This window comes from Podarcis gaigeae (assembly GCF_964106915.1).
Source record: "Podarcis gaigeae genome assembly, chromosome: 11".
Taxonomy (NCBI): Eukaryota; Metazoa; Chordata; class Lepidosauria; order Squamata; family Lacertidae; genus Podarcis; species Podarcis gaigeae.
Genome location: NC_139687.1, coordinates 18872657 through 19385797, shown reverse-complemented (window position 1 = coordinate 19385797; position 513141 = coordinate 18872657). Strand labels below are relative to the sequence as shown.

The window sequence follows — 513141 nt, the reverse complement described above, 5'->3', positions numbered from 1 at the left end:
GTGTTTAGCCACAAAGACATGGCTGCTTTTGAAGCACTCCTATTTATCGGGTAGAGGTGGGAAGTCAGGGTTTCAAGAACCACAAGCTCTTAGTGGCAACAAAACTAAGGCATTTCTGTATTTTGATGATTTATCACCCATGCAGCTAGAAAGAAAAGTGCAGAGATCACTGTGGAATAGTATTACTCATTGCAGCTTATCTATGTGAACAGGAGCAGTGAATGAAATACGTTATTTGGGCCTACTTCAAATAATTTAAAAGGCAGCTGAAGTTTTGTTTTGTTGCAATTTTTATATGAGAACACATGTGTTGTTGTTGTTGTTTAGTCGTTTAGTCGTGTCTGACTCTTCGTGACCCCATGGACCAGAGAACGCCAGGCACCTCTGTCCTCCACTGCCTTCCGCAGTTTGGTCAAAATGAGAACATGGGGAAACCTGTGGCCCTCCAGATATTGTTGGACTCCAACTTCCAACAGCCCCATTAATACTACTGATACTAATAATATGTTATTATTACCGTATTTTTCGCCCTATAGGACACACTTTTCCCCCTCCAAAAATGAAGGGGAAATGTGTGTGCGTCCTATGGGGCGAGTGCAGGCTTTCGCTGAAGCCTGGAGAACGAGAGGGGTCGGTGTGCACTGACCCCTCTCACTCTCCAGGCTTCAGGAAGCTATCCACAAGCCTTGGGAGCCCGCGGGAGTTCCCCCTGGCTTGCGCAGAGCTGCCTCTTATCCCGAAGCCCCGGCACACTCAGCAGTTGCGCCAGGGCTTCGGGTAGCTCTATGAAAGCCGCGGGAGCCCTCCCCCGGCTTGCGCAGAGCTGCCTCTTATCCTGAAGCCCCAGTGCGCTCAGCAGTCGCGCTGGGGCTTCGGGTAGCTCTGCGCAAGCCACGGGAGCCCTCCCCCGGCTTGCGCAGAGCTGCCTCTTATCCCGAAGCCCTGGCACACTCAGCAGTCACGCCGGGGCTTCGGGTAGCTCTGCGCAAGCCACGGGAGCCCTCCCCCGGCTTGCGCAGAGCTGCCTCTTATCCTGAAGCCCTGGCACACTCAGCAGTCACGCCGGGGCTTCGGGTAGCTCTGCGCAAGCCACGGGAGCCCTCCCCCGGATTGCGCAGAGCAGCCTGTTTCGGGAGCTGGGGTCGGGGGAAGCTCGGGCTTCCCCTGCCCCAGCCTCATGCCGGGGGGGGGGGAATAATTTTTTTCTTTCTTCCCCCCCAAAAAAACTAGGTGCGCCTTATGGGCCGGTGCGCCCTATGGGGCGAAAAATACGGTATTTATACCTTGTCCAACTGGCTGCGTTTCCCCAGCCACTCTCTGCAGCTTATAGTACATATAAAAACCTAGTAAAACGTCAAACATTAAAAACTTCCCAATACAGGGCTGCCATCAGATGTCTTCTATTTTTAAAAAACTTCATTAAACAAGAAAAATGCACAAAGCAAACATACAATACAATTCTATAAGAAAAAAGAACATAGTTACCTTTAGAATAAGAATCAGTAAAAGAAAAGAAACATCCGAAAAAACCCATTTTACTATTTTGCATTAATTTTTTTTTTACTCAGATTCTTATTGATATTTTTCTTTATCTTAGTTTTAACTTTTTCTAACAGATCATTATATTACAAGACTCATTCGATATCTTCCAGGAAACATTTATTATCACAGTACCCTTTGAGATGTTCCTTAATTATTATCCCTTCCTTATTAAGAACTTGTTAACATCTTCAGATGTCTTCTGAAAGTTGTGTAGCTCTTTGTCTTGACATCTGATGGGAGGGTGTTTCACAGGGAGGATTCCACTGCTAAGAAGGCCCTCTGCCTGGTTGATTGGCCAATAGTCAAGGGTAATCAGCGTTGTAGTGTAAAAATATCCAGAGAGCCACAGATTTCCTCTCCCTGAAGTGGCACAACATGGAGGGGCACAGGGGTGGTTGCCTCGGATGCAAGATTGTTAGGGGGCATGAAATTTCAGCACCTGGTGCTGCCTCAATACAGCTGTGTGCTTCTGTAATAAGGCTCCGCTGAAAACAGCTTCTCCATGAGGACCAGGAAGTGACCTCTCCAAACAATGGAACAACTCTTTTTTTTCTTAGCTCTGCGGCGCTGATCTCCTGGGTGATGTGGACGTTGTAAGGCAGTTGAATGCTCATGTTTACTCCATTCATTTCCCTCCCTCCCACCCCCTCTGCACAGCCCCGAGCACTGGAAACCCCCACTATGCCACTATTTCCTTGTCTTAACTGGTATTTAGCAACAGACTTTTCATGGTGTATGGGTATATGGCACATTACATAAAGTATATATTTTTTAAAAAATAGAAGGAAAAATATGCACGGAAAGCTTCTCCCAACTCATAAACCACCTGATTTCAATCAGCTTCCATAATTTTCAGGACAGCTGGACTGTTTCGCTGTTGTGCTCCCATAGAAGGCAAATTCTATTTGACGCATCAAAAGAAATCAGACTGGTAGAGTCTGCCTTTTTTTTTTTTATTTGACTCGGTTCCAATAATCTACAGCAAATTGAATGATGTTTCTTTCAAAAGGCCGAAGCAGTGTTGCTCTGTGAAATCAATTTCATACATTTTATCGGGGAGGAAATAACCAGTGTGTTAATTGGAACATGTTTACTGTAACTGGAAATCTTCCAAACGAGCAACTGTGTTAGTCTGTCACGGAAAAGACCGCAGAGGACTGCGACATTCTAAAGGACAAGAGTCTTCCACACAAGGTAGCTCTAACTTCAATTGCTTTCTTTGTGATAGCTACATTGGCTCCCAATTTTGGGGAGTCAGTGGGTGGGCAACCCAAAGAGCTTTTCTCCCTGAACTTTAAAACCCTATATGGTTTGGGACCAGGTCACCTGAAGGACAGGTTTATCCAATAGGAACCTCAGCAAACGCTCATCAAATCACCTGCAGGGCAAGCTCCGAGCCAAAGCATATGGTTTGCTAGCTGTTGCTGATGAAAGTCATAGTCTAAAACATCTGGAATGTGCCCCCTAGAAAAAGGCTGGTATAGACAAGATTGAGTGAAATGGGTCAATGCTCCTAGAGGCTTTTATGACAGCTTTGGGCCTCTCACAGCTGGCCTTTTGCTATTGATTCCCTAGGATGTTTTTAACCAATAATGGGTTTTAATTTTACTATCTTCTTGAATGAGTAGATGAAATCAGTTTCTTTGGATATGCTGCTGCTGTTAATTGAGATTCTATGCTGTTTTTATCTGTTGTTCGTTCCCTACATTTTTAGAGGGCTTCTACAATTGTATTTTGTTGTTATTCAGCTTAAATGTCTTGTTCTTATTCAGCTTAAATGTCTTAAAACAGTAGAATATAGAAGTTTAAAATATAAAATAAACCTAGGTCAGACAGTTTATTCATGTCACATTTTGTCTGCACTCTTTCCCGTGCAGACTGTGCTCAGACATCTACTCAAATATTACAAGTGAGGCTTAGCAGCAATTGAAGCCTTGTGCATGAAAATGCTAAAATTTATTGTAGCAAGAGCTTTAAAAGTCAACGGCCTATTTCATCAAAAGCTCATTATAATAAATTAGTTGGTCTTTAAGTTGCCACTGGCAATTCCTACCCCTTCTAAAATAACACTTCTACATCCTGTTTAAAAATGTGGGCTGCTGTGAATGAAATTTGTGCATAACACATATCATGAAACATACACTTTTAGTAAGCATTCTTACTGCACGAATCACATGTAGAGGGAATCACATGATTACTGGATATGGGAGGGGCTGCTGCAGGCATCTATGTGTGGGCATGGAGATCATCAGGATTGAAAAAATCTACGTGCAAGTCATTGCATAGGCTTCTCCCATTGGAAAGGTAATAATATATAATAATTTATTATTTATACTGCGTCCATCTGGCTGAGTTTCCCCAGCCACTCTGGGCGGCTCCCAATCGAGTGTTAAAAAGAATACAGTATTAAATATTAAAAACTTCCCTAAACAGGGCTGCCTTCAGATGTCTTTTAAAAATAAGATAGCTGCTTATTTCCTTGACATCTGATGGGAGGGCGTTCCACAGGGTGGGTGCCACTACCGAGAAGGCCCTCTGCCTGGTTCCCTGTAACCTCACTTCTCGCAATGAGGGAACCGCCAGAAGGCCCTCGGCGCTGGACCTCAGTGTCCGGACAGAACGATGGGGATGGAGACACCCATGAGATCAGGAATCCCGATTGTGTGGAAGCATACACAGGTGCTCATGTGTAGGTGTCATGATCATCAAAGCTCTCTGGACCACCCCATCTCACCAAGTTTGGTGTTCCGGATGCTCTTGCAAAGTTTGCTGACCGCCCAACAGTGACGCTCTGCCAAGATTTTTCCTCAAGGGGAAGGCCTTGCAGAGCCTCATGCTTCTCCCCACATCAGCAGCGGAACATTTTGCCTCAGGCACAAAGATGTCTCACACTGCCCCTGGTGGTGGTGGTTGAACTAGCTCCCAACTCTATTAAAGACTTGGTTTATAATTCCTTGTGTTGAAGCCACATAATTATGTACTCGCTTCCTTTGGGCTTCAGCCTGGAGGTATTCACATGGTGCTAGCCAGGGTGCTACTCACTGTGATTTGATAGCTGAACTCTGCTTTGCCTGACTCTTCTTACTGGAAGCTGACTATTGCCTTTCTTGAGTTCCCCTGGGTGGGTGGATGTGAGGGGGAACAGGCTGCAGTTAGTTTCTGAGTGAGATAAGGGCAGATCCTTCTTTTGGAAGCGCCTCTCTGGTTCCTCTTCAACCAGGCCTTTGCCTGATTAATATTCTCCAGCCTTTTAAATATGTCTGTGAGAAGGGGGGGGTGTGTTACTGTTTTGTTGATTTTACTTATTTACTTGTTTTTATCCTGTATTCTACTATGTGAACTGCCCTGAGATCTTATGCTCAAGGGTGGCATATAAATCTATTTTTTTTTTTTTAAAAAAAAGATAAATATTTGAAGCGGGGCAGTGGATTTGTCTGGTTGTCTTTGTGTCAGGAACTGGGCAGAGGAGGAGGAGGAGTGGTGGACACCGCCTCCCCATCCTAACACTACCAGGGAGGAGGAAGACAGTACAGATTTACAACAGGGGTTTGAGGGGAGGTCACAGCTCAGAGGCAGATGCGGGGAAAAGTTGGGAAATAACGGGAGAGGAGGAGCAGGCAGAGCCAGAGCAACAGCTGGCTGACACAATGTCACTAGAAAGCATTCCAGACGCACCATCTCCCAGAACCCGGCGAGCCTTAAAAGTAGGAGAGCAAAAAGCTCAAAGGCAGAGGGCACATAGCAGCACCCGTACAGGAGGTGATGATGATGATGATGAAGAAGAAGAATGAGGAAGTGGGATAGAAGGGGGGTGGAGATTCACTTGGGACAATGCCATTATTCAAGAGACTGGGTTCTATAGCCTCTCTCTGTAAACTTTCCTTCCAGTAGCACCTTAAAGACCAATTAAGTCAGTTCTTGGTATGAGCTTTCGTGTGCATGCACACTTCTTCAGATACGGTATCTGAAGAAGTGTGGTATCTGAAGAAGTGTGCATGCACACGAAAGCTCATACCAAGAACTGACTTAGTTGGTCTTTAAGGTGCTACTGGAAGGAATTTTTTTTGTTTTGACTATGGCAGACAAACACGGCTACCTATCTGTATCTGTAAACTTTGAAATTAAAAAAGGACTGTAATAAACTTTTCCTTGTCTTTATACTTTCCTGGGGCAACCAGCCAGGAGCTGCTGACAGCACCCTGACACCATGAGAGCGTTAAGCTGTGCCACCTTCCACCTGTGTTCAACCTTTACATTTGTGAGACAAACTCAGATAAAGGAAACACCATAAAGGAAACTGGATGTGGGCAAACCCTGCACAACACCACATCAGAAAGCTGGGGAGACCATAGCAGTAGGTTTCCTTCAGCTGGCAGACATAACCTTCACAAGAAAAAAAACCTTTATGCATAATACATGGCACTTTCTTTATGAAGTATGGCTCGGGTGGTTAGCAACATGCTGGTTTTCCATTTATGAAAGTGCTTTTTAGCTCCACTCTTGAGTTTTTGATAATAGGCAGCCTTTAAAACACCTGAGCGTAGGTCTCTTTAATACCTATTAAACAATTTCGTTTGATTTAGATGGTAAGATGTTTCTCTCCCAAAATGAGTTTGAAATTAAAAAATCCCAAACAGCTATATTTTGCTTCCAGGAACTCCTTTACATGCTGGGGTGGGGTGGGGGAAACATAACTGCACCAGGTAAGCTTTGTTATATTGTTTAAAGGGTTGTGCCTTAAAATCTGGCTGTCAATTCTAATTTATGTGTTGTTCCCTCTCGAAGTTCCTAGGCTTTATTGCTACTGTGTGTTAAATCCATATCAATTCTGTGCCTGTTCTCTGCATAACAGATGCCCTGGGCCTCGTGAGATGCCCACCAACCCTATTTTCCCCGATTAATTTTATGATATTAACCCATTCTGGGTAAAAAAGTCATGTGCTGTACTGGGTTGTCTGTGCCATATAGTGAATTATATAGCAACTTTACTTCTAATATTAGAATTCCATGCATAGGGGAAAAATAATTAACATTGAATGACAATTCATCAATCACTTGCAAATAGGGAAAGAGAAAATGCTAGGAAATGATGGGCTCAGAAAGGTTTTCCCTGCCTAAATTCATATAATCCTTTAGACATTATGAGCTAAGCCAAAATTTGTACCTCTCCGGATATGGCTTCTGCTTGGAATTTTCAGCAACACCTTTCTCACTTGCATGCTCTCATCTTCTTCAATCTCCCAACATTCATACGAAATGTGGCAAGTTGTGAGAGAAGGGGGAAATGGTAACTTCACTCATTGATCACGAAGAGTTTTTAAAAAGCACCTGTCCATATTGGAGGTTGGAAGGGGCTTTGACAGAGCTTATGCAGTGCAGTTCACGTTGAATACCACTTGTCTAGCTCCAAGTGATTTACAGCAACCCTGCAGTGTTGGTCTTACAGTTTGGGGGGAGTTCCTGAAGTTTTTACTCATTGCTTTTGTCCCCACATTGCTGGTTAGCCTGGGAGAGTAGTCCACAACCAACAGTAGTGCAGTTGATTGGCATATCCTATTGCAGATTGGAAGGCTGTTCTGGGATAGCTTACAGGAGCCCTGAAATGAAGCCCCCGCTGCCCCCATGTTACTGCAAGTCACATACTCGGTTGGTTGCCCACTCAAAAATCTGTACAATACACAGTTACTGACTCACACTTGCATGCATGAAATGGTTAACCTGAGCCCTGAGCTCAAGTTGCCAGTGGGAGGAGCTTAGCAGGCGTCTAGCAGCCTTTGCATCCTCCCTTTCTCTTTCTCTGCCCTATCTCAAAGAATGAGCCATGCAGCAAACATGGCTCCCTGGTTAGAACACTGAACAGGAGCACTGTGCATTGCAACTTTTTGATGTAGGTCCCACTTGTACCATGATGCTTCCATTAACTAAGAACCACGGTAAATTTAGCAAACAGAGAAAAACAATTCAGAGCATTGTCTGGAGATATGCCTTTGAGGTTCAATTAACACAGGGCAACATTTATAACACATTTAATTGTGGTATCCATTTAAGATCTGTCAGTGTAATGATGAGAAACTTGCAAGGCTGGCAGATGAAGCCAAGGGCTGGAGATGTGTCCCAAATAATAAAAAGGCATCAAAGTTGTCCAAAGAAGCAATTATACAAGTTCACTCATTGTCTGAATTATGGCCAGTGGTCATGACCCAGTTTTGGAACTCCCTGTTAGGGAGGGTGACTTGTATGGATGAAAACTTATAGAGAGACGTACACAGACATATATATGATCCTTCAATTGATTTAGGTTTTGAGCTACAGGTTCTGTCCTTCGATTCTTTCTGTTACCTATTTTTATACTATGTACTATGGGTCATGTTTAGGGACGCGGGTGGTGCTGTGGGTTAAACCACAGAGCCTTGTTGTTGTTGTTGTTTAGTCGTTTAGTCGTGTCCGACTCTTCGTGACCCCATGGACCAGAGAACGCCAGGCACCTCTGTCCTCCACTGCCTCCCGCAGTTTGGTCAAACTCATGCTGGTAACCTCGAAAACACTATCCAACCATCTCGTCCTCTGTCGCCCCCTTCTCCTTGTGCCCTCCATCTTTCCCAACATCAGGGTCTTTTCCAGGGAGTCTTCTCTTCTCGTGAGGTGGCCAAAGTACTGGAGCCTCAGCTTCACGATCTGTCCTTCCAGTGAGTACTCAGGGCTGATTTCCTTCAGAATGGAGAGGTTTGACCTTCTTGCAGTCCATGGGACTCTCAAGAGTCTCCTCCAGCACCATAATTCAAAAGCATCAATTCTTCGGCGATCAGCCTTCTTTATGGTCCAGTTCTCACTTCCATACATCACTACTGGGAAAACCATAGCTTTAACTATACGAACCTTTGTTGGCAAGGTGATGTCTCTACTTCTCAAGATGTAATGCTGTAAAGAAAAATATTGCATAGGAACCTTGTAAGAACCATGAACCTGGGTTCATGTAATGTAAGAATGTAAGAACCATGAACCTGGGTTCTAGAGCCTAAAACTTGCCAATCAGAAGGTCGGCAGATGGAATCCCCGCAACGGGGTGAGCTCCCGTTGCTCGGTCCCTGCTCCTGCCAACCTAGCAGTTCGAAAGCACGTCAAAGTGCGAGTAGATAAATACGTACTGCTCTGGTAGGAAGGTAAACAGTGTTTCTGTGCACTGCTCTGGTTCACCAGAAGCGGCTTAGTCATGCTGGCCACATGACCCGGAAGCTGTACGTCGGCTCCCTCAGCCAATAAAACAAGATGAGTGCCGCAACCCCAGAGCCGGCCACGACTGGACCTAATGGACTGGACCCTTTATCTATGTTTAGCTTGTTGCACCAGCAGATGCCAGCCCAAAGATTCCCACAAGCACAACAGGACTTTCCACCCTCTCCTCCCCTCTGCACCCCCAAATCTGCTCCAGTGGGTCAATAGATCCCCAAAATGGTGCATAGGGAGGGGGAAGGAGAGGGGAGATTGCTCTGTCACACAAAGTATTTGGCTTTAAACACCAAACTGAGCACCTTTCTGTCCTTTTTTCACTAGCAAACACCCTTTTGCAGTGCTCTGCTCAATTATTATTTTGTATCCCATCCCTCTGTCAAATGCTCTCAAGTGCCATTGTGAGAAGATTCCCTCCTGGCAGGCTAATTGTTGGAATTCTGCTCCCTCTTTCTTGAAGTATAAAAGCCTGCCTAGTCTAGTTTTTTTATTGATATTATGTAACGGAATTAACAAAACAATTTAATCAAATTTATGCACTTCTAAAATCATGTGCCTTTTAAATCCAAATCATACTTACTACCAGAGTTCAGATAGTAACATTTTGAATTGTAGTAACACGCACACATACAAGCTGTTCCACTTCCTTTAAAATGCTATTTATTTAAGTCATCGCTATTAAATTGCTTTGTGTTAAACCAATACAATTGTGACACAGGAAATTGAGTTTTTCACTATTTTTCTTGAATATATATTGTATATTTGGATGAGGTTTAAACAAAATGTTTTCTGTGTGGCTGACCATTAAGTACAATGTTCATAAATGTGCAACCTTTAAGGCTTTTTAACAGCCTCATCTCTGATTAAAGGAAATGTAAAAATCAGATCTATAGGGTCATAAAATGGCTTTATTGAATTTTTAGATTGTAGAAACAACTCAAATGAATAGCTCTTCTTAAGCTCTTTTTATTCAGGAGTGTTTGGCTGACAATGCATTGAAAAACTCTTATTGCTTGCAAACTCATATCTATGTTCTATTCATTTTCTGTTTTCCACAAATGGATAAGAATACAGAGCAAACAACAATGATCAACCAACAATACTACAAATTATCAGTCGGCTTTTGCCAAACACATTCTTCTGCTTATAACCATTTATTATATAACTGAGTTACAGAGCTGCATTTAGACTTGGTGATGGTCCTTTGTCCCCCCCCCCAACTTTATGGGGTTTTTGATTAGCCACTTATCCATGCAAGCCTATCCACGTCTACTGAGAAGTAAGCCTCACGGAGTTTAATGGGACTTATTCCCAGGTATGTGAGCCTCAGGTTGCAACCCAACAGTGAAGTAAGTTCAGATTGCTGTCAGATGTGTGACCAACAGATGGATGCCATTTTGTATTGTTATTTATACTCTTTTATCAGTGAAGGGGTTTAATTGTCTCTTGCAGTTGAGTGGAAAGAGTGGCTGGTGATAATGGGTGGAGATAGTGAGAGAGATACTGGAGTGATTAGGGGATGGTGTCTTTGTGTCTATTGTGTGTGGGGGGGGGGGAGAGAGAGAGGGAGCAGAATGAGATGAGAGACCACAGAGCCTAGGGCTTGCCAATCGAAAGGTCGGCGGTTCGAATCCTGCGATGGAGTGAGCTCCCGTTGCTCGGTCCCAGCTCCTGCCAACCTAGCAGTTTGAAAGCACATCAAAGTACAAGTAGATAAATAGGTACCGCTCCGGGGGGAAGGTAAACACGTTTCTATGCGCTGCGCTGGTTTGCCAGAAGCGGCTTAGTCATGTAGCCACATGACCTGGAAGACTGTCTGTGGACAAATGCCTGCTCCTTCGGCCAGTAAACTGAGATGAATGCTGCAACCCCAGAGTTGTACATGACTGGACTTAGCAGTCAGGGGTCCCTTTACCATTTAAGGCTGAGTCTAAGTGTGATGAGTAGTATTTGGAGTGTCAGGATGTACCTTCATAAGAGGGAAACGAAAGAGGGTAGGGGATCACTGACTCTAAATAAAGATGGTTCAAATGTGCTGCTAGGTTGCTATACAACCCCCGGAAGACATCTGAAGGCAGCCCTGCATAGGGAAGTTTTTAAGGTTTAAGGTTTTATTATGCTTTTTATATGCCCAGAGTGGCTGGTGCAACCCAGTCAGATGGGCAGGGTACAAATATAACAATAATAAAAATGATAATTGAAATTTATTGTTAAATTGTATTGTTCTTTGGTTTAATTTTATTATATCATAGTTTTTCAGTTTCATTGTTATATATTGTATCATTTTGCAAACAGGTTAAAGACTGTTTTAATATTAAACTGCACATACGTTAAGGGGAATGTAAGTTGAGTGGTTAATGTGCATAATAACCAGCCACTGTGCACATTTTCTGGTCAGTATAAATAACCTCCAACAGGCCTTGAGGAATACACATATTTTGAATGTGTATAGAGCTGTATACTTCGAAAGCAGCACTTTGAACTTACGGTAGCTTGGTAGCTGATCATCAGCCTGTGCAATTCTTCCAGCAGTGGCGCAACATGGTGATGATATCCTGCCCCGGTGAGCATTAAAGTCACTGTATTTTGCAGTACCTACAGCTTCTGGACAAAACTCCAGGGCAGCCCCACACAGATCACATTCCAGTAATCCATGGTGTGGACAACAGTGGCCAGACCATTATTATATATAAGATTATAATGTAATATGATGGTGTTAGCCCCTGTTCTTTTCCTGCCTAGAAGTTGAGGCTCCAGCCTAACCTGGTTACTTCATGGAAGCAGGGTTTTTTGTGTTCAAAAGGATTATGAAGTAGAATAAACGTATCCTTAAAGAGATTCCCTTCACAGAGATTTCTCAGCCTTCCTTATCTCCTGTAATCTGTTCTGCTGCTGTCTTTATGTTGTTCTTATCTTCAGAATATTGCCAATAAGCTGAAAGCCACTCTGAGAGAGATTTTTGAGAGCTACATTAAGGCACAGCAATTGGAACTTGGAGCTGCTGTGCTTTCACATTTCTGAAATATAATACAAGCAAACCAATAAAAAGACACCTGGCTATTTCAGTATCACGTGCTAGCTCTGCAGTTTGATGGATTCCTGCACTCCAGTATTAAATCTCAACATAACTGTGTAATAATAACCAGTTTATCACTTAGACCTTTGTGTATTCCATTCACTACCCTGTCCTAGTCTGGTTTTTCTTTGACATATAACAGCAACTGAATAAAACTATGAAACATGTACAGCAAAACTAGTTTCTTTCTGTATGTAATGTCCACTTCATGAATCTCTGGTAATCTTCTCTACGGTGCCCCTGTGAAACATAACAACTTGGTTCTTGGTTTCGCTTTTTTAGAAATTGGGGGTGAGGACTGGGGATGAATAGAGAACATATTACATTGGTGTACGAAAAAATATACTTCAGAGTTTAAAAGAATATAATGCTTTGATTGTAGGGTACTAGGCATTAAGGGATAAAATTTCAAAACAATAAACATCAGAATAAGCAGAAGCACAAAAACAAAACAGCAACTGCAGAGCAAATCAAATAGTTTTAAAGCAGAAGATTGTTTCCTGACCTTTGGTTTCATTTGCACATTACCTTTTTCAAATGATCTTTCCCATTTTCCTGCTTGTATATGAGATATTAGGGATGCGGATGGCGCTGTGGTCTAAACCACTGCGGCTCTTGGGCTTGCCGATCAGAAGGTCGGCAGTTTGAATCCCCGTGACAGTTTCTTTGTCCCAGCTCCAGCCAACCTAGCAATTTGAAAGCACACCAGTGCAAGTAGATAAATAGGTATCACTGCAGCGGGAAGGTAAACGGCTTTCCCATGCGCTCTGGTTTCCGTCACGGTGTTCCGTTGTGCCAGAAGCTGTTTAGTCATGCTGGCCACATGACCCAGAAAGCTGTCTGTGGACAAATGCTGGCTCCCTCAGCCTGAAAGCAAAATGAGTGCCACTCCCCATAGTAGCCTTTGACTGTGGTTTAGGGTTTATAATAAAGAAATTTATGGCATTACTGGAAATATGTTGTTGTTTTGCTTAGTGGATACAATAACAGTTGGCTTAATTAGCAAATGTTTCCCAAGAAAATCCACAACCAGCCTACTATACACAAGCAACTAACCATTGCCTATGGCATGGGTTGCCAATGTGGTGCCTACATTGGACTACAAAATTTGGACTACAAATTTTTTTGAACTACCATTCTGCCTGGGCTTGATGGGAATTGTATTCCAACAAATCTGGAGGACACCATGGTGACTAGCTCTACCTCCTTGCTCCCCATTCAAAACACTGACAGGCTTTTCATTTCTCTGCAGACCAGGTTATGGTGCCTCTTTCTCTGTTCTCTGAAAACAGCAGAACAACATTGTGTGCTATGAGTCACTACTTTTATTGTCACGGAACTACAGTAACTGTTAGGAAATCTGTCGCTTTAGTAGGGACACTTATCAACAACTGTGAATATGTGTTTTTCACGCCTGCAAACTAAAGTCACCAAATTTGCAGAACCCCTTGTTTTCTCAGGTACATTTCTCATCCCGAACCCACTCATTGCATTCATGTGTCCTTCAAAAATGAATTATTCTTCGCGCAATAACATTAGTTATTTCTGGCCTCCAACAAGGTCTGCTGGTGGCTATGGGAAAAGAGCATAGATAAGCAAGTTTCTCTCTGATGACAGACTCTGACATAAGTAGACATAACAACTGCAATCTTTTTTTTAAGCCATTACTTACTATAAATGAAATGTGATAGTGTTGCAGATAACCTATCTCAGGGTCATGTCATACATTATGATTTTAACAGGTACACCTGGCTGAGCAGAGGTAAATGGAGAAAGCTTGAGACTGCTGTATCAACTCTGTTGAAAGAGCAGCTCCAATGAGCTCTTCTTTTCCACCAGCTGTTTCCTGGCAGAAGCTATTCCACCTAGCTGATGAGCCGAGGGAGAGATGGAGCACTGGGGGTGCATTCTGGCTTGGGAAATACCGTATTTTTTGCTCTATAAGACTCACTTTTTCCCTCCTAAAAAGTAAGGGGAAATGTGTGTGCGTCTTATGGAGCGAATGCAGGCTGCGCAGCTATCCCAGAAGCTAGAACAGCAAGAGGGATCGCTGCTTTCACTGTGCAGCGATCCCTCTTGCTGTTCTGCCTTCTGGGATTCAGAATACCGGTATTTTTTTTCTTGTTTTCCTCTTCCAAAAACTAGGTGCGTCTTATGGTCTGGTGCGTCTTATAGAGCGAAAAATACGGGTATTTTCCTATAATTATAGGAATATTGTCTCATTTTCTACTGTTCCTTTCACACTGCAATACCTGTTGCATTATGGAACTGTGGCTTTTGGACACAGGTGGCGCTGTGGGTTAAACCACAGAGCCTAGGGCTTGCTGATCAGAAGGTCGGCGGTTTGAATCCCTGCAACGGGGTGAGCTCTCGTTGCTCGGTCCCTACTCCTGCCAATCTAGCTGTTCGAAAGCACACAGTGCAAGTAAATAAATAGGTACCGCTCTGGCAGGAAGGTAAACAGTGTTTCCGTGAGCTGCTCTGGTTAGCCAGAAGCGGCTTAGTCATGCTGGCCACATGACCCAGAAGCTGTACGCCGGCTCCCTAAGCCAATAAAGTGAGATGAGCGCCGCAACCCCAGAGTCGGCCACGACTGGACCTAATGGTCAGGCGTCCCTTTACATAGCATGTCAAGCTAAATTTCATTCACACTGCTGGGCATGGTGTGACACACCTGTGTGCTTCTGTTTCCCCATGCTTCTCCCATGAAAATTTCATCACTTTACTCCTGTATTTTTCTAGGTTAATTGGGTTGCAAACATATACTTTTTTCTGGAACCAATTAGCACAAAGATGAGCCCTAAATTTCCAGCAGATTTCCAGAAGTAGTTTTTGCATCATATGAAAGGTCTATGAATTCCAAAAATTGCTATTTACAAAAATTTACCTTAAAAGGGAGGGGGGGGGGGAGACCCTTCGACTGGCAACTTAATTCTACTTATTTATTCATAAAAATTATACCACACCATTCCAATTTGCATCACCTCAAAGCAACCGTTTTATAAAAACCCAGTAATAAATCAAAGGCATAGAAATCTGGCTCATACTTGCTAAAATGAGGGCCTACTGCATGAAAAAAAAGATTGCCCTGAAAGACAGATGGTTTTCGGAACAAGAAAGCTTTAATTAATGAGTGTAAAACAGTAAGATACCTTGAAGCACACCAAAAGCGTTTTCATTGAAAGCCCTTTTGTACAACTATTCAAAATTTGCAATAGGAATACATGCCCATTGAACTTCTGAATAGATAATGCATAGGGCTGTGCTGTAAAACTATATTTCGTCAGTTTGATATGCTTCCCCCCCCCCCTTGACCTTGCGTATTTGGGTGTATGTGGAGATAAAGGAAGTGTGAGTGTCAGCATCTGTTTTGGCTGAGAGCTGTGAAATGCAGAACAGAATCTGGCATTGACCATGAAATGAGTTCACATGGAGCTGAGGGCTTCAGGGGGTCAGTATAATTGGTCATCAAAATCCAGTGACATATTTGCTGGCATTAGCCACTCGCAGCACGCATCAGAGCGAACCGGGCTTGTCAGCCGCGGAAGGACGAATGACCAAGAACTACCTTGTGGGCTTGAAATGTTAAAGCAAATTAGATGTGATGGAGAAGCAGGCCGTGCTCTTGACACCCTGAACTGATGGAGACTAATTATTTAAAGCACAGAATACAGCACAAAGCAATACATAGTGTAACAATAGCAGTTCCAAAAATTGGGAATCCTTATACAGTAGGTTCTCCACAGACAGGGAGAGCTTTACTTTCTTCTTCCCTTATGTATGAAAAGAAGGGAGACCAGGTTTCATCAAAGGTATTTTCCTTTATAACCCCATTTGCAACTCCTCTAAGCCCAGTTAGTCATTCTGAACTAGCTATCTAACAAACATTATTGAATTACATTTCAACAGGTAGCTCCACCTAGGAATTCTAGTGATATGATATCACTAGACACGCTGCTACTAATAGAAAAATAATTGTTACTGAATTTGTATGTAGCCATTTAATTAAAAAATAAACAAGACCAATTATTTTAAAGAGTTCTATTTATTATTATTTTATTATGGCTTCCCAGTTTCTAAAAATTATGTCAGTGGTTTGTTTTCTGTAAATGCCAAACTAATTATTATTATTATTATTATTATTATTATTATTATTATTATTGATGTAGTCACAAGATGCTGCTGTTAATTGTACATGTGCTAGCAGGGGTCAATCTACAGCAGTGTTTCCCAAACCTGGGTCACCAACAGTTTTTGGACTACAACTCCCATCATCCCTAGCTAGGAGGACCAGTGGTCAGGGATGATGGGAACTGTAGTCCGAAAACAGCTGAAGACCCAAGTTTGGGAAACACTGATCTACAGAAATGAACAACGTGGAACCAGTAGGAAAGGTAAGATCTGCAAAATGGATGGCGCTAAATAAGCAATTCATTCCTGTCTGGAAGCAAAAAAGTGAGTGTAAAATAGTGAAAATGCGACTAATGAATATAAATAACCAAATAAATACAATTAAAACTAGAGAGAAAGCCGTTGCCTGACACACAATCAACAAAGGGGCATATCCCCTGCCCAAAATAGATGGATGCGTCTGGCGTAGAATGCTTCTAATTAATCAATATAATTAGGCCTTTCATATGACTACTTCTTTTAAAACCTCACAAGCCAGAAGAGGCACGCTCATTGTTAATCTTAATTATTGTTAGTACATTACAGAATAATTGAAAACTTCTTTGACCCTGCTATTCTCGTTTTCCCAAATATTTATCTTCATGAATGCCAACGGGGTCTTTTGCTCAGGCTAGAAAATCCTCTTAAAATGCTGTGCATGGGTTTCGTGACTCGATGCTACAGTTATACCTCATGTTACGTCCACTTCAGGTTGCGTGTTTTCTTCTTGAGTCCCGTGGCAACCAGGAAATACCGGAATGGGTTACTTCCGGGTTTCGATGCTCGCGCATGCGCAGAAGTGCCAAATCGCGCCACACACCTGCGCAGATGTGGGGCTTCGAGTTGCGGCCTTTTCACGTTACGGACAGGCCTCCGGAATGGATCCCATCCGTAACATGAGGTACCACTGTACTTCCAACCTAGCTCCACTCAAATCTATCCACAAGCAACTAGGTAAATCTCAGCAGACAAATGTCTGAAGTGAAAAGAATGTATACGATTGTGGAAGCCATAGAAGATGACCCTCATTTGCTTAATAATTTTTTTTCCAAATGTGTTGGGGACGTAGGAATCATGTAGTATTGTAGAAGGGGGGAAAGCATATGCTCCTTATCTGTTTTATAACTGCAAGGCACGGTATATGTATGTGGGCAAGTCACAGTAAGTTTGCTTCATTATACAAATAGCACAAGCTGTAATATTGTTCTAAGGTAAAGGTAAAAGGTAAAGGACCCCTGGACGGTTAAGTCCAGTCAAAGGTGACTATGGGGTTGCGGCACTCATCTCGCTTTCAGGCCGAGGGAGCCAGCATTTGTCCACAGACAGCTTTCCAGGTCATGTGGCCAGCATGACTAAACCGCTTCTGGCACCACGGGACACCATGAGAGAAACTAGAGTGCATGGAAACACCGTTTACCTTCCCACTGGAGCAGTACCTATTTATCTACTTGCACTGGTATGTTTTCGAACTGCTAGGTTGGCAGGAGCTGGGACAGAGCAACAGGAGCTCACTCGGTCACGGGGATTCAAACTGTCGACCTTTCGATCAGCAAGCCCAAGAGGCTCAGTGGTTTAGACCACAGCGCCACCCATGCCCCTTTACCAATATTGTTCTAAGACGCGGGAAACATGTGGCCTGTAGTCTAGTCCAAAGTTCTTTCTTCCTAGAACAGCCATTGGTCAGGCAGCAGAAGGAGACAGGCACTGGGGTAGGCAAAAATATAAACTTCCATTTATTTCATTTTTCCACTCTTAACTTCAGTTCTCCACATTCATTTGTGAATTTTTGTTGAAAAATGGTTCTCATGAAAATTCAGCAGCATTTTAGTGCAATTTTCTTCATATGTACACATTTTTGTATTCATTTTTTTCCTAATATATGTAATTTTGCAAGGCGTTTCCTCTTATCCAATGCTTTGTATGTTATTTTCACAAATATATGCCTCTATATGCAGATTTTGTGCTCTGCTATGTGCATTTTGGTACACACTACTTGGCCGGAGAATTGCAATGCAAAATTAAGAGAAATGCAGATTTTTGGCTGTGTCTCAGTTCTTTTACTGTTTCATGAAGCGTGAATTGGGTAAGCTCACCTTTATATGAGAACAGAATCAGATTCCTTCCCCGTATCTACAAAGCACTTGCCACCTATATGACTGTAACTTGACTTCTTAACTCTATGGATCTTGTTTTCCAGATGGGCAAGCCCAGCTATGATGTATCCTCTTACCTGGAACCCTTAAAAATATTAGAAAGTAATTTTATAATGTGGGTTAAACCATAGAGCCTAGGACTTGCCGATCAGAAGGTTGGCAGTTCAAATCCCCACAATGGGATGAGCTCCCGTTGCTTGGTCCCTGCTCCTGCCAACCTAGGAGAAAGCATGTCAAAAATGCAAGTAGATAAATAGGTACCGCTCCAGGGAGAAGGTAAATCGTGTTTCCGTGTGCTGCTCTGGTTCGCCGCATGCTGGCCGCATGACCCAGAAGTTGTACACAGGCTCCCTCGGCCAATAAAGTGAGATGAGCACCACAACCCCAGAGTCGGTCACGACTGGACCTAATGGTCAGGGGTCCCTTTACCTTTTAATTTTATAATTAATAATTATAATTTGGTATTTTTATTTTATTTTATTTTAGTTTTTTGTTTTAATTGGAATATTATGATTGGATATATTAATTGGATGTTTTTTATTGGAAAATCAATAAAAATGATTTTAAAAAAGAAAAGAAAGTAATTTTGACCATTTGGGGGCTGCTAGGGACAAGTATGCAGATATTACAAAATACAAACCAACCCATAATTCCATCGTTTAAGAATTGCTTGAACTTCAGTGCATTTGTTTTGAATTAAATGCCACTGATACTTTCCTGCAGTAGCATTTTCGTATGCCACATTGCCCTGTGGATGGTAAGTGACCTGAAACTAATAAGGTAACTCACGAAAGCTGACTTTCAGTTACTTTGAACAGTAAACACATCTTAGGTTGTTGGCACAACCGCCAAGCAGTGATCCTAAACATGATTGATTCTTAGTGCAGAAGAGCCATAATTTTAATTTTTAAACTGATATTGTTAAAATCATGGTGTGTGTGTGTGTATCTATCTATCTATCTATCTATCTATCTATCTATCTATCTATCTATATCTATCTATCTATCTATCTATCTATATCCCCCTTTTTTACACTGGAGTCTCACTTTCCAGATGTTAAATGCATTTCTAAACGTGCTCATCAAAATATCCATGAATTATATATTTTTTTTTTTTAAACATTTTTTATTGCTTTTTAGAAATACAGAAAAAAGAATAAAGAGTGGTTATAAGAAGATAGGGTATAAATAACAAGTTTCCATATTCTTTTTCCATCTATTCTATAGGACTTCCCCACATCCTCCGAACCCTGCGTTCTCTGTCTTATAAAGCATCAGCAATTTGTTAACTTATTTCAAAACTTATTGTAACTTCCATTTTATCATGTTCCCTATTTTCAATTTTACTGTAGCTCAATTCTTATATGTTTTATATTAAACACAATAAAGTTATTTCATTATTTTACCTCTGAATTCTTGTGTCTTAATTTTCATTTCATTAACTTACATTTGCTGAAGCTAGAATTTCCTGAAAGGTGCATTTTTTAACATTCATACAGCTTATAATGTTTTTTCAAATAGTCCTTAAACTTTTCCCAGTCCTCCTCAGTTGTTTCTTCTCCCACGTCTCGGATTCTGCCAGTCATTTCAGCCAGTTCCATATAGTCCATCAACTGCGATTGCCATTCCTCCAGCGTGGGTAAATCTTGTGTCTTCCAATATTTTGCAATCAGGATCCTTGCTGCTGTGGTAGCATACATGAAAAAGGTTCTGTCCTTCTTAAACACTCTCTGGTCCACCATGCCCAGAAGGAAGGCCTCTGGTTTCTTAGGTAAGGTAAATCTCAGTACCTTTTTTAGTTCATTATGGATCATTTCCCAGAAGGCCTTCACTTTCGGGCAGGTCCACCAGAGATGAAAGAATGTCCCTTCCGCCTCTCCACATTTCCAACATTTGTTGTCAGACAGATGATATATCTTAGCTAACTTGACTGGGGTCATGTACCACCGGTATACCATTTTCATAATATTTTCCTTCAAGGCAGTGCATGCCGTAAATTTCAAACCGGTGTTCCATAACCTTTCCCAGTCTGCAAACATAATGTTATGCCCCACATCCTGAGCCCATTTTATCATAGCGGATTTGACTGTCTCATCCTGTGTATTCCACTTAAGCAGCAAGTTATACATTCTCGAAAGTAGTTTACTTTTTGGCTCTAACAATTCAGTCTCTAGTTTCGATTTTTCCACCTGGAATCCAACTTTTTTATCTATTTTAAATACCTCTTGAATTTGCGCATAGTGCAACCAATCTCGTACTTTAGTTTTCAATTTCTCCAAACTTAGCAACCTCCAATTGTCTCCAGTTTTTTCAATTATTTCCCAATATTTAGGCCAATGGGCCTCCATGTTGGGTCTCTTACGAGCCTTGGCCTCCACCGGTGAGAGCCACCTCGGAGTTTTACTCTCCAATAAGTCTTTGTATTTTATCCAGACCCTCCAAATTGCTCTTCTGACAATATGGTTTTTAAACAATTTGTGCACTTTAACCTTGTCATACCACAAATATGCATGCCACCCAAACGCATTGTCAAACCCTTCCAGATCCAGGACATCAGTGTTCTCCAATAAAATCCAATCTTTCAACCAGCAGAAGGCTGCAGATTCATAATATAGCCTCAAGTCTGGCAGGGCAAATCCCCCTCTTTCTTTCACGTCAGTTAATATTTTAAACTTTATTCGGGGCTTTTTGCCCTGCCAAACAAACTTAGAGATATCCTTCTGCCACTTTCCAAAACATTCCACCTTGTCCACGATCTGTAGGGCCTGAAACAAAAATAACATTTTCGGCAATACATTCATCTTTACAGCAGCTATTCGGCCTAACAAGGAAAGTTTCAGTCTTGACCATATATCCAAGTCTCTTTTGATTTCTGACCAGCATTTCTCATAATTATCCTTAAACAAATTCAAATTTTTGGAGGTCAAGTACACCCCAAGGTATTTTACTTTTTTAACCACATTCAGCTCCGTTTCTTTAGAGAACTCATCTGTTTCTGTAACTGTCAAATTTTTTGCTAAAACCTTGGTTTTTTGCTTATTTAGCTTAAACCCCGCCACCCGACCAAAATCAGAAATTAATTCTAGCACTCTTTTAGTGCTGGAGACTGGTTCCTGAAGTGTTAATACCAAGTCATCTGCAAATGCTTTCAATTTATATTGTTTCACTCCGACCTCAATTCCCCGAACCAACCGGTCCTTTCTAATCATATTTAGCAACACCTCCAGGACCGAAATAAACAATAGGGGGGATAGGGGGCACCCCTGGCGTGTCCCTTTTTCAATTTTAAACTCCTCTGTCACCACATTGTTTACTATCAATTTAGCTTTTTGTTCTGTGTAGATTGCTTCTATACCATTTTCGAACCCCCGCCCCACTCCCATCCCTTCCAAATTTTTCTTCATAAACATCCAAGAAATATTATCAAAGGCCTTCTCTGCATCGACAAAGATCAAAACCGCTCTAGTATTCAGATTTGTTTGTAGAAGTTCCAAAATGTCAATAATGTTTCTTGTGTTGTCAAACAAATGCCTACCAGGGAGAAAGCCAGCCTGGTCTTTATGAATCACTTCATTTAGTACTTTTTAAAGTCTATTTGCCAAAATATCTGCAAAAAGTTTGTAATCCACATTTAGGAGTGAGATGGGGCGGTAGTTCTTAAGTTGGGTCTTTTCAGTCTCTGATTTAGGTACCAATGTGATGAAAGCTTCTTTCCACGTTTCCGGTGCCCTCCCTCCCTCCATTATCTGGTTGCAAACCTCCATCAAAGGTTGTATCAAATAATCCTTTAAAACTTTATAATATTTGGAGGTTAAGCCGTCCGGGCCTGGGGACTTGCCAAGTTGAAGATTTTGAATGGCACTTTCAATTTCTTGCTGTGTAATATTACAGTTCAGGTTTGTTCTCATTTCCAGGGGTATTTTTTGTAATCCATTAGTTTTTAAAAATTTGTCCACCTCTGAGGCTTTTTGCGGCCCTTGTGTATAAAGTTCCTTGAAGTACCTCTGGAAGCACTTTCTGATTTCCTCGGGTTTCTGAACCATTCTCCCTTCAATCTCTAGATTTGTAACGGTATTAAGCTTTTGTCTCTTTTTCAACTGCCAAGCTAGCAGTTTCCCACACTTATTCGCCGATTCGAAGGATCTTTGTTTCATTTGTTTAATTTTCCATTCCACCTCTTGGTTTATCAGTTTTGAGTATTGCGCCTGGAAGAATTTCACTTCTCTTAACACATCCTTCGACTTAGGCCTAGATCTTAATTTTTTCTCACCTTCTCTTATTCTCTCCAATATCTTCTCCTTCTTTTCATTCCAGAGCCTTTTCTTAATCGTGTTTTGTTGTATTAGAAACCCTCTCATGACTGCCTTACTTGCGTCCCAGATTGTTCTTTTTTCCACAGTAGTATTCAAGTTTATCTCAAAATAGTCCTTTAAAGTTTTTTGGGCCTTCTTAACAATCTCCTGATCTCTTAGAATAGTGTCATTCATTTTCCATCTAAAGGATCCGGTTGTGTTTAGTCTCAATTCCACTTTCAAGGCATTATGGTCGGAGCAGGTTTTTGGGCAGATTTCCACTTTTCTAATCTTAGGTGCCAGTCCTCTAGTTGTCCAGATTTGGTCGATTCGTGTCCATGTCAGATGAGCTTCAGAAAAGAAAGTCCCTTCTTTCCCTAGGGGGTTCTTAACCCTCCAAATGTCTACTAAGTCCATATTGTCTGTCATTTCAAAAAAAGTTTTGGGTAGTCTGCCGTCTTTCGATATGTTAGCGCTTTGTGACTTATCCATATTTACAGACACAACCCCATTCATATCACCCAGCATAATGATGTTACTATAGTCCAAATAATCCAGCATAGTCTCATGCAGCTTCCTGAAGAATTCCGACTTTCCCTCATTTGGAGCATATATTCCTAATATCAAAATTTTTTCTCCTTGCGTCTGTATTTCAATCGCCAAAATTCGGCCATATTCATCTTTAAATAAAAATTTCGGTGACAGGCTCTCCTTTGCATAAATTACCACTCCTCTCTTCTTGACTTTGTCTGAAGAAATAAATTCTTGGCCTAATCTTTTGTTAATTAACACTTTTCTATGGAGCCTTGTCACATGTGTTTCCTGTAGGCAAATAACGTCCAATTGTTCCTTTTTCAAAATGTGAAAGACTTTCCTTCTTTTTTCTGGGGAGTTTCCGCCATTTATGTTCCAACTAAGAAGCTGTAGAGACATCCTGAATCAATTGACGGGTTCTACAATGGGGTATCTAAGCTTCCTCCCAATCCCGGGGGAGGTAATGCAGGTCCTGATCCTGGTGGTATATCTCTTGGAGATGGTCCCGGTGGTGGTGGAGGCCAAGAAGCTGCAGCTCCTTTTTGCAGGTCCTCTACGTGGTCGTGTAGGAACTTCTGCTGGTCTTCAGGTGATTTAATCTTTATTTTCCTTCCTTTGTAAGTAAATGAAAGTCCTTGTGGAAACTCCCACCTGTAAGGGATTCCGTTGTGTCTCAACAATTTGGTCAAATCTATATAGGCAGACCTAAGTTCCAAGAGATATTTGGGTATATCTCTGTAAATTTCGGCCCTTTTACCTTCTACCTCCAAAGATTTCTTAAAATGTAGGCCTAGTATCTTATCCCTTTCTTCTCTTGATCTCAGAGCAACCAAACAGTCTCTGGGCTTGTCTTTCTTTACTGATTTTCCCAGTCTAAAGGCTGTCACAATTTTAAAGTCCTTTTCTTCCTCAATTCCCCAGAATTTGGAGAACACAAGTGTCAAAAATCCCTCTAAATTATTTTGTTCCAATTCCGGGATAGCCCTTATCCTGAGATTACTATCTTTACTTTTCAATTCAACCAATGCCAGGTAGGCTTGTTGTTCCCCTACCTGCCTTCTCAAAGGTCTTACCTCTCCTTTAATTTCCTCCACCTTTAAGTTCGCCTGTTCTGCTTTTTGATTGGCTTCCACAGCTAGTTTAAAGTTTTCTGCCGTAGCTCCTTGCAATTTCTCAATTGCCTGAGTGTGCTGCGAAACCTGTTCAGTTAATTTGCCAATAGAGGATGTAGCTTGGTCAATCTTTGATGTTTGATTGTCCACTTTTTGGTTTAAAACTGCCAATTGTTCCAAAATTTGTTTTAAAACTGTTTCAGATCCTCCAGTTGCCATGTCTTCTGCAGCAGGCTGCACTAGTTCCACCTCCTGTGCTGTCAGCACAGTTGGGACAGATGATCTGCGGTGATGAGTTAGAGTTGTTTGCAAAAGTTGCCCAGATTTTTTCTCTTTTTCTTTGTCTTTAGCTTTAGCTGCTCTTGTTCTCCCTGTGCCGCTCATTCCACACCTGCCTCTGTTCAAGGTCAAATGGTCTTTTGTCCCATGGGAAAAACAAGTCCCAAATATAAATAGAAGGAACCACAAAAAGTTTCAATAAAGCTCAGTTCCCATGCAACTATATTTCCACAGTCCTATAGGGGGAGTATTTCAAAGCTTCAAAAAAGAAAGGAACTATTTTCCGCCATTGAAGTTCCTCAATTCCCCATATTGAGTTTTGTAATTCCCAAACACAAAAGGAAGGTTTCCAGAACTTCTAATCTCTTAAAATCCAGCCATAAAGTATCGATACAAGTCCATGCAACAATGTTTAATATTAGTATCTCAGTCTATGCAACAATTTCGATCTCTGCAACAATGTCATCAGTTTGACAGCAGTTTGACAGTTCTTTTTCTATGCGCTGGCAGCCCGATGACGGGGTTATCTCTTTCAGCCCCGTTTAACTCAAAAATTGGAGAGCAGTTCTAAAGAATAAAAGTCTATACAATCCACAGTTCTTTCTTTTTTATCTTCAAAGTACAGAGTCTCTCAATGCACCCTTTGTTCCACTTTTAGAATCCCTTTTTAAATACTTCAGCTCGTTTCCGAGCCCTTGCTTTGATCTAATTAGCAGAGTCGGGAGACGGACTTCCTGTTACTCGCCTCCCGCTTTCGGCCGAATTTCTTCAGTTAAATTAGAAAATTTAGGACCCTTACTCACGGGTATGTTGCTCCAATTCCGATAATTTCAAGAAGAAAGGTCAGCGCTCATCAGCAGCAGCAGCGCGGCTTTGCTTCCACGAAAAGAGCGATGAACTCACAGCGCCGCTCCCCCTTTCACGTTCCGGAGCCTCTTACGAGGCTCCTTCCCCGCTTCTGGGGGGGCTCCAGGCGCCCGCCGAGTCCCACGGCCGCAGGCTCACTCTGCCTGCGGTTTTTCTTAATGGGTCTCCGCTTTGCCGTAGCGGACGACCCTTTTTCGCGGAGCCCCTCTTCACAGCGCAAAGAGGACCGCCATTGCTGTTTCGCGCCGCCTCCGGAAGTCCCAAAATATCCATGAATTATAAATAATTATTTTAATTTTGCAGCTCATAACTCCCGGTTGTCTGGTAGTTTTGGAATCACTAATTCATTAATACTAGAACACATATGCCACAAATTTCAGTAACATAATACGTAGCCTAGCAATTCTGTGTTTAAAAATTCATTAAATGCATTTTTAGATTGGAGCAAAATTGGTTTAGCATCCAGCAACAGGGGCTTAATCTGAAAAGAAAGCTTTTCATTTTCTGGGTTGTGCATCGGCAGCGATTGTGAATAACTAATAACATCAAGCGGATTGAGCCAAATGTTGGTCTTGGCTAAATTTGGGCCTCGAATATAGTGATGGAATGATACTAATTATGTTGCAGGGCAAACACAATAGAATAGCTGCTGCCAATTTAATGTTGAAACGCATGCAAAAATACAAATGTAATCATAATTTAATAAATAGAGAAAATGCCCATGAGGAAGATAGATGGAGGGAACTTTCCCAGATCCCTAGTCCATCATCTAAACCATAATGAGGATGGAATAGGTCCAAGGCTAGAACTGTCCTAGTTTGCCCTACAGCTGTGGCCTGGATAATGAACAACAAAGGAAGGAGGGGACAGTTCCCATTCTTAAATTCGACAGACTGTTATGAGATAGGGAGCTGCCTTACAATGATGTCAGGCAATTTGCCTATTAGTCTCAGCATTTTTACTGGTAGGCAGTGCTTGTCCAGGGTTGTAGACACAAGTCCTTCCACACCTGACCTGGAGGTTGCAAAGACTGAACCTGAAACTTCCTGCATGTAGAATATTCACTCTACAACTGAACTTCTCCGTAATACAGTGGTACCTCGTGTTACATATGCTTCAGGTTACATACGCTTCAGGTTACACACTCGGCTAACCCAGAAATAGTGCTTCAGGTTAAGAACTTTGCTTCAGGATAAGAACAGAAATTGGGCTCTGGCGGCATGGCAGCAGCAGGAGGCCCCATTAGCTAAAGTGGTGCTTCAGGTTAAGAACAGTTTCAGGTTAGGTACGGACCTCCGGAACGAATTAAGTACTTAACCTGAGGTACCACTGTAAATTGTGTGTGGTCTGTATTTCAAGGATAATCAAAATCCTACCATTTATTAATTTATAGGGTTTGCGATCATGTGTCCTCCCCAATTCCCCCCCCCCCAAGATCTTTATTGAAACATAACATATATACATAATAACCAAAACTCCCAATGATTCTCACATAAAATATAGTATCTAAATTACAACAGCTGCGTAATTATACACTTAATTATAAAACCCACCACCTACCCTCTACTTCCCTCCACAGCAATTCGACTTCTTTATATTTCTACCTTTCCCCCCTTGCATTCTATAATGAATTATTTTTGTTTAATTCTTATTTTTTCTTCTTTCTTTATTGGTTTTGTTATTGCTTACATGTTTTTATTCTAAGCCTATTAGCATGTCATTTTTAGAACAATATTTTGACATATAATCTTCGAAATATTTACAACAATACTATAAGGGGATGACAAACTTGTCTTGGGATCACAGTAGTGAAAATTCCCTGCTAGAGACTGCTGACATTCAATGAAACAGAGATAGGAAAACTAGCACAGAACGACACAGCCATTCTGGCAACATAAAATCTCAGTGAGGACCACACCACTCTGAATGGTTACTTCACAACATTTCAATCACCCCCTCTTTGTTTAGTTGACATTAACACTGACATAATTAACCCTTAACTTACAAACTGAATGATCCCCACTGTTACACTTTCAGCAGGTTGTTCACATTGCAATAAAATATCACAAGTTCAGCGTGCCATTAAAACACAGCGTATCAAATAAAACAAAGGAATGCAGAAAGTCGTAATGCTCAATAAAACAGCTACCCTGAAAAAAGTTCACCAGCAGCCAAGACTTCAGTTCTATAAATCAACCACTCCCTAAGCAAAAAAGGAGAAAGTCCTATTTTGTTCAGTGGGGTTTACTCCCAGAAAGGCTGCCTGGGATTTCAGCCTAGGAATATTTTTTGTACACTGAAGAAAGGGAAGGGATAACTTGACAGATTAATAGGTGATCCTCACTTTGTAAGTAACCAGGGAACTCGTTACTTGCAGTTTATTTTTCCTGTCTGATGTGTGCATTATGTAACTAGCATTTCTGTGAATAATTCTACAAGCTAAAACTGATTCCCATTGTGAAAGAAAGTTCATATTTATTTTGTGTACATCAACATATTTAACATTTATTTAACGGCTTGATATAAATTCACAGAAGGCAAAGAAGTCATAGTGTATTAACATATGGAAATGCTCAACTTTTTTTCTGAGATGAAGTAAGGACAGCTTGTGATTTAAGAATGTTCAATTCGCAAGATGAACTCAAATTATCTGCAACAAAAATGCTTAGGTTCTTACCTTAAATCAAATTAATGCAAGGAGAAAAGAGTGCTATTATTTTAATATATCTTTTGCACTGGAAGAAAGTGTGCATATTGAGCGAGGAAAAGTTTTTAAAGTTCAGCAATACTGGTATGATTGAATTTCATTGTTAATGGAATTTTCTTCTAGTAAATTAAACAGAAATTGCTGAATTAAAATGACTCTTTGTCCTTTATTTTCATATTTCTTTCTTGCTTGGCATACATCATACATTGGGAAAGCTAAAAATAAAAACGTTTCTAATCAGTTGCTGAGCATTCTTGCCTTTTCCTTATTGAACAAAGATATGAGCAACTGGGGCAGAATCCATAAGTATTTAACATTATTTCCAAGACTTTTCTCTCTCCTCAACCCCATTTTGGGCTTAGAAATATACTTTTTCACTTCCCTTTCTTCCCTAGTATCATATTTTCATGCATATAAATGTTGAGTCATCACAGCATCTCCTGACAGGTGGTAGTTGTATAATAAATTGGCACTCCTTGCAACTGCCTTCATAAAATAAGTTAGAAGTAAAAACTGAAAACGCAAGGTCACAAAAGAGATGTGTTTCAGCTCTCTTTTAAAAACACGAGAGCCAAAAACAGACGAAAAGTAATGCTGTTTCTCAGTCCACAAATGTGGCTAGGTAACAGCAATATCTACTCTAAAGGTAAAGGTACCCCTGCCCGTACGGGCCAGTCTTGACAGACTCTAGGGTTGTGCGCTCACCTCACTCTAGAGGCCGGGAGCCAGCGCTGTCCGCAGACACTTCCGGGTCACGTGGCCAGCGTGACAAGCTGCATCTGGCGAGCCAGCACAGCACACGGAATGCCGTTTACCTTCCTGCTAGTAAGCGGTTCCTATTTATCTACTTGCACCCGGAGGTGCTTTCGAACTGCTAGGTTGGCAGGCACTGGGACCGAGCGACGGGAGCGCACCCCACCGCGGGGATTCGAACTGCTGCCCTTTCGATCGGCAAGTCCTAGGCGCTGAGGCTTTTACCCACAGCGCCACCCGCGACCCTTTTATATCTACTCTAGGTTTAAGGAAAAACATACTTCTGACCCCTAAACACTATCTAAAGCACAGGTATCAGTGTGTTGCACATGAGCGCAATGGAACCCTTGAAGTCTTCCCTGACACCCACAAAGTCCCTGAGTGCCCTCACCCAGGTGGTGACAGTGGTCCAAGGTGCTGAAGGAGGATATTGGCAGCATGGCGCTCTCTCACATCTCTGTGCCCCTTTCAAGGCTCGGGTTAATTCTATTGGATCTGACTTCTATCCAGGTACTAAACCTGTGTCTTTCTGTCTCTTAGGAGGGCTGTGTCATTGAAATTCTACTCAATATTGATCCAGAGTAGATTCCAATGTATAGTTAGCAGAGTAACAACTTAAACACATTGCAGAAGTCCCAAAAAACAGACCAGAGGTGATTAATATTTCATCCGGCAGAGCTTTACTGCTACTGAAGGCAAATGAGCAAAATGGTCACAAATCCAATACATTCAGGATTGGCACTGTCCATAAGAAATCCAGTTGCAGCAGAATTAACTTAAACTTACAATAACTTATAATACTGGTAAGTCTAAATCCTTAACACTAAGCATACTGTGTACAGAACACCACACCAGAAGGAAAAGATATAGAAAGATAATGTGAAACCCAGGCTCCTTCTGGAACCAGTTTAAACCAGCTGTACTCAGCTTCTCTGAAGGATCCCACCCAACCATCAGGAACCTTCTGCCTCCTTGCACACAGAGAAGCTTCCAGAAACCCTCTTGAATTAAGTAGAATAGGAAAGATCTCTACACATCAGATCAATACTTTCTGCACTAAGAAATGCAAACTGCCAGGCTGATCCAAGTGCGTGACTCACTCAAAAACCCAAATGCCCCAATGGGCCTAAAGTGATTGTCCACTCCTGATCTAGAAAATACCTGCCACTTGGTAATACATAAGCTTGTCATGCTTGATCTAGGACCTACCCAAAATAAATTAAAAAGTGCATGGAGCTACATTTGAAAACTGCTTGGTACAGGCCTCTTGTTCCATCCCATTGAAGGGGTTTCTAGCACTCAGCATGGGGTTTTTCTAAGCGCTGCAACTTACATACTGTAACTCCAGCTTCTTTCCACCTGAATAATTCCTTCTTTCTGGTTACCTTCCAGTTTTATTTCACACTGGAAATTGCTAATAATATGGCATGGATGTAAACATTGCAAGCTGTTTCACATGAGACAGGAATAGGAAAGATTGTAGTTTGTTTCAACATTCAACCTCATAGTCTCTCCGCAAATGAGGTGAAGCTCAGTTAATAAGTCTGAGAGAGCTCCTAGCTGTGCAGGTAAACCTTTGTTGTTGTTGGGATATCACAGAATTATAGAGTTGGTGTCAGGAGCTCGCCCTACACTTGAGTAGGACCCTGGCAGAGATACATGCCCGACTGGCATGTTCTCTCCCTCCTGGTCGATTGTTCGGGAGCTTCAAAAGCTTTCTTCAGCCCGAACATCACAGCGACTGATGCCAACAGACATCAGCACACTTAGGGATCCGCAGAGTCTTCGCAGCTTGTGTAACAGACCTCAGCAACTCAGCATTTTGGCTAATCTACTTTATTTACATATAAACACACATGGAGCACTGAAACATGGCTCCCTCTCTCTCTAGCATCAGACAGCAAAGGGAAAAAGAACAAAGGACAATAGTCCCACTTCACGGAACACAGTAACACAAACACCCTGTCTCTGTCACTTTCCACTTTGTGGAGTCAGAACATACACCGTCATGTGAAAGACAACAATCCCATGACTGCAATCACAGAGCAGGAATTCTAACAGTTGGAAGGGACCCAAAGGGTCATTGAGTCCAACCCACTGCAATGCAGGAATCTCAGCTAAAGCATCCATGACAGATGGCCATCCAACCCCTGCTTAAAAACCTCTAAGGAAGGAAAGTTCACAACTTTTCCAGGGAGACGGTTTCACTGTTGAACAGCAATTACTGTCAGAAAGTTCTTCTTGATGTTTAGTCAGAATCACCTTTCTTATAACATGAAGCCATTGGTTTCAATCCTACCCTCCAGAGCAAGAGAAAACAAACTTGTCCCCTCTTCCATGTGACAGACCTTGAGATATTTGAAGATGGTTGTCATATCTCTTCTTGGTCTCCTCTTTTCCAGGCTAAACATACCCAGCTCCTTCAACTATCTCAATGCAGATGAATAGTGCAGATTGTTGGTTCTCACTAAAACCTTGGTGATTCTGAATGGCTAAACAACCTGAATTGGTCCAAGGGTATCCAATGTGCTTGGGACGCGGGTGGCACTGTGGGTTAAACCACAGAGCCTAGGACTTGCCAATCAGAAGGTCAGTGGTTCGAATCCCCGCGACGGGGTGAGCGCCCATTGCTTGGTCCCTGCTACTGCCAACCTAGCAGTTCAAAAGCACGTCAAAGTGCAAGTAGATAAATAGGTACTGCTCCGGCAGGAAGGTAAATTGAGTTTCCGTGTGCTGCTCTGGTTCGCCAGAAGCAGCTTAGTCATGCTGGCCACATGACCTGGAAGCTGTACGCCGGCTCCCTCGGCCAATAAATGAGCCAATGAGATGAGCGCTGCAACCCCAGAGTCGGCCACGACTGGACCTAATGATCAGGGGTCCCTTTACCTTTACCTTATCCAATGTGCTGCCTTTTAGAGGTTGCTGAACTGTGGCTCCCACCCCCTTTGATCATTGGCCATGCTGGCCATTGCTGATGTGAGTTCTGGTACAACAACATCTAGAGTGCACCACCTTGGTTTCTGCTTTAAAAAATTTGTTTAGGCTTTGCAAGAAGAGTACAGTAGCTGCTTTCAGACACCCGCAAATGGACTTGTAGAAAAAGAACTGAGCTTCACCTAACTTTTGCTATTTTAATGTCTCAGTGTGATATCTCAAACAGCACAGGCATGGTGCCAAGTTGCTGCTGTGTGTGGGAAGAGAATCAGACCAACAGATTGTCGCAGTTATCAATATAACCGATAGGAAAAGCTGAGCAAATCCCAATGTTCTGCTGTAATATTCTTGCACAAAGGAGGTCAGCACTGTGGCTTAATCAATAAATGGCACTTAAATCAAACTGTGGCACTTCAAAACTCAGTTGCATCCATTTAAGTTAATTCTGTGTGCTCATCTGGTCAAAGTCAGGGCACACCCATGTGGCTCTACAGTGCACATACGTAGACTCAATATTTGAGATTGGTTTCCTTCCCTGGAGAGTTCCCACATATCAAGCTTCAAGGCAAGAAAGAAAGAAAGAAAGAAAGAAAGAAAGAAAGAAAGAAAGAAAGAAAGAAAGAGTTATGTACTGAGTTGAATAGGATTCAGAATGCAGCAGTCTCATTGGTCCTAGAACAATAGGATTCAGAATGCAGCAGTCTGATTGGTCCTAGAACAATAGGATTCAGAATGCAGCAGTCTGATTGGTCCTAGAACAATAGGATTCAGAATGCAGCAGTCTGATTGGTCCACAGGAGCCACCCACTCCAGCTCCAGGTGGATGTGAATCCACAACTTGATTGGCTACAGGAGAATCATGGAATTAGCCAATCACGTAGGGCCTATTGTGTAAATAATGCATATAAAGCAGACATTCTGGGGGAACTTCCATTCCTCCTCACCACTAGGAGCTGAATAAAGAGCATGAAATCCACTCTCGACTCCGAGTATATTTAAGAAAGAAAGAAAGAAAGAAAGAAAGAAAGAAAGAAAGAAAGAAAGAAACTAGCTGTCTGCATGGCTAGCTCCCTATAGTGAGCATGAAATTGTCCTGAGGGAACAGACTCCTGTGTTATGTTGCTGAAGAACCTGTATAATTCATCCAATATTGGGCAACAAACATCAACTATTCTTGGTTGGTTCAGTTCATAATGGTCCTTTCTTCAAGGTCAGAAGCTGTCATAAGCTGTATACACACAATAGCCTTTTCAACACATTCAACTGACGGCTATAGTTCTGGGACATACCTGTGGGTGGAGTTCCCCTCTCTCTTTCATGTGTTTAACAAAAGAGGCAGAATGAATAAAAATGAATTGCTGGAAGGTACTTGATCCATGTTAGCTGAAAGACTGGTATATTTAGAATCATAGAGTCATAGACTTGTGGAGTCATAGGACTCAGCGAGACTGGTAAAGAAAAGGCGATTTATATGCGTTGCATATGCAATATAACATTGTGCCACCAGATGGCAATGTGGGGGCCCATTTTTCTCTACCTGCTTTCCCTGTTTAGATTTACAACGCTTTAAACTGAAACGCTTCTTTGATGTGTCTAGATCCAGCCATAGAGTCATAGAATTGTAGATTTGGAAGGGACTCCAAGGATCATCTAGTCCAACCCCCTGCAATGCAGGAATCTCAACTAAAGCATCCATGACGGATGGCCAGCCAACCTCTGCTTAAAAACCTGCAAGGAGAGTCCACCATAAGTCTGTTCCACTGTCGAACAAAGTTCTTCCTGATGTTTAGTCAGAATCTCCTTTCTCATAACTTGAATATACGTTGTTTTACATACAGGTGAAACCTTACATCATTTAAACATCACATAGGATCTAAATAGTTTTCTGAGGGAGTCCGAATCTTTATGATGACTGTAAGAAAAGACTGTACATAACATACCATACAAACACTTAGCAGTAGCAATGACGTTCCCCCATAAATTTTGTGGTTTGTTCGTTTTTGAAAGAGTGATGAGTGAGAACAGATTTCAAAATACTTTTAATTTAGGCATTCTGGTATTGTGACTGGTTACATTCCAGCCCAATGGGCCTAAATATTAAGATCCACGCAGCTTGAATTTGAAGAGCTGCTTCAGTTGCCGAGCAACTAGTTTCATGAGTGTGGCAATTCTGCTGTCCGTCTAATATTGAAGACTGGAGAGCAGTGTTATCTCGAGAGTGAGTGATAAATATAGGAAAGAATACGGGCATACATATAATGACATATGGGATGCCTTCCTAGAATATCTTGATTACAACAATATTGCCACCAAACATCAACTGCTGAGACTTGATGCTCTGACGATGCTCACACACACAAACGTATTCTTATTCATCCCATCCTGTCCATTTCATGTTTCCCTTTTATCTTCACTGTCTTAGGATTCACATATGCTCCCATTTACTCTGCATCTAGTGCCCTCCCATTGCTTGTTTGGAACAAGGTGTAGACTTGATGTTAGCTTAAATCCACACCTATTCTGTACTCTGTTGTTTTTCTAGGAAATACAGTGGTATCTTGGTTGTTCAACTTAATCTGTTCCGGGAGTCTGTTCAACTCCCAGAACCGTTCAAAAACCAAGGCGCGGCTTCTGATTGGCTGCAGGAGCTTCCTGCACTCAATCGGAAGCCGCAGAAGCCGCATCGGACTTTCGGCTTCCAAAAAATGTTTGCAAACCAGAACACTCACTTCCAGGTTTGTGGCATTTGGGAGCCGATTTGTTCAGGAGCAAAGCCATTTGACAACCAAGGTACCACTGTACCGCATTTTGATGAGCTTTCCCCTAAACCATGTACAATCCAAATGGAGAAAAAGAACAGCCTAGCTGTGTTTTACGCTGGTTAATGTGTGCATAGCCTTATTCCTAATCTTCATATATATATGTGTGATTGCAAACAGAGCAGTAGGTTTCCAGTAATTCTTCAGAGTGCCAAGATTGTAAATTTATTAATTTAGTACTTTTCTTCCCAATAGCTTTGTGCCATTCAAAGAGATGATGATATATCTATTTTTTAAAAATCATTTGCAGAGGCAGTGCTTTAGCTTCAATGGTTGGGTATCAGGACCTGCTTTTTCTAAGCCTACCTAGGGGTGGGTTAGAGGCTATCAGAAAGGTCAATATACCTGTAGAAAAGCCTCTTCAGTGGAAATGTATAAAGAGAAACTCTGCTTCCTAGGATCCACTTGTTTTTGCCCATGGATGCAAAGGAGCAGCTGTAGTAGCTTAAGGCAGCAGAGATGCGTCTAAAAATAAGACAAGCATCCTTGCTGTGTTCTTGTCAATGTCTTCATAAAGCACACCCCTCCCCCAACACTTTATATAAACTCAAAGAAGCAGGCAGGGAGTAGAGAGAAGGTTGTTGATCATTTCTTCACTTTCCCCAAACTGCTTATAAAATTGTTCAGAATGTCCTGTTTAATCACCGTAATCAGTGTAATATATATGCCAGCTTTATAGGGGGAAATACACAGATGTTTCCTAGTAGGGCATCACCACCATTGTGCCAAGTGGTTTCATTGGGTTCTTCCTCTTCACAGTAGCATCTTTTACTTGTGGCAACAGACAAATGACCTGCCATCAATTTGCTCTGCAGGGAAAAGGTTTTTGCCACCATTGGCCTTTGGCCCTCAAAGTGATTTCTAGAGAAAGCATTAGACTATGCAACAAAAAAATTGAAGATCATGGCCACTGGTCCCATCACCTCCTGGCAAATAGAAGGGGAAGAAATGGAAGTAGTGAGAGATTTTACTTTCTTGGGCTCAATGATCACTGCAGATGGTGACAGCAGCCACGAAATTAAAAGACGCCTGCTTCTTGGGAGAAGGGCAATGACAGGCCTAGACAGCATCTTGAGAAGTAGAGACATCACCTTGCCAACAAAGGTTCGTATAGTTAAAGCTATGGTTTTCCCAGTAGTGATGTATGGAAGTGAGAGCTGGACCATAAAGAAGGCTGATCGCCGAAGAATTGATGCTTTTGAATTATGGTGCTGGAGGAGACTCTTGAGAGTCCCATGGACTGCAAAAAGATCAAACCTCTCCATACTGAAGGAAATCAGCCCTGAGTGCTCACTGGAAGGACAGATTGTGAAGCTGAGGCTCCAATACTTTGGCCACCTCATGAGAAGAGAAGACTCCCTGGAGAAGACCCTGATGTTGGGAAAGATGGAGGGAACAAGGAGAAGGGGGCGACAGAGGAAGAGATGGTTGGATAGTGTTTTCGAGGTTACCAGCATGAGTTTGACCAAACTGCGGGAGGCAGTGGAGGACAGAGGTGCCTGGCGTTCTTTGGTCCATGGGGTCACGAAGAGTCGGACACGACTAAACGACTAAACAACAACAACAACAACATGCAACAATGCCTCCAAACCCACTTCTTTACCTAGGTATAACCTGCTTAGGAGACATACAATGTTTGTGTGATGGGATGATGAGCTGCTTGTGCGTAAAAGCTTAGTCCCTCAGAGCTTGGTCCTGGTTGTCAAAGCTCTGTCTATAGCGGAGCCCCTTAAACATGACTCCCTCAGCGTCTGGCAGAATCCGACAGTGGGCGTTTGCAGAATCTCTTCCAACATAAAAGTTCCTTAACGGAAACGCGTCTTCGGGATTCTCGGCGCGACAGTTTCCGGCGGGGAGTGGGTGTACCTATAGGAGGTCCTGAAACCTCTCCACTGTTTTCGCTGGAAGTGTCCCTGAGCCATCTCTCCGACTCACTTTCCCTTGGAGCTCCCTCTCTCCCCTTGCTGGTTCCCTCCTCTGCTGCTGAGTCTCTCCTAGCCTCCGTGAGCCCTTCCACTACCTGCCTTTCCGATGGCAGTTCCCTGACAGTTTGCTTTTATTTTGATGTAATGGAAAGTGAATGTAACTCAACCTTGTACTGTTATTTATTTTCCTCTTCACCCCCCCCATTTATGCATTATTCTTTTGGATTGCTAGCTGTTGGGTTGTAACTTGCTAGCTGTTGGGTTGGGACCTCTCTGTTTTATTCTTTGTATAGCTGCCAGGATGTTGTCAGCGACTTCCGGCTGGTTGCCCAGGAAAATATAAGGACAAGGAAAAGTTTCTTACCGTCCTTTTTTTATTTCAAACTTTACAGAGAGAGGCTATAGAACCCAGCTTCTGGGATAATGGCGTCCCAAGTGAATCTCCACCCCCCCCACTTCATCATCTTCTCTACGGGTGCTGCTGTGCTCTCTGTCTTCGAGCTCTTTGCTCTCCTACGTTTAAGGCTGACCGGGTTCTGGGAGATGGTGAGTCTGGAAAGCTTTCTAATGACAACATGTCAGCCAGCTGCTGCTCTGGCTCTCCCATTATTTCCCAACTTTTCCCCTCATCTGTCTCTGAGCTGTGACTTCCCTCAAACCCCTGTTGTAAATCGATACTGTCTTTCTCTTCCTCCTTCCTGGAAGGGTCAGGATGGAGAGATGGTCTCCACCACTGTAGCTCCTCTGCCCAGTCCCTGACATCAACACCCTTTCCAGTTTCCTTTTCCTCTGCCCAGTCCCTGACGTCAGCTCATATTAATTTTAAGTACTATAGTTTCATATGCCCATGACTTCTGTGAAATGCTTGCCCTTCATTGCATCATGTAACTGTAGTAAGAAATGCCACAACCCCAGAACTGGATCATCATCACATCATCAGCATCATCATTTTATACCCTGCCCATCTGGCTGGATTTCCCCAGTCATTCTAGCTTTGGGAGACTATTTTTAGGGATGGATAAAGCTGCCATCTGATACCCCAGAGAGCTGCTGTCAGACAAAGGGTACAATATTGAGCCAGATGGACCAACAGTCCAACTCAGTATAAGAGTTCCTAATTCACAGTTGTGTATGGCTCCTAGCTCAGTCTGCTCTGTTTTGGAACTATATTTTGGAAAAAAATATGAATGAATTCCTATGCCCCACAAATAACCCAGAGATGCTTTTTAAATAAAAGGACACATTCTACTCATATAAAAACATGCTGATTCCCGGACCGTCCATGGGTCAGACTGAGAAGGCGATTGGGCCGCATCCGGTCCCTGGGCCTTAGTATGCCTACCCATGGTCTAAAGAGAAATATCTCTTCTGCATAACAAGATTACCCTGAAGACAAAACAGTGCAACAATTTTTGAACCATACTAGATACTTTGAGAGTAATTACTGGCTTTCAAATGTTCTAGATATAAGTGAATCTCAACTAAAGTAGTTTTACCCTTCAAAACATTAATCTAAATAATCCAAACGTCTTCACATTTTCTTTTAAGCTACTTCATATTTCATCAAGTGCATTTAGCTTTTGTTTTTCATTCTTCGCTAGCCGGAACTTTTTTAGAATCTTTGCAGCTAACATCACATGTTTGCAAGACAGCTTGGGTAACACATGATGGAAAATGCCACTGGACTCACCACTTCTGAAATTTCACATGAGAGAGAATGTCATAAAAAGGAGGTGGTAGTATCCTGAACTTGAACAATGCATAGCAACTGTAAAACACCCCATGTGGAGCCATAAATAAAAGGAAATGTGTTATCTCCCAGGAAAAAGCAACACCCTCAGGAGCACAGATAATAACAAATACCAAGCTCTTTTCTGACACTTTAAGATAAGCTAATGTTATCTTAATGTTAATTTTGCCATTGCCATAGAAAGGAAAGGGTCAACATGGTCCACTGCAAACTATTGCAGACATTCAACCTCAACTCCTCCCCAAAACGGTTATCTGGCTGATTGTGAAGGCACTTGCACTTTGCAAGTTGAGAACAAAGTGTGGTTTTCTCGCCTTAAAAATGCTCGCAGCTCTAATTTCAGCTTAGCTGATAACAGAACTTGTCAGTTGTTTAGATATTGTGAGGCATCTGCAGCAGTAAAATGAGAAATAAAACTTGAACGGGTGGAGACACATCCTGCACCTCAGCTACTCTTATCTCCCCAAGCTTACACATTAAAGTATCATATACAGTGATTGCCAAGTGAAAGCTTTATAGCCTTCCGCTTGACAATCCCAGAGCGGTTAATTTTTGAAAACCAATCAGGATCACCTTCCAAGCATGCTTAAATTAATCAGAACTCTGACTGATTTCACGCTTTAGATCAGAACAGATGAAAATGTAATAGGTAGGCTGTGGACCTTGCTATTGTTTGCCTCTTTTTTATATATAAAAAATCTGTTAGAATAACAGAACTGCACCAGTTCTAATTACTTTTTTTTTTACAGTCCTAAAATGCATCAAATAGCACATGTTTACAAAAAAAAAACAAGCTAGGCTTCAGTTCTCTTGTGTGCTGGTAGGAGAAGCCCATTTGCCCTTCTTGGGTAGCTTTGTGGACAGGCCCCAGACCTCCTCTGGGAACTGGCCTATTGCAGGCCAGGTCATCCTCCTGCCGCCAAATTGGCCAATGGTGACAGGAATTTAGAGGGTGTTCTCCTGGGCGTGGGACCAACTGACCAATAGTGACGCCTGGTCCCTTACCCAAGGCAACGATAGATGCCCAGTCTGCTGGACCTCTCAATTTCTTGCTTCCCTAAAGGGTGTTGCAGCTAGGGTTGGAGCAGGGGGCCAAAGTCCATAGCCCCATCGCCTACAGGGAATCCAAATGATCATCCAAAAAGCAGCTCATATTGGGGTCAGCAGTAAACAGAGCTAGCATCTGTAACTGGGTCATAATGGGCATATGAATGCACACCTGGGCTGACACTGGTTGCCGTGATTCGCTTGTGAATTATGAATTGGTCATGTTGCAGAAATCAAAGAGTAGGAATAAAATAGACATTTCTATGGCTTCAGAGATGTAGAAAATTCAGTCCTTCGAGGACTGGTACTGGAAAATTCTTCTTAATTTGTTCATAAAGGATCTAGATTTAGGAATGAGCAGTGAGGTGGCCAAGTTTGCCGACGATGCTAATGTTTTCAGGATCATTAAAACAAAAAGAGATTGTGAAGAGCTCCTCTCTGTACTGAGTGAATGGATGGTAAAATGGCAAATGAAGTAGCGTAGAGTGATGCATGCTAGCACAGGGAGAAATGGCTTCTAGCTGTTATGAATCATGCATCTGAGCTATGGGGAACCACCAGCAGAGATCTCTCCATAAGACCACGGAGTAACATCAAACATTACCTAGCTGCACTACTGAATACAAAGCCCAACCAGCTTCTTCTGAAGGTTGGGTGGGAAGAGGGGATCTCTCTCTCTCTCTCTCTCTCTCTCTCTCTCTCTCTCTCTCTCTCTCTTCTTCTTCTTCTTCTTCTTCTTCTGATTTCCTCCCCTTCCACTTGTGCTGACCACATGCCTTAGACTACAGCACCCATTTGCCACAGTCAGCATGTCTGGAAGGCATTATGTTGAAGAAGGTTGGCATAAAGTTTCTTCACATCATCCTCACCACTACCTGGGTAATTCCCTCAGGGTTTGTAGCTATGTCAGGATCTGACTCTGCTCATAATACAATTTCTGCTTGCCTCCCAAACCAAGGTAATGTCATTTGCCTCATTATGACAATCTGCCTCATTATGAGGCAGTTCCATACATTCAGGCTATTAGCTGGAATATATAGTATGAATGATGCAACATGAGGATTTATCTTTGTGCACATAAACCCCACTGAAGCCACTGTAGCCTAAGGGGAACTGATAAAATATGGGTTACAGAGACCACTGCGCTACTGTCTCTGAAAGGTTACAGGCATCTGTATAGTCCAGCCCCCCACAAGGTCTGAGGGACAGTGGACCGGCTCCCTACTGAAAAAGTTTGCTGACCCCTGCTTTAGATTGTGTGGCATTATGGAACCAATCCAAAATGCCAGTTTGCCAGGATTTCAGTTAAGCGATCCTGCCTCTTTTGTTTTGTATCTAATTCTAATTTAATAGTAATGAAAATGGAGGGGGAAGAACAGGAAAAATGAATTCAGGCTAAGACATGGTGACTGGCTCAAGGTTGTCACCAGGGAGACTTGTGCTTGCATGGCTATTTGAAGTTGGTGCTCATCTGTCCAAGTCTGGCTTTGCAACTGGTGCTCCACACTGACTCTCTACAGAGCCACAGGTTTCTCAGAAAGAGGGCTGTACAAAATTCCTCAGCACTAGAAATCACTAGATCACACATTGCTGAGTCATGAAGCAAAGATGTATAGCTCCTGTCTATAAGTGTATGAAAGATTTGTGACTCTATCCTGCAAGGACCGAGTTCCAAACCATCTTGTCACGACAAAGAAACCAAATAGCCGTGACTATTACAGAGACACAAACATATGTATCCTAGTGATGATCTCTAAATCTGAAAGCCAGTTTTAAAGCATGGGTGCAGATGCTTATTTGGCATTAATCTAAACTGCAAGGCAAAACAAAATGTGTTTTTGTATATGCCTTGCTTCAAAGGTCCTCTTTTGTTAAAAACAGCACACACTGTGAAACGATTTCACTATCTTGGGCCTGATTGCTGTCTGATTGACAAGGATAATACTTGGAGGTCATGTTGCGCTGACCCAGAATTTCAGTGTCCACTACCTACAGTCCCAAGATGCGTGGCTTTAGGGTTCTCAGATGTCCTTCCTCCTGTTACAGCATTCTCTGACACCATAGGTTCAGAGTGTCAGTGGCTGCTTAATGTGTTTGAAAGGGGGATTAAAGGATTCATTCAGCTTTGTTTTGAGCCACTTGGCAAGCAATGGTTTCTTTTTTCAGAAATGCCCCCCCCCAACATATTTGGGTTGAACTTTCTTATGCATGACATTTTCACCTGGGATTTTATATATGTTGATTGTTTTCATAAGGCATCAAGATGCTTTACCAAACAGCTTCCAATGTTTATTCCTAGTAGCATAAGTAAAAGCAGATTACAGGCTTTTTAATGCAAAGCATTGCTTTCAACGAGGGACGCGGGTGGCGCTGTGGGTTAAACCACAGAGCCTAGGACTTGCCGATCAGAAGGTCGGCGGTTCAAGTCCCCACGACGGGGTGAGCACCTGTTGCTCGGTCCCTGCTCCTGCCAACCTAGCAGTTCAAAAGCACCTCAAAGTGCAAGTAGATAAATAGGTACTGCTCTGGCGGGAAGGTAAGCGGCGTTTCCATGCACTGCTCTGGTTTGCCAGAAGTGGCTTAGTCATGCTCACCACATGACCCGGAAGCTGTACGCCGGCTCCCTCGGCCAATAAAGCGAGATGAGCGCCGCAACCCCAGAGTCGGTCACGACTGGACCTAATGGTCAGGGGTTCCTTTACCTTTACCTTTACTATTGCTTTCAACAAATATTGCTAGTGACTGTGCTGTGATGTGTGTGCTTGTGCATGTATGGCTCTCAGAAATGAACTTTCACAGCTTGGATGACAATCTTCTTCTTCTTCTTTGGTGATCACTCATAGCAGAGTAAGATTGCCTTCCATAAACACAGTTTTAACAATGAGTCCGTAAGGGACTGTGGAGGCCAATTCTGGATCCACACGTCTTTCCACAGTGGGGACATTTGTTTCCAGGTAGGAGTTGATCACGGTGTGGATATGCCAAGCGTGCCTTCCTCTTAGCACATTTCTCCCTTGTGTCCTGAGTTCAAGTGTCTTCAAAGCCCATGACACCTTTGGTAAAGGCTGTTCTCCAACTGGAGCACTCGCAGGCAAGTGTTTCCCAATTGTTAGTGTTTATACTACAATTTTAAAGATTTGCCTTGAGACAGTCTTTAAACCTCTTTTGTTGACCGCCAGCATTACGCTTTCCATTTTTAAGTTCGGAATAGAGTAGTTGCTTTGGAAGACAATAATCAGGCATCCACACAACATGTCCAGTCCAACGAAGTTGATGTTGAAGAATCATTGCTTCGACACTGGTGATCTTTGCTTCTTCCAGTACACTGGTATTAGTTCGCCTGTCTTCCCATTTGATGTGTAATTTTTTTCAGAGACACTGTTGATGGAATCTTTTGAGGAGTTGGATAACAATGGGCCATTATCAACTAAGTCAAAACCCTTCCAAAATTTTGAATGAGCCTAGCCTAGTGCTAGCAGTCTCTCCCCTGTTTTTTTTTTTTTTTTGGAGAGAGAGAGGTTCTTTTATGTGGGAGGCGTGTGTACAGTAGCAAAAATCTCCTTTAAAGCAAAAACCTCCTTTAAAGGTTTGTTGTACAGAGCATTCAGTGGGGCAGTCCAAGATATGGAAGGTTCCTGTGTACAGGAGATTGGACCATTTCCTGTTCTGGATGGGGTTGCACTCTTTCAGAACAAGAACAGGTTTGGAATTTAAGGTTGCTCCAGGATCCATCTGGAAGTCCAAGTGGCCTCAGTGGCTAGGAGTGCCTTTTACCTACTTTTTACCATATGTGGTGGGAATGTAAGAAAGTGAAGGACTTCTGGGAAATGATTTATAATGAATTAAAAAAAAATGTTGAAATATACATTTGTTAAAAAAACAGAAGCCCTTCTATTGGGTATTGTGGGTACAGAAATTCATATGAATGATAAAAAATTGTTTTTATATGTGATAACTGCAGCAAGGATATTGTTAGCCCAAAGATGGAAGCAAGAAGGAATGCCAATGAAAGAAGAGTGGCAAGAGAAATTGATGAACTATGCTGAGATGGCGAGATTAACTGGGAAAATTTGGAACCAGCAGGACCAGACTTTCCTAAAGGAATGGAAGGAGTTTTCGATATATTTGGAAAGCAACTGTAATCCACTGACATCGCTTGTAGGGTTAAATGGAGTTTTGTAAGGAGTAATATATAAATTATTGTGAAAAGAATTAAGAATAGGTATTAAGATTTGAATTTATAGCAATAACTATAGTAACAAAATGCATAATTAGAAAAGATTTTAGAAAACCATCGGTTGAAGTTGAAGGAAGTCTTAGGCTGTGATAGCCAAAGATTTTGAAATGATGTTTAAAAGAATGATATGCTGCAAAATATGTGTAAAAACCAATAAAAAATTATTATAAAAAAGGAGTGCCTTTTACCAGCTATGGCCAAGGGATGAGGAGGAGGAGGAGGAGGAAGAGGAAGATTATTTATTAGTTATACTTCACCTATCTGCTTTCAGATGTCTTCTAAAAGTCAGATAGTTGTTTATTTCCTTGACATCTGATGGGAGGGCAATCCACAGGGCGGGCGCCACTACCGAGAAGGTCCTCTGCCTGGTTCCCTCTAACCTCACTTCTCGCAGTGAGGGAACCACTAGAAGGCCCTTGGAGCTGGACCTCAGTGTCTGGGCTGAACGATGGGGGTAGAGATAGTTTGGGGTGGATAGTTTGGCCCTGGTGATCCTGCATGGGTAACTTCCTCCCTCCCTTCCCAACAGGTGGGTGGGTGGGGTTTGCGACACTGAGTGGGCTTACCTGGTCTAGTGCCTCCCACCTGGGTTGGGGTGGATATCATCCTGCCCCTGGCCTGGGAGGACAATGGACGGCCGGTGGGGGTGGGGCGAAGGCCAGGGGAAAGAGGCCGACTCCTTCAGCCAAACCTCACTTTGTTTTCTTCTTTTTTCCAGGTTCAGGGCATGTTCCGGTGAGCAGCCAGGTTGAGGTAAGTTTCTTTTGTTTGCAGGGTTACAGGCTGCTTGCCGCTGCTGCTGCTTGCCGTGGGGCACCTCACTGCCCCACGGCGGCATCTGTGGGGCCTATTAAAGGGTTGATTGAAGGAGTCCCTGGCCCTAGAGCGGTAGGATGTAGGTCAAACTCCTAGCTGAGGGAAGGTTGGAGGGCACACTGTATAAGTTTGTGCTTTACAATTCTCTCCCACTGCACCTCAGTGCCCTGCACATCCTCAGTCCCGGGTGGGCTGAGAGGGTTACATGCCAAGGCCTATGCCAAGTCCCCCACATTCTGAAGTTAAATAAAGTTGTGGCCATACTTCGGTCTCTGGTCTCATTCTTTGGGGGGTAGGCTCCACGGACAGGGTTCAGCGTGTGTGCTTACAACTTGAAGACTCGATTATTGCAATGTGTCCTTGGGCCAGGTCTGGAGTCTCCAGCTGGTGTAAAATGCTGCAGCTGGTCTGTGGGAAAATTTAAAGAGCAGATAAGAACGCTACATTTCCCACCTCTCTTCTTGCCCCTTCTTGCACTGAATGCAGAAATATCCGCTGAGCATTTTCATAAGGTTGGGGGAGTTCTAAAGAGCAAAATGTTTCTTTAATATATCATTGCTGTTTTGAGTTTGCATCTCCTATTGTGAAGGAACAGGACCAATTGATCTATGTTGTCCATAGTTTGGTTTGCTTATTATGGGGTTGATTGGTTTTTGGATGGGTTAAAATCAAATGTCAAAAGTTTTGCTAAAGTTCTAAAGCCTAATGAAAAAGACACCACAGAGTCTGGTCTAGAGGGAGAATGTGTTTCATTTCTGCAGAAGGAAAACTTAGTAGAGGGGAAAGGTGAGATTTCTTGTTTTGTTTGGTTATAAAAACTCAGGCTTGTGAAAGGAGATGTTAAATTCTATGCTGGATCAGAGATGCTGCTGACTGCTGGAGGTCCTGGAATATCTGGTTTGAAGACCTCGCTTTAAAGAACTTAAAATAAGGGACAGTCTAGAAAGGAATAGCTGGATGGATTTGTCCTGGTTATTTTCTTACCCTTTTGCTCTCATGGTTTTGTGTGAATCGTTGCAATGTACAATCCAGCTCATGTTCAAAGTTCATAGCCTGCTGCCTGAGCTCATGCACGGCCAAGAACAGCACTATAGTGCTTGAAGAGGGCATGGATATCAGTGATCTGACAATCCAGGTCCCTAAGGTGTCACATATAATGGAATATAAAAATTGATCCCCTTAACAATACTCCAGCTCTACGTTCCTATAGAACACCCTTTGCCAAACCAGATGTTCCTTCCAGATGTTTTGGATAGCAACTTCCATTAGCCATGCTACGTGGACCTGATGGGAGTGTAGTCTAAAACATCTGGAGGCAGTGGTGGACTTTGGGCTCTCAGATTTCAGTGGCACCATGTTGTTGTTGTTGTTGTTGTTTAGTCATTTAGTCATGTCCGACTCTTCATGACCCCATGGACCAGAGCACGCCAGGCACTCCTGTCTTCCTCTGCCTCCCGCAGTTTGGTCAAACTCATGCTGGTAGCTTCGAAAACACTGTCCAACCATCTCATCCTCTGCCGTCCCCTTCTCCTTGTGCCCTCCATCTTTCCCAACATCAGGGTCTTTTCCAGTGAGTCTTCTCTTCTCATGAGGTGGCCAAAGTATTGGAGCCTCAGCTTCACAATCTGTCCTTTCAGTGAGCACTCAGGGCTGATTTCCTTCAAAATGGAGAGGTTTGATCTTCTTGCAGTCCATGGGACTCTCAAGAGTCTCCTCCAGCACCATAATTCAAAAGCATCAATTCTTCGGCGATCAGCCTTCTTTATGGTCCAGCTCTCACTTCCATACATCACTGCTGGGAAAACCATAGCTTTAACTATACAGACCTTTGTTGGCAAGGTGATGTCTCTGCTTTTTAAGATGTTGTCTAGGTTTGCCATTGCTTTTCTCCCAAGAATCAGGAGTGCCCCCGCTTCTGTTGCTCCATTCTACACCATTGTTGTGGTGCCCCCTGCAATGTTGCACTCAGTGCGACTGAACTGGTCATGTTACCCTAAAGCAGCCTGTGGAGGGGATCAGGGTGGTGAAGGTTGCTAAAGAGAAATGCAGGAAATGAGATAGCAGGAAAGGATGCTTATGAGGCAACAACCTTTTGTGATCTTCGTTTCCGTCACATTTTTAGTGACTTGCTTTAGGATCAATGGCACAGATTTGTTACATTTGGCCAATTAATTAAAGATACCTGACATTTCAGATATGTGGTGAGTCATCAGTGTACATTTTCTCCTCTTGTGAATTGTATGTACATTTGGGTTGTGAAAAATAACATGTCAAGCAGCTTTTTGTGGCTCAACTACATAAATAAGCAGCAAGAGTATGATAATGAAAATGCTGGCACAACCATCTAATAAATCTACAGGCACTCATTACCGTAATAGTCTTTGGATGAAAAAGAAACCTTATTTCCCAAAGACTGCATGTTTCAGTTGCATTGAATGATTTGAAAATATTTATGCAAATCACTCGGCTATGCATATAATTTCATTCCAAATTTTAAAAGTTCCAAATTTTATTCCTTTATATTGTCTTTCAGTGGATAATTACTTGTATTTAAAAGTTACTTGTGCTCTTGATCCATCCATTATCATCTCAGATCTGAAAGGCAGTTAAAAATGTGTTTTTTAAAAACTGCTTATTAGCATATAAATTATATGAATAAAAACATTTATTCCTAAATGGATTGGAAGAGTGAAGTTGCAATTTAATTTAATTTTTTATTATTTCACCATCTAGATTACTTTTAGGATTTAAGGCCTGGAGTTTAACAATGAAAAATGGTGACAAGAATGTGTAATCTCTTTCCTACAATAACGGTTGCTTCATGATTGCATGTAAATTTTTCATAAAAACACCATTGTCCAAGAATGATTACAAAATAAGGTAAGTGTAAGGGGGTGGTTGTGTGAGCTATCAGATGATCCCCTGGTGGATGGGCTAAAGGATGTTCATGCATTACTTCCTCCTTACATTTCTCTATGGAATCTGTCATTCCTAGCTCCTGAATCGGGAACCAACTGTAGAGGATATTTGGTCCTCTTTCCACGGATAATTTCCACAGTACTTGATAGGGAGCTTCATTTCACTTCATAAATGCATCCCCTCCCCTAGAATATTGTTATACTCATGGACAGCCACCAACTGTCAGGCTGCTGCCAGCGACTCCCATGGCCCGTTGCCCAGGAACGTACAAAAACAAGGAATGTTCTTACTGTCCGCTTTTTATTCAGTATATACAGAGAGGCTGTAGAATCCAGCCTCTTGGATAATGGTGCTGTCCCGAGTGTCTCTCCCACTTCTTCATTCATCATCACCTCTACTGGTGCTGCTAGGTGCCCTCTGTCTTTGAGCTCTTTGCTCTCCTACTTTCAAGGCTCACCGGGTTCTTGGAGATGGTGGGTCTGGAATGCTTTCTAAAGACACTATGTCCGTCAGCTGTTGCCACCCTGGTGCTTCCTCCTCCTCCTCCTCTCCCATTATTTCCCAGCTTTCCCCCTCATCTGCCTCTGACCTGTGATCTCCCTCAGACCTCTGTGGTAATTCTGAACTGTCTTCCTCTTCTCTGGAAGGGTCAGGCTGGAGAGGCAGTCTCTACCATTCCTCTTCGCCCAGTCCCTGACACCAACTATTCCTTTGTTAGGGAACTTGCTGGTTTATAGTTCAGAATGTTCTTTTGATGGCAGCTAATAATCAGGAAATTTTTCCATTATGATGAACAAAACACATGCATCTGAAAGATACGTCTGGTGCAACACATAGTCTCAAACCCCTAGAATGTCAGTGGAGAACCTTCAGCCTACTGGTGTGTCTAGGCCTGCAAGATCCCCCCATTTAACCTGTGAGGACATTTTGGCCAGGCCAAACCTACCTCTTCTGAAATGTCCTGGGAACATGTTGAGGGAACGAGAGGGCTTAGGAACATAGGAAACTGCCATAAACCAAGTCAGACCGCTGGTCCACCTTCCTTAGTATCTACACTGACTGCCAGAAGTTATCCACAACTTCAGATGGGGCTGTCTCCTAGTCCTACTTGGGGACACCAGGAACTGAACCTAGGACATTTTGCATGCAAAATGTGGTCTATCACTGAGTTTAGGCTCGCTCCTGAATCATTGAAATGGGGATTACTTTGGGGGACAGTCTGCAAAAACATTTTGTTTCTGCTCAGCTTATGTTTCAGGCCAGGTACTTGTATAAATGATAATGAAAGTCACAATGACAGATTCCTCTCTCTCATCGGCTAGTATTTGGGCTTCATGATTTATCACTGCAGGAATAAGATATAGTTTCTTTTAAGAAGAGGAGATAGAAAGGAGACAAATACCAAACAGAGCAACAGAAGACATCTGGATTCTATTTATCATTTACCCAACATATGACCTTGGGAAAACCACAACTGTGATAAATTACTGTTGTGTATTCAGTGGCCTGTGTTTGCCTGAGCTTGAGTCTGGACTAAAGATTCTGAGCCCCTGTGTTCTGATTCGATACATGATATCCAATCACAGGACATTTCAGGATTGAGGCCACTGCCATTTACTCTTAAACTCTGAGTCATGATTCACAGCTTGGAAGTTTAGACAGCCAATCATGTTGGGTGTGGGAGTGCCCAAGGCCTTCAGAAATGTATATAAGCTGTTGCTTTGCCCCTGTTGTCCAGTTCTGTTGGTTCAATAAAGGTTCTTGCTGTTATCACTGTGTCTTGCCTTGTGGGAACCCACCTACACTTCACTACTACTACTCTCTGTTAGCAAAAGTTATCTTTCTGTTGTAGAATAATAGAATAATAATATTATTGTAGAGTTGGCAGGGACCCCTGAGGAACATCCAATCCATCCCCAGTGGTCACCAGTGCAAACCTCCGGCTCCAACCACAGCAAGCTTCTCCAGCAAATGCACGGAATAACTTTCCAGTGTACTGTATCCATGGTCAAAGACTTACCCTTATTGACTTTAAATTTTTCTGTAAGCCTGTGCTACGGTTTCTCAGTACCACAATGGAGGAGGCAAGTGGAATTGCCATTTCGCTAACTGCTGTACGCAGATGGTGTAATCTTTTTACACATATAAATTTATCACAGTCATTGGGTAATAGGAGAACATCAGACAATGGCGATTGTCATATTCAAGGGTAAAAGCATAATCAAATGCTACATTATCACAAAGTACAACTAAACCATTCGAAAATGACATTTGACCCTGAATGACAGGACAATTGGCAAGAAAGGAAGTGTGCTGGAAGGACGCAAGAAAAAACAATATGAGTCCCTGCCTGGTGGCTGGCGGAAGTATGTAGAACTGGAGCCTTAGAAGTTCAGATAAGCTTTTGATTGTCGTGGGATATCCTGCTTAGTTTCTCACTGTGTTTTAAGGTCATACTTTGACCTGAAACAGGAATTGACATTCAAACCATGCCTTGGACCAATTTTTACAAGTAGGTTGCAATCCTTAACATGTCCACTAGTGGGTAAGCTCCATTGAACACAGGAAGATAAGAAGATGCTTTCTATTTTTGAGTAAACGTGCATAGGACTGAACTGAGATAATACATGAATTTGGATAGAACCTGTAGACATCCTCAGTGCTGGGTTTACATCTTGTAGTTATTCTTGCCTGACAACACTACCCAGCTCCCAACAATCCTGGTTAACTCAATACTGTATGTTAGAAATCCTGAATACTTATTTGTGATGTTTGGGTGGACATCTGTGCCAAGTAGAAAATGAGAGGGTTAGCATGCCTTATCTAGGAAGATAAGATGGAACCTGTTTTTAATATATGGACTCCAGTTTTGGATGGGGATTTACGTGCTGAGCAGGATATCTGTATCCAGAAATCAGCGTTTCATATTGCTGAGGTGCTACATACAGTCTCAAACAAAAGGTTAAGGTTGTCAGCATGAGCAATGCCAGTTACTGTTTGGGGTTAATGGAAATCTGATCTCTCTCTCTCTCTCTCTCTCTCTCTCTCTCACACACACACACACACACACACACACACACCACCACCACCTCTATGGTAAAGGAGGGTAGGAGACTGGTGTATGGAAACAAAAATTCAGGGCTTCACTCTTCCCAAACAAGTGATCACTGCTTTAATGGCATTACACATGGATTTCTCAATCAATGCATAAGGTAAAGGTAAAGGGACCCCTGGCCATTAGGTCCAGTCGTGACTGACTCTGGGGTCGCAGTGCTCATCTCGCTTTACTGGCCGAGGGAGCTGGCGTACAGCTTCCGGGTCATGTGGCCAGCATGACTAAGCTGCTTCTGGCGAACCAGAGCAGCGCACGGAAACGCCGTTTAGCTTCCTGCTGGAACGGTACCTATTTATCTACTTGCACTTAGATGTGCTTTCGAACTGCTAGGTTGGCAGCCTTTGGTACTAAAATCTGGGACAACGAAATCAGTCCAATCATGGGACAGCTTCACATTTTTGCTTACTCACAGTTACAGGAACAGAAAATTCTGCTTTTGTAATCTTCTATCAGATATATGGAAGGTCAGTATGGTTATTTCCCCCAGAATTGCATCATCTGTATGCGCTAGTAAAGTTCCTCTTGCTTCATTGGCATAAAATGGCAAATTAAGCTTCGGTTTCTTTTTGTGCAAAAATTTCCCATAAAGCTGCATTTGCCATTCAGGCTGGTAAATGCTGTTCATAATAAGCAAAACTAATGAAGTTAAACTTTTAACAGTTGGCTATACATTAGCAAGAGTGACTGAGCAAAATGAAGCTGGGATGCATTGTGTTCGAAAAGCGTTGGAGGGCAAAGTCTTTCAGAGCACTGCTAAGAGTTATTGGCTCGTCTTGCTCCATCTGAATTACCATACAGTGTGTTTTGTTCAGTCAAGGAAGAATTAATTAAAGCATTTTTATTGAGAGGCTTTTATATAGTGTAAAAGTACTCCCCATTTTATGCTCTACATTCATGCTGCAACAGCATGACAGTCACCAGTGCTTTTTTTTTTCAGGGGGTACTGAAGGGTACGCAGTATCAGCACCTCTTTTTTGTTGTTGTTAAAAAGTGTGGCATGTACGGTAACAACTTCATGATGGGTACCGGCACCTATTTTTCTAGAAAAAAAGCACTGACAGTCACCCAGAACAAACTTATAATACAGTTGCTAACATTTAAGGCACCTGTGCATCGGTGGCAGCCTATAAACAACGTAATTTTCTCCAATATAAACTCAGAAAAGGGCTGTTTGTGTCAAATGCTGAAGAGCAAACAAGGCATGTAAGCTGGGCTCTGATGTACGTGGCTCTCAGTACATTTCCGAGCACAATTCAAAGTGTTGGTGCTGACCTTTAAAGCCCTAAATGGCTTCGGTCCAGTATACCTGAAGGAGCATCTCCACCCCCATCATTGAGTTCCAGTGCCGAGGGCCTTCTGGCGGTTCCCTCACTGCGAGAAGCGAAGTTACAGGGAACCAGGCAGAGGGCCTTCTCGGTAGTGGCACCCGCACTGTGGAACGCCCTCCCATCAGATGTCAAGGAAATAAGCAGCTATCCTATTTTTAAAAGACATCTGAAGGCAGCCCTGTTTAGGGAAGTTTTTAATATTTAATGCTGTATTGTTTTTAACACTTGATTGGGATCCGCCCAGAGTGGCTGGGGAAACTGGGCGAGGTATAAATAATAAATTATATTATTATTATTATGTTATAACTGTGCTACAAAATTCTGATGAAATCCTTTGATAGTCAAGGATGGCGACTTTTATTATGAAGCCTGGTGACCCCTAAATCTCCAGTTGCTGTTAAAGGGTTTGGATTTGTTTGGTTTTTTGCTGTGAAATTCACCTCACCAAAGAATTTGCTTGGCCTTGGCCTTTTCTATAGACAATAACACCTTTTCAAAGTGATTTGAGCATACAACTATAAAAAGTTAATCTCTAACACTTCAGTTTCTGGCTAAAGTAGTCACCCGTGTAAAAGAAATCCCCATAAACCATTTTACGCTTTTCCTTTTGCCATTTTATTTCCATGGGACTTCTTCTGGCAATATACCAGATGAATGGTGCCCAGTTTTCAAAAGAGAAGTGGAGGCAAAGAATGAGCTCAGGCATGATAAATGAGGAAGATAGTTAGAAGCCAGCACCTGGCAGTGTTAAGCAGACTATAAAACAGCTGCTTCATCACAGTGACTTTATCGGCTTGCATGTGTATCTTAGGGGTTGGATGAGCTTAGTTCTCCATTGGAGGGATCTATTTTTCCTTTGCTTTTGCCTCCTGCAGGTGGTATGGACCAAAACCCAAAGGCTTGGCAGAAGGGATTGTTTCTTCCGTATCAGTTACTACCCTCCAACATCAGTAATAACAGTAATCAACAATTAACATAAAAAATAATAACAATATTTCCTCCAGGGATTGTGAATTTTGGTGTGTTATAGGCCATTAATTTATAGACTCTTGATTACATTAAGAAAAATAAATGTTGTTTAAAAAATCTTCCCACTTGTTAACAAGCACCATCAAACACATTATCTTTTTTCCCTGTTTACCTTAGCCTTTGACACCAGTGTTTTGTTTATTTGTTTTATTGCATTTCTATCCCACAATTTTTCTCCAAGGAGCTCAAATTGGCAATCAAACCATTATCAAGGAAAGGTCACAGACACTCCCATCTGCTGAGCTTGCCTTAGTGAAAGAAAACATGCAAAGACGTTGCCTTTTGGCTTTAATAATAATTTAAATTCAAATGTGAATTGGAGAGAAATTAATAAAAACACGACAATTTATTTTAAAATGTTGACATCAAAGCTCCTGCTATTTTTGAAAACACTAATTAATGATGCTAAGTTAAAGTTTTCCTTTATCCTGCTATATATTGCCTTATTATCTTGCTCTTTTAAAGTCTTTTGAAGATAAATTATTCCAACCTGCAAGAAACCAGCACCTAATTATTATCCTCAGAGATTCTACCCAATCATATATTAGTGACTGCTGTTTTCAAGTGAAGGACTGGAACAGAAATTCAGCACTGAAATAGAGACAAATAGATTGGGATTATCAAGATAAAAGTGATATTAGTGTTATGTAATACTCTTGAGGACCTTTCCTGTTCTTTGCAAACTCGTTAACTTTTGGCAGCTATGAATTTTGGCTAATAAGTTGATTGGGGGTAGCTGTCAAACCTGCTGGGTTTGGCTGTCCTCAAGAGTTCCTGTAGGGAACTTCCAAGTGCAACTGATCGCTGCAGAAAGTGAGATTTGCAGCCAGCACCAATCAGTTGAGTGCAAATCAAGCACAAAGAAGAAGAAGAAGAGTTTGGATTTGATATCCCACTTTATCACTACCCGAAGGAGTCTCAAAGCGGCTAACATTCTCCTTTCCCTTCCTCCCCCACAACAAACACTCTGTGAGGTGAGTGAGGCTGAGAGACTTCAGAGAAGTGTGACTAGCCCAAGGTCACCCAGCAGCTGCATGTGGAGGAGCGGAGACGCGAACCTGGTTCACCAGATTACGAGTCTGCTGCTCTTAACCACTGCACCACACTGGCTGGAAGATACAGTGGTGCCCCGCAAGACGAATGCCTCGCAAGACGGAAAACTCGCTAGACGAAAGAGTTTTCCATTTTGGAGGTGCTTCGCAAAACGAATTTCCTATGGGCTTGCTTCGCAAGACAAAAATGTCTTGCGAGTTCCTGCAGGGTTTTTTCCCTCCCCCCTTTTTCTAAGCTGCTAAGCTGCTTATCCGCTTATCCGCTAAAAGCCGCTAAAAGCCGCTAATAGCGCTAATCCGCTAATCCATCAATGGGCTTGCTTCGCAAGACGAAAAAACCGCTAGACGAAGAGACTCGCAGAACGGATTCTTTTCGTCTTGCGAGGCACCACTGTAGCAAAGAATTGGGAGCACACTTACAAAAGTTGCAGTTGGGTCACTTGTCTTTACAGTGACATCAAGTGATTGACATTTAGGTGGCCCCACCCACCTGTCAACATGTCACATGGATTGTGTGGGAGATCAGGATACAGCCCACTGACCAGATCCTGTTCTCTATCCCTGGTGTGGAACAAGAATAGCAGGATTTATGTGCAGCAAATGCTAACTTCATAAACAACATTTCGAATGTGGCTTGTAAACATAGCATCAGTTCAATATAGCCTTAATAACAACAGATGCTACTAGATGAAAAGATTAAAATTGTGTGGCGGTATTCAACTACATTTTTGCACTAGTGCAAGGTTGCACACGGAGATCCCCCCCCCCCAATTCTCCCCTGTGTGCACAATGTTCCATCCCCAAATCTTTTCTAGATTTTTGGGGAACCCCTAAAACAGTCTGAAGAGCCACATGGGTGAGGAGTATACTATCCCATTGTACTAGGAGAACTATCTTTGAATACAACCAGGGTGGGTGACCTACTCGGAGATTATTTTTGTGATGTTGAGATTATTATTGAACTGTACTTATTGCATGAACTCAGCTCCAGTACCTCTCAGGTGGGCTCTATTGCCATTGTAAGAGAGGTTCATGGTGAGCTTCTAGAAAAATAGCAATGGCATCAACCATAGCATATTTACAGGAATCAAGTAGATGCCACCTTCCCAAGTATTTTGCATCTGTCAACCGTCACCTTGAAAATCCCTCTGGAGAATCAGACGTGCATGTATTTGAGCATGAGATGCAGAATTATCTTATCATGAAAACAGACACCAAATTTCATCTCAGTGTCTCAGTTCAAGGCTGATACTAAATTACAAGTGAGCAAGAAGAGAATGTTAAGTAGATGACTTAAAGCAGGCATGGCTAAACTTGGCCCTCCAGCTGTTTTGGGACTACAATTCCCATCATCTCTGACCACTGGTCCTGTTAGCTAGAGATGATGGGAGTTGTAGTCCCAAAACAGCTGGAGGGCCAAGTTTGGCCATGCCTGAATTAAAGCAAAGGCTTCCCTTCACTTGGCCAAAAATAGAAACATAATAGAAGGAGCATCAGATAGCCAACTGTGGGGAAAGCAGACAGCGCCCCCCCATGGGCAGTACTGGAGAAGTAAGAAAGAGATGGTTCTGCTCAGCCCCTACATGAAAAAAGTTAAAGTGTATGTGTTCCTAATATGTTGAAAGCAGGACATCTACTTGAGAGCTTTAATCCCTTACTTGTTATCCAAGAACAGTATGAAATCTTTGTTGTTCTTGCATCCCCCCCCCAAAAAAGGGTCTGGTGTGTGTGTGTGTGTGTGTGTGTGTGTGTGTATAAACATTAGCTATGTAGGTTTAGGTTTATTTTTGTTCAGTGTGTTGCAAAATTGCCATTTGCTTTCTTTTTAGTACTTCCTTCATTATTCTGGTAATGATGATGAGGATGATGATGATAATTTATTTCTTGTACCCCGCCCAACTTACTGGTTTGCCCCAGCTGCCCTGGGTGGCTTCCAACAGAATACAAAAACACTGTGAAACATCAGATATTAAAAACTTCCTGATGCAGGGATGATTTCAGATGTCTATGGACATTTGTATACAGTGGTACCTCGGGTTACAGATGCTTCAGGTTACAGATGCTTCAGGTTACAGACTCCGCTAACCCAGAAATAGTACCTCGGGTTAAGAACTTTGCTTCAGGGTGAGAACAGAAATTGCGCAGCAGCCCCATTAGCTAAAGTGGTGTCTCAGGTTAAGAACGGACCTCCGGAACAAATTAAGTTCTTAACCCGAGGGACCACAGTAGTTGTTTATCTCTTTGACATCTGATGGGAGGGCCTTCCACAGGGCAAGCATCCCAACCGTTTTATACAATGGGAAGTAATTTTACAGAAATCAACACTCCCACCCTTGAGTTACGTTCTAGGCTACGATGGAATCATTACCTCTAGACTAGCAAAGCATACGAGCATACAAACAGGGAAGTATCAAAATTCATAGACTAGTGGGATGCTACTAATATAAGGATGGCCATACTGTGCCAGTTTTTCAGATTGAAGAAATTGCACAGCAAGCTAAAGGGAACAACAGGATTATCTTTTTTTGCCCAGGGTGTTCAAATATCTAAGTGGAGAACACAAAATTGTTTTTGAGGACTTGGCACTACTGCAGGTGCCACATAATACCTATTCTACGTTCATAAGAACTTGATTGTTTAGTGTGGCAGAAAATACACTTTGGAATGTCCCGCTTACTGAGATCAAGTAGGTGCCTTCACTGCCCTGAGAACTTTTGATGAAGGGCGGTATATAATTCTAATAAAAAATAAAGTGATGTTGGGCATAGATGGTGTGTTGTCTTGCCAAAGGCAAGGTGGTTCTTTTAAAATGAGATTCAGAAGCAATGCAAAATACACAAGTGAGTGAGAAGATTAGAGATTTTATTCTAAAAGAGCAAGCAATGTATACATACCAAGCAAGCACTTCAATCTGCCACTTGGAAGCTCTCAAGAAGCGGCAAAGCGACTCCCCTAGGTAGCCTCAGTTTGCACAGCCCTGCAGCCAATCAGTCCATGCACGAGCTTCAAAGAAACTCTGCCCAAACCATCTGATTTTATAGATAGCCTATGTGGCTTCCAAGACTGGGTACATGCAGATCATCCACTAGCCACCCCCTCCCAATTCCTCACTTTCTCAAAATAATGTCCAACATCAAAGAAGTTACCCAGCATTATCCTCCACAACTGATGAGGCATCTCTATGTGTGTGGCTTTAACTCCTCCCAACGTTCTCAAAACATCTAAGACTGTTCTCACACCCTCAAGAAACTTAACAAAAGTGATCCAAACCTGTTGTTTCCCTCTTGCTCTTGTTTGGAAACAACAACAACTGCCAACAGTAGAAGAATGGTGACAGAAGGTATTGGAATATGCAGAAATAGCTCAATTAACAGGGGAAATTTGACAACAGGGCGGTGAAACATTTAAGAAAGAATGGGGAAAATTCATGGTGTATATAGGAAAAATAAGGTGAAATAGTAAAACCAGTAGAAATGAAAGAAAAAACCCCCACCTCATAATGTGAAATACAAAGAAAATTATTGGATAATAAAAATAGTAATAAGCAAAATGTATAATGTGAGTAATGTAAATAATAGAAGTTGTAAACTAATACAGACAGACAACAAGAATTGAATATATAGAAGGGTTTATTTGTTTTTTGACATATCATGGATAAATATGGAAGAAGAACAGCAATAGATAAAGCAATAGTATGCAACCGAAAAACCAATAAAGATCATTATAAAAGGAAAAAAGAAAAAAAGAAATTTAACAAGAGTGAGGGAGGGGGAAGGAACAGAGGCAGTAAGGACTCTGTGTCAGATCACTAACTCCTCAATACATTTTGTTTTCCGGATGCATTTACCATACATGTGTAGGTGATAGTGAGCTTGATGAGTCAGTGCTCTGACTTAGCATATGACAGTTCCTTATGGCCAGTTGCCCTACTTGCATAATCATGCCACTTATAAAATCATATATCATATTGTACCACAGTTTCAAACACTGTCTCTTTTTTGCTTTGTTTTGATTTTCTTCACCTCTTTCTCTTTATTTCTCTACAGAAAAATAATAATAACATATTAATATAAAAAAATGAACTGAATAAGCACTTCCTTTGAAAACAAGTATTAGGCTTCCATAGCAGTTCCCGTCATGTGGTGCTTCTCAGTTGATGTAGAAAGGATTCCCTTTAGACAGAAAGTTTGAAAACTACTGTTCTAAAAGTGTAACAGCAGCTTGTGAAAGAAAATAGAGGTGTCTTTTGCCTCAAGGACTTCTGGAACTGTTAGAAATAATAAATCCTATTTACTTCACCGTGAATTTTGGCATAGTCTTAAGGTCCAAAGTAGAAACCTTTGAATTACATAAAAACTTTCAATAAATATCTATTAATGACTAGAAATTGTGGAATAAGATGATACTATGTCTATCCATTCTCTCAAGGTCTAAAGCAAGTAAAAACATTCATAATAAAATTATATTATACCAATTAAATGTCTAAGCAGCATTTTAAATTGAATGTAGAAAAGCATTCCTGCATTAAGAATGTAATTATACATGTATTCTGAGGTAATTTGACTTAGTGACTTTGCTTATCTCTTGCATTCATTCTAAATCTCAATAAGTGCTTTTTAGTGATCAATATTTAATTAACTTACAATAAAGCTGCTTTTTAAGATGCAAATTAAATACTTGTTTGAGACACTTTAGGAAGTATAATGGATGTGCTAAATGAGGAGGGCGGTGGTGGAGGGAGGAACTGTATAATTGCCAGCCAAGACATGTTACTTCTTCACCAATGATGTCAACAGGATTGATACTTGCCATTGAAGCAAGTCATCAAGATCAGCAGATAACTTGAAATGCCCCCAAGGAGTTTAGTTAGGCAGGCTAGTATCCTGAGAGGGTTTCTATGCATGGTTAAAGGACAAGCAAGTATTTATTTATTTTACAGAAGGAGTTATACATCATTATCTCCTAAAATATCTGAGTGGCGCATAACAATATGTGTACAATAAAACACCATTAAAAACAGGTAGGTAGCAGAACATTCAGTACAGGATCTCAAAGCTGCTGTCTTATTACAAAAATAATTTCAGAAATAGACTTGAAAGAGAAGTTGCTGAATTACAACTCATTACTAAACTGACGCGGGTGGCGCTGTGGTCTAAACCACTGAGCCTCTTGGGCTTGCCGATCAAAAAGTCGGTGGTTCGAATCCCCGCGATGGGGTGAACTCCCATTGCATGGTCCCAGCTTCTGCCAACCTAGCAGTTCGAAAGTACGCCAAAGAAGTGCAAGTAGATAAATAGGTACCGCTCTAGCGGGAAGGTAAACGGCATTTCCGTGCGCTGCTCTGGTTTCGACAGAAGCAGCTTAGTCATGTTGGCCACATGACCCGGAAAAACTGTCTGTGGACAAACACCGCCTCCCTTGGCTTGTAAAGCGAGATGAGTGCTGCAACCCCAGAGTCGTCTGCAACTGGACTTAACTGTCAGGGGCCTTTTACCTTTACCTTTTTTACTAAACTGAAAACCATGGAGAGACTTGGTCTGAATAGAGATATTGGATTCCTGTCTCATTACATATGCTAAAGCTATTTTTGGTCATCTGCATACTATCCCTTGCTTTTTCCTGTAGGATTAATTGCAGTCGTCAACAGTCATCAACGGTTTATCATACCCATTGAGTCAATCACCCATCTCCTGCAACCTTTCTGAGAAAAACCCCACCCCACCCTCCCACTATATATAAGGGTCTGGTGACTTCTGTTTCAGTGTATCTGAAGAAGTGTGCATGCACACAAAAGCTCATACCAATAACAAACTTAGTTGGTCTCTAAGGTGGTACTGTTGTCTTTGTCCATGGAGTTTTCTTGGCAGAGATACTGGAGTGGCTTGCCGGTTCCTCCTCCAGGTGGATCACGTTTGGTCAGAACTCTTCACTATGACCTGTCCATCTTGGGTGCCCTGAAGGCATCCATGAAAACGGGAGTGCCTGGCGTGCTCTGGTCCATGGGGTCATGAAGAGTTGGACACGACTAAACAACAACAAGGTGCTACTGGACAGTTATTTTATTTTATTTTTTATTTCGACCATTAAAAACAGTACAAAATCATTATTAATCAACGTTGGCCAGTCAAGAAAGTTTTTTGTCTATGTGTTCTCAGAGTACAATACAGTATTCTCTTCATATCTTGGGTCTTCCTGCTGTTTATGCCCTGTTATCTAGGGACCCACATTGTTGCTTACTCTTCATCCTGTGCTACAGATTGTGAGAAAGCTCAGCTGGAGCAATTTCTCTCCCCTGGACCAGGCAGTTAGTTGCCCGAACAGTGACTCACAGAATTGGGCCCCAAATGGTTTACAAAAGCGTATCCGTATCATGGTGTGAGAAATTGTTATTTAAAACCGAACCCTATCTTTCCCAGATGAAGAACGCTGTGTAAGATTACACATATTCTTTTGAATCCAAGGGAATGCTGATCTCTATCTTTATCTGTCATTGTGCTACTAAATCCTCTAATAATCTCAAATACACAATGCATACCAAGTTAAAGTAGAGCTATCAGGAGGTGTGGGAGGAAGTATCCATCTTTTCAATGGATACATGTCATTTTTGCTTTCCTCTTGCATTGGGATGTTTTCGTTTCCCTTGGTTTTACATTTCTTATCATGCTTCGGAAAAACATACCCACTGGAAAATGTTGCATGTAAAATACAGCATCTGCCTTGACATATAAATTGTCGATTATAAATAGAAGAACATATGTGCGGGAGAGAAATTGTGAGCTGCAGTGTATTTCTTAGATATTTGTTATATATATAAATGTATATAGTTACTGCTAGAGATAGGAGCAGGCTGTACAAGACGGGTGAAAGGACTTCAAGTTTGCAAGGTCTAGTTTGCTCCCCACCCCCAGGATGCCAAGGCTACCAGCTGGAAGAGCCAATTGTGAAATAGTGACCTCAAAAGAGGCCTTAAATGACTCAGGACCACAATGCCTCTCCCCATATAAACCATCCTGAACTCTGCGTTCATCATCTGAGTCCCTTCTTTGTGTGTGTGTCCTTCATGAAAGGTTCAGAAGATGGCAACACCATAATGGGCCTTCTCTGTAGTGGCTCCTCATTTGTGGAATGCTGTCCCCAGGGAGGTTCGCCCAGTGCCTTCATTATATATATTTTTGGCACCTGGTGAAAATGTTCCTCTTCAACCATGCCTTGGGCTGATTGACATCTGATGCCCTTTTAAAATGTGTCATGGAAGCAGGGCTTATTGGGTTGTTTTTATTCTACAGCCTTTTCAATGTGTCTGTTGGAGGGGGAGGTTGTTTTGCTGTTTCGCTTTACTTATTTCCTTGTTTTTATCCTGTATTTTATTCTGCGAATCACCCTGAGATCTTATGATGAAGGGCGGTATATAAAATAAGCAGATAAACAAATAATACACTTAGAATGAAGAAAAATAGCACTTCTGAATAATATGTCAATTCCTTTTCCCATCTTAAATTTGGGTTGCTACATTTCCAGTTTTCCGGTTTTTCTTTCAAGGTTTCTCATGAAAATTCGTCAGCATTTTAGTGTGAATTTTTCCTAATATACACATTTCCCCTCCTGTAATTTGGCTTAATATACACATTTTTGCAAAGCCATATTCCCTCATATAATGTAGTCATTTTTACTGATATATGCATGTATATAAACATTTTACTGTAATACATGAACATAAGAATAGCCATGCTGGATCAGGCCATCTGTTCATCTAGACCAGCATCCTGTTCTCACAGTGGCCAACTTGAAACCTATGAGAAGCGTCTAATCAGGACCTGAGAGCAACAGCACTGTTTCTTGTGGTTTCCAGCAACTGATATTCAGAAGCATTGATGCCTCCAATAGTAGAACTTAATCATAGCCATCATGGTTGGTAAGCCACTGATAACCAAATTCATGGGTAGGCAAACTGGGCCTGGGGGCTGGATCTGGCCCAATCACCATCTAAATCCGGCCCGGGATCAGCATGTTTTTACATGAGTAGAATGTGTGCTCTTATTTAAAATGCATCTCTGGGTTATTTGTGGGGCATAGCAATTTGTTCATATTTTTCCCCAAAATAAAGTCTGGCCCCCCACAAGGTCTGAGGCACAGTGGACCAGCCCCCTACTGAAAAAGTTTGCTGACCCTTGACCAAATCCATTGATGTGGATTTTCCATTGCAAAATTCAGAGAAGCGTAAATTTTGAAGGATGGCTTTGTTTCAATTTTCAGTGTTTTGGAAAATGTCAGATGATATTAGTTTGCATTGAAATGTGAACTGAAATAAATTTCTCCTCCATCCTTACTTCTGAGAGCATCTCAGTCCAGGAATTTGTTTTCAATATCAGATCAGAGCATACAGACTTTTCACCTGAAAATCTGTTCCTGGTTTCCCCAGCAGTGCCCTTCATTTCAGCAGCCCAATTTGGGGAAACGCTGCTATTATTAAATGATTGGGAGTAAAAAATCCTTGGTGATCTACTATAAATCATCTTGCTGCTTACTCCTGCTGTGGAGGCCTGCCTTCATGTTGCCACAGAGATGGAGAGGTGGGGGCCATAAATCCAGCTCTTCATACTCTCACATGTGATGGGTGGTTGTGAAAACCAATTGAACCAGTCTACTGCATGCCCGCATTATTTATTTATTTATTTATTTATTTATTTATTTATTTATTTATTTCCATCAATAACCAGTTGAGAAGGAGGGAAGAAAACAAAATACATAGGGTGCATGTTTATACACAATGTTAGACACAATCCTTATCTATTTTTTAAAGGAAATCCTGTGTTTAGATGCATTTCTCTCCAAAACCAGTTTTGATCCGAATTGAGAAAAAGAATGACCTAGCTGCATTTTAAGCCAGTAATGTGTGTACAAAGTTTGTTGGCATTTTTATAAAGGAAAAAATTGTCAGGTGGGAGTTGAATGGGGGTGAGATGGAAAAATACGCTTGCTAAGTTCTTACGTTGTTGAGTTTCTGTTCATAGCATGGCCTGGTCACTTTTTTCTTGCTCGTTCATTGCTCTTATGGCCAGGAATTTATGCTGGATAACATAATTTAAAGCTTTCATAACTACCAGGTACACAGTATTTTCCCATAGACTTTTAATTCTTTTATCTCTACATCATGTTTTATTTCTAGGGCTTCTAGAAGGTTGAAAGATTTAAAGGTTCTATGAAGGTAAATGTTGCCCATCTCTTAACACTACACTAATATAATATACTCGGCCATTAAGGGAGTGAGAACGTCCCATTAAGCTTAATTGGAATTAAGTGAGCACAGCCAACATCAGATCAGCTAAATATCTGCACTCACTACACTCTTCAGGCATGCCTTCCCAAATGGGGAGGGGACTATACTTGCCCTGCTTAACTTATATTAGTTTCAATGCAGTGGCGTAGCGTGGGTTGTCAGCACCCGGGGCAAGGCAAGTAATTTGCACCCCCTAACCCGTGGATTTGCACCCCCTAACCCTAACCCCCAGATGTTGCGCCCAGTGTGGCCGGCCCCCCCTGCACCCCCATGCTACGCCACTGTTTCAATGGAGCCTGATCCAAAAGCGAACTGGGTGGACTGGACCCACGAAGAACAGAATAATACAGAGATTATAAACGAGAACAAAAAATGCTCCCAAAATTGAGCAGAACAAATTATATCAGCCATTCTAGACACCCATTCATGCTGTGCATTGAGGACTTTCTTTCTTTCTTTCTTTCTTTCTTTCTTTCTTTCTTTCTTTCTTTCTTTCTTTCTTTCTTTCTTTCTTCTCTCTCTCTCTCCCCCCCCACACACAAAAAGAGAGAATGAGACCATGCCTCCTAGCCTTGCTCTAAACATCACCCAGCTCAGCATAGGAGCCAACTCCTACCAGCCAAGGTCCCTTCAGGCCCCCCCCTCCAATAAAATATTTGAGGTGGCCGGGCTCCCCAAAGTTAAAGGGCATTGCCATTCAAATGATGCCTGTGCACCCCTTCATGTGTTTGATGATGCAGGGTGGGGATTACCTGGCCCCTCCCAATATTTTATTCAGGTTGGTACCCCTGCTGCCCACTATCCCCACAATTGTCTGCATATTGGGTGCAAGTCTGAATGAGGATTTGGTTCTACATTGTGTGGTAGTGTCTTTAACATGATCAATATCTGATTAGGACATGGGTGAGGAGGACATTTAACATGATCAATATCTGATTAGGACATGGGTGAGGAGCTTTCTTCAGCTCAAGGGCGGCATTGCCTTCTGGGTAAAAGAAGGCAAAAGAGGGAGGAGAATGTAAATTCTAATGTTGTACAGTAGGCTAGTTTCTTCATCCTCTCCTCCCCCCACCGCAGGCAAGCGAGACACATTATTGCAGCCTGGCAAAAACATTCAGGGTGAGGAGCAGGGGGCAGAAAGGGGAGTGGCCTAGGGAGAGTTTCAAAGGCTGAATAGGCATTTGGCTCCAGGCTTGAGGTTCCCCACTCCTGGGCTAGGAGTAGGATAGGCCTGGGTGATGTATCAATGCACTGTCCAGGACCAGTTTGAGGGCCAAAGTGCAATGGCGCATTCACCTAAGCGGTATATCGCAGGTGAAAATGTTGTTGTACTCTGGCCTTCAAACCGAGGGAGGAACAAGTCGCAAGGTGCTGGAGCCAATGCAGCTCATTCTCTCTCATATATATATATATATATATATATATATATATGGAGGTTTTGGTGTCCTCGGGTGTCTTCCCGTGTAAAAGTTGGGGTGTCTAGGCGACGTTTCGACGAGGTCTCACTCGTCATCTTCAGGCTGGTGCTTTCGGCTTCTTGTTACTGGAACAGAGCGGGATCTCAATGTTTGAGTTCCTATAAATACTGTAGAGGGGGTGTGGTGTCTAGCCTCCAATGTTCTGGGCAGAGAGGAAGTTCCCAGGCTAGTGTGCCTTTTCTTCTTTTGTTCCTTAATTACTTGAGAGATACCTTGAGTGATTTCTTGAGTGATTTCTCAAGGTATCTCTCAAGTAATTAAGGAACAAAAGAAGAAAAGGCACACTAGCCTGGGAACTTCCTCTCTGCCCAGAACATTGGAGGCTAGACACCACACCCCCTCTACAGTATTTATAGGAACTCAAACATTGAGATCCCGCTCTGTTCCAGTAACAAGAAGCCGAAAGCACCAGCCTGAAGATGACGAGTGAGACCTCGTCGAAACGTCGCCTAGACACCCCAACTTTTACACGGGAAGACACCCGAGGACACCAAAACCTGCATTCCTGTACCCGTGAAAATCTACGAAAGCAAATATATATATATATATATATATATATATATATATATATATATATATAACCATATTTTTTGCTCTATAAGACTCACTTTTTCCCTCCTAAAAGGTAAGGGGAAATGTGTGTGTGTCTTATGGAGTGAATGCAGGCTGCACAGCTATCACAGAAGCCAGAACAGCGAGAGGGATTGCTGCTTTCACTGCGCAGCGATCCCTCTTGTTGTTCTGGCTTCTGAGATTCAAAATATATTTTTTTCTTGTTTTCCTCCTCCAAAAACTTGTGCGTCTTGTGGTCTGGTGCGTCTTATAGAGCGGAAAATACGGTATATATATATATATATATATATATATATATATATAGTGCATATAGTGCTCAACTGCTGCTTTTTAATGTAGTTAATAGTTTAATATTTGTCTTTTGATCAAATGAAATCCACAACAGTTAACAACAGAAGTAGAACAAAATATAAAGCAATTTAAACAATTTAATTCAGCAGCAGAGTAGCACCCCCATAATGAGAGCATGAAATGAACTTTTATCTGGCGCCCCAAAAAGTGAATCAGTTGTCAGGCGAACCTATCTCGGGAAAGTTGTTTCACATTCAGGTGCCCACAAGCAAAATAAATAATGTGTCTCTTATGCTGAAGGCAGTTATATCTTCAACACGGCTGGTGACTTGTAATGATGATGAATCTATGCAGAATTGTAGACATTTATGTAGCCACCTGCAGACAGATGCCTACATTCAAACAAAGAACAAAGTAAGGATTTTTGTTCTCTTTAAAAAAAATGAAGACAGAACACAGGCGATATAGGATGTGTCACCTTTTTCAGTTGACAAAGTCTTACCACATGCCAGGTAGGAAATTGTTCCTTTTATTACAGCTGTGCAAGAGGAATGGCAAGAGCTCTTCCTTTGTTTGCTGTCATTCTGCAATGATATTTTTGAAACATCTGTGCTCAGGTGGAGAGCAAAGCCTATACCAGGTTTTTTTGGGTGAGTTATGGGTGTCAGTTGGGAGTTTTCAAGCCATGCAGGCAAACTTTCCTTTCAGTAGGCTAAAGAATCCAGCCAAAATGGATCAAAATCTACCTCTAACAACACAGCTTTATACTTTATGTATGTCCAGAGAACTAAGTCTGGCAAAATTCAACATGATTTGTATTCAAGGGGTTTAAATTTGGAGCCTTAAGGAAGCCCAACTCAGGTGTTCCCATGTGGTTTCAAAGCAAACTGTGTTTTACCATTGAAGCAAAGTGCGCACCCACAGCCAACCAACATACCAGCAAAGGAGAAATCAGAAACTCACTATAAGCTCCCTGTTGTTCTTTGTAGGCAACAGCCTGACCCACACCTAATGTCAGGTGTAAAGCTGATGGGGTGATGTGCAGAGAATGGTCTCGCAGTTTAGTGGGGGACCCCTGCTGGGCAAATTGCAAACCAAAGGTTGAAGTTCTACCACCCTGTATTTTAACTCGCTACAGATCTCCATTCTAAAAAAACAAAATGGCTTCAATTGCTGCTGTATTCTTTTTTACAAAAAATATTTTTATTAACCAATTTCAACGTAACAATTTATCAATCCTCGTAATCAATTACATTATTTCCCCCTTTTATTCCCCTCCCTGCCACCCACCAAAGACTTCTCTCAGCTCCCATCCCTGATTTTTTTTTTTACATATCTTGTTTTCTGCATGTTATTGTTGTTTAGTTGTTTAGTCGTGTCCGACTCTTTGTGACCCCATGGACCAGACCACCCCAAGCACTCCTGTCTCCCACTGCCTCCCGCAGTTTAGTTTAGCTGGTAGCTTCGAAAACACTGTCCAACCATCTCGTGCTCTGTCGTCCCCTTCTCCTTGTGCCCTCCATCTTTCCCAACATCAGGGTCTTTTCCAGGGAGTCTTCTCTTCTCATGAGGTGGCCAAAGTATTGGAGTCTCAGCTTCACGATCTGTCCTTCCAGTGAGCACTCAGGGCTGATTTCCTTAAGGATGGAGAGGTTTGATCTTCTTGCAGTCCATGGGACTCTCAAGAGTCTCCTCCAGCACCAGAATTCATAATATCCTTGCTTTGTCTATCATAGGTTCAACTAATAAATTTGTGAATGTTTATTCAAAACCTGCCAAAGAGTCCAGTTCATTTTGTTGTCTTTCTAGATAGTTTGTAAAAAGTTCCCATTCTTCACTGATGTCACAGTTGTTCTTTTCATGCAGTTTATATGTCAATTTGGCCAGTTCTGCATAACTCATCCATTCTTCTTGCCACTGTTCTTTTGTTGGGAGTTCCTCATTCTTCCATCCTTGTGCTAACAAAATTCTTGCCGCTGTTGTAGCAATTGCTGCTGTATTCTTTTTAACCCCCACCACTTTCTACTGCTGTCCTTTTGAATGCCAGCTCCAATTGCTCCTCCGTCATATCAGAGAGAATGGCTGAGTTCTAGCACAAGAAATGCTGAGATAATTGTGTTCTTTCCTCAGCCTGGTCAATCTTTTTTCTTTTCACTTTAAAGATAAGCAGTGCTGCTCATCGCTCTAATCAGGTTTAGGGCCTCCATATCAACCTTCAGCAATTGTCTGTCCTTAAATCAACACATCAATTCTATTCCAAAATATTGTCATTTTTGTTCAGCATTGCCCAAAGTTGCCAATATACTATTTCCTGACATTAGCTACTATCAGGGCACTGATCTATCCCTTTCTGGGCTTCTAATGAGTCCAAACTACTCTTTCTTATCTTTTCCCCCTAAATTGGGTCCAAAATACAGAGGCTTGCTTAATTTTCTTCGCTTGTGATCGCATCTCTCCTTTGAGTCTTTTTTTTTTTTTGCTTTTCCTGTTTTCTGCCATATTCAAATTAGAATTTTAACCTCTAATACCTCCAAGTAATTTTCCTTCTGTCTATCCCCTGTCTTATGTCAGTTTTCTCCAGTTCCCTCTAGATGTTCCTGGACTATGAATCCCATCAGCCCCAGTCAGCACTGCCAATGATCAGTGATGATGGGAGTTGTAGTCCAACAACACATGAGGGTACCAGGTTCATGAAGCCTGTTTTATGCTATTATTCTGCGCACAGGAGTATAAATCTTGAAAAGGTTTGTGTGAGAGGCAGCGATTCCTGAGATATGCTAGTTCCAGGACATTAAGGACTGCAAAGACCAAAGGCAGCATCTTGCATTGAGCCAGGAAATAAATTGGAAGTTGATGAAGGTGGCATGAAATTGCCTTAATGTTGTCCATCCTGACAAGCTTTTAATAGCCTCAGAAGCGACATTCTTATTTTGCCTCTCATTCAAACCAATTAGAAAAGAAATTTCAAATGAAACAGCTACTGTAGAGCCAAAAAACCCAAGTAAAATATTTTAAAAGATGAACTCCCTCCCGTTTCTCCTTGGCCTGCGTAGAAAAAAATTCAGAAAAATTATACCTATCAGAGCCTATAATAACCCTGCTAATAAGCTCCCACTGTCACAATTTAACTTGAAAATAAACACATAATCTCACTTCTTTTTCTAGTGCTTCTGCTAATATAGTGTAGGCGTGAGATTCACACCTGACATAGCATGAAAGCAAGAACCAAATGAATGTATTTATTATAAGGAATAATGTATGTACAAATGGGCTTAATTTAAATATATTTAGATAATACAGGCCTTTTTTTCAGCTGGAACTCACCAGAACTCAGTGCTAGCACCTCTTAGGTGGATGCCATTGCCAATATAAGTTCTTTGTGAGGACTAGTGTGGTGAGTTCTGGTACCTCTTTTTCTAAAAAAAATAACACTGGGATAATATAATGTTGTGAGATAAAATGTTACACTTTCAAATGCTTTACCTGATTTGAACTTCTTCAAACTAAGAAACGTGGGAGTCATTTTTGTCTAGTTAGCACCTTTCATCATTTCTCATAAAATATCAGGGTAGTTTACAACATGAAAACATAACAATACTGCACAATCAGGCAGTTGAGCAGGGTTGAGGTAGGAAAAACAAACAACAAAAAGGAAAGGGATACTAAGGTCAAATTCACAATATACATTTAAAGCGCTATGAGACCATGCTATAGGTAAAGGTAAAGGTAAAGGTAAAGGTAAAGGACCCCTGGACGGTTAAGTCCAGTCAAAGGCGACTATGGGGTGTGGCGTCCTTCTCACTTTCAGGCCAAGGAAGCCAGTGTTTGTCTGCAGACAGCTTTCTAGGTCATGTGGCCAGCATGACTAAACCACTTCTGGTGCAACAGAACACCTTGATGGAAGCCAGAGTGTATGGAAAGGCCATTTACCTTCCCGCCGCAGCAGTACCTATTTATCTACTTGCACTGGCATGCTTTTGAACTGCTAAGTTGGCAGAAGCTGGGACAGAGCAACGGGAGCTCACCTCATTGTGTGGATTCGAACCGCCAACCTTCTAATTAGCAAGCCCAAGAGGCTCGATGGTTTAGACCACAGTGCTACCCGCATCCATTTACCATGTTATACAAGCATGGCTTTCCCCAAATAATTCTGGTAGCTGTGATTTGTTAAAGGTGTGGAGACTTGTTAGGAGACCCCTGCTTCCCCTTCCAGAGCTACAATTCCCAGAGTTCCTTGGTGTCAGGGGTTGGGCAGAGGAGGAGGAGTGGTGGAGACTGCCTCCACATCCTAACCCTTCCAGGGAGGAGAAAGACAATTTAGATTTACAACAGGGGTTTGCGGGAGATCACAGCTCAGAGGCAGATGAGGGGAAAAGTCAGGAAATAATGGGAGAATAGGAGCAGGCAGAGCCAGATCAGCAACTGGCTGACACATTCTCACTAGAAAGCATTCCAGACCCACCATCTTCCATAACTGCTATCTCTAACCATGTTTATTTCACAGGGTACCATATTCTTCTGTGTATGTTGTTGTTTAGTCATTTAGTTGTGTCCAACTCTTCGTGACCCCATGGACCAGAGCACGGAAGGCACTCCTGTCTTCCGCTGCCTCCCACAGTTTGGTCAAACTCATGCTGGTAGCTTCAAGAACACTGTCCAACCATCTCGTCCTCTGTCGTCCCCTTCTCCTTGTGCCCTCCATCTTTCCCAACATCAGGGTCTTTTCCAGGGAGTCTTCTCTTCTCATGAGGTGGCCAAAGTATTGGAGCCTCAGCTTCAGGATCTGTCCTTCCAGTGAGCACTCAGGGCTGATTTCCTTCAGAATGGATAGGTTTGATCTTCTTGCAGTACATGGGACTGGTCTTCCATAACTAGACAAGCCTTAAAAGTAGGAGAGCAAAGAACTTGAAGACAGAGGGCAGTTAGTGGCACCCACAGAGGAGGTGATGATGAAGACGAATGAGGAAGTGGGAGAGAAGGGGGGGTAGAGATTCACTTGGATAGCGCCATTATCCAAGTGGCTGGGTTCTATGGCCTCTTTTTGTAAACTTTGAAATAACCAAAGGTGGTAAGAAACTTTTCCTCGTCTTTCTGCTTTCCTGGACAATCAGCCGGGAGCTGCTGACAACATCCTGACACCTGGGGGATAGAGACTGATGGTGAAACCACACTGAGAATTATAGCTCCCCACACTATAGAATGGCTTTGTGAATGTGGCATTGCGTTTAGGAAGTTGAATCTAGCCCTCGATAAATATGACTGCATGGCAAGTGTACAGCTATGGTAGAGAGATATGCCTTCTGTTTTCAGGACAACTGGAGGGCACAACATATTACAAAGTGTTGCATTGATTATCTTTGTCAGATACAGCACGGTCACTTCATCATCTTTTTATCCAAGGATTGAGCATGCCAAGGAGAAATCTTATAGGTTTTATAGAATTCGTTAACTGCATTTATTTCTGAGACCCTACACTTCACCAAGTGATACTTGCCAGGAAAACCAGAACCTGACTTCAACCAAACTAGAGGAGATCCCATTTATGCAATTGCGGGGGGTGGCGGTGCAAATAGATGCTGGTGTGTGTTTGTGTGTGTGGAGTGGCTAGAAGGATTTTAACCCTTTTTTTCCTGACTGTGATTCCTGATCCAGATTGGGGGCTCTGTGTCTCCTGTTTGCTTTGGAATTAAAACTTCTTCAGCACAAAGGACTAAGACTCTCTTCACCCCCCAAGTCCAGATTTGGGATGTGTTTCCTGTGCCTGGCATTTGCTTTTTAAATGCCCATGTCATCAGGCATCTTGGGTAGTTTGCCCCTTAGTATCATTTTCAAACACAGAGAGAGAAAAAGCTCACTACAAAAACTTCCTTTATCCCATATGACATTTTAAAGAATCTCTATAGTCAGATGCTGTTCTCTCAGTCTTTCTTCACCCTTTCCATAGACTTTGTAAGAAAAAAAGAAGGCTGCAATTAGCTCCTGAGCAGCTGTGAACTCCACACGAACAGACAAAACTACTCTAGTCAGACAAACTTAGGAAAACATGACAGGGACGCTTTGTGCTTTTCCTAGTTCCAGTTGCCCATTTGCCTGCTGAGGTGGGAGCTGCTTACATCCTCCCTGCAGGAACCTTGGAATTTGGATGCAGCTCACCTTACTACTGACTGCTATGCCAGACTTTTCTGCTGAACGATACCGAGGAGAAAAGCCCCACAGTGAAGCCGATCTTCTCAACTCACAGAAAACTCTCCGATCTTTGCTCAGGCCATAAAACAGACGTGCCACTTTCTCTGTTCTGTCCCCAGAACATCAAGAGTAAGGTCTAAAGGCAGATGAGCCTCTGAATTGTTAATAACACACATGCACAAACACAAACTGATGAAAACATTTTATTTTGCTTAGGCAAGTCTATCAAAACTTGTAATATTGACCCGTAACTTTATTTTATTATGTACATTTTTAAAGAAACCTGCTGATTCTGCTTAAGTTTTGATTTTTTTTTTAGTCAACTTTTTAACATCTGATTTTATTGGTACTTTTAATGTATATTTTACAATGTTTTGCATCAGCTGCATAGAGCTTTGGATGACGAAGCAGTAGATAAATCCTGTTAAATACCGTATTTTTGCTCTATAAGACTCACTTTTTCCCTCCCAAAAAGTAAGGGGTGTGTGTGTCTTATGGAGCGAATACAGGCTGCACAGCTATCCCAGAAGCCAGAACAGCAAGAGGGATCACTGCGCAGCGATCCCTCTTGCTGTTCTGGCTTCTGAGATTCAGAATATTATTTTTTCTTGTTTTCCTCCTTCAAAAACTAGGTGCGTCTTGTGGTCTGGTGCGTCTTATAGAGCGAAAAATACGGTAATTGCCATCCCTTTAAAGCCTTGTTCTATTCCCAATAAGCGTGGGACGCCTTTGCCCGATGGCGCTGTGGCTCATAGATTGCAGCAAAATACTGGACAAGGTTTTGCCCGATGTCTTGTTTGTGTGACGGGCTAATGGGGGAAAAACTGTCCCATGAGCCCTTGCAAAACCTATATAAGGCTCCTTCTGCTGAAGCTCAGCGCCATTTTGTCTTGAGAGCTTGTCACCCACCAACCATCGGGTTAGAGCCTTCACAGAGCAATTTTGGGTTGCTGGTTGACAGGGCCAGAAAGGATCCCCCCCAACCTTATTGGCACTTGATTGGGGTTTCCCCCCCCCCCCCACCTTTCCCTCAGTGAAATGATGGCTTTCCTTTGTTAGGTGGAGGAACATTGCTTGCATGAGGGCGGAATTGGCATTGGGAAGGATCAACATGGTATAGGGGGGCCTCTGTTAGGGGCCTGAGGGGAGGATTGACCACGACAAACCCAAGCTCAGGTTCAGTATCTGCCTGGTTGGAATCTGCACCTTGGTCCCCTTGGTCACCTTGGAGGAAACCTTGCTTGCTTGGCTTGCACTGTAACAAAGATCAGCACTGGCCATAGGAGCCAACTCAAATATTTGAGGGGGCCCTACAAAGTTGATGGGCATTCCCATTCAAATGGTGGTAATAATAATAATAATAATAATAATAATAACAATAATAATATATTTATCCCCCGCCCATGTGGCTGGGTTTCCGCAGCCACTCTGGGTGGCTTCCAACTGAATATTAAAAACAATATTAAAAACTTCCCTAAACAGGGCCGCCTTCAGTTGTCTTTTAAAAGTAAAATAGTTGTTTATTGCCTTGACATCTGCTGGGAGGGCATTCCACAGGGCAGGTGCCACTACCAAGAAGGCCCTCTGCCTAGTTCCCTGTAACCTCACTTCTTGCAGCGAGGGAACCGCCAGAAGGCCCTCGGAGCTGGACCTCAGTGTCTGGACTGAATGATGGGGGTGTAGACACTCCTTCAGGTATACAGGACCGAGGCCATTTCGGCCTTTAAAGGTCAGCACCAACACTGATGTGTGCACTACGTCATGTGATCGATTATGCGGGGCGGAACTTACCTGAACCCCCACAATTTTCTATCTAAATTGGCACTCCGGCACTGGCTGACTCCAATGGTACAGGTTTGGGGCAGTCCAGATCTATTCAATTTACATACAGCCTGGATAGCTGAGTTGGTTAGAGTACGGTGCTGATAACACCAAGCTTGCAGGTTCTATGGGACAGCTACATATTCCTGCCTGCAGGGGGTTGGACTAGATGATTCTCAGGGTCCCTTCCAACTCTACAATTCTATAAGTTTATGATCAATGTGGGGCTTGTGGAATGATGAACTGATCCTGGGACCCAATACCATTCCAATCCTTACCCTGCTTGCTACTGTCAATAAAGATTTGGCCTGCTTTTTTCCCCGTCTGGTTATTTTTGCTGCTCCAACAGGTCACATAATGCTCCTGCCTGGGCAGTTATGGATTATGAAATGGGTGTCTAGGCCCAGTTTCAGGTTAAATGAATGGGGAAATTTAGACACAGCTTCTCAGACACTGGAGATATAAGAATAGCATCCTCCTTTCCAAAAAAGCCACGGATTTAATAACCTTTCATTCTTTGTTTTAAAATGGGTGCTAGGAAAAGAACCCCAGTGCCTATTATTTCCTTTAAAAAATTATATCAATGCTTGTTCAACTTCACAGGACAAAGATTTTTGAATCATGAGTCAGAATACCACTTGCTGAATACCAGTTTGAACAACTGTGTGAGAGAACTGTTCTCTTGCATTCTGTTTCTGGCCCTAGCTGGTCACTGTGGGAAGCAGAATGCTGGACTAGATAGGCCTTTGATCTGTTCCAGCAGGGTTCTTATCTTATTATGAGTCTTCTGTTTCACAAGTCAGTAACTGCAGGCTAGGGGCTGGAAGCAGCAGGTCTTTCCCCTTCAGCAAAATTTAGCTCAAAAGTGAAACCATGGAGTGACAGTTTTAACGGCCCAGTGAAATCCCCACACTGAAAGTAAGCGATCAGAACTTCATACGTGCAGCTAAGCATCTGAACGAAATAGGATTCTCAGTATATTAGTGAAGCCCAAATATTCAATGGAATATCTGCTAGAACTTCTGTTAAAGTCTCAGTCAAAGCATTAAGCCAGTTCAATGCCTAGAAGAATGTGAAGCAGTTCGTCACAGTGTTCAGTTGCAACTGTAGGCAAATTTCACCTTCAACGTCAGCAGTCAAACTAGAGTTGAAAAGAGACCCTAAAGTTGGCCAATGTTAATCTGAGCTCTGCTGTGTGGGGTTTGGAGGGAACCATGCAATGGTTCTGCCCTAAAACTTTGCCGCAGCAGAAGTTAGGAAGCTTCAGTATCTGTATTTATTTGTGAACAACAGATTGACAACTCAGCATAGCGGGTAGGATTTGCTACATAGGAAAAAAGCAAGGTTTCTTCCAACCAATTTCAACTGAACTGTACGTAGGTACCAGGGAAAGCAGTTTCCATTACAGACCAGGCATGTGTCCTTAAGTGACAGGTGACACACACTACATAAGGAATCAGTAGCTTGAGCAAACGGTGGAGCAGTCCTGCTTGATCAAAATGGATGACAAGTTCAGCTACGTGCCACTTTTGTGGAAGCTGCTTGGAACTTTTGTTGACTGTTAGGAACAGTCATGAGACCTTGGCACTAGGGTGATGATAAGATTAAAGACAACATTACGTCATCAGCATAAATAGGAAGCTGCTTGCCTTTTGAAAGGATGAATGAATGAAACTTTATTTGCGTCAGCCATCGGCCTTAGCAACAAAAGAAGATTGCGGTGCTCATGAACACAAAGGGAAGAACAACAGCTTCACAATATATGTGGCGTTATAAATATTGTCTGAATGTTTCAAAGGAATGTTCTGGTAAAGCAGGGGTTCCAAGTGTTCTTTCGTCCAGATAAGTGATGGCAATGCATGGTTATATCTCATGTACCTAAACTAATGCTTGTTGTTGTTTAGTCGTTTAGTCGTGTCCAACTCTTCGTGACCCCATGGACCAGATCACGCCAGGCACTCCTGTCTTCCACTGTCTCCCACAGTTTGATCAAACTCATGCTGGTAGCTTTGAGAACACTGCCCACCCATATCGTCATCTGTCGTCCCCTTCTCCTTGTGCCCTCAATCTTTCCCAACATCAGGGTCTTTTCCAGGGAGTCTTCTCTTCTCATGAGGTGGCCAAAGTATTGGAGCCTCAGCTTCAGGATCTGTCCTTCCAGTGAGCACTCAGGGCTGATTTCCTTAAGAATAGAGAGGTTTGATCTTCTTGCAGTCCATGGGACTCTCAAGAGTCTCCTCCAGCACCATAATTCAAAAGCATCAATTCTTCAGCGATCAGCCTTCTTTATGGTCCAGCTTTCACTTCCGTACATCACTACTGGGAAAACCATAGCTTTTACTATATGGACCTTTGTTGGCAAGGTGATGTCTCTACTTTTTAAGATGCTGTCTAGGTTTGTCATTGCTTTTCTAAACTAATGCTAAGGACATGCAATTCCATTCTCCTGATCCAATTCATGGGCAATTTAAAAGGTGTTCAAAGAATCATTTGTCTGCTTGCTCGCTCTACCTGCTCCCTTCTTCACATGTTCTCATCCAGTTGAAGACCACAGTATGCTAGCCTACAACTCTGCCTGCATAACTATGAATCCCCCCACCCCAGTGCTTAGTATACTAGGAAACTTAGGAATTAGGATATGCTATGGAACTAGGTTCACTAGATGAAGTTAGAAAGAGGAAAAATCTTCAGTTATGATACAAAGTCTGATTGATTGCATTTCCAGTAAAATGATAATGCAATTCTTATTCATAGTATTCAATAAATAGACTCATACCTTGGATCTCAAGTGCCTTGCCTCCTGAACAAATCAGCTCCCAAACGATCGAAACCCAGAAGTGAGTGTTCCGGTTTTCAAATGTTATTTTGGAAGCTGAACATCCGATGGGGTTTTTGCGGCTTCCAATTGGCTGCAGGCGATTCCCAGAGCCAACCAGAAGCTGTGCTTTGGTTTTCAAACATTTTGAAAGTCAGTCAAATGGACTTCCGGAAGGGATTCCACTTGACTTTCAAGGTGCAACAGTATATTATATTGCTATGTTGCTTTAAGATTCTTTATTTTCTACAAATTTTATAATATCATTACTGTCTGTATTTTGATATCTCATAATATAATTATCTTCTATATACTGATATCTCACCACATTTTTATGTTCTATGTTGGATTGCAGCTTCCATCATCACAGATCATAGACCATCTTGGCTGAAGTTATTGCAAGTTGGTGTCCAGCAACTTTTGAAGGGTCCTCATACCCAATTTATTCCCTATCCCAATGAGATGCCGAGCAAATTCAAACCCAAGTTAGGTAACCCAATTAACTGGCAAGAATTGGTGAGAAGACACTAAAATGGATTGGACCCCCAAATTAACTGCAGCTCCACATCACAATTGCTGGTGATTATTATTCTCTGCATCTTGCATCTTCTGATATACCAGTCATCTGTGCTTGGGTTCGCTGTTGATAGTTTTGTCTCCACTTGCACTGCGCTGTCTTTGCAGAGGCTGACAACTTCCCCTGTGTGATTTTGAGCATGTATCTCCAGAGGTTCCAGCACCTCTCCGGTGGGCGCCATTGCCATTGTAAGAAAACAAGGTAGGCGTTTATGGTGAGTTCCAGCACCTCTTTTTTTCTAGAAAAAGAGCACCGGAAAGGAACATACTTTTAAATTTGCTGGGAAATAATGGGAAATTTCCAGTCTATCAGATGGAAGAATTTCTAGAATCTGACTATAGAAACATTACAGGCAAGGATTACTGGCATTCATTAAAGTTTTATATGTCAAATGTGGTTTAACTGCAATATAAACATTTGGTTCATGTTCTTATAAAGACTCTTCCATCTATTCCTTTTGTTCCATTCTAAAGAAGCAAGGCTTGTCAGCGAGAGATTGTTCATATTAAAGTGTAAGACTTAGGGTGCATTCAAATGTGGGGTTTATTGTGTTATGTTTCCTGATTGTAATGCTAGCTGATTTTAATGCTGACACATTTTTTTCGACACTCCTTTCATACTGTTGCATTGTGGAACTGTGGCTTTTTGACCTATATACTGTCATGTCCCATGGACTGCAAGAAGATCAAACCGATCTATTCTTAAGGAAATCAGCCATGAGTGCTCACTGGAAGGACAGATCCTGAAGCTGAGGCTCCAATACTTTGGCAACCTCATGAGAAGAGAAGACTCCCTGGAAAAGACCCTGATGTTGGGAAAGATGGGGGGCACAAGGAGAAGGGGACAACAGAGGACGAGATGGTTGGATAGTGTTTTCAAAGCTACCAGCATGATTTTGACCAAACTGCGGGAGGCAGTGGAAGACAGGAGTGCCTGGCGTGCTCTGGTCCATGGAGTCACGAAGAGTCGGACATGACTAAACGACTAAACAACATTTTTTTTATTGGGGGGGGGGGTTAAGGAGGCCACAAACAGATTTTTTTAAACAGAAGTGTATAAGATGTAAATTTCCACTGTATTCCACTAGACTTCCATTAGTGGCTTTTACATCATGTGAAGGAACAAATTCAATGTGTAAATTAACAGGTAGGCAAATGTCAGGAAGACAGAGTAAGCTGCGATGTGAATGCAACCTTAGTCTTTGTAGCTCCCAAGCAACATGCCAAAATAATTCTTCTGACAGAGCTGCACTAAGAATTTTATATAATACTGTATATAAAACATGCTAAATTAATTTGGGCTACAAACCTTCTATTTTTGTTGAACAACACGTGAAAAAGCAGTAGTAGAATACTCAGATGTATGAGGCAACATTTAGATGGGTCTGGTATTTGGCAGACTATATTTTCTGGGAAGGCACTGCAAAATTCAGTTCTAGTTATTAAAATGTGTTGAAGTTGAGAAAAGAGCATCAAAATCTTGGGTTGCTGTCTTAGTCACAGTATGCTGATTCAACATGTCTGTGAGAAACATATACAATTTGCCCACTTATCTGGAGTAATAAAGGTAAAGGACCCCTGGATGGGTAAGTCAAGTCAAAGGCGACTATGGGGTTGCAGCGCTCATCTCACTTTCAGGCTGGCTGAGGGAGCCAGCATTTGTCCACGGACAACTTTCCAGGTCATGTGGCCAGTATGACTAAACTCCTTGTGGCACAACAGAACACTGTGACAGAAGCCAGAGCGCATGGAAACACCGTTTACCTTCCCACTGCAGCGGTACCTATTTATCTACCTGCACCGGTGTGCTTTCAAACTTCTAGGTTGGCAGGAGCTGGGACAGAGCAATGGGAGCTCACCCCGTTGTGGGGATTCGAGCCACCGGCCTTCTGATTGGCAAGCCCAAGAGGCTCAGTGGTTTAGACCACAGCACCATCCAAATCCCAGAGAGTATCTGAGAGTATGCTTCATTGCACTCAGTGAGTCTTACTTTTGAGTAGACAAGCGTGGCATTTCATTGGATCTTTTGGGGGAAGCCATGAAGGTTTAAAGTGGTAGGATGCTAGGTACTGGTTTAATAAAGCTCAAAAGGAAGGTTTGGACAATTAATGAGTTGCTGCGCCCTCAAACTGCAGATAACAGATTTGGACAACATCCCTGATTGGAACGGAGTCAGAGGAAGCTGCGCTAATAAAAAGACAGTTGGAAAAATATATATTAACAAAGCTGTATTTGACGGATGAAAGTACATGATGTTTGACATGATTGAGATTCGTGGACTCAGGGACAAAGAATTATGAAGCGTTAAAATCAAGATGTGGAAAATATGGAAACAACGAAGAGAAGCAAGACTAAGATGTGGAGATATGCTTCAGAGATCCAGACCATGGGGAGCTCCAAAAAATTAATAAATATAATTTGGACTATAATTTGGTCTTTTTTATTTTAGTTTTTTATTTTAATTGGAGTATTATGATTGGATATATTAATTGGATGTTTTTTATTGGAAAAATTAATAAAAATGTTTTTTGTTAAAAAAATTAAAGTGGTAGGATGCTGCTTTGAATGCATCGTGCAGATGGGGCCTCAGACAGACAGAAGCAGAACATGTGCTGCCGAACACACTTTGCCAATTGAGATGAAGAAGGAAGAGGAGGGGATTTTTGGCTTTGTTCTGTCTTTGCCTTAGGCTTAAGCACCTATTAGGATACATAGTTCTGGGTTGGGGAGTAGGAATTGATTTCTTGGAGACACCAGTTTAAATTTCAACAACGCTGAAACCCAGCCCATACAGTGAAAATTTAGGATATTGTTTCAAATCTAATTATAATTTGTGTCACTAAAAAGAAATGAAAACTCTTGCTGTCTCCTTTGAATTATAATCACTGCTATAAATCTATCAAGTGTGCCGTATGTCAAATATGCAGCGACAGAAACAACTAAACGCAAATTATAGTATTTTCCTTCCCTCCTTATTCCAGAAAGAACAGTTTGTGTTTTTGTGTTTTAAAAAAAGAAAGCTGTGGTGGTACATTTTTTAGTTATGAAATGGAGGCTGTTAATAATGAATGAGTGCATGTTGGATAGTTGCAGTGCGTATAACTGTACTAAGTGTGAAGCTCTTTAAACAATTTATAAACATGCAACCCAATTAGAAGCATGTTCACTCCGAATTCAACCATGCAGGGGCCTTAGAAGTGCAGCTTTAGAGATCCTTCATCATTTTTTTGGGTGGGGGGGGATAGGTGAGTATAGACACAGCCTGTATGGCTAGGTAAAAGGTAAAGGAACCCCTGACCATTAGGTCCACTCATGGCCGACTCTGAGGTTGCGGCTCTCATCTTGCTTTATTGGCCGAGGGAGCCGGCGTACAGCTTCCGGGTCATGTGGCCAGAATGAGTAAGCCGCTTCTGGCGAACCAGAGCAGTGCACGGAAACGCCGTTTACCTTCCCGCCAGAGCGGTACCTATTTATCTACTTGCACTTTGACTGCTTTTGAACTGCTTGGTTGGCAGGAGCAGGGACCCAGCAATGGGAGCTCACGCCATTGCGGGGATTCGAACCACCGACCTTCTGATCAGCAAGTCCTAGGCTCTATGGTTTAACCCACAGCGCCACCCGTGTCCCACTGTATGGCTAGTTATAGGTAAAGTGTCCTAAGAGCATAAGACAAACCTGCTGGATCAGACCAATGGCCCATCTAGTCCAGCAACCTGTTCTCATAGTGGCCAAGTGGATGCTGTGAGAAGCTTGTAAGCTGGACAGGAGGGCGACACCTGTCATTGCCAGTTACTGGTATCCAGAGGCATACTGCATCTGACAATGGAAGTAGAACCCAGCCATTTTGACGAGTGGCCATTGCTGTTAACCTCTATAGTACTGTGAGCACTGTCATGAAATTCTACTCAATATTGATGGAGACTAGACTCCAATGTATAGTTAGCAGAGTAACAACTTAAACACATTGCAGGATTCCCCCCCAAAATAGACCAGAGGCAATTGTATTTCATCCAGCAGAGTTTTACTGCTGCTGAAGGCAAATAAACATAATGGTCACAAATCCAATACATTCAGTACTGGCACTGTCCATAAGAAATCCAGGTGCAGCAGACTTAAACTTACAATATAATAAGTCTAAACCTTAACACTATATACTGAACACCAGACCAGAATGAAGAAAGATAGAAAAAGAAAGTGAAACCTATGCTCCTTCTGGCCCTACTTTTATAGTCAGCATGACCTTGACAGAAAGAGATAACAGAACCAGTTTAAACCAGCTGTACTCCACTTCTCTGAAGGTATAACCCAAACATTCTGAACCTCCTGCTTGTTTCTTTCACACAGAGAAGCTTCTAGAACCCTCTTGAATTAATCAGAATACAGCAGCAGGAACTCATCCCATTGAGGGGATTTGAACTGCCAACCTTCTGATCGGCAAGCCCAAGAGCTCATTGGTTTAGACCACAGCGCCACCCTATTAGTAGCTATTGAAAGCCATTTCCTGTATGAATTTCTCTAGCCCTCTTTGGAAATCATTATGTTTGTTTCTATTTGTACAGCAACAAGAGAGAATGTTTCAATCCTGAGCACAATTTTAAACGAGAACACTAAAAGAAATAAAGATATAACCTCTTTCTTGACTTCTGGGCCGCTCTGAGGTCAGGCTTTCTCGAACAAATTCTGTTAACTGGGTAGACAGAATGCAGACATTGTGGGTGAAATATTTGTGTGTTCCATTAATTCGTATGATTTGCCCCAGTGTATGATTTTAAATGATGCTCTGTAACTTTTTTCTTCCTTAGGGGAATGGATAATTAAGACAAATGCTATATAGCATTTTATTAATTTTCTTTCACACTATTGGAGAATTATTCCCTGATAAACAACAAATACAATCTCTGCGGAATGATGAAGGGCATCACCTCAATAAGCAAAAGGCTCTGTAAAGTTAATGCAATGATGGATACAAGAGATAAAATTAGAAGGGGCACACTATGAAGCAGTCTTGAGAGAGAGAATGACTTACAAGTAAAGTCATTGGGCTAAGCTAGGTCGTTATCCTGATTGTGTTTATGTGGGAGGATCAGTAAAATCAGTCGGACTTGTCTGCATGAAATTGCCCTAAACGAGAAACTGCTTTTGGTTGTAAGCGCTCTGATACATGAGAAATGCCTTGGTATATTGGGTCCTGTTACTGATGTGAATGCAGGATAAAGGTAAAGGTAAAGGGACCCCTGACCATTAGGCCCAGTCGTGGCCGACTCTGGGGTTGCGGCGCTCATCTCGCTTTATTGGCTGAAGGAGCCGGCGTACAGCTTCCAGGTCATGTGGCCAGCATGACTAAGCCGCTTCTGGCAAACCAGAGCAGCGCACGGAAACGCCGTTTACCTTCCCACCAGAGTGGTACCTATTTATCTACTTGCACTGTGACATACTTTCAAACTGCTAGGTTGGCAGGAGCAGGGACCGAGCAACGGGAGCTCACACTGTCACAGGGATTCGAACTGCTGACCTTCTGATCGGCAAGTCCTAGGCTCTGTGGTTTAACCCACAGCGCCACTCCATGTACAAAAGAGACTCATCAATGCATCTAAGCATCTTGGAGGTGAGCAGATACCTCTAAAATTGCATTGCGAAAGAGAAGATTGGGATTAATCTTGCTTGTTCACAATCCTCCTCCTCTCTACCAAGCTAAGATGATTCTCACTGATGCCCATCCTCTCTGTTAGGGTCACCATCATTTTTTGGGAGGGCGTTGCTCTCTTGGCCTCCCAGCACTGCACATACCACCACTTAGAGGGGCAGGGACAAGTTTCAACTTGTGCCACTTCCCCATTTTACAAAAGCTGTCATATTTTAGATGTGCATCATCTCCCAATCTTGGACAATTCATCTCATAAGCCTTCTTTCCTTTTTCTTTTTACTTCCATGGCTTTGCTAAATGAACGAGAGAACAAGAATAGTTGTGATTTGTTTGTTTGCAAACAGCATCTCACCGAAGTGTTAGCGTAAGCCCCTTCTCTCATTTAATGTGTGAAAAGGAAAAAGGGAACATTTCCCCTCCGTCGTATTTAAACTACGGGGAAAAGCAGCATCGTTCAAAATCCGCTCCTACCTGAAGATGATGTCACTGCTAGGCAGGCATTGAATTAGACAGCTTCTGATCATGTCATGCAGGATAATGTTCAGCTCAGGCTGACAGTGACATAATGAGAGATGAGCAAAACTAGAAATACTCTGGTTATCAGGCATAGCTTATCTTCTTTATTTTACTGTATATGAAAGCAGCCTTGCTTTGACTGGCACCTCATCCCTCTACGTTCTGTAAATTCAGAGTCTTAGTTGCATTTCCCCCCAGCGTATCTTCAAGCCATCATTCTTTTCATGAGATAGCTTGCTTATTGGGATTTTTAAAAATCACAGATAGAGCTCTTTCATGATGTGCAATGAGTATCTGTCAGTGGAAAGCAAGCTGACTGTAATAAGCACAACACACAGTGATAGCATTTGCTGCTGGAGGAGTTGAGGTGGGTCCCTTTAAATCTCACCTCAGCCTCAGTCTTTTCACTTCATGTTGAGAACTTGCCCCTTTAACCTCTCTTTCCCGCTACATAGGAAATGTGGGCAAAGTTGACCTATTTCTACAATGTGTTTCCTGAAGTGCAGCAATGCAAGTGGTCATGGCTGGTTTTATAGGAGTCTGACTTTTGCTTCACCTCTAGTTGCAGGCTTGCTCTGATGCGGTGGAGTAAAAGCTGGAGATGGACAAATCAGTTTTGGCTTCTCTCGGTTTCTCATTTTTCCACTCTTAATTTCAGTTCTCCATATCAGTTTGCCTTAAAAAAAGAAAAGAAAAAAGTCTGCATGAAAATTCACCAGCATTTTTTTGTGAATTTCTCCTGATATACATATTTTATATGAACTTTTGCCAAATAAAGTGGTATCTCGGGTTAAGAACTTAATTCATTCTGGAGGTCCATTCTTAACCTGAAACTGTTCTTAACCTGAGGTACCACTTTAGCTAATGGGGCCTACCACTGCCACCACACTGCGGGAGCACGATTTCTGTTCTCATCCTGAAGCAAAGTTCTTAACCTGAGGTACTATTTCTGGGTCAGCGGAGTCTGCAACCTGAAGCGTATGTAACCTGAAGCATATGTAACCTGAGGTACCCTTTCCCTGACAACTGTATACACCTTTTTGAAGGAATGTTTTTTGATATCGTGCATACTTTGTACGGCATTTTCACTAATATATGCACACTTTTGTATACAGGGGTGTCAACTTGGAGGGCAGGTGAATCGCACCCCACATTATCGATCACATAATATGGTGCACACACTCTATTTGAATGGCAGTTCCCATCAACTTTGGGAGGACCTGGCCTCCTCAAATATTTCATTGGGGGGCCAAAGGTCACTCAGCCCCCTAGCAAGTGGCTCCTATGCCAGTATATACATATTTGTATACATTGCATGGCTCAAGAACCACACTGTGAAATTTAAAAAAAAATGTGACTTTCAAAATATACTTGTGTTTTGGTTTGCATATTGCTTCAGGAAGTGTGAATCAGTTACTCACCCAAAAATGGAAAGAAGCAGAAGTCCCAGCAAAGGAAGAATGGATACAAAAACTTATGGAATATGCAGAAATGGTGAAACTTACAGGAATAATAAGAAATTAAGATAACAAACTTTTTTTAATGAAAGAATGGAAATGGTTTGTTGAATATTTACAGATAAATTGTAAACAGATAAGAACATTGGCAGGATTATTGTAATAACCGGCAGTTTCATAAGAGCATATATTTAAAGTAGATGAATAAATGAGAAAATTAAGTTAATTTAGATATGCAGAAGATATTAAAAATAAATTTAAGGAACCACAGAAGAGGAGGAAGGAAGTCAAATTTTGAAATGTTAAAATGATTGTAAAATTTGTGAAATGTATAAACCTGAAAAGCATATTTTTTTTTTTAAAAAAAGGTTAGGTTCAACTTGAAATGCAAAATGAATTAAATTATTCCTCCATCCCTAGTGAAGGCCTTACTTGTATTTATCCCTCCATGCATTATTATGCCACTACTTATTCCTTCTTTCTTTGTTTGTTTAGCTAATGGTTAATCTGTTCTTGTTGTCTTCCAAGTTCTCTCTCCCCTCCCAATAAAAACTAATAATGTTGTTGCTTCAAAGACAGAAACAAAACCAATATCTCCCTTTTAAAATACAAAACATAGGGAACCCCAGGGATACCAGTCATATTGCAAGTGATCACTTAGGCATTGTCAAAAGAGAAGACACAGATTTGCATGAAATTTGCATATTCATTTACCGTATTTTTCGTCCTATAGGATGCACCGACCCATAGGACGCACCTAGTTTTTTGGGGGGGAAATAAAAGGAAAAAAATTATCCCCCCCCCCCAGCCGCGGATATCTGCCTGAAGTGTTCTGCTTCAGCATTCTCCACGCTCCGGGCAGCAGGCTGCTATCCGCAGCCTAGGGAGCCCTGCGGAACTCCCATGGGCTCCCCAGGCTTGCTGATAGCTTCCTGAAGCATGGAGAGTGAGAGGGGTTGGTGCGCACCGACCCCTCTCGCTCTCTACGCTTCAGCGAAAGCCTGCATTTGCCCCATAGGACGCACACAGATTTCCCCTTCATTTTTGGAGGGGGAAAAGTGCGTCCTATAGGGCGAAAAATACAGTATATCTATAGATGCAAATTTAGAGATTATTTCTATAATTCAAATAAAAATACTATACTTCTCACCTTGTAGGGATATCGCAGAGTGAGGAGTGGGGTCCGGAGGGAGCAAACTTCCCCACCAGCAGGCAGCCACGTCTGCCTGCACGCATGACCTTGGGGTGCAGGGAACCCCCCCCCCAGACAAGCCACAACTGTCTGTACATCGTTCCACCCATGTCTGACCTTTTGCGGTCTCAGAAGTCAGCAGTGTCCTGTCTGTAACATTTTCCTTAGAGACCTTTTGTCTCCTACGTCATACATTGAGCAAGGGGGAAATGACGCTGTGGAACAGGTGCCAAAATAGCTCTGTACCACCCCACGATTTCGGGACGGAAGATGCGTAAAGGTCACAGCCCAAAAATGTATTTGCTTAGCTTGCATATTTGTCTCAATAAAAAGAGGCTCCTCAGGAATGGTGGTAGCTCGCTCGCTTCAGACCACCTGTGTGCAGCTCACATCATGATCAACACCTGACTTGGGCCTTCACTTCATCACCTAGTGAGGAAGACTGTGGACAGGTGAACTGTCTGTGTGCTTGCTCAGTCAGCTGTACAGGTGCTAACAATTGATGGAAATATTTAACCCTTTAAAAAATAATAATACACTGCTCTGCTTTAACAGCAGCAACAAAATCACCCGGAATTTTCAGGGCTTTGCTGGAACCATTTAGACAGCTTCGCTTTTTGCAAAGCCCATTGATTTAGAGTAGAGAAATGCAAATGCATAGCTAATCATATAGATACACTGCACAGAAAAACAGAGAGTACAGAAAAACCGAAGAACATGAGGTTTTGTAGGGGGCATTTTGTTGTCATTGTGGCTCAACTTGCGGAAGAATAAAAACAACCCCAAATCTCTCCACATAATATTCAGCCCCAGCCCAGAGTGGTTTCACATTTTTTTATCACCTATTTGGGTTTTGATGTACAAACACTATAATGGTGTCATATTGGTTGGATTTGATTGTTTTATTGTAATTTAGTTTGTTATAATCCTGCTAAGCCACAGAGAATGGGTGGCCTACAAACTGTATGTATGTACAAACGAATAAACCTGAAAGCATGGAACGTGCAAATCTGCTTCTTTGAACTGCGTTATTCTCATCCACAAATTCAAAATTGATTTTCAGCATATTGTTTTAGTTCTATGTGAGATACTGCCACTACCAAAAAGACAGTTCTGCCACTGCAGATCACACTAGCATGTTGTTGTTTTTCTGTAGATATGGCCACGTTACAGCAATGCCAAAGAATGAATGAAAAACACCAAAACTGAGATGGGTGCTTTGCTATCAGTGCTGCTTGCAAGGCACTGTGCCAAAAACAGACGTGAGAAGCCATGCTAACCTCTTTGCAGTGCAGGCACAGCAGGTAATAGAACTGATTCATTGAAAGACGCTTCATTCCTCTTTTGTTTTTCGATAAATTGAAATATCCCTTAAGTAATGCTTACCTCTTCTTCTGTAAATAGAACTGCCACCTTTTAACCGCTCACCAGTCTTCCTCCAGGCCTGCAATTCCAATCTAACTGCCTAGAAAGGTTATTAGAGGGGTATAAAATGAGGTCGATCACTTCATAACAGAATTGGAAGGAAAGGCGCATGATCAGTTTGTGAGATTAAGGGCCAAACTAGACATGGCATTATTTTTGTTGTTTGGCTTTGTGTGGTTGCTGGTTTTTTAAAAAGCCAGAAAAAGAGGTGCAATGTCAGGGGTGAGAGACTGGACTGGGATTGCAGCATGCAGGGCATAGGACTTTTAACTCTTTGCTGATGCCAAAAACCCATTCTGAATCTTGTTCCCCATCCTGGATATGGGAGGAATGGTGTGTTGTGCTTTAAAAGAAACAGTGTGCTTAAGTGAGTTTAATCAGAGATTAAATAATACAGGGCCTTCAATACAGGATCTCAAAGCAGCTGTCTTATTACAAAAGAATTTCAGAAATAGACTTGAAAGAGAAGTGGCTGAATTACAACTTATCACTAAACTGAAAACTATGGAGGGACCTGGTCTTAATAGAGATATTGGATTCCTGTCTCATTACATATTCTAATCATCTGCATACTATCCCTTTCTTTTTAAAGTAGGACTAATTGCAGTCGTTAACAGTCGTCAACAGGTTTACCATACCCATTGAGTCAATCATCCATCTCCTACTACCCTCCTGAGGAAAACCCCACCCCACCCTCCTACTATATATAAGAGTCTGGTGACTTCTGTTTCAGTGTATCTGAAGAAGTGTGCATGCACACGAAAGCTCATACCAATAACAAATTTAGTTGGTCTCTAAGGTGCTGCTGGATCATTTTATTATTATTATTATTATTATTATTATTATTATTATTATTATTATTATATTTTGACTGCATCAGACCAACACGGTTACCTAACTGAATCCAAAGATTAAATAGTTTTGAATAGAAGGTATTCTTTAAAGTTTTTGCAATCTCTGCAGGAAACCATCTTTAAGTCAGGATTTGGGCACAGCTAGTTAGGACAGTGACAGTAGATCCCACACACTGCTGGAGGTGTGGGTCTTGTGAACCTGGCGTATTATAAAGCATTTCACAGTGCTGCTGACTGGCTGCGTTGAAAAAGTACATGTGGTATTCACACTGCGGAGGAGCTGTGCTTGTTCCATCCCAAGCTTCCCATATTGGAGGATCCGTTCATTGCGGCCTCCTACATAGAAGACTCCTTGTGACTGGGAACCTTGATAATACAGGCTTCCTGATATTGGGTAAGCTTGTAAACATGTTCAGCTAAATGAACTTAGAAGCCCTCAACCAACCACCCCATTCAGTGTGGGAAGGTTGCCGGTGAGCATGCCTGCTGTGTACATTGGAGTGGTCATGTCATGTACTTCCTCTGTCCGCAGCTTGTTTGTTCTTTGAATAATTGAAGGGGACAAAGATCTAATATCACTTTAGTTGCTATCACTATGGAATGGCTCTTGAAATGAGTGAATGTTTACAGTTAGCCCATAGATCCTAAGATAACTTGTGCATAATTGTTTAATCTTGGAAGCTAAAATCTCACACTTGCCAGATGGCTCCCTTACAATCTTTGCCCTTTGAAATGATTTGCAAATTTTAATTAGAATGATTTAATTTTAAATCATGTCAAACACAATTGGTCTGAAGCTTATCTCTTGACAAACAAACAAACCCCCTCTGATACATTTGCTTCCATCACAAGTCATGAAAACTCCGCAAGTAGCTTGGGATATATATATTGCATGCTGTAAATAATGACCTTAGAGTCAAACTCCCCATGCTCAGGAAATGACGCCATGGACTCTGATGAGGTGATGGAGTGGGGGAAGGGAATTATCTTTATACCAACCTGAGATGGCCGCACTTCCCAGAAGCCTTAGTGCCTGAAGATTCCATCCTGTCACCACCTTCCTTGTCTGAGGAGATAGCACTGCCATTGCCTTCAGAGTCCAACAACTCTATGGTGGACTCATGGTTCTCTCAGTATTGTTGTCCTAGAGTGGCTGGGGCATCCCAGTCAGAAGAGTGGGGTATACATAAGAAATTGTTGCTGTTGTTGCTGTTGCCAATTACTGTAGCCAACAGTTACTAAAGGAGGCAAGGCCCTTTTAATCTTAAGAGGCTTCTCCCAGTTGAAGGAGAGCTAGCCGCCCAAACTGAGGTACCATGCTAGTTAAGCCTCAATGCAGGCTTCTCTGGTGCTGAAACAACACACTGCTTTTATGTGAGTCTCCTACAGGCTGAGGTCCATTTGGAGCTGTCCAGGGTGCTGCCTTGAACTGGGACTTGAACTGGGATGTGGGTGGCGCTGTGGGTTAAACCACAGAGCCTAGGGCTTGCCGATCAGAAGGCCAGCAGTTCGAATCCCTGCGACAGGGTGAGCTCCCATTTCTTGGTTCCAGCTCCTGCCAACCTAGCAGTTCGAAAGCATGAAGTGCAAGTAGATAAATAGATACCAGTCTTTCGGGAAGGTAAACGGCGTTTCCGTGTGCTGCTCTGGTTCACCAGAAACGGCTTAGTCATGCTGGTCACATGACCCGGAAGCTGTCTGCGGACAAACACCGGCTCCCTCGGTCAATGAAGCCTCAACCCTAGAGTCGTCCGCGACTGGACCTAATGGTTAGGGGTCCCTTTACCTACAGGCTGAGGTCCATTTGGAGCTGTCCAGGTGCTGCCTTGAACTGGAATTTGAACCTCTGGAAAAGCTTGAACCACAATCTGCAATACAACCCCGTACAAATTCATAATAACTGAAGTTCAGACCTGGCACCACCATAATGCATGGCTGGACAAATGCTAGGTCCTACACTGCTGGTTATGCTTTCGGGGGACCCACTTTTGCCTAAACCACTATTTCCTGTACTCCCTGTAGTCACAGATGCAGCAACCACCCTTATTTCCCTGTTGAGTTCAGTTAGGATTTAATAAGAGGTAAGTGTGCTTAGGACTGCAGCCTGCAGCTAGCAGATAGTGATTTGCCTAATATAAGAGCACCTTAGAGGTGGGCAGGTGGGGAATATATATATATATATATATATATATACTGAATTTTGTGATGTAGACATTTACATGAAAATGATCTTCCTTGTAATTTATTTACTCTTCTTGAAAAGCCAGCAACATAACTGGGATAAAAAATGACAACAGTTTGTTTTCTGCTTCCCTTCTGTGCAGCATGGGACATTTTTTTCCGGATCCAATTTGCTTTGGATGAGTGAGCACTTATGACGTGTTTACACTAACCTGTTTATTTATAAGTGTATGAGCAGTCAGAATAGGAATACAAGAAAGAAAGTAGTTGTAGATTCATGGAACCAGCAGCATCCTTGAAAAAGGAAGCACTCAGTTATCCACACTGCATAATATATGGACTTTGCTGCCATAAGACATGGTGATGATCATACTAAATACTGATGAATTTTCATGAGGACCTTAAAAAAACACACAACAATCTGATTGGGAGAACTGAGAGGGAAAACCCTTCAGAGTTGCATTTGCTTTCTGTCTCTGTTGTTTGCTCCCACTGCCACCCCCCTCTTGCCTTCTCAGCAGGGGGAAGAAAGCTTACCTGCTGGGGAAAATGAACAAAGCACACCACATTCACAGTCTCCTCAGTTGGAGGCAGAGGTTGTGGTAGGAAATTATGGAGCCAGCAAGAAAAGCTAGACTTGAAGGGCTTCAGTCATTCAAAGCTGATCCATCAGGTTGTTCAGGTTTAAAGGAAGCCTTGGGATCTTCTTTCAGTTCTCTTTGCATGTTACAGTTGTCTTTGCTTTCAGTCCAAGTCAGAGTTGAAAGCAATATCTGCAGGACAAGGAATATGTCCTGAACCTTGGCAGCAGAAAGCTGATCTAATAGAGAGAAACTGCAGTGCTGTTTACTTATGCTGGCTCAATCACTGCCTTTACAACCCTCAGAAGACAGTGGACAGCAGTTTAGAGGGGTAGCATTGCTCAGCAGCATCCTAATGCATTTTCTGAAGTCTACTGCTGGGAACCAAGGGGTTTTGGAAGTTGTGGGGTTTCAGGTGGTTTGAGCCACTGGCCAAGTGCAACACTGGATTTTTCTCCAAGGGATCCATCAATTTGGAACTAATTGTAGTTGCTAAATTTCTTATGCCTGCACCTCTGGGTCCATGTCAGCATAAAGACCTCTGAATCGTTGCTTTCAGGAGGGGGAGATAATAACATTAAGAACCTGTTTCTACTTGTAGTAGATGTGGTTTGAATACACATCAATTGGGTTCTCACTTAACCTGAAAGCATAGTTTAGTGTGACAAGCACAGGCTTGGGAATCTATGTGTTCCCCTCCATTCTTCTCCCTTAGCAGATCTCTCCCGTCTGTTTTCAACTAACAAGTTACTTGTTAGGTCCAAACTGAGAACTGTGATTAGTGTTAATTATGATTTAGGAGAGTTTAATCATAGTTTGTGTTTTACTATAGAAAGTAACTGCAGTTAGTTTAAGATAGAAGTAAGGTAAAGGGACCCCTGACCATTAGGTCCAGTCGTGGCCGACTCTGGGGTTGCAGCACTCATCTTGCTTTATTGGCCAAGGGAGCCGGCATACAGCTTCCAGGTCATGTGGCCAGCAGGACTAAGCCGCTTCTGGCGAACCAGAGCAGCACACGGAAACGCCGTTTACTTTCCCGCCGTAGCGGTACCTATTTATCTACTTGCACTTTGAGGTGCTTTTGAACTGCTAGGTGGGCAGGAGCAGGGACCGAGCAACAGGAGCTCACCCCGTCACGGGGATTCGAACCACCAACCTTCTGATCGGCAAGTCCTAGGCTCTGTGGTTTAACCCACAGTGCCACCCGCGTCGCAGTAAGATAGAAGTAGATGCTGCTTAATTCCTGACAGCCCGTGACAGAGGAACTGGGTAGGAGGTAAGAGTATATCGTTCCAAGGCTTGCTGCTACATATGTATGTAGCAATCAACTATGCAACCTGTCTCTGTCTTTTTTTATGCTTTGGATGATAGTGAACATTCAGACTACTTCCACCATACATTGCAGCCATATTCACACTTTACTTTGATGAAATAATCATGTAGGATATGGAGAAGCAGTGCATTTTTTGCCCCACCCCCTTTAGCCCTGTTAAGGATAATGATTTAATTTCCTGAAATGGGAATGTTTACTTATGTTAAATTACTGTGTACTTTTAACATAGGTTTTCTCCCCCCTCTGGCAGTAGCTCTCATATGATTGGCTGACTGTGAGAGACACATGAGAGAGGCATTCCTTTCTGTTGTGACTGTTATTCCAGTCACTGTCATTTTTAACTGCTTTTTGTTTTCCTCTCTCTGTGTGTAAGGGAGAATGGCTGCTGAGAGAGGCTTCTCTGGATACTGCTGAGGATACTGTCACTGTGATCTGTCGGAAGTGAAACTGACAGTGGAAGATCCCTAAACATTAATAGGGAGAAACCTGTGCAGGAGCTCTCTGTAATGAACGAAGAGAATATTGCTGAAGTGAAAGTATATATATATATGAAATAATTCATAAGAAACTCTAGTGCCTGAGTGAGGTAAAACTCTGGTGCAAGTCTCAACACAGTTTTGTTTATAAGTCTAAGTAAGAAGACCTCAATATACAATTCAAGTGAGACTGTACCCATGTTTGAATAAGCATGAGATTGCAAATATATTCTTTTCAATTATATGTTTATGAAACTTAAGTTCTTTTGAATATCAAGAGTCTGGACATTGTATAGTCTTTACAAAGAAGCTATCAACCACCTAGAAGAGTTATTTAGCTTCCTAGCTATAAGATACTCTGCTACTTTGCATATCATCAAAATTTATTTTACATACATAACAAGTCCCACTCTCAATATCACTTCAATAACTATGTGATGTGCCCAGTCAAGAAAGACCAGCACACTTGCACAACCAGATGTCCTCAGTTGTGTGAAGCCCCTTCTCATGAGCAGGATCTCAAATCATACAATCTATTGACCTTTCTTTATAGGAAATCATGCACAGCACATTGCTATTGAAAGAAGAAGAGGTGGTATTGGGAATGGGGTGAAAAGTGTGGCTCAACCAGACAAATAGTGAGTGAGCAGGCCTTTTGCTTTTCTGGCTTTGCTCTAATACGAGAGGCTAAAGTGCACGTTCTCCCCATTTTCTGTCTTCCTCACTTAGAAAAAGATTCTATAAAGATAAACTCAGTAATGGAGACATTTTAAAAATCTCGCTTGGGGAGAAAAGAAGAAGAGGTTTTCCTCTCAAAATACCAGGCAAAGTTCTGAGGGAATATTTAATCTTTAGAGCGTGAGAGAATGCCTTTGTCTTTCAGAACAATCTTTGCTACGAACTTGCTACAGTTAACCGCTGCGGCATGGTTTCTTCACCATGGTGCAATACAGTACGGGCACAAAGGTTTTGCAGAAATTTGTAATTCCATTCCCTGAAGTCGTCCAACAAACACAACAAAGATTTCTTCATCACAAAGTTCACAAAAATGGTAGGGAGCTGTCTTAGTCCATTTGCAAAGAAGTAAAAATAAAAAATCCCCAAACCACAATATGGTAATACTCACTATTTTATGACACTGTAGTAAGTCTTAAAATGGGCATTAACGGCTTTGGTTTCCTTTCATGATGAATACAGTTTGGTAAGGTACACAGAAAATGAATGCTACATAATAAAGAATAAAGAAAGAAGTCAGGATTCTACATACAAATGGTCCTTATTGGATTAGCAAGTGAGCGAATCTGAATGTTCACGTTATGATATTTTTATGTGCTGCTAACCAAGTTGTTAGGGACGCGGGTGGCGCTGTGGGTTAAACCACAGAGCCTAGGGCTTGCTGATCAGAAGGTTGGTGGTTCGAATCCCCACAATGGGTTGAGCTCCCGTTGCTCGGTCCCAGCTCCTGCCAACCTAGCAGTTCAAAAGCACGTCAAAGTGCAAGTAGATAAATAGGTACCACTCCGGCAGGAAGGTAAACAGTGTTTCTGTGTGCTGCTCTGGTTCGCCAGAAGCGGCTTAGTCCTGCTGGCCACATGACCTGGAAGCTGTACGCCAGCTCCCTTGGCCAATAAAGCGAGATGAGTGCTGCAACCCCAGAGTCGGCCACGACTGGACCTAATGGTCAGGTGTCCCTATACCCCTTACCTTTTAACCGAGTTGTTGCCAAAGGAAAACTTGAGGTGAGCTCCTCCATGTGTATGGCTAATGTGTGGAGGGTATGAAAAGAAAGAGCTACACATAAGCAGTTGCTGATATGTAGCCACTGTGGGGCAGGGACTACACATGACACAACATTGGGCAGTAGGCCCAGGAGATGTAGCCCAGTGCTATTTTTCTTTAAAAAAGAGAGGTGCCACAACTCATCATGTCAAGGTCTATCAGCCCCACTTGACATCCCTGCCCCCAACCTACTAACGTGCTTCCTCTGGCAGCATCAAAACACAACTTCCAAGATGGCCCTGGGAAGATGATCATGAAACAAGCGCCCCAGGGAATGTGTGCAATTGCATGCCCAAGGGCAACTTTTTGCTTCTCCTCAACGACCGCAAGAGTTTGAAGCCTAGGAATTTAGAGATCAGAGTTGCATATCTGGAGCAAAGTGTGTTCAAATTTTGCTATCCCTGAATTGATCCCCAATTCACCACCTGACAGGGACTGGGCAGAGGAGGAATGGTGGAGACCGCCTCCCCAGCCTGACCCTTCTAGAGAAGAAGCAGACAGTTCAGAATTACAAGAGGGGTTTGAGGGAGATCACAGCTCAGAGGCAGATGAGGGGAAAGCTGGGAAATAATGGGAGAGGAGCGGGGAAAGGAAGCACCAGGGTGGCAACAGCTGATGGACACAGTGTCTTTAGAAAGCATTCCAGACCCACCATCTCCCAGAACCCGGCGAGCCTTGAAAGTAGGAGAGCAAAGAGCTCAAAGCAGCACCTGTAGAGGTGATGATGAATGAGGAAGTGGGAGAAAAAGGGTGTGGAGAGTCACTTAGGACAACGCCATTATTCCAAGTCGCTGAATTCCAAGCCTCTCTCTGCAAATACAGAATAAAAAGCAGATGGTAAGGACTTTTCCTTGTCTTATCCCTTCTTGGCAACCTGCCGTGGGGGTTGTTTCCTCTGCTGCTTGACACTACCCAAGGCAGAGTCTTCGTGGTCAGGATTTTACCTGGGCTTTTTGGCACATTGTTTACCTGCCTGCTGTGACTGACAGAAAATTCCAGTGGTTACTGAGAAGAGATTAGGTGAAAGAAAACTACCAGCCTCCCTCCATATCTGGTCACTGCATTGGAGATGCAGAGCCACTAGTGTCTTCAATACAGCCAGATTGTTCTTTAGATGCCAGGAAGTATTAATGTGTAATGAAAGAGCTTCACTATTAAGAGGGCAAGAAGAACCTGGCTGCTGGATCAGGGCAAAAGCTCATCTTGTCCAGAATCCTGTTCTCACAGTAGCCAGCCAGATGCCTATGGGAAGCCTGTACACAGGATCTGAGCACAGCAGTGCTGTCTCCTACTTGCAGTTTCCAGCAGCTGGTATTCAGTGACTGACCATATCCAGCAGTGGAGATAGAACATAGCCATCATGGCTGGTAACCATTGAAAGCCTTACCCCCCATGAATTGGTCTTGATTAACACGCACGCTTGTTATTGTGAAGGGAATTCCATTAAAAGCACTGGAGAGTTTTGTCGTTCTGTGTTTTCTCAATTAACGGAGCCTAAAATTATAACAATTAGCATGTGGACATCTGCAGAACATTTCGAGGTCAAAAAGGAGTCCTCGTTAAGGTTGGGAACCACTGGCCTTAAAACAATTTCCCCATATGTTCCCTCAAGGGAAAAGTCCTTTTCATAATGAAGAGAAATGTTCTTTCCCAGAGAATTAATTTTTCACCACAGTGATCAAATTGTTGCTGATCGTGGCAGGAGGCTGAATAATTGTTGCTGAGGCAGATATAGTGGAACTGTCATCTTACTTGCTGTCACCTCTTCTCTTCATAAGTTCTATGTTCCACTTAGCTAATAAATTACTGTCTCCCTGAAATAATATGCTGTAATAATGCCACATCATTTTTACAAATTGAAATTCTTCCCATAAATTCTTGCATAGGAGATGCTTGCATTTGCCTTCAGCTTTTTCTCCCTGCTTGCCTTTATATATATAAAAAAAGCAAATATATATATATATATATATATATATATATATATATATATATATATAAAATTTGACTCCGACTTAATTTAAGAACAAGTTCCCAGATAAATGCCTATTATGCCTTAATGTTTTGCTTGCATTCCTAATTTATTTTTCCTATCAGCATAGGTATACATATTTGTTCCTCTTCTGTGGGTAGAATGCAATTATAATTTTAAAGTCATGGGCATTCAAAACACACTGATTTCCATGATTAAAATGAACAAATGGCTTCTCCTCTGCAATGGAACCAGGCACTTTCAATATAATGCAAACATTAATGATTTGGCTTTCCTGATTAATGGTTTTTATCAGGTTAGCTGACGGCATAAATGTGAACAAACGGTTTCCAACACAAATGAGTAGAGAGTTCTTATGAAGCACTTAGAAGAAGTATGAAGAACGTGTGACAAGGACTTTTCATTGACCTTAACCTGACAGTGCTTTCCTTATTTATTTATTTATTTATTTGGTGCTAAAAATGTGTAAAGCACTTTTCATACACAACAACAGATCTCTTCTCAAGGGATGCAGTATCTGAGGGGATCAGAGGTTAAGAAGGGCAGAAGGGAAAGGCTCAAATAAATGTCATAAGTCCATTTCCTGCGGAATCAATAGCTCTTCTAATACAACATCACATAGCCCTTCTCAGCTCCTTGTTCACAATCCAAGCGCTGAGAGAATAGCCCCCCTTTAGATGTTGTCTTAAATTCAAGGGGGATACAGTATCTGTGCCTTTCCTGATGTGTCTAGGCCACAACTTCCATCATTCCTGACCATTGGCCATTCTGACTTGGGATGATGGGAGCTGGAGTCAAGCCACATCTGGGGGTTGACAGATTCCCCACAGCTGTCTGACATCAACCAGGGCATGGCTCATTACCCTTTTGATTCCTTTTTTCGGCTTGATTCAAAATCAGTTTGGCAAATTTTAAGTTTTCTCTGCAGTTGTTTTGAAGAAGGTCACCTGTTTTCTGAGACTTTCTGTCCTAACTTAAAACGTAGGTACATGTGTGCCAACACACTTTAGCCTTTGGGGGACTTTGTTCTCCAGCACCATCTGTGATGAGGAGCCACAACAAAATTCAATCAACATCACTTATATATCACATTTCCTATCTTCATGACCTCAGACAGCTGTGGGCTTTTTTGTTTTGTTTCCACATTTGTTTATTTGTTTTTATTTTAAAAAACCCTTCATTTAGAGTGTGAGTTTTCAACTCCTTCCTCCAAAAGCATATATTTATGATACTGAGTTAGGCCAGAGGGCACAGCTCAGGGGAATTCCTGCACCTAGGTTGCAAGGGCACTGTGGAAGCCCTGATCTTTTCTGGAAAATGTTTGGGAAGCTTCACAAAATGAACAAAATACAGTTTAGGCAGTGTCCCTTGTACCATGTGACTGTCGGAATCTCCACTCGGCCAAGCTGATAAAGCTCATCTTCTGGCCGAGTCCTTCGGAATCACGCTCCAATGATGATTAACAACCTGAGCCTCTGATAAGGTTCCAAGGCACGTTCCCCATTCAGCAGAGTTTCCAGCAGCATGCGGAAGGATGAGATAGGATGAGCTACATGGCTAAAGAGTTTTATTAACTTCTACACAGACAGCAAAGAAAAATACATCCTCTCTCTATGAAAGCAGAGAGCAACTCAACAAAGGAACAAAGAAACAGGAAACCACTAACGTCACATCCTGTCTTCCGTGAGACTTCCAACAGACTGGACTGTCTCTGGAATGTAAACAGAGTCCTGTGACTCTAAGCAACTGCACAGTGGCAAACAGAAACTAACAGTGACTGCCCTAGCCTGGCATCACCCTACACACTAGGTACTTAGACTGTGGAAAGGCTGGCAAATGGTTCCTTTGCTCCCAAGGCTTGGGAATAAACAAGATGAGGGAACATAGTTTAAAAACCACCAATTGCCCCTATTCCACCAGTTTGGGCAACACTGTGTACTGTGACCAGAACTGTGTCTAAAAGCAGAGAAACACTTTTGATTGATGTGCATTTTCTGAGCTGTTAATCGAAATGTTCTCCCACACTGAAAATGCAACATTTGACACAAAAATTCAAACTCGTGAAAATTCAGCCCAACCGAATTGCTACCACGCTCACTAAGTAAATGACTGCTTGGTTGGGTTGCTGTGTCACACAGCTCATAGCAAACAACAAGATTCACCGAGAATAAAGGTTAAGAACTCTTGCATGCACTCCTATGAAGTCAAGGCCTGATCACTGATTATACATTTAGAGAATCTCATTTTACATTCTGAGCTAGAGGAACAGCTTCTGAGAGAAATGGCACTCATGTTGTAATATATCCAAGCAGTACATGTTGGACATGTTTATATTCTGACCAACTTCAACAAAATCATTAGAAAGTAAACATCTGCCCTACTCAAAGCTCTGCTGAGGGAAAGCAATTGTGTTGTATTGACACTAGTGTGTGGAATATTGGAATATTTTTTCTCCACGCCAGTCTCTTCTATGAAAGCAGGCAGAAGTGAGCATATGGTTTTACTTCTTATAAATCTTTGCTCAAATGCCTAGTTAGGTCATCCATACCAAAACAAATGGCTCGCTGAAAACACTAAAATAAATGTAGCCTATGTAGTTTTGCTCGGGGAGATATTTCTGAATTCATACAGTTTGCTTTTCCCTCCAGGATCCTTTTTATCATTTCAGACACTGTAAGTATTTGAACATGCTGTAAAGACAAACCTGCAAAGGGAAGATTTCCAAGTGAACCAGATAAAGTATGGAAGGAATTGTTTTGAAAAGGGTAATACTGGGGAAAAAATCAAATCCTTGCGAAATGTAATATTTTACGAACATTAAATGAAACCATTGACAGCTATACGACTGTTATCAGTCACAAACCTTAGTACAGCTTTCAAATACACATATAGACTTTGATCCACAGGCCAAAAATCATCCCAGCATGTCAATACTTTAAAGAAGAAATATATATTGAAGGAAATATTTCCCAGAGAAGCTACATGGTATGTCTAAGAATCTGTTTGTGGGGGGAAAGGAGTGGCTACTTGGTGGTACTGAAGAGAAACAGATCTTCATTCGTTACATACCTATTGTTGACCATTTCCATGTATCTCACTTATTTGTCCATTCCCAGTCCTTCCCACATCCTCAGTGGGAAAACATGGGAAACTTGGGACTGGTGCTCCATCGCCACTAGGAGTTCCCTGTTTCAGAGTGTTTTAAGTAGGTCCATCTCAGGGCAGCCCACAATGTTTTTTTGAAAAAATAAAATCCTAGCACATGGCATCCTTCTACAGTGGTACCTCGGGTTAAGTACTTACTTTGTTCCAGAGGTCCGTACTTAACCAGAAACTGTTCTTAACCTGAAGCACCACTTTAGCTAATGGGGCCCTCATGCTGCCGCCGCGCCGCCGGGGCACCATTTCTGTTCTTATATGAAGCAAAGTTCTTAACCTGAAGCACTATTTCTGGGTTGGCAGAGTCTGTAACCTGAAGCGCATGTAACCTGAAGTGTATGTAACCCGAGGTACCACTGTAAGGGGAAGGCATTCCATAGCTGGTGCTAACACAGAGAAGACCCCATCCCATGTCATGTCATTACCTGTTGTCACCACAGATCTAAGGCTAATATTGCCTACAGACACTGATGCAGCACCTGATTGTGATGGTTATGAGAAATAGGCAGGCAGGGCCCACTCATAAGGCAAGATGAGGCAACCTGCTCGGACGGCATGATCCACATGGGCCAGAAATATTGATGTACAGCAGATCTTTGCACCCTGCCTCTTGTTCCTGATGTAGATCTTCAGTCACTCCTTCTTCCCTGTTGGGGAGAGGAGCATCATGTTGTGGTTCACCTCAGATGCCAAAATGTCTTGGTTTGCTCTTAGCAATAGGGTTGGGTGTCATCAACATACTGGTGATACTATGTTCCAAATTCCTTGATGACCTCCACCAGCAGCTTTGCGCAACAGGGTAATAGGACAGAAATAGTACAAAAATAGTCTATCAGTGCCTCTGAATTAGTGTACAAGGGAGAAACAAAGAATACAAGAAGCTCTGGATTCTATATCATATATGGTATATGATATATCATATGGAAATATTACTAAAATGTAATGCTTTGTCTGAAATACCTTTGCACCTGGAATATTATAAATATGTAATACTATGTATGTGATCATTTTTCCTTGCTTAGAATTGATTTGGAAATAATGGATGGAGAGGGAGGGAGGGAGGGAGGGAGGGATATATATTAAAGAGGCTTGGACTTGCTGACATTAAGAATTGTTTCCTCTCATACAAATACAAGAAGCTCCATCTAAAAGTGCTCTTGAACTTAATGGTAATGGTGCAAAGGCAGTTAAACAGGTTGAGTATTTCCGAACAGAATGATTGTTCAGCTTTCAAAAAGCACAATTAAGAGTATGATGCTTGATGCAGACAGGCAAGATATAAATTTTAATAATACTAAGGATATAATCAAAATTTATAGATACTTTTTTAAAGAATCAAGCTGGAAAATATAAAATGAAGGAGAAAATGAATGTAAAATAATCCGCAGCACAAAACCTGCTGCTGCCTGCATAGTGCATTTATGACCTATTTTTAGACATGCACTGCTTTTGAAGTGATTCAGCATGTTCTTGACCTAACCCTTGATGGTTTCTACACATTTAAAAGCCCATTAGGTCCTACCATTTTCACTTTAGCAGAATTAAACAAGTTCAAGCTTCGGCTTAATATACTGTTCTCTGAATTCTGTGGGACGTATGCCTGGCTCAGCTGAAATAATTTTAAACGACAGAAACATTTCTAGAGAAGCAATAGGAGGGGTGGGGAATGTTCCCTGAGTATTGCTTCAAACTAATTCTTCAGAAAGTTCTTGTTATTTTGTTTGTGTGATTCGTGAACAAAAGAGTTGTGGAGTTATCAGTACATTATTGTCTTTGGTATAATGGAGCTATTTCTTTTTCTGAAACTATTCTTAGCTCAGCTAGTAACTGATAGTGCACTGCAATAGTTTGAAATCCTCAGAGGGAGGAATAAAGAGCTCTATCCCAGAGCTCATTTTACAACCCAATCAACAGACCATTTAATTTCAATTACTTGTGTTTAGGATTATTTAAACCCATTAAAGTCAATGGGACTTACTTCCCAGGGACTTACTTCCAGTTGTAATCCTAAAATTTAGCAAATGCATATCTGTTAGCCAAAAGCTGAAAGGCTGTCCAGTGAAAGTATCTTTTTATTGTCATAATGTTAGTTCATTTGCATAAGTGGAAAGCAGAATACTGTAGTTGTAAAAATCCATAGAAGAAACCAGTATATAATTCTCTCTCTCTCTCTCTCTCTCTCTCTCTCTCTCTCTCTCTCTCTCTCTGTATCCCTGTCTGCTAGAGGATGTGTAGCTTAACCTACAGCTTTTATTCTTTTTTGTTCTTTATTGCTTTGTTAATGCTGTTTGATTATTTTGTTGTTTTAATTTATTTTTAGGTAATTGATGTCAGATAACCATGCACTGTTTTCCTCTCTGAGATCTTCGGGTGAAGGGTGGGTTAAAATATTATTTATTTGCTTATTAAGAGTCTCTACAACCCTCTCTTCACCTGATACATTTTTTTCCTATAGTTTGAGATATGTCTGCAGCCCCATGTGTATTTTCTACTCCACTCATAATTTTGTTCTTCTGAAGACTGAAGCTGCAACCCAACCCCAATGACTTTGAAGTAAGCCCCACTGAATTAAATGAGACTTACTCCTGAGTAGGCATGGTTAAGATTGTGCTGTTAGCAGATGAAATAACAGTGTAGCATGATGAATATTTCACTTTGCCTGTATTAAGATATTTCACACTTTAAGATCTCGTTCCAAAGATTTGCAGGGAAAGAATATGACAAAAGGTTTTAACTTTTATGTGTAAGACAACCCATCATTAATTTCAGATTAAATGGGGGATAAGAAGGGGGGGAACATGCTATTTTCCATCAGGAAAGATATTTATATCTTCCCCTTTCCTTTGTTAGGATCACAGCTAACCAGTCCATATATTTTTATTAGCATTCATATGCAAAGGCTTCTTTATGCAGTCAAGCCGCCCTTGTGTTTTATTTTTATAGCTTCAGGGTGGGCTTCCCTTCACCCTATAACATGCATAGCTGCTTCCTACTGGGCACAGCCTTGGGCATCACTTCCTAGAAAAGTATGCTAAAAAAATTTATTGTGGTTCAGAATAGAGACATTAAAAATGAGAGATAGCTTGAAATGCAAGATGTAGGTGGAGCTAGACATGTTTAGTCTAAAAAACTTATCAGGCATTATATATGCATTATGGAAAATTCTAGACATTGGGCTGGTCCAATTATGGAAAATTCTAGACATTGGGCTGGTCCAAGAGAATGGGGTGCACGTATGCTTGGCATGTAGTCAGGAATCACCATGGGATGCGGGTGGTGCTGTGGGTGAAACCACAGAGCCTAGGACTTGCCGATCAGAAGGTCAGCGGTTTGAATCCCCACAACGGGGTGAGCTCCCGTTGCTCGGTCCCTGATCCTGCCAACCTAGCAGTTCGAAAGCACGTCAAAGTGCAAATAGATAAATCAGTACTGCTCTGGCGGGAAGGCAAACGGCGTTTCTGTGTGCTGCTCTGGTTTGCCAGAAGCGGCTTAGTCATGCTGGCCACATGACCCGAAAGCTGTACGTCAGCTCCCTTGGCCAATAAAGCGAGATGAGAGCCGCAACCCCAGAGTCGGTCACGACTGGACCTAATGGTCAGGGGTCCCTTTACCTTTAAGAATGAAAAATGGAGTGGAATGGGTCCAATTGGTTTGAATTTCATTCATTCAAGGAATAATACAGGGCAAAACAAAAGTGGATGAAATGGAATATCATTTGGAACTTTCATTCATATCTACTTGGGATTCTCATTCAAGCCAATTTAGGAATCCCATTCACCCCCCCCCCCCATTATGCGATTCTTGGATGGAGAGGACTTACTAGCTCTGAGAGAAGTCTTCTTGGTAACTGTTTCTTTTTTTATATAAAATAAATTTTATTAACAGGCCAATCACATCACATTATTCAAATCACATTGGTTCCGAATTATACAGCCAAATTTTAAGTTTTCTGAGGGTACCCATATATCAAGCACCGCACGAGTCCAAAATTCCAGATAAGTCCAGACATCACTCATTTTACTGCATTAATTAATCAGTTCTACCCGGTTCAATCCGGATAGTCCTGTATTACTTTCTTTCTCATCTTGTTGTAGTCATATATTCCTTTCTTTGCGATCTCTGATGATTCTCACAAGCAGACTGAGAGCTGACGTTTCTGTGTGGGTTTTGTACTCTTCAAAAGCTATACCAGTCCGGGACAGCCTCTGTTCAACGTTTCCATAAACAAAGTTAATCTTCGGTCTGTCCTTTATTTTTCCAGGCTAGCCAAATAAATCAAATAGATCAGGGAGCTCTGTCAGGTCAAACTTTCCATTCCGACACTCCTTCTCTTTCCAACATTCTTGGTAACTGTTTCAATGGTTACCAGCCATGATGTTGATGGCTACCTAGCCAGGAGAGAGCTATTGATGGCTGCCTCCCCCAATGGCTGTGCTCTGGCTCCACAAGTGGATGCAGCAAAGCTTCTGAAAATCCACAGGAGGAGAAAATGCCCTTGTGCTCATATCCTGCTTGCTGGTTCCCTAGAGGCAACTGTCCAGTCACTGTGAGAACAGGATGCTGGACCAGATGGGCCATAGGCTTGATCCAGCAGGCTCTTCTTATTGTTTTATTTGTCAGGATGGTTTTATTTATGCACAAAGCTCCAGACCTAATGTTGTTCTAAGGTAGTGTGGTGGCCATCACCCAGCATGCCACAGGTTCAGGGTAGGAGAGGGGCAGGGAAGCTGCTGACCACTCTCCCCCTGCCCTCCACCGCCGGGTCTGCCTGGCTTTCAATTTGAGCTTAGCCTGATCTTTTATCCCCCTTCCTCCCCTCCCCCTCCCCTTTTTATGACGATTGCCAGCTCTGGGATCCCACAGCTAATTCTCCCCTGGTCTCCTCGCTGGCCCAAATAGGACTAATTTAGCCAGCTAGCCCTGGTGGTCATCTAATGTTTATTGGATGGATTTCCTCCCTAAACTGATTTCTGAATTTATTGTTATTCAGGTTTTATACTGTATTTTAGGCTGTTTTTTGTTGCATCAATTAACTTTTTAAAATTTGTTGTTAGCCACCCTGAGCCTGGTTTTCTGAACCAGGAAGGGCGGGGTATAAATTAAAAAATATTATTATTATTATGGCTGGGCCATGGCTGAGGAGAGTGGGCGGCAGCTTTTGCTCTCCGCCACCAGGTCAGGCCTCACCCGGCAGTGGAGGCAGATCTCTCCCTTTTGCTCTCCGCCACCAGGTCAGGCCTCACCCGGCAGTGGAGGCAGATCTGCTGCAGAGCTGCTGCTGGGTGCAAGGTGTGGCACAGGGAAGGAGCGTGGGCAGCACTCACCTGCTCTCCTCCCCCAGGTCAGGTCTGGGGGCATTACAGCCAAGGTGCAGCTCCTTCTGGCATGGAGCCCGTCAGGGACTGGGCAGAGGAAGAGTGGTAGAGACCACCTCCGCAGCCTGACCCTTCCAGAGAAGAAGAAGACAGTTCAGCATTACAACAGGGGTTTGAGGGAGATCACAGCTCAGAGGCAGATGAGGGGGAAAGCTGGGAAATAATGGGAGAGGAGGAGGAAGAATCACCAGAGGGGGACAGCTGATGGACCCAGTGTCTTTGGAAAGCATTACAGACCAGTGGTGTAGCATGGGGGTGCAGGGGGGGCCGGCTGCACCGGGCGCAACATCTGGGGGGGGGGCGCGCTCGCACTCGCAGCTCTCTGCCCCTACCTGGCTCACTCTCTCTCTCACTGCAGTGCTGGCTGTGCAAATCCGATCCGCCGGGTCACCGCCCACTGTGGAGGGGGTGGGTGCCAAGCGTGCGGTGCGGTGCGGAGAGAGAGTGAGGGACTATCTGGGGGAGGGACAGTGCAGCGGCCGCCCAGCGCAGCGCTGAGCGTGGGAGAGAACCACACCCGACCAGACCAGGCAGCAGCAAGAAGAAGCTGGCAGCGGCGGCAGGTTAGGGGTTAGGGGGCGCAAATTACTTGCCTTGCCCCGGGTGCTGACAACCCACGCTACGCCACTGTTACAGACCCCGCCTCTCCCAGAACCTGGCAGGCATTGAAAGTAAGACAACAGAGAGCTCAGAGGCAAGAGGGCACATCTCAGCATTTTTAGCGATGACACATAATGCAAGAGTGGAAGGGGGTGGAGACTCACTCAGAGCAATGCCCTTACTCCAAGTGGCTACATTTCTAGGCCTCTCCCTGTGAATATTGAATAAAAAGCATTGGTAAGAACTTTCCTTGTCTTACCTGTTCCTGGCAACCTACCGTGGGGGTTGGATCCTCTGACACCTGACAGAGCCAAGCTCTGATGAAGGATCCTGCTGTGGGGCATATGTTTGTGACCCTTCTCAGAATTGCTCCTGGGGCCATGGCCCCCATGGCCCCCCTCATGCTACGCCTCTCCCCCCCCCCCAAATGACTAAAATAGAACAATAAAACCACCTACTGTTAGAAACTGAATGATCACCTCTTTATTGAAAGCTCACTTCAAAGTGCTTATTATGCATATTTTTAAACAGATAAGATTGGCAAATTCCTTGAAAAACTGACAGATTGGAAGTATATATGATACTGTAAGTAGAGGGTTAGCAATAAAATAAACTTTGCATGTGTGTTTCGTGAAGAAAAAAGGAGGGGGAAACACAAGATGAAATAGGCTCAATTTTAAATTTCATTATACAAATAATATTTTTGATAGGAAAAAACCTCTACTGGGGATGCTTAATTTAGTATATCTCCAGCCACACACCACGAAACCAACTACCTAGAGCACAGCAATGTGAAAAATGAGAGAGAGATTAATGTAAGTTTGCATCCTTAAGGTTTTGTTTACTCACTGTAGGAAGACAATGTTATCAGTTAATAATAGCAGGATGTATAACCCAGGATGGCAAAAAGTGGGAACATAATTTTTAGGTCATTAAAATGGCTTTTGTTAATAAATGTGTGGGATTTTATGTACAAAACAAATTAACTAGCTGTTAATTTGATGCTCTTTGGATTCAACCTAAAGTTTATACTTTTTTCTGTGAAAACATGTTCACTAGCTCCTGCCAGTTTCAGAACGTGAAAACACTGGCAGCAATATAGCACATTTTTTACTGGGGTAACAACTTGGTTTTTGTATTTGAATAAAATACATTAAATTATACCTTCAGGGGAATGGAAGAACATGATTTATACTTTTTAAAAACAGAATATTGCATGACTCAGACATCCAGAGTCCCATGAAATAGGGTTGACATATTTCAAAAAGGAAAAAACCAGGAAAACCCAAAAGTTGTTCAGTTGTTTTTTTAGACAAAGCCCCAAGTTGTTGAGTATTTTTATTTTATTTTACAAAACACTGTGATTTTGGAGACACGCCCCCCCCCGGGGTGTCAATTCTGCAGACCTACATGAAATATTTTGTAACTTTCCAGCTTACCAAAATGCCTGTAAGAGGAATGAATATTTTTAGAATCCAAAAGGCTTAGGCTTTGTGCTACTGGCAGGTACTCTTCTAGTTTGGAGCATCTTCTGAAGGGAGCAACTTTCAAAAAACCTATGTATCAACTTCTTTGGGGCACTGATTTTCTGGCAATAAGCAATAAGCATTTCCCCTCAAGTAGTCTTTGCAAGCAGACTCCCTTCACCAATCTGGTAGGCACCAGATGTGTTGCATTATAATGCCCATCCATGAGAGCTGTAGTCCAAAACATCTGGAGGGCACCAGGTTGACTAAGGCTGTGTAAGCCCTGAGGCAATTACAGAAGAAACAGGAGTAACACATCATTTCATGGATGTCTGAAGCCACAACTGTTAACACTGAAAAACAGAGTTGTGTTTACACTGGAAATTATTCCACTCACTCCAGTATTGTGCCTCAGTTATTTTTGCTGGCCCATGTAGGACCAGCATGGATAGTTGGCCCTGGTGAATATTTGACGTTTTCTCCCCTTATGGTCTTGATCTATGGGCTACCACTAAAACGAGGCTGCATTTTAAGCTGTATTCTAACCTATATTTTAATCAACTGCTTTTTAAAAAATGTTTTTACTGTATTTAATTTTTGGTGTTAGCCGCCCAGAGCCCAGTCTTGGCCGGGGAGGGTGGGGTATAAATAAAAATATGTTGTTGTTGTTGTTGTTGTTGTTGTTGTTGTTGTTGCTGCTGCTGCTGCTGCTGCTGCTGCTGCTGCTGCTGTTTTAGGTAATTCCTCTATAAGAAGGACTTCATAGCAGCCATCTTTTTGCTTTTGGTAATTTGTTCTGTCTGCATCATAGCACTTTTAAGGCATTCAGTACCCATGGATAACAAAGGTATGAAGGGTCTATCAAGGACGTGCAACTCCACCCTTACCCATGCATGCTAGCCATGTCTCCTGACATCAATTTGAAGGTGAGAACATAAAACACAGAATTATAGAGTTGAAAGGGACCACAAGAGTCATCTCATTCAACCCCCTGCAATGCAGGATTCTTTTGCCCAAAGTGGGGCTCAAACCCATGGCCTTGAGATTGAGAGAGTATGCCTATATATGTATGGGACTCACTCTATGGGGGCAGGAGGAACCTTCACCCATGGAAGTTTTTGTCATATAGAGGGAGTCCTATGTGCATACATAGTACACCTTCAGGCTGATGTCAATCATACCTCAGCCAGGGAGCATGGCAGGCACATGAGTTAGTAGCAAGACTAGCCTGTGCATTCTCAATAAATCCTACAGTGAACTGGGCTCTCGTTTGGCTGTGGGGGAAAAAATCTTGTTTGCTAGGCTACCTGAGAATAACAGGCCAAGGCTCAAAATGATATGGGGTCAGTGCTAATCCAAAGTGTAGAGGTACTCTTATGTTCAATCGAATTTAGTTGCACATTTTTCTTTCTTAGGCCAGAGGGACTATATGACATGAAAAATACATTTCCCACTCCATATACAAGAGTACAAGTAAATGAAGCTGAGACTTCCAGAGATCTGGAGAACAGGAAAGCGGGTCTCTGTGGCTCAATGAATGACTTTTTAAATGGAAAGTTGAGTACCTCACACTGGCACCAAACATGAAACAGGTTGGGAATACAGGCTGTCAGAATTTTGTAATGACTATTTGGAACCAAGGATGCTTAAAGTTCTAGCCAAAGGCAGCATTTTTTACCTGCTGTTCTAGTGAAGACATGGTATGGGATTGGGATTCTGAATTTTAAGCATCAGCGTTTGTTTTTTGTTGGGATAGTATGCTTTGTAGCAAAACCTATTTGGTATTTCACAACTTTCCGACTAGTTGCAGGACCTTAGCCAGACCTAGCAGAGTAAATGCAGAATCCACGGAAGCAATTGGCAACTTGGCTGCAGACAGGATAGATGAAGCAGGAACCAGGAACTTGCAGTTAGGTGTTTATTATGTACAGTGGATTATTTAAAGGAACAGAACACGGATCTTTTGCTAGCTCTCTCTGACACAACTCACAACCCCTACACTGACACACAGAACTCTGAACCTCTGAATACTTAACTAACACATTCCAGTTAGTAGGCCATTAATTATCACTCCCTTGAGAGAGCTTGACCAATCAGGGAGCTGCCTGCATGTCTCTGTTATCACCAGGCAGACTTACTCCTTCAGATTGCCTTCTGGCTGTCTGCCAAACCTTAATTGACTCTGTGTGAGTAGCTGCACGTACACAGATTCCCAACAGGCTGGTCCAAGCATGGCAAGGTATATCTTCAGTTTTACTGCACTGCTGCTTCAAGTGATTCTATAGGAGGCAGTGCCCAACATTAGGGTGGTTGCTGAAGACCTAAGGCCAGCTGGTTTGCAAGTACAGTGGTACTTCGGGTTACAAGCACCTCAGGTTACAAACACTTCGCATTATAGACTCCATTAACCCATAAGTAGTACCTCAGGTTGAGAAGTTTACCTCAGGATGAGAACAGAAATCATGCGGCAGCAGCGCGGCGGCAACAGAAAGCCCCACTAGCTAAAGTGGTACCTCAGGTTAAGAACAGTTTCAGTTTAAGAACAGACCTCCGGAACAGATGAAGTTCATAACTAGAGGTACCACTGTAATTAGTAATCCAAGACTAAATAGGGTATGGTAAGGGAGAAACAAAAGTGCCGTCCTGTGAAGACTATAATTTATTAGCAGGGAAATGTAATTAGTCGAATACGGCTACTTCCGTCCCAATTTGGTTTCTAATTAACTTGCAGAAAACCACTTCAGGATTTTAAAAAGAAAGTACTCAATTAAAGCATCTTCGGATGTCAGGTGATATTTCAAAGTTTGATGAGACCTTCTCTTCCAAGTGCACAATCCAAAGACAAAAGAGGTGTTGGCAACAAAACTGCTATGAGTGCAGTTTTGGATGGTGTAAATTGGGGCTTAGCTTAATGTTTGTGGCAGATCCACTCCTTGATTCAGGACAAGATTTCAGAATGCCCTCCTCGCAAACTCTTCCACCTCCAGGACATATACCAGGGGCTTTTTGGAGCCAGATGGCTTGTTTGGAATTTTGAGAGACTGCTGGGAGCGCCAGTCATAAAATGGCTGCCGTTGGGGTGTAGCATAACACAAAACCAAACCCTGCGAATGTGCCTATTTTCCAGACGCAGTCCCAGATTTACAGCAACCATCCTTGTTCCTAATTTGATCCTGGAATGTCCTGCTTTTCCTTTAGATGTCCCTATTTTTATCAGAGAAACTTTGCAGGATATGGAACAGGACATCCCTGTTTTCATTGGAGAAATGTTGGAGGGTATGCAAAATTTGAGAAGCAAGGCTTTTCTCACAATAGTATTTCCATAGGAGGAAAGGCTTGACGTGTTGAATTTATGGCTAGAAAATAAAACAGAATCAGAAGTGCATTATAGGGAGAGACGACACAGCAGCTCTTTAGGACTCCAGGGATTCCTATTCCCTGCTGTCCAAACAACTCACTCATCTATCTCAGTCCTAGTGTCACTCATTGGCTAACAGCACTGACAGCTGGGAGCAGCTGGGAGCAGAAGTCACTTAGACGACTACTTGCACATTTTGCTGAATAATTTTATTTCTAGGAGAATTACTCATGGGCACCAGATTGCTGACCCCTGACAAATAGGACTCTAGAATGAAGAACTGATGTCTGTTTATGGTTGTATGCAAGGAAGAATCTATACAGCTCTATATCTATTAAACCTAATCTGAATCCAGATTCATATTTCCAAAGCTCTCAGGCCTATGAAGAACACAACCGTGTGCTATTTTGTTTCAAATATACCCTCTGTCTACTGGTTTCTAACTATGGCTATGGAGCTTGTAAAGTTTTGAGTAGTGGATTTAGAAACTGCTGATCGGAGCTGCCTGTTATGTCTTTTCTGCCAAGAGTAAGCTTTTGTGTGGCCCCACAGCCTATTAACGCGAGCATTTAAATCAAGTGAATATGTGTTTCTTTAGGGTTTATGCAGTCCCACAGCAAGACTGATGCATTTCACTTGGAAGCAAAATGAAACCTATTTGTCAGGGCAGTAGGATATATGAGGAAGAGTCTTACAACTTTGGATGGCCCAGGGAATTGCTTGAGGCTGAGTATTTAGAACGAGGTGGTGCTTAGACCTAATTTATCCAACTGCAAACACTTTAAAGTGCCACCTGTATGAACACTGCCCAAGTCTTAATTGGAATTGTCTATAATAACTTGCAATAATAGATTCTGCTCTTCTAACTCGCCATCAGTTAGGGTGAATTGCTGCTAGGATATGCTATTATTCAGGACTCCACCGTGGTTTGACAATTTCAAGCAGTACACAGACAACTGCCAGATGTTTAGTAAGGTCGCACTGTAATACTTCAGTGATGTAAGAGAATTGTTTATGTCTACCCCACCCCACCCCACCCCAGAAAGAGTTGTCTTTGTCTAGAGGTTTTGCAACACAGCCGCAGAACATTGCTTCAGGGGTAACACTTAACACAGAGATGATTCATTTTCCATCTCCATAAACTGGAAAAAGAAAATCCCAGTGTTTGTAAAATGTTAGACGTGTTCCAAAAACAGCGATTTGTTTATTAAATTGCTCCCTTGCTTTTTCTCAAAGTGTATAGACATGAGTCTTTGCCTCAATAAGTGCTTCGAGAATTCAGCTAAAAATCTTTATTTTTATTTGTTTCTCTCTATGTATGTGTTGCATTTATGTATAGCTGTCTGTGATGCTTTTCACGGATAAACGAGGGGGGGAGTAGAGCAGTGTGTGTGTGTGTGTGTGTACAATTTCTGGCAAATGGCCTGTGTGGGATTTTCATAACCTTCTTGCCTGTAATATACTGCCTTCCTTGTCCTTTGGCAAGCTATGTCTGGCTTTATATTTTGAATTATAGGAGTTCTGCTTTACCTGATGTTTGTAGTTATTGTAGCGTAACCATGGCAACAACAAAAATGCAGCTGTCAATCTTTTAGACTGCTTAATTTCTGTGTAAAGTTGTAAAGGCCTCTACCATAAAAAACCCCACTTACAACCAGCTACCACAGATAAGCTCGCACAACTCAAACCATTGTGCTACGCACAAACACCAAGATACTCCTCCTGCCGCAAATAAAACCCCTGAGCGAAGAAGATTTCACAAGCAAATGAATCAATGGACAAGCTACAGACTGACAGACTTGCCCAGGGACATAATCAAATCGAATCTGATGGGGAATATTCTTTTCCGATCCTAAAACTTGATCATGAACAAAAGGCATTGCTGGCAGCCTCTTGGCAGGCTTGGTGGAGTTAATCCACTTTTGTCAGTGTAGACACAGTGCCCCGGCTTTGGCACCACTTTGCCTTGTTCCCACCCTTTCCTGGGAGCTTGACTCTGTGGCGCCACCCTGCTGGCTGCTTAGCGGTGTGAAAGAAACCTTGTGCCAGGAATCCTCAAACGGTTGTGTGTTACACTAACGACAAAGACCAAGGGGATATTTGGCTCTTCAAATCACAGTTTAGGGGCTTTAGAGAAGTTAAGACCAGCTTGACATATGCTAAATTTGTTTCTGACCATCAGTTTTTAAAATTGTTTTTAGCCTGTGGCCACCACAATGTAACTCACAAAAACAAACAAGACAATCCAGGAATACATTTTTAGGAATGCAAATTCTCAAAATTTGCAAGTTCTCCAAATTATTAATAGGTCACATAGGATCTGGTGCCTTCGTTACATAACTTTAGGCACCAGGCATAAACATCCCCCTTCTCCCATACCTTTGGCTAATTAAACAACCCCTTTTAACCCTGGGAGATATTGTTTTTGTTTTCTACTATGTTATGTTTTGTGTTTTTATATTATAAACCGCTCCGTGATCCTTGGATGAAGTATAGCATGCTATAATTTTTTTTAAAAAAATAAAAAATATATATTTTATATGAAAAACCCTTGACAGTTGACATAGTTTGGGGTCAAAAAATAGCCTGTAATTTTCTCACTGCTAGTGTATGTCAAGATACCATATAGGTAACAAATTTGTCCACGCCGGCCAGTGACCATCAAATTTTGAAATCATCTGGATTGACCTTCTAGAAGATTCAGAAGTGAATAGCCAAATCTATCTCTAGGCAAATTCTGTAAAGGTCAATATAGGATATTTTGCACAATGCTTTCGGTCTGGCTATGTGAATATCTTTTATCCATGTTCAGTGAGTATAATTGGAAAGCTAAAATGAGTAAATATATGTCTAATGGGGGGGAGTTAATTCTTGTAGATAAGCAACTCTTTTATGGTCATGTTTAATGTTACTAACTCAAATTGAATTCTTCATACTGTATATTCAAAGTTCATTTGGGTATCTTAAGAAAGAATCTTCTGCTCAGAAATGTCTTGAGATGACAGGGGAAATGGAATACCTCCGTATCAAATTGTTATACCATTTTGCCCAGCTTTTTCTATTCTGTGGGTCTAAAAACACAGTTTTACTAAATAGTTAATTGTGAGAGTTTTCCCCAGGACAAAACCATGGATTTAGGGATGGGAAACCTACTTCACTTCTAAGTAATTTTTAGTCATATACTGTGCGGGACTCCAAGCAGTGTATGTAAAATTTTATTTTAGATTATATCATATCCAGTTTGTCTCTACCATCTACCTCAGATTGCCATTCTATGTAACAAACAAGACATACTTTTAGCAACAAACACTTTTACCATCAGTCTTAACAAATGACTATGGCCTTAAATGAAATAAAGTCCTTGTAGCTCCCAATGAATGGGTAGACAAAATTTTAATTGTCTCAACCTGTGTGCGTCATAGAGTATTTTAAATGATTTTAAGACAGTTCACAAAGCTTTGCATTGTATTTAATACAGTTGTTGGAACTTCTAAAATCTTAAATGTTTTTCCTAAAACGTAAACAATGAAAGACTTTCCAACTTTCCACTTTATATCATATGGTTCCAGTTATTTTCCTGTTCTCACTCTTGCTCTTTCGTACAAGTTGGGCTTTTGTTTTTGTTTTTAGATTTAAGAACAATCTTGAGAATCTGTTGGCTTTTATCCAAATTAGTTCCATATGCACTGTGGTTCAATTCTTAATTGGATGACCAAATACACTTAGTGAATTCTATCAACAGTTACATGTGGTTGAATTCCCAGCTCTATTCCTATGGGAACATCTTCCATGTGGTCCGTTCCATGCCATATTGGCAATGTCTACTGATTGGTAATAAGGAGAGGCCCTGTCTGTTTTGTTGTTTAGTCCATCTTTTTATTGTTATCCAAAGCTTTGATGCTGGAGGTTTGACGGTAAAATTATAGTCCATATGTGTGGGCTACATCTTCTACACGTCTTATGAATATGAACATGTCATTGGTCCATGAACTGCCTTGTTTTCTTATTGCTGATATCTGTGAGAACCAAGATTCTATGAAGATTTCAAACTAATTATCATTGTCACTTTGTTTGTGATGGTCTGTCAGTAATAATAATAATAATAATAATAATAATAATAATAATAATAATCCCTCATGTGGCTTAACCTATGCCTGGGCTTCCTAAATTTCAGGTTGTGATGGACAGAGCCTTCTATCCCCACAGCATCTTTTAAAGGTTCCACCTGACCTGTACACAGTTGCTTCACTATTGATAAACTTCAGCCCAAGCAAAACCTAAACTGGAAAAAAATAGGCCCTCATCACTCATAGAATGGCTATTCAGATGAGCCCTTAATGATTTTAAAACACAAAAGGAATCAGGTGATATGTGAGGAAACACACTTAGAGAAAGATGATGAGAAGCTAGTACAGTTCTCCACAACAGCAAATTGTCTGCCATGTTCTCCCTTCTACAAGCTAATCTGAGATAAGAATCTGATTACCTGTGTCTACCAAAGAGCAAATTTATGGACTATTTGTAAGTTCATCCAGTTTCAGTGCTTAAGGTCAATATATAGCCAAATAAAACTTCGAACAATTTTGCATTCCCACCGTTTGGATTAACTCTGTTATTGGTGTTTATATTTGCTCTGTTTCTGAGTCACTCTGAAGTACAGTGTTACCTCGGGTTACATACGCTTCAGGTTACATACGCTTCAGGTTACAGACTCTGCTAACCCAAAAATAGCACCTCAGGTTAAGAACTTTGCTTCAGGATGAGAACAGAAATCGCGTGGCAGCGGTGCAGCAGCAGTGGGAGGCCCCATTAGCTAAAGTGGTGCTTCAGGTTAAGAACAGTTTCAGGTTAAGAACAGACCTCCGGAACAAATTAAGTATGTAACCAGAGGTACCACTGTACTCTGTTTCTGAGGAACTCTATATAAAGCTAAGACATCAGTTCCCCCTTCACTCTTATGAAAATCTAAGAATGAATACACACACACACACACACACAGAGAGAGAGAGAGAGAGAGAGAGAGAGAGAGAGAGAGAGACTTACACTTTTTGGCAGAAGCAAATGAAATTTGCAGGCACATGAGCCCCTGCAGAGTAGATTCAGCCTGTCAAATTGCGTTTTCAAGGGTGAGGAACAGGGGGTTGTCTACCTCTTATTTTTAGCCTAAAAATACAGTGGTACCTTGGGTTAAGAACTTAATTCATTCTGGAGGTCTGTTCTTAACCTGAAACTGTTCTTAACCTGAGGTAACGGGGCCTCCCGCTGCCGCTGCACGATTTCTGTTCTCATCCTGAAGCAAAGTTCTTTGCTGAACTCATCCTGAAGCAAATAGTACCCAAGGTACTATTTCTGGGTTAGCGGAGTCTGTAACCTGAAGCGTCTGTAACCTGAGGTACCACTGTAACTAAGGGGCTGCTGAGTGGTAGGTATTCTTGATTGTACATTTTTCAGAGTTTTCATGATGGGATGCACAGCTAGTGAGAGTGTCCCTCACTGACCAACACAAATGGAAGTCAATCAATTCAAACTACGACATTCTGGCCTTGTATGCCTAAGCTTTGTGCGCACAAAGATTTCAGAGCCAAGGTACTAGGGACATACTTAAAACAACCGTGAGGCAAAGCTCCTCAGCAACACTGGATCTGAAGTGAAAATTGTCCTTCCAAATTTATTCAGGTGAAATAAATTGTGTGAAGTGTTTATTGTATTTCACTTCTCTCATGGGAGCTGTAGCTTGAGATTTATGCTTGAAGTACTATGTGCCTTCAGTAATGCTAACGTGGCAGATGGAGCAAAAAGCCAGCAACCTTGCTTCATCGGTGAATACCACAGGAACGATTAATTAAATAAAGCTCTCTACTCAGTCTTTTGCCTAACCTGAGAAATGCATATTTTAGTCATTCTTACCATTTGTGTTTGCTTGGCAACTGGATTGCTGTGCTTGGAGACTTTATCTTCTCTTGGGCCTCCGTCCTCTGATGGAAACAAACTTTTCGTTTTGACATCACTGTTGGCTGCTGGGGGAATTATTATGACTTTAACTTTTATATGGTGCCTTTCAGAGGTCTCATAGTGCTAAAAATTACAAGTCGACGGCCAAATATTGCAGCTGTGCAATAATTTCCCTGCACATGAATATTATAAAAGCAATGGAATTGTTACATCAAGAAATATTCTGTGTTTATTAATACAAATTATTTATATTCATGCCAATAGGCATGCAAAATAAATAAAAATGTTGGCACTCTTTTCGGCTGTCTGCGGGGATGCGGAAGCAACACTATGGTTGTTATGGATGCAGAAATGACACCTCCTGCTTTTCAGTTCATTTCTTACGGTTGGAAAAGAACAAAAGATATGTGAATATTACAATTTTCTGGCTATTCCTTAGCGGTCAGAATTGTGTTAAACGAATATGTGAACTATAGTTTGTAAATAATAATAATATGAAATCCATTCACCACCCCAAGTAACAAAGGTACCTCAGTTTTTGAATGTAATCTGTTCCGAAAGACCGTTCAAATTCTGAAACGTTCGAAAACCAAGGCACAAAAGGCAGTCTGCAAATTTAATTGAGAAACACTCAGCAGAAGCCGTTTGACTTCCAAGGCACGTTTGAAAACATAAGCATTTACTCCCAGGTTTTCGGCGTTCGAGTTCCGAAAATTTCATCAACAGAGATGTTCAAAAACCGAGGTACCACTGTACTAGGGTAAAGTGTCATAAAGATGCACATATTAGTGAAAAAACATACATTATATTAGGGAAAAAAGGCTTTGTAAAAATATGTCTATTGGGCAAAACTGGATACAAAAATGTGTATACAGTATTAAGTAAAATTCACACTATAAACATTGTAGCTGCTGTATAAGGAATTATTATTAAAATTGGATTATAATTGAGTTAAATAATAGTTTGGAAGCAGAATTAAAGAAAATTATTAAACCTTGAAATCCAGCACATGGGGTGGGGGGCATCTAAATTGTGTAATTGCTATTTGATTGATTGGTGTTTGAATTGGTATTGTAATTTGGTATTGATATAATAAGGCTTATATTGGATTTTTGTAATTGAAAACTAATAAAAATTATTACAAAAAAAGAGAAAAAATCACACTAGTGTAATGATTAATTTTATTGAGGGCTTTAAAAATATGGAAATATGCAGAATTAAACTCAAGACTGAAAAGAAAAAAGAATTGGAGAGAAACTGAAATTGACATATGTGCCCATTCCTAGTATGAGCCAATGTTAAGTCCTAGTTAAATTCATTTAAATGGGGTAGTTAAGTATGTGCTTAAATATATCCCACTGAAGTCAATGGGGCTTACAAATGGATTGTGCTCATTTTACTTCTGGAAATATGGACTTTAGCTGTCTCATACTGTGGTCTAAATTTGATTCATTAGGAGTCACTATAAGCTTTCAAGAGGAGACGGTTCAGTGCGCCATAAAATAAACTCTGTGGAAACCAGACCAACAGTGCATTATCAACTTAATAGACCATAATATTGGGGGGTGGGGGTGGGAAGCTTTCTTTAAAAAAAAAAAAAGGTATTGCTTTGTAATTATGGAGATAACATTGAATGCAACTTCAGGTAAGTGCTAGCATCATTAAGAAACTATTCCAAAAGTGTACTTTTTAATTAATCTGCCATTTATTCTACTGAACTGTGATGAAGCATTACAAATTAGTACACACAGGGGGCCAAGACTGTGACAATTAAGTTTTGTGAAACCCTGGGAGAAAAGAAATGTGACTACTTTGTCCAGTTGCAGAACACCTTTCAATCCAGCAGATGTAAGAGAAGAAGCCAGGGGCATAGCGTGGGTTACTGGTGCCCAGAGCGAGGCAAGTGTTATGCTCCTCTAGTGGACTGGGCAGTGATCTGTCCCTTCACCGGCTAGCGTCTAATCAAGGGAGTTTCTGCTTGCAAACAAGACACAACCTGGGAGCAGAGATAAGGCAGAGAAACACGAAGCCAGGAGCGCCACTGTGTCACCTCGCCCTCCTGTCCTAGCAGCAAGGTGATCTGGGTAACACAGTGGCTCCAGCAGTGCTTTTCTACCTTCCTCTTCCTTCCTCCTGCCTCAGTGAGTGGCGGCAGCTGCTCCCCTCCCCCTCCCTATCTCTCAGCCAGCCCGGGGGGGGGGGCATGAGCAGGCATCCCTTGACTGGCCACAAGGAGGAGGTGCCACCATTGTCCCAGCCCCAAAGGCCTGGCTTGCCTCCCCACAGCTCTGGCTATGAAGAGGGAGTCTGTCATGGAGGCACCTGGTTGCGCCTCCTCAGAACTTTGCACCTGGGGCCACGGCCCCCCTGCCCCCCTACGCTATGCTAATGGGAGAAGGTGGTGACTGGCAGCGGCCACCGAGACCACATAACACCAGTCTTGAAAGAGCTACATTGGCGCCCAGTACCTTTCCGAGCACAATTCAAAGTGTTGGTGCTGACCTTTGAAACCCTAAACGGCCATGGCCGAGTAGATCTGAAGGAGCGTGTCCACCCCCACCATTCTACCCGGACGCCAACATCCAGTTCCAAGGGCCTTCTGGAGGTTCCCTCACTGCGAAAAGTGAAGTTACAGGGAACCAGGCAGAGGGCCTTCTCGGTAGTGGCACCTGCCCTGTGGAATGCCCTCCCACCAGATGTCAAAGAGAAAAACAACTATCTGACTTTGAGAAGACATCTGAAGGGCCACTACCAAGAAGGTCCTCTGCCTGGTTCCCTGTAGCTTTGCTTCTTGCAGTGAGGGAACCGCTAGAAGGCCCTCAGTGCTGGACCTCAGTGTCCAGGCTGAACGATGGGGGTGGAGACGCACCTTCAGGTATACTGGGCCAAGGCCGTTTACTCTCATTTTCCTACTCACATTGAAATACTGCCCCTCAATTAGGCCAAACTTAGATTCACAAAATGTTTAGGTGTATGCGTACCCCTGCATCCCCCCAGAAAAAAAGCACAGTTTCTAGGAAAAATAGAGGTGCTGGAACTCACCTTGAATGCCTCCCCTGTTTTCTTATACAGTGGTACCTCAGGTTACAGACTTAATTCGATCCGGAAGTCCGTTCATAACCCGAAACCATTCTTAACCTGAGGTGCACTTTCGCTAATAGGGCCTCCCACTGCCACCGCACTGTCGGTGCTCGATTTCTGTTCTCATCCTGGGGCAAAGTTTGTAACCTGAGGTACTACTTCAGGGTTAGTGGAGTTTGTAACCCGAAGCATTTGTATCCCAAGGTGTTTGTAAACTGAGGTACCACTGTAATGGTAATGGCACCCAACTGAGAGGTACAGAAATTGAGTTCCAGCAAGTTCGGGCTGAAAAAAATCCCTGGGTGTTTGCATCTTTTACATGTAAAAGAACTGTTCTGGAAAGTATGTGTCTTTATGACCAATAGGCATTCCTAATCATGATATGTTTATAGCTCCAGCATATGTGCAGTCATTTAAAAAAGATGCTCCACACAGTAATTATTATTTAGCTTGACAGAAAATATTTTTGAATTAGAACACCTGAATGACTGAACGGGAGGGGAAGCACCTTTTTAGGTCATGTTGCTCTGTGCCCTTCTTCTTTAGGCCATGCAAACAGCAAATGATATTTGCCTTTCTGAAGAACAAAATGTTGAACATGCAGAACGGAATGCTGCCTGTTTAGCAAGGAAGGTGTTGAGCAGCGATGGGGAACCTGTGGCCCTCCAGATATTTTTGGACTTCAAATCCCATCAGCCAGGATGGCCAGCAGTCAGGGTTGATGGGAATTGTTGTCCAGCAATATCCGGAGAGCCACAATTTTCCTCAGCCATGGTGTTAAGTGTTGCGTTCGCAGGATGGCAAAGCTCATTAGTCAAAAGATCACAGACTTGGAGAGTTGGAAGGGACCACAAAGGCCATTTAGGCCAAGATGATGGAAACTGAAACACAGGCTGTGTGCACATCATAACACACACACCGCACCCGGAATCAAGGGAATTGTAGTTTACCATTCACGTAGCTACAGTTCCCAGCACTCGAATAAGAATAAGAATAAGAATATTTTATTATTTATACCCCGCCCATCTGGCTGGGTTTCCTCAGCCATTCTGGGTGGCTCTGAACAGAATATTAAAAACTTGATAAAACATCAAACATTAAAAAGTTCCCTAAACAGGGCTGCCTTCAATGTAATCTAAAAGTCAGATAGTTGTTTATTTCCTTGACATCTGATGGGAGGGTGTTCCACAGGGTGGGCGCCACCACTGAGAAGGCCCTCTGCCTGGTTCCCTGTAACCTCATTTCTTGCAGTGAGGGAACTGCCAGAAGGCCCTCGGTGCTGGATCTCAGAGTCCGGGCTGAACGATGGGGGTGGAGATGCTCCTTCAGGTATACTGAGCCGAGGCCATTTAGGGCTTTAAAGGTCAGCACCAACACTTTGAATTGTGCTTAGAAATGTACAGGGAGCCAATGTAGGTCTTTTAGGACTGGCATTATATGATCTCTGCAGCCACTCCTAGTCACCAGTCTAGCTGCTGCATTCTGGATTAATTTTAGTTTCCGAGTCACCTTCAAAAGTAGCCCCATGTAGGACACATTGTGGTAGTTCAAGCGGGAGATAACCAGAGCATGCAAGGCCACTCTGGCAAGACTGTCTGTGGGCAGGTAGGGTCTCAGCCTGCGTACCAGATGGAGCTGGTAGACAGCTGCCCTGGACACAGAATTGACCTGTGCCTCCATGGACGACAAACTACAGTTCCCAGGAATCTTTGAGGGAAGGTGTGAATGTGCTTGAAATCTATGGTGCATGCAGCCACTTTTCAATGTGCTTAAGGCCATCTGTCAGGGAACTGACATCAGGACGAGAGGTGGAGGCAAGGCTCCCAAGCGATGCAGGAGAGGGGACCAGCAAGGGGGGAAGGAATTCAGCGTAACACCGGTAGAGAAGGGAGGGAAATGGAGGATTCGGAGAGAGGTCTCCAAGACCCTTCACCCGAGACTAGTGAGGAGAGCGCGGACACGCCTCTGCCTTCCCCTTACTTGTGCAGACGAGTTCCACGCAGGGAAAGTAGGAGGAGACTTGGCGTCAAATAGCTCTTATGCTGGAAGAGGTTAAAAAAACGCCCACTGACAGATTCTGCAAGTGACTGACCGGCCACGGAGTGTGAGCTGTCAGCCAAAGCATGGTTGGCCAGGCAATCTAACCAAAACTGAAGGCAACTTACGCACAAGTAACCCCTTACAACCATTACACCATCAAAAACACATAATTCAGATTCCTGTAACTGCATTGGGCCGTGACCACTGTTGTTAATATCCTCACTGCTGGTCTGCTTGTGAGACATTGGAAGTCATAATATTATTATGTAAAGAAGACTGAAAAGATACAGAATGCTGAATAGATCAGTCCTTTGGTAAACCAAACCCAGCAAAGATTTTGTGTACATTCCTAATGCAGCTGCTGCAAACTGTGTGACAGACTTTTGATGAGAAAACCACCCAAGGCCAGTACAACAGTTTATGGAATCTAGTTTTACTCCACAACGACCAGTGTTTATTTACAGTGTGTGCCTGCTGTGAAGATGTGTGTTTACTTCATGCTGCTGATTTGGTTGGGGAAACAAAGCCTTATTTAAAGAACAGTAATTAAAATGAAGAGGTTTTTTTAAAAGAGAAAAAGAAAAACATAAGCAGCTACAGAAGCTAATCAATTTTCATTCTGAAAAGAGCCAGATTCTGTCAGTTTGAGGTAATATGACCTCCTCACACACCGCAGAAATTCACACCAATGACTTCAGCATCATCGCTTGAAATTTATGACTCTGTATTATAGTGGGGTTTGTCCAGGACTTGTCTCTACTCCAGATCATTGCAGCTAGTGCAGAGCTAGTTTGCAGGGTGTGCACAGCCTCTGTGTCTGACCATCTGTTGGAATCTGAATTGGATTTGAATTCCCTGTTTGTCTGGCAATAGCCAATCTCATGCCAAAAGGCTTGCCGAAACACACACACACACACACACACATATGGTTTCTCCTGACCTCACCTGCATGGAGACATGCAAAATCAGGCATTTCTGCTGGACCAAAACAGCTCAGTTGCATGAGCTCATGCTTCATATTTGTCCAACTCAATAAAGAGCAATAACAAAATGAGGAAGAAATAGGCTTGCCTGGTACGTTAATACCTTTCCTTTTGCAACATGAGGATTACACAGAGGGGCAGCCAAAAGGCAATGGAAGAAACTAGTAGAGATGTTGCCAAAGTTTATACTTCCTTAGCTCAAAATATAAAGGTAAAGGGACCCCAGATGGTAGGTCCAGTCGTGGATGACTCTGGGGTTGCGACACTCATCTCGCTTTACTGGCTGAGGGAGCCGGCGTTTGTCCACAGACAGCTTCTGGGTCATGTGGCCAGCATGACTAAGCCGCTTCTGGAGAACCAGAGCAGTGCACGGAAATGCCGTTTACCTTCCCGCCGGAGCGGTACCTATTTATCTACTTGCACTTTGATGTGCTTTAGAACTGCTAGGTCAGCAGGAGCTGGGACCGAGCAACGGGAGCTCACCCTGTCGCAAAGATTCGAACCGCTGACCTTCTGATTGGCAAGCCCTAGGCTCTGTTTTCAGACAATGGTAGGGCAACTGCTATGCATGCAGTAGGTCCTAATTTCAATCCTGGGCACCTCCAGTTTAAAGAATCAGGTAGAGGTAATGGAAAAGGTCTCTGCCCAAAGAATCACTGCCAGTCATAACAATGGTAGATTAGATGGACAAATAGTCTGACCTAGTATAAGACAGCTGCTTATGCAGCCCTTCATATACCTGACCTCTTGCCAAGCAGGGAAGTGGAGAGAGAAAGAGAGAAAGAGAGAAAGAGAGAAAGAGAGAGAGAGAGAGAGAGAGAGAGAGAGAGAGAGAGAATGTCATCTCCTGCTGCCACCAGTAGATGGGAGAATGGAAGAACAGGCATTGAGCTGGGTGGACGGTTGAGAGAGAAGGAAACTCATGGGTCCCTGAGTAGAGAAAGGGTGGGCAAGGTAGGTGAGCATGTATGGGGTGATGGGGAGGGAGCATAAACTGCCTCTGGCTCACTCCACAAGTTGCCCAGTTTTTCTGGGGCTTTGGCGCATTCTCAGAACATAAAAATGTGGTCAAAAGCCACAGCACTTGGGGAATTTCATCCATCACTACCTAATACCAGCTTTAGTCAGGACTTCAAAAAGATCCTCATATGTTATGATCTCAAAGCAAGGGCAAACCATTACTTAACACATTCTTCTTTGGGTAAATTTCCATAGCAATGACTTTTTATTTTACTCTCATTTCACTTCCTTATTTGTGGGAAGTTTTTTATTTATTTAACCCTAAAGCAGAAATAGGGAATGGACTATAATTTCTATCATCCTTTCCCATTGACCAAGCTGGCTGAGCATTTAGAATCCACCCCCTAGATTATAGCATCCTGGAATTATATATGAAAATATCATAATCCTAATGGAGATACTCTAAATATCTTGCTCCTCTTCAAGGTCAAAGAGTATGGTCAATCCTCAAAGAAGTCTTCTCTTCTCTTCTCTTTTCTTTCTTTTTAACAAACAAATACCTGGTGAGTCTTTTTTGTGTTTGCAGAAATCCCTCGCTTGACTAGGCATGCCTTTGCTTCACCTCTTTGCTATTAGAGGAAGTGATGGAGATGGTTAGGAAGACAACATCATGATCATTCTGATAGCTGAGGGCCCAAGAAGAATGTGTGAAGATGGGTATCATATCACCTCTTAAATGTCTTCTACAGATTAATATGTTCATCTCCTTCAACCTTTCCTCATATCCTCCAGTCCTCCACATCTTCTTTTCCCTCTTCTGGACCCTTTCCAGATCATCAGCATCCTTACTGATACTGCAGTGTCCAAACCCAGACACAGAACTGGCAAATATACAGGGTAAGTATGATTTTTCCTCATCAGGAATTAGTGTTGCCTGCAAATAAAAACATTCTATTGTAGCTTTAATGGATGGTTAAAACAACGATCTGAAATGGGATGGCTATAGATCCATTCTTAGATCTATCTTTTCTTAGCTTGTCAGAATGGGAAAATAATGGCAGCCAATGCATTATTTTGAGGGCATCTGTAGCATCTGCTTCTGCTCCCTGTCAAAGAAAAGATGCAGGATAAATGGATGACACATAAAATTGTTAAGGCAATTTATATTCAGTGTGAAACAGTGCCTTACTTTCTTCTTTTGTTCATGAAGAGACCTTTTATAGTTAATTCAATCAACTTTTTAAAATGTGGCTCCATTCTCCCTTATTCAGCAGTGTTCTGAATGTTCTGAGCTCTAGGATTCTCTTGACACAACTATTCATTTACAAGGACTTTCCTAATCATTTCATGGATGGCCCATCTCCACACATGCAAATAGCCTGGCTCCTGGAAAGCATCCCAGAGTAATAATGTGAATAATGTGTTTCAATTATAATAATGGTCACTGATGTATACTGACTTTTGTATTGATTTCTGACATCTGTATTGATCTCTTTACACAGTTATGGAGTATGGCTCAACTTCAAGATTTATATTGTATTCTTGGTGGGTTCTAGCAGGCTAAAGAAGTGCAACACTGGCATTATTTATTTTATTCCATGAAAAGATGGATTTCGGGAGCGGGGGTGGGTATTTTAAAGTTCTAGCGTTGGATCTGCTTCATGCATGGAAATGAATGAAAAAGGCTATTTTCTCTGAGCCAATATAAGAGAGTCTCTAGATCTGGAAGAATGACTTTTGGGGTATATATTTTTTATAAGAAAACGAGGAACAGGACTCTTGAGAGATGAGTGGGAAGGATATACCAGATGCATGGAGTCTGCCTGTCCCATAACTTGCCCAGACATCATTTAAAGGTCTTTGATCACACAGACATTGCTTTCAGTCATAACTAGACATGTGACTCATTATTGTGTCACTGTTCATTCACTGTTCATTGGATCTTCTGTTGATCCCGTTCCATAGACATTCATTTTTATAACTTCTTGGCCATTCCATACCTGTTTACTGAGGCTTCTGGGAATGCCGTAAAGTAATTGGTTTCATATTCTGTAGCTGGTGTATCATTTTGCAGTGGATACAAATGCTTCTCCTGTAATACATTCTTTGCTTATGGTGCTTAACTAATCTTCTTCAAGTACCAAATTGTCCTCAGGTGTATTCTCTATATCCATACTAGATGTATGTCTGTGATCTTCAGGCTGAAGCACTTTGTTCTTCTTACACCCAAAGGAGAACCTACCCCAAAAAATTAATGGTTAATTTACTCACACAAGTAATTAACTGCTTTGGTAATAAATAAATGTCCTTCCATTTCCCTTCCTGCTTCCCCTGCCCTGTGAAACTCACAGATGCTTCTGCAGTCTTAACCATGTCTACTCTGAAGTGAGTCCTACTGAGTTCACTGGGACTTACTCCCAGGTAGGTGGGCTTAGAATCATAGCCTTATAAAAACAAAGGGAGACTTGATATAAGAAAAACCTAGATACATGGAACAGCAGGCATTGATTCAACACTGAAATGAACGATCACCTCAAGGGGCTCCTGATGTCTGGAGATATTTGTTGCCAGCACCAGTAGGGACATAAAGCTAGGCAGAGACTTGGAGGACTGTTTGACTTGTTAATGTAATGTACAATCTTATGATTTTAATGGGACTTCCTCCTAAATATATTGCAGTAGTTTTGGTCAGGCTATACCTTCCTCATGGGGGAAATCCTAGAAGGGAAAATTGCGCTGTGTTAGGGTTGTTGCTAGGGACGCAGGTGGCACTGTGGGTTAAACCACAGAGCCTAGGACTTACCGATCAGAAGGTCAGCTGTTCGAATCCCCATGATGGGGTGAGCTCCCGTTGCTTGGTCCCTGCTCCTGCCAACCTAGCAGTTCGAAAGCACGTCAAAATGCAAGTAGATAAATAGGTACCACTCTGGCGGGAAGGTAAACGGCATTTCTGTGCACTGCTCTGGTATGCCAGAAGCGGCTTAGTCATGCTGGCCACATGACCCGGAAGCGCCGCAACCCCAGAGTTGGCCACGACTGGACCTAATGGTCAGGGGTATAATAAACCATTGTGTTGCTCATTTCTTGATTAACTGGTAGTCTAGGAGGAAAAGTACTGTTATAGAACAAACTTGCCCCTTATTCTGTTATGGGGTATCCAAGAGCGTGTATAGAGTCCTTAAGTAGGTTCCCTATCGGTAGGAGAAAATAACAGAGGCCAACCAGAGAATATTGAGAAGCAAAGCAGCTAGTAAGCCTCATCTTTATTAAAGCTGTTGCAACAGGGTGCTCACTCACCACACACAGGAGGGAGGGGGAACCCAGAACAATGGTGCGCAAGCCCTTATATAGACTTTTGAAATTGCCCACCCTGTAGCTCAAGACCACCCCCAAAACATCATACATACATCACAGAAGGAGACGGGTCTACAGCAGAAATACATCACAGGATGCGGTCTACAGCAGAAATCCTGTTTGCCAGGATACTTGATAATGGTCACTGATTGCTTTGCCTGGGCAGCCTGGCCATTCTTTTGTGATGGTAAATGCTTTAGTTCCTGAATCCAAGTCACAGGCTCACCCTACTCATACATAAATACGCCCTTAAGACAGGATTTGTAAGGAAAGAGACAGTGGGAAGGCTTTCCCCATTTTCCTCCCTACTGCAGAGGAATACTTGAGGTCACTGGGAGAGTCAAAATGGTTTCAGGGTTGTTCTCCTGTACTATTTCAGACACATGGTTTAAACACTTATGTATGTGTTTGCCTTGTAAATTTATGAACATTTAATTTATATATTTGAGAGCTTAAATTCTTATAACAGTACTGAGTACCTGTAATCACCTAAACCCCCCCCCCCCATTCCTGATAATTACTTTGGCAGGCAACATGTATAACTGCTGATCAAAAGGTCGGCGGTTCGAATCCCCGTGACAGGGGTGAGCTCCCAATGCTCGGTTTCTGCTCCTGCCAACCTAGCAATTCGAAAGCACGTCAAAGTGCAAGTAGATAAATAGTTACCACTCTGGCGGGAAGGTAAACGGCATTTCCGTGCGCTGCTCTGGTTCGCCAGAAGCGGCTTAGTCATGCTGGCCACATGACCTGGAAGCTGTACGCTGGCTCCCTCAGCCAATAAAGCGAGATGAGCACCGCAACCCCAGAGTCGGTCATGACTGGACCTAATGGTCAGGGGTCCCTTTACTTTTACCTTTATGTATACCTGAGATTGCAAACCTGTCTCTGCTGTTTGTTTCTCTCCTCTTTCAGCATATTCAGTGCAATAGACTGCCACTTCCTTGCCTTCAGTCTGGAGAATGGAAAGTTTAGACAGGAAATTTTAATGATCATTGGCAGACTACCTTAGCATTTGCTTTAGTTGTTCCTGCTTGCAGCAGAAAAGGGTTGTCCCACCCGCTCTAATCCTACTATCTCTAACCATGTTTATTTCACAGGGTACCGTATTTTTCTGTGTATAAGACTAGGTTTTCCCCCTAAAAAATAATGTCCAAAATTTGGGGGCATCTTATACACTGATAGGCCTCTCCCCCATTTTCTTAAACCGGAGTCCCCCCCAAATAGGGGGTATCTTATACATGGGGGCATCTTATAGATGGAAAAATACGGTTTTTCAGGGGCCATGATCAAATTTCAAGCAGTTGCCTGGTGGGGTGTGGAGGGAGGCGGAAATGTTTCTGTCTCCCTCCAGCTGTCTTCTCTCTGCACTCTACACAGGCACAGGAACTCTGCCAATAGTGAATGCTGATTGACAGGAGACCTCTGCAATACAATGCATGGCACATCACACAAACACATTTGAATGAGAATTCAGTGTTGAGTTGTAGTGTCCAAGGACAAACAGCTTAAATAAATAAAGATCTGTGCAAAGCTCCACAAGCCCCATCTCTGCCCTTTCTATCTGTCCCAAACAGTCCTAGAAATGCAGCCTGGAAGTTAAAAGAGCAGGAATGTAGGAAGAAACAAGCAAAGAAAGAAAGAAACTCAAAAGCGTGGGTACACACACACACACACACACACACACACACACACACACACACACTATGTCCTGGAGCTACAGTGATAAAATAAGAGATATACAAGGCAGAAGACAGATAAGAAACACAACAATGAAGACAGAATAGATTGGCTAATGGTTCCATCAACACCCCACTGAGAAGTTCAAAGGAAAGGTATAGACATTTCAGCAGTACTTCAGTTCAGATGTAAGGAAGAAGGAAGAAAAAAGCCACAAAAGCAAAACAAGCCAACCTACGGAAAGCAGGCAGTTTTTGTGAAAACAGTAATGGAATTTTAGGGGTCTCTTTGTTTTTGTTTTAAGCAAACCAAGGTACAACAAAATCCCATGATCACTTCAGTAAACAGTAAACAGTAAACAGTGACAGGGATGAACTGTGAAAGGTTTTGGTACCAAGTTTAAAAATAGAAAAAATTAACCATCATGACTAATCATCACCATTCTGCATCAATACATCTTGCCAGCTGTACTATTTTATTGGCAACATTTTTTAAACGTCTTTCTCCACCACCCCTTCATCTTTTACAGGATGTATGCTTCTGGTCTGGGGTGCCAACTTGAATAAGATATTGTGGGGTCCCAGGTAAGCCCCGTCCTACATAATTGATCACATGATGCAGTGTGCACACACCATTTGAATGCGAATGCCCATCAACATTGTGGGGGCTCAGCCACCTCAAATATTTTATGCTCCTATGCTTCTGGTGGTTGGTTGGTTGTTGGCATCCATCTGCCTTCAGGAGTAATCCCCCAAGGAAAAATTCATACCCACTGCCTTGCAGGACATCTTTGGGGGAAGAAAAGGCTTAGGAGTAAGCTCTACACAAATATGGAGTGGAGTCCCTAAGACTATTGGATGGTGTCTTGTATGCTTCGTTCTAGCAACTCCTGCAGCCAAGCTGGTGTGCTTCAGTACTGCACAGCTTAAGCAGGAGAGTGGTCATTCAGCAATGTTATACGTATATTACAGTGGTACCTCGGGTTAAGAACTTAATTTGTTCCGGAGGTCCGTTCTTAACCTGAAACTGTTCTTAACCTGAAGCACCACTTTAGCTAATGGGGCCTCCTGCTGCCGCCGCGCCGCCGGAGCACGATTTCTGTTCTCATCCTGAAGCAAAGTTCTTAACCCGAGGTACTATTTCTTGGTTAGCGGAGTCTGTAACCTGAAGCATCTGTAACCTGAAGCGTCTGTCACCCAATGTACCACTGTACTTTAAAAAAGATTCTTACTTATCGTGCAGCTGCTCGGCTCCATACTGTTGCAGCTGGAATGGACAGCAGTGTGGCCTTCCCTCTCTCCAACTCTAGCATGGTTAAGTTTCTTGCTTTATTGTAATGCTGCCCTGTTTTCTCCTTGTGATAGGAATGCACATTGCTGAAAGAAAGAAAAAACATTCGGGGCACAGATGGCTTGGTTAGCTGGGAAAACCCCATCACCTGGCTTGCTAACTGTTGAGTTGTCTGTTTCAACAGCATTCTCAATACATTTACTTTAGACACTTCGGTGGCAATTCACTTCCAATAAAGTCAATGGGAAATCCCCTGTTGATTCGAATATTTCTGGATTGCACCCATTACATTTACCATTTCTCATCTCATGCTGAGATTGTTCAATGTCAGCTTAAGTAGCTGTTTGAATTATATGAGGTTCATTTTGTTCGGATTACGAGGACACCTGTCCATAATTCAACCTGATTTTACCCTTGCTTTTCATTCCCAATAATAGAGCACCATTATATGTGAATTGCTCTTTTTTATTATCAGATTCTAGTCTCTCGCAGGGTGTACCTGTTAGTTACACAGGCAAAAAGCACAACGACCCCAGTTTCAATTCATGTTTGAATGCAGACTAGGTTTCTGTGTTTTGAAAGGTCTTGTTCACCAATCTAAGTTTACCTGTTATTCTAAGCACAATTGGTTGAAAGTAATATACACCAGGGATGCAGGTGGCACTGTGGTCTAAACCACAGAGCCTAGGGCTTGCCGATTGGAAGGTCGGCAGTTTGAATCCCCGCAACGGGGTGAGCTCCCGTTGTTCGGTCCCTGCTCCTGCCAACCTAGCAGTTTGAAAGCACGTCAAAGTGCAAGTAGATAAATAGGGACCGCTCCAGCAGGAAGGTATACGGCGTTTCCGTGCACTGCTCTGGTTCGCCAGAAGCGGCTTAGTCATGCTGGTCACATGACCTGGAAGCTGTATGCCAACTCCCTCAGGCAGTAAAGCGAGATGAGTGCCGCAACCCCAGAGTCGGTCACTGGACCTAATGGTCAGGGGTCCCTTTACCTTTACCTTTAATATACACCAGTAGGATTGACTTCCAAATAACTGATTGCTCCCCTAGAAGGTTGACAAACCCCATAGACCCTAACCATTTGTTATGCTGCCTGGGACTGATGGGACCTGGAGTCCAGCAGTGTCTCAAAGGTCAAAAGTTTCCCACCCTTTGTCTAAGTAGATTGTCTATTCCTTCCATTTATTTCATCTCACCATTGCATAGCATGACTAGGAAGCCAACAGGATCATCACTGGAAAATCCCCCAGAGCATTCAGGAACATATCCATTTCCATCAGCCTTTAAGGATGGCCCATTGAAATGGGTCCAGCTCCCTTACAGGGGGAACTGCCATCATCAGCCCAAACATAGCCAGATAATGGTCTGACCATGACAAGTAAGTGCATTGCATGCTGAAAGTGTGTCCTGCCAGGTATGCTAGCCCAATGACCATTTGAGACTCATGGTTGTCATGGAGGCTATGCAGTTTCGAGCTTGCCTGACAGCAGCCTCCATGTGGATATTGATGCCACCCAGGATTATTGTTTTTCAGTCCTCCAACAATACCACAGAGACTACCTCGGCCAGGCTGATCAGAGATGCTGCTGGGCAGCAGGGGGGTTGGTAGACCAACAGCATCCCCAATCTATCTCTGTCAGGGACTGGGCAGAAGAGGAGGACATTGGAGAGGGGGGTGATGTCAGGGGCTGGGCAGAGGAGAAGGAGTGGTGGAGACCACCTCGCCATCCTGACTCTTCTAGAGAGGAGGAAGAAGAAGACAGTATAGATTTACAACAGTGGTTTGTGGGAGATCACAGCAGATGAGGGGGAAAGTTATCATGGGAGAGGAGGAGCAGGCAGAGTGGGAGCAGCAGTTGGCTGACACGTTGTCACTAGAAAGCATTCCAGACCTACCATCTCCAAGAACCTGGTGAGCCTTAAAAGTAGGAGAGCAAAGAGCTCAGAGACAGGGGACACATAGCAGCACCCATAGAGGAGATGATGATGATGATGAAGTGGGAGTGAAGGGGGGTGGAGATTCACTCAGGACAATGTCATTATCCAAGAGGCTGGGTTATATGGCATCTCTCTGTAAAGTTTGAAATAAAAAAGGACTGTAAGAAACTTTCCCCTGTCTTTATACTTTGCTAGGCAACCAGCCGAGAGCCGCTGGCAACACCCTGACAGTCTCTCTGGCCCAACACCACGTACAAGCCCTCTAAGCCCATCCCACTTATATCAGAGATTTACCACACATGCAGACCACACTTATGCATATGGAGGTACACAGAATGCATACCCCACACTCATTACCACCACGGCACTGGGCTGAGAGAAGAATTAGAAACCTCTCCTCTCAACCTAGTGCTAAGATGGAGATTTCAAGTGGAAGGCTGAAGTATTCAAATGTTGGTGAATTATTGTCGAATATAAGAGATTGATGAAGTTTGATTACTGGAGTAATCATTTACTAGCATGCTGCTTAGCAGATAGATAAATCCCCTTAAATGTACTTTAAGCATGTCCCCATTTTATTCTTTATTAGTAGATGTCTTATTTTCTTGAAAGTGACTAATGTAACATGTCATGTTGCCCATTTATTACATGTCAACCACTACTAATCTCATAGCTTAAAGACAGCAGAAAATTGTTTTGAAATCACTGACAATGGAGAACAGTTTACAATTTCATGCTCAGACTAATTAAATCAAGAGAGAGTCAATACAATAGAGTATTTTAGTGCATGTGCTCTTTTATGTTGCTATTAGCTCTTGTGTCTGTCTAAATGTGAACAAGGACCACATATGACTTACTATCAGTACTGATTGGTTTTCTTTCGGTGGGCAAGATGATCTTGTTTGGTTTGGTTTTGAAAAAGCACTTCAATTTAGCCACTTTAGTTATTCATCCATTTTTCAAGCACTTATTTCCTTTTATATTGGGATATCCAAAGTGGCAATACAAGTACACAAGAACATGATTGTGCAAAAATGTCAAATATTCTACTTCCAAAAACCCAGAACATCCAAAAGGTGTCAGAAATACAGATTTGATTGTGCATTTGATGAAGTGGACTATAACCTCAGAAAGCTTGTATTATAAAGTATGGTCACATTTAAAGCATTACAGTACCTTTTGTTACACATGTTTTAGCACGTGAGAGGGATATATTTTTAAGAAGGTTGAGAAATGACTTACATTGGTATATAAACTGGGAAACTGTGACCCTCCAGATGTTGTTGGTCTTTGACATTCATTAGCTTCAGCTATTCCTGAATATCGATGTATTTAAAAATGGCACTGCATTCGTTTGGGTGCTTATAACTGTGTCCTTGCAATTGGGAATCATACCCTTTTCACTTTATCAGTAACAGTGGGATGGAGTAAAAAGGTAAAGGGCATTTAATGTCCCTTCCAGCTCCATGATTCTATGATTCCCCCCCTCCCCCAGCTCTGATCTAAGTTTCATCTGATCTAAGTTGGGAAATATTTTTTCTCGCCTGACAAGCTTGATCAGAGAGATGCTCGTTTGTCAATCTGACCAGATTCCTCTTCTCAAAAGAAAAGAATTTGTTGAAAGGGAATGTTAATGAATAGCTCTATTGAGATGGTTATCCTTTGGGAACAAGCGTGAATCATGTTTATAGTTCACGGCCAAGGAAAATTCTGTTTCATCATCAGATCGGTTCTTTACTGTATGCCACTGGGAAAAAGAAAACAACCAAGACTAAACATTTGGTGCCATTTCATCAGGTATGAATAAATGAAAGATTTATAATGGCTTGTCAAAAATAGCCAGTACCAATTCATTTTCATCCCTTCCAACATTTGTTAAAGGGCATAAAGGTGTTTCTTTAATTCCCCCCGAAGTCTGCAGCGATCTCAAAAGAGCTCCAGATCCTGTTTTATTTTAATCATCATGATGGTGGAGGGAAAACACAAAGCACCATCTTTTTCTGTCTATAAGACACCCCTATTTTGGGGGACCCTGATTTAAGAAAATGGGGGAGATGTATCCATGTATATGATGCCCCCAAATATTTTGACATTATTTCTAAGGAAAAAAACCTAGTCTTATACACGGAAAAATACGGTATGTCTTACCTAACTGTAATCTGGCTGATACTTTGTCAACTGCAAGCGATACTTCAAATGGGATGTTTAATGCAGACCTTCTTCCTTGTTCAATAGACTCTCAGCATTGCAGGCCACTAACACTCTGCTAAATAAAATAGTTACTAGAGTGTTCCACATTTGTATGCTTGCGGTTGTATTTAAAGGGTAGCAACTTTTGCTTATCAACGTTGCAAGCTTATTGACCTTTTAAATTTTGAAATTTAATTCAGAATTTAATTTAAATTCTGGGCAATAGATATTGGTCATAATATCGACATGGAAGCAGGGTAACCATTGTGGAATATGGATATAAAATTTTCCAGCATGTTATGGTCTAAGAGAAAATTATATGAAAATGATATATCAATGGTAAATACCGAGTAAATTGGCAAAAATGTATAAATCTAAAACAAGTGTTGGAAATGTAAAGAGAAAGAAGGTTTTTTTTTATCACATGTGGTAGTCTTGTAGGAAGGTTAAAGCTTACTGGGAAATGATATATAATGAATTGAAAATGGCATTTAAAATAACGTTTAAAAAAACCCCACAAGCTTTTCTTTTGGGAATTATAGGCACAGTACTACCTAAACTGTATAGAAACTTAATCATGTATATGACTACAGAGGCGAGAATATTACTTGCCCCAAAATGGAAAGATGCAGAAGTCCCACCAAAGGAAGAATGGATACAAAAACGTATGGAATATGCAGGAATGGCAAAACTTACCCGAAAAATAAGAAATCAAGATAACAAACTTTTTATAAAAGGATGGAGATGGTTTGTTTAATATTTACAGATAAATTGTAAACAGATAAGAACATTGGCAGGATTACTGTAATAACCTGCTGTTTTATAAGAGTATATATTTAAAGTAATGAATAAATGAGCAAATTAAGTTAATTTGGGTATGCAGAAGATAGTAAAAATAAATTTAAGGAACCGCAGAAAGAGGGGGAAGGAAGTCAAGTTTTGAAATGTTAAAATGATTGTACTGTCATATTCAACTTTAATGTAAAACTTGAAAGATGATTTGAAAATGATTGTAAAATTCGTGAAAAGCTTAAATTTAATTTAAAAATATATCTGAAAATATAGTTTTAGTGCTTTGTACCCTCTATGCTGAACAGAACATCTCCTTCTGAAAGAGAAGTGACCTATTTTTATTTTTTAAGCAGCAGTTCATCTGAAAAGCACCTGGGGTCTGCATTCTGATATTCAATGTGGAACAAAGGCTTTCTGAACTGCAGCAAGTGGCTCAGATCCTGTACCTCCTGCATGCCCAAGTTATTACCGTAATATTACATTTCTCTGAGTTACACCTGTGTCACAGAGATGATATATGCAGTGCCTATAGAATGTACAACAACTGTGTTCAAAATTATCACCCTGGTACGTTAATGAAAAGGAGCTCTGACTGATTTCAGTGATGCCAATTCTCATGAGAATTTGGACATCTTCATTGCTGAAACGTTCTATTTGTGCATGATTCATCTGATAGCTACTGCTCTGTCTGCCCTTGGGCAGGGATAGGACCTGGCGCCAGACCAAGACGCAGAGCATCAGTTATGCCCTTGCATCAGAGTTTAGACCCTTATTCCCCTCTCAGTTGGCTGCTGGGCTTGCAAAGTGGTTCATAGGAGTGGTCCATTAGATAGCATCTATTATTAATTGCTCACATGTTCTGAAAGGTAGCAAAGCAACCAATTCATTCCTTATTTGTTTTTCTGAGTATTAAAACATGACTAAGATTAGCAGATTTTCTTTCTTTCGTGTATCACATTATTGCTTGCATAAAAGAAAACCGCCTGGAATCAGGTACGATTTTAACAATATTATTTTTTGAGCGGCATGTTTGAAACATGTGGAATTTAATCGAGCCAAACTTAGCATTGTTAAGCCCATTGAGGTCAATAGAGGAGCTTGAAACATTTAGTTTTAACAACTGACATCAAAATTTGCTTTACTTTACCAAGGCAGAGGGCCTTCTTGGTTGTCATGCCTGCCCTGTGGAATGCCCTCCCATCATATGTCAAGGAAATAAATATTTGACTTTTGGAAAGTGTTTGAAGGCAGCCCCTTATAGGGAAGTTTTTAATGTTTGATGTCATATTGTGTTTTAATTTGTTGGAAGCCACCCAGAGTGGCTGGCGTAACCCAATCAGATGGATGGGATATAAATTGTTGTTGTTGTTATTGTTATACCTGGACTGTGCCTACTTGTATCTTCTGTGCAAATTACAACAGCACTAATTGGTAATGTATTAGCTTGTCCCTGGCAACTGTATTTGCTTATTTGATTGCCTTAAGAATTTTCAGGTTTATTAACTTCTAATTTAAGTCTTCAGTACTGTAAATATATTTTCTTTTGATAATGAATCCTTAAAATACAACATATATGTTAGCAACAGTTCTATTAACTATAAGTTGATTTCAACGTTATGCCACTTTTAAAATAAATATGATGTAATTTGTAACTCTTAGCTATACTGGAGAATTGTTACTGAGTGGAAGTGGAAGTACTTTCCAATTGTTGCCGAAAAATACTTCAAGGGGGATTTTGGTTGTAAGATGTGGAACAAACTGAAGAATCAACAAAACTGATACATTGTAGTTTCACACCATCCCCATCGGGTGGGGGGGAAAATACCGTATTTTTTGCTCTATAAGACTCACTTTTTCCCTTCTAAAAAGTAAGGGGAAATGTGTGTGCGTCTTATGGTCATGACATAATGTTTGCTGACTGGGAAAGGTTATGGACCACCGGGATGAAATTTACGGCATGTAGTGCCTTGAGAGAAAATATTATGAAAATGATTTATAGGTGGTACATGACCCCAGTCAAGCTTGCGAAAATCTATCATTCGCCCGAGAATAAATGTTGGAAGTGCAAAGAAAGAGAAGGAACATTCTTTCACCTTTGGTGGACATGCCCAAGGATTAAGGCTTTCTGGGAACTGATCTATAATGAACTGAAAAAAGTACTTAGGTACACTTTCCCTAAGAAACCAGAGGCCTTTCTCCTGGGCATAGTCGGCCAATTGGTTGTAAAGAAGGATAGAACCTTTTTTATGTATGCTACAACAGCAGCAAGAATTCTTATAGCAAAGAACTGGAAGACACAAGATTTACCCACCGTGGAAGAGTGGCAGATGAAAGTGATGGACTACATGGGCTTGGCAGAGATGATGAGCAGAATCCAAGACCAGGGAAGAGCAACGGCGGAAGAAGATTGGAAAAAAATTAAAGACTATTTAAAGAAATATTCAAAAATCAGTGAATGCTAGATTGATGTTGAATGAGAAAAATAGGGGTTAATAGTGATAATGGTTAAGTGGAAGAATTTGAATGTTTGTATAATTAATTTGAAAATAAGGGAGGGATTTGTTAATTAACTAATTTGACATGAGAATGCAGAAAGGGGAGGTATGAGGAAGTCGGGAGAGTAAGGACCATGAAATTAAGAGCCTGAAACTATATGTGTGGTATGTTTCTTTTTTCTTTTTTCTTTATTGTTTTGTCTTCTTTGTTATGGATGGAAAATTGAATAAAAATTATTTTGAAAAAAAAGAGAAAGAAATGTGTGTGCGTCTTATGGAGCGAATGCAGGCTACGCAGCTATCCCAGAAATCAGAACAGCAAGAGGGATTGCTGCTTTCACTGTGCAGCGATCCCTCTTGCTGTTCTGGCTTCTGAGATTCAGAATTTTTTTTTCTTGTTTTCCTCCTCCAAAAACTAGGTGCATCTTGTGGTCTGGTGCATCTTATAGAGCAAAAAATACGGTAATTACAAAGTCATTATCTAGTGATATTTCAAGTTGGCTGCTTTTCAGTTCAGTTTAGTATGGAAATAACTCCATTAACTGTGAAGCAATAAGAAAAGTTTTTGTAGAGTGTAGACCTGGAGTCACTAATGGTGCGATGGCACCTTTGAGGACTTCCCTTAGTGCCTATGAAGCCTCTGGGTCCCTCCTCACTGAAGGAATCACAATGTGGCGAGGTTTGATAATTCCTTGCTCCCACTGAAAGTTACCTAGAGCTAGAAGGGGAAACTGGAAGAGAAACATATCCCATTTCCCCTTTCAGCTCTATGTCCTTTTCCAGACTCAGGTTGGCACCTGAAGAGCTAAACAAAAAATGGAGAAACTGAGGGAGTAAAAGGGCAAGGTGAATGATCTGGAAGTCTTGTGGAGGGGATGGGGAAAGTGACCAAGCGGGGTGACACAGAGTAAGGGGAGAAAGAGAGAATGGAGTGTGGGAGAGAGATTAAAGAATATGCCATGGGCAGATAAGAACACGAGTCAGATCCAGTTAAACTTGAAATCGTATAGCCACCATCAAACCAAAGACCACATCTCTCGGTATTGACTACCAGAGCACAAAACGAACAAGCAAAAACAAATGAACCACAGATCTGAGGCACAGTTCCATCTGGATCCTCATATTTCTTTGTGTCTCGAGGCCCCAAGACCCACCCCCAAAATAAATACACACAGACACTTATATTAGTTTAAGTTTTTGGGCAAATTTTAGCCACAACTTTATTGAAATACAATCATGTGAGCGGTATTGGCTTAGGCATTGACTCCCCACTATAACTGACTCCACCTCTCAGGGTGTTCGTCCAATGGGGTAAACCAAACGAGGGGGCTAGGTGGATGAGGACCACCCTAAGCTCACCCTGGGGTTCCTGTGGTCCTGGCATGGCCCTAGCCCCTCAAGTGGACTTTGGACGAGATTCAGGACCCCGAGATTCCTTTAACAGAATACGCAGTTCCTGGAGGGGCAGGCGATGGCCACACCTCCCCTCCCCACAATCCAACTGAACCAATGCCTAACCGCCACCTTACAAGTTGTGACAATTTGCTAAGGGGTAGGCGAAAACCAATGGCTAAAAGCCAATCTGCCAAATGCAAAAAAAATTCCTACCCAGCCCCTGTTCCAAAACAGGCGACCCAAACCAAAGCAAGGCCAAGTGACTCTACCTAAACTAGGGAGGGTGGGCGGGTGTTCAGCCGTGCAAATAGAAGTGCCCCACTTCCATCACACTGCTGCTTTTAAAGTGGGGAACACGCCACCTACTGGCTATTGGCTAAAACAGCCTGGCATGATCCCAGGGGAATGGCCAGGACTTCCTGCTCCTCCCCCCCATTTTAACCCTGTCAGGTGAGCTCTTGGGTCCTGCGTGCAACCAGGACCCTCTGTTATGAGGTTTACTAAGGTTTCCCACAAAACCATCACCAAGTCATAGGTCAGTTCTCTGTGTCCTGTGATCTGTTGATGGTTTTGGTGACGTCCTATGTAAAAATAATTAAGGATTTGTGTATGCATACAGATGCCTTTGGGAAGAGCCAAGCTGTCTGATCATGTTACAGAAAATTGTGTTAGATATTTTCTTCTGACCTCATTTGGCACTTGGTCACTGTGTTCTAAATCTTGATCTAATCATAAAACGTCCATATCACTTAATTTTGAAAATGAGAAGACAGGACCTTGCTTCTAGAAGCATGACTTCACAATCACACTGTCTATTCCAGAACCTCCACATAGCTCCATTGGCTTCTTCTGCTTGTAGTTTTGTAGTGAACAGTTCCATACCAAGGAAATATGTAAGGGTCAAATGCTGAAAAAACAGATTGGCAGTGAACAAACCACCAGTAGGCGAGAGACGTCTTGTTCTTGGGTGCTCTCCCACAGTGAGAGCCACTACCAAAAGTGAGAAGTCATCTGAATATATGACTGCAGTCAGACTTCCGGGTCGGCGCCATCGCCGAATGGCGGGCTCCCTCCGAGCTCCGGAGGGAGCCGGCTTGGCAGGGGCTGGGTCTTACCGCACCGGCGATGCGGGGACCCTTAAAAACCACGGCCAGAGGAGGCCGTGGACATGGAGACTCGGCTGGCACCGTTAGCGCTCTCCCGACTCGTGAAGGAGCCTTTTTAAAGGCTACGGATCGGGTGCCGGGGAGAAGCGTGGTGCTTTGAGTTCTCTGCTATCCCTGCCGAGCGCAGCCGCATGCCATCCGGCGGAGAGCGCTGACTTCTTCTATTGAAAATTCGGCTCTAAAGAAGAACCCGTGAGTAATTGGAATATGGACTAAAAAAAAAGGGGATAAATTTTTAAAATTCGGAGCGAACGGGGGAGGCGGAAAAAAGGAAGTCAGCCCACCCCTAAATTGTAGAAGAGCCAAAACAAAGGACTGGACAACTAAGATCGAGTGTAACCTTATCTTGCCGAATCAGCAACTTCGCGAGGGAAAATTATAAGATTGAGCTGGAGGAGAAAAGTGGAATTGTTTTAAAAAAAGCAACCCCCCCCCCCCGGAATCCCTGGAGCGATTCATGAAACTGCCTGGAGAAAAGCGATGGAGGTTTTGACAGCTGTCAAAGAGTTGTCAAAAAGGAAGATTAAAATAGAGATTTTGTTATGAGGACTTTGCCGGTTATATTTGGTAAAAATTGAATATAAACTGTTTTAAATATCGGTCAACAAGCTACTTGGTCTGGTGGATGTGATTCTGGAAGGGAACTTTGCTACTGCAATCCACCTAGAGGAGCCGAGGGATATTGCATGTGTTTTTCACAGGAAACTTGAACAGTTGAATGGAACTTTTAATCTCCTGGGAAACTGCAGGAATGGAACATTATTTTGTCTACAGAGGTCTACACACTACAGGAAACCATGGAACTATTTGTTGGAAAATGAAAGGAACATGATGCAATGCTTTGCTCTATGAATAACAAGCCTCTGCAGAGACACTAGAAACTTTTGGAAAAAGAACATTTCTGTGGGAGAACAGAGAAATAAAAAGGAGGAGAGTGATTGACAAGAACAAGGAAATAACAAGAACTGGACAGAACTGGGGGAACATTTGGGATATTCAGGTTTGACAAGCTTATGGATACAAAATTGGAGTTTTTACTCCTGGATATAAAAACCTGGATAGAAGAAATGGGCCCTTATTTGATAGACTCCTTCTACGATTGGACATCCGTAATTAAAGACTGGCAAAGAACCTGTGGGACATAGTGTAATGTGGGAACTCCAGGAAGATATTAGAAGTGGAGGGATAGGTGAAACGCAAAGGGGAAAGAGGGGAGGGAAAATTGGAATCCAAAGGCTGTAAAATTACTATTCATATTTATCTTATTTTCATCTGTACTATGTTTGAAAGGGGGAAACTCGTGGAAGGGTATAGATCGATCTTAGGGGATGGGAATTTGGATAAATTGGGTTATTGATGATGAGTGTAATTTGGGGATAAGAACTTGTTGAATTTAATTGCTTATTTGGAAGATTTGGAACACAAGAGGGGGTAGGGAGGGGAAGTCCTAGTTATTGGCAAAAGTTTATAGATTGGATTTAATTTGTTTTGATTTGTTTTAATTTGGAAAACCTTAATAAAAATTATTATTAAAAAAAAATATGAATATATGACTGCAGTCAGATGGTACTTTATTCCATACCCTCCAAGTGTCCCTATTTTCCAGGGACAGTCCCAGATTTACAAAAACTGTCCTGGTTTCTAATTTGATCCTGGAATGTCCCGCTTTTCCTTACAACATCCCTATTTTCATCAGAGAAATGGTGGATGGTATGGCATCATGCAACTCCTGAGGCAAGGAGATAAGTATACAATCTTTAGAAGACACTTGAAGGCAGCCCTGTATAGGGAAGGATTAATGTTTCATGCTTTATTACATTTTAATATATGTTGGAAGCCACCCAAAGTGGCTGGGGCTACCCGATCAGATGGGCAGAATATAAATAATAAAATGAAGAAGAAGAAGAAGAAACAGGACATCTCTATTTTAATTAGAGAAATGTTGGAGGGTACGATATTCCTGATGTTTCTTTACCAATCAATTTCCACATTTTATGTCATCTTTCACACAATGTAAAAGGCGCTTCTAGTGTAACCTAGTGGAAGTCTAGTGCTAATTTCTGTTTTAACTGCTTCCAGAAAAATATCCATTTGCAACCCTGTAAACCTGGGAAATTGTGGGTGTTTTGTGGGATGAAATTGGGATAGTAAGCCAGCATACAGTTTGCTCCTGCTGTTTTAATATTTAGTGCAACATGGCGGTGTATCAATCAAAAAGCCGCAGTTCCATAACACAACACGTACTTGTGTAAAAGGAACATCAGAAATTTGGACAGAAGTGCTAGCATTATAATCTGAAAAACTTAATACAGTAAACACCACATTTGAATGCCTGAATGGGTCAGGAATTGGCAGCATAAGAGGTTGCTACCTGATCAGCCAGTTTTCACTATTGTCTGAAGTATCACCCATGATACTATTTCCAAGCAAAACAGTTTTGGAGAATATGCAAGGGCTGGGGTACCAGACCGACATGGAATGACACTGACCACCCAATCCTCTGCATGTTTTCTCAGAAGTAAGCACCTCAGTTTAATAGATGTAACATCAGTTAACCATGCCTAGCATAACAGCATGGGATGATTGGATTTTTTTTAAAAAAAGATGCAGTGGATGCATTTGGATTCGGAAAATCTGTGTTCAATAGTTCCCCAGCTAGGAATTTCACTGGAAGTACATTTTGCTCTTAGAAGCTTAATTCTTAGAAATAGGACTTCTTCTTCTTCTTTGGCGATCACTCACAACTGAGTAAGATTGTCTTCCATGAACACGGTCTTAACAGTGAGTCCATAAGTGATTGTGGAGGCCAGTTCTGAATCCACATGTCCTTCCACAGTGGGGACATAGGTTTCCGGGTGGGAATTGATCACGGTGGGGGTTTGCCAAACATGCCTTCGTCTTAGCATGTTTCTCCCTTTCGTACTGAATTCGAGCATCTTCAAATTCCATGACACCTTCGGTAAAGGCTGTTCTCCAACTGGAGCACTCGCAGGCTGGTGTTTCCCAATTGTCAGCGTTTATGCTACATTTTCTTAGATTTGCCTTGAGAGAGTCTTTAAACCTCTTTTGTTGACCACCAGCATTACGCTTTCCATTTTTAAGTTCAGAATAGAATAGCTGCCTTGGAAGATGATAATCAGGCATCTGCACAACATGAACAGTCTAACGAAATTGATGTTGAAGAATCATTGCTTTGACACTGGTGATCTTTGCTTCTTCCAGTACACTGGCATTAGTTCGCCTGTCTTCACAAGTGATGTGTAAAGTTTTTCAGAGACACCATTGGTGGAATCTTTTGAGGAATTGGAGATGGTGTTTAGAAGTGGTCCATGTTTCACAAGCATACAGCAAGGTTGGTAGTACAATAGCTTTGTAAACAAACATTTTGGTTTCCATGCAAATGTCCCGGTCTTCCAACACTCAGCACTTCAATCAGGAGAAAGCTGCATTCACAGAGCTCAGGCAATGCTGGATTTTGGCATCAATGTCAGCCCTTGTGGAAAGAAAACTGCCCAGGTAGGAGAAATGATTGACACTTTCTAATGTTACACCATTGGGTTGGATTTGTGGCACTGCAGAGGGGTTGTTTTGTGCTTGTTGGTGCAGCACTTTGGTTTTTTGGATGTTGAGCGATAGGCCAAGCTTTTCATAACCTTCTGCAAAGATATTTATGATGGTTTGGAGATCATCCTTTGAGTGTGCACACACGACGTTGTCATCAGCATACTGAAGCGCTATGATGGAAGTTATGGTAACCTTACTCTTTGCCTTCAGCCTACTCAGATTAAAGTGCTTTCCATCTCTTTGATATATGATTTCTACTCCAGTGGGGAGTGTGACAAAAAAGTTGGTTTTGCTAGACAGGTTGGACCAAGTGTTTCTTTTCCCCCTTTCTTTCCCTGCCAGCAAATGGTTAACAAACGGCAGCCTCTGATTGGCCATGGTTCCAGGAGGGAGAGTTTAAAGAAGAGGATTTGAAGAGTTGAGTTGTGGGAGATGGGCTGGAATTGAGGTTGAAGAGGTTGGTCGGTTATTGCTTAAAGTACCTCAGGAGCAAAATTGTTAAAGCGGGTAGATAACTGAAAGAAAGTATCATCGTATGAAGGAACCACACCTATAACGCAAAAACAACTGAGGATGAATTTAATTGAAATTGCACTGTATTCCTGAAGTAACCTAAGTTGAATCCATTTGTGTTATTTACATTTTTGCCTTAAATAAATCTTTACTGTTTAAAGAAAGACTTTAAAGAAAACTGGTCTGAGATTCCAACTTACTAGTTACCCCCTCACAAAGGTCTAAAATTTTAAGGGGAAAGAGAAAGAGACCTTCAGGTAAAGGGTTGTTCAGTGAGGTGGGGGCAATTTATCTAAGTGAGAGCGGGCCCAACGGTGTGTGGGGGAAAAGTGCCAACATGCCCGTCACAGGGAGTTTTCCTTCGACAAAGTGTAGGATTATGGCAATGAAAATAATAAGTAGAGTTGGGGCGATAACACCACCCTGTTTAACACCTAGTCCCACTGTGAATGCCCAATACATGCATTTGTTTCTTTGGTTATAAACTTCCATAGAGAACTAATTGACAGCTAGCCTGTGGATCCCAGTGCTTGACTCTCAGGTTGTTGCTACATTACAACCCTGAGGAGGATGGCGAGAGATATAGGTCATGGTGGCATGGTGGCAATCTTAACCTAGTCTGTGGGAGTCTTTGAGGCAATATTCAAACTGGCAAATCCCTAACCGCAATACCAGCAGTTTCTTGCTCTGCCCCCTGCAACAATCACATCATTTTCTGGAGTCAAGTATTTCCAGTTTCTACTCAGCATCCATCACCAGGCTTCTTTGTTGCAAAAAACCCCACATCTGATGTGTCACCTGCCAGAATGTTATTTGTAGAAACGTATCAAATGCCTGCCAGTAGGCGTATGTTCCTTCACTGACATGTAGCTGTGTTTGTGAGCTTTATGATGCTCATCAAAAGAATTTCTGTATGCTGCCCAGTGCTACTTCCCCTAACTTTGTCATATAAATCAAAGACATTGGCAACAGAATCGAGACAAGTGCTGAATATGACTCATGCTCAGGCAGAAGTGTGGGAACTTGGGCCATGCTTTTCTTGAGGTTCCTCACATACCCTTGGCTGCCGAAGCAGCTCATCTCACCACACGCCCCTGCAGGAACCTTAACTAAGCATCCTCTTTCCGTATGTGGGCTCTGGAAGATGGATGTTTGGTGGCTGCTTCTGGGGGAGGAGGTAGCAGGGGAAAGGACTAGTTTAATCCCATTCCGAATGCAGAACCCACTGCTTGACTATTTAAGTTAGTTGCTTGACCGTTTTGAAGAGGGAAGGCTAGGTTGTTCCCAGCCATTAACTGGTTTACATGGTCTGCAGCAGAGGACTCCCATCTTTTCTCTTACATGCAGAAACCTGCAATTCAAAGCTGTTAGTGTAGTAGAGAAAATGGTAGTTCTACCATTTTAAGGTGTGTGGTTTTTTTTTTTAAATGAGACAGGTATGTTTATTCTACTTTTAAAAATTACCGTATTTTTTGCTCTATAAGACTCGCTTTTTCCCTTCTAAAAAGTAAGGGGAAATGTGTGTGCGTCTTATGGAGCGAATGCAGGCTGCACAGCTATCCCAGAAGCCAGAACAGCAAGAGGGATTGCTGCTCTCACTGCGTAGCAATCCCTCTTGCTGTTCCGGCTTCTGAGATTCAGAATATTTTTTTTCTTGTGGTCTGGTGCATCCTATAAAGCAAAAAATACAGTATGTCAGATATCAGAGGAGAGGGGAGTCAAAATAAGAAACCTTTTAAGTCTGAGATGGGGAGTCTGTTTCCCTCCAGTTGACTCCAGCTCTCATCAACTGCATCCAGCATAGCCAATGATCAGGGGGATAGGAGCTGGACGCCAACAACTTCTGGAGGACCACAGGTTCCCCATCCACAGGTTCCCCATCCAGGCGGGGCTTGACAGGCCTCATAAGGACTGCTGCCATTGCTGCTGCCGCCCAAGAAAACTCCCCTGCTTGAGTGCCTGAGGGCCCCGGTCCTGCCTCTTTCCACCTGGCCCAGGGCAGGCCCTGACAGGCCTCATAAGAACTGTTGCTACAACTGCTGCCCAGCAAGGACTGGGGTATTTGTGGGGGGAGTTTTGTTTGGAGTTTTTGCTGTTGTTACTGATATTTACTGATATTGTTGTTGTTTAGTCGTTTAGTCGTGTCCGACTCTTCGTGACCCCATGGACCAGAGAAACGCCAGGCACCTCTGTCCTCCACTGCCTCCTGCAGTTTGGTCAAACTCATGCTGGTAACCTCGAAAACACTATCCAACCATCTCGTCCTCTGCCGTCCCCTTCTCCTTGTGCCCTCCATCTTTCCCAGCATCAGGGTCTTCTCCAGGGAGTCTTCTCTTCTCATGAGGTGGCCAAAGTACTGGAGCCTCAGCTTCACAATCTGTCCTTCCAGTGAGCACTCAGGGTTGATTTCCTTCAGTATGGAGAGGTTGGATCTTCTTGCAGTCCATGGGACTCTCAAGAGTCTCCTCCAGCACCATAATTCAAAAGCATCAATTCTTCGGCGATCAGCCTTCTTTATGGTCCAGCTCTCACTTCCATACATCACTACTGGGAAAACCATAGCTTTAACTATACGAACCTTTGTTGGCAAGGTGATGTCTCTACTTCTCAAGATGCTGTCTAGGCCTGTCATTGCCCTTCTCCCAAGAAGCAGGCGTCTTTTAATTTCGTGGCTGCTGTCACCATCTGCAGTGATCATTGAGCCCAAGAAAGTAAAATCTCTCACTACCTCCATTTCTTCCCCTTCTATTTGCCAGGAGATGATGGGACCAGTGGCCATGATCTTCGTTTTTTTGATGTTGAGCTTCAGACCATATTTTGCGCTCTCCTCTTTCACCCTCATTAAAAGGTTCTTTAATTCCTCCTCACTTTCTGCCATCAAGGTTGTGTCATCTGCATATCTGAGGTTGTTGATATTTCTTCCGGCAATCTTAATTCCGGCTAGGGATTCATCCAGTCCAGCCTTTCACATGATGAATTCTGCATATAAGTTAAATAAGCAGGGAGACAAAATACAGTCTTGTCGTACTCCTTTCCCAATTTTGAACCAATCAGTTGTTCCATATCCAGTTCTAACTGTAGCTTCTTGTCCCACATAGAGATTTCTCAGGAGACAGATGAGGTGATCTGGCACTCCCATTTCTTTAAGAACTTGCCATAGTTTGCCGTGGTCGACACAGTCAAAGGCTTTTGCATAGTCAATGAAGCAGAAGTAGATGTCTTTCTGGAACTCTCTAGCTTTCTCCATAATCCAGCGCATGTTTGCAATTTGGTCTCTGGTTCCTCTGCCTCTTCTAAATCCAGCTTGCACTTCTGGGAGTTCTCGGTCCACATACTGCTTGAGCCTTCCTTGTAGAATTTTAAGCATAACCTTACTGGCGTGTGAAATGAGTGCAATTGTGTGGTAGTTGGAGCATTCTTTGGCACTGCCCTTCTTTGGGATTGGGATGTAGACTGATCTTCCCCAATCTTCTGGCCACTGCTGAGTTTTCCAAACTTGCTGGCATATTGAGTGTAACACCTTAACAGCATCATCTTTTAAAATTTTAAATAGTTCAGCTGGAATACCATCACTTCCACTGGCCTTGTTATTTGCAGTGCTTTCTAAGGCCCATTTGACTTCACTCTCCAGGATGTCTGGCTCAAGGTCAGCAACCACACTACCTGGGGTATACGAGACATCCATTTCTTTCTGGTATAATTCCTCTGTGTATTCTTGCCACCTCTTCTTGATGTCTTCTGCTTCTGTTAGGTCCTTTCCACTTTTGTCCTTTATTATGGAAATCTTTGTACGAAATGTTCCTTTCATATCTCCAATTTTCTTGAACAGATCTCTGGTTCTTCCCATTCTATTGCTTTCCTCTATTTCTTTGCATTGCTCGTTTAAGAAGGTCTTCTTGTCTCTCCTTGCTATTCTTTGGAAATCTGCATTCAATTTCCTGTATCTTTCACCATCTCCCTCGCATTTTGCTTGCCTTCTCTCCCCCGCTATTTGTAAGGCCTCATTGGACAGCCACTTTGCTTTCTTGCATTTCCTTTTCATTGGGATGGTTTTCGTTGCTGCCTCCTGTATAATGTTACGAGCCTCCATCCATAGTTCTTCAGGCATTCTGTCCACCAAATCTAAATCCTTAAACCTGTTCCTCACATCCACTGTGTATTCATAAGGGATTTGACTTAGATTGTATCTTACCGGCCCAGTGGTTTTTCCTACTTTCTTCATTTTAAGCTTGAATTTTGCTATAAGAAGCTGATGATCTGAGCCACAGTCAGCTCCAGGTCTTGTTTTTGCTGACTGTATAGAGCTTACTGATATTACTGATATCAATTTTGTATCTTTATTTTTATGTGGAAATGGTTCAGTTTGGTTATGTAGTTTTTAATGCGTTATTATTTATTTTTATGACTACTTTGCTATGTTTGTAATCATGCAAATCTTTTCATATTGTAAGCCGTCTTGAGCATTGTTTCAACTGTGGACAGGCGGCATACAAAAACATAATGATGATCCATGTACCAAGTTCTTGTAGTTAATAGGATGCTTCTGGTTTGAATTAGACCAATAGAACTTCAGCTTTTGGTCCACCTGCCTTGCCCCACCCTCTAACCTTCATAAGGGAGATGTTTCAAGAGAGGAATGGGACTCTCTGCTGACCAGCCAAAGGCTTGTTGCTGCTACGGGCATTATGTGTATGTGTCTTTTGATGAACTGAATGGAAGAGTATGAGTTATGGGAGTAGAGAAAGAGTGTGTGTGAATTAGTTTGTTAATGTGGTTAATACTGTTTTCTAGATTATGAGTGATGTAATGCTTTGTGAATTTTAGAATATGACTTTTCTTGTGGTTGTGCTGTTTAGCTTATTTTTAAAGTTGTTTTGTTTGTAGTGTTTTATAGAAGCTGGTTGCTTTACTGGTGATTTGCCATTGTTTTGATGATGATTTGTTAATAATTTTGTATGATTTATGCTGCAGTTGGGATATTCTACTATGCCACTATTTGTTGTCTGTAGGCCGCTTTGTGATTCATGTGAGTGAAAAGTGGCAGAGAAATATAATAAAGAAATGAAATTAAATGAATGAATGAATTACAGTGATTTAATTTTCATTTACTGTGATATCCCGCTTTATCACTATCTTAAGGAGTCTCAAAGCGGCTAACATTCTCCTTTCCCTTCCACCCCAACAACAAACACTCTGTGAGCTGTGTGAGGTTGAGAGACTTCATGGAAGTGTGACTAGCCCAAGGTCACCCAGCAGCTGCATGTGGAGGAGCGGGGACAATTGTCTTCCTCTTGAAGTATATATTTATTTTCCACGCACATATATATTCCATTTTTTTTATATCAAGGCTCTATAAATGTTGTTTCCAGGAGACACTGACCAGATAGAGACCTGGTTAGCATCAGTAAAGTAGTGGCCTCATGCACTTTCAGACTAGTTTCCCTGTGAATTTGATGCAGTCTGTTTCTGATTGTTTTCTACCTCTGAAATCTTGTAATTTAAATAGCATTTTTTCTCTCTCAGAGGAATTTCCAGTCAGATTGACAACACTATGATCCTAGAGTATTTGCATGTAAATCATAATGATACCAGCCATATTCACGAGACAACAGGAAATGGATAAAATTCACCAAATGTGTATATGTGGGGTTTTTTTTTTTAAGGTGAACAATATGGATTGAATTCACTGGTGACTTTACCTCAACCACCTTAAGTCTTCTTGCACAAATTAGGGCACCACTACTTATGACAGTCTTTTGCATCATATCCAGTGCTGTTCTGGAGGGTTCTCTAGCTATCAGGGCCAGATTTTCAGGAGGCACAAAGTCTTTGTAGGTAGGAAAGATCACACACACAAAAAAATTGTGCTGTCTGCTAAGGCAAAGCCACCTTTGCAGACATGCCCATGGAAATGTTCTGTCGGAAAGAAAAATAGTCCTCCGCAGCAAATATTAATGCAGGAGGTATCTAATCTGGAAATGTTAAGCTTACAGGGTATGCTGACTAGTGAAATTGTCCATAAATTGTTTCAACATCTTAAATAAATTAGGCAGTTAATTTTTTATTATGAAATTTTAATAGGGAATCACAAGTTTATTAGATTATTGGACTTTATGGCTCCTGTTATGGTCAATAGAGAACTGAATGGGCTAATTCAGTTTCAGGATAAGGAAGAGAATTTATCTCTTACATCTTTTTTGTCACCTATTAAAAACTACTCAATGGGAACACTGTCTCAGATTTGTTGCATCTTGGGTGTGGAAGGCATTATAGCAATCATTCATCAAAGCAAAATCAGATTCAAATTTCTCCCAAGGTATGCCATAAAATTGCAGTGATTGATTCCTTTCTTCAAATAGATTCAGGTACACAGGAAAGGGTTGACCCTGGTGCTCTGTTAAAATCTGTAAGTAAGATGCAAACTCCCCAGGAAGCTCCTGGCGCGGCAACATTGATTGCAAATAATTACAGAGGTAAACAGATCCAGCAGGTACATTATTCTAAGGATGAATTTAATCAAGCTAATACAAAGAAGACATTGGGAGGATAGTGAGGATAAGAAGCAGTTAGTCCCAAATGAAGCACAATTTTTGACAAAATGGGAGAAATATGTTAATCTGGCCTTATCTATGAGTCTCCAAAGAGGAGATTATATATACCTGTAACAATGCAACAAGAATGGGTATTGTTTGTTGGCAATGAGAAGCTGCTGTAAAAATAACAACCGGGCTTTCAAAATTATAGAATTATATCATTAAATGAGTGAGGATTTCCAAGAAAGCATGGAGGACTCAAAAGGCAGATCCTCACCCCCTAGATCTAAGGAAATGGGGGTGCATTACAATTTGGAACATTCAGAATTTATACTTGCTAATCTTTTTTGTGCAGATTTTTTCAAAGTATAAATTTTCCTTTCTGTCGACTTGGCCCCGCGACCATGGGTGCCCAGGGCCATAAGAGCCATGCAATGTACATGGCACTGACACCAGAATTTGTGGGTGCTCGGGCACCCAGGGCCCCAGGGAGTTGGCACCTATTCCTTCTTTTAAGAGAAAGTTTTGACTTAGTGTGCCTCTGATCTGGATTTAAGGCAGGCATTGGCAAACTCAGCCCTTCAGATGTTTTGGGACTACAACTCCCATCATCCCTGACAACTGGTCCTGTTAGCTAGGGATGATGGGAGTTGTATTCCCAAAACATTTGGAGGGCCAAGTTTGCCTATGCCTGACTTAAAGCATTTTTCTTACTGCTCCTGTTACTGCTTCCCCTCCTCAGTCTTGGATGTAAGTTAAGCACAAGAAGAGGTAGCCAAATCTTTTTGACCATTTGCAGTCCAAATATGATTCCTTTCTCTTTCTCAGCTTTTTATTTTATTTTATAGAGCCCTAGATGAGGGAATTTCATTTGTACCTTTCTTATCAGGGGCTTACTATCTCTCTCTGACAGAGCCAATGTCCCTTGGCTACTTACATTTCAGAGTTTCATCCTAAACAGATGCTGTTGCCGCCATTGCTGCCATCACTTCACAGCCAACTTGGCACTAAAGCTTCCAGTTCTATGGGAAAAGCAGGACACAACTGGTATGGCAGATTTACCAATTTTTGAACCAGGCACTGTGTCTCTTTCCCATGAATTTCCAATATAGCAACCAGCAGGAGTGATGTAAGGTCATCGTTAAAGGTACATTTATAAGCACCCCAATTAAAATTGCATCCTTCCAACTGGATATTCCAGGACTGGTAGTCCCAGTCCCATGTGGGAAAACTTACCCCACCTGTGGCCTTTCCTCCCTGTGTCCCAAGGTAAATTGGGGGCAGAGGCTGTTAGAATTCCTGCTCCATGATTGCAGTCATGGGATTGTTGTCTTTCACATGACGGTGTATGTTTTGATTCCACAGAATGGGAAGTGACGGAGACAGGATGTTTGTGTTACTGTGTTACATGAAGTGGGACAATTGTCCTTTGTTCTTTTTCTCTTTGCTGTCTGATGCTAGAGAGAGAGGGAGCCATGTTGCAGAGCTCTGTGTGTGTTTATATGTAAATAAAGTAGATTAGCCAAAATGCTGAGTTGCTGAGGTCTGTCACGCAAGGTGTGCAAACTCTGCGGATCTCTAAGTGTGCCGGTGTCGGTTGGCATCGGTCGCTGTGATATTTGGGCTGAAGAAAGCTTTTGAAGCTCCCGAAAGATCGACCAGGAAGGAGGGAACATGCCATTTGGGCATGTGTCTCTACCAGGGTGCTACTCAAGTGTAGGCTGAATTGCTGACAGGGCAACAAGGACTAACAGAACTGAGGCGAGCTCAGCTCTACAAAGTGTTTCCTTCTGTCCTGCTGGCTAGCATTCTTTCAGGGGTGCTCTCATTTCTGAGAGTAGCCTTTATCAAATGTGCATGTCAGTTCGCCTAACCATTTCTGCATATCAGTCCTCGCTTAAAGGCTCAGGAGCCGGCCAGGTCACCCCCCCCCACACACACACATCCAACTGGCAACTGCAGAAAGCATACAACTAGGGTGGTACTTCTCTAATAACTACCCATAGCCATCACACCATTCCATTTGAAAATGGAATCTGTTCCATACATTGAAAGCACTCATACCAGTTTAACAGTCATGGTTTTCCTTCCACCGAAGACTCCTGAGTGCTTGGAGTTTTTAGGAGGCCCCTATATCCCTCACAGAGCTACAACATACCCTCTGGCATTTCTCCGATGAAAATAGGGATATCCTATTCAACCCATCTAACTGGGTTGCCCCAGCCACTCTGGACGGCTTCCAACATATATATAAAAAATAATAAAACATGATGATTATTTTTTTTATAAACTTCCCTATATAGGGCTGCCTTCAAATGTCTTCTAATGGTTCTCTAGTTACTTAAGTCCTTGGCTTGAGGGTCACATAACTCCATACCCTCCAACATTTCTCTGATGAAAATAGGAACATCCTAAGGAAAAGCGGGACATTCCAGGATCAAATCAGAAACCAGGACAGCTTCTGTAAATCTGGGGACTCAGCTAGACTGCTGAAGAAAAAGTGATTTATTTGTATGTGCGATATAACATTTTGCCACCAGGTGTGGAATCCTGTTTTTCTCTACCTGTTTTCCCTGTTTAAATTTACAATGATTCTGCTTAAGAAACAATAAGTGTTTCATGCATTATTCCTATTATCCTCTCCTAAAGCTTACCCCCTTATCTGTGGGCCCTTAGGCTGCGAGGCAAAAATTCTAGAGGAACCTGCCAGGCTAAGGCTTAATAGATTTCAGATTTACCTACCTCTGGTGCCAGTAACCGCACTACCTAGTTTCTGGATTAGATAATGCGCTACTTCAAAGTATTCCTGAACCTTATAAAGGCAAGATAATTTGTTCAGGCCCTTGTAAGACAAAATGGCACATGGATGCATCTACACATTTTTAGAGGCAGTTAAATAGAATATGCTCTGCAATCAACTGCCAATGAACATTGTGAAACACATTTTTAGAGGACATAGCTTTCTCCCCCTACCCAATCACTGCCTAAATTTTGTGGCTGAAACCACATCACTATGCCAGTTTCCAGTAAGTATGACAAACTGCTCTAATTAAGCCCATTTAAAATAACAGCTTTATGGAAAACATATGTGAAACCAAATGTGTTTTTAAATTAATTTTCAATTGCTCTTTTGTGCAAATGAGAGAGTTTCAATCAATGCAAATACGATTCAAGAGAACTGGAACACTGAGGACTTACTAGTTTGCAGCAAAAATAAACAAAATGGATGGGTAATGCAAGAACAGTGTAAGATGTTATTAATTCAAAAATCAAAAACTATTCTAACTACAGTACTTTGCAATTAATTTAGGAAAGGGGAAAAAGCTTGGCAACATAATATATGAAACTGTTCAATCTGCAGCACTCAATTGCAATGTTTAAAACTGTGATTTGGCTGGAATTATGGGGGAACTTGCCTGTTTAAATGCTCTCTTGTTGATGTTTAGGTCCTCTGTTCTCTATTTGGGATTGCAAAATCGCAGGAGCCCTAATCCCTATTCAAGAATTCTAAATCCCTCATGCAATGAGGCAGTCTGAGGTTAAATTTGCTAGCTCTACTTTCCTCCAACCTGGGCTATCTCCATTACCCTATGCGAGTTGGAGGGGTAACATCTGGAGGAGGGAGACTTTTCTACTCATGTAGGCTCCCTGTGCATTTTAGAACCCCAGTTTTCCAGGCTTCTAAATCACACAGGGAGCCTAAATGAGGTTCCAAACGTGTGGAGAGCAATGGTGCTAAGGACAGAGGAGGGGGAAGAGAGCAAGCATGCTCATCCCCATCTCCTCATTACATGAAGGATTTAGAATGTGTGCCCTTGAAAACGTTGGCAGCATTAAGATAAATTCAACAGTGTAAGTAAGTTTTGATGGAAGTAATAATGGAATACTGAATGGTTTAGTTTATACAGTACAAACTATGCAGGGATTTATGCTATGCAAAATGAACAATGGAAAGAGAAGAAGGGAAGTCATAGATATTTTAAGGTTGTTTAAATGAATACTCTAAATAGTAAAACAGAAAATTTAATAAAAAATTATATATATATATATATATATATATATTTGCTTTCGTAGATTTTCACGGGTATATATATATATATATATATATATATGTAGAATGTGTGCATTGAGTTCTAAACTGTGTCTGTAATCCCTTGTACCTTATTTACCCTTAAAGAGGGAAAAAAACAATTCTGATTCTCCACCCAACCCCCTAATAACAATTTGGTGTTTCTCTAACTGGGGCTGTGTACACATTACTGGCTTAAAACGTAGTGAGGTCATTCATATTTTTTTGCTGTGTGTCAAACTGCATTTGAACATTGCTGTATCTAATTTGCCTGGACTAAATGTCCATACCAGTGAGTGGAGATATCTTTGCCCAATGAACAGTTCTCAACTTGGATCAAAGTCCATTACAATTTTTTTCAGCCAGACTAAGTAGTGGAAATAGGGTCGTCTGATTTATTTAAAAATGAATGCCTATTGAAAAGAATGAAGATGCGATGATATAAAGGTTTGGTCCATGGGAATTGTTTTTGTACTACCAGGCTGCAATGGTACACCCACTTACCTGGAAGTAAGTCCCATTACACTCAGCAGGACTTACTTCTGAGGGCAGGCAGAGGGTTCCACTGTTAATTAAGTGGAAGTTGCATAGCTGGAGAAGTTGGTGTCTTGTGTTCTCTTGGGTTTACACTTGCTAGGAAATTGTCTGCATCATTTTGCACCAGCTGAAGTTTCTGAACCGTCTTCAGTGGCAACTCCACAGAGAATGCATTGCAGCTTTCAGTCTGTGAAAATGCAATGGCGCAGATGAAAGTTGCAGAGTCCCTGCTCTCCAAGAAAGGGCACAGCTGATGAATCACATGTAATTGCAAAGTGCACTCCTAGCAGCAGCTATTACCTGCTTATCCAGGAGCAAAGCTGTGTAAAATAGCACACCTATGTAGCTGTGAACCCCATTGGCTACAGAGAAAAAAAACCTCAGCCAGAATAGGCAAACTCGCCTACATATTGTAGACTTAAAGCTATTTAATAACCTATCCTGCTGCTTCAAAGCTTTAGTTTCAATTAACTAGGGAGCTCACTGATACTTCAATGATAGGAGATGGATGGTGAGATTTACCTGACATACCCCATGTGCCCCCCCCATACTACACAATTTCTCCTTCAGGGGTATTGCAACACCATCAGGAACCAGCCACAGGGCCTCTCTCTTACTAGAGTCTATCATCACATTCATATTCCGTTAATTAGTCCTCATCCTGCCCACCACTGCATCCAGGCACTGAGCCAAGATTTGGACCTCTACATCCGATTTAGATGTAACAGAGAAATGGAATTGGGTTTCATCAGTACACTGATGGCAACGTGCTCCAAATCCCTGAAAGCCTTGAACTGTCCCATCTGAGGTAGCCTTGGCATAGATGTTGAAGGCCCCTAGAACAACTCTCCTATGGTTCTCCAACATCATGTTTGAGATCACCTCAGCTTGCTCAGTCAGGGAATGTGCTGGGCAGCATGGTGGGTGGTACACCAGCAACATCCCTAATCTGTCTCTGACCCAACTCCAGACGAAGTCCTCAACTTCCACCCTAGCTAGGGAAATGCAAACTGTATGGACCATGGAACCATCCTCGCCTCTTCCAGCCAATGTTGGAGGAAGCCTTGGGAGGTGGAGCTGGGTCTTCCTAAAACATGCAAGGTTGGCTTTCTTATCCTTGATCAAGTTTTGGATGTGTGTGGTCCAATTATGAGCTAACTTAGTTAAGTAGCAGCACTTCCAGGTCAGAAGACTTGGTGATAGAATAGCTGGATCCCTTAAGGGTAGGTGAAGGGCCAGAGGAGGAGATGGCCCAAAAATATCTAGGTCCTCTTTTTATAGATGACTTGCCTCCATCCAATGCCTTATTGCCACCTGCCTATAATTTGCTATGCGGTATCCTCACATTTTCTCCTCTGTCACAACTTCCTGGGCACATGTTTGCTCAACAAGCTACCCACACAGCAACCAAGCAACTGCAGCTCACCGATACTTCTGAACACACCCTCACATAAAACCACAGGAGTTCCACGCAATTCCTTTTAACACACACACACACCATACAATCAGGCTCTTCACAATCACAACGCACACCATATCTCCTCAGCTACAACTAGTCGATAAATCACCCACTAACTACATAAAAATACAACAAACCTGTTAACATCAGCAGCACACTCCAGATAAGGGAAGAGTTTTATAATTTTCTAGGCCTCACAACAACCCACTCAAACTATTCAAGCTAAAACAGACAGCATAAAACTCCCCCAACTCTCTCTCAGGATCCATACCTTTTAGAACCAGCCAAGTTCTTGTCTTGGTTGGCTCTCCACCAGGTACCGCCAGCTCTCATTAGGGGTATCAACCCACATCCAACTCACTGTGCCCATAGGGCTCTCATTCAGGGCAACCCATAACATCAACATATGGGGTGTATCTCCATCCTCATGGTTTCCTAAACAATTGACTCAAACAAGTGACTAATCTTTGCTGTTACCTTCACCTCATTATTCCTTCATTATTATCATCATCCCCTTATTATTAATTCAATTTATATACCACCTTTTATCAAAAGATCCCTGGGTGGTGTACAACACTAAAAACACACCACAGAACATCATTGATTAAAACATAATAAAAAGCATACTGACAGACAGCCTAATAATAAAGTAGTCATCATAATAACAGCCCTCTCCGCCACACTGTTACAAGCCATAGATTATTTAATAGCCATAGTAAAGGTAAAGGGACCCCTGAACATTAGTTCCAGTTGTGGCCGACTCTGGGGGTTGCGGTGCTCATCTTGCTTTATTGGCCGAGGGAGCCGGCGTACAGCTGGTCATGTGGCCAGCATGACAAAGCCGCTTCTGGCGAACCAGAGCAGCGCACGGAAACGCCGTTTACCTCCCGCCAGAGTGGTACCTATTTATCTACTTGCACTTTGACGTGCTTTCAAACTGCTAGGTTGGCAGGAGCAGGGACCAAGCAACAGGAGCTCACCCCGTAGGCCTGAGTAAATAGGAATATTTTTTGCCTGGTTCCTAAAGGTATGTAATGTTGGCACCATGTGAGCCTCCCACCAGGTGAGAGCATTCCACAATCGGGGAGCAACAAGAGTTAAGACTTACCTGTGAAAGAGGAATTTGCATTCTTTTTTCTCTTTTGTTTGTTTTTATTTTGGTATAGATTTGTTTGTTTTTTATTGTAATGTATTATGAAATGCCTTAATAAAAAGCTGATGGAAAAGAAAAGAAATGATTTGAAATCAGCCATGGAAGTACTCTGAAAATGCTTTTTAGTCCTTCCATTTTTTTATTTTTTAAAAAAGATGTCCTCCTGCTTTTAGATCTTTGCACTGCTATCGTTACTCTTTACTCTTTGTTTTACTTTGCTTTAATTTTGTGTCTGCTTTAATTTGGACTTCAATTTTACATTGTGATCTGTTGTAATTTTCTTATATTTTATGCTTTTAACCTCTATTCTGTGAGGCACTCAGACAGCTTCAGCTCTTGGGTGGTATAGAAAGGTTATTAGTTCATATAATAAAATAAATCTGGACTGTGCTTTGCTTCCAAAGAACTATCGTGAATGCCGAGACTCCAGAAGAGATTGCACAGATAAGCTCTCTGAGATCTTAAAGGGGAAGGAGATCTGCCCTTAAATGACATACAGCAAAACTAATTATAAAGGAATAAGTCCAGCTTTATGTAATCACTCAAGAGTCTGTTTAGACTTTGTTGCAGGGGAAATTAGTCATCTGTTCAGAGATGCCAATGTTCTGTGGGCTATATACATTTGAAATGTATATCAAAATGTGTCCTACATTTCAGAGGGAGGCCATGCATTTTGAAATTCATTTTATTTATTTTGTATAGATGCTAATCTAGTCAATAGTACAATAAACCCAAAAGTCCCATCACAAAAATGTTATCGCAAATGCCTTAAGATATGTCTTGCAGCAGTATTCATTGTTGGCCCCCTATTTTAAGATTCCATCTCAAATACATTTTGTTGAGATTGATCCATGTCATGAACAGAAGCCAGAGACAACTGTTGTACTATCACACCTAAGTACAGGAAAGGTGAGCTGGTCTTGAAACAAGTTTCTGCACTAGGATCCAATTTCTGCATCCATCCACAAACAAAGGTGATGTATGGGAAGAACAAAAGCTCCGTATTGGCTGCAACAGTGCTGATGACCCTGTTAAAGGGGTGGGGCCATTAAGTCGAAGCATTTCATACCCCATCCTCAGAACAGATTACTGACACATCTGTTAAAGGGAATATATTATGTGCATCAGCTCATGCACATGCAAGAGTTGGGGAAGAGAGAATTTTCATTAGGAGTCAATAATTTGTTATGAATATCTACTTATTTATTTCACAAGGTGCTCAGAAGTCCTGGCACATTTTGAGATATAAATATTTGTCAAATCTAATTTGTGAATCCTGAATAAACTCTTCACTGATGATGTGACAGCAACCTGGTATCTCAGGACAAATTAATGAAGCAAAAAGAGGGAATTATTGATTTTGGAGATTTTCTGCAATAAAATAATGGGCTCAATATAGAGAAAATATTATTATGTTTGATCCATCTTGATATGGGTTGATCAAAGGTCAGATCATCAGAAGGCACAGCCCGTATCAAGTGCTTTCAACTAATTTAGCTTGTATCACTATCAAGCATTTTTAACTTTTATTTTTAAAATTCTTAAATTTTTAAAAACATCTTTACTGAAAGTTCAGAAAGTACATAACTATATGTGCACCAGAGATGGTGAGATGTAAAGAAAAGATAGATAAAGAAAAAGAGAAATGGTGAGATATAAATAAAAGGGAGAAAGAAAAAGAGAAACAGAACCTGTGTAGAAGGAAAAATAAAGGGGGAGGGAGAAAAAACCCCAAAACTGTATATTCTACAAGGTTGTTATTGTAATTCACCAGCTCTTAACCTAATACAGTATTTGTAAGAATAGATTCCAATTATCATTGAATTTGTCCATGGAAAGTCTGCATTTACAGGCAACTTAATATACAGTATATAATTTTGATTAGGTCTCCTTTAGGCACCAGTGAGATTAGCTGGGCAAACCCAAATGAACTTTAATCCTATTACAGTGTCACAGTTGCTAATATGTCCTCTCTCCAATAGTGGACAAACAACGAGGACGGGCACACACAAAAATCAAATTAAAACAGGTCGGAAATTATTTAACAGCTCTGAGACAAAATGAGCATAATCATAAATGTGCGGTCTGTAGTTTATGAGGATTAATCACATTTACAGTGCCGTTCTATACACGTCTACTCAGAAATAAGACCCACTGGGGACAGACCATCCTGTTTTGCCACCTGAGGTGAAATGGGAAGGTGCCCCCACTACCCCTCAGCTGAAGCCTCGCTTATCAGGGTCACACGACGGTGGCTGTTCCAGAGAGATCATGGGGGAGCTTGTGGGAATCTCACAAGAGTTCTGTGAGATCTCACAAGACCTTGGTGGAAGCCACTGCTGCTACTTCTCCTTGCTTCTCCAACAGTGGTGGCAGGGGCAGGAAGGGCACTAACAGGGGCACTGCCCCATGGGATTCTGCCACTCAGTGTGGCTGCCTCAGCTCACCTCATGAGCAGGCTGGCCCTGTGACCCACTGAGTTCAATGGACCATAGTCCCAGGCATCATCATCATCATCATCATTTTTTTATACCCCACCCATCTGGCTGGGTTTCCTGAGCCATTCTGGGCAGCTTACAGCACATAAAAAATGTAAAACATTAGACACCAAAAAATTTCCTGATACAGGGTTGCCTTCAGATGTCTTCTAAAAGTCAGATAGTTACTCATCTCCTTGACATTTGATCAGAGGCCATTCCACAGGGTGGGCGCCACTACCGAGAAGGCCCTCTGCCTGGTTCCTCGTAACCTCACTTCTTGCAGTGAGGGAACCACCAGAAGGCCCTCGGAACTGGACCTCAGTATCCAGGTTGAACGATGGAGGTGGAGATGTTCCTTCAAGTATACTGGGCCGAGGCCGTTTAGGGCTTTAAAGGTCAGCACCAACACTTTGAATTGTGCTTGGAAACATACTGGGAGCCAATGTAGGTCTTTCAGGACCAGTGTTATATGGTCTTGGCGACCTCTCCCAATCACCAGTCTAGCTGCTGCATTCTGGATTAGTTGTAGTTTCCGAGTTATCTTCAAAGGTAGCCCCATGTAGAGCACATTGCAGTAGTCCAAGTGGGAGATAACTAGAACATGCACCACTCTGGTGAGACAGTCTGCAGGCAGGTAGGGTCTCAGCCTGTGTACCAGATGGAGCTGGTAGACAGCTGCCCTGGAAACAGGCAAGTTGGTATAAGACTCCAGTCTTAGCATGGTATTTACATTTAATCTGACAAATGAAATATACTGCAATAATATTTCACTTCCCCCTGCATATTATAGGCGGTATACATATTAAAGCTTGCAAATCACATGGGAGACATATTCCTAAACAGCCTGGATTGAACAGATAAGTTCCATTGAGCCATCTCTTTACAAGCAAATTTGCATATGATTGTGTCTTCATGATGAAAGATGCATCAAATGCAAACTATTCATAAAACATCTCTTCCTGTTAGGTAAGACAATCTCACCATTGATATCATGATTCTTGTTCTTGGCAAACATTATTCTCATGAAGATGTGGAATGGATGCAAGACGTTGTTCCTTCAGATGCATTTTGCTGATAATTTCTTCAAACATCAGCTCCTGGAGATGATATGAACAAGTCTGACAAGGTTTGATAACCTGAAGGTGAGAGCAGTGGGGTGTGCCCTGCAGATCACCTCTGGGATTGGATTCGTCCATGTTTCAAAAAGAACTGCTTTCCATATTCGGCTTTGATCTCTTTGCACTTCTTACTTTCGTTACGATTTCCACATCATCATTCTTCATGAACTGGATATAGACTATGTACTGTACAGAAGAAATGATACTAATGTTAAATGTTGACAGTTGCATATCTGTTATTCGGAAGTGGGATAAACCTTTCCCCAGTTTTATTCTACACCAACTTTCTAAACAATATGGGGCCTGCATCTCCTTGGAAGCCTTAGGCAAATGTAATGGTTCCTCAGTTCCAGAACTGAGGAGTGCCATTACGATTTGCTTAAGAGGCAAAATTTCACCATCGCCATTCTCTGAGAGAAGTGAAGCTACAAATTGTACACCCCACACTGCTCCAATGACACTCTTAATGTACAAGAGGCACCATGCTGAGGGACAACAGCAGGAAATGGCTATTGCCCTCATACTCCTCTTTGGAACTTCCCATAGGTATTTTATCAGCCATTGTAGAAAACAGGATGCTGAACTCAATGGACATTTGGGTCTATCTAGCAGGAGCCATCTTTTGTTCTTTCAAGATATTAAACTGGGATGAAGATAAATGTTTGTAACTACTACAGATCAGGGTTGCATTCCACCAGGATTTTCTGTAGGAAGAGTAGTTTGATCTGCCAAACAAAAATGGCAAATGCAACAGCACCACAGTAGTATTAGGGCCAAACTAAAAAGTTCATGAATGCAATGAATGTGTACACTGTTTCGTTGTGTAATTATTAGTTTTTTAAATAAAAAAAATCCCCTCTCAGAGGCTGCCATTTGTATTACAGTGAAACATCTCCTGAAATGCCAATAGCAACGCCTCAGGGTGCATTTTTGTGGTGACCAAGATAAATTCAATAAACAATCGTAATAATCAAGGGTCTGGAAACCAAGGCTTATGAGGAACAGTTGAGGGAGCTGGGTATGTTTAGCCTCGAAAAGAAGAGGATTCTGAGAGAAGATATGATAGCCATCTTCAAATATCCCAAGGGTTGTCATGTGGAAGATGGAGGAAGCTTATTTTCTCCTGTTCCGGATGGTAGGGCCTGAACCAATGGATTCAAGTTGCAAGAAATGAGATTTCAACTAAACATTGAGAAGAACTTTTTGGCAGTAAGAGCTGTTTGGCAGTGGAATGGACCCCTTCAGGAGGTTGTGGACTCTGTTCATTGGATGTTTTTAAGCAGATGATGGATGCTTTAGTCAAGATTCCTGCCTTGCAATTGGTTGGACTAGATGACCATGGAGTCCCTTCTAACTCTACAATTCTATGATTCTATGGAACTTTCCATTGGATGTATGTCCCTTGGGAGAGGCTGCTGTCCATCAGATCTCAACAGGTGAACCTAGGAAGCTGCCTTATACTGAGTGTTATCATTGGCCTATCTAGCCTAGTATTGTCTACACTTATTGGCAGCTGCATCCTAGGGTTTCAGACAATGAGTAGGTTGGTTACCACCCCGCAATTATAGTTTTAACTAAAAGTTAGGGATATGCATTACCCCTGCTGCAGAACTGAAAAACAAGGTATGTCCAGGACCAAAGAGACTCTTATGATTTGTGGGGCTATTTTGACATCTACCACTTTATAGTACATTAAATTCCATTAACTTTATGAGTTTCTGCTCCTGCATTAATGTCAGTGATACTTCTGCACTTGCTCACCCTCTATTCATCTCATGTTGAGAGGGAGAGAGAAATAGTTCCTCATTGCTAAAGAGCTTATTAGGAATGAGGGTGGGCCAACAACCATGAGATCCAGCTATTTATGTCCAGATAGGAAAAATTATTGCTGCCACAGAAATGTTCTCAGAACCATTCTGTGTTGGTTTAAAATGGAAGGACATAACCTCAAATACTAACACAACTAGACGGAACGTTAACCAAATCTGTTTTTAGCAACATGAACAACATTGATAAAAATGCAGGGCACCTCCGTAGCATCAAAGTGCCTCACATCTTCATAGATAAAACAGTGTTTACTTATGGCAAGTGTGAATGTAATAACATTAGTAGAAGCATTAGTCTTGGTAAATTCTGTGTTTAAAATGCATATAAATAAGGATTTGAATTTATTAATTTTGGTCCCAATACAAATCCCTCATTTTCATGTGATGGGCAGATAAATTGTGCCCATAGGAGTAGTTAAGTTCAAATTCCCTGCAGTGGTACATTATAGAACATAAATGTATCCCTTTTACTAAATGACATCTTCAGGACAAGGCCTACCATGAGTCAGAGTGAGGTGGTGTCCTTTGGCGAAGGTTAGTGTCAGGTTTCAGGGAATTCTATCCCTCCTACAGTGGAATGCCAAGAAGCAGATAAACAAGAAGAGTTCTTACCCAGTAGTTTATTCAGTATTCACAGAGAAATACAAAGGAATGCGGTCTCTCTTAGATAACAGCACACCAGGTAAAGTTCCACCCCCTCAGCCCAGTGCTGGATTTACATATAAGCTAAACAAGCTATAGTTTAGGGCCCCACTCTCTTGGGGGCCCCAAAAAAAATTAAAGGGGGGAAAACTGTATGTATACTTCCAAAATATAAGATAAAAAACAAATAAAATGAAGAAGTGTGCATGCACACAAAAGCTTATGCCTAAAACTACTCAGTTGGTCTCCATGGTGCTACATTATAATTTTAAAATTCTTTTGGAAGGATTCTTTTAAAGTCTTTCTTAGATCATATGACTTTTTTGAAGACTTGATTCTTTTAAGGGAGTTTTAAGATTTTGGAAGAAGTGTCTTTTTAACTATCTTTTTAAAGAATTTATAAAATTTATTTTGACTAAGGCTGACCAACATGGCTACCTACTTGAATCTAGTAAGATGGCTTTAGATACCTATTAGGTCCACAAATTACCATAAAGCATATATTCAACACAAAAAACAGCAACAATTTGTTGCTGACAAAGGACAGCTGGACATATAAAGGGCCCCATTACCTTCAGTAGCTTAGGGCCTCATCAAACCTAAATCTGGCCCTGCCTCAGTCCCTCCTATTCTACATCACCCCTGTGTTGGATGATCTGTGCTTTCTGCCTCTGAGCTTTCTGTTCTACCTCTCTCAATGCATACCAGGTCCTGGTAGAGGGGGGGGGGTCAGGAACGCTTTCTAGAGACACTGAGTCTGTTGTCTGTCTCTCCCCGGTGCTTCTTCTTCTTCCTGCTGCTCTCTCAATATTTCCCAGCTTCCCTCTTCTGCAGCTTCTGAACCATGACCTTCTGCAAACCACTGTTCTAAATCTATACTGTCCTCCTCTTCTCAGGAAGGTGCAGGAAGGGGAGGGGGCAGTCCCCACCATTCCTCCCCAGTCCAGCCCCTGACAGTCAGGGAGCAAAGATTAGATGTTGTCCTGTCCTGTGCCCCTCAGTGAGCTAACCTATTGCCTTCAGGTGCAGTAGAAGGTTCTGTCCTGGCAGCAGGGTTGAAGCAAGATTTAACTGCCTGACCAGCATGTGGAATTTAGTAGACTTTGCTGAAAGGCATATTCAAGTGTTGCTGGTCTTGTTCCTACTTGTAAAATGTAAATAGTGGTCTCCATAGATCAGGGCTGGAGAACCTATGAGCTTCCAGATGTTGTTGGACTCCAAGGCTTATTAACCACAGCAAGCATGGTCGGTGGTCAGAAATAATGGAATATCAGGAGAGCCTCAGGTTTCTCATCCTTGTCACATGGGAATGGCATATAAACTGTATAGTACTTTGCATACTGAGGGTTTAATAAAGACAATTAAGCTTCCATATAGAGGTTTACTACTACAGATAGGCTTGGAAGAGATGATCCTTGGGGTCCCTTCCGACTCTACAATTCTATGGTTCTGTGAAATGGAAAACAGCCCTGAGTGCTCACTGGAAGAACAGATCGTGAAGCTGAGGCTCCAATACTTTGGCCTCCTCATGAGAAGAGAAGACTCCCTGGAAAAGACCCTGATGTTGGGAAAGATGGAGGGCACAAGGAGAAGGGGACGACAGAGGACGAGATAGTTGGACAGTGTTCTCGAAGCTACCAGCATGAGTTTGACCAAACTGCGGGAGGCAGTGGAAGACAGGAGTGCCTGGCGTGCTCTGGTCCATGGGGTCATGAAGAGTCAGGCATGACTAAATGACTAAACAACAACATGAAATGGGTGATTTAGATATCACAAATGGGTTGTTGGCTTTTAGAAGCTTCAGGATTTCCTGTGGAATGGGTAAATCTGGGTTAAATGAAATGCAGGGTGGCGTTTCGTTGCCAGTGTTGTTGCGTGAGAGAGGAACAAGCATGAGCAGCACTGATCCCACCATAAACACCCATCTGGAAACTCTTTGCAAGACGCGATGTGATGCGCATTCTCAGAGAAGGGAATTTCCATTCATTAGTCGTCATTTGCAGAAAGTGGCCCTTACAGGAATTCCTGTGAATTTTGCATGACATCTTTAAAAATGATTTAGATGTTGGGAACTCATAGAAAAAGAAGCTGAATGGAAGTGAATGGAAAGTGTATGTTCGAATCCTTTTCTTATGTTGTGCATACTGCTGCCACGAGCTGTTCTAACAGTGAATGATGCAAAAGGAACTAAATACAAGAGATGGCATGTTTATCTACCGTGTTTGTTTTGAAGGAGAACAAACTCTGTTTCCCCTCTCTTTTCTCAATAATGATTCAACGTTTTACCTTTCCTTCCCACATCCTTTTCCTGTTTTTACCCATTCAATCCTTTTTCCCCCTCTCCGCCTGCCCTGATTGTGCTGGTTTTGGATGGAATCCAGGCTGGGTTTCTCTGCAAAGCTCCAGATGTTTGCAATAATGTATGACTGAAGTGAATGCCAGTGGTAAAAGGATACTTTTTCACAGGAAATAGTTTGCATCTGACACCAACCAATTTCTCTTTGGGGAGAAAAAGAAGACGTTTGCTAGCTGACAGTTATGCAGTAAACAAAAACAAACCAGTGGCAAGATGTTTAGGAGATGTTTCTGTCAATTAAGGTCCTTTTAAAATTAATGCACACACATACACAATCCACTGAGAAATTCTCCTACGTGGGCTCCATTGTAATAAAAGGGAACCTTGCACAGCCGCCACTCATTTTAATGCAGCTTGTGTAGATTTTTTTCCATGAATTTGTTCAAAGGCCCACCTAATTCATCATCCTGTTTCCTATAGCAGTGAACCAGCTGCCCTCAGGAAGTCCACAAACAGGAAATAAAGGCAATAGCCCTTTCCTAGTTGCCTCCATCCCAAGAACCGTGATCGTGCCTCTGAACATAAAAGTTGCAGTTAGTCATCATTGCTATAAAAAAAAAAAAAATGGTTTCATTTATCTCTTCCTGCTCCCAAGTTACATGCAGTATAGCCTGTGGGTACCTCCAGATTTCATCCTTATTTGCTTGCACATTGGGGAGGCTAGATTCTGTCCACTCTTTATTGAACATTCATTCTAATTTGTTTGTGGCAAGTTTATATGACAATGAGCATTCATCCGGATTTGCTTGTGGGGGGGCTATACACTTTCCTATCAATCGACCTTCAGTCTCATCCTTTTTAATGCATTTTCTCATCCCTTTCTGAGCTGCAAAAAGTCCAAGTTTTGTAAAATGGAATTTGTGTTGGTTGGGTCACTTTAATCAACTTTAAGTGTGCAAACCTACATTTTCAGCACGCAACTTCCAGGTAAGTGTGCAAAAGGTTGCAGGATACATGTACACCCCCCCCCACAAATATCTCCTTTGTCAATATCTAAGTACAATAAACAAGTACAATAAAGTTCCAATAAATAAGTGCAAGGCTGTCCCAATACATTTTGGTGCCAAAGGTGGAATAGCAAATTCTTGCCCCTCCCTGCTCCCATTGCATACTACCAAAGGGCTGGCCAAGTTATTTAGCAAGTGAGGCACAAAATCCCTCATGAATCTGTCACCAAAACCAAGAATTTAAAAATAATAAATTTAAAAGTAACAAGTTTGCTGATAAATCAAGTGCCAGAGGTGGCTTCCTCACACCACCTAATGGTCATCTCTGAATAAGAGGATTTGGATGGGGCATAAATAGGTACCTGTTCTGTCAACACAAAGCAGGATATTTTGCCAAATTTCCAAGCAGATGTTTCAGTGTATATTTTATGATAGAGTATTAAGATTTTAAAAGCTGGGAAATAACAGAGTTAATCTATTCATGGTCCTTCAGGCTCCAACATAAGCTATTTAAAACCTGACACTTTTAGAAACTCAGGGATATTTATGTTTTACTAATATATTAGGCTGATGCTCTGTGTCGAGTTGTCAAGACTTCCTGTCAATGAACTGTTGATAAGGCATTCTTCTGGGCTTGTCTTTGGATGCTTATAATTCTTTAAGGCTACCACGATGAAACACTTATTTTTATATCTTGCGGGCTCTTATGGTTTAGATCACAGCGCCACCCCCTCCCTACAGAAAATCACATAAGCATATGAAGAACAACAATAGTGAAATATCATACAATTTTTGCTGCCTAATGCCTGGGAAAACAAAAATGTCTTTACCTTGTGGTGAAATTATGCCAAAGTGCCAAACAGGCATCCTTGGGGCATGCATTCAATTAAAAAAGGGCTATTCTGCCATTGCCACCCTCTGGTACCCCCCCTGGACGTGGGTGGCACTGTGATCTAAACCACTGAGCCTCTTGGGCATGCCAGTCAGAAGGTCGGCGGTTTGAATCCCCGCGACGGGGTGAGCTCCCTTTGCTCTGTCCCAGCTCCTGCCAACCTAGCAGCTCAAAGGCATGCCAGTGCAAGTAGATAAATAGGTACCGCTACTGCAGGAAGGTAAACAGTGTTTCTGTGCACTCTGGCTTCCATCACAGTGTCCCGTTGCACCAGAAGCGGTTTAGTCATGCTGGCCATGTGACCCGGAAAGCTGTCTGTGGATCTCGGCCTGAAAGTGAGATGAGCGCCACAACCCCATGGTCGCCTTTGACTGGACCTAACTGTCCAGGGATCCTTTACCTTTTTTTTTTTACCTACTCCCCCTGTATTTTGTGGTTTTACCTTTGTCCTAAGGTGAAGCTGTGTCCTTTTCAAATAGCATTTGGAAAAGGAAACCCATTTGCTGCTATTAGTAAAAAATAAATAAAAAATATTTCCCACTTTTCCCCATGTAGGTCTCAAAGAAGCCTTTTTAAAACAAAAATTACCCTCCTTCATTTTAAATAATGTAAGATCCATTTTGGTTCAGTGTACTTACCTAATGGTGCTAAATAACTCAAAAATATAAGAATCATCCATTGGCAAGTTTTATACAGTCCATTCAAGATCTTTCTTCTGTTTCAAATTGTGGAATTTTATTGATTTTTTTATTGTAAATTTTTACTGCATAAAAAACTCTACCTTCTGCCAGGATGAGTGGGTCTTTCAGCAGAGATTCAAGAAATAGCTAGAAAAGTGTGGTAAAATAAGTAAATGGCTGCTTCCACTCCTTATATGAAAATTTATACTAATAATTCTAATACAATCAGGGCTTATTTTCAGTTGGAACTCGCCAGAACTCAGTTCTGGCACCTCTGAAGTGGGTGCCATTGCCATTATAAGAGAACAAGGGAGGCATTCATGTTGAGTTCCAGCACCTCTTTTTCGAGAGAAATAGCACTGAATACAATATATAATGATTAATTGTGAAGTCCTGTGCACTGCTCCAAAGCATTTTAAAAATAATTATTTTATTTTAAAATCACCCACATAGAAAACAGGGAGTTTGGGTTGCTTACGCACATGCAGGTTTCAGAAAAAGTTTCTGGCAGCGACATGATTCATTAGCATTGCTGCAAGATGCAGTATTGATTCTTGCTTTGTAAAAGTGACAACTAAGAAGCTACTGAAACAAACACTTCATCAGCTGGGTTGCTTTACCAGTGTCTCAAACATCCAATTACTGATCAGCAGTACCTTTGCTTAGCTTAGCTCCTGTAAGCTAATGAGATCACAGCTGTTAATGGTATGTTGTGTACAAGATATACTTAATGAGTGTTCATTAAACAGATTTTTGGGGTGAGCTTTTTGATACTTTTAGGAACCCAATAATGAAATTGCTGGAAAAGGCCTATCTAGTCCAGTATCGTCTTCACTTGTGATTCAAATCCAATGGCATTCAGAGACATGCTGCCTCTGACACACAGCCAGAACACAGCCCTCATAGCTAGTAGCCGTTTACTTATCCGCCATGAATTTCCCTAATCCTCTTTTAAAGCCATATAAGTTTAAAGCTGCCGCTACAACTTGTGGGGGCAAATCGCAAAGTTAAACTTTGTGCTGTGGTACTTTCTGTTGCCTGTTCTGACCCTTCTGTCGCCTTCTGCAAGACAATCTGCAGGAAGGCAGTTTGGATCATGGCCGTTTTGTCCTTTAAAGATATTTTGAGCGCATCAGAAAAAATGTCAACGAATCAACCAATATTTTTCAATAGCTGTTTTGTGTTCAAACTGCTACTTGAAATTTCAACATGGAATTATAGATTGCCTCAGAAATATGCACAGCTGTCTTTGTATGTGTGTGTATACCAGCTCTCTAATGAGGGGAGTCATCTAATGAACTGTATTAGTCAGTAGGAGAATTGTACCCAATTATTCATTCTTTCTTGGGAAAGAGCCATACTGAAGCAGCAACAAAATGCTATACATATCTATTCAGAAGTAAGCTCTATTGAGTTCAGTAGGACTTACTTCTAACTAAGTGCAAAGGATTGAAGTCTTTGTGGGATTTACTTCTGATTTAGGGTTGCCATACGTCTGGATTTTCAATGATGGAATCAGTGTCTGAGGGGGATTTCGGGGCAACTCAATGCAGTCAGAACGACTATAGTTGTTTAAAGATGACCGCGAATACAGTGTAGCAAATTTACTCACTCTCACTGAGAACCAAAATTATGCAATTGTAACCTTTTTTGAAAAATATACGATCCCCAGCAGACATGTGGAAGAGTCTTTTACAGTCAATTTTACTACAAATCAATACAAGCCACTGCTCTCCAAAACGCCTCTTTGGATTGTGCAAGAATTTGGCAATAAGTGTTTAATGTTGATAATATTTTAGTAATTTGCTCTTTGCATCAGGTAAGGTGCAGGTTACTGAGCCGCCTTGTCTAAACAGAACTATTCTGTTAGGAACATAGGAAGCTTTTTCGGTATTCTCAGCATTGAAAAGTAGTGACTCTTCTGTGCGTCTTCAGAAATTGAGAGGGGATGGTAGTGGTGGGAGCTTCGGTGATGTGACAGCATTGGACAGAAGGACCTTTTGCATACAAGTGATTTGTTCTACCACTGAGCTAAGACTCTTCTCCAGGATTTTGTGATGAAGCTGAATACAATCATTTATAATGTAATTCTCTGACAACTGCACACACATCTTGTTATGTTTGGAGAAAAGGTTGAACCCCACAGAGGATTCTACCTTAATAAATGATCCCACCTTCCATTTCCTTGAATCTCTGAAGTCCTGCTACTTTTAAGATAGAAGCAAACTTCCCCATTGCATTTTCTTATCTTTCTATAACAGCTGTTTCATTTCATTTATCCAGGTCCTATTTCCTTTTGGTATTTTTCCAGTTTCCTGGAAGCTGTTACCCTGTTCTCCACTTGTATCCCTCCTCTTTGAACACACAGATTCCCAGTTTCCCTTCTGTAGTTCTCATCAGAGCACTTCAGATGTTCCTCACAGTTTTTCGGTGGCATCTCATTTGCCATTCCTTCGTTATATAGCACCAATTTTTATATTATCCATTTTTAACATTGACCAACTTTTTTTATCTCTCCCCCACTTACAGTTCACATATAGCAGTGGTTCCCAACCTTTTTTTGGCCATGCCCCACCTAAGCATCTCTAAAATCCTGATGCCCACCCGCCGTAACATATAATTCTTATTATTCAAAAAGTGAACCCCTATTCACGTGGAGGAAGCCTAAAAGGCCATTAACTGTTAATAACTCATTCTCGAATTGCCCCCCTTAAAAATCAAATTGCCTCCCTGTGGGGCAGGTGCCCCACTTGGGAACCTCCGACATATAGGAATTAACATCACAGGGGCTTTCACTTGGCTACTATCAAGACTAGAGTTACTATTTTGATGCCTCCACAGCAGCCTATAATTCCTTATGAATTCCACCAAAAAGGCTCCTTATAGGAATCCAAAATGTCATTTGAAACCCACAGAATGTGACTGGCTAGCCTTCAAGGCTGGGTCCATGGCAGGGGGGCCAACTTAAATAAAATATTGGGGTGGGGGGCAGGTAAGCCCCACCCTGCATAATCGATCACACAAACCATTTGAATGGCAATGCCCATCAACTGGGGTGGTGGTGGTGCCCCTCAAATATTTTTTTGGGGGGTGAAGACCCCTCAGAGTTGGCTCCTATGGTCCATAGGCATAGCCAGGATTTATGTTGTGTGGCAGGGCAGGACAACCCACCTGTCATCATCCTCTTCCTGGCTTTGTCTAGCAGATTCAGTATGAAACGTCTCAAGAACAGCTGAATTACCCTGAGCGCTCAGAAAAAAATCTGTCAAAATCTTTCTACAACTTCTGCTTTTAGTTAAGAATGCTTATTTATTTACTCGATTTTGTGGGAGGGGGCAACTTGTCCCCCTGCCCACGCCTGGGTCTTCATTATCTCGCCCTTTTCCTGAATTTCTTTGCAAATCATGGGTCTAGGCAGGATTTATTTTGGGAAGGGGGCAGGCTTTATGTTGGGGGGGGGATGCAGAACCGAGGTACCTGGGACACAATTGGGTTAGTTAAGTATTTTTATTTATTTGCTTGATGGGAGGCAGCTGCAACCCCCCCCCCCCGTTACGCCCTTGCTGCAAGTGTTCCAGTACTGCAGTTGCTTCCGTCCTTTCCCCTTTTCTAAGGGATCTAATAATAATAATAATAATAATAATAATAATAATAATAATAATAGCCAGTGGGATCCCCCGCAGAGCTGTTGCCTCGCGATCCCGGCACTGACACCGAGAGAAGTTTTAGAGGCAGTTCTTCCCGCGATCTGGCCGCCCCTCCGGGGGAAACGGAGAAGCGTGGCGCCAAATTTGGGCGACGAGTCCAACATTTCCCCTCTCCGCCTTCTTCCCCCTTTCCCCGCCGCCAGAGAAACGCGGGAAGGGAGCCTGCGATCTCCGCCCCGCACCGATCCACTCGAAAGATGCTCTCAGCCAATGGATCTAAGCGGGGAGCGCGCGCAACGAGCAAGCGAGACCGGAGCGATCCCCCCCCCCCCAAAAAAAAACAAACCAAAACACGCGGGCGGGAAGCAGCGGGTCTTGCGCAGGGACGATCGCCGCCCCCTTCCTCCTCCGCCTCCCTTGGCTCCTTACGCACTTACACCTCTCCCCGCGTCGCCAGAGGAAATGAACAGTCTCCCGAGGCCTCTCCAGAGTGACTCTGGGCGAAACCATCCCGTCGCAAGGGGGCGGGTGGGTTCTAGAGCCGACACACACGCGCGCGCGCGCAAGGCCCCCACCGTTTCCCCTCAGAGGCGGGAGGCAGTTTGAGAAAGAGTCGGGGTTTTTTTTTGTCCCCCCCCCCGCCCCACGCGCTCCGTGCAACATCCCGTCCAGCGCCGCTCGCTCGCCGTCGAGAGGATTAGGCGGGATTTGTGGGCTGAAGGCATGTGGCGAGGGCTCTGAGGGGGGTGGGAAAAAAGCCCGGCGGGGTTGTTGTTTTCCCCTTCTTCCCCGCCCGCCTCCTGGGCGAGCGGAGCGCCCTGCATGTCTGTGTCGCTCGGCGAGGGAGGGAAGCAGGCAGCAGGCAGGCGCAGGCGCAGCGCCCGCCCGTCCGCTCGCCTGCCTGCAGCCCGGGCTCCCTCGTTCACTAGTGCAGTTGCCGGGGCGTTGATGGCAGCGGCGGAGCGCGCCCGGAGCACGACGGCAACGCCGCCGTCGCCTTGGGCCCCCGAGCCCAACATGGGCAGCCGGCACGGAGGCAGCAGCAGCAGCGGCGGCCGCAGCGGCAGCTCCGGGGCCCCTCAGCGGCGGGACGGCGACGGGCGCCGTGGCCCCTCGAGGGCCAGCCAGCTCTCCTGACCTGCCTGCCTGCCGCGCTCTCCCCCTCCTCCCCCGGCGCTCCCCGCCGAAGAATGTCCGCCAAGTCCAAGGGGACCACCTCCTCCTCCGCCACCTCGTCGTCCGTGTCGTCTCCGGCCGAAGGGCTGCCGGCAGCCTCCAAAGCCAAGGTGAAGGAGCAGATCAAGATCATCGTGGACGATTTGGAATTAGTCCTGGGGGACCTGAAGGACGTGGCTAAGGAGCTGAAGGAGGTGAGAGGGAAAGAGTGGGGGAGAAGGGAAAAAAAAAGAGAGAGAGAATAAACACCCCCCCTCCGATCCGATCTGTGTGCCTGCGGGACCGAAGGCGCCAGAGGATCGGGCAGAGTCCGGCCCCTTTCCCCCACCCCAGGCGGGACCGGCCCAACTCTTGGGCAACTGTGACAGGCGGCCGGAAGAGCCGCCGTCTCCTAAGCCGGCGTGGACCGGACTGCGCCAGACTTGTTACACTTTCGAGTCTTGCCTGGCCACCACGAGCGATCAACTAGTGGCTCCCTCTTTGGGAGCGACGGGGTGGGGGGTGGGGGTGGGTTTGGGGATGGAGAAGCCCAGCCAGTCGCTTCCTATCCGCGGGGCTCGGGGTGCCGGATCGCCTTGCGCCAAGAAAGCTACCTTTCCTTGATCTTACTAACCCTCCGTGGGGGTGTGGGGGTGTGTGATCGAGACGGGGCGGCGCGCAGGCTTTGGGGTTGCCCACCTCTTTGGGATGACTTATGAACAGCCGAGAGGACTCCCCAAAGCCATCCCCGGGCGCGGATGGGAGTAGCTTGGGACGTGGGGGGGGGGGAGAGGAAGAGGCTGCGATGCTTTGCCCGGCACCACCCACCCACCCCATTCCGCCCACTCCAGAGTTTGGTTTGTAAGTGGCGGGGAGGAGGGGGCAGGAGGAGGAGTTGTGCCTCTCCATCTTTCCGCGTAAAGGGCTGTGTGGGCATTTCTCCCCTCCCTCCCTCTCTCTCCTGCTTCCCCTCCCCACCCCAGATCTTGGGCTCCAGATTTAGCGTTTAGTCATTGCATTAACTAAGGAGATGCTTCCTTCCCTGACAGCAGCGACGCCGCTTCACGCCTTTGGTTCCCCTCCCCTCTTTTTTCCCGAGGGTGGTTATTTCTGTGCTTTCTTCTACCGGCTGTTATTTTTAGGAGGTTGGGGCGACGTCGCCGCTTGGAGCTTGTCAAAGTAAAGTTCCTGCGTAGAGCAAAAGGGGAGATTCCTTGCAGGGAGAGAAGGGGGCAGGGAAAGCTGGCAGTCTAGGCCTGGGAGGGATTCTGCTAGGTTTTGGATATTCCTGCTTCCTTCCCAGATCCCACGGCCTCGACACAGATGGTGTTTTCTGTGCAGGAATTGACTGTGGTGATCCTCAACGCCTTAATGCCAACCCCTAAGGATCCGCAATCCTTACATGCAGGCACAAGGCAGAACTCGTCTGTTTAGTCTGATGACTCCATCAACACTGCGAACTAAATACATTTGTATTTGCTTTTTCATTGCAAACATAGTTTCATCGGCATCATTTCCCCAAACTTCATCTAGTAGAATGGTTGGATGTGATCTTTGTAGAATTTGAAGGTGGTGGGTGCTTTTCTTTCTAAAATGGACTTTTATAAGACTTGGACCTTTTGTTTTCCTACTGATGGTTACAGGTTGTGACAGATGATGGTGTTTTTAGTTCAGTGGAATCAGAAGAAATCTCCATGTACTTATATATTTTTTATCAACAACTGTCAAAATTCAGCAGGCTGCATCCCCTCGTCTTCATCAGAGAAATATGTACAGGGTGAGCTGGGATCTTGGTAGCTCCGAGAGAAAGGTTGTGGAGAGCAGCAGGCTGTTAGTTCCTATTCATCTTGTTTGATGCTATAAACTTGGAGTTCAGCATCCTGAAGCTGGTAACTGAGTTGGTCAGATCTGAATTACATGAGTGAATTAAAAAATGAGTTGCTGGTACAACTTGAGAATTATTAGGCAGAGGCTATAACCCGTATTAGTAAGTCGGTCCCAGTTATTGGGATTTCCTTCTTAGTAAACATATATAGGATTGGACTCTCAAGGTATCAAGGGTGGAGAATGGACCAGTTTTGCAAACACCAAGAGACACTTCCCACATTTGGAAATATAATTGCCAGAAATGTCTGGATTTGCCTTTTCAGGCCTGAAACACAGAGCCAGTGCACAAAATATCTATTTGTCTCATATAGTTTAGGAACCAATGTAATATTTCCTTAGCCAGTGGCAAATGTCAGCTCCTATAGCTTAATTTGCAGGCAGAATGCAATTACTGTGTTGGATGCTCTGAAGTAGCAAAACATTGCAATTCAAATAACACAACTTATCTGTCCATTTTGGAGATTCCTCAGATCTTTATTAGTTTGTGTGTGTGTGTGTGTGGCACAACTGGTGGACAGATGGTGGGATTAGAAGCTGAAATTCAAGTCTGAAGCATGTGTGCGTTGCTTTGTAATCCTGTACATTACATTATACAAGACCCTCTCTCTCCTGCCCCCGTTTCCTAATTTCATAGAGGTTTAACAAGATTTTTCCCCCCTAAGGGAAACAAATTGTTCAGAAACAAATTTTCATTTCCTGGAGAAAGCTGTATGAAGGATCAGAAATATTCTCCCCCCCCCTACCAACTCCACTTTCTCTACATTTCTCCTTGCAGATATGCCAATAGCTTGTTATCTTAATGTGCATATTCTGTCTTCCAAGTATTTGTGGGTGTTTGGTATTTTTATGTGAACATGTAACACACACAGATATACAATCTGTGGCATTGGAGCCTCATATACCCCCTCCAACCTCATTTTATATCTTCCGAAGCTGCCCTTTCTTTCATTCTGTCCCATCAGAATTCCTTTCTTCCTTATTGCTCATTTCCTTCTTATTTTTCCTTGCCTTTGAGCATGGTTCCCTCCCCCTCTCCTCCTCCAGAATGACTGAACAGACTAGTGTTTTGTTTGAGAAATATACATTGATATAGATTGAGCTGCATTAGTTTGTTGATCAGAACTGGATGACTAGGCAGTCCACAAATGAATTGTATAAATAAATAAGCAAATAATACTAACAAAAGCACTCTGAACATTGAATGGAAAGTAACTGCATCCCATGCAGTGGGACTTCCTTCTAAGCAGACCTGAACAGAATTGGGAATTCTAATCTGAGGTAGCCATGGTGAAAATCAAAGAAGGCCAATATTTTTTCTGGGTTAGTTAATCCAGAACACTTTTGTCTGAGGCTCCATTTACCACTTGAGTTTGGCTCCACCCCTTTATGGCATGCAGACCTTGACATATTTTCCCTGATGGAATGTGGCCCTTGACAGGCAAAAAAACGATTGCCCTCCCCTTGGCTTACAGTAACAATATTCTCTTTAAATTTCAAGGAGTCCGTGGCTTTTACAATAGTTCATAGTATTTTAGGATCCAGAAAGAGTGCCTTATTTTCTCAGACTTTGTTCTGTTTCTGGAAGTGGAACTCTTAGGTTTAGGTAAGCAGATTTGTTTAATATCATCGGCTGCGTCTCTGAGAAGAACAACAACAATGAACAACAATTTGTGGCCTTTGCTGCTCGCTGCCAAGAGTAATTGTTTATGGCTGCAATAGTTTCATGGAAGAAGTGAAGCTACAGCGCCTGTTAGGAAAGGCTTGTAATGACAACTTTATGCACCTAAAGCAGCATGTTTTCCTTTTTTTTTAAATGCTAGTTACTGTTGGAAGATAAAGAACACTGTTCATTAGTTCACAGCTCATGTCTTGTCTTATGTTTTCTTTGAAATCCTGAAGTGCCTGACTAATTTTTCCTTTTTTTAAAAAAAACCCTCTTGCTGCACAAGCAAGACAGCAACAGAAGTGTGGTCTTAACTTTCAGATTTTGCATTTACATGTTATATTTTATTTACAGTCCACTTTCCTCCATGGAAGTCAGGGACACAGTGTCTGTACATTGTCCAGGTGACCTGCCATCTCGGCAACAAACCCAGATTAGTTTAGCTTCAGTAAGATTGTAGCATAACTGTGCCTGCAGGCCCCAAAAGCTGGCTTTGGAAGTGAAAAAACACATCTTTCACTCTTTTTAAAAATAGGCTGCCCTTCTGTTTTGTTCAAGAGGTTGAGTTGGATCCAGGGAGTCTTCTCCCAATGAAGGAAGTACCTTTGGAACCACCCACTGGAAATCAAGATTCTGTGGTTGTGGGTAATCAACCAAGTCGTACACTGAAATTAATTAAAAGCTCAGTTAGTCTTGTCCATTCACTTCAGTGGATCTGAATAAATACTGTTCAGTTCAGGCATAGAACATCATCAGGGCATTTTGGTTCTCTCTGTAATGATAGCATCTCTGCCTAACACAGTTGAGAGGAATCAGGATCAACCCATTCAGGGCCATAGTTCATAGAGAAGAGGTCCCTACCTTACTGAGAGTTTGAGACCCATTGGATACCTGTACCTGGTTTAGCTGGCCAGTTGAAGTTGTTCTCAAGGTGTGGCCACGGTCACATGCTGAAAGCTTCTAGGAGCCGTAGGTGAGAGCTGAGTGCAGGATGGAGACCAAAGATGGACAAACTACTCCAGAAGGAGCACAACATGCCCTCCACCAGAGGTACTACCCCTCCTCTAACACCCCTAACATCCCTGGTTGTGGTACCACTTAGCATAGCAGTGTAGGAACAGTTATGACAGAGTCATCTTCAGGCAAAGTAACACCAGAAATTTAGACATCTGGTTGGAAGAGAGCTGTGTGTGCTGCCTGGTTCTGCAACATAGGAGTGATGTTGGCTGCCCTTGGAGGGAGTCTTCTGAATCTGAAGAGCCCAGCAAAGCCATGACAGATGAAATGGAGACTCCTTTAATACAGTTTGCCATGTAAACTTGACAGTGGGGTTGGAGCCTGGCATGATGGTGGCCAATTAAGAAATGACATACATTAAGACCATTTGCACATTAAAATATTGATGTGCGCATTCTGTATATAGCTTAACTCCATTATACTCATTTATTGATTTATTATATGTTCCTATGAATGTAATGGACTTAATTCCTTGTCTTTAGGATTCTAGCTTAATGGCACTTGGCTTCTGAATCCAAACCTAAATCAACAAGAGAATGTTTAGGGGTTGTTGTTTTTTTAAGCATATTGAGTCACCATAATTCAGGCATGTAGCTTGTTTTGTTTTTCTGTTGACATGCATTGCAGCTGGACAGATGTTCATCTTTACCTTCAAAATAATTCCTTCTGCTTTTCCCTCCTAAAAATGTGTTAGCTGTACTTTTAAAGTGGAAACATGTCTGGTTCCACTGAACAATTTTGAAAATGGTACCTACCTACCCATGAATACATACAGGAAGTATGGTTTCCTTTTTGCTTTTCCACGTGGTAAATAAGTGAACCGACACCCTTTTAAAAAGGTCATTTGGTTTTGACGGCACATTGCATATTCATGGTAGAGGATAAGGAGGGATCATAGAATTATAGAATCATAGAACTGTAGCATTGGAAGAGACCCGGAGGGTCATTCTGTTCAACCCCCTGCTATGCAGGAATCTCAACTAAAGCATCCATGACAGATGGCCATTCAACCTCTGCTTAAAAACCTCCAAGGAAGGAAAGTCTGCTACCTTCCACAGCAACCCTGAACATAGATTAATCGCTAGGAAAAGGGGATCTGAAGACCTTGGGATGCAAATGCTACAATTGTACTGCCAGGAAGCATTCCACAAGAACAAGGAAGGGATTTACTGGGACCCAGGACGTGAGCAGATAATTAGAAAGGCAGACAGCCATTTCAACCGATCATTTTATTAGAAATGTAAGAAACTGTCTTATACTAAGTCAGACTGTTAGTTCTTCTAATTATTGTCAGCTCTGACTAACAGTGGCTCTTCGGTGTTTTAAGTCCTTCCCTGCCCTACCTGAAGATGCCAGGAACTGATCTAGAGACATTTCTGCATGCAAGGCATGTGCTCTGCCACTGAACGTTATCTGCGCTATAGACAAGAGGGGTGTACAGGCCAGGGGAGCAGCAGAACGTTTAGTCCCCAAGTTACAGAAAGATGTTCACAATTTACAGCAGAGCTTTCCAAACTGTGTGTCATGAAATGTTAGTGTGTCGGTTGCAGTATGTAGGTTTGTCGCTCCTCTCACTCCTCCTGGGGCTGGAAAGGGGTGTGTGTCTAAAATGATGCATGTCTAAAAAGTGTGTCACCAACATGAAAGGTTTGGAAAGTTCTGATTTGCAGGAGAACCATGGCACAATTTAAACATAGTTGCACAAAAAGGAATCTTGATACTGTAACTTACTATTGCATGTATAAAGTGTTGCTTCCAACTACATTCTGACTGTTACTAAGACTTTCATAAACCTAATTGAACTCAATCCATTGACTTCTAAGTTGCAGTGTAAACCACTGATGAGAAACCTGTGGCTCTCCAGATGGTGTTGAACCTCATTTTCCATCAGCCCCCAGCAGTATGGAGAGTGATTAGGAATGACGAGACTTGTGGCAACATCTGGTGGGCCATAGGTAACCCATATCTCTTGAATGCCAATAGGATAATCTGAGTTGGGATATGGTGTAGCAGTTTGAGAAAGGTGTAAATCTCAAACAGGTAGATGCCAATGCTTTGGGAAGTACTTGTCTTTGAAGGTTTCCTCCTAGAAAGGCCATGTATCCCTCACAGAGAATACTTCTGAGAAACAAGGCCTATTGAGGAGGATGAGTCTTAACTGTGGTGTCTAAGAGGAACTGGACATAGAGGAAAGGGTTAAATTTCCTTCATGAGCACAAATAACCTCATGTATGAGATAAGTCAACAGGCGCAAGGTCAGCCAAGCCAGTTGCTATGGCAATGGCCCAGTGCCATAGTTGGAAGCACTGATTGCTCACTCCCCACCCGCTCAACTGTACTGGACTGCAACACAGCACTCCTCGATAAGCAGGGAATGGGAATTCCACCATGTGACCTGCTTTCCTGCAGACTTCAGTCTACAACTGAGGATGCCAATTAAACCACATAAATCCCAGATTAAAAATTATTGTAAAAAAATAAAAAACCCCACTGTTGTGAAAGAAGACATTTTGTGAGAATCTACTGCAAGAAAAAGGAAAAATATATATAAGATCTTAGGATCTTAACCCTTAAGTCTCTGTTCCCTATTGAGACTAACCTTAAATATTGAACTAAATTCCACTATTTACCCTCTTCCGCTTCATCCCATACCTCTGTTTCCTCTCTCCGTGTTCAACTTTACACGGCAAGCTCCCTGTAATAACACTCAGTGTTTTGTTCTTGTGCTTTAAATTCTATGTGCAAGGTATTAAGTACATAATAATAGTTAATAGGATCTGTGTATATCTTCAAATATGAGCTAAATCAGTGACAAAGATAAAGAGTATTATGTAACTTCATCAGAATGGAACAGTAGGAAGTTTCCATTCTGAGTTATAACTTTAGCTTTTTCAGAATTCATTGTGAATTTGCTTGACCTATTCTATAATATGCTGTTTAGGTTTTTTTCACTTTGAAACATAATTCTATCTGTCACTTGTCAGTTTCCAACCCATTTCAAAAATACTTGATGGTGAAAACTAGGCTGGGCTGCATGAAGAAGTATTGGACTGATTATGCTTTCTCTATTAGGCATTTAATCTCTAAAGAGATCTGGAGTTTGTCCGTGCTAAATCTCCTAGAAATCTAGGTTCTCCATTAGAGGAATTAAATATAGAACGTTGTGTAAGTTCAGTTCAAAGCTCAACCATCAAAGTGTTCTGTTGGTGAAGTCTCCGGTAACGTCAGTATTGTGCTTTCTTGAAACATTTGATCTCTGTCCCATGCTGTCTGAATTGCCAAGAGCAGCGGCTTTCAAAGGTTGTGATGGGCTTCCCTACGTCGGCACTTCCAACTGAAAATAGTTTAGAGATTTTCTAAATCAGTGTCATAGTGCAGCAGCCCCATGCTGTGTAAACCTCTTAGAATCGTAGAATTATAGAGTTGGAAGGGACTGCGAGGGTCACCTAGTCCAACCTCCTGCAATGCAGGAATGTTTGCCCAATGTGGGGCTCAAACCCTTGACCCTGAGATCTCATGCTCTACTGAGTGAGCTATCCCAGCTTCTGTTGGCTTGTGGCCTGGCCGGGGCCACCTGGAGGTTCCACTACTGCAGGGGTTGGTAAGATTTACCTTGCCTGGGGCGGTTCACTCCAGTGGAGATCCCTCTGTGGGCTGGATACACGATGTGTGTGAGTGAGTGTGCTTGCGATTTCCGGCATCTGCGGAAGCGAGTCCCTGCACCATGCTGGTATAGCACAGCGTCCAGGGACTTGCCGAGCGGATGGCTCGGTTCAGGGGCAGCTTGTGAGCTGGTTAAATGACCCCTGTGGGCCGCTTGTGGCCCATGGGCCTTAGGTTGCCGACCCCTGCACTAGTGTGACTCTGTCTCAAGCCCAGTGGCAGCTCTGTTGTCCTGTCACTAAGTGTTTTGCATATGGGTTGCACTGCCCAAGCCTTGGCCCGTTCATAGAAAATGAAATTTCTTATCAAATGAGTGGATAAGCCCTGGCCTACGAGCCTGATTCATCCAGCTTTGGCATGCGTGGCTGTTTTATTTTTCAGCCATGCCTACTTGCCCACACCTAATGTCATGCCTCCAGCTGTCAAAAGTTGGTTTGTGTGGGGTGGGAGGAGCTATGGATCTAGTCCATCAGGCAGATCCACTTCCCCATCACTGCCTTAGCTTGCAGACCTTCACATTGCCATGGTTTGGGTCTTAGAAAGGTCACTAGAAAAGTCACTGGCCATGGAACAATTCTGTACTTCTAGTTCCTGAGAAGAGGGACACGGGTGGTTTAAACCACTGAGCCTCTTGGGCTTGCCAATCAGAAGGTTGGCGGTTTGAATCCCTGCGATGGGGTGAGCTCCCTTTTCTCGGTCCCAGCTCCTGCCAACCTAGCAGTTCGAAAGCACGCCAGTGCAAGTAGATAAATAGGTACTACCCCAACAGGAATGTAAACAGCGTTTCCGTGTGCTGCTCTGGTTTCAGTGTTCCATTGCACCAGAAGCGGCTTAGTCATGCTGGCCACGTGACCTGCAAAAACTGTTTGCGGACAAACGCCAGCTCCCTTGGCCTATAAAGCGAGATGAGCGCCACAACCCCAGAGTTATCTAACTCTCAGGGGTCCTTTACCTTTACCTTTTTTAGTTCCAGAGAACAGGGAAAATCTGTCCTGTTTCACCAATAAACACCCAAGGTCTGTTAGGGAAAGGTGGTGTTAGGGCTCATTTTGTGTATCCAGTTAAGATACATTCTCAACCTCCAAGGTTCAGAACAAGGTTAGATGGTTTTGGTGCTTGGCAAAAATGCACAATTTCCCCATGCACATTTTTGCTACTTGTGCAGACTGAATATGTGCTTCAGATACTTTAGAAATATGAGCTTGTGGAAAGGACTGAATGAATTAAACAAAATAAAGTGAAATCATATTACAGACTTGTGTTTAGTCTACTGACATCGCCATTTTCCAGGCTTTCTTCTTTCCATACAGAATTTGCTGAGAGTGTCATGCGTATTTCGGTTTTTCCATTTGATTTTCTTGCATTGCATCACATCACATGGCAAATACTTCTGTGGATATCAAACCTCATCAGCCTGAACAAATTCTTGAAAGTTATTTGGGAAATATTTGCATAGCTTGTAATAAGCAAATGAATGAGATTTAGCTTTTTATCAAAAGGGAGCAGACATGCTAGCTGTTGCCAATAATTTACAGAGATTGATCCAAAATAGAGGATATCTAGACTGTATGGTATTGCAAGAAAAATAATGGCTACTGTGCATAATTATTTTGGCTTCATGCAAGCATTGCCTACGCTTGCAATTTGTTCAGTTGACTGGCTGCCATTAAACCTGTGGTTTCTGTGCATCACTGAATTTTCCATTTCCGCCTCAAACTTGCTATATTTTGATTGATTTAGTGAATATTTTTCTATGTCTTTAAGCTACTGGCTCTTCCACTTCAATAGCGACTTAAAATGGGAAATGCCGACATTGACTGAGAGACAGGAACAGGTTGTATCTCACATGAAAAATAAAACAAATCAGTATATGTTGTTCTGGTGTGGGTTCTTCCAATGTCCAATACTTTTTGTATGGACCAAATAAAATACATTTAAATGGGTCAAAACCTTGTACCCAGATAAATAATGAAAAAATAGGTGGGGGATAGGAAAGTCTGGGATTGGAAAGCAATGAGAGGAAATGGTGGTCATTTCTCAGCAGCTGTAGTTCCTGCTAGTTGTGATCACTAGCTGAAGGGTGGCGCCCTTCAGGGGAAGATAACATGGTTGGTTAGAGCATGGTGCTGACAACGCCAAGGTTGCAGGTTCAATCCCCATATGGGACAGCTGCATATTCCTGCATTGCAGGGGGTTGGACTAGATGAGCTTTGGTGTCCCTTCCAGCTCTATAATCCTATTATTCTAATGATCTTTTAAAGATAGGATGTGTTCATACTAGCACCCAATAGGGTGATTTCACCCATGGGGCTGAAATCACAGTGCTTGGCACTGGGAAATGATACATGAGGTCTTAGGATGGGATAATATGAATAGAGATGTTGATGACGCATTTTCTGGCTCAGAAAAGATGTCACAAGAGTGGATAGTGCTCACCTCCATCAGGGGTTGCCAGCATAGCACCCATAGGCTCTTGTGTGCCTGCCAGTGCCTCCTATGGTACCTATAAAAGGTCTCAGTCAATATTCCATCAAAAATCCACAATGCATGAGAGACTGTTCGGTCTTCCTGCTCAATTCCTGTTTGCATTCCCGCTCCTACATTGAAAGCACCCACAAAACCTGCCAACCTTTTATCAGATGCCAGGATTGTACATTTTGTTTTACAATGCCCTCCACGACAGCTGTTTGGTGACTGGTGCCCACTGTACTCTTTAAAAAGAATCCAAATTTGCCCACTGTTTCAGAAAGGTTGGCAATAATTGCCCTAAATTCTTCACATTTAAATCTGAGCTGCCGAAGAATTCCATTTCCCCCCAAGCCCACTTCCCTCCTGGTTTTCCTGGCTCCTGCAACTCTGGCAACAGCAAGCACCCTTTCCTGGTATGTGATGTGCTGTCATGCATTGCACCAGATTTTTTTTTCTCAGGAGCTAGGAACATCCCCATTAGTAATTTGAAAAACTACCTCTCCAGTGTCCTCTTGTAGCCAGTGTGGTGGACATAGCAGTGCATCAGGCACTGGAGAAAGGGGGAGATCTGCTGCCACTATTAAAGCCAGTAGCCACAAAAACAAAACAAAACATGTGGGTTAGGGGTTTGTGAGGGTAGGGGGCAGGAAGGGACCTGGGGGCTCCAAATCGTGTAGTACAGTTCAAACCACTTGAATATGACAGGGGCTGCACCAGGGTTAGAAATTCAGATATGTAAGCTGGGTGGCAAATGGCTCCTTAAACCAGGGTTACAATTGCCAAAACGGAATGGCTAATTGCAGTTTTTTTGCCAGGCGGCTCAAAAGTCGCATTGGTTCCTGGAATCCATTCTGATTGTGCAGATAAAATATAACAGTATTCGTTAAGGGATGCGGGTGGCACTGTGGGTTAAACCACAGAGCCTAGGGCTTGCTGATCAGAAGGTTGGTGGTTCGAATCCCCACGATGGGGTGAGCTCCCGTTGCTCAGTCCCTGCTCCTGCCAACCTAGCAGTTCGAAAGCATGTCAAAGTGCAAGTAGATAAATAGGTACCACTCCGGTGGGAAGGTAAACGGCGTTTCCGTGCGCTGCTCTGGTTCGCCAGAAGCGGCTTAGTCATGCTGGCCACATGACCCGGAAACTGTACGCCGGCTCCCTTGGCCAATAAAGCAAGATGAGCGCCGCAACCCCAGAGTCGGCCACGACTGGACCTAATGGTCAGGGGTCCCTTTACCTTTACAGGTTGTGTTGCTAGTGTGTGAAAACAGTCAAGATCCAAGGATCCCCCGGCATGCACCTCCAGATGGTAGAGATGCCAGGTGCCATCCTGGCATCTTCACTTGGTTGCAAGTGGCCAATAGCTAGGTGCAAAATGTGCCTGGTGAATTTTGAATGCTGCACTGATTCAGAGTCAATCTTACTTGAGCCATGTGTGGGGTAACTGCAATATGAAGAGCAAGTAGAGTTAATATATTTTTTAAAAAAATCTTCCCCTGGTTACATTATGGAAGAGTTGGACTAGCGATTATCTGGGCATTGTAAAATAGATATTGCCTTGGCCTGCAAGTTGATGTTCTGCTATACTTGCTGTGATGCATGCCATCAAGTGACCCAGCATTGCCTGTGATTTACCTTTGGAGTTGCACGGTTTCTGGTGGAGATGACATTCTACGCAAAACAGTTGTTTATTGTGGAAGAGGAGATGGGTCAGAATGCAAGAGCACACATTTATATCACTATGGCTGCTCATAGCATAATCAAAGATCTTGCAGTATACTCTTGTTCTTACTGTGTATCATCTACAGTTAGTAACAGGTCATAAGTCTGTCATAATATGTGCCTTTCCCCCAGGTATTTTATGGAAGAAAGATTTTGTGGAACAAATGTATTGGCAAGCTGGATGCAACCTGCAGACCATACGTTGCTTACCTTTAATGTACAGATATCCATTCTTCAAGTTCAGGAAGTAGTAGTTACACTGAATCATCCTGATTCTTCACTGATGTAGGCTTTCTGGACAAGTTTGAATTGGAAAATTGGGATTTTTTTCCCCCTGATGCCCCAGAGAGTGATCTAATTTAATGTGTTTATTTTACATGTGTTTAGTAGACAAAATAAAAAACTTTGAAATTGCCAAGCTTTTCATCCTACATCACTTCTGATCTTGTAGCAGTGTATGTAAACCCAGAGTAGAACCGAGATGCATCAAATTTACACCTAATCCAGAGATTGATTTAGATTTAGTCTGCACTTTATACTTGGTATTGTGTAGTTTTTAAGTGCACCGTTAACCTTGAGATGTTTGGTTGAAAGGCAGGAATAAATAATACAATGTTCAGGAGACGTGTGATCCCACAACTTCTTTCTTACACACTTCCATTCTTTAATCCAATACTCTGTGGTTTTAAGAAGTAACTTTTGTCACTGCATTCTTAGCAGCCATTTTTATTTCTTTATAGCTCATTTGGAACTGTCTCCAGTTGAAACTGATTGAGGCAAGGTGCAGAAATGCAGATTATAACAGGCACATTTTGTGCCTTTCAAGTAGATCCAGTGATGATTGGTAGTTAACTCCAATGAGGATTGTGTTTGCCATTAGCCTAGCTGTTTAAAACCCAATAGTGAATTTTGTATGTGTGTAAAGATGTTGCTAATGATTACATTTATGCACAGCCCAAGGAAGCTTATTTTTATATTCCAAGATCTATCAATTACATGCAAAGTTTCATGATGGACTCTTGATTCCTTGTGACCTTTGTCTGAAGGACATCTCATTCTTATATGTGGTGATGTTAAAATTACCTTTCTTTTCTGCATTCCTCTACTGCTTATTAAGACGTCATTTTCTTCCTGTTCCATCAGCTAATAATATTTTTGACAGACACATGAAGAGCAAATACTTCCTGGGTTTTGAGACCCACACATCTCATCTTGTGAAATATCTTCCGACCTCTCTTTGGACGCTTAGGGACAGCTTCATTATATGTGGGAGCATGCTAAGAGGGCAGTAGCATGAAATTCTTCCAGGTGTGCAGCAATATTAACATAAAACAGAGATCACGAACAGTCTCTGACCTCCCCATTCATATTTATGATGATCATAAGCACATGTGTTGCTAAAGTGAAGCTGAGCGAAATTGTTTTGCCCCTTCTGTGCTTCAGTCTTCAAGGGCTTTTAGTTCCACTATCATGCTATTTTGAAAGGAAAGGAAAGGACCAGAGTATATGTTTGGTGCAGCCCGTGAGCATCATGTAACCTGACTGAATGGTGCATGCTGTCACGTTCGTGTTAGCTGTTTTGTTTTCTAAACATTTGTGTCAGTTGCAGTCAAGCCTTTTGTGCAACTCTAGAGCACCTCCAAGTGTAGTATGTTGTTCAACTGTGAGCTAATTAGAGCATATATAAATTCTGGTTTTCAAACAAAGTAATACTGCAGTGGCAAGACATCCTTCTGAGCTGAAATGTGCTGTGTTCATGCAGCCTGGCAGCCTCCAGCAGCGAACCAACATAAACAGTAGCAAAGCATAGGTATGACAGTATTCCCACCCGTAGAATACTGCTTACGTTATAAACCTTACCAGCGAATCATGTGCTCTCACAGTTGCCAGGGTTGGAGGGAATTAGAGATCCAGTAGCACAAATATGCTTAGACTTGTGTGATAATTGGTGATGTTTAAGTATGCAACAGAGAAAGCTGTGTGTGGTTTAATGGTTTTACATGTGTAGGCATGGGCAATAAATTGGCTGCTCGTTTGCTGCTGCTACTTGCATTTCAGCAGGCCTGAAAGGAAGAGTTTTCATTTTGCGTGTTTATTTTAAACTCAGCAAATGGCATAACTAACCTGTAAGGGTTAAATGATATTTATTTAATGAAAGATTTCTGTGCCACTCTTGTAATGCTCATATATAAATGGTGCATGTGTATATTAAACCACCCATTTGAGTGTTACACTTACACATTGCCAGCTTGCTGGTGTTTGAAATATATTGCTTTTTTATTTAAAAAAGTTAACAAATACGTAGTTTTCCAACCCAAAGTACTTCCCCACCCCCAGTATAAGTACACCCAATGCTGTTTGCAATATTTTGTTTACACTATTGGTTCTATCATTTATGTGCTGTTTGTCTCATGACACGTAGGTCTAGGAGGTATGAAAGTCACTTTCACTTATCTCTGGATAAGGAGAGGCATATTGAATAGTTTTGGCAATTCTATCCATGAAGAACGAAGGGCTGTATAATATGGTGTTTTGTATGGTCATCATCTTGTTGGAGATCATCCAATTTTGTCAGAGCACATCCCACACTCTTTCGTGTAGGACAGTGTTTCGCAAACATGGGTATCCAACTGCTTTTGGACTACAATTCCCATCATCCCTGGCCATTGGTCTTGCTAGCTAGGGGTGATGGCAGTTGTAGTCCCAAAACACCTGGAGACCCAAATTTGGGAAACACTGGTGTAGGACTTAGCTTCTAAGCAAGTCACAGCTGTCCAGACCTATCTCTCAAAATTTTCTGTGTAACTTTGTAAAGCTTACCCTACTTCACTTTATGAATAACACAAGTTTCTGTTCCATGGGTTTCTATTGCAACAGTGTTATATTTCAAGTATTTTAAGAGACAACATTACTGCCACAGAATAACTGCATAGCAATAATGTCAGTCAAACCCTCAAGACTAGGGTCCTTAGGGTAGACTTAGGCAGAATATGGTAATCCTGTATTTTCTTAATCATACCCATTTTTTAAGATTATTAGACATTGTTCTGTGGATATAGCAGAATGAAATGCTGTTATCTTTTGGACACTGTCTTAACTATTATGATATATCTAGAATGATTGTTAGACAATGTTATCTGATTGGTAATTACCAACCTTAAATTGGTAATAAATATTGGATTGGATCCATACTAAGGTGTGCTTAATTCCCATTGAACTTAATTAGGCTTATGTTGTAACTAACTTACTGAAGTCTGGATCCAACATACTATGTTTCACATTTGTTTTATTTTTACATTATGAGATATTTCCCAATGCAGTTACCATTGACGAAAGCTTGTAGGTTCTCCAGAATTGGGGATGCTTCGGCCTATTGATCTTCAATAGGCCTAGCGTGCCTAACTCTCTGTTGGATCATGGCTTCAGTATCTTATCTTCTGCTCAGCTATTAGGTGATGGCTCTCTTGCCTAGGCTGAGAGGTCAGGTGGAGAAGGTGAGAAGACACAGACCAGCAGGCATGCCGGCCATTTTCATAGAAAGGGCATAGCAGCCCTGAAATAATGCAAACTTCCCATATGATTGGTTTAAGGGTTTCACATGATCCTACTTATGATATTTTGGAATGGTGCATGACATGATCTTTTAATCCAAGCTATAAACCCTCAACACTTTACAGGGTGCCTTGGGTCTTCTAATGAGATAAAATGTCAATGTGGCTGCATGCAGGAGAATAATTGCCAACTTTTGGCAGTTGCACAGCTGCTAATTATTTTTAATAGAACCTAGAGGAGAGGCTGTTCTACTCAGCATTTGTGAGCAATTGTTACCGATTTCTGCTCTAAACCTTGTTTAAGTATTGCTGTCCAACTGTCAGCGAACTCTCTGGACACCAGAAGGGAATTTTTACAAAAGTAAGTTGACTGACCTTAGGCTAATTCAAACCTTAGTGGATAATCATGGCTTGCATGTACCTTTTGAATAATTGGAATAGAAGCATCCTCTTCTGCTGCTGAAAAAAACAAAGCAAAGCTACAAATTATTGCAGTAATGATATATCTACAGGGGTTGCTGTACAAACTTCCTTCCAATTTGACCTTGTTAATATGAATGAAGTACTCCCAAATTAGATATGTGTGTTTATTCTTTATTTTCATCCTGTGATTACATCGATAAAAAGAGAGAAAAAGAGAGATTTGAATATGTGATAAAATTGAAAATAACAATTTGCTGTTTTGCAGCATTGGCCTTTGTAGTAGTTCATGTAGTTGATCATTGATTATTATTAGTCATTTTTCATTAATTGTCTATCCAAATATTTTAAATATCTGATCTTTGGAATGACAGAGTTCTGCTTTCTAAGACTGAAAATCACATTTGTGTCTATTATTAGAAGTATTTATGTACCACTTATTTCAAACTTTAAGCGGTTTTTAACTTGGTTAAAACATCTTGGATAAACACCAAATACAAAAAATACCAGAGGTCTTCGACATTCTATAAAACACAATTAACAACAGAAAAGGGCATCAAAATAAACACTGCACATAAAGGTCTGCTGAAAAAATACAAGAAAATTCATCGTAAACAACTTCACAAAATAACCTCTAAACAGGAAATACAATATTAGAAAAAAAAATCAACTAAAAGGTACAAATGCCACATTTTAAAATAACATGATTGACAATTAGGCAAAAGAAAACCAAGTTACTCTTCCAACCACCCTACGCCAATTAATCATCCAATTGAACACATCAATCCAATTAAATTCCAAGCCCTCTATGCAACAATAAACACAGCTCACTAAAGCCAAAAGTACATTCAGTTCAGTTCCACACAAGTACAGGCTTATATGATCAGTGCATGCTATCTACAGTAGCAGGCTATGAAGGGTATAGAAACTACTTTGTCCAACTTTCTAACAGTGTCATTCTAAACAATGACAGTTTACCCTCCCCCCCAAAAAACAGAAAAAATACTAAAAACATGAGTTACTCATATCAGTACTTCTTACTCCCCTTATCTCTCATCCAAGGAACCAAAAACTATCAGCATAAGACAGACTGAAGCATGCAATGAGAGGAGTGGGAGATTGTGCAGAGGTACACTTTGCTATTCAGGATTAGGGAAAGGATCAGATTCCCGCAATGCACAAATGCACCTTTCCGTATGGATGTTGCAGTCGTGTCTTCTTTCTATAGTTGCCTTCAGCTAAGTACAAAATATTGTTTGGAGCAGTCTTAAATTTATAAGGTAAAGGGACCCCTGACCATTAGGTCCAGTCGTGGCTGACTCTGGGGTTTGCGGCGCTCATCTCGCTTTATTGGCCGAGGGAGCCGGCGTACAGCTTCCAGGTCATGTGGCCAGCATGACTAAGCCGCTTCTGGCGAACCAGAGCAGCGCACGGAAACGCTGTTTACCTTCCCGCCAGAGCGGTACCTATTTATCTACTTGCACTTTGACGTGCTTTCGAACTGCTAGGTTGGCAGGAGCAGGGTCCAAGCAACAGGAGCTCACCCTGTCGTGGGGATTCGAACCGCGACCTTTTGATCGGCAAGTCCTAGGCTCTGTGGTTTAACCCATAGTGCCACCTGTGTCCCTAAATTTATAGGCACTACTTAATTTCTGGTTCTGTTTTTTCTTGGTACGACAAACTCGGTTTCTGATGTTCTGGCTCATTGTTTTCAAGGAGTGGACATCGGTTGGAAAAGTAACAAGTTTAGCTGTTGCTCTCATGTTACATGAGGCTTTTGGAATGTAGCGTGTGATCTTTCAGGAGACTTCATATGGAAAACAGTGAAGAAACTTAATAGTGTTGCACTGTTTTTAATCATGATGTGTGTGTGTGTGTGTGTGTGTGTGTGTGTGTGTGTGTGACACATGAACTTGAGTCCATGTGATTTTCAAATGCATCATTAAAGCACTAGAGTGCTATGTGTAGGATAAGTAAATTATTTTAGGTCTAAATCGATGCCAGATAGATAATTCATTGCTTAATGAAATTGATAGTTTCTAAGTAGGAGATGATGTGTGACTCTCCAAATATATCTTTCATTGTTCTTGTGTTAGTCCAGGTAGTCCATTTTTCTCTGAAGGGAAACTGTGTTACATTTCACTTTACTGGGAAATGAGATACCTTTCTAGATTTCCATGCCTTCCCGTTACCAATATTTTTTTAAGCTCCTTCGAAAGATTGGATTTCTAGTAGCATGGTTTGCTCATCCTTTGAAAAAGAAATCTAATAAAAAGTAATGTGATGGCTACAGTAATTCTAAATGGAAGGGCTGGACTAGAAAGAGATTTTGCTTGTGACTTGAGTGACAGAGAGGTGGTAGAACCCATTTTCTAGTGATGAAGAAATTAGATTAAGGGAATAATACAATATTGCCATTTTGTAAGATTTAATAATCTCTTAGTTACTGAATAATGTGCAAAGCAAAAATCTAATGAGAGAATGTTCATCGCATCATAGGAAAGAGCAAGAAACCTCAAATTGGTCACATTTATTTCCAATAAAAGTTTTTTTTTAAAGGCCTTTATTGACCCAGTTTGAAGATAACAGTCTGTTCTGAAAGACACCGTTGTCAGCAGCTGAAGACTGAGAAGCATCAGGAGAGAAAAACTACAGCTAAAGCAAAATCTCCTAAAAGCTCAATGCATAGATTTTAGAAATATACAAGAAATGACAGTTATGAACCCTTACATGGTTTTGAAGCCACTTAACTTGTAAAATGTGCAGAATGTACATTATTTTGAACAGCACGTGCTTTCCTGCTATTCATTAACATTTTGTATCTTTGGAAAATGGCTGTTTCTTTGTTGGATCTTTATGGGATATGCAGTTCTTGGTTAACTTTGAGAAGGGGGATGAAATGTCAATAGGAATCATGGTATTGATCAACAGGAAAATATCAGAACTCAGGGAAGGAAGAATTAGCAGACTAGTATTCTGTTTTGGGTGCTTTAAGTCTGTAATATATAATATTTTCTGCCCATTCCCCTCCACTGAATTCTCAAGAAATGACCTGGATCTGACTTGGAAGGGGCACCAAGACAGATTAATTGTGGACCTTCCATCCTATTTTGCAGACCTGTTGAAAAAAATAAGACATGCTTGTTCTTTAATTGTTGGTATTAATAGATATTTTGTTTATGTGTATGCCTGATTTAATTTATCTCCTTTGAATTAAATAAAATTGGATAAACCTTGCCCACTGATATGTCAAACACTTTGTTTTGTTAATTTCCCTTTCCAAGGCATAGGATTTAATGGTAAAAAAGTTTGCTTCAGTTTGTTTATAGATTAACTTTGTGACTGACGCAGCTTGATGTGACTTATCACAACATGATTTCTCATATCAAGAAAGCTAAGAAAACAGAAGCAGAGTTACGGAAGTTAAATCCTGAGAAAACTACTGTTAAAGGCAGACCGAGGAGAAAAACATGCTTGCTTATATGGACAAATGACTCTTTTCTGACTGTATTTACTCCCTAAGCACAGCGCTTTTTGCTTGGGCCCATAGCTTGCCTTTGTTTCCAACGGCTTGTTAGGAGAAATGACAGAATGACACTGTCATGGTAGGGACTGGCAGTCCATGGACTTTATCTCCTGCTCGGGACGCCCTGGATCTCATATAGCATTTGATCTGAAGGACCCACATTCTGTTCCCACAACTTCGTAAACCATGCAAGCACTTTTGTGGAACCCTGAGTCTCATGTTGCAGCTTTTATGGAAAGATAAAGAGTATGTGTGAAACACTTCAAGGATAATTTTCGCTATAACAGTGCACATATCAAAAAAGAGAGAAGTTTTTATTGGTGTGGCGGAAAGGGGTGATAATCGCACACTGATACCTTCTGTGTAACTGATGTGTGTTGGGAACTGAAAGGGACCTGTGAAATCTAAACAGCAAATGGCACATGGAGGGATTCCCTGAAGTAGCTGAAATGTGTAGATGAGACCCTTTTTAAATTTTGTAATAAGTAAGTTAATAAAGTTTTGCTTTACAAACAAGGAGACTGAGAATGACCATCCATTGGAAGGCCACTGAATCCTTTGAATGTCTTGCCATGTTGCCAACAGTAGGTATTAAAACATGGTGTTTACAAGAATGTAGGGAGTGTTGACCTTTTGATTGAAGTGTTAGAACACACACAAACACAAACACACACACACACAGATATGTATATATCAATTTCCCTTAGAAAATATTAGACCTGTAGCTTCAGAATATTTTAAGAAGATGGAAGTACTTGGAACAACTATAGCTATTTATGCGTCATTTGGTAACTGCATCTTGTATTCTGAAATGCAGGCACAGATTCATTACACTGGTAATAATATAGACCTTACGTTATATTCAAGCGGAATTAACGTTACTTATGTACAGTTGTACCATGGAAGTCAAACAGAATCCGTTCCAGAAGTCCGTTTGACTTCCAGAATGTGTGGAAATAAAAGAGCGGCTTCTGATTGGCTGCAGGACCCTCCTGCAGCCAATCGAAAGCCACAGAAGCCCCGTCGGATGTTCGGGTTCCAAAGAACGTTTGCAAACTGGAACACTCCCTTCCGGGTTTGCAACATTTGGGAGCCAAAACGTCCGAGTTCCAAGGCATTCGGGATCCAAGGTATGACTGTATATTGTATCTTAGAAGATAGCAAACTGCCATATAGCAGTCCATGCTGAGCTCACCAGATTTTGGGATGAAGTCTATCGCAGCCGTACTTGGAGTTGTCAGGATTTGAACCCGGCACCTTCCACTTGCAAAGAGATGCTTGTACCGCAAAAGCTGCGGCCTTTCCTTAATAAAGAAGAGGATGACCTCTAGAGTGGCTGCTGCTGAATGCCTTACTTAAAAAAGAAACACACACACATACACACAACTGGCAAATCTCTCAGGTTAAACATCTGTTTTCGTAATTAACACCTCAGGTTCTGGGTGGCCCTGATGGCAGTGAAGACAAACCGGATCATTCACAGCGGGTATCAATTTCCAGCTGAAATTGTATACACAATCCAGGATGCTGTCCAGCTAGTTAGCTGATAAACATGAATGGAAATATTGATGTCAAAGGCTGATATGTTTCATTATTGCACGAAACTGATGTTGCCACCATTAGTTCTGTAGCTAAATTCGTTGCACATTTGCTACTTTATTATCTGTGTTAAGGACGGTATTGGAGAATAACTGAGATTCAGGTACAGGTATAGGTAAACTCAGCCCTCCAGATGTTTTGGGACTAAAACTCCCATCATCCCTAACTAACAGGACCAGTGGTCAGGGATGATGGGAGTTGTAGTCCCAAAACATCTGGAGGGCCGAGTTTGCCTATGCCTGTTCAGATAGGTAGCCGTGTTGGTCTGACGCAGTCAAAATAAATTAAAAAAATTAAAAATTGTCCAGTGGCACCTTAGTGACCAACTAAGTTGGTTCTGGGTATAAGCTTTCATGTGCATGCACACTTCGTCAGAAGCCTTCATTTTGCTTTTTAGAAAGTCAATTCTTTAATGTTAATCATTAGTGTGTTCTTTGATAAAGTATTAAAAATACATATAATATAAAAATAGCTAGAAAGTTCAGAACATCTTTTGGGGACACTTGGAATATGTGGTGGTAGAGGTTGCAGATCATTACTGAGACATGATGTTGTTTAAGCAACAGCTACTCCTAATGGGACGCGGGTGGTGCTGTGGTCTAAACCACAGAGCCAAGGGCTTACTGATCAAAAGGTTGGTGGTTCAAATCCCCATGACGAAGTGAGCTCCCATTGCTCTGTCCCTGCTCCTGCCAACCTAGCAGCTTGAAAGCACATCAAAGTGCAAGTAGATAAATAGGTACCGCTCTGGCGGGAAGGTAAACGGCGTTTCCGTGAGCTGCTATGGTTTTGCCAGAAGCGGCTTAGTCATGCTAGCCACATGACCGGGAAGCTGTATGCCGGCTCCCTTGGCCAGTAAAGCGAGATGAGTCCCACAACCCCAGAGTCGTCCGCTACTGGACCTAATGGTCAGGGGTCCCTTTACCTTTTACCTTTACTCTTCATGGCACCTCACTTTATGGTTTTCTAGAATAGCAAGTGTTGCTTCTTTGTCTTCCATTCTCTGCTTGAATCAGAAAAGGGTGTTTGTTTGTTTTTTAAAAAATGATATTTATTGGAGTTTCCATTAACAACATATAGGAACAAACAACAACAATAAAAAACAAACATAAACAAAAACAACAAGTATAATTTCAAACCTTATTTTCTCAGCCTACTTTCCCTGACTCCCTCATACCTCCCCGTTCTGTATTCTAATTTCGTTATCCAGTCAGTAAATCCATTCCCTTATTTCCCAAAGTTTTTTGACAATCCCATTCCTTTTCTTGATCAACATCTCTGAACACCGTATTATTTTCCAACCCATGTCATTCTAGCCTTCATTAATTTTATAGTACTTGTCAAGATAATCTTTAAATTTCTTCCAATCTTCTTCCACTGTCTCTTTCTCCTGGTCTCGGATTCTGCCCGTCATCTCTGCTAGTCCCATATAGTCTGTCATTTTCATCTGCCATTCTTCCAAGGTGGGTAGCTCTGGTGTCTTCCAATACTTTGCAATAAGAATCCTTGCTGCTGTTGTGGCATACATAAACAAAGTTCTGTCCTTTTTTAACACCACATGGCTAACCATGCCCAGGAGAAAGGCCTCTGGTTTCTTCAAGAAGGTATATTTAAATACCTTTTTCATTTCATTATATATCATTTCTCAGAATGAGGGAAATCAGAAAAGGGTGTTTGGATATCAAGACCAGGACTCATCAGGGAGAGGAAAAATGTCTCTCACAACCACATTCACTTCCTGATCTGCTTCAAGAGAAGAAAGAGGGAGACTAGGACTTCCTTAGCAACAAGAGGACTTCCTCCTTTCATTGCACAGTCCTCCTCAGGCTGATTCCAGAAATAGAGAGCTAAGGGAGGAAGAAAGGGCTTTAATAGCTAGAGACAAGAGGGCACCCCTCTGAAGTCCAGATTTAACCCCTGGCCCACCAGAGCCAACCCCTTTATAGTGTAAAATGTGTTGCCATAGTCTAACTCTGTTAAAACTACAGAACGCAGAGGGAGGTTTTCAGTTTAGCCCTTGGTCAGAATGAGGTCCTTAGAGAGATCATAGCCTTTCTTGGTGGGGAATAGGATTCCAGTTGTAATGCACTCCACATAATTTATATTGAATATACTTGAATCAGTACATAGGGCAAACCTACTTTTTTCTGACTTGGTTTTCCAACCAAGTGTCTCTGGGAAGTCCAAAATTAGGCCCTGAACAAAATAGCACATTTCTCACTTGTGATGCCCAACAACTGGCATTCAGAGGCATATAGCCTCTAACATTATTTTGACTGCAGTGCTTCATCCAGGGAAAGCAAGCATGGGCTATTATATGTCCTAAGAGGGGAAGAAACACCACTACTTCTTCCTATAAGATAAGCCAGATGAAATTCATTAAAATGACATGATCCACAAAAAAAGCCAAGCCAGTCACCTTGGAGACTTCCTTTCCCAGAATCCTAAGATATGCATAAGAAGCGAAAGGAAAGAGGGTATTTGCTTTCATGCTGTGGAGAAGATGCAAACTGAGTCGTGTTAGTGATGCTTTCTGGAAAACCCTAACATGTGAGAGCAACCACCCCACCCCATTCCCATTCTCTGTGGAGGGAAGAAAAGGTGCTTTCTCTCCTGGGTTTGTGCAAGCAGATTCGCTGTGTTCCTGTCATCTCCTTCAGATGCCCCAGAGGCTCATGCTGGAAGCACTGGGGTGCCCAGTATAGGGGACAGGACACTTGCCACTGCTGACTAGAAGCAAGCACTTATAAGAACACTGATTAGCAGTATTCAGAATCTGGTGTGATTCGACAACCAGTAGGACTCTAGAGAAGGCAATCGTTAGATTTAATTAATGTGATACACCATTTTCTGTGACAATATCATGCTCACACATAGAAACACACACACTAATGTTTTTACCAGCTGGAGATGACTTTGCTAATTTTGCACTGCCAGAACAAATGTAATGAAAAGTAAAGTATCTCATGAATGTTTAAGAGTTGCTTCGAGAGATTTGTTCCGTTCCACAGTACAGAACATGACATATACTCATATTAATAATAAACATGTGAATATTAAATTTTGCACATGCATTTCTCCTTCTGTTTCTGCAGCTGTGGGGCTGTCACACAACACAACTGCATCCCCAGGTGTTGCACCCTAATTTGCTGCCTGTATTTACTGAATGCCTAGTTCTCTTTTTAATGCAGGGTCTCTGTGATGGTATGCATGCTTCAAATAGACGTGTCCAGTCTAAAGTACCATTCTAGCAGTGTTAGAAACTCAGCTATATAAGCTAGAAACTCAGCTATATAAACAGTCAGGATCCAAGGATCCCCAGGCATGCATCTCCATCCTGGCACCTGGGCATCTTCACTTGGTTGCAAGCGGCTGATAAAGGTAAAGGTAAAGGGACCCCTGACCATTAGGTCCAGTCGTGTCCGACTCTGGGGTTGCGGCGCTCATATCGCTTTATTGGCGGAGGGAGCTGGCGTACAGCTTCCGGGTCATGTAGCCATTGTGACTTAGCTGCTTCTGATGAACCAGAGCAGCGCACGGAAATGCCGCTTACCTTCCCGCGAGAGTGGTACCTATTTATCTACTTGCACTTTGATGTGCTTTCAAACTGCTAGGTTGGTAGGAGCAGGGACCGAGCAACGGGAGCTCACCCCGTCACGGCGATTCGAACTGCCGACCTTCTGATTGGCAAGTCCTAGGCTCTGTGGTTTAAGCCACAGCACCACCCTGTGGCAAAATGTGCCTGGCGAATTTCAAAAGCTGCCACCTAGTGATGCAGTTCAACCACATTGCACCTTGGTTTAATTGGAACTGTTAGAACAATAGGTGCAGCCACTACCGTTACAAGCAGCAAGTTGCAAGATTCCTTTAAAAAGGATGAGGAAAAACTGATTTTACCATGTTGAAGTTAGGGCTGGACCCTGCCCCCCCATGCCTTTTGATTAATTTTGTGGGGTTTTTCAAGGTAGCTTTACAAATAAGGTTACGTTATCCTCCTCTGTGACTGTGGCATTGTCGTGGTAGAAGACCTGATGGTGGAAACATCAATGTTTGGTGTCATTTTTCCTTCTTCAGCTCTGCAGCACCAATGTGCAACATTGGGCTCACAGCAGCACAGCCAAAATAAACATAATTAGGTTAAGCAGTGATGGAGATGGATTGCCACTGCCAGGACCTCAAAGTGATGGTGATGTGTGAAGAAGGGGAGCTTCAGTGCCAAATGCTGAGTTGAAAATGTTAGGTTCAGAATATTTGACTCAGCCTTACTTTTAATATCAATGATTTGTGTATATTGATTTGAACAAATGCATTGAAATGTTTTCAGTAAGATGTCAGCTGTTTACATGTTTTCCTTGGCACGGTCCTAATGCTTTAATATCAAATTGGCTGTTAGAGCAGCATGAGTAAGCATTAAGTCTTGCAGGAACTGTCAGTAGGGTGTGTATATCTGAGTCCTGGGTGCTGAATTCATGAATTTGGTTCCAACAATCCAGACAATCACAATCTGAAAGCATATTTTGGTATATTGATCCCAGTTAAGCAGTTGCATTTGAGAACATGGATCAATACAAAACCCCCCACTAATATCTTTTTATCCTTTGTTGTTGTTGTTGTTTAGTCGTTTAGTCGTGTCCAACTCTTCGTGACCCCCATGGACCAGAGCACGCCAGGCACTCCTGTCTTCTACCGCCTCCCGCAGTTTGGTCAGGCTCATGTTTGCAGCTTCAAGAACACTGTACAACCATCTCGTCCTCTGTCGTCCCCTTCTCCTTGTGCCCTCCATCTTTCCCAACATCAGGGTCTTTTTTTTTTTTTTATACATTTTTTATTGCTTTTTTAAAGATACAGAAATACAGAAAAAAGAATAAAGAGTGGTTATATGAAAGAGAGATATAAATAACAAATTTCCATATTCTTTTTCCATCTAACCTATAGGACTTCCTCACATCCTCCGAACCCTGCGTTCTCTGTCTTATAAGGCATCAGCAATTTGTTAACTTATTTCAAAACTTATTGTAACTTCCATTTTATCATGTTCCCTATTTTCAATTTTACTGTCACTCAATTCTTATATGTTTTATATTAAACACAATAACGTTGTTTCATTATTTTACCTCTGAATTCTTGTGTCTTAATTTTCATTCCAATAACTTACATTTGCTGAAGCTAGAATTTCCTGAAAGGTGCATTTTTTTTTTTTTAAACATTCATACAACTTATAGTGTTTTTTCAAATAGTCCTTAAACTTTTCCCAATCCTCCTCAGTTGTTTCTTCTCCCGCGTCTCGGATTCTGCCAGTCATTTCAGCCAGTTCCATATAGTCCATCAACTGCGATTGCCATTCCTCCAGCGTGGGTAAATCTTGTATCTTCCAGTATTTTGCAATCAGGATCCTTGCTGCTGTGGTAGCATACATAAAAAAGGTTCTGTCCTTCTTAAGCACTCTCTGGTCCACCATGCCCAGAAGGAAGGCCTCTGGTTTTTTAGGTAAGGTAAATCTCAATACCTTTTTTAGTTCATTATGGATCATTTCCCAGAAGGCCTTCACTTTCGGGCAGGTCCACCAGAGATGGAAGAATGTCCCTTCCGCCTCTCCACATTTCCAACATTTGTTGTCAGACAGATGATATATCTTGGCTAACTTGACTGGGGTCATGTACCACCGGTATACCATTTTCATAATATTTTCCTTCAAGGCAGTACATGCCGTGAATTTCAAACCGGTGTTCCATAACCTTTCCCAGTCTGCAAACATAATGTTATGCCCCACATCCTGAGCCCATTTTATCATAGCGGATTTGACTGTCTCATCCTGTGTATTCCACTTAAGCAGCAAGTTATACATTCTCGAAAGTAGTTTACTTTTTGGCTCTAACAATTCAGTCTCTAGTTTCGATTTTTCCACCTGGAATCCAACTTTTTTATCTATTTTAAATACCTCTTGAATTTGCGCATAGTGCAACCAATCTCGTACCTTAGTTTTCAATTTCTCCAAACTTAGCAACCTCCAATTGTCTCCAGTTTTTTCAATTATTTCCCAGTATTTAGGCCAATGGGCCTCCATGTTGGGTCTCTTACGAGCCTTGGCCTCCACCGGTGAGAGCCACCTCGGAGTTTTACTCTCCAATAAGTCTTTGTATTTTATCCAGACCCTCCAAATTGCTCTTCTGACAATATGGTTTTTAAACAATTTGTGCACTTTAACCTTGTCATACCACAAATATGCATGCCACCCAAACGCATTGTCAAACCCTTCCAGATCCAGGACATCAGTGTTCTCCAATAAAATCCAATCTTTCAACCAGCAGAAGGCTGCAGATTCATAATATAGCCTCAAGTCTGGCAGGGCAAATCCCCCTCTTTCTTTCGCATCAGTTAATATTTTAAACTTTATTCGGGGCTTTTTGCCCTGCCAAACAAACTTAGAAATATCCTTCTGCCACTTTCCAAAACATTCCACCTTGTCCACGATCTGTAGGGCCTGAAACAAAAATAACATTTTCGGCAATACATTCATCTTTACAGCAGCTATTCGGCCTAACAAGGAAAGTTTCAGTCTTGACCATATATCCAAGTCTCTTTTGATTTCTGACCAACATTTCTCATAATTATCTTTAAACAAATTCAAATTTTTGGAGGTCAAGTACACCCCTAGGTATTTTACTTTTTTAACCACATTCAGCTCCGTTTCTTTAGAGAACTCATCTGTTTCTGTAACTGTCAAATTTTTTGCTAAAACCTTGGTTTTTTGCTTATTTAACTTAAACCCCGCCACCCGACCAAAATCAGAAATTAATTCTAACACTCTTTTAGTGCTGGAGACTGGTTCCTGAAATGTTAATACCAAGTCATCTGCAAATGCTTTCAATTTATATTGTTTCACTCCGACCTCAATTCCCCGAACCAACCGGTCCTTTCTAATCATATTTAGCAACACCTCCAGGACTGAAATAAACAATAGGGGGGATAGGGGGCACCCCTGGCGTGTCCCTTTTTCAATTTTAAACTCCTCTGTCACCACATTGTTTACTATCAATTTAGCTTTTTGTTCTGTGTAGATTGCTTCTATACCATTTTCGAACCCCCGCCCCACTCCCATCCCTTCCAAATTTTTCTTCATAAACATCCAAGAAATATTATCAAAGGCCTTCTCTGCATCAACAAAGATCAAAACCGCTCTGGTATTCAGATTTGTTTGTAGAAGTTCCAAAATGTCAATAATGTTTCTTGTGTTGTCAAACAAATGCCTACCAGGGAGAAAGCCAGCCTGGTCTTTGTGAATCACTTCATTTAGTACTTTTTTAAGTCTATTTGCCAAAATATCTGCAAAAAGTTTGTAATCCACATTTAGGAGTGAGATGGGGCGGTAGCTCTTAAGTTGGGTCTTTTCAGTCTCTGATTTAGGTACCAATGTGATGAAAGCTTCTTTCCACGTTTCCGGTGCCCTCCCTCCCTCCATTATCTGGTTGCAAACCTCCATCAAGGGTTGTATCAAATAGTCCTTTAAAACTTTATAATATTTGGAGGTTAAGCCGTCCGGGCCTGGGGACTTGCCAAGTTGAAGATTTTGAATGGCACTTTCAATTTCTTGCTGTGTAATATTACAGTTCAGGTTTGTTCTCATTTCCAGGGGTATTTTTTGTAATCCATTAGTTTTTAAAAATTGATCCACCTCTGAGGCTTTTTGCGGCCCTTGTGTATAGAGTTCTTTGAAGTACCTCTGGAAGCACTTTCTGATTTCCTCGGGTTTCTGAACCATTCTCCCTTCAATCTCTAGATTTGTAACCGTATTAAGCTTTTGTCTCTTTTTCAACTGCCAAGCTAGCAGTTTCCCACACTTATTCGCCGATTCGAAGGATCTTTGTTTCATTTGTTTAATTTTCCATTCCACCTCTTGGTTTATCAGTTTTGAGTATTGCGCCTGGAAGAATTTCACTTCTCTTAACACATCCTTCGACTTAGGCCTAGATCTTAATTTTTTCTCACCTTCTCTTATTCTCTCCAATATCTTCTCCTTCTTTTCATTCCAGAGCCTTTTCTTAATCGTGTTTTGTTGTATTAGAAACCCTCTCATGACTGCCTTACTTGCGTCCCAGATTGTTCTTTTTTCCACAGTAGTATTCAAATTTATCTCAAAATAGTCCTTTAGAGTTTTTTGGGCCTTCTTAACAATCTCCTGATCTCTTAGAATAGTGTCATTCATTTTCCATCTAAAGGATCCGGTTGTATTTAGTCTCAATTCCACTTTCAAGGCATTATGGTCGGAGCAGGTTTTTGGGCAGATTTCCACTTTTCTAGTCTTAGGTGCCAGTCCTCTAGTTGTCCAGATTTGGTCGATTCGTGTCCATGTCAGATGAGCTTCAGAAAAGAAAGTCCCTTCTTTCCCTAGGGGGTTCTTAACCCTCCAAATGTCTACTAAGTCCATATTGTCTGTCATTTCAAAAAAAGTTTTGGGTAGTCTGCCGTCTTTCGATATGTTGGCACTTTGTGACTTATCCATATTTACAGACACAACCCCATTCATATCACCCAGCATAATGATGTTACTATAGTCCAAATAATCCAGCATAGTCTCATGCAGCTTCCTGAAGAATTCCGACTTTCCCTCATTTGGAGCATATATTCCTAATATCAAAATTTTTTCTCCTTGCGTCTGTATTTCAATCGCCAAAATTCGGCCATATTCATCTTTAAATAAAAATTTCGGTGACAGGCTCTCCTTTGCGTAAATCACCACTCCTCTCTTCTTAACTTTGTCTGAAGAAATAAATTCTTGGCCTAGTCTTTTGTTAATTAACACTTTTCTATGGAGCCTTGTCACATGTGTTTCCTGTAGGCAGATAACGTCCAATTGTTCCTTTTTCAAAATGTGAAAGACTTTCCTTCTTTTTTCCGGGGAGTTTCCGCCATTTATGTTCCAACTAAGAAGCTGTAGAGACATCCTGAATCAATTGACGGGTTCTACAATGGGGTATCTAAGCTTCCTCCCGATCCCGGGGGAGGTAATGCTGGTCCTGATCCTGGTGGTATAACTCTTGGAGATGGTCCCGGTGGTGGTGGAGGCCAAGAAGCTGCAGCTCCTTTTTGCAGGTCCTCCTCGTGGTCGTGTAGGAACTTCTGTTGGTCTTCAGGTGATTTAATCTTTATTTTCCTTCCTTTGTAAGTAAATGAAAGTCCTTGTGGAAACTCCCACCTGTAAGGAATTCCGTTGTGTCTCAACAATTTGGTCAAATCTATATAGGTAGTCCTAAGTTCCAAGAGATATTTGGGTATATCTCTGTAAATTTCGGCCCTTTTACCTTCTACCTCCAAAGATTTCTTAAAATGTAGGCCTAGTATCTTATCCCTTTCTTCTCTTGATCTCAGAGCAACCAAACAGTCTCTGGGCTTGTCTTTCTTTACTGATTTTCCCAGTCTAAAGGCTGTCACAATTTTAAAGTCCTTTTCTTCCTCAATTCCCCAGAATTTGGAGAACAAAAGTGTCAAAAATCCCTCTAGATTATTTTGTTCCAATTCCGGGATAGCCCTTATCCTGAGATTACTATCTTTACTTTTCAATTCAACCAATGCCAGGTAGGCTTGTTGTTCCCCTACCTGCCTTCTCAAAGGTCTTACCTCTCCTTTAATTTCCTCCACCTTTAAGTTCGCCTGTTCTGCTTTTTGATTGGCTTCCACAGCTAATTTAAAGTTTTCTGCCGTAGCTCCTTGCAATTTCTCAATTGCCTGAGTGTGCTGCGAAACCTGTTCAGTTAATTTGCCAATAGAGGATGTAGCTTGGTCAATCTTTGATGTTTGATTGTCCACTTTTTGGTTTAAAACTGCCAATTGTTCCAAAATTTGTTTTAAAACTGTTTCAGATCCTCCAGTTGCCATGTCTTCTGCAGCAGGCTGCACTAGTTCCACCTCCTGTGCTGTCAGCACAGTTGGGACAGATGATCTGCGGTGATGAGTTAGAGTTGTTTGCAAAAGTTGCCCAGATTTTTTCTCTTTTTCTTTATCTTTAGCTTTAGCTGCTCTTGTTCTCCCTGTGCCGCTCATTCCACACCTGCCTCTGTTCAAGGTCAAATGGTCTTTTGTCCCATGGGAAAAACAAGTCCCAAATATAAATAAAAAGAACCACAAAAAGTTTCAATAAAGCTCAGTTCCCATGCAACTATATTTCCACAGTCCTATAGGGGGAGTATTTCAAAGCTTCAAAAAAGAAAGGAACTATTTTCCGCCATTGAAGTTCCTCAATTCCCCATATTGAGTTTTGTAATTCCCAAACACAAAAGGAAGGTTTCCAGAACTTCTAATCTCTTAAAATCCAGCCATAAAGTATCGATACAGGTCCATGCAACAATGTTTAATGTTAGTATCTCAGTCTATGCAACAATTTCGGTCTCTGCAACAATGTCGTCAGTTTGACAGCAGTTTGACAGTTCTTTTTCTATGCGCTGGCAGCCCGATGACGGGGTTATCTCTTTCAGCCCCGTTTAGCCCAAAAATTGGAGAATAGTTCTAAAGAATAAAAGTCTATACAATCCACAGTTCTTTCCTTTTTATCTTCAAAATACAGAGTCTCTCAATGCACCCTTTGTTCCACTTTTACAATCCCTTTTTAAGTACTTCAGCTCGTTTCCGAGCCCTTGCTTTGATCTAATTAGCAGAGTCGGGAGGCGGACTTCCTGTTACTCGCCTCCCGCTTTCGGCCGAATTTCTTCAGTTTAGTTAGAAAATTTAGGACCCTTACTCACGGGTATGTTGCTCCAATTCCGATAATTTCAAGAAGAAAGGTCAGCGCTCATCAGCAGCAGCAGCGCGGCTTTGCTTCCACGAAAAGAGCGATGAACTCACAGCGCCGCTCCCCCTTTCACGTTCCGGAGCCTCTTACGAGGCTCCTTCCCCGCTTCTGGGGGGGCTCCAGGCGCCCGCCGAGTCCCACGGCCGCAGGCTCACTCTGCCTGCGGTTTTTCTTGATGGGTCTCCGCTTTGCCGTAGCGGACGACCCTTTTTCGCGGAGCCCCTCTTCACAGCGCAAAGAGGACCGCCATTGCTGTTTCGCGCCGCCTCCGGAAGTCCCAACATCAGGGTCCTTTCCAGGGAGTCTTCTCTTCTCATGAGGTGGCCAAAGTATTGGAGCCTCAGCTTCACGATCTGTCCCTCCAGTGAGCACTCAGGGCTGATTTCCTTAAGAATGGATACGTTTGATCTTCTTGCAGTCCATGGGACTCTCAAGAATCTCCTCCAGCAACATAATTCAAAAGCATCAATTCTTCGGCGATCAGCCTTCTTGATGGTCCAGCTCTCACTTTCATACATCACTACTGGGAAAACCATGGCTTTAACTATACAAACCTTTTTTATCCTTACCTTAAATCTATCTTTATCTTTTATCTTGGAGAATCTGACAGCAATGAGGTTTATATGACTATGTGCAGACATGCGTTCACAGCCAACAGTAAGAAATTATGTTAGAGGACAAGTTCACATACAATGCCAACCCAATCCTTGGCTAACATAAATGAGCAAATGTGGGGTTTTGAACCACAGGTTGCAACTGCAGTGCTCCTCCCACCATCTTGATGTTCTGCTCAAAACTAAGCCTTGGTTTGTTTTAGGATTATTTCTGAACCTGGGATGATGGTTTGTCTCCCCCAGACAACCCAAGACCGGCAAACCAAGAACATTGGCTTCAACTCATGGTTTTTCTTCAGTGAGGCAAGCTGTGAGCCCAGGTTTAGAAGTAATAGTAAGCCAAATCATGATTTAGCCCTGAATAGTGAAGTAGCAACAGGAACAGAGAAGCAGCAGTGCAGCTATGATATTTTGTCTGGGAACTTGCTCATTTGTGCTAAATCATTATGTATGTCAGCTTGTATGAAACATACACAACATTACAGGACCTTTGCAGTGAAGTGTTGATAGAGGACATTAAAAAATTGCTGAAGAACCAAAACCCATTTTCATTTACATTTTGTAGTTGATTCGTTTTTGGGGTTCCACTGGACTTTACAAAGGGTTTGCTTGTGGACAGAGATTGCAGCAGAATGCTGTAGGAACCATAAAAAAAATGTTTGGGAGGAAAAATGTTGTGCAGGCTGCATTTCCTTTGCTGTTGCCTATTTGCAAGCCCACAATCTAGCCCCTCTTTGTGCTGCTGTGATGCTAGGGACTATTCAGCTGCTCAGAAGAAGGCTGATAGTATCTGAGTTAATAGTAAAGATTTTAACAAAGGAAGTGTGGCTGATTTGGCTAAGGAAAAGTCAGACAGGTCTAAATATAGGAGGAGAGGTGTGTTCTTGGCAGGATTACAGGAAATGGCTGAGTTGTACTGGTTTGTTAAGTTGAATCAGATAGTATGTCATGGCAGCTTATGTATCAGCTTGCTGGATGGCTGCCATGTCAATCAGCAGCCACATGACTCCATAGTGGACACATAGCATCCCCTTTGCCTCTGTGTGCAACATCCTCTGGAAAGATATTAATAATAATAATAATAATAATAATAATAATAATAATAATATACCACCCTACATCCAGATGTCTCAGGGTGGTTCACAGAATACAAGACCACAACATATACAATCAAAACAAAATCAACCACCCAATAACACCCCCTTCCAAAAAAAAAGAAAAGAAAAAGGAACCACAATTTAAAAGGACATACGACAACGAAAGGCCTGTTTAAAAAGGAACGCTTTTGCCTGGTGCCTAAAGGTGTATAATGAAGGTGCCAGGGAAACCCTGGGGAGAGCATTCCACAGATGGGGAGCCACTGCAGAGAACGCCCCATTCTCGTGTTGCCACCCTCCAGATCTCTCAAGGAGGCCCACAAAGAAGGGCCACAGGAGATGATCTCAGGGTCTGGGTAGGTTCATATGGAAAGAAGCGGTCCTTGAGGTATTGCGGTCCTGAGCTGTTTAAGGCTTTATAGATCAACACCAGCACTTTGAATTGGGCCCCAAAACTAATTGGTAGGCAGTGCAGTCGGACCAGGATCGGTGTAATATGTCTGGTGAGCAACCTGGCCACTGAATTCTGCGCTAGCTGAAATTTCCGAACTGTCTTGAGAGGCAGCCCTGTGTATAATACATTGCAGTAATCTAACCTTGCAGTTACTAGAGCATAGACAATCGTTAGACTATCCCTGTCCAGATAGGGGGGTTGCTGGGCTACCAGCCGAAGCTGATGGAAGGCATTCTGGGCCACTGAGGCCACCTGAGCCTTCAGCACAACAAAGGATCCATGAATACCCCCAAACTACAAACCTGCTCCTTCAGAGGAAGTGTAATCCCATCAAGAGCAAGCGATCTCCCACCCATCTGGTCTAGGGACCCACCCACTAAGAGTGCCTCAGTCTGATCTGGATTGAGGTTTAGTTTGTTGGCTCTCATCCAGTCCATTACCGAGGCAAGACACTGGTCCAGCACTTCCACTGCCTCACCTGCAGATGTAAAGGAGAAATAGAGCTGAGTGTCATCATTGATAGATTAGAGCCATCTACGGAAGCCAAAGAAAGGAACAGATATTCTGGGAAGGAGGGGTTAATTACTAGCCCTTTCCATCTCCCTTCTCACAGCTGAGGTAGAGCTAATAGTTGAGAGAGTAAGCCGGGAGCTTTTCTCCACAAAATCTACTTTGCCTTTCTAGATGTCTAGGGAGGAAGAAACATGGTCACAGGAAGGGGCTGTATCAGACCTTGATGTGAGTCCACACAGTCCCTCAAAGTTGCCCTCCTGTTGATTCTTGTGCGTACCTGTAAGCCTGATATGAGGCAGACTTCTTTTCTGCATTGATATTACTACCAAGAAGGCCCTGTCATTGGGAGCGCACAGTGGCGGCAGCCCCATTAGAGTTCACAAGATGGTTGATATTGGGGCATACACTCTTTTAGGCACTGGTGGTGTTGTGTGGATGTATGCGAACAAAACATGACGATTAGATTCCAGATGCTTTGCATGGAAGCACTCCAACGATCTCTTATGACTCTGTCATGAAGCTCAATTCTTTCTTTTGCCAATAGGAGGCTCTGTAAGTAGGCCTGGAATAATGCTGTGACCATGACTGAGTTGCAGGAGGGCTTCTGCTTTAAGTGAGCACCTTGCTGGGTCATAGTGCACCCATGTTGCCAGAAACGTGGTAAGAGAAATGAACCTGGAGTTATTCAGGGTATGGCTCCATACTTTGCTCTCAAGACTTGTGGCCTAAGGCTTTTGAAGATGCACTTGCTTACGACGACCTCTTGATCGGAGTCTTCTGTTTTAATTGCTGTGTTGTTTTAATGGGAATGCCTTATTGCATATTTTAATTACAGAGGGTTATATTTTAATGCTGTGTAATTGGTTTTTCCTCTTTGTAAACCACTTAGAAGCCTATTTCGACATTAAGTGGTAGATTACTTTCAGGATAATGATAGTAATAATCCTATGTGTATTTACTTGGGAGTAAGACCTACTGTGCAGGATTGAATCATTGGGCTTTGTGATATTCACTGACTGGCTTATGTAGACTGCTTTTTCTGTCTGATCTAGAAATTATATGTACCTACATTTTGCATATCTCTTTACCAACAAAATGGATCAATAGTGTAACTGCTTCTTTTGTGCGTACTATGCTTACAGGCAAGAAAAGCCAAACATCCCCTGAATCAAAAGTTTATTTTTAAAATAAAAATAGAAGCTGTTGTTACATTTCATGCATTATAACTGGGAAATTATACACCCCCCATACCATTTAAACAGCAAAATGTGTTCTGAAGTTACCAAACAGCACAATTAGTAGCTATGCATGTTCTTACTAATAATTGACACAGTGTATAGTTGTTGAAAATTCCATTTTTATCATGCACCTGCCAGGATCTTTCTGTCATACCCAACTTGATCGCAGTATCTCTGTACTCAGAGAATAATTATTGAACCATTCACCCTCACACTTGCCTTGCTTGTCTTCAGAAATCGAGGAACTAGCGTGACAAGAATTTTAAAACCATTATTTTCAGTGTGAGTAAATGACAGAAGATGACTGTCAACCTGTGCGGAGCTGACACAGATGTAAGAGGAATGAAAGTATTTGTACCTGAATGCCTTTGTGTTGCTGTGATTGCGGAGTGGGAAAGAAAATATAAAGCAAGTTTACCCTTAAACATGACAGAGCTCGGGTCTCGGCTGGGAAAAAGTTTTAAAATGTCAGTTGATATAGATGGTGAAGATGGACCATCTTAAGTCGTGTGGTGGAAGAGGTTTGAACACACATTTGCTTTGTTCTGAGGTACTTAGTCCTCTTCAGGTGTACTGCAATTGCATGAGGGAGGCAGGGCATTAATGCCACCTCTACCCCTATTCCTGTTCTTCCTGCCCTCTCGGTGTTGAAGGGTGATCTGAAGAAGGAAGCCCCTTGTATTCATGGAGACTCCTCATGCATTTTAGAACCCCAGGTCTCCACATGTCCAGGAAGCTCTTTTTGTCAAGGGTTTCCCTCAGGTTTTAACACTCAACTGCCACGAAACACAATTAAGATAGATGTAAAAGAGGGCAAACAACCACTGGAAATGCTCTATCAACAGATTAGAAATAAGGACAGTTACCACCAGCTCAATGTTTTGTTTAGTTTTTTAGACCATTATCAGCATATGGATACACCCTAAAGCTGTGAGATCTGGTATCCTTAGAGGCAGCTTTCATTTATAAATGAGGACCATTTCATATATAAACATCATTATGGCTTCATCCTTGATGTGTGAACTGATTCAACCGAAAACCACCTTACTTCAAGTTACGTGAAAGTCCTATGCTTTGTATTTGATTTGTGATGAAAGTGTGTTAAGCTTGCATATAACATAATCACCCTGATGCTTTATATGAGGCTTAGTGATGATGTACAAATGACAAAATGGTTGTCTTGGTGATTTTAGAGCATCAAAACCCTGACAAGCTACCCCTGAGGAAAAGTGAATAGTGTGGGTATGTTTTTATTGTTTTTGTTATTATTATTATTAAAAAATGCCTTGTTTTCATTCTGGTCAGGCTCACTAGAACACAGTGAGGAAAGATAGTTCACAGCTGGTGTTATATCTAGTTTTAACTGAGGAGATAAACCAGTATTTGGTCTGTACTATTTCAGAATGAATATGGGATCTCCCATGATTAAATGACTCTCCTGATAAAGAAAAAAAACTCTCCAACTAGCACATCAGAGGGAATTTTAGACTAGAACCCCTTTCCCCAACATAATAGGGTTTCTTTTTGATGTGAATGAACAATTACATGAGCCTTGCCCACTCAGCCCTCCCCATCCCAGACACAGGTTCACTTCCACTGTGAAAATTAGGCCTAAACAAACTGAAGTCCTGTTAGTGACTTCAAATATGTTACTGACATCCGTATTAAAATGCTTCTTCTAATTCTTGTATTCAAATCCTTTGAATTTATGAGTTAATCAAAAGCTGTTTTACCTGGTTAACATTGCTGTAGTACTTTGAATATGGGAATTCATCAGAAGTAGTATTATTCTCCTTTTTCAGAATCAGAAAAGGATATTAAATTTTTCATGAACATCTTCCCCAGCGTTTTAAACCTAGCCTCAGATGAAACACTTCAGAAAGCAAGATGTCTTACACATGCAGATTACTTATCAAGATGACAATTGTGCCATGGTTGCTAATTATTTATTTTATATTGGCAGCCAGTGCAGTTCCCTCAGCACCAGTGCTATATGCTGATGAAAGGCAGTACCAGACACAAACTGCGGCCCCACAAGCCATGGCATTAGGGATGTGCACGGGCCACACGGTATGATTCAGATGTGTATTCGTCATTTTGGAAAGAAAGAAAACATCTGTTCTGATTTGCTCTGTGGTCTGTCTGATTAGAGTCATGTTTTGGATCTGAAGCAGACTTTGTTTCCCACAATCCACAATATATGAACTATCAAGTACCTGTGCTGTTGGGAATCTGAATACGTGCAGCTACTCACACAGAGTCAATTAAGGTGCGGCAGACAGCCAGAAGGCAATCTGAAGGAGTAAGTTTGCCTGGTGATAACAGAGACATGGAGATAGCTCCCTGATTGGTCAAGCTCTCTCAAGGGAGTGATAATTAATGGCCTACTAACTGGAATGTGTTTGTAGTTCAGAGGTTCAGAGTTCTGTGTGTCAGTGTAGGAGTTGTGAGTTGTGTCAGAGAGAGCTAGCAAAAGATCCGTGTTCTGTTCCTGTAAATAGTCCACTGTATATAATAAACACCTAACTACAAGTTCCTGGTTCCTGCTTTGTCTATCCTGTCTGCAGCCAAGTTGCCAGTTGCTTCCAGGGATTCTGCGTGTACTCTGCTAGGTCTGGCTAAGGTCCTGCAACTAGTCAGAAAGTTGTGAAACACCAATAGTGGATAAAATTTGAAGACATAGCAGCCTCTTCAAAGTGAGTTAAGACTGACAAATTACAGTCAAACACGTCCAGGAGTTTTGGGCCTGGACACCTTTTTTCATTTATTTAAGGAAATGTGTGTTTAATTTAACAGGAGAATTGGATGAAATTTGCAGCGGTGGTTACTTCTTCTAAAGCCACGAGCCCTACTAGATTTCAGAAGGTTAGCTGCAGTGGTTTCGCTACAAGGGCAGCCACTGCAGTTTAGGACATGTAAATAAAGTACAGTGGTACCTCAGAACTTGAACATAATCCGTTCTGGAAGACCATTCGACTTCCAAAACGTTTGAGTTCTGAGGCATGGCTTCCAATTGGCCGACAGCTAGGTTTTTGCATCACGGAAGATATGTCGGACGTTTGTGTTCCAAGGAAAGTTTGAAAACTGGAGCACTTCCTTCTGGGTTTTCGGCGTTCGGGAACCAAAACGTTTGAGAATGGAGCTGTTCCAGTTCCAAGGTCCCACTGTATTAATTTTCCTCTTCCATAGTGGTTTGTGAAGAATTGGTCTGAAAGCTGCTGATGTGACAGATGTGTCACAGGTAACAAACCTGTCTAACTGCAGTCAAATAGGTCCAACAGCTTTTGTGCTATGTACCTTTTAAACCTAAATGTGATTCATCCTCCATGTGGTTTTCTTTGTAATTAGCCCTCCACAGTCAGTTGCTAAGGAGCTCTCTTTCTCCCCTTCCCTCCTTCTACTTTTCCCTTATCATTCTAAGTTCCAATTCTGGAATGGTCCACCCTTCCTTCACTCCACCCTGGCATTTCCCTTATGATAGATAGTGAGATCATTTTTCTCTGGTAAGACACAATACAGTAGTATATGCACTTTATGCCTATATGTTTGTCCAAGTAACAAAACACTATGAAGTGTTCTTTCTGGTCCTGATTTCACTTGCCCCTGCTTCACTCTGATGAGGCACTGATCCACCTGCTTGTGCTTGGGATTTGGAGTTTGAACAGAATAAATGCACACCCCTAGTGAGGAGAGCTATTGTTTCCCCTCCCAAAAAAGACAATGTTGGAAACTGCATTGTGGGTGAATGCATGATGTTGGACAATAATAGCTAAAATTCACATTAGATGTGAACCGAGCTATTCTGTATTCGCCCGACAGGATTTGGGAAGGGCAAGATTATATTTTACTTATGCTTCTCATCTGCTTTATTTCTTTTGGGCTGGTTTATGTGGGCTGATTGCCACATCAAATATACTCTGAAGGCATCAGTGGAAGTTGAAGATTTGTGTGCATGTTGTGGCAAATGGCGATCATTCTTGTGTCCTTGCCTTCTAAGGAAATCTGCTAAATAATCTAAGTAGACCATACAGTTATTTCACTGTCCAGTTGTTGCATTATATTTTTAGTGAAGTGTCACGTTTCTCCTGAAATAAAAATAACCAAGTTTAGTTGTTCTCAGTTTTTATTGGAAGGTTCAGTGGAGACAGCTGAGAGACTAGATGTATGTCAGGCAAGAGAAGGTGAACAAATAGTGCTGGGAGGTTTTGATTAAATCCCCAAGATAAGAGGATCCCACACAGGAGGATAATTTTAACAAATCAGCTAAAATAATTTACATGTCATGCTGTGTCTATGTGTATTAACTCAGATCCCCAGCAAAAACAAAACAAAACAGACTTAACCAGATCCCTCAGCTTTTCAAATATATTTGTTGACCTTATTTGAGAAAATAACTATGACTCTCCCATAATTTCTTCTGGGGCTTTCTCCCAGGTGCCCCTCCACTTAGACTAAGTTTGTAATGGGCCCATTACAAATTTTGGATCTGAACATATTTAACTCCTTGGGTAGATCTAAATTGTACCTTTTTATTTAGTGTAGGGCTTCAAAGCACAAGTCTTTTTTTTTTTTTGAAAAAACAACCAAGTAAACCAAATGATCAAGTATAGAAAGAAGGGCATTTTGGAAAAACGAAGGGAAAAAAAGAAAGGGAAGAGAAGGCAACAAATGAATTTTTGCTGCTTACTTTGCTGGTTACAGTTACCTACTTGGGCTGAGTTGAGTTTCAGAAGTGTGATCAGAGTTCCTTACAAAAGAAAGTTTCTAATAGAGAACCATCTCTATAATGACTCTGCACATGCATCATAAAAGGACTGGCCAGCTGCAACTAGCTGAGGTATTGTGAAAATAAGAGTTATCCTAAGAATGTGTACCCAGAAACAAAACTATCTGTGCAGGACTTTCAGAAGAGTAGTCTATTTGCGTACACAGTAGGGTCACCTTTGCTCTGTTTAGAAAAGGAGTGACTAAGATGCGTCCCTGTGGCCATACCTCTGCCAGCAGCCTCTGTCATCATGATCAGTGGTCTGGGGTGATGGGAGTTGTAGTCCAACAACAACTGGAAAGCCACAGTTAAACCACCCCAGTTTAGAATGCACAGTTTGGCAGAGAAAGTTTCAGGGAAGACAAAATGGAGAATTATTAGGAATTAATGAGGTTCATGCTCAGTTCATCCTCTGCCCTGCAAAGCTAGCAAACCAAAAAGATTGTGAGGGCAACAATAGTAGTGTTGCTTCTCTCACCACTGACAGCTTTATCAGTGATATGAAGAGAACTTCTGCTGGAGGTCATGGGAGACACGATTGAATTCAGGGTTTCACCTTCATTGGCCAAACAAATAATTGCTTCAGTACTACTTCCCTCTCACAATATCACACAGAACAGACACCTCATCTGTTCCAGATATTGTATTCTCAACATCTCGGTTTTACCTGAATCCATCTTCAGTTTGTTGACTCTCGTCCATGTAATGGTATATCCAATCAGTGTAATAGATACAGTACTTCTGATGATATTTATCCAGTTTTAAAACTTGTGGGGGAGGGTTGGAATGGAAAAAATGAGGAAATGTTTAACTTCTCCCAGAGCTTTAACACTTTGCCAGAAATGAATTTAAGATGCCTAAAGAAAAAGGCTTTGAGAGGTGTTACAATCCTGAAATGAAAACATAAAAGGCAATAATTTAGACAGACAGGTCAGCTGAATTTCAATTGCTCATTATTCCTGAACTCAGGATTACCTGGGTCAAAAGCACTTGCTACTCTGAAATGGATTATAATTATTTCTTTGCCATTATTCTGAAGATAACGTGCTTTTTGGTGATAACATAAGAGAAACTGGTCCATGCTGTTTTTCAATTAGTTTTCACTTAGGCTAGTGGGAAAACAAACACAGAAAATAAATCACTGTCATTTAAACTGAGCTAATATATTCATTTTAAAATAAATATATGTATAAGACATTACAGATGCATAGTAGGCTCGTTGAATAGCTGAACAATTCATAGGCTGGCAAGCATAGTAAAACATTGTATATAACTGTTAGCATGTATATTTTGTAGTATGCTATGCTCTGTGATTATTTTAATTTAACTAAAGGTAAAGGTAAAGGTACCCCTGCCCGTACGGGCCAGTCTTGACAGACTCTGGGGTTGTGCGCCCATCTCACTTAAGAGGCCGGGGGCCAGCGCTGTCCGGAGACACTTCCGGGTCACGTGGCCAGCGTGACATCGCTGCTCTGGCGAGCCAGAGCCGCACACGGAAACACCGTTTACCTTCCCGCTGGTAAGCGGTCCCTATTTATCTACTTGCACCCGGAGGTGCTTTCGAACTGCTAGGTTGGCAGGCGCTGGGACCGAGCAGCGGGAGCGCACCCCGCTGCAGGGATTCGAACCGCCGACCTTTCGATCGGCAAGTCCTAGGTGCTGAGGCTTTAACCCACAGCGCCACCTGCGTCCCTTTAATTTAACTACCATGTGTTAAATTCACATTAAGCTACATTTTCATCACAAGATCGTTTATTGAATGTGCTTAATGCAAAGCTTCTAAACTTTGCTTTTGAATCACTACTTTATTATACAGTTTGTTGAGTGCAGGAATATTAGCTGGAAAGCATCAAACAAGGATAGCTTAGAGTAGGGAAAAGGAACTTCTTCTTTTCAATATTTGCACTGCAGTTTATCACACATTCCATCGCAAACATCTCCATGGATTCAGATTTAATTCAATGACCCCCTCCTGAAGATATCCCCATTGGAACAGAGATAAGAGTGTTTTAGCAACTTAATACTCAGAGCAACAGAGCTTGCAGATGTGTTAAGCCAATCTGTCTCACACAAAAATGCGATTAGGGTAACACCCAGCTGCTCATTAAGTTGACAATACTGAGATCACCATGTATCTTTTTCCAGAGGGCATAGCCATGTTAGATGGTTGCAGCAAACCAACAAAAAGTCTATGGGGCCAGCTTGCATGGACTAGAGCCCACTTATTTCTCTTATGCCATGAAAACATTCTTTAAGTTTAGCAGAATACCATTCATTGTGTCAGCAAATCATACATAACTTGCAGTTCTTAGTTATTTCATTTAAATTGCAAGTGACCTTAAAATTATGTTTTGCATTTCAATTTCAACTGAATGGATTTTAAAGCTGGTCTTCTGACTGGACTAACTACAAACACCCTAGACAGGGTAAATGTCTAGGAATGGCACTGTGAGCTTGTACTCTGCAATTTTTCAGCACAATAAAGGCTTCGTTTGCAGCAGCTCCAGGGAATCTCTGTACTTTATGAAGTAAGAATATTGAGGTGTCCCTTCAAGGGGTTCAGCTTCTTAAGGAAGACTGGACCTTCAGAGAGAGCGTACCTTTTAAGACTCAAACTGGTCGGGAAATGAACAGAGACCAGACCAGGATATACAAAAGCAAAGCGGCTACAAGCCTGATCTTTATTAAAGCTGTTGCAACAGAGTGCTCCCCTCACATGCAGGAGAGAGGAGGAGGACCCTGGACAAAGGTGTGCAAGCCCTTATATACACTTATAGGTAGCTCAAGACCACCCCCAGAAACATCATACATACATCACAGAAGGGGTGTAGCCCAAGACCACCCCCTTAATATCATCAGAGAAGGGGCAGACTGCAACAGAAATCTGAGTGCATTGGTTTTTCTCCTGTCTGCTAGGTTACTTGATGATGATGATAATAATAATAATAATAATAATAATAATAATAATAATAATAATAATAATAATTTATTTATACCTTGCCCATCTGGCTGGGTTTCCCCAGCCACTCTGGGTGGCTTCCAACAAAATATTAAAATACAATAGTCTGTTAAACATTAAAAGCTTCCCTAAACAGGGCTGCCTTCAGATGTCTTCTGAAAGTCTGGTAGTTGTTTTTCTCTTTGACATCTGGTTGGAGCGCGTTCCACAGGGTGGGTGCCACTACCGAGAAGGCCCTCAACATGGTTCCCTGTAACTTGGCTTCTCACAGCGAGGGAACCGCCAGAAGGCCCTCAGAGCTGGACCTCATTGTCCAGGCAGAACGATGGGGGTGGAGACGCTCCTTTAGGTATACCGGACCAAGGCCGTTTGGATTGGATTACCTGGGCATTCTTGCCACTCTTTTGTTATGATAGCTACTCAACTCCTAAATCCAGGTCACAGGTTTACCCTGTTCATAAATGTGCCGTTGAGACAGGATTTGTGAGCAAAGAGACAATGTAGAGGCTCCCCATTTCCTTCGACCTTGCAGAGAAATATTTGAGGTCAATTTGGAAGAGAGAATATGGTTTCAGGACTTTTCTGTGGGTTTCAGACATGTGCTTTACATATTTGTATTCTTATAAAAATATAAATGTTTGCTTGGTACATTTATGAATATCTCATTCATATATATATATATATATATATATATATATATATATATGACCTTAAAATTCCTATAACACTTTATATGACTGTGATGTTCCTATTAACCCCCAAAATAAAAATAAAACCCCCAAATCCTTTAAATCCACATGTAGCTTTCCAGACTATTTTAGACCAGATAAGAAGGCAACCTGATCTTTTACACCTCTGGATTATAATAGTCATTGCTCTAGCATTTGGACAGAGGGTATGAAAGGGTCACAAGTGCAGCTAATATAATAATGGCCTCAAGTTGTCACTATAAAGAGAAATCGTGCTCACTGAAGAATGAATAGCTTTGCATGCAAACGGGGATGCTATAATATCTGGAATAGCAAGAACCTTCCAAGAAATGGATTTGAAAGCGCCTGCAGTAGTTTTCTGGTCTGTTGAAAGACACAATCCCGTTCACTCGGATGGTGAAATAATTTGTGGGCTCCAAGAGACAGTCTGTGACAAGTGTAGAACAAAGTAGCCAAACTATGAGAGGCAGGGTGGATGAGTCTGCCATTCATTGTCTCAGTGCAAATCGACTAGTTCCCTGGACTCTTATATTTCTGTTTGCTTGGCAGCTGTTCACAGATGTCATAAATCAACACTGAGGTCCCTGCAGTAGAATAGTTCTGGCTAGTGCTAAACAGTGAGTCCTAGTCTTTGGAAATTTATTTGTAGGCCTGCATTTTTTTTTTTACTTGCAAGTTGTTACCAGCAGATAGCATTGATTGCCCCTTCTTTGATTTGGCAAGTTTAGCATATGAGTCTATGGGATATTGATGAGACCTATATATATCATGCACTTAAAGCGAATTGAAAAGCAATCAGTTGCTCTCATTTACAAGCCAGACATTATTTGATTTTTCCTCCTCTCCTCATCATCCAATTCTTCACATGCCAGAGGGTTCTAGAATATGGGCTAGATCTTGTTTCATTAGAAGTGTTGTTGGTCGGAGTCCATAGCTCACAACAGCTAGGTTTGGGACCGGACCAGCAAATGTTCTTTGAAACTTCGGAGGAAGATCTCACAAAATATGAAGGGGTGTATTTCTTTATAGGATAACTCAGCAGAATTTTGGTGAGGAACTTTGGAGAAGAGAAAAGCTGACCCTTATGCTTCAACAAATTTTGAAATCTGCTATCCAGACAGGAAGTAAATGGCAAGCTTGTGCAATGTACAGTAGAATAGGTCACTTTATAATATCACATCTATCAATCACACTTAAGTTATCCTACAAGGCAAGATCAGGCACATTTTGTGATGCAAACAGAAGACTAAAAATCAGAGCTAACATGAGCAATATAGTTATTGTTACAGTATTTAGGCATCTGAAGGCAGCCCTCTTTAGGGAAGCTTTTAATATTTGATGAATTATTGTATTTTAATGTTTTGCTGGAAGCTGCTCAGAGTGGCTGAGGAAACCCAGCCAGATGGGTGGGGTATAAATAGATGATGATGATGATGATTTCCTATATTATAAATCCATCTTGATGTAGGTTTATAGTACATATATACAAGATTGCTTCTGGCAAATAAATCTTTGGCCTATGAGCTTATTTAAAAAGCTAGACTGTGTGTATATGCTTCATACTACTACTACTACTACTACTACTACTACTACTACTACTACTACTAATTTATTTACACCTAGCCCATGTGGCTGGGTTTCCCCAGTCACTCTGAGTAGCTTCCAACAAAATATCAATACAATAAAACATCAGACATAAAAAACTTCCCTAAACGGGGCTGCCTTCAGATGTCTTCTAAAAATCAGATAGTTGTTTATTTCCTTGACAAGGGCTTCCTCCTGCTTTATCATAATATTGAAGAGAGAAATCTCCTGCATGCCACTTCAGTTTTCAGAAATACTGTTTTGGGTCCTAATATAAGTTAACTTAAAGTTCACCCCCATCAGATTTGGGGCAACTACCCTCTTTCCCCAGTAGCTCTGTGTGTCTGATCCAACATTATTTAGGAGGGGTCCCAATACACCAAAGAGGCTGGTTGTGGGACATTTTTCCCAGCAGGGGAGGAGCAGGCAGGAAACCTTCCTTCCATGAACTTCCTTAACTGGGATCCAAACCATTATGTCTATCTGTGTTTGTGCCTGAAGGGGTAATTGTCACTTGAGTGTCTGCAGGCACAGTCTGCACAGATTGAGAAGTGTTCTGGCCATGCATATTTTGGAGATGGTCACTAAGTCTTTACATTGCAGCTGTTGACTGTGGATTTGAAGCAACTGGTGGACCTTTAAAAAGTAACATGGGAAGAGGCTTTTAACATTTTTCCACTGTGAAAAAAAATAGCCTAGAGAAGAAATGCCATTTGAAGGTGAGGCCTGCACATTCTTCCTGTACAATTCATGTATTTAATGTGTCTGCCCCATAGAAGCCCTACTGATACTTGCCATCACATATGGGGGAATAATAATAATAATAATAATAATAATAATAATAATAATGCCACTCTGGGTGGCTCCCAACAGAATATTATTAATAATAATAAAGTGATAAAACATCAAACATTATAAACTTCCCTAAACAGGGCTGTCTTCAGATGTCTTCTAAAAGTCATATAGTTGTTTATTTCCATGACATCTGATGGGAGGGCATTTCACAGGTTGGGCGCCACTACCGAGAAGGCCTTCTGCCTGGTTCTCTGTAGCTTCACTTCTCGCAGTGAGGGAACTGCCAGAAGGCCTTTGGAGCTGGACGTCAATGTCTGGGCTGAATCATGGGGGTGAAGACGCTCCGTCAGGTATACTGGGCCGAGTATAAGGAATGAATATTATTGATATTGAACAGGGGTCAGCAAAATTTTTCAGCAGGGGGCCAATCCACTGTCCCTCAGACCTTGTGGGGGGCAGGACTATATTTTGGAAAAAAATATGAATGAATTCCTGTTCCCCACAAAGAACCCAGAGATGCATTTTAAACAAAAGCACACAATCTACTCATGTAAAAACACCAAGCAGACCCCACAAATAACCCAGAGATGCATTTTAAATAAAAGTACACATTCTACTCATGTAAAAACACGCTGATTCCCGGAGCGTCCATGGGCTGGATTGAGAAGGCGATTGGGCCGGATCTGACCCCCAGGCCTTAGTTTGCCAACCCATGACATTGAAGATGGAAAAAAGGCAAAGTGTGGAAATATTGACAGGTGCTTCTTTTGAGGGTGTAGACGCATCTTATTTGCACCCTTCTGGAAACGGTCATTACTATGTCAAGTTAGTACTATGGATGCTTTAGCTGAGATTCCTGCATTTCAGGGGGTTGGACTAGATGACCCTTGGGGTCGCTTCCAACTCTACAATTCTGTGCTTCTAAGCCCAGTCTTTAGTAATGGCTGTGCATCAGAGTTTCCAATCAATGGCAAAAAGAGCTTTAAATTCTACGCACACTTATCTGTAAATATTGAAATAAGTGGGACTTGCTCTCAAGAAAACACGCAGAGGATTGGTTTGCCAGACTGTGTGTTGGTAGATCTGCATTTTACATCTGCTCTGTAGTGCCTGGAAAAGCCCCAATGGCTTAATTTGTTTTCCTGATGCACCAGCTATTAAACCTTTTAAATTACTGTTGAGCCAAAAACGTATCAGTTATATCATTCGAATGTAGGCTATGATCCAAAATAGTGTATGTTCTGTGCATGCAGTGTTTGGTTTTTTAAATCCTGTCCGTTTACTTTTCTGAAGTCATTTTTAAAATGTTGTTCCTTTAGAATTTCTGAATATATATATATATATATTTAAATCTTCCCTAAGTTTAAACTAAGATTTTGCAGTAGAATTTAATGGGAATCCATAGGGAGGTGTTGTGGATTGGTATGCTATGGCAACAGAACACTTTAATGTAAATTAATTTAATAGAAATTTAATTCCACTGGTACAGAGTTATTTCTCTCAGATTTGCCCAGTACGAATTTCTGCTGGGTGGTGAATTACTGCTGGCTGCTCTTTCATATCCTGGTTGCGAGGGGGGAAAGATCATTTGGTTGTTCACATTCTTGTACATGCTGAGCCGAGAGAAATATGGATGTGTACCATCATGCAGAAGCTGGAACATTATTTTTCAAAGGCTGCGAAGAACAGCAATGAAAGTACTTCCTCCCTCTGTGGAAAGCTCATGAAAGCCCTTTCACTACAGAGGTGGAACTGATAACATGTTTTCAATTTCAGCTCTTCGATTAAGGGGCTTCTCTGGGTTGAAAAGAATGCTGTTGCTTTTTCAGTCTTTGCAGGGAATTTGTGGTATGAGCAACCAGAAATTTTGTGCATGTGAATTGTCACTAGGCATGCTCAGCCCCTATTCTGTAATGCATTTCTGCTGTGTAAAACTGGACAGTCATACCTCGGTTCTCAAACAGAATCTGTTCCGGAAGTCTGTTCGACTTTCGAAAACATTCAAAAACCAAAGCGTGGCTTCCGATTGAGTGCAGGAGCTTCTTGCACTCAACTGGAAGCCACGAAAGCTGCGTCGTACGTTTGGGTTCCAAAAAATGTTCTTAAACTGGAACACTTACTTCCGGGTTTGCTGCCTTCGGGAGCCAAAATGTTTGAGTTGCAAGGCGTTCCAGAACCAAGGTATGACTGTACTTGTGTGTTTATGTGTACTGAATCAGTGCACAATTGTAGTTTGGAAATTAAGGATATGAGTTATTCCATGGACTTTCCATACATACCTGTGCATAGAGCATAAATGGAGGAAACTCCATACTTTGGAATGAATGCTTGTTTATATTTTTCTTTTCTTTTTTCTGTTGATTACTTATGTTACATAGTTTTAAAAACCAATAAAGCATCTAAAAACAACAACAACAATGGAATCATAGGCAGCAAATGAAAGGGAATGAGGACTTACCACACAGCACCGTATCATCTAATTGTGATGGTAGTAGAATCCTGTATTATCTGCAGAGCAATGAAAATTGCCTCAAGCAAAGTTGCAATAAGGAACGGGATAGTTTGAAACATCCTCAAAGTTAATCAGAGTTCTGTTTTGATGAGTAGAATCCACTACTGTGTGGAGAATTGCAATGCTTATTTTTATGTTTAGATTTAGGTCATTAAAATTCAAAATGTAAATATATTGCTATATTTTGCATTTTCTTCACATTGGTGTTTGCATGTGAGCATGCATTATAAGACAGACTTAAGTTCTGGTATCTTATTTATTTATTTTAACCCCTAGAGTTGAAATCTATAGCAGAATGTGTCAAAGTATTATTGAAGTGGCCAATGAATAATACATTTTAGTTAGAGAAACGATTGCAAAGTCAGGTGTAAATCCACTGGATTATGGCAACTGGATAACTGGAGAATTTAACAGTGGATGTTTGTGTAAGGGAATGATGATCTAGTTGGGTTAATCGGGGACAAAATCAAGAACATGGGAAAGAGCACAGATTTTGGTTCAAAAGATAAGAAATTGAACATGTACACATAATATAAAGGTAAAGGTAAAGGGACCCCTGACCATTAGGTCCAGTCGTGACCGACTCTGGGGTTGCGGTGCTCATCTCGCTTTATTGGCCGAGGGAGCCAGCGTACAGCTTCCGGGTCATGTGGCCATTATGACTAAGCCGCTTCTGATGAACCAGAGCAGCGCACAGAAACGCCGTTTACCTTCCCGCGAGAGCGGTACCTATTTATCTACTTGCACTTTGATGTGCTTTCGAACTGCTAGGTTGGCAGGAGCAGGGACTGAGCAACGGGAGCTCACCCCGTCTGGGGGATTCGAACCGCCGACCTTCTGATCAACAAGTCCTAGGCTCTGTGGTTTAAACCACAGTGCCACCGCGTCCCTCTACACATAACATAATATAGAGTAAAAAGAGAGTGGTGTGCAGTATCTGTGCTGAAACAGCAGCGTTCGAAACTCCCATCGTTCTAGGCGCATTTTGTGACAAGGAATTTCATTAGTGTGAGCAGTTTCTGAGCTCTGGGTGCAGTTCTGCGCCTATGATTTCAGATTAAAATTGCAGAGTGGAAAGAAAGGAGGACCTTTTTTTGCCTGCCCACTTCCAGCCACTCTTTGAAGACTGGAGAAGGGGACCCTCTTAAGTATATTAGGGGGACAGGCAGGGGAAGCATGGCTTTGTTTTATGCAGTCTTCAAATGAGGACTAGGCTATGTGGAAAATGAATATAAGATGTTAGCTGCAGTTCATTCATTTTCAGCTTTGTATTCTTGTTGTAGAAAAGTGCGCCTAGACATTCTGTTATTGTGCCCATAACCTAGGTTTAAGGTGCCATTTAGCTCCTAGCTTTCATATCTCAGTTTCCAAAACCAGGAAACAATGCCAGTTCCGTGCCCCTAATCACATAAAGGTAAAGGTAAAGGTACCCCTGCCCGTACGGGCCAGTCTTGACAGACTCTGGGGTTGTGCGCCCATCTCACTTAAGAGGCCAGGGGCCAGCGCTGTCCGGAGACACTTCCGGGTCACGTGGCCAGCGTGACAAAGCTGCTCTGGCGAGCCAGAGCCGCACACGGAAACGCCGTTTACCTTCCCGCTGGTAAGCGGTCCCTATTTATCTACTTGCACCCGGAGGTGCTTTCGAACTGCTAGGTTGGCAGGCGCTGGGACCGAGCAGCGGGAGCGTACCCCGCCGCAGGGATTCGAACCACCGACCTTTCGATCGGCAAGTCCTAGGCGCTGAGGCTTTAACCCACAGCGCCACCTGCGTCCCTCCTAATCACATACCAATGCTCTTAATCTGGATTGCCAATGGCTTCTCCACATTAGGAGTTGTCATCATAAGGCAGGAACAGGGCACCTGTGGTGTTACAGATAGATATTGCTGGACTTCCAACACCATGACCATGGATCTAGAACTGGCCTCCACAGTCACTTACAGACTCACTGTTAAAACCTGTTCTTGGAAGACAATCTTACTCAGCTATGAGCGATCACCAAAGAAGAAGAGAGAAGAAGAGCATTGATCAGGAATGATGGAACTTGCTTGCTATAATGGAATGTGCCTCATTCCACACTTTCTTGGTCTGTCAGATGAATCATTAGGCCAGGCATCACAACGTCTCTAGAGTAGTGGTGGAGAATAGGGCTTCTTGCTCTTTCACGTGCATTCAGTTTGCCCTTCAAGTGACCCCTTCTTCCTCCAGTGAGTAGTGTTCTGTCTTTGGTGTGATTGGGAGCAGGTCCCGGCCTCACACTCTTTTCCACCCTGCCCATTACCCTTGTTTATTTTAATGCGAAATCTTCGTGACCCTGCATAATGGAAGTGGCTAGAAAGTAGCTTCTATACTGTGAGGTCACTGAGCGGTGCTAAATCAATGTGACACCTCATGCGTTGCCCTTTGAGAGCATGGGGGCAGGAGCAGCAAAGCAGATTTCAAGCATGAGACGAAATATATGAGACAAAATATATACAGAAGACATCTGAAAAGATTTCGTGATTCTACTTTCTTGCTGATAGCAGGACTCATGAAAGGCTTTGAGGTGACTTCGGGAAAACTGTTTAATTAGCAATGGGCTGCAATCCTATACTCTCCAGCCCATGGGCCAGGACTGGCCCATGAGGGGGTCCGGTTTGGCCTGTGAGGTCATTTTCTACAAACCACAGCCATCTGCTTATCAGCTGAGGTCCGCTGCTGGGCAGGAGGAGAGGGCTAAATCCTGTGTTTGGCTGCACATCTGCTTCCCAACAGAGAACAGGCTCACACAGCCAAGGCGGTGGGATTTCATCTCCACTCATCAGCTGCTAAGCAGGGGTTAAATGTTGCTCAGTTCAAACAGGACCGCAGGGGGAAGTCTGGCAGTTCTGGTTTTTGGAGTCTCAGTACACTTCCTTCCCCTTCTCCCCCTTTGCCAGAGTCAGGGCAGAGTGACTTTGAAAAGAGAACAGGGGAGAGGAGGAAGAGGGGGTAAGACTGAAATAAACTCCTCCTCAGAGCTGTTGGCTTGCGCCATCCTGCCCTTGGCAAACAGTGCACATTTTTTCCTTCCTCCTCTTTTGCCTGTCAGCAGCTTTCCTTCAGAAAGCTGTCCCTTGGTCAGGGCAGAATGACTGTGAGAAGAGGAGGAGGACAAGAGAGAGGAGAAGCTGGACCCACTCTCTTCCTCTTTCTGCTTCTAGCCTGGCAAGGGAGAAAATGAGAATCAAAGGAGCAAGACGCAAGGAGCAAGACGCCAACGGCACGGAGGAAGAAGAGAGCTCATTCTTACTCTCTGCTCCTCCTTTCCCCTTCTTGTCTTCTCACGGTCACCCTACCAAGACCACGGTGAAAGGAGAGGAGGGAAAGAAAGCACCATTGGCAAAGGGTTTTCAAACAGGATTGCACTGAAGTCCCGGGACTTCAAAGCACAGCATCCCCTGATGTCAGGTGATTATCAGGTGAGTCTCAGGTGGACAGCACTTCTCACCTGCCACATTTGGCCCACCGGGGTGGGTGGGGAGATAATGATCTGCCCCCCCCCCAATCCCACCAGAAAAGGTTGCTCACCCCTGTTATGCCTGGTTTCCTGGACGCAAGCCCGATTGAACTCATTGATATTAACTTTTGAGTTGTCACGCAAACATTTCACATTGTAAAGGACTTGGAACAAAGTTATATGGCTTTAGCAGAAATGTTATAAAGGATTAAATAAAAATAGATTAATTGGCCAAAGGGGGAAAAGAAAGGTTAGATTGTGTTAAGACAAAATATAGGGCAAAAACTGAGAAAGATGGAAAGGATTTGCTGAAATAGCTAACTGAACTAGAATACAAAAAAGGGAGGTGTGAGGAGGTCAATGAAACAAGTAAATGAAAGATAAGTTATGGGAAGATTCATTGTGTTTTTTTAATTGTTTTTGTTTGTGTTTTTGTTTTGTTAAGATAAGTAGTGTTTTCTGTTTTTTTCTTGTTTTTTCTTGTATTATATTGTTTTGTTTTGTTAAAACTTTTTTTTCCTTTTTTCCTTTTTGTAATCCTTAAACCCTTAATAAATATTATTTTTTTAAAAAAAAGGACTTCAGATGTCTTAAAGAAATCTCCACTCCTGTTGCTACAAACTGCAACCGTACTTGAATTTTTCAACGTTATTGCTTCCTTGTTGCCACATTGCTTGAAGTGGCTGCGGCGGCGAGTGGAGTTGGTGGTTGCTCTCAGAAGGGAGGCCAGGCGTTTGACTTCTAGTGGCTGGTGCATCAGTAAGTGTGGCTGGCACTGAGCTGGTCAAGCATGCCTTGGTCTCCTTTGGTCTCTTCCATTTCTCAGTCTTTCTACTTTTTATTCAGTATAGGCATTGTTGGTCCTTATATAGGACCTTGTAGGAATTTCTTTGCCCATTAGCTGGTCTTGCTGTTTCTTTGTTTTGTTTTGTTTTTGCTCCTCTCTGTTGATTTGGTGGCAGGTGTACTTAGAGAGTGGCAGCGATTAAACAGGATAATTGGCCACACTGTTTGGTAGGTGTGAGGTATTATCAGGTAAGGCTGAAGGACGTTAGCCCAGTGTTTCCCAAGTTTTTTGGGCCACCCTCTACTTGGTTCCATAAAATCATTCCCAGTGCCCCCCAACCACCACTGAATGAATTGTTCAGAATAGTTTTAGATGAGCCATTAAGGAAGACAATAGCACAATAAAATTCAAAACAGTAACAATTAATTGCACATTTATTCAAAATCCAATTAAAACTGTGTAAGTTTAATTAATTCAACAAAACGGATGAACTTGATCCACTGGGACCAGCTTTTCAAAGTCTGATAGTCATTTAGCAGGAGTCTTAGATGCCACATTTAGCAACTACTTCACTGTTCAGTGAATTCTTAATGTGATGGATGGGCTTGATGAAGTGATACCATAGATATTCAGTTCAAAAGAGGAAAAAAAAATCACACTTTCTTCTTTATAGCTATAGGTTTCCCAGAAGAAGAAGAAAAAAACCAACTTATTAGGCATGAGTGTAAAGCATTGCTGCACACAAAAATAAATATATGCTCTGATCTAACCTTGTAGCTAAAAAAAGAATATTCAGCAAAGAATATTGCATGAAAAATATTTTCTACACATTCTTACTAATGAAAACATAAGGCAGATGTATGGAAGTGCTGCCTTGGGCCAAATAATGGGGGGGGGGAGTCACATCGCCTGTGCCTGCAACATCATACATGCAACATGTGTGTGGCGCTGGGAGGAAGCGCATGATTGGCAGGAGGCCTTGCCAGCCCCGCTGCAGCTCCCCCCTTTCGCCCTCTGGAAGAACCTACCTTTGATGCTTCACCACACTTGGTTTGGCGATTCAACCGCCTCCACCCCCTCAATAATGGGGGGGGGGAGAGAGGCTGAGCCCCCTGCTAAGGAATATCGAGGGAATTGACGACACCTCCGCCCCCTAGGAGTTGGCGCGCCTGAACTAGCTTATGAGAAAATCAATAGGTATTACTAATAATTGGCCATATTGTGACTTGTGGCGATTCAGAATTGTAAATACAAACAAAGGAAGTAGCTCTGAAAGCAGTAAGAGGGTGAGAACTTTAAATACAAAGCAAGGAATGTGTTTTGCTGTAAATTCTAGCCCAGTCAATCATAAATAAGTAATTGGAGAGTCCCATCTCCAGCAACCTCCTAGGTCAAGGGTCAGCAAACTTTTTCAGCAGGGGGCCAGTCCACTGTCCCTCAGACCTTGTGAGGGGCCGGACTATATTTTTTTTGGGGGGGGGGAATGAACAAATTATTATGCCCCACAAATAATCAGAGATGCATTTTAAATAAAAGGACACATTCTACTCGTGTAAAAACATGCTGATACCCGGACCATCAGCGGACCGGATTTAGAAGGCGATTGGGCCGGATCCAGCCCCCGGGCCTTAGTTTGCTTACCCATCCCCTAGGTAATCTCAGTTCCCCCCAGGTGGTTGCACTTTCCATTTGGGGAACTTGCCTTCAAGGCTGTGGGACCTATTGACAGGGTAAGGAACACTTTTGAGGACAACCTGTAACAGCTGCCCAGAGCTGTGGAGCCCCAGGCGGGTGTGATACAGGAAGTCCTCCTTACTCACTTGGAAGAGTGGAGCAGATGGAACTTTCCCTTTCACCCTTGGCTCACCCACAGTGTGTTTCAAGCAGTTGCTATCTCAAGCCATGGTTCTATATCGTAGATCTGCTCTTGTTAAAATAATAGAAGTGACCCAGAACAATCAACCTTGTACCATACTTCCTTATTCCTCTGTGTGGGCACAATGTTCTGGTTAATACATTATTGTCCACTGGTAATAACTATTGTCCAAAAAATATTTTTTTTAAAAAATGGAGAATGAAAATAATATGCTTTTTTCCTCCCTTTCTTTTTTATGCAGGGAAGTTTTAACTAAAATCATTCTTGTTTGCAATTATTTTCAAGATAGACTAGTTTGTCATGCTTGGATAACGAAGATGATTTATTATTTAAAACACTGAATATTTATAGAAGCTTTTATTGTAAACAAGACATGTAGACATTATTCATAGCTTTGTAGTTTACTGCTTAAGCAGAAAATCTGAAAAATATCCTCCCCATCTCCAAAGAAAAATATTCATGTATATTTATAGGGAATGGAATGTTGTTCACTAAGTTTCCAGTATGCAAAGCCTAATGTCTCAAGAAATAATAGCAGTTCGGCTTGGGCTCAAGGACATTTCCCATCAAAGTCGTATAATAAATTTACCCTTTTGCTGAATATTCTATCCATTTGAATATACAATAATTGCCAAAGGCTCATTTCTGGGGGAAAAGACTATTAGGCTTTCATCCCTGCACAAGCTAAGGGGCTGCTGGTTTTTCAGGGTTATTGATGGCACAGCATGAAAAGAAATGGAAACTTTTGAAAAAATGGATCTTATTTTGGAACAGCATTTTTCTTTCTTTTAGCAAATATGTTTATTCTGTCTCTAAAGCCTTTAAACATTACTGTGCAGAAGCAGCAGCAAATTGTGTAAAAACTAACAAAGGGATCCCATTGCTTTAAACACAGAATTGGCTTATTTCACATGGGGGGGGGGGGGAGACAAAATCATCTTAAGGGAAAACATGTTACATAATTTCCAGGAACAGAGAGTAGTACAATATAATTCGCGAGAGGCAGAAAACACAGGCCATTTTTTTTTTTGTGAAGATAAAGATTGTACGATATCCACCATTATGGACTTCTAAGTACCACTTACTAAGACTGCTGCTATGCCTCTCTTAATCACAGTTTGTAGGCACAATGGAAGCTGCCTTATACAGTGGTACCTCAGGTTACATACGCTTCAGGTCACACACTCCGCTAACCCAAAAATAGTGCTTCAGGTTAAGAACTTTGCTTCAGGTTAAGAACATAAATTGGACTCCAGCAGCAGGAGGCCCATTAGCTAAAGTGGTGCTTCAGGTTAAGAACAGTTTCAGGTTAAGAACGTACCTCCAGAATGAATTAAGTACTTAACCTGAGGTACCACTGTACTGAGTCAGACCATTGGTCCTTCCAGATCAGCAGTGACTCTTTTGGGGTTTCAAGCAGGGAGTTTCTCTCAGTTTCTTCCTACAAACCAGATGCTCTACTAGTAAGCTATGGCCCTTTCCTCCAGAGTGTTGTTTGAAGATGCACTAGCTATTATGATCAAACCTCCTGGGTGCTATTCAAAACATTTATGGCATTTGCCAGGTGTATCTTTCACCTATCAGTCACTTGTGACCAAGTGAAGATGCCTGGGCGCCAGGAGGGCTCCTGACATCTCCACCACCTGGGGATCATTGGATCTGGACTGTTTTCACATACTAATACCACATCCTATAGAATTCTATCAGTTATATTTTATCTGCAAAACCAGAATGAATTTCAGGAACCAAAATGAACCATGTTATATTTAATGGTTGTAGCTTCTTTTCACTTACCGCTCCCCATGGCCCTGCTCAGTTGTAAATAATATTCTTACGTTACGAAGAATGGTCCGTGCCACCATTAAGAAAAAGAGATAGGAGCAAGCTAATATGTACTGTATGTAGACTATCCCTGGATTAAATGACTTTGATTTTTTAAGTTCTCAAACTTCTTAACCTAGCTCAAGATTGTCATTTGAACTAGCTATATGTTTAATGGATAATCACAGTCGGTCCATCATTTGAAAAATAAGACTTTAGAGCTGTCTTGCCCCAAAATGGCAACTAGACATTCCGTTTTGGCAGCTGTAACCTTGGTTTAAGAAGCCATTTGGCGCCTAGGTTTTATATCTGAGTTTCTAACAATGGTGCTGGACCCTGCCTCCATTTGTCCTTTTACAGACTGATGATGAGTGCCTTCCTGAGAGATACATAGAAAGACTTATTATTTCTTTCTTATTAGAGGCAGACATTAGCAGTATGGCTGGATGATATCTGGTTTTCAACATTGTGATATATCACCAGCTGAACATTGCAATATACCGATATATCACAATGTCTGAAATTAGGATGGACCTATGTAGAGACATTAATGGGATGCGGGTTGTGCTGTGGGTTAAACCACACACCCTAGACTTGCCGATCAGAAGGTCGGCGGCTCGAAGCCCCACGACGGGGTGAGCTCCTGTTGCTCGGTCCCTGCTCCTTCCCACCTAGCAGTTTGAAAGCACGTCAAAGTGCAAGTAAATAAATAGGTACCACTCCGACGGGAAGGTAAACGGCGTTTCCGTGCACTGCTCTGGTTCACCAGAAGTGGCTTAGTCATGCTGACCACATGACCTGGAAGCTGTATGCCGGCTCCCTCAGCCAATAAAGCGAGATGAGTGCCGCAACCCCAGAGTCGGCCACGACTGGCCCTAATGGTCAGGAGTCCCTTTACCTTTATGTAGAGGCATTGGCTGGCGTCACTTTTTTTCCTGCATTGTTATTTTTCCTGGTGCTCTTGTGATTTGCTGCTCCCTACAGGAAGCAGGGGAGAGCTGAGCTGGCAGAGTTAACAGAGCCTGCAGCAATTGAGAGAAGCTGAAACCAGAGGCAGTCACCTAGACCCATGAGGCCAAAAACTATGGATGGGGACTAGGGGTGGGCGATATGTCAATATTTTGTCTTTTATTGGTACGAACTTCAGACCACGATAAAAGTTTCATCCCCACCCCGTAATATATCAAGATTGCACTGCCCAGCTGGCCTTGAAGACCCAGGAAGCAGCACTTTACTGCAAAGTAAATGGTCATTTCCTGCCTGCCCTATCTGCAAGGCATAAAGCCCTGCCGCCTCTCAGCTGGCATTGCAGAGTAAAGGGCTTTGCTTTTCAGTAAAAGCTGCTGGTGCAGGCCCTGTGCCTCTTGCTAGAGACAGACCTAGCATAACAATAAGCTTTCCTGCCAAGGCAGGGAGATTCCAATCAGCAAAGATACGATATCAGGCTAAGCACGATATCAGGGTCTCTACTTTGCCTAGCGAGAGGCACAGTGTGTGCCTTAAAGCCCGTGGATCTTATTGGCAGAAAAAGAAACTTTGTTTGCTGATTGGAATCTTCGTTCTAGGTGATTCTGATCAGCAATCCCAAATTTCTTCTTCATGATAAGATCAATGTGGCTTGGCTGCTGCTTATGTTCAGGCAAGGAAGCAACAATTTACTTTTGCAGTAAAGGGCTTTATGCATTTGGAAACAAAGGTGCAGACGATGCTGATGACTGGGCTGCTTGCTGTCAGTTCAAATTTTAATTGTTGGTTTTAGATATATTGTGATGTATTTTAAGTATGGTTTTTAACCGGTTTGTTTTTATTATTCTTTATCCTATGACTGATGTTTTTAAATGTTGTAAGCTGCCTTGAATTCTGACTCGGCAGGATATAAATATATTACATAATCAATAAATAAAATAGTATCAGAGACAGTGGGTGGAATCCATGCACATTATTTTGAATTTCTTGGAGGATTAATACTATACAGATCTAGTAAGTAACACATAATTTGGCATCTCTTTTTTATTGGTGTGGCTCAATATTAAGAACACATATTTTTAAATGTGTTCTTTTTAAAACACAAAATATATAAGAAATATACCTACACTAAATTATAGAGTGGTAGTGAGTAGAGCTACATACATGCAGAGCTACATACACACAAGAATGAATTTCAATGGGAACAAATGTAAGGTTATAGACTTAGGCAGGAAAAGCCAGCTGCACAAATATAAGATGGGGGACACCTGGTTTGCCAGTAGTACATGTGAAAAGGATCTAGGGGTCTTAGTAGACCACAGGCTTAACATGAACCAACAGTGTGGTGCAGCAGCAGAAAAGCTATTCTGGGCTGCGTCAACAGAAATATAGTGTCATGAACCCTGCTCAATTCTGCCTTGGTCAGACCACACCTGGAATACTGTGTCAAGTTCTGGGTGCCACAATTTAAGAAGGATATTAACAAGCTGGAACGTGTGCAGAGGAGAACAACCAAGATGATCATGGGTCTGGAAACCCAGACTTATGAGCAACAGTTGCGGGAGCTGGGTATGTTTAGCCTGGAAAAGAGGAGTCTGAGAGGAGACATGATAGCTGTTATGTACTGAAGTTCTCACCCTGGGCCAGCAGCAGGATGCTGTAGATAGTTCAGGTCCACATATGCAAATAAGGGATTGAAAGTGACGTTCAGTGATTGGATAGTTACAGAAAAGGGTTACTGTTGCGTTCTAGTGGAGCTCTATATAAGCAGGCTGGCTGAACCCTTCTGTTCAGTTCTGTTCTGGCCTGTGAATAAACAAGAGCTGTTTGAAGAATCACTGTGTCGTCTGATATGTTCATCCACAACTTAACAATAGCCACCTTCAAATATATGATGAGGTATCACATGGAAGATGGGGGCTCCGGAGGGGGCAGGACCTGAATGAATGCCTTCAGGTAACAAGAAAGGAGATTCTGACTAAACAACAGGAAGAACATTCTGACAGTAAGAGCTGTTCGACAGTTGAAAGGACTCCCTTGGTAGGTGGTACACTCTCCTTCCTTGGAGGTTTTTAAGCAGAGGTTGGATGGCCATCTGTAACCTAGTTTTCAGGTGCCAAGTTGGCACCTAGATTGTCTACCTGACTTTCTAACACCGATCTACACCAGTTCCCAATTTTTTACAGGGCCAAGTTCAAGGTGTTACTGGGAGTATATAAAGCCCTTAACAGAACAGTAATATATTCTCCAGAAGTCTTTAATGGTTTAGTTAAGCATGCTACCAATGAGTAAATTTTCATTTAATTATATGCATCAAATTTAGATTCCACCCCCCCAGTATTTTCCCAGATTATTATAAGCTCCAACCTTATTTCAGACATTGTGATATATCGAGATATCACAATGTTTAGCTGGTGATATATCGTGATATTGAAAACAAGATGTCGCCTAGTGCTAATGGGGACGTTAGCACACATGCAAGTCCCATTCCATTGTTAAACTTTTATGTGTTTAGCAGAGATAAGACAGGGTTCCCAGTTATAAGAAGACCTTTAAGCATTCTCAGCTGAACATTCTTAGACATCCTAATGAGAAGCCTCCATGTTTGGAGACATCGCTGCCTAGTGTATACTTGCGAGCCCTTCTCTCCTTCATATTTTTTTTAGCTCTAGTGTGTTCAGACAAGTGCCTGAAATGCTCTTCAAAAGAAGCACAGGAAGAAGAGTTTTGAACATCAAAGTGGTGAAGTACTTATAAGTATCTTTTGTTTCTACAGAGTATTCCTTTGGAGCAAACGTAGCAACTCAGTAGCAGAACTAGAGACTGGCATAGGCAATACTGTTTTCATTGTGTCAATGTCAAAAAACAAAGGATGTATGTGTGTGGTGCTTCTTTTTTCAACTGCTAATAATGTTTTTAATGATACATTTCAGTGACTTTGGGGGATGAGGTGGATGGGATAATAATTCTTGGGATACAGATGGAGAGCCAGGCAAGTCACTGAAGGTTCTGGACAAGGTCATCATCTTCCAACTATTGGGTGGGGGTAGGGAATGCATTGATTAGTTTCCTTTTGTTCCTTTTCTTGTTTTACTCCACTTCTGTAACCCATAGCAATTTAACCACTTATACCTGTATGCCATTGCTATCTGTCTCTGTCTGTCAGTGGTAACTCATACTTTATCATCAAACATCAATGTCGTGCTCATGCATAGAGTATAACAGAGATGGATTGATCCATTTTGGAAAGACAAATTGTGACTAGCGCGTAATCAAGGGGTGATAATAGTGGGTCAGAATATGTCGACAGTGCTGATAATGAGTCTCTGGTCGTCAGCCTGTGAATATATAAAGCATGCTCTTAAAGCCAATGCAAACTATAAATTAGGTTTTAAGGTGACTCCTTAAACACAAATGTGAATGCTTTTGCCAAAACAGTGACCTATTTCAAAACTTTGTGGGCTGTTTCCTTGCTTCTTTCTAAAGCTAGGATATGCTTACATTGTCTATTGTTAATTATAAAAGTGCTGTATCAACACATGACCGTTTACATTTACTCTGTTTAAAAAGAAAATTCTATTGTGGGAATTCATCTCGTTTCCTGCTGCTGTTGGCACTAAATAAGTAGGTGGAGGACTTTTTTTTGTTTCCTACACAATTACATGAGTTTTGTTTGTTTGTTTATTTTTAAAGAAGCTAAAACAACTTGGTCAAAGGGAAGATAACTTTGAATAACATTCCCTGCATTGATTGGAAGTTGTGTTTTTTTAAGTTACACAATATTTCACTTTGAAAATGATCTAATTTCCCCTTAATGATGGCTTTAGAAGTAGAGAATGGTCTGCAACAATGCTAGTAATGTCTGACCAAGAAGTATACCAGGAGCTGTTTAATGGAAGAGTTGATGTCTTGTTCTGCGGATTGAATAGCATCACCCCTGTTTGTGGCAAAGATACCCCTGTCTCCTGTGCTAATCTTTGGCTAGACTATCAGTGATTGTGATGCGGGTGGCGCTGTGGGTTAAACCACAGAGCCTAGGACTTGCTGATCAGAAGGTCGCGGTTCGAATCCCCGTGACGGGGTGAGCTACCGTTGCTCGGTCCCAGCTCCTGCCAACCTAGCAGTTCGAAAGCACGTCAAAGTGCAACTAGATAAATAGGTACCACTCCGGCGGGAAGGTAAACGGCGTTTCCGTGCACTGCTCTGGTTGCCAGAAGTGGCTTAGTCATGCTGGTCACATGACCCGGAAGCTGTACGCCGGCTCCCTCGGTCAATAAAGCGAGATGAGCGCCGCAAACCCAGAGTCGGCCACGACTGGACCTAATGGTCAGGGGTCCTATCAGTGATTAGAATAAGGACCATGTCCTCCAAATGTTTAGCCCAGGAGTGGCTCACCTAGTGTGGGAGGACTACAGCAGTGGCCTTCCAGCAATGGAAGTGACTGCCACTTTCCAGGAAGTTTAGTAATGAGACGGTGGTAAGGTCAGGGCTTTACAGATGCACCAGCAGAGCCAATCTGGTGCTTCCAGCAGTTCACTCACACAGCCCCCACACTGCATTGACTCCAGTGCCAGAAGACTATTGCTGAATCTCCACCCCATTGGTCAATCCATTCCTGGGTTAGCCTGTGATTGACAGAAGCACCCCCAGGTCTACGGTGGGTGACTTGTGTAGGGCTATCTGATGATATTAGACTGGTTATGTGTCCTGCTTTACACAGAACAGAGGACCATGAGGTATCTGAAGGGCTATTGGGGGATGCTCCTTTATTTTAAGGGTTGTCTGGTCAAAGTCAAATTTAAAGATCAAGGAAGAGTAGAGGTCTTGAAGTTGCCCATGAAGACTTTAATCTGGACAACAGACCAATCAGGCTGACAAGCCACCTGGTCACAGTCTTCCCAACTGTGGTGAGATGTGTTGCATTGCTATTTAAATTAGAGCAATAATTTCTAAACTTGCATCTGTACATATAAATTAGCGTGTACAGATTTTATCACCCTTGTCTTCATTCCCCCTCTTGTTTTGAATGGTGCATTTCCTCTTTTCTAGTGATCTGTAAGGGGCCACCCTAGACTGCTACTGACTCAGCCAGGTAGCCAAGTGAATTAATCTGCCTCAGGCTGCAGGGCTGGTGTGTCTCGTATTGTTGCTTGAGGTGAAATGGGAAGTGCAGCGCTTCCTAACCTGGCCTCACTGCCCCGCCAGCTCCCAGGCCGTAACTGCTGTGTCACCTCTGCCAGCAGAGAAGTGGCTCCAGCATAGACACCGATTTAAGGCGATATTCAGATCTCATGAGATCTCTTGGGCTACCTGAGACCTCAGCAGGATCTTGCCAGAAATTGGCGTTGATGTCCATGCCACTTCACCACCAGTGGAGGCGGTGAAGGGTTCACAAGGGCAATGCCCCAGGGGCTGAGGTGGCTCCTTCACTGCTATTCATGGGTGTACGGTTCTTGTTAGGCAGCACTGTGAGTGGGAATAGAAAACAGCAGGAATCGGTGCAGCAGAAAGACTTGCTAAACTATTTGCCATAGCAAAATGTCTTGGGGCAGCACAGTTCATATCTGAGCAGTGAGTTTATTCTGGGTGTTACTTGTTCAAATACAAACTTCCTTTGCTCACACACACCGATCCACACTGGTTCTAGTTAGACATGGCCTGAGCTAATGCAGCCATGGTCCCTACATAAGGCTTTCAGAAATAGATACAGATTTTATTCCATACTGTTGTTTGGTACTTTTATCCCAACTGTCTGCAATGATCTGACATTGCATTTGCTAAATACAAGGATCATTTCAATGGAAGAGAGCCGAGTCATTTGTACAAAGCTCAAATGTGAGAAATGGAAACTTTGTAATGAATTGCACAAAAAGTAATTTTGACAGTAATGCCAAAGTACAGTCATACCTCGGAAGTCAAACCAAATCTGTTCTGGAAGTCCGTTCGACTTCCAAAATGTTTAGAAACCAAGGCACGGCTTCCAATTGGCTGCAGAAAGCTCCTACAGCCAATCAGAAGCCACAGAATCCGCACCGACATTCGGGTTCCAAAGAATGTTTGCAAACACTCACTTCCAGGTTTGTGGTGTTCGGCTTTGACTTGTAAGGCATTCGACATCCGAGCTATGACTATATTCCTGTTCTGTGGTGCCTCTGTGGTGTTTATATAAAAAAAATAAGAGGTATGTAATTTTCCCAATAGCTGTAAGAACCTCATTCTAAGAAATACACAATATTGCTGTTCGGTATCAGAAATTTATTCTGGCTACATACTATCTCCGAAAGAATTTCTGTCTCAGAGGACTTATATGACAGTTCATTTCTCAGTGTTTGATGCTGTGTACAGGCTGTCCTACAAACTGGCCTTTTGTAAATTGCTAATAGCAAGGCCACATCATAGATGAGGCACAATGTCTGAGATCAGCTTTTTATGGAGGAATTAAATGTTTAGGAATAGGTGTTGTAGGCATAGAGAATGTGTCTCTAGAAACAGATGCTGAATAATTTACAGAGGCTTCAGAATTTTTGTGGGATATTGCTAATAATTGTTCAGTAACTTTCTGCCCCTATGTAAACAAAAAATACATTAAGATGGCATAGTGAAATATTCTGTTAATTATTTCACAGGACATATGCAAACCCTGTGGGCTGCTTGTTGACTTAAAATAAGACTTCTTTGTTTGTTCATTGTCAGTAGTATTGCAACTTCTCTTCCCAGAACAGCTTGGACTCAAAGTTACTGTACAGTGATCTCAGTATCATTGTGAAGAGTTTATATTCAAATAGAATATTTTTAAAGAATGAAAAGTGTAGGGTAGATGCTAGAGATTAATGATGATTACATTCAGAAAAAATATATGAATTATATGAATGATACATACAGTATGTTGGAAATTGCTCACTCATGTCTAGGAAGACTGGCCCCTGATCAGTTTCTTAAGGGTTCAAACCTCATGAAAGATGAGATTTAAGTAGGTCTTATACAGTGAAGGTGACTTTGATCAGTGGAAGGTGGTCATGGTAACAAGAAGATGAATTATATGTTCAGATATATTTAAAACTGCTAAATATTTGCAGTTTTGGTTAACATTAAGAACCCGTAGAGATACTTATGACATTCTTGCCATCTAAATTTATCCCTTAATTACCTGGTCTACTTTCCAGAGAGACACTAAGGTGTTAGTGATCGCCCATTGATCCAATGTTAATTTCTGGCTGTGGATCAGAGAGATGCTCCTGTACAATCTGCTATAGTTTTCATTTTGTATTTATGCACACTGGCGCACACTGCTCAAATGTGCATTAATGATATCATATCACAGCAAGTATTCAGCGGCGCCTTTTGCAATGCCAAGATTTGGCGCCCCCTGACTTTTGCTTTCTGTTCTAAGTCATTGTTGCAGTGTCCCCTGCGACACCCTCTTAACTGCGCCCACGGCGGGTGAAATAGTCACAGTCTCCTAATTATACTTCTGACTGCATGCATTTTACACTTGTGCAAATTGCACATGCTCCAGTTCTGAAATTGGTTTTAGAAACTCTCCAAGTTAAACTGGAACGGAATGTTGGTTACAGCAAACACACAAAATAATAATAGAATGGGGAAATGCATTCATCAATAAAACCAATGCATGCCCCATAATTCCTCCGATTTAGCAGAATCAAAGTTCCAATCCAGATTCAGTGTGGCTCAAGCTTAAGTATAGCTAACACAAAATTTCGCAGAACATGATGCAAATGGATCTATGACACAGAGGATGCTCTGGAAATATTTTAGTAGATGATTAGAGTTCAGTAGTCTTTAATATTTCATTTATAAAAAAGCAGTATCTCTCCTGCATCTAAGACTGAACAAAATTTATAAGAGAGTCAAATAAGAACTTATTTTTACCAGAGGTCTGAAACCTCTCTATTTCTCACAGACTGAAATAACTCTTTTGCTTCCTGGAAATATGGTTTTATGTGTCTTCAAACCAATTCAGCTGCGTTTAGCAACTATTTAGTCATAGAAGTAGATGCAAGTGATAAGCCAGTCTTGTGACTTAAATAAAAGTGATATAAATAAGGAAAACATATCATACTACAATGTACAACAAGATCTGTGTAGCATTTAATATGAAATGCAATGGGTTGGGATGATGATGAAGATGATAATTTTTAAAAATTTGTATACCACCCTTCATTTGAAAATCACAGGGTGGTTTACAACAAAAGATAAAAACAATGTCAGTGTCCAAGGAGTTGGATCTAGACTTCATTTTCCATGGGTGGAAAGGCTCCTTCAGTTCACAGAAGGCTTTTAGTCCTGTTGGTGGAGGAGAAAGTACCTTCTGTTGATCCAAAACTGCAGCTCCCAGCTCCACCTCTCATACTGTTCTGGAGGGTCCCCTCCACTTCCCTTCTTGGTTTCCCCCTTTGCCTGTGGAAACATCCCCTGAACCCAACTCTTCTTGGGTATGCTTCCACTGCTGGATCAATGCCAGGCTCTTAATTTCTGAAACATTCTTGTATATTTACTAATTTATACTTATAAATACAGTTACCTATTTATATAAATATATTGTTACTTATTTATTTCAGAATGAAATTGGCTATCATGGTTATCAGTCAAACAAGCAAACAAACAGCCTCTCCACTTGAGATTTGCTATACTTTGGCAGTACTAATGGATTCTTCCTTGAAATGTGTGTGAATTTCTTTTGAAGTGAATGTTGGGTAGTTGGGTTTTCTGGAGATCTTGTGTACCTGTGAATGGCTGCTGGATTGGGTTGATACTGTAGCCTGCTCATTCATTACCCTTTCACCAAAGGTGACCCTTAACAGTGCATCTTTCCAATGCTTCCAAACATTTTTGTACACTGTAGGTTTGCAAGTCACCAAAAGAAGTGAATTACAAAACTATTGTTGGCAAGAAAAGCTCTTGTTCTGTGGTACAGTCAAGCTGGGATTCTTGGTTGACCTGAGAGGTTGTGATAGCACACAGTCTAAAGGTCAAAAACAAGACCTACTAACCATAATTACTTCAGCCTTGAGTAGATACAACTACGAGCAGTTTTCTTGCATCTATTACATGACCACAACTGGGCATTTAAAGGCAGTGAAACTAAAGGATAGTGAAACTAAAGTATTAAGACTATAACCATCATAAAACTAACCTATAATTTTAGTGCTCAGAAATAACTGGCTTGATAGTTTGTACAGTGGTACCTTGGTTCTCAGACTTAATACGTTCTGGAAGTCTGTTCTAAAACCAAAGTATTCCAAAACCAAGGTGCGCTATCCCATAGAAAGTAATGCAAAATGCTTTAATTCATTCCAGACTTTTAAAAACAACCCCTAAAACAGCAATATGACACAAATTTTACTATCTAACGAGATCATTAATCCATAAAATGAAAGCAATAAACAATGTACTGCAGTAACACAATCAATCAATCAGTAGCTGAACTGGGTTCCACACAGTCACAAAAACAACAAAAAAGAGCCACACAAACACAGAAAAAATAGCAAAAACAGACAGACCTCAGCATAACACTCAAAACGAAACTGTGGCACTCAAAATGGAAGTGTGGCACTCAAATCATCAGCGTAACACTCAAAATGCAGCACATTTGGCTTCTGAAAACAGTTTGCAGACTGGAAAACTTACTTCCAGGTTTGCAGTGTTTGGGTTCCAAGTTGTTTGAGTACCAAGGCATTTGAGAACCAAGGTACCACTGTACTTGGTTTCTGACAACTGCCCGAGCATATATGATAATGGATTATTAATTTTAGACCATTTTAGGTAGGCTTATGTCACTTCTGTTGTGAGGAAATTCTCCTTTGCAATTATGGACAGTACTGCTGGGCTCTAACAATAGGGTAAGATTGCTCGATCGGGGACTTTCACATATTGCTCATATTGCAGTCATTAAGTCAAGGTTGGGGAAGCATTTGCAACCTGAGGACCAGATATGAAGCTGGACAGCCTTCCAGGAACTGCATTCCTGTGGATGGTAGGATAAAACCAGCCAGACAACCAACCAAGGAGAATAATGGGTGGGTTGAAGCACTTGAAGACTGGACACGACCCAGCTGTTTTGCCCATTGGTAGTTAAATGCTTATTTGTAATGATGTTACCAGAGAGGGCACAGAGATTGAGAGTAGGGGTATCTTACTGGTAATGTACCTACATGAAACATTGAATTCTTGAAGCTTCCAGAAATATGGGCCACAATCCCAGAGTCATTCTCAATCTCTAACCACTGTATGGCTAATTAATTCTGGCAGGGGAGTAAGACGAGTTTTGTTGGAGCTGCCATGAGAATGGTAAGAGCTGGGCATGTGGTGAACACTTCAAGGAGTGTTGAAAGTAGAGATTTATATAACCAATGAAGAATCAAAGTTGGGGCTACAGCCCAGATCCTAGTGAATATGAGATAAAGTTTATGAACAATGAGATATGGCCAAGCCAAGCATCTTCATCTTCATCATCATCATCAATATACACTGCTTACTAATCATTATAATGGTCAAGGGTGGAAGCATTCCAGAGAGTGGGTGCAACTTTGATCATTAGCCATGTTGATGGGGATGAATTGAGAGTCCAACAGTAGCTGGAGTGACACAGGTTCCTCACCAGCAGTGACTGGCAATTGATTGATTTATTATCCATTTAAAAATACATAATTCCTATCCATTCCGTATTTGCTATATTGTGAAGCTATTTCTTTGCTCCTGTCAAAAAAATACTAAATATAGATTTATTTACTTACAGCCAAAACAGCATTCCCCTTAGAATGAAAGCGCTTTCTAAGGTCTGTATTTTGGGTCAGTCAATATTTGTTTAACACAGCTAATATTTGGTTTCCATGAGATGGCAAACTGGAGAATTGTAGACTCGTTTGTATGTAGAAGCAACCTCATTTTTTATTGAAATAAGCCAGCATGTTGAAGTGAATAGACTTCAGAGCCTAAATTTGGAAAGCTTTGGGTCAAATCCAGTTTCTGTCACTAAGATTATAGAAATGGGGCAATTAAGATGCTACAGGAACCACATTGGATACTGGAAATACTTTGTAAAGTTAATACCAAGTTAGAAATTTAGGATTGAGGCCAGCAGTTACAAGTCAATTTAAAAATGGGGAAGGCGTGATTCTAAGCACGCTTCATGTTTACTTGTAATTGCTGGGGACAATGTTCTACTTCACCACCCTTTGCACAGATGTGTGTTTCTGTTTCCCCATGATTCATCCATGAAAACAGCACGAAACAACTGTATACTGGTATAACGCCCCAAATATCACCACTTTTTCTCCCGTGATTTTCCAAGTTAAGGGGGCCTGCAGGTTGATTTTTTCCCCCTAGAATAAAAATGAGCACTAAAAATTCACTATATTCCATTTGTTTTCTGGTAGTGGCTTTTTCATAATGTAAAAGCACAAATATAATGTGAAAATTAACAGGGAAGTGTCAGGAAAATGGAATATGCTGTCATGTGAATGCAACTAGAGAAGGCAAATGACTTGGCCAAGTTGTGGTTGAATGAAAGGGGCTATGACATGGGTATTACCACTCAGACCTGAAAATGAACAAGAATGACTGTGTGGCAAAGGAGGGTGGCCTTTGAGTCCTCTACACAGTGCTTCTTCTCTGGACATTCCACTTTCCTGATTTTAACTTCTGTTTCTCTTGCAGAAATCAGGCTTCTGTGTTCCGTTTCAATATCATTGTTACTATGAGATGTGAGCCAGCATGCTGTGAAATGTTTTTACTAAGGAATTTTGATCAGAGAATTTGCAGAAAGCCAGTCAGAGCTCTAGGACCATGTTCTAAACAGCCATCTCTGCTTACAGAAACTGTGATATTTCCAAAGTAACAGCAACATGGATTTATAGCCAAAGAAATTAGTTACAAACTGTGCACCATAATAATGTCTCAAGGCTATCTCTCTATGCTTGTGTCTGCATAGGACAGTGATATAAATTAAGCACTGATCAGTAAACAATACCTTTGGGCTGCATTTGTATTTCTTGGTTAAAACTCAGCATGCAAATAAAGCACAATAAATTCAGAGGCTAATATTCTGAGCACCCCGTTGTCATTGCTGTTTGCCTCGCTGGTGACGGAAGAAACTGTGGCTCAGGGATGGGAAATACAGGGAACATCCTTGAACACACACATTTGTATGCATGCACCTCTACCAACCATATTTAGCCAGTTGAGTAACAAAGGCTACATTTCTCTATGCATTTACCAAGGGGCAATCCCCATTGAATACAATGGTACTAACTTTGGAGTAAATATCCATAGGATTACTATGTAAATGCTTCAACAGATGCTGTTAGACTCAGCTGTGGGGTAGACATTACCATTAAATCATATTATAAATGTCTGCAAACTACAGTCGTACCTTGGAAGTCGAATGGAATCCATTCCGGAAGTCTGTTCAACTTCCAAAACGTTTGGAAACCAACGCGTGGCTTCTGATTGGCTGCAGGAAGATCCTACAGCCAATCGGAAGCAGCGGAAGGCCCATCGGACATTCAGGTTCCAAAGAACGTTCACAAACCGGAATACTCATTTCCGGGTTTGTGGCGTTCGGGACCCAAAACATCCGAATACCAAGGCATTTGGGATCCAAGGTACAACTGTATATAGAAAGAACCCAACGTGTAGTGGTAAGTTTCACACATTTTGTTAGTTATCATTCTTATTTTGGATCAGTGCTAAAGGATAAATCAGTGTGGAACCTGATGACCTCTGGATGTTGAAGGGCTGTAACTCCTGCCATTCATCATCATAATCATCATCATCATTTATTTATACCCCGCCCTTCCCAGTTTAAAAACCGGGCTCAGAGTGGCTAACAAGAAATATAAAACATTGATTAAAATGCGACTTAAAAACAGCACAAAACAGTATAAAATACAACATAAAATGCAGTATCAACATCAATAAAATTCAAAAATTCAGGGGTCATTTTTTGGGGGGGGCGGGATGGCCACTGGTATACTGACTGATGAGACTTGGAGCCCAACAACATCTGAAGAACCACAGAAATTTTCTGTCCAGCTTTTCTTAATTAAGCTGCAGAAATGTTTATCACTGATTTATTCACACTAGGTCAAACAGCAAACTATGTATGTGCAGCAGGACCAGATTTGCAGCAGCAAAGTTTCTTAAAAATGTGAATTTAATTGGTTGAGCATTTTTAGTGAACTTCTTCATTACGCTTTTCAGTAACTGTCAACAAAATCGACAGCAACAAAATGTCAAAACAACTGAAATTACCCATGAGATTACCCTCCATCTTCCTAGGATGTTTTTAGTACAGTTCTCAAGCTGCAAAAACACTGGCTCTTTGCTTTAGGCAAACCCACTGTGATAGTGGCAAGAATGTTGACATGTACATGTACATCCCAGGTAACTTTAAAATCCCTGTTCAGCCATAAAGTTCTTGGAGTCATATTCTCTCTGCATAGCCTATCATACAGAGTTGCTATAAGGATAAAAAATTGAGTGCAAGCTTGTAGGTTTGGCAATATACTTGGTACTTGTAGGTTTGGCAATATAAATGTTGAATAAACTATTTTCACAAGGAAATTAACAGTAGAATGTAGATCTGCAGTGCAAGTGGATGAAATACATTCCATACTTTTTCATTATCTTGCTATTGATGAAAAACAATTCTTGCATATAAATAGGGGAAGGGAAGTTGGTGATACTTTATGCACTGCAACATTTTCAGTTCAAGGGAAATTTATTTACAGTAGATAACCCTGAAAATCAATGTCTAGTTCTATTACTGTATATTTTTTAATAATGATGATGATGATGATGATAATCCCACCAACCACACATGGTTGATTTAGTATGCTTTGGGGGTCAACATCTGAACAGAAGCTCATTCAAAGGTTGGTTTACAGAGCATACAACTAATTCAGAAAGCAAATGGTGCAAATGTAAATTTAAGAAGGACCACTGCTTTCAGCAGTGATGAATACTAAGTAACATTAATTCAAAAAGCAATCAAGGTCCCTAACCAATTTTTCTATCTTGGTTTTGTTTTCCCTCTATAGAAAATTTCTGGTTAAGTTTTCTGAGATTTCCCCTATCACCCATGTGTAAAATGAACAATCATATAGAAGTAAAATAGGAGCTAATACCACGTTGCTGGTGTTCAAAAAGATTCTGACTGCAATGTGCAAAGGATTCCTTGTAATTTGTTTTTCTTTGGCAATACATAATGACACAAATCAGACTTTAGAGTTTATTTCTGAAACTAAAACCCATGAAGTAATATGGAAATAATATCTGCTTGCCTGATGGAATGATCTCCCCTGTTCTTCCCCTGCACATTCTTCTGAGGGTTCCTCTAATCTAAGAGAAGGAATTTAGGGGAAGTGCAATGAGAGGAGCAGGAGGGAAGCCCTGGTGCTACCAAGATCCCATGTGCTGGTTTCTACTAGTTACATCTGGCCTGGAGTGTGTCAGAAGAAAATGTATTTTAAATTTATTTTGAAACAAAATACTGAGGAATTCTAAAATACAAATTCAAGGCACAATATAGCACCATTAAGAACACAAAGATAAAGGAACACCCAGAGGAAATGTGAGTTGCAAGGGTTTCAAAGAAGCAGCTTATTGCAATATAGGTATGGAATAATGATCTGTGGCTAGAGATGTAATTTTTGTTCCGCCCTGTGTTCCCCACATGCAGCACTGTTTCCATTCCATTGCAGTTCGTCTTCCACCAAAGAAGATCTTCACTTCCCGCTGCAGCAAAATTGCATAAATTTAGTTGCCATCACATTATTCCACTCCATTTATTTCAATGCAGGGAAAATACAGTGCAAATTAGTAAAAGAAGATGTAATCATTGTTTGCAGACACCAAGAGTGCATAAGGATTGTATTTGCTGGATTGAGTTATGTTTTGGATAATGGACGAATAAGCAAACATTGGCAATTTACTCCTGTTGCCATTTTCATCAGAATTCTTCGATATCCCTCACTGTAGCATAGGCTAGGCTCTATAAAAAATTGCCCTGACAATCCACAGAGCTGAGGATGCCATCTGGGCAAAGTGCTTGTCAGACCCGTGGAAGAGATGTGAGCATATGCTTAATTTCCCCCTTGAAATGAATAAAACTGACAAGCGTTTAACTTTGCCTGGGTTGTACCCTAAATTACTAATGACTACATTTGGTTTTAATGTGGAGGGCTTGTATAAGAGATATTTGCCAGTATGATGTAATGGTCAGATTAGCACTGGGGAAAGGGAATTTCAGGCACACAGTCACAAAACTGATTGAATGACCTTGAGCTATTCTGTCTCAGCCTAGCCTACCCCAAAGGGTTGGCGTATAGAGGAAACAAATGAGGGGACAGAGCCATAGATGCTGCTTTGAGTTCTTTAGAGGAAAAGTGACCTATAAATGTAAAAAAGAAATACACTATGCACATCTAAGGGGTTTTCCTTCTGTTGGAATTCTGAGCTCAGATGATGGCAGTTTTCGTTTTTTTGGTCATTAATAAGACGTTCTATAATCTGTTCTAGCTGGTGGCATTATTGTATTTCACTCTTCATGAATATTTCTGTCAAATACCAATTGAATTTTGTCATCTTATCCTTTGTAATTAATTGCCTTGGCTGCTGTTATGGATTCTTTGCTCTTATCCATTTCAAAGCTAATAGTTCACTTCAAGTTTGACCTGCCAATGTAAGCTCTCATTTTGTTGTAATCTTGCCTTTTTCCCTTTGCTCTGATAGCTGTCTTGACATTCAGGGACGTATGGAGTGGCAGCAGGAGAGCTCGGTCCCCAGAGAGACGAGGCAGAATATGATTAACTTTACATTTTATTCCTAGGATATTAATTCAGGCTTCTCAGGTAGAACATTTTTTTTCATGTTAAAGTCATTTGCCTAGGAAGTTTTGCTAGAAGTTTTCCAGGAGGAAGGAACACAGCTGCTTTCAAGCATGTAAGAGCTGCCCTTGCATGTTTTCAAATTGCTGCTGCAAACTTCATTGGGAGTGCAGTCTGAAAGCTCAGCCTCCTTTTTGTGAGCTCCCTCTATGTTCACAGTTGAGAGATTTCCCCCTGTTGTTTTCTTGTCTCCTGCCTGATGTTGTTTAACTCCTAGTTACAGACTTGTTAAAGGTGTTTAACTGTGATGCTTCCACAAGGATCTTTTTAGTTCTTGGTACCATTTCAAGAACGATTTAAAGTCTCTCCTTCTTTTTGGTTTCCTCTCCCTCTAGCAATTGTTTGGGTTGTGTTCAGTGTAGCACTAAAGCTTAGTCTCCATCAACGCAGCAGATGTTTGAAACCAAGCTCACCACAACAGAGATTAAAGCAAAACATTTTAACAGGATGTTGACGTCAGGGGCATGGCAGAGGAAGAGGTGCAGTGGTGGAGACTGCCTCTCCATCCTGACCCTTCCAGGGAGAAGGAAGAGGTAGACAGTATAAATTGACAACAGTGGTTTGTGGGAGGTCAGAGGCAGTTGAGGGGGAAAGTTGGGAAATAATGGGCAGAGCCAGATCAGCAACTGGCTGACACATTGTCACTAGGAAGCATTCCAGACCCACCATCTCCCAGAACCCGGTGAGCCTTGAAAGTAGGAGAGCAAAGAGCTCAAAGACAGGGGGCACTTAGCGGCACCCATAGAGGAGGTGATGATGGTGATGAATGAGAAAGTGGGAGAGAAAGGTGTGTGTGGAGATCCACTTGGGACAATGCCCTTATCCAAGAGGTTGAGTTCTATAGTCTCTCTCTGTAAAGTTTGAAATAAAAAAGGACTGTAAGAAACTTTTCCTTGTTTTTATACTTTCCTGGGCTATACCAGCCGGGAGCCGCTGGCAAATACCCTAACAGTTTAAAATCTAGCAAAGAAGAAGCAATGCTTTCTGGGCCGAGTTCCAAAAGGATGGGGACACCACCCCCAAAAAAGGCACAAGGTTTATTGCACCCACAAGTCTATTCAAGCTTGACAACAAGCTTGCAAGCAGGTCTTCAGATGCTGATCTTAAGGTTCAGGTGGGTTCATAGTGGTGCAGGTGGTCCTTCTATCAGCTTGGTCCCAAATCATGCAGGGCTTTAAAGATCACCAGCAGCACTTTCAGTTGAGCTCAGGATTTATATGATGGAGTCAAGGAATGAATAGGCAGCTGATGCAGTTAGTACTGTATCGGTGTTACAAACTGTGAAGGTCTGGCATGCACAGGTGTAACAGCAACTGCATTTCTGCATTAGCTGAAGTTTCCAAACAAAAACAGCTCCATGTATGGTGCATTGCAGTAGTGTAGCCGGGGTATGACCAGGGCATGTGTAACTGAGGCAAGGTGCAAAACCCTATGCACACTTTACAGGGTTTGTTCCCAGTGACTCCTGTTTTATACTGAACTCTGAGGTGTACGGTACACAGGGACCACATCCTCTTAACTCATCTTGATTTTGTGCTAATTGTGAGTTTTCTCCTTGAGTAAGGGAGCTCCACTAGAACAAATTGTTTGCAAATTCCCTTTAAGAATATTTTAAATTCATAAATATGACATTGTTCATTTGTGAAGCACAGCTCTTGCATATTAATTTTTTCACATCTGCACTTTGCTGTTGAGTTAGACGTTTAATTTATATTTAGTTCCTGTAAAATGGTTTTCTCCATGAGAGATAGTAATTAGTTTTGAGTGCCATAATAGTTGGAGGGAATTTCCAAAGAATTATGAACAGTTTCTGTGGTGGAGATAGAAGTATGGACCAGATATTCCTAGGAAGAGGAATACGCTAATGAATGAAAGTGTAAACAAATTAAAATGTAAGTTTCCTTATGTGATCAGCACCATGCATAAGGTATATAATCAAATGAAATGCATTGGAACTGAAGCAATGCATACTTCAGTAAAATTATTTCTGTGGTGACTCTTGGTTTCAGGCTGATCTATCATATCCTCCCCTAGTTGCCCAACACATTCTCATTGAGGTTAGATTAAAATATATCTAAATGATTGAGCTGCATTAAATTATAATCCATAGCTATGTGGCAGCTTTCCTTGTAATACCCTTTGGCTTAGTCATATTCCTGTTCTTTTGAAATTGACTTTACAATGTTACATCGAGATCTCATTACTGCCTTTGTGAATGATAAATATTTCTTAGGTGTAGCTGAGCTTTCTCTAGGATGGATATCATAGTTGCATTAATAAGAACATGCATTTTACTGTAGTTGTCAGTATAACTCTGATAGGATCATGTGGAATTAGTCTTTAGGACTGCAACCAAAGAGTTGTTGCAAGAATGCAAGTAGAATTGAAGAGGCCATTTACTGTGTGTGTGTGTGTGTGTGTGTGTGTGTGTGTGTGCGCGCGCACGCACGCCCCCACACACTAACCATGGCTTGGATCCAAACTGTGCATCCTTTGGTGGGAACATCCTAACAGTCAGCTAGTGTAGATCTACTTAGTTGACACTCCTTCTGGCCAATGCAATGCTTTGCCAATTCCCCTTCCCTCTGCAGCCCCTTGCAACCTCACAAAGTCTGCTGAGAGCATTAGGCAGCCCTCCAGAACAGTGTGGGATGGGAACTGTGGGCTACAGGGGAGAATTGCAAAAGCTGTCACTTGTGGGTTCTCCCTGCCTTTGCGGCTAGAAGAAGCCCTTCCATTCATAGATGTCAAAGTCTGGATTCAACTCAATATTTGACTGGTTGGTTGTCCAGTTCACCCACTCTTCTCTGGAAATTGCAGAACCACAGGCTCATCCATCTTGTACTGCCTGATGGATTCCACTACTTCCAAAATAAGCAGCAAGACAGCAAGTAGCTCCAGTTCAGCTCTTTAACTGCTGGCAGAATAACCTGCGCTGAAACTTCCAAGACAGCAATGAAGCCATTAATGTGGTTGAACTTCCTACTTCGAAATGAGATTATGTTTATACAAATGGGATCCCTGTGCAGTGTTTCTGAATTGCCCAAAGCATTATGGACAAGTTATTATATTGCTTTTCCCATGGTGCTCCAGTTTAATTAGCCATTTTCCTCGCCATGTCAACAATCTCTCTCACACATCAGACTCTGGAGAGGCTCGGCATTTCTCGCCTGTTGCCAGTCTGAAATTTAAAGTATCTTTCATCCTATTTGGCCACAAATACAAGCAGGCTGTTAATCTTTTAACAGCCCTTTGCATAGAACTATCATGCTGTCTTACTAGCCAAAGGTAGAATGGAATGGAATTAGGTTGTGATAATAACTGGATGCTTTTTGTTGGTTACCTGAGAAAGTCTCTGACTAGTCCCTGCTTCGCTAGTTGCAGGAATACTTTGTATTTGATATGCTAATTCTAGAGAGTCTGGTGTAATCATCAGAGCTGCTTGTATAGCATTAGAAAGCAAGAAAATTATCTGTAATAACCTGCATTCTCTGTCCTTTGAAGAATAGAATTGCATCACTTTGAAGCTTGGTGAATTAGCAAGCAATGCGGCATGCTTGCTTTCAGCACATGGTAATGTAAATCATTTTGAAGCACTCTATGGATTATTATTATGTTCCTACTTACCTATATGAATGCGGTGTGTGTGTTGCACTATGTTGTAATATGAAAAATTGTAATGTCCTTTTCATGTTACCAGCATAGTTATTTGGTTCTGTTATAGCAATGGGCTGAATAAACTATTAATTCAGATGTCTTGGATGCTAGAGTTATCAGCAAATTGACATGTTCAGATCTTTCTGCATGCAACTAGTTCTGGGCAACAAAGGAAAAGCTCCATGAAAAGAACATTAATCTCCTTCCCATGTTGTTGTTTAGTTGCTTAGTCGTTTAGTCATGTCCGACTCTTCGTGACCCCATGGACCAGAGCACGCCAGGCACTCCTTTCTTCCACTGCCTCCCACAGTTTGGTCAAACTCATGTTTGTAGCTTCGAGAACACTGTCCAACCATCTTGTCCTCTGTCGTCCCCTTCTCCTTGTGCTCTCCATCTTTCCAACATCAGGGTCTTTTCCAGGGAATCTTCTTTTCTCATGATGTATCCTAAAGAAGCGAATCTCACTGTTGCTTATGCTGAAGCTCACTGGGTTGCACCTGCCGTAGAAACATTGCAGCAAAGTGCCTTTAAAATAGCATTTTAAAATATATACTACCGGCCTTTTACTTCCAGAGACAGTGTTGGATAAATGGTAGCAACAAAACCAATAAAGAGAAAAGAGGTAGGGGGAAATTCACATTTAAATTTAGTTAAGCAAGGGATGAGGGTTGTTTTATTCACAGTATTAATTGAGACTTAGCTGGAACTAGGGGCAGAGAAGCACAGATGGAACTAAGGTGATCTGACAAGCTAAGTGTCTGAGTCAATGGATAATGGGCTATAACTTAGAATTTCATTAAATATCACTCTCCCAGGTGCTTTTTAAAATAGCTTCTGGACTCTTCACTTGACCCATATTTCTTTTTTGGTGGCAGTCCATTGTCTATTGACCTTGAAGTGAACAATGCATTCCCCTTGTTATTAGCTCCATCTTCTCTGATAGTAGTGTCTCAAATAAAATGAGAAATTAATAGCTTTCCTTGCGGGGAGGGAAGGGTTGAATAATCAGTTGATATTCTCTCTAGGTCTGAGGAGTGCATCCATTATGAGTTGCATTCAACAAACTTGTGCCATTTCTGCATGAACCTTCAACTGCACAATACAGCCCAAAATCTGTTCTGCAGGGTCTACCCAACCTTCCGAAGCAGCTTGGGGAGAAGGAAAGGCATAAGAAATCCTCTTGTGCAGGTGGAAGTCTCTGCCCTAATGGGAGAACATCATTGGATACATATGGTATAGTTTACTCCTTAAATAAAAGGTAAAGGACCCTTGACAGTTAAGTCCAGTTGCAGACGACTCTGGGGTTGCAGCACTCATCTCTTTACAGGCCGAGGGAGCCGGCGTTTGCCCGCAGACAGTTTTTCCAGGTCTTGTGGCCAGCATGACTAAGCCACTTCTGGCGAAACCAGAGCAGCACACGAAAACGCTGTTTATCTTCCTGCTGGAGCAGTACCTATTTATCTACAGTGGTACCTCGAGTAACAAACACCTCAGGTTACAAACGCTTCAGGTTACAAACTCCGCTAACCTGGAAGAGTTACCTCGAGTTGAGAACTTTGCCCCAGGATGAGAACAGAAATCGTGTACCAGCGGTGCAGCGGCAGCAAGAGGCCCCATTTGCAAAAGCACGCCTCTAGTTAAGAACAGTTTCAGGTTAAGAACGGACCTCCGGAACGAATTAAGTTTGTAACTAGAGGTACCACTGTACTTGCATTTTTGGTGTGCTTTTGAACTGCTAGGTTGGCAGGCGTCGCAGGCATTCGAACCACCGACCTGATCGGCAAGTCCAAGAGGCTCAGTGATTTAGACCACAGCGCCACCGGCGTCCCTAGTTTACTCCTAAGGACAGTGCTATTCTAAGAATTAGAACAATTAGTTTTTGCACCCTATCCCCCCACCCTTGGAATTGCATGGTTGTTTTTTGTTTTCTATACACAGCTATCTAGAGAGCATTTGTGGCTTTAAAGGCAGTGCCCTGTAGATATGAAGAAATCTTTTAAAGTATTTTCCCCCTGAAGTTCTTTGATGTTAGCTTATGTAAGTATCACTCTTTTCTTTCATACTGGCCTATTCATTATTCACATAGTAAATATTTGATTTTCCCTAGTTGAGCTTTTCCATCTGTATACCTTGAAAATCTCTACACTTTTTTTTAAACCCTCTACATGAACTAACTAACTCAGGTAAAAAGCTCAGCTTTTTTATTGTCCAAGGAAAAAGATGTCTATTGAATAGTGTTCTGAAAAAATCCTATAGTTCTGACTTGTTTGAAAGCCACATATACTTGGTTAATTCTCTTCCATTTTTGGACTAGGAAGGTATAATCTAACGTTCAGTTATATGTTACTCAAACTTTTTAGTCCACTGTTGCATGGTAGACTGACTATTAGACGTCTGTGCCTAATATTTCGAGATGAAGTTTGAAAGTGAGTTAAAAATGTGTTTGAGTATATCTGTGTGCTGTATCATGTTTGTGTCAGACCATTTAAGTACAGTTTTTATCATGATGTAACTTTTGAAAGTGGAAAATGCCTCTCTTATGGGTTTGTTTTTATCGCTTAAATACTATACGGAAACATTTGCTCCTTTGCTCATTGTAAGTGAAGTCCATGGTCAAACTGTAACTACTTGTATCCAAATCATACAAGCAAATTAAAAATAGTTTATCTCCAACCTCTCCAAACTCCAGCAAAATCAAACAAACAGATAAATAAGAACATACCCTCGCAATGCTGACACAAAAACTCAAAAGCCCACCTCCCCACTTGTCCTGCAGGCACATGCCACATCACCTACAATGCCCCCCTTTCACCCCACCTCACAAAGATGCTGCCCACCAGTGTTCAGGATGGTTTAGCGTTGAATTAGTTTTAATTTTCTGTATTATGTGGCCGAATATATGCAGTGTGCATGTACAATGACATGTTTTAGAATGAACTTTCTTTCTCGAAGCAATACCTAAAATATATAGAGAATTTAAACATTCAAAAAATTAGATTTTTGCTTTACCATTTCACCACTGATGCATCAGCTCCTTAGATTTTATACATGTTGCAATTAAGCGCGAAGGTGCAGGCCAAAGTAGTGTTAAGCATCTTCTCGGTTATAAGTGCACCCACTAAATAGTTAAGACGAACCTAGCTTCACATTGGTATTAAATTGTGTTCCAAATGTGGTTTCCAAGCAATGTCAGATTCATTGAGCTATACATCAGTGTCACTGGAGTCAGCACACTTCAGAAGATATACAACAGATATTATCTCCAACCTTTTAAGGCTAAGTTGCATTATCCTTTGTTTTATATTTATTTTCCTCCAAGATTCATGCATTAAGGGGTTGGTATTTATTCCTTAATACTACATAGCACTTACATCTCAGACACAAATGCAAATATAAATGTAGAAGTTATCTCATAAAAACCACCAGTCATTCCTAGACAAACACTTAATCTACTCTGCATTCTATTGCTCTATTTTTCATCTTGTGCCAGTATACTCATTGCCACAGTTGCAATCTCAGTTGAATTATTGCACAAACCCGGTTGCTCTGGATATGTATGTAGGAGCACAGAACCAGAGGTGAGTTGCACTAATGCCCCACTTTGTCTCACCTCCCCCCCCCAAGTGTAATACTTTCTGCCTATCTAGTTGCTTTCATGTCAGCAAATGACACACACACTACAAGATGCCATAAGGAGAAAATATATGGACTTGCGAAGAAGAGATGGCCAAAAAATCTACTTTGAAATATCCCATGCTGCACAATAATATGAAACAACTGGGGGGGGGGTGTTTCTTGGGAGGGGTGATAACGATTTTTAAGATAAAGGATTATTCTCGGAGTAAATGAGTAACTGACAGTAATCATCGCTTAGTTTCCTGTGAGCTCTTCTTACGGTAATGTTTGATAGTATGGATACTCGAGTGCAAAAAACATGTGCTGCTTATCAAGCATAATAGCTGCTTGAGTATATTGAGTAAATGGCTCGGTCCAGTATACCTGAAGAAGCGTCTCCACCCCCATCGTTCACCTGGACACTGAGGTCCAGCGCCGAGGGCCTTCTGGCAGTTCCCTCACTGCGAGAAGTGAGATTACAGGGAACCAGGCAGAGGGCCTTCTCGGTAGTGGCACCCACCCTGTGGAACACCCTCCCATCAGATGTCAAGGAAATAAACAACTATCTGACTTTTAGAAGACATCTGAAGGCAGCCTTGTTTAGGGAAGTTTTAAATGTTTGATGTTTTATCGTGTTTTTAGTCTTCTGCTGGGAGCTGCCCAGAGTGGCTGGGGAAACCCAGCCAGATGGGTGGGGTATAAATAATAAAATTATTATTATTATTATTATTATTATTATTATTATTATTATTATTATTATTTACTTTTGGAGGGGAGGCAGATTGCACTCTGTGTGTGTGTGTGTGTGTGTGTGTGTGTGTGTGAGAGAGAGAGAGAGAGAGAGAGAGAGAGAGAGAGAGAGATTAGGACTGGATCAAGATCCTATTTCTGTACATTTTTAAAGAGGGAATACAGGAACAGATTTTTGCATGAACGCTTCATAGCCAGAACATGTATTTTGTATTTGAGCATCCATATGAGAGGGCACAAAAATTCAATGAGAAGCAAGTTTAAGATTTCTAAAGTTATCTCTGCTAGATAGAGGGGAGCAGGTGTTTCCTTTTTCAAGGTAAGAAGGCTGCAATGAAGCCATGCCTTAGCATAGAATGAATAGGTCAGTATGATACTATCTGATCATGTGGCTGACCTTCGACTTCTACCCTGAGGTAAAATTATTCTACCTTGTTTCTACTGCATTTTTATGTTCGGGTTGTTTTACATCAAAAACATACAAAATTTATGCCTTTTTTCTTTTCTTTTTAAGCTGAAGTCTGGAGAAACTGCCTCATCTTGTGGAGTTTTTGATTTGGGTTTCAGGACTTATTCAGCTAGAAATTAAGATGTAAATTGTGTATAATAGTTATGAAATTGGAATGCCTAACCCTTAAGACTTAAAGCAAAGGAAGAGTGCTTTAAAATCAGTGCGGTGGAAATAGAGGGTAGGAGGTAGCTATATTGTTCTGTATCGAAATGTTATTAAAGTGTTGAAACTTTTGAAATTCAAAATATATTTTTAAAATTTCTGCCAGAATTACAGTCCAGTATATTTAATTTATCAGAGTTCTCTTATACTTAAACAGATTGTTCCTGTTCCTGTTTGTGTGTGCAGTGCTGGGGAAGGAAGAAAATGAAATTTCACATGTGTGCACCCATGCAAATGCAACTGGGCAGGACAGGCTATAGGAACTTAAATGGGTGTAATTTGTCAGTTTGCATTTCTTAGTGCAGAAAGTATTGATCTGATGTGTAGAGATCTTTCCTAGTCTACTTAATTCAAGAAGCTTCTAGAAGCTTCTCTCTGTGAAAGAAACAAGCAGAAGGTTCATGATGTTTGGGTTATTTCTTCAGAGAAACTGAGTACAGCTGGTTTAAACTGATTCTGTTATCTCTTTCTGTCAAGGTCATGCTGACTATAAAAGTAGGGCCAGAAGGAGCGTGGGTTTCACTTTCACTTTCAATTCCTTCTGGTGTGGTGTTCTTTATAAAGTACAGTGGTATCTTGGGTTACAAACACCTCGGGTTACAAACACTTCGGGTTACAGACTCCACTAACCTGGAAGTAGTACCTCAGGTTAAGAACTTTACCTCAGGATGAGAACAGAAATTGCGTGAGGGTGGCGCGGCAGCAGCACGAGGCCCCATTAGCTAAAATGGTTCCTCAGGTTAAGAACGGACCTCTGGAACAAATTATGTATGTAACCAGAGGTGTCACTGTATGCTTAGTATTAAGGTTTTAGTCTTATTTTAAGTTATTGTAAGTTTGTTTGCTGCAACTGGATTTCTTATGGACAGTGCCAATCCTGAATGTATCGGATTTGTGACCATTATGCCCATTTGCCTTCTGTATCAGCAAAGCTCTGCTGGGTGAAATATCAATTGCCTCTGGTCTATTTTGGGGGAATCCTGCAACGTGTTTTAAGTTTTTACTCTGCTAACTATACATTGGAATCCACTCTGGATCAATATTGAGTAGAATTCCATGGCAGCAATTACCTCCTTATTATTGTGAACTTAGTAGTGTCACCCCTGAATGTAAGCTAAATGGCCAAATCTTATGAAGCTCTTCCACTGAGGGTTATGAGATACTTCACTATAGGAGAAATAGGCTGAGGTATGGATGAGGATTATACCGGGTCACACATTTTGGAGAGCTGCTACCAATTGGTGTAGACCAGGTGGCACTGTGGGTTAAATCACAGAGCCCAAGACTTGCTGATCAGAAGGTCAGTGGTTAGAATCCCTGCAACTGGGTGAGCTCCCGTTGCTCGGTCCCTGCTCCTGCCAACCTAGCAGTTTGAAAGCATGTCAAAGTGCAATAGATAAATAGGTACCACTCCAGCGGGAAGGTAAACGGCGTTTCCGTGCACTGCTCTGGTTCGCCAGAAGCGGCTTAGTCATGCTGGCCACATGACCCGGAAGCTGTACGCTGGCTCCTTCGGCTAGTAAAGCAAGATGAGCACCGCAACTCCAGAGTCGGCCACGACTGGACCTAATGGTCAGGGGTCCCTTTACTTTTACCTTACAGGCATAGGCAAACTTGGCCCTCCAGATGTTTTGGGACTACAACTCCCATGATCCCTAGCTAACAGAACCAGTGGTCAGGGATGATGGGAATTGTAGTCCCAAAACATCGGAAGGGCTGAGTTTGCCTATGCCTGGTGTAGACTAACCTGCTGTCCTCTGCAGGGTATCTTGAAGACTAGCTCTGCTGTATACAAACCAAGCTAGATAGGAAGATTTATATGGTACAAGGCAACTTCCTTTTTGTACATTCCAAAAGTGCTCACCATCTCTGAAGAGCAGGGCTGGGAAGGATGCCTAATAGAGATATTAGGCAGCTACTACCACCTGAGTAGGCAACACAGGGATAAATTTGCCAATGATACAAATCAATACAAGGCAGATCCATATCCTTGACAGACAATATTCTGCTTCTGTTGAAGTTGCAATGATGCTTTTGAACATTTAACTGGATGTGGAGGCTCCATATATCAAGCCTGCAGTGTCACATCCAGATTGATTTAAGGGCATGTTTGCTCAATGAATATTAGCACTGAAGTTTTCCCCCCCGTCTGCATCAGATTGCAAAAAATGGAGTTTGTCAAGAACTGGCAGGCAACAATACGTGACTGATGTACAGCATTTGGCTTGGTAGGTCGCTCACTGTGCAGACCCGACTTGTAATGTGATTTGTCAATCAGAGCTAGGCCTTCTGGAATGTGGTTTGATTGGATCTAGAATTAGTTTGCGAACCCAAAAGCACACAAATGAAAAATAAGTTGCATTGGATGGAATTTGCATATTAAACATCATCAGCGTTGTGGCTTTGATTGCATACACGCAGCATTTTGTTCTAGTATCAAAATGGAGACTGAGTAGTTGTTTTGTCCACACACAGTCTGGATCTATTTCGTATTGCTTGCCCCTGAAATGCATTTCTTGACAAACTGAGTTCATTTCTGAAATATACTCAGAGTCCTGCAGTGATTTCATGCTCTTTATTGCAGCTTGTAAAACAGTGATTGAATTTTCCCCCAAACCTCCGGCATTTATATACATTCTTTACACAATGAGTTCCATCTGACTGATTCTGCTTCCGTCCTGGAGCCTGATTGGGCTGCTACTGCAAGCCAGTCAGTTGTTGCATTCTATGATCCTACCAGCCTAATAGGCTGATTAACTTCCTCCTGGGGTCTGATTGGACTGCCGCTGCAAGCCAATCAGTTGTTGCATTCTAGGATCCTACTTGCCTATTGTTCTAGGATCAAAGCTTGTTGTTGTTGTTGTTTAGTCATTTAGTCGTGTCCGACTCTTTGTGACCCCATGGACCAGAGCAGGCCAGGCACTCCTGTCTTCCACTGTCTCCCGCAGTTTGGTCAAACTCATGCTGGTAGCTTCGAGAACACTGTCCAACCATCTCGTCCTCTTTCGTCCCCTTCTCCTTGTGCCTTCCATCTTTCCCAACATCAGGGTCTTTTCCAGGGAGTCTTCTCTTCTCATGAGGTGGCCAAAGTATTGGAGCCTCAGCTTCACAATCTGTCCTTTCAGTGAGCGTTCAGGGCTGATTTCCTTCAGAATGGAGAGGTTTGATCTTCTTGCAGTCCATGGGACTCTCAAGAGTCTCCTCCAGCACCATAATTCAAAAGTATCAATTCTTTGGCGATCTGCCTTCTTTATGGTCCAGCTCTCACTTCCATACATCACTACTGGGAAAACCATAGCTTTAACTATACGGACCTTTGTTGGCAAGGTGATGTCTCTGCTTTTTAAGATGCTGTCTAGGTTTGTCATTGCTTTCCTTCCAAGAAGCAGGCGTCTTTTAATTTCGTGACTGCTGTCACCATCTGCAGGGCAGGATCCAAGCTTAGTACATAACAATTTCAAAAATAAAAGCTTGTTTCAGATTGACTCTGAATTATGCTGTGTGTCCATTTGGAAGCAGATGCAGGTGATTTTGGCAATGGAGATGGTTGTAAATCCCCATTTGCCCAGTGATGTTATGGGTGAGGGCATATATCAAGATTGAGATTTCCACTTCCTCCTTCATTCAGCTGGGATATTTTCAGGGAAGAAAAGGCATGGAAAAGGGGAGTGTTTTCAAATGAATGTCAGGTAACCTCACTCACTGTTGTGGATGGCACGATCTTGAATGAATCTAGATTGTAAATGGCATGTTGAGAATTATCCTGAACAATTGCAGGTGGGGAAAATACACACTTTTGTGCTACAGAAGGCTTAGCATGTGTTAAACTGCTGTGGTCCTTGATCACATGTACTACTTGCAGACTTAACCCAGGGTAATTGTTGCTTATTTCTGTTATTTCCACCCCTCCTCCCAATAAAATTAATTTTAAGCGATTTCATAAGACATAATTAGTGTAACCTCAACAATGGCTCTGTTGCACCCTTCATTGAGCTAAATCATTGGATACTTTAGACCAGGCTTGTCCAAAGTCTGTTTGGGGGGCCTAATCCGGCCCGCCAGGTGGTTAAATCCTGCCCCTGTGGCAGTTTACTTCCTGGGGTAAAATCCTAAAAAAAGCTCAACAACTTCAATCCTAAAAAAAGGTCACATATGTTCACTTCATCAAATCTGGTCCTCTTTGAAAAAAGTTTAGACACCCCTGCTTTAGACATTTGCAATTCATGCAAATAGTGTCAACGATTACCAATGGTTAGAAATTGGAACAAATGCCACACACACCTGTCAAAAATAACTGTTTGAAGGTATCATATCAGTTATCTCAAAAAGGCATTGTGTTAACGAAAACCACATTATTGGACTTTGGTATACAAAAAAAGCTTTAGTAGGTGACCTTTATAACCTGACATACTGTAGTAATTTATGAACGGGTGTGAACTGTACACTGTGGCAAACTATAAATATGTGAGTTTTGAATTTAACTATGGAAATTACGTTAAATTAGAGGATGCAGTAGTGAAAACAAAACAGATGCAACACACAGAACAATAACTAAAAACAATGGGGAGGGAATCCACTTATCTATAATTCTCACATCTTCTGATTTGGGGAATGCATCTAGAGAGTGGTCTGTTTAGAAGAAAAAATTGTACAGCCATATTTTTTTGCAATTGCGTAAGAAACTACAGTGACCCTGAGAACCTGAAATGTAATCCTTTTTCTATGCTCTGAGAGAATATGAAAGAGCTGAGAATTGAGGGGGGGGGGACTTTAAACATTCCTCTTTCTTTGTACTCAAATAGCTGTTAACCAGTCTTTAATCTTTTTAATATTTTCTTTCTTTTCTTCTTTTTAAAAAAAGACTTGGTTAACATTCTCTGCAGCAAAACAGCAAAAGGATAATTGCTTGAAATTATTTGCACATACATTTTGACTTTCTCTGGCAGCTTTTTCTGAGCATCCCTCCCCACTTTCCCCATGTTGCCTATTTTTCAGCCAGCTTAGCAAAAGAATTTGGCCACAATCACCTGGGATGCTTCACCTTCTTGGAGGGGAGTCATGCAAGAGTATGTGCTCTGAATGCACAGTATCCCAGTCTCAGCTCCTGCTATCTCCAGCCAAAATAAAATTTAACAGCAGGGAATGTACAATTGTTCTGCCTAAAATCAGGGACAGATTCTGCCCTTCAGATGACACAGTACTGGGCTAGGTGGTTTAAAAGGATCACTTGGGATATGGAAGCATAGGAAAAGCCTCAAAATGATGCCAAAAGTAGGAATGTATAGAATATACAATAGACTTAGCATATTTTGGTGGAAACAACAGAGGTGAGTGTTTGAAGGAGGAAGGGAGAGATCCTGAGGGTGAACAAATTGAAACTTAATCCAGACAAGACAGAGGTGCTCTTTTTGGTCAGTTGGAAGCAGAACAGGGAATAGGGATTTAGCCTTTGCTGGAAGAGGTAGCACTCTCCCTGAAGTCACAAGTTCATGTTTTGGGCATGCTCCTGGTTTCTGAGGAATTTAAATAAGTACAGTGGTACCTCGGGTTACATATGCTTCAGGTTGCATATGCTTCAGGTTACAGACTCCACTAACCCAGAAACAGTGCTTCAGGTTAAGAACTTTGCTTCAGGATGAGAACAGAAATCATGTTCCGGTGGCGTGGCGGCAGCGGGAGGCCCCATTAGTTAAAGTGGTGCTTCAGGTTAAGAACAGTTTCAGGTTAAGAACGGACCTCTGGAACGAATTAAGTACTTAACCTGAGGTCCCACTGTACACAGAATATTATTTTTACATTAAACAGAATTTAGAACACAAAGAACTGAAACTGCATGTTCAGTTTTGATGCCTTATACCTGCCACCCCCCCAACCTGATGCCCTCAAAACATTTTTCGACTCCAGCTCCCATCATCACTGACCATTGGGCATGCTGGCCGGGGCTGGTGGAATATGTAGTCCAACAACACCTGGAGGGCACCAGGCTGTGGAAGCCTTCCTTGAACATTTGAGCGAAGGCAAAGATGATGGTGAGCGGGCTTGCCTTTCCTTTATCCCCACCCACCCCCCAGTTTTTATTACAATTTGTGTTTGGTTTCCATGCAGGTGGTTGACCAGATTGACACCCTGACTTCTGACTTGCAGCTGGAGGATGAGATGACAGACAGCTCAAAAACGGACACGTTGAACAGCAGCTCAAGTAGCACAACAGCATCCAGTTTGGAGAAAGTCAAACTCCGAGCCAACGTGCCGCTCATCAAGCCCCCGGCCCACCCGTCTGCCATTCTCACCGTGTTGCGGAAGCCGAACCCACCGCCCCCTCCTCCGCGGCTGACTCCAGTCCGGTGTGAAGACCCTCATAGGCCAGTTATCCCTGCCAACCCTGTAAAGACTAATGGGACTCTACTACGAAACGGAGGCTTACCGGGTGGACCAAATAAAATTCCCAATGGGGATATATGTTGTATACCGAATAGTAACTTGGACAAAGTCCCGATGCAGCCTCTGATGCACAGGTCTGAGAAAGACAGGTGTCCGCAGCCTGGAACGCGGGAACGGGTACGATTTAATGAAAAAGTCCAGTACCATGGCTATTGTGCAGACTGTGACGTTCGGTATAATATTAAAAACAGGGAGGTTCACTTGCACAGCGAACCTGCCCACACGCTGGGAAAGCTTCCTCACCAATGCCCTCCCTTGCCACCACCACCTCCTCCGCTTCCTCCTTTTCCGTTAGAAAATGGAGGGGTGGGAATAAGCCCCAGTAGTAGCTTTCCTCCTCTCAGACCTGCAACTGTGCCTCCACAAACTGCACCAAAACCCCAGAAGACCATCTTGAGGAAATCGACCACTACAACAGTGTGATGTATCCCACTTGGAAAACTCTCTTATTTTTTTCCTTATGTATAAAACATGAAAAAGGTAATGAGCACTTTCTACTCAAGCAATAAAAAGCCCAAATATATTACACCCTTTCTTCGATGAAGTGGCATAAAAATCACATGGTGAGTACAGAGAAAACTGATGTCTGACCCAGAAACACATTTCATGGTTGAAAATTATCATTGTGTAGGTAATATTTTTTATTTTTTATTTATTTATTTATTAATTATTACTATTATTATTATATTATTATTATTATTATTATTATTATTTTACAGCGGAGCAGCTTTAGGTATGGCCTAAAGAGGCAATTAAATGTTCATTTGGGAAACCATAGATGTGCAGTAAAATGTGGTTTGGAAAATACAATAATTTGCACTGCCAAGTAGGTTTTATAATACAGGCAGTGACCATTTTGTGTGAAGGTTCTGTTCCTGACCACTGCATGTGTTGGCAGAAAGCCCTCTCCACCCCATTACACCCCCCCATTTTGCCCCCATTCTTCCTCTTCAGAGTCCCTAAAACCTATGCATCAGCGGTCACACTTCAATTGGGCACGCCTAAAATGCTCACCACCTCTATGTGTTTCTTTCGAAATGCATTTTCTAGGAATATATGATTATGCAGAATGATCTGAAACGGCAGAGATCTTGGATCAATAGGGAATTTGTAGTGGAAGCAAAAGAAAAATGTCCTAGATTATTATACTGCATGCCCTTTTTGCCCCAAGAAAATGCAGGCTGTTATTTGACAACCCAAATGTTCTTCATGATCACTTCAAAGTGCCTCAAAGTAGCAAAAAAGGTAAAGGACCCCTGGACGGTTAAGCCCAGTCAAAGGCAGCATTTTTCTCACTTTTCAGGCCGGCAGCTTTCCAGGTCATGTGACCAGCATGACTAAACCGCTTCTGGCGCAACAGGACACTGTGATGGAAGCCAGAGTGCATGGAAACACTGTTTACCTTCCTGCCACAGCAGTACCTATTTATCTGTTTGCACTGGTGTGCTTTCGAACTGCTAGCTTGGCAGGAGCTGGGACAGAGCAACGGGAGCTCACCCCATTGTGGGGATTCGAACCACTGACCTTCTGATTGGCAAGCCCAAGAGCCTCTCTGGTTTAGACCACAGCACCACCCGCGTCCTTACCAAAGTAGCAACTGCAGGTTAACAATATTTCCGTCAAGAGGAAATGTGGCAGGAACACTTTTCTCAGCATCTATTTCCTCCCCCACGCCACACCACCCACCAAAAATGGATCAAATGTTATTTGTTAATGATAGGTCATATGCTAAGTCATATTCAGTTTCTTGCTCATGTTTTCCTTCTGTGAAACAATAATCCTGTTGACAGCAGTAGGAATTTTTGCAGAGGTTATTGGGTCAAACAATTGAAGAATTCTTTGAAAAGATTGAAAACTTCTCAGAAACAAAATATTAGCATTCACAGACTCACACTCTCTCTATCACTACCGCTTGTTTATATTTGGTTGAATGGCTGTTATTGGGAAAAATCATCTGATGTTTAAAAATGGTTGCAGAGTCAATAATACTTACTTTAAGTATGAAGGTTATGAGGCAAAGGTGATTGATCAATCAGTGAAGTGTTCCTGCAGTGAGCCTTTTGTTTAGAAACGTGCTTGCAATTTTTGATGAATTATACAGAGCATCCTAGGAATTGGTTGTACACAATTTTGCCATCATTGAAGGCTGCTACATCCCAAAGGTTTAACTTGAAAATCAGTTGAAGAAGGTCACCTGAGAGTAAGTCCCGTTCAGCCGGGCTTACATCTAAGTAGACATGCACAGGATTTCATTGTTAAACTCTTAGGATCAAATCCACATAGCTGTGTCAATGAATTAATTTGGGAATGCACAAAAACAAAACCCAACAACTCTTGGAGAGATCATGTTCTAGGGCTCTTGCTAGTTCAGTGATCTGCCTGCTCTAGTCAGTGTTTGTGTGTAACTTGCTATGGCATTTCAAGTGCTGAGGGTGACTCTGAGGGCAACAGCACTGATTGCTTGCTGCTGTGGTGGCAGAAAATCTTTTGTAAGATCCCAAACTCTTACTTGAAGGCACAAGAGCATTCACATTAGAATTCTAGGGTCTAAGGTGTTTCGCCAGTACAATATCTCATAGATTGAGGATATAATTTTTTTAAAAAATGTTAAAGGGTGCCAGGAAACCATGTACAGTGGTACCTTGGTTCTCAAACACCTTGGTACTCAAACAACTTGGAACCCAAACACTGGAAACCCAGAAGTGCTCTGGTTTGCGAATGTTTTTCGGAAGCCGAACTTGCTCCGTTTTGAGTGTTACGCTTCTGATTTGATTGCCATATTTTTGAGTGCCAAACTTCCATTTTGAGTGTTACTCTGAGTCTGTCTGTTTTTGCTATTTATTTTGAGGTTTTGTTTTTGTGGCTTTTTTGTTTTGTTTTTGTGACTGTGTGGAATCCAATTCAGCTACTGATTGATTGATTGATTGATTGATTGATTGTGTGACTGCAGTACATTGTTTATTCCTTTCATTTTATGGATCAATGGTCTTGTTAGGTAGGAAAATTCATGTTAAATTGCTGTTTTAGAGGTTGTTTTTAAAAGTCTAGAATGGATTAATCCATTTTGCATTCGTTTCTATGGGAAAATGCGCCTTGGTTTTCGAATGCTTTGGTTTTGGAATGGACTTCTGGAATAGATTAAGTTTGTGAACCAAGGTACCACTGCAATAGTCTCTTAACTATATCAACATTACTGCAACTAAGACTGTGAATGTAGCTAGGAACGTCAGCAAAGTTCTCCTAAGTCAGCCTTCTAAACTAACTTTGGGGACTCTTAAAATACCATCTCAAATAAGATGCAAGCATTTAAAATTTAAAATTTCTTCCTGAGTATTTGATTCAGCTATATATAACATTTTGCATATCGTTTCCCTTCCATCCTAGTTTAAATCTGCTGTTAAGGTACCTTTAGCATTGTTTGTGGTTACGAGGATCACTTCCTGAATGTATTCTTTTTTTTTTACATGTAATATTTTATTGATTTTGTTAAAAAGCAAAAACATAACAAAAAGAAAGAAAACAAAGAGTAAAAAATGTAAACTATAAAGTGTTATAGTATAGTTCCAAAGTGATAATAAAGTATCGATTCATATAAACATTCCTTTTACACATAGCACAGATAGATAGATAGATGATAGATAGATAGATAGAGATAGATAGATAGATAGATAGATAGATGATAGATAGATAGATAGATAGATAGTATTTTGTATCTGTGAGTCCCATCAATTGAGGATAAAGGTCTTAGATGAGATGAGTTCAGACGTGTTCTGTGCTCTCTGGTGAGCACAGAAGCCGTTAAAGTACTGGAGGGAATGAGGCATTCATATACAGTAATGTTGCAGTTCTTATATGGAGGAAGCAAAAAGTTATGTTGCTCTTTTATTCCTGGATATTAAAGGACAGTAGCAAGCCAAATATAATTCAGAACAATTCAGATTTCGATATTATTTTACAGGCTAAATCAGGGGAAAACAGGGTCAAACTTACAGACTTTTGAGTCCCACTGATTTTCAGGGAGAGCTATAAATATTTGAGTTTTTTCTTTTTCTTCTTTTTCCTTTTTTCCATTGAGAGCTTGACTGGATCATGTCAAGAGTTTATAATGAACTTTAACTCTAAAATGAAGGGCATTTCCATGGCATCAACCTGCGACTGAGAAAGAAATGCAAGAACATGTTCTTTTAAATGTTTGAGTTAGAATGAATAAAATTAATGCAGCAACATCTTCTCAAAGATATACAAGATATACCAAAAAGATAGTTACTTACGCTTAAGTGCATCATTTAGAGCACATTAAATTTGGGGAGTATGGAATTAGGTTTCTATATATAGAGCCATGCATTGATTGTAACCTACACTCATTATATATTGGAGTCTTCAATTTTGAGAGCATATTAGAACAGAATTTGCAGCTGCATAATTTAATAGAGAGGCCTCAGTGTCACTGTGATTAAGTGCACAATGGTGTAGCTCATAAAAATTGCAATAACATCTTTATCATAGTGTGTATCAGATAGTGATGGGTGAACTCCATTGGCTTGCTTTAGAATAAACTCAAGGTTCATAAGCAACAATTCAGAAGAAGCTCATCTTTTCCAAGAGTTTTCTCCCATATCTTGCCACAAACATGCACATTACTGCATTGATTCGGGAGACTGCAGTTTGTTTTGGTATCATGTTCATGATTTTTGCAAAAGCGGAAAGTGAAACATCGTGGCTCAGACATTCTCTCAGTTTGTTTGTTTGTGTAAATGATATGTGCATTGAAAAAGTTAATGTAGCATTGAAGTATAAAAGCAGGATTATTATTATCTTTAAAAAACCTTCTGCATGCATTTACACCAGCTGGTTTTGTGCCTTTATGTACAGCAGGGGTGGCTAGCCTGTTGTCTTCTCCAGACAACAACCTACTTCATGTGTGTAATGTTGACAGAAATGCTGGCATGTTTTCATGTACACACAATATATAATTTTGAAAGCTGTCCATAACCTATACAGTCAAGCCTCGGATCTTGAACACCTCTGTTTTGGAATGTTTCGGTTCCCGAACGCTGAAAACCCAGAAGTAAATGCTCTGGTTTTCGAATATTTTTTGGAAGCCAAACATCCGACGCGGCTTCCGCTTGAGTGCAGAAAGCTCCTGCAACCAATCAGAAGCCGTGCTTCGGTTGTCAAACATTTCAGAAGCCAAGCGGGCTTCCAGAATGGATTATGTTCAACAACCAAGGTTTGACTGCATTTAAAATATGGCATACACTACTCTTCTAAGGAATTCCACAACAGGCATTTCTCAAGTCAACACATCATTTTTCCTTCCTCAGTACAATTACCATAATGCTGAAGAGAGAACACCTATAAAGAAAAAATGTTAACTAACTGGTTTTTCTCCATTTCCATTTTTAAACATTTAATTTGTCTTCAGGATCTTAATAAGATTGTCCTGTTTGATCAATGGAAATGTCAGGATGTCATTGCTAGAAAGCAATGCCTTATCAGCCAATAGGAATGTACAAAGCTGCTTCATTGGTTCATCCACCATGGCTAGCAAGAATCCCAGTCTTACCTGGGAGATTCCTGGTAATTATCTATGATTTTTCTTCCGTACTTGGCTTTGTTGTTCCCTTCATCTCCTTCAGCGGCAACAAGCTGTCATCGTTCTTGCTTGACTCATTTTTATTTGGTCCTATTGTTTGTCGTGGCTGTGGGAGAGGGATTACCTGCTCCAAAACCAGAAGGACAAGCATTAGAGTGAGGGCAGATCCACACCACACATTTAAGCATATGCCATACCCCAAGGAATCCCAGGAATTGTGGTTTCACCCTCACAGAGCTGAAGTTCCAAGAAACTTGCCAAGCTACAGTTTCCAGGATTCTCTTGGAGAAGCTATGTTCTTTAAATATGCATCAAATGTGCTTTAAGTATATGGTGTGGATCTGCCCTAGATCACTGGGACTTGTTTGGTGTTAGGAACCTGTGGATGATTAAGAGCAAGGGTTAGCTCCTTGTGATTAACTTTTGATTGTCCGTTTATTTCATTAAAAAGCAGCAGTGTTGAAGTGGGGTGGGGGGAATCCAGACTGGGAATGTAAAGTGAGAGGAAGAGGACTTTAACCTTTTACCCCTTCCATGCACTGATCTGGATCAGAGGGCTTGTGGCTGCCATTCATTGATTTTATTTTATGTAGCCTCTCAGAATTCAGGCTAATGGGAATATATTAAACAGATAAATATAATAGCATATGGTTCACTGTTGTGCCACAGTACTTGCGAAAAATTTTGGAGCGTTATATTCAGCAATGCCAGCTACCACGGGATCCCGTGGGTGACTCTGTTGCTACTACAAAAATGGTTCTGCAGGATATAATTAGTGCCTCATGTTTGGCCAGTCAGCTCTACAGTCCACTACACAAAAGAAGTTGAGAGCTGGCATCTGCTTCTCTCCTTAGCATGGATGCTGACACTATCTGGCATCTCCATTTGGAAAGTAACTCACACAGCCTGCATTTTTTGAATACCAAAGTTCCATCAGATGTGAATAATTTTCACATCACTGCCAGCGCTGTTGAGCTTGAGCCAAATAGTCAGGGACAAAATCTGCTTGGTTCTAGAAAATGGTACGGTTGGCAAACCATACAGAATATTCCTCATGCCCCATTGTGTCTCAGAAAGAAAAAACGAGAAAGAGTAGGACAGATTCCTAGAACGTAATTATTATTTCAGCGCTGCTCTACTGCTTGAGATCAATCCATCCATGTTCACTGTCCTTTGCTTTGTAACTGTTTATCATTTATATTTATCCTAAAAATTTTACCTCTCGAGTCTCATTAAATGGAGATGTTAAAAAGAAGCTGACAACAACAGACCAAAATATTAGATTCCTGAGGCAATTCATATTGGGATTTAAACATGTCAAGAGTTCACTAATGTGACTTCCTCAAGATAAGAATGCGCCTTTAATTTTTATTAACCAATTTGCTTGATACAAAACATTCAGAAACACTGACAAACTGCCTTTTGCTTTTTAATCTGCATGGAAAGGAGGTGGGGTGATCTTAAAGCCATTTGCTTTTTGTGTGCGTGCACATAACCATTAGATACTGGCAACATTTTCATTACTGGAAATGTCTTGAGGCAGCATACATTGTTGATAACAAATTCTTACCAAGCTGCACTGCTGTGGATATAAAAGCTGCCATGTGTGCTTATTTATTAGAGCATAGGATTGCTTGCCACGCTCATAGACTCATTTCCCTGGAGAATGGAAACAGGTTGTTGCATTAATAATAAAAAAGAAAGCATAATTGTGTCGTAACAGAAGGTATAGTTGGACATGGGAATGTATCTCGATGTGACTTCGACAACAAAACAAGGGCATTAAATAGCTGTTAACTGGAAGGTAACTGGTTTAACATGAAAGAGCAGAGAAGTGCTTCCATTGTAGGGAAATGCAGCAAACTGCTACTCCCAGTTGCATCACAATGCAATATTGTTGCTATACTCTGTGAATTCTGATGTTGCACCACCATGTAGCTTGTGGTGGATTTGACCGGATGATGAACCATATCAGATTGGGTTAGTGGGCAAAGAAGCCATTTCGCCCAAGGATGAACAGCAATAAATAGTTTGGGGTTTTGTACAAGGGAATAGCCAGGATCCTAAAGAACGTAGACTTGATCCATTGTGATGAATCCCTAGGTGCTAATATAACTCAAAACTGCCACCTATAGTGTCTGGGATTTCACATTCCTGGTGAGAAAATATTGGGGTTCTGTCTGCATTCCACGTTCCTAGCTTAATGCTCCCACTCAAGGTCATCTAGTGAGAACTGGCTGCAGGTCTCTGTGTGTGGTTGTTGCCTTCTTTCTTTTGCTTCTCCTTCTTCACTTTTTCGAGATAAACTACTTTTTCATACTTGGCCTTGTTGGTTTAAGGAGCAATTCCTCACATAAATCCTGCCCACATGCTAAGACTGATAAATATTTGTGGATAACTCCTAGTGTCTCTTGTCACACAGATGATTATTAACTTTGTGTTGCTTCCACATCCTTTCATTAGTTTTACACTGTGTGTTATCATCAGAATGAATAGCTAACAAAATGACCAGTGGAGCAGTACAAGTCTTATTCAGCACATCTGAATATGAAAACTAAATTGGCAAGGTACTTCAAGATGGAAAAACTAATATTCCTGCTGACAGTTCCAAGAGTTATATTAAATTTTTACAAAACTTTTGAATATGAACTTATTTTACGTATTACATACAAAATAGGTTGGGCCTACAACTAAATGTTGCAGTGTGCAGTGCTGTCTTTTTCTGAGATATTCCATTCTCTTCCCTTCCCCTTGATTTTCTGTTTCCCCAGAATGGTCTAGTTCTTCTTCAGTGTCCATTGATCATGCTCAGTCCTCATTTTGGGGTTTCCCCAAAGATTTTTTAAAATCAGCAAACTCCAAGTTTGCCGATATCTCCATATCTTTCTCTCTCATTGAGAGAGTGGGTTTTTTTTAAAAAAAAAAAAGTTCAAAAACTATCTTCAAACTGGTTGAATGGCAACAAAATGGCAAATGAATTTCAGTGTAATTCAGTATTACAATGGCACTTGCAATATGTGAAACTTCCACTAGGTTCCATTCCCTTTTATTTCCTTAAACAAGACGGGTGATGAGAATTTTATCATGAAGTTGCACTCCTGACATCTGTGGTATGTGGCTTCAGTTGTGGTTTGTTGTATTAGGGTCTTTCTTTTTTATTAAACTTGGCTTTGTGTGATTTTTGCAAAGGTTTATTCTACAATGGAACATGGAGAAGGGAGAAGCTACATTAAAACAGTATCTTGAAACACTAATAGAAATAAAAACTCAATGTACAGTTTGTGTTCTTGTAATGAATCGAAGAGATCAGTGCTTGCCTCTCTTGCTTCAGGCAACAGCTGTTATTTATTTCTGGTGAAAATTAGAAAATAGCAGCCACATTCTATTCCAAGTTTATTTAAACTATTTCTGGGGTTGGGGGTGGCAGGAGGAAGCATGTGGCACATTAGATTTGTGCCAGTGAGCTTGTGTTAATGCAATACACTTTTTGTACAGTATCTTACAAACACATGTCCTAAACAAGATTGCAGTTTTCAGATTTGTTTAAATTTTTGATTGATCACTTAATTTACGGTGGACTAGAATGCTTGCTTTATGATGAGTCATGATGCAGGTGGAAATTGAACTAGACAAATTTAACTTGAATGAAAAATTGTGTGCATTATTTCATACTAGCAAATCGATCTCCTACATACTTGTTGAAAACAAACAGAATTCATCCTTTTCTCAGAGATAAATAAGCCATTGTGGATGAGAGACCAAAAATGTTGTATTACCAAATTAGACCATTGATCATGTCAGCATAGCTGATGTATATTATTAATATAAGCCAGAAAATGATCATTGTTTAATAAATAACTTTTCTATTTTTTCCTCTTTTAACAAGAAACTTGACCTTTAACTCGAAGCTGTAATTTTCCTGTGTTTATTGCTTATAAATGCACCCTATATCTAGAAACAGAGAAGAAGTATAAACAATGAGGGTTGCACCCAACAAAGTCTTCAGATCAGTGGATTTTAGCTACCCATATTTACTCTGGTTATGACTCTGATGCAGTCCTGCAACTGGATTAATAATTGTATTTACTAAGTCTGTAATCATGGATTTTTTTCAGCCTGGACTCGCTGGGACTCTGTTCCGTCACTTCTCAGGTGAGCACCATTGCCATTCTAAGAGAACAAAGGAGGTGTTCATGGTGCTTTCTGTCACCTCTTTTCTAGAAAAATAGCACTGCCTGCAACTATTTCACTAAAAGAATGCAGGTCTGTAGCAAGCAGGTACTCTTGATCCTGCCTTCCTTGTGAATATTTGGGGGATTCTTATGTTGAAGATGGACAAACCTTATTGGAAGCTCTCCTGAGTTCCCCTTAAAGAGCTTTAGACATTTAGCACCCACGTATAGATGAGGCGCATCCTGAATTAACAAAATACTTAATCACCCCCAGGCTAAGAATGGGGCAGGAATCAGACAAAAGCAAATCCCTGTGCAGATTTCCTGATCCCAGTCATCCCAACCAAGGTGTGGTTGGGCTTGGACATCCACTTGGAAATCCACACAGAGAAGTTATGCCTTATTTACTTTCAGTTAAGAGCCACCATTTCTAACGGTCTCGAGGCTTCAATTCTAGTTGTTCTCTCTGTTTCATTTCAAGCTCAGGTATTTAAGCATAATGCAAAATTTAACTCATTAGTAGTGTACTCATAACTTGACCAAACACTTATTCTTTTAACGCCAGTACTAATAAATAATAAATGGGGTTTTTTTTGCACACAGCTACAAATATTGTATGCAGTTCGTGCCGATAACATACCCCATTAAGAGATGTATTTAACAAGAATCTTTCAGGTGGAAGACCCAAGTTATTAATGTTGTGCTTGTTGACAAGCCTTACTATGTAGATAATATCTGTCAACCCCATGGGCCTGATCCTGCCCAGTCGCCTTCTAAATCTGGCCGGCAGATGGTCCAGGAATCAGTGTGTTTTTACATGAGTAGAATGTGTCCTTTTATTTAAAAATGCATCTCTGGGTTGTTTGTGAGGCATAAGAATTTGTTCGTCCCCCCCCCCCAAAAAAAATATAGTCCGGTCCCTCACAAGGACAGAGGGACAGTGGACTGGCTCCCTGCTGAAAAAGTTTGCTGACCCCTGGTCCAGCCTTTCAACATCCTGAGATCTGTGTTAGCAGTAGTAAAGAATCTGACAGTGGGAACCAAGATGGACTCTTTATTTTGGTAGCATTGCCTGATAAGCAAAACTTGTTTTCAACTTGCTACGATTTCATCACTTCTGTTGGGGGATTGTATTATCTTCTCATCTGTTTCTGATAGCTTAATATGTGTGTTGCATCACTCATAATAGTCTGAGCCCTATGTTTTGCAAAGTGGCAGAAGTAATTGTGCTGATATAAGTATGTGAAAGCTAAAGATTGATATGTGTTGTGAGTTTTGTTTTTTTGAGTGCATCAAAATGGATGTAAAGCAGAAAAAACCGCCTCTGCGAAGCTCTCTAGAAAATCACACAAATCCATCTACAATAATAGATCATTAACAGATACTTAAATGGGGGACAACATTTTGCTTGTTTTATCTGCAACAACAAATTAATTATACCCCACCCATTTGTCTGGGTTTCCCCAGCCACTCTGTTTGGTTCCCAACAGAATATTAAAAATGTGATAAAAAAAAAATCAAACATTAAAAACTTCCCGAAACAGGGCTGCTTTCAGATGTCTTCTAAAAGTCAGATACCATATTTTTCCGTCTATAAGACGGGGACTCAGATTTAAGAAAATGGAAGGAGATGTATCCATGTATAAGATGCCCCCTAATTTTTTACATTATTTTTAGGGATAAAACCTAGTTTTATACACGGAAAAATATAGTAGTTGTTTATTTCCTTGACATATGATGGAAGGGTGTCACACGGGGGGGGGGGGCACTACCGAGAAGGCCCTCTGCCTGGTTCCCTGTAACCTCACTTCTCGCAGTGAGGGAACCACCAGAAGGCCCTCAGTGCTGGACCTCAGTGTCCGGGTAGAATGATGGAGGTGGAGATGCTCCTTCAGGTAAACTGGGCTGATGCTGTTTAGGGCTTTAAAGGTCAGCACCAACACTTTGAATTATGCTCAGAAACATCTCATTGTGAGCTTTATAGTCTAATGAGTCCTGCAAAGACATGTTGGAGGGTGTGGTCAGAAGAGGAGGAGGAGATCTGGGAGTGGGAGGAGTCCCACCCAGGGAACATTCCTAGCAGGCAGGTGAATGGGAATCTGGGACCCCAGGAGAAGTCTGAACCAGCAGTTTGGTAAATGGAGATCTGGATGCTGAAGAGGAGCCATGTAGGTTGTTAGGAGAACAGCCTGCCCCCTTTAACTCCAACAATATTATTCAATGACCCACTTTAAAAACACTAAAGCCTTACATTATCATATTTAACATGATGTGCAGTATAGCTAATGGGATCCCCCCAAGTAGCATCAGATTCTCTGGACTATTGATTTTGAAGATTTTGGAAGGTAATCTATTATTAACTTGTTTATTTGGGGTGGGGTGGGGGAAGTGACAGAAGAAAGTGTGGGTAACCTAATGTTCCCACTGTAGAATTATCAACTCCCCAGGAGTTAATTAGCTCTTTTGATTTGAAAAAAATAATAATTGTAATGAAAATCTGTTACAATCATTTTCAGCTAACAGATGAGGAAATATTTCTGAGACTAACAGTAACAGCACAATCCAAAGTTAAGGTCCCCTGGGATGGGTGAGTTTTGAATAGGTGACTATTTGGCTGAGCCAGGTGAAGCTAAGGCTGTGTTGGCTGAAGTCCCTTATCCCAGCTCAGCCAAAACTGTCTGAACTGACGCTGGGGTAAGCCCCCCAAAAGGGGTATTCTGGGGACAGGACAGGACAGGGGTAGACTTAAACTTATTCCAAACCTCTTTCAGCTTGGTCATGTGACTTAGCAACCCAGCAGAACTTACACTGGCAAAATGGAAGGGTGTGTGTAAGTCCAGTAGCCCCGCTCCTTCATGGAGTTAAGCCCGTGTAAATTTTGCCAGCCTCCTATAGCTGGGATTTCTCTGCCCATGCCAGATATGGACCTCTAACCAGGGGCTCTGAGAACCTTAGTTAATTAGACCATTCTGACTCTCAGATTATTCAGAGTTATGATGGTCATCTTCAAATATCTAAAGGGATGTCACGTGGAAACAAGAAAGGAGGTTCTGTCTGCTAGCGCATTTGCAAAGTTCAGCAAGGTCCGATAAGGTTTCAAATTGGATGGGGAACTGCATGTTGAGATTCTGCATTGCAGGAGGTTGATGACCCATGAGGTCCCTTCCGACTCTACCATTCTGTGATTCTATGTCACCTCGTCTGATGAAGCATGTTGGGCATTTAAAATCACTTGCCCATAGAAGTGGTAACTTGTGCATTTTCATAGTGGTTGGGAATAATAGAACAGGATTAAATACCAAATATATTCTTCTACCACTGTCCTTTCAGGAAGCTGGTGACCCCAGAGCCCAGCCTACAGACCCCTTCATTCAAACTATTACTGTCTAATTGACATCTTCTCAAGAGCCACTGTTTGCCAGAGTAAAGGACCCTGGTTTTCTGAATCCATGTGGAAAGGCAAATTCAAATTGAGCTCCATGCCTGCTGGCTTCCATTGCCTCTCTCTAGGGTTGCACACATTTAGGCAGCCTTTCATTGCAATACAAAAGAGAAAGGCAGCGTTTAGGGAAGCTGGAGACAGAAAGGCTCATATAAACACTGAGATTCCCGAGGAGTGGGATAAATGTGTAATTTGTGCAACATTAGGGTGGTACAAAGCAGCTGCTTAAAAGCTACTTAACTGTGAACATGTCTGCCATTGATTCATTGTAGAACATAGGAAATTGCTGATCCCTCTCCCATATCTTTTGCATAGATTATGTCCTAGGCTTCTGTACCAAGAGGCAATGTTTGTTAAATGTAGTTCTACTTGGCTTTAACTCACTAGAGGAAACCGGTTGTTGTCTACTAGGGGCTAATTACAACATGTATCTAGCTTCTAACATAGAATCTGGCACAATGTGGTGGCAGATGGCAGCTAATCTAGGGCAAATGTTTGAAGTGATGCTTTTGCAAGCCCTAAGTGTCTGTAAAGGAATTTTCAGAACTCATTTCCATGAGAAAAGAGCATCTCAAATGCTCATCTCTCAAAAGTTGCTTCAGTGTGTTTTTTCATGGCAGAGAAGCGGGTTGCTCCAACAAATTGTGCTAGGAAATTTAGTTTCTTGACTTAAAAATGGAAAAAGAAAGCTGTAAAAAAATCAACATGACATACATGTATAAATACAGCACTTCATAATTGATTTCCAAGGCACTGTTACTTTGGGGAAAGTTTGAGCAGCTTGATTTTGTTGATACCCTCAGGCCTGGTGTCTGTGGTTTCTGTCAATATAGTGTCCCTGCTGATCTGCCAACAAGATAGCTGTTCTAGGAAGATACAGTGGTTTCATAGCCTGACTTCCTGCTGCTTTTGCTGAACTTAACAAACAAGGCGAAATTACAGACTGTGCTGGTGACATCAGAAGGAAAATGGACAAGCTCAGGAACCATTAACTATGGCAGAAGAGTGGAAAAGAAACACTCAAGCATTACACACTTCATGTGATCACTTTTATTAGTAAAATAGAACACGTTATTACTGAACAACAGAATGAACTGAATACTGGCAAATTTCGCTCATAAGAAACGTAATAGTTTCAACACATTTATTGTAGGAAGTCGGAAAAGTGCATCACTATTTGTATGTTGGCTTTGGGCTTGTTGGAAATATAGAGAAAGTGCTGAAGTTTATTTACCAGTAGGTAAATAACAGATTTGTGTCACATATTTTTAAAATAAAGAAAAATAAGTTTGGAGAGATGGAAGCATCATATTGGGCTGCTTTCATCTTTGACCTGCAATGCTAGTCTTAGACTAATACTGAAGGGAGAGGAAATGTCATTTACATAACTTACTTTGTAAGGGTTTTGAACAAAAACATATCCACAGAGTCTTGGTTGTACCAAATAATCATTTATGCATTTTAGAGCTAATCTAGTCATACCTTTCCCCCAAACAAGGACAATTTAAAATGGCGGTCCTTAGTCAACCTGGCAGCATGAATTTTATACTTTAGAATAATGGCAAGCAATATATGGAATATAAGCAGGTCTTTGAATACATTGTTTTGTTAAATGACTGTTGATTGTCCATGTTGTATGTAGTAATACAGTATAATATTAGTTACCAATACAGAAAGTACATTGAATGGGACAATGATATTTGTGGATCTGTGTTCTGCAGAACAATCATATGCATATCTACTCAGAAGTAAGTCTCCCTGATGTCAGTGGAATACTTACAGATGAGTAGAAAATTGCAACTTAAAAAAACCCCACCCAACTTTAACCCTCTTTTTTTTGATATATTGATGAAAAATTGCTTAATTAAGTGACTACCATATAGGGGCATAACACAAACTTGTTCTGCATGTAACTGAAAATCCATGATCTTTCCTGAATCCTCTGTCACTCAAAAATTTGTACACACTCCATCAGCAGGGCGTGAACGGATTAAACTGATGCATTCTTCTTCCTCCTGCATAGAAAATACTTAGTAAATTATACTCATAGACCAGCAAAGTCTGAGAACAGGGTGATTAAGCGCAGTTTTGCAGAATGAAACACCAAGCTTTACTGAGCAAAGCAATAACTGTTGCTGAATAGCAATAAGCCTTTCCAGCTGTTTTTCTTTTCTACATTAGATTCTCCTATTTCCTAATAAGCTATTTGCAATCATTCACAAGTTTCATAAACTGGATAAATTGGAAATGGAAATTGGATACCCTGTCTCTCAGTTTTGGCCATCCTTAATCCAGATTAGGAAATTTGTGATGGAATTGGCAGGTTAACCCTTCTCCCATGTTATTTTTCCAATGAAAATTGCCCCTTCCCAAAATTGGCATTTGTCTTGTTAAGGAAAAGACAGAGACATACAGGTGATCAGAATGTATAACTTATTATACTCCATATCCCATCCATTGCAGTAAGAACTTACCTTAAAGTAAATATTGCTGCCATAAAATTTGTTGTTGGCTGTAATTTTCATTGTGGTTTATTACACCAAAAATGTTGAGTACCTCTTTACTTTTCAAACAATTCCCCATAACATTATTTCACATTTGCAGGGATCCTGTACTGTATATCCTTTTAATATAACTGTTACAAATGTATTCCTAAAGATGGATCAGTTCTTATAGTTCTGTTCATCTGCCATCAGACCATGCATTTTATATATGGCCCAGTTCTCCTTTGAGAAATGGAAATGCATAAATATGATGAGATAGTCAAAGTACTATCACACAGAATATTCAGACTAGATGAGAGTGTGCAGATTTTAATACTGGATGAGCAATAAGAGATAGATCAGGTGCTTTAGGCAAGTAGCAATGCAAATAGCTTAAAATTACATAAGAGCTGCAGTCTGATTGCTTCCCAAGTTGAAACCTTTTTGTAGTAATTTAAAATTACATGAAATTTGGTTTTCATTACTTCCTAAGTTCAAGTCACCTTTCAAGGATGAAGGAAGTTTCCAGCAAGTGGTCTCAAAGTCGTCTAACATAAATTCTCAGAGAATTGGCTTCTGTGGCAAGTTTTCTCAACTGATCTGTACTGCTTGCTGTTTGGGTCAGTGGGCAGGTAGGCAGAGGGGTGGGGTAAGGGCATAGATGGTGGATCATAGAATTGTAGATTTGGAAGCAACCCTAAGGGTCATCTAGTCCAACCCGCTGCAATGCAGGAATCTCAGCTAAATCATCCATGACAGATGATCATCCAAACTCTGCTTAAAAACCTCCATGGACGCAGGGGCCACAACCTCCCAAGGGAGACCATTCCACTGTCGAACAGCTCTTACTGTCAGAAAGTTCTTCCTGGTGTTTAGTCGGAATCTCCCTTCTTGTTACTTGAAGCCATTGGTTCGAGTCTTTTGGAAGCCTTAAGATAAATGTGTCTGTGAATGGTGAACATCAGGGTGTGTATCCCAGTGATGCGCCTGCAGCTTGTGGGGCACTGGGACGTGTGGACAGTGCAAATGTGTCTGAACCCTTTGCTTTCTCTTCCCTTCCTAGAGCCAGTGTGGTGTAGTGGTTAAGAGCGGTAGACTTGTAATCTGGTGAACTGGGTTCGATTCCCCGCTCCTCCACATGCAGCTGCTGGGTGACCTTGGGCCAGTCACACTTCTTTGAAGTCTCTCAGCCCCACTCACCTCACAGAGTGTTTGTTGTGTGAGAGGAAGGGAAAGGAGAATGTTAGCCGCTTTGAGACTCCATCGGGTAGTGTTAAAGCGGGATATCAAATCCAAACTCTTCTTCTTCTTCCCCCTCCCCAGAGCATTATCCCTTATCAGAGATACTGTTGGTGCTGAATATTTGGTATCATAGAAGACTTTAATGCTTGTCCTTCAGAGATAGCGAGAAAGAATACAGTGTTCTTTCTGTTTTCTAGCTTGCCATCTTTCACTTTGACAGGCCCAGACTATTTGATGCTGCTGGCAGTAATTCAGGAATTTGCTTTTTGTTGCTTATTTAGGACAGCGTAATTGAAATGAGTGTTGAAGAAAACCTTCCTAGCAGCAGTAAAATACCTCTTTTCAGTTTCATTCTGATAAAGTTGAATATACAGTGGTACCTCTAGTTACAAACTGAATTCGTTCTGGAGGTCCGTTCTTAACCTGAAACTGTTCTTAACTAGAGGCATGCTTCACCATTGGGGCCTCTTGCTGCCACTGCGCTGCTGGCACACGATGTTCTCATCCTGGGGCAAAGTTCTCAACTCAAGATAACTCTTCCAGGTTAGCGGAGTTTGTAACCTGAAGCGTTTGTAACCTGAGGCGTTTGTAACTCGAGGTACCACTGTATATGGAATTCATGGTAAGTGTTATGTATTTTCTCTCTCTCATATATATATAGAGAGAGAAATGACAATTCAATCCATTGTGAGTTTACTCAGAAATAAATCCCATTGTATTTGGATAAGCGTTCATCGGACTGTAGCGTGAATCAATCAAGGTGTATAAGCAAAATATAATATCTGTTACATAATTTGGACATTTACAAAATTCATTTGTTATGAGATAATTTGTTAATTGTAGCTGATAACAGACAACATTTGAATAATTTGACACCAGCATGAAATAACTGGTTCTTCTTAAGGATACATAAAAGATATATGGGTCCTGAATTAGTATCTGCAAAGAAGCTCTTTACGTGTTTCTATTTGGAATAAATATTCGCTGTTACCTGAAGCTATCTTCCATTTTCTTTGGTAGCATACATCACTGTATGTCACACTGAAGGCATTCTGGTTCCATGTTGCATATACATGTATGGGGACCCCCATGGAGATGAGTGTTAACTCCACCTTGCCACTATTCCAGTTGTCCTCCAACCCCTGAAGGATGACCATCTGAAGCAAGCAGCCTCTTGTATTTGTGAAAACTCCCCATGTGCTTTAGAACTCCCATTCTGCTTATGGGGTGGAACCCCCATGAGCACAGGAGACCCCCTACTTCAAAAGTTACCTCTCCATTGATTGGAGACCATTTTTTTTAACAGGGAGGAGGGTATCCTTGAGTATCCATGCAAGTTAGGAGCCTTTCTGCTACATATTAAACCAGTTGACATTTCTGGCCACCCATGGTACAGTGCATTAATGTAATCTAATCTTGATTTTTACCAGGGTTTGTAAACCTATGGCCAGGTCCTGTTCCCCACCCCCTCCAGGGATGCCCATTATTAGGGAGTAAAACCTGTTGATTCAAGGTGCTGCAAACCTTACCGTGCTATATTAATCCATAGCACCACTTTCAGTGATGGCGACTGAAGAAAACAGTGAAACTTTAAAAAATTGAGTAAGTTAATTTGCATCTCTAGAGGAGATGGTTATTCCTAAGCGTTTGAACTCTTAAAGGTAAGAACATACATACATACATAATTTTATGTTTATGTTGCCCTTCCGTAGTTCAAACCATGCCCAAGGCAGCTTACGACATGAAGGAGATACGTAACTGCAACATAACAAAAGTAGTCGTAAAGAATTTTAAAAACGCACAACAAAATTGGACAAACTTTGAGGACAAACTAACACCTTGAACTGGAAACAAATTGTGATCCTGTGCAGCTGATTTGAAATCAGTGTGATGTCCTCAAAGCACCAGTTGCAGTACACTTTTCAAGGTCAGTGTCACACAGAGAGGATATTAGATGGCTTGGAGAAACCTGAGCATATGTAACTGTGGCAAGACCAGCCATCTCAATCTGCAGTGAGTACACTAGCCAAACCTGAGCAAAAGGTCTCCTAACCACAGCAGAATCCAGGAAGACATTCATGCTATATCCCCGCTTCTTCAAATGTACTACTCTCATCCAGAGCAGGATGCACCCCTATTCCAGTCCTTACTGCCAAAAATCCTGTTTGGAGCAAGCTTTCTTAGTATATATTCCACTCTCAGTTTCAGATAGTGATTCAGGACTACTGCATTTCTCCTGGAATCAGATGGAAAGGAGAGGAGGTGGATCTTGACAGCATACTGATAAGCAGGGGGACGGGAGGAGATAATCACTTACAGATACTGGTAGCTTTTTGTTTATGGTTGATTGTTCACATTGTCAACACTTCTCACCACATTTGTGAAAGACTGTTACATGGCTTACAATGATAAAGTAATACCAAACAATTTATCACTGAGCCAACACAGAAGTTTCTGAGCCCTGTCCTGGTCACTTATTGCAGATGTAAACACCCACATGTTCTTAAAGCTGTGTTGAAAGAACAAATGTTCATGTTAACTGTTGTAGACAGTGCTTTTTTCTTTAAAAAATGTTTAGGGGTACTCTCATTTTCCTAATCCCATTGAAATACTGCCCATCAATGAGGCCAAACTTAGATTCAGAAAATGTTTAGGGGTATGTGTACCCCTGCATCGTCATCGTCCCCCCCCCCGAAAAAAGCACTTTCTGCAGAAATAACAAGACCTCCTTTTCCATGCCAGAGATCTTGTATAGAACTACATTTCTTTTGTGATAAATGAATAGGCTCCACCTGTCTTTGATTTTACTTAAGCAGAGTTGGCAATATTGTTTTGAGAAACACCTACTTATCTTAAATCAAGCCACAGTTTTCACCTGCTTAAGTAATTTTGAAATGTATCGTATCCACTTTTAAAAAAATGTGACTGCCATAATAGAAGTTGCAGAAGAGAAAAAAGTTAAGTACCTCAGTGGATTGTGGACTTATGTTCAGAATAAAAAATAGCAATTCATGATATGAAAGTTGTTCCAAGACTAAGCTTGAGAGCTTTTTTTTACCTGCTTCTCCATATGAAGAAATAATTTAAGAAATAGACTTGTATTCCTTTCCACCACCATTGGAGGTATCCCACTGAGAATAAGGAAAGACACATAGTTCAACATAGTTGAAACTCAGCAGCACTGGGAGGAGGCGTGCCAGCATGGAAAACAACCTTTGAAATCCAATTTGCCACCTTGAGTTTCATCAGGGAAGAAAGGCATGTTACAAATGCAATAAGCAGATAATTTTCTCCCCTACAAAATCCAATCTAAAGGTTGATTTATATATATTCACAGTATCTTAGGAGACCTCATAAAAGACACGACCTTTATTTTTTCCCCTCCGCATTTTCATGCTTGCCTTATTGAGATTGATTATTCATCACATTTTTCAGGTTTTTTCTTTATGCACATTGTCTGAAAAATGGGGGTGAGGGAATAAATGGAAATGGTTAATGGAAATTATGTGGACTTCCTCGTAAAGTATGTTTAATTGTTAACTTTGGATTTTAGATTGCTCTGTTTTTCTGGGTTAATTCATTTTAGGAGAAAGCATGAATGATAGGCTTCGGTTTAGTAAATCCAGACACACTAGGGGATTGGTCATCCACAATCACCGTCATTCTTAGTTATCCACTTGGGTATACAGTGTGGTGTAGTGGTTAAGAGCCAGTGTGGTGTAGTGGTTAAGAGCAGTAGACTCATAATCTGGTGAACCGGGTTCGCGTCTCCGCTCCTCCACATGCAGCTGCTGCGTGACCTTGGGCTAGTCGCACTTCTCTGAAGTCTCTCAGCCTCACTCACCTCACAGAGTGTTTGTTGTGGGGGAGGAAGGGAAAGGAGAATGTTAGCCGCTTTGAGACTCCAGAAGGGGAGTGAAAGGCGGGATATCAAATCCAAACTCTTCTTCTTCTACAGCCCGCGATAAAAAAATCAATCACCTTCCTACCTTATTGCTCATGTGTGTTTTACTGTTCTTGAAGACATCATCAAATCGTTAGTGAAAGATAACTTGATACTGTCAGTGTTATGTATAGGAAGACCCTCCACCCTGTCTTGAAAGAGAAGTTTAGTTTTAGTTGAGGAATGTCAAACCAAAGTTTCCCTTTCCAGAAGTGAGCTAGATTCTCTTGCCCAGACTGGCACCAAAGGAGCATTTGTTATAGGAATGGCTGGCATGTAAATATGTTAGGCCGTGCTGTGCTATAGCAAAGTAATCTGGGTTTCTCAACCACCTTACATGCATGCAGCCATATTTGGTTCTTCTGTGATCAGCAAACTTCCTTACCTGTTCCCTTGACGCCAGCACCAAAAGCTCCTAATGTCTATATCCAGCATTTTTCATTCAATAGAAGTAGGCGAGAGCAGCCAATCTTTAATAGGCAACGCATATAATATTTGCTGTAATTGATTAAAATCTATTGAGTGGGTAGACAAAAGGTAAATCTCTTGGTGATTTTGAAATAGATAGGCCAGAATTTCTGCCTCCCAGAACAAAATGCCACCCCGCAACACATTCTGTTGCTGAAATGATGAAGGTGGGCTTAACCAATAATGTGTTTTTGTTTGTAAGGACCATGAACTCCTGGGCTTTTACACCAGATCCTCATTTGGGGATCTCATGGTTTTAGGTTTTTTTTCTTTTTTCACCTCCAAAGTAGATCCCACAATTCTGAAGTCCGTTTACCAGTGCATTCGGTGACTCAAATCCACCTGTTTCATCACAGCATCTCCTTCCTAACTCATTATCTGAGCAATTTATCACTAGCAAAGTCAGACTTCCCTGTTTCCAGCTTGTAGGCTGTACACCTTGCTAGCTCATTTTGTTCCTTCAGGCTTGCTTGCTCCCTGGCATGATGCCCTGCCTGATCAGGCACATTTTCTGTTCATACTGTAGGAGCAGATCAACTGACTTATGCTCCTGACAGTAGATTATAAACCTCAACAGGAAATTTATTTCTTTATGTTTGCTTTGGATTACAATCATTCACTTGCGTTCTGGCTGCATTCAGCATTTGAGTCTACAAGTCTTATGACAGACCTGACTCTTACTATTTTCTGTGTACGTGCATGCATGTTAAAACATACACTTTTAAACTTTTTTAAAAAATAAAATACATGGCTTTAGGAAAAGATGCATACAGATGTATTAACAATGCATGCTTTTCAGAGACACCATCAATAATTTCCCTTCATACATGAGTACTTCCATTGTTTTCAAAGGATGCAGTCAGATGCTGTGGACCTACTCACAGATGTGTGCAGGCAAATCTATTGAAGTCACTGGACGCGCCCATGTATAACAAATCATCAAAAACTGGTGATACTTACCTATAAGGAGCAGAATCAAAGGCTGAGGTGCTAACAAATATCAAGGGAGTTTATAGACATATGGAAAAAACCATAGCCCCAAATCCTTTGAAAAAACAAAACAAGACACCTTACTGATGCTCTCATTTTTAGCTTTCCTTGTTTGTCGAGCAAGTTCTTTCCAATGCAAGCCTACGAACAAACCATTCCTGGATGTAAGGAAATGTAACAAAATGCATGGTTTGACAGTCCATACCGTTAGTTCAGTGTAGCAGCTTCTTCTATGCTGCCACATTGATTTTTGCCATCTAACCTTCTTTGTTAATCAGATCCTCTGCCAGCATTCTCTGACAGGTTCAGCAATCTGTCTCATGCAGAGAATGAAATGCTTTGTGAGGACTTTGAAGCAGCAAGAGTACCAACTGTGGCATGGTTGAAAAGCCTTAAATACATTTCGGGGGGGGGGGGACTCTCGCTCGTACTGAAGCACTGAAAGGGCTCTCGGACCTTATAATATGCAAACAGCAGGATTCACTCTTCACACTATTCTGTTGTAAATAGCTACTGTAAGGCTAGGAAGTCCGTGACCAGATATCGTTGGACTAAACCCCATCATCTCTGGCCATTGGCTATGTCAGCCGGGGCTGATGGGAGTTGGGGAGTTCAATAACATGTGGAGGGCCACAGGTTCCCCATCCCAGCCTTACAGAATACAATATATAGAACATCTAGTCCAGCCTACTGCTATTGAAGTCCCCATTTTATTAAAATTCCATTCATCAGAGCACCAAGTAGGGAAGTAGCCAGTAAGCTGCTACATATTCATGTGGGTGTTCAAAGCGATGAGTGGAAAATTGGTTATTTCCTCAGAACCAATAGAAACTTCACTAATCCTATTACGAAGCCCAAGAGCTTGTGAACAGTAGGCATCAGAAATGTATCAGCTGAATAAAACAGGTAATGTTGGGAAGCTTTTCAGTACTTACACTGAGCACATTCCTTGAATAAAGAGCTTCCATTTATCCTTCAACTATTAAGTGTCCCTGCCATGCTACAGTCATAGTAGCAAAGATTCCCCCTGCCCCCCATATTGCTTAAGCATGAACAGGGTAGTAATAAACTTTTTTTGGGGGGGGGGGGGAATCACATCCAATCAGGACAATCTTGTTTGAGCAAAACTGGGCAGATCATAGAGGTGGAGTTTGAGAGCCACTGTTTCCAGGCCCACTTCTTTTCCTTTTTAACCAGAAACATTCCTATCCTAAAACAAATGGTAATTCTTTAAGTACAAGCTGTTATCTTACAGAATGAAAAGCTGTTTTTCGGGAGGAGCAAATCTATGGAAGTACTCCGACTGATACTAATTTTGTTATTTGTATTCTTTCTTCCTTCTTCTCCTAACATGTACGAGCTCCCCAAAGCAAACAAGGCAACAATACCATGACTATAATTAATTAATTAATTTGAAAGGGTAAAGTCAATTATAAAAAATACATCCCCGTGTAATTAAAATACACAATAAAACTATTTCATCAAAACATTAAAGGTATCAATAATTAAAATGCACAATGAAACAAGCCCATTAAAACAGCATAACTATAAAAAAGCAATTAAAACCATTCGATCGGGAGACCGGGGGAATGCTTGTCTAAGCAACTGCATCTTCGGGATCCATTGGAAGGCCAGTGGCGCCTCTTGTTTTTCAGCAAGGAGAGCATTCCACAACATGGGTGCCACTAGGTGAAAAAGCTTTTCTCCATATTACCATAAGCCGATGATCACCAGGAAAATGGCTGGTATTGATGCTCATTGGGTGTCTCAGGTAACATGGTCCAGAGCTGTTTAAAGCAAATAAGAAGATCTTAAAACTGTTTGAGTGGCTAATTTGCAGCCAGTGCACTTGGGTGATGTGTGCCTGATAAGGAGCACTACTCACTACGTAAGTCGCAATGTTCTGCACCAATGTATGTAGGCAATGAAGGGCCTTCACTCAGTGCAGTTAGGACACTGCCCACCTGCCAAAGCTCCACAAAGCTATAGTACAGTCCCTTCTCTGTTCTTTGCATTACAAACTAAAAAGTGCATTTGGATGAACTGAACTATTTTGTTCCTTTTTAAAACAAATTTGCAAGCAGAGTAGGGGTAACCCAGTCCGATGGGCAGTATATAAATAATAAAATTTTGATTATTCTTATAAGCAGTGGTGGTTGCTGACACAGTCCTACTTGGTTTTGTTCAGAAGTAAGTAAACCCCACTGTGATCTGTGGGGATTATTCCTGAAGACAAGCATAGGACTTTGTAGCTTACTTAGGCACTAAGTACCACTGCAACAGTTAAGCGATCACAATTTCTTTGCAAGAGTGGAGGGTAGGGAGAGAAACAGAAGAGGTAGAGGCCACACAACATTTTTCCTATCAGACAAGCAGCCGTGAAAGTGGGGACTCCTGAAGCTAAGTACTATTTTGTAAAACTGCCATGCTTATATATTCATATATCTTTGCAAGGGAGGAGGATAGAGAGAAAACTGGAACCAGGCCACACATCCATTTCCTCATTGGCCCCATTCCCATGACCTCCCAGTAATCCAACCAGTTCTAGTGAGCACTAACCACCATTGGGATGTGGTTAACCCACTTAAGTAATCCTGCATTTGTTTGCACTGAATCCCTGAAAGGCTTAGGTACAGATTTCCTTATCATTTGGAAGGTAGGCTCCACTCAGAAGGGTTTCAAACAGTCTGGGCAACTTTCTAACAGCATATTTTAAAAAGATAGTTTAACAATATAGCTATTGTTGGAAACTAAAACTTTGCAAAAGCAATCTACTCTCCTTGCACTGCCGCATGTTGCTAGAGCAGTTTCTATCTTGCTTAGTGCTTAAATGATGTGTATTCTGCTTGGAGAAGAGAGAAAAGAATTGGCAGAAATTGGGGAGAATGAGATAAATGTTGGGCTCTGAGGTAAACAACATTTATGGGCTTCCACCTACCATTTGTCTTCACTGAAGCGTTGCTCTGGGTAGATGAATATAGAAGACGAAATTGTCAAATGCCTTTCCCTGTCCAGCTGCAATTCAAAGCATTTGACTTAGGATATATGTAATTTTGAACAAGACTTCTGGTTCATATCTACACTGAGCTTTGAAGATTTCATAGGCTACAACCCTGTACCTGCTGATCTGGACGTCTGATTAGACATATATAGGATTGCACTGTTAGAGGACCTTGTCAAGTCACTCCCTCCCAGCCTAACCATCAATTATGGGTTGTTGTGGGATTATAAAACTCTTGAGTTTCTTTGAAACAAGCTATGCATAGATCCAGTTTAGTATAATGATGCCTGTTGGTTGTACAAATATTAGGTTGTAAAAATATCGGTGTTCTTGGATTATGCAAAATGACCTTCTGTCCAGGCTTTGCTATAGCATATTTAATAGCCTTTGATACTAATGGCTACTCTCCCAGCACTCAAATTTGTGCTACAAAACTTGCCCATCTGCCTTAGTGGGGGCTGAAGAAATACATTCTGCAATTCACATTTGATATGAGAGCAAGATGACTTGTTTGTTCTTTTCAGTACAGTTCTGATTTCATTTCACTTCTGATCACTCTGGGAATGGGAAAATAGCAGTCAGAGCTGTGTGTTCTTATGTGGCGGCCCAATTCTTAATACTCTGCACACCCAGTTTTTGCACTTACAATATTGAAGGATTATACTAAGGTTCTTTGCTCTGTTTGAAACCCTGGAGTCCTTTGGGAGGGAAGGTGGGATAGAAATTCAATAAATGGTCAGTCATACAGTGCCACGATAATGCAGGCTTCATAGTAGAGGATATCTTGGGGCAACATGTTGGTTCCAGCCTGTTTATGAATTCACACATTCACAAGGATAAGGCAGAACTGATGAAGGCAAGTTGGTTTATTTAAAAGAGAAGAAAATGTTGTTTTCTATACTTAAGAGGATTGGAATTTGCTTAAATCTGAAATACTACAAAGAGCACTGTTGTGACTCTTGGATCAACCTTCTATTCAGAGGGGATGCCGTTAAGCGGAAAGCAAATTAGTTTTAGTTCTTGTTGCTGCCAAATCAATTTTAAATGTGTGAGGCAGAAAAAGCCCCACAGACCTAGTTGTCCATAGTTCATCAGGTTTTTTTTACCCAATAGCATCTCTCTTATGTCTATTATTGACTACAAAACACTAGGAAAGTTTGAGTGATTCTTTTTTACCCATCCCAAAACTTTCATGGAAATATTACTGCACCACTTCTGAAATTTAGCAGGATGCACCCTGCAAATGTCATCTAATTCTGAGCGGGAGTAAAAAAAAAAAAAATCACAATCCTTCCTTAAAAGGAAAAAAACAAAGAAAGTTGTGAAGCTCCAAAAGAGTTCTTAAACTTTCTTCAGCAGGGCTACATACCAACATAATTGCAATGTCATATCATTATTTTTTAATGTATGTTTAAAATTACATCCATCTGTTCAAAAGTACCTTGTGGAATTGGATGATGCTGCAATAATTAACGCCCGCATGTATTCCTATTATGTCAATTTGATCACGAGCTTGTGGTGGGAAACTTCACCAATTACTGTATGCATCGTTCTGAAAATTTGTCTTGAGTTGAGAATCCTAGTCCCTGTTTTATTGAAGGGGGAAATGTTCCTATGTAACACCCCTGTTCAAGACAAAGAAGCAAAATAGCTTCAGGGAAGTGCTATAGATTCTCTCTTGGCTCCTTGCATCAACAGAATTTTTAACTAAGATCCAATTACAGAATATTCATTATTGATGATAATAAGTGAGCTGTAAAGAACGCACATTTACTTTCTGGTCCCAGACAGTTGCAAGTTTCCGCAGCCTTTCAAAACTTGTAAACTCAGCATCTTTCACGTCAGCCTAGAATGCACCCAGGTCGGCAGGTTGTCAGTGCTGTGGCATGTGTGTGTTTGTTTTGTTTCTCCCAGCCATCACAGATGTACGTGAATCCCTGCTCTCGAGTGTAATTCTTAGACCGTCCGTCTGTTTGCACAAAATACAGTGGTAGAAAACATATTAAGTGCAAGGTTTATTAATCCCTGACATTTCCATTTTGCAGCACAACTGGTCAAGGCCTGTCTTCTTCAAAAGCCACTACTAGCTAGATTCATCAATAGTGTATGATAAAGGTGCCAGATAAAAGACCTATTTGACAGGAGGCAGGGCAGTTTGTTTGCTGCTTGTTTGACGGGGTTGGTGCCAGACAGTGCCGAGATTGGAGCTACATGTTGGCACTGGCAGAGGAAGAGGGAGGCAGGGGAAGCGAACCACCCCTGGCAGTGCAATCCTGCTGGGCGCAATGTGCCCACAGGTGGCGCGCCACGCCCCAGGACGGGCGCCATGTCCCTGTAGGCTGCACGCCATGCCCGGGGACACGCGCCACGCCCCTGCGGGCGGCATGCCACCCCCCCGGGATGCGCACCAGCCACACCCCCGCCTGCTCTCCGCCCCCCCGGTACCGGAGCATGAAGCTCCACCATTGCATGTTGGTGCAACTGTGTGCCCACAAACTCATCCCATCTCAACCCTTTTCAGGTAAGCAGTCACAGCACAGGTGTTGGGGGGTGGCTTCATAGGCCTGCCCCATCACACACTCAGACACCGTCATCTCGCTCAGCACCCTGCCTTCCACAGTTTCCAACCTGATGTCTGTGGGAAGCTGACATCTTGGCTGTGAGTCATGGAAGACATGCTCCCTGCCTTGCTGGCCTTTTCCCACCTGGCCTGGGATATTGGGACCTGATTGACTCCTGCTACAAAAGCTGAGGCTCCTGAACACTCTTGGGCTGGGGTATTGGTCAGGCAATTTTGTTGAGGGTGGGCTGATGCTGTGATCAATATTCATTTTTAGTATCAGGAGGTTGTGGACTCTCCTTCCTTGGAGGGTTTTAAGCAGAGGTTGGGTGGCCATCTATCATGGATGCTTTAGCTGAGTTTCCTGCATTGCAGAGGGTTGCACTAGAAAGATGACCCGTGGGGTTCCTTCCAGCTCTATGATTTAGGTGTAATTTTAAAAAATTTGATTGCATACTTTTTGATGTTTTATTATTGTTCATGACTACTTTCGTTATGTTTTGAATTATGCATTTTTTTGATAAGCTGCCTTGATCATGGTTTTAACTGTGGAAAGGCAATATACAAATAAAATGATATACAGTGGTACCTCGGGTTAAATACTTAATTCGTTCCGGAGGTCTGTTCTTAACCTGAAACTGTTCTTAACCTGAAGCACCACTTTAGCTAATGAGGCCTCCCGCTGCTGCCATGCTGCCGGAGCACGATTTCTGTTCTCATCCTGAAGCAAAGTTCTTAACCTGAAGCACCATTTCTGGGTTAGCAGAGTCTGTAACCTGAAGCATATGTAACCTGAAGTGTATGTAACACGAGGTACCACGGTATATATGTATGCATGCCAAGCAGGACATTAAGGCATTGGTCGTCTCTCTCTATGCTCACTAAAAATCTTCCTGTACACAATTAAACATGTTGAAATTGGACATGCCATATTCAGGGTTGGGAAGATTTTGGAAAGAGTTTATCTCAGCTGCTCAACTGGTTTGTGACCGTAAAATGGTGAACCCACGTGTACTACAGGTGATCACGCAGTTTCTGAAGATTGTCCTGATTCAGCGGACCACAGCTTTCCTTGTGGTGTGTGCAGAGCATTATCATAGAAAGAGGCTGAGCAAAAGATTATGGGCTACTCCGAAGGATTATTTAATAGAAGGAATTTTTGAAATATTTATATTTAACAGTGTACCAAGGCTTCTGTTTGAAGTACAACTTCCTTTGAAATGGGGCTTGACTTTCCAAAGACTCTCCTTAAAAATAAAAGGCCTAAGGATTAATTTTATATGTAAGGATTCTTTCAGGGCCTGGACAGGGTACTGAAGCAGTAGCAGGTACTGTAGCTGTATTCACAGCTGCATTTAATTAAAATTTGGTCTGAAGTATGGGGCATGGCATCCTGCCTTGGCTGAAAAGCTGCTACTGGTAAGTCCATGATAAGTCTGTGATGAATAAGTGATTAGTCACTGAGCTCTTGGTAGAGACTGGATTTGAGATGGCATGTCAGATCACCCCAAGTGTGAAGTGGAAATGAGAACGGTCTTGCGGTTACCTGTTTTATAAATTCTCAAGTTGTGCAACTTGAATACAAGCATGTATAGTGTGAAGCTGTGCACTCCGGCTGTGAACGCTCTCTTTAAGCAAGCACTAGTCATGTTTGCTGACTGACTTGCGTAACTTCTGACAACCCACGTATAAATAAATTTAATATGTGAAAAACCCCGTCAAGTTGAAATCCTGTCCCCGATTACCTGGAAGTAAGTTTCATGGAATTCAGCGGGACTTATCTTTTGAACAGCCATTCATAGAATTGCACTGTACATTTCTAAAATACCGCCTGATTTTTGCCTGAAACAAACAGATGTGACTCATGTGATTTCGCTGGAATGATATTTTACCGATAAAGCCAAGATTCTAGCCATAGGAGCCAACTCCTAGGGGCTGAGATCCCTTGACTTCCCCATAAAAGTTTTGAGGGGGCTGGCCCCTCCACAGTAGATGGGCATCACCATTCAAATAGTGTGTATGTGCCACATCTTGTGATCGATTATGTGGGGTGAGACTTACCTGCCCCCAAATATTTTATTCAAGTTGGCACCACTGAGTCTAGCAGTGTTTATTTATTTCATACATTTTTTTACAGCTTGATTGGGGGGGAATCATAGTGGTTTAGTATGCATCTTAATGCCATTGAAATCAAGCTTCCATGTTACTTTGTCCACAATGAAGGTCAGCTGTTCAGCTTGTTTCAGAGAAGAGAAAGGTATGCTCTGAGGGACATTATTGGAGTAGAAACATTTTTCAGGATCTGGAGTCAGAAACAGGTTTGATCTCCAGGATTCCAGCTCTTTTATTTTGGCCCATAGAACTCAAGAGGAGGCATTGAGACAAAGCTGGCACCTTTTTAGTGGGGCAGAACACTGGCAACTGACACGTAGATGGTTGGATCAACAGATTCACAACAGTTTGAGCATTCAGAGCTCCATGAGCACCAATAAGGGATGGTATTTTAATTGGCTATACATGTGCATATACATATAATATGTGTTTTGTAACCTGCCACTCTTTTGTTTCTTTGTTCCCTTGCAGCTCCTTCGGGCTAGAAGGAATGTCAACCTTTGGAGGCATGTTAATCAATTTCTCCCATGACAGTTTCGACACAGCAACTTCTTTCAGGCCATATTTAATTGTAACAACAGGGAGCCTTCTTAGAGCACGGGAGCCCTTGAGCCAGAGCACAACCGATCACTGGAGTAATCTGCATTAAATCACCGGACTCATATCCAGCAGCTACGAGCTGAGCCCTAACAAAAGCCACAGCCTTAAGTACCATTCACTCTGACACAGGAAGAAAAAGGAGTAACGATCTTACCCCATCAAAGAAACAGCCATCTCCAGATCCTGCTGCGAATGGATTTCGATGCAAAGAAATTGAGAACAGCCAGTTAGTAATCACATGGTCCAGCAAGTGTCCAATTTTTAAAAAAATTAAATATATGTAGCTGAATGAAAGGATGAAGCACTTAAACGACTCAAGAGCAATCAGTGCATTTAGTCCCAATGAAAGATTTGTCATCGTGGGTAGAAAGAGAAGGCCGTTGTTGTCCCTTGTGCAAATTCAAAGCCATAGATGAAGAAAGGACGAAAGCTTCGAAGATGCTTGGAAAGATGTTGTTTCCTGTCCTCTGCCGAAATAATTCAGTTGTTACAGATCGCATCTCAATGCACTTCTAATATTTGCACTGTCACTTCCATTCAGGGGAATGATGTGTAGGCCATCATTTGCACAGATGGCCTCATAAAATTTCTGCCCGCAGGAAGGTGTACCTTGAGGGGCTTCTACAGGAGATTAAAAGCCCATCATCAAAAGTGAAGAAAAGTTAATGCCCTTCTATCCCATCACATTTGGAATCTTTCTCACAAGGCAACTTGTTGCTCCTTAAGCCTGAGATATAAAAAATAATAATAGGAAAAGCATCAACAGGCTAACATGGATTTTAGAACAGATCTAATTTTTAATACATTTTTGTATCATTGTAACAGCAAAGAAATTGACCTATACTGCTCACATTGACGGTACCCTCCGAGTTAATAGGATAAATGAAAGAGAAAAAAACATTTCTACTACGTATTTGACACATAACATTTTTATAGCCAATTATCTGTCCTTCATGGAAAATGTACCAGCTAAACAGGCATTTTCAGTTTATTTTTCTAAATAAATGTGGTGTTTGTATCATTTGCAATCACTTATTTTTGCTGATTCCCATTATTTGTCCATGTTGTGCCCCTTCCAATCTCCTTCACCAAAAAGGGAGTTTTAAAGACAAGAACCAAAACACTTGTTTTGCCATGTTAAATCATAATGATTTGCAGACTGAAAGCTTTAATATAAAATGTTGTTTGTAGAATTATAAAGTATATTTCTACTGGAAAATATGTATGGATATCCAGAAAGGCTGTATTTTAATTTTTAATCTCAACACATAGGTTATTTTTAATATTCCCAAGGAAGTATTTAGTTAATGTAGTTTGCTTGAAAGTTATAGCAGATAATTTTGATTCAGGAGTGGACAGCGTCTTCGACAACGGTGAGCTTGCTTATACACAGTGCAGGATATGATCCAGTTTCTGGCCTCTGCGTGTACGAAAGGACTATTGGGGGCCATACATAATGCAGTCAGCAGGAATGCCCAGCCCCTTACATAGTGCCTCTGCTCCATGTTTGTCCTAGATTTGCACCTGTACAGTAGGGCAATGAGAGACACCCTCCAAAGCATTATAGCAGGGCATCTAATCTGCCCTTGGTACAAGCCACACTGTGTGGACTAGGATGGAGCTGGAATGGGATGTGAAGGATCAGCTGTGAAGTATCCTCCTAAGCCCTGTAACTGCATGTTGGTTGATCAGAATTGCCAGCATGCCCTAACCTACCCATCAATTTCCCAGTGCCCAGAATGTTTGCTGGAACAATCAGGAGCTGCAACACAGTTCCATTATTCGTATATCATTTTCATAAATAGAATCAATGCCAATCCATACTGGTCATGTTACACTGATTGCAGTTGCTTGGAAGTTGTTGCAAAAAAAGCTTAATTCAACCTGATGGACTTGGAACACTTTCACAAGTGATACTCTTTCTTCTCTTACGTGTCACTCCTGAAAGTTGTCAGTGCAATCTAGAAAGTCAAAGAGAGGTCAATTCATTCTTATCTATGTTGCCCTTCATTTGATATACATACACATGAAGTTCAAATGCCAGTTCTTAAGACCAAATTTCTTAGAACTTAATTTGGATACAAAAATTTGTGATTCTTTCCGCAAGTATTTATTGCTTAAAATACACATATTTTGAGCCTTTAATATTTGTTGCCATCATGATCTTCTCTTCACCACAATGAGGGCTAAAACCTTACTTGGTTGTTTGTTTTTTTTACATGCAATCTGGGAATCTCAGGATTCTAACAACTAACCACAAGTTGCAAAAATATAATATGGGGCTTTTTATGCAACTATATGACTGACTATATGTTGCTCATCCCTGCTTTAGATTCTGGAAACTAAAACAATTTGTAAGGAGGCTTGATTCTTAAATTACACATGACACATTATATCACATGACTTTTGCATTGCATAAATTTATTTATTTCCAAACTATTACAATATGGTTCTGTTAAAGTTGCCGTTGCTGAATTGGGGGATCAAAAAGTGAGAAGTTGCTTGATAATCTCATCCATAATCTGCAAAGGGGAAGAGTCGCTGTATCCATCCAGTGCAGTATTTTGTTATTATCAGTTCATAGATTCCTTTGATGCTCAAGTTGTTTTGAATAAAATTATATATTTTCCTTTTTCCTGAGTTCTCTATACTGTGTATAATTTTACGCACTCACCAACAGAAAAAAGAGGCACTGAGAGAGTCTTTTGAGATACCAATCTCTTACTTCGCCAGTTTGCCTGCAAGAAGGATGTGAAGAATGCAGAAATATGATATGGTACAGGCCATCTTGGATTCAAGTTGTACATATTTTGATGCTTCTTCGGGGGGTGGGGGTGTTAAAATCCCAGCCCATTGAAAGTTTGCACATCAGAATAGATGTTAAAATAAAATCTTTTTTCTCAACATGTCAATATTCAGGGAGGGTTATTATTTTTTATATCAAAAAAGTGAAGCATTCAGATAATCTATGGTCTGAAGTGGCAGTTTGGGATAGACCGTACCAGATGCATCAGCATTGCTGATTGAATCCAAACCTATCCAAAAAAGAAGAATACCAACTCCAAGCTCAATTAGCATTTATTCACCACCATCTAGTCTTAACATTGACTTCAGACACTAATTCATAGCTTCCACAACCACAGCTGATCACTTGTCCCCTTCAACGTGATCCATTGGAAATAAGAGCTAGTCCCAGAGGCCATTTCCTTACCAGGGTAGCCTCTCATTTTCAGATGAGAGGAGTGCCTTTGCTTGCTCAACCTGCAAATAAATCAAGTTGGACTAAATGCTGCTTGCTAGCTGTTAGTTGACCATCCCTGTAAAAATTGCTGTAGCAGAATGGAGAAGTTCAACTGAGCACAAATCCTGTATTTTAAATTCACTTCAAGTTGTTTACATGGAAGAAAAACTAGGTGATGGTTGTTTTTAGCCAAGATGGTCAATTAGCTCCTAGCGCTTAACCTGGTCTTGATTTTAACAAAAAAATTGGATCTAGCTCATCTCCATTCTTCTGTGTTTGGGTGAATTTTTTGCATGCTAGTTAGTCCAACTGATGTTTCCATCACATTGGCCACCATTCATGAACTCCTACAATTAAGATATGCATAGCTGGAATCTATAATGTCCCCCTGGAGGAGAGGAGAGGGCACTCCAAAATTGCAGGGGAGCAATTGAGAAGACCATGTTTGTACCTGCACCACTTGTATAGAGCAAGGATGGGGGTCAAGTGCCATGTTCCCTGCGTGGTACCTGGTTTTTTTGGGGGGAGGGGAGGGAGTCACATGCTAATAGGTGAGGCAAAACCAATATGAGTGGAGTTTGCAACATTGCATAGCCCTCTCTCTTCCACAGGATGCAAAAGAGGAAGTGATTCTTAAAGAGGTGGTTGAGAGAGCAAGAATGAGATCACAGCATCTAGAGGGACCACAGATTCCCCACCGGTCGTATAGGAAATTGTATCAAGTATCCACATTCAATTTATAATATAACTGCATAGAAGTAGAGGAGAAATTGCTATCAGACTGTCTCGCCAGAGTGGTACATGCTCTGGTTATCTCCCGCTTGGACTACTGCAATGCGCTCTACGTGGGGCTACCTTTGAAGGTGACCCGGAAACTACAGCTAATCCAGAATGCGGCAGCTAGACTGGTGACTGGGAGCGGCCGCCGAGACCATATAACACCGGTCTTGAAAGACCTACATTGGCTCCCAGTACGTTTCCGAGCACAATTCAAAGTGTTGGTGCTGACCTTTAAAGCCCTAAATGGCCTCGGTCCAGTATATCTGAAGGACCGTCTCCTCCCCCATCGTTCTGCCCGGACACTGAGGTCCAGCTCCGAGGGCCTTCTGGCGGTTCCCTCACTGCGAGAGGCCAAGTTACAGGGAACCAGGCAGAGGGCCTTCTCGGTAGTGGCGCCGGCTCTGTGGAATGCCCTCCCATCAGATGTCAAAGCGATAAACAACTACCTGACATTCAGAAGACATCTGAAGGCAGCCCTGTTCAGGGAAGTTTTTAATATGTGACATTTTAGTGTATTTTTCATCTCTGTTGGAAGCCGCCCAGAGTGGCTGGGGAAACCCAGCCAGATGGGCGGGGTACAAATAATAAATTATTATTATTATTATTATTATTATTATTATTATTATTATTATTATCAAGTGGATCATCTATCCACCCCAAGGCATCTAGACTTAAACTCAAACTTCAAAATATGTTGAGAAGACTACACAGAATCAGTGCACTGCTCTAGATTAAACCAGAATACTGCCCTAATGGTTTTTGGAAGCACACTCAATTCTAATTTGAAGTTAAATGCAAACAACTTTAGAAAGACATTTGAATTTGAATCACAGCAATATCTTCCTGCTATTTACATTTCTTCATTCTTGCTATGCTTCAAAATACTCAGAATTATATATATTCTTTAAGAGAAGATTGACATGAGCCTTTATGACCAATATCTGCTCGCAGTAAGTAAATTCACTGAAGCCTCTTTGTTTTTTGACATCTGCACATTTCACTGAGATTTGTGTGACTTGAAAATTGTTCCAATCAAGCATATTCAGCTCTAACACTAAATTAAACCTGAGTTCTGAACATAATGATGCAAGCAGGTCTACAAGACTTTGGAATAAGAGCTATTAATAGGACACCGCTAATGCAGTTAATTACATTCATTTAGGTTAATATGCTATGGGTTTTCAGATTTCCCCTTGGGAAAGCAGCTTAACGCAGGAAAGTTCAGCTAAGTAAATTTAAGCCTATACCAGATTATTTAATTTTTAAAGACCCTTAAAATGCACTGTGTTCTCTAATGTAATTTGTGCAAATTTCACATATTAAGCAGAATTAAATCCTGGTTTATCAACCATATAAACAAGTGGGACCTGCAACCAATCACAACTCACTGATGAGTGCATTTGTGTGATACACAAATTTGTATTTGCTGAGTTCATATAGTGCATTTTTAGGTACACACTTAAAATTATGTCTAAAAGATGTGTGGGCTGCTGATAAGAAAGGAATTTTGTTAGCTGTTTATTAAAATTCTTTGTTTTGGCTTGATTAAGCCCCTAAGGATGTAGATCTCAACCATGATTTCTATGGCCCCCGAGGGCCTCCAGGATATTCCAAGGGGGCCATAGGTGAAAACTGTGTAAATGGGGGCCACAGCACGAAACTGGGGGAGGCCACAGAAGGAAGTGAGAAGTGAAGAAAAAGGGCCAAGAAAAGAAAACAAAAGGAGGTAAGAGAATGCTGCAAACCATTTTTGGATAAAGAGTACAATATCTTAAAAGTTTCCGCAGCTTTGGGATAACTCAACATTATTTTTCATGGCATTTCCTACTTCATATTTAGTAGAATCAGGATTCAGTCGTGTGAATTATTTACTCAGCCTAACGCGGGATCGTCTTAACATAACGGACAGAGGTGATCTTCGGTTATCCCTCACGGCAAAAGAACCGGATATATATATATAAGCTTATTTCTGGTCATCAAGCACAAGGATCACACTGATCGAGAAATACTTAATGTATAAGTTTTTGTGCAATTGCATTTTGTATAAATTGTAAATAAATATAAATAAAATATGTTCCATTTATCAACAAAACATTTAAATGGCTACCTTTCTGCCCATAGGACAGGGGGGCCACGGTCAAAAAAGGTTGAGAAACACTGGTGTAGAGAACATATTTTTAAAGAAGAAGAAGAAGTAAAGGCATTCACTTGAAAATGGCCTGGAGTGTTGACATTAGCAGAAAAAATTATCATGTTTACAGTTATGAAACTATAGCAAAAAAACATTGCCTAGAGGGACCAGTACCCCCAGTTCATTCTGGTTTATATCGCATATTCTGACAACCTGAAAACAGAAGATCAAGGGCCTCTATGGTTGCTACAGAAGTGCTAATGTAAGTATGATTGCATTCGTTGCATGTGATGATTTGGAAATATTTTGGAAGCACTATATATCTGGATGACAACAAATTAGCCATGTTTCAGTTATGCTAAATGGTCGCTCCTATGGAATTTTCTTAATAGGGCACATTCCATTTTTCTGTGTGCTGAAGGATTTTTCATGCCCAGTAATCGTAGTGTTCAAATAGGACACACTTCTTACTTCTTTCGCCAAAGTGACAGCTGAACCAAAATACCGTACAGTATCATGAAATTAGGATTAATTGCATTAATTGTACTAAGGATTTCATTGGTGCTAAACTGCTTTCAGTTTCAGATAGAAAGAACAGTATATATATAAAAGGAGCATTGTGCTCTTATATCGGGTTTAGTCAATGTAGTGCCTTCCTGATGCTACTACAGTGGTACCTCAGAAGTCGAATGGAATCCATTCTGGAAGTCCGTTTGACTTCCAAAATATTCAGAAACCAAGGTGTGGCTTCTGATTGGCTGCTGGAAGCTCCTGCAGCCAATCGGAAGCCATGTTGGACATTCGGGTTCCAAAGAAGGTTCACAACCAGAACACTCAGTTTTGCAGTGTTCGGGAGCCAAAACCTTTGACTCACAAGGCATTCAGGAGCCAAGGTACAACTGTACTCCCATAATTCCTCCCCATTGCCTAGGCTGGTTGGTGCTTATGGAAGTTGTTGTTGACAACAACTAGACGACACTATGTTGGTGACTCACATATTAGTCATGAAATTTCATTATAGGTCAAATAGTTCACATCATTGTATGCATGTATGCATCAATAAAAGTCATGATCTTCAGGCCCAACAATAGTGAGACCAAGTAATCTCATCTTTTTAAGAATGTAGAAGCAACTGAATCTTTCTTTGCTGAACAACTATCGTAATCCTATTTCTGATCTGCCATCAGATCAGAGATGACTTTCTAAAGACAGGTCAGTGCAAACAGGGTCAACTACAATTACTTCTGCAAAGATTTCCATAAGTAAAATAAAGTATTTTAATCCATTTCAGATTGGGTTAGCTAAACCTCAGATTAAGGGCAGGGGAAACACTGTACGCGCAAGTTTAAACAATTTTATTCAGGATCAGATTAATATCAGTCTGAAATCTTTCTGACAATGTTTTGAAGGGATTTGTGACTATTGTTACATATTATGGCTTTCAAGGCTCCAAGTCAAAAGGAATTCTATGGATGTTAATCTTTAATCACGTGTAGTGTTTTACACAGTAAAAATATACACTAATGCCATGCCAAATCCAGGAAATAACAAGAAAATTAAGAAGGCAGTGCAGTTAACAAAGGAAATAACATATACACAATTCTTCCAACTAAGTATGTTCCTGTGTCAGAGCAAGACATAAACATGGGCCCATTCTAAGGCGTTGGAACATAAATTTAATCTGGTAGACGTGAAAAGCAGGCTTTTGAAAGAATGACACAAACTTCACATTAACAAGTGCAAGTTTGTAGTATTTATATTTATATTATATTATATTATATTATATTATATTATATTATATTATATTATATTATATTATATTATATTATATTATTATGGTAAAGGGACCCCTGACCATTAGGTCCAGTCATGACCGACTCTGGGGTTGCGGCACTCATCTCACTTTATTGGCCGAGGGAGCCAGCGTACAGCTTCTGAGTCATGTGGCCAGCATGACTAAGCCGCTTCTGGCGAACCAGAGCAGCGGATGGAAACGCTGTTTACTTTCCCGCAGGAGCGGTACCTATTTATCTACTTGCACTTGACGTGCTTTCGAACTGCTAGGTTGCCAGGAGCAGGGACCGAGCAACGGGAGCTCGCCCCGTCACGCGGATTCGAACCGCCGACCTTCTGATCAGCAAGTACTAGGCTCTGTGGCTTAACCCACATTATAATAATGCAGTGGTACCTTGGTTTAAGAACAGCTTAGTTTACGAACAACTTGGATTAAGAATGCTGCAAACCCAGAAGTACAGTGGTACCTCTGGTTACGAACTTAATTTGTTCCGGAGGTCCGTTTTTAACCTTAAACTGTTCTTAGCCTGAGGTACCACTTTAGCTAATGGGACCTTCCGCTGCTGCTGCGCCACCAGTGTGCAATTTCTGTTCTCATCCTGGGGCAAAGTTCTTAACCCGAGGTACTACTTCCAGGTTAGCGGAGTCTGTAACCCGAGGTGTTTGTAACCTGAGGTACCACTGTAGGTGTTTTGGTTTGTGAACTTTGCCTTGGAAGCAGAACATGTTCCGCTTCCTGTTGAGTGTGTTCCATTTGTAAATTGAGTCCCCGCTGCTATGGGAAAGCATGCCTTGGTTTAAAAATGCTTTGGTTTAAGAACGGACTTCCGGAACGGATACAAGGTACCACTGTATTATATTATAAACACAAAATACACAATGAAAATAAAACAAGAACAACCCAATAATCCCCCACTCCCCAACACATTTTTAAAAGGCATTGGATGTCAATCAGCCAAAGACCTGGTTGAAGAGGAACATTTTTGCCTGGTGCCTAAAAGTTGTTAATGAAGGTGCCAGGTAAACCTCCCTGGTCTTTGTCAATATTCCTTGCAGCAATGTCCATGAGAAGTCCATGCGCTAGTCTCAGAATGGGGTGTACCTAGAGCCATTGCTGAATGATTCAGAGCCATAGGGGGTGGTGTTGTTGATCCTGGGATTTCCAGCTTCTCCTTAGGACGTCCCTATTTTCATCGGATGAATGTTGGAGGGTAAGGTAGGACATCCTTATTTTGACCCCCAAGCCAAGGAGATGACTCATATCCATAGCGATTAATATCCAAAGGCATACTGCTTGAGCATTCATTTTGAATAATTCGGGAGAAATTGAAAAGGGGTTCTTGGTCTTCAAGACTGGATCAACTGTAGAAGCAAGCTCAAGTACCGTAATACTTTTAAGTAGGAATCATAGAATAGAATCATAGAATCATAGAATCATAGAGTTGGAAGAGACCACAAGGGCCATCGAGTCCAACCCCCTGCCAAGCAGGAAACACCATCAGAGCACTCCTGACATATGGTTGTCAAGCCTCTGCTTAAAGACCTCCAAAGAAGGAGACTCCACCACACTCCTTGGCAGCAAATTCCACTGTCGAACAGTTCTTACTGTCAGGAAGTTCTTCCTAATGTTTAGGTGGAATCTTCTTTCTTGCAGTTTGGATCCATTGCTCCATGTCCGCTTCTCTGGAGCAGCAGAAAACAACCTTTCTCCCTCCTCTATGTGACATCCTTTTATATATTTGAACATGGCTATCATATCACCCCTTAACCTCCTCTTCTCCAGGCTAAACATGCCCAGCTCCCTTAGCCGTTCCTCATAAGGCATCATTTAGGAGTGGGGGACAGGGCTGACTTCAGCATATGCGGCGCCGGGGTGCAAAAGTCGGACCGGCATGCCTCCCCAAGCTTCTGGACAGATCTGCTGTGGCTGAGCTTGGTCAGATACCAGGTGTTGGTGACAGGGAGGGGGGTTACAAATCAAATAAAATGGCCAGGGACTCCGTCGAGCTGATTTCTTTGTCGCCTGCATTGCCCTCCCTGCTCACATGTTGCCCTCTGTCTCCAGCAAGGCGCCTAAAATTTGGGAGGCAGATAAAAGGAAGGAGGAATGTTTAGGCTGGCGGGCACCCAAGTGCCAAGCTTCCGCAGGCGGCTTGTGAAAGCCTGTCCGGGGACCCAGAGCACCCGCTCGCTTTAGTCCCACAGCACCGTGGCACCTTAAGACTTTGACGACGACTCTGCTGTCAGACACTGGGCAGGAGGGTAGGGGGTTAGGGTGGAGAGCCGTCTGCAGCAGAAGAGCCCCTGTGGCGCTCCGACCAACGGGTGGGCTCTTCCCCGGACTGAACTCTTGGGACCCAGACTCTCGGCCTGGCGCCCCTGAGATCCCGCGCCCGGGTGCCCCACACCCCTAGCGCCTATGGGTAAGATGGCCCTGAGTGGGGAAACTGTGGTCCTCCAAACATTGCTGAACTGCAACTCCTATCAGCCCCAGAAAGCATGCCCAACATCCAGGACTGATGGGTGTTGAGCAACAAAGGTCAGTCGTCCGCCCAGCCCCCCTGGCCCAGTTCATCAAGGAAACACTGTAGACCTAAGTCTGAGAAAAATAAACAACCTGGAATTGAGCTCTGGGGAATATAAAGAGAGGAACGGGGGTGGGGACAAGAGAAAGAATGAGATGTGAACAGAGTTGCCAGAACCTCAGCCAATGGTAGGCCCAATCAGATGTGCACGAAAAAGAGGTTCAGAGGGCCACAAATGTGCTCTCAGCGCTCTCTGGGTTGGGCACATGCTTACAATACTGCTCCCTATGCCATACAGCAGCAGCAGCATCCAAATTGTTAGCCCCACAAACACTAGGAGGTTCCGCTTTAAGCAAAGGAGCACAGCCCACTCTACTAAGTGGGGGAGCTTCCAGTCTCACTGGGTCATCCGCAAGTCCAAGGATAGCAGTGGCACATCCTCTGCCCAGAAGGGCTCTGGCCCAGCAGACTTGTCTGGTAATACTTTTGGGGTGGCCCTGTGTGGCGGTTCTCTTCTAGTTTGGTGTCCTTGACTTATGGTGACTCGAACTCACTGCTCAGTGGAATTTAGAGGTGGCAATATGCCACCTCACTGTTCTCTAAAAATCAGAGTACAGTGGTACCTCGGGTTAAGAACTTAATTCGTTCTGGAGGTCTGTTCTTAACCTGAAACTGTTCTTAACCTGAAGCACCACTTTAGCTAATGGGGCCTCCCGCTGCCACTGCGCCACAGCTGCACGATTTCTGTTCTCATCCTGAAGCAAAGTTCTTAACCTGAGGTAATATTTCTGGGTTAGCGGAGTCTGTAACCTGAAGAGTATGTAACCCGAGGTACCACTGTATTCATCTGAACAAGAGGCAGGACTCAGTTCTTTCAGTGATCACCATTTCATTTTTTTCCTGAATTCCCCTGAGTTTATCCTAGCCTGAGAAGATGTCAGCATGTAGTAAGCTGTGAGACAACGCTACGTTTCTGAGCATGTGCTATAGCCTTGCCGACTCATGTGGGCTGGAAACGTGATGTTGGAATGAAGGACCCTTTTCTCTTATTTGCATGTGCTTTGAAATCCAGAAAGAACAAGGTTTAGGTCTGACTCCTTTATTTAACGTTTGATTAATTTAATCCAAGCAAGTTTTATTTTTTATTTTCAGAAAGGGCATGTATCGGCAAGCCACGACAGCTTATGTAAAATCCCAGCCATCTGCTAAAACTCTCAAAACACCACTAGATTAAAAAGAAACTGCTAGTAAATTAGAAAATAAAATAAGGATATAAGTAATCTCTGTCCATTTAAATAGATGTAGTTCTGGTTTCTTTCAGAAACTTTAAAGAGATTTAAATTGTAACTGGTGTTTATAGTTTACATGTAATGACTGAATTTTAATGTGAAGATACATTGGCAATTAATTGCCATAGCATTCCCCTCCTCACATATACTTTGAGATATTTCCCACTTTGTTGAACTTAATCCCATCCAGCTGGTGTATGAAATAAATAAGCTGGCTGCTTTCCAGTCTCATGGTATTATATTGACATAAAAAATCAATCTTCCCAGTTCAATTACTATATTTATTCTGGTAAATATTACCCAATCTTTTATCAAGAAGCTGAGCTGCTGTGGTTTGAAAAACAATTACTGAATAAGAAGCGGTCTCAGAGTATAATATTTGTGCGTGCTATTTCCCCCCCCCCCCCCGCCAGCACAAACAAATCAGGTAATTAATTCATCACTATGAGGAATTAAAAGTCTTGATGCTTTTTTTATGTCATTGTTGCATGTTTTTGATAAATGTCAGTAAAAAACGACACCCCTTGACACTCCTCTGTCATTTTTTTGGTACTTTCAAGGCAAAGTAGAGAAATTACCTGCCAAGTTTATATCACAGTGGTCTTATTAGCTCACTCTATGAGCCCTCCTTAGATGTTTAATGCAAATGTCTGAAGACAGCAGAAAGGAGCCATGCTCACAAAAACACTGTCCCCACAGGAGACCTTCCTATGTTAAAAGAGAAGCTCCTAGCTGTATTCAAATGCACATAGTTAGAAGCCTCCACAATTAGGAACCTTGAATTATCCAGGCTTTGCACAGGCATCTAAGCAGTGTTTATGCGTACAAGCTTAGATTCAGACCTCCCTGTTTAGTGCAGGAAGATCAGGGTGCTACATATGGAATGAAGATGTTCTGCTTAGTTTGGCACATCGCTGCCCAACATAGTTCCCTGCATTGTGCTGCTTGCACACTCAAAATTTGTTTAGATTTAGCCCTCCAGATTTGGCATCCCCCAGACCCTGCCAACATGGCCAATAGGAGTTGTAGTCCAGGACATTTGGAGAGAACTCTGTTGGAGAAGTCAACTTACGACAAGAGGCAGCTTCCTCAGGGTAAGTTGGCAGTGAATTGTCCTCCTAAGAGAGCTGAGAAAACATGTCCTTCTGAATGTCTGGTGCAGTCTGCAGGCATGAAGTTAGAGAGCGTTCCTGCATGGTTAATAGTTGTGTTGAAGAGGGAAATTGGCAGGTCCAGCTGTATGATGAAACTCCATTGATTGCATTGCTGTGAAAGGAACCTAACCTCCACCCTGTTTTGCATGTTATTCCCCATATGAAAGAATGACACTTGTTTTGGGGGGCTTCACGGTGTCAAAGATGTGACCTTTCAACAAATTATTGCAGCATCAGTGAAAAGCAATAGAAAAATAATAATTGCTAACCAAAATATTAATTACTTCCCTGCAAAACAAGAGGCCCCTGGTTTATTTGGGGTGGCTATCCTGAGTTTACATGTTAATTTTCATCAGTAGTCAGCCACTGGAAATTTAAGGATCAAATACAGCCTGTGAAGGCTCCTGCCCAACTTAAACAGTAGTTATACTTTCATACAGATATGTCTGAAATAAGCTTTACTGCACTGGCCATAAAGAATCATAGAATTGTAGAGTTGGAAGGTACCCCAAGGATCATCTAGTCCAACCCCCTGCAATGCAGGAATCTCAGTTGAAGCATCCATGACAGATGGCCATCCACCCTCTGCTTAAAAACCTCTAAGGACGGCGAGGCCACAACCTCCCAGGTGAAACTGTTCCACTGTTGAACAGTTTTTAAAGTCAGTATGTTCTTCCTGATGTTTAGTCAAAATCCCCTTTCTCTTAACTTGAAGCCATTGGTTCAAGTCCTACACTCCAGAGCAGGAGAAAACAAGCTTGTTCCCTCTTCCACATGATAGTCCTGGAGATATTTGAAGATGGCTTTCATATCTTCTCCCTCTCTCTCTCTCTCTCTCTCTCTCTCTCTCTCTCTCTCTCTAATTTTTACTAGATTTTCTGCTTTATAATTTAGAATATTCATTTAAACAACCTTAAAATATCAATGACTTCCCATCTTCTCGTTCCATGGTTCATTTTGCATAGCATAAATCCCTGCATATTTCATATAAACTAAACCATTCCATATTCCATCATTGCATCCATCAAGACTTATTTACGCTGTTGAATTTATCTGAATGCTGCCAATGTTTTCAAGTGTACACAATTTACCCCCATATATTCAATAAACATTTTCCAGTCTTCTTTAAACGTACGTTCTTCTTGTTCTCTTATTCTATAAGTCAGGTCTGCAAGCTGTGCATATTCCATCAGTTTAATCAATCATATCTGCTCTCAGTCTCCTCTTTTCCAGGCTAAACATGCCAAGCTCCTTCAACCCTTCCTCATAAGGCTTGGCTTCCAGACCTTTGATCATCTTGGTTGCCCTCCTCTGCACACGTTCCAGTTCTTAAATTCTGGTGCCCAGAATTGGACACATGTGTGTCTAGCCAGTGGGAAAGTAGTTTGTGCTCAGTGGATGGTGGGGTATTATTTGCTCCTTTGAAAATGTTAACCATGTTGGTTGATCTTTCTGTTCTTCTTTTCCTCAGCCCTGTCTTGTGCGTTTACAGAGGCAGCAGCTCAACTGTGGGATCTCAGAGCTGGCATACCACTGAACAAACATCACCCCTGTTTCTAGTGCTTCTGCTTAGAGGCAACCCTCTAATTGGCTACAATCTCCCAAACTGTTATGTACTGAAGTTCTCACCCTGGGCCAGCAGGGGGATACTGTGGATAGTTTTTACTCAGGTTCACATATGCAAATAAGGGATCAAAAGTGACGTTCAGTGATTGGATAGTTACAGAAAGTTGTTGCAGTTGCATTGTACTGGAACTCTATATAAGCAGGCTGGCTGAACCCTTCAGTTCAGTTCTGTTCTGTGAATGAACATGAGCTGTTTTAAGAATCGCTGTGTCGTCTGATATGTTCACCCACAACTTCACACAAACTACTGAGTGAAGTGATTTGTGCTAGCTGAGAACTTTAAACATGAACTCCTATGGCAGCCTTCCCCAACTTAGCACCCTCTAAGCTGTCCAGAGCGACTGGGACAACGCAGTCATATGGGTGGGGTACAAATAATAAAATTATTGTTATTATTATTATAGATGTTTTGGACTGCAATTCTTATGCGCTCAAGCCAGCATGGCCACGGTCAGGGATAGTGGCAGCTATGGAGTCCCCAACATCAGTAGAAGAAGTCTTAAAAACTAATCACGTTTTTAAATATCCTGAAATATTAAGAATCAGGAGACAAACAAACCTGAAGCTCATGGAGTGGGAAACACAGAGATGCAGGCTGGAGCCAGTAGCATTTAATATCTTCATTAATGCACCGAGAGACGGAGTAAACAGGATTTTAATGAAACTTGGGGGACTTATAACTTGGAGGGCTTGTGTAAACTCTGATCAAGACAAAGAAGTAAGGAAACGGGGCTGGAAGTGATTAGCTACATAGCGAGAATATTAAAAAGCAAAGCTCCGTTTTGACAATGTACATCAGGAACAGATGTACCTGCTCTGTATTAGGGACACAGTGGAAACTTTTGTGCCCAGCTCCAGGGTCAGCACTGGAATGGAAGGGATTGAATGTGCAGCCTTTGGGCACGGAGCAAGCAGATTTCGTGAAGGAGAAGGACAAATGGTTCACGAAATGGCACCTTTGGCAGCGGCAGCTTCTTATATATCTCGCAAATATGGGGACATGACGGCTGGCTAATGGGGTCACGCAGATGTATAATGCTGTTTGGCAAAACAAGGGAGAAATCCTTGGGAAATGTTTGGACGGATGTGCGTAAGGCTTCTAAATGGCGCATTAGACAAAACAAATCTGGCGGAAGATGGCTGTTGCTGCTCTGGCTGCCATTGTTTTCTCCTCTCGGATGTTTGGGAAGAGAGCAGGGCCCAGTCTTAAGGTAGAAAAACACATATAAGCAAGACTATAAATATTTCCAGCCTCTCTTAAGGTTGTGGCAAGCAGCTTCTGTCCCTGCTTGCTTTAAAAAGTTGAACCAATGGTGCGATTCAGTACAAGGCAGCTTCCCATATTCAAATCCCAGTTGTCCATTCAAACATAGCTTTCGCAGTTTAAAAATAGCCATTGGGGAATCCTTACATGTGTCTGCGTGTGATGTCTGATGCCATCCTGAAGTTGTTCTGGAAACATACCAAAGTGAGATTGCACGAACTGTAAGATGTAACTGTGGGGCTACCTTTGAAGGTGACCCGGACACTACAACTAATCCAGAATGCGGCAGCTAGACTGGTGACTGGGGGCAGCCGCTGAGACCACATAACACCAGTATTGAAAGACCTACATTGGCTCCCAGTATGTTTTCAAGCACAATTCAAAGTGTTGGTGCTGACCTTTAAATCCCTAAATGGCCTCGGCCCAGTATACCTGAAGGAGCGTCTCCACCCCCATCATTCTGCCCGGACGCTGAGGTCCAGCGCCGAGGGCCTTCTGGTGGTTCCCTCACTGAAAGAAGCAAAGCTACAGCGAACCAGGCAGAGGGCCTTCTTGGTAGGGGCACCTGCCCTGTGGAACGCCCTCCCATCAGATGTCAAAGAGATAAACAACTACCTGACATTCAGAAGACATCTGAAGGCAGCCCTAATCAGGGAAGTTTTTAATGTGTGGCATTTTAGTGTATTTTTTGTCTTTGTTGGAAGCCGCCCAAAGTGGCTGGGGAAACCCAGCCAGATAGGCGGGGTACAAATAAATAATAATAATAATAATAATAATAATAATAATAATAATAATAATAATTTGTAACTTATGAACTCAATAGGCCTTCCCACCTGCTCACTTTCTCCTTATTGCATCATCCTCTTCCCTGTTGTCTTCTGTCTGGGGCAGATTAGAAAGTGCTTCAGAACCAGGTTTTCATGGGGCCACTTTATTAACTTTCCCTAGGCAGAGGAGATGGTGGCAGGTTTGAAGGTGAAAGCGGACCTGGGCAAGACAGATGAGCAGGAATGCTTGTTACACTTCAGGTGTGATGGCAGCTGAAGAATGCACAGTGAGCCCTCACTTTATATGGCATTTTCCCCCAGCCTCCGTGTTCTACAGCCCTGCAAATAATTTGTACAATTTACGTCCACGATATGAAAGGTGGTCCCAGCCCATTAACTCCCAGTTGCTGTCTTCTCTAAATTAAGCAGGCAGTTTCTCAAATGAGGGTGGGAGGAGAATGATTTTTTCCCATTGAGAGTCAGTTAAAAGAAAGATTCAGCACTGTTAATTGTGCTACTGAGAATTAACTTTCGCTTTAAAAAAGGGAACAAGAGATAGAGAGAGACTTTGAATAAATATAAGGCACTCAGGACCTCGAGTTAATCTGCCGAAATCAGGGCCAGAATTTCTCTAACATCCATCTTTCTGACAGGGACACAAGCTGTTCTTGGTGGCTGTTAACAGACAGATGAAAATCCCCTTTGCTGAACCACAGCATGTGAAACATTTCCCCAAAAAATGTGAGGTTGTGAACTGATCGGCTTTGCAGTGTATTATGTAACTGACAACTCGGGGAAGCATTAACACAGTGAGCTCAACCTGTCAAGCACGGCTGCTGCACATGCTCTGTTCATTCCAACAGGGCTTTTGTAGAGCCCTGGTTTGCACATCACTCCCATAGTAAACATTTTCACATAGCAAGAGACAAGCAAGCTAAGCTGATAGGCTTGCTACCTATTTAGATGTACCAGCAACTGCAATGTTTCGGCAGCTGTCCTGTTCCTCTATCTTCTCTGTGGTTTCTTTGCACTTTTCCCAAATTCTGCTTAAGCTACCATAATTAAAAAAAATATTAACTGCAGAATAGTAGTCTGTATTACTTGCATTACCTCCTTTTAGTACCTTCAGCCCTTTTGCACCTAAATATTAGTAAGACAAAGGAGTTGGACTTCCGGAGGAAGAGAGGAGAACCTGCCTGTTGTATATTGGGGGGGGGGGTGTGTGTGGAGAGAGTCTCCTTCATTAAATTCCTGGGAGTTTACCTTAGTGAAAACCTCACTTGGAAAAACGATATCATAGAATCATAGAGTTGGAAGAGACCACAAGGGCCATCGAGTCCAACCCCCTGCCAAGCAGGAAACACCATCAGAGCACTCCTGACATATGGTTGTCAAGCCTCTGCTTAAAGACCTCCAAAGAAGGAGACTTCGCCACACTCCTTGGCAGCAAATCCCACTGTCGAACAGCTCTTACTGTCAGGAAGTTCTTCCTAATGTTTAGGTGGAATCTTCTTTCTTGTAGTTTGGAACCATTGTTCCGTGTCCGCTTCTCTGGAGCAGCAGAAAACAACCTTTCTCCCTCCTCTATGTGACATCCTTTTATATATTTGAACATGGCTATCATATCACCCCTTAACCTCCTCTTCTGCAGGCTAAACATGCCCAGCTCCCTTAGCCGTTCCTCATAAGGCATCGTTTCCAGGCCTTTGACCATTTTGGTTGCCCTCCTCTGGACACATTCCAGTTTGTCAGTGTCCTTCTTGAACTGTGGTGCCCAGAACTGGACACAGTACTCCAGGTGAGGTCTGACCAGAGCAGAATACAGTGGCACTATTACTTTCCTTGATCTAGATGCTATACTCCTATTGATGCAGCCCAGAATTGCATTGGCTTTTTTAGCTGCCGCATCACACTGTTGACTCATGTCAAGTTTGTGGTCAACCAAGACTCCTAGATCCTTTTCACATGTACTGCTCTCAAGCCAGGTGTCACCCATCTTGTATTTGTCCCTTTCATTTTTTTTGCCCAAGTGCAATACTTTACATTTCTCCCTGTTAAAATTCATCTTGTTTGTTTTGGCCCAGTTCTCTAATCTGTCAAGGTCGTTTTGAAGTGTGATCCTGTCCTCTGGGGTGTTAGCCACCCCTCCCAGTTTGGTGTCATCTGCAAATTTGATCAGGATGCCCTTGAGTCCATCATCCAAGTCGTTGATAAAGATGTTGAATAAGACCGGGCCCAAGACAGAACCCTGTGGCACCCAACTAGTCACTCTTCTATATATAATACTCTTCTGATATAACTCAGGTGGTTAGGAAGGCCCAACAGAGACTCCATTTCCTCAGGATCTTACGAAAGAATAATGTTAAACAACAACTGATGAACTCCTTTTACCGGTCCACAATAGAAAATGTCCTTTCATATTGTATCACAGCGTGGTATGCTGACTTGACAGCCATGGACAGAAAGTCTCTACGGAGGGTGGTGAATACAGCACATGATATCATGGGTTGTCCCTTGAGTCTGCTAGATGACATCGCAAGGGATCGTTGCCTTAGGAGAGTGAGAAAAATTCTCAGGGATGACACGCACCCCGGCCATCACCTCTTTAATCTTCTACCCTCGGGCCTAAGTTTTAATTTATATATTTTTAAACTGTTGCTTGCTATATCTGTATCGTCCCTGTTATACCTAACTGCAAATTCAAATGTAGCCCTATCGTGTTTTATGACTTCCTTGATATTGAATGTGGGCTGGAACTGGTCTGTGATCAAAATAATAAAATTCATTCTACCCTCGGGCAGGAGATATAGAAGTATAATCAGCCGTACCAACAGGCTAAAAAATAGCTTCTATCTGTGGGCTGTTAGGCTGCTGAACAAAAAATAACATAGTGAAATTGACTTGCAAGGTGGTGTGTTGTTCGATAAGAGATTGAGTGTTTGGGGGGGAGGCTCGTTTAATTTCATTGTACACAGGTTGTACAACGCCAATAAAGGTATTATTATTATTATTATTATTATTATTATTATTATTATTACCTGCTCCCCCCCTTTTTCTGATGCCCACCACAATTTTGTCGATCAGGTTATTGGCAGCCCTGCTTTTCAGGTTCAAGAAAGCAGAAAGGGGCTGGTCTTGCTGGACTCCAGACCTACCCAAGATGTTGCAGGTTTGACCTCAAAACGAATTAATGCTGCAAACCAACACTACGAGAATGGATGGATGCTGTTGACATTTCTTCGGAACGCCTGAACTCCTTGTACCCCAGAGGCTGACGACTGTTTATTTTAAAATGCCCTCAAGCAAACAGTCGCTTTTTAACATTGCAGAGAGCTATGCAGCAAAAGGCACATGGTTGGGAGCCTGATTTGAAGATGTTTTCAGGAGCCATGCATAGAGTATGAAGATACAATGGTACCTCTGGTTACATACTTAATTCTTTCTGGAGGTCCGTTCTTAACCTGAAACTGTTCTTAACCTGAAGCACCACTTTAGCCAATGGGGCTTCCCTCTGCTGTCGCGCCGCCGCTGCACAATTTCTCTTCTCATCCTGAAGCAAAGGTCTTAACCCGAGGTACTATTTCTGGGTTAGCAGAGTCTGTAACCTGAAGCGTATGTAACCTGAAGCGTATGTAAACCGAGGTACCACTGTATAGTATTGTCTGCTTAGGAGCCCACACCCAGGGGCTGAGGTCCCTTCCCCTGCCCCTTAAGTTGATAGGCATTGCCATTCAAATGGGGTGTGTGTGTGTGTGTGTGTGTGCTGCATCCTGTGACCGAATTGTGTCTTACCTGCCCCACCCCATATTTTCATCAAGTTGGCACCCCTGATTGTCACATTTATCCACATTTCACGTTCCATACATTTTCACGAAACTTCAATCATACATCATTTTGGGTTAACATTAAATTGTCCCTACCAGAGATAATTTCCCAGTAGTGATATATGGAAGTGAGAGCTGGACCATAAAGAAGGCTGATCGCCGAAGAATTGATGCTTTTGAATTCTGGTGCTGGAGGAGACTCTTGAGAGTCTGCAAGAAGATCAAACCTCTCCATTCTGAAGGAAATCAGCCCTGAGTGCTCACTGGAAGGACAGATCGTGAAGCTGAGGCTCCAGTACTTTGGCCACCTCATGAGAAGAGAAGACTCCCTGGAAAAGACCCTGATGTTGGGAAAGATGGAGGGCACAAGGAGAAGGGGATGACAGAGGACGAGATGGTTGGATAGTGTTCTCGAAGCTACAAACATGAGTCTGACCAAACTGCAGGAGGCAGTGGAAGACAGGAGTGCCTGGCGTGCTCTGGTCTATGGGGTCACGACTAAACAATTACCGGTAAACAACAACCAGAGAGAAAGGGCAAATCAAGCTGTTGGATTATGCTGAAATGGCAAAACTGACTCAGGAACCAAGAAGACCTAAACTTCAATAAAGAATTGGGGGGTGGGGGATATAATTTATCTAGAAGATCACTGTAAACAGATGAAAACACTAGCAGGATTTTAATAACATTTGTAATGTAACGAATATTATGGACAAGATGGAAAGATACAAAATATGGATTGTGGAAAAATATGCAGTTAAGAGGGTGTACAACAGGACCCATGGAGGAGAAAGTGGGAAGTCCAGAGATTTGGAGAAATTTCTAAATATGTCTATGTAACTTGGATTGTTATAAATTAATATTTGTAAAACCAAATAAAAATTATTATGAAAAAGCATTAAATTGACCACTCTTTCGGGCATGGTAATAAAGCCTCACTCCAGAGATGTTGTCAGGAGAGCAAATCATGCCGCCATTTTACTTATGCTCTCTCAGTGAATAATAATAATAATAATAATAATAATAATAATAATAATAATAATAATAATAATTCCTTGGCTCCAAGTTCTTTTCTTCTCGGCTTGCTAGTAAAAGAAAGCTGAGCAGCGACTTGGCTGCAAATAAAGGCAACCTTCTCTCAGATTTCCAAGCATTCTCTTTTTCACCACTGCAACATGGAAACGTGCACACCTGCCTCTTGCTCACAGTGGTGGTGAGAAACAGTAGCAATTTTATTAGATCATTGGGAAAAACAGATATTAATTTTACCGCATGCATTACTATCAAAGAAAACATTATGAAGATGTTTTACAGGTGGTACCTAACCCCTGTAAAACTGGCTAAACTTTATAAACTAACATAGAATCTGTGTTGGAGATGTAAGGTATCAGAGGGATCCTTATATCATGTCTGGTGGGGATGTGATAAAATAAAAAAAAAAATTGGGGGAAAATATACATGAGGAGCTGAAAATAAATGTTTAAAACAACAATTGGTAAGAAGCCGGAAACATTCCTTTTAGGAATTATAAGAAATGACATCCCCAAAGACATGAAGAGAATCTTTTTATATGCAACAGCTGTCGCAAGGTTATTGATTGCAAAAAATTGGAAATCAGAAGAAGTACCAACATTGAAAGATTGGCAACATAATTTTTTTGAAATGATTGAATTAGCAAAAATGACGGCAACAATTAGAATGCAATCTAATCAAAATCTCAAACAGGAATGGAAATGTGTAGAAGAATACATGACCAAAATATGCTCCAACAAGAATTTATTGATATGTATAGACTGATTTCACAAAGTTAAGCTACACAGATATATAAAATTGAATGTTTAATTATTAAGATACAAAAATACAATCTCAATAATAAAGTTGCAAAATAATAACAAGGAAGTCATGCACGAGTGGAGGGAAGACACAGGGCAAGAAATAAGAAATGGATAAATGTTGGTACATAATGAAATGTGAAAATGTGAATTTGCGAATATCATGTATATGCATCATTATGTAAAGATTTCACATATGCAGTGCAACATTAATAATAAATAAATATTTGAAATGGTAAAAAAAGAGACAGAGATTAAAGAGAAATGGGTAGAAACCTAAAAAAAAGAAAAGAAGAAGTAGCAATAGATGCCATTGCCTGCTTGCTCCTTCGCTCTCTGCCTAGCAAGCAAGCCATCAGGTGGCAGCAATGGGGAGGAAGAGGAGCAACAGCAGCAGGAAGGGTGTTCACTGAGGGAAGAGGGCCCACCGAAGGCAACTTGTCCAAGAGTCCTCTAAAATCTGGGGCCATCACTGGGCCCGGTAATTGCCATCTAACTGTACACCATCACAGCACCATTTTTGTTGTTGTTTAGTCGTTCAGTTGTGTCCGACTCTTCGTGACCCCATGGACCAGAGCACGCCAGGCACTCCTGTCTTCCACTGCCTTCCACAGTTTGGTCAAACTCATGCTGGTAGCTTCGAGAACACTGTCCAGCCATCTCGTCCTCTGTCCTCCCCTTCTCCTTGTGCCCTCAATCTTTCCCAACATCAGGGTCTTTTCCAGGGAGTCTTCTCTTCTCATGAGGTGGCCAAAGTATTGGAGCCTCAGCTTCACTATCTGTCCTTCCAGTGAGCACTCAGGGCTGATTTCCTTCAGAATGGATAGGTTTGATCTTCTTGCAGTCCTTGGGACTCTCTAGAGTCTCTTCCAGCACCAGCACCATAATTCAAAACACAGCACCATACAAGGTCCTTTATTCAAAGGCAGGATAGCTCAGTTGGTAAAAGCATGAGACTCTTAAACTCAGGTTGAGAGAGAAATGGTGAAAACAGGATGTATTTATTCGGACAGTGTGATTTTTGCAGCTGCTGTTAAAGTTGCAAAACAATGAAGCACAGGACGGAGCAATGGAGGACTTCTGAAACAGCAATGGAATATCAGCTCCGTCCAAGGCATGATGGTGAACAGCAACAACCGGGAAAAGATAGAGATAATATTTTACAAGGACAGGAAGAAACATCACAGACAGAATAATTGACACACATAGGAAGAACAAGGATATAGTTTGAATGCTTCACCTGTTTTTTATAAATCATTTAATGTGCCAATACGAGTCGTAAATATTGCAGTTGTTGTGTAACGGATTGTTATTTTGACTGGAGTGATATTAATAAGGTTTTGGAATGCAGAAATAAAATAAATCATCAAACTAACAATTTTAGCATGTGGGGGGCACCTAAATTATATAATTTGGCATCTGAATGATGCCAAATGATAACGATCGTTATAACAATGATAGCATTGTTATAATGAGCTTATTATTGGATTATTGTAATTGAAAACTAAACAAAATTGTTATTTAACAAATGACTCTTAATCTCAGGGTCTTGGGTTCAAGCCCCACATTGGACAAAAAGAGGACTGCATTTCAGGGGGTTGGACTAGATGACCGTCGTGGTCCCTTCCAGCTCTGAAATCCTAGAATTCTATGATTACAGAATGAATAAATAGAGACAGCTGCTTCCCCTTTTCCTAATGCAATGTGACAGTGAAGCTACACAGGCTCTGTTCTCACAATCTGTCAGGATTTAATGTAATCAATATAAGCAGTATCCATAATATCCATTTTAATATATTACAAGATTACACAGCATAGCATGACTTCCTGTCGCTCCCAAAGCTCTGAAACGGCTGAATAAAAAAAGCCAGAGAACAGAAATCTGAGAACGTTCAGCTAATGTGTGTAAAGACGCCTCTGTCCCATGCAATCTGACATCTCGGGTCACCTTTCATTAATAAACACATCTTTGCAAATAAGAAGGTGAAAGCAAAAATATATCACGACAAATGTCGAAATGGCTGGCTGAAAAGGACAATAGTGCAACTGTCTCAGGACAAATTAACACGCAGATGAGCAGGCAGCAGCGATGGGTTTAGATAAGGTGTCAAAATCCATGCTTCAAGAAAAACAAATTCCTTTTAACATTGTTCATCCAAAGCAACAGGGCAAATGCCACTGTCAGCTAGCTTTGATTTCAACCTCTCTCTTTGGAAGCATTTGATTGGAAACAGCAGGTTGGGAAAAGGGGGGTTGGGAGAGAGAGATAGATAGAGAGAGAGAAGAGGAGGAGAGAGGGAGAAGGAGAGAGAGGGAAAGGGAGAGGGAGACACACACAGAGAGGGAGAATCATATTGGGACTCTCTTATCAGAGAACTGGAATGATGTTTTATAAAATCTGCTTCATTTAGCAAACACAATCCATTTGCAATGTTCATAAGAAGATTGATTTCATCAGCCATCTTCCATCAGACACAGGTGTACTTTCTGGATGGCTTTCTGCATCCTGGAAATAAAGTAATAAAACATCTCATTAAATGTGTTGTGACAGCAGTTCATGACGGCTCACACTGTCAGCAAATGGAACTGAAGAAGATAGGATCCAGAAGCCATAGCTGAATAGCAGCCACCCTTTCAGCTTAAGAAACGCCACAGGAATTGACTGGGGAATTAATATCAATATTTCTTCCCAAGCAGGGTTTGAAGTGAGCAGCTCAGAGTCCTGGGCTCAGAGCTATTGATAACTTCAGCAGGCATGGGTCCCAGATATTTCTGACTGGTCGTCACCCTTCTAGGTTAACATAGGCTTAACTGTCTCGAAGGGACGCGGGTGGTGCTGTGGGTTAAACCACAGAGCCTAGGACTTGCCGATCAGAAGGTCGGCGGTTTATAAATAAGTTTTGATGGCTGTAATAATGGACACAAGGGTCCAAGGAGAAGGGGACGATAGAGGACGAGATGGTTGGACAGTGTTCTCGAAGCTACTAACATGAGTTTGACCAAACTGCGGGAGACAGTGGAAGACAGAAGTGCCTGGCATGCTCTGGTCCATGAGGTCACGAAGAGTCAGACACAATAAACGACTAAACAACAATAACAACAACAACGGAATACTGAATGGTATAGTTTTTGTAAAATATGCAGGGATTTCTGATATATAAAATCAACCACGGAAAGAGAAGAAGGGAAGGCATTGATATCTTAAGGATGTAAAAAGGAGTACTTTGAATTGTAAAACAGAAATATATATATATATATATATATATATATATATATATATATATCCCTTGTGGTTCCTTCCAATTCTATGATTCTATGATTCTTTTTTCTGTCTGTCTTAGACTGTACCTCTGGGGACATGGTTTGATCTCTGTACAGTGCCAATGAGATTTTTAGGAGCAAGAAATTCAGGACAGCTCCATCGAACGTTGTTTTTCAGATGTATGAGCCAGCAGGAGGAAACTTCCTTGGATGCACAAATGGCATAATGTATCGTGTGCTTGCAATAACCATTGTAATTTACCTGCGATCCCACCATAATGCCATGTTTGTAAGATTGTGCTGGAACAGAAATTGGCATGTCCTATATAAAACAGTTAGCACAACCATCGAAAACAGATGGCTGCTGGTGGTATGTTTGCTAGGATCATTCTCTTAGGTTGGCCAGGCATAAGCTGGCAGACAGGAAACTAAGAGGTTTCAGGCTGTTTCTCAAAAAAGAAAAAAGAAAACACAACCCCCCCCCTTCTTAAAGTTTAGCAGAAGTTTCTAAACTGAAGCACTGTGAGCCAATTTTTTCATAGCACTTGTAGGATTTTTTTTTACACTGTGTTCCCCTAACCCAAGAGCACCCCTAGAGCAAACAGCTGTTTACTATTGTGACTTTTCCAATTTGTACTCATTCTTTTTGCAACAAAGCTTTCCCTCCATGGTGGTCTCTGTTAAACCAGCAACCTAATAGAAAAACAACGACCTTAATTTGCAGCATGTTCATCTAGTCATTGGAACAATTGTCTCATACAGTATCTCTCATGCAAATCAGATATTTGGACCAGATGATACAATCAGAGAAGCTTTCTAGCAGAACAGATTGCTTTTATTCCAAATAGCTCATAAGTATTGTATTTAATGTGAACAGGGATCTTCCCATCTCTTTAATGCTCTGGTGATCATCCCATAAGCTCTCTTGCGAGCAAGCAACATCTTGGGTAGATACAAAGATATAGCCCTGTGTTTTGCTGCTGGTCACTTCTGAACTATGCCAGACTTTATGGCTTATCATAATATGCTGTTTAAGGCTGTTTCTGGAAAGGGGGAGGTCAGAAGGCCTGCTGCATATTTAGGTCCCACTGTGTGGCCTTTGCAACAGGGTTTAAAAGTTACAATTGAACAATATTAGGAAGGGGGCCATCAAAGTTCAAATGACACCTTCTCATGCTGAATTAACACATGACCAATGTTGTTAGAGGGCTAGGGGGAGCGCCTCAAGCCATAATTTCTTTCAAAATTGAGTGAGACTGTCACATCGGTTCTGATATATATACCCATGATGTTAAACGCTCAAATCACATTTGCTGAAAGACAGGCCTGAAGGATTTGTGATGCCCCAACTGGAATGCAGATCCAACCACACATTGGCTTCTGTTTGGTACACTGGTACCTTGGGTTACATATGCTTCAGGTTACATACGCTTCAGGTTACAGACTCCGCTAACCCAGAAATATTACCTCGGGTTAAGAACTTTGCTTCAGGATGAGAACAGAAATCGTGCTCCAGTGGTGCGGCGGCAGTGGGAGGCCCCATTAGCTAAAGTCGTGCTTCCGGTTAAGAACAGTTTCAGGTTAAGAACGGACCTCCGGAACGAATTAAGTACTTAACCCAAGGTACCACTGTACTTGATCGCTTAGCCTTCTTGAAGACATATGCTGATGGGTTACCATAGATCCTCTTTTTCATGGGCGTGTAAAATGAGAGTTGTCATAGCATCATAGCTAAAAGTAGAAGTCAGCAAATAATAATAATAATAATAATAATAATAATAATAATAATAATAATTTTTTATTTATACCCCACCCTCCCTGGCCAAGATCGGGCTCAGGGTGGCTAACACCAAATATAAATACAGTAAAACCATAAAAACCCCAAACAGTTGATTAAAATATGTTAGAATACAGTTTAAAATGCTGTTTAAAATGCAGTCTCGTTTAGTGGTAGCCTATAGATCAAAGCCAAAAGGGGAGAAAATGTCAAATATTCACCAGGGCCAACTATCCATACTGGTCCTACATGGGCCAGCAAAAAGAGCCGAGGGAAAATTTATATACAAAATCCCATATGAGGGGTTCCATCAAAAAAATAAATGAGAGGGGAGGATAGACTGAGTCCAACCCAAAGGCCAGTGAGGCAGAACAGAAAGCCTGGGCTTCCTAGTAGCATTGGAAAGAGAAGGTGAGGTGTACTCTACCATTGCTCATGGGACCCTGCAGTTCTGTCAACTGACATATGTTAGCTCATAAGACTGTCTTATGGGAAGTCTGAATGATTCATGCTTGACAACCATGGATTTTGATCCAATTGAGAAGGGCTGTGTGTGCTAAAATGCAACTGAACACCAAGACTAGACAAATGTAAAAGAAAACTACTTTTAATGAACTTGCAAATGTTTTATTTATTTTTTTAAAAAAAACATTTAGAGTGGTATTCAACAAAAGTTTACTCAGGACTCAGCTATACAGCTGCAAATAAAACGTTTTATGTGTGTTTTAAGTGCAATATACAATGTGACACTAGATAGTGATGGTGAGCCTCAGGAAAATTCAAAAAATGCCTCTTCTCTCCAGGATGTTCCCCAAGCAGTGCCGGATTTACGTATAAGCAAAACAGGCTATAGCTTAGTGCCCCACTCTCTTGGGGGCCCCCAAAAAAATTAAAGGAAAAAAAACCTGGATGTACATTTCCAAAATATAAGATAAAAAACAAATGAAATAAAACCTACATACAGCAACAGTGTTTTGTGTTGTGTAGGCTCCTATGATGTAAGTGATGGGCCCTGCTTGCTAGCCTGCTCCCTAAAATATCACTGGTTTGCTCATTTCTATATATAGGGTGCCTATATTCTTCATGGACTGGTCACATGGCAACATGTGCAAATGGCCTTAGATACGTGTTAGGTCCATAAATTACCATATAGCATATATTCAACACAAAAACAGTGACAATTTGTTGTTGACAAAGGTGAGCTGGACATTGAAAGGGCCCCATTACCTTCAGTAGCTCAGGGCCTCATCAAACCTAAATCTGGCCCTGTTCCCAAGCAAATAGTGTCTGCTCTCCTCATTTCCTCATTATTCTGACCACTCTTGGAGACCAGTGGGGAGGGTAGCTTGTTGCAGCAGGAGGGAGAGACTCCCTGGCTTCTTCAGCGGTGTCTTGAACCTCCTCTGCTTCAGCCTCAGAGTGAACTGCTCCCTGCCACTTGCTTTTCCTGCTCACTAAACCCTGTTGCCTCTTCAGCTCCCACACCTCCCCCCTAACGTTCTCCCTCTGACTGTTCCTCTGTGTTCTACCAACAATGCCCCAACTCTGATCCTTCCTCCTCTGGGTTTTCCTTCGGGGTTCCCTGGCTGGTGACTCCCACCACTCCTCTTTGTCCAGCCAGTCCTTGACATCTCCCACCCTTAAAGGTAAAGGTAAAGGGACCCCTGACCATTAGGTCCAGTCGTAGCCAACTGTGGGGTTGCAGCGCTCATCTAGCTTTATCGTCCGGGGGAGCCAGCGTACAGCTTCTGGGTCATGTGGCCAGCGTGACTAAGCTGCTTCTAGCAAACCAGAGCAGTGCACAGAGACGCCGTTTACCTTCCCGCCAGAGTGGTACCTATTTATCTACTTGTACTTTTGTACTTTATCTACTTGCACTTTTGACATGCTTTCAAACTGCTAGGTTGGCAGGAGCAGGGACCAAGCAACAGAAGCTCACCCCGTCATGGGGATTCGAACCGCTGACCTTCTGATCGGCAGTCCTAGGCTCTGTTGTTTAACCCACAGTGCCACCCGCGTCCCTTCTCCCACCCTTATAAACTGCAATTTCATGGAAACTATCAGAGGTGTACAACAAATATACACACATTGAAAACCAAATTCACAGATCACCAGCTAATCGAAACAATTTTTGTTTTGTTTAATTGCCTGCATAAGGCTGGTGACATAAAATACTAACAGGGAAAGAAAGTTAGTTGTGTACAGTTATTGGTTTGTTTATGTTCTTGATTTTATTATAGTTTTTTTTTAATCTTGTATTTTTATGTTGTGAACAACCTTGAGATCTACAGATGGAGGGTGGCATATAATTTTAATTAATGAATTAACAGCAACAGCAACATCTGAGGAGGCATGCATCAGTTTGTCCTGCTAGGATGCAATTCTCTGTTCACTTACCTGGGAACAAGACCTATTTAACCCAATGAACTGCATAAGTAAACATGAACAAGATGGGGCTGCTAGTCTGAATATGTTCCATTTCTTCCCTGAGTGGGATACTGCCAAACTTTCCCTGACTCTGAGCTGTATTTATATCATAGTTCAATTTATAATCCCTAGAGCCCCCTCTTGGTAATTGCATTTGACAACTGAATGCTCCGGTGGAAGCTACATAATAGACTTGGCTGATGTTTAAACTTCCAGTATTTTTTCTGTTTTCTGATTCATGACAATTTTGCTCATAATTAGGTGGAAGAGGAAGCCTCGATCTTTTTATGTGAACTCTAGTAGAGAGAAACTTTGAAGTGATCGATACATCTTAATTTCATAGTCTAATCCTATTTTCATGTTGCATGCCAAACGTAACGAGATAGAAGCAGGCATTTCTTTTGTTTTCCCTCAATACTCATCCCCAGCACTAGTGATGTTGGAGACAAGCTTTTCTTTTAAATGGACAGTGTGCCATCTATTAGGGGAAAGTGCAGATACATTAAAATGAGGGAATTCTGTGAAAGATGAAGAAAGTATACACATTTTGGAACTTCATGGGCAAAATAATATGCAAGGAGGCATTTTGGTCACAAAGTGATTTCACAAAAGGAATTGTCATCAGAACATAAGTCCTATGATAACTGCATGTTTCATTTGCAATTAAAAAGGGTAGTATTAATTAAATTGTCATCAATGGGTCTTTAAAGCTTTCATTGTTGGCTGGATTGTGCTCATTGTTTACATGATTTTTGTTGTTGAATGCTAGGGAAATACTGCAAAGAAGTGAGCAAATGATTGAGATCCAGACCCACTAGACCTGTAGGGATGGGAAGAGACCATACTCCATACAAACAAAATTGTAAGGTATTTAGAATGCAGTAACAGATCACCACCACTGATCATGACTTCCACCAGTAGACATATATTGCCTAAGCTCATTTTCACAGATTTTATTGATGGCCAAAAGTCTAGCAAAAAAAGAGAGAAAAGTTCAGCGCTTCCTTGCATCCCCTCCTCTCCGTTAATAGATTTGCCACACCTTTGTATCCTGCACCCAGGGAACTTATTCTTACACACAGGACTTGAGTTTACTGCAATGTTTTCTTTTTTGATTTGACAAGCTGAAGCTTTTCCTCTCAGGTCATCCCAGTGTTGCTCTCCGCATGGCTTGAATATAAATGAGCAATGAACAGTGTGGCAGGAACCTAAAGGACAAAATGGAACAGTTTACCTTTCCATGTCCCAGGAAAAGAAAAAGGCAAGGCAAGCTTTCCATCAGCGTTCTAGGCCAGTCTTCCCAAATTGATACGTTGACACTTGGAGGCACGCTGGCACATCAAAATCTAGTTTACACACACACGTGTGCATGCTATATCTGCATTTGGATAGATGATAGATAGATGATTGATAGATGATAGATTAGATAGATAGATAGATAGATGATAGATAGATGATAGATGATAGAGATGATAGATGATAGATAGATAGATAGATAGATAGATAGATAGATAGATAGATGATAGATAGATAGATAGATAGATAGATAGATAGATAGATAGATAGGTGATAGAGATAGATAGAAGAGAGAAAAAGATGGATACATAGATGATAGATAATAGATGATAGATAGATGATAGATAGATACATAGATGATTGATCGATAGATGATAGATAGATAGATGATAGATAGATGATAGATGATAGAGATGATAGATGATAGATAGATAGATAGATAGATAGATAGATAGATGATAGATAGATAGATAGATAGATAGATAGATAGATAGATAGATAGATAGATAGGTGATAGAGATAGATAGAAGAGAGAAAAAGATGGATACATAAATGATAGATAATAGATGATAGATAGATGATAGATAGATACATAGATGATTGATCGATAGATGATAGATAGATAGATGATAGATAGATAGATAGATAGATAGATAGATAGATAGATAGATGATAGATAGATAGATATAGCTAGATACTGTAGTAGATAGATTAGATAGATGATAGATAGATAGATAGATAGATAGATAGATAGATAGATAGATAGATAGATAGATAGATAGATGATAGATGATAGATAGATGATAGATAGATAGATAGATAGATACATAGATGATAGATAGATAGATAGATAGATAGATAGATAGATAGATAGATAGATAGATATAGATAGATGATAGATAGATAGAGATGATAGATGATAGATAGATAGATAGGTAGATAGATAGATAGATAGATAGATGATAGATAGATCATAACATCTTATTTGGAAAATAACATCTTATTTGTAAAGACATCACATAATAAAAACTCCTTAACTCCGTGTAACCTCATCTAAATGTGTGTATATTTTCTGTGTGCACTGTGCTGTATTTCAGAATGGTGCTTAAGTGAATATTGATTCCTTTGGTGTCTGCTGAGAGGTGATTCACGTTAAGTGGCAGTGAGTCAGCCTCTTCCCCTCTTGAGAGGAGCTAATATCTGGGTCAGGATTGAATTGTTGCAAGATAATGAAAGATTTCTTCCGAAAATCATGTCAGCCACTCCTGTGGCTCTAATCCTTAAAGGTTGTGTGACTCACTTCAGATTTCCGCTCCCTCTCCACCTGCCAACTGTGTGACGAACCCAAGCGTCTCTAGTTTAAATAGTAAAATGCTTGTTAGAATTTCTGTATCGGGATCAGGAGACAGTGATGTCTGAAGGGCTGGGCATTCTTTTGATCATGAGAAAATTTACACACACATTCCAGACAGGCATGCAGGAACCATTAGAAGTACTTCACCAGGCTTTTCTTTGATCACATATACTCAGCAAAGTTTGTCTATTTGTTTAATATTGCTGCAGTGATAGAATTCTCTTATTCTGATAGTTTCCTTAACAAATGTTCTCCTTTGTTGTAGTATGTCATAGTGAAAAGTCTGAATGGAAGAGCCATTGGTTCAAAGCTCAGTACAGCCATGAACTCAATTGGTGGCCTTACTCAAGCCACTATTTCTCATCTGCAACATGGTGATGTTAATACAGTGGTACCTCGGGTTGCAAACGCTTTGGGTTACAGACTCCGCTAACCCGGAAGTAGTACCTTGGGTTAAGAACTTTACCTCAGGATGAGAACAGAAATCGCGCGGCAACAACAGGAGGCCCCATTAGCTAAAGTGGTACCTTAAGAACAGTTTCAGGTTAAGAACAGACCTCGGAATGAATTAAGTTCTTAACCAGAGGTACCACTGTATACTATACTGAGCTACCTTGCAGGATTGTTGTAAAAAGTACCGAAACCATTCCTTGGAAGTACTCTGTGAAAGGACACCTGGAAACTACGGTCATGATCCTAATAATAATAATAATAATAATAATAATAATAATTTATTATTTATACCCCACCGATCTGGCTGGGTTTCCCCAGCTACTCTGGGTGGCTCCCAGCAGAATATTAAAAACACGATAAAACATCAAACATTAAAAACTTCCCTAAACAGGGAAACACTGGGCCCTCTGCCTGGTTCCCTGAAACTTCACTTCTCGCAGTGAGGGAACCACCAGAAGTCCCTCAGCGCTGGACCTCAGTGTTTGGGCTGAGCAATGGGGGTGGAGACGCTCCTTCAGGTATACTGGGATGAGGCCATTTAGGGCTTTAAAGGCCAGCACCAACACTTTGAATTGTGCTCGGAAATGTACTGGGAGCCAATGTACTGTAGGTCTTTCGGAACTGGTGTTATGTGGTCTTGGCGGCCACTCCCAGTCACCAGTCTAGCTGCCGCATTCTGGATTAGTTGTCATTTCCAGGTCACCTTCAAAGGTAGCCCCACATAGAATGCATTGCAGTAGTCCAAGCAGGAGATAACTAGATAGCTGCAGTTTGAGCTTCTGCCTGCGTACTGGGGCTCCTGAACTTCATCTATTGCTGCCTCTAGCACATTCTGCAGAAGGCACTGCTGTTTGCTATAACAGCACTTGGTGCACAAGACTTAACTGCTGTGCCTTATATTTTCAGTTGCATTTTTATTTTTTGCTCCAGGCTTTTAAAGCCACAGTTCTGGCTAAAGAGGGATTGAAAGAGCATACAGAATCACCTAGAGCCAGCCCAAGACAACAGCAAATGACACAATAATGCCCCCCTCTCTCATTCCACATTCAGAACAGATTGGCTCAATTTTACTTCCGTCTGGACCCTGTGCTGTTCATGTGAAGCCCTTCTCCATGGAAGGTGCAGAGGATGGCAACGTGAGAATGGGCCTTCTCAGGAGTGGCTTCCTGTTTGTGGAATGCTCTTCCCAGAAAAGAATGCCTAGCCTATTCCTATCTGCTTTCATACCTGCCAACATTTAGGACATCCTAAGGAAAAGTGGGACCTTCTGGGATCAAATCAGAAACCAGGACAGCTTCTGTAAATCTGAGACTCTCTCAAAAATAGGGACAGTTGGAGGGTCTGTGCCAGGCAAAAATATTCTTATTTTCTGCTTATCTTTTAGTGTGGTGGGGTGAATCTTTTTTCCTATATGTATTACTGGTATATTTTAGGTTGTTTTATCCTAGTTTTTAAAGCAAGTTACTTTGAGTTTCTTTTTTTTTTTTTGAAGTATCTAACAAATACAGGTAACAACAGCAACTTAAACTTTGAGGTTAGTGCAGCGGCAGATGTGTTGGTTATAGACGTTGGCTGCATTTTTCTTTTCTATTTTCAATCAGGCATGTTGTGCAGGGGTTAAAGTTCCAAACCAGGAAGACTTACTCATAACTTACTGGCTGGTCTTGAGCTAGTTATTGTCCCTTCAACATAGCCTGCTTCATAGAGTTCTGTGAAGAGAGACCAAACTGAGGATAGAAATATAAAAGATAAATATTAGAAACATACAGAGGACACATTCCCCAAACAGCTATCAGTTAGGGTTGCCATACGTCCAGAATGAAAGCAGCAAAAAAAAATTTGGGAAATCGGCAAAATGTCCAGTTGGTAAAATATCCCCACCACACTGAAAGATAAGCAGAAACAACTCTGTGTTTCCCCACAAAAGCTCAACAATAACAATTGTGAGGTTGATTTCCTTAAAAAAAGCTCAGCGATTTTTTGTGTCAGTAATTATACTTCTTGAAATATGGCAACCCTACTATCAGTTCTCAGTATCCAACCTGGACACAGCCAGTGCAAAGGCAGGAGAACAAAATGGTAGGATTGATGTCAGAAGCCTCATAAATTAATATAACCAGGGCAACATGGCTGGCATTCAATTTACTGCAGTCTTCTAGTCAAGTAGTCTGTTGTTGCGATTTTTCTACTGCATTTATATAATTGATCATAATTACATCAGCTTGGCAATACTTGGTTCGCTGTTAATGTGAAAGGGGGAAGACTCTTGATAGAGATGAAAGGAGCCCTAAAATTAGTCCAAATTAATGTTAGGTTCATCAAACAACTATTAAGATTTGGGTTAGATGTTTTTGTGATAATGGCTTAGAGATCTGCAAATGGTATTAATCTTCGACTCTAATAGCGCAAATGAAAAAGCAGCCTCCAGTTAATGCCGTGATTATACTACTCCCTTGGGAGCTCTTCTTTCGAGTTAATCTTTCTATATCTGTGGACCTTTATGTATTTAAATTGCTGCAACCATGCTTATATGTAAGCAGCTACGAATGAAAAAGAAACACTTAAAGAACTGAACTAATAATTAAGACTGAAGTTTTTGCTGTACACTAATGAGTTCATATATCACTGATTCAAAGAGCTGTTAAAATAAAAATTAAAGACTTCCAGGAGTGTGTGTAAGATGCAAAACTCTTCTCTCTCCCCCTCTTTGTGATTACTCTGGATAAATACAAATTCCAGCCACATTTTCTCTATGCTTATTTTATGACACTGGGATGTGGCTGTTTGCTCCGTTTATCACCAACAGGCACATTGTATATGGAAGATTCCATCAATGGTGTCTCCAAAAAAATTTTACACATTCCCTTGGGAAGACAGGCGATCACCAGTGTTGAAGCAATGATTCTTCAACATTAACTTCGTTGGACTGGTAATGTTTGGATGCCTAATTATCGTCTTCCAAAGCAACTACTCTATTCCGAACTTAAAAATAGAAAGAGTAATGCTTTCAACAAGAGGTATAAAGACTGTCTCAAGGCAAATCTTTAAAAAATGTAGTATAAACACTGACAATTGGGAAACACTGGCCTGAGAGCGCTCCAGTTGAAGAATAGCCTTTACCAAAGGTGTCATGGTCTTTGAAGACACTCAAACTCAGGACAAAAGGGAGAAACATGCTAAGAGGAAGGCACATTTGGCAAACCCTCATTGTGATCAATTCCCACCCAGAAACCTATGTCCCTACTGTAGAAGAATGTGTGGATCCAGAATTGGGTTCCACAGTCACTTACAGACTCCCTGTTAATCAGGTCCTCCCTTAAAGAGGGCATGTGATGTGGTGAGACCTGGCAACCAAAGCCGTGTTGTGGGTGGGTAAGATTGGTTAGCCACAACACCCAATTGGTAGGTCCCTTGATGCAGGGTTTAATCAGGCCAGTGGGACACAGGATAAATGGATCAAGGGACCTATATATACCTATGCACGTGACCTAGAGCTTCCTCTTTTGGCTTGTGCATCGGAACACCCACCCACCTCTCCCTATTTTTAGGGCTTGTGCACTTGACCTTCCTATGCCGTCATGTATCCTCTGTCCTTGGGACAGGGGCACGGCAGGAATTTTCCCCACTTGGCTGATTGGCTGTTGCCATTTGGGTTTCGCCTGCCATGTAGCAAATCGTCACAACTTGTAAGGTTGCGGATAGGCTCTGGTTCAGGTGATAGGGATGGGAGAACACTCTCACCATCCCTATGCGAAAGGTATTCCGTTAAAGAAATCCAGGGACTCGATGGTTTGGTCAACCCCTGTGAGGGGGTTGTGCCCGTGCCTGAGTCCGGGGGGGGGGGCATTTGGGTGGTGGAGATAGCCTGTTCCTGGCTTTCCGCTTATCCAGGTGTTCACCCTAGGCTGACCTATGCTGGTGCCCTGGGTCAGCGCTACCTGCAACGATGAAGAGAGCTAGTCAAACCAGAGCCTATGCAACCACTCACTTGCTGTAATCAATTAAGTTGTGGCCTAAATTCTGCCAAAAACCTAACCAAAATTTGAGCCTTGTTTGAATTTATTTAAGGGGAAGGTTTAAAGGTCTGAACACACAAAGACCGTGTTCATGGAAGACAATCTTACTCGGCTACAAGTGATCGCCAAAGAAGAAGATATATGGATATAAACAGCCATAGCCTATGGGGTGAGGTGAACTTGTGCTCCTTACACCAGTGTTGCCACAGTTTTTGGGGGTACAGGGCTGGGACAGGGTAGTAGTGTGCAGATACATTAGTGGCAGTGAGCATGGATTGCATCTGACAGTGTATCTGCACACTCTCTCGTCTCCTTGTGACCTTTCTGCTGTGATGTGTGTTCCATGATTTGCATTCAATGAAAGACAATAGAACCCTAATGAAAACAGACAAATAAAACAAATAGGATTCTATTCATTCCCCCCGCCATAGGTAATTGTTCTTTTCATTGCAGAAACAAATTAAGTAAATAGGATTAATTTGTTTTTGTTTTTTATTTTTTAATTCATTCACACCTCTATCAGAAAAGGTTACATTCTTTTGTTTACCATTAGGGATAACAAAATGGATTCTCAGTTGTAGCTCCTGCATAATGGAATTCTTGATCTATGTAGGCCCAAATGAGCTCAGGCCTTCAAAATTATAGGAAGAACTATAAATGTAAAATATTTTTCATTAAGGAATGATTGCAATAATTTTATGAGCTCACTATGGCGTTTAATGAGACCTGTTCACCCCAATTTCCAGCACCAGTTGAATATAATAATTATCTCTTCATTGGGTATTTCAGTCATATTTTATGTTTGCTGCACTATTTTGAGCTGGGCTATTTTATGCTTTGTAAAATACTCTGACCACTTAATTGATAAGGAATATACCAAACTAAATTGAAAATATGATACATCCTGGAAGGAGATACTGGATATACATATATATGTATGTATATAATAAATGGATTAGTTCTTGTTTGTTTGTTTGTTTGTTTGTTTGTTTGTTTGTTTTTTACAAATGCTACTCAAAACACTATTTGCCTTTTGTTTTTATCTGCCCTTTGAGGAATGGCATTTTACTGGGGATTTACTTAATTTGATTACCCAAATGTGTTTGATCATTATACTTGAAAATGATCTTTCTCTTTGAAATTACAACATTATAAATTAGACTTACAACAGCCTAGGGCACTATGATATTGTTCTTAACACATTTGAAACTGACTTTACCTTACACAGTCCTTTATGATGGAAATTTCCTCACTGTCTGACCTTTCATACGTCATCAGTGTAGAAGCTATCATGTGAATTTGTTCTCACATGTCCATATTGATATTTCTAAAGGATGATGAACAAAATTTCTTCAGTCTGTCATGAACTATATTAAGACTATATAGTAGTGCACTCCTAGGAAGGGATCCCTGAACAGGGAATTGGAACATCGTTGTTATACAATCTTTTAGTATCACCGTTGAATTGTCTTAAAAACTAAATAGAAATAAGGTTAGGTCCAAATATACTAAGCAAAAATTCTTCACATATAGAGCTGATTCACACATAACAAACTATGGGCTTTTAAAGCCATGTAAACTACAAGTTGCCATGCAGACAAACAAACCATGGCTTCTTTCTCCAAAGCTTGGTTTGCTTCCCAGCTGCTCTTACTTTGGGCCTCTGTGGTTTCCTGAACATCTGTCAGCCAAAACATAGGTAAGGATGGTTGCTGGGTTCACATGTAATGTCAGGCCATAGCCATAGTTAAAGCAAACCAAGGTTCATAAGCCAAAAACAAACCATAGCTTCAGATCATGGTTTGTTGGAAGTAAACAAACCAGAGTTAAGCAACTGGGCAAGGTTCACACATAATACTAAACTATGGGTTGTAATATGTCTCTCTCATTCCCCGTTCCTGGTTCTTGGATATAAAGGTCTGCATCTGCATGTACCACTCATCAAAAGGATAAGCACGTCTCGTGTTCAAAAATACTATACTTCATTCTGGAGAGACTTGAAGTAATATTTAAAACTGGCAACGTTCATGGAAGAAAAGGATGAATGGAACTCTTAGAGACTGTAAGTCTCATTAAAACACCACGCTCCCCGGTTTTGTAGAGCTACAATAATTCACTCTTCTTACATGGACTGTAACTCACCACCAAAATTACAGCAGGCTGATTCAATATGACCTTACAATCTATTATCAGCACAGACTAATATATTTTCTGCAGCGGAGATTGGCTTTAGGTAGCCATAATTACTAAATTTGAATGATTACCGTTGCCAGTGAGCATAGCTGGGAAGTGTGTTTTGTATTTGGTTTGGGGGTGTTTTCTTTTGTTCTTTTATCCATTTCTTTTCTATCAGAATACAAAACAATAAAGAAGTTAGAACCAAAACAGCAGTCAGGAAAAAACCTATAGATTGACTTTAGCTGTAGCTAATTCCACTGACTTCCTTCTTAGTAGACATTGGGGTATAAATCAGGAATCCTGTTTCCCTAAGGGGGAAAATAAGACAGAATGACTATGAGAAAGAAGCAGCTTGACACTATTGTTCACAAGTAACCCTCCATGTGTCCATATTTTCCAGGGACAGTCCCAGATTTACAGAAGCCATTCCAGTTTATGACTTGATCTTGGAATGTCCTGCTTTTCCTTGAGATGTCCCTATTTTCATCAGAGAAATGTTGGAGGATATGGGTAGCCCCACTTGGATGGGCCACAGCTGGGTAAGGGTTTTCGTGTGGATATTTAATTGATTCTTTTACCCCACAAGTATCTTGAAAAAAACAGGACATCCTGTTTTCTTGCATGAGAGCATGGCGGCCATTTGGGGTGCTGTGATTTCACATGGTTTCACACCAAGATCTCACCTCAAAAAAGTGCTCCCCCCTAAAAAAGCACTTTTCGAGGGGCCCATAATCTCACATGAGCCATGTTACCCAAAGCACGGGCAGAAACTCAAGATGTTGGAGGGTATGGACTCTTAACTCTGCTCTCAGCAAGGTCTGTCAAAAAGGCAACAAAACAACCCCCCAAAAAACCCCTCTGTTTCTTTCTGCTCAAGTTGTATACTGTTTTGGTTTTTCCAATGTAAATCATTACAGTGGTACCTCAGGTTAAGAACTTAATTTGTTCTGGAGGTCTGTTCTTAACCTGAAACTGTTCTTAACCTGAAGCACCACTTTAGCTAATGGGGCCTCCGACTGCAGCCGGACAATTTCTGTTCTCATCCTGAAGCATAGTTCTTAACCCGAGGTACTATTTCTGGGTTAGCAGAGTCTGTAACCTGAAGCGTCTGTAACCTGAAATGCATTTCTTTTCTCTGGACACCATCTGCATTACTCAAGTGCTTTTGCTACCACAAACTCTGGCTTCCCTCTGAATTATATGAGTGCCTCTTCTAGCTAAAAGACCTACACTGACTCCCCGTACATTTCCAAGCACAATTTAAAGTGTTGGTGCTGATCTTTAAAGACCTAAACTGCCTTGGCTCAGTATTCCTGAAGGAGCGTCTCCACCCCCATCATTCAGCCTGGACACTGAGGTCCAGCTCCGAGGGCCTCCTGATGGTTCCCTCACTATGAGAAGTGAGGTTGCAGGAAACCAGGCAGAGGGCCTTCTCGGTAGTGGCGCCCACCCTGTGGAACGCACTCCCATCAGATGTCAAGGAAATAAACAACTGTCTGAAGGCAGCCCTGTTTAGGGAAGTTTTAAATGTTTTGCAGTTTGATGTTTTGCAGTGGTAGCTTGGGTTACAGAGGCTTCAGTTTACAGACTCTGCTAACCCAGAAATAGTACCTCGGGTTAAGAACTTTGCTTCAGGATGAGAACAGAAATCACACAGCGGCAGTGGGAGGCCCTATTAGCTAAAGTGGTACCTCAGGTTAAGGACAGTTTCAGGTTAAGAATGGACCTCCAGAATGAATTAAGTTCTTAACCCGAAGTACCACTGTATTGTGTTTTTAATATTCTGTTGGGAGCCACCCAGCATGGTTGGGGAAACCCAGCCAGGTGGACGGAGTATTAAATTTTTATTTTTATTTTTATTATAGCTCCCACAAGATGGCCACCAGCTTGGATGGATTTAAAACAGGATTAGCCAAATTCATAGAGGCTAAGGCTTTCAATGGCTGCTAAACTCAATGGCTATGCTCTGCCTCCACTGTCAAAGGCTCTGAACAGCACTTGCTAGGAATCATAGATGAGGAGAATGTTGTTGCTTTCATGTCCTATGGTGACTGTAGGAACAGGGCATTGAACCAGATGGGCCCCTGATGTGATCCAGGAGGGGGGCTCTTCTGTTTTTGAAAATGGCAGGTAAACCCTTTCCAGTGACTGCAAGTTGGCTAGATCCTGCTTATAGTCCTAGCCATACTCCAGTGTTAGAACATTTATTAAAGCTGGCATAATGTTTCTTTAAAGAAAGCTCACCCCAGTCTGAAGCTGAATTTATTTTATTTTGACAGATACTTAGAACCAAGAACAATGTTTACACACCAAAAAATAAATTTTAAAAAATCAACATACTTTTATGTAATGAATTTAGGTTGTGGTAATTCACAGGTTGAGCCTGAGATTCAGTGGGGAATAAACATAAGTGAATGTCAAGTGTAGGATTTTCTTTATCCGTCTTTTGGATGACGCTTTCATGTGCATAAAAAAGAGCAAAGTAATCAAAAGAATTTGTTTCCAGAGAGAATTATGAGGATGCGTACATACTTCAAGGAGATATGTATTAAAATGTTGATTGGATATGACAACTAACAGAAATAATGTAAAAAAATATCTCGCACAAGTAGAATTATGCACCCTATGACTTGCAAAGCTCTCTGATATGTTTTCTATTTTTTCTTTCATTGCACAATGGACCATTGAGGATTGATGAGCAGTGCTGCTTTTCTAGGGATGAGCTGAAAAATATCACAGAAAACAAAACTGACATGCCTCACTAGTTTGTTGTTTCTGCAGGATCCCTTTTCAGTTAACCCAGTTGTTAGGATTCATACTTGTGCACATGTAGACATCACCTTGCCAATAAAGGTCCGTATAGTTAAAGCTCTGGTTTTCCCAGTAGTGATGTATGGAAGTGAGAGCTGGACCATAAAGAAGGCTGATCGCCGAAGAATTGATGCTTTTGAATTATGGTGCTGGAGGAGACTCTTGAGAGTCCCATGGACTGCAAGAAGATCAAACCTCTCCATTCTGAAGGAAATCAGCCCTGAGTGCTCACTGGAAGGACAGATCCTGAAGCTGAGACTCCAATATTTTGGCCATGTCATGAGAAGAGAAGACTCCCTGGAAAAGACCCTGATGTTGGGAAAGATGGAAGGCACAAGGAGAAGGGGACGGCAGAGGACGAGATGGTTGGACAGTGTTCTCGAAGCTACCAGCATGAGTTTGACCAAACTGTGGAAGACAGTGGAAGACAGGAGTGCCTGGTATGCTCTGGTCCATGGGGTCACAAAGAGTCGGACACGACTAAACGATTAAACAACAACAACAAGGGCAGGAATGACTGACAGGGCATGCCCGCAGGATAATAACTGAGAAGGCCTGTGTTTACTAGCCACCATTGGCGGCAGAGTAGCCTGTTGGTATCAGTGGGCTTCACCACAAGCTGCTAACCAGTCAGCAGCCACGTGAATGCAGACTGGTGTCTGAGCAGTCATAGAATAGTAGAATTGTAGCATTGGGAGGGACCCTGAGGGCAGTGCCAGATTTACGTATAAGCTAAACAAGCTATAGGTTAGGGCCCCACTCTCTTGGGGGCCCCCAAAAATTTAAAGGAAAAAACCCCCTGGATGTACATTTCCAAATTATAAGATAAAAAACAAATAAAGTAAAACCTACATACAGCAACAGTGTTTTTTTTTTACTTTTCTTTTTTATTGGTTTTCACATATTACTTTACAATACAGATATACCAACGCCAACACCATTTTCTCCTCATTCCCCGATACATTTACATTTCTATTTCCTCAATCCATCATATTATTCTTTTCTGCTTCCTCCCACTTCCCTCCGCCCCCACTCGATTTCCTCCACATTATACAATTTACAATAATCTTTGCATTCTACATCCTTCTCAAATCCTCTATATATTCTTATTATCTTTCCTTACTAATTTTTCTTCCACCCAGTACTTCACATTTTAATCTAGGCATATATATTTTTTGAGCAATATTTTGCCATATATTCATCAAAACATTTCCACTTCTTTTTTAATTTTTGATTTGACTGATTTCTTATTATAGCAGTTAATTTTGCCAAAAATAAATATTCATTTAGTTTACAAATCCATTCCTCCATTGTGGGTATAGTTTGTGACTTCCACCTAGCAGCAATCACTATTCTAGCAGCTGTACTTGCATATAGAAAAATAGCAACAGTGTTTTGTGTTGTCTAGGCTCCTATGATGTAACACATGGGCCCTGCCTGCTAGCCTGCTCCCTAAAATATCACTGGCTTGCTCATTTCTATATATAGGGTGCCTACATAAAATATGTATTTTATGAAAAAATACATATTTTGTTATGTGTAAATGGCATTAGATACCTATTAGGTCCATAAATTACCATATAGCATATATTCAACACAAAAAACAGCGGCAATTTGTTGTTGACAGAAGACAGCTGGACATATAAAGCGCCCTGCCTGAGGGTTATCCAGACCAACTCCCTGCAATGCAGGAATTGCAACTAGACAGATGGCCATCCAGCCTCTGCTTAAATACCTCAAGGAAGGAGAGTCCTATGTCTAACAGCTCTTGCTGTTAGAAAGTTCTTCCTGATGTTTAGCCGGAATCTCCTCTCTCTCCTGCCTCTCCAAACATCTTATGCTTGTCTCTGGTAAGGAATGCCCTTCTATTCCCTCTTTTTGGCTGGTTCCACTCCATCTGGTTCTGCTCCATCTGTTTTCTTGTATAATCATCTTCTTGGACACATGTTGAAGGCCACTGCCTCCAAATGACTCCTGGTGCAGGCCACTGATTCCAACCCCAGTTCAAATTAAGCCCCCATTCTAAGTAAAAAAAAAAAAAAATGGCAAGAAACAATAGTGGTATAATAGAAAGTTACTCATTATACAAGCATCCTCATTACTTCCAATATAATGTTTGTTTTGACACTTTGATTTGTGAGACATTTTCATGCTTTGCACAATAGTAGGTTCTAATTACTTGCTTTTCTGTGTGGGAGGTGTACATTAAAAAGCGATTTGCTTCAGTTGTAGAAGAGAGGTTAACCATCTCAGGCTCAGCTGAGAAGATGAGCTACATTTAATTTTATAAACAGCGCCTTTTAATTTGGTGCAAGACATTTGCATTCTCTCTGTTTCCTCTTCTCCGCACTGAAATGTGAGTAAGAACAAACCATTGCGTCAGTTCAGGCTTCTTGAGTCTTCAATTACAAAGCATTATAACGAAGTTCAAGATCATCTCCCTCCCCATCCATGATCCCCAAAGTGAGTACTGAAAAGCTCTTATTGGACAGGCACATCCTTTTAACCATGGAAAAAATGTTTGACATGCATATGTGGGAAAGGAAACAAAATAGTTTAGGGATGGAAGCCCATCACATTTACCTATAGTTTGCAACCCTGATGTTAGGCATTGCCATTTGAGGGCCATACAGTCATACCTTGGGTTACAGCCACTTCAGCTTGCGTTTTTTTGGGTTACGCGCCCGCTAAAACCCGGAAGTACCAGAACAGGTTACTTCCGGGTTTCGGAAGTCGCGCATGCACAGAAGCGCTAAATCGTGCTTTGCGCATGTGCAGATGCACCAAATCACAACCCGTGCATGCGCAGACATGCCACTAAGGGTTGCAAACACTGCGGGTTGAGAACATGCATCCCGCATGGATCACATTCACAACCTGAGCATCCACTGTACTATAAAAGATATGGGACATCAATGATAAAAACTTTTCTGTTTTTAATTGAAATCAGACACAGGCAGCTCCAATTTTGACAAAAGCTAGCTGTCAGGGATGTGGCTGAATCAAACGCTTGGGATAACTCTGGAGACAAGGGAATGCAGTCACAGACAGAGCAGGGATGAGGGGTTAGTTCAACCCCCTTCATCAAGAGTTTCCAGACTCAGATAGAGTAGCAGACTAGGAAAGCTGGCAGGCAGAGGGAGGGGAGGGGAGGAGATAGATGGTACTGAGGGGGTTGCTATGCAACCAGGAGGAAGGCATCATTTAGACTTGCAGTGTTTCCCAACCTTGTGCCTCCAGCTGTTTTTGAACTACAACTCCCATCATCCCTGACTAGCAAGACCAGTGGCAAGGGATGGTGGGAATTGTAGTCCAAAACAGCTGGAGGCACAAGGTTGGGAAACACTGATTTAGAGGGCTCTTTGTTTGAGAGGGGGGGTGTTCATCCACCTTCTCCCCGAACCAGAAGAGCTGAAAGGGTTAAAATGCAACAGAAGTACAAGAGAGGAAGGACGGGACTTTGGCACTCTTCGTGCTGCAAAAGGGACGGGGACTCAGAGTGACCAACTCATAGCTAAGAGCAGCAAGCTTGGAGCCACTCTTGGATGTTATTTGTAAATAAACGTACCATAAAATTGCCAGAGACTCATTAATTCTTATCGGAGCTTGCTTGCCTGCCTGAGATCATTACACTAGCCCTTTCACCCATGGAAATTTCCTAATGTAACCCATCCTGCCCCGACAGCCGTCCAACTTCTATGTCCTCTCCTGGCTACAACATACTGGTTTCTTCCACGTGTTGTGTACCTTGACCTTATATCTCCACCTAAAGTAGAAGGCAAGGCATTCATGGCTCTTGTCTTGCTCCATCACCTGATGTGCAGCAGTGCTCACCACAGCGTGTCCTGAAAGGAGGGTCTAGTGGGAGGAGCAGAGGGATGGGCAACCTTTCTTCTGTTGAGGACATTCCCTTGGGGGTAGCCCATGGGGTCACATGCTAGTGTCAGGCGGGAACAAGGCCAGTTTTGCACAGGGCCAAAGCCTGGAGTTGGTGGAGCCAAACTTTCTGTGTTTTACCTTCATTGTTGTAAGCAGTATTCATCGGGATTCTAGTTGCTGGAAATGACAAGTGGTGAAAGTGCTGCTGAGATGCTTTGGGGCTTCCATTAGGTATCTTGTTGGGCCTGATCCAGCAGGTTATTTTTGTGTTTTTTCTGTTATTCTGTTTCTCTCTGCTCCACCAGCAACGCCCACCAAGTTAAAGTGCATTGTACACAAAGCTTACTGAAGTATTTTGGCACCTAAGGAAGAATATCCCACAATGCTTTCTCTCTGGGAATAAAAATAATAAAATAATAATAATGAGGCATGAAACAATTCATTATTTGGCTAAAAAAGCCACCTCTATTGGTCTGTCTCCCCTCCAACTATATTACCTGGGTTATGAAGGCGCCCAAAAGATGTTAAAGCAAAGATTATGGGATAATGCACACAGTGACTTGCGATCACGATCACACGCAGTCTGTAGTCCGCTGGCAGTTCAATATGGGTATGTCTTTAAGTTAACATCTTACATTAAAAACCTGACAGTACCAAACTACAGAAGGCTTTTCACCAAAGCCAGACTCAATGTCTTTCTTTCTGCAGTGTTGGATGGCAGGTTGAGAGGAGTTCCCTACCAGGACAGACTTTGCTCGTGTGCTCAAGACATCGATTCCATAAAACATATTTTGTTGCATTGTGCAAAATATGAGCAAGCCAGGGCTGAACTGATACTACCCTTGCTGGTACCTTTCCCAGGAAAATCAGAGGCTCACTATGTCAGGTTCCTACTGGAAGACCGGACAAATGTTAGAACATTAGCAATGGCAAAGTTTTTATTGGTGGTTGCAAGATCAAATGAGCCCTATATTCTAAACAAAATGCTTGTTTAACCTGGAGGTTATGAATTATGTACTGTATTGTTTTGTAATGATTTGTTGGGTCTCTGGACCATAATAAAGATTGATGATGATGATTTGTTCTAAAGGTAGGGCCTACTCTGCCTGATGGTAGGGCCAGTTCTGAGGGACAATTGGGCTGCCAAAAAAGCTCAACAACTTTTGTGTCTGGCAACCCACTACTGACATAATGTGAAAAACCACATTATTAATATGTGGTAAGAACCCAAGCAGAGGTTCTTTGGGCTTACCAGCATCAACCATCCTAGTGCGATATTGCCTGGGGACCATGGTCTTCTCACATAATGGTTGCAGATGTCTCATATTATTCCTGTAGTGCAGGACGGAGAAAAAACAGTGTTTAGAATAATATGAGAAGACTCCTTAAGAAAAAGACTCTAGACCTCCACTCAGAGACATTGGTCCCTGATGTTTTCTAAACCCTTTCCTTGATTCTAATGCTTTTTTTATATAAAACAGGAAAGGAAAGATAAAAGGGAAAAGAGAGCCATAACCTGCAGCATTTTCACAAGAAAATAATAGAGCCAGAACTGGGATTTGAGGAGGAAAGCACCCCTGTGGTGGGCTCCTTTGTTTCTCCTCGGTTTCTTACTCCTGCCACTCAGTGCTCAGTGCCATTTTTCAGTAATCAACAGTAGCACAAAATTGACAGGAAACATAACTGGCAGTGACAAGACTTCCCCTTCTGCTTTGCAGAGTCTTTGTTTTGTGTTAGCTGAGACCATCCCTGGACACCCTGGGTAGGAAAACTGCTGAAAAAGTTGACTTGAAATCTCTTTTAAACCTGGGTTTCAACTATGTATGCTCTCCGCAGAAAGAATGTGAGTCCTGTGGGAACTGGAAAGAGCTTATCTTTTTCTTGCTACAGAACTGCAGGTCAGAAACATTTTCTATATTTCCAGATGCAAAGTAGGAAAAGATCCCTTATGCTTTTAGCTGCCCTCATCCATGCCTGACAACCTACACTTTGTCAAAAAACCTTATTCCAGAGACAAGTATTATTGGCACAGCAGCCATAACTTCGTTTGCATCCGGTCTCCTAGTTCCTGATATGCCCTGGTTTGCTGATTTCCCTGAGCCAGAGATGGGACTAATTTCACTGTGTCTTCTGTTCAGGGAAGGAACAGGTTGAATAGCTGTTTTCTGCTACCAATAACTATTGGTAGTTCCCTGTTTGGTACCTCTGCCTATCTAGTTTTATTTATTTGGCCCACCTTATTATGGACCTTCCAATCTGGCAGTGGCAGCACCCATGGAGGGCAGCCATATCCTGTCCACAGATATATCTCATCCAGGACCCTCTCAAACCTGACAATGTCTCTGGTCTTAGTCACTCTTGAGAAAGTACAGTGGTACCTCGGGTTACATATGCTTCACGTTACAGACTCTGCTAACCCAGAAATAGCACCTCAGGTTAAGAACTTTGCTTCAGGATGAGAACAGAAACCGTGTTCTGGTGGCGCGGCAGCCGCTGGAGGCCCCATTTGCTAAAATGATGCTTCAGGTTAAGAACAGTTTCAGGTTAAGAACGGACCTCCGGAATGAATTAAGTACTTAACCCGAGGTACCACTGTATTATTATTATTTTTTATTGACTTTATATACCAGCCTATACCTGGAGGTCTCAGGGCAATTCACAGAAAAGATCACAATGTATAAAATCAAAAATAGAAGCAATAACCCAATAACACCCTCCCCCAAAGAGCCACATTTTCAAAGGGTATAAAATGTCAATCAGGTCAACCAAAGGCCTGGTTAAAAAGGAACGCTTTTTTGCCTGGCGCCTAAAGGTGTATAATGAAGGTGCCAGGCAAATTTCCCTGGGGAGAGCATTCCACAGATGGGGAGCCACTGCTGAAAAGGCCTGTTGTTGTGTGCCTGCCTTTGGACCTCTTGAGGAGGAGGCACACGAAGGAGGGCCTCAGAAGATGATCTCAGCATTGGGTAGGTTCATATGGAAAGAGGCAGTCCTTGAGGTATTGCGGCCCTGAGCCATTTAAGGCTTTATAGGTCAAAACCAGCACTTTGAATTGGGCCCGGAAACGAATTGGTAGCCAGCACAGTCGGACCAGGATCAGTGTAATATGCTCAAACTGTCTTGCACCCGTGAGCAACCTGGTCACTGAATTTTGCACTAGCTGAAGTTTCTGAACTGTCTTCAGTGGCAGCCCTACGTATAACACACATTATACACATACATAACAGCCTCGTGATATTGCCTCCTGCAACATGGTATGCGTGAGATTGTTAATCTTAGGGTCATGGGTTTGAACCCCAGGTTGGGCAAACAATTTTTGCATTGCAGGGGGTTGGATTCGATGTCCCCTGTGGTTCCTTCTAACTCTACAATTCTATGATTCTGTGTTAGTTGATTAGTATGCAACGTTGGATATGCATATTTTAACACACATCAGTGACCAGGCAGAAGAAAGTGAATAGTGGTATAAGCAAAAAAAAAAAAGGGGGAACTTTTGGCTAGATTCCTGTGCCAAAAATTCTAACAGTAGCAACAACAACAATTTTATTATTTATACCCCGCCCATCTGGCTGGGTTGCCACAGCCATTCTAGGCAGCTTCCAACACATATTAAAACATAATATAACATCAAACATTAAAAACTTCTTGATACAGGACTGTCTTCAGATGTCTTCTAAAAGTTGTGAAGTTCTTTATCTCCTTGACATCTTATGGGAAGTGAAGGAAGGGGGATTCTCTTACTGTAAAAATCTTGAAAACTTTTCAACATTCAATAAATAATAAAAAAGAATGGTATCAGGATTTAAACCTGAATGGCAAAGGCAATCCAATACTATCCTATTTCTATGCTCTCTCTCTCACTCTCTCACCCCCCACACCCCCACACCACCACCACCAATTCTCTAGTGTTCATTTTCATTTTTCAATCACACACCACCAGCAGCCAATGGGATCCACATTTCTTGTCCCAGTTCTGTAGCTGACGTCAAGTTCCACCATCAACAGGGGGGTGGCTGTGGGGTCTGGAGGAATATAGATACACAATAAACATGATCCTGCTATGTTCCACTCATATTCTGTCCATGACTCCACTCCATTTTATCTTTGCCAGCAAAGCAGCTCCACCATTGGAATGTACCACATTTTTTCATGGTGTCAAAGGGCTTTCATGAAATCGTGAAGCTTCTCAACCACTGAATCTCAAGTACAGAATCGAGTACCTTTAAAAAATAAATAAATACATAAATGGCAATTTCAGTGTTACACAGTCAGGATTAGACAATGCTAACTACACAAATCAGAAGAGGAATACTAAACGCATGTTGATGACTACCTTTCTTTTTTGAATATCTTACAGTTGTAATAACTTTACTTAACGCTAGTGTTGACCATGTGATGAGTGGCAAATACTGGATTATTTTATTATATTCCCTGTCCAAAACATTTTTCGAAAACACAGTCTAATTGCCCTGAATTCTTAGAAGTCTTTCCCTCTGAGAACTGGTATTCTAATAATTTTCTTGCAAAGTAGCAAACTCCTTCCTGCAAATTGCTTCCTCTCTTGTTCTTTGGGCACTTCATGCTTCCAAATTATTTGATCCCAAGAGGCACTAGCAGTTGTTGTGTGTACTCCTTGATGTTCTCACTGTTTTGTAAAATGAATTGCAATTTCTCTTTAATCTCTCAGTCAAAAAAAGGTTCTTTCATTTAGCTCTATTCCTGAGTCATTAAACACATTTGAAATCTGTGGGACTATATGAAAAGCTATAGAGAGGCAGAACGATCAATGTTCCAAATACTCATTCTTTTGAATTTGGAAAGACATATTTTCCCACACAAAGTCTTCACATTTCTGAATGTTCTCTCTCTTTTTTAAAAGCTGCCACTGCCATTGTTTCTTCTATCCGCTGCTTCATAGAGGATGTGTGGATCTTTCTATGAAGGAAAAGTCATAATTAGGAAATTATATTGAAGACATAGCAGATTCAACTTGTACAGTTATGTTGCTATGTCCCTATCTGCTTCAAAATGCCCAAAGATGAGGGGCCACTTGACACTGTCAAAAATAGTCACAAAGGTCTATCCCTTTTGGACTTGTGTATAGCCTGTAGAAGAATTAAACAAAAAAGAGAGTTTTGAGCTTTGTTCCAATTACTTACATTTATGAATTCACAAACAGCCATTTTAAATTGTATCCTGTATTTCATATATACAGGAAGCTACCAGTCTCTCCCAACCCAGTCCTGTACTTACACCTGGAAACAGCATCAAAGAAAAGCTAGTGATGTCATAGTGTGGTTAAGATGATGTGGAAATGACTTAATACATTCTTGTGATGTTAACATCCCAATCTTCTCTACATCACAAAGGGTCTCCGCTTTGATCATAAGAGTCCAGGCTTAAATCAATCGGAGTACTGTGCTTGTTAATTAAAGGAGCTGGTGAACTTTTCTTTATTTCAGTGGGTCTAAATCAGCTTCTTGTTGAAATACTCTGGTTTATGAATGACAGCTGCCAAGCCACTTGTAAGATGGGTCTATATTTATAGTTTATGTCTACCATAAATGCGGTTGTACTGTTTCTCTGAGAGACGGGGGAGGGGAGAGGGAGGGAGGGAGGGAGGGAGGGAGGGAGGGAGACATAGAGAGATTTCACACAGTTAATAATTGAAATTGAGATCTTAAGTCTGGAACTATTTCCTAAGAAATGCTACTACCCAGTTTCCTAGCGTGCATGCTCTATTTAATCTCTAGTCTGAAAGCTTGTCAAAACTAATTACATCCAGAACTACAAGGCACAAGAGGTCAGCGAATTGGTAGGGCCTCCAAGAAACTACAAGGATAAATTATTTACAAAAGAGGTTTACAGTAGAAAATTGAAATTAATTCCTTGGCAACAGAAGGTTGGGGAGGGGCTAGGGTGAGACACCGACACATAGCACTTAGAAGAATGAAGGCAGCATTTTTATTCTTTTAGCAAATTGGTATCACTGCATCATGGCATGTGCAAGAATCCAGATCAATCTGTAAAGGATCGAGTTTGGCAAGTATGGGGACCTGGAACCAGGTGCAAAGTTTTTTTGTTTTTTTAAAAAATAGCTTTTATTTGGTTTTACAAAATCAATCACACAATTAACATTCTTAGAAACATTGCAAATAAAACAAGATTCTTAGGACTTCCCTCCTCACCTACATGGATTCCTTAAAAACCTGTATCAACTGCATATTATAAAGGTAAAGGTACCCCTGCCCGTATGGGCCAGTCGTGACCGACTCTAGGGTTGCGCGCTCATCTCACTTAAGAGGCCGGGAGCCGGCGCCGTCTGAAGACACTTCCGGGTCACGTGACCAGCGTGACGAAGCTGCTCTGGCGAGCCTGCACCAACGCAGCACACAGAAACGCCGTTTACCTTCCCGCTTGTAAATATCCTTTCATTCTACAAACTTATCTCCAGTGATCTGTCCACTACAGTCTCCTTGGGTGCCCATGTTTCCTGGATACCCCATTGTTAAGTTGTGGGTGAACATATCAGACGACACAGCGATTCTTCAAGCAGCTCTTGTTTATTTACAGGCCATAACAGAACTGAAGGGTTCAGCCAGCCTGCTTATATAGAGCTCCACTAGAACGCAACAGTAACCCTTTTCTGTAACTATCCAATCACTGAACGTCACTTTCAATCCCTTATTTGCATATGTGAACCTGAGTGAAAACTATCTACAGTATCCCCATGCTGGCCCAGAGTGAGAACTTCAGTACATAGCACCCATGATGACCTCAGCTGGGTGTCCGACAGGCTTTCATCATCATTATTTTTTTTTAAAGTGAAACATTTTTACTTTTAAAGAAATGAATGTGGAATTTTTTTTATTTTTTATTTGCTGTTGTTAAGGTAAGAGAAACAGAACTGGTGAGTGCACTAGTCTCAGGCTAGCCTCCCCAATGCCGTATGCTTCAGTCAAAGCTTAGAGGAAGACACCAACAGGCAATTTTTCTCATGAGGTCTTTTTCAGATGTGGAAGCAGGAAGCAGTCAAAGCTGCAGAAAACAGGAGAGATGTGTAATGGAAAAGCAGCATAAAAATAGAAACTTCTTTCTTTATTTTAGACAATAATTTTTGTTAGTTTTCAATTGCAATAATCCAATGGTAGCCACATTATAATAATGCCAAATTATAATACAATTACTAATCCCAATCATTCAGGTGCCAAATTATGTAATTTAGGTGGCTTCCCGTGAGTTAGAATTGATGGTTTGATGATTTACAATGGTACCTCGGGTTAAGAACTTAATTCGTTCTGGAGGTCCATTCTTAACCTGAAACTGTTCTTAACCTGAAGCACCACTTTAGCTAATGGGGCCTCCTGCTGCCTCCGCGCCGCCGCCGTGCGATTTCTGTTCTCATCCTGAAGCAAAGTTCTTAACCCGAGTACTATTTCTGGGTTAGTGGAGTGTGTAACCTGAAGCATCTTTAACCCGAGGTACCACTGTACTTCATTTCTGCATTGCAAGATCTTATTCATCTCAATTACATTCCTTTCAAAATAACTGTCCCTTATACAACAACTGCAATATTAAAAACAGAAACCTCCCCCTCTTGGCCTCGCTGATGTGGTCCAAAGGATAGCAGAGCAACAAAGCAAATAATACCTTAAATCAAAAGGCGCTCTGGATAGGAGTATATATGTGGGTGTTCATCCCTTCTCAGCATAATATCAAGGGAAATAATAATAATAATAATAATAATAAGAAGAAGAAGAAGAAGAAGAAGAAGAAGAAGCCACCCATGTGACTGGGTTCCCCCAGCCATTCAGGGTGGCTCCCAACAAAATATTAAAAATACAATAAAACTTCAACCATTAATACCTTCCAGACACTCAGTTGGTGTCAGGAATGAGCCAGATCCTAGTGGAACTTTACAGTTGGCTGCAGAACAGGGAGGTTTAGATTTGACACAGGCGGAACAGCAGTCAGTGCCAACTCCCCGCGACATTGGAATGCTGGTTGCCAAGGAAACAACTGAGAGCAGGCTGGAACACAGCCAAAGCTCTCAGGAAGCTCAAACAGGCATGAACAGAGACAGAACTTTGAACAGAGACAGTCTGGCAGAACAGGAAGAGGTTCAAGCTGATCCAATAAGTCCGAAGAGTTGGTGAATGGGAGGCTGTTAGACAGGAAGCAAAACAAGAGACATAACATGTGGAAGTTCAATATCTTCAGTAGGAACCAGAAGGAGTCTTCAGAAGGCTCATCTTGAGTGATAATGCTGGCTGGCAGTTTGGCTAGAGCTGTCCAGAGGTATCTGTTTTTGCAATAAATCCTCCTTTTTAATTACCTACGCTTACTGTATTATCAAGCCGGTAACAGTTGGACAGTCTATAATGCGGATGAGATTCATCCTGCCCATCAGAATTCCATTTTAGGAGTTATACAAAAAGTGGGTCTTCCAGTCCTCCTCTATTAATCACAATGATAAAAAAAGAAGAGCAGATGAAACCAATCAGCAAAAGGATACCAAACAGTAATCACATCAAAAAGGATTTAAGATGAGCTGTTTTTCCTTTAAAAAAAAGTCAGCTCAAGACAAGGGGCAAAAAGACTTTCTATAGGGGTGAGGGCAGAATGCTTTTCATTTCTGTGATAAAACACTGCTGAAAAAGAAACTGGATGGATGTCTGCATATGCATCAAAATGTGTGTGTGTGTGTTTGCATACAAATTGCATGTCTTGTACACATGTGAACAGAGGCAACTAACAACAAACATCAGGGTTACTATATACAAGTGATTTAAAAAAATGGAATTATGGTGATGTCCTAATACTATTGACAGCACATGTCTAATTATCATTGACTAGTTACAGATAGGTAGCCGTGTTGGTCTGCCATAGTCAAAACAAAAAAAAATCCTTCCAGTAGCACCTTAAAGACCAACTAAGTTAGTTCTTGGTATGAGCTTTCGTGTGCATGCACACTTCTTCAGATCATTGACTAGCATTTCAAATAGTGTACCATTCAGCCTTAAAAACCAGTGGCATGAAGTATCTTAAATATTTGTGCTCTTAGTGCACACTTATGAATATATATGGATATGCAGTATTGTTAAATATAATGGTTAGTAAAGTACAAGTGTAATATAGAAAGTATGCTTTAACTTAGTTATTGATGATGTAGCTTCATAGTTCTTCTGAAACAGTATATCATTTTTTCCTTTTCACATTTTGTAAGTGGGTTAATCTAAGTTAAACAATGTAAAGATTTACTTAAAAAACAAACCCTAAAAGAATATCAAAATGTCTTGTTTAATTTATTCCTTTTTTATTTCTATGTTGCCTTTCAAAAATAACAAAAACAACAAACATTGCCTATACTTAAATGAGAATGATGGAAAACACATTTGTGCCAATACATTTCTAATTTTATTCATGATGTTTTTGAATTGTATTTATTTTGGCTAATAACACATAAATGTACTGCGGAGAAAGGCATTCTGATTCTTTTGTTAACCATTGTGGAAGACTGGCAATCATTCATCGACTGTAATCACAAAAGACCTTGGTCTTGCTGCCCGCTATGAATTTCCAAGTCTAGATCTGGATCAGGATCCTGACCCTTTCAAGGTTACATAGAAGGATTAAAATAATAATATTAATTGGCTGTGATTTCCTCATAAGACCATTGTAAAAGCTTACCATCGCTGTTTCCTCCATTCATCATTTCTCAGAATGCTTTTCAGCCCATTGTTCTGTGTCTTGCTTTCTTCAACTTCCTTTGCTGTGTATTAGCGTTAGTTGCCTTGGTGTTAGGTACCACCTGTAAGTGAGTTTCAGAGTGAGAGGATGCAGCTCCACAGGAACATACCTCCACATGTGGTGGGAATGTCCCAAAATCCAACTCTTCTGGACATCAATCATATAAGAAATATGCAAAATATGTAAGCAAGTACAGTGGTACCTCGGGTTACAGATGCTTCAGGTTACAGGTGCTTCAGGTTACGACTCTGCTAACCCAGAAATAGTACCTCAGGTTAAGAACTTTGCTTCAGGATGAGAACAGAAATCACACGGCAGCGGCATGGCGGCAGCAGGAGGCCCCATTAGCTCAAGTGGTACCTTAGGTTAAGAACAGTTTGAGGTTAAGAACGGACCTCCAGAACGAATTAAGTTCTTAACCTGAGGTACCACTGTATAAGTCACCTCAGAACTGGCCCTACTAAACATCTTCCAAGATAATAATGCCCACTCACATCACAAAGAGCTCATAACCCACCTACTCTAAAATAGTATGGGAAACAACCTTATTAGAAAAACTAACCAACAAACTGAAACTGACATGGGGACAAATAGAAGAAGACGCCTTCACCCCAGTATGGTTAGCCTTTATCACATACACAGCCCAACAAGACTACAACAAGAACCTGCCAACAGCATATGAATCAATCTGGCTAACCTGATCCAAAAACACCCACCCACCCCACTTATACACAAAAATAAATTTCACTACAGCCAATCAAAGACAACCAACCACACCCTATTTTTTTAAAAAATCATATTTTATTAGGTTTTACAAAAGTCAACAACCAATAAAGAATTAACTAAAATCACAAAAACAACAACAAACAATACACATCAAAAATACAAACAGAAAAACAGAAAAAAGAAAAACATAAAAAAAGAAAATTTAGCATAAAAAAACTCTCTTTCAAATTAATACCCTTCCAGAACTTATTTTCCTTACTTCCACCCGCTTTCCTTTCTTGTATTCCACTTTAAAAATTAATTCAGCAAAATCAATTATTACTCTAATTCATCCTTTATCCTTCCCATTTATACTCTTGTTGGTCTTAATCACCAGAACCCCTTCATTTCATTTACAATGCCCTTAGCATTCATAAATTTTACAATGTGTTTGTAGGTAAACTTTGAACTTCTTCCAATCCTCTTCCACCTGTTCTTCTCCTTGATCTCGGATTCTGCCGGTCATTTCTGCCAGTTCCATATAGTCTATTACTTGCATCTGCCATTCTTCCAGGGTGGGTAGGTCTTGTGTCTTCCAGTGCTTTGCGATGAGTATTCTAGCTGCTGCTGCTGTAGCATACATAAAAAAGGTTCTATCCTTCTTTGACACCAATTGGCCGACCATGCCCAGGAGAAAAGCCTCTGGTTTCTTTAGGAAAGTGTACTTAAATACTTTTTTCAATTCATTATAAATCATTTCCCAGAAAGCCTTAATCCTTGGGCAGGCCCACCAAAGGTGAAAGAATGTTCCTTCCTTTTCTTTACATTTCCAACATTTATTATCGGGCAGATGATAGATTTTTGCTAGCTTGACTGGGGTCATGTACCACCTGTAAATCATTTTCATAATATTCTCTCTTAAGGTATTACATGCCGTAAATTTCATACCGGTGGTCCACAACCGTTCCCAGTCAGCAAACATAATGTTATGACCAATATCTTGTGCCCATTTTATCATAGCAGATTTAACCGTTTCGTCCTCAGTATTCCATTTCAACAGCAAATTATACATTCTCGACAATACCTTAGCACTGGGTTCTAGCAATTCTGTTTCCAATTTCGATTTTTCCACCTGGAAACCATTTTTCCTGTCCGAATTATAGGCCTCTCTTACTTGGAAATAATGTAACCAGTCATGCACCTTATCTTTAAGTTTCTCTTGGCTCTGCAATTTCAATTTGTCCCCCTCCTGTTCCAGGATTTCCCAATATTTTGGCCAGTTCGATCCCATATTAGATTTTTTCAAGGCCTTAGCCTCCATAGGTGAGAGCCACCTTGGGGTTTTATTCTCCAAAAAATCTTTATATCTGACCCAGACATTGAACAGTGCTTTCCTGACAATATGATTTTTAAATGCCTTATGTGCTTTGTCCTTACCATACCACAAGTATGCATGCCATCCAAACACATTATCATATCCTTCCAAATCAAGAATATCTGTATTCTCAAGAAGTAGCCATTCCTTCAGCCAGCAAAAGGCTGCTGCCTCATAATATAGCTTAAGGTCCGGCAGGGCAAACCCCCCTCTATCCTTTGCATCAGTAAGAATTTTATATTTTATTCTGGGCTTTTTGCCCTGCCAGACAAACCTAGCAATTTCTTTTTGCCACTTCTTGAAACAGTCCATCTTGTCAATAATCTGTAACGTTTGAAACAAAAACAACAGTCTTGGCAATACATTCATTTTGATAACTGCAATTCTACCCAGTAAGGAAAGCTTTAAGTTTGTCCACATTTCAAGATCTTTTTTCACTTCAGACCAGCACTTTTCATAGTTGTCTTTAAATAGATTAACATTCTTATAAGTCATGTTCACCCCTAGGTATTTTACTTTTTTCACCACTGTTAAGCCTGTTTCTCCCTGAAACCTTTCCTTCTCAATCGGTGTTAAATTCTTCCCTAAAACCATAGTTTTTGATTTATTCAGTCTAAACCCTGCCACCTGACCAAATTCTTGTATTATTTCCAAAGCTCTTTTAGTGCTAGGGATTGGCTCCTGTAATGTCAAAACTAGGTCATCTGCATAGGCTTTCAGTTTGTAATGTTTAGCTCCGACCTGTATACCCTGAATCTGTTGGTCCCTTCTAATCATGTTCAGCAAGACCTCCAGAACTGAAATAAAAAGCAAAGGGGAAATTGCGCAGCCTTGTTGTGTCCCTTTCTCTATCTTAACTTCTTCTGTAACTGCATTGTTCACTATTAATTTTGCCTTTTGTTCTGAGTAAATCGCCCCTATACCGTTTCCAAACCTTTCTCCCACCCCCATCCCTTGCAAATTTTTCTTCATAAAACTCCAAGAAATATTATCAAAGGCTTTCTCTGCATCAATGAATATCAGAACAGCTTTTGTATTGATGTTTACTTGTAGTTTTTCCAAAATGTCAATTAAGTTCCTCGTATTGTTTAACATATATCTGCCTGGGAGAAAGCCTGCTTGGTCTTTATGTATAATTCCTGCTAGAACTTTTTTCAATCTTTTGGCTAAAATATCCGCAAAAAAATTGTAATCCACGTTAAGTAGGGATATGGGGCGGTAGTTCTTAAGTTGTGTCTTTTCTAATTCATTTTTCGGTATGAGCGTGATGTAAGCATCTTTCCACGACTCCGGCGCTCTTTTCCCCTCCATAATTTCGTTGCAAACCTCCATTAATGGTTGAATTAGATAGTCTTTCATTACTTTGTAATATTTGGAGGAAAGCCCATCCGGGCCTGGAGACTTGCCTAGTTGCAAGTTCTTAATGGCACCTTCAACCTCCTGTTCAGAAATTCTGTCATTCAATATTGATTTATTCTCTTGAGATATATTTTGTAATCCATTTGTTTCTAAAAATTTCTCAATCTTGGTCTCATTCTGTGGCCCTTGTGCATACAATTGTTTAAAGTATCTCTGGAAACAATCTTTAATCTCCTGTAGGTTTTGTATATTCCTTCCATTTACTTCAAGATTGGTCACAGTGTTTAATTTATGTCTTTTCTTCAGCTGCCAAGCTAGCAGCTTTCCACACTTATTAGCCGATTCAAAAGTTTTTTGTCTCATTTGTTTAATCTTCCATTCTATGTCCTGATTAACCAATTTCAAATATTGTGCCTGATATAATTTAATTTCTCGCAGGATCTCCTGTGACTTTGGTTTAGTCCTTAGTCTCTTCTCTCCTTCTCCAATTTTCTCTAAAATCTTTTCTTTTCTTTCCTCTTGAAGTCTCCTCTTTATAGCATTTTGCTGAATCAAAAACCCTCTCATAACGGCTTTACTTGCGTCCCAGATTACTCTTTTTTCCACAGTTGTCTTCAAGTTTATTTCAAAATAATCTTTCATAATTTTTTGGGCCTTCTTAATAATTTCGGGGTCCCTGAACAAGGTGTCGTTCATTCTCCATCTAAAGGAACCAATCGGTGTTAATTTCATGTCCATTCTCACGGGATTATGGTCAGAGCAGATTTTTGGGCAGATTTCCACCTTCCAGATCTTGGGTGCCATCCCTCTTGTGATCCAAATTTGGTCAATTCTTGTCCAAGTCATGTTAGCTTCAGAGAAGAAAGTCCCCTCTCTACCTAGGGGGTTTTTAGTTCTCCAAATGTCAATCAAGTCCATATTGTCTGTCATTTCAAAAAAAGTCTTTGGTAGTCTTCCATCTTTTGTAACTACCTGTCTTTCAGATTTATCCATGTTTGTTGACACAACGCCATTCATATCTCCCATCAAGATAATGTTCTGATCCATGTGATCCAACAACGTCTCATGCAGTTTCTTATAAAACTCTGATTTCCCCTCATTAGGTGCGTAGACTCCAATTATTAGTACTTTCTCTCCTTGTACTTGTATTTCAATTGCTACAAATCGTCCATGTTCATCTTTAAAAAGAAATTTTGGTGACAGTTTCTCTTTTGCGTATATCACAACTCCTCTTTTTTTAACTCTGTCCGATGAGATAAATTCTTGGCCTAGTCTCTTATTTATCAATAATTTCCTGTGGAGTCTTGTTATGTGTGTTTCTTGTAAGCAAATCACATCCAATTGTTCCTTTTTCAACATGTGGAAAATTCTCTTCCTCTTGCTAGGGGAATTCAAACCCCGAATGTTCCAGGTTAACATCTGCAGAGACATGTTGTAGTTATTGTAAAGTTCCTCCAACCGCTCCCAAAAGTTGTTCTTCTTCTGATGGTTGTGTCTCTTTCTCTAATTGGTCCAGCCCCAAGGGGTGCCTTCCTAGATCAGGTGGTCCCAGTCCTAGTATCTCCAGTTCTTTTGTTCTGGCCTCCCTTCGTAGTTCTTCACCAAAATCTCTCAGGAAACTCACTTTATCTTCCTTTGATCTTATCTTTATTTTCTTTCCTTTGAATGTAAACGAGACGCCTTGCAGAAATTCCCACCTGAACAAAATGTTGTTCTTCCTTAATAGGCCTACCAGATCTCCATAGTTAGCTCTGAGATCTAATAGGTATTTTGGGATATCTTTAAAAATTTCAATTCTCTCAGTTCCAATCTCAAGTGCTTTCTGGTAATGTAGACTCAGTATTTTGTCTCTTTCTTCTTTTGATCTTAACGAAATCAAGCAGTCCCTCGCTCTGTTCTTCCTTTTGACCCTTCCCAGTCTAAAAGCACTCACTATCTTAAACTCTTCTGGATCCAGGCCCCAGAAAGTCTCAAATTCCAATGTAAGAAACTCTATTAATTCTCCTTCTTCTGTTTCTGGGACTGCTCTTATTCTCAAATTGGCCTGCTTTTCCTTAAGTTCGATCAGAGAGAATTGTGCCCTGTAATCATCCAATTTTTTGTTTATTGGCGGTATTTTTTCCTCTACCGCCAGTACCCTCTCTTTCGCTTCCTCTGCTGTCTGTTTTGTCTCCTTGGATTCCTGCAGTAACTTGTCAATTGCCTGGGTATTAGAGTTCACTTTCTGTCCTAAGTCATTCACTTTTTGTCCAAGGTCTTTAATAGTTGAAGTATTTAAATCAATCTTAGCTGTCAAATTTTGTAAGGCTGAAAGAATCTTGTCTAATGTTGTAGATTCTGGTCCTGCTCCTTTTGGTTCTTCTCTTTCTGTGACTTGTGAGACATGAAGACCTGTTACAGATGCTCTTCTGTGGTGTTGTTGCTGCTGTGCCAGCAATTGCTGCTGTTGTCTAGTTTTATATTTTGTTGCTTTCTCTTGAGGCTTCTCCTGAGGCTTATCTTGTTGTTTGTCTTGATCCATGCCTGTGCCTCAGAGAGTCAAGGTCACTCACACAGCTCTCACAACTCCCAGGTTTGTTTCCCAGCAGTAAAAAAAAGGACAGCTGCAGTGGAAAATCCCCAGCTATAACACAAATTTCCTCTAGGGGAGCAGAGTAGCAAAATGTTTCATGAATGATGATTGTAAAACAGTAACTTCATAAGTATGCCAATGTTACACAGATAGCAACAGTTACAAGCTCAGATATTCCCTTAAAAAGTTGCCATTCTCTTGCAGAGATCTGCAGTATTGATTACAATGTCTATAAAACGGTGCATTCAGAGTGACCTTTCAATTATTTAAGGCAGTCCGATATCAAAGATTGAATGGTGGGTTCTATCCCCCCCTTTCCCAACTTGTGGGGGGGGGGCTCGTCTGTCAGGCAGTGAGATTTAGCTCTTTATGATAAGTCAGTTTCTTTGGTTCAAAGCTCCTTTATCCCTTGCTTTTGTTCTGTCTACAGATCGGCAAAGCGGGCTTCCTGTTTAAACTTTGCTGATTTCAGATTCAAATTCAAGATCAAAGTCCAGGATCAAAGTGTCAAAGTCAAAGTCAAATTCCAGGTTCACTTGTATTAAGTCCTATTCTTTGATCCTTTCAAATTTCCCCAGTTCTTACTCACGGGTAGATGTTTCAGTTCGATGTTCACAGGAAAAAGGTCAGCGCTCTCCGGCAACTGCTGTGCAGCTTCACTCCGCAGAAGTAGCGATCGACTCCCAGCACAGCGCCAAACCCCCGCTCCGCTCCGGAGCTCTTTACAGAGCTCCTTTGACAGTTCGGGGGGGCGCTCAGCATGCCCACTGAGTCCCACGGCCCCAGGCTTCTCCCGCCTGTGGGTTTTTTTTAGGGTCCTTCGCTTCGCTGCAGCGGTGGACCCGATTTCTGCGGAGCTTCTCCCTCCAGTTAGAGGGAATCCGCCATTGCCGATAGGCGCCGCCTCCGGAGGCTCCGCAACCAACCACACCCTAGGCCACCCCAGCCTCTCTCACCACCAAAGAAACACAACAAGTAAATAGTAAAGAGAACCCACACAAGTGATGCTGACACAAAACCCCACACATACACTAAGTAGAAGAATAGAAGCATTGCCACCTGACTCCACCCCACTCAACATTCCCCCCTCTCCCTCTTTCACCCTTTTCTTCCTAACCTAACTCATGTCTCACAACAAATGAAACTGATCTGTAGAAAACGCAGCTTGAAAAAAGAGACAATGCATGTATTTTTGTAAACTAAGAAATCTTTAATGAAAATATATATTTTTAAAAATACTTCCCTTGCTGTGGGCCTCTTAGCGCTACACCCATCACTTTGCTTGCTGCCAGTAGCATACATTTACCCCTTTGCTTAGGTCCTGGGTGATCTTCATGAATCCATAAAGGCATTGTAATCGCCCTACATTCCTCTGTCTTTTTCACTCACTCGTTCACTACTTCCTTGCCTTTGCTCTCTGTCTTCTCTGTCCCCTTTCGTCATCCACTCTGCTTCTGGGCTTCGTGTCTCCCATTTCTAGATCCCCTTTCCTCCTGTCTTTCCAAGCCCTTATTCATCTGCCTCCCCACAAAACTTGTTTTTCTGTAGGACCTGTGTGGTGACATTTTCATTCTAATAAAACTGACCTTTCATTTTCTTCACTGGAGCTGCATTGTTTTCAAGCATCCTGTTGATGGCTTCATTCTCTCAGCATTTGAAAGGTCCATGAATATTCAGTGAGTGGCATCATAGCAGTTTGGGCAATAGCTGTCAGTAATTTCACTGCCATAAAATAGTTTAGCATATTGTATTGCAGATGTAATTCCTTTTTTAGCTAAGGGGAACTTGAATTAGAATATAAATCTCCTCTTACTTAAAGTGACTTCATAACTTTTCGGTTAAAGAAATCCCACACAGCCCAATATTTTTTACTCAAATGTGCCTTCTTCCATCATGTTATTTAACATGACTTCTGTTGTACTTATTCTCAATCATGATAATATCAACGCTCAACCCTTCATAACATCGTAAGAAATGACATCAAAGCTGATATATTGATCTCTGTGCTTAACAGAATTAAATATTTGAAAAATGAGAAATGGAGAGAACTGAAATCGAAACATCCATTCATCTCTACTTGGAATGCAGAGGATATGTTTCTGCTATACAGATATTTACTTATTTTTAAATGCTCTTCCAGTTAATTGAATCAGTGTGATATGTGAACTAAATACTAACAGAAAAGCAAGTTAGACTTCTCACATTTTCAGGATGGTGAGGATGAAAGCTCCACTCCTGTTGATTATTTTTCCTATTTGAGTTTTTCACCATCCGGAAGTTTGACTAATCTTCTGACCCATCTGCAGCACTAAAGGATGAGTGTTGATATTGAGTGATAAAATGGCGTGTGAGACAGACAGGATTGAATCAGCAGAAAGTAAGTCAAGGGGAAAGATCAGTCGCAAAGGGCACTGACAAACAGCTCTGTCCCATCAGTCATAAAATAGCAGGATGACTGTTGTTGCTAATCTGAAGGCAGCCCTATTTAGGGAAGCTTTTAATATCTGATGAATTATTGTATTTTAATATTTCCTGGAAGCCACCCAGAATGGCTGGGGAAACCCAGCCAGATGGGCAGGGTATAAATAAATTATTATTATTATTATTATTATTATTATTATTATTATTATTATTACTACTACTACTACTACTACTAAACACCAGCCACATGCAGGTGATGGGACTTTTGCCATTAATGTATGTTAAGTATTCCAAGTCAAACTAATGGCTGGGGAAACCCAGCCAGATGGGCAGGGTATAAATAAATTATTATTATTATTATTATTATTATTATTATTATTATTATTATTACTACTACTACTACTACTACTACTACTAAATACCAGCCACATGCAGGTGATGGGACCTTTGCCATTAATGTATGTTAAGTATTCCAAGTCAAACTAAGACAGCCTCACAACCTGCATATTGTGGAAGGACTGTGTTAGCTAGGTTATGGGAACCCTCCCCCCAATTTTGGTTATGAATAGGCTCCATGGGACAGCTTGCTTGTGCAGAATGACTGTAATGTGTACGACAGAGTTGAGGCCCAACTGACATGTGACTTCAAAGGCATGGTTTTCACTACAAAACTGTTTCTTTGTGCCCTATTGGAAATAGATGAAAGTACCAATCCCATGGCTATTTAGATAACATGGGTTCTGCCAGCACAAGAGTCCCTGATGGAGGTGGAGGTGTTCTGTTGGAGATGGAGGTGACTGTTGACTTGTACAGTGGTACCTTGGGTTACAGACGCTTCAGGTTACAGACTCCGCTAACACAGAAATAGTACCTCGGGTTAAGAACTTTGCTTCTGGATGAGAACAGAATTTGTGCGGTGGCAGCGGGAGGCCACATTAGCTAAAGTGATGCTTCAGGTTAAGAACAGTTTCAGGTTAAGAACGGACCTCCAGAATGAATTAAGTTCTTAACCTGAGGTACCACTGTACATACAAACCCAAGCATTCCATGTTACAGCAGCATAAATTCAAGAATCATCTCTGAAATTACCTTCTCTCTCTCTCTCTCTCTCTCTCTCTCTCTCTCTCATATTTTCTGAAGGTAAATAGACTTAGTATTCAAGATTACAGTGTGTTTACAGCACTATGACTGATCCTCCCTTCATAATAGCCAACAGAATGCTACCCAGCCTCTGCTTGAAGAACTCCAAGGAGAGAGTGCTCACCAACCTTCTAGGTAATTGGCTCCATTGTCAAACTTCTCTTACCATCAAGATGTTTCTCCTAACGTTTGGCTGAAATCTATCCTCCTATAACTGAAACACATTAAGTCTGTTCCTCTGTTGCAGCAGAGAATGTGTCTTCACCCTCTTCTATGTGACAGCCATCTGGGTACAGGCAAAGTGAACAAAGGAACAGAAGAAGTGAACATGGCCCTGTGGTTTTCCCCAGAGCTGAGGACCATGAAACAATCTCTGAGATGGCTAGAGCGCCAGTGGAGGAAAACTCATTTTGAATTAGGTTACAGCTCAACGTCGAGCCTACCAAGTGGCGATAGCAACTGTGAAGAGGTTTTGCTGTACAAGTGGATCCCTGTTCACACTCGTTTTTCACCCAGTCTTCCACCCCATCAAGGTCATTTTGAATTTTAGTTCTGTCCCCAGCAGTGTTAGCTATCCCTCCCAGTTTTGTGCCATCCACAAATCTGATAGGGATAATATTTATTCATTCAAAGTCCCATAAACAGTACACTGGTTATTATTTCCCTAATTAAATCAGACACTGCTTTTTAAACAACTGAAATCTAAGAAATTATGTCTGTTCAACACCCAACTCCCCTTATTTTAAAATAATTTCATAGTAATATAGGCAAAAAAGTATGTACACGGAGATCTTCTTCATTGACATTTAATCATTAGGTGAATTCAAGAGTGGAGACAAATAGATTTCATTGTGCAATGGACTGGTTCAGTGTTCCCCCAGTCCTCCCTGAACTGACAAATTGCATTGCTTGGAAATTAAATCGCTCACTTTGTATTTGGATGGATCTTTAGCCTCTTTAAAGTTTACAGTAGATATCTACCAAATAATCAAAGGTGAAAGCTCACTCCAACGGATTTGGCTAAGATGTCAAAGGCAACTTTGTTTTTTTTAGGAAGTGAATACACACAGGGAGCTGCAATATAGGGGATGATAAACAAAGGCAGTTTACTGCTAAACTCAGCACACTGCCAGCAACTGTCCATCTGCCTGACAAGGAGAATTCCCCCCCCCCCCCCGGAAGTATACATACAGTTGAGATAAAATACTGTAGTAGCTAGATAATGAGTAGCTAGATAATGGAAGAAGTAATAAAACACAGAGAACAATCTGGTCACCTATGGATGCAGCACTCATACATGGATTGCCGCTGCAATCTTCTTCCTCTTGTCTTCTTGACACAAATATACTGGGCCATCGTGTGGATCAGGAGGTCTGTGTGGTCCTCACTTATCTCCACTGAGCCAATGTTCTTACCCAGAAACAAATTACTGGAGCTCTGAACTCGGTCTGAGCAAAGTGGGATGACTGGTTGAATATCAGCAAGATGTAGAGAGATATGCCATAGCCGATCTTTCTAACAGGGAATTCATACAGAAGCAGGAGTGGAAATTGCCAACATTCACTGTCAAACAGCTCTTACTGTCAGAAAGTTCTTCCTGATGTTTAGTCAGAATATCATTACTTGCAACTTGAATCCATTGGTATGGGTCCTGCCCTCCAAGGCAGGAGAAAGCAAGCATGCTCCATCTTCTGTGTGATATAGCTCAATTGGCAGAGCATGAGGCTGTTAATCTCAGGGTTGTGGGTTCGAAACCCACATTGGAGAAAAGATTCCTGCATTGCAGTCAGTTGGACTAGATGACTGTCGTGGTCCCTTCCAACTCTACAAGTCTATGATTCTTGCAGCCCTTTAGATATTTGAAGATGGCTATCATTTCTCCTCTCTGTCTCCTTTTCCACAGGCTAAACATACTCAACTCTCTCAACCGTTCCTCACAATCCTTGGTTTCCAGGCACTTTATCATCTCTTCTGCACACGTTCCAGCTTGTCAATACCTTTCTTAAATTGTGGCACCCAGAACTGGACATAGTACTTATATAGCACTTTCCCCTGCATGATCAAATGCTTCACATGCATTATATCTGTAATCTTCATGCCATCCTACAGGGTGGATTAGTACGATTATCTCCATATGATAGGTAGGTAGACTGAGAGATAGTTCCTTGCCTATTTCAACCCATTCGGTTTGCAAATGAACTGGTCTAGAATCCTTCCAGATCATTCTTAATGGAGGACCAACAGGTGAATCTGGTGGAGAACCATTGTGTCAATAATATTCATCCTCTCGAAGATGCATACATGATTTGTGTCCATTGCATGTTATTAGGTGCATACAAACTCTGAACTGAGATGTTCAACCTGCAAATCTGATATTCACAGATATGCAGGACATCATTTAATGCTGCGGCCAGTAATCTGAATGATGAATATTCATGGGTGAGCTCACCTTGATGAACCTCTGCCATCTGCTCAGTGGTTCATACAGTCACAGAAAAATCTTTGCCCAGCTGAAGTGTTCAGTGCTCTTTCTTATGATGGTATACCCATAAAATATTATTTGCCACCTGCATTTGCCTAAGCATGAAGATAACACTTTTAGCTACCATAGCTTATAGCCACTGATACGCCTATTCTTTTCCAGCCTGCCAAGAGTGCATTTTCTTCTCTTGGTTAGACATCATTTGCCTGTGAGGATAAATGAAGAAAAATATTCCTGGAGTGATAAAAGCATCTGTAAGTTAGACCCTCTGACAAATGACCTCTTGTAAGCATGCCCCATCCTGTTCTGCTTAATAACATACCATTTCCAGAATCTTAATAAAACCATGTTGTTAACACTGCCAGAGAAATCTGCCATTTACCAACAGGTGGCATGGAAATGTTTTTTTTAAAAAAAATATTCAGCTGCTTTTCAAGCACCTCCTGTAGGAAAGCATGAGATGCTTGTTCACCTAAGCTTTCTAACTTGTCTCCATAAATCTGGTACAGTATTCATTTGAAAAGTTAATATGAAACTCAATGTGTGCTAAGGGATGCGGGTGGCGCTGTGGGTTAAACCACTGAGCCTAGGACTTGCCGATCAGAAGGTTGGCTGTTCAAATCCCCATGACGGGGTGAGCTCCCATTGCTCGGTCCCAGCTCCTGCCAACCTAGCAGTTCGAAAGCACCTCAAAGTGCAAGTAGATAAATAGGTACTGCCAGTGGCGTAGCGTGGGTTGTCAGCACCCGGGGCAAGGCAAGTAATTTGCACCCCCTAACCCGTGGATTTGCGCCCCCTAACCGTAACCCCCAGATGTTGCGCCTGGTGCGGCCGGCCCCCCCTGCACCCCCCACGCTACACCACTGGGTACTGCTCCAGCAGGAAGGTAAATGGCGTTTCCGTGCGCTGCTCTGGTTTGCCAGAAGCGGCTTAGTCATGCTGGCCACATAACCTGGAAGCTGTACGCCAGGTCCCTCGGCCAATAAAGCGAAATGAGTGCCGCAACCCCAGAGTCGGCCATGACTGGACCTAATGGTCGGGGGTCCCTTTACCTTTTACAATGTGTACTATCCATGGTTCTTTGTTTTGGAGTTGAGGATTTTTGTGCCTTTATGTGGTCAGTCTCCTTTTGCTGCCATAGTAGTAGACGAAGATTTCCAAGATGTTGCTGACATCTTGTATTTCATGTATGCTTCCTAGAGAAATTGCTTCGGGAGAGTGTACATGTTCAATCTTATGAAGTACACAGTCCTGCATTGCAAGTGCCTTACCAATGTCACATAAACTTTAGGTCAAGAGGAAGCATAATTTGGACAAAGCTCATCCAAAGTTGATGCTCTAAATTTATTACCTAGAACAGAGATTCAGTTTACCTCATGATCTTTGGATAGGATGATTTTGAAGCAGGCCTCCAACAATGATTGCAGCATAGGGACAAACACAAAGCAGTCTTAATTGACAAGACAATCAAGCTCTCTAAAAGATCAGCACCATATTCAGAAATAGCATGTAAGACAAGCCTTCCTGGACTGTACCATTTCATGATCAGATTAAGGCAGGCATGGCCAAACTTGGCCCTCCAGATGTTTTGGGACTACAGTTCCCATAATCCCTGACCACTGGTCCTGTTAGCTAGGGGTGATGGGAGTTGTAGTCCCAAAACATCTGGAGGGCCAAGTTTGGCCATACCTGGATTAAGGGATCACATAATTAAATTACTTATTCACATACACAACCTAGATACAGAAAATGCACATGTCAGGGATAAGTCAAGGCTAGCTTTCAATGTTAGAAAAGTTTATAATGTGTGTTTGTGTGTGCGGGGGGAAGTATTCAAAAATATAGGATGCATTCACAGTCCAAAGGCGAGTAGTACCCTTCAAGCATTGTTCCCTATCATTTAGTGTGCCTGACATGCAGACCAGCTATTAATGTTAGTCATTTTTCATTTTCTACCGACAATGAGAAAATGTTAACCCTATTTTATCAGCAGAAATCTTCAGTGTCTCTGTCTTCATCCCGTAAGCTAGCCCTTTCTATAACCAGACTCTAGGGTATTGTTAAAGGAAACTTCAAGTATTAGGATAAGATGATAATCCTATTTGATTATGTAAAGTGCTGGCCCTCTGAAAGGTATAACAGGACTGTATAAATAATACATTTTATTGAATTTTCTTCCTTTGGCAGAGAAACAGAATAAATCCTGAACTGTGGCAACTTAGTCTCTCTGGCTTTAAGAAATTGCTAATTCAAAAGTCTGAGATACAGGAAACACTAGGCACTATTTTGTTTTGCTTTTTAGATGTATATTTTTGTTTTTGATGATGCCAAGAAACCAGCAAAGGGATGCTGCTTCGTAATATGAGGGCAAATTAAACAAGGCACTCTGCTCTCATCCTGGCTCAAAAGGGAAGACCATTTTCAGACACCACAGAATCCTCCTGATGGTTTCATCTATGAATGATACAAGGCACTCAACCAGCTCCTGTAATTTTCTATGAATTCAAGGCCCCCAGACTTATTTAACACAGAGGCAACAGATCCCTAAGCGTCTTCATTGCTCAATCAAATTTGTGTCCCCTTTGAAATAACTGGTCTACATAAACCATATTGACCACAGAGGTGGGTGTTCTAGACTGTGATGGCATCTAGACAATTATAATTGTAATAGCTGCATCTTATATTCATTACAGTGAGACCTTCATGGGACACCTGTGAAGCTTTGGTGAAATGATGGGAAGTTGTGCAGCTATTTGTAGAGTAACAGGCAGATTTACATTCATCAAGATGATCAATAATACATCTGAACTTGCAAATTCATGAAAGATTAACAGAAAATGAAGAGGACTCCTTTCCAAATAAGCAATGTGCAACCTTCCAGTAAACTAGATTCTTTTTTGTCAATGATTAATGAATGAACACACAACAGATAATGATTATCTAGACCTTTTCTGTTTTCATTCTGCCATTCTATTATAGGGAATAGATTTCACATTATGATTTAAATGCTGCATTGCCCGCTAAATGGAGGAATGCCAAAAGGAGACTGAGCTTACAGATTTCACATCAATTTGATTGCTATTAATGCTTGCCAGAAATTTGATTGTTACCAATACTTGTCTCTTAAATTAAATTCATTTTAGTCAGTAAGTTCTTCAGGAATAAGAAAGTAGCCAGCTGATTGAAAAACATACATACAGAATGAACGCTGTTATAATAGTAGTTCAGAAGATTATGCACTGCTGATTCATTGAAAGGTTTGATAATGTTTGACTGGGTTGCCAACACCTTCTAAATTTGTCTCTGTTGGGTTTCTTTTCGCCAGCAGCTGAATACTACTGGCTTAACAAATATGTGAATAGAACACAAGTATCTTTCTGCACAAATTATACAACTGTTCTTCCGAAACTCTTGAAACTCACTTGCCACTCACTTGCCTCCTCTCTCTGGTACATTATGAGACTTTATGAAGAATGTGTGTGTGAATTAAACAATCATGCAGGCACAATCAAATTGTAGAGTTCCTGCCCCCAGTTGGGTGAGAAAGACCCAACACTTGTCCTGCCCACGTGACTGCAGTAGACACACATACCCTAGCAATGTTGTAAATATAATGGACTTGCCCACTGAAAGTCGCAACAGCATGACTATTCAGTACAGCACTAACTGTACATCAGACTAATGCCTGCAAAAAGGATAGTATATGATGTGAAGCATCAGCAAACAAGGAGTAACGAGTTCATAAAATTTGAAAAAAATGAAGCATGTAAATATTAGAACTTTATTATTATTTGTTCTATTTCTATACCGCCCTATACCCGAAGATCTATATCAGCCTTTCTCAACCTGTGGGTCCCGAGATGTTGTTGAACTACAACTCCCATCGCCCCTAGCTAGCAAGGCCAGAGCTCAGGGATGATGGGAGTTGTAGTCCAACAACATTTGGGGACCCACAGGTTGAGAACCACTGGTCTATATAGAAGGTCTAATGCAGCCCTGCCTCTCAAATTAATTTATTTCTGGGTATTTTTTTTTCTTTTAATGGCAGTGTTATCTCTCCCCCCCCCTTAAGTTAATTGTGATAGCTGGAACCTAGCCTTTATGGATTTGCACATTTCATGGGGGGGGGGGCAGCAAAGGCAAGGTCTTAGGATGCAGACTCTTGAGAAATATCACTTGGCTATTTGATCAGATGAAAGCTGTAGGCTGGTTGGGAGGGGACTTTTGAGATGGTCTTCCTCTGGAGATTTGCTGGATCCTGAATGTTCCTGGGGATTTTCCAGTGGCCAACACCAGCAATTCTGCTGAAGTCCTAGTCTTGCTATGAAGTACAGAGGCATGGCAGGCCTCTGGAATTTGACTAGTCCTCTAGTTTAATTTGGAAATCCAAGCAACAAAGATAGTGTGGAGGCATCTAGAACACAATTAGTACAAGTTTTGTCATGAGGGTGACTAAACCCACATAAGAACACCTGAGTAGCATATGAGAGTGGCTTTCATCTACTCTGCTTAGCCTAGCATTGCAGCCCTATGGGGTCTGTTGTGTTGATTTTCCAGGGCACTTTGAGACTCATCCATGCAGACTCGATTGCAGCTGTTGATTCGGTGTCTGTTGAAATGCCCAGTATACCATCCTGCCTGATTTTATGGCATCAGTTTCAGTTGTTGATGCCGGAGGGTGTGGGCAAAATGTTTGCAGCTCCATGGCCTCTTGGCCTGTGCCCATAATGGGTGGATGCAGGAGGTGGCAAACATTTGTCTTATAATGGAGTGTCACCACTGCCTGGAAGGAGGCAGTGTTGCCGAAATTCCCCCCAAAGCCATCTTTTAAACTCTTGTCTCAATTCCAGCTGCTGTCTATATGTTAGAACAAGCATGAATAACCAGGTCCATGTAGTCAGGATACTGAAGTGACCACATAAAATACTAAGAAAGAGGAAGCTTGGTGTGTTTGGCCTGGAAAAAGAGGAGAAAAAGTGCAGAGAAATGATAGCTTTCTTCAAGTATCTAAAGGGCTGTCACAGGGAAGATGAAAGCTTGTTTTCTCCTGCTCTGGAGGGGAGGACCTGAACCAATGGATTCAAGTTACAAAAAAGATTCCAACTAAACATCAGGAAGAATTTTCTGATGGTAAGAGGTGCTCAATAATGGAAGGTGGTGGTCTCTCCTTCCTTGGAGGTTTTGTAGCAGAGGTAGGATGGCTATCTGTCATGGGGTGCAGGGGGTTGGACTAGATGACGCTTGGTGTCACTTCCATGCTCTGGTTATCTCCCACTTGGACTACTGCAATGTGTCAGCATCGCCCTTGAGCCAGTGTACCAACTGGACTCATGCACTACAGCCCCGACTGGGCTAGGCGAGCTGGGTAGCACTGCCAGAGACCTCCTTTCCCACAGGAACAGGTCACAGTGCTGTGGACTCACAGCTTGGAGCTGAGAGCACCGGATTCACTGTCTCAATAATACAGTTGTTGCGCAGCAGCGTTTTGCAGAGTCTTGCAGAGTATAAACCACTCGGAGAGCAGCTCTGTAAAGTATCCTCCTTTATTCTATAACTACAGCTATAATACAAGACTATATACAGAGCTAAATATTCTGAGCATAAATCAATGCTATACTCTGAGTGCCTGCAGCTGCTCTTAGCAGCAATCTTATCTATAAACACGATCTCTTGCACTCTCTCTCCGACACACTGACTGACTCTCTCTCACACAGAGATTCACTCACTTGACTAATTAAGTAGAGAGCAGTACATTGCTCCTCCTCTCTGTAGAGTCAGCAGAGACCTCAGGAGATTCTCAGGAGATTCTTGGGTATGGGAGGGGTGAAATCTCCTCATCCTCCCCCATTTCATCCGACCATTCAAGAATCTTTAACATAACTGCAATTTGCACACACACTCCAAAAGTTGTTCTCTGCTTACAACCTTGGTTAACATATCTGCAGGTATCTCTTTACCCGGCATATAACACACTTTTACAATACCATTTTGAATACACTCTCTAGCTCGATGGAGCTTGATTAGCAGATATTTTGTCCTTTGTTTACATCCCTCTGAGTGGAGCAAAGTTATACATGCTTTATTATCCTGATAAACCTGAACAGGAAAAGCGACCTTCACTTTTATGTCATTAAACAGTTGCTGCAACCACTCTATATCCATCAGGGAAAGAGTTAAAGCATTAAGCTCTGCCTCGCTGGAACTTAAGCTTACTGTTGCCTGCTTTCTGCAACACCAATCAAAAAGACATTGATTGTATAAATAACACACTCCTGATGTGCTTTTGCCATCCATTGTGTCACTTCTGAAACTGGCATCAGCATAGATCTCGAGACCTCCAGACTTTTGACTTGTAAGTCTCAATCTGTAATCCATAGTTCCTTTTAAATATCTTGCTATCCGTTTTAGCGCTTTCCAATCCTGAACTGTGGGTTGATTGGCATACCTGCTGATTAAATTCACACTCACTGCAATGTCTGGCCTTGAGCATCTTGCTATGAAATTAAGTTTACCCAACACACTTCTGAAAAGTGTTGCATCAGGAAAAACCTCAGCATTTGTGTCATGCTGATAACCTGCGACCATAGGGGTATCCACAGGATTTGCATCAGTCAGGTTCAACTTCTCTATTACATCAGTGATCTTACGTGACTGATGCACCAAAACATCACCCTGAGCATTTCTCTCAATCTCAAGAGAGAGATAATTGCTAACTTCTCCTAGGTCTTTTAAATCAAAATGCTTTTGCAACTTTGCCAAAGTGCTTTTGTAGATGTTTTCATCCTTCCACACAAATAATATGTCATCTACAAAACAGATGCAATAAAGTTTATGCTGATTGGACTCTTTAACAAAAACACATGAATCAGCCTTTCCTTGCACAAAACCTAAGGAGAACAGCACTTCAGTTAGCTTGGTGTGCCAGCACCGTGCACTCTGTTTCAAACCATACAGGGATTTTTTCAACTTGCAAACCATTCCCTTTTTTACCTGCACACCATCTGGGGGTGACATATAGATATTCTCATTTAGAACACCATAAAAAAACGCAGTATTAACGTCATGATGGGAAATCGTCATACCCTCTTCGGCAGCTATCTTCAACAACAGTCTAACACTTTCAAATCTTACTGTTGGAGAATACATTTCATGGTAGTCCTGATCAGGTGTCTGAGAAAAACCACGCGCCACTAGTCTGGCTTTATATCTGACTACTTTTCCACTCTGATCAGTTTTTACTTTGTAGACCCACCTACTGTCTACACACTTCATACCTGGTTCAGCTGGAACCAATTCCCAAGTATTGTTCTGTTTCAGGGAACTCAACTCAGCTCTCATGGCATTCAGCCAAGGTTCTGCATCTTTTGCAGACAGATTTTTAACTTCTTTATAATTGACTGGTTCAAACACCACACCAGAGTTGCTTGTGACCGCAGCGTTAGCAGACTCTTTAGAAAACCCTTTTGGTGGTACACCCTGAATACATTGGTCATGCAACTTTTCATTCTTATCAATAGACAAATTGCAACACTCTTTCTCAGTTGCTTCTGCAGTACCTGTACCTGAAACAAAAGGCAATTGATACAGACCATTTACACATTTTGCATATAGAATGAGCTTGCCAACTCGACGAATTTCACAGCGAGATTTAGCAAACACCACCTTAAAACCCTGATGAACTAGATGGATCAACAGTTTGACAAAACAACTTCCTATGTTTTGGTTCAGGGAGGCAAGGGCAAGCAGTCAGTTCGCAACTAATTCAGAAGAAAAAAAGAAATACACAGCCCAACAAGACAATGACAATAATCCACCAACAGCATACAAATCAATATGGCTAACCTAATCCAAAACACCCACCCACTGCACTCACACATGAAAACAAAGACCACCACAGCCAACCACAAATGAACAACCACACCCTAGGCCAACCCCAACCTCTCTCACTACCAAAGAAACACAAGTGAACAGCAGAGAACCTGCACGAGCAATGCTGACACCAAACCCTACATATGTTAAGCAAAATAGAAACATTGCCACCCGACCCCACCCCCACCCATCTTCCTCCCCTCCACCCCTTTTCTTCCTAATGTCTCAACAAAAGAAACTGATTTGTAAAAATGTTACATGGAAAAATACGAGAGACATTACACATACTTCTGTAAATCAAGAAAATCTTTAATTAAAAAAATTTAAAAAGAAGAAAAAAGAAATATAGTGGTACCTCGGGTTAAGAACTTAATTCATTCTGGAGGTAAGGCTCACCATCACATTGTATATTGCACATAAAACACACTTAAAATGTTTTATTTGCCACTGTATAGCTGAATCCAGAGTGGGAAAGGATCTTTATTACTCACGTGCTTCATAGGAATAATTCCACGAACTTTTACATTGTTTTGTATGATTTGTGGTATTTTATGTATTGTGATTTGCAGCTATTTTTTTAATTGATTATAGATGAGTAATTATTTATCGTAATAAGTGTAAACTGTCTAATTATTACTTGCTGATGTTTAATTTTAGTGTTTATTATTGGATTCGAATGCTTTATTGCATATTGCTTTATTTGGTATAAGTTGTTTATTTTAAAGTTATTGTGACTTTTTATATAGTATCTGATAACAACAACAACAACAACAACAACAACAACTGGATGCACTTCTGTGGAAACACATTCTCAGGCATACATAGCTTTCCAAATGTTGCACTGAATATGATATTGATAATCTCAATGTGGTGGAACTACCATTTGATTTACAAACTTGAAGGTTGGCTTGGTTATGCCAGCCACTGGATTTTGGGGACATTGCAGGAAATGTCTTTGGTACTCATGATTTCAAATATTGGAAGACTATATATTTTATGGTAAGTAAGGGCTAAAATAGGATTAAAGTACTGTTAGATTGTGGATATTGCACAACTAAAATGGTAATAAGATACTGGTAACTGCTCTGAAAGGGAGACTGTTTTGCAAGACACAGGTGTATTTTTTATCTTATTGTGGAAATATTTTTATTTCCAGACGCATAAGCACAAACTGCAAACTTTGAATTTGTCAAGGCTTCTCATTAGTTTCAGAAATGTATAGTCCATATTTTAAAATGAGATTTTGCATGCATTGTTTTCCAGGAGGCAAAATATATGTGTCACTATTTTAAAACATAACTGCATTATTTGGAAGCCATTTTCTCTTACTTTTAATGTACCATGTATATGCTGGAGATGAAGCTCAGTGACAACTTGAAACTGCCCTTTTTTGTGTCTAAATCAGACTGCATGTTTTTCTCTGATGCCTAAGTCAGTGGGTGGGAGAAAGAAAGAAGATTTAAAAGGGTTCTCCCCCCCACCCCCCGATGTGGAAGTCTAATTTTTCTGTCACTCATAAAGAAGTATTATTTTGAGCCTCTGTTGCATCCAGGATGGCAAAAGATGGTTGATATGCCACCCATTAGATCAGTCCTTTGTTAAAGTGCACTGGGTAAAAAGCCAAGCCTTTTCAGTGATTCTCATGTAAAAGCATCTCATTCAGGTCATGAGCTACTTTCCTGCTGTTTACTTTCAGAGGGACCATCCTTTGAAAGAGAAATGAAGAACTTAGAAGTTGGCTACTGAACTAAGAAGCTGTTGATGATGTGAAACAGAGGCTGCATAAACAGTAGACCTGAAGGAGCGTCTCCACCCCCATCGTTCAGCCCGGACACTGAGGTCCAGCTCCAAGGGCCTTCTGGCAGTTCCCTCACTGCAAAAAGTGACGTTACAGGGAACCAGGCAGAGGGCCTTCTCAGTAGTGGCTCCCGCTCTGTGGAACGCCCTCCCATTGGATGTCAAGGAAATAAACAACTATCTGACTTTAAAAAGACACCTGGAGGCAGCTCTGTTTAGGGAAGTTTTTAATGTTTGATGTTTTATTGTATTTTTAATATTTTGTTGGAAGCTGCGCAGAGTGGCTGGGGAAACCCAGCCAGATGGGAGAGGTATATCATAATAAATTATTATTATTATTATTATTATTATTATTATTATTATTATTATTATTATCATCATCATCATTTATTAATTCCAAAATCCATTAATAGGAATCTTTCCCATACCTGCCTTAGAGAGGCTGCAGATTAAACCAAGGTTCTTTCATATACAAAGATTCCTTTTACCTTAATATAGCTTTTTCCCATTGATGTCGGTAGGGTCAGTGGCGTAGGGTGGGGGGTGCAGGGGGGCCGGCCGCACCGGTCGCAACATCTGGGGGTTAGGGTTAGGGGGCACAAATCCACGAGTTAGGGGGTGCAAATCCACGGGTTAGGGGGCACAAATTACTTGCCTTGCCCCGGGTGCTGACAACCCACGCTACGCCACTGGGTAGGGTTACTCCAGATTAAACCGAAAACCAAATTAGCATCTCAGCTGCCTAATTCACAGCTGAGAGCTTTGCCAGCACAATTATGTACAGGTGGGTGCCTATTCACTATCATGATGGATCTCTAATGAGCACCTTAACATTTCAGTCTGCCTTCCTGCACTGATATAAATATTTATGTAACTCAGGGGATGAGGTGGCCAACTTAGAAGTACTAAGGAACTGGGGTCGGGGGGCTATAGATGGAGATTTGGGAAGGTGGGAGGGTTGGCAACAGAGGTGGATTGAGCAGAGAGTGACTGGTTCGGTTGCACTGAGCAATGAGTCTTAGGGCACCACGAGGGACACCACAACTATCATGTAGAATGGAAGGTGAGAGATGGGTGGGGTCACCCAATTTTGGTGTCACACAGGGTGCTGCTGAAATTCGAGACTCCCAGATCTGCCACTGTTGGCAAGAGGGGTAGGTGGGGTTGGCAAGTTGAGCAAGCAGGGGTGGTCACTTGTAATCAATATGCAGAAAATAAACCTTTGAGAAGGGTTCCAAAATTGATTTGAGGCTTGTTTATAATTAAAAAAAAATAAATCTTCAAAAATCTGCATCTTGCCTTGATTTTGTCAGTTTAATGAGTTGTTCTAAACCAATGGATAAGTACAGATGTCAACAGAGTCAGAATAATTACTTTAATAGAACATGAAATCAATTAGCATTTTAGCAGCTTGCTAGTTTGAGGAATAAACTTCCTCTTTCCTTTTTCCAAAGTGTACTTTATGACTTGACTTTGAAAAAGAGTGCTTTCTCATTATTTAAATCAAATAAAGGAAACTCTTGTGCACTTCTAGTGAGCTGATTAAATTTGTATTGCATAAGCCAATCTCTATCTATAAAAAAAACTGTCTATCTTTTGCCATTTTGGGATCCGAGTCTGTTTAATAAAGGTTGAGGGAATTTTAGTTATTTTTTCTTTTGGGGTTGGATTTTTGCTATGCTGAGCAGTAATTGCACACACAGAGTTTTATAAAGGCAACATAAACAGAAAATTAATTTGAGCTCTGAATTATTTTGATTGAAAAAAATGGCAATGTTTTGCTTGAAATTATTATTTCTCTGTCTAGCTGTCTGTCTGTCTATCTATATCTATCTATATCTATCATCTGTCTATCTCTATCATCTATCTATCTATCTATCTATCTATCTATCTATCTATCTATCTATCATCTATCTATCTATCATCTATCTATCTATCTATCTACAGAGATGGATAAATACATAGACACATTCAGATATTACATTTACTCCCTGCCTTCAAGGAGGTCGGTACAACATATTCTGTCCTCACAACCATTTGTGAGACAGGTGGTTGTTATGATGATGATTTATTAAATTTATATCCCACCAACATTTTCATGCTCACAAAACCTACAACATGGTTTACAAAAAGCTGGGCTGTCTTCCTCTTCGTCCTCCCTGGAAGGGTCAGGACGGTGAGGTGGTCTCCACCATTCATCTCTGTCCAATCCCTGACACTGGGGAGAGGGACTGAGCCAGTCTGTGACCTACTATGTTCTGGGCCAGCCTCACGGGCTAATAATAATAATAATAATAATAATAATAATAATAATAATAATTCTTTATTACTTATATGCCACCCATCTGGCCGGGTCTTCCAAACCACTCTGGGTGGCTCCCAACAGAATATTAAAAACACGATAAAACATCAAACATTAAAAACTTCCCTAGATGTCTTCTAAAAGTCAGATAGTTGTTTATTTCCTTGACATCTGATGGGAGGGCGTTCAACAGGGTGGGCGCCACTACTGAGAAGGCCCTCTGCCTGGTTCCCTGTAACTTCACTTTTCGCAACATCACACATACCATCTCGGGACTATTTAATTGCTCATCGTCTAACATTGTGTATGCCATCAAATGCCAACAGTGTCCTTCAGCTCTCTATATTGGACAAACAGGCCAGACCTTACGCCAAAGAATAAACGGACATAACTCGGACATCAGGAATCACAAGACAGAGAAACCAGTAGGAGAACACTTCAATCTCCCAGGACATTCTATACAAGATCTCAAAGTAGCTGTTTTACTACAAAGGAATTTCAGAAATAGACTGGAAAGAGAAGCTGCTGAATTATAACTTATCACCAAACTTAAAACCATGGAGAAACCTGGTCTGAACAAAGACCTTGGATTCTTATCTCATTATACATGACAAAGCCATTTTTCACCTTTTCACCCCTTGCTTTTTCCTGTAAGAACTATTGCAGTCGTTAAGAGTCGTCAACAGGCTCATCACAGCTATCTGCCAATCACCCATTCCCACCACCCTTCTGAGTAATACCCCTCCCCACCTTCTCACTATATAGAAGGGTCTGGAAACTTCTGTTTCAGTGTATCTGAAGAAGTGTGCATGCACACTAAAGCTCATACCAAGAACTGACTTAGTTGGTCTTTAAGGTGCTACTGGAAGGATTTTTTTTTGTTTTCACTTTTTGCAGTGAGGGAACCTCCAGAAGGCCCTTGGAACTGGATCTCAGTGTCCGGGCTGAACGATGGAAGTGGAGACGCTCCTTCAGGAATATTGGGCTGTGGCCATTTAGGGCTTTAAAGGTCAGCACCAACACTTTGAATTGTGCTGGGAAACATACTGGGAGCCAATGAAGCAGCATTGGGCCTGACCCCTGCCTTCTGCCCAGGCTAGTGTGATTCAGGAGTAGCCCTGCAGCTCCATTTTGTCCCAGCAGGCAGTGGCTGTGGTTCAGATTGCACCCCAGCAGGAATTGGTCTGTAGTGCCCCAAGCTCCCCCTCAGAGCTCCATCCTCCATCTGTGTTTGAGCAACAAGAGAGCTGCTGTTGCTGCTGCTTCTCTTATCAAAACTGTGCAACGATATTTCTGCTGGCTGAAACAAGAGCTCCCTGTTCTGGCTTGCTCTCCTTCTTGCCTTGGGCAAGAGTCAGGGTGGTGCCGCCCTTCCTTGGGTGCGAATAATCCATAACATATAGCAGCTCGCTCTATGCCCGAAAGCACATTGTGAGGAGAGGGCCAGGAATGAGATACTAGGGCACCACAAGGGGTAATGTTTTGGGGCACCAGCAGACACGATGGCTTCTGAGATGTTTTTCTTTCCAGGCAAGGCTCTAATAAGAGGCAAACATAGGAATGGTCGCCACTTCTGTAAGCTGTCGAAATTCTGAGCTTTGGAAGGATGTATTCTGCCCAAGCTGGTATGCACAGCTGTGCTGAACATACTGCTTGCGCTACATTTGAGGAAATTGTGCACAGCATAATTGCTCAAAAGAACAGCGAGCATCTGTCATAGATGGTATATCGACAGAAGAAATATAGACATGAGCTGTAGTTGCTTGTATGGAAGAATTTACAGTCTAATTTGAGACACTCGGGGAAGGAATGAAATGCCAACCTCCTACATACATTGTGTAGGGCAGCGTTGCTTAACTCGAACATTAAAAAAAGCTCTATGAGTGTCATATTATTAATGTCCTTGAGTATACATAAGAACTCCAAAAACCAGGAGGGATATGTCGTACAAAAGAGGTCAACCAAAGATCAGGTAAGTTGCATCGAGATGACAGAAAGACATGGAGGTGTGCTTTCAACATTGATCACAGAAAATGCTTGCAAACATTTTCATTTGGATTCAGCACAATGATTTCAAAACAGGGGGAGGCGGTTGAAATATTGTGAGACATTGTCGTCGTCCCCCCCAAAAAGAATATGGGTAGAAAGGGAGCTGTAATGCTATCCATGGCCCAGAGTTTTAGACACAGAGAATATGTCCATATTATATAATACAGTCCATATTACAGAATGCATATTATACAACACACACATACTGTACACATTCACTCCTATTTAATATATATACCCATAGAGACACAATTCTTATGGACTGACTCCAAGGAGATCAGCGAAGCAAACTATCCACACAACCATGTGTACTGTATATGCTAATAGCTGGACATGTTCTTAGCTTCCGGTATATATCCATCCAGCTTTGTTCTCACTTATTTTATCACGTACAAACAAGGCTTTTGGATATCTAGCTAAGAGAGCAATCTAAACCCAAGACCCATCATGATGAGTGTGTTACGATCCAGCAAATCTCTGGCTCAGGCAGCCAATTCCCAGTCCAGCCGGAATATATCTCATATCCCGGCTCAGTCAAAGATACACTGGCAGAACACCCTTATTTTGGCTCAGCCAGCACTCAGATAGCTGAGCCAAGACTAGAAGATCGTATGCTAGCACAAGCCCTAGAAAATGGGCATTCCAAAGTAGTGGCAGGGACCAGACTGGGTGGGGACAAGCGGAGGCTTAGACTTAGGCTGGATCCTAACTTCTCAGCTCAGACACATGACTTAGCAACCCAGGGGAACTTGCACCAGAAGGAAGGGGGTGTAAGTCAAACTCTTGCTTTGTAACTGGCAGGCTTAAGCTGGCAGAAGTTCTGCTGGCTTCCTATGCTTAGGATTGCTCTGTTTGCCACAACATTTCTTCCCCACGAGTATCGTGAGCAGCAGTTAACAAATGAGAATAGACACCATAGACTAGAGTCATTTATCCTTCTAGGCATTTGGACAGCACTAATAGTTGAGCTTTTAGTGGATACTTTTTGTTGCTCATTATTGTGTTGGGTAAGGGTGGCTGTTTTTGTTTTTAAGAGGCATGGAAGGCCACTTTTAGTATGTATGTATTATTCGATATTCTGTTATACATTGTATTTCTGCATTTTATTCTTCATTTTTTGGGGTAAGTCTTTTCAGAATGGTTGATGATTCCAGCCAGGTTTAGGTGACAAGAGTTAGGCTGAAAGAGGCTTAGGAAGGAAGTTAAAATCTATTTACTTGAAATTTACATTATCTGAATAGGATATTTTACATACGCTTTGAAGATGGAGCAAATGACAAACCTAAGGATTAGGACTTAAGTTCTTAGTAGGTACTGTTCTTTCATGTACATGGGTTTTCATATAGCGATTCAGTGAGGTTATTTGGTTTAGCAAATACTGTTACCTTTCCTTTAGCCTCATATTTGACTTTCTTTTTTCTTTTTCTTTAATATGCCTACCTTTTTTAAAAATGGTTTTGACAAGTCAGTTAAATATCATTATCCCCTCCCCTATTGCCTTGAAATACTACACTAATGGCAGCAACACGGATGTCATGTCGGGGATGATACATCAATTTGCAGGATATTTGAATTACAGTACAATGATTAAAGATTGTGCTTGCTTCCCTTTGAAGTCACTGTCCAAACTCACACTGGCTTCAAAGGGAAAGAGATTGGACCCAAACGAGGTATAAACATATTGAACTAGTATGCTGATAGTTCTTTGAAATCATCCAGTGGTTTTTACTAGACTCTATCAAACATGTCTCTTGCCAAATCATTTCTCCTGTATTTACAACTCACTGGCCCTTGCACTCCCAGCTCTTCCAAAATTAATGGGAGTTGCCATGAATTAGCCAACTGAGGAAATGAGTGCTTCAGTCATCAAAATGCAGGGAGTACCACATCTCTCAATAAGGATCCACTAGATTCCTCCAGAGGTGCTTCTACAGAGTAGACTAATGTAGTATGCAAATGGTCAAGAAGCACTTCCAAGAACAGCTTACTGAGGTCCTTCTAGGGAAAATCACATGGCTAGTTTTTCAATCAATTATTTTGGCTCAGATCATCAAAAAAGAATTAGATTTTTTTAAAAAAAGATGGCAGTATATTCTACCTCATACATAAAATGTCATATAATTACAGACATACAGGGCAAAACCGGTCGCAAATCCCCATGACTTCTTTTATTTCAAATGAAATGTTTTGGGAATATGCTTCAGTTTATATGTGTGCATTTGTTTTCGCAAGGCATGTAGAAATTTGCTCACTGTGACTATGAATAGATTATGTATCAAGATGTGTCAGGGCAAAGCAAAAATGTGCAAGGCCTTTGGACTTACGGTGCTGAGAGTTGTTAAAGATACCACAGAGCTACAATTCACAGAGTTCTCTGTGAGGGGGTTTGATTGTTAAACCAGTCTCTGGGAATTGTAGCTCTGTGAGCAGGAACAAGAGTCTACTATATCTCAGCACCCTTAACAAACCACAGAATTATTTGGGGAAAGCTATGGCTGCTTAAAAGGACGCGGGTGGTGCTGTGGTCTAAACCATAGAGCCTAGGGCTTGCCGATCAGAAGGTCAGCGGTTCGAATCCCTGCAACAGGGTGAGCTCCTCGGTCCCAGCTCCTGCCAACCTAGCAGTTTGAAAGCATGTCAAAATGCAAGTAGATAAATAGGTACCACTCCGGCGGGAAGGTAAACGGCGTTTCCGTGTGCTGCTCTGGTTCGCCAGAAACGGCTTAGTCATGCTGGCCACATGACCCAGAAGCTGTACGCCGGCTCCCTCGGCCAGTAAAGCGAGATGAGTGCCACAACCCCAGAGTCGGCCACAACTGGACCTAACGGTCAGGGGTCCCTTTACCTTTACCTTAAAGTGATATCTAAATGCATGGTGTGAATGTAACCTCAGCAGACAACTGTATTTAATTTCAGCCCATTGATACCTGAGTTGTTTACTTGATCAGTAATAAGATGCTTCTAATCTTTGCTAGTAAAACATCAGTTTGGCACTATGGATCAATGTGTGTGTTTCTCTCTGTCTGTGTGTTTACCTGATAAGCATCCAGCATCTTATATTTCAATGCAATTCCCAAAGGGCAAGCAGCCACACTGCAAAAAGGCAACAGAAACTGACACTAATTGGCGTCCAGGTTGACAGTATCAACAGAAGCACCATAGACTAGAATGACATAGGGATTAAATTACCAGCTCACCCACAAAGAAGATTTTTGCAAGTCAGGCTGTGGCAGAGTAGAACAGATTCTGTGCCTCTTGAATCAAAGCAGAAGGTAGAGGAAGGTCCAAGCAATCAGAAGTGTCAGGCTGAACTCTTGTAAATGCTGCAGGGACATTCCTGATTTCTCTTCAAAGCAACGGTTCAGAATGATTCCCAACCCCCCTTACATGGACCAGATGTGGAACTGAACTGAGAGCAGTACATGGCATCAGAAGATTTACAGTATGTTCCATAGTAGCTAAACTAGATCTCCCCATTTTGTTGAATAAATAGAGATATTTCCCCCCAAAATATTTTATTAGTTTTCCAAATTTATAACAAACATATCAACAAACATAAAAAGAAAACATCAAAAAACGAACAAACAAACAAACAAACAAACAAATATCCTAACTGTAATAATTCCACTTTCATTAACATTGTTTGGTGACTTCTTCAAATCCCCCTGGCTGAGTTTCCATATAAATCCTTGTAGCAGTTTTCCAAAACTAATTTCACATAAAATTTACTTAGTCCATTAATATCTTTCTTTCTTTTCATTTTAGCTTTTAACATAGTATTCTACAGCATCACATATTTAAATCCTAGGCCTATCTGATACTCACAAGTAATTTTATGTAAATTATCTTAACATATTTAGCTAAATATTCTTTAAATTTCTTCCATGAATAAATAGAGATATATCTTTTACAAAACAGCTGACTGTGTTGTCTAGAGGTGTGGGTGTTTCTGTGAATGTGTGTGTTCATAATAATCAAAATAATTTCATAATGGAACTCCTAGCCACTGAGGCCACCTGAACCTCAGTGACAGTTTTGAATCCAGGCTCATCCCCCAAAACATGAACCTGCTCCTTCCAGTGGAGCGCAACCCTATCCAGAGCAGGCCATCTACCCAGGACATGAGAACCTGGGACACATAGCAACATTATCTTTTCAGGATTCAGCTTATTGGCCCATATCCAGCCCATTGCTGCCTCTTAGCATTGGTTCCGATGGAACTGAGAGGCAGAGCTGGGTGTCATCTGCGTATTGATGACACTTCATTCTAAATCTCCTGATGACAGCTCTGAGAAGCTTCATATGGAGGCTAAATATCATGAGGGACAAGATGGGACCAAGCGGGACACCACCGGACAGCTCCCATGGTGAGGAATGGTAGCCTCCCGTGACGGCTTTCTGAAACGGCCCTGGAACAAGGAGCAGACCCCCATCTTCCCTGAGACACCTCAGAAGAATACTGTGCTCAATGGTATCTAAAGCTTCTGAGAGATCAAGAAAAATGTGCAGGGTTCCACCACCCCATATCTTTCCTGATAAATTAGCCCCATCTCTTTCCTGATAAATGTTACAGATAGGTAGCCGTGTTGGTCTGCCATAGTCAAAACAAAAAAAAATTCCTTCCAGTAGCACCTTAAAGACCACCTTAAAGTGTATCTGAAGAAGTGTGCATGCACATGAAAGTTCATACCAAGAACTGACTTAGTTGGTCTTTAAGGTGCTACTGGAAGGAATTTTTTTTGTTCTGATAAATGTTGATAACAATGATGAGCAAGGCAGGCTTTAATTGAGGCGATATGGGCAAATATTTGTCCAAATCATAGTCAATTGGTGACATTAAAAAGATAATACTCCAAGCAACAAGATCCATTAATCATGGTTTATTGTTCTAAGAGCCAGTGGTGAGAGTGCAAACCTAGGATATGAGAGATCGAAGTTTGAATCCCTGGTCAGCCATGAAGCTCATAAACCAACCCAAACTCTGCGTTCATCATCTGAGGTCCTTCTTTATGCTATTCCTCCAAGTGAAATCTGGAGGATGACAACACGAGAACGGGCCTTTGCTGCAGTGGCTCCCCATTTGCGGAATGCTCCCCCCAGGGAAGTTCGCCTGGCACCTTCATTATATATATTTTAGGTACCAGACGAAAACATGCCTTTTCAACCAAGCCTTTGGCTAATTAATACTCTGCACAGCCTCTCAAATGTGTTTGTGGGAGGGAGAGGAGTTTTTTGTTTGTTTGTTTCTGTTTTAATTATTTATTTGTGCTTTTATCTTGTATTTTTAGATTGTGAACCGCCCTGAGATCATTTGATGAAGGGCAGTATACCAAACAAACAAAGCTAACTTGGGCCAATCATTGCCTCTAAGGCTGGCCTACTTTGCAGGGTTCTTGTGAGGATGAAATTAGGAAAAGGAGAGCCACGTATGCCATCTTGAGGAGAATGTAAGAATAAACAACAACAACAACAATAGCAACAACAACTGGATGACTTGGTGAAATTTGTTAATGTGACAGCTGTACACAATGGCACAGCAACTTTTAAAAACTCATGCCCTCTCCCCACGCTCTTGTATCTTGTGAGAACAATTTTTAAAACATCTTTCTTTTCTGACTCTGACTTAATTAAACTGACCCTCAGTTTAAAGGGGTGGTAGTACTAATACCTTCTGCTAGAAGATTATTGTACATCATAAATTATAACAAGCTGTTAGTTACACAAAATCCCCTTTGTGTTTGCCAAGTGGCTTAGTGTTTTGTTAGGTCAAACGAGCAAATATCACTGCCCACTGCTTCCCCAGAAGGAAACACACAGCAAAGCTGAATAGCAAATGGAAACGACTGCAGATAACCTCTTAGCTGGCAGATTTGAAAGCAAAGAGAAAGCAGAAATGAGTAGAAAACACAAGAGGCTACAGGTGTCGTAAATAAGCTGTGGAAAGCAGTGCCATTCTTGACACCTGTATGCAATGGAACCTTGGTTCCTTGAACTGAACTTTGTATGGGCTGATACCTGATGGGCATCGATAGGATAGTTCACTGCAAATAAATATCTGATCCACTGGGCTGGAAAAATCAAGATGACCAGATACATTGCTTGTTTCTTCATGTTCTTTGTACAAGAGACTAATGGGAAATATTGACCCCCAAGAAATCTAAGGCTGAAATCTAGAGCGTGTCCTAGTGGCCATATTGAATATTCTTCTTTCTTTTTGTCAGATTCCTCCTTTTCCATTGTTACAGAAACCTCTGATGCCCTGTCCCAATTGGTATCAAAGTTCCGACATGGGTAATGTAAAAAAAAGGGTGGGCATTTTGAGGTGATTTGGGTACAAAATGGGTGTTTGTGTGTGTGTGTGTGTGAGAGAGAGAGAGAGAGAGAGAGAGAGCAAGAGAGAGACTGGATACGAAGCATGAAAAGCTGTCTCAGATGCCCTCAAACCAGGCAGACTTAGGCCCTCTAATCTCTCACTCTTCTTTCATTGGCTCTGCAATTTCTAAGCTGGAATTGTAATGGACTGAACCTTCCCAGAAAAAGGCGTGAGGTTTTTCATATTTTGAAAAAAGAACAATTGGACTTAATTTGCTTACAAGAAACCCACGTGACTAGGGCACATAGAAAATTGCTTATAAATAAAAGATTAGGACAGGAATTTATTTCATCAGACAAAGTTAAGAAAATAGGAGTGGTGATCTATGCAAAGGAAAAGCTGGCCCCAAAGCTGATCTTTAAAGATGAACAAGGAAGATTTCTAGCAATTGAAATACAAGTCCAAGGAGAAAAATTTTTGACAGTTGGAATTTACGCACCAAATGAAGGGAAGGCAGAATTTTTCAAGAAGTTGCATGAGATTTTAATGGACTATCTGGATTATAATGTAATCATGTTGGGAGATATGAATGGTGTGGTCTCTACAAACATGGATAAAGCACAAAGACAGGTGGTCTCTAAGGCAGTGTTTCCCAACCTTGGGCCTCCAGATGTTTTTGGCCTACAACTCCCATCATCCCTAGCTAGCAAGACCAGTGGTCAGGGATGATGGGAGTTGTAGGCCAAAAACATCTGGAGGCACAAGGTTGGGAAACACTGCTCTAAGGACGGGAGATTACCAAAAACTTTCTTTGAAATGACTGAAAATATGGACTTGATTGTTATTTGGAGAACAAAGAACCCTCTTGAGAGAGAGGGAACCTTTTTCTCCGAAGCAAAAATGACATGGACAAGAATTGACCAAATATGGATTACTAGTGGGATGGCTCCAAAGATAAAAAAGTAGAAATCTGCCCAAAGGCTTGCTCCGACCATAACGCTGTAAAGATGGAGATGAAATTAACAACAGCTGGTTCCTTCAGATGGAGAATGAATGACACCCTATTCAGAGATGAAGAGATCTACAAAAAGGCCCAAAAAACTTTGAAAGACTATTTTGAGATAAACCTGAAGACAGAGGTGGAGAAAAGAGTAATTTGGGACGCAAGCAAAGCCGTGATGCGAGGTTTCCTGATACAACAGAATTCTTTAAAGAGGAAGAAACAAAATGAAAAGAAAGATAAGATTCTGGAAAAGATAAAAGAAGGAGAAAAGAAACTGAGGTCAAAATCAAAGTCTCATGAGATTTTGAGAGAAATTAAGTTTTACCAGATGCAGTATATGGAACTGATGAATCAACAGATAGAATGGAAAATTAAGCAAATGAGACAAAGGACATTTGAATCAGCGGATAAATATGGGAAACTTCTAGCATGGCAATTGAAGAAGAGACAAAAACTGAACATAGTTACAAGTTTGGAGGTAGAAGGAAAGAACATTTATAAACCAAACGAGATTAGCAATTGTTTTCAGAGTTATTTCAGAAGATTATATGCACGAGGGCCGGAGAATGAAGGAGAAATAGATGATTTTCTTAAGAAATATGGATTACAAAAAATTTCACAACAAAGTACAATGGTTTTGAATGAGAAAATAACAGAACAAGAGATAGAGGGGGCCATTCAAAGTATGCAACTGGGGAAATCTCCAGGACCAGATGGACTGACTTCCAGATATTATAAAGCTTTGAAGGATTGGTTGATACAACCGTTGAAGGAGGTCTGCAATGAAATCTTAGAGGGGAAAAAGGCGCCCGAATCGTGGAAAGAAGCATTCATTACACTTATACCAAAAACTGAGACTGAAAAGAATCAGATAAAGAACTACCGCCCTATATCATTACTTAATGTGGATTACAAAATATTTGCTGACATTCTAGCAAAAAGATTGAAGAAGGTGTTGGTGGAAGAGATTCATAAGGACCAGGCGGGCTTTCTCCCAGGGAGACATTTGTCAGACAATGTGAGAAACATAATAGACATTATAGAACTGTTAGAAGTCAACATTAACACGAAGGCTGTATTAATATTTGTGGATGCGGAGAAAGCTTTCGATAATATTTCTTGGAGTTTTATGAAGAAGAATCTCCATGGGATGGGGGTAGGTCAAGGGTTTGAAAATGGTATAGGTGCAATATATTCTGAACAAAAAGCAAAGTTAATTGTAAACAATGTGGTTACTGAAGAACTTCCTATAGAAAAAGGGACACGACAGGGGTGCCCAATATCCCCACTGCTTTTTATATCTGTCTTGGAGGTTTTGTTAAATATGATTAGGGGGGACCAGCTGGTTAAAGGAATCCAGGTCGGAGCCAAACAATATAAACTGAGGGCCTTTGCAGATGACTTAGTATTAACTTTACAACAGCCAGACACTAGTACGAAAAGAGTTCTAGAACTAATTCAAGCTTTTGGTCAGGTAGCAGGATTCAAGTTGAACAAGCAAAAAACTAAAGTTCTGGAGAAAAACTTAACAAATGCTGAAAAAGAGAGGTTTCAAAGTGAAACTGGACTAATGGTGGCAAAGAAAGTGAAATATCTGGGGATTAACATGACATCTAAGAATAAAGATAACTATGATAAATGTTGGACAGGGGTAAAGAAAGATCTAGAAATATGGTCAAATCTGAGACATTCCTTGTTAGGCCGAATTGCTGTAATTAAGATGAATGTATTGCCTAGAATGCTATTTTTGTTTCAGACATTACAGATTGTGGACAGAATGGACTGTTTCGGGAAGTGGCAGAAAGACATATCTAAATTTGTCTGGCAGGGCAAAAAGCCCAGAATAAAATTTAAGATGTTAACTGATGCAAAAGAGAGAGGGGGGGTTTGCCCTGCCGGACTTAAGATTGTACTATGAATCGGCAGCTTTCTGCTGGTTGAAAGACTGGCTACTTCTTGAAAATACAGACATTTTGGACTTGGGGGGATTTGACAACAGATTTGGTTGGCATGCATATATATGGTATGACAAGGTAAAAACTCATAAAGGATTTAAAAACCATATTGTCAGGAAAGCACTGACTATGTTTGGATTCGATATAAGGATTTGTTGGAAAATAAAACCCCTAGGTGGCTGTCACCAATGGAAGCAAAGGAGGTGAAAAAACTTAATATGGAATCGAAATGGCCAAAATACTGTGAAATTTTAGAGCAAGAGAGTGGAACAATTAAATTGCAGAGTTATGAAAAAATGAAGTCTAAAGTACGAGATTGGCTTCATTACTTTCAAATAATGGAGGTGTTTAAACAAGACAGGAAAATTGGCTTCCAGATGGAGAGATCAAAATTAGAAACAGAACTGTTAGAACCTAATACTAAGAATTTGTCAAGAATGTATAACCTGCTGTTGAAGTGGAGTACACTAGATGAGACAGTTAAATCAGCTATGATCAAATGGGCACAAGACATTGGTTATGACATTATGTTTGCTGACTGGGAACAGTTATGGACCACCGGTATAAAATTCACGGCATGCAATGCCTTAAGAGAAAATATTATGAAAATGATTTATAGGTGGTACATGACCCCAGTCAAGCTTGCAAAAATTTACCATCTGCCCAATAATAAATGTTGGAAATGTAACGAGACTGAAGGTACTTTTTATCACCTTTGGTGGACTTGCCCGAGGATTAAAGCCTTCTGGGAAATGATTTATAATGAAATTAAGAAGGTACTTAAATGTACTTTTCATAAGAAACCAGAGGCATTTCTCCTGGGCATGGTCGACCAATTGGTGTCAAGGAAGGATAGGACGTTTTTTATGTATGCTACCACAGCAGCAAGGATTCTTTTAGCAAAGTATTGGAAGACACAAGAACTACCCACACGGGAAGAATGGCAGACGAAGGTGATTGACTACATGGGACTGGCGGAGATGACGGGCAGAATCTGTGACCAAGAAAAAGAGACGGTGGAAGAAGATTGGAAGAAATTTAAAGTATATCTTAAGAACTGTTGTAAAATTAATGAGTGCTAAAATGTCAAGGGAAAGGAAAAAATATAGAATTACAGCTGTAATTGACTAAGCATGAGAAGAAGCTAAAAAAGAAAAGAAAATGAGCAATTAGTTAAATTGGAGTGAGGGGTTGTTGAAGAAATTTTAAAACAGGGATGCAGAAAAGGGGAGGTAAGGGGAAGTCTGGGAAGTAAGGTTTATGAAAATGAGGTTTTGAAATTATACATGTTTATATGTTTTGTTTGTCTATGTACTGTGTGTTGTTTTGTTTTCTAATTTGTGTTGGAAAATCAATAAAAATTATTATTAAAAAAATGTAAAAAAGGGTGGTTTTTGAGGTGATTTGGGTACAAAATGGGTGTTTGTGTGTGTGTGTGTGTGTGTGTGTGAGAGAGAGAGAGAGAGAGAGAGAGAGAGAGAGAGAGAGAGAGAGCAAGAGAGAGACTGGATACGAAGCATGAAAAGCTGTCTCAGATGCCCTCAAGCCAGGCAGACTTAGGCCCTCTAATCTCTCACTCTTCTTTCTCTCCCCTTGTTCCCAAAACGATCTCAGTTCCTCCCTGCAAAATGACCTCACTTCTGCCCTGCCAATGTGAACCTCTCAGCCGCTGAGACTACATAACACCGGCCTTGAAAAACCTACATTGGCTCCCAGTACGTTTCCGAGCACAATTCAAAGTGTTGGTGCTGACCTTTAAAGCCCTAAATGGCCTCGGCCCAGTAGACCTTAACCCCCATCGTTCAGCCTAGACACTGAGGTCCAGTGCTGAGGGCCTTCTGGCGGTTCCCTCACTGCGAGAATCCAAGTTACAGGGAACCAGGCAGAAGGCCTTCTCCATAGTGGCACCAACCCTGTGGAACGCCCTCCCTTCAAATGTCAAAGAAAAAAACAACTACCAGACTTTTAGAAGACATCTTAAGGCAGCCCTGTTTAGGGAAGCTTTTAATGTTTAATAGACTATTGTATTTTAATATTCTGTTGGAAGCCGCCCAGAGTGGCTGGGGAAGCCCAGCCAGATGGGCGGGGTATAAATAATAATAATATATTATTATTATTATTATTATTATTATTATTATTATTATTATTATTATTATTATTATTAACCTGCCACAGTAAAGTATTTAAACTCTATTTTTCATTTATTTATTTGCTTTCACTTCCATGCTGCCCCATAACACAAAGTTCTCTGGACACCTTACTATGCTTTAACCACTTGGCAATAAAAATAAAATAAATTGGGAGTGAAAAGAGCAGGTATTTGGGGCGATGGGGGGAGAGAGAGAGACTTTGGCAATCTCACCCACCATTGAAGCCAATACGTTTTGACTATATGCGATTTTTGCTATCCCCAGAATGAAACCTCAGTGTAAGTTGAGAGTCACTTTTACTTTAAAATAAATCCAACTCATGGAACAATGAAGAGTGGAACAATTCGGTTCCCAGTTAGCTCTATCACAGTTAGCTATTACACTCCTTCAGGGTTTCCCCCCTGCACAGTTCAGTATCTGTGATTGATGGCCTTTCATAATGCCACAATATTAAAAGTTGCTGACATAAAATATATTGTGTGTTTTATAACTCTACTTGGTATGATGCAATTCACCTCAGAATATGTCTGTTTAATAGATAATGCCACTTTATTCCTGCCGATGGTCGTTGAACGGCAAAGGCAGTGAACCTTGACAGAATGCTAATCTGAAGGGAATACAGGAAAACTGGATTTGCAAACTGCTGGTCAGGGGGAGCATTTTAACTACATAACACTTCACAAATGTGTTTAGGGTTCATGAATGGTGAGGAGAAATTGAAAATGCTAATTTCATTGTCATGATGCTGACTAGATTAAAATAATAAGGGATGTGCCTGTTAATTTAATGTGCATAATTGAATTTGGAAAGGGATTATTTTAACATTGAAGGCTTTCCCCGAATCTTTTTTTTTTTTAAGCAGAAATACATAGTGGCATAGTGTGTTTGTATGGGATCTGGCCAGGTTATAAACAGATGGGTGTTTATAACGGGATTGTTTTATTGAGTATTTCAATTCTGGATGGTTATCGTCTAATGCTTGTGTAACTAGGTCTGTGCTTTGCAATCCTCTTAAAAGTCCATTTCGGTGTTAAGTGGTACATAAATAAATAAACGATACAAAGAATGCCCTGGCCAATTAAATAGACAGGATTTGGATTGTAGTCCGGTGCAGATGCCACCATGGTCCGAAATGAGAGAGATATTGTGGTGCTTCTGTATCTCGTAAAGTATGGTGAGATCTCAGGAGGGGGAGGACAGCATTAAATGGGCTGGCCAGATCTGCCATTGGCCTGTCCCTCACCTTGTGGTCTCTGGTTTCCCATCTGTTTTAGAGTCTTCTACCAAGGTTTTTTATGCTTTTGAATTATGGTGCTGGAGGAGACTCTTGAGAGACCTGTCGGCTGCAAGAAGATCAAACCTATCCATTCTGAAGGAAATCAGCCCTGAGTGCTCACTGGAAGGACAGATCGTGAAGCTGAGACTCCAATACTTTGGCCACCTCATGAGAAGAGAAGACTCCCTGGAAAAGACCCTGATGTTGGGAAAGATGGAGGGCCCAAGGAGAAGGGGACGACAGAGGACGAGATGGTTGGACAGTGTTCTCGAAGCTACCAGCATGAGTTTGACCAAACTGTGGGAGACAGTGGAAGACAGGAGTGCCTGGTATGCTCTGGTCCATGGGGTCACGAAGAGTCGGACACGACTAAACGACTAAACAACAACAACAAGGGCAGGAATGGCTGACAAGGCATGCCCGCAGGATGATAACTGAGAAGGCCTGTGTTTACTAACATGAATTAGACCAAACTGCACTAGGTAGTGGAAGACAGGGGTGCCTGGTGTGCTCTGGTCCATGGGGTCATGAAGAGTCGGACATGACTAAACAACAAAAACAACTGAGGCTTTGAGTGGCTGATGGTTTTCAAGGCCAGAAAGGGATTATTATTAGTATTAGTTGTTGTTGTTGTTAACCACACTGGCTGAGAGGTTTTTTTTTTCCTTTCTCCCAGTGGGTAGCACGTGTGTATAACTATTTGTCACAACATGGGCAGAAATAGCACTGGGTGGGATCAAAACACAAGGTGGAACCTCAAAAGGGGTCTTGAGAAGGTACAAATTTGCTGGCCTGAGGTGGTGGGCTGGACATGGCACCACTTATCTCAGGTTACCAGCCAGATTCCAGTTGCTTTGCATGTACCACCCTAGGCCCTTCTACACTGGTCAACTCCCATGGTATTACTCAGCAGGTATGCTGCAAGGTGCATTGGTCTTCAGATCGGATGTTGTAGGGATGAACAGGTTCTGATTTAGTGCCATGCCAACCATGTTTAACTCACTTTGGTGTCCTGAGTTTTGATTACCCTTCCCTGCTTGTCCCAGGAGGAGGAGACCACAATGCACTTGCCACACAAATAATAAATCAAAATCCATGTATTTTTGCTTCAGGACACTCTAAAACAACTCCCATCAGCTCCAGCCCAGATGTAGGAGCGATGATAGTTGTCTTCCAAAGCATCAGAAATGCACTTCTTTGGCGTAGGCTGCCTTAAATCAAGCCTAGTCGCCCTGAAGCAAGGATTCACCAAATCCATTAGATGGCTGGATATTACACCACATGTGCTAGTTTAGAGCCAGTGTAAACCGCACACACACAAAAACAAAGGGTGTTCTTGAAAATAGTCTGGAAAGGTACTTAGAAAGGATTGGGAGAGAGAAACAATTTTATTGGGACCACATGGTAAGGAAAAGCTTTATTCAACTCTTCACACACCTTGGATTCAGTCCAGATCACCCCCACATTGCTATTTAATTTTTTTTAAAGAAAAGATGTAAAAATCCTAACAAGGTCACAAGGGGGCAATTCATCTCCTTTTGCCATCGCCACACTCTAGATCTGGTAAAAAGAAAAGTTCACATCAACTGCCTTAAATGCAGATTCTGAAGAAGTGTGCATGCACACGAAAGCTCATACCAATAACAAACTTAGCTGGTCTCTTAGGTGCTACTGGATGCCGGAGGCGCTGCAGGTTAAACCATTGAATCTAGGGCTTGCTGATCAGAAGGTCAGCGGTTCGAATCCCTGCGACAGGGTGAGCTCCCATTGCTCGGTCCCTGCTCCTGCCCACCTAGCAGTTCGAAAGCACATCAAAGTGCAAGTAGATAAATAAGTACCGCTCTAGCGGTAAGGTAAACGGCATTTCCGTGCGCTGCTCTGGTTCTCCAGAAGCGGCTTAGTCATGCTGGCCACATGACCCGGAAGCTGTATGCCAGCTCCCTTGGCCAGTAAAGCGAGATGAGCACCACAACCCCAGAGTCGGCCACGACTGGACATAATGGTCAGGGGTCCCTTTACCTTTAAGGTGCTACTGGAATGAATTTTTTATCGTGTTTCGACTACGGCAGACCAACATGGCTGCCTACTTGTGTCTTAAACCAGTTCTGCATTTTAGATTTGGATAGTTCATAAGATACTGGTGTAAAACTCTGCCCGTTAATAAGAACCAAACAAGAATTTGCATGTTGCTGTTGCATAAATACGTTTGGGGTCAGAGCCTACAATCGGTTTAGCATTTATACAGGTCCAGGTGGCGGGATGACAGGGGCTCTTTTTAATGGGGTTTCAGCAATGTTAACTGCTGAGAGCATTATTACGGAATAAAATTCTAATTTCTACTATGATTTAATGGGCAGCTGTTTTGCCCACAGTATTTCGGCTACATCCTACCCCACACTCAATATCTACTTTCATTTGGATCCAGTCTTTTAAGTAATTTGCAAATGCTTGTGATTTGTTGCAGTGGGGGAGAGGAAAGCACCAAATGGTCGAAATGATTTGGATATGTAAATGTGTCTTAATCATGTGCAAAGCACTAAAATCTTTGAAGCTATGCCTGGATTATTGCTCCATTGGGGCATGATGCAATGTGTATTTCTTCTTAATGCCCCCCCTGGAGCTCTTGCTAATAGAAAAGTCTCTAGGGAGGTGGCTCTGAAGGTCAGCATATGCTGTCCTATATGAAAATGCTACATGTTCTTATATTCAGAAATTGTGAAGCAGCAGCCTACCATCATGGGCAAATCAGTCTCTTCAGATTAAGCCAAGAAACAGTATTTTCTATGAAATTGAATATCAATATATGTATCAAGGATTTGAGATTAGACCACTGAAGAAGCCTGGAAAACTACCTTGGGAGTGTGCTACCTGCACATCCCAGTAAAAGGGCCCCATTGGGGGTGAATAGCGGCCTCTTCATCACTTGGACTGCCAGGGCGAAACAGGTGCAAAACGCCGGCACTCTGTCTACAACTTCACTAACATCCATCTACAACTTCACTAGCATCTCTTGGTATTGTGAACAACACCGAACTTACCTATAAAGACCTATAAAGATAAAGAAAACAAAAGACTGAGTTAAGCACCTGGAAAATCCACTGAAATCAGACATTATAAGTTCATCTTAGGTTGGGTAGTTCGCAAGTCTCTGTGGCTTTGAATAAGGTTTTGTATTTTTCTCAGAAGATTGATAAAGAATGTATAATCATTTTGGTAATTATAGTGTGTATATTAGTCACCAAAGTGTTGCATGAATCGTACTACCATCATGGGTAGGCAAACTAAGGCCCGGGGGCTGGATCCGGCCCAATCATCTTCTAAATCCAGCCCACAGATGTTCCAGGAATTAGCATGTTTTTACATGAGTAGAATGTGCCCTTTTATTTAAAATGCATCTCTGGGTTATTTGTGGGGCATAGGAATTCATTCTTATATTTTTTTTGAAAATTTGGTCCGGCCCCCCACAAGCTCTTAGGAACAGTGGACCGGCCCCCTGCTGAAAAAGTTTGCTGACCCCTGCTCTACATTCTAATACATGCATATGCTGTCATGGAATTCTACTCAATGTTGATCCAGAGCAGATTCCAATGTATAGTTAGCAGAGTAACAACTTAAAACAGGATTCCCCCAAAATAGACCAGAGGCAATAAAATTTCATCCAGCAGAGCTTTATTACTACTGAAGGCAAATGAGCAAAATGGTCACAAATCCAATACATTCAGGATTCGTACTGTCCTTAAGAAATCCAGTTGCATCAGACTCAACTTAGAAGAAGAAGAAGAAGAGTTTGGATTTGATATCCCGCCTTTCACTCCCCTTCAGGAGTCTCAAAGCGGCTAACAACCTCCTTTCCCTTCCTCCCCCACAACAAACACTCTGTGAGGTGAGTGGGGCTGAGAGACTTCACAGAAGTGTGACTGGCCCAAGGTCACCCAGCAGCTGCATGTGGAGGAGCGGAGACACGAACCCGGTTCCCCAGATTATGTGACTGCCGCTCTTAACCACTACACCACACTGGCTTAAACTTACAATAACTTATACAGTAATAAGTCTAAATCCTAAAGACTAAGCATACTATGTGCAGAACACCACACTGGAAGGAAAAGAGATAGAAAGAGAAAGTGATACCCAAGCTCCTTCTGGCCCTACTTTTTATAGTCAGCAGGACCTTGACTGATAGAGATAACAGAACCAGTTTAAACCAGCTGTACTCAACTTATCCAAACATCATGAACCTTCTGCTGCTTGTTTCGCACAGAGAAGCTTCCAGAATCCTCTTGAATTAAGTAGAATAGGAAAGATCTCTATATATCAGATCAGTACTTTTTGCACTAAGGAATGCAAACTGACATATGCAATGGTTTAACTTTCCAGTTGCCCAGAATGGCTCTAAAATTGGTTCTGTGCTGTCTGAGTGTGCTTCCAAACTGTTGCTATTTAATGGGTGGGATTCAATCACTTGCCTGAAAATTCAGATCACACACCTAAAGTTGATTTAGTACTTTTGAGCAACAAATCAGTGGTGGTTTATTTCCTTTTTTAATCAGACATTTTGAGGATAAGGAAAGGGATGGTCAGATTCCCTAGACAGCATAGGATAACAATTACTTGAGAAAACATCGTACAGCCTGTAGCAGTAAAGAGTTAAAATGAACCGCTGTAGGACAGAGCTATGTGTGTTGCACAACCTGCCTGGTGTCCTCAAAGCTAGTCTGCTGCCCTCAGGTGCATGCCATGCCAATCCCTGTGTCAGGTTGAACTGTCGGTCCAGTCAGCTTCTGTACACAGGACAAGAGGTGCTATCGTATCCTCCACCTCAGGCCAGAAAATGTCTTGGACTGCCCCTGCAGTGATATGCTTGTCTCCTCATAAATTTTGTCCCCTGTTCCAGGCAGAAGATCCAGTGTGTCTTTTCTGCAGCAGCATCTTCCCAACTCAAATCTTTCATGCACTTTCTGTCCTTCTTCAAATTATCCAGATTGCTTTTAAGCCCACTCACTCATCCATCCCTTACAAATGCTTCCCTTCCTTGTCTCCCCCTCCATCTTCCTGCTTCCTAAGAGAGATAGATATGGGAGGACTTGACCCCACTCCCATTCACATTTCAAAAGAGGTTCCGGTCATTTGGATATGATTTGTTTTCAAGTAATGTGCTTGGAATCAGGATGCATATAGTTTCTGGAACAGGACACTGCTACTTTTCCAGGGAGCATTTGTGGGGAGAAAGATTGATTTACAAGAGTGCACACCATCTTCCAATGTTATTGTCTGTCTGCTTCTGCTTAGCAACAGTAAATTAGCAGGCCCATATAATGACTTTCATAATCATCGTATATAGATGTGGGTGGAGAGGATAATGGAGGGCATGGCCAGGGACAAGATAATAAAAGATTACAAAGTTATTGGATTCAAAGTGTTGCAAAGAGTGGTTCATATCCCCTCATTTGCAGCTCAATGGCTTTATGGTCGAATATTATGCACTACTAATGCACTTTGCTGCACTCTTAGCACAGAGGCTGAATAATACTCATGAAAAACAGAAAACAGGATACAACATTAGTCTGTCCCTGAAGGGGCTGTCGCAGCCCATCAATTACAACACATACTACTCAGGGAGATGCTATTGCAATATGCAATCAAACAAAAACCATCTCTTGAACTAGTGCTACTTCATTCTTATGCAACACCTTTTGTTCAGGGAGATGTCAGCATGAGAACAGGCAAGAGAAAGGCCCAGGTTGAACCTGACAGGTTGTGTGCCTAAGGGATACAGAGAATCAGATTTGTGAGCGGGATTATTGTGGTTTACAGGTTTAATCCACAGCGCAAGTTTTAATGAGTGCTCTAATCTGCTGGCATGCTATCCTTGCTCTCTCCCTTGAAAGCAATAGTTTCAGGCTGCCTGTATGGAATACCGGTATATTCTTTTGAATCTACTCTTACATTGATGCTTGCATTTGTTGGTAAAGGGAACTCAACAGTTCATCCAGACTTTGCTCTCGATGCATGCAGGAGCGGCCAGCACGATACCGTGGTCCCATGGATCTGCCTCCCCAATTTATCGGCTCAGGGCTATGTGAGCACATTAGTGTCAGCAGCAGTTTGGCTCTGCTGATGCACCTGCACTACCCCATGCCACCCCCTGCCCTGGTAAGTAGTGGCAATGCCACTGTCAGGAGAGTGGCTCCACAGGACTCCATCGGCTGCTCTTGGATTGTTGTAAACGTGACAACTTGAGAACCGTGCAGGCCAACAGAAGATTCTGGCTCTTGCAGAAACATAAATGGATAACAGTCTTTGTTGGACTGGACCAAATATTAATCAAGTCCACCTTCTGATTTCCAACAGTAGCTAATCAGATACTTACAGTTACAGATAGGTAGCCGTGTTGGTCTGTCATAGTCAAAACAAAACAAAACAAAATCCTTCCAGTAGCACCTTAAAGACCAACTAAGTCAGTTCTTGGTATGAGCTTTCGTGTGCATGCACACTTCTTCAGATACACTGAAACAGAACTGACTTAGTTGGTCTTTAAGGTGCTACTGGAAGGAATTTTTTTGTTGTTGTTCAGATACTTACAGTACAGGTAGGGCTTGAAATCAATAGCTGCATCTTCTGGCTCCTCCACAGTAATTAGTATCCAATGGCATAGTGCCTCTGAACTTTACCCAATTCATAGGTACCTCATGTGTTGGACATAGGTACAACACTGCACTTTTAGCGCCACCCCCAACACCATTCACCCCATGGCCACACAGCTGTGTGAGCAGAAAGTTCAACATGACAGCTCCCAATCATGTGTTGGGGCTGTGTGGACTAAGAGAGAAGGTGCAGGATAGAGGCTCTAAATTGAGTCCAAAATTGGGGGTGGCAGTGATGTGCATGTGTGATGTCACGTGCATGACACATGTGCAACCTCCCAACCAACCCAGGCCTCATCTGCCCGGCAAAGGGACATGCTGGGGCAAATACGCTTCACCTCACCGTAGCCCTGGAGAAGATTGCCAGTGTGCCATGGAATATTAAGGGCGCCCAGTTTCTTCCATGAAAATTGGGGGGGGGGGACTCTTGGTCCCTCCCCCCCTCCCAGATGGCTCCCCTGGTGCAAGAGGAGTATGAGCCAAGTCTGTTGCTTCCTCTAAAGTCATATTAACCAATACTAAAACTGGATCCAGGCTAGGAAAAAGTGATTTCCTCCAATGGTTCATGAGAAGATGTATCTTTTTCCTCCTTTTTTTACACCTCCTCTCACATTTCATTGCAAATTGGCATTTTCTTGCCTCTTTCACTTGGCGAACTTGTCCAGAAATGATGTATTTGTAAGGCAGTGACTTCTGTAGATTAACAACACTGTCAATCAGTTCTGGTTTTCGTTTTAGGGAGGAAAAGGGAGAGAAACTCTTCTCCATATACTTTTTCCACACTCTGCACAATTGTATATCCTTTGATCGCTTCTGGTCACGCCATAAGAGTTTGGGATTCTGGCACTTTTCTTTTTCATTCTTTTCCTTAGATATCCCTAGCACACTGGGTCAATGTTGTCATTGATCTATCCACCATGTCCTCAAGATCTCTTCCCAAGTTTTTGACATCACCAGTTCAGACCCCATATGTGTATATGAAGTTAGGATTTTTGCCTCAATGCACATTACTTTTGACTTTCTTGCACTGAGCATTATTAACATTTGAAGTCCTCCTCTGATTTTCTTGCAAAAGCAAGAAAAGTTAGACACAATTATGATTTTTTTGCTGGAGTGGTATTACTTGGGCATGAATTAACAACCAAGCCTATAATTCACTTGGGTTCACCTGTTCACTGTAGTAGGGCATAATCAGAGAAATAACACTGATGCAGTTTCAACCTGATGACTTTTTTGTTTTTGTTTTGCCTATGCATTGGGGTGAGACAATTAACATAATGAACCCAAATACACCCTCTTTGATGGGCGTAAACTCTTATCCTCTGGAGCCACTTTTGCATGATCCTGTCTGTGGGAAGAACTAAGACCTCTTTTGAAAAACAACACTGTAAGTTGGAAGCATAATGGAATTCAAGATTAGAAGCAGCACACCAACCAGAAATGATTGTATAAAGTTTAATTAGGGGTCATCAGAAATGAAGCAGGAGACTATGATTCAGAAAAAAGCTATCAGGAAATGACATGCCATTTATGAATTATAAATGGCCATGACATACTCCTAATTGCTGTCTTGCGTACAATATGTGCTTCAGCTGGTGAGCATTGTTGTGCATACATATGCATGGAGTTGATCAGATCCCAAAGGATGCATTGTCTACAAATCTCACACATACCCTACTACAGTATTGCGAGAGGTGCTGTGGGAGACACCATGAGATTTGCATTTCAGAAATCAGTTTTGCCTGTAGTGGCATGCTGTCACCCCTCTCCAAGGACATCTTTGCTCATTTGGGCACTACACTACTGGCTCATGATGGGCCCATGCTGAAATCAATTAAAAGGTGGGAACAGAAGTCATTACCTTCATTTTACTGCCCTGAAATCATTGTGCAAATGTCCTGCTTTCTGACACATCTGTTGCCTCAGTGCCTCTGGTACCTGTATGAGGCTACCATGTGAGGTGTTCAGTCTTTGTGTCAGAGGCAGTAGAGAAAAATCAGACTCTCTTCTTAGATTATTTCTGTTGAGAGTTGTCATTCCAGGAGATATCAGTTCAGAAGTTTTCGCCATGTGCTCTGAAATTAGAGTCCCATTCTATGGTCCTGCAACCTGGAAAAGCAGAAATCCATGCTGAGCAATATTTGGATTACAGTATAGGAGGAAAGAAAGGAAGGGAGCTCTTTAGGAAATCCACATATCCCAATCACTGACTCTCCCAGTTTTTAGCAAGATCATGCTTCCTGTACCCTTCTTAAACAGCAGCTAAGAAGGTCTCCACAAAAGGTAAAAGGAGCTGCTTTCCTTCGACTTGCCTGCAATTTGAACACTGCTGCTGGCTAGTTCCTTTTCAAATCATTTTTGCTATATTCCCTGCTTTCTACAATATATGCAAATTATACAATACAAATTTTACAATAAAGTAACAAAGTCCTGGAGATTTAGGTAGTTAAGTTCACTCGGTATTTATTGGATCTGGACTCCAGAGTCAAAAGGTGAGCCTTGGGATCCCAACTCTACAATTCTATGATTTTATGATTCTAACATTCAGTGTAGACAATTCTGAGCTAGAGGGACCACTAGTCGTCCATTTCAGTAAACGGCAGCTTCAACAACAACAACACTTTATTACCTATACCCTGCCCATCTGTCTGGGTCTCCCCAGCCACTCTGGGCGGTCCCCAAAAGAATATTAAAAACACAATAAAACATCAAACATTGAAAACTTGCCTAAACACGGCTGCCTTCAGATGTCTTCTAAAAGTCAGATAGTTGTTTATTTCCTTGACATCTGATGGGAGGGCGTTCCACAGGGCGGGCACCACCACGAGAAGGCCCTCTGCCCAGTTCCCTACAACCTCACTTCTCGCAGGGAGGGAATCACCAGAAAGCCCTTGGAGCTGGACCTCAGTGTCTGGGCTGAATGATGGGGGTGGAGATGCTCCTTCAGGTATACAGGACTGAGACCATTTAGGGCTTTAAAGGTCAGCACCAACACTTTGAATTATGCTCAGAAACGTACTGGGAGCCAATATAGGTCTTTCAGGACTGGTGTCACCAGTCTAGCTGCCGCATTCTGAATTAGTTGTAGTTTCTGGGTCACCTTCAAAGGTAGCTTCATGTAGAGCGCATTGCATTAGTCCAAGCAGGAGATAACTTGAGCATGCACCACTGTAGCAAGACAGTCTGCGGGCAGGTAGGGTCTCAGCCTTCTTGCCAGACAGAGCTGGTAGACAGCTGCCCTGGACCCAGAGTTGACCTGCACCTCCATGGACAGCTGTGAGTCCAAAATGACTCCCAGGCTGCACACCTGGTCCTTCAGGGGCACAGTTACCCCATTCAGGACCAGGGAGTCCTCCACACCAGTAGCCCCCTGTCCCAGGACTTCAATCTGTTAGCCACCATCCATTCTCCAACCACCTCCAGACACTCACACAGGACATTCAGCACCTTCACTGGTTCTGGTTTGAAAGAGAGGTACAGCTGGGTATCATCCGCATATTGATGAACACCCAGGCCAAACCCCCAATGATCTTTCCCAGCGGCTTCATATAGATATTAAAAAGCATGGGGGAGAGAATGGAACCCTGAGGCACCCCACAAGTGAGAGCCCAGGGGTCTGAATACTCATCCCCCAGGCCACTTTCTGGGCACAGCCCAGGAGGAAGAAGCGAAACCACTGTATAACAGTGCCCCCAGCTCTTCTAGATGGGTTTTTTTTAATCGTTTTTTTCTTGTGTGTATGAAGGAAAACATGGCATTTTCACAGTGTACCTGCAAGAAGTTTACTACCCTTGTGCTATGAATGTGATCTCAGCCACAGCTGCTGAACCTTGTCTATGTCACCATTTCTCAAAAAGACCCTGAAATCACAAACCATTATTGTCCTCTGAGATATTACAACCCCATAATATGATTTAGTGATAGACCTCAAGCACAAATAAAATGGAGATACAGTAGCGGTAAACCATTTAAACGAATTGCCTTTTGCAATTCTGCAATTTAAAGGTATTAAGTACCATCTGAAAGGATTTTACAGTGATTCTGTTTAAGGAGTGTTGAAATAGAGTGTGCTTTGAAAGAATTATATCCAAGTATTGTCAGATATTCTATTTTTATGCACTGCATCTACTTTTATGTTCACCCCTCCATTTCTTCTTCAGACCGAACCATTCTTTTTAATGTTGGTCTCATTTGCTCTTCTGTTTAACATATTTTTAAAATGTGGGCAGGTATCAGTGAATAATTCATGCTTCACTATGACAGGTAAAGGCAAATGCTTTCATTTTTTGTTGTTGGCTCCACTGATAACAAGTGAATAAAACACATGATCCATGTGGCTGCCTGGGGCATCTCCACAAATAGTCTAATTTTCATGCATGACTATGCTTTGTGCCGAAAAGCCACTTCCTGAAATGTCATTTGTAGAAACCTGTTTACAGGAAAGAAATTATGGTATCAGCCAATCAGCAAGATGCCATTTCCAGTGAGAAGCTATATGGGGAAATAAGAACGCCTTGCTATTGTAAGACTGAAAAAATGTATTGGGTACCAGATTAACAAAAGGTTTAAGTATCTGAAAATTCTATTTAACCAAGAACTCAATTTATCCCGAGGAGAAATGGAAAAATAACTGTAAACCAAGCTGAAAAAGCTATTTAAAGAAATGAGGTGTTAGTTTATTCTGCACTATTTTACTAAATTACTTCCCATATTCTAGAAGAAAAGGTTTGACAGAATTGCTAAGGCTTTTCCAAATTCACATTTTTCAGACCCCATGTAAATGTAAAGTTAAAGCTCCTGCTGAGAGTGCCTTTCTTCTGAACAGCTGGTCAGTACAGTATCTGTTAGGATTTCTGCTCTGTGTCTGAAGTCATGGGATTGTTGTCTATCACATGTTTTTATTCCACAGTGTAGGGAGTGACGGAGACAGGATGTTTTGGTATTATTGTGTTCTGTGAAGTGGGACTATTGTCCTTTGTTCTCTCTCTCTTTGTCTGAAGAGAAAGAGGAAGGAGCTGAGCCAGAATACTCTGAGTGTATTATATGTAAATAAACATAGATTAGCCAAAATGCTGTGCTACTGAGTTACTTTACGCAAACTGCGAATACTCTGTGGATCCCTAAATGTGCTGATGCTTCTTGGTATTAGTCGCTTTGATGTTCGGGCTGAAGAAAGCTTTTGTAGCTCCCGAACAACCAACCAGGAGGGAGAGAACATGCCAGTTGGGCATGTGTCTCTGCCAAGGTCCGACACGAAAGTAGGATGATCCTAATATTATCAACAACTCTGATCACGTGTTTGGATTAGGGTGCTGATCCTACGCTACTTTCTTTGCTCTTCCCAAAAAGGAGAGGGTCACAGCTGTCCATTTATAGAAGACTTTGTGGTGAATATAATCTGCTGCTGAATGCAAAGGTGTCTAGAGTAGCAGCCTAGCTGTGTTAGTAGTCACCAGGTGTGAGGAACCTTTGTCCTGCCAGGTGCTGATGAACTATGACTCCCATCAGCCTGGCAAGCATGGGCAACGGCCAAGGAGGATGGGAGTTGTAGTTCAGCAACATCTGGAGGGCCAGAGGTTCCTCACACCTGCAGTTCATTCTTATGTAGAATTCAGCGGGATTTCCAAAAACAGGAGCAACCAGCAGATTGGTGCTCACCTGGCTTCCTGATGCTGAGCATCAATGCCAGGTACCAAGGGGAAAGGCATGTGGAGCCCAGCCCAGTATGGATGCAGTGGCAGGAATATTACATCGGCTCTGATGGTGTGCCTACACTGTGCCAGTCTTCCCTTCCCCTCTTGGCAATTGGCACTCGGTGTAATTCCTTTGTGCACACAAAACTGATGACTCCATTGTAATAGCAGAGAAGGGGACGACAGAGGACGAGATGGTTGGACAGTGTTCTCGAAGCTCCCAACATGAGTTTGACCAAGCTGCGGGAGGCAGTGGAAGACAGGAATGCCTGGCGTGCTCTGGTCCATGGGGTCACAAAGAGTTGGACACGACTAAACGACTAAACAACAACAACAACAAATATCTCACCAGTCCTAGTTATTACTATATATTATATCTGTACTCATTTTGCAGATCGATATAGCTCTCTAGTTCCAATGAATTACAGGTCATGTCTTCTGGATAAGTTGTGCAATCCATTCCTTCTCTGCTCACAACTGTTTCCCACAGCCCCAGTGCATTCCAGCAAAAGATCTCCTGATACAATCTGAAAAACTGGGATGAAAATGATTCTTTTCCCGCCAGGTAATCATTTCATTTCTTTTGTCAGTGAAACGAGATCCAGTGTACAAGCTGTGAGAAAGTATTGCTGAGTACATAATAGATATATTTGTTCGCAGGCAATGCCCTGCTGTTGCTTAGTATAGATTTATAAGACTTTGTGGATGACTTGAAAGATATTGTGAGAAACCAAACCCCACTCTGCCAGGCATGTTTGACTTGTTATCTCACAGCAGACCTAAAAAGTAAAAGGAGTTTCAGCATCCTGTTACTTAGCTTGGTAAAATCATCCAAGATTCAAACTGCATTCTAACTGCTTCTGCCATTTCATATTTTGAGAAGTAGAGTTCCCAAACAATTTTGACGGTTCCACCAACTGCATGATGCGTATGCCTGCTTTCTTCCCAGGAACTTTGTTGTCATTGGTATATAGATATCTTTTCTTTTCTTTTCAATGAATGTCTACTTTTGCTGCCATCCTGGCTTTAGACCCATTTCACATGCCCTGATCTAGCACTGCCTGATTTCTCAGCACTGATGCGCGCTGATGTATTTTTCATGTGCACCATTCATCTGCTATTACAATGGAGTCATCAGTTTTGTGTGCACAAAGGAATATACACACAAGTGTGTTTCCTGTATTAAAATAAATGGAAAAATTTGCTGGAAGAGAAATTAACTCCTTCCCCTTGCAGGAGTGCAGGTAACAACCACTGAGTTTGTGGGAATGAGACAGAGCCTTTTCTGTGGTGGCCCCCACACTGAGGTGGATGCTGAAACCTGGATTAATTCTAGCCCTTTGTACATGTAATTTATCTGCAGGACAGAAGTGAGTAGAAACCAGTGCAGGACGAGGGTGACTATGTCAGCAGCAATATTAACTTTACTGTGTTTGAGTTCTGGGTATATTTGAGTTCTAGGTTCTGGCTCATTCTGCAACTGTACTAGGTTTATTTTTAGATGCTATTAGTGAGAATCTCAGTCTCAATACTTTGGTGGGAAGCTGTCTTAAAAGGGACCAAAAGAAGGAGAGGCAGGAAAAGGCTTATTTCTCAGTGTTGCATTCATGGCTGATAGTTGCAGCAGCAGCACTGAGCAGTGTAGATGAATTGGAGCTGAGCTCCGAAAGCGGTGTCAGCAAAGTCCTGAAACAAAGATTGATGTGGAAGCTGAAGATAGATGGCAAGGCAGCAGTGTCCTCTTTTGTGAGAGAAGTCATCTGCTTCGCTTAACTAACACCCAGGACAGAGTCCTCAAAAATGGTTAGCAATGCAATTGTGCATGTTGTGCATTCATTACAAAACTGGCTCCCAGTAGAAATTGTTTTGCACACGGCTATCAAGACAACGCCTAATTCTGTATTTAAAAAGCAATGCAAGTAAAAGTTCACCAATCCCTTATGCCTTAAGCCATGGGTAGGCAAACTAAGGCCCAGGGGCCGGATCTGGCCCAATCGCCTTCTAAATCTGGCCCGCAGACGGTCCCGGAATCAGCGTGTTTTTATGTGAGTAGAATGTGTGCTTTTATTTAAAATACATCTCTGTGTTATTTGTGGGGCATAGGAATTCGTTCACCCTCCCCCCCGAATATAGTCCACTCCCCACAAGGTCTGAGGGACAGTGGACCGGCCCCCTGCTGACAAAGTTTGCTGACCCCTGTAAAAAGCTCTACAAACCTCTAATAGCCAACTGGGCAGTTCCTCTTTCCCCATCCCCAAATGTTGGGAGTGCAATAATATCATACTACCCATTCTTGGGAACATAGAGTGGTGGCACACAACCTCTGACCCCTACCCCCTATCAGCTATTATGTGAGAAATGGTAATTAGCTAATTTAGTCCTTGCCTTCTGGTCCTGATGTAGGGTCACTTCTCTTGCTTAGATGTTCTACACTGCAGATAGTCAGTTCTGTGGCATGATCTTGTGTTGGGGGGGGGGGATACTATCTGTCCTCCTGCAACAGCTCTGAGAGGTGCAGACACAAAGCACGGGACCTGTTCCTTCATGTTCAGAGGCAGTGCCCTAAGGTCATCTATGGAGGATCTTCTCCAAGTGCCATCTCATCCTGCAGCATGAATGGTTGCAGCAAGGAAGAATACAGATCTCAATGGTGCTGTGAAACTACATACAGAAATCCTATCATAATGGCTTTTCAGTATCATGCAAAACCTTCTTAGTGTCACGGGCCTTTAAACACCCTTTCATGTTATGTTAACATCTCTGATTTAATCTGACGGCAATGCGTTTTAGCTTGCATTTGGAGTTTCAGTTTTTATATCACTGCGCTTGTGTTATTCTTGTTACTTTGCATTGTTTTATGTGTTTTAAATGCATTATCATCAACATTAATATATATAAAGGTAGCTTCAGCTATGAAGGGTTTCCCATGAGATATCCTCAATCAATTTACAGTATTAGCATTTATTGAAAACAGTTAAAGCAGTCACACATATAAAAACAATTATGAATATAAAAACAGTTTAAGATAACAGCCCAAACATAAAACCAATTCAAATCCAAGACAGATACCAACAGGAATAAATATTTTAGAAGCCTTGTAGAAAGAGGAACTAATAATGACCAAACCTCCGAATGCTAAATATTTGTGAGGACTGTTACTCCTATGACCTGTTCATGGAGGCAGCTGGTTTGCCAGGATGCTATCTTAGATGGACTTTTGAGCTGATCGAGGAAGGTTCTTGTAGTCTGTTGTGTGAAGAACTCTGTTGGCGGTTAAGCTCAGTTTCACATATTCTATTTTTAGGTATAAATGTTTGCATATGAACGCCTAAAATAAAAAAAATGTGACAGCAGCAAATGCGTATTTGCAAAAATAAATTGGGCTCCTAGATGTAGTTGTCTGAGTAAAGAATGAGATGGTGCATGGCTCCTTGCTGGGTTTACCTTTGGTACCAGGTTCAGGTTGGCATCTACATAGTGCATTGTAGGCCTGCCTCCCAACCTCCAGTATGGTTAGCTGGATATGTCAATTTAATCAATCAATCCACTTTTATTGGCATACAATATACCTATTGTAGTTTAGCAACCGAACAGCAGTAGGTCAGCAGGGGACATGATAGAGGTCTATAAAATAATGCATGCTGGAGAGAAAGAAAACAGAGTGAAGACCTTCTCCCTCAGTCCTAAGGCTACAACCCAGGACCATCCAACGAAGATGAATATGTTGGAGCATTCAGGACTGGCAAAAGAAAGTACTTCCCATAAAGGTAAAGGTAAAGGGACCCCTGACTATTTGGTCCACTCATGACCAACTCTGGGGTTGCGGCGCTCATCTCACTTTATTGGCCGAGGGAGCCGGCATACAGCTTCCGGGTCATGTGGCCAGCAGGACTAAGCTGCTTCTGGCGAACCAGAGCAGCACACCTTCCCACCGGAGTGGTACCTATTTATCTACTTGCACTTTGAAGTGTTTTGAACTGCTAGGTTGGCAGGAGCAGGGACCAGGCAACGGGAGCTCACCCTGTTGCGGGGATTCAAACCGCCAACCTTATGATCAGCAAGTCCTAGGCTCTGTGGTTTAACCCACAGCGCCACCCGTGTCCCTTGTACTTATCATAGCTGCATGATTAAACAAGATGTTGGGATGGCTACCAACTTGGATGTCTAGACAAGAATTTAAAAATCCATGGAGGATAAGGCTACCAATGGCTACTGGGCATGATGGGTGTGTTTGGTCTCCATTGCTGGAGGTAGTAGACCTCCAGAAACCAGATGCTAGGAATCACAAGTGAAAAGAGGGTGATTGTGCTCATGGCCTACTTGTGGGGAACCCAAAGACATCAGGCTGTCCACTGTGTGCAAAGATGATTGAGCACAGATTCAGCAGGACTCCCTGGGGCCCTGAGTGTCCGAGCACCCACAAACTTCCCCATGAAGGGCCGAGGCACCCACAAATTTCAGTGCCAGGGTCATGCAAATTGTTTTGTAGGTTCCTCAGTTATCAGTGTCCGCAGAATGAGGTTGTGTAGATCAGATAAAGGGAGGGACCCTTAAGTATGATGAGGCTACAGTAATAATCTTTTAACAAAACAGCTTCAAATGAAATACACCTGTCAGGGGTTCAGAAGGAGAGACACAGGAGGGGGAGCAAATGGAGAGTGAGGAGGAGGAGTACGAGGGGGGCGCAGGCAGTGACAGTGGCCAGAGTTATTCCACAAGCCTCTCTAGCGAATCGGAGGACTCACAGAAGGGAGCGCCGGTGGCCAGAGCAAGGGAGATTCCAAGGGAGAAACCTCAAGAGGGAGGGGCCAGCGGGGAGTCTCTGAACAGCAGCTGGAGATCAGGGCCAGCGTCTCCACCAGAGCGCAGTGGGGAGGGAGAGTCCCAGGAGTCGGGACCAGTGTCCTCACCACCAGAGGGAGGAGAGGAGTCAGGTTTGGCAACACCCACATCAGGAAGCGGGGAAACGGTCAGAAGGAAAGTCACCGGCTGGGCGCGCGCGCCAAGTTCAAATGTACAGGAGCGCGGCACAGCGGGGAGCCCGGGAAGGGAGCCAGGTCCTAAAGCCCGCCGGAGGGAGGGGCAAGACTCAGGAGGCTCCGCGTCAGAGGAGTCCAGGAAGGAGGGAACCCCAGAGGGCAGAAGGACCCAACGCAGGAAAGAGCAGCGCAAGAGGTGGAGCCGGGCTAGAATCTTAAACTGGTGTGGGTGGAGCAGTGAGTCAGAGGGGACTTAGCCGGTCTAGCGTTAAGACGTGGGCCTGCGCGCCCAGAGCTTGGAAATGGAAACTAAACTTCAATAAAGACTTTTGTATATAATATCCACTGGGCGTTGGTCCTCTGTGAGCTGGGACCTAGCGGCAGTCCTGACAACACCCTTCTTGTAAATACTGCTGGGGAATAATGCAAGTTTACATAAGTTTTCAGACTTAAAAAAACCAATCTATTGCTTAAGTCAATCCCAATTATTTTGATTAGAGTATGAATTAAGGTATGATTATCTGGGGATAACCAGAGAGTTTTCCTGCTAATTAATTTTGAAGCATTATTAATGTTGATAATCAGAGCTCATTATATCCAGTTGTAGTAGGAATTTACTGATTGCAGATTGTTAACATCTCCAGATTAGTGAGCAAAACAAAAGACAGAATTTTTCTCACTCCTAGCACTACACCTATAAATCATTGCTGTTTTGCAGTACTTTTTAACATAATTAGAGAACAAAGCACTGCTAAACTTGGGGGAAAAGTAATATCTTGTAAATCACAATAATTAGCTATGAGAGTAAATGTAATTAGTAGCACTGAATTACAGAAGCCACTAGATGTCCCAAAGGTCAGTCTAGGAACATACTATTTGTACACTGCAAAGATTTACCACTTAAAAAAACAAAACAATATAAACAGGATAAAATAACTCTTAGAGAAATGTCATAGCTCGCCATCAGGAAAAGGAGCCAGGTCTGGCAGTGAAAGCAGGATAAGGGGCCATGTGGGATTAGGCTTGAAGACATACAGTGGTACCTCGGGTTACAGACACTTCAGGTTACAGACGCTTCAGGTTACAGACTCTGCTAACTTGGAAATAGTACCTTTGCTTCAGAATGAGAACAGAAATCGCTGCTGGTGGTGCAGCAGCAGTGGGAGGGCCCATTAGCTAAAGTGGTACCTCAGGTTAAGAACAGTTTCAGGTTAAGAATTAAGTTCTTAACCCAAGGTACCACTGTACACCATTCCTATGTCCTGGGATTTTAGTGAGTGGGAAGTGTCAAAATGATCACATGATGCACTTCCATTTATTTTTCTTCCTTCCGTTTCTTATTTATTTACTAGGATGAAGTGCAGGATATGGCCATGGGTAAACCAAGTGCTTTTTTCTTTAAAAAAAATGTTTAGGGGTGCTCTCATTTTGACTCAAGAAAATCACATTTTATAGTTCAAATCGGGGAAAATATATATATTTTTTTATAAATATTTATTAAAGATTTTTATAAGAAAAAAGCATAAATAACAAACAACAATGCTTATGTCATACACAAAATTCCATAACTCATTTGGACTTCCTCACGTCTCCCGCTCCCACTTACATTGTTAAAAAGTTTTTCCAAGCAAATTATCATCTTGTTTTTAATCTTATATCCACTCATTTAAATATGATCAAATAGTTCTCCCAAAGGATTTGTCTTTTCCTTAATCTCACTTATCATCTAATTTCAATCTAGTTTAGTGGTGGCCAATTATTTATGATCAAGCATCCTTCTTAACATTCAATCAAATTACAATATTTTTGTAAATAAGTTTTAAATTTCTTCCAATCTTCTTCCATCCTTTCTTCTCCCAGGTCTCGGATTCTGCCGGTCATCTCTGCCAGTTGCATATAGTCTATCAGCTGCATCTGCCATTCTTCCAGTGTGGGTAGATCTTGAGTCTTCCAGTTCTTGGCAATAAGTATCCTTGCTGCTGTTGTTGCATACATAAAAAATGTTCGGTCCTTCTTTAACACCCCCTGGCCGACAATACCCAAGAGGAAGGCCTCTGGTTTCTTGGTGAAGGTATACTTAAATACCTTTTTCAACTCATTATATATCATTTCCCAGAAGGCCTTCACTTTAGGGCAGGTCCACCAGAGGTGAAAGAATGTTCCTTCATTTTCCTTACATTTCCAACATTTATTATCAGACAAATGGTATATTTTGGCAAGTTTAACTGGGGTCATGTACCATCTATATATCATTTTCATTACATTTTCCTTCAAAGCATTACATGCAGTGAAGTTCAGCCCAGTGGTCCACAACCTTTCCCAGTCCTCAAACATAATGTTATGCACAATATCCTGTGCCCACTTTATCATAGCAGATTTAACCAGTTCGTCTTGTGTATTCCATTTTAACAACAGGTTATACATTCTTGATAGTACCTTAGTCTTTGGTTCTAACAGTTCTGTCTCCAACTTCGATTTCTCCACCTGGAACCCTAGTTTTTTGTCATTTTTAAAAACTTCTTTAATCTGGGCGTAATGTAACCAGTCTCGCACTTTACCCTCCATTTTCTCCAAACTCTGCAATTTCCAATTGTCACCGTCTTTTTCTAATATTTCCCAATATTTTGGCCATTTGGCCTCCATATTGGGTCTTTTTCGGGCCTTAGCTTCAAGAGGGGACAGCCACCTCGGAGTTTTGTTTTCCAATAAGTCTTTGTATTTTGTCCAGACATTAAATACTGCTTTCCTGACAATATGGTTCTTAAAGGCCTTATTGATCTTAACTTTGTCATACCATAAGTATGCATGCCAGCCAAAAGCATTGTTAAAACCTTCCAAATCCAACACATCAGTGTCTTCAAGAAGTAGCCAGTCTTTTAGCCAGCAGAAAGCTGCGGCTTCATAGTACAGTTTTAAGTCTGGCAGGGCGAAGCCCCCTCTTTCTTTCGCATCAGTTAATATCTTATACTTAATTCTGGGCTTTTTGCCCTGCCAGACAAACTTAGAAATATCTCTCTGCCACTTCCGGAAACACTCCGTCTTATCCACAATTTGCAATGTTTGAAACAAGAACAACATCTTTGGCAATACATTCATCTTAATAGCAGCAATTCGGCCTAACAAAGAAAGCTTCAATTTTGACCAACTGTCCAAGTCTCTCTTAATTTCAAACCAACATTTTTCATAATTATCCTTAAATAGACTCAGATTTTTTGCTGTTATGTTTACCCCTAGGTACTTTACTTTTTTAACCACAGTTAGTTCTGTTTCTCTCTGAAACCGTTCTGACTCTGTATCTGTCAAGTTTTCCCCCAACACCTTGGTTTTCTGTTTATTTAGTTTAAATCCCGCCACCCGACCAAAGTCTTGAATCAATTGTAATACTCTTTTTGTACTAGATTCTGGCTCCTGCAAGGTCAAGACTAGGTCATCTGCAAAACAAATCGGGGAAAATAAATACAGTAAATGGACAGAGTACAAAGAACACACATTACCTCATATTACACAGCTGACAGCTCACAGTAACTTCCACATTGGCATGAGGTTGTGTGCACTAACATCTACTCAATTCCTTTCCAGGAAAGGAAATGAAGCCGCCATCGGAGGTGGTAACAACGAAACTGACCAACCACCGTGCTAGATTCCAACTCCTACTTCACACATTAAACGCTCGCTTCTGTCTGAGACTCAGGAAACACCGTGACAGGGTCAGTTTCTAATGCTGTGAGTGTCATCTATTTCAGAGGCTTCTACTCTGCAGCCTCTTATAGTTGTTTTAACTGTGAGTCTTTTAGTTCTTACGCTCTTACAGTTGTTTTAACTGCATGTTTTTATTTGTTTTTAGTTCTTATCTGTTTTAATTATCAGTTTTTATCCATCCATTATCCGTGTTTAATCTTGTATTTTAGTCAGCTGTTTTATCCTATGCTTGTTTCTTCGCCCTTATTTGCTCCAACATTTATCAGTTGAAAAAAAATCCTAACTGCTATTTTATTTATTTTATTTATATGTTGTTGTTTTTTAATGAACTTTTTAAATAAAGTTCATTCATTCATTCACCGTGACAGGGAATGAGGCCGCCATCGGGGGTAGCAACAGAACTGACAATTCACTGTAATATTAAATGGAGCTGATGATTCACCGTGCTAGATTCACAAAATATTTAGGGGTATGCATACCCCTGTCCCCCCCCCCCCGAAAACAGCACTTGGTAAACCATTGCCTCTCAAATCAAATACAAGTAATTCTGTTGAGTGGCTGAATTTCCTGAACTGGTGACTAGCTCCACCCATGTTGCTCACTGGAGTTTTGTGGCCACTCCCATTGACCACTCTCTCCATCCTTTCAGTCATGTTTTTTTATGATTTAGAAGAGGGTTAGCCACCCAAGCTTCCAGTGACAGAGCTGGATCTAGAAATCTAACTCAATGTAACCTACCCTTGGCCTCCCAAAGCCAAAAGCTGTTGCTCCCTCCCTACACTGGAATTTTTTGTCACTCCCACTTGCTGGTCCCAGTGTTCCCCAGCTGCAGCCACAGCTAGGTGTTCAATTTAGAAATCTGAGTAGGCAGGGAAAGCCCTATCTTGCATGTTACGTGTTATCATTTGCCCCCCCCCCCATACCAGAATAAAGAAGCAAGACAATATATGTGATGAACTGAGTCACAGCAACTTTATTAGTGCAATTTATCTGCAAAAGGCATAACCATTAACTGCAATGCAGATACTGCCTTTTAATATGATGGCTGGTATGCCTGTCACCATCTTTGCCAGGAGACCCCTCTTGGTCCTGAGATCAGGGACTTCATAATCCTTGCTCCACACATTTGAAGGAGTTACATTCAGAATCATCAGCAGTGCTAATTTTCTTGAAAAAGAGGTGCTGGAACTCACTACGAACACCTCCCTTGTTCTCTTACAATGGCAATGGTGTCCACTTGAGAGGTGCCAGAACTGAATTCCAGTAAGTTCCGTCTGAAATGAAGGCCTGATCATCAGCATCAAGCTGCCCAGATTTTGATGTCAATAAAGCTGTCCTTGCTGTAAGGAGGCCCATGCTTTCTCCTCATTCTGGTCAGCCATGTGACCTAGTCTGGGTATATTTCCCTTCTTTGCAGTATTCATACCTCATGGTGAAGCCTCTCATATCATCACGGAACTTTCCTCCCTAGCCATATTTTGTGACCAACTAGCAGGTCTTCTTAACACCCATCTCAGCCTCACGGTAAATTTTTAAATAGAATCTTAGAGTTGCAAGGGACCCAAGATTTATCTAGTCCGACCCCCTGCAATGCAGGAATCTCAGCTAAAGCATCCATGACAGGTGGCCATCCAACCTCTGCTTAAAAACCTCCAAGGAAGGAGAGTCCACAGCCTCTCATAGGAGTCTGTCCCACTGTCAGACAACTCTTATGGAAAGTTTTTTGTCAGAATGTTTAGTCAGAATCACCTTTCTTGTAAATTGGAGCCATTGGTTCAGAAGAAAAGAACAACAGGCATGCAACCAAAAAATCCCACTTGCCCCTCATGAAGAATGACTAGCTAATTCCAAGCTATTCATCCCCTGGGTGTTTATGGAAAGGCTCCTGTTTTGCCTTGCCCCGAGACTTGGGCGGAGGGGGAACAGCTGCTTGACAACTCTTAGGCCCTCCCATCTCTATGAATGGCCAACCATGCTTCCTGTTAGTCCCATGGCTTCCCTCCTAATGGGTCGGACAAAGCCACCCCCAACCGCCACTTTGCTCAGGGGAATGGCAACATTCTTACAAGAAGAACCACTTGGACTTTAAAGTCACTTTTCATTAGCAGACAAGCTAAAAATGCTTCTCTTGTAGACTAGCAGTCATAGATTTCACGTCAGCTGAAAGCGTGTGGTTATTTTTAAGCTACACAGCATTTACCTTTTATTGTCCCCCTCAATTTTATTCTAATTTTGATTTGCAAAACTTGATGTTATCTCAGCAGGTGATAATACAGCCAAGCCAGACTCCCCTGAGCACAAAATAAAGGAATAGTACAAGTTTGTAGTATTTACTTAGCGACTTCATGAGGATTAACTGTGCCTTTAGAAAGGAACATTTAAAAATTGGTATAGACACGCACTTTTAAATAATATTTGCCAGTTAACAAAGTATCAGTAAAAAAAATTGAAGGTACAACAGTAAGAATGGCTATCTTTAATATATTGAGGGTGGGAAGAGAGTCCTGTTCTTAAGACTTACTCCAGTATCACAGGTTGGAGAGTTGCCAATTGCCTATTTCAGCTGCATCTTCCTGATGCTTGCATAACGTAGAAAAGCAGCTATTAAGGCAGAAACTGTATCCCTTTTGGAAAGGAAAATTCTGTGCAAAATGGAGTCATGAAACTAGCACATTTGTGATGTTCGGTGCACAGTACAAAGGCCAATATATGTCAAATTCAATTACCCAAGGCTTATTTTTCAAAGTTTAGGTATATAGTGGGTTGGAATACTATATTTGTAATATGTGTAACATTCCACATATTTGCAGAATCCTCTTGGGACTTCTTCACAACACAGTCAATTTGTGTGTTGAAGTACCACATTATTTTTTTTAAAAAAACCCAGTAACCATAATTGCAGTTATGTACGTATTAATGCCCATCCATTTTTTAAATGTGACTTTTTCTGTTCCATTTATAAGCATAATTCAGCATAACTGAAAGGGCAATTAGATTGTTAAACAGCAGTCACTGGATTACAGTTAGATGATCAATAACCCATTTCTTATTTCTTGTCTTGTGGAAACTGTTTGTGAAACACTTTGCTAAATGTCCCTTCTAATGAGTGTGAATTCAGACACTGGCTTATTGACTCAGAAGTCATTAAAAATATATTAAAGCATTGCAAACATTATTTTCCCTTGGTTTCGTCATTAGGAAATTATCCTAGTACTTAAGTATGACAAACAGACGTTTTGGCAAAATGATGAACACCTTGCTCAGGACCGTATAAGAAACATCTCAACCCTGAGGGTTATTGACGTGACAAGCAGCAGACTTGCATTGCATTTACACACGTGATACTTCATTTCAGTGCTATTTTTCTAGAAAAAGAGGTGCCAGAACTCATCATGAACTCCTCCCTTGCTCTTTTATAATACCAATAGCACCCACCTGAGAAGTGTCGGAACTGAGTTCTGGTGAGTTCCAGCTGAAAAAAGCTCTGCTTCACTTATACAAGGCCATATATTGAGTGCATAGGGAAATGTCCACATATTTATTTGACTTCATAGAAGCAACAAGCATTTAACCCTATATGGGTGGTGCTTCCTCTCTAGCTGTCAGGATGCTGTCAGCGGCTCAGGAAAGTATAAAGACAAGGAAAAGTTTCTTACAGACCTTTTTTATTCCAAATTTCACAGAGAGAGGTTATAGAACCCAGTCTCTTGGATTATGGCATTGTCCTGGGTGAATCTCCTTCACCCCCCTTCTCTCCCACTTCCTCATTCCTCTTCCTCATCATCTCCTCTAGGGGTGCTGCTACGTGCCCTCTGCCTTCGAGTTATTTGCTCTCCTACTTTTAAGGCTCGCCGGGTTCTGGGAGATGGAGGGTCTGGAATGCTTTCTAATGACAATGCGTCAGCCAGGTGTTGCTCTGGCCCTCCCATGATTTCACAACATCTATACTGTGTTCCTCTTCCTCCTCCCTGGAAGGGTCAGGATGGGGAGGCAGTCTCCACCATTCCACCTCTGCCCAGTCCCTGACACTAGTTGTCTTTATTGTGGACATGGGTGGAACAAGGCTATGGGGACACTCATTTAGCCCCATTCCTGAGGTTGCACAAATTTTCCAGTCCCTTACATCAGAAGTTTTCAACCCTTTTGAGTCCACAACTCTCTTGGCCAACTGCATTCTTTCTGTGGCACCCCTGTGGGGCTCAGGAGCCCAGTTATGTCACCCCTCACCTGCAGAGCTGGCAGCCTCAACCTTTTTCAAACACACTTGTGGAGTGTTCCCTCAGCCTCCTCTCCTCTCCTTGGGAGTCCTCTGGGCAACCGCTGCTGCTGCCTCTGGTCTCTGAGCTGCCCCCTCTGCTCCAAAGAGAGATGCCTCCACACACTGCCCTATAGGGGTCTGGGAAGAGGATGCCTCCAGCTTTAAGGACCCAATGGGAACTGGCCAAAGGGGAACGTGTGGCCAGCAGGAGGCAGCAGTGGGTGCTGCTGACACTGTATGGTGGAAAGGCTCCCCTTCAGCACTGGGCACTCAGCTCCCAGCCAGGCCTTGCACACAGTGAGCACAAGAAAGGCCAGAGCAGTGCTGCCTACCTGCCTGCCCGGCCTCCCACTTGTCTGTCCATTCCCAACAGCAAGGGATGGTGGGCTGGCTGCCTGGGCACTCTCACCTACCTGCTTGCTTACTCTGAGGCCACCTCAGCTTCTGGCAACCAGCACCCCCTGGCCAGCCCTAGACTCACCATTCACCTTTGGAGCTTTAGCTAGGGCTGCTGCAACAAACAGCTGTGCAAACCTTTGGGAGGCAGAGACATGAGAAGTAAGGAATGAGGGACAGAGGCCAGTGTTGCCCGTGGCACCCCTGACCATCATTCAAGGCACCCCAGGGTGCCACAACACACTGGTGGCTGAAAACCACTGCTTTACATGATGAAGATGCACTTCTAGGGATAATTATTTCACATCCCGTGAGACTAATAACACGGGTCTCTCTATTAGTTTTGTCTATTGACTTTGGGCCGGGGTCTTCCAAGCAGAATAGAAATAATAATAATAATAATAATAATAATAATAATAATAATAATAATGTTAGTATTTGTACCCCACCCATCTGACTGGATTGCCCCAGCCACTTTGCCTTGCTTACTAAATAATAATAATAATAATAATAATAATAATAATAATAATAATAATGTTAGTATTTGTACCCCACCCATCTGACTGGATTGCCCCAGCCACTTTGCCTTGCTTACTAAATAATAATAATAATAATAATAATAATAATAATAATAATAATAATGTTAGTATTTGTACCCCACCCATCTGGCTGGGTTTCCCCAGCCACTCTGGGCAGCTTCCAACAAAATTAAAAATACATTCAAATGCCACACATTAAAAACTTCCCTGAACAGGGCTGCCTTCAGATGTCTTCTAAATGTTAGGTAGTTGTTTATCTCTTTGACATCTGATGGGAGTGCATTCCATAGGGCGGGCGCCACTACCAAGAAGACCCTCTGCCTGGTTGCCTGTAGCTTTGCTTTTCGCAATGAGGGAACCGCCAGAAGGCCCTTAGCGATGGACCTACTAGGAATCAGGGGCAAATAAAATCAGGATGTCCAAACAATTTCTGCTGCTAATGAGAGAAGAAAGTTCCGTTACATGCAACTTCCCACTTCAAGTATGCAAAATAGATTCTCCCCCAGAAATAATCATGAACAACTTGGACGACTTATAGTGAATGGTGGTTTCAGGTGGTATTGTGCTAGATTATGATGTGATTTTTTAAAAACTGTATGTGAGTGCTCATTATATCTAAATAAAATACAATACATCTTTAGGAAAGCATTTAGTTCCTTTGGGAAGATAAGCAAATGTGTAATTATTCATATAGGCAATACTTCACAATCAGCTGTAAGGTTTCACTATATAGAAATTAATTGAATATGTCTGTTTTGAAAGAACTGTGATAACAGCAGAAATGCTTCTGAAATTGTAATGCATTATGCTTCAACCAGTGGCTAGATAAAACTGTACAGAATCGCTGACTTTGTCTGAATGCTTCCCACTAGTGTATTATTTCTGCTCCGACAATGTCGGCAACATTGAAAAATTCTCTTTTCAATCCAACGCACACCCATTCGGTACCAGCTTCTCCTCATAAGGCTTATAACAAAAACTGTGATGATTGTGAATAAATTTGTGGCACATCCTGCAGTTTAAAAACTCAAGCTGTAGAATAAGAGAGCCACAAAAGACCTCTAAGTTGAAGCTACTGTTCTATGGCTGCTCCACTGCCATTTGCGCAGGAACTTCCTGTGGGTTTGCCTGATCCTCTCGCTCGGAAGAAGGCTCTGCAGCTACCTCCTTGCAGGGGGAGGGTGGCAGGAAGAGGGGTAGCTTTAACCTGAATGACTTTTTTTTTTTTACAAAGTAAAAATAAATAAATATACATAAATAAATAAATGTGCGCCCCACCCACGAGACCATTCCATTGTAGCTATCCAACTAACAGCTCCGTTTAGGGAAGTTTTTAATGTTTAATGCTGTATTGTGTTTTTAATATTCAATTGGGAACCTCCCAGAGTAGCTGGGGAAACCCAGCCAGATGGGCAGGGTATCAATAAATTATTATTATTATTATTATTATTATTATTATTATTATTAAACCTCCCAAAATCTCAATACCTCTTGCGATGGTTTGACCCCTTTCCGTTTTAACAAAACAAATTCTACAAATACTTTCCATAGCTCTTCAAAATAATTTCTCCTGCATATTCCCCATCTAACCCTAATAGCACATGTTAATTTATCATTAATAGCTATCTCCCACACCTCTTTATACCATTCTTGCCAAAACAGTTGTACATATTTACACCCCCACCACATGTGAATATAAGTCCCTGTTTTCTGGCATCCTCGGCAACATAGCACAGAGTATTCCATGTTTATTTGATTTAATCTTACTGGTGTTAAATACCATCTCCAAACTAATTTATATGGATGGCTTTAAAAGAGGATTGGATAAGTTCATGGAGGACTATCAATGGCTACTAGCCATGATGGCTATTCGCTGGCTCTACAGTTACATCTGACCAACCACCTCACATTGCTGTCCAGCTCAAGTTCATGCTTGGTATGACATTCTTGGGATCTGATGGACTCACTCTGCTGAATGCTGGGCAGAACAGTGGAAGATTGGGGAAGCAAAGATCATGACTCATCTTTATGGGGAATTGGCAAAGAGAACCTCACCTTAGTTAAAGGGGTTCCTGCTAGGGTGGTGATGCCCATTAACAGAGTTTAAAGCATGAGTGTGCTCTTAACCTTCTTTGCAAATTCCTTGCCCACTGTTGCCTCACTGCAGAATGTTTGTACAAGCTAATAAAGCTGGGAGGCTTACACAAAATGCACCTTCAATGAGTAGTAGGTGCAAGGTTTCATTCATTATTTTATATTTTCCCTGTTTGGAAATAGAATATGAAAATAGAATACGACCAAACAAAAAGCAAATGTCCTTTTGAGTGCTGTTGTAGTTGCTGATCTAATCTAAAACAAATGGTACCCATTTGTATAGCAATTCATTATGTTTTTCATTTTGCTTCTGTGTCATTTTAATTCAGTTAATCTGACCATTTCATTTAGATAAAGGGCCATCGTAGGTTAGTCCTTTATATTCCAAATTTTGGCAACCACAAACATAGATGCAACTATCAGATTAAATACATTCATTTCTTGTTTTTGTTTTGTTTTCATCAATATAAGCACAAACAGATCCAGTTCTAGCTTAATACCTGCCATGTCAGCAGTTATATGTAATAACCTTATTTGGGACAATACAACTACGGTTGTATGATGTTCACATAATCTAAACTGAATTGTGTTTTAGATTCCGTTATATCTTTGCAGAGTTAAGGACCACTTCTATGCAATTTTATATCAAATCTCTCTTCAGCTGAGTGACAATGGACTTAACAGGTCTTTTCCCAATCATTATAGGGGTCAAAGGCCTGAAGATCTCAGGTTCAATTCCTGACATATCCAGGTAGGGAATTCTGTCTAAAACCTTGGAGAGCCATTAACCCACAGCTATTCAGTGCTGTAGGGGGGGAATGGCTTTTTCTACTGTTAGGACAAGCCTCTAGGAGGTAAATTTTGGGTGAACTTGGATGGTAGGGGGAGTTTGTGGAAATGTTCTATGGGTGGTGTGATATGATGTTAAATGGACTGAAGTTCTATGCAGTGGTACCTTGGTTCTCAAACTTAATCCATTCCGGAAGTCCGTTCCAAAACCAAAGCATTCCAAAACCAAGGTGCACTTTCCCATAAAAAGTAATGCAAAATGGATTAATCCGTTCCAGACTTTTAAAAACAACCCCTAAAACAGAAATTTAACTTGACTTTTACTACCTCTACAGTTGTTCTGTTAATGGTTCTCTTGCCATTGCTGCTTTTTAAAAAAACAATTTTTTTTATTAACAGGCCAATCATATCACATTATTTCAAATCACATTAATTCCAAATTATACAGCCAAATTTTTCAATTTTGTTGGGGGTACCCATACATCAAGCTCCGGACGAGAATCCAAACATCACTTCTATTACTGCTTTAATTAAGCAGTTCTATCCAGTTCTATCCAGATAGTCTCTTTTTTACTTTCTTCATCTTCTTGTTGTTGTCATATATTCCTTTCTTTACGATCTCTGATATTCTTCACAGGCAGGTTAAGAACAAACATCGTCTGCGTGGGTTTTACGCACTCCACAAGTCATATCTCATAGGGACAGCCGCCATTCCACTCCTCCTTCGAAAATTTATCTTCGGTCTGCCCTTTAGTTTTCCCAGGCTTGTAAAATATCTCCTAGAGGGCTCTGCCAGGTTAAAGATCAAATTCCAAACATTGTTCACTTTCAAATAGTCCTGGTTCTCCTCCCCCCGTCTTAAACAAGCCTGTCTTGCGAGACGCCATTTTAAAACTGCGTCTTAAAATTTTTCCATTCTCCGATCTTTACCAATCCTCTCTTCATTCATCATTAATTCGTCCCACACAGTTTTTAGATTCCTGCTTGTGTAATAAAATACGGCGGTTCTTTTTTCTTTGGGGTGGAGGGTTATTTATGCTCATATAAGACAAAGAAAGAAAAGTTTTTTCCTCCACCCCATCTTCTTAGCTCCAAACATACCCATCTCTTAATGGCACTTCATCTCTTGATTTATTTGTCTTCACCCGCCGCTCTGATCCCAGAGATCCATTAATCAGCAATCTTATCTCCCGACCTTTGCTTGACGTATGTGCTTTAACATCTTCCAATTATATATTTCCAATTATATTTTTGTGTTAAAGCAAACCAGCACGCGCAGATTGGAGACGGCGTCCGGGAAGAGCCGACCACACCAAGGGCTGAGCCAAGTGACCGGCACACCCCCTTCTCTTGAATCTGGGGGTGCATTGTGGCCATCGCTGGCAAGGCAGTCCCCCCCATATCCTTGGGGGGGGGGAGACTGCATACTTCCCATAGCAGCCTCTTAATTACCTCGTGTGGGTCGGAGAGATGTTGTTGTCGGCCATCTTCCAATGCGCCACCTGGTGGCCCCCCCACCATTGCTGATTTTATCCATTTCAGCAGTCACCCAGTCAATCAATTAGTAGCTGAATTGGGTTCCGCACAGTCACAAAAACAAGTCACAAGCCAGAGTCACAAAAACGAAAAAGTCACACAAACAAAAACACTAAAAATTAGCAAAAGCACCAAATATAAGATCCAGATATCACCTCCATATTGCTTGGGTGCTTGGGACTCAGCAGCTGACAGAATGGAACCCTCAGAATGGAAGAGGAAGTCTCCAATTAGCAGTGGGGGACTCAATTTACAAATGGAACACACTCAGAAAGGAAGAGGAACAGCGTAGGACTCAAAATGGAGCATGTTCAGCTTCTGAAAAAAAGTTCAAAAACCGGAACACCTATTTTCAGGTTTGCAGTGTTCGGGTTCCAAGTAATTCGAGAACTAAGCTGTTCGAAAACAGAGGTACCACTGTGTTTGGTTCTGATATATGGAATGTTGTTTGATGTTTGGTCAGTATTTTAGCTGGTTAGAAGGTTCTGGAATGGGCATGCTCCGTGGGGACGAAACTGTTGTAGCAGGTTTCCCACCTAAATGTAACTTGCTCTAGCCTACCCTATAAAAACCACTGTTCAACCATTACTTGGAGCTTCCAGTCTAGTCGTTGTCATGTGTGTCCTGGTTTACATTTTTGGGTCTGCTGGAAGCCTTTCAGATCTGAAATAAAGTGTCTTGAGGTAATTGCCTGAATCTGTATGTCCACCTCCTAAATGGATTCCCTGCAAATTTTATATCATTTCTATAACAGTGTAAACCCATCCCCATCATCATTGACCATTTTGCCATACTGACAGGGGCAGATGAGAGTTGGAATTCCAACATCTGGGGGATTGCATGCTCCCGGATCCTGAACCTTCCCAGAAGAAGGAGGACAGTATAGCTTTGGAACCGTGGTTAGCAGAGGGACATAGTTCAGAAGGCAGAACCTGGGAAGTACTGGAGGGGAGACAGCTAGGAGGAGAAGAACTGGGTAAGAGAGAGTTAACAGAGTCACTTCTCTGGAAAACATTCACCCACTCAGCCCAAGGTCAAGAAGAGCAGGTAAGGTGGCAGCACAGAAAGCACAGTAGTTACGAGATCAGGTTACAAGACATGGTAGCGACTAGGGAGGAAGTGGGTGGGACCCTTAATTGGGAGCAGCTTCATTCCTAGGAATGGAATCTTTGTTCTCTCACTGTGATCATTAAAGTTTCTAACTGGTAAGAAGACTCCTTTCTATTTGTTCTGCTTATCTACTGCCAAAAGGGAGGAGGAAGCTGATTCTCTGAAGACTGAGACCATCCTTGTCTTGTCGCAGGCTCCCCAACTAGTCATGTCATTTACTTTCCAGATTTCAAACCAACTCTGGTTTATGGCTGATAGCCTAATAGTGTAATAAATGAACAGTTCATGTGGGGGGATCACCGTGCACATTTTCTAGCTGGTAGGATAAATAAAACAGAGGATTTGATGGCTCTCGAGATATGGAAGAAGCTAAATGCTACTTTCCATGTCTCATCTCTAAATAAAGGCCTTAAAATATGTACATTGTGAGGTTCTGGGGCTCTTAATGTTTTCAAAGGAATCCCAGTTAGCAGTGACAAGGTACGTTGAATGTACGAGCAAGATTTGGAAGCTCAGAACACAAGAAGAAAGATGAAGGGGGAGGGGGAGTGATTAAATTTATATCAGCATATCCATTGGGGAGAGTCCTCCCAAGAACTGTGCAGCATAAAAGGAAAGCTTTCTTGTTTCATTGGCAAGTTTGTGGATTGGCAACCACGTAGCAGTTCCAAGTCTTTCCTTTTTTGAAGGCTTTGTGCAAGCTTCACACAGGCACCTGGAAACATATAGTTGTACAGCTAATAAAGGGAGATTAGTATTTGGTCTATGTGCGATCAGCTTAGCTCAACCTTCAGTAGACTCAGTAACACTCAGTGATCTGTATTCCCTCTGTACCAAACAAGTAGATGGTCATAATCAGGGGAAAAGAGAATCCTGGTCTGAAATCTAAAAAGCCACTAGAACCCATGATAAACATGAAGCATTTGAGGAAACCTACTTCTTCGCATAGATCATAACTTGCTGATTTCGGGATTAATTCGCTTTACAGTGACTGTTATAAATACCGTTGTACTTTTGAAGTCGAAAAGAATCTGTTCCATTCGATTTCCAAAACGTTCAAAAACCAAATCACGGCTTCTGATTGGCTGCAGGAAGTTCCTGCAGCCAATCAGAAGCCGCAGAGGCCCCATCGGATGTTTGGCTTCCAAAAATAGTTCACAAACCAGAACAGTCACTTCCAGGTTTGCGACGTTCAGGAGCCAAAACATTCAGGAATGAAACTGTTTGAAAACCAAGGTACGACTGTACAGTGAACAAATCCTGTTTTATAAATGCAATGAACAAATCTTGTTTTATTTCAGATGTAGCATGTTAAGAGCCTTTTCACAGGTAGGTATGGAGTCTGTACTGTGACTGTTATAAATGCAATGAACAAATCCTGTTTTATTTTAGATGTAAGATCTCAATAACCTTTTCACAGGTAGGTTTGGGGTCAGTATTTTCTTCTACAGGGAGAAGCAGCCAGCCAGCTCTGTACCAGAAGCCCTTGTCTAAAACCAATGACCACTGCTCCCTGGTTTGTTTCTTTTGAACTATGGAGCTTTTATATTGTTCCAAGATTTCCTTGCATTTTTTGTTTTTTGTTCGATTTTCCTTCTCATCATATTCAAGAACTAGGAGTACTCACCGGCTCCACAACGTCAGGGATTAACATGCCTGACTGCCAGGTAGCATTGGAACCCATAAGAATACTACATGTTTTCTTCCTGGTCCTGTTAATTCAGCCCAGCTATACATAACTGAGCCTGGCCTAGCCTACCCTGCTCTACCCTAATCTCTATTTTTCAGTCTTTGCTTATCATTATAGTTCTGCTTACGACCTCAGTTCATCCAACTTTGGCACCCAAAGTTGTGCTACTTCTTATCATATCTCCACCCATTTCCCATCTCCTTTTGGGGGAATTGCTTTGTTGATGAAATCCATGGTGCCGCTGCCTCTCTCCCTTTGTTCCTATTCCACTTTAAAACTCGCGTTTTCTACGTGATCTTTAGTTTATTTCCTTAAACCTCAGTCCCAACCAGGACAAGCTTTAACTCTGCATAACTGCCTTCATCCACGTGAACCCTTTTCTACCTTTGTCCTTCCATTTGTTGTTTTCTCTATGATCTGCAGTAGGATGTAGGGTGCAGAGACCTATCTAGTTTCTCCCGATGTATGAGGACCATGCACACTGATGGTGTTGTTTAAATGAAGAGATGATCATGAAGAAGAAGAAGAAGAAGAAGAAGAAGAAGAAGAAGAAGAAGAAGAAGAAATCTTTGCAGATGAAAACGTTCTACATATCTGTCACCACCTCAATGGTAGGATTGTAGGTGGAGGCTATTTCTGGGCCTCTTTGGATAAATGATGAACTAAAAAGCATGTCAGGGTCCCCCCCCTTTTCTTGAGAGAATTGTCTTTGTGGGAGAAATGTCAAAAGTGAATGTAAAACATTGGTTAGAAAAGGCATCAAAGACAGGCTTTGATCAATGCTCACTCAGCACTCTTCCCAGAGCATAGCTACTTGCAACCCTTAGTTCAGCAGATCTGAGTTCTGCATTACATACTTGCTATTAATGCCTCTGTTAGAAACAGATGCTATTATAGCAGCTTCAGTTTCTTCTATTTGACTCTCTCTTTTTGTTTTAATAATTATTATTATGGACCCTTTCCCATACTGCAATCCTAACCCTACTTCCCTGCAAGTAAACTCTGTTGTAGTCAGTTGGATTTACTTCTGAGCAGACATGGTTGGAATTGTGCTGTGAACTTTAAACTAGATTTCTACTAAATATCAGCTGGTTTGTGGGCTTTTTGGTGTGCCTTTGCTTTTGAATTGCCGAGTCTCATATTGTTTTTGTGAGCTAGTGTGTTGGGTTTTGTTTTTTTTGGGTCACATATATGAAAGACTCATTTTTCTCAGTTAGCATTCTGCTGGAACCTTCAGGCCTGATTTGCAGCTCTGATGTTACATGCACATGTTCATCAGAGAGGTATTAACTATCTGCTTATTTTCATTACTTTCAGGCTAACGCATTTCAGTAATTCGGCTGTGCCGCTTTACCAAAAGTGACAAAAAAAATTGTCGCTGGACTGTTAATTGGCACTTCTCTTTCATTATCCCATTCTTCTAATCTTCCCGGTCAAAACCAATTCAAACCTTCTGTTCCAGATGTGGCACAGTTTTGTCGTGCAATATACCACTCTGAATTCAGGTGCATGTTCACCAGGAAGAAGGCTGAGCTAGAAGTCTCTTGTTTGTGCAAGTCAGTCTGGAATCAGTCTACAGCCCCCTCAGGTAGCTACTAGGGTCCCACCAATACCCAACCTGGACTCCTCTTTAATCAAAAATTTCTAGCACTCTGAATCAATGCTGAGTAGCTGGGAACTGCCCTTGAATTGACTTTTGTTGTTTAGTTGTGACCCAATGGACCAGAGCATGCCAGGCACTCCTGTCTTCCACTGCCTCCTGCAGTTTGGTCAAACTCATGTTGGTAGCTTCGAGAACACTATCCAACCATCTTGTCCTCTGTCGTTCCCTTCTCCTTGTGCCCTCCATCTTTCCCAACATCAGGGTCTTTTCCAGGGAGTCTTCTCTTCTCATGATGTGGCCAAAGTATTGGAGCTTCAGCTTCAGGATCTGTCCTTCTAGTGAGCACTCAGGGCTGAATTGACTTACAACCCCCCAATGTAGAATTGCTCCAGGACATTACAGTAAATGAAATGGTACTGATTCAGAGTTCTCCTAAAGAGCCATTGCTTCTGCTGCTCCAATGAGGAGAGAGCCAAACAGAGGGCACGTTGCCAAGGAACCTGGTGCCATCTTTCCATGTGTTGTGCAATTTTGATGCAGAAGATGTCTCAAGCAAGACCTGGGGAAAGTACCTGCCTAAAACTGAACTTTGATGGACAAGCCTGACCCCGCAGAAGGCAACTTTCTATGTTCCTAAGAGCTTTCAAACAATCAGGCAACTTATGTCCAACATCTCTACAATGAAAATTGGGGTGTCCTATTCCATAACAACGACAACAACTATTTTATTATTTATACCCTGCCTTTCTGACTGGATTGCACCAGCCACTCTGGGCAGCTTCCAACATATATAAAAACATAATAAAACATTAAACATTGAAAAACTTCCTTATGCAAGGCTGCCTTCAGATGTCTTCTAAAGGTTGGCTGGGGGGGGGTGTCACATAACTCCATACCCTCCAAGATTTCTCTGATGAAAATAGGCATGTCCTAAGGAAAAGCGGGACATTCTAGGATCAAATCAGAAACTGGGATGGCTTCTGTAAATCCAGGACTTTCCCTGGACACTTGGAGACACTTGGAGGGTCTGGTATTCTGTCACATGAGAGAAATGCATGACAAACTTTGAACTAGCTTCTGGACACTTTCCCTATGGGAAAACCCATAAGCATAGACCCAGGCCAGAAGAAGAAGAAGAAGAAGAAGAAGAAGAAGAAGAAGAAGAAGAAGAAGAAGAAGAAGAAGAAGAAGAAAATACAAGTAATAACAATGAAACCCAAGTTTTATTTATTCGCTGAGTGAAAAGACAGTTCAAAAGAGACATGAGAATAACTATTTTAAAGGCCCTTAAGAAAGCAGCAAGAGCACCACTGAAGAACTAATGAACTAATTAAATGTTGTGCAAAGGAGGTTAGCAAGTGCTGAGCCAGGAGAAACGTGGAAGCAGAGTGTTCTTGCCTTAGCGGTGGAAATGGTGAAAGAACAGATACATTAATTGGGTCGATTCCCCTCCTCCTTCCAAGGAATGTTCACCTTGCATCACCGTTAGTCGCAGGTTTCATGGTCAGCCATTGATTTTCTGCTTAGCTTGATCTGGCTTGCAAGCAAATGATAATACCCAAGTGGCTAGATGAGGATTGAAGACAAACATTGCAAGCGAATCTTGTTGCACCAGGCCTCAGACAAGCACGCCCAATTGCTCATGATGGCCCGAGGCCCGCCAATAATTTTTCTCAACTGACCAGTGTGCCATGCAATCTGGAGATAGAACATTTAGATTAAAATGCAACAGTATTCTGGCACTGAGTAACGCATCGCGTCATGCAACCACCACTAGGGTGACAGTGATTAATAACAGTGTAATTATCTGGCTTGGAAGCGACTGGAATCCATTTCTCTTGCAAGCTCTGGAGGGGTTTTCATTTTCCTGTGTGGTGGCATCTTCATTTCACACACTAGAAGTGTACTTACCTCTTTCCAAAATGAATAAAAGCCAATATCCCCACCCTCCATTTAAAAAATACTCAGGTACAGAAAAGATGGACTGTTTCGTGCATTAAACGGCAAAGGGAATGAAGGTTCTGTTAATTCAAGTGCTTTTTAGCAGAAAGCACAAAAGAGATTATTTCTTGTGCACAGTTCACAACCTCTTCTCACTGAGAGCTGATTTACTCCTAATGATTAGACAGTGGCTCTCCAACCTCGACATCTCTGTCTTGATTAAATAGGATTCCTGTTTTTTTGTTTATTTTTTACAAAAAATAAAAATACATTTATTCAGAAGTTACACTACAGCTTCGCCCACTGCTATAATGCCACAAAACAATAACTCCAGTCCTCAACCTTTTATCATTCTTATGTTGGCTCACCAAATAATAATAATAATAATAATAATAATAATAATAATAATAATAATAATAATTTTATTTATACCCCACCCTCCCCAGCCAAGACCGGGCTCAGGGCGGCTAACAATCAATAATAAAAACAAGTTGATTAAAAAGCAATTTAAAAGATTAAGATACAACATTAAAACATTAGGATGCAGCCTCTTCACATGAGGAGAAAGGAAAAAGAAAGAGGGGGAGGGAATCAAACTGATTCTAAGCCAAAGGCCAGGTGGAACAACTCTGTCTTACAGGCCCTGCGGAAAGAAATCAGATCCCACAGGGCCCTGGTCTCATGAGACAGAGCATTCCACCAGGCTGGAGCCAGTGTTGAGAAGGCCCTGGCTCTGGTTGAGGCTAATCTAACTTCCTTAGGGCCCGGGGCAACTAGGGTGTTGCTATATATGGACCTTAAGGTCCTCCGTAGGGCATACCAGGAGAGGTGGTCCCGTAGGTATGAGATACCCTCAATAGGAACCCAGCTACCAATCTGGAAGGGATATATTGATTTAGAATGTCTCGTAAAATAGCATTTTCAAAGGATTCCATATGCAAGTTCACATGGCTGGGGAAACAAGACAGATTTTTACAAATACATTTTACAACATTCATAACGAAAGAATGACCTGTATCAAGGGATGGGTAAGATATTCACTTTGATATTTGAACTTGCCTAATTGGCACCTTTCAAAACATGTGAACTGAAACACAGCCATTTTTGCAAATTCACACTTACATATATGAATTTTGCAATGCAGCTCTCCTGCCAAGTAAAGTGTACAAAATGCATACACTGCTTTGAAAGTTTTTGATTTTTTTTAAAAAAAACAATCAAGTGGTATATAAATATTATGTAATAAAAATAAACAAACAAAACTGTATACAAAAATATGTATATTATGAGAAATACTCGATATAGGCTGCATATTTTTATGAGGACTTAAAAAAAAAAATCACAAATCGATGTGGAAATGTGGAGAACTGAATTTAAACTTGGAAAAGCCATTCAGTTGGGTACGAAATCCTTTTACTTTCGTGGGGTTCTGGGCATGGAAAAACAGAGCCAGGATTCATGTTCCTGCATTATAACCAGTGGTACCAATTGCATTTAATCCTTCTTTGGGGGGCAGACCCGGACCATCAGATGCTGAGACGTGGCTCTCTAAAGGACTAAAAGCCTGTAATTTCTATAAGGATAATAATTTAATAACAGAGGCAGCAATCACAGAAAAGCTAGGAGGAACTCACCTTTCTTGGCTTTTATGAACACAGCTACATTCTTTCCTTTCAAAACCTGGGATTAAAGAAAATGCTACACGGCAGCTGACCCAGTTTGAAAGAGAGCTCCTGAATAGTGCTGGTGCCTCCAGGGCCAAGGATCTCAGATTTATAAATGGATTTTGGAGAGAGCATCTGGGTCAAGCGACTATCTCAGAACTTTGTGGGAGTGAAAGCTTGACATTATAGTAGACCCATATTATAGCAGAGCTAGAAGATTGGAAATTTTTTTTTAGCACAAACTACCCTTCAGAAACAACTCTGCAAGCATTAAGGAGCTTTCACTTGAAACTATTCATTGTTGTTGTTGTTTAGACGTTTAATCGTGTCCGACTCTTCGTGACGCCATGGACCAGAGGACACCAGGCACTCTTGTCTTCCACTGCCTCCTGCAGTTTGGTCAAACTCATGCTGGTAGCTTCGAGAACACTGTCCAACCATCTCATCCTCTGTCGTCCCCTTCTCCTTGTGCCCTCCATCTTTCTCAACATCAGAGTCTTTTCCAGGGAGTCTTCTCTTCTCATGAGGTGGCCAAAGTACTGGAGCCTCAGATTCACAATCTGTCCTTCCAGTGAGCACTCAGGGCTGATTTCCTTCAGAATGGATAGGTTTGATCTTCTTGCAGTCCATGGAACTCTCAAGAGTCTCCTCCAGCACCATAATTCAAAAGCATCAATTCTTCGGCGATCAACCTTCTTTACGGTCCACTTCCACATCACTACTGGGAAAACCAGAGCTTTAACTATACGGACCTTTGTTGGCAAGGTGATGGCTCTGCTTTTTAAGATGCTGTCTAGGTTTGTCATTGCTTTTCTCCCAAGAAGCAGGCATCTTTTAATTTCATGGCTGCTGTCACCATCTGCAGTGATCATAATGGTGTCTTATTCCAAGGAAGTTGTCGTGGATATTCTCTATATTTCCCCCCCCCCCATTCAGTTGGAAGTGGTGCCATTCACTTGGAGCATATTTCCATATGTGCTGAACTGGGAGGTCTTTGGAGGCAAGTGTTTCAAGAAATCAGATCTATAATGGGGCAATGGGTGCACCCTGGCCTTACTTATTGGCCCAGATTTTTGCTTTGAAATGGAATAGCCATTTCCTGTCAGCGGTCAGTGGCATCATTGCCCACAATTGGAAAGATGTTACAGGAGTCGATTTAGACCCGTGAAAGTGTTGAAAATTGCTTCATTTAAAAAAAAAAGGCTACCCAAATATAGAATAGACCGAGGACAAAATAAACTTACTTTTGAATCTGTTTGGTCTGATTTTATTTGTTTAGTCATGGCCGTCCACCGCCTTTGGCATTCAACTACCTATTGGCATAATAATAGTGATTTCTTGCTTTTATAGAAATGTTTTTGCAGCCATGCTAGCCAGGGAACAAGAGAGTATTGAGATAGTGTCTAATCCGATTATGTTATTCTTATACTTATTAACTTATATAGATGTATATCTTTTGCTTTTTGGATTCAGTTGTTCCCCAGGTGTTTCCTCCTGGAGGCTGGGGTTATTGTTTTTGTCATTGTTATTTCCTCTGTATGTTATGTTTTGTTTTTATTCTTTGTGTTTCTACGTATTTAAAAAATGTGTGTGTGAGATTGGAAAAAATAAGAAGCTGAAATCAGCATTTTCTTTTTTTATTTTCATGTTAATTTAACATTTGAAACAATAACAAAATTTCAAATATTTTTTAAAAAACACAGAATTAATATTGAGTCCCCCCCCCCCCCGGTAATGATTATAGTCATACCTCGGGTTATAGACACTTTGGGTTGTGCAATTTTGGGTTGTGCACCACGCCGAACCCGGAAGTACTGGAACGGGTTATTTCCAGGTTTCAGCGATTGCGCATGCCCAGAATACTAAATTGTGCTTTGTGCATGCGCAGAAGCGCCAAATCGCAACCCGTGCGTGCACAGACGCGGTGCTGCAGGTTGCGGATGCTGCGGGTTGCAAACACGCTTCCCGCATGGATCACGTTCGCAACCCAAGCATCCACTGTATTTTCCACTACATGTTCTGATTTCTCTGTATATTGAATTTATATACTACCCTATACCCAGAGGTCTCAGGGCGGTTCAGTGCCCCCCCATTGTTTCATTATCCCTGACCATATGAAAGGGGTTTTGAGTTCCCCGAATCCTCCATTTGGTCCCAGAACCCAGGACCATATAACACCAGTCTTGAAAGACCTACAGTACATTGACTCCCAGTACTTTTTCAAGCACAATTAAAAGTGTGGGTGCTGACTTTTAATGCCCTAAATGACCTTAGCCCTGTATTCCTGAAGGAGCATCTCCACCCTCATCATTCAGCCTGGACACTGAGATCCAGCTCTGAGGATCTTCCGTCCTTCCCACATTTCCCCATGCAATCTCAGAGACCCATCTAAATATCTTTTCTCACACATTCAGTAGCCTAAAGTTTGCTTCTTCCATGTTTGGCACCCAAATTACAGCTTGTTTTTCCCTCCTATTCTGTCTCCCAAAACTGAACTGGCCTAATTTCAAGGCTTCCTGTCCATACTTGTAGTCCATGCTTGTGAAATGTGGACCACTTATAAACACCAACTCCTTGAAAGATTCCATCAACGGTGTCTCTGAAAAATTTTACACATCACCTGGGAAGATAGGCTAACTAATGCAAGTGTACTGGAAGTAGCAAAGATCACCAATGTTGAAGCTATGATTTGTCAACATCAACTTCATTGAACTGCTCATGTTGTACAGATGCCTGATTATCGTCTTCCAAAGCAAGTACTCTATTCTGAATTTTAAAATGGTAAGCATAATGCTGGTGGTCAACAAAAGAGTTTCAAAGACTCTCTCAAGGCAAATCTAAAAAATTGTAGTATAAATACCAACAACTGGGAAACCCTAGGCTAAGAGCACTCCAATATGAGAACAGCCTTTACCAAAAGCTGTTCTCATATTGTCATGGGTGTCATGGGTTTTGAAGATGCTCAAACACAGAACGAAAGGGAGAAACATGCTAAGAGGAAGGCATGCTTGGCAAACCCTCACTATGATCAACTCCCAGCCAGAAACCTATGTCCCCACTGTGGAAGGATGTGCGGATCCAGAATTGGCCTCCACAGTCACTTGCGGACTCACTGTTAAAACCATGTTTATGGAAGACAATCTTACTCGGCTACAAGTGATCGCCAAAGAAGAAGAAGTATCTGCACTAAGTGAGCCCCCTGGTGGCCTCTGACACTGAGCATACATGATGGAATATATGGAGCAGAATTTCTGTGGTTTTAATGGAGAATGATTTGCAGCGTAGCTATTGAGCCATCTGTGTGGCTGTGTTTATAACAAGGTTTCAATATATGTTAGCAGTTCATAACTTTTGAAATGGTTGCAGCTCAGATCCCATCTTTATAATTCCTCTCCATTTTTTCAGCACACACCGACAGCTGGAACAATGACTTACCTTCTGGATTCTCAACTGCATGCAAAATTGCTGCCGTTTTCATCTTCCTTGCTAGCTGACTACACAAATGTTCATCCTAGCTGTTATGCATTGTTGTACCAGAATAATTTGAAAAGTTCATGTAGTAGATTTAAAGGCACTTGTCCTTCTTACATTTCCTGGGGGAATGTATCTCATTTTATCTGATTAAATGTTCTTTGCTATGGGTTTGTTTTTTGTGAAATCATCATTGTTTCCTGCGGGCTGTGTCTTACAAAAGCATTAATGGTGGATTATGAATGCCACCAGGATATCCAGGCTACATGTCCTAGAGAAAAATGTATTGGTTCTCTACATATGTCTTATTCCTGCTTCAGAATATGGAACACAATATAGCCAGATTATACAAAGTTATGGAGGTTTCCTACTCAGCCCCTTGATTTATTTAGATTAGGTCAGATTACAGAAAGTAGAAACATAAAAAAACACAAAAATACAAAATTATCTACACCGTAATGTAGTCGTGGATTCTGTACCAGTCAAGTCTTTAGTTGAGCTTTGCTAAAATGTTCCAATAATATAGAATGGTCAGAATCAGCTCAGGGTGCAACTGTTTGGAAAATGCAAACATTGCAGGACATGAAGACATGAAGGTATCTCTCATGCACTAAGAAATTGTTTTCTCATGCACCTCACATGCACCATACGAAGCTCTCATGCACACCACAGTTTCACAACATCCCTACAAATACCAGCTGCATATAAAACATGTCATGTGCATATCTCATGCTCTTTCCCCACATACCTAGTTTGCATCCATAGCAATGAAAGAGATTTTTGTGTGCAGTGTATATTAGAGACATATTGAGAGACACGGACAATGCTAACAGGCCACATGAGCTGATAAATATAGTCCTATGTCCATTTGTCTTGTGCAAAACTACCCAAAGGCACTGGCTCCCCTTTCTCCTTTATATTGTGCATCCAGAGTTTTTTGACATCTAACCCATCCATTCAAGTTTTCAGTGTGACAGCCACAATTTCCCAGAAAACAGGCTCTCTGCTATCAACAACATATCACCTGCCATTATCTCCTGCTGCCCACTGAGCAACACAACACCCCCCAGCACATTCACAGATCTTCATGCCTACGATGACTCTTCCCTTAAGAAGAGGAAAGCACAGTGGCTGTGCTTAGAGCACAGTGTTTCGGGGATACTGCTGATGCACTGTGAAATCTGTGTTAAGAGTTGTAAGAAATGAATATAGATGCCAAATTGCTCCCAGGACGTGTATCTAATTTCTGTTCCACATTCCATTCTAAGAGAATAAGAAAACAGGTCAGATCACTGGAACATAATGTGACTGCTTGAACTTTTGAAAAACTTTGTTCAGCCTCTGAACTCGAAAGGCTGGGTGCTAATAATACACATGGAAAAAGCAAAAGGGACAGAGAACACAATATGCCACCTACTTTAATATTAGTTCCAAAGGAAGCTGTTTTGCTGCTTGGAAAATGTGCTTTTAAAAATAGGTTGCACATACTAATATAAGAAATAGAAATAGAATGATATCTCTAATCCTTAAAAAGAAACAATTTTTATCATAATGAAGACCATTTAACAGCTTCTTGACTGATAGTTAGTGGGAAATCTCTTTTTAAATTTTGTAGCAAGAGCTTTGTGTTATATTGCTTAGACTAATATTGTTATTCTTTACTTCCCCACTCAGACCACTTCCCCGCTCAGACCACCTTCATGGGGAAATGCTCAGTTGGGCTTTGCCAAGATCTGCTGAATTAAGGGATAATGTGACAATAAGAATATCATAAGGCTGCATGGCATTTATCAACTCTTTATCTACATTATTCTCTTTAAAAATATGTCAGAACAAGTGTGCACATATAATCTGTGTACACAAATAGTTAAGCTATACACTCATTGTTATTCACTTTACCACCCAAACACTTGCACATGTGTAGAGACAGCTTGTACCTGTGTTCATTGTAGCGTGTGAATAAGCCTTAGAGATATGTGATCTTTGAAATACCTTTCTTCAATGAATGATCTAGATCACCCATTGCAGGAGCCCCATGAAATTCAGAAAACAAGCATTGCAAAGCCATTGGCTGCCTTGGCCTTTGGGTAAATGTACACAGCAGCAATAACAATGACAATGACTGTTATTGTCTTCCTTAGTTCTCCTCAATCCAAATGCTCATGATCGGAATGCATGAAACTTTCAGTAGAGACATTTTCTTTGGTTCACATAATGTAGAGATAATTGGATACTGCATATAATCATAAGACCTTATTTATGATGGCGTGCTCAGAGTAACTTGTGGAAAAGGCAGGCACGAGCACAACTTTGATAACTTTCTAGAGCACTTCAAGCATTAAATCTATATATTAAAACAATAATTTCATTGTAAATCAGTTCCAGTTCACTGGCAGACATAGCTTCACTGCCATAAGAAGACAGTGAGAAACAAGGAAAAACTGTGACATTTTTTACCCTTCTACCACTGAGTGCAATGAAATCAGTGAATGCCAGGCATTCATTTGCATAGCTTTTTGCTGAAATTTATTCCTCTCCCCCACCTCGTGCAGATCATTAATCGAGAAAAGCTTCTGAAAAGGCAACACTTAATTAAACAAACAACCGCACAAAAGTGTTTTGACATCTTTGCGATTTTGCATTTTTTCCCCTCCATGGCAAATTCATTAAAATGATTGCTGTGAACCACATTTGCTTTTATAGCATATTGAAGAGTTCTTCTGAAAAGAGCCACACATACAAAAAAGAAAACTTTTGTCTCCCGTCACTGCAGAACTATAAAACAGGTCTGAAATATCAATTCCCAGCTTTTCTGCAACGTTGCTATACTACATCTCGCCAAAGTTATCACAAAAGTTAACTATCCTTATTTTGGCTGATGTATTTTTTAAAAGTTATTTTCCCCCAACCCACTTGCAGGTATTCATCTATACACAATGAGCATGGATTGGGAGCATGAAGACTACACAGGGATTGGAGCTTCTACATTTTCAGGGTTCCTGAACATGTGGAAGCGGCCCTCCCTTCTAGTATACCACAGCACACACTGTACCTATCTATCTGTAAATTGGGAGGGGGGAGGCTTTGCCACTTTTCCTGTGTACCAATAACCATCTGAAAACTGTAGTTTTCAGCAATGGTCCTTTGTTCATAACTCAAACGTGAACAAAATCAGGATACTCAGCAGAATGCATTTTACCACTTCTGCATTGCCGATTTAGAAGCATGGACCTCATCCATTTCTGCTCTGGAAATATTCCAGTCTTAATGCATTATTTTCCCTTGCATCCAGTATGTTAATAAGAAGCCTGAATCAACACAGTTTTTAATTCCCGTAGGAAATGGTTTCAGGTTTTGTTTGGCAAGAATTGAGGAGAGGGAAGATCTAGACTTCAGTTCTGCTGCCAATGAAGGCAACAAGCTTCTGTGGTAGCAACTGTAGTGACAATAAAAATATAAGAGGAGTCCTGTTGGATCAGAGCAACGGCCCATCTAGTCCAACAATCTGTTCTCACAGTGGCTGACCAAATGCCACAATAGCAGGGCTTTTTTCAGCCAGAACTCACCAGAACTTGGTTCTGGCACCTCTCAGGTGGGTGCCATTGCCATTATATGAGAACAGGGGAGGCGTCCATTTTGAGTTCTGGCACCTTTTTCTCTAGAAAAATAGCACTGCACAATAGTATCTGGAGGCCTTTCATATATTGGCATATGATATCATTTTAGTGTAGAAAGAAAAAGTTAACCCTTTCATGCCATGCCTCTGATCCAAATCAGCCCCCACCTGCAGCTGCTTTTAGGAAATAGTAGAGCCAGTCATGGGTAAAGCAGCCAGGCAGCCAAGCAACCAAATTTATGTGCTAAAAACATTGGTCTTCTCAAAAGTAGGTCAGCTACATGACCTGTGGTTTGACTCTAAGTTATTGTAAGCTACAGAACAATGGATGATGTCATTAGGGACTGCCACATAATGGACTTCATCATGCCACACGGATCAGAGAATCACTGCAAGTAGATTGAAAGGTCCTACTTGACAATTGGAAAAGGACTCTTCTTTGTCATTTCCATCTGAGCAGTTTATATTATTCTGTGAAGTCAGGCTATCCGAGATATATTTAGTCATGACTATTCTTTAGGGGAAATGATGCTGGGGAAATAAAAGGCATAAATATGTGAATGCTTTTCTGTCTTAGTAGGTAGAGCGATTGAATCATTTGTTGACAATCTGCAGATTTTCCACTCCGCATCTCTAATTGTCCTTTATGAATGAAAATTCAAAATTTACCATTTTAATTCATCCAGTATATCCACCTTTCTCCAAACTTTTTCTAGTATAGTTATCAAAGAAAAGGGATGTGCTTTCTTTAAAAGCATTAAAAAAATGATTTTGGGAATTATTTATAAATGAGTAGTATCCTCCAGATTTCTAACTCTTATAATGAATTTGGGCACATATTTTATCGTTCCCTAAATGTATCTTATGGGTAAAAACAAACAGGCCTCATTTTTCTTACTGAGTAGATGGAGCATGCAATAACAAAGCAAAATAACTACCAAATGAAAATAGCTATCAATGACTTCTAGACACCCTGATCATGTTCTGTCTCCACTGTTAGAAGCACTATGCTTCTGAATGCCATCTGGCTGGAATTACAAAAGGGAGGAGAGAACTATTGCACTCAGGTCTAGTTTGAATGATTCCTACAGGGATCTGGTTGTCCTGGGGGAACAGGATTTTGGACAAGATAGGCCTTTGACCTGATCTAACAGATCTCTTCTAATTTCCCTACAGATACAGAAGGGGAAGGGGGGGGGGCGAAAATATCCATTACATTCTTACGATGATGTAAGACAATTGCATCTTTCAGGTTATGAGAAATTAATTTCAAGAAATTACAACTGTACATTTGAAGTATCCATGGATGCATTTTGTTGATGTGGTGTCAGGCATACTGTCCTCCTCCAGTAGCCTCAGAAGCAAGAAGAACAAACAGTTCATACTTGATGGCTTTTTATTCAGTCATCTGGTTGCAAGACAAAAGATCCAGGTCTACACATAGGAGACGTTGGCTACTCCGAGTCCCTCCTCTTCCATCTCCCACAACATCCTGGAAACCTATGGGAAGTCACATGAGGCACATCCCTCTGCATTCTCTGTTCTTGAATGGAAAGGGACCGGCGAGCTCTTGGACTAGGAGGGTCTCCCATACTCTCCAGGGAGGTCTCTGCTGTCTGCTCTCTAACCTCCCCCCCCCCCACTATCTTGTAACTAGGCATTTCCTCATTCAGCTGTACATCACTCCTGTCTCCCTCTCCTCCTGAAACTGCTGGAGACGATGGGGGCGGGGACTTCCCACTCCTCCACCTCTTCTGAGAGGAGCCGATCAGACTGAGGGCTCATTTCCCATTCCTCCTATTCAGTCCAGTCCCTGACATCTAGTTGTGGCCCATGACCTAGGGACCCAAGGGAGAGATGCGGCTCTTGCACCATCCTCAGGGAAACAAAACCTTCTCTAGAACCGCCCCAGCAAAAGGACAAAGTCGTCACACAGTCTCCCTAGCTCTATAGAAACCAAAGTCTGCAAAGTAAAGTATGGGCAGGGTTTGCTGCACTTCGGGTCCACTCATGATGTACCAGGTTGCAGCTGGATACAGGTGTGTGCAGAAGCATGTATATTTGCATCAGCAGGGACCTGGGAACTCTCCAGGGTCCTGTAGGTACACCTGGTGCCTTGGACACTTCTTTGTAGTTTCTTGTCTTGGACTCCTATCTCAGAGCATTGATTTGTCCTCTTGATTGATGGCTGGGCTATCCCTGTGAGCCTTGGAAGCTCAAAGAACAGTACAATTATGCACATCCTGTGACTGTTCAGGCTCTGTGATTTCAAATAAAACTGGATTTGAAATTTTCCAGAGAGATGTGGTCACAATAGTTTTTGACACTGTTCAGAGGATATCACAACAATTATACACTTTATAAAAAAAGGATAGGTGGTTATATTGGGAAATTGAGTGTCTGAAGAGTTACTAGACCTGATCACTGAGAAGATGTTTTTTTGTGCCTGTCTTTCAATTAGCACCTTTTGTTCTCGGATCTTCCTGGTAATAAGTTATTGACAAGCAATGCAAGGTTCAACTCCCAATTTTTGGTTATAAGCCCAAATAATAAGCAGCTCAAATAGAAAGCCACCCCATGGGTAGTGGAGGGAAACTGGCCCAAGTCCTCTGCCATTCCAAAAGTGAGGTCCCAACAAGTCACATACCTCATTCACTGCTCTTGACATTGGGAATGCTTTGCTTCTAGGGGGCAAATTGTCTGGGAGTGAATTTGACCCAGGTGGTGCTGTGGGTTAAACCACAGAGCCTAGGACTTGCCGATCAGAAGGTCGACGGTTCGAATCCCTGCGACAGGGTGAGCTCCCATTTCTTGGTCCCAGCTCCTGCCAACCTAGCAGTTCGAAAGCATATCAAATTGCAAGTAGATAAATAGGTACCACTCTGGCGGGAAGGTAAACGGCGTTTCCGTGCACTGCTCTGGTTCACGAGAAGCGGCTTAGTCATGCTGGCCACATGACCCGGAAGCTGTACGCCGGCTCCATCGGCCAATAAAGTGAGATGAGCGCCGCAACCCCAGAGTCAGCCACGACTGGACCTAATGGTCAGGGGTCCCTTTACCTTTACCTCCTATTTGCAGATTAGAAGAAGGGATATTCTTGAAGGTCCTAAATGGTTTGGGATGAGGGTATATGTAGAATGGCATGCATCAATATGTACCAACCCAAGTTTTAAGATTCGTGTCCAAAGCTCTGCTGTCTAGCTCACCAGTGAAAACTATTGGTTGGTGAGTACCAGGGACAAGGTATTTTCTGTGGTGGTTGTTTCTCACCAGCAAAATGTCTCCTAATCTAATTCTTGTTTACTACCTTTCCTTCCCAATCCACCCCCATCACTAATCCTCTGCATATTTACTCGGAAGTAAGTGTACTCAATGATGCTTATTGTGCATTCAGCTTGATAGCCTTGCGATGCCATGCCAAGAACAATATTCCTGCCCTCGGCCTCAGACAAGCTGAGCAAGGACCTGCTCTCAGGTATATATATATATATATATATGAATGATTGAAGCATCAGTCTTGTGGGTTGGGGACTTCACCTGCTAAATTTCTAGCTACCCAACCACACCACCCTGTATTCACCTGGTAACCCTACCCCAGAGTCTGTCTTCTTGGATAAGGGAAGGCGAAGCGGGTTCTGAAGGAGTGTGAGTAGTGATAGAGATCTCTGAGAATGGGTGTTCCTGAGCCATACCACAGTCTTCTCCAGTATCGGACTTCGCCCAAAGCTAAATTGTTTCTATTTAGAGCAAGGGGAACACATCTATTCAGTCCAGGAGTGACAGAAACCATAAATACACCTCTGGTACTACCTTTGATCAACTCAACCTAGCAGTTTGAAAGCATACCAGTGCAAGTAGATAAATAGGTACTGCTGCAGCAGGAAGATAAACAGCATTTCTGTCCGCTCTGGTTTCTGTCACGGTGCTCTGTTGTGCCAGAAGTGGTTTAGTCATGTTGGCTACATGAACTGGAAAGCTGCCTGCGGACAAGCGCCGACTCCCTCGGCCTGAAGCGAGATGAGCACCACACCACATAGTTGCCTCTGACTGGACTTTTAACCATCCAGGTTACCTGGATGTGTAGCCTTTTAAAAGTCAACACTTCTCCGTTGCAGTTTCTTTTTGTTACATGGATACCATTTTGATCTGCTACGAAGGGTTGTGAGGACAAACACGAGAAAGAATATTAAATCACTACACATGAGTGACAATTTTCAGAGGGGTAGCCATGTTAGTCCGTTGAAGTGAAAACACCCAAGAGTCTTGCGGCACCTTAAAAACTGACAAATATACTCTGACATGAGATTTCTTGGATCCATTCGGTGAAGTGGACTGCAGTCCATGAAAGCTTATGTTGTAATAAATTTGTTACATCTTTAAGGTGCCACAAGACACTCTGATGTTTTTACAAGTTGGGAGTCCTATATAAATTATAAGCACCATCAGTAAATGTAATAGGGTCAGCCAAGGTTGAGTGAGGAAGCAGAGAAAGAATTTCATTTCCAAACACTACAAGACAAGGACATATGACTCATGCATGAAGTAGACAAAAGAAAGGGAGCATCTCGTCTTGAAAAAGCCAAAAAGGAAACATGTGTCATCGTTTTGGCAAACTTTGGTCTTTCCCTGGTCATGAGTTTGCCTGAGATAGTACTCAGTGTTATATATTATTGTCCGGCACAGAGATAATGATGCATCTTCCAGAACTTCACCAAGAATTCTGGCACATTAGTCACAATGTTTATGACATATTCAGTTGATTATTTCATGAAACCCTTTCCCAGGAAATAAAGAATCAGATTTGAAAAAGAAAACAAACCCCAAATTCCTCATATATTATCATCCACCTTGTAGGGACTGCATTATAATAAGGAAAACAAGTCAAATAACAAGACTACAGCCAAAGGTAAGCATTATTTATATCCCAATAAGCCACATAGTTCAAGCAGCAGGTACTGTATAAATCAGACGGATTGTTTCAGTGATGTGAGCCATATGATGAATGGGGACCATTTCTGCTCCAATACGATTTGTGGGATGATGAGATGATTCAATCAATAGTGACTTGACTACCAGGGATTAGGAACCTATAAATGATACAAAGCAGTTTCTGCTGTCGTTGGTTAGGATTCCAGTTCAGAATGTCATATGCTCTGTGCAGCAAAAGTAAGAATGAACAGAGAAATGCATTTGATATTTTTATCCTGGCCTTCCTCTGCGATGGTCATCTTATTGTATATCATCCTCTCCCCACCTTTTCCCAGGCTAATCTCCACAACAGAGGGTGTGTTGGGGTGCAAACTTGAATAAAATATTGAGCAATTGGCCCAAGTAAGCCCTGCCCACATAACTGATCACATAACATGGTGCACACACAACATTTGAATGGCGACCTCAAGTTGATGGACCTCAACTTGACCTCAACAAGAACCTCAAAGTTGAGGGAGGTCCCTGGCCCCCTAAATATTTTATTGGGGGGAAGGCCCCTAGATGCCTAGGGGTTGACTCGTAAGGTGTGGGTGCACTGAACTGGATCTGCACCATGCCAGTATCCCTGCCACCTTGCCCCTTTCCCTCTCCCTCCCAGTAAACAACAGTGACCCTGCTTCCAGGAAGCTAACATTAAAGCTTCCCCTACCCCAGTGAATGACTTATGGGCATAATGAGTATGGATGGATAAGTATTCATTAGGTCCCCTGTCTCTCTAAGATGACCTAGTTTCTTGCATTCTCCATTCTGTGTAAATGGAGGAATTAGGTCCTTCCTGCAAAATTCCCTGTACGCACCCTGAGGAAAGGCTGCGGCCTCACATGTTGACAGCCCTCCCCTAATGTCATGGTCACTCCCCTAGCCCCTGGCCGTTTTCCTGGCTAAGTCACTGCTTTGTGATTGATAGGCAGCATTGCTTAGTGATTCAGCTTCCACCTGGGCCAAAGGCCTTTAAAGATGCCTGTTTGCAAACAGTCCTATGTCCCTCTTGATCCCCCCCCCAACCTGCTATTGATGCCTGAATCTGCCAATGCCAGAGTAGTAAGTTTTGTAATGTTAGTTCAGACTCAGGTAGGAGTATGTCTAGGGCTGCCATATGTCCGGAATTTCCTGGACATAGTCGGGATTTGTCTGTTGAAAATGGCATCTGGGTGGAATTTTTAAAAAGTGACTAAAACGTCCAGGGAAACCTGGGCACATGGCACCCCATATTATAAGTGTTGATTTTTTGGCTATTTTCCTAAAAAAAATATGTAAAGGAAAAATAAGGCTCCACAACTTTGACCAAGGGGGTGTTGGTTGGAAAGCTCAACCCTAATTTAGACCAATAGTTTGGTATAGTGTTTTCCTTCAGTTTTGATCTGTTTCTTTCCATGTTCCCCTATTGCCTAAACTCCTTTTGAATAAATGGCTGGATTGGATTTTTGGGCTGTCCTGAATTCCTGGACATACTCAAGGGTTGGTTTTCCTCCCATGTTGCTTTGACCACTTGACCTAACCTACTGGCTGTTCAAGTGCCTGGGAGAGCAGAGGGGAGGTGATTTGCCAAACCGGAGAATGGATGTTTCATTAGTCCCATGTAGGTAACACCAAAAGGCAATTGCATGCCCCATGCATCTAGATGACACATAAGTGGTGATGGCAGCAAAAAGAGAGAAAAAGGGGGTAGGACATCCTTTACTACCAGGTTATCTCTGTGGCAGGCATGGCCAAACTTGGCCCTCCAGCTGTTTTGGACTACAACTCCTATCATCCCTAGCTAACAGGACCAGTGGTCAGGGATGATGGGAATTGTAGTCCCAAAACAGCTGGAGGGCCAAGTTTGGCCATGCCTGCTCTGTAGGATTAGTTTCAGAGGTTTAATTCTTCAGTTGAAAAAAGATATAAGAAGGTCCATATTTGCATGTGTTAGTTTCCTTTTCAGATACAAACACACACACAACTGCACAATTTTAGGGAACAAGATTATTGACAAACCTGAGAGTTACAGAAAACACACACATACACACATCAGCATTAAACATGGTTGCCATGATTACTGACGCATAGGTTTCAGTCATGAAATCTTAGAATGAGTTTAAAGACAAGGCAGAGAGAAATATGAAAATATTAAAATGTGCATTCGGGAATGAAGAACAGTATGGAAGGCAATTCTTTTGGCTCTATTTTGCAGCCGGTATGTTAAAAAATTAATGCAAAGTATATAAATGTTAATTTAGCCATTTGGTATTAAAGATTAATTACACATGGGAAAAATGTATTTGAGTAGCCAACTTGTTCTTACGTTAAAATAAATAGAAAATCTGTTGTCGAGACCACACTGTATATCGGCACATACCTGTGCATTTCTGTGCCTTAAGGCTGCTGTAAAGAGAAAAAGTAATTTTGAATTTAAAGCTCTGGTAATCATAATCTCTACTGATCTCTGCAGACTGTAGGCAATGAATTTGTTCTTAGCTTCTGATGCATCTTGAAAGAACAGGGCAGCTCACGGCTTGGTGAGGGTGAATATAAAAATATACCTATTGCAAAGGGGGGGGGGGGAAATCATCGCAGAAAGAAAGGCTATCTGTTGCTACATTTGTAAATCTATCTCTGAAAGGTATATCTGTAGAAAAAAAAATGCAAAACATGTTTTTCAGGAGCTGTTTTATTTTAGATACATTCTTTTGACCAATTTAGAATACAAGCATGGTAGAATCCCAGTTGTTAGAGTAAGAGAGGAATGGCTTATTTTTGTACTAGGAGTCAGATGCCAGCAGCTGTTTTAACCATGGAATATATGAATGAAGAAGAAACAATTGCTGGGCAGACAGAGAGTGCATATTTATCACACACAACAGAGAAAGGGCATCCAGCCCAGAAGCTTGTCAGTTTCATGGGACTGATAAACGTGGTTAGGAATGCAGTCACAGATTTCAATCCTATACACAGTTACTGAGTTGACATTCCAAACTTACTTCTGAGTTGACATCCAAACTTAAAAATGGAAAGCCTAATGCTGGTGGTCAACAAAAGAGGTTTAAAGACCCTCTCAAGGCAAATCTTAGAAATGTAGTATAAACACCAACAACTGGGAAACACAGGCCTGCGAGCGCTCCAATAGGAGAACAGCCTTTACCAAAGGTGTCATGGGTTTTGAAGATGCTCAAACTCAGGACAAAAGGGAGAAACATGCTAAGAGGAAGGCACGCTTGGCAAACCCTCACCATGATCAACTCCTGCCTGGAAACCTATGGTCCCAATGTGGAAGGACGTGTGGATCCAGAATTGGCCTCCACCGTCACTTATGAACTCACTGTTAAGACTGTGTTCATGGAAGACAATCTTGATTGGCTATGAGTAATCACAGAAGAAGAAGAAGAAGAAGAAGAAGAAGAAGAAGAAGAAGAAGAAGAAGAAGAAGAAATTTTATTTATACCCCGCCCTCCCTGGCCAGAGCCGGGCTCAGGGAATCTAACACCAATAAAATTTCAGTAAAAACATAATAAGACCCCCCCCCCCAATTTAAAATACAGGTTAAAATGAAATTTAAAATGCAGCCTCATTTTAAAAGTCAAAACCATAAGGGGAGGGAAACATAAGGGTCAGACGGAGTCCAAACCAAAGGCCAGGCGGAACAGCTCTGTCTTGCAGGCCCTGTGGAAAGATGTCAAGTCCCGCAGGGCCCTAGTCTCTTGTGACAGAGTGTTCCAGCAAGTTGGGGCCAGTACTGAAAAGGCCCTGGCCCTAGTTGAGACCAACCTAACCACCTTGCGACCTGGGACCTCCAAAATGTTGTCATTTGTGGATCTTAAAGTCCTCCACGGGGTATACCAGGAGAGGCGGTCCCATAGGTACGTGGGTCCTAGAAGAAGAAGGAGGAGGAGGAGGAGGAGGAGGAGGGATTGCACTATTAGCTTCTCAATACAGTGCAAGAAATATACAGCAGGAGTTTGGCTTAGTTTGCTGCATCCTTAGATATGGAATGTAATATCTTACCCTGCCACCAGTCACTGCCATGCATTTCAAGCCATCCTCCACCTTCTATCCTGTAATATCCATGCCATGCATGTAAAGTGCATTCAACACATATTAAACAGTGTGACTTCCCGCAAAGGAATCCTTGGAAACTGAAGCTTACCCACCATAGAGCTGAAATTCCCAGCACCTTTAGCAAACTACAGCTCTCAGAATTCTTTGTGGGAAGCCATGTGCTTTAAATATATTGTGGGCTCGTGACTAAATTATTTCTAAGCAGTGGGGGGGGTAGGTATGGCAAAGGCAATTCTAGGAAGGCAATGTTTGTTTCCATTTGCTGCAGCAATAATTTAAAAAGTTGCTTGCTACAAATCTCTGTCCTATGGAGCCGGCTCTTGTCACCTAATAGAAAGGCAGCCCCCCACCTCATTTTAGCCAAACCATAACTCAGTTTGAGTATAGGCTGTGTCTTAGCTCCCATCAAAAGCGAAGAACTTATTATTGCTTTTAGTTTGGACATTCATTTTTATTTTCTCTTGCAGCTGTGCCTTGATTTAGCTCAATTTTTATAAAATAAAAAATGAAGTTCTAAAATATACAACTCCCTAAAATGATATTTTAAAATACTATAAAAATCCCTCCCCAAAGCTATTGAATAACTGCTTAAACAACGAGCCGGTTTTCCTTGCTTCTGGCAATTGCCTGGACAGACTTTGATGGGCTCCCAGAAGAAGACAGTTTCATAGCTGAGAGCTATGAAGGACAATGAAATTGCCTCTGCCTCAAGTGTTTTTTCTTGTTTTATGGAGGCAACTGTAGGCAGGGCAACCTTGGCTGACTTTAGTTACAGTGACAACATATAGGTTAGTGGACAGCCTTTTGGGCCCCAGGCTCCCTAGCGCTTTATGGGTTAAAGCAAGAAATAAAACTGACATTTACAGTGGTCAGGCTTTATTTTTGTTTGTTTGTTTTAGAAAAAGCTGACCTTTTCTGAGCTAATAATGGCAATGGCTTTGATGCTTATCATCTCCTGAAGGGAGGAGGTAAATGCAATAACTGACACTTTAAGCTAATTAAGAAAGATAGCTGTCTGTCGTGACGGATGAAGATGTAGATGTCTGCTCAGTCCAATAATTGAGAGGCTTGCAAGACGGACATGGAATCTCTGAAGTTTATTGGTAAAGATAGTCTAACAGAACACGTAATATATCACTGCATCACTTTTCAGGCTAAGAGAAGGTACTGGGATGTAAATAATAGTCTGTTAAGGAATGCAGTGAATGGGTTAATTCTCCATGAGTCAGTGGAGATGGGTCATTCCACACAGTGCACCTGCAAGCATCTTGTGACTCTCTTATCCATGTTCCTGGGCACATTTGGCAAGCAACTTTGTGTATAGAAGGGCTCAGGTCACACAGCATACTGTGTGGGTCATGGTAGGAGATTACAAGAATTGTTGAAGGCTATCCATTGGAACAGCGGATTTTAGTGAAGACTTTCTGAAGGGATCGTCTGAGGGAGAAGTTAGAAAATTGCCAGACTTCAGAACTCAGAAAACTCAACAAGTTGCAGGACTTTGAAAGAAACTGAAATAAGGACTTGGCTGTGGACTTCAACAGAGCAAGGACTTTGAAGCAAAGAACCCTCTCTGGGGTCAGAGAGAGGACTACTTGCAACACCTGTAAAAAGTGTGTGCATGTGTATGTTGGTGTTGCCCTAGTAAAGACAACTCTGTGGTGAGCTTAACTCTTCTCTGTGGTGAGCGTAACTGCTTGACTGAGCTTCCACCACACATACACCCGTAGGTGCTGGCTCTCTGGGGCCCTGGGTGCCTGAGCATCCACAAAATTCCCCATGAAGGGACTGGGCACCCACCCTAGGGGGGAAGAACATGAAGTTGGGAGGAAGGCTGAAAAAACAGCAGTGCGTTGATAAGCCTAGCATAGCGCAGCCCTGTAGATCTCAGCCTTATGCTGCCATCCTGCCCATAAACTGAGCAATGTGTGCAGCAATTTCCCCAAAGCTAGTGTAGCCTTCTGTTTCCTGCTGAGACATCACCATACCCGGTGAGCTGCTGTTGTGACAAATACACAGAATCTTGGCAGACGTGTTCCGCTAAACCAGCAATGGGTAAAACTCTTCCAGCCTTTCTTTATTTTGGATCTCTTTATGTGGATATTGTTCAGTTTGGTTCCCCACTTTTTGATGTGTTTTTTTTCTTGTTTATGACTACTTTTGTTATGTTCATAGCTGAGTATTTATTTTAACACGTTGTAAGCTGCCTTGAGCATGGTTTTAACTTTGGAAAGGTGGCATACAAGTAAAACAATTGCTTGCTTGCTTGCTTGCTTGCTTGCTTGCTTGATTCAGTAGCAAACTCGGGGCTTTTTTTCTCAGCCAGAACTCATTGGAACTGAGTTCCAGCACCTCTTTGGTGTGATCTGGCACCCATCGTTGGGGGTGGCAGTGCTTTGTGTTGCACGACAGATGCTGCAGGTGACATGGCGATTGGCGTGGTGCAAGGGTGGTGGGCGAGCTCCCCCCCAAAATTGGTTGGGTGCTCCCTCCTTTAAAAAGCTCAGAAACTTTGGTCAGATCCTTTAAAAATGGAATATAAGCAGACCAGTGCTGGATCAGGCCCCTCCTATGTTGTATCCTTTCTGACAGTGGTCGTCCAAATGATAAAATTCCCCTCCCCTCAACTAATCTACAGTGAACTCAAATTAGATGGAAAGCTATAGCTGCCACCCCAGATTGACAAGGTGTCAGACTGCATGAGCAATCTGAAAAGATATGTGCAGGCAGAATGTCAAACAATTTTGGTTCATGGTTGTTGTACACACACACACACACACACACACACACACACACACACACACTTGTTATTCCAAATCTAAGGTTCCAGGAGGCAGTAGTACTGCTCTTGCCATGGATCAGAGAGGCATATGTTAGGATGGCATAAAACTAAACTACTCTGATATATCCAGAGGAATGCCAGATTTACTCCAGATCACACAATCCGTGTGGGCACACACACACACACACACACACACACAGGCACACACACAAATTCACAATAGTCTGAGAGCACAGAAAGGAGAAGATAACATGAAGCAAACACAAAGCACATGGGAACAGTCTTGGCAATATGAACCGAAACCACACAAAATATAAGCACGATATCTCACTGTGCAGATCCAGTTGCAGAGCTCTCAGCGCATAAAACAATTAACAGTAACAAGCCTGCCAAAGGAAATCAGGACACGGGGACTAGGAGAAAAAGGCTATGTCCAGTTCAGATGAGTTTAATCAGTAGCAAGAAGGCTATCCTTAAGGACATAAACCTATGGTCCCTGGAAGTGTGTCCCAGGGGACCATATGAGAGAACAGACCTCCCTCTCCGCATTGGGGGGAGCCATTGATGCTATGACCGTGGTAACAGCAAAAAGGGAGGCTTGCTGGAAGTGGTTCAGGCCCAGGGAGATGTTTTATATCCACCAAAGGGGAGCACAACCTGCACTGGGGGTTGAGCCAAGATGGTGCTGCAGGTGGCGCCAGAACAATGACGGAAGGTAAGAGATGGAGGGCACCAAATTTTGGTGTTCCACAGGGCACTGCTGAAATTTGAAAGCGCCAAATCCACCACTGGCCAAACCTTTCCCAGAAGCCAAACCAGCTGGGGCAGAGCTGTGACATGAGTTTTCCAGCAGGCGAGTCATTGCTGAATACCAGAAGGGGGAGAGGCAGCAAGGAGGTCAGTGTGGTGCAAATTGGTAGTGACTATCAAGCACAATCCAGCAAATGCGCTGGCAGAGCCAAGTCAGCTAAGGGAAGGATTGTGGCTCAGTGGTTCAAGGCAACATCCCCATCACCAGGCTAGGGATGTCATGAGCCCCATGGTCCCAAACGGTTCGAGGCTGAGGTGGCAATTGCTGTTGGTTGAGGACCAAGAAGAGAAGAGTGTACACAGTATTACAATGGGGTGGTGCTCCAAGAGTGAGCACCTTGGGGTCAGGGAGGGGTATGTAATCCTGCTGCTCCTTGTCAACCCCTATCTGTGCAGTGGAGAGACCCCTTAGCAACAGGGAATCTGCCCGGGTTGCTTGGTAGTTCTCATAAACAAAGTTCATCTCCCTTTTCTGTATGGCAACCGTTTTATCACCTGACCAACACTGGTTCTAAGTTAGAACTTAGAAAGTATTTCACAGCTAGTTGAATTAAGGCCAAAACCACTTCTGGGCTTGAATTCAGTCTGATCAGCAGATGAGCATTACCCTCCTTTTGTACTGTGAATTATTTATTCTCTTCTGAATGCACATCGCTGTGCTATCAGGACGTACGTTTCCAGGTAGATTATAAAATAAAGACGACCAGTATAATACAGTCTAGAACAATTAAAAATACACAAGACCACAGTTAGCAGGGCTATTTTTCTAGAAAAAGAGGTGCCGGAATGTACCATGAACACCTCCCTTGTTCTTTTCTAATGGTAATGGCACCCACCTCAGAGGTGCCAGAACTGAGTTCAGGTGAGTTCTGGCTGGGGGAAAAAGCCCTGCGTTTTAGTGACTAATAAGACTAAATAGAGACGCGGGTGGCGCTGTGGGTAAAAGCCCAGAGGCAAAGCAATCTGCTCCAGTACCTGGAGCGGCGCTCGTCCCGGGGGGGGGGGTGGCGTATCCCACAGGCATGGTGGCCATGCCCAGGGGGCGTGGTGGTCTTCCTGAGGGCATGGCACGCATCCCAGGAGGTGCCACCGATCGGGGGGTCAGCATTTTGTCACCCCCCCCCTTTGGAATGGTACCCGGGGTGGTCTGTCCCCCGTCCCCCCTCAGAACACAATAATATCCAAAGGCAACACGATGACCAAGTGCAACAATGTCAATATAAACTCTGTATATAATCTATACAGAACATTGAACAATATGAAATATATGAAATATGCAAAACCAAATAAACAGAAATCTTCTAAATCTCTGAAAGTCACAAGGTCATTGTTTCAATATTTCAATTGCAGTTTATGAAGCATTTCTGTATCTTTCTGCTGTGGTGAAGAATTCCATGAAACAGTGGGTATATCCAGAATCACTGTTCACTATGTCTGTTTGTGGACCACTTCAGCAGCGTTGGACGTCATAAAACAAAGCTTTACGGCTTGTTTTCACCAGATAAGAATCTGACCCATTGCTTCTTTCAGAGACTTGCATAGCCCACAAAGACTTTCAGAGACCTATAAAACTTATGTTTATTTGGTTCTATGTTTTCAAGAGAATCCATCAAGAGTGCATATTTTGTAACTTTCAGAGAGTTAGAAGATTTCTGTTTATTTTGTTTTGCAGAGAGTTCATGCTTCATATATTTCATATTGTTCAATGTTCTGTATAGATTATATAAAGAGTTTATATTGACATCGCATTGTTGCACTTGGTCATCCTGTTGCCTTTGGATATTATTGATAGTTGTTTGCAACACAGGGATTTAATTGTTTGGTTACCCCCTCAGAACACCCCTGTCTTAGCCTGTCTGTTTGTGTATATGCAAATGTGTGTGCCAAACTGGGTCTTTGACCCGGATAACTTAAAGCCAAGTTTCGTCACTGCCTTGAGGGGCATTCCATCTCTCTCAGAGGGAACTGCATGAGGAAAATATGGTTGCCTCTACTTTTTCCTGCAGGAGAAGCAACCATGTGGAAGTGGTAACCACCCCATAGATGGCTATGATACATGCCCTGCTCCAAGAATGGGAAAGATGTCCTCAATCAGCATTTGATGCTACATTCTGTCGTGCTACATGGGTTGAATTTTGCCTGTAAGGGGGAAATGTGAAGGGGGAGCCAGCTGGCAACTCACGGAGGCTGCAAACTGTATTGCAATCAATGGAAAGCGAGTGACTGTGATGCTTAACAAGTTTCTGGATTGGAATGGTGACATTGTCAGCTGTACCGTGTAGGAATCTTATAACAGAGCTGTCTCCAAATTTTGAAAGGTGTTTTCCGGCCTCATGCGTTTTCCATCACCATTCACGAACTGTCTGCCAGCGTAAATGAGCTCTTTGTCTATGAGTTCAAGAAGAAAGTAACCCTATATCATGCATTGTTGCTACCATCTTTTAGTCAGAATTTTAGTTTTCAGGCATGGCTTTAAGGCAGAGAGGAGAACGGAATATAGTTCTGAGGTGCAGCAGTAATGTCTCTAGAAATAATGACTCAGAGCTGAGAAGTGCTTTCGTTTAGAAGCCTTTTTCTACGGGGATTTTCAATCCTCTTATCAGCTGTCATACATGTTAAGCAAAAAGCTGGGAACCAAACAGAATTTAAATTGCAACTATATGCTGATTATAAATATCTATTTATTCCATGGATGCAAAGACCTCAGTGACTCCCAAAGTGGATGGCAAACTAGATATCAACACACGCAATAAAAATATAATAGTTAAACTATTTATAACATTGATTTCCTTCAAAATATTGTTAAAAGCCAGCATAAAATATACAGTGATAAGAACTTAACATAATCAGATATGGAGAAAATACATCTTTAAGACTCACTTAAAGGTCCTGAGGGAAGGTGCTTGCCTGGTCTCATTTGGGATTGGAATTCACAGCTGTAAGGCCACCACGAAAAAGGCCCTGTATGTGATTTAATTGTATTCTTCTAGTAGTGGTGTTGATCCTATCCCCCCCCCCCAGTTACTACAAGAAACAAAAAAATTAGAAAGCATTTTGGAATCATTGAAGGCTATGAGACCCAGATCATTACAGAAATCCATTTTGGAGTGGTATAAATTAGGGAAGAATGGACACAAATTTGGTTACAGAATGATGGAATACTGAAAGCATTCACTTTGTATCAATTTGGATAAATTTTCCATTTGTTCCAGAACTAATTCATACTCAGTGTTTGCTATATATTTTTATTTTACAAATCTATATATTGTTTGCTGATAATAAAACATCAAAATAGTTTACAAAAAGAAAAGAAAAGCAATAATATCAAATATATATATAATTCAATAAATAAATATATATATAATAATAATAATATATTATTATTATTACATTTTCTGTTTTAAAATTTAAAATACCCATTTAAACATCCTTAAAATATCAATGCCTTCCCTTCTTCTCTTTCCATGGTTCATTTTGCATATCTTAAATCCCTGCATATTTTACAAAAACAATACCAATCAGTTTTCCATTATTACATCCACCAAAACTTATTTACATTGTTGAATTTATCTTAAGACTGCCAACATTTTCAAGTGTACACAATTCCGCCCCCCCCCATGTATTCAATAAACGTTTTTTAATCTTCTCTAAATGTATGTTCTTCTTGTTCTCTTATTCTATATGTTAAGTCTGCAAGCTGCGCATCTTCTGTCAGCTTAAGTTGCCATTCTTCTTTAGTTGGGACTTCGCTCGTTTTCCATTTTGGGGCTAACAAAACATGGGCCACAGTAGTGACATGCATAAATAACCTTTTTTGACACCTGGGAATTTCCGTCTGAGTTATCCCAAACAAAAAGGACTCTGGTTTTTTTTGGGAAAGTATTTTTAAAGATTTTTTTTTATTCATTATGGATGCAAGCATATATGCTTAGACATGGAATACAAAACCATGTTTTCTATTTCACGTTCCTAAATCACAAGACTACAAAATTGCATAAATTATTTCAATCAGCACCTGCACTTCACTATTATTATTATTTTTTTACATTAAACTATAGTACAAGCAGATTAGCTACTTAGGTTTGTTGTGCAGGAGTCAGTTTAATTAATTATTTTTCTAAATGGCGTCAAAGGTGTGAGCACTATTACAAGCTGTTTCAGACACGCTGCATTAACTATAGTGATTTTGGCTAATCATGCTTAAAGACCCTTCTGCTTCACACTGGAAGTATACCGGGTATCTCTGCCTTACGACCTGTGATTTTATAGTCTAGTTTGCAGGGATAGAATAAAGTGAAAGCCTTGGGTGGGAAAAACAAAATGTAGGACTAGATTCTTAATTAGAAACCTAAGGCTTGCCTGCTCAACAGTTTTAAAATTTATGTCCTTGCAAAGTCATCTTGTACATTGTATGTGTTCATAGCTCAAAGAAGTACTGGAATGCATCCTATCTGAATTTATTGGAAGTTTGGTATACCAAGAAATCTGGCCAACTTCTTTAGTGGAAACATTAACACATAAAATGAAAGCATTAAGAAAAGCAAAACCATCAAAAATATTGAGAGAAATAAGGTATTGTTTTCTTGAATTCACTTCTAACAAAGAAAACAACTTTATTCCACCTCAAACTCTTGGTGATTTATGGATAACTGATCTTTGCTGATAGTATTACTGTATTTTTCGCTCTATAGGACGCACTTTCCCCCCTCCAAAAATGAAGGGGAAATGTGTGTGCCTCCTATGGAGCGAATGCAGGCTTTCGCTGAAGCCTGGAGAGCGAGAGGGGTAGGTGCGAAGGGGTAGGTGCCCCTTCGGGTAGGCTCCGAAGGCTTGTGGATTGCAGCCTGCAGCCCGAAGCCCAGGGAGCGCAGCACTGCGCACCCCGGGCTTTGGGCAGCTATCCGCAAGCCTTCGGAGCACGGTGGGAGTTTCCGCTGGGCTCCGAAGGCTTGCGGATAGCAGCCTGCAGCCTGAAGCCCAGGGAGTGCAGTGCCAACTCCCACTGTGCTTCAGGCAACTATCCGCAAACCTTCAGAGCGCTCCCCCAGCCACAAGCTCCAGGAGCAGCGGCAAGGCTGTGCAACCTTGCCTCCGCTCCCGGACCTGTTCTGGGGTCTGGGGTCGGGGGAAGCTCAGGCTTCCCCTGCCCCAGCCCCGCGGCTAAAAACGAAGCCGCGCACAGCCTCTCCTGGCTGGAGAGGTTGTGCGTGGCTAAAGAGGAAGCCAAGACAGCCAGCAGAATGGAATTTTAAATTTTTTTTTCTTTATTTCCTCCCCTAAAAACTAGGTGCGCCCTATGGTCCGGTACGTCCTATGGAGCGAAAAATACGGTATGTTCACTTCTAATTGTTTCCTTTTTTTCATCCCCACTTGTATTTTGTTGTAGTCCCAGTGATAACTTTACACTTTGCATTAATTTAATGGTAACTTAATTGTAACCCATTTCGACTCCGTTATGTTTTGTTTATAAAAATAAATGCAATTTTTTAAAAAGGAAAAAAATAACAATGGTAACAGAGAGTTTTATATTTTGATTTTGTTCTGTGAGCCGCCCTGAGATCTCCGGGTATAGGGCAGTATATAAATTCAATAAATAAAAATAAATAATGCATAGGTGATTCGATAGCCTACAGTATATAGTCCAGTAATTCAGCACCTTGGGAACATTTACCCATGGCATATAGCAAACCCACAAGTGACAGTGTCCTGGAGTTGGATGCATATACAGTATACTACTTCCAAATGTCATCTCCCCCCACCCAATACATAAGTAAGTTTGTACAATATACACATGTGCAACTTGTAAAAAAATAATAATGGGTTGTATTCAACTAAGTCCTAGTCAGAGGTGACCCATTCAAATGATGAACCAAAGTTAGTAACAGCTATTAAATTTGATGGGTTTGCTTTGAGTTGGAGCAGCATTGACAGGCTTCAGAGAATCGACCTCCTCCCCCTGTGACCGTAGATAAGAAGATGAAATGAAAGGAACATCTTGCCAGTTAGAATCTTTAATAACCACAGTGAGCAAACAAAGAACACATCTCCTGGGAATGGTGGTGCTCCCAATTAAGGGACACTCCCCTCTCTGGCCCTATTAACGTACACCACTCCTATGTTTTGTAATCTGAGCTTGTACCCTCTGAGCTTTCTTTTCTGAGACTTTCTGAGCTCTCCATGTCTTTGGAGAAGGGGGGTGGATGCTGTCTAGAGACTGTGAATCTGCTAACACTCTCTCTTCTAGTGTTTCTTTTGCTAGCTGTTCCCCATCCAGTATTTCCCAGCTTCTGCCTTCTGAACTATGCCCCTCTGCAAACCGCTGTTCCAAATTTATACTGTCCTCCTGCTCCTGGGAAGATTCAGGATCGGGGGAGGGGGTGGCTCCCACCATTCTTCCTCAGTGCGGCCCTCCTCAGCACGCTCCCTGACAAGCATTGACTACCACCCATTTTTAATAAAATGATAATTATAAAATCAGATGTGTCAGAAAACTAGCTCCCAAACTGGCTGGCCTTAAAGTATTCCATTCAGCTAGCAACTCTCTGCCACCCTCCCCAACAGCTTTCAGAAATATGTATGCTGCTACATGAAACTTTGTGCAAAAGCTAATCAGTGATCGGGTCTTTGTAGGCAGATTCCTATTTCCTATATTAAAGTGTGAGAACAAAACAGGGTCTTCTCAGAGAGATTTTACACACATCAACTGGACAGTAGGGAATGGGACTCTTTCTTTGTTTTGTGTTAGAAGAGAAGGAAAATCAATTATTATTATTATTATTATTTTAAAAAATCATTTCTATTTACAGAATGGCTGCAGGAAGGAAAAGTCATGCATACACACAAAATTACACCATGACCTTCATTTCTTTTGAATTTTTTTCAGTGCTATCTTTCATCCAGAATATGCAAATTGTTCGCATAACATACTGCTAACTCTCCTCTCTGGTCTTTCTGTTGCATCAAGATGTATTTCAAAGTATTGCTCTGCTTCAAAGAAATACTTTGATCTTTATGCTGAGCTTGTAGGATACACAAAGATGCAGGATACTGCTTGTTTAGCAAATATTTGAATGTATGGGGGTGGACAGATGACTGTATATTATGCATTGACCTGCCTGCGACTCTAATTCAATGGATTGCCTTAAGCTGTCTTGGTGCCCTACGTGACAGAGGGTTAGTCCTCAGTTTGTCCAAGTCTGGGTTAACATTAAAGAGCCATATACAATTCTGCATTTACACTCATGCAATGGACTTCCGTGTGCACAGCAGGGCTACTTCTTCCTCTCCTATCTCCACCAGTCCCACATGTGTCCTCAAAATCAGCTCCAAAAGGTTGGGAGACCCTCCAGAGCAGATTTAGGAGACACACACAGAGGACAGGAAACACAAGTCCTTATGCACCAGAGGAACTCCATGCACAGACTATTGGATGCAACCCAAAAGAAGAAGAAGAAGAAGAAGAAGAAGAAGAAGAAGAAGAAGAAGAAGAAGAAGAAGAAGAAGAAGACTAAGAAGAGGAGGAGTAGGAGTAGGAGGAGGAGTTTGGATTTGATATCCCGCTTTATCACTACCCGAAGGAGTCTCAAAGCGGGTAACATTCTCCTTTCCCTTCATCCCCCACAACAAACACTCTGTGAGGTGAGTGAGGCTGAGAGACTTCAGAGAAGTGTGACTAGCCCAAGGTCACCCAGCAGCTGCATGTGGAGGAGCGGGGAAGCGAACCCTGTTCACCAGATTATGAGTCCACCACTCTTAACCACTACACCAGGGGCCTTGAAGTTTCCACCAGCAGTTTGTGCAGAAGACGGACCAAGAACACAACAGGTCACCTGGTATCAGGCTTCAGGGAATCTGATCCCTCCCCCCTCATGGCATGCTGCCAGTAACAGACAGACAAGAAGCTCTTACCAATGTCTTTTATTCAATATTCATAGAGAGAGGCTCAGAAATGCTGCCTCTTAGAGTAATAGTGTTGCTCCAAGTAATCTTCACCCCCCTTCCCTTCTCAGTTATTAACAGCACCCCCTCCTTTACAGTGGCTGCTTAAGGCCATTTGCCTCTTAGCTCTTTGCTCTCCTACTTTCCCTGCTCACCAGGTTCTGGGAGAGGGGGGGGGGTCTGGAATGCTTTCTAGTGATGTCAGCCAGCTGCTCTGGCTCTGCTTCTCTCCCCCTCCACTTCTCCCATTATTTCCCAACTTTGCCTGTGACCTTCTGCAAACCACTGTTCTAAATCTATACTGTCTTCCTCTTCTCTGGAAGGTTCAGGAGGAGCGGGAGGCGGTCTCCACCATTCCTCCTCAGTCCAGTCCCTGACATCTGGTCAATCTTCTTCACTCTGATAAGATGTAGTTCTATTTAAAATTATAGTAATGATTTCTAAATTTGCCTCTATACATATAATTTAGCTTCTGCAAGTGGCGAATCTGTGTCCTTTTTTGTCATTTGTTTTGGTGATGAACTGCTGAGTCAAAGACAATGATTTGTGCAACTGCAGCAAAGGTGCAATCATCTGGTTGAGAAAATGGCGACTTGGCTGGGACTGACTAACTTCTGAGGAAGCTCTTAATTCCCTCTTATAATACTGTTTATGGGTAGCTGAGATTTGCATTGGCCTCTACAGTTCTTACGCACCAATTAGTTCATATGATAGACTGAAGGGAGAAGTTTATGTTTCTATGCATATTTATAATTACACATCCCACATTCTTAGCGCTGAGGTTCTTGTAGCAGCCCATGGAATTCAAAACAACCTGAAAGCAATTAAAAACCTACATATTGAAAAATGGATGAAAAGGAGACTAATTAAAACAATATGAAACATCATTCCAGTAAGTCCAGCTGTTCAAGGTCTTCCCCAAAAGAAGAAGAAGAAGAGTTTGGACTTGATATCCCGCTTTTCACTCCCCTTAAGGAGTCTCAAAGCAGCTAACAATCTCCTTTCCCTTCCTCCCCCACAACAAACACTGTGAGGTGAGTGAGGCTGAGAGACTTCAGAGAAGTGTGACTAGCCCAAGGTCACCCGGTAGCTGCATGTGGAGGAGCAGGGATGCAAACCTGGTTCACCAGATTATGAGTTCACCGCTCTTAACCACTACACCACGTTTAGCCAGCCTTCCCCAAATGCACCTGTAGGGGAGGCGATTCCAAAGAGAAGGTGGTACCACAGAGAAGGCACTGAGACCTGGTAACCCTTATCCTTCACCAAATGAAGAAACCATAAAGTAGAGGGAGGAGAATATATTCCTCCAATTTCTGGACTCCAACTCCTTTTTTCTTTTCTTTTTTTCCTGAAATAATTTTATTTGATTTTACAAGCATAAAATTATAACAATGCAAAATACGTATCCATATTTAGAGATTTCTCTGAATCTCTGGACTTCCCACCTTCCCCTCCATGGGTCCAACTGTCCACCTTTTCGACTACATATTTGTCAGGACTGCCGCTAGGTCCCAGCTCACAGAGGACCAACGCCCAATGGATGTTATATACAAAAGTCTTTATTAAAGTTTAGTTTCCATTTCCAAGCTCTGGGCGCGCAGACCCACGTCTCGACGCTAGACCGGCTAAGTCCCCTCTGACTCACTGCTCCACCCACACCAGTTTAAGATTCTAGCCCGGCTCCACCTCCTACGCTGTTCTTTCCTTCGCTGGGTCCTTCTGCCCTCTGGGGTTCCCTCCTTCCTGGACTCCTCTGACGCTGAGCCTCCTGAGTCTTGCCCCTCCCTCCGGCGGGCTTTAGGACCTGGCTCCCTTCCCGGGCTCCCCGCTGTGCCGCGCTCCTGTACATTTGAACTTGGCGCGCGCGCCCAGCCGGTGACTTTCCTTCTGACCGTTTCCCTGCTTCCTGATGTGGGCGTTGCCAAACCTGACTCCTCTCCTCCCTCTGGTGGTGAGGACACTGGTCCCGACTCCTGGGACTCCCCCTCCCCACTGCTCTCTGGTGGAGACACTGGTCCTGATCTCCAACTGCTGCTCAGGGACTCCCCGCTGGCCCCTTCCTCCTGGGGCTTCCCCCCTGGAGCCCCCCTCGCTCTGGCCACCGGCGCTCCCTTCTGTGAGTCCTCCGATTCGCTAGAGAGGCTTGTGGAATAACTCTGGCCACTGTCACTGCCTGCGCCCCCCTCGTACTCCTCCTCCTCACTCTCCATTTGCTCCCCCTCCTGTGTCTCTCCTTCTGAACCCCTGACAATATTGTTCCATAATCCGTATTTTATATCACTCCATTTTGTCCATAGTATCTGCTACATTACAAGTGCTATTGCAATCCTGCTAATGTTTTCATCTGCTTGCAGTGGTCTCCCAGATAAATTATAAATTCCCCCCATTCTTTTTTATAGTTTTGGTCTTCTGGGTTCCTGAGCTTCCTGGTCAGTTTGCCATTTTGGCCTAGTCCAACAGCTTAGTTTGCCAATCTTCTCTGGTAGGGACTTTGTCTTCTTTCCATCTCTGGGCTAGTAGCATCTGTGCATCTGTCATCTTTTCTGCTCCTTTGGAATATTGGTACCTACAATTCCTAATAAAAAATGCTTCTGGTTTTTTTTGAGTTTTTTTTAGTAAAAGTTGTTTTAAACATTTTTTTTCAATTCCTTATATATCATTTCCCAGAATGCATTTATTACCTTACATGTCCACCATACAGTATATGATAAATGGTACCTTCTTTTTCTTTACATTTCCAACAAATATTTGTACCTGTCTTGCACATTTTTGCTAACTTATTAGGAGTCAGATACCAGCCCCCAGGGATCTTAAGGAAGGAATAAAGACTCTGACAACATTATATGGAATTAAAATTAGGCCACAACTTTATTAAACTTCTGAATGTAGGAAGACCTTGGCTTAGGCCTTGGGCGTGTATGCCTCCCAGCCCCCCAGCCGGGGGGAACTGGGGCTCATCAGGGTAAATGGGGGTGCTCTGCGAGATGTAAGTGTAGCAGGAAGCTAAGCCCATATTTCTGCATGCAGAGTAGTTCACTGATGACCTTTCAGTGTATGGCCAGTGACACCCATATATATAACCCATTTAAGAGGGGACCCTGGAATCGTCATCGCAAGGGGGTGGAGTTACCACTTCAACCACCCATATAGGGAAGAAAAGACCCCAGGACCCCACCCAAGGCCATAACGGCCAAAGTTGTGACGAATGGCTACAGGGAAGACAAAACCTGCCAATGCAAGAAAATTTCATCCCAGTCCTTCAACAGCAACCAGTCAAAGACCATAGCAGCTAAATAGGGAGAAAAAATTAACCTGCAAACATTAAACAAAGGGAAGGTAGGGAGGGTGAATCTCCAGAGCTGACTGCCTGGCTGTTGTCGGCTCCACCCCCTATTTATAAATGGGGTTGGCCCCACCTCCCAGCAAGAAACTTGATTACTGAGGCTGGGTGTGAACCTCCCAAAATTAACACTGAGACGCAAGCCAGCCCCTGTTTGCCAGTAAGCTCCCTGGGAACTGTAGAACCACGTGTGATCCCACAAAGGGCACCCACATTGTAAAGTGTGAGCGCTCATTTCACATACCGTATTTTTCGCTCCTGACCATAAGACACACCTAGTTTTTAGAGGAGCAAAGGGGGAAAGCCCCATTTCTGGGGGGATCAACTCACAGTTGTACAGCTTCTTTTGCAAAGGGAAAAAATCCTGTTTTTATGGGGTTCAACTCACAGTTCTACAGCTTCTTTGGAAAGGAAAGGGAGTCGCTTCTACAGTTTCCAGACAGATAATCAAATCAGCAGTCACATGCCGCTCGGGAAAGAAACAGCCTCCGTCTGCAGAACATTCAACAATGGAGGCCTGGGCAAGGGGGCGGGGTGAAAAAAGGGAGCCAGCAATCGACCACACATTTGATCCATAAGACGCACAGACATTTCCCCTTCCTTTTTATGGAGCGAAAAATATGGTGATTTTCTTTCAGCGTACTACGAGCTGAAAATTTCAAATAGTTTTGCTGGACTCCAACTCCTATGAATATGAACCAAAATGCCCAGTGATCAGAGATGATGGATTTTGGCTGAAATATTTGGAAAGACACAGGTTCCCCCATTGTTGCTCAAAAGAATAGCACCTTGCACCTTCTTCAGTCTAACTTGCCACTTCTCAAGTGGCATAATGGCTCTTACATGGCAAACTATATTGCACAGGAACCAGGGAAGAGAAAGAACCTGTGCAAGATTCATACAACCAAGAAGATCCTTGAATCAGCCTAACCCAGATCTTTCCAGGAATGCTTTCCCCCACGCCACTCCCAGTTGGGTTAATCAATAAGACACCAATTAGGAATGTCAACAAGAATCATCTAAATGTGCTTGTGATGGAAGTGTTTCTTCATATGTGTAATGAAATGAAAAATCTCAACAACCCTCCCCCCCAAAAAAAGCCATTCACAATTGAAATGTCAGGTAATTAATTTTGTTATGTCCTGCTTTTGTTCTTGTACAGCAGGTATTCATCAGGTAACAGCTTCTGTTTGGCGCACAGAACTTGATTATTTTAAAAACCCATTATTTGGGTGCATGGAAATTGTTATTCCTTCTGAAGCCTTTTTTATTTTTAACATGGCACCATTGTTTTAATTTTCATGCTGAATGCTTTAGGAATGTGATCTTTGTGAATCTAAATAAGAATCAGTCTGATCTACACCACCCAGAGTAATGTGTGGAGTGGAATTAATAGTCTTTCAAACTTCCTGCATGTTCCAGAAGTATTCTTGGCTCAAAAAGGTGTAAGTTTAAAGATAGAGGTTTTTTGTTTTATTTTGATAGAAAATGCTCTTCAAAATTAATATTTTGAGATTTTAAAATGCAATTTTTTTTCTTTTAAACAGACACATATACACCACAATTTTCCTAGATTCATTGCCCTATACGGGTATTCCCCCTTCACATTTTCCATTGCATGGGCATTGTGTGGGCATGTTCATGGGCTCTGTCTGCACGGCTGCATTCCCAATGACATCTCCTTGAAGTTTCAGTGAGTCTTACTGTCCACTTAGCAATTCAGAACCTACAGAGAAAGTCAAGTAGAGGAGGCTCCCTGGTGTAGATGTTCAACCCAAGCATATGGTGGTTTGCAAGGTGTTATGTACTGAGCTTGGCTCCTAGAGCAATAGGCAGGTAGGCTCCTAGTGTTACCATAAAGCAGCAATGCAGCAGCAAGCAAAGGCAATAGCAGCCAAGTCAGCTGCTTGTGGCTGGAAAGCCAGACAGGATGTTTGTGACTGTTGCCATGGGAACAAAGGGGCAGTCCATTCTGTACTGAGCACCGGATGTTAGCTCAGTGTGTGTGTCATATGACCCGTACTGGAAGTACATGGGTGGAGTTTATTCTTACTGCTGTGGAGTGCAGACATCTTTTCTCTGTACTGATGTAAGAGACAGAAATAAAGAATGTAAATAGTTTTCTGTCTGCTTCTTTCCCCTCCCTGGGGATACCAAAGGGGAGAGAGAAGAAACGGTGTGTTCTTCTCACACATCTGGGAAGAATCACCGAGACCTCGCCTGCTTATCTGCCGGGAGTAGCAGCGGGGAGGTTGACAAGGAATATCTGCCGGTGCCTACGTTGTGGCACATTCCTCTGACCCAGGCAGAATTCCAACACCTAGAAGGCAGCAACTTGATTGGTCTGCAGGAGCAGCCCAATCAGGCTCCAGGACTGGAGTTGAATCAGCCAATCATGTGGCACCCATTGTGTAAATAATGTATATATAGCCAGAGGTTTTGGGGAAAACTCACTCACTCGCTGATGACCATGAGCTGAAATAAGAGCATGAAATCAATACTCAACTCTGAGTATATTTCACAAGGATTGGCCATCAGGAAGATGACGGATGCTGATGTCTCCAATCACCCCCAAGTGACTAGACTCATGTGAGGGGAAATATATGAATATGATATATATATTTATAACAATCCAAATTACAGATCCGTATTTAGAGATTTGGAGAAATCTCTGGACTTCCCACCTTCTCCTCCGTGGGTCCTATTGTACACCCTCTCAACTGCATATTATTTGATAGTCCATATTTTGTATCTTTCCATATTATCCATAATATTTGCTACATTACAAGTGTTATTAAAATACTGCAGCTTTGTAAAATACCCCTAAGTGGAAAATAAGTCTCCTTGTCCCATCAATATGCACAGCCCATTGAACACACTCAGAAAAAATGCACACTCACAAAATTACAGAAGTATAACAAACAAGGATGCCAAGTAGCTTTTCACCATTTTTTTCTTTCACATTCATGCTTTGTCTCCTACCCTCAGGATTTCATATTAATGATGGTTGCTGGGTACTCTGTATTTTATTTTCTCTTCTTTCAGGTTGCAAGTGTTTCTCCCCCCAAAAAGTGTCAAATGTAATGGATTGCCATAGTATTGGTAATGCTATATTTGCTTTATGCATGGGTTAGTGATAAATGATTGCACTGCATTATACTTAACAATTCTATTTAACTTGTCCTAAGTTGCTCATGAGCAGTTTCCTGGACCCAAAATTACTTGCGTGAGGTTGTGTGTTGCAGAGGATTGCCCTGCCTTTTAATAGATTATTCTAGAAAACTTTTAAAACCAATTAATCTTGCTGGTGTGAAGGCAGATTGGGAAGTAAGGTTGAAGATCTTTTCTTTTCTTTTCTTTTCTTTTCTTTTCTTTGAACCTGTGGATATCCAGCTTCATCGTCTTATCCTGTTGGAAAACAGATACAAATGTCATGTGGCTCACAAGGAAATCTGTTACTGATTTTGTTGATGTCGGGTTTTGTCCAAACTTCCCTGGAAGTGTTGAGTAAACTTCTGCCTTTCAGGAATCTGGATTCACACTGCTGGAAGACCACTTGTTTCTTAGATAACTTACTGGTTCATAGCTGATTGACTTCCAACAGATAGAAACAGTGGAGGCTTGACCACTCCAGCTACTTGAACCAGAATGCTAAGCAATTTTTTAGCACTCTGCCCAATTTCAAAGCCACCCAATCTTCCCTGACACAGGCATATTTTGTACTTCTTTTGGAACTCAGAGTAGCTCGGCAAACATTTGTGTCAACCAGATCTCTACAGCAGTTGGCCAAACCTACACCAAACATGTAGCTTTCCCTTCCATGTGTCTCTAAACAGAAAACCCCCCACATATGACTGATATTTGAATTATAGGAGGACTGCCTCTTTTCTAGGGATGTGGTTGGCGCTGTGGTCTAAACCACTGAGCTTAGGGCTTGCCGATCAGAAGGTCTGTGGTTTGAATCCCCGTGATGGGGTGAGCTCCCGTTGCTCGGTCCCTGCTCCTGCCAACCTAGCAGTTCGAAAGCATGTCAAAGTGCAAGTAGATAAATAGGTACCGCTCTGGTGGGAAGGTAAATGGCGTTTCTGTACACTGCTCTGGTTTCACCAGAAGCGGCTTAATCATGCTGGCCACATGACCCGGGAAAACTGTCTGAGGACAAACGGTGGCTCCCTCGGCCAGTAAAGCGAGATGAGCTCCACAACCCCAGAGTCGTCCACAACTGGACTTAACTGTCAGGGGTCTTTTACCTTTAGCTTTTTTGTCTTTTTTCTAGCCCCTGTCAGGAAGGTCCTACTCCATCTGTTGTTATAAGGGCTAACTAGCAATCTCAATATTGGCCTAGTAGGAATACCTTGAAGGGCTGTGTCCAAGCCTGAGAGAATCCTTCTTTATTTATTTTCACACACGTTTTCACACCTAGAACAGGGAGTAGAGAAGAAGGGACAAATGAAGGTTAGAAATCAAATTCATTTTTGGAGGATCTATAGTACAGGGCACAAGAGTTACCATTTGGCAGGACCAACAACAGGAATTAGAAATATAAAGGGGGGGGGGAGCATTCCATAAGATTCTCTGTTGACCTCCACAGCCCAAAGTACTCAAATGATCTGGGTCTGACTTAAGAAAGATTCTGGGCTCAAAGGACTCTGCTGGACATCAACACAGGAGGTAATCTGTAGATTCCTCTCTTTGTTCTTTCAGAGATATTCCTGAGAGTTTTCTGGAAGTCTGAGAAGAGTTGCAAGTTAGGGGTTTGGTCAGGTTGGAAAGTTGCACTGCAAGCTGGGCAGGTCTTTTGAAAGAAATTGCACTTCCCTTTGCTGTTGATCTTGTATTTCTCCCTTGTTTCTCCTAGAGGCTATTAGTCAAATCCATATTTCCCTAACTTGTCGTCTATTCTTGCATTGCAGAGCTAATGATAAGAGATATGCTGAGCTTCCAGTGTTTGTGATTGACAGTGCTTGCAATTAGCACATAGAAGCGAGGTTGTAAACGTATAGCTGATCTGTGAGCCAGCGAGAAACAGAAATGTATTTGTATTGTTTCAGGGCTGTAGTTTTTTAAGATGCTAAAATTGTCCAAAGCTATCCAAAATTGTCTCATAATTTCATGCATTTAAATCATTTATTGTTTTGCTTTAAAATAAATAAGTGAGGTGCACCTATAGGTCAGATTGAATTCTCATTTGCTTGTGCACCTCTAGGTTTCTCAATTTGTAAGAAACAAAGAAGACAGACTTTAACCACCCTGGCAGTCATTGGACTTCCTTTTCAGCATTTTCTTTTTTCAGAAAACCACCAGACAAATACACCACCAGAACTGTTCAATACAATATGTGCTGCTAGCTGTCCTTCCCTTGACCTCACATAAAAATGTTCCAAATATCTACACTGGATAAACAATTTTAGTTCTCTGCAAGGAGTTTAGACGGTCAAATTCAAAAGAATCGTATGTACTTTGGAGCTCTTACAATGATTTAATGTGCGAGAGTTGTTTCCCCACTCCTCTCTTTTTTATTGTGTTGAGGGTTACTTTGATCCTTTTCAAAAGACTTTGGAGGAAGATAAAATAAAGCAGATTTATAATAATGATCTGCACTTTTATAGCAAATTAAATCCAAAATGCCTGACAAACAATTAAGGGCCAGATGTGCATGGAGAAACACACAAATGCAAAGCTTATTGATTGTTACCTTGATCCTCACAGACAACGGCTGGGCATCTCTCCAACGCTTTCTTCTTTCTGAAGCGAGTGTGACTTCTTTTTACAGTTTCCAAAAGATGAGCTATTCTAAAACTATCCTACCTGCCCAAGGTAGAACAACTACATGTGGTTAAGGTCTGCGGATGTGAGGAAAATCCAGCTAAAACGATGCAAGAAACCATCTTGAGAATTGGTTGAAACAGAGAAGATACCCATTAAACAAAGGGCTGCTTAAATAAATGGTGTAGCCAGGTAATTCACGGCAAGCTGTACAAGTGAACATTGAGGAACTTTTTCATGTCTATTAAGCTGGTGGCTTTGTAGTTCCCACAGTTTCATAGCAATCAAAGCAAGCTTTCTATCAAAGTCAAGGGTTTAACATTCAAGGTCTTGCTTGCAGGCACTTAAGCAGCAGCAGACTTTGGGCACCTGGTCTGCTGAATGTTTTCTATGCATGGCCAGAATCTCTCAAAATCTCCTTTTATGTTTTGAGCCAGGGAGAAACTTTTTTTTTTTTTTGGTGAACTGGAAGCCTGATTTGCAATACAGTTGAGAGTTATGTCAGGCTTGAGGAATCCTCTCCCGCCCCCAATGGCACCAAGAAGCAGGGAGGATAGAGAAAGTTCTTACTTATGATTTTATTCAGCCATCACAGTGAAAGACAGGAAATCAAGTCATTCCTCAATGAAGGTGTTGCTCGCACTGAGCTCCTCCCCCTTCCCTTCTAGCAACAACACCTGCCTCTACAAGAGTCTGTCTCCGTGCCCCTTGTTCTTGCACCCTTAATGAACATCACGTTTTGGGAGAAGGGGGGTCAGTTATGCTGTCCAGTGATGTGTCAGCTAGCTGCTCTGCCTCCCATCCCCCTCCTCCTAACACCTCATAACTCTGCCGATCACCTTTCTCTGAGCTGTTATTTTCCTCAAAGGCCTGCTATAATTTGAGACTGCCTTCCTCCTCTCTGGAAGCTACAGGATAAGGGGGGGTGACCTCCAACATTAATCCTCTTCAGCCCAGTCCCTGACAAGTTATGACTTAGATAATTTCATCACAAACCAGGTAGTGCTGCCATAGCAACCCTTATACCTGGCCTAATATAATCAAGACCAGAGCTCAATATCTTAGACTTGAGCTGGATATAATACTGACATCACCCTCATTCTGTGGCACTTAACAAACCACCAGTATTGACAGTCCAAAAATCAGCATCCTTGATATGTTTAAGACTTCCGCCTCCCTTTTTTCACCTTGGGATCAGTGTCCTGGCTCTCTCTCTCTCTCTCTCTCTCTCTCTCTCTCTCTCTCACACACACACACACACAGAGAGAGAGAGAGAGAGAGGCTCTTACTTGGAAGTAAGAAATGGGATATTTATTCCAGCAAGTAACTATATAGGCTTAGCAGCAAACACGGTGCTCAAGAGTCACCATTCAGAAAATAAGGAGCAGGGCAAGATGTTCAGAACTGGATAGAAGGGATGAAGCTGTCCCAACAAGTTTCCCTGCCTGTCAAGGTGCTGTCAGCAGCTTCTGGCTGGTTGCCCAGGAAAGTATAAAGACAAGGGAAAGTTTCTTACAGTCCTTTTTTATTTCAAACTTTACAGAGAGAGGCTATAGAACCCAGCCTCTTGGATAATGGTGTTGTCGTGATTGAATCTCTACCCACCCCATTTCTCACACTTCCTCATTTGTCATCATCATCATCTCCTCTATTGGTGCTGCTATGTGCCCTCTGTTACAAAATTTACCATCAAAATATATGTTTTCCTAACTCTACGGTCTGGAAATTTGTCTGAAGTTACCTTGTCCAGTTTAAAATGCTAGTGCATTTCTAAACATTATCATGTGATATTTGATTTTCATAGTTCAACAGCCTTTCATGCACTCAAATAAATGAATTAAGTGCTTCTTTTTAAGATGTGGATGAGAATATAGTAAAAATTACCATATTTCAAACACACCTGGTTTTGCATTAACACACTTAATGACAGATTGGATGGTCTAAGAAGAAGAAAGAAAAAAGCATTTGCACTTTATAAAAGTAGCATGCTCATTGCATTGCTGTTAATACTTCCATTTTATGCTTCTTTGTGAATGTTAAATGACAGGTCTTCACTCGTGTGTGTGTGTGTGTGTACAGTGGTACCGCGGTTTTCAAACATCTCTGTTGACGAACATTTCGGTTTTCAAATGCTGTAAACCCAGAAGTAAATGCTTTGGTTTTTGAACACACCTCAGACATCAAACATGCCAAGTGGCTTCTGCTGTGTGTAAGATCCTGAGGTCTAGCTGTCAGCTATTGAGTTTTCAGTTTTCAGACGTTTCAGAACTCGAACAGTCTTCCGGAACGGATTATGTTCGAAAACCAAGGTACCACTATATATATATATATATAAGGTAAAGGTAAAGGTATCCCTGCCCGTACGGGCCAGTCTTGACAGACTCTAGGGTTGTGCGCTCATCTCACTCTAGAGGCCGGGAGCCAGCGCTGTCCGCACACACTTCTGGGTCACATGGCCAGCGTGACGAAGCTGCTCTGGTGAAGTGGCACCAGAGCAGCACACGGAAACACCATTTACCTTCCCGCTATAAAGCAGTACCTATTTATCTACTTGCACTTAAGGGTCCTTTCGAACTGCTAGGTGGGCAGGAGCTGGGACTGAACGACGGGAGCTCACCCCGCTGTGGGGATTCGAACCGCCGACCATGCGATCGGCAAGTCCTAGGCGCTGAGGTTTTACCCACAGCGCCACCTGCGTGTATATATATATATATATATATATATATATATATATAATGATTTAATGTGTTCTCCATATTTTATCCTGTTCATTATCACAGTGTATCTTTTTCTCCATCAGAAAATATATAAGCTGTTATTATTAGAAAAGGGAACAACAGCTAAAAAAACCCCCTGAAAACCTATAACCACATTGTGGGAGTAGGTCACATGAATTGCTGGGCAGACGTGTAGGATTGTACTGTGAACTTCTCCAGTTACTGTTGTCCCTGATAATGGAGAACAGTCAAACTCCCTTTGTATTTTACTCAAGGTTTGGATTCTCTTTTTTGGGTGTGTGCGTAATAGATGGAGTAGAAATTTGTTTGGGTTGTACTCCGATGTGAACCTATCTAATTCTCCCAGAAGCAACAGATGTACCAAAATACATCCCTCATTTGAAATTTGGACTTCTCCAGGTTTTCTGTTGCCGTTCTCAAACCAAAAGCTGCAGACAAAATTAGGATCAAACAACACGTGCCAAAACACACAGATAAATCAAACACAGTACATCTTTTTTTTATAATATTTTATTTGAGTTTTTGAACATAAATGCAAAAATAAAAAACAGTATAACATATATCATAGCATCTTTTCTTGACATCTTTGGACTCCCTCACGCCTCCCGCTCCCATTTGCATCGTTTTCAATTCTTGCCAACAATTTATCATCTTGTTTATACTCTTGTGTCAAGTTCATTTAAATATAATCTATAAATTCTCTAATAGGTTTATATTTTTTCCTTAAATTTACTTATCATCTTAATTCCTTCTAATTTAGTGGTGCACAATTATTTATGATCTAACATCCTTTCTTAACATTCAACCAAATTACAGTATTTTTTTAAATAAATCTTGAATTTCTTCCAATCTTCTTCAACCCTCTCCTCTCCCAGGTCTCGGATTCTGCCAGTCAACTCAGCTAGTTCCATATAGTCCATCAGTTGCATCTGCCACTCTTCCAGTGTGGGTAATTCTTGGGTTTTCCATTTCTTAGCGATGAGTATCCTTGCTGCCGTTGTTGCGTACATAAAAAATGTTCTGTCCTTCTTTAACACCTTCTGGCCGACAATGCCCAGAAGGAAGGCCTCTGGTTTCTTGGTAAAGGTATACTTAAATACCTTTTTCAGCTCATTATATATCATTTCCCAGAAGGCCTTCACCTTAGGGCAGGTCCACCAGAGGTGAAAGAATGTTCCTTCATTTTCTTTACATTTCCAACATTTATTATCAGACAAATGGTATATCTTAGCAAGTTTAACTGGGGTCATGCACCATCTATATATCATCTTCATTACATTTTCCTTCAAAGCATTACATGCAGTGAAGTTCAGCCCAGTGGTCCACAACCTTTCCCAATCCTCAAACATAATATTATACCCAATGTCCTGTGCCCACCTTCTCATAGCTGATTTAACCATTTCATCTTGTGTATTCCACTTCAACAGCAAGTTATACATTCTTGAAAGTACCTTAGTTTTTGGTTCCAACAATTCTGTTTCCAATTTCGATTTCTCCACCTGGAACCCTAACTTTTTGTCATTTTTAAAAACTTCTTTAATCTGAGCATAATGTAACCAGTCTCGCACTTTATCCTTCATTTTATCCAAACTCTGCAATTTCCAATTGTCTCCAAACACAGTACATCTTAGAGAAGAATTGCATGAAAGCAAATAAAATGCATATATTTTAACTTAATGGGGGGCACAGGCTTGATAGGCCTGTGGATGCCTATTAAACCCTGTCACCAAATGTGTATTTCAACCCTTAAGAAGCAACCTTCAGTGTGCTTAGGATTCAGCATCTGGGTGCAATCTACCATTCATCCTTCTCATTTATTGATAGGTGTCAACAGAGTTTTATTGTATAAGTGGCTTTGAGATACAGTCTTGTCAGTTTCAGAACCTCAAGACTCAAATTCTCATTTCAGTTTTTAGAAGCAGGAAGCGCTCTTTAGCACCCCTTAGTTGGAAAAAAACAACAACCCTCAACTCAAAGAGCTTCACCTGCAAAAAAACAGACAGCCTGCCAAGACAGCTGGATTAGTGACTCCAGTTCATGTTATCTATAGATCCAATATTTCAATGACTTTGGCGCAGTTGTCTTTATACTGTTATTGCTTCATCTCTCCAAGTATCATCATTACTTTTGGAGTTGCGTGCATGAATAATCTCATGCTTAGCGCAAGTAATGCCGGGGATAAATTATTCATGAGGGCATAATGAGAATTCTGTACACTGGCAAGGAAAAGTAGCTGTTGAACTAGAGCACAATGGGCTGGGTTGCTTTCACGAATGATGATGATACAAACATATAATGGATCAATGCGCTCTGCTTCACATAGGCTTCTCTCTGTTTCTTTCACATCCAAGGGAGGAATCAGCAGCTCCCGATTCCCCCACTCCCAACCCCCATTACAGATACTTCTGTGGTTTGGAAACCACAGAGAAGTAGCAGGTGCATTCCTGGAAGAGCCCTCGGGCAGAGACCCGTCCTCCAACAAAACTATCATCAGCCAAACTTGAACTGCCAATTTTCAGCTTTCAATCACCTGGCTTCACCTTCTTTACCATACTGCTAGAGAAATCAGCAAGAGCTAGAATTCTGACAGATGGAGAGATGGACTTTGCTCTGGTCAATGGCTAAAGTGTACATGATGTTGTTGTTTCAAAATTGTAAAATATTTTAGAATCCTAATGAGGACAAGCAGAAATGGAGCTACAGAATATTCAAGAGCATGTTTCAGCAGTTCCTTCCCACCCCCCTACAACAATGGCTACTCACCAGCCCCAATTCCTTGAGTGCTTTGCCTGACAGAAATGTGTCCCTGGACTCTCATAATATTTCTTACCTGACTGGATGGAAGATAGAGAGTGCTAAACTTCTGTTACTCTTAGCATCGCTGAGTTCTGTTACTGTTTTTGTACATACTAGAAGCTGCCCAGAGTGGCTGGGGCAGCCCAGTCAGATGGGCGAGGTACAAATAATAAAATAATTACTGTTATTGTTATTATTGTTATTGTTATTGTTGTTATTACTCCTCTTAGGAGTGCTAATGTCCAGTTACTCCATCTTAACAACTTTGATGATTACCTGGAGAAATATTCTGCTGAAGCTTGATTCAGGAGAAAGCCATAACATCATAGATTATGGTTCTGTACTTATGTAAAAGGTAAAGGTAAAGGTACCCCTGCCCGTACGGGCCAGTCTTGACAGACTCTGGGGTTGTGTGCCCATCTCACTTAAGAGGCCAGGGGCCAGCGCTGTCCGGAGACACTTCCGGGTCACGTGGCCAGCGTGACATCGCTGCTCTGGCGAGCCAGAGCCACACACGGAAACGCCGTTTACCTTCCCGCTGGTAAGCGGTCCCTATTTATCTACTTGCACCCGGAGGTGCTTTCGAACTGCTAGGTTGGCAGGCGCTGGGACCGAGCAGCGGGAGCGCACCCCGCCACAGGGATTCGAACCGCCGACCTTTCGATCGGCAAGTCCTAGGCGCTGAGGCTTTAACCCACAGCGCCACCTGCGTCCCATTCTGTACTTATAAGCAGCCACCAATTCCCTTTTTTTAAAAGGATAAATATTAAGTGTTCCACTCTCACCCAACACCTTGCATTTTGATCATGGTTTGTCCGGATGCTGAAAGCTGTTCAAAACAGGTCTGCACTGGACCAAATGAACAAAATGATTTAATGGTGCTTGAAACTTTAATTAGGGTTCTAAGTGATCTTTCAGCTTCCTTTAATTTCCTTTGCTACACAATGAATGGTTGTCAGAGGATCATAAATTAATGTACTGCATTCAGGCATCGCTTAGAAAAATAGAAAGAGGAAGGAAGTCTCATACCCTTCTAGACCCTCACCAGTGTTCTCATTTACTCCTAAAATGACAGCTTTATGAAGCATTGTTTGTTCTCGTTAATATATCGTTTTGGAATTAACCTGACTGTAACTTTGACTAAGAGTTTGGAGCAACTTTGAGTTGATGTGCTATTGTTCCCTCATTTATATGTGATGAGCAAAGCATCTATCTGCTTATTACGTGTGTGTTTGTGTAGAGAGGGAGGGGGCACACCAAAAATCTCTGGTGCCTGTTGGGCACCATTTTATACTTTCCCATAATGCCTTGTTCTGAACATTTGAGATAGAAATGGCAGCCACCCCAGAAATTGTGTGTGTGTGTGTGTGTGTGTGTGTGTGAATGAATAATGGCCATGTAGTGAACAGAACTGCCAAAAAATGTGAACCAAAACTATAAAAGAGGGGAAAATATTTCACCCCATCTTTGACTCTGTTATGTATAACCTAATGTGGCAGGAGAGGAGGGTGAAGGATCAGAGTGGTGTTCCCATTGCTCCTCTTAGGCAGTGCTGAGCTGGCTCTGAGAGTTTATTTTCTTTATTCATCACAAAATACAGAATAAGTTGCACTATGTTGTGCCCCATATTCTTATGGGGTGGTGGTGGTGGTGGAAATGTGTGCTTTACTCATCTTCTGATCCGTATCCATGTTAAACCCGGGCAAGTACTCTTCAGCACTCCGACAAAGCAAGCAGGATGAATCATTATTGTGATAATAGTGGTCCACTCAAGTCACAAAGAAAATGTGAAGTGCAGTCATCTGAAATCAAATGCTGTTCCAGCTACCAAATAAGTGCCTTGTTGGAATGAAAAGAAAAGCCATTCAGTCACTGCAGCCTTGAGGAGTAATGATAGTTTTGTGGCACAAAGCCACTCCCGACATAAGGAGGGAGGGTTGCGGGCTCACGCCCCTCCTACATCCTCGCGGGGCTGGCGGCAGCCCTGCAGGACTCAGGGAATTCCTGGGTGCTTACCAGAGGCTGGGGTGGCGATCTCCAGCTCCCAAACAATGTCGAAGTTTCCTGGATCGCACGTCGGGGAATGCGTTGGGAGGAATACTTCCCAGCAGTAACAAATAGAATTGCAGATGAAGGCCCACCCGAGGCGCTTGTCATCCAACTGGGCGAGAACGACCTGGCTTACAGAAAAGGAGTGGACTTAATGTGGAATATTTTCAATGACCTGGAGGAGCTGCAGGCCTCCTACCCAATTCTAACATTTATATGGTCATCTTTGCTTGAGAGGCGCGGTTGTCGGGACGCCACAAATCCGGTGGCTGTGAATAGAGCCAGGAGGATCCTGGAGCGCTCGGTGGTGCGTAGAGTGGCTGCGATGGGCGGACGGGTCATTGAGCACCCATGCATCCAGTTTAGCAAGGAAGCACTCTATCGCAGGGATGGCATGCATCTCTCTGATGTTGGTAACAATATCTGGCTGGCTGACATTTTTCAAGGGATCAGGGATTGGTTACAGGTCTGAGGGTATTGGCGGCGAGCCTGGCTCGTGTGGCGGTTAGGCATTGGCAGGGGAATTATTATGCAAATGAGTTGGGGGGGAGGAACGCCACCACCTCCCCCAAATGATGAAGGGTAGTTCGTTAAAGGACTCCGGGGGGCGTCGCCTCGTCCGAAACCTACGGAGGCTAGGGCCTAAAGCGCGCTCCCGAGCAGTAACCCCTCGGGGACGCCTAGGGATGTGCATCTCAGGGGCTCCCCCTGTTGGTGCTTAACCCTTCACGGTTTTATACCGGTAGTCTGATAGGGCCAATGCCTAAAGCCAATGCCGCTCTTTCCTGTAATCAATAAAGTTGTGGCCATTTTTCGCCCATTAACCTTAATTCTGGTGTCCGGTGTCTTTTTATTTACTCTATCTGTGGGAAGGGGCGGGTATCGCCACGCAATGATGTTGTCCTTCGTAATCCCACAAATATTTGGTCCCTTCATCTGATTTAGAATCTGGCACATTGGGGTGTGTGTGTGGAAAGTGCTCCCTTTTCCTTTTTTCCAGTTGTCTGCTACATGTAAACTAGTTTGCCTTCAGACAGAGTCTATACATTATAGAGCATTACTCCATCTAGTGTTTGACTTTTATGTCCCTCAGAGCACAGCTCAGTTGAGCTGTACATTTAGACCGCCCCCTAAAGTTGCATGACCCCCCCCATCTCTTTGTTAATGAGTGTGAACATCTCCAGTGGGGAGATTCTTGTTTTTATGGAGACATTGTGGGTAGGTGGCTCCCATGACTGGAAGATGGCCTGTTTTGGATGGGGCTGGCCATACCGCTAAAGGAGTAGGTATGTAGCTTGGAAATTTGTGTGTGTGTGCCCTTAGAGACCCAAGTAACCTGTGACTAGGAATGCCTTTTACCAGCTTTGTCTAGTACACAGCTACAGCTACATACGGAACAGGGTACCCTTGCCACTGTAGTCCACATAGACCTCAAGACTAGATTGTTGCCATGTGCTCAATACGGGACTAGTTTCATCTAGAGAAGAATGCAGTAGATAGGCTGTTAATGGGGGAATATGACACCTCTGCGAAAGTATCTGCACTGGCTTCCTATTTGCTACCGATCCAGGTTCAAGGCTATTTAAAAAAAGGTAAAGGTAAAGGACCCCTGGATGGTTAAGTCCAGTCAAAGGTGACTATGGGGTTGCAGCTCTCATTTCACTTTCAGGCCGAGGGAGCTGGTGTTTGTCAACAGACAGATTTCCGGGTCATGTGGCCAGCATGACTAAGCCACTTCTGGCAAAACCAGAGCAGCACACAGAAATGCCGTTTACCTTCACACTGGAGCAGTACCTATTTATCTACTTGCACTTGGACGTGCTTTTGAACTGCTAGGCTGGCAGGAGCTGGGACCGAGCAACGGGAACTCACCCTGTCACGGAGATTCGAACCGCTGACCTTCTGATTGGCAAGCCCTAGGCTCAGTGATTTAGACCACAGCGTCCCCTGCGTCCCCTTGCAACCTTGGGGTAGGGGAAGGTATTACATGTGGCATCGCAGCTCCATTATACCTGTGTTACTATACTTCCAACCCAGTAACAACTGAATAAGGCTTTTGCATTCTTGACTTTTGCTTCTGAGGGAGTTGTTCTAGAAGCCAACCAAAGATAAACGAAAAAAGCATTTTTAAAAAGTTACTGGTTATCTGCAACCAGTTTTTGAACTTAAACTGCCTTGCTTACCATAGCAGATGACCTGCCCCAGTAGATTCTGCATGGTCCTGTGAAGAAAACCTTATTCAAATATTGCTTTCCTTTTATCTGTTTATTCTGTTTTGCAAAATTGTGGGTATATAAATCATAAAATGCCTAGCTATATTTTTCATTTGTACCTTGATTATTGTTATTATTTTTAAAAAAGAACTGCCCTCTGTCCTTCAGGATCCCAAGGCTATGTATGATTAAACGAAAACAAAATAAGTGTATAAACCATCACTTTAGAAACTACAGCACCATCATCTCTATGTCATCCATGGAACCACTTTAATTCCCTTTCATAGGAAAAAAATTGCTATGTACTTTCTCAGGGCTGAATTTTTCCATAGCTGAAAAACTAGTCATGAATTTTGAATGCTAAAAAAACAGCAAAAATTGCCAGGCTTCTGAGAAAACACTTGAGGAAAATCAAAATGAAAGACATTCAAATCTGTTTGTCCCTCTGATGGGAAGATCAGATACACTATTGAGTAATAATGAAATGATGGAAAACACAGAACTAAGGATGAAATTCTAATGCCATTTACCTGGGAGGAAGCTCCACTTAATTCAATGGGATTTACTTCTGAATGGACATAAGATTGCCCTTGTCTCAATGCTGTTGTGTGTTATTTTCTAATGGTTCCAATGACAACTTGTGAATACAGCCTTCTTAGAAGGTTTCTGAAATTATGGGTTGATTAATCCAAACTTTGTGAGGGTGCAGCAATAATCTCTACAATACACAATATAAATGATCAGAAATACCTTGTTACACAATTTCCATTCGTAGATCTCAAGAGATTAGTCTGCTCCTGGGGAAAGGTCAAAAATTATAATCAGTGTAATGTCTTGAAGATATGCGATATAAATTGTTACAGCCATTAATGGAGTGCACTTTTAGACAGGCCTCTAATTAATAGGTCTCACTGACAGCAAAGAATATTGGTTGCTAATTACTAAAATTCTGGCATATGACGGATTAAAATAAATCTCATCAAAGTGAGACCTTTCAACCGGGTTGACAGGAAAATAAGAAAATAGTGTTTTATTAATAGAATTGTGGTACATTGAAGAAGAGATTGGGAAGCTGTTTATTGGTCAGGAATGTGTGCTCAAACACCCGGTATACAGGGATGTGCCAGATGTTGACGCTTCAGGAACAAAAAGCAAGAAAACTTATGTTGCCTCATGCAATTTTAGAATGATGCTATCAGAAGATGAGACATTTGCATTTAAAAGGTTTGTTACTATTCAAAATATATGGGAGAATGTTTGCTTGCTGAAACTCTATATTTGCAAAAGATATTATACCCCAGGGGTGAGTAGACCTCAGGTTTATAAGGTCATCTGCAGATGCCATCTTATCAGGAGGTGTGTTGTGTATAAGGTGCGAAGTGGGCCTTCAGTGTGGTGGCACCAATTGCTGGAACTTCCTCCAGTCAGATTTCAGAAAGACTTCAACATTATTGTCTTTATATGAGATCTTCCTTTTTTAACAACCCTTTCCAAGTGGAGATTTATGATGTAGTCCGCATCTGTATTGGTTCTGAAATTGTTCTTAGATATGTTTTTTTATTGTTGAATTGCTTTGGGATATTTCATGGGAAGTCTTTCCTAAATTAAATAAATAAGTCCTGCTGAATTCGGTGGGGGCTAGAAATGCATCCTTATTGGGATTTTTAATGATAGATTTTGTCCAAAATGTAAAGCCATCAACCTAACACAGACCTGATGCACATAGAGTATATTGCACATCTCTGTTACATAGATATTATTTATTTGCTTTATTTATTGAATTTATACCTAGGGGGTCTCAGGGCGGTTCACAGAACTAAATCAAGATATAAAACCACAACATACATAATAAAAAGAAAACCAACAACCCAATAAAACCCCTCCCCCAAAAGAGCCACAGTTTAAAAGGGCATAGGATGTCAATCAAATCAACCAAAGGTCTGGTTAAAAAGGAATGTTTTTGCCTGGCGCCTAAAGCTGTATAATGAAGGCGCCAGGCAAACGTTCCTGGGGAGAGCATTCCACGGATGGGGAGCCACTACAGAGAAGGCCCCGTTCTTGTGTTGCCACCCTCCGGACCTCTCGAGGAATAGGCACATGAAGAAGGGCCTCAGAAGATGATCTCAGGGTTTGGGTAGGTTCATATGGGAAGAGGTGGTCCTTGAGGTATTGCGGTATTGCATAGGTATGTAAGCGGTCCCACTTCTTTTGCACTTGCTCTTCCAAGAACTACATTTGAAAAGTTTAAAGTGAACCTAAAAACTTTTGTTTCGTTGAGCCTTTTCATTAAATTTTGTTGGTTTAACTACTGCTCTGATTCCATGTTCAGAGGCAATAATGCTTCTGAATAACAGCTGCCGAAAGCCACAGGGAGAACACTCTTCTGCTCAGATCCTGCTTGCTGGTTTCCAACAGTCATCTAGTTGATCACTGTGAGAACAGGATGCTGGTCTAGAAGGGCCATTGGCCTGATCCAACACGTTCTTCTTATGTTCTTGTGTTATCTCAGCTGCTGTAGATGGGACTGATGGGAGATGTAGTCCCAAACATCTGGAGGATACCAGAGGCTGGCAAAGAACGACCTAAACTGCAGCTTAACCATATTTTGTATTATACAAAATGTGACCAGAAAGTTTGGTGAATGGTCACAGAAATCGGACAGCGAGAAATATTCGAACATGCAACCTTACAGGTCTTCAAAGTAGGCACCCTCTGATACAATGCACCACTGACAACACTTGTAGAACTGTTGAGAACTTCTGGAGAAGTCCTCTTTTCATACTGCTTTCAGTTCCCTCGTCACAGAAGCTTGGATGTGTGAAATGTTGCAAAATATGTGTCTTTTAAGTGCAGATTTCAGTTTTGGAAAAAGAAAGAAATCTGGTGGGGCCAGATCAGGAGAATATGGAGGGTGGGGCAACCTCAGTAATGATTTCAAATGGAATATGCAATTCTCCTGCCATCATTCTGACCGACAAATGCCAACCCCACATCAATAACTAATGAACTCTGTCAACATTCGCTGCCGATCTGCTCGTCAATGGTCTGCCAGACTTCAATCTTCGATAGTTTGCCACCCTTCATGGAAACACTTAAACCACTCATACACTGTCTTTCGAGTTGTAGCTTCATCTCCATACACAATTGTGAGCATTTCATGAGTCTACGATGCTGATTGTATGTTTGAATATTTCTCACTATCCCATTTCTGTGACCATTCACCGAACTTTCCAGTCACACCTTGTATATTTGGCCTGGAAAGATGCCTTGTGATAGCTTTCCCTGAAAGGCAGGGTATGAATATATTGGATGAGGATGAAGGCAACTATGACAAGTGATCAGCAATCTCACAATCAACAATCCACTCCTTATGGAACACCTTCAGATACTCAGTGCTACTAGCTTAATTGGGAGTTTAACAGTAGTTCCTGTTAGCTCTTATTTGTGGTGGGCAGTGATTATTTTATTCTGAAATGCAGAGTTACTCAATGACATTTGGCTCTTGCAGCAGAAAATCTAAATGGTGCCTCCCTGCTAGTAAGAGGATACAAATAAATTATGCAACTGACTTTTGCTGCCCTTTAATAACTCCCAAACTCTGATGCCTGAAGGCAGCAGCCTCACTCTGAATTATAGGAGGGCGGCTCTGGTGAAATAATTTTCAATATCAAGATATTTGCTAAGACTGCTATGGTGTAGTCTGGCTTACTGCTCTTAACGAAATTTATTTCTATGTTAAACACATACTCACGCAATGTGCAACCCAATGTTATCGTGTGTGTGTGTGTGTGTGTGTGTACATACACAAAGCTTGAAACAGCTTGCAAAAACTGTCAATCTAATTAATTTATTATCATTATTAAACATTTGTGAGTTGCACTCTATAAACAGAATTATCAAACTGACTTAAGGTTCAGTTTGGATCCTAACTGGGCACTTCAGAAAACATCTGAAATGTTTTGGAGGTTGCCTGATTTGGCTCAGGATCTGGTTTCATTAAAAATGGGGGGAAGTGTTGTTTCATTTCCCATACTTGGAAATAACAAAATGGCTAAACTCCCCTTCCTTTTAACAGAAGTCAGCAAAATTTGCAGGAATAGGAACTCCTTCTGAGTGAATAAAGCCTGCCAAACTACAGTGGCACCTCAGGTTACATACGCTTCAGGTTACATACGCTTCAGGTTACAGACTCCGCTAACCCAGAAATAGTGCTTCAGGTTAAGAAACTTTGCTTCAGGATGAGAACAGAAATTGTGTTCTGGCGGCGCGGCAACAGCAGGAGGCCCCATTAGCTAAAGTGGTGCTTCAGGTTAAGAACAGTTTCAGGTTAAGTATGGACCTCCGGAACGAATTAAGTACTTAACCTGAGGTACCACTGTACAGGGAAATAAGCTGAGGGCCCCCCTCCTTGCTGGCCATATTTAATTTTTATGTGTGTGTGCATGTTTAAAGAAAAAACGCTGGCAATTTTCTGTTGTAAAATTTCATGAAACTGGTAGATGTAACTGACCCTTCTGATCAGACGAAATCTGCCAAATTTCAGAAAGGTAGCCGTAGTTGGTCTCCCTACCAAGTCATCCTTTTCAGTATTCAGATGGGTGAAAAAGAGGAATCACTTATGCTCCCCTAGAGATCTCTGTTTCTGAGGAAAGCCCTGTCCCTAAGAACATCCCTGTCTGAACCTGAGAAATCTATATAGCAAAAACAACATTTTCCTACAATCATTGAAGGTTCACAGGAAAATAAAACTGGAACACCTGTCAGGTTCAACCTATCAGGTAGTAGTTGACTGTCAACTAATGATTCCTTCTCACCCTAAATGAAGGTTAGGGCTCATAATTCCCTATACATTGGTACCTTGGTTCCCAGACACCGAAAATCTGGAATTAAGTGTAGTGTAGTGGTTAAAAGCGGTAGACTCACAATCTGGTGAACTGGGTCCGCGTCTCCGCTCCTCCACATTCAGCTGCTGGGTGACCTTGGGCCAGTCACACTTCTTTGAAGTCTCTCAGCCCCACTCACCTCACAGAGTGTTTGTTGTGGCGGAGGAAGGGAAAGGAGAAAGTTAGCCACTTTAAGAATCCTTCAGGTAATGATAAAGAGGGATATCAAATCCAAACTCCTCCTCCTCCTCCTCCTCCTCCTCTTCTTCTTCTTCTTCTTCTTCAAATGGTTTTCGGAAGCTGAAAGTCCGATGCAGCTGTCGGCTATTGTTCCCGGGGCGCCTACACCAATCAGAAGCTGCACCTTGGTTTTTGAACATTTCAGAAGTCAATTGAACTTCTGGAACAGGTTCAATTGGGCGCTTTTGTTTTTGCTATTTATTTTGTGTCTTTGTTTTTGAGGCTTTTTCGGTTAATTTGTTTTTGTGACTATGTGGAACCCAGTTCATCACCTGATTGATTGATTGTGTGACTGCGGAAATGTATAAAAGCACTCCCCATCCAAACAATGACTATAATCAGTGCAGTTAATAAATAAAATAATAATAATTTTATCATCTACAACATATCTTATTTATTTTATAGTACAGAACATTGATTATTGCTTTCATTTTATGGATCAATGGTCTTGTTAGATAGCAAAATTCATGTTAAATTGCTGTTTTAGGGGTTGTTTTTAAAAGCCTGGAATGAATTAATCCATTTTGCATTACTTTCTATGGGGAAATGCGCCTTGGTTTTGGAATGCTTTGGTTTTGGAATGGACTTTTGGAACGGATTAAGTCTGAGAACCAAGGTACCACTCTACAACAGAAACATCCAGTGATGTCCCAGTTTCACTGAGTATAGAAAGCTCCGTTTATCTGATTTCTGACCCCCATGCCATCCTTGGTGTTCAAAGTAATATGAGCTCTGAAGCTTCCTTCGATAACTACATCAGGTTTGGGCTTGAAAGCATAGATATATCTTTTTTTATTGAATGATGTTGCTGTCCCGCAGCGAGACAAGCCTGCCAGCCTTTGAGTTATGTCTGCAGACATTGAAGCAATTGCTGGCATGGTTTATAATGGCCATCTTCTTTGCACCTGTGACAAGTAGACACTGATTATATCACCAATGAGACATGGAGTATATCACACAATGAAAGGCTGCTTAGCTCCACTGCAGTTTTGTTTAAAAAGACAAGACTGAGATTTTGCAGATGGGGTGTTGTGTGTGTGTGTGTGTGTGTAGACATTTTTTATAAACACAATTTCATTGAGAAAGCACAACAAACAGGAAATCAATAAACCAACAAGCAAAAAAGACCACTCAGCAGTTCCTTGATCTACAACTTAATATATTTGTAAGGCAAGCTACTTATGGTGTCAACAGCTATTAGATCTTTAATCACTGATAATAAATGCTTTACGAAACAGGGTAGAACAATATTTTAAAACACTACATGTATTTATACAGAGGCTTCCAAAGGGATTCCGTCTAGAGAGCTATAAAGGAATGAAGATGAGATTAAACCTTGGGTTTTCATTGGACTGTCTGTTTTTCAAATGGGCATCTCTATACACAGCAAATAAGATGGTGTCATCTGAAGCATAAGGTGCAAACTTTAGAGCTACTCAGAACTCTTATCATGCTCCTAAAAGGTGTGGGGAGGGATGTGTTTGAAAAAGTTGTTTTTCAAGGCTTGGTGTTCATACCAGACGTTCAACGAATCAAATGGTCTCTGTTAAATGATGCACCACTACTGCAGTATACAGTGACTTGGGTGGCACTGTGGTCTAAACCACTGAACCTCTTGGGCTTGCCGATTGGAAGGTCGGTGGTTCGAACTGGCACTACGGGGTGAGCTCCCATTGCGCTCTCCCAGCTCCTGCCAACCTGGCAGTTCGAAAGCACACCAGTGCAAGTAGATAAATAGGTACCACTGTGGCGGGAAGGTAAACGGTGTTTCCATGCACTCTGGCTTCTGTTACGGTGTCCCGTTGCACCAGAAGCAATTTAGTCATGCTGGCCACATGACCCGGAAAGCTGTCTGTGGAGAAACGCCAGCTCCCTCAGCCTGAAAGTGAGATGAGTGCTGCAACCCCATAGTTGCCTTTGACTGGACGTAACTGTCCAGAGGTCCTTTACTTTTTTCCTTTTACATGTGCAGTGGGATTTCCTTGCCTTCTCCTATTCCTGTGTGCCCTGTCACACCCCCAAATCTGTGCTGGTGTTTTCCCCTACCCTCCAGATCAGACTTGGCAAGAATGAGGAAGTCCCATTGCCCTGAAGAAAGACCTTGCACTTATGGGTTGTCTCCTTTGGTTACAATGCTGTCTAAACCCTAAACTCTAAGTAAATTTTTATTATTATTATTATTATTATTATTATTATTATTATTATTATATAGCATTGGTGCTGGTGAACCTCCGACTCCTTCCTGCTGTTGCTGACATAATGAATTTCTGTGCAGATGCTAGACTTGATACAGTTCAGGCCATGATTTAATCCTGTGACTCCCACAAATTTGACCAGAAGGGCAGCAAATATTGTACATACGGGATACAGATTGTCATAAAAAAGCTGTTCAAATCCCTATAAAAGTCTAACCATGATTTTCCACAATTTATACAATCCTTATAAAATTATTACCACAAAAATAAGATCTCCATTCTTCTCGTTTTAGCAAAGAATGTCAACAAGTTTCTCTTGTCCTCTCCTCTTTTAAGCAAATAAAAACATTTCCCCTTGGAAAAGGTCCTGACTGCGGCAAAATCTCATGAATTGATTTTATACTTGGTTTCAAGTATAAAGCTGACCTCAAACCCCAAAACACACTCTCACGCTCCAAGTGCTATTTTTTTTAGAAAAAAGAGGGGCCAGAACTCAACATGGACACCTCCTTCATCCTCTTAGAATGGCAATGGTGCCCACCTGAGAATTTTTCTAGAAAAAGAGGTGCCGGAACTCACCATGAACAATCCCTTAGAATTGCAATGGTACCCACCTGAGAGATGTCAGAACCCACCTGAGAAATTCCAGAACTGAGTTCCTTTGAGTTCCCACTTTTTTAATGAAATCCCTGGCTGGAGCACACCTATTTCCAGACAGTGAAATTTGTTGGGAGGGATTTCATAGATTTGGGGCTGCTCAGGAATGAAAACAGGCAAAAGCAGAGCCTCTACCATTGTCCATCTCCTACAGCTGCCCATCACCATGTAGTATATCCCCTAGAATATCCCTTGGAATTATGCTACATCAACATGTAGCTTCATTCTGATAGGTATTGTTTTGGCAGAGGAAGAACAGCAGCTGCTGTGTTCAAGTAACAATAAAACAAGTTAAACTCTCTTGCACACACTTTCCCCACCTTAAAATTGCAATTCAAAGTATCTCCACAAAGAATTTTCAGCTCAGCCTTAATTCAGAGTCAGGTTTGTTAAATTCCCCTGCCCCCGATCCACTTTAAACATAATGTTTACTCCTTCCACAGCCCTGTCATAAACCCTGCACAGGGAAAAGTGCCATTTCCAGGAGAAATCTAATCAGGGACTAATCCAGAGTTAGTCGATATAAATTTGGCTGTATTGTTATTTGGATTGTTTTCCATCTACACAGTTTACCCATATGATTAGAAGATCAACAGAGTGCCAGAAACTGTGACTATAAGCAATATTTCTTGGAAGCAAGTCCTCCTGAAATTAATGGATAATACTTTCAAATAAATATAGTGAGAATTATAATGCCACTGCAGGATTAGCATCCAAGACATTCAGCCGTTCTTGCAAAAACCGAGAAACATTGGAGTTTTTTTTCTACTCTTCTTAAACACAATTCCAAAGTCCAATAATGTCATGAGACCTAGGCATTTGGAGGTGATAAGATTGAAGTCAGTATCCTACTCTGCCCAGTATACCTGGAGGAGCGTCCCCATCCCCATCGTTCTGCCCAGATGCTGAGGTCCAGCACTGAGGGCCTTCTGGCGGTTCCCTCATTGCAAGAAGCAAAGCTACAGAGAACCAGCCAGAGGGCCTTCTCAGTAGTGGCACCCACCCTGTGGAACACCCTTCCACCAGATGTCAAAGAGAAAAACAACTATCAGACTTTTAGAATACATTTGTTCAGGGAAGTTTTTTAATGTGTGACATTTTAATGTATTTTTGATCTTTGTTGGAAGCCACCCAGAGTGGCTGGGGAAGCCCAGCCAGATGGGTGGCGTACAAATTATTATTATTATTATTATTATTATTATTATTATTATTATTATTATATCATCAGCATAAATTGGATGTTTTATTTACTTTCATTTAGTAGCAACGTAGACAATGGGGCATTCTTAAACTAGTGTGATTAATGGTGCCCAGCAGTGATATCACTAAGGAAAGTCAGAGGGTTGCCAGCAGAGCCCAACTGGAATAGACAAGCTAAGCCTATTCCCAAACAGGACAGGAAATTCCACTTCCCAGATGCTGATAAAGAAATGTTCGGCTTCATGCAAAAGTATTTCTTGGTTTAAATACGCTACTTGTTTCACTAGCAGCATTAAATTTCCTCAAATATGTGTGTGTCTGTTTTAAGTCTGCTTAGATTGTCTATTATTAATTAATGTTGAAAATACAGCATCATTTTTCAATAGCCACCTGCTAGTTAAACACCTGAATGTAAGAAAGTGTATCTGACTGAAAATAGCTCCCTGCAGGCTGGAATATGCCAAAGGTGAGAAATCCTTCCATCGTTCAGACAGCATGTATTTTTCACACTGAATAATGAGAAGAAAACCAAATGCGTCCATTGCTGAATGGGAAAACAACAATGGCCTTTGCAGATTGTCATGCTGACATAGTCTCAAATCCATGAAAACAAATACTCATCTTAATGCAGGAAGGCACAAGGAGTCACACCTAAGAAACAGAGGCAAAGATGTGTTAAATGCTACCAAAAAAAGAGAGGCGAGCTTTGAATATTGTCAGAATAAAATGACTGCTTATTAAAAGAATGAACTCTTGCTGTGGTGTATATATACTATGTGGCAAGTAAAAGGTAAAGATAAAGGACCCCTGGACGGTTAGGTCCACTCAAAGGTGACTATGGAGTTGCGGCACTCATCTCGCTTCAGACTGAGGGAGCCAGTGTTTGTCCACAGACAGCTTTCTAGGTCATGTGGCCAGCATGACTAAACCACTTCTGGTACAACAGGGCACCGTGACGGAAACCAGAGCGCACGGAAATTCCATTTACCTTCCTGCCACAGAGGTACCTGTTTATCTACTTGCACTGGCATGCTTTCGAACTGTATCTTAGCTCATAATTAGGAGTACTGATGAAACCACCATCCTTCAACTTTGCCTTCCATCCTTGGTTAAATCCTCACCAATTTTTCTTTTTAAGCACTCAATTCCCTCACTGCTCAATTGCCACAAGTCTCAGCTCACTCCTCTTCAGACTCCTCCCTTTGCCTGATGGGAAATGTAGCTCCTGAGCCTTGCCTTTTCCTCAGAGGGGGCTGTACTGCCTGCAGATGGACCAAAGTTTCAAGATATGTGCAGCTTGCAACAACAACAAAAACCCCACACTTTGCTTGGGGTGAGAATTTGGTGGGGCTTACGAGTAGGCATGGTTGGGATTTCAGGGAATGGGACTCCGTCTCTCTATGCACACACACAAAAACACAGCACACATGCCAGGGAGATCTGTGCAAATAAACACAAAACCCCAAAATGACGAATTAACACAATAGTGGGGTAGGAGAGCTGTGAATAATGCCAATATATTTCAGATCTGGCAACCAATGCACCCCTTTGGTTTCAGATAGTATATGGGTAGCTGAGTCGAAAAAGCCTGGGACACAAATTTTCGCAGTCCTCTAGCAGTTATGTGTCTCATTTACCAGAAGTAAGGTATATCCCACAGGCAGGGGTGCCAACTTGAATAATATATTGTGAGGGCCCAGGTAAGCCCCACCCCACATAATTGATCACATGATGCAGTGCACACACAGCATTTGAATGAGAATGCTCTTCAACTTTGGGGAGGGGGTCCCAGCCCCCTCAAATATTTTATTGTAGGGGCCAAAGCCTACACAGCCATGACGAGTTGGCGCCTATGCCCACAGGGGAGCTGCAGAAAGAATGTAGCTGGGTGGACTCAAAAAACTTGAAAACCTCAAGCCTAGAACATCTCTACCATACTATGGTGGTCAGGAGCCGCCCAGAGTGGCTGGGGCAACCCAGTCAGATGGGTGACATAACAACAACAAAAACAGTACAAATTCTACAAAAGTAGAATTTGTACTGTTAAAACAGAAAGGGGTCAAACCATCACAAGAGGTGTTGAAATTTTGGGAGGTTGGATAGTTACAATGGAATGGTCTAGGTGGTGGGGTGCACATTTTTATTCTTATTTATTTAACATTATTCCTTTGTTAAAAAAAATAGAAAACAACAACAATCTGTTTCGGTTTTTTTACATGCCACTAGCATTCGCCAGCCTTAAGAAAACTAAGCATCTTAAAATTTTCTCCATACCATCATTAGCATGCCTTTATGCTGTTGTAAACAACAGCTTGTCTGCTGTTGACCTTACATAAATGTTAACAAGCAACAGTCATAATTAGCACTGTTTCTGTCATCATGGCCAAGATAAAGCTTCTGGCTTCTGTCTCCTGGACCTGCTGGCCTTCTGTTCTCTGAGGGAAGGTGCCTACGAGATACTGCAAGCACGAATAAGGGATGGTGGAGAAAACTGGTCTTTGTGGTGTCCTGCACAAAGTATGGCAAGACAGATACTTTCCCCCCTCTTCCAAGTTCCTTGTCAGCACTAGTACTGATACTGCCATTGGGTGAGCATATTCGGAGACATGCATTTCCACCATTCTTACTCTGAAATGGCAGTCAATTGCTGATAGGATATTAGGAGAAGAGACAGATAATGCATCTCTAGAGGGTGTTCTATCTACAGAGAGACACCGAGATGCAGAACACCTTTTCATTCTTCAGGCTTCATGCCAAGACAGGCCAAGCAAAAGCCTGCCAAGGGGCAGAGAGGTCCTTCCTTTCCCTAGTGCAGGTCACCACCTCCACTACAGGCCATCAGATCGATAGGCACAACACGGATACAATAAGCACCTGTGCCAAAAGGTTGATTGATTGCATATCACCAGACTTCAAGCTGACATTTCACTTGATGCCTTGGTAAGATTTTTTTTTTCTTTAAAGAGGGGAAACTTCTCAAACAGACTTTACAGCACCTTAACCCATAAAGTTGTTGGGCACGGAAAGCTTGAATGCAGATTGAAGTAGTCTAATTCAACTCTGTTCCTTCAAAGTTTTCAAATATTACATCACTTTTTCAATACAGTTCGGAAATCTGAATGCCTTTATCACTGGCAATTCTTCTGACCTTTATTGAAATAGCTGTAGTATGTTTCTCCCAATTGTTCGTTGATGATCTAAGAGCCATTGGTACCGATGAGGTATTAGTACTAATACATATTGTCCACTGTTAGCTACCTGCCCTGAATGAAATATAGATAGATGATAGATAAATAGATAGATATAGATAGATGATAGATAGATGAAGATGATAGATAGATGATAGATAGATAGATAGATAGATAGATGATAGAGATGATAGATAGATGATAGATAAATGATAGAGATGATAGATAGATAGATAGATAGATAGATAGATGATAGAGATGATAGATAGATGATATATAAATGATAGAGATGATAGATAGATAGATAGATGATAGATATAGATAGATATAGATAGATGATAGATAGATAGTCTAGTAGCACCTTAGAGACTAACTAAGTTTGTTCTTGGTATAAGCTTTCATGTGCATGCACACTTCTTCAGATACACTGAAACAGAAGTCACCAGACCCTTATATATAGTGGGATGGTGGGGTGTTCAAAAATGTGATTATTAAGGGAAAGCCTGATCAAAAATGTGTCTATTGATGAAAATAGCATACAAAAATGCATTATATTTGGGGGGGGCACTGTTATAAAGGAGAAATTTTGCACAAAGTTGTGTATATACCTGGATGTTTATTTTCATGTGGGCGTTTCCTTTTTCTTTTAAATGTAAAGTGAGATAGAAGTGGGGGGAACTGAACTTTAATTTGGGGGAGGGATGAGAAAGTGAAAACTGGCCAGTTGTCCATTGCTAGCTGTAAGGTGTCTGTTTCCATGCAGATGTGAGAGGAAAGAAGAATTATGGGGCCAAGACAGAGAGACAAAACGGAGATTTGGCTGGAGGTAGCTGCCTAGTAAGGGTATATATAATGCTTACACCCACTTCTGTTCTATCTGTATATTTCTAAATGAAGCAAATATTCCCCCCTCCCATCAAATCATTAGTGTCTAGTGGTCTCTCCTCCAAAGGAGGCTAAACCCAGGAAGCACTGTACATGAAACTTCCTACCACTCACAAGAGTGGAGAGTTTAACGGTTTTCTCATTTCCAATACAACCTAGCAGTACATCATGTCCTCCAGCACTGCTGGAGGACAAATTAGTAGCTTGTTGGGGTGGGTAGATATTGGCTCTGGCAGGTTCCAGGAGTTTTAGGGCAAAGGAGAAACCGCAATAAACACACAAGGACACTGTACGCGCCATTAAGTTGAGAAGCATGCTTAATGAATTCGTTTGGAAATAGTAGGTTCAATACAATATTAATTTGCAGCTGGCCAAACCTTTCGGAAGACGAGTCACACTGCTGAGGCCCAGCACCCATTCCTGATGTTGTTCTTTGACTCCTGCAGCATGCAATGATGCATATGAAAGCCTAATGCGATTCTTCGGCTATTTATCTTCCTTGGTTACAGAAAATGATTGATTAATGTATAGATTAATACATGTTCTATAAATTATTAATTCTCCCCTCAGCATAAATGGAGCAGAAACGAGCAGCAAAATTTCACCGTATTCTTGAAATGTTTTGGCAGTGATTTTCAAGTGGCAAATTTGGGGCAAAAGAATGCTGTTTTGGTTCTGTTTTCAAGGTAGCCAATCAATCATTGAAATGGTCTTAAGGCTTTGTAGCTTTTACTCTCCCCCTTTTTCACAAAGAAAAAAGGTTTTGGAAAGCAATTTGGGCAGCGCAGTAACAGTTCTATTTGTTCCCATGATTCCTTCTAAGAGTGCGAGAAGCCTTAACAACTATAGAAGGGAGAAGAGGAGGAGAAAAAAATGGGAAAGTAGTGTATGTTCTCTGCTGCAATTCTAAGCACCCTGCTCCCCTTCTATGCCCTGAAATGCCCCTCTTCACTTCTCAAACCAGGTGAATCCTGAAAAGAAACTTTAGAAGATGGTACATGCTGACCTTAACTTAACTCTGTTTCTAGCAGAAAGCATATTTCCTGCATGCAAAATTTGTTGCTGGGATTTGAAAAACATTTTGAAAACTAGACAGGTTGGAGGGGGGACTAAGAGTCTAAATCTTCAGTTCGGGAACAGCGAGTCTAGGATTCTTAAATTAATCTGACTGATTGCATTGTCAGTGCAATTAAAATGACATTCTTATTCCTTTCTTCACCCACATTTAAGCACTATATTGGCATATTGCATTTTACTTTATCTTGCCATTTATTTTTTGGGAAGTAATACGATTCTTTTCTTCATGTAGGTAGCATTTTCCAAATGAAGCACTGTGTATCAAACTACAGTCGTACCTTGGTTGTTGAACGCCTTGGTACTCGTTCGTTTTGGCTCCCAAACGCCACAAACCCAGAAGTGAATGTTCCAGTTTGCGAATGTTCTTTGGAAGCCAAACGTCCGATGCAGCTTCCACGGCATCTGATTGAGTGCAAGAAGCTCCTGTAGCCAATTGGAAGCCCTGCCTTGCTTTTCAAACGTTTTTGGAAGTCGAACGGACTTCTGGAACAGATTCCATTCAACAACCAAGGTACAACTGTAATTGGTTCATTCATTTACAGCCTTGAATCTGTTGGTTTTATTACTGGTTAAACTATACCTTCTGACTGGACTACTAACGTACCAGATTAGATCACCAAATTTACAGCCTGTTTAGGAAAACCATTGAAACAGAGCCACTGAAATGAATGAACATGACTTGTCCTTGCATTTCAATGTGTCCGCTTTGAGTAAAAGTTAGGGTTCCAGTTGCATAGCATAGGAGATGTCAGGGTGGCCGTGGCACAGGGATCACAATTTTTGAGCTGGTGTGAACCAGGTAACTCCACGCAGGTGTCCCCAGTGTGACCTAGCCCAGTGCTCCTCTTCCCCCACCAATGGCCATGTCAGATGGACATCCTCCACCCTGTGTGGGTGGGCAGTCAGCTCATCACAGCCCTGCTTTACTCCAGTGGGGGGTGGGGTTGTTCCAGTGTTGTCAACAGTGAGGGCTGGGCTGGTACCCGCTGCCTGGCATGCATGCACACACACCCCACCTGGCACCCCTCCACCCTGGTCAACGGCAACCACCGCTATGCCATTGAGTAACTCTCCTGTTCATTCTGAATGGAATCTTTGGTTTATGCCTCAAAGTCCTTTCTATAGCACCATTCCACATGCTACTAAAAGGTTGGTTACTGGGACACACACAAAAACCTAGAAATGTAAAAGGAATGCCTGCTTGGGAGTTGATGATTAATGTTTGGGGAGGGTTTTTTTTTAAAAAAATTAACCAGAGAACCATCTAAGATGCAAGGCTAGAAGGTGGATTGTTCAAACATGACTTAATTTTATGTCTTGCTGCCTACTTGGATTACTTTAAAACAATTTTCCTCTCAGATATTACCAGGATGTTGGGGAAATGTGTAAATCATGACTTCTCCATCCCCTGCACTCCTGGCTGATTAAATAAACAACACTCTCTACAAGATAAATTAGTTGCACTTGTGAAGAAAATTATAAAGGGAATTTTTCAGCTGCAGCAAAAATCTTCCAGCATGTACTAGATAACAAATCGGGGGTTGATGGAGCATATGATTTCATGGCAGCTCAGAAGCAAACTTTTAAATATGTATTCCAATATGATTTCAAACTGAGTTTTGGGACTGAGATCACTCCAGTGCCTGTAAAAAAAATTATCTTTGTCTAGAGCACTATTTCTGGAAGATTATTTGGTGGAATATTCCAGAGTATTCAGCTTTCATTTCTGTATGTGAGAGCTCTATGAGGCTGTTCGGAGAGTGCATAAAAATGTATGGCATTTGGTGTCATGACCACGCATGCTAATGTATATGTGTATATGCCCATTAAGAAAGCGATTTGCTGGGGTAGCACCAGTATTGCTCTTGATAGTGACCAAAAGCCCTATAAGCAAAGTAAAGACAAAAACAAACCATTAAATTAAAAAAAGGCAAAGGGCAGTAGATCCAGGGTATGCCAGAAAAGCCCCCCACCCTAGGTCAACCGCTCACAATATCCCTGCTATTGAAACTTCTAACTGCAATTATTTTGTGTATACCAATTCATGGTGGCCTTATGAGAGGTCAGTATCAAAACTAACTCCACCAAATGAATTTGAAGGAACATGGAGACCTGGTATTAAAACATGGTAAACTCAATAATTGTTTAAAGGATATGTCTTCAGTTGTAATAGGAAGAGAGCGGAACATAATTAAGGGGGGGCATTGATTAGATGAGAGTCAGATGCAGTTCAAAGGATTAATTAAATTAAAGTCAGATGTTCATTGTCTGAACTGGTGTTCGGGGAGATTAGGAGTCATGTAGATATGTGAGATGAGACACGTCCACCAGGTCAGAGGATTTCAAAAGAAGGAATGCTCAATTGCTTTTGCTTTGTTTTCTAGCCACAGTCAATATCTTATCCTCCTATCTAGTCTATAGCAGAGGCATAAAGAATCATGGAAATCAATGCAAAGGGAGGTGGACTGAGCAAATGATTGCAGAGGAACACTGTGATCCATGGATCCTGAATTCTGATCCTAGCTTCGCCACCACATTTGCCATGACCTTCTGCAAATTACTTTATCTTTCCTGTCAGTTGCAAAATGAAAAGGATCAATAGTCCCAACACTTTTGGGCTTGATAATTAAATCTTCTGCGGTGGCTAAAATAGCCCACAGAAGCGAGAGAATTGTGAATGTTAGGCTGTTTTGTATTTTCACAAGGTAGCAGAAAAATGGATCACTTGGTAATTCCATTGAAGGAATTACCTGAACGAAAACATTAAGTGTTAAGTTGTGGGTGAACATATCAGACGACACAGCGATTCTTCAAACAGCTCTTGTTTATTCACAGGCCAGAACAGAACTGAACTGAAGGGCTCAGCCAGCCTGCTTATATAGATCTCCACTACAACGCAACAGTAGCAACTTTCTGTAACTATTCAATCACTGAACGTCACTTTCCATCCCTTATTTGCATATGTGGATCTGAGTGAAAACTATCTAGAGTATCCCCCTGCTGGCCCAGGGTGAGAACTTCAGTACATAACACTATGTTTAGTTTGGCTGCTGTGTTCTCTTGCTTTCCTAACAGACTGATCCTAGAAATCGGGCTCAACAGTTAGCAGCAAAACGACATCATGCATGCAGCTGATCACATGACAGATGGCTGCCTATGCTTTCAAGTTATTACTACACTGCAGTTGAGATCTATTACCTGGACCTAAGAAAGTTCAACCCATTATAGTGATCTACACCAATTTAAGTACAAATCCAGCCTCACATAATACTCTGTTATGCTCACTTCCTTAAGCAATGAGACATTGATTGGGTAGGAGAGATTCCAGGAGGTTGATAGTGCTTTTCATAATATTTGGGATTATTTTCAAGTATACAAATTGAGAATAGGTGGAGATGGGCAGCATAGTTACAAGCAGAACAGCTACCCTGCTTGCTATCTCCAGGGAGAGGCACCCATACAGAGATGCTTTTAGCCTTTCACTGCTCTCTCATTTGGCTGCTCAATTTGTCATCTTACCCCTCACTATCTCAAAACCCGCTTCTATGGTTTCTCCCTCACCGAGGGACCTCCATTACATCATCCTTAGCTGGGAAGAATGACACTGACCCCACTGAAAACCTTCAAGTAGCTCTCAGCTATTTCTTGGCTATTGCGAAAAAACATCCACTTGCCATTCTGGGCCGTGAGCCAAGCTATTTATTCGACACAGAATACAGCTGGCATACTTGACTGCTGACCATCGAAAAATGTTAAACAGTGCTTCTGGCCCCATTAACCTTCATTCACCCTTTCCAAATTCAGATTCCTTCATAGCAAATAGAACTTAAGAGCCCTACTGGTTCAGGCCAAATGTCCACCACGGTCCAGAATCCTGTACTCACAGTGCAACATCACATTTGAGGCTGCCAAACTCATCCCTGGGAGTAGCAGTGCCACCAACACCAGAAGAGCACCTCTGCCACTCCACCCGCTAATAGATGCATGCCCTCCAACATTTCCTGATGAAAATTGGGGTGTCCTGTTTAATAATAATAATACCCCACCCATGTGACTGGGTTGTCCCAGCCACTCTGGGACAATATAAAAACATAATAAAATATGAAACATTAAAAAACTTCCCTCTACAGGGCTGCCTTCAGATGTCTTCTAAAGGTTGTATCTCCTTGGCTCAGGGATCACATAACTTCACACCCTCCAATATTTCTCCAATGGAAATAGAAATGTCCTAAGGAAAAGCGGGACATTCCGGGATCAAATCAGAAACTGTGATGGCTTGTGTAACTCTGGTGCTTTCCCTGGAATATAGGGACACTTGGAAGGTCTCTAGATGCACACACCCAAAAGCAGCAGTGAATAGCATGGTAACCAATTTATTTTTGTGCACATTACGTGGTTCGAGAACCGCAATGAAAATTTGGAGAAGCACAACCTTCAAAGGATGGTTTGGTAATAATAATAATAATAATAATAATAATAATAATAATAATAATAACAACAACAACAACAACAACAACAACAACAACAACAACAGGCGGCTCCCAGCAGAATAGTAAAAACACAATAAAATATCAAACGTTAAATACTTCCCTAAGCAGGGCTGCCTTCAGATGTCTTCTAAAAGTCAGATAGTTGCTTATTTCCTTGACATCTGAAGGAAGGGTGTTCTATAGCGAAGGCTCCACTGCTGAGAAGGCCCTCGCATTGTCTTAGAAAGTGCAAATTAGGGAGGTTCACCTTTAAATGAAAACTGAATTTAATTTCTCCCCCATCCTTACCATTTCATTTTTAATTAAAAAGTTAAACATTGTGTTTTACCCATCTAAAGGTATTTCATTAAAGGACCACTAATTTCAAAGGAACTTGCTCTTAAGGAATGATGCATAGCTGTGAAGTCATGCTGATTCTAATAAATTGAGGATTTCAACAACAACAACAACAACAACTGCTGCTGCTGCTGCAAACTGATCTGGAAATGTGAACATCTGAACTGAAGTTTGGAAAATGAGAAGCAGACTCAAGAGATTCCCCCTCTCCTACTAATGAGGACTCTATCAGCAGGACAATTCCCCCAAATCCATCTCACATGCAAATAAAATCTACAGGAAGATTCCTTTCTGGTCGTGGATTGTCATACCCAGAGGTTTGCCTGGTACCAGACAGAACTATTTTTATTTCCCCTGGAATTTTTATGTATTTTATTGGTCATACTGAGCAAGCATTGTTTGAAATCTTTATCTGCACTTCTCATCATTTTATGGTTTTTGAATGTGTTTTATGCCATACACTCTCTTTTAAGCTGGTAATATGAAATATATCTATATTTTAAAAATACATAAACAATACGTATTTTGGGCAGACCTGTCTTCACTGTTGCAATTTTGACAGCATAACATGTTTTATTTATATAGTTAGGATTGCAAATTCAAGAATTTATTAGCCAACCCTTAACTTCCCAGACAAAAACTATGGGCTTCAAGTTGCTCTTGGTTTGTACAGATAAACTTTAGCATGACATTTTATACATTTCAAAAGTATTGGAATACGGTTAGGAGTGCTGCTTGAAACAGAAATTCAAATAAGTTGCTTTTTAAAAATGTCACGACTCCAGTGCAGATGATTCTAACTTGTTTACAGTTCAGTCCCTATATGTGTTTACTCAGGAGTCGGTCCCACGGGGCTCACCCGGGCTTATTTCTACATAAGTGTGCATAGGATTGCAGCTCCAATCCTCTAACCAGAAATAGATGTAGTTGGTACCCCAATTTATTGCCTGCTCCTGAAGACTAGAGGTATATTCAATTAATGGATCAACCTTTTCTCCCAGACTTAATCCATCAGAACTTGTTGACACTGTTTGTCCTAATGTCTCATTCTACGCCATCCTTGAATGGCATCGATCAATGCATAGCTTATCAGAACGGTTATCACTTATAGCAGGAGAGCGTTTCCTGGGGCTTTGTGATGCCTTCATCTGCACTAAAATATCTTTATGTGTCAGAAGAGACATTCATATTTTGAGAATCCATCCATCAGGTACAAATCTTTCTGTTGTTAATGTGACATGGCTCCCAATAGGCTTTTCATTCCCGTAACACTTATATAGCTTTACAGATATATTTTTTTAATAGCTCTGTAAATGAGTAAGATCTATCCTTCAAACATCACAGTTGTTAGCAAGCATGAATATCTTTCAGGACTGGGAGTGTAGTGACGTCCCCGTCAGACGACAGTGTCCAAATGCATCCCATTATTTATGGCTGCACTAGACCATCCACATTTTATTTTATCTTTTGCAATGTGACCTAATGTCTACTACAAACCACACAGCCTTGGGCATACATAACAGAGCCAGCACAATTCCCTTATTTTTCTTGACAGCCCAAATTCAGTTGGCAGCAGCATGGGGTGGGTGGGTGTGAACACAGAGATAGTATGGAAAACACAATTCCATAACCTTTGGACCTTCATTTAGCTACCACATCTCTGTACCACTTGGCCTTTAGTCTCATATTAAAGCCAAAAGAAATGAACACATTGGCATATATAAAATGTCCAACATCTTTTCTCCCACACATACAAACATAGGCATTTCTTCTGTGAATTATATTCTTATCCCTTAAAATGCCCATTATTCTCTTGTTTCCAGCATTGGTCTTGTACGCGTTGTTTTCCAAGACAAGATGTTATGTTTCTAATATTTATCTTTTGAACATTTACTTATCAGATAGTTCTATGATAAGATGATCTCTGTTTGTCAGCAGTGCCATTCTCCCTTGTTTACAAATTGCAGAAGGTTGTCTTGTATTATGGAGTGCATTGAAAAGTTCATTTCATGCCTAACATTCTCAATAAGCATTGTTGCAGCATCCACCTCTATTTATTGTAGTGCAATAAAGTGGTTTTTCATTTACTCATCAATATGGCTGATGTTTCTAGAATTGATTCAACCTTCCACAGAAAGCCAGTGCCTAGGAGATCACACAACTATCATTCACAAAGAAATTATCTCTCTAATGAGCTATCCAGATACATTCATCTGGGTAACAAAGTAGGAACATTACTGTCAGGGCTTAGAAAAAAAAATGTTTACTGTATCTTGCCCTCACTTGTTCCTTTATTTTGTTTTTTTTTTCTTTCACCTACATGGTGCAGAACAGTCCACATAAATCTTTGTGGAACAGACAGACAAATACATCTACTAAGTCATTACCTGAACTGCCAGAAAACTAGTGTAAAGGATAGTTGGGAGGTGGAATTGGTTTGCTAAGCCACCATGAGTGTTCAAGTATTTTCTGAAAAGGAAAACGTCTAGAAAAATCCAGTAAGAAGTTTATACAGTGATCCAGTTATGTAGATAGCATCATTATATAATTTACTCACTGGATAGCACTGGACTTAATTGTATCTGGTTGGGGACAGGAGCTTCCAGTTGCTGGGATGTTTTTGTTGGAAAGAGATGACAAGGTTATTATCTAGCTTCATGAGTGATGTGTTCTCCAATCCCTTCATGGCACCGGTGATATCACTATATTATGTGGAAAGATTCTGCTCCAAGAGTGTATAGTTTAAGCATTTGAGAAGTGTTACAGAAGACAATGGCCACAATACAACACATTTAAACTCAACTATCCCATGGGCTAAGATATGCTTCACTCTTCATTTGTCAGGGACAGTGCTAAGGAGGACTGCACTGAGGATGAATGGTGGGAGCCACCCCCCACCCCCTGCTCCTGCTCCTGCATCTTCCCAGGAGCAGATGGACAGTATAGACTGAGAACAGTGGTTTGCAAGGGGGCATAGTTCAGAAGGCAGAAGCTGGGAAATACTGGATGGGGAACAGCTAGGAGAAAAAACAATGGAAGAGAAAGGGTACAGATTCACAGTCTCTGGACAGCATTCCTTCACTCAGCCCAAGGTCAAGAAGAGCTCAGAAAGTGTCAGAACAGAAAGCGCAGAGGGTGCAACTCAGATTACAAAACATAAGAGTGACATAGATTAATAGGGACGGAAGTGGGTGTGATCCTTAATTGGGAGCACCACCATTTCTAGGAGATGGGTTCTTTGTTCTCTCGCTGTGATTATTAAAGTTTCTAACTGGTAAGACGTTCATTTCTTTGATCTTCTTATTTACTGCCACAGGGGGAGGAAGTCGATTCCCCGAAGCCTGACATCATTGGATCATGAGCATCAACCCCTTAATGTTTAACAGGCACCTTCAGATATCTTGCTTTTTTATGAAACTTTTTATAGCATGTGCATTGTATACAGTGGTATCACTCACATAAAGAGAAGGCTATTTGGTCCAATGGAATGGGAGATACACCAATTCCCCCCCTGACACACACACATTATTCCAAAGGATTTCCCCATCTTCTGAAGCAGATTTGAGAGGCATTGAGAGACTGCGCATGAGGGAAGTCCGTTTCCCTTCTTCACTTCCATTGATGCTGATGTGTCTGGGACTGAGTGGAGGAGGAGTATGGGGACTGCCTCCCCATTCTGACCCTTCCAGGGTGGAGGAAGAGGAAGACAGTGTAGATTTACAACAGGGGTTTGAGGGAGGTCACAGCTCAGAGGCAGATGAGGGGAAAGGTTTGGGAGTAATGGGAGAGGAGGAACAGGCAGAGCTGGAGCAGCACCTGGCTGACATGTCAATAGAAGGCATTCCAGACCCGACATCTCCCAGAACCTGGCGAGACTTAAAAGTGGGAGAGCAAAGAGCTCAAAGACAGAGGGCACTTAGCGGTACCCGTAGAGGAGGTGATGATGATGACAAATGAGGAAGTGGGAGAGGAGAGGGGTGGAGATTCACTTGGGACAACACCATTATCTAAGAGGCTGGGTTCTACAGCTTCTCTCTGTAAAGTTTGAAATAAAAAAGGACTGTAAGAAACTTTTCCTTGTATTTATACTTTCCTGGGCAACCGGCCGAGAGCCGCTGACAGCACCCTGACATAATGGGAGAATAGGGAAGCTATGTCACCTCCCAGACTAGCTGTGGGGTTCTCTGGGAGCATATTGGGAGAATAAGGGGACTTTGGATCTGACATCTCCAGTGACTTCCCCAGTCCAGCCATTTTACTTTCTATTATTGGAGATACGCCACTGATGGTGCATCTATGCCGGCAGAGGTTTCTACTAGCATAAGAGGAGCTCCTGATGCATAAATGCTGAACGACTAATAATAATAATAATAATAATAATAATAATAATAATAATAAATTTTATTTATACCCCAGCCTCCCCAGTCAAGACCGGGCTCAGGGTGGCTAACACCAGGTATAAAAAGAATTTATTAAAATACAACTTAAAAACAAAATTAAAATACAACATTAAAATGCAGCCTCATTTCAGTAGAAACTCAAATCAAAAACTTTTGGGGGATGAAAATGTCAAATCTTCACCAAGGCCAACTATCCAGACTGGTCCTACATGGGCCAGAAAAAAGCCAGGGAAGTTCCAAATTGGAGTTCCATCACAGAAGGAGAAAGGAAAAAAGAAAGAGGAAAGAGGGGGAGGAGTTCAAGTTTATTCCAAGCCAAAGGCCAGGCGGAACAACTCTGTTTTACAGGCCCTGCGGAAAGAAATGAGATCCTGCAGGGCCCTGGTCTCATGAAACAGAGAGTTCCACCAGGCCAGAGACAGTGTTGAAAAGGCCCTGGTTCCGACTTCCGGAGGCGGCGCAAAACGGCAATGGCGGTCCTCTTTACTCTGTGAAGAGGGGCTCCGCGAAAAAGGGTCGTCCGCTGTGGCAAAGCGGAGACCCATTAAGAAAAACCACAGGCAGAGCGAGCCTGTGGCCGTGGGACTTGGCGGGCGCCAAAAGCCCCCCCAGAAACGAAGAAGGAACCTCGTAAGGGGCTCCGGAACGTGAAAGGGGGAGCGGCGCTGTGAGTTCATCGCTCTTTTCGTGGAAGCAAAGCCGCGCTGCTGCTGCTGATGAGCGCTGACCTTTCTTCTTGAAAACATCGAAATTGGCTGCAACATATCCGTGAGTAAGGGGAACTAAATATTGGACTAAAATTGTGGAATTTGGCTGAAAACGGGAGGCGAGTAACAGGAAGTCCGTCTCCCGATCTTGCTAACTAGATCAAACCAACGGCTCAGAAGTGTGCTGAAGCGTTCAAAAGGGATCGTAAAAGCAAAACAAGGGTGCATTGATAGACTTTGTATTGAAAAGACAAGTGGGAAATCTTCGTAAAATTTGTGGACTTTATTCTTGGAACTTTCTTCCTAATTTCGAGCTATGCGGAGTTAAAAGGGACAACCCAGTTGTCGGACTGTCAGTGCGCAAAAGAGAACTGTCAAACTGCTGATACTGTTGTTGGAGTTTAAACTGTTACATAGACTGAGATATTAATGCTTAAACATTGTTGCTGGGACCCTTCTTGACACCTTGTGGCCTTTTTTCAAGAAATAGAAAGCCCGGGGAACCTTCCTTTTGTGCTCTGGAACTACTAAGATTTAATATAGGGAATATAAGAACTTCAATGGCGGAAAAGAGTTCTCTCCTTCCTTGAAACTTTGAAACACCCCCCCCCCCCTAGAGGATTGTGGAGACATAGAGGCCTGGGAACTGTACTTTATTGTGATTTTCTGTGGTTTAATTGTTTACACTCTGGACTTGTCTGACTCATGGAATAAAAGATAATTTGACCTTGAACAGAGGCAGGTGTGGAATGAGTGGCTCAGGGAGAACAAGAGCAGCCAAAGCTAAAGAAAAAGAAAAGAAACCGGTGCAACTTGTTCAAACAACCCTAACTCATCAACGTAGATCATCTGTCCCAACTGTGCTGACAGCACAGGAGGTGGAAGTTGAAGAGCCTGCTGCAGAAGACATGGCAACTGGAGGATCTGAAACAGTCCTGAAACAAATTTTGGAACAACTGGCAATTTTAAATCAAAAAGTGGACAATCAATCATCAAAAATTGATCAAGCTACATCCTCTATTAGTAAATTATCTGATCAGGTTTCCCAGCACACTCAGGCAATTGAGAAACTGCAAGGAGCCACGGCTGAAAATTATAAACTAGCTGTGGAAGCCAGTCAAAAAGCAGAACAGGCGAACAAAAAGGTTGATGAGATTAAGGGGGAAGTAAGGCCTCTGAAAAGACAGGTAGGGGAACAACAAGCCTACCTGTCATTGGTTGAACTGAAAAGTAAGGAAAATAATCTCAGGTTAAGGGCTATCCCAGAACTGGAGGAAGGAAATTTAGAGGGATTTTTGACACTTTTGTTCTCCAAATTCTGGGGGATTGAGGAAGACAAGGATTTCAAAATTGTGACGGCTTTTAGACTGGGAAAATCGATAAAGAAAGATAAGTCCAGAGACTGTTTGGTTATTTTGAGATCAAGAGAGGAAAGAGACAAGATACTAGGCCTACATTTTAAAAAATCTTTGGAGATAGAAGGTAAAAAGGCTGAAATCTATAGAGATATACCCAAACATCTTTTGGATCTTAGGACCACTTACACAGATCTGACCAAATTGCTGAGATATAACGCAATCCCTTATAGGTGGGAGTTTCCGCAAGGACTATCATTTACTTACAAAGGAAGGAAAGTAAGAATTAAAACACCTGAGGACCAGCAGAAGTTCCTACAAGACCACGAGGAGGACCTCCAGAAAGGCGCTGCAGCTTCTTGGCCACCACCACCACCGGGACCATCTCCAAAACCTACACCGTCTGGATCTGGACCAGCACTACCACCTCCGGGATCGGAGGGAAACCTAGACACCCCATTGTAGGACCCACCAATTAGACCAGGATGTCTTTGCAGCTTCTTAGTTGGAATATAAATGGCGGAAATTCTCCGGAAAAAAGAAGAAAAGTATTTCATATTTTGAAAAAAGAACAATTGGACATTATTTGCCTGCAAGAAACACATGTGACAAGGCTCCACAGAAAAGTGCTAATTAACAAAAGATTAGGCCAAGAATTTATTTCTTCGGATAAAGTCAAGAAAAGAGGAGTGGTGATACATGCAAAGGAGAGCCTGTCACCGAAATATTTATTTAAAGATGAACACGGCAGAATTTTGGCGATTGAAATCCAGACACAAGGAGAAAAATTTTTGATATTAGGAATATATGCTCCAAATGAAGGAAAATCGGAATTTTTCAGGAAGCTGCATGAGATTATGCTGGACTACTTAGATTACAACAACATCATTATGTTGGGCGACATGAATGAGGTTGTGTCTGTAAATATAGATAAGTCGCAAAGCGCTAACATAACGAAAGATGGCAGACTACCTAAAACTTTTTTTGAAATGACTGACAATATGGACTTAATTGACATATGGAGGGTTAAGAACCCCCTAGGAAAAGAAGGAACTTTCTTTTCTGAAGCTCATCTGACATGGACACGAATCGACCAAATATGGATAACTAGAGGACTGGCACCCAAGACTAGAAAGGTGGAAATCTGCCCAAAAACCTGCTCCGACCATAACGCTTTGAAAATGGAACTGAGACTAAATACAACCGGATCCTTTAGATGGAAAATGAATGACACCTTACTAAGGGACAAGAAGATTGTTAAGAAGGTCCAAAAAACTTTAAAGGACTATTTTGAGATAAATTTAAATACCACTGTGGAAAAAAGAACAATCTGGGACGCAAGTAAAGCAGTTATGAGAGGGTTTCTAATACAACAAAACACGATCAAGAAAAAGCTCTGGAATGAAAAGAAGGAGAAGATATTGGAAAAAATAAGAGATGGAGAGAAAAAATTAAGATCCAGGCCCAAGTCGAAGGAAGTGCTGAGAGAAGTGAAATTTTTCCAAGCACAATATTTGAAATTGATAAACCAAGAGGTGGAATGGAAAATTAAACAAATGAAACAAAGATCTTTTGAATCAGCAAATAAGTGTGGGAAACTGCTAGCATGGCAGTTGAAAAAGAGACAAAAACTTAATACAGTTACAAATCTAGAGATTGAAGGGAGAATGGTTCAGAAACCCGAGGAAATTAGAAAGTGCTTCCAGAGATATTTCAAAGAACTTTATTCACAAGGGCCGCAGAAAGATTCGGAGGTGGACCAATTTCTTAAAACTAACGGATTACAGAAAATACCTCAGGAAATGAGAACAACCCTGAATAGTAATATCACACAGCAAGAAATTGAAAGTGCCATTCAGAACCTTCAATTAGGCAAATCTCCAGGCCCCGATGGACTTACCTCCAAATATTATAAGGTTTTGAAGGACTATTTGACACAACCTTTGTTGGAGGTCTGTAACCAGATTATGGAGGGGAGGAAGGCACCGGAAACGTGGAAAGAAGCTTTCATCACATTGATACCCAAACTAGAAACTGAAAAGACCCAGCTTAAGAACTACCGCCCCATCTCACTCCTAAATGTGGATTACAAAATTTTTGCGGACATTTTGGCAAGTAGGTTTAAAAAAGTGCTTAATGAAGTGATCCATAAGAACCAGGCCGGCTTTCGCCCTGGTAGGCATTTGTTTGATAACACAAGAAACATTATCGACTTTTTGGAACTTCTACAAACAAATCTTAACACTAGAGCGGTTTTAATTTTTATTGATGCGGAGAAAGCCTTTGACAATATCTCTTGGATGTTTATGAAGAAAAACTTGGAAGGGATGGGAGTGGGGCGGGGGTTTGAAAATGGAATAGAAGCAATATATTCAGAACAAAAAGCCAAATTGATAGTAAACAATGTGGTGACAGAGGAGTTTAAAATTGAAAAAGGGACACGGCAGGGGTGCCCTCTATCCCCCCTATTGTTTATTTCAGTTCTGGAGGTGCTATTGAACATGATTAGAAAGGACCGGTTGGTACAGGGAATTGAGGTCGGAGTGAAACAATATAAATTGAAAGCATTTGCAGATGACCTGGTATTAACATTACAGGAGCCAGTCTCTAGTACTAAAAGAGTGTTAGAATTAATTTCTGACTTTGGTCGGGTGGCGGGATTTAAGCTGAACAAGCAAAAAACTAAGGTTCTAGCAAAAAATTTGACAACTACAGAAACAGATGAGTTCCTGAAAGAAACAGAACTAAATGTGGTTAAAAAAGTAAAATACCTAGGGGTGTATCTGACCTCCAAAAATTTGAATTTGTTTAAAGATAACTACGAGAAATGTTGGTCAGAAATCAAAAGAGATTTGGAAACATGGTCAAGATTGAAACTTTCCTTGTTGGGCCGAATAGCAGCTATAAAGATGAATGTATTGCCGAAAATGTTATTTTTGTTTCAGGCCCTACAGATCGTGGACAAGGTGGAATGTTTTGGAAAGTGGCAGAAGGATATTTCCAAGTTTGTTTGGCAGGGCAAAAAGCCCCGAATAAAGTTTAAAATATTAACTGATGCGAAAGAAAGAGGGGGATTTGCCCTGCCAGACTTGAGGTTATATTACGAATCTGCAGCCTTCTGCTGGTTGAAAGATTGGATCTTACTGGAAAACACTGATGTCCTAGATCTGGAAGGGTTTGACAATGCTTTTGGGTGGCATGCATATTTGTGGTATGACAAGGTTAAAGTGCACAAATTGTTTAAAAACCACATTGTCAGAAGAGCAATTTTGATGGTCTGGACAAAATATAAAGACTTATTGGAGAGTAAGACTCCGAGGTGGCTCTCACCGGTGGAGGCCAAGGCACGTAAGAGACTTAACATGGAGGCCAATTGGCCTAAATATGGGGAAATAATTGAAAAAATTGGAGATAATTGGAGGTTGCAGAGCTTGGAAAAACTAAAAAACAAGGTGCGAGATTGGTTGCACTATGCACAAATTCAAGAGGTTTTTAAAGTGGACAAGAAGGTTGGATTCCAGGTGGAAAAATCGAAACTAGAGACAGAACTGTTAGAGCCAAAAAATAAACTACTTTCGAGAATGTATAACTTGCTGCTTAAATGGAATACTCAGGATGAGACAGTCAAATCCGCCATGATAAAATGGGTGCAGGATTTGGGGCATAACATTATGTTTGAAGACTGGGAAAGGTTATGGAACACCGGAATGAAATTTACGGCATGTAGTGCCTTGAAGGAAAACATTATGAAAATGATATACCGGTGGTACATGACCCCAGTCAAGCTTGCTAAGATATATCACCTGTCTGACAATAAATGTTGGAAATGTAAAGAGGCGGAAGGGACATTCTTTCACCTCTGGTGGACCTGCCCGAAAGTGAAGGCCTTTTGGGAGATGATTCATAATGAACTAAAAAAGGTACTTAGATTTACCTTACCTAAGAAACCGGAGGCCTTTCTCCTGGGCATGGTGGACCAGAGAGTGCTTAAGAAAGATAGAACTTTTTTTATGTACGCCACTACAGCAGCAAGGATCCTGATTGCAAAGCATTGGAAGACACAAGATCTACCCACGCTGGAGGAATGGCACACGCAGTTGATGGACTATATGGAACTGGCCGAAATGACTGGCAGAATCCGAGACTTGGGAGAAGAAACAATTGAGGAGGACTGGAAAAAATTTAAGGACTATTTGAAAAAACATTATAAGCTGTACGAATGTTAAAAAATGCACCTTTTAGGAAATTCTAGCTTCAGCAATGATAAATTAATGAAATGGAAATTAAGGCACAAGAAGTCAGAGGTAGAATAATGAAATAACTTTATTGTGTTTAAATGAAAATGTACATGATTTGGGTTATAACATATTTGAAATTAGGTAACATGATAAAATGAAGGATACAATAAGTATTGAAACAAGGTAACAAATTGCTGATGTTCTGTACTACAGAGAATGCAGGGTTGGGAGGATGCGGGGAAGTCCATTAGACTTGATGGAAAAAAGAACATGGAAATTTGTAACTTTTCTATTTTATTCCTATAATCTGTTTTCTATTCTTTTTTCTGTATTTCATAAACTCAATAAAAAATATTATAAAAAAAAAAGAAAAGGCCCTGGTTCCGGTTGAGGCTAATCTGACTTCCTTAGGGTCCAGAATCTCTAAGGTGTTGCTATTTATGGACCCTGAGGCTCTCCGTGGGGCATACCGGGAGAGTAGTAGACCTCCTTCTGCCAAACTCTACAGTTCATTGGAGGTTGGCTGGCTCACAGGCTGTAGGACTGCAGTCTATGTCATCTAAGACAATGTACATTTTAGATAGGGGCTCAAAGGAAGAAAAATGCAATGTTCACAGATTTGGGCCAGTAGCATTATGTTGCTCTATGATGTAAGGTACACTTTCTTTGTTCATTTTTGCAGCATTTACACCACCGGTTGGGAGACTGTGGCTCTCTAGATGTTGTGGAACTACAACTCCAATCACCCCAATTGTCAGCCTTGTAGGTTGGGGCTGATCGTTGTTGAAGTCCAACAATTTCTGGATAGCCATGAGTTCCCCAGCTGTGCCTTAAATGCAGCATTGTTCAACAATAAACTGATTAATTGGTATCAGTTGAAATTTGTGGTATTCTATTACCACAAATTGTGGTATCAGTCTTAAATTTGTGGCATTCCATTGTTGTTGTTGTTGTTTAGTCGTTTAGTCGTGTCCGACTCTTCGTGACCCCATGGACCAGAGCATGCCAGGCCCTCCTGTCTTCCACTGCCTCCCGCAGTTTGGTCAAACTCATGCTCGTAGCTTCGAGAACACTGTCCAACCATCTCGTCCTCTGTCATCCCCTTCTCCTTGTGCCCTCCAACTTTCCCAACATCAGGGTCTTTTCCAGGGAGTCTTCACTTCTCATGAGGTGGCCAAAGTATTGGAGCCTCAGCTTCTGGATCTGTCCTTCCAGTGAGCACTCAGGGCTGATTTCCTTCAGAATGGATAGGTTTGATCTTCTTGCAGTCCATGGGACTCTCAGGAGTCTCCTCCGGCACCATAATTCAAAAGCATCAATTCTTCGGTGATCAGCCTTCTTTATGGTCCAGCTCTCACTTCCATTACTGATTATTCCATTCCAATACTGATTATGTATTCCATTACTGATTATGTTTTACTCCAGGGCTGGAGAAAGTGTGATTCTCCAGATGTTTTTGGACCTTGTATTCCAGTTAAGCAACATCTGGAGGACCATGGGCTCCCTATCCCTGATCCCCCCTCCCCCTCTCTCTTTCACTCACAGGGTGTTTGGAGTGTACAAATATGCATTTTTCCAGAGTTTGACAACATATAAATAAAAAAGAAAGGGACAATATAAACGAAGGAGAGAACTAATGCAAGAGAATAATTAACATTAATTGAATTTGTCACATGAAACTATATTTGCTTAATTGAAAAATAATGGTCACTGATGCCTGTCACTGTGAGACTGATTGTGAATGTCGCAGTATGAATCCTCATTAAAATTCACCTGAGGAGAACCTATATTGTAGATATCAAGCCGGGAGAGGCTGTGGTTAATGGTCTAATAATGGACAAGAAGCTGTGCTGGTGACTATAAATATGCTTCCAAGGAACCTTTTGGATAATTTGCGTAGATTTAAATAATCTGGAAACTTGAAGATTCTCAAATTGCTTAGTTACTTACTAGAATGACAGGTTGCAGTCACCATGCAGGCGACAGCGGGATATAGCTATGTGAGACTATAACCGTGTGTAACACAACAGCTCAAAGCAATGTATCAGACTATAGCTTCATCAAAATGCCGTATTACACAATATATGACAGGATAGATAGGAATTGTGCCTATGGACAATAGGATTAAAATTTACAGCATGTTACACTTTGAAGGAGAATTATATGAGAATGATGTATTGTTGGTATTTAACTCCTAGAAAATTAGCTAAGATGTATAAATCAAAGTCTAAAACATGCTGGAAGTGTAAAGAAAAAGAGGGTAATTTTTATCACATGTGGTGGTTATGTAAGATGATAAAAGACTTCTGGGAAATGATATATAATAAATGAGGGGGGGGGGATTGCTGAAAATAACTTTTCCTAAGAAACCAGAAACTTTTCTCTTAGGTATTATAGGATCAGAGATCCCAAAAGACCAGACAAAACTATTTACAGTATGTACATGACCATGGCTGTTCTGTTAGCCCAGAAATGGAAAGAACCCCAACCAAAGAAGAGTAGCAGATAAAATTGATGAACTATGCCAAGATAGCAAAACTTACAGGAAGAATCAGAAACCAGGAAGAGAAGGTCTTTAATAAAGAATGGGGGAAGTTTATAATTTATTTGAAAAAAAACTGTAGGGATGCATTATTATTTTTGTTTGTTACTACCGGTATGTTGTGTGTTTTTGTGTTTTTAAACCACCCTGTGATCCCCAGGTGAAAGTGTCAGTTTGCATTTCTTAGTGCAGAAAGTATTGATCTATGTGTGGAGATCTTTTCTATTCTGAATAAAACAAGAGGATTCTAGAAGCTACTAGAAGCTTATCTGTGTGAGAGAAGCAGGCAGAAGGATCATGATTGTTTGGGTTATACCAGGCTTCCTCAACCTCGGCCCTCAAAATGTTTTGAGACTACAATTGCCATCATCCCTGACCACTGGTCCTGCTAGGTAGGGATCATAGGTGTTGCGGGCCAAAAATATCTGGAGGGCCGAGGTTGAGGAAGCCTGGATTATACCTTCTGGCAAGCTGGTTTGAACTGGTTCTCTTATCTCTCCCCATTAAGGTCATGGTGACTATAAATATAGGCCAGAAGGAGCCTGGGTTTCACTTTCTCTTTCTATCTCTCTTCCTTCTGGTGTGGTGTTCTGTACATAGTATGCTTAGTGTTAAGTTTTAGTCTTGTTATAAGTGTATAAGTTTTGTAAGTGCTGCAACTGGATTTCGTATGGACTGTGCCAATCCTGATTGTGACGAATTTGTGACTATTACGCTCATTTGCCTTCAGCAGAAGTAAAAGCTCTGCTGGATGAAATATTGCCTCTGGTCTATGTTTGCGAACTCTGCTGAACTCTGCAACATGTTTAAGTTTTTCTTCCACACGTATGACAGAAAGATGGCATAGAAAATACATACATACATACATACATACATACATACATACATACATATGAGGTACATCCCTTCCCCTTAATGGAAAACTGAGCTGGAGGGGAATGAAATGGAATATCATGGCAGGAGGATGGCATGTTGGCAAGAACGATGAAGAGGAACACTTCACATGCAACATTTCATAGCAGTTCCTATTCCGATGCCACAATAACAGCCTAGATTCTAACAAAGGAGATGGAGGAGTGTTGGCTGATTCAACCACAAAATCAGGGGTGGATCTACACACAGGGGGGAAAACAACGCTATAAATAAGTCATAAATTAAATTGTTATAACACAATAAAAAAACACTATGGAAAATTACAAATAAATTTATTTTCCTCTCCAGCGCCATCTGGTGTTTCATGTTTATAACGCATTCAAAACTCTTTTTTGACTAATGTAGCTGAGTCCCAGATCTCAGTTGAGCCATTCAGTCCAGAAGGCTAGTTCAGTCCCTCCAGTTGAAGCACCAGTTGCAACAGTGAAAAATGAAAAATGTGTCCACTTAAGAGAAATAAGAGTTTCCAGGAAGAGACATCAGTGGCCTGTACAAATTTAGCAATTAGCTTGTTGTGACAGTTGCATTAAACAAAACAACTTTGTCAAAATGAAGATGGGTTCAGGCTGGCATGTCAGCAGCCTAGAAAGCATATAATGATGTTGCATAGGCAAATTGTTCTCCTTTGCTTGTAAGTCTTCAAGCCCATAAATCCTTGGCCAATCAAAGATGCTGTCCCTGTCTGGCAGCTAGCATACAGCCGCTAGATGAAAATAAAACAAGAATGATGCAATTGCAGTTGCAACTGTCAAAAATATCAATTACATTTTTCCGTCTTTTGAGTGTGCTACTGCTGTGAATATATGTCGAGCTCTTGGTGAAACACTCAGAATGTTCAGTGTTCTTATCTATAGGATTTTAGCATGCCATTATGAGACACAGGCATGGACAATAATAACTATCTTCACATTTTATGGATGCTCACATACTTCTGAGGAGTAGTAACAACCAAGACATGACATTTCATTGGCCAGCCCCACTGAAAACCTTTCTAGGAGACCTGTTTAAATGAAGTGATTTAGCACATTGCAGTTTCAATTGAGGCCTGCTGACATTACACTTTGTGGAACACAAGATAAATGTATGGAATAAGGAAGATGAATATAAATTGAAAGCATGGTAGTTAAAGAACGTTGGATTACTTCAGTGATATTAGCTTGTCCATATTTGTTGGAAAGCACTCCCTAAATGTATTGAGCTTTGTGGATTTAACAACAACAACAACAACAACAACAACACTTTATTACTTATACCCTGCCCATCTGGCTGGGTTTCCCCAGCCACTCTGGGCGGCTCCCAACAGAATATTAAAAACATGATAAAATATCAACATTAAAAACTTCCCTAAACAGGACTGCCTTCAGATGTCTTCTAAAAATCAGATAGTTGTTTATTTCCTTGACATCTGATGGGAGGGCATTCCACAGGGTGGGCGCCACTACCGAGAAGGCCCTCTGCCTGGTTCCCTGTAACCTCACTTCTCGCAGTGAGGGAACCGCCAGAAGGCCCTTGGAGCTGGACCTCAGTGTCCGGGCTGAACGATGGGGGTGGAGACGCTCCTTCAGGTATACTGAGCTGAGGCTTGTCCGGGCTTTAAAGATCAGCACATTGCATAGTACATCCACTAGATTGTTATGGATTAGAAGGGATGTCTAATATTAATACAATACTATTCATATTGCTGAGACAGCGCAACAGGAGCTAACTCCATCATGTGGAACTGAACTAGGTTCTGGATCAGTGAATAGTGACAATTTGCACAAACTGAGGGGCCAAGCCTGATGCAACAGTTATATAGACTCAAGCAATGGACATTGATTCCTCAAGTAACTTCTCTGGCCATTAAAAGAGACACTGTGGGCCAACTGCTTGATTATCTGGTTTAAGGAATGTCACACATTCTTCCAAACTTGATTTTAACATTCTCAATGTCATGCTGTAAGTTCGCATTAATGTGTTTGGAAGAATTCAAATGCAGTTTTAAGCTGCATTTAATCAGATGGCTTATTTATACAGGGAAGATTACATGAGCGGAGAATGATTAAATATTGTAGAATGATTTATTAGAATTTTTAATTTGCATAATGTTTTTGCTTAATGATATTTGATGGATATTTTTCTTTATATGTAGCTTGTTAATGAACCAGAGAAGAATCACAATGGAAGTGTTAATTTCCCTTGTGCACTTTTGCCTAACTACTGGAGACTGGAGATTTATCAAGGTACTTGTCAAAACTCTGTGAGATAAATTACATTGACATGACTTTTTGATAAATTAAGGACTGTCATGAGCATAATATAGAAGTGTTGCTTCTGACATCAGCACATGTTCTGGTACGCAGATTCCTTTAACAAAGTGGGACTTTCAAAACTGCATTTGTGTAATTGCACTTTGTTTACATTTGGGTTAATAAATTGTGTGCAAAGGCAATCACTCAGTTCTGCCTAACAAAATGCAACCTTGCACAGTCTAGTACATTTCTGAAAAATTGACTACTCTGTATAAAACTTTGATAGGAGAATATATGCTCTGAGATAGATGCTCAAGAAATGGAAGAGCCCTTCTCATGGTCTCTTGTGGAATAGAAGTCAGTGCGATGTATCAGAAGAGATTTGCCAGGTGGGGTAAAGCTACTCTACTAGCTTCTGAGGTGTGGTCAATATTGCTTATGAAGATGGAAATGAGTAAGAGGAAGGCAATGGAGAGGTTGGCTCAATGCAAATGTACTGGTGAGGGGAATTCAACACTCCTGCTAGTGCACCTACACTGCACCAACCTCCCTGTTCCCTTGTCCCTCTCTTTCCCAGTAAGCCACAGGAATGGCGATTAACATCATGCTGTTATGACTCCCGTGCTATGAAAGTAATGTCAGAAGATCAGTTTGTGGCACGACCACCTGGAAGAATTCTACCTTTATGATTTCTATATATCCATGTATCCTAATGATGCTTAACTCACTAAGGCTTCAGTAAGACTAGAAGTGCCTAAATCTCAGGAATCCAAAGTTTCCCTTTGCCCTATCTTTCTCTGCCCTGCTATTGTGCTTGAAGGAAACAATAGATCTGATGTGTTGGCATTTTCCTATAGGGAACCTTCCCCAGACTGTTTCTCATGCTCATGAGATGGAGGGTGAGATGGGGAAAACAGGAAAGAGAAGTCTGCCACAGAATGCAATGTTCTAGCCGATAACAAATGGAGGGGTTACTCAGGCTTCAACGGCCAAATAGGTTTCTTTTCCTCTTTATTGCTGAAAATTAGGGTAAAGGGCATAATGATGCACAATATAGGAAAAGCAGAAGTATTCTTTACATGGGAATAGGAAGGGCTTTTGCCCCGCTCATTGGTTTGTTTTTGCTGCAATATATGAATATGTAATGCCTAATGCTGTTTGTAATCAGGTATATAAACCCAAAGCCCAAGGGGCTCCGACACCCAGGCTCTGGAAAATATTCCCCTGGGTCTTTATTGCTCAGCAATAAACTTTGCCTTCTTTTTCTCCGCTGCTTCGTCTGTCAATTCCTTATATGCTTCTAACAAGTTTAGAACCTATATCCCAGCGGTTCTCAACCTGTGGGTCCCCAGATGTTGTTGGACTACAACTCCCATCATCCCTGAGCTCTGGCCTTGCTAGCTAGGGGTGATGGGAGTTGTAGTTCAACAACATCTGGGGACCCACAGGTTGAGAAAGGCTGCTATGTCCAGTCACAGATTCTGTTGACTATTAATACCCATATTACCAACAATGAGGGCCACAGACCTAAAATGTGCCATCAGGAATATCCCAGCTGCAACTATTTAGACACATATGGGCTCAGAAATTGTGTGTGTCCTTCCCCCATTACAGCTTGTATTAGCCTACATCCTGCCTAAGACTATGGAGTTCCTGGAGAGCTTCATTATTACCTCTTACTCCCATTCTGTCTGGGAAGGAAAGACCAAAGACCAACTCCCTTCAAAATGGTGATTTGAAATTCAATACCTTAATCACCTGATCTAAGGTTAAACACTCATGTTTTAGATAGCAGAAAATAACAACAGTTCATTATCAGCCTTTCTAGGTGCTTAGAGAGATATCCTTGCTCTTCTTTAGCTTCCATGGAATCTTCCAGTTAAACCCTTTCAGCAATACATACAGGCATGCTCCATTTCAATGTGAATTAAGCTTTCTTCAGTGGTACTTAAAATTCTTGAACCTTGTAAGACTCTTGCTGTACAAACAGCCTCAGGTCAGAGTAATCCTAAGAGCAGAAATGGCTCACTAGGTCAGGAACACTCCTTCTCCCTAAATCCAGGTTTCTTCTCTTTTGCTTTGGGACAGCTCAGAAAGATCATTTGGGAGAAGCCTGCTTAAAGGAAGGTAATCTCCTTAAAATTCATTAGCAAGCCTTTGAAATGGATTTTTGCTTATTACAATTGCCACAATATCATGAAAATATTGTTTGATAATTTGAAGCAAGTAAGTTTTTATAAAGACCTTTTCTCAAGCCTGGCACAAACAGATCTGTTTTCCTCAGAAAAACCATAAGCCATAGTTCTGTAGTAGATTGTAAATGTTTCCCTCTTTTTTGGTACATTTGGTTTATAGCCTCTATTGCGTTCCATATCTCAAAGGCTTCAAGTTTAGGGGGTGGAAGAGCAGTGAGAAATAAACTGGTGCATTGTCCTTGGCTGAGCAAAACTATATCAGCCACAATATATTTTTCCCTCCCCCTACAAGACTTTTCTTCCAGCACAAATCACTCCCTTCTCCCCTTTATTCAGCCTCCCACACCCCCCTTTTAAAAATTGTCTCCTTTTATATACCACAAGCTCTGCTATTCCACACACAGAAACACACACACACACACACACACACACACACAATTTATTCTTCTTTTAAATTACATGCCACCGGGGAAATCTTTCAGGCTTCTCTACTGTCATTGATTCTTTGTTAAACAATTAAGCAAGTCCCAATAGGACATGTGAAACGATCTCCTTACAGTACACAGTCCAGGACATGTACCAAAATAACATGCAACCATTATCCCACCACATTCATTTTTCTCGATAATAACATAACAAATAGTCTTAGGGATTGGTTGCAGCTGTGCGGGTATTGGCGGCGAGGCTCTTGGGCTTGGGTGGCGGTTACACATTGGAATGTGTTGTTGGTATGTGGAAGGGCAGGTGTGGCCATCGCCTACCCCTTCAATTTTGGGTATTCCATTAAAGGAATCCGGCGGTCGTGGATTCTGTCTGATGCCCGTGTGGTGGGGGGGCCATGGCACGACCCTCGGTGACATCAGGGGTGAGCTTATAGTTGTATTTACATCAACAGGCTCCCCCGTCTGGTGGTTAACCCCTATTCAGACTCACCCCTCTTCGAGTGGGTGGAATCTAATTTTCCGTGGTCCAATGCCTAAGCCAATACCTTCTCACATGCTGTAATCAATAAGGTTGTGGTCTTTTTCTTGCCCATTAACCCAATATACAGTGTCCACGTGTCTTTATTCCCCAAGCGGGGAACGGGTCCTCAAAATCACAACTGTTCATTGGGCTGTAGATGACACTTCTTCTCTTAATGGAAATGCCTCAAATGTTACCATTCTTCATTAGGAAGCTGATCTGCCCACTTGATCATTTTGGTTGCCCTTTTCCAATTTTTTCCAACTTTATGATATCGTTTTCGGGGTGATATAACCAGAACTGTAAACAGTATTCCAAGTGTACCCACACTGTGTAAGAGGGAGAGCCAATCTACACATCCAGACAAATCTTGTGGTATAGCATTTTGGAGGCTGTTGTGCTTTAGTCTGTAGGTGAGCTGTTGGTATATTTGAATCCCACCAATGGTAGAAAGATCCCTTTGCAGACAGAAAAGAAAAAGTCCGAAAAGAGTTTGACTATGGTGCTAATGGATGAACTCCTTCCCTCTCTTGATACAGAGATGATTAAGAGTCTGCTATTAGCACTTCAAGCATTTCCTGACAGCAAAAGGTCATAACCTCATATTCATTAGCCTTGTCACAAATTAGAATCACTGCAGATTTACATATTAGCAATAAAAAGATATGTAATTCATATAATTTATGTTCATTTCTACTAGGACCTTTTGCTTTAATCTTAATTTCTGCAGATAAATAAGTCAGAAAAGCATAAAAGGGGTCGTGCCCAACACATAAGGTTAGGAAGGCAAGTGTTAGAAGCTATAAATATGCAATCTGCAACATGTTAATACTGGGCATGCTTTTTAATTTTTAAATGCCATTTTACTTCTCTGTGAATACTCATGCTTCAAATTTCAATCAGTGATGAGCTAAACAGATGTAGTGCCTTGACTCAATTATGAATCTGAGATTGTTTTCATAAACACACTTATGTAGAAGTAGGATCAACTGAAATCACATAATGAGTATAATCCCATAATTTATTCCCTTTTATCTTTCTGCCCCATTCTAGTTTTAACAGCCATTACTGATGTTATCCAATCAATCTGCCTACAGCTCAAAATTTCTCCTACTCCCTTTCATTACTGAGAAGGATATTACATTAGTGGGGAGTAAGAGAGGAGACTAAATCACAGGAGCAACTATTAACTTTAAAATACATGATAAAAATGTTATGGCTGCCCCTAGTCCAGAGCCTAGACTAGACTAAATTTCTATACTATTAAGTTATATACAGTTTAATGAAGCCACCAAATGTTAATCTTTTAATTGGTTTGATTAGTGGTTAATATCTATTAACACTGTAAAACACAATATATTATTTGAAGTAATTCTCAAGGTTCAAGGTAGGTCCAGCATGGATGTTTGCAGAATAACAAGTCAAGAAGAAAACAAAACTTATTCTAAGCCAATGTGTGATTTGGGAGCAATCTGACATCAGGCTTGGCTTCTGAAACAAACTGAGTGTGCTCAACTTCAGTCTTCGTCTTCTTTGGTGATCACTCGTAGCCGAGTAAGATTGCCTTCCATGGAAACCGTCTTAACAGTGAGTCTGTAAGTGACTGTGGAGGCCAGTTCTGGATCCACATGTCCTTCCACAAGCAGGTACATAGGTGATCATTGTAAGGGTTTGCCAAACGTGCCTTCCTCTTAGCTCATTTCTCCTTTTCGCCCTTAGTTCATGCTTCTTCAAAGTCCATGACACCTTTGAAAAAGGCTGTTCTCCAACTGGAGAGCTCACAGGCCAGTGCTTCCCAGTTACCACTGCTTAAATTACATATTTTTTTTTTAGATTTGCCTTGAGAGCAGCTTTAAACCTCTCTCTAAACTTAGTCACATTCAAGGTTGAGGGGCTGGTTGGGAGGAGAGAGTGGCTAATGTTGAATGTGCAAACAGAGAGCAGCATGTAGGGGAATGAAGGCT

General features: G+C 41.7%; 1 protein-coding gene and 2 long non-coding RNA genes across 7 annotated transcripts; 1 reads left to right on the top strand and 2 right to left on the bottom strand.

Annotated features, from left to right (window-relative positions):
- The first annotated feature begins 42005 nt into the window (after nt 1-42005).
- On the top strand, nt 42006-295722 carry PRR16 (proline rich 16). Of its 5 annotated transcripts, XM_083702437.1 has the most exons (4): nt 42006-42070; nt 142185-142914; nt 262143-263041; nt 292959-295722. In XM_083702437.1, the coding sequence occupies exons 2-3, from the start codon at nt 142864-142866 to the stop codon at nt 262899-262901; spliced, it is 810 nt and encodes a 269-aa protein (XP_083558563.1). In that variant the 5' UTR covers nt 42006-42070; nt 142185-142863; the 3' UTR covers nt 262902-263041; nt 292959-295722. The 5 variants fall into 5 exon arrangements, with proteins under 5 accessions (XP_083558563.1, XP_083558564.1, XP_083558561.1 ...); XM_083702438.1 differs by lacking the exons at nt 42006-42070; nt 142185-142914 and adding an exon at nt 139136-139231; XM_083702435.1 differs by lacking the exons at nt 42006-42070; nt 142185-142914 and adding an exon at nt 172384-173184.
- Nucleotides 295723-343150: 47428 nt separating this feature from the next.
- LOC310826991 lies at nt 343151-344336 on the bottom strand. The gene is made up of 2 exons (XR_014556102.1): nt 343926-344336; nt 343151-343701 (listed from the first exon to the last, which is right to left on the bottom strand). It is a non-coding gene; the product is annotated as an uncharacterized lncRNA (long non-coding RNA).
- Nucleotides 344337-460166: 115830 nt separating this feature from the next.
- LOC310827643 lies at nt 460167-463561 on the bottom strand. Its single transcript, XR_014556469.1, has 3 exons — nt 463506-463561; nt 462596-462743; nt 460167-460308 (listed from the first exon to the last, which is right to left on the bottom strand). It is a non-coding gene; the product is annotated as an uncharacterized lncRNA (long non-coding RNA).
- Nucleotides 463562-513141: the final 49580 nt, after the last annotated feature.

Bases quoted from the DNA above. Each gene is read 5' to 3' on its own strand.
- PRR16 (XM_083702435.1), top strand. From the start codon at position 173,005: ATGTCCGCCAAGTCCAAGGGGACCACCTCCTCCTCCGCCACCTCGTCG. The intron at 173,185-262,142 runs GTGAGAGGGAAA...GTTTCCATGCAG, and splicing joins TGGCTAAGGAGCTGAAGGAG to GTGGTTGACCAGATTGACAC.